At 46.4% G+C, this 576716-nt stretch overlaps 3 protein-coding genes and 1 non-coding gene across 7 annotated transcripts in view; 3 read left to right on the forward strand and 1 right to left on the reverse strand.

Moving 5' to 3' along the window:
• The window catches only part of ATRNL1 (attractin like 1), a 647203-nt gene extending 542695 nt beyond the window's left edge, over window positions 1–104508 (forward strand). Inside the window, exon 27 of one of the 4 annotated variants that reach the window (XM_075534999.1) lies at window positions 101665–104508. In XM_075534999.1, the coding sequence (XP_075391114.1) occupies window positions 101665–101789 (125 nt within the window). In that variant the 3' untranslated portion in view covers window positions 101790–104508. Of the gene's footprint in view, window positions 1–27137; window positions 28659–95287; window positions 95311–101664 lie in introns of those variants that run through there. The other 3 variants (XM_075534996.1, XM_075534998.1, XM_075534997.1) reach the window with 3 other exon arrangements.
• A 38524-nt stretch (window positions 104509–143032) lies between these two features.
• On the forward strand, window positions 143033–143195 carry LOC142430160 (U1 spliceosomal RNA). Its single transcript, XR_012780623.1, has one exon. It is a non-coding gene; the product is annotated as a U1 spliceosomal RNA (small nuclear RNA).
• Window positions 143196–211281: 68086 nt separating this feature from the next.
• Window positions 211282–459807, reverse strand: GFRA1 (GDNF family receptor alpha 1). Its single transcript, XM_075534439.1, has 9 exons — window positions 459517–459807; window positions 458462–458755; window positions 457243–457326; window positions 285727–286063; window positions 255083–255192; window positions 251575–251709; window positions 243773–243954; window positions 219970–220023; window positions 211282–218687 (listed from the first exon to the last, which is right to left on the reverse strand). Exons 1-9 carry the CDS (start codon window positions 459554–459556, stop codon window positions 218532–218534), a joined length of 1392 nt encoding a protein of 463 aa, XP_075390554.1. The 5' UTR covers window positions 459557–459807; the 3' UTR covers window positions 211282–218531.
• A 57338-nt stretch (window positions 459808–517145) lies between these two features.
• On the forward strand, window positions 517146–561831 carry CCDC172 (coiled-coil domain containing 172). The gene is made up of 8 exons (XM_075533470.1): window positions 517146–517224; window positions 517682–517767; window positions 534992–535108; window positions 535826–535991; window positions 541335–541436; window positions 541744–541846; window positions 557351–557438; window positions 561793–561831. The coding sequence occupies exons 1-8, from the start codon at window positions 517146–517148 to the stop codon at window positions 561829–561831; spliced, it is 780 nt and encodes a 259-aa protein (XP_075389585.1).
• Window positions 561832–576716: the final 14885 nt, after the last annotated feature.

The raw sequence follows: 576716 nt of genomic DNA on the forward strand, positions 1-576716 counted from the left end.
GTTTGTGTATGTGTGTTTGGCGGGTTGTGTTGGCTTTTATCTCTTCTTGGTATGGATTCAAATCATATGCTTTACTCCTCTTGAACGTTCCCCACGTAATTCTTACACTTTTTAGAATGATTCTTCCTTTTCTCTGACTGCTCCTGTAACAAATTAGTATTAAGAGTTTTGCTTCAATTTTGTGAAGTTTGCTTTCCAATGATTCAATTCTGCTCCTTTGTCCTTCAAAATAAATGATCTATTTCTGAAATTTGAGCATTAAGATTCTGAGGTTCTATTTTCTGTTTTTGTATGGTTTCTATTTTGTTTTGTCAACTTATTTTTAAACTTCTTCCCTGAATCGTTAGAATTGTGTCTGTATTTTCACTGAGTTTATATATGGTTTTTATAGTATTGTCTTTCTTTTCCTGGTCTCTTTTATAGTCATCTGAAAAGAACTAAGTATGTGTCTTTTGAAATCCTTATCAGGTAAGTTCCAAGAGCATTTATTCCTTCAGAAGGTTTTCTGGTTCTGTATTCTGGTCACTTGTATGTACGTGCCATCCTGTCCTGGGATTTTGTAGTTTTTGTGCAATTTGAGGTTGTTTATGGGCTCTGAGACATTGTAGTGTCTGCTCTGTGATGTGTGTGTGTGTGATTTGAAGTTGTGTCAAACATTGTGGTGTGATTGTATTACTTTGTTGATTGTCTGTTAGTTTGCTTCACTCTAATTTTTGTTGTTGTTGTTCTAATATATCCAGACAATAGGGTGGACGTGTTACTCTGGCTGCTAATTTGGCACCACTGGGCAGCAGTCCCCTGTCTCTGGGTAACTTCAGTAGCTGTTGAGAGTGTAGGCATCATTAGAGACTCGTGTCTCCAATCATTGCTCATGCAGCGCAGCAGGTCGGCTGGGACTTTATTGGCCTCTGTCTGCCATCAATCCAGTGGTGGTGTACCCAGCCTTGACACTTGCCCATTCTGGCCAGAACCAGAGAGGGAAAGTTCAAAATGGGTTGACGGGAGGGAAAAACATAAAGGTAAGAAAACAAGATGGAAGAGAGAAGAAGCAAACCAGGAGAAGGAGGGGAAGCAACTTCCTGGTGCAAGCATCAGAGTAAGTGGCTCACTCTGGGGAGGTGCACCGCCAACCAGGGAGGGACAAGTGGACACTGCTGACTGCTAACATGGTGGGCGGCACGGTGGTGTCCACTTGTAAGGCTCACGATTGTGCACCACCTAGCAAGACATGCCCAGCTGAGCGTGGGTACCCAAGGAGTGGAGGCCTAATTCCATAAGATGAAAAAAAGGGAAGAAGAAAAGGGGCAGGGAAAATGAAGGGGGAACAGTTAAAAATAAATAAGAACAAGGGGAGGGAGAGATTGTAAATAAAGACGAAGAGAACAGAAAGAAGTGCTGCCAGCCAGCACTGGCCATCAAACCGTACAACGGTGTCTGCTCTGCGAGAGGGCGAGCTGCCCACCTCGGAGCCACGGCAGCAGGCACTGCTGACCCCGGAGGCCACGGTGGTGGGGCACCTGCTCCGGGAGGGAAAGGAGAGTGTAAATACATTTATTGATGTATGGATAAATGTATATTTATAAATAAGCAGAAGGAAGTGAAAATAACTGTGAAGGAAGAAAAGAGAAACCAAAAATGACACAGTCCTGGTGCAAGGACTAGTCTCCAAGCACAGTTCAGTGGAAACAGGATGTTTGTTCCCCGGGTGTCGTGTCGGGGGTGGTGGGGGACAGGCACTGCCACCCACAGAGGGCTGAGATGGTGCTGCTGACTGAGGTGGTTGCAGGGGAAGAAAAAGGGGTGATGGAGAAGAACTAAGAGGGGAGAGAGAGAGAGAGTGTGCGCAGGAGGCACAGTAGAGGCAAGTTTGGCCAGCTGCTGGGAGCATTCTTCTGGTCAGGAGGAGGAGGAGAGCGCGGTTGCAGCAGGAGGTGGCTGGCTCAATGCTGGGCAAGTGGAGCCAGGTATTGGGTGCCTGCCCTGTTTGATCCACTGCCTGCAGTCATTCAAAATGACTATGCTCTGCCATGGCCGCTGGCATGTCACCACCCAGAGGCCTCCAGGTTTGCCGCTGTCATTTCGTCTGTGCCTCTGATTGGTATTGAGCGTCCTGCTTTGTCCTTCCCTCTGCAGGTCTGGGTTCCCAGATTACCCTCTCTCCCCTTTCCGCTGGGTTTCTGCCATCTTGTTGCCGGTAGAGGCTCTGATCCAGGGGTCCTCAAACTTTTAAACAGGGGGCCAGTTCACTATCCCTCAGACCTGTTGGAGGGCCAGACTATAGTTTAAATAAAAACTATAAACAAATTCCTATGTACACTGCACACATCTTATTTTGAAGTAAAAAAAGCAAATGGGGCAAAACCACCTGGCGGGCTGGATAAATGTCCTTGGCGGGCCTCATTCGCGGGCCCGAGTTTGAGGATGATCTGCCATCGTGACCAAGCCTGCTATGTCTCCTGCTGGGAATGTTTGCTTTAAGTCATTTGTGCTTTCTCTTTTCCTTCTGCTGTGCTTCCATCTTTGTGGCGTATTTGACAGAGGAAACTAGAATGATTATAGCCCTCCTGCTAACCACATTGGAATCAAGGTTAATAAAAGCGTAAAGCCAGCTGATATCTATTTATTAAACCATCGGTACTTCTAATGTGTTACCATATTTTTATAATAACTTTTATAATGGTATAAATAATGAAGCATCTTAAGACCATGAAATGGGACTGTGAAGCTTCTTTCTTTTAAAAAAAAATCTTTTTATTAGAGGCTCATACACCTCTTGTCACAATCCATCCATCCATCCATCGTGTCGAGCACAGTTGTACATTTGTTGCCATCATCATTCTCAAAACATTTGCTTTCTACTTGAGCCCTTGGTGTCAGCTCCTCATTTTTTCTCCTCTCTCCCCACTCCCCCTCCCTCATGAGCCCTTGATAATTTATAAATTATTATTTTGTCATATCTTGCACTGTCTGATGTCTCCCTTCACCCACTTTTCTGTTGTCCGTCCCCCAGGGAGGAGGTTATATGTAGATCCTTTCCAGCCCACCCTCCCTCCACCCTCCCTGTATCGCCACTCTCACCACTAGTCCTGAAGGGATCATCGCCCTGGATTCCCTGTGTTTCCAGTTCCTATCTGTACCAGTGTGCATCCTCTGGTCTAGCCAGACTTGCAAGGGAGAATTGGGATCATGATAGTGGAGGGGAGGAAGCATTTAGGAACTAGAGGAAAATTGTAAGTTTCATTGTTGCCACACTGCACCCTGACTGCGCCTGCGCCGTGCTCACCATCATCGTTAAGCCTAGGCCCGCAGTTTGGCCACTGTGTCCATTCATTTCCTCGAGGGTCACCCTTTTGTCGCTCCCCCTCTCCTGAACGGGGAATGAAGTCCCCTGGAGATGTTCAAATCATGCTAAGCCTGCACCCGCCCGGCGCAGGGGTGGGGGCACTGTGATAGCTGTCTGCCCAGTTACGCGAACCATGCCGCGGGGAGAGAGAGCGAGAAAAAGTAGCTATAGAGTGGAGAGTGCCCTCCCGGCTTTCGGATCAGGAAAATGAAGGTCTGGAATTCAGCTAATAACTCACAGACCCTGATCTGAACCCGGTTCTGGCTGGCTGCAAAGCGGATGCCTTGGGTCCCTAGCCTCACGTGCGCTGGCGGCAAGGAAGGGCCCGGACAGCACGCACCACTACCAAGTGGATAAGGCACTGAAATGCGTTACGCTCACGTCGAGTGTGCCCCACATTACTGTTTTAAAAAGAACAAAAGGGAAACTACCAAGGCTTTTAAAGCGTGACTTGGGGATCAGACAGTATTTCCCCTTTTGTCCTCCGGGAGACGCGCATTCAAACCCGCGGCTTGGCAGCTACTGATGCGCATCCAGCGCCGGCCTGGTAATTGGTGAATTTACATCACATGTGTCACCAGCCGCGTAAGAGAGGCACAGACGCCAGTTTTGGCAGATCCTGGGAAAATCAAGCTGGCTCGAATGGGCCCGGTCGATAAAAATGCTAACGGAAATAAATAAATAAAATAAACCCGGCTTTTACCATTATAACCTTCAACTCACATGGTGTGGGGGGGGAGGGGTAATTGGGGGTGGGGGGGGCTTCAAACCAGTTTATTCCAGTTCAGCCCCTTTTGTTTCCACCCTAGACAGACTGGATCAGGATGTCCACATTAGCAGGGCTTCTGCACAAGTCAGAATCACTCTGGGTCTTTAAGACTCAACTGCAGATGTTAGTAAAAATGTACGTGCAGAGTCTGTCTTTCTGGGGGGAGGCGAATTCTCAGCAGGAGGTCAAACTGAAATGAACAGGTTTGAAACCTGACTCTGGTCACACACAGCTAGCCATGACTGCCCCCCAGAAATCTCTATATTTTCAAACAGTTCCTAATCATCATCATAAACCACACATCTATCCTTTTTGAAAAGTATTTGTGTGCTAAAGCGCATAATAGGAGGGTGACCAGAAGTTGGCATCGAAAAAAGGGGCTGCTGTCTAGAATTAAACTGCACGGTTTTCCATTTCCTTAGCATAATTGTGTTCAGGGCCATCCCTGGTCGACCGTCGTGTCATCTGAACACCACGTGTAGGCGCGTCATACAACTCACTGCCTGGGCAATGTGCTTCTGGAGCGCCCTGCAATCAGAAGACCTTCCGTTTATCTGCGCCATGTTGAGTAGCAAAGGAATGTTGTGAGACAAGGTCAGAGCTACTTACTGGAAGCAGCCTGGCGTGTTGCTCGGGGTTCCTGGTCCTCTTTTCTGTCTTCTGATCCCAGCATCGTTAGCACGACGGGTTCAGACGGGGACAGTTCATCCTCTCCAGCCCCCTGTCCTTTGCAGCTTCCGACTTAACATTTTTTAAAGCATCTCCGAAGATGGAGACGACACAGTTTCTCCCAGTAGTAATTCCAGATCTTCATTTCCTTTTAGTATTTGGAGCGTGGCCACTGGGTGATTGATTTTTACATAAACATGCTGGCACTTATGCATCGAGCTGGTTGCTACCGCTTCAAGTCTGTGACTTTGGGAAGGTTAAATGTTCTCATCTGGTGACCTAGACTCTTAGTCTTTTAAGAGTAGAAAGAAAGGGCTCTTGGACTTCCAACACACTCTGACTCCTGTCCCTTCTCTTTCTTCTTCTTCAGAGCCACTCTTCTTGTGTTAGTGTCAGCTGTCACCGTCTGTCTATGCTAAGCCATTGTCACTTGATATCAGCACACACCTCTCCATGAAGTGTCTCCTGCTGAGGCCGCCAGTGACTCTCTCTCTCTTCAAGAGGGAATCATGGTGCTTTCGCATATTCCCAACCCGCTCATCACATGTCATTTATTTGTCTGCTTCCGTAATCAGACTGTCAACTCCACTGAGCAACGGGAGCCTGTGCCTCGCACAGCTGACCTTGTCCTGGTACTAAGTCCTGACCCAGTAGGCCTTCAGTCCTGAGCGAAATGAATAAACGTGTGCAACTCAGTTCACAGATGAAGAAGCCTCAAAGAAGGTGTGTAATTTTCCCAAAGTTATCCATTATTGGCAGAAACAGCATGTGGCTCCCGGTCTCTTAACTCCTCGACCAATTCGTTTCATATCGTACTGACACATTGCTCAGAACAAGTGTTGGCTTGCTATCAGCACCCTAAGTATACTCGCTTAAACATACCTGGTGATAAATCTTTCTTCTTTTGATCCGTAGCTCTGGTCTTTGGGATCATCCCAAATCCCTGGATCCTCTGTGATCCGGCCTCAGACTAACCTTGTGTGTTGCTGTTGGATTATCTCCAACTCATGGCACCATCTTGCTTAACAGAGCAAAGCATGGCCCAGTCCTGAGCCATCCTCAGGACTGCTGGTGTGTTCTTGCCCCTCGTTGTGTCCTATCGCTCACTCTAAATAACCGACACCTCATGGTCCCTCATAGAAACCTTCCATTCACAGCTCTGGGCGTTTACTCCTCCGTGTTGGATTCCCAGTGAGCAAAGTCACCACTGGTCTACTTGAACTCACCGACTAATTCCCACTGAAGGCAATAGTCACACATTGCCTCGTAGACGTGTGGAAACTGAGTGATGGATAAGGAAGACCTGGAGGGTGATTGATGCTTTGGAAGTACGGCGTTGGTGAAGACTATTGAACTGCCACGGACCATCAAAAGAATAAATAAGCCTGTCTTGGAAGAAGTATCGCCAGAAGGTTCTTTAGAAACAAGGATGATCTGATTTCCCATCGTGTGCTTTGGCCATATTTTCAGGAGAAACCAATCCCTGGAAAAGGACATCATATTTGGCGAAGTAGGTTAGCAAAGCCCCCCCACCCCGCTAAAAAGGAAGACCCTTGATGAGATGGACTGACCCAGTGGCTGCAGCAATGGGCTCAAACGTAATTGTGAGGCTGGTGCTTGCCTGGGCGGAGTTGTGTTCAGTTGTAGATAAGGCAGCTGTGAAGCAGAATGGATACAGTGGTATCTAATAACAACAAAACAATTCATCTGTAGGCAACATGTTCACATTGTTCACCACATCGGAAATTCTACTGTGAGGTATGATGGTCGGCATCTGTCTTTTTCCCAGCCCCACAGCAAGCTTCCTACATAACCAAGGCTTCTTTCCAAATTCAGAAACCCTGACAGGGACGCACTGCCCAGTAAGCAGGCTAAGCACACATTCCTTGTGCTTACTAGTCGGAGGAGAACAGATTTAGGTGCACCCTTTTCACTCCGGATTAGCAAGTACGCACAAGGAAACTCGTGCTTACTTTTCCTTGCTTATGATTTTCCCGCTACCACAAATGCCCCCCCTCAAATTCCCGCATCCTACTCCCTGAATTCACATTCTTCCCACAACCACGATAAGGCCCCAAAAGACAGTGGAAGCTTCTTGAACCCGTGCTGCCACAACAAGTGGAAGATGCAGAGCAATTTGATTTTCAGTGAAGAGAAGAGGAGCACTGTCATCACTCACAGCGATCTACCCAAGCCTGTGATGGCATGTGTGTGAAAGGACTGGCCAAACTGGTTTAGGATAAAATGCAAATAGGCCCTGGTGGTAGGAGAACTATTGGTCAGGCTTCAGAGGGACTTGCAGACAAGTACTCAATGGGGTGACAGGACTCCCCTCCCCTCTGCCGTTGCCAGGAATCTGTGACTTTGTGGGGTTAGTAGACAGGTGTGCGTATTCCCTTGGTCTCATGCCCAGGTCCTGGGCAGTGGAGGAAAGGAAGGGGGTGCTGGATAATTAAGGTAGTTCTTCTGAGAAAGGAGGACTGTTTCCTCTCTGTTGCCCACGTCCACCTGCCTCCCCGACCACCACTGCAAACCAACCTCCACCAATCCTTCTCCCTGGTACCGTGCATTACTGTCTGCTGGGTTCAAGGCAAACCTCAGTGCTTAGCAGATTGAGCCACCCAGGGACTCCCCCTCCGAGCTGGATCCATGCACATACATAATGTATGTTTTATATGTTGGCTTTCTGATGGCATCATTGATGCCAGGTTATTGTAGGACGTCGGAAAAGAGAAACCAAGTCCTCGTAACCCAGAGAGGACCAACCACAGACCTTGCCCTTGCAGCGCCCCCTTGAGACAGCGGCGATGTCCTTATCTTCACACCAGTGGCGTCGCTCTGTGTGAAGCCTGCCTCCTGCCTTTCTCATTGAGTGGAGTAGAATGAATATTTCCCTGTGTCATTAAAGATTCTGCAGAAACACAATTTTAATGACTACATAACTTTGCATTTTATGGATGTGTCATAAACTTCTTAAAGACCCCCTCTTTAAGAGGGGTCTTTTTGGCCATTGATGGCGTCGGGAGTCTGGAGTTTGGCGGTGGTGGTGGTGGTTTTCATTTGGTTGGATTTGGGGGATGTTATAAATAATGATGGGTTGAAGATCCTCAAAGCAAACTTTGTCCACATCTCTGGCAGTTTTAGGATGTATGACTAGGCTTCACAGTTTATAGGTGTAAGCTGACTGACCAATTTTTGATGTATCTTGCTCAATTGCTTCTCAGGGAAATTTTTTTACTGATTTTTTTCAGCTGTCTTAGACATATTTTGAATGGCATGAAATCCATTGTAATAAGTTAATGGCCACATCACCCTCAGTGATGAAATAGCCATGGGACGTGAAGAGACAGATTTTGTAATCGTGGAATTAATGGCAATTGAATATGAAGGCCCTTTCTTTCAGCAAACCAGCAACCTCAGGGAAGGTATTGCAGAAGTCATGTTAAATCAAGACGAGGCTGTCATTTATGACTAAGGCCCTGTGTGACACAAATGAGTTGTTCTCAGCTACTACCCCAAAGGGCAGCAGTTCCAATCGACCTACTGACTCCATGGAAGAAAGGTCTGTTGATTAACTTTCTAACATTAGAATCATTGAAAACTCCATGACCTGGAATTCTACTCTGACACACAGGTGCTTGCTGTCAATTGAAGTCAACTCCAAGCCAACAGGTTTCCCCATCTGCCTTTGAAGGCCCTTGAGGTTACCACTGGTCACCACACCCTAGCTGTCCCTGATGTAGCACCCCCCACCCTCTAGCCGGCATACTTGAATAAGCAGATGCCAACCCAGAGATTTGACTCCCATGGTATATCTTAATACATCCAGCTTTTAAGCAAAGCAGTGGCATATGAAAAGTGCTGAAAAGGTTTGATTCTGAGCTCTTCCACTTACTAGCTGTGTGACCTTAGGCAAGTTACTGAATCTTATCTGTGAATTCATATTTTCCCTTCGATACATTGAGGTTGATAACAGTCCCGTCTTTTAGAATGGTCAAGAAGACCATTAGTGCAATTCCAAGTAAAGTACTAGGAAGGGTTTTATGGCCCAATATGAACACTGTAGGGATTTTTCATTTTTCCTATGTTCAAGTTGCTATGAGTTCATTTCAACAGAGGAACTAACAGATAATAAAAGTATTTTAGATCAGTTGCTTGAGTTTTATGGATTGGGAAAAAAATTTTTATCAACTAAGTTTGCAAGAATCTCCTGAGTGTGCCTTGAATCATTTTTTGTATTTTTTTCATAAATACTTGTTTTTAATTTAATTTTTAAATCATTTTATTAGGGGCTCATGCAACTCTTTTCTCAATCCATACATACATCATCTGTGTCCAGCACATTCGTACATATGTTGCCATCATCATTTTCAAAACACCTGCTTTCTACTTGAGCCCTTGGTATCAGCTCCTCAGTTTTCCCCTCCCTCCCCGCTCCCCCCTCCCACTGAGCCCTGGATCATTTATAAATAATTATTATTTTATCATATCGTTTTTGTATTTTTGTTTTATGATGCCAACTGTACTTATTAATCGGGAGCCTGGGAGCTATAATGGGCTGCTAACTGCAAGGGATGCAAGCTGAGACTTTCTGATCTCATTCAGATTCACAGCTGAGGGATCAGATAGCTGTTGGCCATTATGAGCTGCGATGGAGCCGATGACTGTGAGTTTGGTTGTTGCTTCTTTATAGACCGAGTGATTGGGAAACCATGTTGGCACAGCGATTAAGCACTTGGTTGCTGCTGACCCACCAGCCTTCTGTGGGAGAAAGGTGTGGCTCCCCAAAGATTGACAGCCTTGGAGACCCTGGAAGACAGTTGTACTTCGTCCTGTAGGATCACCATGAGGTAGATCTGACTCAGACAGCAGCAGGTTTAGTTCTGGGGTTGTTGGTGGATGTTTTTGTTTGTGATACTTAGTCCCAAAACAATCAAACTCGCTACCATCCAATGGAATCTGACTCATATCAACCCTGTAGGACAGAGTAGAGCTGTCCTTGTAGGTTTCTGAGACTGTAAGTCTTTGGGGGAGTAGAAAGTCTCATCTTTCTCCTACAGAGCATCTGGTGGTTTTGAACTGCTGACCTTGTGGTTATCAGCCCTTGCACAACCACTGCTCCACCAGGGCTTATGGTATACTTAGTAAGCAACTGCATTTCTTAGAGTAGTATCCTCTACTGGAGCCAAGGGCTTTTAGCAGTACCTTCCCATTGGATACTTTGCCCCTGCATTACCAGCTAAGGAAAGGTTTAGCCCAATCCTTTATAAAGATGAGTAAGTAAAAAATGTATTGGACACAATACTTTTATTCAACCAGGATATCAAAACCTGAAGCTGCTGTTTCTCAATATTTGCTCCACACTCATCCATCGAGTCTAAAAGGTGTTTCCGTCTCTCTAATCTACCCCCCACCCCCAAATGCTGCACTTTTTGGAACCATCTACACCATGCCAGAAGGGCCATGGGAGCATCCTGCGGGGATTCAGCTGTGTTCCTCTTCCATACTCTGAGTGTGGGGAATGGAAAGAGGTCTGAGAGGGAAGGGTTGGGCTATAGGACAGATGAGATAAGGTTTTCCAGACCAATTCTTGAAGGACAGCCCTTGCTACCCCCACAGAAAGAGCAGGTGCACTGTCACGATAGGAAAAAAATATATTGGTGCAAAGTTCCCTGTCTCTTTCTCACCAGTGCAGCTTTCAAGTTCCTGAAAACGTCTTCAGAATAAGCCCTATTGTCTTCTGTGTCCTTGGAGAAAATCTATCAAGATAACCCCATTGGCATCCCCCAACTCGGTCTCCATACCCCTCTGCGCTGACCTCTCTGCCTTGCATTCTCTTGGAAGTCTTCCGGCCCTGCTTTAAAATGCACCTGCCATCTCAAAATTGTCATTTTATGTGGGACAGCATCCTCATACATTGGTTGGAAAACTTCAGAGGTTTGGAAAAATGTCCACACTTTGGTTTTGTTAAGAATTTTGTATTAGCCGTGACCCAACAGCATGTTTTTCAATGTCACAAGGAAGGATCTTTTTTGTGTGTGTCTGTGTTTGCTTTGTTTTGTTTTTGAGGGCATCCTGATGGGGCTAAGATTACTGTCTTGTGGAAGGACATGCCTCCAGTCACCAAGACATGTCAAAACATGGTTTCTTTGAGTAAACTGTGCATATGTGAACTTTGGATTTCCCCCAAACAGTAGATTCCTGACAATGTATGTTTTGAAATCTAACCATGGCTTCTCCGTAAACATGGGTGCTTTTCCATAAGTTCCGTAAACTCACTTGGAAGTTTACAGAAAAACATCCACGTAAAGAAACTACACAAAGAATCAGGAATGGCCTGGGCAGCAGAAATTGGCCATGGACTTAAGGGTCTATAAGCCCCTGGACCATCGTGGATGATTAAAAGCCATAATCTTCCAAAGGGATTTAATTGAAAATTTGGAAATCTGTTATTAAAATAAACCGAGTCGACGAAAAAGAATAAACACAGCTAAATGAAAGAGAATAAATCTCCCAAAGAAAACCCCTAATTAAAAAGCTGTGGTGCACGTCCTGGACTCCACCATCCTGGTGGTTTCTGCTAGTCAGCCGCTGTGAAAATACGACTGTTCCTAATCACATCACTTCAACTCCCAGGCTGAGGTTTCAGGGCAGGATCTCCCATTTTCCTCTCGCTACTTGTTTTGGGGAGAAAGCAGTACGAATTATTCAGACACCAATCAGATTGATCATCCTTCTTTTCTGATGGCATCCATCTGTTTATCTAAGAAGCCATTAAAGACTTATTGAGTCACAGCGCTATGGAGAAAATTGGGTTATCATCTATGGTTAAATCCAATTCTTGCATCTGCCATCTTTTCAGCTTACTGGGAATATTCTGAAATTACCCCTGACTTGCAGACCTGGGCGTTACGAATACATTTGCTTCATAGCCTTTTTTTAAAATATATACATCAGTCCTAGAGAATTGCTAATGCATGAGCAATTTGTGGTTTAGGAAAATGTTGACAGAGAGATGCCAGTGCTTTCTCTTGTTAAAAGTTCAAAAGCCTGCTCGGGGCTGTGGCAGCTTAAAGGTCTGATGTAAAAGGGGGTGCGGTTCAGTTCTGAGGGTTGTATTTAGGGAGGCCAATTCAAAGAAACAGTGGACCCTGGGTCTCAAAGGGAGACCTGTGTTAACCAGGAGATAAGAGATAAATTAATATCTAGCCAAAATTCAAAGAGACCCCCCCGTAAAAGCAAGAAAAGAGTCAGAGCTCATTACATGTGGTGTTAAATAAATACCAGCAGGTAAGGGACAGGACACAAAGGGTCCAATCTTTCTCAGGAATGGCCAGGGCCAGAGCTTATCAGGCCGGTCATGCGGCTTCAGCCGTGTGAAAAGTCATGTTGCTTGTGCTGGCTGGAGAGGCTGTGGCCTGTGTGGAGAAAACACATTGAAATAAAGTGAATATTTGCAGTTTGCTGGAGAGAGCGTTCTAGCCTGACGGCTGGAGCCCCAGAGAAAGAGCGACCGTAAATCAGGCAGCTGCTCCACTTTGCCAATTTCTCCCGCATTTGTCAGAGAAATAATGAGGAGCCCAGGAGTACATTTCCTTGATTTGTTTATGCAAATCAGGCCCGAATTCCGGGAAGACTAGATTTTCTGGGAATCTGGGAGGATTACTGCATAGCTGCTCGACCTTAAAATGTCGCTGGGCATGCTACTTCGTGGCCATTTACGACGCGCCTTCCGATCATATTTCACCAGTGCCCTTTCTTCGTTTTCCTCCTTGTGATGTCAGTACCCTGAAGTGGAAGACAAGAGCCACACAACACAGCACTGGACGGCCAGCTCCAAAGACACCTTTTTGTCAGGCTGCTTGTTTGCTTGCTGGAAGCCCTCTACAGTGCCTGTCACGATGTCAACAGAGATATTGTTTCCATTTGTCACTGGTGAGGCCGCCATGGCAGCGTGGAGAACCTAGCCCACCAAAGAAGAGAGGACGTCCCCTGGGAGTATTCAGTGTCCTCAGTCACAGGCTCCTCCCCAAGGTGAATCTGAGAAGAGTCATCCCCAAGACCTTACTCAGCATGAGAAGGCAGACTCTTTGTGACATTAAGTGGTCTTTCTCTTCTTACCACTGCAGTACCCCCTTGAACCACCCCCTCTGTTTTAGGGTACAAAAGAGCCCCCATCCCTATTATAATTTAAAGAGAACATTTATAAGTCTTAAAGGAGACAAGGACACAGATACATCATCTGGATGAGGGAAACCACCAGCATGAGCTTGAAATGGCCACCAAGGGCCATTGAGTCTATTGAGATAGACTTTGAATAGGGCATGGGAGGGAGGCCAAAGGAACCTGTCACGAATGCATGATTGCTGGCAGATCAATACAACACAATTACAAGTGGGACTACAGAAGCAGCAATGGGACCATAGTTGGGACACTGATACCTTAGATAGAAAGGCTTACAAGATTGGCCCAGGATCTTTCAACCCAGGTAGTCAGGGCCAAATAGACAGGGCATGGCTCATGCCTATGTAGCTCCCTGCATAGGGGCTGTGGTGGTGTCGTGGTTATAGAATTGGGCTGTGATCTTCAAGGTCAGCAGTTCAAAACCACCAGCTGCTCCCCCAGAGAAAGACATGGCTTTCTATTCCCACAAATAGTTTTAGTCTTGGACACTCACAGGGGCAGTTTTAACCTGTCCTATAGGATTGCAGAGTATTTACTTGATGGCAGGGAATTTGTTTGGGGTTGGTTTGTTTGTTTTTGGTTTTGTTCTACCCCCTATACAGTGACCTCCATCAAGGACACACCTAGGCAAGCTCTTAATCCAGAGACTGCCCCTTCTTGGGCTGGTCAAAAAGGATGGAGGCAAGCCACTCTCTAAGGCAGTGGTTCTCAACCTGTGGGTCACAACCCCTTTGGGGGAGTCAAACAACCCTTTCACAGGGGTCGCCCGATTCATCACAGTAGCAAAATGACAGTGATGAAGTCGCAGGAAAAATAATGTTATGGTTGGGGAGTCAGCACCCCATGAGGAACTGTCTAAAGGGTTGCAGCGGTAGGAAGGTGGAGAGCCACTGCTCTGAGGCCCTCTGCCTCAGAGTAAGAGTGTGCACATCCTTGGTTAATGATCAGAGAGCGTTCAGTGGCGGCTTCATTTACACGGGACTCTGCAAGTGGATTATGGGCTCTCACTGGCATCCATATCCTCTGAAAACCAGGGTGCTCAGAAGTCTCGGACCGGGCAGAAGCAGGAGTGAGCGCCCTTTGGGCTGTGAGGAGTAGACATTGGTGATGTGGAGTTTGGGTCTGGGGCCTCCCCAGTTGGTTGTCTACTTGGGGAAATACTTCTTATTTTCAACCCCAGTGACAACTCCCCGTTCATGCGGAGTTACAGAACATCCAGGGACGGATTCCCAGCGTCGTGTATTGCGTGGCTTCACTTCCTTTCGTGTTCATGTGCGAAAAACGTTGTTGAGAAAGCCTTAAAGGGGCGGGGAGGGGTTCATTTTGTTTTGTTTTTAATTGTACAGATTTATCAGTGAAGAATGTGAACATTCAGATACAATCATTGCCCTCATTATTCTCAAAACATTTGAATGTACAGATGTGCTTTACACAAATGATGTATGTATGGATTGTGATAAGAGTTGTATGAGCCTCTAATAAGACAATTTTTAAAAATTCAGATATAAACAAAACTGTTGGCCTGCCTCAAATAAAAGTCTAATGACATCGTGGAATGGCTGGGGCAGTGGGAGACGGCAGCGACCCTGCCCGGGGCACGGCCGCAGTTGCAGTTTGAGGATAATCAAAAGGAGATAGCCCAAAGGAGCCCACGTCTCCAGGGCTCCTCATGCTTCCCAGCCCCGGGCAACCTGTTCCTTTTCCTGGCTTTCAGTGCTGCCTCCCTCACACGCTGTTTTCCCTCAGGGCTCCCTGGGAATGCAGAGTCCGAGGCTGGGGGAGCCAGTAGATCATCTGCTAGACTGAGTGCTTCCAGTGGGATGTGTACCTCTGATACCGCTGCTGGCAGGCTACCTATCCCGTCCTCACACTGACCAAAACTCGTGGGGAGAGATTTCATCAGCATCCCCTGGTTGTCAGCTTAATTTGCTAGTTTAGGAAATTGTAAAGATGCTGTTTGTCTTTACGCTGATTCTTGAGAGCCCCTTTCTCGAGTAGCAGGTGCTATTAGAGAAAGGATTTTGTGGTAATTACACACAAACTCTAGGAATACAAAAGAAATTTAAGATAATTACTTCTCCAAAGGAGACTACTGTCTCCTCGGGTAGGTAATAAATAAACACGGGAAACTTCTAGTTCTACCAAAATTAAAAATGTAGGTGAGAGAAAATGAAACTAGACGGAATGTTCAGTGGAGCCAACAGAACTGGAGATCTGCAGATGATGGCCAAGCAGGACTTGGGGAAGCAGAGCAGAGCAATCTAAGCAGAGGGCCATGGGAGGGAAGAAGACTGGAAGTTGGAGTGGTTGGGAGGTGGAGGTTGCTATGTTGACTTTGAATTTGATCTAGTGGGAGTTGAGTAACAATCATGAGCTGTTGAGCAAGACACTGACCTAAACATGCAAGGTTTAGGAAAACCAAATGTATGGCACTATGCAAGCATAATTGTCAAAGAGTACATTCAGAAGAGGAGGGAGACCAACTATGAAATAAAAAAGAATTACATTAATCCACACAGGTAAAGGTCCAAGTAGTGGCAGGACAGAGCATCTGATGAATTTGAACTGCCAGGACCTAGTGCTAAAATTGAATTAAATTGAAGAGTATATCATTCTTTTGCACATCTCAACATTATCAATCTCGACCAGTGAACTCATTAAAGCGATGTTCATGCCAACAGGAAAGTTCATTAATATGAGTTTATTTCAGAGCTCTTTTCCTGTTGAATAAAGTTAGCACTTTCTTGGAATTATCCAAAAAGCGAAGCCACATTTAAATGACATTGGTAAAGTTCTACTCAACAAACTTGGGGTCACGCAAAGTCAGAATTGACTCAATGGCAACTGGTAAAAACTGATATAGATCCACATTTCTAAGAAGAATTAGGACAAGAACTTCAAAAGAAATCCATCTCCAAATCAGGATATCAGTTCAAAGTGAGACAGAACAAAACAAAACAAAACATGGCTTGCAGGTCAAGAGGCCTAAAGGTGACAATCCCGTGTAGGATCTTCAAAATAGGCATGGCCCCTGCCCTTCTGGAGCTTACGGTGTCGTGCCGTGACAGACATCGGTCACACAAATGCATATGTATTAACGCATTTTGATAATTGCCCTGAGGGAAAGTCCCAAGTGATGTGAGAGTATGACAGGCACGCCGCCTTTTGATGAGGCCGTCGAAGATGGCCACGCTAAGTCAATGACATTCCAGTGGAAACCAGGAAGGATGACCAGGAATCCGTGAAGTAAACACCAAAAGAAGAGAGTCATTGGTGGCCAGACCAGCAGCAGACGGGGGCCCACAGGTCTGGCTATTGACACTCCAGATGTCGCAGTACATATTGAGATCTAGTCAGTAAGAGACTCTCATTGATTGGAAGAGATCCCTGCATCTCGACTGTGGACAGATCTCAACTGTTCATGACGAAGGGCTTGCCTTGGGCAAGATGAAGTCACGCGGACATTGAGAAGCAAAAAGGAAATATTGGGAGTCTTGGATTAAGGAAGTGGAAGAGGTGTCCGTGTAAGTCAGTGGAGCGCTGTCTGTGAGGTGTTTATATTACCCGCCTAGAACCTACAGAGTTAACGAAAGGCAGTGTAATAGAACGGGCAGAGCATCGGGTTTGCAAGTAAGGTGCGTAAGGGTTTAGATCCTAGTGTCACCACGTCCTACATTTTTAACCATGAGAAAACACTTGACATTTCTCAGCTTTACTTTCTCCATTTGCAAAATGGGAATACTACTACCTCATTATTATGAACAGCAAGAGTTCCAAACAAGGTAATGTTTATAACATGCTTAATCCCGCGCCCAACATAGCAAATGGGCACTTCTTCATCTATCAATTGTTTTACTGTTCTATTCGGGTAGTAACACAAAAACATCTACCCACCTAGTAAAATGCATGTCCTGCACAGCCAATGCTGTCTTTGCTGCTCAGAAACTTTCATTCCCCGTCCTTCAGTTTATCATTGTATTTCATATTTCCGAGAACCCCTGTAGCAAACTCTCCAGATTGAAAGACTGAGAAAAGATTCATATGAAAATGTACTCATTTAAACATCGAATGCAATGTGTGCTCAATTAAGGTTTGATGAATGAATGATTATAATTGCAGAGATTTGGCTGTGATACGCATAGTTAATTTATTGCTAAGATAGCATACATTAAAATAATTTTAAAGCATTTTTTTGGTAATTTGTGTTTTTAAGTGGTTAGCAAACTTAATTCTAACCTCTTGCTCTCAGAATATTCTCTCAGCGATAAGCCTACCATGTTTTAATTAGAGAACTGTTCTAATAGTTCCAGGAAAGGAACCACTTTTTTTTTCTTTTTAAACATTTCTAACATTTCAGCTAAACAATTTATCTAGAATGATTTTCCCTTTAAAAGGAATAATAGACAATTAGAAGCATAGCACAGTAAATTTTCTGCCTTATGGATGCAAGCCAAGAGCCATACAACTTTTATACTTTATGAGCAATTGCCCACTGAAATGACTCACTGGTTGCCGCAATAGAGATGCTGCTCTCAGCTGCTGTTACCATGGAATGTGTTTCCGGCTTTCTCAGAAGCAAGAGAAAGAAATTGAGATGCATCGATGATTGAAGCGAGGAGGAGGTCACTTGCATTGTACTCTACGCAGAACAGCAGTCCTTTTATTTGCTATTAATATGACTAGAGAGAGAACTTCTTTTTAGAATACAATTTGCACAAAAAAAAAATTCTGTAGCCTTCCCTCATGGTTAGAAATGAAGCTTCCTGTATGGCTTGGGGCTTGTCTGAGTCTGATCAGGCATCAGAGAAGGTTCTGGAAATCACAGTGGGAAGTCTTTAGGTTCACTCAAACCAAGAGCGTCTATAGACTGCGACTGAAACTTGCCTTTAGCTGTCCCTCGAGAACACGAGCGTACAGGGAAGCCCAATCCATATAGTATCGGTATTTGGCCAGGTTAACTAGAGAAACAAATCCAGTGACACTCACCAATGTATAAAAAAGAGCTTTATATCAAGAAGTAGTTATATATCAAGAAAACATCCAAGCCCAGTCCAACTCAATTCCACAATCCAGTACTAGTCCATAAGTCCCTCTTCAGACTCACACAGCCACATGCAGTGATGCAGAATGCAGGAAGATCACAGGCTGGTGAGCGCAAAGTTGCATGAGTCCAAGGTTGGTGAACACATGGCAGCACTGTGGCAGCTCTCAGGGCACCAGGAAGCAAGAGAAGAGGGAAGAGAGAGGAGGAGGTTCCCAGGACCCCCTTTATGAGAAGACCACACCCCTAAGGAGGCACCATCAGACTGTAACATGATACCACACCTATGCGTTTATCTATCTTCTAGTTGACATAAGCGTATCGATTACAGTCCCTATTTGCATAAAACAACTTGCTCATTACCATCAGAAATAAGCTAGTAACCAGAAGTCAGTGAAATCCACTGGTGTTCAAATATTCCCCCTGGACTAATATTGTGTTATTTGAACTTGAGGAGCAATGGCATTACTGATCGTGAATATTGAAATCCTGGTGGAATAAGTGGTCAAACACTTCTTTATTTTCCAGAAGGTTGGTGACCTAAACCTACCAAGGCAGACCTGGCTTTCTGATTTCCAAAGGTCACAGCCTCGAAACTCCCAAGGGACAGTTCTATTCTGCACGCATGGCATTGTCATGAATCAGAATAGATTCAACACCAACTAGCAAAAACATCAGAGATAAGGAGTCAAGGACATCCACACAATTAACGTTTAATATTTCAACTAGACACACACTATCTACGCAATTGCTTTGTTAATTTTCATGTCTCTGGGGACATGGCAATATGTGTCCCTTGACAAGTAGATTGCACATAGATTTACTCATTTATTCAAAACTGTTTATTGAGCACAGGTGAAATCCTAAGCTCTGTGGTGAGCTATGCAGAGTGTATAGGGCACTGAGTCAAGTTTAACTGGCCCTTGTCCTATGGACACTTACAGTCTAGCTAGGGCTTGGGGGCAAATCCGAAAATGTTGCAATAGCTTTTCTGCAAAGCAGATCTTAGGAAGAACCCACTAGATAGAAGTAGAGTAACTCAGTAGAAATGGAAGTAGGCCTGGAGACCGACCATTGCTTTGCTCCTTCAGAAGCTGTCTTCTCACTACCCTTCCGTAGGGCTCGTGGACCTAGTTTGAAAACCCATGTACTAATGGTTCTGATATTCAAAAATAGGAGAGAATCACTTTCTACGGGGTGCCATCCTGGCTAACCTTATTTCGGATCTTGCTGTATGGTCCCAGCACACGGACTACATACCAACAGCGTATGGCTTCAATCCAACCAATGTAAGGCCACAAGTTTGCTCATAAAATGATAGACACTTATGAGCAAGGGCTATGAGCAATGACTTATCCCCAAGGGTTAGACAGTTTTCTCACCCTCTGGTGTCTGGAATATTGTGTGAAGTTATTCCAATGGTACTTGAAGTACCAGCAGGGTGACTCGTGGTGGATAGGTTTCAGACTAGGAACAAGGACCTGGCAGCCAACTTCTGGAAATGATTGACCATTGGACACCTTAGAAATAGCAGCAGAACACTATCACAATTGTCATGTTTTAACTCATCCCTGCAGCCACGGTGTCAATCCATGTCTTTGAGGATCTTCCTTTTATTCACTGACCTGTTACTTTACCAACCACGATGTCCCCTTCTGATCACTCCTGATAATATATCTAATGAACTCTGGTCCTTCTTGATGTTAAGAAATATTTTAGCTGAACTTCTTCCACGACAGATGCAATTCTAGATGCATTCATTTGTCTTGGCCAGCGAATTTGGAAGATAGCTGCCCGGCTAATCAACTAGAATGCATGTCAGTCCAGAGAAAGACAACCCAACAGAATGCAGAAATTATCTAACAATATCATTAATATCACATCCAAGCCCAAGTAAGATCACGATAAGGCTAACTCAATAATGATTACAGCAGTACCTCAGCAGGGAACGCCCAGGATTCCAGCTGGATTCAAAGAAGACTTATAATGAAGGATAATATTGTTGATTTCAGATGGATCTTGGCTAAAAGCATAGAATGCCAGAAGTATGTTTACCCATGTTTTATCGATTAGGCAACAAATTATGTATATCATTGAAAAGAATGTGGTTTCCAGAACAGGAATTGTGCTCATGCTCGATCTGTACATACCGAGAAACAATCACTTAATCAGAACAAGCGGATATTGGGTCATTTGAATTTTTAAAAAGGAGTTTTCAAAGGTTGTATGTTTTCACAATACTCATTCAGTCTTCATGGTGTGCAAATTATCTGAGAAGCTGGACTGTATGAGGAACAGCATAGCAACACGTTTGGAAGAATCTACATTAACACCCTGCAATATGCAGATGATACAATTTCGCCTGCTGAAAGCAAACAAATCTTGAAGCACCTACTAGAAGTGATCCAAGATTACAGTCTTCAGTGTGGCTTATACCTCATCGTAGAGAAAGCATAAACCAGTAAGCACCATCTGATAAATGAAGAAAAGATCAAGATTGTCAAGAAATTCATTGCCCTTGGATGCACAGCAAATATCCATGGAAGCCACGGTCAATAAACGAAGCGATGTTCTGCATTGGGCAAATCTGCTGCAAAAGACCTCTTTAAAGTGTTGGTCAACAAAGTGGCCTGACCCGAGACATGGTGTATTTTTCAGACACCTACTATGCATACAAAAGCTAGACAATGACAAGGAAGGCCAGGGAATAATGGGTGCATTTGAATTATGGCGCTGGGGGAAACGGTGACTGGGAAATGGGCTGCCGGAAGAAACGCATTGGTCCCAGAAGTAGAGTCAGAATGGACATTGCAGCGAGGAGGAAGAGATCTTGTCTTGTGAACTTTAGACATGGGGTCAGGAGGGACCAGCCCCTCAAGGAGGACATCATGCTTGGCAAAGCTGGGGGTCAGCAAAAATGAGGGAGACCCTCAAGGACAGGAATGGACACCGTGTCTGCAAAGAATGCCCAAGCAGAGCAGAGATGAGGGAAATACAGGACGGGGCGTGTTTCGTGCCTGCTGTACATGGGTCAGGATCACCGATCAGTATCACATAGCGGCTTCGAGCCCTGTTTTGTGTTTCGTGCCTGCTGTACATGGGGTCAGGATCACCGATCAGTATCACATAGCGGCTTCGAGCCCTGTTTTCTAGTAGTCCAGACATTAGAAACAAACATTAGTCACCACGAGCTTCTTTGATGGGAATACCAGAGATTCTGGCTCCATTATCACTCCCGTGGCCGTAAGAAAAGCAGTTTTGATCTAAAGTTGAAGCCACCCTCATTGATGAACCCCAGTGAATCAGGTGCATCAAGAAGATACTGTAGATGATGGATGATAATACATGGAAAGAGCCATAGACAGATGCCCAGCACCAGGACAGAGCAGTTGAGCTCAGAAGCCACACAAAAAATTCAGAAGCCCGAAATCAATCATTGGTGAAAGTTCACGTAGCACACTCAGTACCGTAAGTATCTAGAAATGAGTCAAAGTCAAAGACTGCCTTGGACAGAAAACCTCCTGTGTAGTAGAACAGGAACCAAAATTACTTCTCAAGAGAAAGACGTCTTGCTCAATCCTTCAAGTTGGGTGTTGTGCTTTTGTAGTGCCCAAGATCTGAGACGATGGTTCAGCCTGAGCCTGACCGTGGTAAGGGTGGGAGAAAGGAAAGTCTGACAATTGGAAAAAGGGGGAAACTAGGAAGGGCTGAGAGAAGGGCATTCAGATTGTAAAACTCTTAAGCCAACGGTGCCCTTGCCATCTGTCTAGTTGACATTGAATCGTCACCCTGTTGGGCTTTGGCTCACTTGGGCGTAGTGAACCCCATTATTCTCTAATTATTTACCTCACTCCACTGTGCTTCGATGAACAAGAATGGAAGGGCTATGTTGGAAAAGAACCAGGGGAAGCAAGGTAAGGCTCCTCTACCCCACTGCCTCGTCTTCCTGGGTGCTTATCTGGATAGCTAGTGCTGCTGTAATTGAATCCAAGTAAGTGGCTTTAAGAACAGAACACTTTCTCTCACGGTTAGGAGGCTGACTCACTGCCATCAAATCAATACTGACTCAGAGTGACCCTACAGGACAGAGTAGAACTGCCCCTGTGGGTTGCCAAGACTAATTCTTTATAGATCAGGAAGCCTCCTCTTTCTCCCTAGGAGTGGCTGGTGATTTTGAACGGCTGACTTCGCTGTTAGCAGCACAACTCATACCCACTACACCAGCTATTCTCAACCTGTGAGTTGCAACCCCTTTGGGGGTCAAATGGCCCTTTCACAAGGGTGGCCTAAGCCCATAGTTCTGATGGTCTTAGGAACCAAGACACCATTCCTCTATCCGTCTCCAGGTGGGTCTGCCCACGTGCAGATACGCCCACATACAGGGTCACCACAACATGAAGAACTGTATTTAAGGGCCACGGCATTAAGAAGGTAGAGAACCACTGCACTACACAATCAGGGCACTCCTGGTAAGAAGGATAGCCATCTGAATTCAGGGCATCAGCTCTAGAGGAAGACTTGCTGTGTTCTCTCTGGAGCACAATCCTCTCAGCTCTTCTTCCTTGGTAAGCTCCAGGTATCAGTTTTTCTCCCCTCAGGCTTGGCTACTTGTTTCTGCACACCTACGTCAGTCATATTGGATGGTTCCTTGTTTGCTGCAGATGCCCTGTATTTTCATGCTCTTATATCTTCACTCCGGCTGTCCCTTTAGTCTGCGAGGCCTTTGGCCACCTGGAAAAGTCCTTGATGCTCCAGGGCCATGCTCCATAGGCACTCCCTCTGTGAAGCCCTCCAGACTCCCCTCCGTGGTTCTGTAGCAGAAGAGAAGGGCAAATGCTGTGGGAGGAAAGAGTGTGAGCTGGATGGTGAGAAGCAGAGTGGGGCACAGCAATGGCCCCCGCTCCCTGCTTGGTCTTGAGGGCTGCTCAAACTACGGCCACAGCATTGACCTCTTTGTACTCAGACTTGTGTTCCATGTAGCCAGATGTCTACAGGAACCTCTCACGCTGCCAGATAGTGAGCCTGTAGGACCGCCTACTCCCCAAGGTGTCCTGGCCATGGCTGGGCGTCCCCAAAGAGATAAACTATACTTACTGTGTGACATCAGCTCCGTTTGAACCCTCTGGCTCCATCTGTCCCATGACCATGCCTCTTGCCCATAAAGACTTATTACCACCATAGGCTTCAAGCAGCTGCCCAAGCCTGCAGCCTCATCATAATCCCTGTTCCTCCTGGCTGAAGCTTTGTGCAGGATGCTGGGAGCACCCTCTTGGGCTCTTGGACCGCACACCTTTCTTTATGCTCACGCATACCTGCCAGTACATCTCTGCTCCTCCTCTACAGGAGACTCCCAGATGCCCCCGAGCTCCACTGGGGAGCAGAAGCCATTTATTTCCTACCTTGTCCTTCTGCTGCATTGCAAACCCACTCCTCCACAAGACGTTCTTCTGTTCAAAAATCCAAGCTCTCATACATATCAATGAGCTTCTACTATCAGGATTCAACGGGACAATTCTGTCTTTAGGTGTTTATCCCACAGGACTTGTACAGGAATGTTCATAGAGCATAATTTATAATTTCTAAAGCCTGGAAACAACCCAAGCAGTCCTGAGTAACGAGATGCATAAAATTAGTATATTTATAACCAGGAATAATAGTATGTAGTAATGGAAAAAATGAACTCCTGCTGTATGGGACAATTAGGCCCCTGGAGGTGCGAATGACTTGTCCTTGACCGTTAACCTAAAGAGTCACACTTCATCCTCTCCCAGTGGTGCCAAGGAAAGAAGACCTGGGCATCCGCTTCCATCAAGATCACAGCCAGCAGAGACGTGCTGCTCTGTACAGCAAGGGCCTTCCAGAGCCAGAGTCACCGGGACTGCAGTGGATTAAATACAGCACTATGAACAGATCTCCCACAGAGAAGAGGGAAGGAAAGAAACCACTTACAAAGTACTCGATGGCATATGATTTCACTTATGTAGCTTTGTTGGTGGTATGTTTTGCTGTCACTGTTTTATTTGGTTTGGGGTTTTGTATGTTTTTCTTTTTATGAAACCCAGGAGAGATAACATCTGGACAGTAGTTGATTAATAGTTTCTTGAGTTACAGCCAGGGAGGTGGAGGTGGAGGTGAATAGGGGGCTAATACCAATGAGTCCACAGAAGAAGAAAATGTTCCACTATCGTGCTGATTGTACAACTCTTTTTAGTATGTTTCAACTATTGAATTGAATGATATTTGGATTATATGTCAATAGACTGTCCAAGTGATAAACAATGAAAAAGCCTCCTCAAAGAGTCTAACTCAGTGGTTCTGAGCCTTCCTCCTGCTACGGCCCTTTCATACAGTTCCTCATGTAGTGGTGACCCCCAACCATCACATTATTTTTGTTGCTACCTCATAACTGTCATTTTGCTATTGTTATGAATCGGGTGACCCCTGTGAGAACCCGCAGGTTGAGAACTGCTGGTCTACCTAGAAATAATTAAATGTTCTACATGTAATTCATACCTCAATAAATGTAGACTTCAGCATGCATTGTAATGCACGAAACCCCATATGGTCTTCACGGTCGTAGCCCAAACACTTGAGCGAGTACAACAAGGTCGAGTCAATTGAAAACACTGCCAGTGCATCTACTTAGATTCAAGCACTGTTTCTAACGGCAGTTCTCTGCTTTCATTCATCGTGGCAGAGATGCCTATGAAGGGCACTTAAAACAAAAAGAACCAGTTGATTCTGAGCGAAGTCCGTTGAACAACTATGGGAGCAGAGGGCCAAGGGGTCTTCAAAGGCACTAGTGAGTGTCCAAAGGCTGTGGCTTTGGGAGAATCAATATTCTGACTAAGCACGGGCCTTCCACTTGGTAGGAAATGTGCAGAAGTGACTGGCATCCATCAGGGCGACTTGACTTGTTGTCTTCTCCACACTGAGCCCGTGGTGGGCATTGAGGTGGCCTGGGGGGGGGGGTGGCATTCTTCAGGAGGTGGTGTGGTGTCTGCTCTGCTTGAGGAAAAGAGCTGAAGGTGGATTCAGTTAGCAACAGTCCAGGGGGAAAGAGTGTGCTTTTGGCCATGGCCTTGGGTGGCGGCGTTACTAGCTCTAAGGAACATAGAGCCAGCGGCCACACACAGGCAAGAGACAAATAGCGATTTCCACCTGGACTTTCCCTTGAGGTGGCTGTTTCTGATGTCAGTATATCAACCGGATTTGAAATTGGATTTTACTTCATTGTTCTTTATGTCTGGCCCAATATTTCTTTTGGTAATCCATGCTTACGAAGCACTTATAAACAGAAACCCCGACCTCTTTTCAAGAATGCGAGACACGGCACAGCCATTTACGATGGAGAGGTTTTGATTTGGGGTGGTTTTGTTTTTGCCATGTAGAATGTTTAAGCCATAGCCCAACCTGGCCTGGCTCCTGCAAATCCCAATACCAGAATCCCGTGATTACCATTGTGGGCCTCTGGCGACATTGAGCGTCTCAGCAAACAACAACAACAACAAAGCATTAAGCTGCTCCTTCCTAATTATGTCTCTCTCACTCTAAATATCTAATTATCATTGAGGACAAATTGCACGTTACAGAGATAAAGATTGCACTGGGGGGGGGCAGCGGGGGAAGGGCGAATCGTTAATCTGTTGGGTTTCTGCTTTTGAATTTCTAAGTCGTTGCTGCAGCTGCTGAAGCAAAAAAAAAACAATTGCCACCTGGACACTTGATTATGATTTCATATTTAAATGCATAATCTGCTGAGGAGAGATTCCATTGGGTGGATTTGGCCTCTGCCGACAGTTTGGAGTTAGAGAGGCTTCACTGGGCACCTTCTCCAAAAGTCTCAGGTAGCGGGGTATCGAATGCTTGAGCATTTTGAGGAACAGGACTGTCAGAGAGCGATGGGGGTGAGGAATACCAATAAAGTGGCAGCGGAATTGATTTCTCGGATCGCCCGTGCCTTTTATCAGTGCCCCGAGGTCTGGAGCGTCTCTCGACCTTCCGCAGAACTCCACGGGATCTCCTTCACGAAGGCAGATCCCAAAGTACCCATTCCCAAAGATTACCTGGTAGCTGCACCTACCGTAGTGTGCGTACAGCTAATGAGCAGTCGGTCTTCACTGGGAGAATAGAAATTACCAGGTGCTTATGCTATAATTACATCTTTGCGCGCTGGCTTTTGTCATCCGTGGCGTTAACGGTATCATTAAATGAAGAACAGTGAGTGGCTGAGTAGAAAGTACTTATGTAAAATGGGAGCCATACCCAACAAATAAATAATAAATAAATAAACAGATGCACCGAAGCACGTCTCATTTGAAATTCCATTGTTCCCCGGGAGTTCGTACAGCACGTCCAGAATTCAGAATAACACTGTTAACTCCTTGGGAGGAGGGCGGTGATCATCCTGGCCCCTCTGCCAGGGGGATGGGCGGCCCAATTGGCCATGTGCTGCCACGCGTATCCCTCCCTCTTGTTTCTCAGTGTCCGTCACCAGCGAGTCCTTAGAAGCAAACTTGAGCTGCCTCCTTCCTACCTTTGTGTCAGACTTAACATGCTTTTCTGTCAGACTTCTTTTTTAAAATGATATTTTTATCCTAAATACAATGTTAACATATATTCATTATAGAAGCTTGAAAAACATACTGAACAAAATTACGGCTAAGCCCGTATCATCAGTGTTAACTTTTTGTTGTATCTACTGTCAGTGTCTGCTCTAGATAAACTACACATTTCTACATATATATGTGTACATGGACATATAAACATGCACATATGTGCACCCATATGTAGATGCTTGCATGTGTGTACATGTGTTCATTCCCATGTATGTTTATATGTATGTGTGTACACACATATATACACAACCCACAAAGAGGTTTCCAAAGGGCTTATGGGAAAATGGAACTAAAAGATATAGAGTTTTTTTATGAAGGCCTCTCGTGTGTGTGTATTTCATTTTAAAAGACGGCATATGTTGGTGGAATGAATGCACAGTGTTTCAGCCTGTCATATATCATGACCATTGCAATGAGCATTCTTTTCATCATAGCTCCCATGATGCCCTGATCTTCTGACACAGTGATAGCCCCTGACTTACTTAACCTGTCGGCTTTTTAATTCATCCTTAGGTTCTTTGTGGCTGTTGTTTTGTCTGCGTGACATCAACGCTGGAGCCTGGCTCACTGCAGGAGCATTTTCTTAGAATTCTGGAGTGTTGCCACGTCACTGAAGCCCACACATCGTATTCTGGACCCTGCAGGCTGACTTGTTACCTTGCGACAAGTCCAGTGCCTGAGGGGGGTCAATTTTGTGCTGGATCCATGAGCAAGGGAAGAAGTAGGCTTAATAAGCACATGATTTTTTTTAACCAAGTGAAGCCAAAAGGCCCCATAGGAAGACAGACAAAAGGAAGTTCAGACAGAAAAAAAAATTAATGGCAGGAAGAGTCTTCACATGGCAGCAGCTGAGGTACATCACACGGAAACAGACAAAAATACCCTGTAGATTGGTATTCGGCTCACATATCAAGCAGCCATCAATGTTTAGACAATGTCACCCCAAGTTAATGTGGTTGATCTGATTTGTATTGTTTTTGCAGATATTATTTGTAATCTGTAGGTTTATTTTCCTTGTTTTTGGGTGGTATAGTTGGATAAGAGCCATAACAATAAGGATTTAATAGAAAAGTTTGTATTTTTACCCATTTAAGTAACATGGTAGTGAAAGTAATGTAAGACAACATTGGGGTCTGTAGGAACATTTTCTCTTAAAGTAGGTCTATCCATTTTCTCAATTTGGTTTACACCGTTCTAGTAGCTGTATCTTTCTGCATATTTTTAGAATAAATTATTTCCTTAGGGAAAATTCCCAAGACATGAAATTACTGTCAAATAGTATAAACATCCAGGGCTTTTGATGTTTGTGTCCACGTGCGTACAATCGTCAGGGACTTTGTCTGCTTTCCACATCTCCTTCGCTTTCTGCCAGAGCCCAGTCCTGTTAGGTTACTCAGTACCTACTGAGCGCTCCCATGCTGCCCACGAGGTCTTCACGCAGGGAACGGCTGAGATTCTGTCCCAAAGAAGTTCCCTCATTCACTGAGCCATGAAAACACACCAAAGTGGTTCTGAACCCTCTTGCTTTCAGGGCCTTTTACACCTTTATAAAGTACAGAGGCCTCCAAAGAACGTTTGGTTATGTGGGTTACAGCTACTTTTATTAACCATATTAAAAACTGATATTTCCTTGCCCCGGTGCCAAATTCTTATTTTCGCTCTGAACCTTGGGCTTTCTTTTTGGCCACAAATGCAGTCAGTTGTTTTTCTCCACATCACAGGCTTTCTTGTCTCATTTTCGAGAAAGAACCCTCCATCCACGCGAGTCTGAATGACAATAATTTGCCCGTCACTCACTCATTTGCCAAAATGATGTCCCATAGAAAATGTGACTGCCTAGGCTGGCAATTGAGGCAATCACACCCCTGCCTTCCCTGGAGACAAGCACCAGGTTTCAGTGTGCAGCAGCCAAAGTGCTCCGCGTCTACTTGCCATGTCATTACTCAGAGTGTGGGAGAGATAGGAACTCAACTGTTGAGATGTAAAACAATGAATGCATTCCCTCTCCTGAAAATAAAAACACCATTTTCTTTTCCTGTTGTGGTTGATGATGTTGAAGATGTACACAGCAGAAGGACCACCAGTTCCACAATTTCATTGTGTACAAACTCCATGGCATTGATCACAGTCTTCATGTTGGGCAGCCACACAATGAATGTATTCTTAAGAGAGACTGGTATTACTTTTTACTTAAACAAGCAGGGATGAAGAATGCCATGAAGCAGCTTTATCCTGCAAGCTCCCTGAAAGGGTCTCTAGAGCCCCCAGGAGGGTGTGGATCCCACTGTGAGACTCACAGGAATAGGCTATGATTGTGGTCATGATAGGTCAATGGGCAGTGTGATAGGTAGGTTTATTGTGCTGACCTGGCCAATAGGAGACTGTGTGATTAATCAGGTCACAGTTTGATTGGAGGGCAAAGAGATAAATGGCTCAGCAAGACCTTCCCCTTTCTCTCTTGCTCTCTGGTGATCAGATCAGCATGCAGCTGCTTTAGCTAGTTCTCTGCCTCAACTTGTGAGTTACGCTACCTGTAGGATAAGCCAACCCATGGATTATGTCCCTAGAACTTGAGGTTCCTTTGAGACCTGCTTCGCCACTCTGCTGGTGTATGTTGCTGCAGCTTGAGGCTGGTGGGTCCCGTTATCTTGCACTGCTTGAGTTCGATATCCCATCCGGGCTTGCTGTGCTAAGCTCCTGAACTGTTGACTGTTGGTGACTCACCCTGACCTCTTCTGCCTGTGGACCGACCCTGCCTGCACTGCCCGAGGAAAGAATAAGCTGTCTGCTTCCTTAACCTTGGGCCCAGCAGCCCTCTTGAGTTGAAGGATTTCCAATATGTTAACTGTTCCATGGAAGTGAGTTCAATTGAGTCCTCTGTACCGCTATGTGTACTAATTAGCTATTATATTCCTTGTGCTGTATAAACCTATATATATGGTATAGGTATATATACAATCATAAGTGTCCTGGTTTTGTTTCTCTAGAGAACCCTGCCTAACACAGGCAGGATGGTAGGGAGCACCTCAGCCAGCCTAGGAGAGTCAGGGAAGGATTGTCAGAGGAGTCCTGGTTGAGCTGAAACCCCAAGAATGAGAAGGAGTTTGCTTAAGGATGTACCATTAAAAGCAAAAAGTCTGGAGCCCCTTCAGCTCTGGACCCCAAACCCCTACCTTTCTACCTTTCCACCTCAGCATCCCTGTCCCTGTGCCCCTTCTATCCTCGACTCCTGCTTTATCTCTCTTATCCTCTCCACATCAGAGTTCTCTGAGAAATTATCTCTGTACACTGTGTCCATTTCTTCAACTTCCATGTATTCCTCAATCTACTGTTATCAACTTTCCGGTCCCGTTAAACCATCAAAGCAGTGCTCGCTCGCTCTTGCCCTTAAAATCCTCTCCTGCCTCGAGTTACTGGATTTCCTCCCTTCGTTCTTCCTTCTTTGCAGGTCTAAGTGCCTCTATCTAGCCATGAAGGGTTAGTGTGACTTAAGGCTCCATTCTAACCTCTCATCTCCTATCACTCTACACCCCAAACCCAGCCCATTGCTGTCGGGTCCATTCTGATTCATAGCAACCCCAAAGGACAAAGACGAAGTGTTCTGTGGGGTTTCTGGTGGCACATCACCCTCTAGCAGACCACCTGGTAGGTGTGAGCCACCCGCTTTCTGACGGGCAGCTTTATATTCCCTCTCAATGCACTCAGAAGTGAGGCTCTACTGACAGGATATCCCTCCCACACATTCTAGCTTTAGCACAGAGCTTTCCCAAACTTTCCGATTCAAAGTGTGTAGAGTGCACTCCGGATGGATGGAAAGTCTCCATAGATTAGCAGCATTCAGATCAGCCAAGAGCACGTGAAAATGCAGATGTACTGGCTCCCCCTTAATCCTGCTGAGTTGGATGCCTGCACTTAAATGAGAAAGAGCCCCCGTGATTCCTGTTTGAGACACATTATCCTGAGAGCCAGGACCAGAGCTGGAGGTAGGCTCTTCTCTGCCATTTCCTCTTGGCTCACTCTTAAGAGAGACTTCAAAGGGACTTCAACTTCAACATGTTGAAAATACAGGTAATCCTTTTTTTTGCCCCCAGCAAACCTAATTCTTTTTTCTCAGAATCCCTTATCTCGAGGAATCGCATGGTATCACTCTGACAGAGGGGCTGGAAAGCTGCCACTGTCTTATCCCCGTATCTAATGTCTCACCAACTTCCCTATCGCTCACATCCCTCTCAGCCTATCCACCTCCTGCTCCTCCTCCACTACCATTGTCGAAGCTCAGTTTCTTCTTAACTACTATTCCTGCTGTTATTCTTTACACCCTAATCTATTTTCCACTATTCACCCTGGGTAATCCTTCGGGTACACATATGGGGTATTGTCACTATATTGATTAAAATATCCCAGTAAAAAGTGAAGAAATGTTCTTCCATCATGGGACTCATGCAGTTTATTCGACACTATTGTAACTTAGTACCTAGCTCCTAGCCCAGCAGCTTATAGACACTATTCTACTATTTCTTTAAAAAAAATCATTTTATTAGAGGCTTATACAACTCTTATCACAATCCATACATACATCAATTGTACATTCCATACATACACATTTGTACATTCATTGTCTTCATCATTCTCAAAGCATTTGCTCTCCACTTAAGCCCCTGGCATCAGGTCCTCATTTTTCCCCTCCCTCCCTCCTGCCCCCTCCTTTATGAACACTTGGTGATTTATAATTATTATAAACTCTTGATAATCATAAATTATTATTTTGTCATATCGTTAACTGTCAAACGTCTCCCTTCACTCACTTTTCTGTTGTCCGTTCTATGGAGATCTTTGTAATTGGTTCCCCTTTCCCACCCCACCCTCTACCCACCCAGTATCGCTACTCTTACCACCTGTCCTGAAGGGATCATCTGCCCTAGATTCCCTGTGTTTTCAGTTCCTTTCTGTACCAGTGTACATCCTCTGGTCTAGCCAAATTTGTAAGGTAAAATTCAGATCATGATAGTAGGGTGAGGGAGGAGTGTGAGAGGAAGCATTTAGGAACTAGAGGAAAGTTGTATGTTTCATTGTTGCTACTCTGCACCCTGACTGGCTCCTCTCCTCCCTGCATCCCTTCTGTAAAGAAATGTCCAATTGCTTACAGATGGGCTTTGGGTCTCCACTCCGCACTGTCCCCCTCATTCACTATGGTAAAAATTTTTGTTCTGATAATGCCTGGTACCTGATCCCTTCAACACCTCGTGATCGCACAGGCTGGTATGCTTCTTCCATGTGGACTTTGTTGCTTCTGAGCTAGATGGCTGCCTGTTTACCTTCAGCCTTTAAGACCCTAGACGCTATACCTTTTGATAGCCAGCACCATCAGCTTTCTTTGCCACATTTGCTTATGCACCCATTTGTCTTCAGTGATCATATCATGGAGGTGAGCACACAATGATATGCTTTTTTGTTCTTTGATGCCTGACAATTGATCCCTTCACACCTCGTGATCACGCAGGCTGGTGTGCTTCTTCCATGTGGACTTTGTTGCTTCTGAGCTAGATGGCTGCCTGTTTACCTTCAGCCTTTAAGACCCCAGACACTATATCTTTTGATAGCTGGGCACCATCAGCTTTCTTCACCACATTTGCTTATGCACCTGCTTTGTCCTCAGCAATTGTGTTGGGAAGGTGAGCATCATGGAATGCCAGTTTAATAGAACAAAGTATTCTTGCATTGAGGGAGTACTTGAGTGGAGACCCAATGTCCATCTGGTACCTTAATACTAAATCTATACATATATGCTCATAGATCTATTTCAACATCCTCATATATAAATATATTTACATATGTGCATGCCTGTATTTAGACCTCTACAAATGCTCTTGGCCACCTAGCTCTTTCCTCTATTTCCTTTTACTTTACTCTTGAAGAGTGTGAGGTGGGGGGAAAGGAAGTGGTGTTAACAAATCCTGACAAGGGAACAACAAGTGATCCAAGATAGTGGTGAGGAGGGTGTTGGATGCCTGGTAGGGCGTGGCCAAGGGTAATGTAACCTGGGAGGAATTACTGAAACCCTAATGAAGGCTGAACATGATAGTCTACTATTTCTTTCCTCTCTTTCTTCCTCTGATTGGTTCCCACATATGGTATGCACTTCTCTATCACTGTCCATTGAAAAGTACCTGCCTGTCAAGGTTAGAGAATGGCACTTTCCCTACCTGAAGTTATCTAGTTATCTTCTATGGTATTCATTATACTCCCTAACAATTAATTAATACCGTGATTCTTCTCTCTCTCTCTCTCTCTCTCTCTCTCTCTCTCTCTCTCTCTCTCTCTTGCACCGTCTATAAGCTTCTGCAAAAATAAAATATGTTTAATGTTCATCCACACTCAGTCCCTTGTGGATGGAATGAGACACCTCACCATACAATGACTCAGATATTTAAGCCCTTGCATGTTGGGCTGCAATCCTCACGGTCACCAGCCACTCCTTGGGAGAAAGATGAGCTTGCCCACTCCTGTAAAGAGCTAAAGTGTCAGAAACTCACAGTTCCTACCTTGTGCTCTTCGACCTTGCCCTGTACGGTCACTGTGAGTTGGCATCAACTCAATGGCAATGCGTTTCGAGTATCTCATAACACGATGTTCCCAGTGTGTGATGTCCAAGGTGGAGGTAACTCACGAGCTTTTAAGTGCCCTGGCCAGAAGTGGAATGTCATTTATGTTGGCACGCCTTTGGCTGCAATAAATAAACTGGCTCCACCCTCTGAGTGAGGTGATGGAATATAGTCTTCCCCCTGAATGTGGATAGAACCACCTATGGGGGGAAACTAGTAAACTCTACCAGACTCTACCCTGCTCACAGAGTTAGCAATCCAAGGACAAGTACTGTTCAGAAACAGGATTGTTAACAGGGCAACATGAATATATTTCGCAATGAATGCAAACTGATGGCTCCGTGAACAAGTGAATATTTCAGGAGAGAAGAAAAGTGAGGGAGAGCCTGGCAGAGACACAGATGCAGGGCTCATCCCCAAACTCCCTGGCATTGCGTGATGTCCCCTCGCTGGAGCACACCGAGACAGAGGACAATACTGGGGACACATGGCGGGGAGTGACCTTGGTCTGAATCCCCCACAGTGGGTGAACCAAGAAGGGAACATAACAGATCAGCAACAAGAGCAAAGCAAAGCCACAAAGCCCCCGAGGAGCCCCCAAAATACACTTCAGGCTAAGAGGGACAATTCCCAGAATTCCTCAGGACCGGTAGGGAGATAGTTATAAAGATCAGCAGACAGACCTGGAACTATGAATGCATTTTCAGAAAATTTTTTGCTATTTATTTTTCTTCTTTTCTCTTTTTATTCAATCTTTTATTTTATTTTTGTTTTGTTTCTGCTGTTGTTGATTTGCCTACCTATATATAAGATAGGCATGGGAAGTAAGTGTGAAGAGAAAGCAACGGGACCTATGGTTCCGGAGGGACTTGGAGGGAGGAGGAAGTGGAGGAAGGGAGCGGTGAGCAAACAACACTGTAGACAGAGGAACAACTAGGGAAATAAAGTCAACAATGAGGAGGACATAGAGATCTTGGGGGTGTTGGAACAACAGCAGTATAGTTGAGAGGAATTACCAAGAGGCAGAAGAAGAGCGAGCGTGATGGTGGGATAGGAGGAAGGTAAAAGAAAACAGAGGAAAGATCTAGGAAGCAAAGCTATGGATGGTGTTATAAACATAAATGTATATATATGTAAATGTATTAATTCATAAAATAGAGATATTGGCCTATGTCCCATATTTTTATGGCAGTACATTGAGGTGGTGGATGGATTTGGGGCCTCTGCTCATGCCCTCCCTCAACACCACAACACGTTGTTCTAACAACCTCACCCTCCTGGCACAATTGCTCAAGACAAAATGGGGGCACAAGCACATGTGGTAAAGAAATCCGATGATGTCAGGCTATCAAAAGATACAGCTTCTGAGGTCTTAAGGGGTTGAAGTTAAAAAAGTGGTCCTCTAGCTGAGAAGCAACAAGTCCATATGAAAGAAGCACACCAGCCTGTGTGATCATGAAGTGTAAACGGGATCAGGAAACCGGCATCAGAACACCCAACACAAACAAACAAACAAACAAAAGCATATTGTTGAGAATGAAGGGGGTTGGAGCAGAGAACCAAAGCCCATCTGTAGACAATGGGACATCCCCTCACAGAAGGGTCACAAAGAAGGGATGAGTCAACCACGGTGCAGTATAGCACTGATGAAACACACAACATTCCTCTGGTTCTTTGAGGCTTCCGCACCCCTCGCTGTCATGACCCCCAGTGCTGCCTTTCACTTCTGGCTAGACCGGAGCATGTACACTGGTACAAATAAGAGCTCATGATACATGGAATCCAGGAACAAAACTGGGGGTAGAGATACCAGGAGGGTAGGGGGGAAGTGGGGAGAGAAAGGAGGAAGGGGGAACCAATTGCAATTGACACATAGCCACACCTCCCCATCCCACGCCCCGAGGGTGACAAACAACAGAAACCATGGGGAAGGGCGACAACAGTCAATGTAAGATATGAAAATAATAATAATTTATCAAGGGCTCATAGGGAGGCAGGGAGGAGGAAAAAATGAGGAGCTGATACCAAGGACTCAAATGGAAAGTAAATGTTTAGAAAATAATGATGGCAACATATGTACAAATATGCTTGATACAGTTGATGTATGGAATGTTATAAGAGCTGTAAGAGCCCCCAATAACATGATCTAAAAAAACAAATACTTACTGCCATTAAGTCAACTGATTCGTAGTGACCCTACAGGACAGGGTAAAACTTTCACTGTGGAGTGGTTTCCAAGAGTGTAACTCTTTAAAGGAGTGGAAAACTTCACCTTTCTCCCAAGGAGCAGCTGGTGGTTTCAAACTGTTGACTGGGTGGTTAGTTACTCCACAGGCAATCAGTACACCACCAGCTCTCCTAGATACAGAACATGTAGAAACCACTCCGTTCATAATCCATAGCTACTCATTTCAAGTACTGACAACACATTCATGCAGTGTTAACTAAGCTCAGCTACTGTCTGAGCCAAAACAAAATGAGTTGTTGCAAGGTGGTGGTTTCCTGTGATGTGGTGACATGGATGGAATTACACAGCGTAATGATTTATGTGTTGGCCAGGGTACAAAGAGCTTTGCGTGCACGGCTGTGCAATACAGACAGTATCTCAGAGTTCAGTTTTCTTGCTGCAGCCCGCACAGCTCATAATTGGTTGGCTCAGGATGTGAACTCAAGTCTGTCTGACTTTCAGAACGCTGTGCTTAACTAGAATTTGTAAGTAATGTCACTCATCAACTCACTGTGATTTCTGGACCCAAACTTAGAGACCCAACATATATAATTAAGTAAGACTTAGAGGTAAACTTGGTAGAATTTTCCCAAGATTACCGACAGCATCCAAGGAAGGCTAAGTCTCAGTGTTTAAGTTATGGTGGTACCCTCTAATTGGGGGTTTTTCCTTCAGATACATCTGTTCGGGGGACATGGTGATCCTGCTGAGACAAGGACCAGCATGTACCTTGTCATTTCCTCTTTGGATATCGATGCGCTTCCACGTTTACACAGATAAGATTAGGTTTTGTGGGTGTTATGTACACTTGAAACATGGAGTTGTGAATGTGTTCGTTCCAGGAAAGCCAGAGAGTCCCTCATACGGGCGTTTCTTCCTCATCTCCACGCCTCCATCACGGTGGGTGGCGGGCCCTCACAGCACCCAGGAAGGATGGGGAAGCCTATTGAGTGCAGCAGGTAAAGGTGAAGGGTGCCATTTGTCAGCACTTCGAGTACGGTTCAAGTTTAAAGCTACTTGCTGAGCATAGAGACGTGTGACGGAGCGCTTGGTCGTGTGAGACTTTTTCTGCAGCTCTCGTTCATCGCCTGTTTTCATCGTATCTCCGTTACAGTTTGCAGCAATGGCATGGCACAAAGGCTGCTTATGTAGCTCACGTTGCCTATAAAGTAGGATCCACGCCCCCACCCTTTCCGAGCATCCTTTGAAACTTGCTGCTGCTACTTATTTGCATAATTTTCCCCCAAATGCACTAAGGAAAAGATCATTTAGAGGAATGTACACTTCCTATTTCCTGTCATAACCTATGTTATGCTGTGTTTGATCGTTCATGAAGGACACTGTCAGGTTTGGAGAAGGAGCCAATAAAGGTGAGGTAGGAAGAAATACGGCCCCATAATGATGCCTGCTCATATACAGAGATACTTTATCAGCTTAATGGTACCTTTTAGTGCCTGACACCTTTGGTTTACAGGTGTTCTCAAGGGCCTACTTGCCTCTGTGCCAAATTAGTGTTGAGGGAGGTTTCTGATGAGAGGAATATTCGGTGTGGATATTAGGATTATGGGCATCAGGTTGGAGGAAGTCAACCTGGGCTCTCTCGGCTGATGCCTTGTGCTGGCAGGGCGCTCGTAAAATGTCCGTGAAACTCTCAGTTGGCTTTCGAGGTACCAGTCAAGGTCTGTGAGCTTGGGAGACCATCTTCTGCCCACAGCGTTCATGGGTATCTTCTTTTGTGAAATGTGTGCTTTCTTACCCAGGCACAATTAAAAAAAGAAACACGTCTCATGTCCATCTTATTTTAAATATATTAAAATATATTTAATATATTGTCATGGCAAATGAGCACTGACATGCTGTAAAATAGCAGTCATCTTTCTATTCCTAACATGGGTGGCCAAGAAGGAAACGGGAAGATGGCGAATGTAGGGAGGGAGAAAGAAAATCAGCTAGGAAGCAGAGAAATCAGGGTTCGTTGTGATGGAAGTCAACGGGGAGCTGGAAGGCCAATTGTTTTCTGTAAGTCCGTGAACTTCATCCAAGAAGTGACACCAGACAGGCTTGCTGGGTCTTCTGCAATGGGGAGTTCTACAGACAAACCAGGGCGCGATGATGACTTTCAGGCCAAAATCATGCCACCAGGACAATATATCATATGAAATTGTCCACAGAATGTTGCCATATTTGGAGCACGTGACTGCATTTCCAGGAGAATTATCATGAACCTCCCGTCAATTACTCCTCTGTCCTTGAATCCATTTATCAGTTACTTCTTCCTCAATTTCTTCCGTTTCAAAAGGCATCTTCCCTAAAGACTGCTGGGTCCCTCAGGTCCTTATTGTAAAGGATCTGCCTCTCCAAACTGGACCGGGATTGCCAGCTCTCACAGCCTAGGCGGTGTTCACTACTGTTGTGTGGCATTGGGTTGTCTGGCTGGGTTCATTGAACGTGATTGGGTAAAATAGGAAGAATCCTGGGTTTCCTTTACTGGATCGGTCATGATCTTTTGTTGAGTGGATCAGATCATCTGGCACCTTCTGGAGATTACACCATTTAATTGGATATTATTAATTTGCCTCATTAATTCTTTCCAAATGCATGGGGCAGATGTTCACAGTTACTTAGCGAATGACCAATTCAAGGTACAAGAAGCAAAACACTTTCATGTTGTTGGGAACCAAGATTTGCTTTCATGTAATTAGGGAGAAGAGTCAATAGAGTAATCAGATAAGCTTCTCAAAGGATTGTGGTACCTGCTGTCATATTTAACCAGCTTATTCTAGAATCAAGACCCATGGAGTTTTTCGTCATGCCTCACCTTCTGTCCAAGGAAAGGGGGTTCTATTCAGCGGAACAATGTATGTTCTACTGAGCGTCTTGAAAGATTCACATAGCACTTTGAGCGGAAACTTTGAACGCTCCATTGCTCTGCCCTTAGAGACAGAGATGCGCAGGGCTACAATCCAACAACGCGGACTCGTCCGCGGGCAGGTCTGAGATGTAAGGGTGGCCGCAGGGAATCTCGGACCAGCTAGTAGGAGGGACAAATAGCACTGTGTGCTATATTAATCCATCCCTGGGGATGCTTTCCTAGAGGTGGAGTCTCTCTCTCTCTCTCTCTCTCTCTCTGGTTTTTTGACGTCTACGAAGCTCACAGATACTCGGTATGAAGTTCTTTTTCTGATGTGAACCCAAAGGGGACCCCTGATTCATGTCAGGGTCAGCAGAAAGGCCCTCAAGGGAACCAGAAGTCAAGAAAATTCCTAAGAGATTTGGACGTGACCTGACATGAAGGAACATAAATCCTTGGAAGGTCTGTGGGCGTCCCAGGCTAAGGAAAGAGAGAGGACAGGAAGAGGGGATTTTAACAAGACTTCAAGAAAGCCCCAAACTGGCTCCTATTTACATATAAAGTCCTGTCTCTTGGACTTAACGGATATAGCTGTAATGGTGCTGGTTAGCATGGCCTTTGAAGACATCAAAGGGGCCTGCTGATGGTCAGCAGTCCACACGGGCATTAGAAGAAAGGGATTGAGGTAATTAATGGTTGAGTTTCTCTGCTTTAGATGCCATGCAGTTAATGACTAAAACAGAATTTTCTCATCATGTTGCTTTTCCCGACTCTAGCTGTTCTTTAAGGAACTCCCATTGAGTTTTCTTCAAGAAAGTGTTGGCTTGTCACTGTTTATCTGGCAAGCAATACTTTAGTCTCACCACCACGGAATGAAACAAAACAAAGAGCCTGGGAATTGGCTACAAAGAGGTGCAGTGCATTAGAAGCAGGGTAGCACCCAAGAGGATTTTCAATCTTTCTCTAAAATTACAAAGACCCGTACGAGGCCCCTGCACAGAGCTGGAGTCGTCGTGTAAATGTCTGTGAATCTCCAGAAATTCTCAAGGAAAATCCCTGTTGGAAGTAGCTACCAAGCTCTTGGCCATCAGTGAGTGCATTGTTTTAACGGCCAATAGTGTGTTCTTAGAAGAGAACCCTGGACTCCTGCTTATTGAAGCGAGCAGCACAATAGTGTGGTGTGCTCGTTGCAAAATTTCATGTCAACTTGAAGATATGAAAGTGTAGGGGTGGAGTGTAGCCTGTCAATCAGGTCACAGCCTGATGGTGCCTCCTTGTGGGCGTGACCTTCTCCTCCTAAGGAGGGTCCTGGGAACCTCTCTCTCTCTTTCTTTCTCTCTCTCTCTCTCTCTCTCTCTCTCTCTCTCTCTCTCTCTCTCTCTCTCTCTCTCTCTCTCTCTGCCTTCACCTTCCAGAGCCCTGGAGATGCATCCATGGCCATTGGATCCACAAGACTTTGCACCCACTGGCCCGTGGTGTTCCTGTATTCTGAATCATTGCATGTGGCTTTGTGAGTCTGAAGAAGGACTTAAGGACTAGTATCCGGCTTACGGACTTCAGTTAGCCTGGGCTGGGATGTTCCCTGGGCTGGAATATATCAATTATGTCTTGATATAAAGCTGTTTCTTACACATATACGAGTGGATTTGTTTCTCTAGTCAACCCTGCCTAACACATGTGGTGACTGTGCTGCTACAACATAGCACTCTTGGGCAGTGAGAATGGCAATATTCCTTCTTTTAAAACCCACCCACCGCAGATCTCTAGCTCCTTGTGTTATACAAAGGCAGCCACAATGCCCTTGCTTCTGGCAGACCGACATACCGTGTGGGGCCTGTGTAGAAGCATTTGAGGAGTCTATAGAATGAGCTTTTCATTTCTCCCCTGGTAATTAATTACTATACCTCTAGGTCAATTAGATGGCCCCTAATCGCTCATGTCTAACTTTGGCTTCCCTCACAATCTGTGTGTGGTAATTCTAGTTTACTGGTTTTCTTAAGTAAAACCCAAGCCGCGGTACATATGAGACCCAGAATAATGATCACAATTGAAGTGTGCCAAAGTGGGGTGTGTAATGAGAGCAATTGCATCGAAAGCTTCTGATTCGGAGCTGCGGCTAGACCAGGAATGTTCTTCTGGCGCCTCTAAATGCTATTTCTAAATCAATAAGATAAGAGAGGACAAAGGGATCATTTCTACCTTCATAACATGAGCTCAGCTTATCAGATATTTGCATGATCTGAACTAAAGATGAGGCACAAATCCAAGGGGGCTGAGCGTATTGCGGGAACAACTCTGCAAGGTCTGCGGAGGACACCGCCGAATGACCTGGAGGTGTTTGTCGCCGTGTTACCTTCTCTGGGGCAGCACATTCCCGGCTGCCACAAGGGCGGTTACTCACCCAGCAGCATGCTGCACACGGGCCTTGCTCAGCCGGCTGTTCTGATGGGAATGCGTTCTTCCCATCGCCATGGAAGCTCCCAGCCACCTCCACCGCCTCTGACCTACCATTCCTGCCTCTCAGAAGTCCCTCCTGCCAGGAAGGTCACCAGCTTTGCTGTGTGACTTTCCACCAGCACGTACTGACCACCTGCTGCAGAGCACCGACAGCCAACTGCCTGCGTGAGCAAGGCCACTTAGACCTAACTGTCAGAGCTGCATGGTCCGTGGAGGAGACAGACGTGGAGACAAGTAATGACAACTGTGTACGGAAAGAACTCACATTGCAGTGGCAACAACAGGAAGAAACAGCTGATCGCATCCAACGATCGCATCCTGGTCAAGCTGGGGCTGAAAGGTTCAGGCGCTTGACCAGGTGGATCACGTGGTATTACAAATTGCCGAGCTATTCCAAGTTTCACTCTCTTGCTTCTCAGGACATGTCTGTACTTCTTCATTCTTCTGGAAGCCTCGGCACTCTTCAGGAACAGTGTAGTTCAAAGCATGCCTTCTTTGGTCTTCCTTCATGACCGCCCAGTTGTGACAGCCTGTAAGACGATAAATAAGTCCATGGATTGGATCGGCGACACCGCCTTCCTCCAAGTGACCTCTTTGCTTTGCAGCACGTTAACATTTGCACTGTCGGAATAAAAATAATGTGGGCTTTGGACTAAACGCCCAAAGCAGTAAAATGAAGAACACTGAAATAGGCACGAGGACAGAGTGTAAATTAGTGGCACGATAAGCAAGGAAGTTCAGGTACGTAGAAGAAAGGGAGGAGAGTTGGCTAGCTTGTTCAATACGAGTGTCAGGATAGTCGTTCCAAAAATATGGGTTCAAACATCACGACTTACACTCTAGTCCATCCCAGAAGGATCAAGGGCTTTAATACTAAAAGACATCGTGTCACAAACTTTCAATAGAGAAAGTAATACAGGCATGCGCACTCCATAATGAGAAACGCTTCCACACAATACAAGACTGAAGCCAAACCGTTTACATTTGCAGTAGAGTCCATTTCTCAAAAATAAGAATCGATATTAATTTATTTAAAGAAACGGCTATGCCAATAGGAATCTAGGCAACCGAAACGAATAGCCAATTTCCATATTAAATAAACAAGAAAAATAGGAAACAGTCTGTAAACTTATAGACGCATATTCAAATTTTCTAATAATTGAAGAAATTCAAGTGACGGGTCTAATGAATTGCGTTTAAATTATATTTAAAGAACTGGTTCATGACAGATGACATTGAAGAAGGCAGTGTGCTTATGCATTGTTGGAGGGACAAAGGAGCAGCATGTGGAGCCCTGGTGATGGAGTGGGTTATGCGTTGGGCTGCAAACCACAAGGTCAGCAGTTCAAACCCTCCGCCGCTCCTCGGGAGAGAGAGGAGTCCTGTTTTCTACTCCTGTAAAGAATTACAGTCTCAGAAGCCCACAGGCGCAGTTCTAGTCTGTCTTCCAGGGCCGCTATGAGTCAGAATCAAGTCGTTGTGAGTTTTGAGTTTGGAGGCTTCAGAAAGTTCACGGAAAATTTTCATTCCCTCTTAAATTCCATTTTTCTACGAACTTTCTGAACCCTCTTTGTATTTCCCTCCTAGGAACTGAAGATATTTAAACAAGTGTTCAGGTGTAGAATCCTGGAATTTAATCTCTGCATTTTATATAAGAATGACCAATTAAAATGATCTTAATTGTGAATCAGAAGGAGAGACAGTAGAGAGTAGATTGCCATTTAAGGAGATATAAAAATCGGAAAAGCCAAGCACCCTGAGGATTAGGTAAAAGAGGGTTGTGAGTCCAGTGTGAGACAACAGGGAGGAGTGAAAACCACAGAGCATGCACATTTCCAAGGGGCCGTGAGCAAATGCAGAACCAGGCCGCCGATTTTCCCCTTGTTTAAAAGAAGTCTAAAATGTAGCCCATGAGGATAACTTCTCCAGATTTTAAATTTAACATCCATTTCAAAAGGAAACAAGGGAGCAAATACTGTGTGGGTGATTTTACACACATACAAATGTACAGCATGTTTGGTTATAAGACACTCATTGGTATCATCTGCTTTCCATAGTGAAATCCTATAGGACCATTGTGGTAGACTGCTTCATTGTCCCACATCCACTTTCCTCTTTAAAAGGATGCTCTGCCCCATCTGCAGCTGGGTGCCTGGCAGGGCCGCCTGCAGGAGTACTGCCCTGCCCGGTGCCACTCATGGCCAGCAGTGCCAAGTGTCTCCCAAAGGGGAGTGGCCAGGGCACCGAGAATGTCCCAGAAAAAGCCGTCCCATGTTTCTGTGCTTCTCTGGCCCCATCCTCTGCCGCTGTCCTATGATGGGACTGCATCCTAAGCAGGGGCTGAGTCTGTTCCGACCCTGGAAGGAGATAGTTCCGAAGCAGAGGGGCAGCAGGTGATCCCTAAGCCCAGGTGTGTACGGTGAACAGTAAATACATATTTATAGTGGTAAGTCACTGAGCTTCTGGGATTGTTTTTTACACCAAAGCTTATTAAGAAAACTGTTGAATAGTCAGATGCTGAAAAATTCCTACGGTGTGTTGTCCAAGGATTGGGGTTGGGTGGGAGGGGCAGCAAGTGGTAAAATAGAATGTGTCCTAGGAAAACATTCATGTAAAATTACATATTAATGTATTTAAAATTGTAGGCCAATATATCCCTTGGAGAAATATATCTGGAAGATATACAAAGATAATGGACAGGGCTTATTTTGGGGTGTAGGAGGTGTGAGGGTCGTTACTTTTGTTTCTAGATTTTCTTGTAGTGTGGATTTTCTGTTACAAATCATCTTTGTGAAAAGAACAAAAAATTAATTTTTTATGTGACATGGTAAAAGATACTCAGGGGCCACATAAACAAGCAAACAAACAAAACCTACTGCCAATTCATAACAACCATAAGTAGAATTTCTGAGACTGTAAATCTCTACAGGAACAGGCAGCCTTCTCTTTCTTCCTCAGAGCAGCTGGGGTTTGAATCACCAATGTGGCAGGTAGCAGCCCAGCACTCAACCCACCGCACCACTAGAGTTCTTCAGAGTATTATAAAATACTCTCATTTTAGGATTCTCCCTCTCAAAATATAGATAGCAGCCTTCTTTCGCACGGTGAGTGTAGAGCCAAGACCAGCCAAGCTCTGCTGAGGAAGATCAAAGTGGGGAGATGAGCTTATCAAGATGGAAATGATTACTTGAGACAGTCATGATGAAGATAGTGTAAATTGGCACAGAAATGGATACATCAACCAAGAAGGGAAAACGGAGAGCCTGTGTGTATCCAGAATCTTGATCCATGCTAAGAGTTAGGATCACAGATAAGCAGGAAGGAACAGACTTTCCTGTCCACAGTGCTGACAAATCCATCATGCACATTAATCAAAGAAAAACCCCATTACAACCCCATCACATTACAACTCCAAAATTAACCCCACGTGGCTTAAAGATTTAGATATATACAAAAAAATTCGTGGATTCTGTGCAAAAAGTACCAGTGACTTCGGAGGAAGTAGACAAGTTCTTCCATGTAGTGCTCGTGATGACAAGCAGCTTAATTCAACTCCATTAAAATGGAGAACTTCTGTCCACACAAAGACTTCACTTTCGCAAAAGGAAGGAAGGAAAAATCAACTGCAAACTCGGAGATGATATTTTAAGTACCTGGAGCTGGGAAGCCCTCCATGAGATTGGACTGACAGAGTAGCCATGACAATGGATTCTAAATTACCAGTGATCATGCAGCTGGTGCTGGACTTAGCAATGTCCCTGTCAGCGGTCCATCAGGTTGCCATGCGTCAGAGCTGACTCCATGGAAACTAACAACAATGAGCTGGCAATCATAACACCTAGTGATTGTGAGTGCTTTTGTGTGCCAGGCCCGATACAAGCAGGCCACAGATTACAATTGAGTTTGCTTCCAAAAGCTGCCTTTCAATAGAATTTTAGGTAAGCCAGAACAGGAAGGTAGTTTGTATCTAATGTCAGTTAGTCGCATGCTTGTCCTGTATGTAGCATACCATTCTATGAATCAAAAACACTAAAGAAACACTTGCAGATACATAACAATAATGTTCTGCTGCATGTCACAAAATAGCTGGTTTGCTATTACAAACCATTGTATGTACCTCAGACTTTTAATATTAACAGGCTTTACAAATTGCCTTCCCCCTGGCAGTATAGCCATTCTTTAGGCTGGGGGTTGGTTCATCACTACGGGCTACACACCCAGGGACTGCCTGTACGGCATGTGTTACGTATATTAGTGTACTTAATTTTCGTCCATTTCAGCATGCTCCCCATTTTACAGACAGCTAACTCAAATATAGAGAGGTTGAGAAACTTGCGCTAGCCCTGCCACCAGTGAAAAATCGAGCTGGAATTTAAAACCAGGGATACTGGTCCAAAGTCCATCTTTTAACAACTTCAACGCAACGTTATGTTGCCTCAGCCAGGATGAGAGCGAATCTAATATGTGCCCCAAAACAAAACCTTACTGCCATAATTCTGACTCACGGTGACCTTGCAGGGTGAGGTAGAAGCGCCTCTGTGGGCCTCTGGGTCAGTAGAAGGCCTCCTTTTTCTCCTGAGGAGCTGCTGGTGGTTTCAAACTGCTTCCCCTGTGGTAACCACTATGTCACCAGGGCCCCTGAACGCCTCCAAATCAGGCCTAAAGACCAACACCACGACTGATAAAAGAAAGACACTAGTCCAAGTTTCTTGGCAGAAGAGGAGCTGGGAATGGTCAGTGAACACATCCCAGAGTGCTCAGTTTCACGAATGATCAGAGGGATGCACACTAGCTACAAAGAGCGTCCACGGCACTCTCATGCCCACAGTTGGCCACAATGAGGAAATTGGACAGGACAAATAATGGCTATACTTCTGGAGGGAGTAAAAATCAATACATATATTAAAGCCATCATCTTGAAAGTTAATTAATTGAGATTTTGGTCCCACTGTCTTAAAAATGAATGAAAAAAATTCACCATCTCCTTATGTCCCATTTTTCTTTCTTCAACCCAACACTTTATTTAACATGGAGACCCAAAGTATCTCCATTAAAGGGAGAAGCGAATACGCCTCACTTTATAAAATATGCATATGGGGTTTATTAAATGCCTTGTGAAATATAAAATTTATCATTAAAAATTGAAGGAGAAACCCAGCCCCATTCAAATCAAGTTCGGTTAAAACGATGACACATACGTGATTGGAAAACCCTAGTTTAACTTGTTCTGAAGACCCTTACTTTTTCTCAAATTTGGGGGGTTGACAAATCAGAGTAGCCCCTCTTAGTTGATTGCAGGGGTGTGGGCTGCATCGGTTTGTTTCCTCAACATTTTGTCTGGTGCCTTTTTTCTTCCTGGCTCATCGTTTCTTACATGATACTTCTCTGAAAATATTGATCATCGAGGGACTATCAGAAGATGATAGTTCTGTTCCTTTTCAAACCCGTACATATCTTCACGGGCTTGCTGGGCTATAAAACAAACTAGAGAGTGATTTTTTTTATAAAGCCTGGATGGTTTAGAAAGATTCCCAACATCACCACTAAAACTTCTCATTCTTTATTTTATTTTATGGTTTTGTAAGAGGACCAAATCAAACAAGATTTAATTACTTGACTTTGGGACTGATGAAAACAAATGATATAAAATAAGTCATAAGAAATGTTCTCTTAGCTGTAAGAGTAGCCAATGAAATGATTTTTTAAAATGAAAATAAATGCATCTTGGGCAAGATTTTCAAATCTGAATACAGAAATACTCTCTTTTGCTACTATCTAAAATCATTTTCCACGTGTATAAAATGCTCACACACCAAATTCAGAAAGCATCAACCTTCCTTCTCCTTGCTGCTGCCGTAAAGGCAACCTTGACACACACACACACACACACACACACACACACACACACACACACACTTCTTCTGCATTCCTCTCAAGAGTAGAATCCCTGAATTACTAATGTTTATGATGCTATTCATATGCTTTTAATGAAATCATTGCCAACACATACATTATTTTTCCTATTTTTACATTAGGCCAGTGTCTGTCATGCGGCCATCAAAAACCGTAGAGTACATTATGCAGGTTTCTAGTCCCGTTCAGACTCTGACTTCTTAGAATCAGGCGCTTTTCTGACAGCTCTCATGAAGTGTATAAACCCTCATGCTAGAAGCTGTAGCTTATGATGAGGTAATGATGATGGAGACAGGGCACACCCCCCCCTAAAGCCCCCAGTCCAGCCCTGCAGAATGAAGGCCTTGGGTGCAGCTCCTGGCCAGTTTGTTTGGAATATTGATCTGTGGAAGCTCCCACGGCTGTAAGCAGCTTCTGGGGCTCGAAGTGTAATAACAGGGAAAATTATGTTTTCTTTTCCACATCCACATGCTGAGATTGTTTTGGCGATATTTCAACTGAACTCATTATAATCAAGTTGTACCAGCCTTTGTTTTAATCAGATTCTAATCTCTAGGTCTATCTTTTGCATCAATGACTTTACACTGTTAATTGCTTTCTTGTCCCCCATTAAATTGCGATGGCAATGGCTTCATTGGAACAGGCCCTCTTGTGCTCTGTATTCTGCCCCGTGCTTGGCAGGCATACTTAGTAACACCATCTTCCTGAAGAACAGAATTACCTATTATCCCTTTCATCTTGATGTACTTTTTAATGTATTTGGTTCCTAACTAGTGTCCAATCAGGAAACTACACATTATCTTTTAAAAAAGAAATCTGGGTTTTAGTTTCAGTGTTTTGCTTTTAAAGGTAGCAGAGTATCTATGGCCAGAATTTATTTCTGGATAGAACTCACATAGTGCATTCATCTATTGTCTTATAGGACCAATTAAAAAGACAAAGGGATCTATTCTCCCCTGGATACAAAAGAGTGACTTGCATTAACATTAATAGGAGGGGAACAACTGCCGAGGGGAGGGGCCCTGGAATCAAAAAGGGGGGAAGGCAGAATCTGTAATGAGGGTCTCCATGTGGGGAACTGGCGAAGTGCCACGCCAGCAACCTCCAGGATTCCTTTCCCAAAGGTGTCTCTCTCTGCTGGTTTGTCTATGCAGGAGACTCTGCTCCCTTGAAAGTTCAAGGAAATTAGTGCTCCGGTTTGAGGCAGTGCCGTCTTTCCCAAACCAGGTGGCTGTGGATTTGTGCTGTTCTCACACACAACAGCATGTTCTGGAGGAAGGCGGTCACGGAACGTGACTGGGGGTTGACAGGTTTGTGCTGAAGCGCAGTCCTGGGAGACTGGGTTTGGGAGGCAGAGGTGAAAGGAGCAATCGGTTACCTGGAGAACTCTGTGCAGAGAAGCTTAATTTGCGAGGGAGACTGGCTGTCAGTGCCAAGCTTATCTTTTGACATATTTTGCCTGAAATCTATCAAAATCTGGGAAGTGCTTCTGACTTCGCAGTGTGGCCTGGATGTGTGAGCCTCTCAGCCCAGGCTTCTCTGGGTTGCCTTGTAAGAATTTGAAATTGCACCCCAATAGAATCCAGTGGAATGGGGGCCTTTCTCCTTTTATCATGTCATCCTTTTGGTTAATTACTTGGGGCCCAAAAGTATTTATAGTATGACCAGCTCCATCATATGCATATATGTGATATATATTTGTAAAATATCTTGACACGTTCATGTCTTCCGAATAGCTGCACACTCCTGAGTGTGTAGACCAGTGTCCTCCGTTGCCTGGGCTTGGACTTTGCCCGAGCGACAAAAACTGGGTTTGGTAGCGTCATTCTATGCCCCTGATTTCCTGTTTTCCTTGACTATTTAGCGCTGCCTCCAAATCTCCGCTGCTATTCACAGGGACCTGGAAAACGCTTCTAACTTATTTTCCAACCTTAATTGCTTCCTTTCTTGCCTGGAACTCTATTCCCTGCTTCAAAGCATTGCCTGCAACTTCCTTTTGCAGGAGAGGGAAATGCAGATGTGTCAGCCCGGCTTCCTTCTCTATTCTGATGTTACAGTAGTCCTGCCAGGTATTCAGCCGATCCCCCTTTTCTCTCGAAGGACCCAATTCAACCTTGACCTGCTCTTACCAGAACTCCCCAAAGAGACAGCTTTCTTTTTTAATTTCAGAGCAAAATCTAATTCACTTGGTACCGAGTATCACCAAGTGGTTTGCAAAACATGGACTGGCCAGTGGGCTTGGGTGGGGGTGGGGGGGATTGGGGGGTGGCACTAAGGATGCGATGATGGTGCCACACGGGAGGTGAGTTAGATTTTTAAAATAATTTGAATCCACAGTTCATTTTCTCCAATATCCTGTACTTCCCAGAGCCAATCAGAGAGGTTCCCGGGGCCTAGGAAAAGCACAGCCTCTTTGAAAGCTTGCATCTGGACTCTCCCCTCAGTGGGATGCACATAGATCCCTTTAATGCCGAACCTTGAAAGAGTATTAAGACTTTGTAGGACTCTCAAAGCTATTCCAATGCTGGCCTCACACACACATGAACTAGAAAATGAGCTTGTCCCCAAACCTGACGGCAGTTGCTACCCTAGTAGCCCTCATGGCCCAAGCCAGAGCAGAGGGTCCGTGGGAAGTGAGGGGGGAGCTTGAGAAGAGAGGTAGCGACAACCTTGGCTTTCTTTCCAGTGGCACCAGACAATCTAGGCCAGATGCCCAGGTCCCTGAGCGGGTATGCGTTCCACCTGGAGGAATCACTTCGTAAGGGGTTAATGTGAACATCCTCGTTTGTATCTAGGGGGGAAAGAGCCCCTCTGTGTAAATGTCCCACTCCAGTAAATGCTCTTGACCCGGGACTTCCTCCTTATCGTGAGGCCCCAAGCCATAGCTGTCACGTTCACTGTGGAATCCCTGGCCTCGAACCCCGTGTCTGGCGTGTGGAAAGGGCTTGATCCCAAAGTGGTTGCAATAAGATGGGACTTAATCGAATCTAATTCTTACTCCTGCCATCCAAGCTTCTCTATCAGCTTAATTGAAGGAAGGCCTGGGTTTACAAGGTGATCTGTAGAAATCTGTTACATTTTCAGCAGTGAGATGCAGGGTCATCGAAATACAGGGCCACCAAAACAAACCCCGAAATCAGTGAGGCTGCAGACGGATATGCATTTACCGCCATTCATGACCGCGGATCCCCGAAGCTTATGCTCCTCCCCATGGTCACATCATCCCCACTGATCAATTTACAGTAAAAAGGTCTGCTGTTCTCATCGCTTTAAAACGTTATAAGCACACATGAGATGTAGACGAGTAAAATGGTATCCTTCACACGGTCACCATTTATTTTAAAGCTAGGGTTCTACCTGTAACAGTTTGAAAAGCACAGGTTCAGCAGAAGGAGATGCGGCTTGGAGCCCTGGGGTTTTGTGTGGACTCAGATTTACCTCTGTCTTCACATGTGTGAGACTCAGGTAACAGGGTCGAAAGATAGAATGATTAGACACACTTCAAAGTTGGTTGGGAGATTGCGTGAGTTAGAAAAGACCGTCTTAAAAGCCTGGCGATGCCCGGAGGGTGGAAGGACGGTGGGGTGGAAAGGGAGAACCAATCACAAGGATCTACGTATAACCCCCTCCCTGGGGGACGGACAACTGAAAAATCGGTGAAGGGAGACGTCAGACAGTGTAAGACATGACAAAATAATAATAATTTATAAATTATCAAGGGTTCATGAGAGAGAGGGGAGCTGGGAGGGAGGGGGCAAAATGAGGAGCTGATGCCAAGGGCTCAAGTAGAAAGCAAATGTTTTGAGAATGATGATGGCAACAAATGTACAGATGTGCTTGACACAATGGATGGATGGATGGATTGTGATAAGAATGTATAAGCCGCCAATATAATTATTTTTTTTAAAAGCCTAGCAGAGTGAAACACCCCCTCCCTCCACCACAAATTGACATCAACTTGACTCCAACTCATGGCGCCCCCGCTGGGTCCCAGTGGAACCGCACACCATAGGGTTGTCAAGGCCTGGATTTTCCAGGGGGAGATCACCAGGCCTTTCTTCTGAGGCACTTGTGGATAGACTCAAACGTACCAGGTGGCAGTGAAGCATGCTACTGTTCTGTACCACCCAGGGAACTCCCTGGCATATATATTGGGCTCCTTCTCAATACATTTCTGCAATCACAAAAATCGGTGATGACCCAGGTCTACAAATAAATAAGTGCTACATAGGCACTTAACAGGTTTTAATTAGCTTTCCTTTTTTTTTTTTTGGAGAGTCTGTAATGATTTTAGACAGTTTTGACCTTAATAAGGCAAAACAGCTTTCATGATTCGAATGAATTGTTTTCTCCTAAATGGGCATGTACGTCGTTAACTCCTCTGGCAGGGTCCGTGCCCTACTAGAATCCTGCTGCATTGAGCACTTGGACATTCCCATTCCACATCACCACAGAGGAGACCCTCTGCTGGGAATGCTATAATTTTCAAATAGATACAGTTAGTAAATGTCGGGAAGCCCATACAGAGGTAAGAAAAGTATTACTAGTAGCGTTCTAGTGCACACACATATGGGTTTACGCTAAACAAAACATGTGTAAGCATGTCTCTGTCATCAGTGTACGGCTGCAGACAAAGTCTCCCATGAAAACGCTTGGCTTAGTTCTTCTTAGAGTGTTTTCGCTAGAAAATGGTCCCATCAAAATGGTGGCTTCCCACGGCATTTACTGAGCCAAGGTAGAGAGGTCAACTGAGAAGGCTATGGTGACTGGGGGTGGGGGGGACTCAAAAGGGGTCACCTTGATGGATTTTCTCAAAGGACACAGGAATCCCAGGGGCTGATTAGGAAGAGGTTTTAAGACAATTGAAAACTGCATTTTTGAGGGAAAGGCCAAGAAAGTTTCTTGAAGTAAGTTCCCCACCACAACAATGCACCTACTAATCCCTGGAGGGTAGCAAGAACTTTCCAATGAGCATTTCACTGGGAAACCTTACCCCATCCACCCGAAGGCCCTGATCTTGCCCCTGTAGCCGCCTTCTTGTGCCTGAACCTCAAAGAATGTTTCAAAGGAACAGGATTAGAGTCCCTGGGAGATGCCCACAGTACTGTTTACACCTGGTATAAATCAAAGAGTACAGAATTCTTTAGGGAAGGTTAGCGAGATGGAAACACTGCCTTCAGAAGGGTATCGACCTAGACGGCAGAGAGATCAAGAAATAAAAGCTTCACACTCTGATCCTCATGTTTAATAAAGGCTTCTATGTATGATTTTAAAGCACTATTTGTTGACTCACCTTTGTCTATAAAGCTTCATAGGTGCCAGTCTCTTTTATAAGTGATGGGCCACTATTCATCCACAGCCCTCCGAGGTTGGCACTCTTATTACTCTTGCTCTGCAGATGAGGAATCTGAGCCTTAGTGAGAGTGAACGACTTCACCAAAGCTACACAGCGAATAAGTAGTGCAGCCGAGGTGTGAGTCCAGGTAGCCTGGCTCCATCGCGCATCTGTCTTAACCATGAGGCTGCCTTCTTCGAATGACGATGCTAATCATATCACTAAGTAAAAGGGAAGTTGCAGCAGCAAGCCGATTGGATTAGTAATCATTCAGATAACTAAATTTTGTAATGTGAGTCCCATAGTATCAATTCATTATAAGGGAAGCATTTCTACAGGGTATCTTTGTATAGGGTAACTTTTATCCATGATGCCTTGAAACTCAGCCAAACTCACTACCAATAAGTTAGTTCTGATTAATAGTGACCCAATTGGACAGGGTACAACTGCCCTTGTGGATTTCCAAGACTATAACTCTTTCCGGGAGTAGAAAGCCTCAACTTTTCCCTATGGATCACTGGTTGGTTTAGAACTACTAACCTTGAGGCTAGAGCCCACCCAGTAACCCACTATACCACCAGGGCTTGTTGTGCAGAAGGTCTTACACTGCGAAAAAGATCTGAGAACAGGAACACAACTGCAGTTCACACATATCTGTGAAGTGTACAGTGATGCCAACTTGGACTCGTTGTTAGAGGTCAGATTCATAAGTCATCATTACGTTTGCAAACAATGTGTAGGTTTAATTTGCTCACGTTTTTAGAAGTCACAAGTATGCGGGATCATTGCCGAATAATCACAGCCAATCAAATATTCAGCGAGGAGAGCAAATACTAAAACACAAGAATATAAAAGCCCTTTGAAGTATTATGTAATTAAATCTTGATTGAGGTTGGGACATTTTATTAAGTGTGGATGGGCCTGATGAAGGTCTTCAAGTCACCGTGTTCGGACACGCTTCATTTCCATCCTTGAGAAGCTCTTCAGCAAGCTGGCTCGCTCTCTGGGCACAAGTAGCCATGTTGGAGGAGGTCGGGGGAGAATGCACACTGTCTTACTCACAACTTTCCTCAGTAACCAAATTTTTTTAATGAACAGCTATTTTTCTTATACATTACCATGAGCACACCTACATCATTCCTCCATCTCCATTTTCTGACTTGGCACATCTGAGACGTATTTTCTACATGAAGCAACAACGAGGAACAGCAGCATAAGGAAGGAAAAGAGGCTCTTGAGAGGGGCGAGGTTGGGATGACGAAGTGCACTCTGTACCCACCAGGATCATAGACTCCGAGAGGATGACCCCTGCTGGGCCAGGAAACCTGTCTTCCCTGCATGCAGAAGGTACCGCCCCAGGCCCGGTCCCCCTCGAGCACACTTCTGAGCATCTCAGTCCATTCCGGGCAGTGCTTGTTTCCTCAGACAAGGCAGCATAAAGCACTCAAATGTGTTACTTGTCACTTCCCCGGGGTAACAAGTCTGCAATGCGCTGGCAAGGCTGTGTCCTTTCTGGAGGCTCCAGGAGAATTCTTTTTCCTTGCCTTTTCTAGCTCCTCAGAAGATGAGGCTTTCTCCTCCTGCAGAGAATTACAGTCTCAGAAGCCCACAGGGACAGTTCTACCGTGGACTATCTGGTGGTTCTGAGTCAGAATCAGCTTAGGAGCAGGGAATTTCGTTTGGCTTGAGAGTCCTCCTGTTTTCCTTGGCTAGAGCCCCCTTCCTCCACCTTCGAATCCAGCCATGGGCACCCCGGTCTTTCTCCCAGCACATCACTCTGACCAACGTTTCTGACCGCCTCTTCCACTTTTCAAGACTCTCCTGATGACACAGGGCCCTTTCAGACCACCAAGGATGGTGCATGGCGTCATCCCAAATGCACCATCCCTTTAGCCATACACAACCAAGAACCAAACCAAACACAGTCAAGACCCAAATGATACACAACCAAGAACCAAACCAAATACAACCAAGAATCAAACCCAGACCCTTGTGTTCATTTCAAGACCTACTCACCCAGTAGGCCAGAGTAAAATTGCCTATGGCGGTCAGGGGGTGTCTCCTGTGCTGTAAGTCTTTAGGGGAGCCAACTACCATATTTTTCTCCAATGGATTGGCTGTTGGGTTTGAACTACTGCCTATTGGTTAGAGGCCAAGCCTTTAAACACTTTAACACATTTGCATATTCATGAGTTGCCAGGATTAGAACAGTGGTTCTCAACCTTCCTAATTCCTTGACCTTTTCACACAGTTCCTCATGTGGTGGTGACTCCCAACCATAAAATGATTTTCGTTGCTACTTCATCACTGTCATTTTGCTACTGTTATGAATCGTCATGTAAATATCTGATATGCAGGATGTATGTTCATTGTTACAAATTGAACATAATGAAAGCATAGGGATTCATCACAAAAACAATATGTAATTCTATATTGTGAAGTATTTATTTCTAATTGCAAATAGATGAAATGTTGTCTTGAAGCATGGTATAGCGTGGGTCACAGCCTTCACACCAGGTACTCATAGGTGGGCATATCTACATGTGGGCGGACCCGCCTGGAGACGGATAGAGGAGCGGTGTCTCAGTTCCTAAGACCATCAGAAATATGTGTTAGGCAACCCCTGTGAAAGGTCGCTCAACCCCCAAAGGGGTCGTGACCAAAAGCTTGAGAACCACTGGATTAGAGTCAACTTTTTTTTTGGGGGGGGGGTTTCTTCTGCATACTTCAGAAACACAGGGAAAGCTCCAGGTAAATATTCCTGGAAGCTCCCGGGGTCTGCTGGGAAGGCTGCCTGAGGGGCTCTCAGTGGCATCTCTGGCTCATCTCCCATTCTCCTGCCATCGCTTCCCTAATGTGCCCTCTACCCGGCCTCTCTCTCTCCCCATTACTTTTTTCTTAAGCCTGAAGACCAGGAAGTTGGATGACTCGTTGTCTTCCTTTTATTCTCATGGCAGCTCTAAACCCCTGTGCGGTAGACTCTGGGCGAGGGAGGTCTCCATACAGGTATGTGTGATATCCCATCCTGATCTCTGGACTTCTAATATCTTTTATTCAGAAAAAAAATTTTTTTTCAATTGGCACATGCTAAGAATCCTTTCAAGACATCATGTGAGTTTCATGAGGGACATGGCAAGCAATGAACTTGGTTTGTCTCTTTGCCTGCCCTCACCCCACTCCCGATGCCCCTAGGCCTCTGTCAGTGTAGACAGCAATGGTATGGACTCTGGAAGAAACTGCCAGACTCAGATCCAGGCTCTGCCACATTGTGGTGTAGATCCCTCATACCTGCCCACGGTACAATTGAGCGGGAAACAGAGGAGTACCTCTGTGGGGCCTCAAAAGACAGTCACCACAGCCTTGTAAGAAGACTTCTGTGCTTCAGATTTAACTGGTCCAGGCAATCCCCTCTGAAGCCACTCTTTTGACTGGGACTCTCCTGGAAAGATACCCCTAAGGCCATTACTAAAAGAACTGGTCTTTAGCCATCCAGTGACCACAGAGGCATGCTGAAACAGATTTTGCTTGGGAAAAAGCCGTGTGTGTGTGTGTGTGTGTGTGTGTGTGTGTGTGTGTGTGTTGAAACCTAGTGGCAATATTTTTGACTTACTCTTGTAGCTAGGCGAGCAGCAAATAGTTGAGTCCCTACTGCAACTCAATGCCCCTTTAAACCAAAGCAAGCCAACCCTCCCGTGATTAATTTGGTTCCAGTTCCTCGCTAGGGACCCTATCCTGAAACCAAAACCAAACCCTAAATGGATAGTTGAGCTGCCCCATCGAGTTTCCCAGGAGCAGGCAGCCCCATCTGTCTTCCTCAGAGGGGCTGGTGGATTTCAACATCCGATTTTGCAGTTAGCAGACTAATGATTGACCCACTACACCACCAGGGCTTGCTCCGTGGCTCTTAGGTAACTACCTGGAAAGTCTTCCTCCATGTGTTATGGGGCAGCCTGATTTAGGGGAGGGTGAGGTAGTAATGGGGCAGTGAGAAGGTCTTCCTCTCTCTTGTGCCTAGCCATGGCTGCAGGCTATCTCTTGTAATTCACCAAATGCCCTAGCACCAAGGAGAGCCACCAATGCCCCTCCAGAAGGGCCACTCACATGACCCCCTTCCTAAGTCCCTATGGAGGAAGGCTCCCTAACCCATGACAACATTCCAATGAAGGGCCAAGGCTAGAAGAAGAGAAGATTGGGGTTCATGCCACCACATTCTCCACACTCCTTGTCCTCTCTGCTGTTTGCACGAAGCTCTCACGATTGAGGGGCTACTGTCGCCCTTGTCCATATTGATTATTTTAGGTGCATGGTCTTTGTCCCCCAGCAACCCAAAGAAGCCACCCAGGACACATTGCATGCTCCGCTGGACCTCCAGACCTTTGATGGGCTGCAGCAGCCTCGTCCCCTCCCTGATCGCACACCAGGCAGTTCCTGCCCATTGTCAGACCCAGCACATCCGCCGGAGTGCTTCCCAATGACCACCATGCCCCAACGCACACCCCAAGGAAAGGGCACTGAGGAATGTCTCGTGCTAACCTTTCAAGCATGATCTGGGACTCACTTGCATATAACAATACCTGAAGAATGTTCATCCAAACATATGCTCAGGCTTTGGTGGCCACAAGAGATAGAGCAAGTAGCCTGACTAGAGCGCCTGCTCTTCTGGGAGACGTAAATGGTGTTTGTTGGGAGAAGAGAGCAGAAGAAAACCAGAGAGTAACCAGCTGAGAAAACAGCAACAGCTGTTCCCACTGCCCGGCCATAAGTAGCTCCCTGGAAGGCACCTAGAGCAGTGCAGCCAGGTGTCCAAGGAAATGTGTGGCTTGCATGACCTGTTTGCTTCACAGCGGGTTTCATGCGCATTATCCCATGGGGTCTTGGGAATGACACGGAGGAATCCCCATTTTACACATGATGTCTATGAAGTCCCATGAGGGACTTATCGCATATCCAAAGTAGCAAGGACAGTAGAAGGCAGTCTGGCGAAAGGGACATGGCCATTGATCCACCCATGCCACCCCGTCTGCTACAAGACCGTAGCAGAAGGCTGGTAAGCACTGGGTATCAGTAAGGCAGGGGGTGGGGTACACACAGGTAGATGAGGTACAGCCTCTCCCCTCCAGGTGCTGTTACCTTGCTTTCAAGGCACCGTCCTGGGTGCCCCGCTGTTTTTGAGCTGCCTCTTATTTTAGTCACTTGTTCTGGGCTCAGTTGAAAAGTTGGAAGCCTGGAAAGAAGTCATCCATGATTCACTTCCTACCTCTGCGGACCTTACTAGAACTCCGTATGGTATGTTTCCTTCACGGGCTGTTTTTCTTGCCACCACACCATGTGCTAGCAGACTGGTGAATGAGTTCATCTCCTGCTTACGACTTATCAGCATCTCACTAGGGGGGGGGGCTGATGAGAGGAAGAATCTGGCTAGAAGAACCACAGGAGAGAGCTGCACCCTCCCCCATCCCCAAGACCCACCTTAGACGTCTTCATTGACATCAGCCAACAGCAGGGGGGTGGGAGGGTGTTAAAAATGATAAGCCATTGATTGCTTTATTACAGAGAAAGACCATAGACATCAATTAGAAACATCTAACCTATCAAGAGAAAAAGGGATAGAATATGCAAAGAGATGACTGATAAGTAAGCTAATGAATATAGAAATGAAAAAGCTTTAGTTAGCTCATGGTCATGAAATCAAATTCTAAAAGAATAATTTTCACACACACAACGTACACGTACTTACACTCCACTGCCATTTAATGGATTTCAATTCATTATGATGCCCCATAGGGTTTCCAAGGGTAGAAGGCTTTATGGGAGCAGCTAGCCTTGTCTTTCTCCCTGGGAATGCCTAGTAAGTTTGAATTACTGACCTTGAGGCTAGCTATGTATCTTTGACCCACCAACGCCACATAATTATCACCCGTCAAATCAGTGAAAACGTGTGTGTGTGTGTGTCCAATGTCAGTATGCAAGCAATCAGACAGGCACACCTTAAACACTGCTGGTATGATAGAGTGGCTCAATATAATAAGCCTTTCTGTAGAAATAGAAGAGGTCTGGTGGCAGCTACACACTGAGCTGCTAACTTGAAGGTCAGCAGTTTGAGCCCACCCCCCTCTCTGAAGGAGACCCATAAAGCTGTCTATTCCAATAAAGGTTTAAAGTCTCAGAAACCCCGTTCTACCCTGCCCTATAGGGTCACTGTGAGTCAGAATTGACTCGATGGCCGTGACTTTGGGTGAAAAAAAATGCGACTCTGTATCAAGTGCTTCAAAATAGTTTATAGGTTTGAGCTCAATATTTTATTTTTAAGAGTTCACTTTAACCCCTTCATGGCCCTTGGGGCACACAATATATTCCACCTCTGGGATTTAGTGGGGAGCTCTAACCCCACTTGTAGTGCATGCTGCCATCGGTCTGAAGTAACAGATCTCATATCGTGAACCCAGGCGCCAGAGACACCTCAGGATTTATGTGTTCCACTACTGGTATCAAAATCCATATTGCCTTTTTTAAAAGTACTTTTACTTCATTCAAAATGCCATCCACTACTGAAAACACATGCTTTCAACAGAAAAGTCAAAGCCGAAAGTGATTTAGACTCGAAAGAAGTAAGGATGTAGTCAGAAACTTGGATAGATAATGAGACGCTGAAATGGCTAGCCCAGCATCATTTCTTTGAGAGCGGAAAGTTAAATACTTCACTAAACTAGTGTTAAGATGCACCTAGCTTAGCATACAGTGGTCTCATTACAGGACAAGAATATGAATTCACTTGGAGAAATAGCAAAACACAGTTCAATCAACAAAAATCATGGAAGCATATACTCTTCTCTGCAAAAAATGGGGTAAGGACGGGAAGCCCTGGCTGCTAACACTTCCTAGTCATGTGTCCCAGAGCTCAAAACTTCTCCTAGTGTCACCTGCCCCCACCTCAGCAGGAGTGCCACAAGGAGACTTGCAGGAAGGCCCTTTGTGAACTACAAGGGGAGCTGTGATAGCAGGCTCAGGCTGCAGGCACTGGAGAGAAAAAAAAATGTCCAAGTAGGATGGATTATACACTGTGAAAATACTTTATAAATTAAATTGCATTATATAGCTAAGATAACATTTTAATTGATTCCTATTCTGTTCCTTTGCACATATGGAGTACTTGTCTGCACAGCTGTTGAATCTTAAGCATTATCGCAGTTGCCTAATTGTGCTGCTGCCCGCTGCAGACACAGTTGTTGAATCTCTCCTACCTGTACCGCCTCCCAAAGACACCCAGGCTCCTCCCCACAGTCGTTCAGGGTAGCTTTGCGATTAAGATCGCTGACTCTCAGTTCAGAACACCTGGTTCAAATATCCATTTTGTCGCAACTCCAGGTGCAAAGCCATAGCCACGATGCTTATGGCCTCTGAAGCCACTGCTCCCTCTACTATCACATGAGGAGAACACCAGAGGCTAATGTACATATGTTGATACGTTAAGTATTAAGATAGCCGATGGACTTTGGGCCTCTACTCAAGGCCTCCCTAAACTCAAGAACACTTTGTTCTAATAGCCTGGCACTCATTGACACTCACCTTCCCAACACGATCACTGAAGACAACATGGGTGCATAAGCAAATGTGGTGAAGAAAGCTGATGGTACCCGGCTATCAAAAGATATAGCATCTGGGGTCTTAAAGGCTTGAAGGTAGTAAAGGGAAGCGAATAAACTCACATGGAAGAAACACACCAGCCTGTGTGATCCTGAGGTGTCAACGGGATCCAAAAGATCCAAAACAAACAATTATATTGATGTGAATGAGGGGCTTAGGTTGGAGACCCAAAGCCCATCTGTAGACAATTGGACATCGCCCACAGAAGCGTTACAAGGAAGGGACATTTCACCCAGGGTGCAGTACAGCATGGACAAAACCGACATTATTTCTCTACTTCCTGAATGCTCCCCCACCACACACACACACACACACACACACACACACACAACTCCACCCCATTACCATGACCCAGTTCTACCTTACAAATCTGGCTAGATCAGAATACACACATTGGTACAGATAAGAACTCTGGACACATGGAATTCAGGACATATAAACCCCTTGGAAACAGTAGTGGGAGTAGTGATATCATGAGGATAGGGGGATAGTAGTGGGTGTGAGGGAGAAGGGGGAAACCCATCACAAGGCTATATAGCCTACCCCCAAGGTGGGCAAATAGCAAATGTGGGTGAAGGGAGACAATGACAAATGTGATGAAATAACAACAATAATATATAATCAATCAAGGATTCATGAGGGTAGGATGGAGGGGAACAAAAGAGGAACTGATACCAAGGGCTCAAGTAGAAAGGACATCTTTTGGAAATGTCGATGGTGATATATTAATAAGTTTGCTTCATACAGTTGAATGGTGGATTGTCCTAAGATTTGTAAGAGCCTCTTCAATAAAATGATTAATGAGAAATAAAAAAGAAATCAAGCAATGTATTGCAGTAAGGAAGTCAGCTGGATGACTTCTTTGAAATGTCCACGAGCAAAGCTGTCCCTCGGAGGACGAAGGTTCACTTGACCTGAGCCATCGTATTTTCATTCACTTCACTGCATGTGGAAGTTGGACAAGGAAACAGGAAGACCACAGGGAAATTGATGCCTTTAAATTAAGAGAAAGTGTCTTGGGCTGCCAGAAGAAGTACAGCTAGGAGGCTCCTTAAAGGCAAGGATGGTGAGATTTTGTCTCATGGACTTTGGACATGTTATCTAGAAAGACCAGTCCCTGGAAGAGGTCATCATGCTTGGTCATGTAGGACAGTAAAAAAGAGGAAGACTTTCAAGGAGTTTGATTGGCACAGTGGCTGGAACAATGGCTCAAACATAGCGACTGCCAGGATGGCTCAGGACTGGGTAGTGTTTCAGTCGGTTGAACATAGGGTCGCTATGGGTCAGAACTAACTCCACGGAGCCTAACAACAACTGAAACTTCAAAAAAATTCATAATGATGGCAACCTATGTACAAATATACTTGATACAGTTGATACATGGATTGTTATAAGAGCTGTAAGAGCCCCCAATAAAATGATCTTTTTAAAAAAAGAAGCAAGAATCCAAGTGTTCAGTTAGGGCAATGGCAGGCTGAGCAAACAGTCCATGCTATGTTTTATTATTGGCAGTGACCCTAGCTGTCGGAACCCTGCCCGGGCTTCCCTAACACTCCCAATTTGCTCTGATAAGGGGCATAGATGCAACCTTGGGAATCCAGGGCAACGTTCGACAATGCAGAAAACATGTGACACATAATGCATGTGACACTACATGGCAAAAAGTCTAGATGGCTCCTAGATACTGCCAAATGGTCATTCCAAAACTCAAGGGCCCTACCCTTCGAGGCTTCATGTGCAAGTGCAGCCGGGGAGTGTTTCTGGCAAGACTTCATGAAGAGATTGGTAGGGAGGGCGTGTCCTGCAAAGCAGAATTCCCTGGGGCAGGTTTAGATGGAGAAACATCAACAGGGTGTGGTCTAGGAACCATGGAGCAATGATAGTCCCCCAAAGGCGTCAAAGCGGTGGTGTTACATCTGCATGCTCTATGGATCAGCTTGTGCAGTCACACCAGCCAAGAGCAAGGCAGACCAGTGAGTGGTGCCGGCTTCAGAGTGCATCACTGACTGCTGCTCAAGCTCCAGCCCAGGCTGGGTCTTCCCCATCACTCCACCCCCTTTCTGTTTCTCTGAACACCTACCTGCTCGATCCTTCTCCGTGCAGACAGCCATGTTCATCATCACCGTTGCTTTCTTTGACCATTGGTAACTGTGTTCCCTTTCCTGTGGGTCCACATGCTAAGCAGGAATATGTGGCTCCGGAGTCGGGACAGGATTGCAATCTCCAACCTGGAACTGCCTAGTCCGGTGTCAGTGGGAGAGGTATTTAATTTCCTCTCCCAGAGCTTTTGGACATTGACCTGTAGAGGTCAGACCCTGAATTAGGACATCATGGTTGCTAGAGGGGAAGCGAAACATAAGAAGACCCTCGACAAGATGGGTTGGCCCAGTGGCTGCGAAAATGGGCTCAAACAGAACAAGGGTGAGGATGGAACAGGACTGGCAGTGCTTCCTTCTGTTGTACACCGACGTACTATGAGTTGGAGCTGACTCGACGGCACAGAAGAACAAGAACATAGATAGGAAAGGGACTGCATCCTGTGCCATCGTCATGAATATGTTTGTGTACGTGTGTGTATTTGCGTGTATATGTATATAGTGAAACCAGCATCTGTTTGGTGCTTAGTAAATAATTCTGTCCCTTCTGGAGAGAAGTATTGGTCTTGTTGCTCAGATGTCCTCACAGCCATCCTAGTGACTAAAATTATGCGATGATTAAACCCAGGTCAGATGCTCAGGGTATGCCGGCAAATGAGAACTTATTCTTGTCAGCTGGGACTTTCACGTTGATTTGGAAAGACAGCAAACAAAACTGTCTGTAAATGATGTATAGACAAATGTGTTTATAGAAAAATAAGATCTTCATCTGTGCCTTAAAAGTCTCTGACTTGTAAATAGCAGAGTGGTTGCCAGTTGATGGGCGGATTAGCTTCTTGTTCTTGCTAGGGGCTATCGAGCCAGTTTGTGTATAACAGAAGGAAAGACAGTAACATCCTCACAATTGTCCCCAGGCCCGATTGCCTTAGCTGGAGAGAAATACGAGCTACTGAAATCCAAACGCCAAGGGGTCCAGTCCTGAAGTCTCACTCAAGTGCCTGCAAACGCTTAAAAAACAGTTCCTTAAAGGATGCTCTGTTTGCAACAGGTGCCTGACCCAAGTGAGCCCAAAAGACTACGGGGGGAGCTTTTGAGCTGAAGCAGATTTTTCAAATTGAAAAATAGAACAACAACACTATCTCTATACAGATACTTGGTTGACTCGGATGACTCGCCGTTGATTGGTGATCTTAGCGGGAGATGACTCCAGTGGGTTGGCTCCTAAGGAGATGAGAGTGAGGAGGGAGATTTGGGGTAGCGTGGGACCACATGTTGCCTTCTAAGAAAACGCATTCTACAACTTGGGACACCTCTGAAAACAGAGTCAGCTGGGTTTCCTGGACCAGCAAATTGCGGGCGGCCCAAGGGAATGGCGCGCGGTCACAATTAAATTGCACCGACTTTAAGAGAACCGCGGGGCCCTTTATCCCATTAATTCAACCTGCAACTCCGTCGAGCTCGCCCCCTCTTGTGTATGCCATTCTCATTGATTTCGATGGAAGTCACAGACCCAGGGAAAAGGAAGAATTGGACCAATTATCTGTTCACAGCAGACCATCCTTTAAAGTGCAGTTTTAAAGCATTTGCAGATACATCGATGCATCAGCTGCTTCATGCATGCTTGTCCAGAGGTTTTCTCTTTGCATGCACCCCCAAACCTCAGCATTGCACCTGTGCATCCAGAATTTGATTGTGAAGGCTAGCAGACACAGACCCCTTGAATGTCATCTTCATTTCACTGCAGAATTGTTTTCTATTAGTGCTGCAGCTGAGTCGTAATTGCTGTGTGCCCTGTACCTTCTGGTTGGCCCCCTCTCAGAACGACCCTAGAGGACAGAGTTGAACTACCTCCGGAGATTCCCAAGGCTGTAACCTTTAAAGGAAACAGATCATCAAACCTTTGCTGCCACACAGAGCCAATAGGGCAGTGGTTCTCGACCTTCCTGATGCCATGGCCCTTTAATTCCGTTCCTCATGTTGTGGTGACTCCCCAACCATAAAATGATTTTCGTTGCTACTTGTTCACTGTCATTTTGCTACTGTTATGAATTGGGCGACCCCTGTGAAAGGGTCATACACACACACACACACACACACACACACACACACACCCAAGTGGTCGCGACCCACAAGTTGAGAACCGCTGCAATAGAGTTTGAACAGCTGACCTTTGGAGCAGCAGCCTAGAGCTTCAGCATTGTGCCACCTGACCCTACATTATCAACCCAAAAGAATATTACAACTTCCTGCAATGCCTGCTGGGCTCCGCTGCGGTGTTCCCGCAGCAAGTCAAGGTGACTTAGCCTCATCCTTCAGATACCTTTTGTTTGAGATCATCCTGGTCCAGCAGCCACGCACCCCAGCAGCACACTGAGGGCGAGTGGTTGTAAACTAGCGATTAAAGCCACTGCACATGCACAGATGCTGAGCACGACCGTGGCTTCCGCTCAACCTCCCCTTACGGAATATGCCAATAGCACTTGGCTGCACTCTACATTTCAATCAAACAAAGAGCTCTGGCGAAGTACCGTCTATGCGTTAGGCTGCTAACCAACAGGTCAGCAGTTCAAAGCTACCAGCTGCTCGTCAGAAGAAAGATGGGGCTTTTGATTCCCCCAAAGAGTTACCATCTCAGAACATCCACAGGCACAGTTCTCCCCTGTCCTAGAGAGTGGCTATGAGTCAGAGTCAATTCAATGGCAGTGAGTTAAGATCTAATTTCCACTGGTTTTTATCCTCTAATCCTAGATGCATTAAACATCACTTTCATTGGGAAACTTCTGTGAGGGAGAGACCCCTGTGATGCAGATGGCTAGACCTCGAGTCCCCCCAGCTGTCGGTCATAGGACTGATTCCCAGCCTTGGGACAAGTCACAGCACTGGGGGCTCTGCAGTCCCTTCGCTGGGAGCCTTGGCACTGAGTTCTTTGGCCCATTCTTTGAGATGCTCTGACTTCGTGCTTCCAACCACTCTCCTTTTACTTTTGTGAAAAATACTCAGCTGTAATAATGCTTTTTTAAAATAATAATACTCAGTTTGTTTCTGTAATCATAGCTGAACCAGGCTGAAGACCATTTGTCTATAGGTCAGGCTCCCAGTTCAAGTTCAGCGTGCTCACTTTTGCAACACAAGGAGAAGGGCTGCCAGAGGCAGCTGCGCAGGGTATGGCAGACCTAGCCTGTGTGACAAGATCACCAAGACAGGGTCTTGCAGCATGGGAGAGGAAAAGCTGAGGGACTTTGGAATGGGTTCTAATTCTGGCTTCAAGATTAGGAGCTGTGAGATGCTGGGCAATATCTGGGACCTTGTGTCTCTTCCTCTGTAAAACAGTATGATAATATGCGTCTTTTAAAAGTGACTGTAGCATCACTAGATTGATGCACTTGACTGCTAACCAAAGTTTGGTGGTTTAAGTCTACCCACGGATACCTTGGAAAAACACCCTGGGGTCTTCCGAAAAATCAGCCATTGGAAACCCAGGTACCTGTGCTCCCCTCTGCCATTGGTGAGGGTTGTGAGGAGTTAGAATCAACTCATGGCATCTTTCACTGTACTTGAGTGATTGCGTGCACCTGACATGAGAAGTATCCAAAAAGATGCTCGGTGGCTGCCCTTTGGGTATTGCCTCATTTGCTTTTGATGAAGAGGATTCTCTAAAGGTAAGACAGAGAGTTCAAGAAGAAAATAGTTCAAGAAGCCTGGGAACTGGACTATATGAAGAACATGGCATCAGGATTGGGAGGAAGACTTAATTATAATCTGCAATTTAGACCTGACCTACCCTGACTTGCTGAAAGCAAGGAGGACTGGGCTCACTTGCTAATAAAAACCAAAGATTGCTGCCATCGGTATAGCTAGCAAACCAAGGTAAAGAAACCCCAAATCCTCACAACTGGATCAATAGACAATGACATGATAAATGGAGACAAGACTGCAGTGGTCGCTGATTTCATTTTAGTTGGATCCACAATCAAAGCTCATCAAAGCAGCAATCAATCAATGAAAGTACTGTATTGGATAAATCTGCTGCATAAGGCCCCTTTAGTTCTGGGGGCACATGGGAGAGTGGAAGGTGGGGGAAGGGACGAGGTGTTAACCAACCCAGGGACAAGGGAACAACAAGTGATTAAAAACCAGTGGCAAGGAGGGGGTGGAAGGACTGGTAGGGAGTGATCAAGGGCAAGGTAACCGAGAGGAATTACTGAAACCCAAATGAAGGCTGAGCATGGTAGTGGGACAAGAGGGAAGCAAAAAGAAATAGTGGAAAGAGCTAGGAGGCAAAGGGCATACATAGAGGCCTAAATTCAGGCATATAGAGATGTAAATATATTTATGAATGTGGGGAAAATAGATCTATGTGCATATATTTATAGATTTAGTAATAGGGTAGCAGATGGATATTGGGCCTCTATTCACTTACTCCCTCAATACAAGAACACTTTGTTCAACTAAATGGTCATTCCTTGATAACCACCTTCCCAACATGATTGCTGAAGACAAAACGTGTGCATAAGCAAATGTGGTGAAGAAAGCTGATGGTGCCCAGCTATCAAAAGATATAGTGTCTGGGGATTTAAAAACTTAAAGGTAAACAAGCGGCCATCTAGCTCGGAAGCAACAAAGCCCACAGGGAAGAAGCACACCAGCCTGTGTGATCATGAGGTGTTGAAGGGATGAGGTAGCAGACACACCAAAGAACAAAAACCATCATTGTGTGCTCACCTTCTCCACATAAACGCTGAAGACAAATGTGTGCATAAGTAAGTGTGGTGAAGAAGGCTGATGGTGCCCACCTATCGAGAGATATAGTGCCTGGGGTCTTAAAGGCTTGAAGGTAAACAAGCAGCTATCTATCCCAGAAGCAACAACGTCCACATGGAAGAAGCACACCAGCCTGTGTGATCACAAGGGGTCGAAGGGACCAGGTGTTAAGCACCAAAGAACAAAAAATCATATCATTGTGAATGAGGGGGAGTATAGGATTGGGACCCAATGCCCATCTGTACACAACTGGACATCCCTCGCAGAGGGGTAGTGGGGAGGAGATGAGCCAGTAAGGATGCAGTGTAGCACACAACTTTCCTCTAGTTCTTAAATGCTTCCTCCCCCACCCCCACTATCATGATCCCATTTGTGCCTTACAAACCTGGTTAGACCAGAGGATGAACAGTGGTACAGATAGGTAACTGGAAAAACAGGGAATTCAGGACAGATGAACTGCTCAGCATGAGTGGTGAGAGTGGTGATACTGGGGGGGAGGAGGGAAGGGGGGATAGGAAGGAGGAACTGATTACAAGGATCTACATATAACCTCCTCCCTGGGGGATGGACAACAGAAAAGTGGGTCAAAGGAGACGTTGGGCCGTGTAAGATATGATAAAATAATATTTTATAAATTATCAAGGGTTCATGAGGGAGGGGCAGCCGGGAGGGAGGAGGGAAAAAAAAGAAAAATGAGGAGCTGATTCCAAGAGCCCAAGCGGAAACCAAATGTTTTGAGAATGATGGGGGCAACAAATGTATAAGTATGCTTTACACAATTGATGTGTGTATGGATTGTGATAAGAGATGTATGAAACCCCAATAAAATGATTTTAAAAATAAGTAAAACAACACTTGACATAAAAAAAAGTGTCAAAGAACAAAGGTGTCACTTTGGAGGAGTAATGGTCACTTTACCGAAGCCATGATGTTTTCTGCGCTCACAAGTGCATGTGGAATCTGGACAAGGTGAATAAGGAAGAGTGAAGGAGAAGGGATGCATTTGAATTATGGCATTGGCCAAGAATATTGAAAATCCCATGAACTGCCAGAGAACAGCCCCATCTGTCTTGGAGACAGCAGAACCAGAGTGCTTTTTTGATAGTGCGGATGGCTCTTGTACTTATTAGGAGAGGCTAGTCCCTGGGAAAGGACAGCATGTATGAGACAATAGAGGGTCAGTAAAGAAGAGGAAGACCTTGGGCCAGACGGGGTGACATTGTGTTTGTAACAATGCCCTCCACTGGATGAGCAGAGTGAGCATGGCGCAGGGCCACGCAGTACTTCCTTTGGTTGTCCGGGCAGCTGTGAGTCACAACCAACTCAACAGTGTCCAATAACAGTTTTTCTGTGGAGTAAAAAGCCCACCCATGATCAACAGTTTAAAGGAGAAACTTGTTTTATTTTTTTCCCCCTCAAATACCTATCCTAAGGAAAAGTCCCCAAATCAAACGCTGTGCCTTCGAGTCAATGTTAACATAACAACCCTGTGGGACAGAGTAGAATGGCCCCTGTGTGCTTCCAAGACCATACATCTCCACAGAAGCTGATGGTCACATCTGTCTCCCTGCAGAGCAGCTTGCGGTTCAAACCCCTAGCCTTCCAGTAATCAACTTAGTGCTTAACCAATAAAACACCACAACTCCTATTAGGAATAAAGACCTTACAAAACATTTCACCAACTAGTCACCGTAGCCATGCTTTTTTCATAATAATTCTTAAACCAGATGTTCCACAGGGCTTGATTCTTAATATTTCAAGTCAGTGATTATTCACCTGGTATTTTCTGTGTCAACAAGTAATTATAACCAGCATAATCACTGCTAAAATAGCTATTACAAGCAAGCGTTCTTTTCTTGAGTGACTCTTATGAGTAAAATTCTAATAAGAATAATTATTAAGGAAGGAGATGAAAGGTCCCAAAATAATGATTAATATTATTTTTAAGCTTCTTGGAATGCTGCAAAATAAAGACTGCGATTTGGACAATGCATGTCTACCATACAGCTCCCTACTTTCTAGAATAGTCTCTATTTTAATTTAAATAACTATGTAAATATATAAGGAGTTTAGTTGAATTCCTATGGAATGTATGGTTTGAAAAGTTCTCAGGAAGTTGAAATAATTTCAAGGCAGTTATTTCAGTGAATTTTGAGAAACAATGATTTGCTTTGTGTTTATTTTTCAAATTAACCAAATGAGTATCTCGCCTAGTTTAGGGTTGGGCTGGGGCCTAGGGATTTGAGCATGATAAAATCCAAATAAAACTCACAGCCAGATCTTCAGTCTTAGCTGATAAAACTATAAATAATAAAATCACCAGGCCTGAGTTGTTTAGTCCCAGGAGTCAGGCGGTAAAGAAATTCCGAAGGGAAACAATTGTAGTCAAGTTCATTGTTATCAGAAATGTTTGCTGGAGTTGTTGGGTCTTGAGCAAGGAACAGCATATGGTTGGGTAGGTAGGAGAAGGTTGATCCTTGCTGTTGGGTGTTGTCAAGTTGATTCAGTGACCCCATGTAACAGAGTAGAAGATGGCGCGGGATGTAACTCCAATGAAAGCAGATTGCCGGGGTCCACCTACCCCCCACAGAACACAAGGTGTGTTTGAACCGTTACCCTTTCTGTTAACAGCCAAACTCTGAAAACTTTGTGTTTACTGCCCTATTCTGTATTAGCAATCTGTGAATCCTTTCCCATTATGAGAGATAAAATATTTCCAGATAATGAGCAAACCTAATAGCTTGACTGTAAATGGCTAAAGCACTAGGCCCTTACTCAGCAGTAAACTTGGCAGAGATGACCCCCTGGGAAAAGAAAGACTTCCACAGAAGCCCACCTTTCCTCATTAGTATCCAGCATGGCCCTGCCTTTTGACATGTGCATCTTCCAAAGACAAGGGGTCAACAGATTGTGTTTATGCAAATAAGATGTTCAGATTCTACTTGGGAGCACAAGTAAATCAGTTAACAAGAGAACCTGAAAGTTAGCTAAATTAGAAAGCTACCTGAAATGCTGACTAGAACACCCTTGGTAAGAAATGATGGGCTCACTCAGCCTGCAGGAAGTGCAGCCGAATGGAGAAATGTTCTCTCCACTCAGCGCTGCTCATGATGGTCTCCGCTCCAAGGTCTCGGTCATAGGTGCAGAAGGCATATTGGAAGGTTTTGCATGTCTAATTATTTCCTGCTAAGTCTATTGCGAAGGAGGGCAACTATTTAAAAAACCCTGTGACTTTTATCTGGATTTCTTCAGATCAAATGTAGATGAAGGAACTGGAGTTCTGTGCGTTAGTTGCTATACGAATGAGTTTAGAGTTCCCTTCGGCGTCTGCTCACCTGTCTGTGTCCCCCAGAATCCTTGCCTTGCCTTCCCCCAGTCTTCTCCCACGTAACTCATTGACCTCAACCCACTGACCGCCAACCCCACCTGTCATTCCATGTCACATTTTACTAGGTTCACGGGGTCATTTTAATTCTCTAGATCTTTCATTTTCCAAAGCGGACAGGTCACCCATGGCATGCATGGCCGTCGTGGTTTGGAAATATGCCTATAAACCCTTTGATATTCCTCTCTTCCAAAGACGGGATCCGCTTCCCGTCCTTGAGGGTGACCTGGACTTAGTGACCCTCTGCTCACAAACAGAGCAGAACAGTAAGTTAGAGTATGATACAGTAGAAACTAGGGCATGAAAGACCCCCGGGCTTCCTCTGTTTTGGATCACTTGTTCTAGGGAAAGCCAGCTGCCATGCCATAAGGACACTTACCTGTGGAGAGGCCCATGTGAACTCTCTGTCATGTGAGACCTGTGGTCAGTAGCCACTCAAGTGACCTGGGAAGCAGACTCTCCGGTCCTCAGAGAAGTCTGTAGCAGACTGTCGCGTAGGCTAGCGTCTTTATTATTCCTTCTGAACGTCGAACCCGTGTTTTAAGTTTAGCTAAATTGTTGATGGTTCTATTACAGCATGAATCTTCCAGAAATATATCACTGTGTAAATTGATTCTCTTTAGAAGTTTTCATATTCTTGTTAGATCTCACTGGATCTAACGGAGGCAAACACGACCCAGTCCCGTGCCATCCTCGCTGTCATTCCTGTGTTGAAGACCATCATTGCCACCTCTGTGGAAATCCCCTGTGTTGAGTGCCGTCCCTGTTTGGGATGGATGACATGACTTTACCAAGTGTGGTGTCCTTTACCAGCAACTGTTCCTCTGGATAACATGGCCCAAGTGGGTGAAGCAAGCTCTCAATCCTTGCTTCCTAGGAGAACTCTAGCTGTACTCCTTCATCACAGACCTGCTCTTCCTTCCGGTAGTCCATGGTCTAGTTCAGATTCTTCACCAACATCATAACCCATAGGTCTAATTTCGTCTTCCGTCTTCCGTCTTCTGTCCTTGGCCAGCTGTCACAAGCACATGAAAGGATTGAAAGTACCATGGCTCTGTCATTAAAATGACACCCTTGCATTTTAACACCTTAAAGAGAGAGTTTTGCAGCAGATTTTCCCCATGAAATCTTTCACTTGAGCTGCCCCTCCCATCCTGGAGTGCCCGTTGGGGGCTCCTCGGGGGGCTTCGTAGCTCTGCCTTGCACCAGCTGCTGATCTGGTATGCTCCTTTCTTGGTTTGCTCCATTTTGGGGAGTCCAGACTGTACTCCATCCCCACCATGTGACCCAAGAAGTGTCCCCTGTCGCTGTCTGCTCCAGTAAGGGCACAGCGAGACACATGCTCTTGTCAGTTGCCCAGTCCCCTCTGTGTTCTATTAGCTCCCCGCTGGGATGTCATCCTCTGGCCTGGTGTGCCAGTGTGGGTTCCAGTCCCGCTCTGTCTTACTCTTCCACCTCCCAGCCTGCCTCTGTGTGGGTGTGGCATGCTGGCTCCTCTCCCCAACCTGTAAGTTCAATTCTGTTTGGCTCTGGCTGGGGCAAGCCCTGTAGCTCTCTCTTTTCATGCATTCTTCCATGTAGCCATGCTGTCCTCGTGGTTTGGTGCATCATGGAAGGGTCCGCATGCCCACTTCCAATTCTGTGGAGACAAGACCAGTACTCTTCCCCCTGAGTGGATTAGTGCCCTACTCCCCTAGCGGTGTGCATATGTAAATGCATTAACCCACAAAATAGAGGTATTGACCCATGTACATAGATTTATACAGCAATACACTGAGGTAGGGGATGGACTTTGAACCTCTGCTCATACCCTCCCTCAATACAAGCACACTTTGTTCTAACTAATCAGCAGTGTGAGAAGTTCACTCTCCTGACACAATCACTGAAGACAAAACGGGCTCATAACCAAATGTGAAGAAGGCGGATGGTACCTGGCTATTTATTAAAATATATAGCTTCTGGGATCTTAAAGGTTTGAAGTTACACAAGTTGCCATTCAGCAGTGAAGCAACAAGTCCACATGGAAGAAGCACATCACTTATGTGATCATGTGGAGTCATAGGGACCGGGTAAAAAGCATCAGCAGATGCATAACAAACAAAAACATATTGTTGAGAACGAGGGGGACTGGAGCACAGATCCAAAGCCCATATGTAGATAGTGGAATGGTCTCCCCAGAGGGACAGGATGAATCACCAGGGTGCAGTAAAGCATCGATGAAACACACTATATTCCTCTGTATCTTCGAGGCTTGCATACCCCCACTACCATGACCAAACAGTGCTGCTTCTCAACTCAGACTAGACCAGATGTAGCACACAGGAATAGAAAGGGATGAGAGCTCACAACACACAGAATCCAGGAACAGGAGTGGGAATAGTGATACCAGAAGGGTAGGGAGAAAAGGGTGAGACGAAGGGAGAAAGGGGTAACCAATCGCAATGATTGACACATAACCATACACCCCTCTACAGGGGGAAGAAGCGCAGAGAACATGGAGGGAAGAGAGACAGCGGTCAGTATGAGAGATGAAAATAATAAGAATGTACAGTCTATCAGGGGACCATGGGGGGGGAGGGTAGGAATAAAGAAAGAGCTGATCCCAAGGGCTCAATAGAAAGTAAATGTCTAGGGAAGAATGAAGGCAACATATGTACAAACATGCCTGATTCAATCGATATATGGATTGTGATAAGAGTTGTATGATCCCCAATAAAATGATTTAAAAAGAAAGAAAAAAAATATTTCACTTGATTTCTTGACTGCTAGTTCTATGTATGTTAACTGCGGATCCAAACAAAATGAAATCCTTGAAAACTTTGATCTCTCGTCTATCACAGCATTGCTTATTGGTGTACTGGTGAGAATTTTTGTTTATGTTGATGTGAAATGTAAAAGGAAGGTTGTAGTCTTTGATCTTTATAAGTGCTTCAATACCAGATGACATAACCTAGCTTGCTGTGTATGAAGAGAATTTGAAGCGTGTAGTCCAATTCTCAGAGTATCTGCTCAGCATACGTATTGAATGAGTATGGTGAAAAGGTACAATCCCGACTCACATTTTTTGCTTACATTAAACCACAAAGTATCTCCTTGTTCTTTTTGAATGACAACCTCTTTGTCTATGCACATGTTCCCCATGAGCACATCTAGGTGTTCTGGAATCCCATTCTTTACAATGTTGTTCGTGATTTTGTTGTGATCCACAGTCTATTGATTTGCATTGTCAATAAACACTGTAAACATTTTTGTGATATTCTCTGCTTTCAGCCAAGATCCACTTGATATCAGCAATGGCTTCCCTCATTCTATGTCCCGTCTGAACACTGCTTGAATATCAAACAATCCCCGTTGAATGTACTATTGCAACTGTTTTTGAATTATCTTCAGCAAAACTTTACGTGTGTTAAAAGTAGTAATACTGTTCAATCGTTCCTATATTCTGCTGTATCACTCTTCTTTGGAATGGGCATGAGTATAGATCTCTTCTAGTACGTTGGCTGGAGAGCTGTTATCTGGTTAGAGTTTATGTCAACTAGATACTCCCGGGTGAAGGTGGGGGTGAAGCCCAACCTATTAAGCAAGATGCTTCCTGATAACACCTCCTTGGGGGAGTATGGCCTTTTGCATAAGAGGGACTTTTTCCCCTTCATCTTCTGCTGAAGCTGGATCCTGCATCTTGTTCAGTGATCTCCGGCTGTGTGGTCTGCTGATTCCAGGAGCTGTGAGTGAACTCTTGACCTTGGATTCATTCAGTTGAAACTGGATTCATATACCTCTGTATCCACAAGCCTGCGACCTTCTTGCTTCATCATCCTGCTTCCTGTTCATCAGCTTCCACAGCTACACAATCAAGAGAAGCTTAACTAGACCAGACTAGACTTACCCACTTCTCCAACTGTATAAACCACTTCTTGATATAAATCTCTTTCCATACATGTGCACATAAAATCATCACTGACTTTGCTCCCTCTAGAGAACCCAAACTAACATTTTTTTTGCCTTAGACAACTGGACACCTTTGCAAAGATGAAAATATTCCACTGGGATTTAGAAGTCATCTCAAGAACAGATTGGATGCATTGAACACAAAGTACCAAAAATGAGACAAGTTGTAGAGTGACATCAAGGACCCCATACAAGGTGTAACTAAAAGTCATTAAAAATGCAAGAACGGAACAAAGAAGACCCAAATGGATGTCCTGAGAAACCCTACTATTCCTGTAGGCCAGGGAGAACTTAAAGGAAAGGAAGAGATGATGAAGTAGAGAAGCTGAGCAGAAGATTCCAAAGGGTTGTTCATAAAGATAAAATGTGATGAAATATGCAGAGATCTAGAGTGAGAAACCCACACGGGAAGAACACACTCAGACATTGTCAACATGAAAGAACTGAAGAAAACAGTCAAGCCTTGAGTTGCAATGTTGAACGATTCAATGGGAAAGATGTCGAATGACGCGGAAAGCATCAAAGGCAGACGGAAGGAATGCCCAGAGTTGCTGTGCCGGATAAAAGCATCAGTTGATCTCCAGCCATTTAAATAGGTAGCATTCAGTCAAGACCCAATGCTGATGAGAGGAGTAGTCCAACCTGCACTGCAAGCACTGGTGAAAACCAAGCTTCCAGGAATTACAGAACTCTGATGAAGCTGTCTTAACAGACAGATTGAGCTCACTGCTCCACGACACGGCTCTTTCCAGAGTTTTTCAAAACTGCATCAATAGCAACACTGTTGGCCACCCATTGAGTCCCCAGTAAAAGGCATTTGGACTTGAAGAATTCTTGGTGCTTCTACAAATAGGTGAAAGCTTCTACTTCTAATCTACTCATTTGCAGATACTACATAATGAAATACTTGCTCATCTAAATGACTTTGCTTGATTTCCCCTAGAGATTAAAGCATTATATTGCTTTTGTAAAAAGTATTTTATATGCCCTGTGATATTTTTTCCTCAGGATCATGAGAAGGCGTCCTGAATATACTGTAAAAGGAGGTAAGGGTCTCACAGGAGTGAGAACCAGATGCGGACAGATAAGCAAAGTGACTTTGCATGGCCAACCAAAATCTGGATTCCTTTCCAGTGGGCCTTAAAAAAATCACTTTCATAACTGTAGGGTGGGAACATTAATAAAAAAAATGAGAGAGATATCCTCTAGAAATGCAATATCCAGTAGATGTTGGTACTAAAATTCCCCAGACATACACACAAAACAATTTTAAGAGGAAAAATGAAGGTACTAAAAGTCTCAAAATACCAATACTTCTTTCTATAACTGATGCATATGTGAAAGATGTTTAAATATACATTTTCTGTGAACCGATATGAAAAGTTCTCAATAGCACAATCACAGAAACGGTTATTGAAACCATCTGAAATTTCCTGAGTTCTTCGGTACTGAATAGCAATGTGGCAGCGCCAGTTGCTCACAGAATAAGAAAGCATTAGAGAAAATTTAGTAGACGGTTTTGTAGTTTCACAAAAGGAGGTCCCTGAAGATTCGCAGGTGGTTTAGATAATGCCATTATTTAATCAAAAACGTCAGATATCAGCCATCATACTGCCTTTTTTATGCTAAGGAAGCTAGGAACTCAGTAGGTGATTTAAAAAAGGGCAGAGGAAGCATTAATGACAAAAGAAAGAAAAAAATAATAATTACAGGTAGTCTGTTAGGTAGAGATTATAGCTATAGATTTTTATTTATTTATTTTGTCTCAAGAATTTATATGAGTTAAGACACATTAAAAAATCAAAGAGAAAGCTGCTGAAATTAGAAACATTTTTTATTATTATTAAGGCTGAAGAAAGAGGCGACAGTTCTAACCTTGAATGTAAAGGATCTATATCCCTATACTCCTTCTACTTCCATGGTTTCATATTTACGTTATTCAAATTTGATAACAAATTCTTCCTTTACCTTCTTAAGGAGGTCTGGTGGCTCTGGGGGTTAAGCGGTGTACAGCTAATGGAAAGGCCAGCGGCTTGGACCTCACGCACTCCACAAGAGAAAGATGAGGCTGCCTGCTCCCAGAAATATCTCCCTTCTGGGAAACCCTAAGGAGCAGTTCTACTTTGGGACGCCGTGAGTGGGAATCAAATGGCAGTGGGGAAGGGTTTTACCTTCTTAATGTAGCCGTTCTCTCTCATCACTTTGATTGTGAAGGAGATGGCGGAGGCATTGAGAACACCAGGTCACCGTTGCCATAGAAGTATGCCAACACCCGAAAAAAGTATATAGCTCCCATTAACTCGACTTCGTACAGTAGTCGATTTCTTTAAAAGTTGTGTCAATGTAAAATATTGGTAAATCCCGATAAATGCAGTTATCCCAAATAACATCACATTTTTTATAACTCCATGTTTCCAAATGTGGTAAAATAAAATGAATTAACCAAGTGCTCATGAATAACTTAGATTCGACTGCAAGCCTATGCCTAATGAGTGAAACTGCTTCCCTGCTCAGTGATTATTGACTCACCCAGAGTAGTTCCCAAGGTTAGTGATTGGGGCGGCTCTTCAGACTTTCTGCCAGCAGTGTAGGCAGGGAAGGCACTAGGCTGAGTTGGAAGCGTCTCTGAACCCAGACCCACATGCTGACCAAAAATCTCCAGCACTAAGAATTCCTCAAGTGAAAAAGGTCTGCAAACAGACGATTTGAGATTGTCTGAGAAGATATTGTTACCTTAATCCTTGTCTTTTAGAGGCATCTTTAGGGAGTGCAAATGGTTAAACACCAGCTTCTAAACAAAAGGTTGACATCTGGTCCACCCAGAGGCACCCCAATAGAAAAGCTTACTAATCCATTTTCCAAATCTCTATGGAGAACACTTTTGCGGTGCCACACCATGGGAAGATCACCATGAGGTAGAATAGAATCAATGACAGCTGGTATTGCTATTTTAACCTTTTAGGAAAACACTATATACACATGTATTCTTCACTGATGGACGCGACATGGTTAGTTCCCAAAGACCAAGTCATTATGTGAAAAGCAATGTTATGTGAAAATGGAGGTTGACATCAGATTCCAAATTGGAGGATGACTACATATTGCTTAACTGCCGAACTACATCTTCACATAACTGCACAATGATGTCATTACATAACTGCAAACCCACTGAGAAGCACAGCCTGGCCAAGCTGACACACGATCTTAGCCAGCACCAAGATGCTCTTACCTTGCATAGTTGTGTTCACGACTGCTGTTAGTTGCAAAATAGTTGAGTGATAATTTTTTTTCACAATTGTCCTCACTGTGAAATGATGGAAAAGAAGGTGGTCTATAAATGAGTTGGTGTAATTTGTTGACTGGATTCCAGTGTTTTGGTGGGGGAAAAAATGGAATAAAGAGTGCTGTATGTGATTTAGCTAACATCCACTATCCTTAATTTTTCCCATTGATGTGGGTCTGTCCAGTCCATTCCAACTCATAACAATCCTATATACGAAAGAACGAAACAATATCCTGGCCTGGACCATTTCCACAATTTTTATTTTGTTTGAACCCATTGTGTCAGTCTCTCTTGTGGAGGATCTTCCACTTTTTCACTGACCCTCTACATGATGTCCTTCTCTGGGGACTGGTCTCTGCTAATAGCACATCCAAAGTATAGGAGACCAAATCTCACCATCCTGACTTCCAAAGTGCATCCTGAATGTGTGCATTTCAAGACAGACTTTTTAATTTAAAAAAATCATTTTATTGGAGGCTCATACAATTCTTATCACAATCCATATATACATCCATCGTGTCAAGAACATATGTGCATTTGTTGCCATCATCATTCTCAGAACATTTGCCTTCTACTTGAGCCCTTAATATCTGCTGTTCATTTTGCCCCTCTCTCCCCACTCCCCCCTACCTCAGGAACCCTTCATCATTCATAACTATTATTTTGTCATATGTTACACTGTCCGACGTCTCCCCTAGCCTTCTTCTCTGCTGTCCATCCCCCAGGGAGGAGGCTATACGTAGATTCTTGTAATCAGTTCCCCCTTTCTACCCCACATTCTCTCCACCCTCCAGGCATCGCCACTCTCACCACTGGTCCTGAAGGAGTCATCTGTCCTGGATTCCCTGTGTTTCCCGTTGCTCTCTGTACCTATGTACATCCTCTGGGCTAGCCAGATTTGTAAGGTAGAATTGGGATCAGGATAGTGGGTGGGGAGGAATCATTTAAGAACTAGAGGAAAGTTATATGTTTCATTGTTGCTACCCTGCACCCTGACTGACTCATCTCCTCCCCACAACCCTTCAGTAAGGGGGTGTCTGGTTGGCTACCAGTGGGCTTTGAGTCTCCACTCTGCACTCACTCACATTTACAATGATATGATTTTTTTGTTCCTTGATGCTTGATACCTGATCCCTTCGATAGCTCGTGGTCACACAGGCTGGTGTGTTTCTTCCATTTGGGCTTTATTGCTTCTGAACTAGATGGCCACTTGTTTATCTTTGAGCCTTTAAGAGATGCCAGACGCTGTACCTTTTGATAGCCGGGCACCATTAGCTTTCTTCACCACATTTGCTTATGCACACGTTTGTCTTCATTGATCATATCAGGAAGGTGGGCACCCACTGATATGAATTTTCATTCTTTGATGTCTGATAACTGGTCCCTTCTGTACCTTGTGATCAGACAGGCTGGTGTGCTTCTTCTATTTGGGCTTTGATGCTTCTCAGCTAGATGGCTGCTTGTTTATCTTCAAGCCTTTAAGACCCCAGATGCTATATATTTGATAGCCGGGTACCATTAGCTTTCTTCACCACATTTGCTTATGCACATGTTTGTCTTCAGTGATCATATCAGGAAGGTGGGCACCCACTGATGTGATGTTTAGTTCTTTGATGTCAAGACAGACTTTTGTTTTATTTTGTTTTCTGGTAGTTAATGGAATTCTCTTTCTTTCTTTCTTCCTCTCTTCCTTCCTTCCTTCCTTTCTTCCTTCCTCCCTCCCTTCCTTCCTTTCTTTTTCCAAAGCTATTTTATTGAGAGCTAAATATCATATTATCCCACTGTCTAATCACATCAAGCAGTATTGTACAATTGCTACAACAATCAGTTTCAAAACATTCTCTTCTTTCTTGAACTCCTTGATATCAGCTCCCCTTTACCTCCCCTCCCCCATGTTACCTCCAGGAACCCTTATTCTATTTTCTGTCTCTATAAATTCATCAATCCTGGGTTTCATGTGCTGAAAACAGGAAAACATAGCAAAAATTTAAGAGGGTCACCCCAATGACAAAATACATCTGAGATAAACCAATATCGGAAATTAAAACAAAAACCACACACACACACACAAATGTTGAAAACCAGATTAGGCTCAGTGTGGTTTTAACTGTTCACATCAGTTTTATCATTTTGATCTCCTATAGTCATCTCTCCAATGCACTCTGTTTGGTAGCTAGTTTCTTCCCCTCCCTCTGTTATGGATAGAGGGAAATTGCCAGAGGCTTATTCCCTGTGTAGGTCTCACAAATGTATCTTGGGCTTCCACTGTCATCCATAGCCTTCTGCAAACCAGAATGGAACAATTTAGGCATGGATACTATTCCCTCCTACACAAATGGAAGACTATCCCCTGTGTGTGTATAGGAAGACTCAATATTGTGGGCAATGTCAATACTACGTAAAGCAATCTATAAATTCAGTGCAATACAGATCCAAATTGCAACATCATTTTTTTAAAGAAATGGCAAAGAGGGAAGAAGTCCAGGATAAGCAAAGAACGCCTCAAAAAGAAGAACACAGTAGGTGATCATGCACTAGCTGACCTAAAAACCTAGTACGCAGCCACAGTTGTCAAAACAGCCTGGTGCTGGTATAAGGATAGATACACAGACCAATGGAGCAGGACAGAACACTCAGAAATAAAAGCACCTGATAGAGACAACTGGTTTCCACTCAAGGTCAATAAGCATTAAATGGGCAAGGGATGCCCTTTTTAATAAGTAGTGCTAGAAATGACGTACCCTAAGGCTCATTTACTAACTTGCTGACTCTCGCTTTTTTATTTCTCCATTGCTTAAGCTTGCTACTTCCTTATTCGTTTTCCTGCCCACAACCACCAGATTGGAAATCTTGGCAGGCTGCTGCCCATGCCCATAACGATTGCCAGTGGGAAGTTCCCTATTGGTTCATCCCCCTAGTCAGCGTGCACAGTTGTGAGGGGACACGGAAAGTCACCCCACCCAGTCAAGGTTGGAGTAGCGCTTAGGACAGAGAGACTGCTCAGGACAGAGAGACCTTGTGTGACAGCTTGCTCCTGGTCACCGGCTCCAAATACAGCTTCTCATTTGACCAGTTTAGTGTGGTCCTGTTTGACTTGGGAACCGGGTGCAACAGCAGAACTGGATATCCGTCTGCAGAAGAATGGAACAAGACCATCGCTTACCCCATACAGGAAATTAAACTCAAGGTGGATCAAAGAACGAACTGTAAGACCCGAAGTTAACAGGTTCATCGATGGCAAAATTGGGACAAATCTATGAGCCCTCATACTGGGTAGACATGATGTTTTCAATATCATGCATCATTCACGTAACTCAACGGCATCAAATAGTGCTCCTGCTTGTTTGTTTAGCTTACCCATAGATATGAAGTGATTGAAATTCCCAGGGACTGGTCAGGTGTATTTTAATGTCCAAGCGACAGCTTTCTCCTTTAACACTTCCAAGAGATCTCTTGCTAAAGATTAGCCCAGTGCAGTACGTTGTTTGAGTTCTTGCCCCCTGCTTTCACGATGTTGACTGTGGATTCACATGAATCTTTGGACAACTTCAAATGTGTCTTAATTCATCATGATGTTGTCTATTGATCTAATTGTAAGGATGTTCGTTTTCTTTAAATTGTGGTGTAACCCTTACTAAAGTCTGCAGGCAGTCCTTGATCTTCATTAGCAAGTGCTTCAAGTCTTGCTCATTTTTGGCAAACATAGTTGTGTTATTTGCATATTATAGGTTTTTAATGTGCCTTCCTCCAATCCTGATGATACATCTTTCTTCATATAGTCCAGCTTCTCTGATTATTTTCTCAGAATACCGACTGATTAAATATGATGAAAGGATATAAACCCGACACACATCTTTCTTGATTTTAAAATACTCAGTATCCTCGTGTCCGGTTTGAAGGATTGCCTCTTGATTTATGTACAGGTTCCTCATGGGCACAGCTAGGTTTTCTGGAAGATAAATAGCCCATCAAGACCAGGTATGCTTAAAAATAAAAATAACACCATACCTTTACATATAGAAATAAATGACCGTGTAGCTTTTTATCTCAGGAGTCATTAAAAATATCATCTCTAGCAAAATATACCTCATCAAAACTCACTTTTTAATGTTGATATTATGTAGACTTAGAAGATTTTTAAAATTAGAAAACATAAGAAAAAATAAATATGACAAGCTCTTTCATAGAAAAAGATCACTTATAGTCAAAACAGTCACTAGGTTAAGAGAAGAAATTAAACTGATTTCTACAAAAACAAAGACTCCATTAGTTTAAAAGAACAGAGACATTTTAAATACAAGATACATAAATGCAACGTAAGTGTAGCACCTGCATTATTCTCATCTTTTCCGTAAGATATAGTGCTTTTTCTAAGACTTGTTAAAGGGAGAATATGAATCCTTTACAGAACTCCCATAAAAAGTGTGAATCAAAACAGGTTTTAATTTTATTAAGATCATTCTGTAGGCATGGAAATACCTCCATTATATTTTAGCTGTCTTTACCTTAGGTCTTGGGTGCTTCTATGCAGTGATTCTCATGATTGAAATTAATAGGACAATGCCTTCATGTAGCCCAGATATTAATATACAGGTATATACATGTAATACACGTGTTTTAATATGAATATTAAAATCTGTTTCATTCAAAAAGTGGTTCTCACATTTGAACATTTACTAAGAATGCCATGAATACTGCTGCTTTCTATAATTTATTGTACATCTTAACAACACCAAACTTAATTCTGCATGATTTGAAGTTGAATAATACACAATGTAAAGAATGCAGTCACTGTCACTGAATTGTACATGTAGACATAGTTGAAATGGTGTGTCTCTGGATGTGTACATTTCACCCAAATGGAAAAAGTATCTTTTAAAAAAATGATCAGAAGAGCCCTGGTGACGTAGTGGGTCACACAATGGGCTGCTCACCTCAAGGTCAGCAGCTCGAAACCACCAGCTGCTCTGCAGGAGAAAGGTGAGCCTTTCTACTCCTGTAAAGAGTTAGTCTCAGAAACTCAGAGGGACAGGTTTACCCTGCCCTACGGCATCGCTATGAGTCAGACTTGACTCAGACTTGACTCCATGATGGTGAATTTCATGCTTTCAGTGTATTGGAGAACCTTGCTGGGTCCTACGATGGGGAGGCCATTGACACAGACCCATAGAGAAGCTGTGTAAACCCCCCTGCTTATAAACGCCTACATTTGATGCTGGGGAAGGGGTGGGGGTAGTACAAAGACAAGTAACAGAGTGAGAGAAATATTTGCATTACAATATGTTGCTGTTAAATGTTTCTTATCCAAACCTTTTCACAGAGATACAAACTTGTAAATGGATTTGACAATATTTCATTGACTTGTCAAAAGAATCAGTACACAGTCTTGGGTGCTGGGAATGGTCTAAGTGCTGCTTTCGTGCTGTTTTTAAACATCTAAATTCTGCAATAAGCGATTCGTGTTATGATTCAGCAGTAGCTGTGAGCTCCAAATATACTCTCAAAACCTTAGGGACAGGAACTAGCCTGGCTCAAGATGAACCAACGTAATTTAAAAGCCAAATTAGTCAGCACTTGACTAATTCTAACGTTGCTGGTGGTTTCCAGTGGAGAAAATGAAAATCATTCCTCTTTCACTACTCAGCGACACTGGATTGTTCCAAAGAAGTGAATTGCCTTTTTCCTCTTTGCTAAACCTAGAAATGCCTGGAGTTCTTTCTAGCCTTCAAACTCTCGACTTCTGTGAATATCCCCATTATTATCATCACGTCTCATTTTGCTTAAAGAATGTTAAATCAGTAGTCTCTTATCTTACATCTATCTTGGTGAGAAAGACTAAAGAAAATGGAATTCAGTTTCTTCATGATTAATGCATTTGTCAAATTCTTTCCAAGTAGCAAATTAATTTATTGTGTTTTTTTTCATGAATGCAAATTAAAGCTGTGCAAACTATTGTGGTAAAACTTAGCAGCGCTCTTTCATAAATTAAAGCTAACTGATTTGATGCTAATGAAAGGAACTATATTCAAACACAAATTTTAATAACTTGGGTGGAAAGAAAATCGTAGACTTTATAAGCTTTTCCTTACATAAAATTCATGTAACTTGAACAGAAAGTCATTAAAATGTAATTTTCTATAGTAGCGAAGCCTGTATTAATTACCTTGTATGAAAAGCCTGAAAAGATCCTTAATAAATGTCTGGTTCTTTGTGTCCACAGGAAGGAGAATTGTCTGTTGATTAGTTAATTATCTGAAACCAAGGGAACCAGATTTAGTCCTGGGTGATCACTGTCTTATCTTTGTTCTTTTAAAATATTCTGATCAAAACCAGAAGTAAAATAGTTTTCATTTTTTTCAATTAGGGGAATATTCTGTTTTCCTTTATATTGATAATCGCAAGAGTAGCTGCATGGACTTAACAGAATATTTTATAATGTACTGGTTTGTAAGACTTAATTGGCTACTGTGTGTGTGTGTGTGTGTGTGTGTGTGTGTGTGTGTGTGTGCAGGTAAGCTTCTGAATTAGGATAATATTTTAAGACTGTAGAGACATGCCCAGTGGTTCTCCCATAGTTTTAAGATTATTACTAGTCATTTCAAGAAGACTGTAAGGAGAAAAAATATTCCACAAACCACGAACATCCTTCTGTGTTGGCATAATTGTCTGCAAACTCCACTTTGTAGAATATGCTCCTGAAGACCATGAGAAGATTTAAAAATGAGTATTCCTTCAGCTTTTATGTTTGTACTTGGTTTTCACTCATGTCACCATGGTTTCAACTTTTTAATATTGACTACTTAGCCATAAACATAAACTTTCACCCACTACCCACTGCCATCAAGTTAATTCCCACCTACTGTGTCCCTACGGAAGAGCAGAGAGCAGTCCCTAGAGTTCTGGGACTGTAACTCTTCACGGGAGAAGACAGCCTCGTCTTTCTCCCACAGAGTGGCCAGTAAGCTTGAACTGCCGATCTTGCAGTGAGCAGCTCAATGCCTAACTCACAGCGCCACCAGGGCTCCTTAAACTACTGGCATTCATTTATGCTCAGACTTTTAAAGAGCAGAAATTCTATCTGCAAAGGTTAATTATGCTCATTCCTTACTGGGATTTGCGAAGTTTTGGATAATAACTACACTTGACTCTGTGATTAAATTTTGCAACATTGACTAAATTCAAAAAAATAGTAGACTGAGTTAGGGCCCACTTAATTCTAAGGCTGATTTCAATGGAGAATGAGAAATCGAAAGCATAAATCTTCTGACACATTCTCTCTTATTTTTATGTCATACTAAAAAGCCCTAAAAATCAATAAAACCATGAAATTAAAATTGAAATGTGTCCAAAATCTTGCAGGCTCCTGTACCTAAGAGAAATGCCAAGTGTGCAGACAACGTTAGGTGGAGTGAGTCAGAGGGTCCAATTAGCTGATCCTGCCTTTAGCTATGGTCCATGTCCAGCTTTTTGTTAAGAGAAAATGAACTTCTGAATGAGCACTACATGTTTTGCTGATGAGCATGTGAAATATTTTTTCATGCACATTTTAGTTCTTACCTTGGCAACCTTAGCATCTTCCTTCAAAATATCAGCAATGATGAGTCTACATTAGGGGTTAATTAATTTGAACTTTTATCTCAAAGTGAATTTTGAATAATCCTAGAGCAAAACGTGCATTAATATGTCACAAGTGGAATGCTGGACAAATTGGTTTTGTATATATTTTTGAATGTCTGTATTCTCTCACCAGATCACCTTAGTTTTCAAATATGAATTCAATGTCAGTGTTTGAGAAAGAGTAGATAACCTGTAGAAGTAGCACCTTTGGAAGTTGACTGTATCGTTCCTAAAATCTTTGCATAGAATGTGGCTTAATTTATTGCATACTGAAGCACTGGTCATTTTCTCTGAAGTGAAAAGACAGAAGAGTATAGTCACAGAACTTTCAAATAAAGACGCATTCAAGTGACTTTCAAGACCTTGGGTAAAGGGGAGGGTGGTATACAATAAGAGAAAATTTAGCAAAGAATGATAGACATAAAGGAGGACACACGAAGTGTGCAAGTTAAATACAACGAGGTAAACACTGTATGTACGCCACCATGATGATCTCTGACTAAATGTGTGGAGAGACACACTGGCTGAGCAGGTGTAGGTATGTATTTGCTTATATTTGAATCAATATATGTATGCGTGTACATGTATGACAGAATAGTTGCTCATACTTATTAAAATTTGCTCAACGATCTTCATGAATGTGGTGGTGCACATAGCAAGCTAAGTTACAGTAACTTCTTGGGCATAACCAAGCACCTTGGGGAATGAGTTGTTGGGTCTGTGGACTCAGAGCCACAGTCTTGGGGGGCAGGAAGGTTCAATGTCATAACATAGTCCATGAAGTCTACCTCCTACTTTGGTGAGTATCAACTGGGGTCTTTAAAGCCCACAAACTGCCTTGGAAGCTGCGACTGCTGGTCTTTCCTTGTCTAGAGAAGAGGAGATCTAAGACTTACAGAAACAATTCATTCAGTAGACAAATGGAGCATGTGAACATCAGTATCCAAAACCCTGAGAGGAGAAGAATTAGATGGCTCTTCCAAATTGACTATTTGTGGTTATTCGGTGCCTCCGTGGAGACTGCAGCATTATGTAGAACAGAACAAATACTTCCTGGGTCTGTGTCACTTTCACAATGGTGGTTCTGCTTGAGTGGGTGTTTCAGCCTCTGTGTCAATCCATCTCATTGAGGATCTTCTTTTGTTTTGCTGACCCTCTACTTTACGAAGCCTAATGTCCTTTTCAAAGGACTGCCATCTTACGATAACGTGTCCAAAGCATGTGTGTAAAAGTCTTGCCCCTCTTGCTTCTAAAGGGCCTCATTGGCTCTCCTTCCTCCAAGTCAGATTTCTTTGTTCTTTTGGCATGGTCCTTCCGAGATTCTTTGCCACCACCATAATTCAAATGTGTCATTTCTGACCATAATTCAAATGTGTCCATTCTTCTCTTCAGCCTTTCTTATCCATTGCCCTGCTTCCACGTGCTTATGAGACACGACTGACACTTCGGGGGCCTTGGGGGGAGATGCAATGTGGTCCTCACCGTGATGTCTTTGCTTTTTAGCACTTGGCACGGATCTTCTGCTGCAGATGTGCCCAATGCACCATGATTTTGATTCACTGACTGCAGATTTCATGAGCATGGACTGTGGATCCAAGTCCATTGAAACCTTTGTCAACTTCAATCTTTTCTCCCTTTATTGTGAAGTTGTCTACTTGCCCACTTGTGAGGATTTTATGGGCAGCCTAATGATTATACATTGGGCTGCTAACTGCAAAGTAAGCAGTTCTAAACTACCAATCGCTCCATGGAAGAAAGAAGAGGCTTTATACTCCAGTAAAGAGTGACAATCTCAGAAACCCATAGGGGCAATTTGACCCTGTCTTGTAGGGTCGGGATAAGTGAATATTGAATCGATGGCAGTGAATTTGTTTGAGATTTTTTTACATTGTGCTGCAATCAATACTGAAAATTTTGTCTTCAGCAGTAAGTACTTCATGTCTTGTTAGCATTCAGCAAGCAAGAGTGTGTCATCTCCCATCACAGGCTATTGATGAGCTTTCCTCTAATTCTGATGCTGCCTGCTTCTCCCTATATTTCAGCTTCTCAGATTGAATGAATATGAAGAACGGATATAACCTTGACCCACAGCTCTCTTGGCTTTAAACCATGCAGTATTGCATTGTTCTCTTTGAATGGCTACCTTTTGATCTGTGTACAGATGCCACATGAGCACAAGTAAGTGCCCAGGAATTCCCATTCTTCACAATTGTATTCATATTTATTATGACCCACACAGTCTAATAATGTCTTTTCATGGTCAATGATTCCCAAACCTTTCGGATATACTCTACTTTCATCTAAGACCCATCTGACATCAGCCCTGATGCTCCTCCTGCCATGGCCTCTTCGGTACCCAGCTTGAATGGATGGAATCCCCCTATTGATAGACAGCTGCAACCATTTTTAAATGATCTTCAGCAAGTTTTTGCTTTCGCTTGACCTTATTAATATTGATCAATAATGTCTTCATTTTCTGCCGGGCCATCTCTTTGGAATGGTTATAGCTGTGCATTATGTCCAGTCTTCATTTGCTTTGTTGGCTGGTGCACACATTTGAGCAATCGTTGTAGTAACTAGTCTTCCTTAGAAGGGCACAAACATTATTCTTCCACTCAGAGCACTCTTGCTGACAATGAACACAACACTGTTACTGTCGGATTTGGCATCCTCAGCATCGTGAACCGTTTGACTGGCCTTTCCACACCATCAAGCCCTGCCCATTTTAGCTAGGAGCTCTATCCTCAGATGTTCCATTGCATGTTTGAAGACTTTCGATTTCCCTCGATCCATACTTTGCTCCTTCCACCTTCTGATGATTGTCGGATGTTTGCAGCTATTTCTTCTCCTTTTGAGCCATTCCCTCTAAGTAAGTGAGGGTCCCCACGGCTCTTCTTCACCCCCCAGATCAATACGGTAGACTCTGCCTTGAGGAGGCAGCTCTTCTGCAGGTGTATTCCGAGTGCCTGACAACCCGAGTCTCTCATCTGTGAGCACTCGATCTGCTACTCATCAAGTTCTCCATGGATATGATCAGCTCTGTCCAGTTCACATTTTAATGCCCATTATCCTTAACGTTTAATTTTATATGTGACTTGCATGTCTCATTTTCTCCTTCTAAATAGAACTTTTCCATTAAAAAAATCCCACAGCCATTCTAGCAACTCATTAGAATTCCCCCCGTCTATGACTTTCTTCTTCCATGTTTAATGACGCATCTAAGGGAAGGTCATGCTCAGAATTGGAGTGCAACACTTCTTTGGTGGGGCTGGGAGTGGATCCAGAACTTCGTTCAAAGTATGGCCTGGGCATTCCATGATGGACCCTGGATAACTAGATCCCGGTCCAAACAGTTCAAACAACCAGACAATTTGTCCACAGACAATTAAATCACCTGTTGATATTTAAATCAGAATGAAGGTTTGCATATAGTTGGTTTAACTGAAATATGTACCTGAGTCAGTTCTGGTCATACAAGTAGTTCTATACAAAGATGTCCATATTTTGCCTCAGGCAGCTCACCTAACATTTTTTTATTATGAAGATAATAAGAAACATACAATTAACTTGATTATAGCTCTTTCAAAAAGTATTCCTAATCTTCAAGCGAGAGTAATGCTGATGGATGGTAGGCATCTAAGCATAAGCAGAAGGAGCCGCAAGAACGCGATAATTTTTGTGCACTTTTCATCCTACTAGATTATTCCAGTTATTCAGATCCAACAGGGAGCCTTTAGCCCAGGGGTTCTCAACCTCCCCAATGCCGCAGCCCTTTAATGCAGTTCCTCATGCTGTGGTGACCCCCTACCATAAAATTATGTTCATTGTTACTTCATCATTGTCGTTCTGTTACTGTTATGAATCAGGCAACGCCTGTGAAAGGGTCGTTCTGCTCCCAAAGAGTTCACAACCCCCCGGTTGAGAACCGCTGCTTGAGCATGGTGGCTCACTGGCACAGAAGCCATATTTTTTACTTTTCTAACCCTTTCTTTCCATTAGTGCTTGACCAAAGAAATAAAGACAAACTGGTTGGCTGGTTTCAAATCCAGAAAATGAAATAAAGACATGCAGTTATGCACCGGGGCTTGCTTTCATGCTGATTCTTATCCTGGTCCCCACTTATTAAAATGCTTAAAAAATAAAATTACCAAAAAATAAAGAAAAAGATTCAGGGTACTAGGCAATGTGGAATAAGCCAATTATAATTTGTTCTTGTGAGATTCACTTTTACTTTGTTTAGAGCAAGTCAAATGAACGTGTGGATTGAAAGAATACAAAATGAAACATGACGCTAGCTATGAAAGGTGCACACATACACACACTTTTAAAGATAAATATCCAGAGAGACTCTTTTGAATTTTGTAGCGCCATACTTTTGCTGTTTATTCCAGTGGCTGAAATTTGATGCCTACAAAGCATCCTTGTCTTCCTTACTAAAAGCAAGAAAGAAAAGGTTTCCTCTAATTATGCCAACTTGTCAACAGTTCGCTGAAAGTCAGCGGCCACCGCGTGGTGCGCCGGTCCCTTTCCCAGACCTTAGCGAGGACTCAAAGGAAAACCTTCACAGAAGGCAGGCCGGAGCCCCTGCTTCCAGATCCTGTTCTTATCAATCAGTGATCATAAGTGATTTCCTTTATCGACCCGAAAGCAAGTGTTTGGGGTTTTTTTTCCATCTTCCTGCCAACACAGGCACTTACTGAAAGTAGATAGATAACATCCAAAGTGAGTGTGTCTCATAAACAGGACACAGTCTTCCATCACTCGCCACAAATCATGTTTGGAGTCTCTCTCGAGCATTGGGGACTCTGCAATGACATGTGCTAATAGGATTTCTAATTCTGCCCATTTTTTAAATAAAAAAAAATCGCCACCCAGATAAGGGACCTCCTGCTGTTCCCAAGGTGTCCCTTCTACAAGTATCCTTGAAGGGTCTCTCAGGAAATTGAAGGGTCTCTCAGGAAAAGGTAGGCAGGGTCTGTGGAAGTAGTGCCCGAGAATTCTTTTGTGTCTGGAGATGCCTCGCAGTGGATGCAGGGCCATGTTTACCCCCCAGGATATAACATCAGAAAGTTCCAGATCACTCTGAAGTGCCTTCCCCCTATGATTTACGTCCCCGCGGAGTTTGAAAGGTCCCCACTAGTGCTGACACTCTGTGACACTTGTCAATTGAGAATCACTCAGAGCCCACTTCGATTGCTCCCAAAGGCAGAGCGGGCCCAAATGACACTTTCCCCCCCACTGAAAAGGGTCAGCATTTATGGGATGTGTTCCGTCAGATTCTCCAAATGGCTTCAGAGAACGGTCGTCTCTTTTACACCAGCCTCTGTGAGATTAACAGAGGTCATTTACACAAACTACTTCCAAAAAGTCCCTGTTTTGTATTACTGGAAAGAATGTGTACTAACCGGAGCCCTGGATCACTTAGCAGACATCAGAGGGCTGGTTTTGAAGCTTTTTTGTGAGAAATACCCTGCCCAACTCCGCTGCCTTTTTCCTTCAACAAAGGAGATTTATCAAGGATCAATTTGGCTACAGACACAGCTTTTTCTGTAAAAATGCCTTTGGCCATAAAGTTATCTGTAACGACTTTTGGCAAGGTCTAAGCAATTTATAATAATACTAATGGAAAATCATGATTCGGTGTAGCATTTTTCTTTTCCATTTTATCTACATGGCTAAAAGTGAGGATTTTCATAATTCCACCAAGGTTCTTTTCTCCCCTTTTTTGGCCAGGATCTCAGAGTTTTATGCAGCTGAGGAAGATTCATTTTATCATGGGAATTAGTTAAAATAATAGTTTTGCTTTTCAGAAATAGTTGTATTATTTAAAAATTTCTTTTGATGTTGAATTTTTTTTAGAAAAGCATTAACTGCTATAAGATTAGGTGAGTAGAAATGTCACCATGAAAAAGACCAAAATTCAATCTTTTAATGTGTATCTTGTCGTCCAATACTCAAAGTGCTAATACTCAGAGATACAGCTTCATATCTGCCCCATGCCTTATGGTAAAAATGTCATAGAAAAGCAAGGCTACTGAGTACCACCAGCACTGCCTCTCCTAGAGTTGGAAATATCATCAGATTTCTGGGTAAAGTGTTTTTGTTTTGTTTTTTAAGAACAATAATTTGGCCTGGTTCTAACTTTGCACAGGTATGCAAAGAGAAATCAAAACAGAGCTGATTCCCCACACTCACCTCTTGGGGAACTAGTTCCTTCTCGTCCCTTAGGGAACTGGGGTGATGAGAGGGAACGCTGGCAGTAGAACTTGCAAAGTTGGCTTAAAATACTGAAAACCTCTCCAAAACTATTGATGTGGGAGAATTGACTCATTTGGTGCTTTGATGCCAAGCAGTCCTGGGCATTGGTGCCCCTTTTTCATTCGTGTTGGACACAGAGCCCCAGATGTGCAAGCCTTTCTGAGAGGCAGTGTGAACCATCTTACTACATTCCATGCTCACCAGGGCAGCTCTCGCTCTCTGGGGTCAGCACGCCCGCCCTTTGGAAGGGGTGCTAACACCTTTGAGTGTCACCATTCAGGCTGAGCTCCTCTGGGTCCCCTTCTTGGGTCATAGATGAATGACAGCCGTGATGCTGGCACTCTGGTGTTCCCTCACCCCCCGCCCTGCGCTTTCCTTGAAACTAAGCAGGAAGGTGTTTCCTTGAGAAACGTAAACGACCAGCTCACCTTTCCAGCTACCTTCAGCGTGAAAACAAAACAGAGATTTCTAATCAGACCTCACTTCCTCATAGGGACACAACTCCGCACCACGATCCCTCATTGCCCTGCAGCTGATGCTTATTGACCACGTACCTTAGACTGAGCAGTGGACTATAAAAGTGAACAGAGATAAAAGTCCCCACTTTCAAGCTGAGGAGCGCTGGTGACACCTTGGTTAAACCCTGTGCCGTTAACCAAGAGGTTGGCAGTGTGAACCCACCCGGCAGAGACGGACATAGCCATCTATGTCTGCAAATATTACTCAAAACTCATATTCATCAAGTTGATTCTGACTCCAAGCGACCCTCTAGGACAGGGCAGAAACTGCCCCTGTGGGTTTTTGAGGCTGTAACTCTTTATGGGAGTTCCTTCTCTCACAGAGCATCTGGTGGTTTTGAACTGCTAACCTTGTGGTTAGCAGTGGTTACCAGCCCACCAGCCTAGAATACACTATGAGGCAGTTCTGCTTTGTTACATAGAGTGCCCATATATCAAAAATCAACTGGCTCGTACCTGGTCGACAGCGACAACGTTTAAGGGTCAGGCAGAGTCACAAAGACAAAACTGTATCATGCCACGAACAAGGACAAAACTAAATTTCAAAAAACATAGTCACGTTGTACAGAGATGCCCACGCCAGGGATTACAGTGCAGCCAGCTCTGCAGCAGCCCCCAGCTCTTGGTTGCTCAGATGTGAGCCTCAGGACCAGTTTCTTGACTGATGACATGGTAAGTGTCCTTGACACTATAGAAGTCACACCCAATCATAAAGACAAGTCATGCTGAACATTACCAGTGTGGCCAATGTGATTTCCCCCTGCTAGAAGTGTGTCTGTCCCCTAGCAAGATCAAATACAAATACCTAGCCCTTCAACCAGATCACTCCCACCTGCTCAGGGAAGCTTATAGCTGATCACGCTACATACGTGAGAGCAGAAGTCAGCAGCTATAGGCAGTGTCCTCAGCGGACACGTTATCCAACTTCCTTCCAAGAGAAATCTCAGAAGACATTCTGAATTTCAAATCAAGAGAAGCCTGGAAACCACAAACTCAGCTGGTCCTCTGTAGCCATGGGATTTGTGAGTTATATGCTACAAAGGGAAACAAGGCCCACAGATGATAAGTAGCCACTAACGACTTGTCTTCCAGAGTCAGTGGACAGCCTCGGTCCTTTCTTCTCATGGGGTGCCTCACGCCATAGCAGCCCTCTTCACAGCCTCCTCTTCTAATTCTGTTCTTTCTATTAGGATGGGCTCATCGCTGTCTACCCAGGATTTCCTTTCCCCTCCTGTATTAGGGAAGGAGCCCTGGATGAACAGTGAGTAGGTCAAGTGTTGGAGAGCTCCATGAAAGGTTGGAAGTTCTAAACCACCAGCCACTCCTTGGAGAAAAGATGGGGCTATCAGCTCTCCTGAAGATTTACAGCCTCCAAACCCTGGAAGAGGAGTTCTACTGAATCCAGACAGTCCCTAGGGATTGGAATCAGCTAGAGAGCAGTGGGTTGTTTTTATTCCTATATTGGAAAGTATATGAGTGGTGCAAATGACTAACCTATTTGTCTGCTGATTGAAAAGTTGTAGGTTCAAGGCCATCTAAAGAAGAATATCCTGGTGATCAACTCCCCAAAATCTGCTATTGAAAACCCTACGGATTGAGTTAAGATTTACTGCACATATAGTTAGCTTATAATCCCACATATTATCCATCATGTGTTCCCTTTTGCCTCATTTTTCATTTGTTCTGGTTTCTGGTAGCTTCCACTTTCTTTTGGATGGAGGTTTCTCTGTGTTTTATTTTGTTGCATTTTTGTGGGATAATTTTCTTGATATGAAATCCAGGATAGTTTTATCCATAGAGACAGCTTAGATGGATAGTTCCTCAGGGATATGGTAGGGGACTGTGATGGGGAATGGAAAGCTAATAAAAAATATGCAGAAGAATGAAGAAAATGTTCCAAAATTGATTGTGATGTTAATTACACAAATATTTTAATATATTTAAACCAATGATATGTATGGTGGGTGAATTATACATCAATTAAAAAAATCAACCTCGCTGTCATTGGATCAATTCTAACTCATAGTGACCCTGTAGAACAGAGTAGAACTGTCCCTGTGGGTTTCTGAGACTGTAAGTCTTTACTGGAGTAGAAAGCTGTGTCTTTCTCCCAGTATGTCCATAAAACTTTTTATAAAAATAAAGAGAACTCTATGTGACAGCTCTATTCTAACTGTAACTGTTTATGGGAGTAAATAGCCTCCTCTTGCTCCCGAAAAGTGAGCTGGTAGTTTCAAAGTACAGGCCAATGCATAAGCACTACACCACCGAGGCTCACCCTGATTTTCATCTAGTAGCCTAGCATACAGTAAGCTTCATAAATGGTCACGTATTGTTTTATCTGCTTGCTCTAGGAGATGTGTCTATCTTGTGATGATCGTTTTTACTTACCAAGATAATCTGAACTACTTTGATTTCTAACTGGTTTCTGTTTTGCTAGACACTTCTTCAAACCCATGACAGATTTTCACTTAGGTAATCCTCACAATCACTCGGTCAATGTATAAAAGACACTTCAGAAACAATTATTGAACAAAGTAACTTGATCTTCAAATCTTTGTTTGATTGGTGGTGGCATTGTTGTTTTGTTTTTATTTTTTGTGTATCTTAGGAATTTGGCATGTTCTAGACATTTTCATTTTGATTGCTTCTTGAATAGAAATTTACTGTTTTATTATTGAAATTAATACCTCCGTTTATGTTATATTTTACAGTTCACAAAATACTTTTCATTCTAACCTCATTTAATTCTAAAAGAATCAATGGTGTTTAACACTAGGATGCTCAATTACAGCACATCTGTCTGATGGAAGATGAAACAGTGTCATTATTTCAATACTATCACAGCTCGATTTGTTCAAAGAGAAGTAGCACTTAAATTAAGGATGATTGGGGCTTAAAAGAAGGAATCAGGTATCAATCTTTTTTTTAAAAAAATTGGAGGAGAAAAATAATCAGAAATGTTTCCCCACTTGATTTAGGCAAAGGAAGTTCTCCTCTGAGTTCCCAATTGCTTATCAGCATGGAAAGGCTGGTGCAAGGTTGCTTGTTAGACATGTTGGTGACTCTTAAGAAGTAGAATTTCTAGTCTGTCTGAGACTTTTTGACATAGTGATGATGCTCTGGGCTGCTAACTGCAATGTCAGGTAGTTCAGAACCACCAGCCATTCCTCGGGAGAAAGACAAGGCTTTCTACTCCATGAAGAGTAAGTTTCAGGAACCCACAGGGACAGCAGCTGTCCATTGTTTGTACTGTAGGGTCGCTAGGAGGTGGCATTGACTCAAGGGCAGTGAGTGTGGTTGAGGACTGAAAGTTAGAACTGATGGGATCTTGAAGAGGTCGAACCTGCTAGAAACCATGATTGGCATTAAACAATGATTTAAGGGAGAGATATTCTTGACTAACTTGACATATTTCAACCCATGAGAGCAATTCATCTCTAATTGAGAGGGAGGCTCAGCAGTGACCAGGAGAGTGTAATGGGCAATGAGGATTTCCTTTTAAATAACTTGTACCGTCTCTTCTAATAGGCCAGACACAATTTCATAACCAGAATACAATGATTATTTGTGTTTAAACGCTGGCAGCGTGGCTGCCCTTGGTGTTTAGTCGCTGAGAGACAACATGACTTTATACTCTCAGGCAGATCTGACGAGTCCATTTGTCATCCCAGTGTCTTCAGTCCTTGAAATATTTCCATTTTTGCTCGACAATGTAACCTTTGGAATTTTGCCTAATAATGACTTCACTTTCTGGTCTTCCAACAGATAAATGAAAATGGAAGCGCATAGTTTCTAAGGATGCATCCCTCCTGAGTTGGGTATTGGCACCGTGGCCACATGGAATGCTAAATTGATTTTGCTCAATAGCTGAAGCCTCTGGAACATCAAAGTTTCCCAAAGTCACTTTCTTAATCACGTGAAGGATAGCCAAGGCTCTGATCAGTAGTCTGTAGTTCTATACAATCAGAGGGAAAACATTTAAACATCCCAGCACGGTATTTCCATTTAAATCTGATTACAGTGAAATAAAACTGTAGCCATTAAAGGTTTAGAAGAACTACAAATACAAGCCGTAAAAGAAGACAGATAGTAAATGAGGTTGTAAAACACTTCAGCAGGGCAAACAGTTTATAGCTCTCGGTCAGCCTTCCAGAAGCCAACTGTGCAATTCCCCACAGACCCTGCCCTGTTCCCTGAACTCCCCTTAAACCTGCAATTAACCTTTCGTGCCTAATGAAGCTTCCCCTCCCCCACCCCTGGAAAATTAAAATATATGGTGATGCTTGCATTGACGCTGACTTAGGAGGAGAGCACTTTGAAATGAATGATGTCTGTTCAAATAGAAGGGCTCTGTTTGGATGTAAGTGGGAGTTTTCTTTGGGGGGGGCAGTTTCATTTCATGTGCAGTATTTTCTGACTACTCATTAATTGTTCTGCATAATTGTTTTTTTTAATTCCCACAATCAACAAAACAACAAAAACACGCACACACCCACACCAGTCACTTTATGTTGAGATGGTTATTGCTGGAATGTACTCAGACCGTTTCACTTCCATTAGGGAAAATGAGTGTTTTACTAAAGATAACAAAATTCCTGATGTTTCCCCTTGGTCGGTGGTTTTGTTGAAAATTAAGTGGTTTGAAAATGGAGGCTCACTATTAAAACACTTCGCTGTTAGCTTCCATTGCTTTCTCTTGCAGGCTTGTTTACAAATGTTTCAGGAGGAACAAAGTTCTTCCATTTTCGGAAGAAAAGATTGAAGTTTTCTAAGGGTACGGGGAAAGGTCTGATATCTGTGGTAGCCCTTGACATCCCCACCAGGGGTGACTGAAACGTGGTGTGAAGGAAATTCCGCGGGAATCCATTTCCTCCACACGTGTGTCATCAACAGACACCATTTGCAAACACCAAGAGGCCATGGGAAATGGGAGTCAAGACAGAAGACGCCCGTTCTTTCACCTGGGTGTCTAGTGCACGTCTAAATAAGCTAAATGCCAGCTTGTCTGATCTTTAAGAACTGAACGTGCAAAAAGGTACAGTTTATTGTAGCCTCCGTATTTCTATTGAGTCTGCCGGCATGTTTGCTGCAGTACACCATCTTGACATGGTAAATGAGGTCCCTTTAGACCGCCCGTCTGAAATCATGACTTGTTCCCGCAGTTAATGGTATTGCTTTGATAACAAGGAACGACGCCGGGCCTCGAGAACACAATAAGTAGATTTCTTCCGATGATGGGTGTGACATGCTGAAAAATTATCTTCTCGAGTGATCTGACTTTAATGAGACTCTCCCAGCATGCCACGTGGGCCACAGCCTCGCTTCTGCCGGAAGGAAGCACTTCCTCCTTGGGTGATGGGAACCCATGGTCATCAACCTTCACCCGGAAGAAGTTCCCAGGGACACCGCCATTAAAAGGCCATTGCTTCAAAGGGCAGTGGAGGGGTTTCTCATTTCTGGGTGCTTGTATTTTATTGAGGGTTTTGTTTGTTCGTTTTTTTTTAATCCAGATTACATTTCAGGCTATCTTTTACCTCTTTACTGTTGGTGTGTACATGTTTGTTTTCATATATGTATATACATAGGGGTGGGATGGTGACTGTCTTTCTAAAGAGCTACTGGCTTGAGAGGAGCCTTGGTGTCATCGTGCAGCAAGTTCAGCAGTTTGAATCTACCAATTGCTCCTTGTGAGAATGATGAGGCTTTCTGCTTCACTGAAGATTCACAGCCTCAGAAACCCAAAGGGGGCAGTTCTGGTCTCTCCTAGAGGGTGATTATGAGACTCAATTGATGGTTCTTTTGTGGGGGAGTTTGGGTTTGACTTGACTTTTCATCAATTTGGAAAATTGGATCCTGTAAAAAATATGCTGGAGGGCAATGAAAATTAGTTTTTTTAGTGACTCTCCCCCTCTCCTGGCACAACCCTCGCCTCCCACCCCAACGTACAATTCAGAAAGTTCAGGATCTTGTCTCCTTTGCTCACTGTGTGTCCAAGGTCTCTGGTAGGTTGAAAAGGGTCAGAGTTATTTTTCTTTTGTTCCTCGTGTGGTATGTTTTAAAAGTTCTCCAAATCGTAAGATAAGAAGAAAAGCCAAATAATGACACAAAATTTCCCCTTAACAACTTGACCCTTGAAGTATACACAAAGGCAATTATGATGCTCATGGTGCTACTCTTGATTATATGACAACTTGTATAAAGAAGAATAACTCATGGACCGCACGCCGTGTGATTCAGTGAAGAACCTACCCTTCAATGTGGGCGGAACATCCTGTGGCCCATCAAGAAGGGAAGGCCTAGGGCAAGCGGGCCCCTGTGAAAGTCCACGGGGGACACAGCGATGGAAGCTGAAGAAAGGCGAGGTCTCCGCAGAATCTGAAAAGACAGTTCATTTGAAATGTTTATAGGTATCTGCCTTGAGCAATACCACCAAGAGAGATTTATTTTAACCAAGAGATTTTAACCAAGAGAGATTTATTTTCTTGCCATTTAAAAATTAGAAGTTCAAATTCCGTGGCGGGGTTGGGGGGGCAGGGGTAGAAAGAGGGGGCTGTCTCTAAGGGAAGGCTCTCTTTCTTGATTGGCTGTGGAGGATGGCACCTTTCCTGCCTTTCCTCTGTGAGTTCCTATTCTTGGGAGATCTTCCCATGCTTTGCAATCTCTCTTCCTAAATCTCTGCTGTGGCGGCTGGTTAGCCCCATCAGTCCCCAGCTTAATCTCTTTAACACAGCAGTGTGGAGTCATGGCCTTAGTGTAAATTCTAGGACATGCATCTCTATCTACTTTATTCACTGTTTCCAAAACACTGTGTTCATTTGTCACAGTTTGATTGGAAGTTCCCGCTCTTTGCTCTCACATTTCACCATAAGCAGCCAGGAGAAATCACGCAAATTAAAAACAAGCTGGGCTTGCAATTTTATTTGTAAATGAAGAGCTGATATATGGTTCATGATCTATTACGTTCAACTGAATGTGTTTTCAAGCTGAAGGGTCATTAAGAAACCCAGGACACGTTGGGAGACTTCCTTAGGCTTTGGACTCAATATACCCTGAAACACAAAGATACAGTGACGGGGCTGGATTAGCATGAAACGTCTTGTTTTGGCAACTCAAATGGTTGGCTCTTCTTCTGGCACTCTCTGCTCTGTGAGGGGAAGCCACATTTGTAACCACATGTCAATAGAAAAGTATCCTTTTTCCAGAGTTCCTTTGGACTAACCCATGCAGGAGTTTCATGAACCGAATGATGTCATGTTTGGATGCTGTTATGTTCACATTAGTGGGTTTGTCATCATTGGCTGTCTCTGAGTCCATCAGGGCCATGAAATGGCAAACTGTGACCGCAGCAGGCCAGGGTATCTGTGGAAACTTAAGGTCTCCTGGAACTTGACTTGAATTGGGCATTAATGTGACCCAAGGCTTTTTAAATAATAGGTCTTGCTCCATCAATTAAAGAAGTAAGAAAGCCAGGTTCCCCTACAGCAGCAAGTGCTTTTCCCTCTCTTGATTTGCACAGCTCTGCACTAGGCTTTGGGCTAGTGTAGTCTTTTCCTCAAGTGTCCATTTTCCTTCTTTGGCATTTCTTCTGGCTCTTAAGCAGGGGTTCTCAAGGGGCCAGTTAGACAAGGGGCCAGTTTAGACAAGGGGCCAGTTCATTGTCCCTCAGATACATTGGAGGGCCAGACTATAGTTAAAAAAAAACTATTAACAAATTCCTATGCACACTGGACATATCTTATTTTGAAGTAAAAAACAAAACAGGGCAAAAACACCCGGCAGGCTGGCTAAATGTCCTCCGTGGGCCACATATGGCCCGTCGGCCATAGTTTGAGGACCCCTGCTCTTAAGTCTCTGAGGTTCTTTTCTTACCAGGATATATTTGAGGCTCACTGAGCATCAACTGACCCAAGGAGATAACAGCAGCCAATGATTTTTTATTGGAGAGAAAGATTGGAAAATGAAGCCTAGCTCTAAAGCAATGTGTGAGGGCAGATGTCTGTGAAGATCCATTCAGATTCAATCGTCAAGACCCTGGAAAAGAGGAAATACACCTACAGTCCTTTGGCAACCTCTTCTTAAGGAAAGCCAGCAGTCTAGCCTCTTGGTTTAGTGTTGTGACTTGACCCTTTTGATCTTATTGAGGAATGGCCTGACGTGTAACAGATCACCATTACAAACCAGGGTATGTGGTTAAGCCTCTGTTTATACAATTTAAGACAATCTTAACTATTCCCAAATGTCTTATTAAATATTTCTGTCAAGCAATGGACCAAATCTATAAGACAACATTTTTTTAAGTTACCTTTAATGGCTCAAGGGCCACTTTTGGAGCTGATATTTTCTGATAACATGCAAAGCCCAATTCTTATAATGTAACACATTCATCAGCTAAATTTCAGAAATTGCCTTTCTTCCATATCCACTTAACAATCCAAACTACACCCACTGCCATTAGGTCAGTCCAGATGCCTACTGGCCCAGTGAGTGAAGGATCACTGCTCTCTGGTGTTTCTGAAGCTGTAAATCTTTACAAGAGCAGGTACCCTCGTCCTTCTCCCTTGGGATGGGTAGTGGGTTTGAACTGCTGAGCTTGAGTCTCATAACCCAATACATAACCCACAGTGCCACCAAGACACCTTTCAAAATAACACAACTCTGTGCTTTCTTCCTTCTTTTTAAAAGAAAACTTAGGAAAATTAAAAGACAAATCCACAGCCTGAGAGAAATATTTGCAAAGCATGTATCTGACCATGACAGGTGTCTAAAATACACAATGAACTCTTAGAACTCAACAGTAAGAAAACAACCCAATTGTAAAATGGGCCAAAAATCCATAGAGATGCCAAACCACAAAATAACTGTTGTGATGTGATACCAAAGTGACAGATGGCAAGTGAGCTTATGAAAAGATGCGCAACACAAAAAAAATAAAAATTAAAAGACGCTCAACACCATATGTCATTATGGAATTGCAAACTAAAATAATGTGGGTGAGGATATGGAGCTACAGGAATTCTCATTGATTACAAGTGGGAATGTGAAGTGGTGCAGCCACTCTGGAAGAAATGGCTTCCCCAGTGAAACACAGACTTGCCATAGAAGCCGGCAACTGAGTTCCTAGGTATTTACCCAAATGAGTTGAAACCTTACAGCCACACAAAACCCTTCAGGTGGATGTGTATAGCATACTTACATATAATTGCCAAAATGCAGATGAAACTAAGGTAATCCTCAATAGGGAGATAAACTAATCGGCACAATCTATACAATGCAATACTACTCAACAATCAAAGGAAATACGCTAACAAGCCATGAATAGACATAGAAAAACCTTAAATTCATATTTCTAAGTGTCAGAGGCTGAACAGAAAAGACTGCATACTACCTAGTTCTAGCTAAATAGCATGTTGGAAATGACAAAACTGTAGTTAAAAAAAAAGAGGAGGGGCTCAGAGGAGAGGGGGAATGAGCACCCGGTTTGAACGACTGCGTGAGGATGTGCTATCATGCATTTGTCAAAACAGAGCTGTGTGACACAAAGTCAACTCTAACATAACATCATGAATCTTCCTTTAAAACAATGTGTCCATGTTAGTTCTTTGACTGGAGCAAATGTACCATCCTCATACAGAGTGCGGATGAGAGGGGGGGGCAGCAGAGGGGCAAAAGGGATGGTATACGGAACACACATAATTTGGGGGTAGATTTCCTATACAATTTATAGGAAATGTCTCTAAAAATATATAGCAAAGGCTCTTAAAGTTCCTTTCTTGATTAGGTTAATTACATAAAAACAAAACGGAAAGGCAGACTGAAAGTGCATGGCCCCTCCAGAGTTCCCGTGGGTTCAGACAGAGAACCTGAGGTCTGAGGTCATTGCCAACAGAGAAGGTGATGGATCTGATGGTCCGAAGTCAGACTCAATTACCTTTATAGACCCTTGTCCTTCATTTGTAACATTTTCATGTCCAAGTTAAGAAATCTTTTAGCTGAAAGGCATCGTGCTTGATGACTTCTAATAAACAACTCAACATGTAATAACTGAATGGAAAGTAGTAGGAAACAGTGCTAAGCTGCTCATGTCATCCTCCCAGGCATCTATAACCAAGCATATTCACAAAGCCTCTCCCCTTTTCCTCCAGGCCTCGCCATCGCCAGCGCTCTCATAGACATTTCACAGCAGAAGCCTTCAGATAGTAAAGACAAGACTTCAGGAGTTCGAAATCGAAAGCACCACCTCTCAACCCGTCAAGGAACCTGTGTCTGAGCGAGAGAGATGGGCCTGCCGACTCTGAAGTGTTCTACTTTGTCAGTGGCTTCCATCAAAGCTGTTCTGCGGCCTCGCTTGTGATGGAGGCAGATCTCTGTGTGATGCCAGGCCCGAGGACCGGTCCCTCCAAATGGGCAGTGACCCAAGTGGCCAAAGGATGTCCCGAGTCGGGCTTTTATAAAATGTAGCAGTGTTGATGGTGACAGGTGACAGAGCCAGTGTTTATGATGATCTGGGCTTCATCCTTGATACCTTCAAACTACTCCTGAGGTGGAGGTGGGGTGGGATAAGAAGATGTATATTGTTTCTTAATGCAGATGAAAACTATGTAATTCGTATGAACACAAACCGTTTATATCCCCAGACTTTGAAGAAAGACATTTTATAATTCGAGAATGATTGAGAATTGTACAGTTTTTTGCCTCAGAAACAAACTTGAATCGCCTGTGTAAGGACAGGACACGAACCAAGGGCTTTAGATGCTCGCTTATCTCACTGTACTTGTGAAGGCTGTTGATTGAGTAAGGGGTAGGCAATGTATTTAAATGTTTTGCAACATGACAGCATCACCTCCATGTACAGTCTGAGAACACGACGATTTCCCACCAAACTGGAATGCAGATGAAAAATCAGGCCCACTTGGATGGAGGGCACGTACAATGTCACAGGGGGGTTATTAGAATTCTGAGTGGAGAGGCCATTCCTGCCATCCATGCCAACCGCCTAACTCATTATCGTTGCTGAGAGAGCATGGAAAAGCCTGTCCAGCAATCAATTTTTCCCCTCCTTCCAAACAGTGTCCGATATCCGAGACCCAAGAAACTAAGATCATTTTCTGACCGTGTGCCAGCTTCAGTGCCCGTTTGGAACGTAATGTTTTATCCTGGCCCAGGGATCACCGGGTCCGACCAGCACGATCCCTCTGCCTCTTCCTAAGAACAGGCCATCTGCTGGTCTTCCTCATGCAGCTGCTGGATTCGATCTACCTTCCCAACGGCTACGGCACCGGTTGGAGGCGACACCTTCCATGGCGGTGGCCTGAGCTCCAAGGCCCTTCCTGCCCCCGACTTCATGGGGAGTGGAAGTGGGGGTGTGCACGCCCTGGCCGCTCGTGCTTCCCACATGAACACGCACCAGTGTCCGGAGGGAACGGTCAGAAATTCCAGAGCCCTCGCTGCCCACGTTCATAGTATCCAAATGACTGAAAAATCTGAAGTATGGCAGGAAAGGCGAAATGATGGGCCGCGGCGTTCATCGTGGGACACACGATTGCTTATGCCCATCTATGCACAGAGGTCCGCTGAAGCCCAGGAGGATGAATCAGTAGGATGTGTGAGATGCCAGTTTCTTCACTGCCAGGTGGCCCCTGGAGAAATGGAGAGGGCCATAATAGATATCCAAAGTTCTTGAATACGATCGCGTGTGTTCACTATGAAAGCCATGTAAAAACCTTGGACGGTTAGTACTAGCTGCGTCCTCCTCGGCTTCTCTGGGATGTGGGGAAGTTGAATGGCACATTACTGTTTACAGATGATGCACAGTATCTTGCATGCCACCGTGGGGCACTAGCAGACTACGACCCCCTTGTGATATTAAGTGTTTATTTCAGAATGCCGTTTATGCATAGTCAGCTTAAGTTGGTGAAGATGGAATGCAAAATATAACCAGAATGACTGTACAACATATAGTTACATCGGATATGAGACTGCTGGGTTGTATCTAACCATGACTATGTCGCTGTTTTCATCATTAGGAATTTATGAAATATAGTATCTATTCCTTATGTTGGCATGATGGTTTTGCTCTTTTCCACCTGTTAAAAATAAGTGTCTCGTAGAGTAATTCTCTCGGTAGCCTGTAAGGTTTTATTTGAGGAGGAAGGGGATGAGGCTCGTTATTTTTATCTTCCTGTGAGAGTTTCTCACTCAGTCAAAGACACAGTGAGCTGAGTTCATCAAAGTCTCCTAAAAACAATCAAGTAATTTCATCAGCTTCTTTCTGGACCCTTTAAATGTTGATTTTCTTTTCTCATTGAAAAATGATTTGACCAAAATATAATCCCTTAAAAATAAAACCATTGCCCAATTTGTTCCATTCTGTAATCGGCATGAGAGAAAGGTTATGTCACAAAAATGCAAATGCAAAGACATACGGAGTTGTGTGCAAAATTTATACTTTCTTCTATATTTTAGAGGCGTAGCAAATCGTATTTCTCTGAAAATTCTGAAGATTCATTCACTCTGATTACCATTGTTTCTTGAAACGTGAAATTTAAAAATCTTTTTAGGGAATTACAAGGTATCTCACAATGTTAAGTTAAAGTCATGGGCCAAATATTGCTAACTCTGTGACTAATTATGCTAATTATGCAATTTATTCTCAACTTATCAAAGCTTTTCTTGGCAATAAAATGCTTTGCCTTCAGGTGAAGTGCATTGTAAAGACTTCAGAAATAACCACTTTGAATCTGTGTCTTGGGTTTGGTTTTTTTTTTTTCTTTTCTTTTTTCATATCACAAACACTTTAAATTTGGATGATTTTTTAAATAAACATATCACCCACCACAAGCATATGCAAATATTATCCAAGAAATGACTAAAGGGCTGATTCTCTGGGAAGTTTCTTGTAATAGAAATCTGAGCATTTCTGTTTGCAATGACTTTGAAAAATTCTGTCAATTTTTGGATTTATTATTTTACCAAGAGTGGGAAAAAAAGGTGTGAAGTAAAGTTTTAAAAACAAAACTTTGGACAATGGAGAATTTTTCCCCCAAGACACGTGCTTATCAATCGGTGTAATAAATTTCAAGTGGATCGAGATCTTCATAATTGCTTTAAATGACGCATTTTATGCTCCTGACGTACAGAAGGAAGAGAGGCACCAAATGCTGCTGTGTTTTGTCCAAAAGGAAAACTTGGGATGGGAATTAGCTAAACATGAAATTGATCCAGGCTGCCATTCACAATAAAACACAGACACAGGTGGCTCCATGGCTGTTGTCCAAGCCGTTGGGTCATTCTGAGTGCAGGCTGGTGGACAGATGGGCAAGTGGGAGAATGGACTTTGGCCCCAGCTTTGGGATGTGCCTTTTGGGGCACATTTTAAACCTTCTGGAGCTTCTGACTTATCATCTGCAAAGGGAGGAAACAGCAGTCACCTTGCAGAGTAAGGTGGAAACTGGAAAGTGTGAGGAGAGGAAGAAGATTTTAAACTCGGGAGTCATCCCTGGAGCAATCCTGCAGCTCCTAAGCCACGCTTCGTAAGTCCACTTATTCATTGTTTGATCCACGTTGGCGCTCGGTAGCCCTGATGGCATAATGTGCCCTGCACTGAGGTTACTAGTCACAAGGTCGGCAGTTCAAACTCACCCACCACCCTGAGGGAGAAAGATGAGGCTGTCTGCACCCATAAAGATTTTAAGTCTTGGAAACCCCAAGGAGCAGTTGTGTCCTGTCCTGTAGGCTCACTGGGAGTAAGAATCAACTGGATAGTGTGGATTTTGAGTCTTTGCACTAGAGATACAAGTCAGTAGGTTTGGGCCAAGGATGATTTCAAGAATCTCTCTCCCATTCCTGTATTTCTAGGATTCAGGGACGTCTAAAAGACTAATCCAAGATTTGGGTCAATAGGTGCTGAAAATAAACATTTGCAGTGATTTTCAAATGGTGCGTGCTGACATTCAGATGGGCACATCAGCTGTCACTTTTCCTGTACAAATGTAAGCAAGAGGAGCATCAGTCCTTACGTGCTGTTGTCATACAAAATACACCTCCCCCACCCCACACACATTGAGCAGGAAACTAGGAGTTGCAAACCATCTGATATGAAGGATTTTAAAAATGAAAACAGATGCAATAAACTAACTCTGTACACACACACACACACACACACACACACCTCCAAAACCCATTTGTCATTTTATTCGGTAATGTGTAGGACTGACTTGATCACAGAAATCACCCAGGAACGTGCACTAAAAAAGCAAAGTTTCCTACCTTGGACTTCAGAGATCCCAATTTGGAAGGACTGGCATGGCCCCCGGGGTTCAGTATGCTTCCAAGAGCCTTGGTGATCCTTCTGGTCAGGTGATTAGGGAAAGCGTGCACTGGTCCAAAGAGCTCCTTTAACTGCATTTAGAGGGACTTCATTACACGATGACTTTATTCCCTTCACCCCCAATCCCAACACACTTCCCCAGGAATACAAGCCATCTGGTGGGTGTGACAGCAGAGCTTCATTACTGTGGTTGTTAGGTGCCGTCAAGTCGGCTCCAGCCCATAGCGACCCCAGCACAATAGAAGGAAGCCCCGCACGCTCCCTCCCATGCCAGCTTTCATCAGAGCAGTGGTTCTCAACCTTCCTCAGGCTGCGACCCTTTCATGCAGTTCCCCATGCTGTGGTGACCCCCCGAACCATAAAATGATTTCCGTTGCTACTTCCTCAAAGGAGTCAAGACTCACAGGTTGAGAATCACTGCATTAGAGCATCCATTGAATGTTTCTGTCACCATTTTAAATTAAACATTTGAACCACATGTATGATGAGTGCGTGCAGGTGTGCATTGCCAAAACAGATCGTGTGAAAGTTCAGACTTGTTTCCCCAAGCCAACACTGGATGATGCCTGCTCTAGTCTTGGGAACTGGACTCGCTGAACTAATCATTGGCTATTCCAACCACCACTGCCAAACACGGCTTTCGAAAAACAAAACAAAATCCTTCCAAGACCATACAGGAAAAGTTTCTGAGAGTTGAGGTAAAACTCTTCCCCTCTCTACAACTTGGTTATAAAATTTGTTATTGAGTTTCCTCATTTTATAGACATCTCCCACTCTTTTTGTTGACCCAGCACCTGTTGGCCTTGCCTGCATTCTCTTCGATGGGCAAGCTGAACACGGCAGGGTCCCTGAGAGAGAAAGCCAAACCAGGAAGAGCCGGAGAAGCTTGGATCTCTGCCCTTGGCTAGGAGCTTTGTGGTTACATAAATTATTCGGGCTAACAAGAAAAGCCAGCTTTCTGAGACCAGCGCAGCTGTGCCATAGCTGAGGAGTGTTCTGAGAATCTGTTCTCTGGCAAGTTCAATCTCAAACCCCAGGTCTGCAACTTGACCCTCTGTTGGTGGTGCGGTTCTACTGGGTCTCAGCCAGGTGTTTTAGAGATGGGGCAGGTTAAAGAGCACCCAGACATCTCTCCATCTCCAACACCCACATTGAGACCAGGCATCCATAAATCCTCTTGGGTTCTAGGTCTCTGGCCTGACCTCTGCCTCTTCACCAGAGTTCTAAACCTAAGGCTGGTCCTTTCTTTCATCCAGGGGATGAAATGGTGGGCTTCCCCTCCCAGGACAGCCCTGCACCCCATCTCCTAGGAGTCAGACCAGGAGAGGAACTAGGACGTAGGTCCATCCAACCCTGCCTGACTTAGGCCAGTTGCTCTCGTATGGAGCTACGGTGTGAAAGACCTGAAGCAGGTAGAGCTAGTGACAGATAGTCCTGGAGCTCCTTTCTCCTGCAACAAAACAGAAGCAAGTGCCTTAGGCACCCCAATCTTGCACACGCTCCTCCTCAGCTATTTGATGGTAGAGATCTTAGCTCGCACCTGATTTCCTCAAGCCTGAAGGTTTCCTCAGAGTCACCTGTAAGTGACAGCAGAACAAGCCTTCTTTGCCCTCCGACCAGAGCTCCAAATGAAGACCCATCTCCTTCTCCAGGTTTGAATGTGTTGCCCTGCTTGTTCCAAATCAGAGCACCTGACCTCTCCACAGCAGAATAAGCCCAGGAGATGTCGATTTTTCTCCAGCCCTACTATGAAAATAGCAAGGATCATTATTTCACTTGCTAAATATGAAGCTGTTACGATTTTGAGCTATGCTATTATTTTGAGTAAACAACACCCCTTCTTCTGACAGGCCTGCCATCTGAGGGGCTTCCCCACTTTGTTGGGGAGCACTGCGACCCTGAGGACATATTCCCCCCACTTAAGAATAACAATGTCAAGCATAAATGCTGTATTCCACCATGAAACGCCAGGCCACATTTTCTTTTGGGCAGAAGTGGATTTTTCACTCAGCCAAGACAGTTATTCAAGCATAAGCTTCTTTACTAGATCTGTGCTCAGTCAGATGTGAGATCCTGGTCTACAAAATCCACTTAGGAAAATAGCATTAGCGAGCATTCTTGTCACTGTTCCTGGTGTTTCTCCAATGCCCATGCCCCTCCAATAGTTTCTCGTTTGTGTTATAAATGATTTTAAAATACATCTTGGGCGGGGCCATGTTGTTAGGTGCCATTGAGGCTGTTCTGAGTCGCGGCAACAGAATGAAACAGGGCCCGGTCCAGTGCCATCCTCACCACGGTTCTCATGTATGAGCCCACCAACGCAGCCGCTCTGCCAATTCGTCTCATCAAAGGCCTGCCTCCTTTTCTCCGTCCCACTACTTTACCAAGCATGATGGTGGGCACCTGGTCAAGTTTTAGTATATACTCAAATGCTGGCTCTTCTACTAAAACCATTTCTGAGTAAACTGGGGTGAAAACACTCCTCCACTTCACCAAGGTGTGGTGGTGGGTGGGTGGGTGGTGGTGTTAAAATGGGAATGCAATCCTATTCAAATATCTTTTTAGTAGTAAATATGTAAGGTTAAGTTCAGTAACCTACCAGCCATGAAAGCGTTTATTTCTGGCTACCACCCTAGAAAGTTCCATGCATGTCCCAGAGTTCCCAAATAAGCACCCTGCATTAAGAATCAGTGGTATGAACTTCCAAGTGATTCCAACTTGTGCTTCTCAAGGTTTTTAAAACTCTTGCATACATATTTCAGATATTGCCTTCCTCACTCTTAAATGGCAATTCCATAGCAAATACTAACAGATCACATTAGATTTGCTATCCCATTATCACACATCTCCCCTACCCTTTTATTAGCTCATCAGCTCATTTTCCCCAGCTGCAGACTAGCACGCTCATAGCTATATCAACCCTTTGCAAAATAAATAAAGAAAAGAAAATAGGCCGTGCACATCTCCATTCCCTTGTGACGGTGTGTGTTGGCAGCAGTCTCTTTTTTTAAAGAAAAAAAATCATTTTGCTTTAGATCAGCATGTTTGAAATACGGCGACACTTAAAAGTGAAGGCTGGCTGGATGGATGCCAATAAAAACACCAGCTCAGCTAAAAACGATTTGATTTCAGCCTAAAATGAATTACTTGCAACACAAATACATCGTGGCCAACTTGATCCTCTACTTACTGAGAATACTGCTTCTCAATGAGACTCAGAACTCTTGAGTTCATTGGTGCTGCTTGTCCATTGAAGAGAAGGGAAGATGGTCCCGCCCAAACATCAATGTGCAGATCAGCTAGCTGGGAGAGGTGAACGAGCTGAACAGAAGATTTCAAAGTAAAGTGTGATAATGAAACATGCACAGGCTTGGGAAGAGAAAACCCAAAAGAAAGAACATGATCCGCCCTTCTCAACTTTAAAGACTTGAACAAAAAGTCAAACCTTGAGTTGCGATAGTGAAGTGATTCTATCAGCAAAATATTGATTAAATTAACACAGGAAGCATGAAAAGAAAATTGAAGGAACACACAGTCATTGCATCCCAAAGAGCGACCATTTGAAAAGTTTCCATCCGAATCAGTCCTGATGATACTGAGGAAAGATGTCTAAGCTGCACTGAAGGCATTGGGGAAAATCAAAAGTCCAGGAACTGGCAGAATAATAATAATAATAATTAATAATAATAATTTGAAGGAGCCTCAAGCTCTAGTGACATGATCCATGGGTTGGCTTGGCCCACAGGTAGTGCAGCACATGTTTGAGGCAAAGAACTAGCTAAAGTAGCGGCATGTTGGCCTGATCACCAGGGAGGAAGAGAGAAGAGGGTGGGTCTTAGAAATCCATTTATCTCATTTCCTCCTATCAAGCTGTGACTTGATTAAACTTCACCCACATGTTCCTACTGGCCTACTTGACACGATAAACCTATCACACTTGTCTATGCCAAGAAATTTGGAAGACAGCTATCTGGTCCACTGACTGAGAGAGCTCCATATTTGTTTCCATTTTAAAGAAAGTGACTTTAAAAGGATGTAAAAAGTATGAAATAATACATTAAATACAATTAAAATTACTCTGAAGATAATTAAAATATGGTTCCATCAATACATTGACAGGGAACTACAAGGAATTCAAGCTAATTTCAGAAGAGGTCATTGAAGGAGAGCTATCATTGCTGATGTCAGATGGATCAAGGCTGAAAGCAGAAAATACCAGAAAGATGTGCACATGTGTTTTATTGGCAATGCAAAGGCATTGAACTGTGTGCCGCAAGAATTTGTCTCATATCCTTTGGACAGATTATCAGGAGGAATTAGTCCCTGGAGAAGGTTATCGTGCTTTGTAAAGTAGAGCATCGGCATAAAAGTGAATGATCCTCGGTGAGCTAGATTGACAAGGTGGCTGCAACGATGGGATCAAATGTGGCAAGGATGAGGCACACAGCGCAGGACTCAGCTGTGTTTGATTCTGTTGTACATATCGTCCCTATGTGTTGGAACCAACATCAGTAACAAAGCAGTACTTTCTCTGGGTTCCTTGAATTGTTCTAACAAATTATCAAACCCGAGTTGATTTCGTGGGATCCAGCCAGGAAGCAATGAGAGGGGCTGGGCACTCTGCACTTGCAGCAGGTCCCCTGAGAAGATAGAGGGATCCACTGCAATTGCAGCTCGCAAAGCGGGAGTGTGGGAGTTGTATGTATACCAACGCTTATCGGTAGCATTGGGAGTTTGGGAACAGTTCATTCCAGCTTGAGTCCCTGCTGAGCAACAGAATCTACATTTTAAAAACAATATTTGATTCAGTGTATCCGGGGCTTGGAAAGGCAAATTCTCAGGAGGTTGAACCAGAATGAGCTGGGTTGAAGTTCAGCTCAGTTGTCACCAGAAGATTCCATAGTACCACCTATGTGTTTTGGGGGCAACATATTGGCCTAACACCTACAACAACGTGGTTTCCTCAGTGACCTTCCCAGGGCTCTTATTAAGTGTTATCAGGATTTTGAAAATGGAGGAAGGCATTATATCACACTGACATGTAGGAGTCGTGGTTAACCCTGTGTCTATATAAAAATAACAAATCAACCATGAGGCCCTGTCATGACCAGAATTCACATTTAGGATTGTTGTGAGGTCTAAGACATAGGCCCCTTCCATTTCATCATGAAATGCTACAGTGACTCCTCTGTACCTAAGCATCTGAAACGTTATCAGGTAATTCCATAAATGAACTGTTCTACAGGAAGCATTAACATCTGTATGACAACACACAGCTCACACAATTTCTCAATCCATATTGGCATATGTAAAACATATTTTCAAGCCCTCATCAAAATAATGAGCTGAGCCATTTTCCTTTCTTCCCGTGAGTAATTACCTAGATATATATTTTTTCTTTCAGATAAACAATTGACAGTGTGGTTACTGAAGCTTGCATTTCTAGTCCCCAGTAGTGTTTGGCAACTTGAGTGTTATTCCGGCAGCTCCGTACAATGAGCCCGTAGTGCAGAGCAGTGAGCCCCTGTGGAACCTGAGATTATTTGTTCTCTCACTGTTCTAGAGGTAATTAAGGAGCATTGCATGTTTCTCAATTAATGATTTCTCATTCAACAGGGGATCTTTGATGCTAATTTGTTTTAATCAGGGCAGAGGCTGCTCAAAAACTCTAAACAATTCAGCGAAGAGGAACTAGGAATTTTTAATCAAGTGGAAGAGATTTTAAATGCTGTGAGGGACGCATCCATCATACCCTTTCAATTCCTGTTCATTAAACGGTGTTCTTTTTGCATTTTATGAACCAAAGTGAGAATTATTAAACAGAGGATATTGTATTACATAATACCCTTTTGTTCATATACATTCATGGGCATCTATAATGGGCTCTAACCGTTCCCACTGACGTCCTATTTATTCTCAACCTTCCACGTCTCTGTCTCTCTAGAAGGCACTTATACATACATCGAATGCCTTTGTTTATTAAATGTAGAAGATGTATATGTGAGAATGTAATTGTGTAGATGTAGCAATGGAAGGAGGAAACTTACAATAAAAGTAAACTCTGGGTTTGAAGAAGTCTCTTTACCCATCAGACAGCTGTCACGGTGAAGTTGTTGATCATCTGAGCTGGTAAAGTCCAATTGTATCATGTGCACAAAACCCTCACAAGCTAAGAAGCCATCTTGCTTGGCAGGGACATAGCGGGATGACTAGACTCTAGGCTGTGGAAACTGGATGACTGTCTTCTGATGGAAAATACAATGTAAAGTCTTGAAAAGTAGAAGAGCAGCCTTTATTGTCTCGCGATCAAGTTCAGTGCTCTCCGGATGTGCTCAACGCTGGGCTGCTCTGCAGAAAGTCAATCATGTGAAGTGAGGCAGGCTTGCTTGCTTCCTTTAACCAAATTGGGAGGAATCTCAAGACGCACTTGAGAAGCGTGAAAAGTGAAAAACACTTAGGGATTCACTGGAGGGAAATAAGTGAGAAAATCATCATCCACCACCACCCCAAACCAATAATGCTCAAATTCCGGAGTGCCTCCAAATCACCTGTAGGACTTGTTAAAACAGATTGGAGAAGACTGCTCCTCCCCCATCTTTCTGACACGGTAGGTCTCGGGCTAAGAAGGAGAAATAGCTCACCTAACATGGTCCCAGGGATGCAGATGCTGTACCTGGGGGACTCCACTCTGAGAACTCCTGTTATAACCAAAGGAAGAGGAGGCCTGGGCTGGAATGCAGCCCTGAGAACACAGCAAGAGAGCTGCATGTTGCATGCATCCCAGGCCACTCCCACAGCTTCTCTGCCAAAGACCAATGCCATTGTCTCTGTAGTGACCCTGAGGGGAGGCTTCTAGACCAAGTTGGGCAGGTACCAAACAGTTAACCTGTGCAGAAGAGTGGCACTAGATTCGTATTTCATTTCCTGGAGATCTAGCTAGAAGGGCCAGCTAGGATTGCACACAGTGGAAAACCATACCATTTTGATTGTGCATGATATCTGGTTCACAGTACTAATGGACAAAGCCAGAAACTCACCTGGCTTAGAAAAATTTAACCAGAGTGATGCCCCCAATGTTGGATATTAAGAATGAGCTGAAAGGTCTGTTAAGCTTCTGTTTGTGTTGTTGTTGTTATTTTTAAACAAACTGAACCAACCACCAAAATAAACCCGTTGCCATAAAAGCTCATTCTGATTCCTTTTGAGCCCCTGAGTTCCAATTAATCTTTAAGAGACAAATTTGGGAAACCTGTGCTACAGACTCAATTCTATTTCCAGAACTGCTCTTGGAACTGACCCTATAAAGCTTCAGATGGAAGATCATTCTGAAGGCCTCTGTCTCAGTGAGGTGTGCCACTCATAGCAGGCATTGGCCTTACTTGTTCAAGCCTTCCCAGGCCCATGCCTTGGCCGATGTGAATTAGTTCAGAGCATCTCTAAGTTGTAGAAGCAGCAGTGTGATCAGCTTTCAATTATGATTTGCTCTGTCAATATTGTGATTATTTTCCGATTTCTTTGTAAAGCAGCGTTGGTGGAGCGGTTGGGGAGTGGTACGTGGGAGAGGGGCAGGTCTTTATGTGTATGTATGAATGACTATTTAATTCCATTTATATACCCTTTTAAAATTAATTCGTGGACTTGGAGTTCAATATCTGAAGCTGACCCTGTTTGACAATGACCCTGTCTGGAAGTTCAAATATTTAATATCATCTACTATGGGCCAGGCACTTGCTGTTAGATGCTGTACAGTCAATTCCAGTCTGCTGCAACCAAACGTGGCCAGAGGAGGACTGCTCCATTAGACTCCCAAGTCTGTACTTTTTCAAAAGCAGACCAACAGGCCTGTCTCCCTAGATGCATCTAGGTGGTTTCGAACTGCCAACCTTTCAGCTTGTGGTGGCGCATTTAACCATTTGCAGTAACCAGAGACCATGCCTTGTGCTTGAATATTTCTACGACCAGTATGCAAAGTATGTCAGCATCCCAGCTTTACACATAAGCTAGCTGAGGCTTAGTGTGTCAGCTTGCCCAAGCACACAAGGCTCGCATGTGACAGAGCTGGAAAACTGTCAGCTCTCACATGTGGCTTTCCTCAAACCTGCAGCTGATTAATTAACAGATAACCTTCAGACAGTAGTGGGGAAAATGATGCCCCAAACTCCCAACTATCATTCCCTGATGACACTTTCTAATGACAGAGACAGTTTTAATTGAAGGAATATTATCCCTTGCTCAATGAGCAACGTTATCTTTGGGAGTAATTCTCTTCTCCCACATACAGAATATGAGCTCTAATTTTGCCCAGGCTCAGACTTCCAGATGCCTGTGACCCGTGGGGCCCTGAGTCTGCCTGGTTAATCACATAATTGTGTGAGCTCACGGGCTGGCCTCGGACCTAATAATGTCACATCATAGGGTTACAAAAGTGCTAGCGATCTAATCTGAAGTGACTTTGGCAATTACAAGTTACATCTTGATGTGATCATATTGTCAGTATTCCATTTTGCTGGATCGACAAGCCCGTAGACTGCAGTTGGAATGATTTTCTCAGTCTGGACAAAAAATCACCAGCAGGGTGGCCAGGGTCACTCCAGGGACTCATTTGTTGGCCATTCCAGGGACTCACCCAGGGGCCCTGGGCGACCAACAAAATCCTTTCTAAGCGTGTCTTCAGTCAGGCAGGACAGGTGCATAGGGGTATTATTTAGCCTTGTTTTAGTTTAAGAAAGGGCCCAAGGCTTTTCAGCGACTTAAAAGCTGCATTCGAATCAAATGAAGGTGATTATGATCAGGAATGTGTTGCCAGTAGGGATTGGTTCAGTCATTTCACAGTGAGGGCAAATTTACATAACGCTGAAGGGCAAGTACAAATTGTCCCTGAGTCCTGTGTTCTAAACTGGGAACTGTCTGTACATAGTCTGGATCGCATGAATCACATCGCCCTTCCCTATTCTCTTTGAGGACTTTTACTGAGCACTAGTCCCTGTGCTAAACCTAGCTCTTCAGTCTCTCTCTCTCTCTCTCTCTCTCTCTCTCTCTCTCTCTCTCTCTCTCTCTCTTAAAAAAAAATCATTTTATTAAGGGTTCATACAACTAATCACAATCCATACATACATCAACTGTGTAAAGCACATTTGTACATTCATTGCCCTCATCATTCTCAAAACATGTGCTCTCCACTTAAGCCCCTGGCATCAGCTCCTCATTTTTCCCCTCCCTCCCCGCTCCTCCCTCCCTCATGAACCCTTGATAATTTCTAAATTATTATTTTGTCATATATTGACCCGTCCGACATCTCCCTTCACCCACTGTTCTGTTGTCCGGCCACCAGGGAGGAGATCATATGTACATCCTTGTAATTGGTTCCCCCTTTCCAACCCACCCTCCTTCCACCCTCCCAGTATCACCACTCACACCACAGGTCCTGAAGGGATCATCCACCCTGGATTCCCTGTGTTTCCAGTTCCTATCCTCTGGTCTAGTCAGACTTGCAAGGTGGAATTGGGATCATGATTGGGGGGAGAATTTAGGGACTGGAGGGAAGTTGTATGTTTCATCGTTGCTACGTCACACCCTAACTGCCTTGTCTCCTCCCCGAGGCCCTTCTGTAAGGGGATATCCAGTGGCCTACAAATGGGCTTTGGGTATCCTCTCCATGCTCCCCCAACCCCATCCACTATGATAAGATTTTTGTTCTGATGATGCCTGATACCTGATCCCTTCAACACTTCGTGATCGCACAGGCTGGTGTGCTTCTTCCCTCTGGGCTTTCCTGCTTCTGTGCTAGATGGCTGCTTGTTTACCTTCAAGCCTTTAAGACCCCAGATGCTATATCTTTTGATAGCCAGGCACCATCAGCTTTCTTCACTACATTTGCTTATTCACCAGCTTTGTCTTCAGCGGTTGTGTCAGGAAGGTGAGCATCATAGAATGCCAATTTAGTAGAACAAAGTATTCTTGCATTGGGGGAGTACTTGAGGGGAGGCCCAGTGTCCTTCTACTACCCTAATACTGAACCTATCAATATATGCACATAGAACTATTTCCCCATCCTCATATATAAATATATTTGCATATGTACATGTGTTTATCTAGACCTCTATAAATGCCCTTTGCCTCCTAGCTCTTTCCTCTATTGCCCTCGACTTTCCTCCTGTTCCACTATCATGCTCAGTCCCCACCAGGGTTTCAGCAGTTCCTCTTGGTTAATTACCCTTGATTATGCCCTACCAGGCCCACCACATGCTCCTGACCACTGATTTCGATTATTTGTTGTTCTTTTGTCCCTGGGCTTGTTAACACCACTACCTTTCTCCCCACCTCCCCCTCTCCCATGTCCCCTAAGAACTGTTGATCCTGTTGGTTTCTCCTCCAGATTGTTCATCCAGTCTGTCTTATTTAGATAGACCTGTGGAGATAATAACATGCATAAACAAGACAGAGCAAAACCAAGCAACAATATGCAACAAAACAACAACAAACCAATGACAAAAAGAACAACAAAACACAACAAGAAAAAAAAGCTTGCAGTTAGTTCAAGGATTGTTTCTGCTTTTTTTATTGAGGTTTTTTTTTTGGTCTTAATTCTCATATTTAGATCTGATCCTTTTGGGCTTTAATATTTGTATATGGTGTGAGGGAGGGGTTCACTGTCCTTCACTTCCATGGAGGGATCCAGTTGTCCCAGCACTTGGTTGAAGAGATTTTCATTCTCCACTGAAAGTATTTGACATTCTTGCTGAAAATCCATTAGTCATAAAGACATGGGTTTACTTTTGGACTCTTCATTTCTATTTCATTGACCCTTTTGCCAATCTTTATACAAATATCAGACTGTTATGACTTTGCAATCATGAGTGTAAACCTTTTTACTTTTTGTTCATTTTCAAGACGATTTTGCTATTCAGCCTCTCTAAATGTAAGCTCTCAAAGTGACAAGCCATGGGCCATAATGAAGGCTCTTGGCTTGGCTGACGTCAAATCACATTGTGAGCTGCCCTGAGGGGCACTGAAATGATCTCCTACAAGTATAGTGTTGCTATAATGTTGTATAGCTATAATGCTACAATGTTGATATAAATAGTAAGAAATCCTGGTGGCATAGTGGTTATGCATTGTGTTGCACTCTGAAAGGTCAGCAGTTCAAAACCACCAGCCACTCCTCAGGAAAAGACATGGCTTTATATGCCTACAAAGAGTTAAGTCTCGGAAACACACAGAGACAGTTTTACCCCATCCTCTAGAGTCCTTCTGAGTCAGCACTGACTCAATAGCAATGAAGTTTTTAAATATATATATTATTATAAATATATTATCTCGGAACCTTCTTCTTTAAGAATTGACAGACAGCATTTTTTTAAAAGCAAAGTGTGTGCATGGGACCAGGCAGGTTACTTCTTTGTTGTTGTTGTTTTTCCTCAGCCTCAGTTTCCTCATCTGGACATATGTAGCTGCTCTGCTCTGACTCCATGCCTGGTGGCAATGCCATTTTGCCACCTGGGTTACCATGCTTTGGACTTTAATAATATCCCCCTTGAGAAGGTCATGCCAGGACACTTTCACTTACTTCAGCTCCAGGAGAGAGACATGATTAAAATGACTCACATTTCTTCAGAGAAGTGGCATGTACAAGGTCAAAGATTTCATTCTGTAGCTTCGGACAGCTTTGGTTATACATTGGCAAAGCATCACAGCATATTGAAAGGCCTGTATATCCCACCCCCCTTGCATCATTTCCTTGTCTTTTCTTAAAAGGTTCTTTATGTTCCCCATTCTCCACATAGTCTTTGCCCGCCACTAAAATACTAACTTCTTATTTTCTTTCTCAGTGAAGCATAATTTCTACCAAACTTGTCTGTCGCTACTCTGTATTAAACCTTCACCACCCCTAAAGGGACGTTATGAACTATGTCCTTTCTCCTTGGGAGATAAAATGAGATGTAAAGAATTCACAAATTATTTGGACATCAAACGAGTCTCTATAAAGGACCTCTAGTTAACAGAGACAGGAATGTTGATGTCCTTTAGACACAGTCTTCAAAAAAAGATCGGGCAACTTTCAGAAGAAACACTGCGATCCCTTTATGGTGAGACTGAAAGGGGGCAGCCACTGTCCATTTGGCTCTGGATAAAAGAGTAATTCTCCATCAAGTATGACTCAGAGTTGAGAAACATGCAAACACTAGGTAACTAGCTGATGGGTTTATATGCATCATGCAGATGGGTGACCTAGATACATCTCTAAAAATTAATTGAAAGGCAGGCGCTGTGCTGAGACTGGCTAATACTCTAACAAGTTTGGGTCCCCGCCCCCCCTTTAATGATGAGCATATACCTCGAGGGCTTTGTGTTTGATAAAAGTGACAGCTCTGCCCAGCGCAGGCTCCTCTCCCTGGGAGTGTGCTGACGCAGAAAATAGAAGGACGGAGCTGGTGATGGAAGAGTTGTCAGGCACATGTGTGATGCTCTAGATGTCGTTATGTAGCTCATCAGTGCTACAGGCTTAGTCTAGCCATCTCCCCAAAGAGATAGTGGCTTCCTTAAGAGTCCTCTTTAAAAGAAAACACTGTGTATCTGCATTAGGAAAAGAGCTGATGTCTTTATCCTGAGGTGGCTTGACATGTTTAGAATTCTAGGTCATTCAAATGAAGATCTTTGCTTCCTTTCTTTCTTCCTCTCCCCAACTTCTCTCCCTTTCTCACTCTCTCCTTCCTTCTTTCTTCTTTGTGTATGTTTCAGTCTCAAGAAGATCTGTCATGCTCCAGAAAACCCACCCAGGGCATTGAGATCTTTGTCTATCAAGTATGCTTAGAAATAAAATCACAGATGTGTGTGTGTATTTCTAAGCTATTGTATAATTAAATCTGTTTACACAGAGGGGATTCAAACAATTGAACAAGAAAGATAGGTATTTTCTGGGTCTTTGCTTGGGATTCTCTTCAAAGTAACTCAAGTCCCATTCAGGATTAATTAACCATGTGGCTGATGGCATGATGCACGGGGCCCAGGGAACATCCCTCCAGTTTGGAAAGTGCTTTAAGTAGACGTAGTGTCCCCAGACTGAGCTGAGCACACCTTGGAGGAATGCAGCTAAAAGCAGGAGCTGGCAAGCTGTGACTGACATGGTTTAGCGGCTCCATGTAAACACCAGAGTCCTGATTATTCAAGGCAGGCCTTACACAGTCCAGGTATCATTATACCTGATTGGCGCTTTGCATTTGTGTTGTATGATCAAGATGGAAGACTTAGGGAGATTCTGCGTATAAACAGGGGAGTGAGAATTACAGGTCCATTTGGATGGATAGTATTTCTGCATAAAGGGACTCAGAAAGAGAAGGTGCTTCACCGGGAAGAGCTGTTGAGTCCTTTAAAAAAAAACAAATAAACATGGACGTTATTCGGACTCATAGCTCCTCTCTGTACAACAGAACAGACACGGCCTCATTGAGGGAATCCACCTGGACCTTCTAGGGCAATCTCTCCTATCTTCGATTCCTTCCCCTGAACTCCAAAACTCGGAAACTTGGAAAGGCCAGGGAAGGCATTCCATCAGGATCCTACACTGAAGACTCTATGCTTTTAGTCCCAAAGGCTCTTTTAGACTTCTGGTTTCCAGAATCGTGAAGATCATGGATTTTCATTGTTTTAAGTCACTGGGCGTGTAGTAGTGTGTGATAGCCACAATAAGACATGAATATTCTCAACGTGCAGTGCATGGAACTCCCTGCCCCACAACTTTGAATGTAGTGAAGCGCCCTTCCATTGTGTTGATGTAAGGGTTGTTGTTGTCAGGTGCCATTCGCTCAGTTCTGACCCATCACAACCTCAATACATAACCGTAGGAAACACCGCCCAGCTCCGCACCATCCTCACAAGTGGCCGTGAGCCCATTGTTGCAGCCACAGTGTCAAGTCATCTCCTTGAGGACCTTCCTCTTTGTCGCTGCCCCGCCGCTTTACCAACATGACGTCCTTCTCCAGGGACTGCTCTCTGCCGAACAACAAGTCCAAAGTATGCAAGATCACGTCTCAGCAGCCTTGCCTCTAAGGAGCACGTAGGCCTTACTTCTTCCTAGAGGGACTGGTTGGCAGTCCTTGGTACTTTCAATATTCTTCACCAGCGCCACAATTCAAGTGCACTGATTCTTCTCCAGTCTTCTTTGCTTACCATCCAACTTTCACATGTTTAGGAGGCTAATGGAAACCCCATGGTCTGGGCCAGGTGCACCTTAGTCCTCAAAGTAACATCCATCCTTTTCCATACTCTGAAGAAGTTGTGCACAGCAGATTTTCCTAATGAAACACGTCTTTTGATCTCTTTTTTTTTTTTTTATCTCTTGATGTAGTGTGCAGGGGGAAATATCGGTGGGATTTCCAGTTGACATTCTAATACTAGTGAAGTGAAATGCTAGTGAGGTGCAGTTCGGTTAAGAATGAAGACACTAGGACATGTGGGAGACACTAGAGAGGCAATGAACGTGCCCATCCCAGCTGCAGGTCCTGGTCACCATTGTCATCCTGCCCCTTCAAACTCCAAACTCACTGCCATCGAGTTGATTCCAACTCACAGCGACACTGTTGAACAGAGTAGAACTCTGGCTTTTCAAGACTATAACTATTTAAAAGAGCAAAAAGCCTCTTATCTAGGATAAAGGGCACATGGAGATGGGAGGGAGACTAGCTAAACCCCTCCTGGCCACCTTGACTTCATCAGCAAACAGCTAGAAAAAGAAGGCTGACCATTAGAAAGGCAACCGGATATGTGACTTTATATCCCCCAACAATGAGTTGGCTCATTGAACTTGTTTCCATCAAAATCATTTGATGGAAATAGACTTCAGACTAGAAGGGACAGTTCCCAGAACCCGTCAGGACCGGTGGGGAGATAGTCATAAAGGTCAGTGGACAGACCTAGAATTAGGTGTCCTCTGTTTTTTTTCTTTCCTTTTTTATTCTCTTTTCCTTCTCTTTATATTCAATCTTTTGTTTTTGTCTCTGTAATTGTTGGTTTGCTTACCTACAGAAGATAGGCACAGGAAGCAAGCCTGAAAAGAAAGCAACAGGACCAACGGTTCTGGAGGGACTTGTGGGGAGGAGGAGGTGGGGGAAAGGAGTGGTGAGCAAACACTGCCATAGACAGGGGGACAACCAGGGAATTAAAATAAACAACCAGGAAGAAGTAGAGATCCTTAGCAATAGTAATTACTAAGAGGCAGAAGAAGGGCGAGTGTGATGGTGGGACAGGAGGAAGGTAAAAGGAAACAGGAAAGATCTAGGAAGCAACGCTATGATTAGAGGTATACTCATAGGTATACACTCATATAAATATATTAATTCATAAAAATAGAGGTATTTGGCCCATGTACACATATTTCTATGGCAATACATTGAGGTAGTGGACAGACTTTGATCCTCTGCTCAAACCCCCGCCCCCCCTCAATACAAGAACACTTTGTTCTGACAACCTGGCATTCTGTGATGCTCACCCTCCTGACATGATTGCTGAAGACAAAGTGGGTACATAAGAAATGTGGTGAAGAGAGCTGATGGTGCCCAGCTGTAGATAGATGCTATATACAGCATCTGAGGTCTTAAAGGTTTGAAGTGAAACAAGCAGCCATCCAGCAGGGAAGCAATAAAGTCCACATGGAAGAAGCACACCAGCCTGTGTGATCATGAGGTGTTGACTGTATCAGTTAACAGGCACCAGAAGACCCAAAATATACATATATATAATTGAGAATGATTGGGGTTGGAGCAGAGACCCAAAATCCATCTGTAAACAATAGGAAATCCCCTCACAGAAGGGTAACAAGGAAGGGATGAGTCTACCACAACCACGGTGCAGTATATCACCGATGAAACACACAAATTCCTCTGGTTCTTTGAGGCTTCCTCACGCCCCCCCCCCCCGCCCACCATCATGACCCCAGTCCTGCCTTACATTTCTGGCTAGAACAGAGCATGTGCACTGGTACAGCTAAGAACTCACGACACACGGAATCCAGGTCAGATCAACCCCTCAGGAACAGAAATGGGATATCAGGAAGGTAGGGGAAAAGGTAGGCGGGGAAAAGGGTGGAAGGGGGAACCAATCACAATGATTGACACATAATTGTCCCCTCCCCCCAAGGGGATGAACAACAGAAATGTGGGTGGAGGCAGACAGTAGTCAGTGTAAGATATGAAAATAATAATAATTTTTAATTTATCAACGGGTCACAACAGTGGGAGGGGGATGGAGGGAAAAAAGAGGAGCTGATCCCAAAGGCTCAAATAGAGAATAGATGTTTAGGAAATGATGATGGCAACCTATGTAGAAAAGTGCTTGATACAATTGATGTTATAAGTGCTGTGAGAGCCCCCACTAAAATGATTTAAAAAACAACAACAACAACACCAAAAACCATTTGACGGGTCAATCAGGCCTGAGAGAGGTCAAAGGAGACTGAACGTGTCACTGAAATAATAAAGGCTAGTCATGAGCAACCTTGAAGAGACACCAGATGGACCTGGGAAAGACTGAGAGGGGATGGGAAGGTCTCGACATTCATCGCAGGGATCCTGGCCCGTGTGGGCTGAGGCCATCGGGCAGGCAGGCCGGGCAGCCCTCGCTCTGCAGATGGTCCGACTGACCTGGAGCGTGGCGAGGGAGCCCTCCCGGCACGGGCACGTTTGTGCTGAGGGAGGCTTTTAAAGAAGCTCTTTGGACAGTGTTCATCTCAGGCCTTTTGGAGAGAGATGGATGAGGGTCTGAACTGAGGGAGACTAATGTGAAGAATAATTGTTTTCTCTGCTGGGAAGGAGTGGGGAGAAGCTGTCACGATCTTGCAAGCACAGCTGCTTCTCAGAAATGTGTTCTCAGACTTGAAGTCTGCCCCTGAGCTCCACCTGCTTCTAAATGGTGCTGGTAACTCAGGGGCCCCTCGGGCCCCCTCCTTCAGGTAGCCAGAGCATCACTGCACCCTTGAGCCGTGTCTACCACTGCAAGGGCTGCTGGTGACACATGAAATCCTTTAGGCTGGGCGCTTTCTTGAAAAGATCCAACCCTGCTTTCCGTATCTTGCTCCCTCACTGGACACTGGTATGATCGGGTCAAAGGGAATGATAAGTCAAGTGTATAATGTGGGTTGCCTTTGTTGTTGGATGAGTTTTGCTGTGTGTTTTAACTTGGTGGCAGAATTTCTTCTTTCCTTTTGTTTTACATCATTTGGGTTGGAGAACCTTCCAAAATAAAACACCTGCCCAAGAAAGCTGGACCTTGGCTCCTGGGTCCCAGAAAGAGCAAAACCCAGTTAAAACAGTAAAATGAAATAAAATCCATTCCTATCTAATTCTGGATTTTGACATCCCTAAGGCCCAGGTCTGAGCATAAGCAACTGGTTGGAGAGAAAAATTAGCCAACCAGTCCCTGCACTCACCAGGATGAGAGGCAATGATAGAACATCGCATGGGAGGAGAGGAAGGTACGAAAGGAGAGGTCATTTAATAAGGTGTTAAGGCCTCACCCCATTGGCCCTCTCGACTAAGACCAAGGGGGTATGTGCTTGCGTGTATACTTGTGTGCATATTCACTGGGTGATGGGGGTGTGATCTTCATGTCTTCACTGGTGGAGACAGTCTATGGAAGACCCTGCTGTCTTAGCAGAGGGAGGATAAATGGTATGGATCAGAGCACGATAGGTCAGTGGAGATCACAGAGATGACTTCACGGGACAGAAAATCAGGGGGAGTAACGGGGTGTCATCTTGATTGACCTGGAGACACAACCTTGTGCCTTCTAATCACCTTGGTCCATAAGGAATGGCTTCAGGAAAAAGAGATTGTAACTCAAAAGATTGACAACCCCCAAATGGTCCTGCGGCCTCTGACTTGCCGAAAATACTGCGAGAGCTAGAGACCAAAGAGGTAAGGTGCGGTTAGAAGGAATAGTTATCTGTTGGCACACTCTGATGGGGGTTCCTGTTAGCTGCAGAGTCAGTTCCGACTCACAGCAACTTTAAGGATAAAGTAGAACCTACCCCACCTCCCCTCCCGTAAGCTTTCCAAGGCTGCAAATCTTCAGGGCCATACAATATCACATCTTTCTCCCATGGGCCAACGGGTGGGTTCAGGACGAGAACCTTTCGGTTAGCAGCGGAGCGCTTAATGGCTGTGCCACTAGGGCGCCTCATGAGGCTGCAGACACCAAGCTTGTCCTTACTTCTGTGAGTGCAAAACGTCCCCGGAGCTCCAGATTTCTGCTCTCTGCTTGAAGAGAGCATGCTTCAATGCTTTGTCCACTTACTACCTCAGCCTCCTCGGCAAGCTGTCTGAGCAGATTATGGCTTCCTCTAAATGGTCTCTTCTCACCCCGTGACCTTGTCATCAAATGCTGAATGGGGTTCATATGCGATGAATATATTCATGACACAGATGAATAGCCATCCGAAGGGGCTACCACTTATGAAGTATTTACTGATGCCATTATCTTACTGTATTCTCTCCCCACCCCTCTGCGGCAATGGAGCTGCTCTTTTCCCTGAGTGGGGAGGGAGCCGAGGTGTGGCACCCAACCCACGGAAGCCTTTCCGGTGCTGGCCTGCCTTCCCCAACCAACACAGGAAGACTCTGAATGTGATATACCCAGAGCCCTGGGAGTGTCTGAGGAGGTAGGCAAGGCCCCAGCTTTGAACAAACTTCACTGTGGACTGTCCTCTTCCCTCTGCCTCAGTTTCTTCCATAAAGGGGCTTTGGTAAAGGTGGGGAGCTTGTGACGAATGATTGAGCTGGGACCGCTATAGTCAGTCCTGGAGCCTGCTCCCTGGGGAACAAGAAAGGGGACCGTGTGACTGGTTCTCCAGCTGCCAGGAAGACTTTCCTTGCCATGGCTCTTGGGACTCTGGAGCCAGGGAGCCTGGACTCATATACTGGGGTGACTCAAGTCATTGAGATCCTCCTGCACCCCCATTTCTTTGTCAGGAAAATCGGGATAATGGCTCCTAAGTGCCTGTGGTGTTCTCCCATAGGCCCTATGTCTAGGCTGTTACTGTCCTCACAAGGTAAAGGGAGCACAAAACGCAACGAAAAGATTCATGAAGGCCATGTGCCAGGAGGTGGAAGAGATATGCAAGCCATGTCAGCTACTGACAAAGCCTCCAGCCTTTCCCCCACACCATTGTTGCCCTTCACTGTGCCCCAGGCTGCTCCACCTCTCCTTGCTCAGGACAACCCCTCAGTCCTGGGTGCTGGTATCTGTGCCCCCCCGTTCACGGGAGCCTGACCAGCCTCAGAACAACTGGTGAAATCACTCCCAACAGTGCGTGCAAATGGCTGAACCAGTAGATTTCCCGGGGCTGTGAAACACCTCTACCCAGGGGACTGCCTCCCTAAGGCAAAGCTCCTTAGGGTTGGTAGCGGTAGAGAGGAGGATCTAACATGAGGCATAATCAACAAATAACAGGCACCAGGGAATTGAATAAATGGGTGTTATATGGAAAACCAGACCCCTGAAGATGATCCAAGAATAAGATGCAGAGCAGAGTGGGATCTTGGGCGATTACAGCTTCTGTCCCAGTACTGAGAAATCTCACAGAGGGGGAATTTACAAGAAAGAGATAGACGTGTCCCAAGCTCACCTACCTGCATGGCATGGTAGTGGGCTGAGGAGGGGTTACTATGTAGAGGCATGATCCCCTCCAGTGACTTTTCTTCTCTGTGGGGGCTGCCATCTACGCCCACACAGCTGGCCCTGGCATGGTCTTCAGGGCATCAGCAGACTCGCGATCAATGATTTCCTCTCAGCAGGTAGCATTGTGATTGGGAATCAGTTACCTTTCTTTCTGTGTGTTCCTCTGGAGACCAGAAGGTGGGGAAGATCTAAGGTACTCCCAGTTTCCAGTACACTGGAGTCTCCTGCATGAGAACTTACATTTCGGAACACTGGATACGTGGAAGCCTATGGGTTCTAAGGGAAGCCTGAAATCCATAGATGAGTCTCCACAGAGATTCAGCCTCCGTTGAATGCCTTTTCTCAACATATCCTCCATCTGGGCCTATCCACTCCCGAAGATGGTGGTCTTGGATGTCTCACCTTTCCTACGAACTCTGCATTTTTCTGTGTATACCATGTCAAAAAGGCAGGTTGGGCATTCTTTTGTATTGGGGGCTCTTACAGCTCGTATCACAATCCACACATCAATTTTATCAGGCACATTTGTACATATGTTGCTGTCATCCTTTTCAAAACATTTTCTTTCTACTTGAGCTCTTGGTATCAGCTCCTCATTTTTCCCTCCCTCCCCTACCCTCCATCTCTCATGAACCCTTGATAATTTGTTAAAAATTTTTTCATGTCTTACACCAACCACTGTTTCCCTTCACCCACTTTTCTGTTGTCCATCCCCCAGGGATGGGGTTGTATGTTGATCATTGTGATTGGTTCCCCCTTACTTTCCATTCCCCCACCCCCACTTCTCTTACACCTCCTGATATCACTACTCTCATTATTGGTCCTGAGGGTTTATCTGTCCTGGATTCCCTGTGTTGTAAGCTCTTATCTGTACCCATGTACATGATGCAAAGATTTGTTTAGAAATGGTCTGCTTTTGTCTAGAAGAAGGGACAATATGGTCACATATCTCTCATTTTTCTCATTTTTTCTTAAGACACTGAGTTAGGCAGGTAGTCTGGGCAAACAAATCCAGTGACGCTCTTATATCTATAAGAAAGAGCTTTCTATCAAGAAATCCTCTTGTACCAGGAAGGCATCCCAGTCCAGTCCAACACAAGTCCACAAGTCCAGGGCAAGCCAGGGACTGCTTCAAACCCACGAAGCTGCAGGCTGTCAATGCAGAAAGATGGTGTGGAAAGCAGGAAGCTCACAAGCCTATGGGTACAGAGTCCCATGGATCCTTAGCTGTTGGAAATGTGACAGGACCCAGACAACTCTCAGGTTTCAGTGGCCCACGTGGACCCCCCACCCCCTGAAGTCAGAGTCCCAGCAAATAGGAAGGAGAAGCCACAGAGAGAGAGGGAGATTTCCCTTTCTTCTTATAAGGGACCAACACCCTCTAGGAGACATCGTCAGCCTGTGAACTGACAGAGAGGAGAGGTGGGACTCCACCCCTACACTTTCTTAAAAATTAAACTTGACATTAAACCAGCTAACGACCACAGCAACCAGACATCCATTGTTTTCTCAAATTCCCCACTCACTGCAAGGCTCTCTGAGCTCCCGCAGCAGGGGGTGGGCTCCTCCTTCATAAGGACTGAGGGTTCACGTTGCCTAAGGCGGGCGGGCCTTCCCCTGGTCCTTGCCCAAATTCATGTCTGCTGACACCGGAACCCCCAACCAAACTCACTGCCATCGAATCAGTTCTGCCTCAGAGCCGCCCTAGAGTTCAGGGCAAAACTGCCCCTGTGGGATTTTTTTCTTTTTTTCTCAAACAGTTTCATTGGCACTTCATCCCCATATCATGCAATTCAATAGCTCATCCATGTCAGGAAGAGTTACAATCTCTACCACAATCCGTTTAAAGCATTTTCTTTCCCCCACTTGTTCATTGTGGTTCGTGTCATGTTTTTTTTTCCATTTTGTCAAACATAGACACAACGAAACATTCACCATTTCAACAACTTCTACATGCCTAATCCAGTGCCACTGATCACACTCTTCATGTGACACCGTCATTCCTGCGGTCCCTCTCCAAACGGTTCCCTGGGGGTTCTAAGACTGTAACCCTTGACCGGAGTGAACAGCCTCACAAGAGCATCTGGTGGCTTTGAACTGCTGGCCGTGCCGTCAACAGTCCAATGTGCAAGCCACTACGCCACCGGGGCTCCTTCTTACTTGAAAAGTGAGGAGCATTCTCTCCAGAGGTCCCTCCCCTGGGCACACAGGCCCCTTTCTTCACACCTCTAAGCTTTATAAAGTCGGGTCCTAACGCCCTGGCTTCTTTCTTTTGAAGCCATTTAGAGCTTAGGCTGTAGTCGACATTATAATTCCCCCCAGCAACTTTCCTCTTCTTTCTTTTGAACGGCAACAAAAATCTTTAGAATAAAATTCCAGCAGAGTGTCTCTTCCACATTGTACAAAAATCTCTCTTTCTTCCGAGGAAACGGGGTTACGTGCACACAGCTAAGCAAGTGTTTGCTTAGCTGAATCAATACACAAGTGATTGATCAAGCATCCTCCAAATAAATCACCTGGATCACTTTGACTGCTGGAGAGAGTGACATTTTCCGATCGGATCTAAGAGCGAATGACTGGGATGGCAGAACCCTTTTTGATGTATTTAGTTATTTTGCCCAGAGATAAGATGAGCCTTCAGCATTCAGAGAATGCTGCCACTGATTTGGACTCTGTGATCCCCCAGGAATGAAGCCCCCTCGTCGTTCTAGCCCCAGTGTTTCCCTTCTATTTAACATGTTGTTTGTACTCCTCCTTGCCCCGCCCTGGGATGAGGGGGCTTATGTGACTCATGGTACAGGCAGACAGGTCAAGAAGCCTGTCTGCTGAGCTGTTCTCATTCACTGGGTACCAACCTCATAGCCTTGTTAGGACACGCACCCTTGGGTGGCAGGGAGTTGGTAGGAAATGCTCACGGATTCTGCAGAGAGCAAGCTCCCAGCACAAGCTGTTGACGAGCAGCGGTGCGTGCTTTTCAGTGGGATTTACTATAGGAGATGGGCCGAAAGATGGGGAAATAGTTCAACAGGACATAAGCGTTCTACCAATGAGCTGTTAGCACACTCCGCTGCAGCTGTTGACAGGGGAGGCAGAGGGGTTGTTCTGCAGTCTTTGCATCTACGTTTCCTGCTGGGAGGTAAACCTCCCCACCCCATCCCCACCCCACCAACATACACACACTTTTGGAGAATTCTGGCCTCTTCTTAGGACCCTTTTCAGCTAATGATTTCACTTGACCTCCCAGGGCCTCTTAATCAGGCCCACTAGCATCTCTGCTTCTTTGCCCCCTGCCCTTTCTGTTTCCATCCTTCAATTGTTTGTCCGGTATTTTGTAAAGCTTTATAACTAGGCCCCGGGTTGGGGTGATGAGGAGGCCAGGGCTTTAAGTATTCTTTTCTTCGTGGGGGAGAACTGCCCACAGGACAATGTGATACAGTTACCCCAGAGTTGTGGGGACATAATCAAACACGACATTTCCAATCGCCTCATATATGGATGAAAGTTGTACCTTAAGGAAGGGAGACCAAAGACTGAGAAGAGTCAATGCATTTGAATCCTGATGCTGGCAAACAATACTGAAAGTGCCACGGACAGCCAGAAGAACCAACAAATCTGTCTGGGAAGAAGTACATCCAGAATGCGCCTTAGAGGCAAGGTTGGCGAGACTTCTCACATACTTTGGACATGGGATCAGGAGAGATAAATCCCCGGAAAAGAGCATCATGCTTGGCAAAGCAGAAAGGCGACGAAAAAGAGGATGTCCCTTGATGAGCTACATCAACACAGTGGTAATGACAATGGGTTCAAGAGCAACACCCATGCTGACGGTGGGCCAGGAGCGGGCAGTGTTTCCTTCCATGGGTTGGAACCAACTGAACCACACCTAACAACGACGTCACTCATAGGACTGGGTTTCTGTACCTCCTGTAGTCCCAGGATCCAAAGCAGTGTCATACATGCTGATGCCAGTTGCCGTCACACTGAGTCTGAATCATGGCAACCCCATTTGGTCAAAGTAAAGCTCTCCTCCAGAGAGTTACATGACAGATTTGGGGGGCAGAAGACCACCAGTCTTCTGAGGTGGTCCTGGGTGTATGAGAACCACCTACCTCTTGGTTAGTGGCTGAGCTCTTGAACAGTCTGTACCACCCAGGGTCCCCTGGGAAAATAATAAGAATCAGTTGCCACCCATTCAATGCCGACTCATGGTGACCCCCTGTGTATCATAGTAGAGCTGAGTCTGAGGGTTTTCAATGCCCAGTGTTTAAGAAGCAGATTACCAGGCCTTTTTTCCAAGATACCTCTAGGTAGACTTGAACCCCCCACCTTTCTGTTTGCAGCTAAATGCAGGAACTGTCTGTACCATGCAGGGACTTCCGGCAAGTTCTGGGTGCTAAAAAGCACTTGCTACAGAGTCAGAAGACTCAGCCCTCCGTTCACAATGTGCTCTAATTTCTGGTTACCACTGGAAGCTGGGAAAGACTCCTGGGCTTGGGTCTAGTTCAGGGACACAGTATGAAGGCTGTTCAGGCCTTTCTAAGGGTCCTGTCTTCTGTGGAGGACCATGGAGTGTGGGGGCAGGGAGCCAGCATGAGGCCCTTTCTGAGGCCTCCAGAGCCTTCCCTACTTTTGCAAGCTGCCTCAAGAACACCGTCATCCCAAATTGAGCCAATTGGGGGCAAGCTGCTCAGGCTGGGCCTCTCCTTGGAAGGGGGATTGTGAGCGTGTATTCTGAAGTGGTGCTGAGGGCATCTCAGTCCAATTGCTTTCCATAGGCCTTTCTCCACACCAGCTACCCATAAGTAGACCCACACTGGCAGAAAAGTAGCTTCTCCAGAAGTGGGCAGCTAGGGCTCAGTCCCGGTAGCCCTGGGGCTAGAGGCCTGGGAGGGCCGGGGCAGGGAAGAAGCAGTACATGGGGGAGCCAAGACACTTCCTATCTGCTAGAGCAGAGACCAATAACCAGCAAGTGAATAATAAAACAAACAAACAAAACCCTCATTGCCACTGAGTCAATTATGACCGTGGCAACCCTATAGACAGGTTAGAATTGCCCCTGTGGGTTTCTGAGATGGCCCGTCTTGCTCCAGAAGAGCCTGTGGCTTCAACGTGCTGACCTTGTGGATTGCAGCCGGATAAACAACCAACACCACCCCTTTAGTGCACGTCTCCGTGAGGTTCAGGACACTGCGGTGCCATTTATGTTCTTAAAAAGTCTGATAGCTGAGAGTTGGATGAAGGTTGATCGTGACAGTGGGACAGGAGGAGACGAAAAAGAAAAAGGAGAGGCACAGCCTGAGCAGCTTTCTCCAAATTGGCTCAATTTGGGATGGTGTAATTATGCATATATGTAAAACATTAATATATAATGATAGGGATATAAGTCTGTGGTAGTTATATACTCATTTGTCAATTTGCAGATTAAGAGTATAGGGGTGGAGTCTAGCCTGTCAATCAGATCATAGCCAATGAGGCCTCTGTGTGGGCATGGCCTTCTCCTGAGAATTCTGGCAACTCCTGTATTTCTTCCTTGGAGGTGGGAGACACCTCTCTCACTCTGCCACTCCCTGGGAGACATTGCGGCTGACAAGACACATGGAAGTACACTAGTGCCCTGTGCTACAGAAGCCACATGGACGTACCCTGATGCAACCAGACCACTGAAGTGAGAGAAGCCACTTAGAGACCCCTGCCAGCGCTGAGATGCTTATACCACCACTGAGTCCAACGACTTTCTACCCACTGGCCTGCAATCATCCTGCACTCAGTGCTATTGCTTGTGTTTCATGAGTCTGACGAGGGCTTTATAGATTGGTATTAGATATATGGCTAATATTGGACTTATGGGCTTGGACTGGGCTGGGTTGGGATGCTTTCTTAATGTACAATTACCCTTTATATAAAACTCTCTCTTATACACATATGTGTGTTTCTGTGGATTTGTTTCTCTAGTCTACCAACTAACACAGGTCTATGTACATATATTTAAATGTTAAGTATTAAGGTAATGGAAAGGCATTGGGTCTCTACTCTAGCACTCCCTCACTGCAAGAATACTTTGTTCTAATAACTGTGATGCTCACCTCCCTGAAAGAATCGCTGAAGTCAAAGTGGGTGCATAAGCAAATGTAGTGAAGAAAGCTAATGGTGCCTGGCCATTAAAAGATAGAGCATCTGGGGTCTTAAAGGCTTGAAGATAAACAAGCTGTCATTTAGGAGGGAAACAGCAAAGCCAAAATGGAAGAAGCACACCCAGGAGGTGTCCACAGGATAAGGCAATAGGCTTCAGAACACCCCAAAGAAACAAATATATCAATTCAAATGATGGCGGTCAGAGTGGAGACCCAAAGCCCATCTGTAGATAATTGGACATTCCCTCAGAGAAGGGTCACAGGAAAGAAGGAGACAGCCAGGGGGCAGCACAGCACCCTCAGAACACACAACAGTCCTCTAGTTCTTTAACACTTCCTGCCCCCCACTATCATGACCCCAGTTCTACCTTACAAATCTGCCTAGATGGGAGCATGTACCCTGGTACAGATAAGAGGTCTGGACACACAGAATCTAGGATGGATAACCCCCCCCCCCCCCAGGAACAGCAATGGGAGTAGCAATATCATGAAGGTAGGGGGAAGGTGAGGGGAGAAAAGGGAGAATTGGGGAACCAACTACAATGACCAATGTATAATTTCACCCCCTCCCCATGGGGATGAACAACAGTAATATGGGCGAAATGAGACAGTAGGAAGTGTAAGAAATGAAAATAATAGTAGTTTTTATTTTTCAGGGTTCCAAGAGGGTGGGAGGGTTGGGGAGGGAGGGGGGGAAAGGAGCTGATACCAAGGGCTCAAACAGAAAGGAAATATTTTGAAAATTATTTACTAAAATAAAATTTAAAAAATTGATGATAGCTGCTTAACCTCTAAATCAGTGGTTCTCAACCTCTGGATCTCGACCCCTTTGGGGATTGAATGACCCTTCCACAGGATTGCCTGATTCATAAAAGTCGCAAAATTATAGTTATCAAGTAGCAATGAAAATAATTTTGTTAGGGGGGGCGGTGGTCACCACAACATGAGGAACTGTATTAAAGGGCCACCACATTAGGAAGGTTGAGAACCACTGCTCTAAATAATCCTTCAGAACACCTCCTGCCCTCCCCAGATTAAGCGTGTCTTGATCTATGAACTTCAAAGATGTGGCAGTCTGTTCCTGGAAGGATTACAGCCTTGACCGTCCTATTATTGGGCCCTTCCACTCGCCCCACCGCGGTCTCTCTGAGTCAGAATGAAGTTGATAGGCAAGGGGTTTGGTTTGGGGCTCTTTGATCTTTAAACAGAAACTTGAACTTGAAACTGCTGCTCCACAGACCACTGCTGCTCCACAGAACACCATCAAGTTCACCTTCTAGCAGCCCACACACCTGCTTGGTGTCAGCATGAAATAGGTTGCTGTGGGAGCGGCAGGGAGCTAAGGGAGGACCCCTCTCTCCTGAGACTTAAGCTCTGTGGGTCAATTCAGCTCCAGGAAGCCAGAGTGCTTGGGAAGAGGGGCAGCTGTGGATCTGGGCACCTTGCATCCCATTCACTACTCGACCTGCCCTCAGTTTCCTCCTCAGGGGGCACAGAATGCCCAGTGGGAAAGGAAGTATAAGTTTTGTGGTAATTACAATGATTTCCTGTCAATTTGAAGTGTAGGGGGTGGAGTCTAGCCTGTCAATCAGGTCACTGCCAGATAGTACCTCCGTGTGGGCGTGTCCTTCTCATAAGGAGGATCCTGGGAACTTCCTCTAGCTCCCTGCTTCACCTTCCTGTTGGCAACCCACATGAGACCTTCAGAACCTTGTGATGCTTCCACCGCCATTGGATCCACAAGTCTCTGCACCCACAGGCCTGCAATCTTCCTGCATTCTGCATCATGTGAGTTTGAAGAGGGATATATGGACTGGTCTCAGACTTATGGACTACTATCGGACTTATGGACTTGATCTGGGCTGGGCTGGGATATTTCCCTGATCTATAACTACTTCTTGATATAAAGTTCTCTCTTATCCATACATAAGTGTCACTGAATTTGTTCTGGAACAAACCCGGCCTAATACACACTTCCTTGTGCGTCTTTACTGATCTGATGTGATAAACTTGTGGAACTGTTCACTGCTGATTAGTAGCCCAAGCAAGCCTGTTCTTACCTGCCTTACTCTATGTTGGGGACTTCCTCCCTGTCCAGGAGTGTAACTTTGAAACGAGGCTTTGCTTCTGTTGGAAGGTGCTGTGGATTTGGGAGAGAGACGGATGCCAGCCAGATCTCAAAGCAGAATCCTAGATGTGGTGGAAAAGTGAACCATTGTTCACTACAGAGTAGTAAGTAAGCACAGGTGAGCCTGTGCTCCCCTTGCTAACTGGGAAATCTGGCGATGCCCTCAGGAGCCCTGGAGGGGTGTCTGATGCCCAGGATTGGGGTGTCACATGGGTAGGGCACTCTGTAAACAGGGTCGGGGGGCCGTAGGGTTCTTTTCAATCCCACACAGCAGCAGGCTATTCTGACCCCCGACACCTTCCTCTGAAGCTCCTGCTGGCTTTCCCCTGATCCAGCACTTTCTCCTGGCACATCATTTTCCCCAGTTTTCAAATTCCCTGAGGAGGATCATCAGATGGTGAGCTGCCCACATTTGGCAATTTTCGAGTTTTAATAAAACACCATGTTTATTCCTGAGAAGACGCTTGCTCGCCCCCTGAATTCTCCAAACAAAGGAAGTTTTCTGAGCTTGTTCCTGAGCTTGGCTTCTTAAGGCCAAAGGTGTCCCTGGGTCCTGCCTGCGGGAAGAGAGGACGAGGTGATGCTCCGTCTTCCCTCTGTCAGCCGCAGTGCCTCTTTAACAAACCCAACGTCACTGTCAATGCCGGCCACTGGAACCATGGAGATCTCTGCCACAGGGCCACCCTGAGCCCAGCCTCCAGGTGGAGGTCTGTTCTTTCTGTGCCCCCCAAAGATGCATGTTGAGCCCTATCTCTGTGCCCATAATTGTGACCTTTGGGGGGAAATCAGACTTGTTAATGGGGTCACGTCATACTGGAGTGCCTTCCCACTGCCAGTGAGTCTGTTTCCACTCAGAGCAACCTTGTAAACTCAAACTCACTGCTATTGAGTCAATGCCGACTCATAGTGACCTCCTGTGGGTTTCTGAGACTGTAAGTGCTGATGGGAGTAGAAAGCCCAGTCTTTCTCCCAAGGAGGAGCTGCTGGTGGTTTCGAACTGCTGACCATGCGAATCGCAGCCCAAAGCATAACCACTACACCACCAGGACTCCTCCTGTAAGCTGCAAAGGAGTGCACAAATATTGTGGGAAGCACCAGAAGCTTATAGCAGCCCCTCCTACTCAGTCCTGGTGGCACTGCGAGGTAGAGATTAGACGGCTAACTGCAGGTCGGAGGTTCTCACCCAACAGCTGGTGCACAGGAGAAAACTGAGGCTGTCTGTTCCTAAAAAAATATAGTCTCAGGAGACGCAAGCAGGGCTGATATGAGGCAGAATTGATTAGATGGCAGTGGGGTTGGGGTTGGTCTCAAAGCCCCAGAGAGAACGATATGCCCTGGATTGAACTTCCAGCCCACAGAACTGTGACATTACATTTCTGTCCCCTGTGCTGCCTATCTTATGGCATTTTGCTATAGCAGCCCCAGGACTCCAGGACAGGCGGTCTACCCCCTTAGCTAATAAACAACTGGTACTTCATGCCAGAGTCTACAGGCATGGTGCAGTGTGCCATCCAACATGCCAAGTCCCACCCCCCACCCCCCATCCACCCCAGGCTGTCCTGTCCTGAGGCCCACTGGGCAGGAACATCCTGTGTCACTTTGAGGTGGATATGAGGGAAGATGACCTTCATAGACATGGTGTGGCCTTTAAAGCCAGACTTTCCTGCGTCCACCACACAGTGGTGGCCCTCTGAGAAGATAACTGTACCTCTGTCCTCACCATTCTAAAGAGCTGGACTTCCAAATCCAGCGCACTGATGACCCTCTCTCTGTGAGGACCAGCGGAAGACTCCTCCTTGTCTCCCCCCATTTCCATCACAGCTGGCATTTCTGGGCTTGCACCCAGATCCTAACAGGCTATTGCCTCTGAGTGTGACACTCTGTCCCTGTGCGGCTACTCCGAAGGCAGACTTCATGAACGTAAGGGACGATATCGGCAGAACCAAATCCCTCTCTCCAAACAAGGTCACGTTCCCTTTGCCAAGGTGAAGGGTTTGGAAGACACAATCCAACCCAGAAGATAGCCGAACAAAGGTTATTTCTTCTCTCCTTTCCCATCTCTCCTCCCAGCATCGCAGGGGATGCCAGACAGGGGGTAGTCAGAGGAAAACGAAGAAGAAAGAGAAAGAAAAGAAAGTAGTGATTCACGGTGGCCTGAAGGAGTGGAGGCCTGCACGGCCCGTCTGCAGGTGGATTACTCGCTGTGTGTGCCGGAGGAGCCCGGTGGAGTCATGGGTTATTGAGCTGCTAACTGCAAGGTCAGTAGTTTGAGACTACCAGCCGCTCCTTGGAAGAAAGACGAAGCTTGCCCATGAAGAGTCACAGCCTGGGAAACCGACAGGGGCTCGCCGCTCTGAGTTGGAATCGACCGGATGGCAGTGAGTTGAGTGAGAAACGTGGGCCTGCACCTCGGGTGGGTGCCCTGGAGTTCAGGCTTACCTGCCACTTCTCTTCTGTAGTCTGTGAGCACAGGAACCTGGCTAACCTTGGCCATGCCTCAGGTACCCACTGTCTGCAAAGAGAGACGATACCTGCTGCAGCAGGTGGGTTGCTTGAAATACTGATGCTCACCGCCTGGCAGGCAGCGACTCTCTGCCAGTCATTACGGGCATCCATGGCCCTGTAGGATGAGCATGCTCCCCGGCAGCAGCGGACCCACCGTCTGTGGCCTGAGATGGCTGCGTTACCTTGGACGAGTGTGTAGATGTTACAAGGCCTCCATTTCCCTTTCTGCAAAAATGGGGATCCATTCTGCTTGCCTCACAGGGGCTGCACGCCCCCTCCCCCCCAACCAAACTCAATCCAGACTCCTAGCGCCCCTAGAGGACAGGAGAGAGCTTCCCCCGTAGGTATCCAAGTCTGTAACTCTCTACGGGAGCAGAAAGCCTCATCTTTCGCCCACCGAGCAATTGGTGGTTTCAAACTGCTGACCTTACTGTTAGCATCCCCGAGTGTACATCCCACTGCTCCACCACGGTGTCTTGAATTGTTAAAGAGGCTCTGTAACTATCATTCCAGGATCACAGCTGTAAGGCACTGGCGAGGATGGACTTGTACACGGGAGTGCTTCTTCATACGGAGGGTCCTTTATGTAGATGGAGGACAGGGCAGGGGCACTCCGTCCTTCAGTGGGTGGGGCAGAGAATAAAGACTTTGAAGAGAGATTGAACAGCTGCCCTAGATCCCCAAGGAGGACAGGGCAGGGGCCTTCTGTCTTTCAGTGGGTGGGGTGGAGTAAAAAAGGCTTTGAAGAGAGATTTAACAGCTGCCCCAGGTCCCCAGGGGGTCCCATTTGCAGGGATTGGGTCAGGGGCAGAAATTGCAAGGTCACAGCTATGCATTTGGATGGAATGTGAGCAAGAACTAGTTTCTATATTAGCTTCTATGAGAAGATAATATATTCATGTGGTTCACAGAGGAAAAGGATCGAGGGAGAGTTGCCCAGACCCAGGCTGCTCCCACCTCTTTCTTGTCTGCCACAGCCACATCTGCTCTTAATATTTGGGCACTGGAACCCGGACAAGGGATGAAAGAGAACCAAGGGGACTTGACGCATTTGAATTGGAGTGTTGGCAAAGGCCTCTGGAAGTGCCACCGAGTGCCAGAAAGAAGGACAAACAAAATCTGTTTGTACAGCCAGAACGCTCCTCCAAAGTGAGGATGGTGAAACCCGGTCTCTCTTACTTTGGACATGTGACCAGGAGAAGCCTGTCCCTGGAGAGGGGCATCATACTTGGTAAAGGGTCAGGGAAAAAGAGGAAGATCCCCAAGGAGATGGTTGGGCACAGTGGCCCCAGCCACAGGCTCAAACATGACAGCAGTGGTGAGGAGGACGGCGCGGTGGGCAGTGTTTCACTCTGTCGTACCTCTGGTCACCGTGAGCCGAGCCAACTTAGCCCTCCGGACAGCAAGCGGAAGCAGACACGACCACCACGGTTGTGTTTCTCCTTTCCTTCAGGGCTGTTTTCCCGCATCGAATGCATGCTGGGGACCTCCCACGGCCGTGTGGGTTCGTGGCTCTTTGCTAGCTGGGTGGGGGGCCTGGTGCATGCGCCATGATTCATATATTCTCTATTGATAGACTCGTCAGCTGCGTGCATGCGTGCATTTCTGGCGACACGCAAAGCTTTCTGGACTAGCCTTGCCGTCATGCATGTGATGGAGGGATCTGAAGCATGTAGACCCAGAGCTGGGGTGGCTGGATCTTAAGCAAATTTGTCATTTTGATAGATGTCACCAGTGTGCCCTGCACGGGGACTGCCCTGCTTTGTATTTCCATCAAAAATGCAGGAGAATGTCCATTTCACCACAAGTCCCTCACTGGTCCTCAGGGTTTCACATTTTTGCTGGAGAGAAATAGTATCCCCAGGGTGATTCGGATGTGTGTTCCCTAGGCGACGTCGGCTTATGTGCTTGGCCCATCTACCAGTTGAATAGCTGTCCATTTTGCTCTTGGGTTCTGGGAGTTGTTTAGATGTTCAGATGACTGTCGCTGATGTTAGCTGTCATTGAGCTGGCTCCTGACTCGTGGGGGTGGGGAGGGTGCACAAGGGAATGAACAACAGCTGACCAATCTTACAACATCCCCATGATTGCTCACAGACCAGACTGTTGGTTTTCCTTGCCTGATTCTTGGCAGTAGATCTCCAGGCCTTTCTTCCCAGTCCATCTTAGTCTAGAAGCCTCACTGGAGCCTGTTCAGCATCATAGCAACACGCCAACCTCCACTGAGGACAGATGCTGGCTCTGTGGGAAGTACATTGGCCAGTGATTGAACCCAGCTTTCCCACACGGAGGGCGTGAATCCTCCCACGGAGTGTTGTGGCAGTCATGGAGCAGATGCCCACTCACAGTGACCCTGTGGGCCACAGAACGGAACACCGCCCCTTCTGGTGCCGGTCTCATAGTTAGTCTTATGTTGGGGCCCATGGATATGGCGTAGTGCCAACCCACCTTGTGGGGGGCCTTCCTTTTCTTCCCTGCTACCTCTCTGCTTTGACAAGCATAATGTCCTTCTCCAGAGACTGGTCTTTCCTGATACCATGGCCATGGACCAGACCAGCAGTTCTCAACCTGTGGGTCACCACCACTTTGGGGGTTGGACGACCCTTTCACAGGGGTCGCCTAAGACCATCAGAAAACACATAGATATTTCCCAATATATCATACATATCATTCGGTGATGAATCACTATGCTTTCATGATGTTTAGTTATGTTCAATTTGTAACAATGAAAATACATCCTGCATATCAGATATTTACATGACGATTCATAACCATAGCAAAATGAGATAATGAAGTAGCAATGAAAATAATATTATGGCTGGGGTCACCACAACATGAGGAACTGTATTTGAGGGTCACGGCATTAGGTAGGTAGAGAACCACTGGACTAGATTCTTCTAATCAGATCAGGGGGAAGGAGAGAGAAGCCTATCAGCAGACGGGTTGGCAGTTGCGGAAGGGCCAGGATTCTGGCAGGGGCAAGATGGAGAGGCAAAGGTCCTTCCTCTGAACATGGCTGTTGATACTTTACACCCAGCTCACAGCCCGCCTGTGTCCGAAGCCCTCCTAGACCCACCCAATTGGAATATCTCCACCTATGACCAGCACCCCTCTCCCATTGCCCCCATGCTCTATGGGTGTCGCATGCCCCTTACATGGCAAGGAAGAGCATTGGTCAGAGATCAGGAGCCAGGCGCTGTCCTGGTTGATCTTGTCCTCTCTTTCCATCCCGAATCCAGCCTTCCGTTTGCTTATCTGGACAACGGGAAGACTAGACCAGACTGGCATCTGCCGAGCCACCTGGGAGTCTTTGTAAAAAGACACATGGCTGAGTCCCAGCTCCAGATTTGAAAGCCTGAGAGGGGGCAGCTGCCTGTGGAAGTTGGACTTGAGGCCGGCCAGTGGGAGCAATGACGGTTACTTCAGACGCCCGGGAGGCCAGGTGGTGGCACATTGGTGAAGCACTCTCCTGGTGACAGAGTTGGTGGTGATTCTAACCCACCCAGCTGCCGTGAGGGAGAAAGACCTGACTATTTGCGTATCCCAAGATGACAAACAAAGAAACACTGGGCGGGGGTGGGGGAGGGTGGGACTTATACACTGGCATATGGAGTCACTCTGAGTTGAAAACCACCAACACTACATTCGGATATTTGGCCCAAGGGTGAGTCTTCCACCAAGATGGTCCAACTCCCGGCTCATTCCTGCCCAAACTCAACTGGAACGCACTGCCATTGCACCCATGCTGGTACACAGCCACCCTGTACGGGCAGAGAACTGCCCTGTGGGTGTCTGAGACTCTTGAAGGGAGAACGCCTTCTCTTTCTCCCGGTGGTTTCAAACTGCTGACCTTGCTGTTTGCAGCCCAACTCGAAACCACTACGCCTTCTGAGCTGTTCTTTAACACACACTGGGCACACAGAACATTGTTAGTTTTGAATGAAATCGACCCAGGTAGTGTCTTCTGATGGCTCATGTTGTCATTTCTAACAATACAAATAAACAGGGAGAAGCCACTCCTGCTGTGAGCTCGAAATGGTGTGACTTTGACCCATTTTGAGCACAAATGTAAACGACCCTGCCCAAGGTCATCATCCCAGAGCTATTAGCCAGTTGGAACCTGCCGCAGTAGGACCAGAGGTCACGCATTGATAACGTGTGGGCTTCATAAATAATTGTTTCCTTTTTGATGCTGAGCTTGTGTTTTCTTGATTAAAAAAAAAAATAAAGGCCCTGCCTTTTCCCTTCGGATTAGAGGCTCCAATGGCATTGCTGGGGGACTACTCAGACCTTTGCTTTAATAGGCCTGGTTTCTCCCACCCTTCCTCTCTGCTCTCCTGCTTAAGCCCCTGGATACAGGAAGGGGTGGGGGGGCACTTGGAGGGGGTGGAGGGTACTGTGTGTGTCCAGCAAATGGCCTCCAGGGGGACTTGGTTGGAAAGCTTGCTGACTGTGTTTTGTAGAGCCCTTGCTTCTTAAATGCTTCTAAGCAAACAGGCAACCCCCTGGTCATTAGGGAATCTGTGGACGGTGAGCCGGTGTATCAGCCCAATTACAGGGGCAAGACCAGCAGGCTTTTCTTCCTGGGCCAGGCTGCTCGCATGTAATCAGTAGCGCTGGCAGCCTAAGAATTTGTTTCAGGCTTAATTGGCCTGAGGCTGGTACATGTCCCTACCTTGGTCGCCTAAAGCAATGCACGCAGCATTTTATTCTGAGGGTGGCCCCTGCACAGCCATTCCTGCGTGCCACCTCAAAGCCACGCAGCAGCAAGCCCCTGGCAGCAGCCAGGCCTCCTCGGGCTAGCAGGGTAAGGTGGCATGGTGAAGTACATGCAACAACAAGGCCACGTTTCCTTCTCATTCTCTGCGCCAACCAAATGGGTTCCCAGGAGGTTTCCCTCCCACAAATCAGCCTCAAGAATAAAACGCGGACACATGCCTTTCAGAGCAAGCAGGCAGCCTCTCCGCGGTGTCTTTGTTGTAAAAGTAATGACTGTGCTCTGCCCCCAGCCCCCGCCCCCCGCCTCCCTCCCTAGCCCACTGCTGCTTCTGCTGGTGCTACTGCTCTTGCTATTGCTGCTGGTTGATGGCCAGTGGATCCTGACACACGGTGATTCCACATGCGCTGCCCTATTGGGTTTCTTCCATTCTATTCAACTCAACTCACTCACTCCCATGGAGTCGATGCTAGCTCATAGCCACCTTATAGGCCAGGGTAGACCTGCCTGTGGGTTTCCAAGATGGTAACTCTTTGTGGGAGTAGGAAGCCCTGTCTTTGTCAAATGGAGTTCCTGGTGGTTTTGAACTGCTGACCTTGCAGTTAGCACACCAATGGTGTGCTGGTATAGCGTACCTAGTACAGTAACTATATACCACCAGGTTTTCCCCCGGGGGGTTCCTAGGAAGTTGGAGCTCCTGACCTTCGGATAGCATCCAAATGCTTAACTCTTGTTTCAACAGGGCTCCTTACTGGCCAATTAGCAGGAACTCTGACGGATGGACAGTGGTCTAGCTGTGTCCCTCACGTGACCTTGGGCTCGCTGTTTAACCAGTTTGAGCCTCAGTTTGCCCACCAGAACAAAGGAAACAATACTAGCCCCTCTACTACTCCCACTGGATAATTACTAAAATCGGTGAGAGCATCTATTATAAGTTCAGAATTATTCAAACGCCTCCAGTGACTGAGGTCCCGACCCAATGAGCTGTCTCTGTTTTGGGATAAGGAACCTGGGCAGTAAACGATTGTTCCTTCTCTACAGAAAGTTTCCTCAGAGCTGGTGTGTCTGGTGGCGGAGGGGCAGCTCCCCCTTCTCATCTGTCACCATTTGTCACCCTTCTTAAAGAAGATCTTTGAAGATCATGTGCCAATTTGTGGGGGGCAGCTATCCATCAAGGTGGAACCAGAATCATTCATCTTTAGACCCGGCAGCTGCTGCAGACACAAAGCAGACAGTGCCCTGAAGGGCTGAGAAATGACAGAAACATCTCCTCTCAGAGGGCCGGCTGCCCCAGGAAGCGGCAGCGCCCTATGACGTGTGATGTGTGTGTTCGGGGAAGAAATAAAAAAGAGGCAGGTGCATCTGAGGTCGGGGCCCCAAACAAAGCAAAACAGAAAATATCCAACCTTTTTCTGGACATCTCCTGCCCATGTCTGACAGCCAAGAAGGAAGGACGGAGATCTTACATGCCAAATTTATCATTCATATTCAGATGATAGCATTTATGCAAATCAGATGGGGCTTTAAGTGACAACTCAGACTTAGAGGGGTTATTCTTGGAGAACAGCGGCGAACACGCCAACAGTCATGGTTCTGGGGATCCATCAGTCGGGGGTGGGGAGGGTATTTGGAGGGAGGGCAAGAACAGATGACAAGTCACAGGCAATCACCCTACAATGTGACAGACATTCTCAGGGCTTGCTTTATATGCAGAAGGCCTGGGCTTGACTCTCATTAGGTGTAATTTCTACACAGTCACCACCTGAAGGTCAGTGGCGGCTCGTGTGTTGCTATGATACAAAACAGGTTTCCTTGGACCTTCCAGAATAAGACAGATTAGGAAGAAAGGTCTATTGAGCCACTTCTACAGGGTTTTAATTCCGTTCAAATTACAGTTTAACATAAAGAAAACCAAATCTTTACAACTGGACAATCAACTTCAGGAAATAGGGAGACGCGGTTGGCATCAGCTTTCCCTTTGACTTGGGCTCACAATCAGGGTCCATGGCCACAGCTGTCAAGAAATCAAAGGACAGTCCTTACTTGGCAAGGGAAATTCCAGGATCACGAAGGTGGTTTTCCCAGGACGAGGCTTATCCATTGTACTCTGGATATGCTGACCCCTGCCATTTCCCCAAATGTGGGAAATGCGACTGCATAATCTGTGGTAGTGGGGGCTGCATTCACGCTCTCCCCTGTTTAAAAAAAAATATCAAAAGGCACATTGCATCGAGTGAATCCACTGCAAATTAACTCTTTAAAGTCCTGGAGAGCCAAGGTATCACTATGTGAATTCAGGTGCCCCTGACTTCAAGCCATGGTCTTTTCAGTTCCCTCATGTGCACATGACATCCAGATAGTAAAAAGACAGACAGGAATGGATGCGTTGGAATGATGGGGAAGATTGACTACACTGGGAGCTGCCAGAAGTGGGAACCAATCTGTCTTGGAAGAAACCAGAAGGGCCCTTTGAAGTGAGGATGGTGTAACTGTGTCTCAAGTACTCTGGACATGTTATCAGGAGGGACCATTCTCTCTGGATATCATGTTTGGTGAAGTAGCAGAAAGAGGGAGACCACCAGCACGATGAATTGGCACCGTGGCTGCAATAAGGAGCTCAATGTGAGGACAGTGCAGGACCAGGTAGTATTTCACTTGATAAGGTTGCTCTGCATTGGAATTGACTCAAGGGCTCCTGACAATGAACAATAGCAGGAGTCAATCTGACAAAAACATGTGCAGAAACCAAAACAACAACAACAACAAAGTCAATGACAAAACAAAAAATAACAACAAAAAATAAATCCATGTAGTTAGTTCAAGAACTGTTTGCTGGCCTTTTGGAGTGTTTTCCAGTCGAGTCTGACAAGGGAACAACAAGTGATCCAAATCAGTGGTGAGGAGAGTGTAGGAGGCCTGGTAGGGCGTGATCAAGAGAATGTAACTGAGAGAAATTACTGTAACCCAAATGAAGACTGAGCATGATAGTGGGACAAGAGGAAAGTAAAAGGAAATAGAGGAAAGAGCTAGGAGGCAAAGGGCACTTATAGAGATCTAAATAAAGGCATGTACATATGTAAATATATTTATATATGAAGATGAGGAAATAGATCTGTGTGCATATATTTATAGGTTTAGTACTAAGGTAGCAGATGGACATTGGGCCTCCACTCAAGTACCCCCTCAATGCAAGAACACTTTCTTCTATTAAACTGGCTTTCCATGATGCTCACCTTCCCTACATAATCACTGAAGATAAAGTGGGTGCATAAGCAAATGTAATGAAGAAAGCTGATGGTGCCCGGCTATCAAAAGATATAGCATCTGGGGTCTTAAAGACTTGAAGGTAAACAATCAGTTATCTAGCTCAGAAGCAACAAAGCCCACATGGAAGAAGTGCATCAGCCTGTGTGATCAGGAGGTATTGATAGGATCAGGTACCAGGCATCATAGAACAAAAAAATCATATCATTGTGTGCTCCCTCCCCGATAGGATCACTGAAGACAAATGGGTGCATAAGCAAATGTGGTGAAGAAAGCTGATGGTGCCCGGCTATCATTGTGACTGAGGGGGGGTGCAGGGTGGGGGACCCAAAGCCCATCTGTAGGCAACTGGACATCCCCTTATGGAAGGGTTGTGGGGAGGAGACGAGCCAGTCAGGGTGCAGTGTAGCAACGATGAAACATACAACTTTCCTCTAGTTCCTAAATGCTTCCTCCCCACCCACTATCATGATCCCAATTCTACCTTACAAATCTGGCTAAACCAGAGGATGTACACTGGTACAGATAGGAACTGGAAACACAGGGAATCTAGGACGAATGATCCTTTCAGGACCAGTGGTGAGAGTGCAATAACTGGAGGGTAAAGGGAAAGTGGGGTAGAAAGGGGGAACTGTTTACAGGGATCTGCATATAACCTCCTCCCTGGGGGACAGACAACAGAAAAGTGGGTGAAGGGGGATGTCCGACAGTGTAAGATATGACAAAGTAATAATTTATAAATGATCAAGGGTTCACGAGGGAGGGGGGTGGGGTAAGGGGATTGGGGAGGGAGGGGGGAAAATGAGGAGCTGATGCCAGGGGTTTACGTGGAGAGCAAATGTTTTGCAAATGATGAGGGTAATGAATATACAAATGTGCTTTATACAATTGATATATGCATGGATTATGATAAGAGTTGTATGAGCCCCCAATAAAATGATTTTTTAAAAGCATGTGCAGAACAATTAAGCTGAAAATGACAAACTTCCCTGAGAGAAATTAAACAGACCTTAAGGAAATAGAAAGAGATACTGCTACGTTAAAAGACTGAAGATACTAGATCATTAAAATTCAATTCTCCTCAAATCCATATTAAGATGAACTTCTCTCCAAATTGATATTTAGATTCAATACAATCCTAATCAAAATCTCAGCAGGTTTTCTGGTTGAAATAAACATGATTAGCAGAATGTCCCCCTCCCTACAATGTCCATGAGGTAATCTCTGGATGAGTATGCTACATTACATGGAAAGGAGACTTTATATGTGCAATTATGAAAGTACCCACCCACTGCCATCAAGTTCATTCCAAATCATAGTGACCCTATACAGGACTTTGGAGATTATAATCTTTATGGAAACAAACCACCTCATCAATTGGGATTGAACAACTGATTTTACATGTAGCAGCACAGTGACTAAGTCACGATGCCACCGAGATTCCTTCCTTAATCATGGTAACAGATAGAGAAGTGACCCTGGATTTTCCAGTTAGGAGCTTCTGGCTCCCAGAGGAAGTGGTGGAGGATGTGTTGTCTCTATCCTTGAATTGGCCAAGAGCCAGGGGGGTATAATTAGCATAACTGTCTTGGACCACTTATCTGGGAAGTGTAATACATATGTAGGAATCAACCAATCCACATGCTCATGTTATATGCTGATGAAGCTGGTGAATTATCAAGAAGATGTACAGAATGCTGATTTCTTCATCTGATGGACCCCAGAGCACTCTCCAAATGGAGGCTGAAGAAAGTTGCTCAAGGGAGGCTGTAGCAGAAGAGTCTCCAGGTAAATGACAGAGAAGAAATGGCCAGAGAGCTAGGAAGAGAACAGGCACTGCTGGCTCCAGGCATGTCAGACCCAGAAAGAGATGGAAGGAAGTGGACATTTCTCTAAAGATTCTATTTTACAAAAACACTGAACTCCCTGCCATTGACTGAACGGATGTTGAGTCACCCATAAAACAGGGTAGAACTGCTTGCTGTGGATGTCAGAGACTGTAACTCTTTTTTAGCTCACTGTGCTGACTCACAGCGACACTACAGGACAGGATAGAATTGTCTCCTGTGGGTATCTGAGACTATAACTGTTAACTGGAGTAGAAATCCATGCCCTTCTCCCCCAGGTTGGCTGGAACTTTCAAACTGCTGACCTTGCAGCTAGCAGCCCGACGGGTAACCACTACGCCACCAGGATTCCCGTGGAACTCTTTATGGGAGTAGAAAGCCTTGTCTTTCTCCTGCAGAGTGACTCGTGGTTTCGAACTGCTGAGCTTGCAGTTAGCAGCCCCAAGACAATTTCACCTTCTTCTATAAGGGAGTTTATTTGATATCTTAGTTTCTTCGTGGTGCTGTGTCGTGGTTTGAAAGGACAGAAACTTATTTGCTCCCAGTTTAAAGGACTATATGTTTGAATTCAGGGCACTGGTTCTAGATGAAAGTTCTGTCTGCTCTTGGGAAAATCCTTAAATCAGCTTCTTGGCCCAGCATTCCTCTGGTCATGGGCTGTCTGCATACGGCGTCTATCTGTTCTCTCATGTCTGCACCTCTCTTCCCGCATTTCAAAAATGGTTAAGTTGTAGGCAAATTCTGCATCGAGGTAGCCCATGAACATCGTAAAGAAAACCACACTCCCAAAGGATTGTACCGCAGGTGTGTTGTGGCTAGGTGCTCTTGAGTCCGTTCAGACCGAGTGACCCTGTGTACAGACAGTGGAGCGAAGCGCTGCCTGCTCCGGGGCCATCCTCACGGCCCTCGTTCTATATTTGAGCCCAGCATGGCAGTGGCAGTCCACCTTGTCGAATGTGTTCCTCGCTTACACTGCCCTGCTACTTCATAGGAGCTGATATTCCAACGTCTATTAGTGCGGGGCAGAGGTGAGGGGAACACAATTTCATCTGCAAAATCCTTAATGCATTTTGCTTCAGGGAAAGGACACCTGTGTGTTGTCAAGCCCTCTTTTCCTCCCAGAGGTTGCACCCCATGAGAGTCCACCCCAAACCCTGGCACCAAGGTGAAGCAAAGCAAAAATCCTGAGCAACAAATGGGCAAGCAGCCCATGAGTGTCCTGGAGAGAGAGACCCTTGCCTTCCCCATCACAGGTGTAGATTTTCCGCAGCACAGGAGGAAAGCTGAAATGGCCAACAAGCAAGTTCTTGGCCAAGGTTGTTGCCATTCCACACCCTCCAGGGAGGAAGCCAGAGAGAAGCAAAGGTCCCAGATGGAGCCCGCAGAATGGCCGCTCTTCACAACCTGCCAGACAGCTGTGTTAATGACCCATCTGGGAGAAACAGAGGCCGTCACACAGTCGGAGGGACGCGTGGTCTGCTGACTTGGAGGGAGATGGATCCTGGTCCTGCTCTGTTCAGCTTCAGACACGTGCTGGGGAGGGAAGGGCTTCTTGGAGCTGGCGGTCATCGGTAGAGTCTCTGGCCTGAAGCGCCTCTTCTCAGGGATCCCACTGTCCTCCCTCCAGCCTCGGCTAAGTGGCCCTGCTGCCTCCCACCCGGCTGTCTTGTTGTGGAAACCTGAGGGCGCTCAAGACGGGAAGAAGAGCTTGGTGTGCGCATGTGAGATGGGTGTGGGGTCTGTTGCCTGCAGATACACAAACTGCACGGTTGCTGGCTGGGGTTTTCTTCCAATGAGACAGAGATTGATTACAGGAGGTAAGTGAAGGAGCCTATTCAGGAATTTGGGCCTGCGCAGGGGTGGAGACAGAGACAAATTAGGGGTGCCGACGCCCGGGACACCTGCTAGAGGATGTTTCCAGCAGATGGGACTTTTTCTGAGGACTCTTTCTTTCTGCACGGCAGCAAAGGCAGATCCACCGGGCTTTCTAAGGCGCATCTGTGGATAGGGAACAATGAGGTCGGCCATCTGCATTTCAAAGGGGCTACAGATGATGGCTCAGGGATTCAAAGAGAAGTTTGAATAAATATCTCATGGAAGTCACTTTTAATCATTGCTTTGGGAGGTGGCTCATCCGTCAAAGCAACAACAATTACTGACAGGCAGCTTTCGTGGATTTGATCCTAAAGGGCAGCCAAGAGACCCCATTCCTTTGAATTCCCTTCAGGCCACTGGGCTACTCCCAGTGAATGGACGACCGGTGACCTTGGAAAGGAAAAGTCAGGAGCCTGAATGAGAACAAGGTGGTATGTGGGGAGCTTGGCAGGGCACTGCTGCCTCCGATGGATGGACACCTACCTAAGTGACTTTATTTTTCCCCTGGCACACGCTTCTGAAAACTGCTGGGACTCTAGGGTCTCAGGTTCCGCTTCCTCCCAAACTCCCAAATTGGGAGGATGGAGGGACCAACGGGCTGCATACAAGCTCTGTTTCCACTCCCAGACGAGCCTATATGGGCCCTACAAGCCACATTTAGCCCGTGAGCTGTGTTGCTGTTAGGTGCTCGTCAGTGGGTTCCAAATCGTAGCGACTTCATATGCAGCCGAAAGAAACCCTGCCAGGTCCTGGGCCATCCTCTCAATGGCTGGTCTCTTTGAGCCCATCGTGACAGCCACTGTGCCAGTCCACCTCTTGGAAGGTCTTCCTTTTTTCCCTGCTCCTCCACTTTGCTGAGCATGACATTCTTCTTCAGGGACTGGTCTCTCCTGATAACACAACCAAAGTACAGGGGATGAAGTCTTGCCATCTTTGCCTCTAAGGAGCATGTTGGTTGTACTTCTTCCCAGAGAGATTTTGCCCCGGGGGAAGTTGAAATCAATGCTCTTGGGGGAGGAAGGATTGTAATAATACAGCAGAGCGAAGGGGAAAGGAGGTCAATCTTAATATACCTCCTCCCACTATACTGTGAGCTCTGCTGCTGGTTTACCATTCTTTCCCCGGCACCCAGGACAGCATTTGGTCCATGTCTTAGGCTGGGTGGACTGGAGAAACAAATTCATAAACATTCATATGCGTATAAAAAAGGACATTAAATACTAGCACCATTAAGTATTTCTTCACAACTCTCTTGATTTTATTTTATTTTTTTATCATTTTATTGGGGGCTCATACAACTCTCACCACAATCCACCCATGGTGTCAAGCACATTTGTACATTTTTTGCCACCATCATTCTCAAAACATTTGCTCTCTGCTTGAGCCCTTGGTATCAGCTCCTCATTTTTTCCCTACCCTCCCCGCTCCCCCCTCACTCATGAACCCTTGATAATTTATAAGCTATTGTTATTTTGTCATATCTTACACTGTCCAAATTGATTAAAAGGCTCTACATATAACCAACTCCCTGGGGGGTATACAACAGAAAAGTAGGTGAAGGGAGACATCGGACAGTGTAATAAACATTTAGTATTGAGAAAACATCCCAGCCCATTCAAGATCAAGTTCATAAGTCTGATATTAGCCCATATGTCTGATACTGATCTATAAAGTCCTCTTTAGGCTCACGAAACACATGCAATGAGTGTAGGAAGTTGAGTGCAGGAAGATCACAGGCCAGTGGGTGGGAAGTCATGTGGATGCAGTGGTGTTGCAAGCATCTCAGTGCTGGCAGGGGTCTCCACGGGGCTCCTTCAGCTCAGGGCACTAGAGTAGCACCATGTGGCTTGTCAGCTGCAACGTCTCCCAGAAAATGAGCCTGTCTCCTGCCTCCAGTGAGCTATTTATCTCCTTATCGCCTCCAAATGAGGTCACCAAGCTGCAATTTGATTGACAGCATAAACTCCACCCCTTCACTCTTAGTTCTCTCAAATTGACAACAGATTATGTAACTACCACAGTCCGTAATCGGTCGTTGTAGCAATGTCCTGGTACATCTCCTCAATTCTTCTGTAGAATAGTAGTGCTTCTTATAGATCAAATGTTGTCCCTCCCAAAAGATATGTTGAAATTCTTAACCCTGAATGGCGTGAGCATGATCCAATTTGGACAAGAGGTCTTCAAAGATGTTACCAAGAAACAAGAGGTCGTGCTGGAGAAGAGTGGGTCCTAATCCCCTCTGAGGGGTGTTTTATAAAAGGGGCACAAACACAGAGACAGTTATAGACAGTGGAAGGCCCGCATGACAACAAAGGTAGCCAAAGCTTTATGACAAGAAACACCAGGATTGCTGGGAGCCACCAGAAGGGAGGAGAGAAGCCTGAAGCAATTGCTCTCTCAGAACCCTCAAAGGAATTGCCATGGCTGATAGCCTGATTTGGACTTCTAGCCACCAGAACTTTGAGACAATACATTTCAATTCGCTAAAGCCACCAATGTGTGGCATTTGTAATGAGCAGCCTGGGACAGTGCTCATTCATTCGTGGACCTCACTGTAGGGCTATTGGATGCTAACCTGGGAACAGGGGTGAGGGTGGAGGGGGAACCGATTATGCGATTTCCTAGCCTCACAGCCTGGTCTGTGAACCCTGATTCCAAAACATTATGTAGAGCCTTCAAGCGAGCTCTGCCTCAGATGCACAGATGGTGCTGAGACACACAGGAGCCAGTGCCTTCGTGGAGTCTTACGAAGCACAGCATCGTGTTCTTGGCTTTGATCTGTCTCATCCATAAGCCAGTCCGTCATTATTCACTCATCAAAATAGACAGAATGAAGGGAGACATTAGGCTGTCTCTCTTTCGTGTCCGATGAATAAGCTCTTGTATAGTCTATCTTTGACAATGCAGTTGAAATTAATCAAAGACAGAATGTCCTCTTTGATTATAGGAACCTCCTTGAAGGAGAGCCCGCGCACGAAGCGCTCTCTCCAGAAAATCCAACTGTGCACATCTCTTCCCAGCTGTCAGCTCACGGAAGTCGTGGTGGTAGCTTGAAATCAAGAACAGTGAGAGTTTTTGTGCCATAGATATTGACAAGGTTTATACAGCAGAACTTTTGTTAATGATCTAACAGAGTGCCACTGACTCCTAGTCGGTCCAGCGTTTTAAGGTCCAGCATCTTGTTTTGGAGCTCAAGGGAGTGTGGGAGAAGGGAACGGTCAGAACCCAGGGCCAAGGCTAAATGCACAACAAGATTCATCCCTTCAGGTTGCTGTGCTTGGAGGGCCAATATGGCCTTCTATGTTGCACTGTGAGCCTTCTGGGTCCTTCCTGTGCCTTCCTGTCCACAGAAGCCCCTGTTCTGACACCCATCTACACACCCCTCTTATGTAGCCTATTAATCAGCAACATCAACCAACATCCATCTTCGGGACACCATGCGCCTATCCTTGTGCCTCACATAAAGGGGCTACGAAGGACTTTGTGGTCCGATTGCTAAAGTAGAATCCCTGGTGACATCATGTGTTTGCTGACCACAGACCCACAGTTTAAATCTACCAGTAGTTCCATAGGAGAAAGATGAGGATTTCTGGTCCCGTAAAGATGTATGGCCTTGGAAACCCATAAAGAGTTCTACTCTGTCCATCGGGTCACTGTAAGTCAGAGTTGACTTCAGAGCGGTGAGTCGTTATTGTTGCTGCTTGTCTTTTCTTCTTTTCTGATTGTCAAAGTAGGTGGGATGACAGAAACACACAGCAGCTAAAGCCTGTGAAGAAACTGGCCACAAGGAAGTGAAAAATTGGCAGCAACTTAATGATCAAAGGCCACAAGCAGCGGGGGATGTTGGAGATGTCCGAATTCAGCCCTTGGTGTTCTCTCTCTCTCTCTCTCTCTCTCTCTCTCTCTCTCTCTCTCTTACACACACACACACACACACACACACACACACACACACACACACAGGTCTCCCTCCCTCCGCTATGCTGTTACCCTCACTGAGTTCTCTCTATTGGCAGCGCCTTCTCCCCTGCTCTTGGCACCTCTTGTCTTCATAGACACGCTGCACATTGTGGGGTCTCTGGATAGTGTGCATGGTTACCACCCTCAACTGCTAACTGAAAGATTGAAGCCTCAAATTCACCCACTTCACCCTGGGGGGAAAGGCCTGGTGATCGATTTACTTCTGGAAAATCAGCCACGGACAAGGCTAGGAAGCAGAGTTGTCCCCTGACAGCAGAGGTCTCTGTGAATCAGAGTTGACACAACAGCATCCAGGTGGTACATGACAGTATCCAGAAAGATGCCTGCTAGCCAGCAAGCTACCAGGTGGAGGGACGAGTGGGCGGGCGGTTAACTTGAGTCTGAAGCGTGGGCAGGAATCCAAAGTCAGGAAAGGAACAAGCTCCCAGGCAGGGGAGCCGTGTACAGCAAGCACCTGATGTGGTATAACCCAGAGCGTGAGCCAGCAACATGGAGAGCCCACCTGCCTGGAGTTCAAGTGTGCATGTGAGGACCGGGGACAAACTAGGTTTTGGAGGAACGTGACTCACGGATGAGCTCGGACCTGGTCATGGAGGTCAGAGATTCCCCAATTATGTTCATCTCCAGAACTCCTGGGCCCTGCGGAGGCTCTTCAGGGGTTGTGTAAATAATTTCAATTTAATTTTCCAAATTACATATTTTAAACAATAATGCAATTACTCCAGCACACGCCGATTTGGTTTCCACTAAATTGTACTGCATTGTCCACCTCCAGTGGGCTAGCTGGGTAGACCAGATCAATTTACTGACTAAAATCCTGCCTGTAGTTGCTTCACAGAGTGTATTCTGAGATTTCAACATGTACTGTGAAACTGTAAATGGCATGTCAGCTTTACTGGTGTGAATCAAGTTTTCTCCATTGTAGACAACTCACATCAAATACAGAAATAAATGACATGCTGAGACTGATACAAGATTGCTATTTTCTTCCGGAAGCTTACATTTCACAGTTTTATGTTCGTCAAAACAGCCTCATTATTCTCATTGACTGACTTCATTGTAGTCACAGACGCGTAATCATGTGAACGTATGAAATGCATTTTGACTGTTGCTGTAAGGTACTTCCACAGAAATGAGGACCTGAGACTCTTGAAATCGTACTGGGCTGAAGCTGTAAAGCAGCAAAGGAAACCAACCCTGCCTTTCTGATTATCTCATCAGAAGCAGAGATATCAAAACACCTTGGGGGTAAATGTCTTCTTTGCTTTGAGAAAAACACCCACTGGGGTCATTAGTTATGAAATAAAAGGCAAGCCTCACGCTGTCCCTTGGATTTATGGACTTAATCTGGACTGGGCTGGGATGTTTTCTCAATATTTCAATTGCTCTTATAAATAAAGCTCATTCTTTTACATAGAAAAAAAGAAGCTGAAAATGGGTGATGAGCTGCCAAATAGTTTCCCTGACTCATTGCAACCTAATAAGGACTGAGCAAAGCTCTGCCCAGCCCTGCACTATGCCCACAGTGGGGTGTAAAGCACACTCTGGTGATAGGATTTTCAGTGACTGAGGGGAATGACATGACTAGGCCTTTTTCCTACCTGAGCTTAGCCTGGAAGCATGACAGAAACTTGTTCTACATCAGAGCAACACATAATCTACATGGATGGATGGCTGTTGGGTGTCTGGGTGGGGCATCGGCCGAGACTCAAGCCTGGCTCTCATGTTTGGAAGATGAGACATCTGCTAAGGGTTTGGTGGCTACTGAGCCACCAAGGACAAGGGAGGTAGCTGTGTTTGAGCCACAGAAACGGAGCTGCTTTTTAAGAAGGCAATGGGTGGGTCACCATCCCACCCCAGACCGAATCTAAGCCTTCTATGGCTAAAATGAGAGGATCTGCATCTGAAGGAAAGTTTTGAGGGGCTCTGAGCTAAAGGCTGGTGCTTTAGAGACCAATTTGATCATGTATTCTTGGGAATCTACACAAAGTAGTTTGCGGGGGAAAGTCATTCTGAGATTGAAAAGAACTCTTGTGGTAGACCAAAAGGAAGTATGAGTTTCAAGGTGGTGAAACAAAAGTAGGATTTTGGAAAATCTACTTGTTGGAATAAGAATAAAAAGAGGCAGAAATCAGCCTAGGATCTGGAGTCATGGTCCATGCCAAATGAATTTTTTTAATTGAATTCTTAATTCAAGAGGACAGTCAGGGGGAGTGAGAGGGTGTGAGTTCCACAGGTACCATTTAGGAGCTTCAGGGCACCCTTGCAACTGCTGCTGCTCAGGGTAGCCACACCAGCAGTTACTGAGGACTCCAACCTTTCCCAGAGCACAGCATTTTCAAGAAAAGCGATTTGTATTCCAAGCAGGGATTTTCAGGATTACCAGTTTATCCTCCAGGGTGCAACCCTAGTCTACACCAAGCTGCTGAGCTTTTTAGGGCACTGAAGCCTCCTGGGAGGTGACTGACGTTGTGAGTAGAAAATGCTTCATTTCAGGCTTACTCAGACTTTTCTATTCAGATTTCTCTGAAGCTGTTGCATTCCCAAAGAAAGTCCTTGCTTTTCTACATGCTCTGCTTCCAATTTATCTTGTGTGTCCTCTAATCTACATATAAAAAGGGGAAGGGAGGACAAGAATCTGGAGTTCATTCCAAAATGGGTAACTTCTCTGATGACTTTCAAAGACCTGGCATAAAACATCTGGTCCCTCTGAGCCTCCACCAATGGGTACTTTGAACTGGGCTCAGGAAGTCAACCTTTTAGCAATGTCACCCACCTCGTAGGCTGCTGATGGATGTGGACAAATCACTTCACCAGTCAAGAGAACCTGAACATTATAGAAGAGTCCTGATTTTAGGCCATTCTTACTTTTTTGTGTGATAAATTCGTGATATGCCTAATAAAATGACACTTCATATTTTATTTTGTGGCGCTTTGCATGAAAATGTACACACGAATGTTCTTTGCCAAACCTGATAGTTCAAAGCTGAAACAAAAATAAAATATTCAGTGCTGGACGCACACCCAGAAAACGTGGGTTAATATTAGAAAGTAGAAAGTCCTCATTATACCTATATCGTTAGCTTTATTTATTTATTTTTTTTGAGTCTCAAAATACACTGCCATTTTTCTAGGTGCTGTGCTCACGGCAGCATTGGCTGCTAGCAGACCTGCCTTAGCAGGCAGCATCATGAATGATCAGCACACCTTTACGGAGCTGACCTCACTGGGTTGGTTTGCATTATCTCAGCACTTGACGTCCTTCATAACTGTTTGTCTTTCCAAAGCTGGCTGCCTGTAGGGCACTATCATTAATTCAGAGCCTATATAAATGATATGGAGTCAAAAGAACACTGACTTTCCGAGAAGGGAAGTTAAGCTTCCAGGTATGGAGCAGGACACCTACCTGGGGGCCAATCAGGGCAGCCCGAGGAAATGTATTGGAGAATTTCCTCAACTCCAAATATCTTACCCACAGACCTGCATCAGGGCCAGAATTACTGATAATAAAGGGAACAGAACAAAGAATTCCCAAGGGAATACCAAAAATAGAGTTTGAGGGTAGGGCCTGGCACCCCATCAGACTCAACCAGAAAACACCCCTAAAGGACAACAAACAGACCTTAACTATTCACAGGCCTTTCTTTTCTTTTTTGTCGTTTTTGTTGTTGTTGCTTTGTTGTCTTTTGTTGCTTTGTTTTTCTCTGTCTTGTTTTTGTGTATGTTATTATCTCTGTAGGTCTATCTAGATAAGATAGACTGGATAAACAATTGAGAGGAGAAAACAATAGGACCATCAGTTCTGGGGGGCATGGGAAAAGGGGGAGGCAGAGGGAAAAGGAAATAGGTGTTAACAAACCCAGAGACAAGGGAACAACAAGTGATCCAAAATCGATTGTGAGGAGGGTGCAGGAGGCCTGGTAGGGTTTGATCAAGGGCAATGTAACTGAGAGGAATTACTGAAACCCAAATGAAGGCTGAACATGGTAGTGAGACAAGAGGAAAGTAACAGGAAGTAGAGGAAAGAACTAGGACACAAAGGGCATTACAAAGGTCTAAATACATGCATGTACATATGTAAATATATTTATATATTATGGGAAAATAGATCTATGTGCATATATTTATAGATTAAGTATTAAGGTAGCAGATTGACATTGGGTCTCTACTCAAGTACTCCCTCAATGCAAGAACACTTTGTTCTATTAAACTGGCATTTCATGGTGTTCACCTTCCTGACACGATCATTGAAGACAAAGCAGGTACATAAGCAAATGTGGTGAAGAAAGCTGATGGTGCCCGGCTATCAAAAGATATAGTATCTGGAGTCTTAGATGATTAAAGATAAACAAGAATCCATCAAGCTGAGAAGCAACAAAGCTCTACACAGAAGAAGCACACCAGCCTGTGTGATCACAAGGTGTTGATAGGATTAGGTATCAGGCATCAAAGAACCAAAAATCATATCATTGTGAATGAGCAGGAGTGCGCTGCAGAATGGAGACCTAAAGCCCATCTGTAGACAGCTGGACATCCCCTTACAGAGGAGATGAGCCAGTGAGGATGCAGTGTTGCACCAATGAAACATACAACTTCCCTCTAGTGCTTTAATGCTTCCTCCCCTCCACTATCATGATCCCAGTTCTACCTTACAAAATCCGGCTAGATCAGAGGATGTACACTGGTACAGATAAGAGCTGGAAACAGGGAATCCAGGACAGATAAAGCCCTCAGGACCAATAATGAGAGTAATGATACCAGGAGGATAAGGGGAAGGTGGAGGGAGAAAGGGGAACCAATCACAGTGATCTACATATAACCCCCTCCCTGGGGGTTGGACAACAGAAAAGGAAGGGATGGGAGACATTGGACAGTGCAAGACATGAAAAAATAATAATAATTTATAAATTATCAAGGGGAAGGGAGGGAGGGTGGGGGAGGGAGGGGGGAAAGGAGAAGCTGATGCCAAGGGCTCAAGTAGAAAGCAAATTTTGAGAATAATGATGGCAACAAATGCACAAATATGCTTGCACCATGGATGGATGGATGGATGGATTGTGATAACAGTTGTAGGAACCCCCAATAAAATGATTTTTTTAAAAAGAAGGGTCATATCGCCTAACTGACTGCATGAAAGTAGCAATAGTGTTGCTCCTCCACACTCCCTCCTGAATCTGGCTTGACCTCTGGCAGTTCACTGTCATATGCTGCTGCAACTGCTTTTGACTTATCAAAATTTTACTTGTGGGTCATATCGATGGTATTTTAAAATAACTTTCACATTCTGTTGAATTACTTTTCTTCGGAATGAACACAGACGTGGATCTCTTCTGCTTGGTTGGTCAGGTCGCGTCTTCCATATTTCTTGGCATCTGTTCGCTGAAACATTTCAATTGATAGACTGCAAATTCCTAAAGTCTCCTCCCACCCCACTGATTTCACTGTACCTCGAATACAATTTGTTCTTGATCATACACCACCTCCTGAAATAACTTATTATCATCTAATTCTTTGAGGTATAGCAATTATTTCCATCTTCTTCTGATGTTTTCTGCATCAGTCAGTCTCTTGCCCATAGAATTTCTCAGTATTTCAACTTAAGGTTGAACTTTTTTCTTTAGTTCTTTCAGCTTGAGAAATGTGAGCATGCCCTTTCCCACTTAGTTCCTAACTCTGCATTTTTGAGCATTTAATGATAATATTTTACTTGGTCATCTTGAGCCAACCCATAAAATCCTCAGTTCTTTTAGTTCACCATTTCTTTTTTTATTTAGCTAATCGACATTCAGAGTAAGTTTGAGAGTCTCTTTGAACATTTATTTAGTTCAGTGATGCTCAACCTTCCTAATGTTGCAACCCTTTAATACAGTTCCTCTTGTCGTGGTGACCCCCCAACCATAAAATTATTTTCATTCCTACTCCATAACTGACATTTTGCTACTGTTATGAATTGGGTGACCCCTGTGAAAGGGTCGTTCAACCCCCAAAGGGGTCGCGACCCACAGGTTGGGAACCTCTGCTTTAATTCTTTGCTTTCTTTTCAGTCTCATTAATGACCTTTTGTTGTTTTTTTTTTTCACATAGTCTGTCCCTTGACATCATCCTTCAACTAACTCCTCTGGTCCTCAGTTATTAGTGTTCAATGTCGCCGCCTATTTAGACTTACCTATTCTGGAGTTCATATATAGAAAATGATACCAAAAATTATACAGAAAGAAACAAACCCCAAACCCAACAACAATGACCATAAAAAGAAAGCAGAAAGTATTAAAAATGGAAACAACTGTAAAATGGGTCCAAAGGGAGATCAAATGACAACTATGCCATCCACATCACCTTTACAATCTCTGGGCTATGATCCGGGGGGATTGGCAGGGACTTTATCCATGTTCAAAGTCTGCAAATGGATTTTGGGTTTCCACTGGAATCCAAACCTTTCTGCAAACTTGGTATTCAGAATGTAAGCTCTTCATCTTCCTCTTGAACTTGGCTACAAACAACTGGTGGTCTTTCCTGAAGCTGGCCTTGTTCTGACTGATATTGAGCTTCTCCATCGTTATCTTTCTGTGGAAGCCATAATTTGATTCCATCTTGTCAGGTCCACACGCACAGTTGGATGCCTTCTAGGATGGTGAAAAAAGGTGTTTACAAGGAACAAATCTCTGGTCTTGCACAATTCCTTAACCATACCATTTCCATCTGAAAACCTTCCCTTCCAAGTATTGAGCCTCCTCCATTATTTTTCAGTGTTTGCCTTCTAATCTCCAGTAATTATCAGTGCATCTTATAGCCTGTTGGATCAGTATCATACTGCAGAGTGGGCAAAAATATTCCTCTTTTTTCTTCAAAATTAGCTTAGTGTTCAGTGTGTACATTTGAATAGTAGTCACATTAGCTGGTCTTGCTTGTGAGCATGTGCATATCATCATTGATTGAATTACACTTCAGGGCAGATACTGAAATGTTCTTTGTGACAACGTGGTGGCATTCCTCCTTCGTTTGTCATTCCTGGTGGTGTAGAACACAGGAATGTCTGATTCAAACTGGCCAATACCAGTCCATTTCAGTTCAGATAGAGTATCTATCTTCAAGTGATCCATTAAAAAATGAATTCTGTTTTTCCTAGACCTATACTTCATACATGCCATGCTCTAGTTATCAATGGACACACACAGCTATTTCTTTACATCTTGTGCTACATCACCAAATGAATATCCCCAAGTGTTTCTCCATCTCCATCGTGAACGCTGACTCTGCTGTGAGAAGCCAGCTCCTGCCCCATCATATTTCGAGTGTCCTCTAGTTTGGAGGTCTCCTCTTCTGACATCATAGCAGACAATCTTCTGCTACTATTCATACGGTTCAAGGACAGATTTTTCAAGAATGAGATCACGAAGTGCCTTCTTCCTAGCCTGTCTTAATCTGAAAGCTCCGCTGAAACCTGTCTACCATATGTCATTCCACTAGCATTCGAAAGACCCATAGTGTCCAGCATCACAAACCATCAGCGTAGGAGAAACTGACAGCCAAATGGTAGATTTTGGATCTCATTGCCATTGAGTCAGTGCTGGATATCCCGGATTAAATAAAAGGAGCCCTGGTGGTGTAGTGGTTATGCACTGGGCTTTGATATGCATGGTCAGCAGTTTGAAACCACCAGCAGCTCCACGGGAGAACGCCTGGGCTTTCTATTCCCATAAACAGATACCGTCTTGGAAACCCACAGTCAGTCACTACGAGTCGGCATGGACTCTGCGGCTGTGGTTTGGTTGGGGAGCTGTGGCACAGTGGTTCAGAGCGTGGCCGATTCCCAGAGGACCAGCAGCTTGAACACACCAGCTATTGTGCAGTAGAAATAGAGGGTGGCCGGCGCGTATACAAACGCATACGCCCTGCATAGCTAATTCCCCTCTCTCCTACAAAGTTGCTGTGCGTCAGAACCACCTCCGTCGCAAAGAGTTTGCTTTTAGCCAGTGCATTAAATAAAACGTGATTGCGATTCATTAGAGCTTTATGCATTCTTAATGCTGCTACTAGAAAATGTTTACTTACACAAATGGCTTGCATGTGTGGCTCTCATCAGTACCTTTCAGGGGAGAGCACAGCCCCCAGGCAATACTCGGGGGTGATAGTATATTCTTTTTACAGGTGAAGAGCACCAGGGAGGGAGAGGTTAACAAATGACCCAAGGTTACATGGGCGGTATTCAGAGGAGCTAGGATTTGATCCTGAATGGGCCCTGGTGACCTATTGGGTTTTGAGCAGGGCTCCAGCTGGGTCAGTAGTTCCTACATACCAGGTATCCAGAGGGACAAGGTGAGGCTTTCTGCTCCTGTAAAGACTGGCAGCCTCGGAAACTCCCAGGAGCAGTTCTACCCAGACCACAGAGTTGCTATGAGTCAGAATTGATTTGATGGCAGTGAGTGAGAGTCTGGCGTTTGATCCTAGGTCTGTCTGGCTCTACCCATGACGACTGCATTCTGAACTAAGGATATTGGAGAGTTTTGTCGGCACATCCTTGAAAGCCCTCTATAGGCATGGCATGAGTCAGAAGTGAAATATCACTTGTTTCAATGCAAGACATGAAACCCCACCATAAAGGCCGACTGTTCAAACCCACCAACTCCTCTTCGGGGGTGGGAGTGGGGATGGAAAATCAGGCTCTCTGTTCCTTTAGAGATTCACAGCCTTGAAAACCCTGCCAAGGACAGCTATGAGTCAGAATTGCCTGGGTGCCAGGGGGTTGGTTATGGGCTAGGAGGGAAGGGCATTTGTGTGGTTGCCCACAGCGGCACTGTGTATCCCTGGAATCCCATGGTGAGCCAGCCTAAGTGGGTGCCTGTGCTAATCAAGTCCAACCAGTGGGTCCCAGCTGCAGGTTCCCAGAGCCCATCTGACAACAGAGATGTTTCTGTGCACGCCTCTGGCAGTGCTCACCGAGAGAAGAAGGAGTGGTGTGAATTTGTCCTGATCTATTCCCGAGGGGAGACAGAGGTTAGACCCACAGCCAAGCTAGGCAGACCAAATGGCTGGGGCCAGGGCCACCCTGAGACCTCGGATCTCATCAAAACCTGCCACCCTGTCGCTCTAGTTTCGCAGCCTTTAAGAAAGCGACTCCCCGCCCTGCTCACGGCTGGGGGAGCAGTCTGATCTATTGGCAGCTTCGGATCTGATGGGAAATGAGTGCGGTACTTCAAGGAAACTAGGTAGGCAACAGGAGAGAGAACGGAAATGCCACGTGGAATTTACTAGCATTTTCTAGACACGTCGTCAAGAGCATCTTTATTTCCTGAATAGGAGAGAAGAAATCTGCCTTTGAGGACAGAGCTTTTATTGCTCGCCTCAGAAAAATACCCAAACGCAGTGGAGTTGTACAAGTGTCACAAAAGAAATTAGTATTCTCGTTTTTCTCCTGCAAGAATACAGGTTTATAAGTGGGTTGGTGGAGAGATCTTCTGGCAAGGAACATAAGTAACAGGTTTTGCTTTGCTTTCTATCCAGAGAATATAAATAAATATATATATATAAACATTGGAGTGTGTGCAGGGGGTGGGTGGGGAGGCTTGAGGCCTTGGGGCTGGAAGTAGCTCACCGGGAGGAGGAAAGAGGACTGCCCTTCTCCGTTTTATTAGCCTGGCTAAAAACTCAATGAAAACTTGCCTGCCCCTCCGTGGGGCTGCTGACAACAGGTTCACTGAACTTGGGCTGTTGCCTTGCTCTTGAAATGACAATGGGAGTCTCCTAAACTGGCTTGTGTGAATCAGGGCCATGGGTTGGGCGGGGCTGTGCAGATTGCTAGGGGCTCTGATCAAGTATGCTCAATCATTTATCTTGCTTTCCCTCCGGGACGTGTCTGCTGTCAGCAGCGGGGCTCAGTACAGTGGCATTCTGAGGTGGTGAACTTCCACCAGAGCTGAGAAAATAGCTTCCATAGCCCCTTATCACCAAATCAATCTAGCTGGTAAACGCTTGAAATGAAGAGAATACGTTTTTTTGTAAATTCTCTTCTGGTGGTTGACAGCACCCCTGAGAATTTATTTAGTTTAATTTCTCTCCCTCTTTCTTTTACTTTTCTTCTTCTTCTTTTTTTCTTAATGGAGTTTTTACTTGCCCTGTTCATTACTCAAAATGCTTTTGGAGGCCAAGTTTGTGAGAGCCGCAGGGGGCAATGTTGGGTTTTCCTGCCCGTGAATGCTTCGGGTCTTCTATGATGAATGCCAACTGGCTACCTGGGAGCTGAGCCCACCTGGGTCCCTAGAGTCTGCCCCTTGAGGGGACTCCTTTTTAACACCGGGACCCCAGGGCTGGTCACTCTGAGCAGTCTGTGTCCTAGAGCTCTTGGGAGAGGAGGTGGGGGGAAGGTATGTGGTGACAGCTGAGTCAGCTCGTCAGCCAGTGAGCTCGTCTACCAGCGAGGAGTACCTAGGATCATGGGGGATGCTGAGGCCTAAGTCAGAGCCCTTCGAATGAAAAATAATGCAGGCCACATATGACATAATTTTCAACATTGCATAAAAAAGCAAAAGGAATCAGGCAAATTCATTTTAATCACATATTTACCAGTACATTAAACATATTATTTCACCTTGGAGAAAATATCTACAAATCAGTAATGTGAGATTTTACTTTTACTCTCTTCTTCTTCTTCTTATTATTATTGTTATTATTATTATTGCCATCGAGTTGATGCTGACTCATAGTGACCCTTTAGGACAGGGTAGAGCAACCGGAACTTCTCCTGGGGGTTTTTGAGACTGTAACTCTTTATGGGGCAGGGGGATGAGGGAGGGGGTAGAAAGCACTGTCTTTCTCCTGGGGAGAGGTTAGTGTTTTCAAACTGCAGGCCTTGTGGATCACAGCCCAGGGTGCACGGAGGGTGCGAAAGCCTGTGTCCTGACACAGTACATGGAAATTCAAGCTGGCTGCATGGTACCTGCTCAAAACCGCACATAGCTGGAGGCAACCACATAGAGTGGCCCAGGTGTGAGCTAGGAGGGTCCCGTCTTCTCGGTGTCACTGGCTGGTTGAGAACGCTCACTCCCCCGATGGGTGGAGGCTGACTGTGCAGAGTCACCTTCTGATGCAAACCTATCCCTGCGCGGCAAGACTAGGGACGGCTGAATACAACGATGGAGGTCGGAGAAGCAGGTCTGTATCTTGGCTTTGAGGGGTCCTACCTCTGCTCCTGTGCCACTATCCTGGGAACAGGCCAAGGTAAGGAGAGAAGCAGCCATGGTGTGGGGGGAGGCACCCTAAATCTTCCTCTTGCCCTGGAGCTGCATGTAGGTGCTGTTGCAGAAAGGGAGACAGAGAACGGTCAAGGTTGAAATGCAATTGTAGTCCATGCAAGAGAATGAAACCCAAAGTCCTACAGATACTGTGAAAATGTTATAAGGCCTAGGACTGAATTGGATTCTGTTTGAGTTTCTCTCTCTCTCTCTCTCTCACTCACTCACACACACACACACACACACACTCACACACACCCTACCATAATGATCATCCCACCATCCTTTTCCCCCTCTAGTAAGACAAAGCACATTTCTCTAGCTGGGTTATTGGTTCTTGAGGAGTCTGAGATGACAGAGGGGCTGTGTGATCAGAGCAGAAGGGACTGGAAATGTGTATGGGTAGAAAATAGACGTGTCTGAGAGGAAGAACACTTGGTGTTCTTGGTGGACCTCCCCATCCTAACAGCAAATAGATGCCACAGATACAGCCCCTACCACCTCACGCCCCTATCCTTGCATCTCCTTTAGGAACCTGGAAACGTTCGTCCTAGTGACCACAGAGAGAGGCAGATGCTGATGCTGCCTAGTACAGAAAATTAGGCGTAAGTCCTTTTTCCAGTTCACACAACAATGCAGAAGAATTGGCTTGTTGGACAAGGACTCCATTAATCCCTTCAGCTACCCTGTGAGGTCCCATCTTCCTCTTCCATGAGAGACTAATCTACACTCAGAGAAGTTCAGCCACTTACCAAAGTCCAGAGCTATCAAGTGTCAAGACCAGGATTCACATCAAGGACCGCTGACATCAAAGCCTTTGCTTTCAATTGCATTCTGTGCTGGATATGAGGGGTGTCTACGTGAGAAGGCCATTACTACAGCAGTCAAACCTCCAGCATCACCCATGTAGAGAGGAGGACCCCTGACCATGCGTCACGTATCTGAGGCCTTCCTTGGGCTTCTAGGAAGTTGACATGAGGTTGCCCCAGTTTCTCTGCCTCTAGAAATGCTCTTTGAGCCCAGACTTTGATATCCTCTGTCGTGCATTCAGACAAAGCAAGTCCTAGGAGCTGACTGTCTTGAGGAATCTCTCTGCGCAACTCCTGTCTCCGACCTCCATCATTGTATTCAGCCGTCCCTAGTCTTGCCGCGCAGGGATAGGTTTGCATCAGAAGGTGACTCTGCACAGTCAGCCTCAACCCATCGGGGGAGTGAGCGTTCTCAACCAGCCAGTGACAGCGAGAAGACGGGACCCTCCTAGGTCACACCTGGGCCACTCTATGTGGTTGCCTCCAGCTACATGTGGTTTTGAGCAGGTGACATGCAGCCAGCTTGAATTTACGTGCACTGTGTCAGGACACTGGCTTTCACACCCTCCGTGCACCCTGGGCTGTGATCCACAAGGCCGGCAGTTTGAAAACACTAACCTCTCCCCGGGAGAAAGACAGTGCTTTCTACCCCCTCCCTCACCCCCCTGCCCCATAAAGAGTTACAGTCTCAGCGCGCCTCTGTCTCATAGGGCCTTTCTGAGTGGGAATGGACTCAAGGGCACAAACAACAGGTAGGGCTGTCTACGTGAGCAGCCCATTATCCTCTGGGGTCATCACCATGAACTTACAGTTAAAACAGCCTGAGAGATCTATGCTTTGTTAACACACCATTTCCTTAGGGAATTGACTGCTTCCTTGCTTTGATCTTCTTTGGGCACCATAATTTTGATTACGGACTTGGGCCTGGCTTGCGCTGTTCAGATCCTTATCTGCAACAGTGGGAAGATATGCTCTCTTACCAGGGATTTATAAAGACAGCCCAGGAAATCAGTTGAGAGCAACTGGACCACTGCAGGGCAGGGGGGGAAATCTATATGCATTTTACCACAGTCAACTACAATATTCACTGCAGTAAAGCTCTGCGATGTGGTACAACACACAACGAAAAGAAACAGCTGCAACCTCCAGTGATAAACAGAGCATGGAATGTATGACGAAGTGTGACTCTAGGAAAACAGGAAGTCATCAAAAATGAAATGAAACTCTTAAAGCTAAACCCTAGACATTCATGAGCTGAAATGGACTACCGTTGACCCATTGGAAACAGTCACATAGTTTACGATGCTGGGAGTGACAAATTGAAGATGAATGCCACACACTAATTGTCAAAAAGGACATTTCAATACACAGCTTAAAGTACAACACTCCTAGTGTTGGATAGGATAATATCCACATGCTAACAAGGAAGACAAGTTAAAATTACTATTACTCAAATTTACATGCCAACCATTGATGCTAACAATGAAAATTTTGAATATTTTTGTCAATTATAATTTATCAAACATGCAACCATAATGCTCTGGTAATTCCTGGCGGGTTGAAATGTGAAAGCTGGAAACAAAGGAGAATGTTCAGCAATTTGGAAAGTATGTGCTGGATACAAGAAATGATGCCTGGAGACCAGATGTAAGGATTCTTCAAGACCAATTACCACTCATTGGAAATAGCATTTTTCCACACCATCAATGGTACCTGTACACATGCACCCACTGAATAGAATACATGGAAGTCAAGTCTTCTCCTGTGGAAGGAGATCAAGGAAAAGCTCGATGCCATCCGTCAAAACTAGTCCAGGGGCTGATTGTAGAATAAGCCACCAATGACTCATGTGAAAGTTCAAGGTGAAGGGGAAAATTAAAACAGGTCCTTGAGTAGATTGCACCAAAATTTAGAGACTTCACTGACCAAAGAACAGAGGGGCTATGAGATGGCATCAAGGACCTCACATATGAAGAAGGCAACACCACAAAACTCACTGCCATCAAGTCAACGGTGACTCACAGTGACCCAGTAGGACAGGGTACAACTGCCCCTGTGGGTTTCTGAGACTATTTATGTTTATGGCAATAGAAAGCCCTGTCTTTCTCCCATGGAGCTGGCTGGTGGTTTCAAACTGCTGACCTTGTAGATCAAAGTCCCATTTGTAAACACTACACCATGAAGATTATTAATTAGAAAGACAGGAAGAAAGAAAAATCCAAATAGGTATCAGTAGAGATTCTGAAACGTGCACCGAACATAGAATAGCAAGAGCGAATGGAAAACGTGAAGTAAGAGCTAAAGAAGACTTACCTTACAAGTCTGGCTAGACAGAGGATGTACACTGGTACAGACAGGAACTGGAAACTCAGGGAATCCAGAGCGGATGATCCCTTCAGGACCAGCGGTGTGAGTGGCAATACTGGGAGCGAGGAGGGAGGGTGGGTTAGAAAGGGGGGACTGATTACAAGGATCTACATGTGACCTCCTCCCTGGGGGACGGACAATAGAAAAGTGGGTAAAGGGAGACACCGGACAGGGCAAGATATGACAAAATAATAATTTATAAATTATCAAGGGTTCATGAGGGAGGGAGAGCAGGAAGGGAGGGGAAAAATGAGGAGCTGATGCCAGGGACTTAAGCGGAGACAAATGTTTTGAGAATGATGAGGACAATGAATGTACAAATGTGCTTTACACATTGATGTATGTATAGATTGTGATAAGAGTTGTATGAGTCCCTAATAAAATGATTTTAAAACAAAGAGTAACTTGAAAAGACAAAGTAAAGTGTTAGAATGAACTGTGCAGAGACCTGGAAATCAAAAGGCAAGAACATTCTGAAGCTGAAAGAATTGATGGAAAAAATTAAAATCTCAAGTTGCCATATTAAGGGACACAAGATTGAACAATGAAGGAAACTTAGATGAAAAACACACAAACACCATATCAAATACTCAGATGATACTTAATCATTTCTTATTGATTAAGAACCAATGATTTTGAAAGAAGAAGGTGCACTGAAGGCATTGAAAAACAAACAAACAAAAAGGCTGAAGGAATTGAGATATATAAATAAAATGATACAAGGCTGGAAGTTCTCATTCATCTCTGACCAGAAATTTGAAAGAGAGCTACCTGATCAACCAACTGAAAGAGATCCATATTTATGGCCATTCTGAAAAAAAAAATCTAATAGGATGCAGAAATTATGGAACAATAGCATTAATATCACAAGCTAGAAAAATGTTGCTAAAGATTATTTAAAAAATTATTGTAGCAATACTTGGACAAGAAACTGCCAGAAATTCAAGCCAGACTTATAAGAGATGTGGAACATGGGATGTTATTGCTAATATGAGAGGGATTTTGGCTGAAAACAAAGAAGATGAGAAAGAGGTTTACCTGTGTTTTGTTACCTATCTGAAAGCATTAGACTGTGTGATTCATAACAAATTAATGGATAACATTGCAAAGAATTTCAGGCATCAGCATTGGAGGAATGCTCAACAATTTGTAATATGCAGGTGTCACAACTTTGCTCACTGATGTGAAGAAGACCCGGAGAGCTTACTGATGAAGATCAACGGCTACAGCATCTCAACATAAAGGAAAGAAAACTTCTCCGACTGGACCGATAAGCAACGTTGTGATAAACAGAGAAAAGATTGCAATTGTCAGGGACTTCATTTTGCTTGGATCCATAATCACCAGGCATTGAAGCAACAATTGAGAAATCAAATAACATAGGGCATTGAGAAATCTGCTGTAGAAGACCTCTTTAAAGTGTTACAAAGCAAAGATATCACGTTGAGGACCACTGTGCACCTGACTCAAGTCGTGGTATTCTTAATCTCCTTATATGCATGTGAAGACTGGTAAGTTAATAAGGAAGGCAGGATAAATTCCTTTGAATTAACCCATGGACAATATATATATTTACCTTAAAATCATTTTATTAGGGGCTCATACAACTCTTATCACAATCAATATACGCATCAATTGTGTAAAGCACATTTGTACATTCATTGCCTTCATCATTCTCAAAACATTTGCTCTCCACTTAAGCCCCTGGCATCAGCTCCTCATGTTGTCTCCTCCTCCCCACTCTCCCCTCCCTCATCAACCCTTGATAATTTATAAGGTATTAGTTTGTCATATCTTGCATTGTCCAATGTCTTTCTTCACACACTTTTCTGTTGTCCATCCCCCAGGGAGGAGGTTAGATGCTTGTAATTGGTTCCCCCTTTCCACCCCACTCTCCCTCCACCCTCCGGGTACTGTCATTCTCACCACTGGTCCTGAAGGCATCATCTGTCCTGGATTCCCTGTGTTTCCAATTCCTATCTGTACTAGTGTACATCCTCTGGTCTAGCCAGATTTGTAAGGTAGAATTCAGATCAAGATAGTGGGGAGGAAGCATTTAGGAACTAGAGGAAAGTTTTATGTTTCAGTGTTGCTACACTGCACCTTGACTGACTCATCTCCTCCCCACAACCCTTCAGTAAGGGGGTGTCTGGTTGGCTACAGCTGGGCTTTGGGTCTCCACTCCGCACTCTCCCTTATTCACAATGATATGATTTTTTATTCCAATGATGCCTGATACATGATCCCTTTGACACCTTGTTGTCACGCAGGCTGGTGTGCTTCTTCCATGTGGGATTTGTTGCTTCTGAGCTAGATGGCCAGTTGTTTACCTTCAAGCCTTTAAGACTCCAGACGCTATATCTTTTGATAGCTGGGCACCATTAGCTTTCTTCACCATATTTGCTTATGCATCCGTTTGGACAAACAATATTTAAAATGTGGTGGATTACCAGAGGAAATTGAGACAAAGTGCTTTTTAGAACTAAGGATGGTAAGACTTCATCTCACATACTTTGAACATGTTCTCAGGAGGGACCACTCCTTGGAGAAGGCTTCATGCTTGGTAAGCTAGACCATTAGCAGTAAAGAGGAAAATAGTCCATGAGATGGATTGAAAAGTGGCTACTAATGGGCTCAAACAAAGCAATAATGGTGTGCACAGCACAAAAGCCAACAGTGCTTCATTTTATTGTGCACAGGGTCAGTATGAGTCAGAACTGACCCGATGGCAGCTAGCAAAATAATATTTTACACATATTTATAAGATAAATCCTTCTTCCAAAGAGACAGTCTTTCAGGGCACAGTATAGCAATGATGAAACATACAATTTTTCTCTAGTGCTTTAATGCTTTCTCTCCCCCACTATCATGACCTCAATTCCACCTTACAAATCTAATTAGACCAGAGCATGTACACTGCTACAGATAAGAGCCCACAACACAGGGAATCCAGGACAGATAAACCCCTCAGGAAATAGAATGAAATAATGAAAATAGAGATACCAGGAGGGGAAGGGGAAGGTGGGGAAGAAAGGGGGATTCGATCACAAAGATCCATATGTAAACCCCTCCCAGGGGGATGAACAACAGAAAAGTGGGTGAAGGGAAACAGCAGACAATGTAAAATATGAAAATAATAATTTATAATTTATCAAAGGCTCATGAGGGAGGGAGGCTTGGCAAGAGAGGGAGGGCAAAAAATGAGGAGCTTATATCAAGTGCTCAAGTAGAAAGAAAATGCTTTGAAAAGGAGGACAACAACATATGTACAAATGTGCTCAACACAATGCATGGATGTATGGATTGTGATAAGAGCTGTAAGAGCCCCCAATAAAATTATTTAATAATAACAAAAGACAAATCCTTATCTGTAGGACTGCTAGGTTAAGGGTGAGGTGCATTGGAAATTTCCTATATATTGTCAAATACGGGCTGTAGCGATGTGTACGTTTTCTAGAATTTTATATGCATAGAACTGTGCACAATGTACTTTTGTTTGTCTTCGTTCATTGGGGGTACCTTCTCTGATTGTTGTCAATAGTCCATTCCTTTTTATCGTGGGGTATCCCACACTTTGATTACTACTTTTACTTTTGGTGGATATTTGGATTATTTCTGATTTTAAGCTATTCAGTAAACCTATTTATACATCTCTGTGGAATCACATGCTTCCATTAATTTTGGGTAAATGCATGGTTGGGTCATGGGATGGCAGCAGGATGGCTGAGACCTATGGTAGTTGTATGTGCCTAGCTGTGTCTGTCTGGCGAGTCTTCTGAGTTGTTGAAAGAACAGCATATCAGAATTCCACTTGCTTCACATCCTTGCAAATGCTCACTCTGGTCTGGCCAGACCTTGTATATATTTAATCACTCCAGTAGGCTGATAGTATCTCAATGCATGTATCTTTTAATGCAGTTTACTTTTTCAGAGAAGTTTTAGGTGTATAGAAAAATTACCCAGAAGGTACAAAGAGTTCTCATATATCTCCCAGTCCTCCTGTATACAGTTGCCCTAACAATACTTTCTAGAATTCGTGAGCAACATTTATTACAATTGATGAACCAATATGGATACATTATTACTAAAGCCATAGCTTATATTAGGGTGCTGTCACTTGGTTCTCTGGCTTTTGACAAGCACATCATGTCATATGTCTGCCATCACAGTGTCATACAGAAGAGCTTCATGCTCTAAAAATGCTCCATCCTCGGTCTAGTCACACTCACACTTCCTCTGAAGGACCTGACTGCCTGACATTTAGACACAATGTCTTAGGAAACCAGACGGGCTCCAGGCTCAGGTCTTTCTTATCGGGAGGCCCTCTCCTCTTTGAGGAGAGCCCACAGCAGTGGCTTCTAGGCCAGACCCATAGCAACAGCTGAACAGTCCACACCAGGGCCAATGTCACCCCCTGATTCTAAAGGGAGGGCTGGTTTGCCACAAACTTCGGCAATGATTAGTTTGCATGCTGCTTTTTGAAGTCTTCAAATTTGGAACCAATTTACTTCTCTCTTTTTGACTTTTCATCTGACTTGGGAACCTGCCTGGAAGCTGGAAGAGTTCTCGGTTTTTCTCCCAAAAAGTCCCGTTCCCCACCACCACAACTTCACCCCCCCACCTTTTGACTAGTGTTGGCTTCTGGAATCCCAACATTATTTGGTTAGGAGGCCAGCCAACAAAAACAGAACAGAACAACATGGTAAACACAGGTCTACTGGGATTGAAAGGGCCTTGGAAAAAGTCCTTTCCCTGGTTCTCGGCCAAATCTTAATTCAGATAAAATTCCAACCCCAAGGAAAACCTTGACAGATTTCCCACCCACCAGGCCCAACATTTTAATCTCAGAAGGGGCAAAGATTAAAAACCACATTATCTTGTTTTCGCAGCATCTCTTCCCGCCAGCATTTCAGGACGTGGGGCCTCCTTGTCAGAGCTGATGGTCGACAGGACTTGACAACCTCCAGTCCTTTGGATGCTGTGTTTTCCGTTCCTCCTTGGCCACCCCTAAAAATCAGTCTCCTCTGCCTGGCCAGGCTGCTGATCCTGACCCACAACCTTCTTGGAAGAAGGCCATTAGAAGTTCAAGGAACTGCCCAGAAGAAGATTCCGCGGCAGCTCTTCTGCGGACGATCTGCACTTTCTAACCTGTCTTTTCCAACTAACGTGTGCTTCCATACGTCAATTATGGACATGCACGCTCATTTCCATTAGAAGAAAAGAGAACGCTGCCTGCCTGTATGCACAGACGCACGCACCCGTCCATCAAGTCTCCATCTCTGGGGATTACCTGATGAATTCATTAGCCTTCCATGAAGATAGGTTTCCAAACTGGACAGTGAGTAAGGAAGCCTGGAGAAGAAGTGATGCGTTTGAGTTGTGGAGCTGGGAGAACTCTTCAAGATACAAACCATGTAGCTCCAGAAGAGAGAGCCAAGCTCATTTGGAAGAAGCACAGTCAGAGGGCTCCCTAGAAGCCAGGATGGCCACACTTGGTCATTTTGGCACTTTGGACACGTTTGCAGAAGAAAGCAGACCAGTCTCTAGAGAAAGACATTATGCTTAGTAAAGTAGAGGGCCGGTGAAATGTGCACTGGGTCAACGTGGATTGACCCAGCGGCGGCTGTGACAATGGATTCACACACAGCCGTGGTGGTGAGGCCAGCTCTGGGTCAGGCAGCATTTCTCCCAGTGGTACAGAGAGTGGGGTCTCTATGGCCCCTAACAACAAACAGCAAACTACGAGGGGATAGCCACCCCCCAAAAAAAACCCAGACTTCTTTTTAAAGCTATGTATTTAATTTTTTTTTTTACAGTTTTATCACTTTCAAAGTCCTCTCTTTTACACTTCATACATTTGTCAAACCTGCAATTTCATTCTTGGAAACATCTTTCAAACCCATCTGTTTGGAGGGCAGCCAGCACATCCCTCTTCCTCCCCCACCCCTTACTTAATCTATGTCATCAAATCACCAAAGAAGTTACACTGAGCGAGGTAAGGTGAGTAAGGTATGGGGGGCAGGGGAGGCATGAGGTTTTTTGCCAAAAACTGGCACATGGTGTGAGCAGGTGCATTGTTGTGGTGGCAAAACCAGTCCCCCGTCTGCCATAAATCGGATGTTTTTTTGTCACACACTGCTATGCGATCTTTTCAGAACCTCTCAGTAGAAAGCTTGATTATCAGTCTGACCTGGTGGGACAAACTCCCTCACATTCACAAAACAAATAAACATCATCTTGATCTTTGATTTCGCTTGATGAACTTTTGGGGGGAAGGTGACAATGGCATCCTCCACTGGCTTGATGACGGTTTGTTTTCAGGATCACCAGTAAATGGCCTGGGTCGCTTTGGACCTGTTCTTTCAAAGCACGGCATGTTTCCAGTGGACGATCTTTTTCCTGGCCAGTCAGAACCGAGGCACAAACTTGCAGCCACCCGTCTCATTTTCAAATCTTCCGTTAAAATTCGCTGAACCCAGCTCCAAGACAATCCAGGTAATTTCCCTGTCTCTTCAATGGTCCCCCATTGGTCCTGGAGCACAGGGGCATGTATTTTGTGGACATTTTCGTCTGCTGGGGAAGTTGATGGATGTTCCGAATGAGGTGTATCATCAGTCAACATTTCACTTATTTTTAAAATGAGAAAACCACTAATACACTTGAATGTTTCCCATAGCACTGCGCTGGTAAGCTGAGTTTCACATCACCTCAGTTTCTGCGGCATTTCCCCCCTAAGCAGGAAGCAAAATTTCACAGCTGCACACTGTTCTCTTAAATCGGCTATCACAAAAAACGAGGTTTGAGCGAAACTGTTTTTACAAAAAATCTCACTGTGACCAGAGAGAATCTTCGTAGGCGACACCACTGGGTGCACTAACTCAGAGCAAGTTGCTTGGTGCTCCCCTAGTGGGAAAAATGAGTACCAGGAAAGCTCCTCCCAGATGAGCTTTTTAGCGTTTTGTTGTTTTTTTTTTGTTCCCCCTCATACATGTCCCACCCTCTCTGGTTCCCCTCACAGAGATGAATAGAATTGATTAAAGCCACTGAATAAACAAACGCGACATCTGCATCAGGAAGGGAAACCGTGGTTCTTGTGGGTAGGCGCAGTAAACTGTTTTTTGGCTCATAACAACCTGATGTGCCAGTCAGATGGCTCCATAGGGTTTTCTCGGCTGTAATCTTTATGGAAGCAGATTGCCACGTGAGCCGTCACGTGTCTTGGGTGAAATATAACCAGAATGCTTCTTAGAAGTGAGGTTCCAATCACGACCTTTAGTTAGCAGACAGCACTTAACTGCTGAGCCTGAGGACATACGGTTTCATCCATCTGTGTGGGCACCTCCTGACCTTCATGCGGCACCTCCGTCCTTGAGCCTCACCAGCATCCTTGGGGAGCACAGCAGTTCTGCACCTGGCTCCCTGCTGACCTCCGTGACCTTTTCCCTTGGGACACACCACTGTGCCTAAGATGCCGGATAGTTTCCAATGGATAATGCCTCAGGCCATTTTTTAAGCTGAGCACTTGAGCTGATAAGAATCATATTTTTCCCATCTGTATTTCCAACATATTGCCAGAGGTTCTGGGCAATAGATATGCTTTTGAGTAAATAGAATACTAAATTGAGGCAATGGATCATAAGTTTCAGGCAACCAGGCTTTCTCTTGGCCGCCTAATAAAAAAGGGTCACTCGCAAGAAGGAGACGGTGGCAGGTAGAACGTTTGAATAACGCGGTCATCAGAAGGATCAGTCAAGCTTTCTTCCTCCTCCTGGACCCAAGGAGGCCAAGTCCTCATCCCAGCACAGAAATATGTCTGTCCCCCTCCCAAATGGTCTGTGGTTCTGGGGACTGAGCACAGCAAGCCTGGCTCTAATCTCCTGAGAATCCATCAAACTTGTCTCACCTGGGGTTAGGCGGGAGGCATCCATCCACTGGCCTTTTATTTGCCTTTTACAACTGAGGACCCGCTCAATCTTTTGAGGAGCGGTAGAGAAGTCCTGCTTGGGTATCCTCCAGGTTGTGGTGGGAGACAGTGGACTTGAACAGAGTTGAAGAGGAGAACTGCCTGGATCTTGAGTGTCTGCAGAGGTGAGAAGGTGGGGAGAAATAACACGGAGTCCTGTAGTGTTGCTATCGGTTAAGCGTTTGGCCAGTAACTAGAAGGTCAGTCATCTGAAACCTACCTAGAGGAGCATTGGTGGCGTAGTGGGCTAAGCATTGCCTGCTAACCTTAAGGTCAGCAGTTCAAAACCACCAGTGGCTCTGTGGGATAAAGATGGGGCTGTCTGCTCCCCTACAGTTTTAACATCTCAGAAACCCCAAAAGGGCAACTCTACCCTGTCTTTTGGGTTACAGTTAATCAACATCAACGCGATGGCAGTGAATTTGGGGTGGAGGGTTTGGAGAGGTCCTCAGAAGAAAGACTGGGTGGGCAATCCATCTCTGCAAGGTCAGTCTAGAACACCTCATCTCCCTTTTCTCAACAATGTGCCAAGTCTTTGTGTTTGAGCTTTGAGTAGACATCAGAACGAATCTGAGCTCAGGGACATCCCTGGGGATGGAAGGACAGATTCGACATCCTTCCCTCTCTGCCTCTTTCTCCTTGTGTTGTTGTCACCCCACCTCCAAAGATGGAAAATCTGAATTCTGGCCTTGTTTCTTAGGGGGAGGTGGCTGACAAAAGGAGGTTGGTTTTTCTTTTTTGTTTTGTTTTGTTTTGATAAATCCGAAACCGTGCCAAGTGATGTTGATTGTGAATTAGCTCTCGTCGCGCAGCTGCTGCTGCGGGAGCGTTCTGTTGATCAAATGAGCAAACCATTTCCCTCAATAATAACTCCATGCTCAACGGTGGCTTAATGCCACTCGTGGTTTTCGGATTCATTTCTCGAAGCGTCGGCCCTACCTACCACAGCATCTTGGGAAGTTGAGCTTCTGCCTTGAGTTTCATTGGCACTTGAATGTCTCTGATCATTTTTTCTCTCCCTCTCTCCCTCGCTGCTTCTGAGTGCTTTGTGATGTTTTATTTAATATGGCATGCACGATATTGGTCTTCAGTGAAAATTGCAATTTCTCTTCAAAACTGATTCTCCCGACAGTGTGATGTGCCTGGCCCGCTCCCTCTGGTTCCTGACATGCCACCCTGGGCCGGGAGGGAAAAAACAAGTGGAACAGCTTATGTACCCTGAGAGTTTTGTCCACAGTCAAAACAAAAAGTGTTTTTCTCCTCCCTACCAATGTGATGGAATTTACTAGTCTCCTTCATATGCTTTGCTGCAATAAAGATTGTGTTCAAATGCTGCCGACATTTCCCAAGAAACAGGTCAACCAGTGCCTGAAATCGACAGGAGCGTGTGTCCCTAGCATGAGCAAGAATCAGGAGGGCGACGGTGACTGCGGCAATTATCTATGAATTTTTGAGTTTTTCTGGCATGAGACCTGGGTTCCCATATGGCCCCCATCTCCTTGTGGAAACATTAACTTGAGCACAAGCATCTGCGACTAGGCTTCTTAATGACAGTTGGGCCGTTGAAAAGGCGAAAGGTGTATATGATTTGAAGAGAAACCGAGTTGGGCCATTTAAAATGAGGGAATTAAAATAAGAGAAAGGACAATGAAAGCTCACATGCTAGGTATCTTTTTAGCTCGAGCAACCTCTAAAACATATCCCCAAATGGTGGATTATGAAAAAAAAATGGCAATCTGCATAACAGGTTAAAAACTGTCCTTAAGGTCAAAGTGAACAGAAATCCCCTAATGCTCTGTGGAATCTCACAGGCAGGTCCTCCTTTGTCTCAAATACACAATCACCCCCATTAGCCTTCTAGTGTTATCTCCAAATGTTCCCTGATCATGATGAATCTACACTAGTTATTGTTTCTTAGGTGCCAGGCATTGTGCTCTGTGCCTTTTCCTGACCTACTAAGATCCTGGCATCCTTCAAGGAATATGCCCACTTCTTATACCTTCTCCACACCCAAAAGCCGTGGCATGCTCTCCTGCCTCCTCTATATTCCCCCTGGTAGCCCACTTTGCACTTGTTCTTTCTCTTTCCGAAGTAACTCCTCCAGGGTCCCGTATCCTGAGTCACCAATGGGTTCCTCAACTTCTCAGAGGCTGGGATCACTTCCCTGTGCTTCCCATAGGCCCTGCAGCTCCAGTAGAAGGGCCCAGAGTGCATTTGAGTAGCGAGTGACAGGTAGAAGCCTACCGCCCCTACTGCTCCACACAGAGGCATCCTCTTTCATCTTTTTCCACGCACACGCTAGCTCAAAGGCTTAGCTCACTCTGTTCCCACTGGAAGTCTTCTCTCAATTACCTTCTCTTCCTTCGGGTCTCGACACCACTGCATCAAAGGGCCTTTGTAGAACACCCCCACCCGTCAGCTGCATCCTTGGCTAACAGATGCTGAGTTTGCCGATCTGACTGCCACCCTCACCTCAAGACAGGCTCCTTGGCTGAGAGAGGGTGCTCTTTCATTCACTGTTCTGACTTGAGGGCCCAGAATGCCTGGCGATGCTCCTAAGTGTTGGTTGGATCATTGAATTGTCCCTGTACAGTGTCCAGATGTGAAATCACCGGTTGTTTATGAATATAAAAGCATTTTAGCAACCGTGTGGCCCTTGGTGAAGGAACTCTGGTGGTGCAATTCAACTTCACTAGTCACACCTTGGAGGAAGGATGAGCTGTCCTGCCCTTGTAAAGAGTCCCGGCCTCAGAAGCCCTCAGGGGCAGCTCTGCCCTGTCCTGTGGGGTCACTATGACCCAGAATCAGCTGGATGGCAGTAGGTAGGTTGGCCTTCGGTGTGGATCCTTCGTGAAGGGCTTGGGAGGTCTCGTGGTGGCTATCGGCACCCAAATCCAGTTGGACTTGAACTAGCTAGTGGTGTCAGCATGCGCTTTGGAGACTGTTGCCCTGCTAGTGTCCCAGACCTGGTTCCGCTCTGTGCTTTCTGCCGGTGACTGTCTCTCAGTCATTTTCCTCCATGCACTAGAGGAGAAGTCAGACAGTGCTGCGAAGTGGCTCACGCCGTTCCTCCCTACTCAGCAAGCGTCCCGCCTAAGAACAGGGACAGGAGGTTCCAGTGAACATTCCTTGTACATTAGCCTCAGCCAGGCAGTATAGACCACGAGGTTAGTGTTGACTGCGTGGGCTTTATTTAGGACTTTTAGAGAGCAACTGTGTTGGTTCTTATCCTTGAAATTCCATCCTGAAAGAGGGGCTGTCACCAACAGATCTGTTGGCTGCCACTCAACTGCCCTGAGAAGATGCCTCACCGCCCTGAGCTTGGCCCTGCTCTCTACGCATGTGCATCCTCCAGGGTGCCTCTGAAAGCCCAAGTTTGGGGAAGGGCGCTTCCGGTTTTGCCATTGGTTAGTGCCAGCAGGGCACAGGCACAGTTGAAGGAAAGGGCCAGGGGCCAATGTCCAAAGTGGAAGGGGCGTTTTTTAAGCTGGTTGGCTTTGGGGAGAGTTCTCTGGCAGGCTGTATAGCTACACAGACAGTTTGCTTTATATATATGTTCCTTTCATTGCCTGTCTGGAGACAGGCTTCTCATGTTTCCTTGCGGCAGCGTTCTCGCTTGTTCCCATGGCAAGTACAAGTGTGTTTCCTTGCAACAGGGCTTCACAGAGCTGCTTGTAACCTGAAAACACACAGGAGGCCTTTGGTCTACCAGCGGCTCCCAAGTGCGTGTCAGAAACTCAGCGTTAACTAGCCCTGGCGCCAAACAGAACTAACCCAGAGCCCATCGGCCCCAAACACAGAGCCTCTCTCTCCACCCAGCGCACATTGTTCTCATTACCCAAACTTTAGCACTTGATTAATTTTCATAACAACTCTAAAATGTGATTGAAGTTTTTTTTCCCCTACCATGCGGATGCTGAACGATCATTTCCACCCCCAAGATCCCCCAAAACCCTTTAAAGACTCATTTGACCTTGAGAAGAAGGGACATTTTCATAGGAAGTTTGACAGCAGATTTGAAAAATCACCACTGTGCATCCAACAGGCTCTCTCTTTGGGGAAAGCCATGGGTAGCTGAGTAACGAAGTGGAGACTCTCCTCAATCACGTGTTCTCCTAAGGCCTAACTGATAGAGGCGTGATGGAGCCAGACAGAGCGCACCAAGCTTCAGCCAACCAACCAACCAACCAACCAACCAACCCAAAACCAAAAGGATGAGCAAAGGTGTTTACAGTCTCTGATCCAGTTGTGCTCTGGGGGTCAGACCTGTTTTCTAGCATGCTTCGAGAAGCCATCGTGGTATAGTGGTGAAGTGGTCAGTGGTTCAAACCCATCAGCTGACTCCTGGGAGAAAGCTGTGGCAGGCTGTTTCGATAAAGATGCCTACTCTTGGAAACCCCATGTGGTAGTCTTCCTCCGTCAGAATCAACTTAGAAATAAAATAATAATGTATTTGTTTCTTGTAAGCGGTTCACTTCTTGTGGTCATTGGCTGGAATTCTTTGCTCTAAAATGACCCTGCGGCTGGTACTCCGGCCCTCAGGAGAAGGGCGACCAATGATTAGCTGAGGAGACAATGTTTCCACAAACTCTACCACCCTGTCGAAGGCCGTTGGACTTGGGTTGCCTTGTGACGGCTGACTTCAGAGGGCTCAATGACTTGGAGTGATTGAAAGCGTGAGGCAGGATCACACTTGTCGTGCCCAACCCTGACTTCTTGAGTTCAAATCTGGTGTCTTCCCCATGCCAAAGGCCTGGTCTTTGTCACTCAGCCCTTGGTCTTGAAAATGGGGATAATCGTTTATGGTTGGAATGAGCCACTGTGAACAGGACTGGACTCAGTGCAGATGTTGTTGTTGCAGATTCCAGCGGTCTCTGCGACAGATATTTTGCTCTCTGCATCTGGGAGGGGAGGGTTTCTGGAAACAGGCCTTTATCCTCTCGGGGTTGCTGGTAAGGCTGAGGACTCAAAGACACACATCTTGCTTAACTTCTGCTTTCCCTATTCCTACGCCAAAGCTGAAATCTGGAGTAAGATTCTGAGGACTTTCTGCTGACAACCGTGAGCATGCCAGCGTCGTGTTGTTCATAAGCCCCCTGAAGACCGCAGGGAGCCCCGCTGGGGCTGTGATGGAGCACTTGGCTGCTAACCAAAAGGTTGCTTGGTTCAAACCCCCAGTCACTCCATGGGACAAGGCTGTAATGGTCTGGTTCTGTAGATTATAGCCTGGGATGTCATTCCAGGCCGTTCTACTCGGTCCCGTCAGTCTGCTATGGATTGGAACTGACTCAAGGCAATGGATTGGCTTTGGTTTCTGGAGACCAGAGATGTATCTGAATTCCATCTGAGTGTTGGACACATGCGATTTAAACATCTTGTTCTCCTGCCACCTTCCCTTTCCCCATCGGCAGGAGCCAGTACGGCTTCTGTGCTGTCTGTCTGGGACCAGGCAAAGCTTCACAGGATGCCTGTCCAACCTTCGGTCTTTTCAAACCACCCTCCTGCCCGATTATTAGTTCTTGTGCTTCTCAATATCTGCGTAAATAGGTTCCCCTCCGTTATGTTGCCTCATACCAGGCAATCCTCCCTCCGGAGTGACACTTGGACACACTGCTGCAGTTTTCTCTAGCACAAGAGAAAGTAACTACACGGCCTTTTAAGCAAAGCCACACCTGTGTCAAAAGCGACGACATCTACACACACCTGTGGAACATCAAGCAATCTGTGGGGGAGGTGGGTCCCAGGGCCAGGTGGCCGGGGATGGCCACAGCAGGAACATCCCTTCTGAAGCAGAATCAGAGGCGGAGCCCCCCCACAGAGCGGCAGCCCCGGGCTCTTTGGTCTCCCTGTACTGTCAGCACCGAGCCAAGGACTCCGGAAGGGCAGACTTGACTCAGAGGGTCGTTTTCTGTCAGTGATGAGAAAGTGTGTCTCTGACAGCTGTCACTGAACAATTAATCTTCAAAATGAGAACTCAATTACCAAACATGTGTTCTGGTGAGCAAGGCCCTCTCCCATCACCCTGAGCTGCTTCTAGGCAAAAATAATCTATATTTCTTCCATTCATAATTATCTCTCTTAATGCCGTTTCAATGATTATGATGCATGCCGTAAGTGTGGGTTCTTGGTGGCCGGGATTGTTAACATATTGTAGAAATATGCGCACAATCATTCTCTCCACACTGACTTTTGCTGTTAAAATTAGAAAGAGCGATGTGAGTTTGAACAGCGTGAATAGGGACAGGAGACGATCAATTCTTGGGCTTGGAAATGCACTTGCCTCTGTGCTGCCAGACTCCTTGCTTTCACATCTTATCTGTGCTCGTGCTAATAAAGACAATCCCAGCAGGTCGAAGGGGCTGGAGGTTGAGCGAAAAGAATGGGATATTTTGGAATAAGATGGTTTTGTGTTCAATATGTCTTACTTGTGTTCATGGAAGGACTTAATGCTCCAAAACTCAAAGCAAATAAAATGAGTTTGCCCTTTCCGGAATTTGGGGAAGGAATATCTGATTCGACTATCTTCGGATGGGTAGCAAAACCGCTGGACGTCAGAAGAGGGGAAACGTCTTGCAAAGGAAAAGGGAATCTAGACCGTACACACGGGGTATAAAAAAATATCCCTAAAACGAAGCGTCTATCTATTGAACCTAGGCGCCCTGCTGGAGAAGCAGGCTACAAGTTGGGCTGCAAGGTCAGCAGTTCGAAACCACCAGCTGGTCTGTGGAGAAGGATGGGGTTTTTCTACTCCCTTGAACATGTATAGCCTCAGAAACCCACACGCGCACTTCCGCTCTGCCCTACAGGGTCACCGTTGGAATTGACTCCATGGTAGTGAGATTAGTTATTATTGCTGTTTTTCATCTATTGAACTGACCAAGGCCAAACCCACATGTTCAGATCTGGAACTTCACAGTGTGGGTTCTCAGAGACCAACGAGTCCTTTGAATTTGGACAACAATTGGGATTTCTATTTTAAGAATAGAAATTGGGCAAAAAACACAACTTTTGGCTCCATTAAGAAAAGAACCAATTTCCGTCCCTTCCCTTGTCCCCTTGGAGAATCTCGGTGGCTTTCTGCCGCAGTCCCATGACTGCTTTGTTCCCTGGAACTAGTAAGGAACAGGTCAGTCAGTCATTCACAGAAGTGGCAGTTAATGATGTTCTGAGCTTTTCATTCAGGGAACGTTCTGTGACCACAGCCTGGCCTGAGGTCTAAAATTCATTCTGCCTCCGCCTTCCACTGTCCTCCATCATGAAAACTCATGCCCCCCGCCCGCCCTTGCCCACCATGGCAGCGGTCCCTAAGAAGACCCTCCCTTGTTATGGAGGGCAGAGGTACCTCCTTCTTCCCTGAGAACTCTGTCCTGAGAAGTCCGTTGGGCATGGCTTCTAGCAACCAGAAGCCCTTGGCGGCCTGGAAACGTGCTTGGAGAGATGGAGACTTGTTTCAAATTGTAATCAGAGATGTGTTTGGGGTCAGACGGTCCCACCTTCCTCAAAGCGGTATTTCCTTATGTATTTTTAAATCATTTTACTGGGGGCTCGCACAACTCTTATCGCCATCCAGACTTACCTCTGTGTGTCAAGCACGTTTGAACATGGGTTGCCATCGTCATTCTCAAAGCAAAGAGGTATTTCTAAACTGGAGTATGGTTCTTAGAGCACCCAGGTCCTGGGGTCCTGAGCACGAAAGAATTATGCACAATATATATATATATATATATATATATATATATATATATATATATATATATATATATATATATATATATATATATAGAATAGCTTCCAAATCAGACCACCCGGATTGCAAGCATGTCTCCTGCTGTTAACAAGGAGTGGGTGGAGATGCTGCTAATTGACGTCTCCATCCTCCATCCAGAGCTGAGTCAAAGCACAGAGTATAATTAGATGTATATTTAGTGTTTGCTCTCTATGTCTTTGGCAAACAAAACATGAGGTTTTGCTTAACACTGCGGTCTGCATTCCTGGTTAGCCCCACACAGTCTGGTTTCAGGACTGGAGCTCCTTGTGGGAAAGGACCTACCAAATGTCCAACGACAATAGGAAGTTTACACAAAAGAAATACATTGTTTGAAACTGCATATAGCATTTCTAGGAAGTAGACTTTCACAGTGAGGGTAATTTGTGGGCGTCGTCAGTTTAGGACTCGCAGGGACTCAGAGAAGTGTAGTTCAACAGTGTTCTAGAGAGAGCCCTGGTCACGTTTGCTCTGAGCTCAGTGCGTAAGTCATCTCTGCTTAAGTACTTCTCTTGGTGGGGTATTGATTAGAAGTTGTATGCATGGTTTTACGTGATGCCCTGACGGTTCCAATGGATTAAAAGTCTTTCAAATAGATAAGCTAGAAGATAGGCTTTTAAATATGTAGAGTGACTGAACAGGAAGTCCATATGGCATGGAATGAAGACACACACACACACACACACTTCTGAAAACTTAAAAGGCTGTCATCTGTTACGGCTGCCCGTAATAGCCACTCTCAAAGATAATTGCCACCCATGTGTCCTTGATGAAAAGTGCATCTCGAGGCTCAGGAAATCAGCTTCAACTGCAGCAAGGAAGATTTAGATTAGCTAAGACAGAACTTCCTCTCTGAATGACGGTGTGTTTTGAGAGGGTTCCAGCCCTAAGCAGTCTCAGACGGAGTTGGAGCTCTGTATCCTCGAACTTCCATCCCTTCTTCTGATCATCAGGCTGTAGGCTTCTTATCAACGGGCTACAGGCTTCTCCCTGAACTGTGAAGCAGGATTGTTGCCCTCACCAGCACGACTGGAGATGTGGGGAAATGAACTGTAAGGAGCTCGGCTTGTTTCTTTACTTCCTATTTGTCCAACTAAGATAGATGGAAACAACCCACAGACCGCGACTGAGCCAGCTTGAGGATCCTGGTCACTGCTGTGGTTGGTGAGTCCCTGTCCTGAACAGCTAATGTCCTGCTAAGGAGGGAAGACTCAGGCTGAACAGAAGCAGCATCCCAAGAAGGGGAAAGCTGGCGAGGGGGACCCTCCCTAGCAGGTTTAACGGCTACAGTAGGACTTCTCCCTGGGAGGACAGGCTAAGGTAACAGGAAGTGACTAGAGACTCACACTTGAACCCAGGGGCTACCCATGGATGCCTACCCATCCGTGGACATTGAACACTTAATTCCATTGTTACTGGGTCCATTCTGGCTCATAGCAACCCTACGGGACAGAGTGGAACTGCTCCTTAGGATTTCCAAAGCTCTCTATCTTGAAGGGAGACGGCAGCCTCACCTTTATCCAGCTAAGTTTCCTTTTTGCAGTCCACTGCACCTCAGACTCCTCTGTGGTTGAGAACAGGTAAACCAAGGCAGCCACGCTCTGAAGTAGGATGGAGCTTGCCGCAAGCTTGTAGCACCCAAGCTGGGAAACCAGTGAGCTATATTTCTAGGAGAAAATGGAATTCTCAAGTGGTGTTTTGTTGTTGTTTTGTTTGAGTCTCTTGAAACTGTAGGTCCAGCAAAACCTATCTGTGGCCCAGGCCTCGTGGAAGTGCGCTGCCACTCCCATACCCAGTCAATGTATCATTAAGACCCTTCTGTTCTCATTAGCTGCTGCTGGCTTGGCCCACGCACAAGAGGACCAAACATTGCTGTAGATCGGGCTTGCATTGGGTGCTGCTTGCAGGTCACCAGGCCGTGTTTCTAGTCTGTCTTAGTCTGGAAGCTCTGCAGAAACCCGCTGAGCATCATAGCAACACACAACCTTCCATGGCCAGAGGGGTGGGAGGTGTCTATGAGGTGCACTGGCTGGGAATTTAATCTGGCTCGTAGAAGGGGAGAATCCTACCACGGCCCTTGTTCCAAAAACTCAACCCAACTCACTGCCATTGACTCCATGCCAACTCACGGGCACCCTCTATATAAGGCAGGATAGCAACGAACCCCTGTGGGTTTCCAAGGTTTACAGCTTCACAGGAGGAGACAGCCTCGTCTGTCTCCCTTGGAGCAAGCTACTGACTTGCAGCCCACTCTCTACCCACTGTGCCACACACTCACTGCCAACAAGTCAATTCTGCCCCTGTGGGTTTCCAAGGCGGTCAGTCCTTAGTGGAGCAAAGGTCTTATCTTCCTTCCAGGAAGCAGCTTTTGGGTTTGAACTTCTGACCTTTTGGTTCGCAGGCCAACACATAACGCACTATACCACCAGAGCTACTCTTCACCCCTCTGCAGTCCCACGGGCCTGTGCAAAGGCTGGGTGGGCAGATCCAGTGCCAGTGGCTTTCGTGAATGCCACAATGCCTGTGTCTAGGGGTAGCTCTTGAACCCAGAGAACTGCTCTCTGCTTACGGAGAGCTGAGAGGGACAGCTGGGGAAAGGAGGAAATTGGGAGGGCAGGGATCCATCCTGGGGACTTAGAGCAGTCACAGAGGCCAGTCTTATGCCCAGCAGTCTTGGTGCCTCTTCCAAGGTAGGGGTGCAGGGCAGTAAGGGGTCTGCCCCTCCTGAGCCCTGCTTCCTGCAGATAAGGGCCTGCCCCCTCTCTGGCCCAGTGGTTGTAGCCAAAGCCCCACAGCCTGGCTGCCACTGGCCGCATCAGGATTCACAGCAGCACCTGTGCAGTCTGCCTGGGAGCAGGTGTTGCGGCTCAGACTGGGCCAATGCCCTTGAGCAGCGTCATTTGCACTTCTGCTAGCGAGACCACAGTATGCCAGAGAATCCTAAGCACCCCTTTCTGTCCATTGCGGGTAATTTTTTCCTATTTGGGGTAATAATTCTCATTATGCTTTGTGGTCCTTTTTAATAAAAATGACATCCCCCTTATCTTTAAAGCTTGGAATCTCAGCCTAATGTATGACCCACACTCTCCTTGGAGAGTTATAAAAATTAGATTATATAACCTCACATTTCCTGCTAATGAACATGGCGATGCTTCGGCCCAATAAGAGGAAGACAAGAGATGGGGATTTATGCTTTAATAATCCAGCTGAGATTGGTGTGCTTGGCTGTGGGCAGCCAGCCGCTGGTGGGCACAGCAGGCGCTGCGGCTCTCCTGGCTGGCGGGGCAGTATTTTTCACGGCTGTAAATCTCTCTCGGATGCGGATCCTCACACTGTAGCAGGGATGACTGTAGCCTTACCTTAGTGCAGGAGGTGCTTCTGAAAAGCAGATCGTTCCTGTCCTCTGAAAAAATGATTACCTGTTCCCAATAGTCTTTGCTGCTGCTCCAGGTACCCCAGGGGCCAGGCATGATGCTGGTTCTCATAATTACAGTTATCCCAACAAGACACGTCCCCGTGCAGTCTAAATCTTCCTGTGATGTGGACATGTGGGTGCCCCCGTTTGAGACTGTGGCCTACCTGAGGGTAGGGCACTGTGCCTTCCTTTCCGTATCTCTAGGACCTCAGGCCAATGTTGGCTTAGCCTATAAGGCAAGTAAGCACAGGCTTATTTGTGCATCTTTGACTCAACTGCAGAGAACAGTTTCACCTCTTCTCACTGCAACAGACATTCTGTTTCTTGGTTCGGCTGGCACCTGTCTTTCTCTTAACCCCCTTATAGCCTCTTCAAATCCAGACTCCCTGTCGGGAGGGAGAACCCAGAAAGTAAGGTACTAGCCTGCCATGAACAGCTGCACATGCTTTGTCCAACTTTGATGTGTTGAAGTCCATGTGAGATGGATTATTCATTACAGATGAGCAAGTAAGCAAAAGTAAAATCTATGCTTGTCTTATTTACAGACTACTACATCTGCCTGGTGCACTACCTAATATATAGATGGACAATGTTACAGCATAAAGGATGAAAGATCCAATAGGATCTCACCTAGGAATATTCTCCTAGGAATACATACACACACACGCACACACACAAGTGTGTGTATGTATATATGGCGTATGTGGGATATATACATGGGGTATATATGATATATATGCAATATGTGGGAAATATGCAATTTATGTGGAATATATATACTGATTCCACATATATAATATATATACATAATTCTGTATGTATGTATTGATTTCATATATACATAGTGATTCCATGCATGTATTTATATACTAATTCCATATATATACTGATTCCACATAGTTGTTTATTCCATACATATATATATGCTGAATATATTATATATTTATAATATATAATATTTATAATATATAATATATTCAGTGTATGTGTGTGCATACACACACACACTGATACCCAGGTACCTCATTTCCAAACATTCTGATTGAATTGTTCAGGAGATCGATAGGGAATCCATAATTTTCATACTCCCCAAGTTTCCATCAGGGAACTTCACATCCACAAAAGCAAAACAAAACTGTGTGTGTGGATGGCCACAGCAGCAGCATCATTTTCACCCAAATGCCCTTAGCTGATGAGTGGATAAACACGGGATAGGCTGGACTGACCGTGGAGCGTGATACAGCCGTAAAAGGAAAGACGGCTGTGGATACCTGCTATCTCAAGGGCGAACCTTTAAAAAGTGATGAGGAGTCAAGGAAGCCAGCCTCAGAGGACCGCCTACTGCATGATTCCATCTTTCTGGAATAGCTAGAGGATGGCAAGCAATAGAGGCAGAAAGAACGTCCGTGGCTGGAGCCAGGATAGCATGGAGGGTTCCTATGAATGAATGGTGCCACAAAATGTCCTCTTGGGGTGCTGAAACGGTCCTAAATCAGGTCCGTTGATGGTTGCATGAAGCCGAGTATACTAAAACCATCCAGTGACACGCTTTAAAGATGTGAACTTTGGGGGATGTGAATTAGAACTCAGTACATTTTTGCTTTTAAATTCCTCGAGTGACTTTCAAGTGGCCCAGATTGGAGAAACGTTGCTACTCCAAATGTGGTCTCCAGACCTGGAGCACTGGCCTTCCCCGGGAATTTGCTAGAAGTGCAGTTTCTTGGGCCCTACCTCCCACTGGCTGAGAATCTGCAGTCTATCTAGAACTCCAGGTGCTACTCAGGCGCGTTCCATCACTCAGTGCCTCTGATCCACCCTAAACACTGTGCTCCATGCGGATGCTTCAGGAAGTGTCTCCATGGGGGAAGAAGTCCCTGGAACAGCTTCCCTGGAGTCTAGGGGGTAGGACACTTCTATACTGAATGTGAGCAATTTCCCATGATAAAAAGTGCTGAGCCTTCTGTCTGTTTTCAATTCTGGAGGAGAACAACAGTGAAGAGGGCGCAGAGGAAAGACAGAGGATGCACGGTAGGAGGACCCCCTTGGTTCTCTCTGCCCCAGGGATCAAGGGAGCTCAGCTTGGATTTCGAAGGCAGCCTGTTCCGAGTTACCCTTCTGGGGCTCTAGGGATGAGGTGCTCCAGTCCAGGGATGTATTTGTCAGGACCAAGATGATAATCTAGATGATGACTCCAGTGGATGGGAGATACGGGCTTATGTTGGTTGAGCTGGACTTCATGGTGTCAGGGAGTGAGGCAGGGATTAATTATGGAGAAGGGAAACCACGTGAGCTGACCCAAAGGGGACTCAATTCAGGGGAGCTGGAAATGGAGGCTGGTGCCCGTAGAAGGTTGGCCAACCCCACTCTCCTTCTCCCCACACCCAGCAGCCATTGGCTGGGGACAGATGAGGAAGCTGGTCAGTCCTTCCACTTACCCATCAGTGCTACATCTACTCAGCACCACCAAATCCCCTTCCCCACCCGGATCCTTCTTTGTGACCCTCGCACTGAAGAGCTGGGCCTCTGAGAAGAGAGGCCAGGGCAACAGCGGGCTTGAAGACGAACACCTGCATTGTGCAAGCCCCTCTCCCTAATCCTGCTGAGAGTTAGAAGCAAATTTCCGTTCTGCTAATTTCCCGGCAACGTGCCCCTAAATAAGTCGAGGTCTCTGGCTTTCTGCAGCCTCCATGTAGCAAGAACATTCTGCAGCCCCTCCAGCCGATGTTTCTCTGTCTGTCTGTATTTTTTTTCATAGTAAAATATATATCACAGAACATTTTCCAGGTCAATAATTTTTGATACACACTATTCAGTGGCATTGGTTATGTTCATCGTGTTGGGCAGCCATCATTGTCTTTCTTTCTGAATGATTCTCCCACCATTCACAGGAAGTCAGTGGTTCATTAGTACTGACGGCCCCCTCCCTTCCCATCCGTGGGAACCACAGGTAAACGTTGGCTTCTCTCTATGTGCTTATTTCATGTAAGGGGGAAATCACAGAGCAGTTGTCCTTTTGTGACTAACTTATTTCATTCAGTAGAACATTTCCTGTGTTCACCCATGTTGCCGCAAGTATCAGGACTTCATTTCTCTTTGTGGCTAATTAAGATTACATTGTACCAGTGCTTGGTAAGGGACACGTCCTCGGTAAAGGATAAGGGTGCAGTGAGGTGGATGGACAAGTGACTGCAAACAATGGGCTCACGAGGATGTGCAGGACAGGGCAGTGTTCCGTTCTATTACCCTCAATGACTGTCACCTGGACATTGGCCATCTAAACTACACTTGGTTTACCCTTTCATCTGCTGATAGACCTGGGGGTTGTTTCCACTTTTGGAATAGTGTTGCAATGAAGATTGCTGAACATGTCCCTTGGGGACTCCTGCTTTTGTCTTTGGGGTAGAGATGTAAGATTCCCTTTCTGCTTCTCAGAATGGATTATCCCAATTAATTTAGCTTACAACTCAGTTTCTTTCTTCTCTGTTTTTAGTGTTGGCTATTGAGCTTCTCCTATAGATTTTTAATTTTTAAAATGTCATCCTTAGGGGGCCTCTAGGACTGCTAACAACAGGGTCAGTGCAAACCCAGCAGAAAGCTGGACCTGTCTGCTCCCATAGGGACTTACAGGCTTCACCCTCCCCCACCCGCCCCTCGGAGTCAGGATCGACTCCATAGCAGTAGGATGAAACTTTTCCTACAGAGTTTCCATGTGGTTTATTTGTATTGTTTTATTTATATTCTCTATTTGGCAAGGCAGCATTCTCATTCTTTAGCTCTTTAATCAGGATCTCCTTGAACTCTTTAAACATATTTTAAGTAGTTGATTTAAAGTCTTCATCTAATCAGGTCAATATCTGGGCTTTCTCAGTGACAGCTTGCATTGATTTCCTCCTTCCCAGTGTATGGGCTCATACTTTTTGCTGTTATTTCTGTGAACATTTCGAAAACTACTGTGTAGCAATTCTAGAAATCAGATTTTCCCCATCCTCGGGGTCTGCTTTTTATTGTAGCTGCTTGTTGCCGGTTTTTTTCTCATTGCTATTACCCAATGCCATCAATTTTCTCCAACGCATAGTCATCCAGAGTGTGGGGTTTCCAAAATCGTAAATCTTTACTAGAGCAGAGAGCCTCGTCTTTCTTCTATGGAATATCTGTTGAGTTTGAACCACTGACCGTGAGGCTAGCTTGCCCAACAGCACCATCAGAGGGCCACCATTCATTGCTTTTAGAAGGGACATCTGTTGATGCCACATTGGTATATTGATCTGTGACTTCATTAAATTAATGCTTTCTAATAGGCTATCAATATATTCTTTCAGATTTTTTTTTGGCAAATGATGACCTGGTTTCTTCCTTTGTGAATCTTACAGGATGTTTTTTCCTCTTTGCTTGCATTCTTGCATAGACAACGATTGCTACTTTTCTTGTGGGGCTTTATCTGAGGGCTGAAAGTAATATCCACTCACCTTCTCCAAAGAGGAGTTATTTTTTTGTTTTGCTGTCTGCCTGGGATTCATATGAACTTGGTGTGGTTGCTGTCAGGTGGCCCCCCTTGAGGCAGATCTGACCCATAGTGACCTGGGTCCTGTACCATCCTCATTATTAATTTAGGATTACCTAAATTGTTGGTATGGGGATTTTCAGCTCTGGTTGGAAATTCAGAAACAAAACCTTTTATTGAAAAACAAAAGGTTGGAAATTCAAATTTACCCAAAGGTACTTGGGAAGATCGTCTGCTATAGAAGTAGTGATGGAAGACCCTTTGGTGACGCAGAGTTTGTCATGAGCTGTCATGATGTTGTCATGAGCTGGAATTGATCTCATAACCACTGGTGATGAGGTCGTAAGAGTTCTAATTGCAAAAGGGCCAGATGCTGTGGGGAAGGATTCTCAGGGAGCCCTTTGCCCTTCCTCTGTGTTCCAGCATTCTAGGAGGCAACCTTTCTGGAAGTCCCGTTGGTTTTAAGGAGATAATAGAGTCCTTGCTAGCTCATCCCGTCCCCTCCTCCCAGGTGGACCCTGTCCTTCATCCTGAGTGCTCTGTGATGGGAAAAACCTACTCTCCAATTATGTGGTTCTCTACATGGCCCCCGGCGGAAAGCTGTTTGGTTTTCTGCTTACCTATTAGCTTCACCCTTTCATTTCATTTTTGTGTGTCTTACTGTTTCTTATTTTCTCACTAGCTTGTCAGTGCACTTCAGAAGGTGTATCCTTTTCTTTCTTTCTTTCGTGCGTGTGTGCTGACATTTAAAATTATTTTCGGTGGAAAAATCAGTCCAGGTTCCTTGTTTTGCCATTTTGCAGGCACCGAGTCTTGAGTTACCCTCATTATCCCCCCTCCCCCTGCCCCTAGATCCAGACCAGCTAGTTTATCTGACATACTGTTTGAAAGGTCTACCTTTGTAAACCTCACTATATGTACAGGGCTAGCCTGCATTTCCTACGTCAGTGTTGAAGAGGCATGGCAGGTGGGGAAGTAAACAAGGAGTCCTATTAGATTGTGGCTTTCCACAGAACTTTCCTTCACCTTTGACTCTCTAGCTTGAATCCACTATAGACCCACCAGGGTATACGTAATGTTGTCCCCAGGTTACTGAAGCTTGCCGGGAACATGCAGAGATGCCCTGGAGCATCAAATGGTCCTGGGGTTGATCAGTTAACAATTTCTGATATTGGGGAAACAAGTTTAGACATCCTCATCTCTTAAACTTGTCCCTCAGTGATTGGATGCCACTTTTCAATGACCTTGGTGTGTGTCCACTTGCAAGGAAGACTAGAAAAAACAGACTAGGGACACTGTTGACGGTTACTGGCTGGAAATGGCCAGCAATAGCAATAGTAGTAATAATAGTAACAATGATCTTAACGAGCATGATAATGAGGAGAGTCATGTTTGCTCTGTACCATATACCATGCGTGGGACTTAGCTTGGGGATTAATTAATTCAGATGATCTAATCTAATTAATCTCAACAACTGGCCCTGCTATTTAGTTGTTGCCAGAATCAAATCTGATTAATAACTGCTCTATAGCTAATAAACCACCTCAGTAACCCATTTCCTTCTGTCATCCTGGCATTAATTTTGGCAACTGACTCACATGGAAACATCAGCCCTCAGTAGGACTTAGGACTTTGAAGGCACAGTTTTATGGGTAGAAGGATATTGTTTGGGCTTTTATTTTTCCTACTTCATACATGCCCTGAGATTAGGAAACGTATTGCTAGTATCCTGCATGACATAAAACTTTTAGACATTGACCCTCTATTTTTCTGTAAGAGAAAACATTTTAAGTCATTCTTTAAGGGCAGTCTTGGCTCTGTCCACAAGTATGTCTTAGGTCACTAAAGTGAAGATGAAGTGGCCTCCTCGTCCAGGTATAGGAGCCTGATATGCAGCCTAGCTATTCTTCTACATCATAATTTTAAAGCTTTGGGGGAAGACTATCTAAAAAAAATTTTTTTTTAAGTTTGGCAACTACAGTAGAAATGATGGTTTTCTCTGACCACTTACTTGAAAGCAAGTCACTGATGTGATACTTCATCACCCCCAAATATTTTCTTGCGTGTTTTTTTCCATGTAAGATATCCTCTCACGTTATACAATGTAACTGACAAAATGAAGACACAGATATGGATGTACAATTACCGTCTAGGCCTCAGACATTTCTTCCAATATCAGGAATCATCATCCCAACAATTCAAAAAATGATCCGGTTCAGAATCACAAGTTGTATTTTGCTGTCGTGCCACTTTGCTGCGTTCCTTCTTAGAATTTCCCAGCCCTCCGGGACCTTGACACTCTGAAAAGTGCAGGTCAGATGTGTCACTCTGGGCTTTGCGGATGTTTACTCCTGGCTAGATTGTGGCTGTAAATCTTTGACGGGACGGTCACAGAAGGAACGGCTGTTCTTTCCTTCCCTCCTATCAGGTAGCACACGACGGGGGATGGATTCCACTTCTGTTGCTAGTAACTTTGATCATTGGACTTGGGTGTGTCCGTCTTCGATTTTCTTCACTCTATGGGGACTTTCTCCCTTCAGGGAATTATGCAAACATTCTGTGTCTCATCAAACATACAGTGACTATCCTTAGTTATAATGAGTCCATGATTTTTTTCTATCTACATATTTTGATCTTCCAGTTGCCCCAGATTTGGCCAATGAGAGCCTCTTTGGGTTGGCAAGGAATGTTGGCAGTTACTAGGAACAGAAGGGGAGAAAGAAGAACCTAACTCCTAAAGTCAGAGTTTTAGCTTCCTGCACTTTGATACAACAGCTCTCAGTGTACTATCGCACAAACCCATTTCCTTCTGGGGTTTCCTGTTTCCGTTCCTCCTCTTTTCCTAACCTTTTGGACTATGTCTTTGGGAAATGCTGCCCCTTTGATCTTAAATGATTGATTATCCTACCGCAGGGGTGAGCTCAGGACCAGACCTGAAGGGTGACTAAGAGTTTATAGTCTCTGGGGTCTAGGGGAGCTCACCTATCTCCACCCTATTGAAACGAGACACCGTCAATTAATATGGCCCTTCTAGCCACCATTCCTGCTGTGGTGTCGGATTCTCTAGATTCTGTGCCATTTGGGAAGGTAGTCTCTGTTACAGTATTTAAGAAAACAACAAATCAAAATCCATGGAGTCCATGCTGACTCATAGCGATCTTATAGAGTCAGATAGAACTACTCCTGTGGGATGCTGAAACTGGAACGCTTTTTTTCCCCAATCATTTTATTCGGGGCTCATACAACTCTTATCACACTCCTTACATACATACACTGTGTCAAACACATTTGTGCATTTGTTGCCATCATCATTCTCAAAACATTTTCTTTCTACCTGAGCTCTTGGTATCAGCTGCTCACTTTTCCCCTCTCTCCCTGACCACTCTGCCTCACAAACCCTTGATAATTTATAAATTATTATTTTGGTATGTCTTATGCTGTCTGATGTCTCCCTTCACCCACTTTCCTGTTGTTCATTCCCCAGGGAGGAGGTTAAATGTAAATCATTGTGATTGGTTCCCCCTTTCTACCCCACCTTCCCTCCATCCTCCCAGTATCCCCACTCTCACTGGTCCTGAGGGGTCCATCTGTACTGGATTCCCTGTGTTTCCAGTTCCTATCTGTACCAGTGTACATCCTCTGGTCTAGCCGTATTTGTAAGATAGAATTGGGATCATGATAGTGGCGGGGAGGAAGCATTAAAGAACTAGAGGAAGGGTGTATGTTTCATCGGTGTTACACTGCACGTTGACTGGATCGTCTCCTCCCGTGACCCTTCTGTAAGGGGATGTCCAGTTGCCTACAGATGGATTTTAGGCCACCACTCCGCACTCCCCCTCTTCACAATGATATGATTTTCTGTTCCTTCATGCCTGTTACCTGATCCTATCGACACCTTGTGATCGCACAGGCTGGTGTGCTTCTTCCATGTGGGCTTTTTTGCTTCTCAGGTAGATGACCACTTGTTTATCTCCAAGCCTTTAAGACCCCAGATGCTATATATTTTGATAGCTGGGTATCATCATCTTTCTTCATCACATTTGCTTATGCACCCACTTTGTCTTCAGTGATCATGTTGGGAAGCTGAGCATCATGAAATGCCAGTTTAATAGAACAAAGTCTTCTTGCATTGAAGGAATACTTGAGTGGAGGCCCATTGTCCATCTGCTACCTTAATACTAAACCTATAAATATCTGCACATAGCTCTATTTCCCCATCATCATATATAAATATATTTACATATGTACATACCTGTATTTAGACCTTTACCTCTTAGTTCTTTCCTCTATTTCCTGTTACTTTCCTCTTGCCCCACTACTATGTTCAGCCTTTATTTGGGTTTCAGTAATTCCTCTTGGTTACATTGCCCTTGATCAAGCCCTACCAGGTCTCCTGCACCCTCCTGGCCACCAATTTTGATTGTTCCTTTATCCCTGGGTCTGTTAACACCCACTTCTTTCTTCCCCGCCTCTCCCTCTTCCATGTCCCTGCAGAACCTACAGTCCCATTGTTTTCTCCTCTGGATTCTTTATCCCTCCTATCTTATCTAGACAGACCTGCAGAGATAATAATATACACAAAAACAAGACAGAGCAAAGCAAAGCAACAAAGAAAACAAAACCAATGACAAAAAAGAAAAGCCTGTAAATAATCCAAGGCCTGGTTGTTAACGCCTGGGAGTGTTTTCCTGTCCAGTCTGATGTGGTGCCACGCCCTGGCCCCAGAGTCTATTTTTGGAATTCCCTCAGGACTTCCTTGCTCTGCTCCCCTTGCTGTTCTGTTGCAAGCCCTTAGTGTTTTGCTTTGGTGTGGTGAGGTCAGATCAGGAGCAATTCCCACACTGTGTCTCAAGTGTTGTCCCCTGTAGAGCTATGGGTTAGTGAGGGATGTCGTGTCTTATAGAGAGGCCTGCCATATGGTCCTCTCTGTGCATTGGTTGCTCTGAGCAGGGATATCATCCTCAAAGCTTGGTGAGCCAGGCTGTGCTCCACTCTCTCTTCCTCCCCCTTCATTTGCTCCTGTGTGCTCTGATCAGTCATGTCCCTCTCCCTGAGCTGTAGCTTCAGTGCTGTTCTCTGAAGTAAATTTGTCTGGGGGAGGGGTGCCTGTCCACATAGTTGGGATTGGGGCCAGCCCCTCAGACCTCTCCACTGGTTCCCTGCTTCATGCTGGTATGTTGTATTCACATATTGAAGTCGGGTCCCTCTTTCCCTGTGGAGATAGAAACAATACCCTCCCCTTGGGTGGCTTAGTATCCTGTGCCCCTGCTACCCAACCCATTTCTTTTTTCTTTCTTTCTTTACCCCTCCCCCCCTCCTTTTTAGTTGGCTATCATATGTATCCCTGGATTTGGTCTAGCCCCCGCCATACTACCTGGACCTCACCCCAGGAATGTTTGTATACAGTAGCTTTTTCCCTATGCCCCTTTTGCATTTTTTTAAAGGTTACCTCGGCAGACTCATACTGTACTTGTCCTTTTGTGCGTGGCTTACTTCACTTAGCATGATATCTTCCAGAAGCACTTCGCCACATGGGAAGAAACGGGAACTCTTTATGAGAGTAGAAAGACTTGACTATCCCAAAGAGGGGCTGGTGGTTTTGAACTGCTCACCTTGCAGATCGCAGCCCAACTCCTGAACTGTGCCACCAGGGTGGAGTTAAGTCTTGACCTTGAGGCACCTTTAAGATGCCTTCAGAAGATGGTAGAATTTAGGCCATCATCATTTTCCTTGGGGGTATGGTCAGCTCAAACACAACCCACACCTCCATCAAAGCCATTCCTCAGAATATAAGAACCTTCTAGAACATGAGAAAAATTCCAGGACCATTTTGGAAGAGCACAGCCAAGATTTCTGTCTAAGAAGGTGGAGCCCTCCAAGACCAGATGCAACGGAGACTGTGCTGGAGACTCAGAGGGACAGCAGACAGTGGGATCATTGCTCCTTATTAGGCCTAACACTGGACTGTGAGAACGAACCACAGGCACGGGCTGCCCCCTAGCCCATGGAGGCAAAAGCCAAGGGACCACATGGCTGAGCGGCTAGGTCCTGAGAGAGTTTTGGCTGCTGGATGTGCAGACCATGGCTGTACCCTCATTGTTTAACTCAGCGGTTCTCCACCTTCCTAACGCTGCAACCCTTTCATACAGTTCCTCATGTGGTGGGGACCCCTAACCATAAAATTATCTTCCTTGCTACGTTATCACTGTTATTTTGCTGCTGTTATGAACTGGATGACACCTGTGAAAGGGTTGTTTGACTCCCAAAGGGGTCGCCACCCACAGGTTGAGAACCTCTGTCCTGGCTTGCGGCCACTTCCTAACTTCCCCCTTCATGGTGAGGATTGTCTGTGAGTTCTGGGTGGTGGCCACTGCAATGAACGACTGCACCCAACAGAGACATTGAGTGCGGGGTGAGGGGGGCTTGGTGTCATCGTAAGTAATGGAAGATGGAGCGTGGAGGCAGGTCTGACCCCTGCCACTGAGTAATAGGGAAGCCAGAGGAGGACAGGAAAAGTCCACTTCCATTGCCATTTACGGCAGAACCATCTTCTTCTGTGACCGCCGCTGGACAGGCTTGTTGTCAGGCGATGGGTCATCTCAGCAGCCCTCTCTCTGGGGCCGTGTTTCCCTGACGCCACTTGAAGATTCTGATCACCTCATTATCTTTGTTTCCACAGTGGCAATTTCTTGTCGTCTGGTCCCTTAATGCGTTTGCCTCCTGTGTGGGTAAAGATGAAGGCCACAGACAATGAGGTAGGGCCAGATGGCACCAGTCTTGCCAGCAAGGAGGGAACTGACCCTATCCGTGAGGAATGTGGGCAGGAGCATTGGCCGACGGGCTTTGGCTCTTATATCGGTTCTTGGCAAAGAGGCAGGGGCACCGAGGCCCTGGCTGTGAGAGCTGAGACTTGTTCATGATGATCTTGGCTGTGAGAGCTGAGACTTATTCATGATGATCTTGCTGCAGCCTTGATGTTTGGAGGAGAGTCGCCTTCGCTCCGGGAGTGGTTCGGTGTTTTCAGGGAACTTTGCCAGAAGTAGGAATGGCCTTGCCCATTTTCTGCCAGACTTTGTACACGTCTCCTGTTCCTTTTGGCCAGCAAAATAGGATTTCTATTTTCTGGACTCTTTTCCGTCTAGTCTTATATTCAGCCAACCTCCCTGTTAGAAGGGCGAGCCCCAGCTGAGGGAGACTTTGAGACGTGTCTCAGAGTCCCAGTTGTGCCCAAGACATGGAAACTCTCTCTCAGAGGGTTCTCCTGGCCCAACCCCCAGACTCCACTGCTTGTTACTGTTACTGGAGCAATCTACCTCAGCTCTCTGGTGGTGATCTCCCACTGCCTAACCCTGTGTCGTCACTCTCTGTTGTCTACCCAACAGGGGTTGCCACTTTTCGGCTGTGACCTTGGGTACATTGCTTCCCATCTCTCCAGCTCAGTTCCCAGTCTGTGCACTGGAGTTGTGGTAAGATCCATTGAACCATATCCATGGCAACCAGCTCTGTGCTAGAAATCTTAGATGGTGACACTATGCTTGCTGTCCATACACATATATACGTTTGCTTATTTCACTATACACTGAATCAAGAACATTTTGACTGCCATGTAGTTTTATACACGCTCGAGTTCACAGCACGTACAGTGTCCTAAAGCAGCCTTGAAAGTGTGGCAGTCAGTTATCAGACATCAAAGAACTAAAAATCATATCAGTGGGTGCCCTCCTTCCTGATACGATCACTGAAGACAAATGTGTGCATAAGCAAATGTGGTGAAGAAAGCTGATGGTGCCCGGCTATCAAAAGATATAGCATCTGGGGTCTTAAAGGCTCGAAGATAAATAAGTGGCCATCTAGCTCAGAAGCAACAAAGTCCAAATGGAAGAAACATACCAGCCTGTGTGACCACAAGCTGTTGAAGGGATCAGGTATCAAGTATCAAGGAACAAAAAAAATTATATCATTGTAAATATGTGTGAGTGCAGAGTGGAGACTCAAAGCCCATTGGTAGCCAACCAGACACCCCCTACTGAAGGGTTGTGAGGAGATGAGCCAGTCAGGGTGCAGGGTAGCAACAATGAAACATAACTTTCTTCTAGTCCTTAAATGCTTCCTCCCCCCCACCCCCCACTATCATGATCCTAATTCTACCTTACAAATCTGGCTAGACCAGAGGATGTACATTGGTACAGATAGCAACTGGAAGCACAGGGAATCCAGGACAGATGACTCCTTCAGGACCAGTGGTGAGAGTGGTGATGCCTTGAGGGTGGAGGGAATGTGGGTAGAAAGGGGGAACTGATTACAAGAATCTACGTATAACCTCCTCCCTGGGGAATGGACAGCAGAAAAGAGGGCGGGGAAGACGTCAGACAGTGTAACATATGACAAAATAAGAATTTATGAGTGATGAAGAGTTCATGAGGTAGGGGGGAGTGGGGAGGGAGGGGGCAAATGAGCAGCCGATATTAAGGGCTCAAATAGAAGGCAAATGCTTTGAGAATGATGATGGCAACAAATGTACATATGTGTCTGACACGATGGATGGATGGATGGATTGTGATAAGAGTTGTACGAGTCCCCAATAAAATGATTTTTTTAAGTGCGGTGTTTAAGTGTTCAGTGGCTAACTAAGAAGTCAGCTATTCAAACCAGCAGCTACTCTGTGGGAGATTGTCCCTGAGGATGACAGCCTTGGAAACCCTGTGGGCTGGGTCTCTGCTGAGTGACGGAGAAATGGAATGAAACGATGATGGAATGGTCCCCGGGACTTGTTGTGAAGCCCCTTCATACAGTCCTAAGCTACATTGAGAAGCCATGGCAGCACAGAAGCCATGGCAGCACAGAAGCCATGGCAGCACAGAAGCCATGGCAGCACAGAAGCCATGGCAGCACAGTGGTCAAAGTCTTTGGTTTAAACTCACCAGCTGCTCCTTGAGAGAGAGACAGGCTGTCTGCTTCTGTAAAGACTGGTAGGCTCAGAATGCCTGCCTGCCCCCCGCCCCCACCCCACCCCCAAACCCGGAGCAGTTCTGCTCTGTCTCGTGGGGTTGCTCTGAGTCACACTGGGCTTCAAGGCAACACGTTTGGGTTCGTTCTGAAGCTACACTGGGGCGTAGGGCTTCTAGGTCACTTTTCTCAAAGCGTGGAGCACAGATCACATGCATCTAAGAACATGCTGATGCCTAAGGTCCATTCAAGAAGATGGCTTGACACAGTGGCTGCAGCCACGGGCTCAAGCAAAATAACCATTGTAAGGATTGAGGTAGTTAAAGTGTATTGTGTCAACCTGGCTGATAAACACATGTGGGATTAATTGAAGGGTGGAGACATAAATGGCTTGGCGAGCCTTGCCTTTCTAGTTCTTGGGTTTCATACTTTGTGATGGTTGGATCAGGTGCAGCTGCCTTACCCAGTTCCCTGCTTCAGCTTGCAAGGCTCACTTCCTGCAAGACATCTCCAAGGAGAAGCCGCATGGACCTACCCCGATGCAGCCCTGTGTGCTGGAGCAGCCATGTGGAGACCCCTACTAGCGCTGAGATGCTTAGACCCTCACTGATTCGGCTTTCCTCCTGCAATCTGCGTGTGTTTTGTGAGATGGAGGAGGACTTTGTGGATTGGTGTCGGACATATGGGCTAATGTTGGACTTGTGGGCTTGGGCAGCACTGGATTGGGGTGTGTTCTTGATGTGCACTTGCCCTTTAGATAACACTCTCTCTTATACAAGAGTTTCTGTGGATTTGTTTCTCTAAAGTACCCAGACTAACACAAGGAGGGTCCAGGTCCAGGCATGGTTCCTTCTGTTATCCATAGGGTCTCTAAGAGCTGAAACAGACTCGATGGTACCACCACCACCACCAACAAGTTCCATTTCAGAGCTACTGATTCAAACTTCAGAGGGGGCAGGCCCAGGAATCTGCATTCTATCACCATCCTTGTATGAGCCCTTCAGGTAGAACACTCCAATGAGGGTGTTCAATCCTGGCCCCTTGGGTTCCATTCCAGCTTCACAGGGCATCTCACAGCCTTTGATGGCAATTCGTCAGTCCCGACCCCAGCCATCCATCTACATCAGCCTTTAATTTTATTTCAAAAGCCTCCTCCATCCCATGCTGGCATACAATCAGCCCCATGCCAGAAATATTGACTTCAGCCCAATGCAGCCTCCGCATGGTGATTTCTCTTCTCTGCTGACTGAAGTCAAATGGCGTGTTTTGCTCTCTTTCTTTCTTTCGGTGTTATTGGGGGTAGGGGGACTTGGGTCTTTTTGAGTGTCTAAATCTGTTCGGCAGTTCAGTGGTTAGCAGCCAAAGGCTCTTCCTTTTTCATCCACTTACCTTCCTGGCCAAGGCTTATGTTAGTACCACTGCAGCAACTAATTAATTATTTGCTGTTCTTTTGTGCTTTCACCAACATTAAGCCAAATTTACGTTGTAGAACAAGCCATCCATACCGGATGTGTCATAATTACTGTTTTGCAATTTCACACCAGCAAAAAATTTATTAAGACTCCATGACTCATTAATAATAAGTGATCATAATTGCTTAATAGAAAAGGAAACTGCGTTAATGAGGGTGCATTGATGAACGCATTTGACCTTAAGTTATGAAGTCGAGTGACACGAATACCGCTGAGTGTTGAACATAAGGTTATTTACAGTGCACCCCATTCCAATCATCATAAAAGGAAAATAAGCCCATTTTGAGTTTGACGAGATTTGAAAGCCTTTTAACTCCTCACAACGAATTAAGTTCTGCTAATGAACTCCTGTACAATGCCAATTAAGCGCCAGGATGTGAGCAGCCATGCAAATGGCTGTTTTCTTGTCAAATGCTGGAGTCACGCCATCCAATCGGCTGGGCAAACATCAGAGCCCCCTCCCAGGTTAGAGGGCCATGTGCAAAACAAAGTCCCTGTGGTAGGTAGGGACTTCTGGAAACTTGAACGCCTAACCAGACCAATTCCCTGAATGTGCAAACAGACGGCGGTTGACTGCTAACCTGCTTGCCTTCGTGGTTATGAGTTGGGCTCTGATGCTCAAGGTCAGCCGTTGGAAACCACCAGCTGCTCCTTGGGAGAAAGACCGTCTGGGAAACTCACAGGGGCGGTTCCCCACTGTCCTCTAGTGTAACTCAGTAGCAGTGACAATGGACTCCATGGTCATGAGCTTCCTTTTCTTTTTGTCCACTGAGCTAAAGGTCAGGGGTTGGCACCCACCCATTGTCACTGGGGGAGAGCGGCCAGGAGAAGGGATAACCCTGAGAACCCTGCGAAGAGCACGTGCCCTTCTCTTCCACCCATGAGCCCATCGTGAGTCAGAATCGACTGGACCCAAAGCCAAATGAGCAAACCCACTGCCGTTGAGTCGGTGCTGACTCACAGAAACCCCAGAGGCAGAATCAGACGGCTCCTTCCCATTTGGGAGACGGTAGATCTTTTCCAGGAGCAAACAGTCTCATCGTTCTCCCATGGAATAGCTGGTGGGTTTGGATCATTGACCTTGCTGTTAACAGGCCTATGGCTAGCCCCTGGTGCTACTCGACTGTTTCTTTGTTTGGTTTGGTTTTATAGTTGTTGTTGTTGAGTTGAGTCTGACCCACAGGGACCTTGGGCAGCAGAGTAGAACTGCTGCATAGGCTGTCATCGTACGGGAGCGGACCACCATGTCTTTCTCCTGCGGAGCCGCAGGGTGGGTTTAGACTGCCAGCCCAGAGTTTCAGACCCACTCTAGGACAGTCAGGTATGCTGCTCAGTGTGACAGCCCAAGAGATGGACAGGCCCCACAAAGGGCATTGTGAAGCTGAAAAGAGTAGAGACCCAGGGCAGGGAGTGAGCTGTGAGTGAAGCCGTCCAGGTGGAGGTTAAAGACTGACTCATTAATAACTAGTGCCTAAAGGGCAAGTCTGTTCTGCTGTCAGTCAATCCCAAATTACGAAACAACTCCAACCTTTGTCACTGGCTTACCTTATTACAAATCCCTCTTACAAAAGGATTACCGATGGAAAACCCCAGGTCCCTTAGAAAGCTAATCCCTTTGTGTCTTTGCAAAGAATAATGGGGTCTTCAGGAAACCTCATCCAGGCCCAGACTGCTGCAGGACTGCACAGAGCTTAGAGGGCAACCTTGGAGTCCGAACATTGTTGGTGCCATTGAATCTGTTCCTATCTACAGCAACCCTAAGCAAACAGAATGCCACGCTGCCCAGCTCTTCCTATACCTGTGCCTACTGATGTAGCCACGATATCAATCCGTCTCCTTTGCAGTCGTCCTCATGTTTGCTGCTCCTCTACTCTTTACCCAGGAGTCAAGATGTGTGGATTTAAATCCTGGGTTTAAATCTTTGAACTGTGGGACTTGCCGCAATTGACTTGGTCAAGTTTCTCATCTGAAAAAATCGGGTCCCTGAGAAGAGCCAATGAGATCATCAATGTCACTTAGCAGAGCAAGCACCAGGCACGGAGCCCAGGGACGGCACAGATCTTTGCAGGCAGGGAAGAAGTAGGGACCAAATAGAAATGGACTTAATGGTAGGGAGTGATGATTGGTCTGGAAGTGCCAACCTCAGGGCCAGCTGGGTTTTGGAAGTTCTAGGCTCCTCTTGTGGATGAAGGGCAGCTGGGTGCGGGTGTCTCCCAGGACCAAGGGGGTAACTGGACCACTGAGGGCAGTACTGACATCCCTTCAACACCCTTACCCTCCACCTTGGTTGCCAAACTTAGGGAATTTTGGCGTCTAATGAGAAAGGCACCATGTTACTCACACAGCTGTAGAAGTGGGTATTTCCAGTCGAGTGCAAGTCCAAGTGTCAGATGTTAAGCTAGAGCTTCTTCAGTGGTAGGCTGGGTTCTCTACGGAAGCAAAACCATCGATGCTTATGTACCGATAAAGACAGACGTTTATATTGAGAAATGTCTCACACAGCTGTAGCAGTGGATATGCCAGTCCAGTTCAAGTTCACCTCTGTGTGTGTGTGTGTGTGAGAGAGAGAGAGAGAGAGAGAGAGAGAGAGAGAGAGAGAGAGAGAGAGAGAGAGAGAGAGATGAAGCTAGAGTTTTTTCTCGACTTGTATAGCTTCCAGGATTGACAGGCCAGGAAGCAGGAAGCAGACAGACAAAGCAGGAAGACCTTGGTGGGTGGAGGCTGAGGTGGATGAATCCAAGGTTAGGATTAGATGTCCAAGGTTAGATGTCAGACTAATCCAAGGTTAGATGTCAGACTTCAATGACTCCCACGTTTGGCAGGCAGCATGGCATACAGTTGGCTCGAGTCCAGAGAATGGAAGGACAATGAATCAGATGCAGGGCCCAGATGAACAAGAAATGGAGAAGTTCTCCCCAGGGACAATTTATGAATGAAGTAAGCCACACCCCTGAGGAAGCATCATAGGCTGTAACCTGAGGACGGAGTTGCTCCCCACGCTACCCTCTCACACCCGCTTGGCTGCTCACAACAGAGCCCGTTCAAGAAATTGATTACCTTTTGTTAGATCACATCCAGGGGGAAGGCCTCCAGAGCCAAACTACTGAGAATCCTGAACTAGCCAAGTTGACACAAAACCTTGCTCTCACACCAGCCCTCCATTCCAGCTGTTGATCCATCGGGGCTGAGACTGTGCCTGCAGATGAGCAGCGCCTCAAGCCTGCCTGGCCACCTCACACGGAGTATCTGGAGTTGGCTAGCCCCTAACTCACAGGAAGTGTCATTCAAGCAACATTCCACACCTGGAAAAACTTGGGGGAGTAGCAGAAACATGAGGAAGAACGATGTGTTCTGGGAAAGCTGCTTGTGAATAAGACAGTTTGCCATCGCTGTATGAGCAGGAAGACTCGAGGAAAGGAGGGTGGAAGGCAATGGACACCATCAGGGGGTGGATCTGCTGGTGCCAGAACTTTGGTCTCCAGGGTCTCCTCTAGCCCTTCCTTGCTGTGGGCTTCTCTCTCCGTGCCCATAAAGGGAGGGGACCCAATGGCTCCCGACTCACCCTGGGAGGGTCAAGAGAGAACAAGAGGGAAAAGTGGAGCCCACAGCAACCCCTACTGGGTTCAGAGCAGAGCGGCGCTCCAGTGAATTTATAACCACTGATTTTCAGAAGCAGTTCACCACGTCTTCCTTCATGGCACCATTGGGGTTCGCTTGAAAGTCCACCTTCTCTTGTGCTGCTCAGCATTTCACAGTGTGCCCCACCCCGGGAGCTTGTCACCTGGAAAGTACTTGGAAATTACACAGAGGTTAGTTGAGTATCCAGAGCATCTCCCATTGGCTGAAATGTCTTAGAGGCATGGAGACGGACCAGCTTTGTAGAGTGTGCCTGCTTTCATATGCTGCCTGGGGTGCTTGCTGATGATGGAGAGGGTCGAGGTTTCGCTTACAATTGGCTGGGAAGGGAAGCAAAGTTAGATTAGGGACATGCATCACCACAGTGACCTTTCCTTTCGCTCCTTGCCTGTTTTACATTTTCTTCTCAACTTGGATGATATATTTCTGAAGATCCTTTGTTGAAGCTGGAGCGAAAATCCTTACACGTGAAGGAATAAACACATCCATCCACTGCTCTTGGTCTGATCACTTCGAAAGGGGGGGATTTGGTTCTGAGCTGAGGTGAACTGCCTCTCACTGTTTGGTCAGAGACCCCAAGAGTGGGGCTGCCTGGCTGTTACGCTCTCCTCTCTTCCAGTGCTCTAGGTAGGAGGCATACCTCCGTCACATCTCTGTGGACAAACAGGACCAGAGAAGAGGCACCTCGCACACAGACAATGCTTTGGTCCAAGTGCTCACGCAGTTGTGGGAACTGGAAAGTGCAAAATTTGCAGATCAGACAACAGGTTGGAAGCGTCTTTCTGTTGGCTCAAGGGCCTTAGATGTCTAGCAAATACAGGGCAGGGTGGAGGTTGGGGGTGGGGTTGCAGGCCATAGTGAGCACAGAGTTGAGACAAACAAACATGGTCTGCTTAAAAGATGTTCCGTCCCACAGTCGCCCTTCAATAAATCCCCCTCCAACCCATTGATTGATAGGATCACCCTGGATTCCATCATGGAAAGCGATCACGCTACAAAACGATCACGCTACACTGCGTGAGATCACATCATGGAATGGCAGCTAGTCCAGGATTTGGCAAAACCACCGAGAACCATGGCCCAGCCAAGTTGACACCTCACGTCACCCGTCATCCTGGGCCGTAAATGGCAGAGGTCCACATTGAATGGAAGGCAGCCACTCAGGAGTAAAAGGTTCTCCTGAGCCAGCACCCTGCTAGAGGTCATGTTCCACCCAAGGCTGCAACACAATACTGTTCTCCACCACCAACGCCATGGCCGGAGCCCCCGCTGCCTGTGGGTGGCAGACAGACAGGGGCAGAACGCGATAGCTTCGGGAAGTAGGGCACTCTGGTCACCGGGTGGGGCATTTCTCGGGGCACAGCCTAGGGGCACATTGGGTCTTTGAACTCCCCAGGCAGGCTTTTGTTGCTCCTCTAATTGGTTCCGCGTCTGCAGTGAGGGCAGGAATGGAAGCGGGTCTCTCAGGGAGCAACCCTGGCACTCAGATGTGCTGTCGTATTTCTTATGTAATCTGCTGCTCGTTCCCTCACGGCGAGGGAGACGATCTCATTACCTTATGAGGACAGGCCCATGCTGTGGTATGTCAACTTGGCTGCTCTCATAGGGGAGGGAAGAAAGCAGGGTGTTGGGTTTCTAGAAGCCAGAGGACTTTCTTTCCAGAAGGCAAGAGGAAGCAGTTCAGATGGGCGCTGGCATCCGGACACTGGATCCAAGGCCCGCCCAGCCTCCACTGGCTGTGTGACTGAATGTGAGTCACTTGCCCTCTCTGAGTTGCAGCCTCGGGAGTCTATGCAGATTCCGACTTATCCTGTCTTAGAGGCTTGTGGTAGTTACATAATCTGGTGTCAATTTGAGGATTAAGAGTGTAGGGGTGGAGTCTAGCCTGTCAATCAGAGATAGACAATGAGACCTTTGTGTGGGCATGCCCTTTTCCAGAGAATTCTGGGAACTCCTGTATTTTCTTCCTTGGAGGCGGAGACACTTCCCTCTCTCTCTCCTCACTCCCTGCGAGACACTCTACTGACAAGGCTGACTCCCCTCCCTGTGAGACATCCCTGAGAAGCCACATGGACCTACCCTGACGTAACCTTGGGTGCTGGAGAAGCCACGTGGAGACCCCTGCCAGCGCTGAGATGCTTACACTGCCACTGGATCCAAAGAATTTATACCCACTGGCCTGTGATCTTCCTGCATTTGGCGTCATTGCATGTGTTTCATGAGTCTGAAGAGGACTTTATAGATTGGTATCAGACATATGGGCTAATATCAGACTTATGGGCTTGGACTAGACTGGGTTGGGATGCCTTCTTAATATACAATTACCCTTTATATGGAACTCTCTCTTATATACATATGAGTTTCTATGGATTTGTTTCTCTAGTCTACCCAGACTAACACAAGGTGCTTTTAGGATAGAGTGAGGACAAATGCACAGAGGCCACCAGGCCCTTGCTGGGCACACAACAGCCATGCTACCACGAGACCTCTGAGGGCACAGTCCCCAGAGCAGTGCTGCCATTTTCCACTCCCTGTCACCAGCAGTGCCAGGGCATAGTGGTAAATGTTGGACTACTAACCACAAGGCTAGCAGTTCGAGACCAGCAGCCGCTCCTTTAGAGAAAGAGAGGAGGCTTTCTACTCCTGCGACAAAATGCAGCCTCAGAAACCCACAGCGGCAGTTGCATCCACCCGGTCCTACAGGGTTGCGATGAGTCATCGACATGGACTTGATGGCAGTGAGTTTCTCGGTTTGGCCCCCAGAAGAGCTGACCCAGCCTCCCGTTGGCCTGGTCTGCCCTGTGTGGCCATGGCCCACCTGTGTCGCCAACCACAAGGGGAAGGATTATTTTTTTTAAAACCCTGTGCACACAGCACACAGCAGGTGACTGGAAGGTGCCTTGTCCCCAAATTACAGCAATTAATCTTGGACGAGGTTCTGTGGGGGCAGCTGCTATGCCAGGCTATGCAGGGCATTCTCGGTGGCAGGAAGAAACACTCCCCAGGGGCAGTTCCCAGCCAGGCTGTGTCAGCCCCGTTCCTGCAGAGAGAAGGGGTCAGAGGAGGAGGCTGGCTTCCAGCACCTGCACAGCTCACCCTTCCATCACGACGGCTCCTTGGAAAAGCACTCAGGGAGAACTACCCCACAGGGAGTCTGTAGCTGACAGCATTACAGAAGTCTCGCCTTCCTCCCAGGGAGCTGCTGATGGGTTTGAATTGCTGGCCTTTGGGTGGGCAGCACGAGGGCACATCCCTACACCTACACCTATGTATGCCTATACCTAAAGTCAGGGGTCCTCAAACTTTTTAAACAGAGGGCAAGTTCACTGTCCCTCAGACCATTGGAGGGCCGGACTATAGTTAAAAAACAAAACAAACTATGAACAAAGTCCTTTGCACACTGGACGAGTTGGCTGCTAAGCAGGACAGGCAGCGGCAGCAAAAACACCTGGCGGGCCAGATAAATGCTCTTGGCGGGATGCATGTGGCCCACGGGACATAGTTTGAGGACACCTGCCTAGAGTATACCTACCCCTATAACTAAACTATACCTAGATGTTTCTCATTGTCATGGAGTCAATTGTGACTCATGGCAACCTGATAGGGCAGGTTGGAATGACCTCTGTGGGTATTCAAGAATGTAAGCCTCATCTCTCTTCCACAGAGCAGCTAGTGGTTTCAAACTTCTGACCTCATGGTTAGCAGCCCAACATGTAACCACTCTGCCACCAGTCCTTATACCTGTACCTAAACTATACCTATGGTGATGCCCATGTCTACACTGATACCTAGACCTTATAGGGGCGCCATAGGTCAAATTGTTTCGATGGCAGTGGGTTTGGTTTGATTTGGGGACACTTGCGTCTGTGTTGTTGTGACTTGGGGCCAAGTCCGTTCCAAATCCTGGCAACCTCGCATGAGCAGAGTCAACTGTGTGAAGGGTTTTGAAGTCTGTGGCTCTTTGGAAGCAGCTTGCCAGGCTTGAGTTCTGGGGTGCCTCTGGGCACATTTAACCTACCAACCTTTCAGCAAATGCTTAATCCTGTGTGTCACCAGCGGTCCCATCTCTGTCTCTACCTGGGGACCCAAGTGCGGCAGAAAGTCCATGCACTCAGCGGCTAACGCAACTGGGCGGCTGTGCAAGAGCACCTTCAGGGACCTTGGAGGAAAGGCTCACCTGGTCTACTTCTGAGAAACCAACTGGTGAACGCTCCAGGAAACACAGTATAGTCTGCCTCGGAGGCGCTTGCCTGAGCTGGATTCAGCCAGGCTCTGGCACGTGGCTGTCTCTCCGATGTACAGGAATCGGCCAGTATCTCCTTGTCCTGGCCCTTGCCTTTGCACTAAATAGATTTTACCCCACTTCCGTTTCCGTGGGTGCGCCCCTACTTTCTAGGCAGCAGCAGCCCGTTTCCTCATCTAGAGTCACTGTCTATTCAGGAACCGCCTCACCTTCCCGGGGGTTCGCTCCCCAGGTTTTGCTGTTACAAATGCTTTTGCACCAGAAATCCTTTGGCACCCGCCCCAGGACGCTGTGTCAGAATTGGGATAAGTCCCTGGCAGTTGACTTGCTGGCTCAAAGGGGATGTAGGTGTTAGTATGTAGATACACGTCATCTAACCATCTTTTGGAGAAGATATTGTCCTTATTTATGTAGGCCCCCAAGTGACTCACTCAACAGACAGGGGTCTCAGGGCAAATGTCCCCTGCCTCTGAGGCTGGACAGCCAGGTGAGAGAAGCCAGGCTTGGCAAAGATAAAGCCTTTCCGGGCAGCCAGCACTGTCAGTTGATGTGACTTTTATGGATCTGCCTGCTCGTATCTTTCCTATCACCATGTTTTCGTTTATGCTTTATTTATATCGCCGCACACACGCTGTCTTGTATCTTGTTTCTGTCACCGTTTTTATTCACTTTCTGGGCCATTCTCGCAGGGTTTTATTAGTCATTTCTTGTTCCAGCTCCTAAAACTTCTATCACCTGTGTCTCTGGGGGGTTTGGTTGGGTTTGAAAGATGGCTAGAGGACGATCAGGCTGGAGGTGACAGCTGCAGGCCCTCCTCCTTCCTCTTGGATGACTCAGGGGTGGCCAGGCCCTGCCCTTCCCCATGGGCGCAGGTGTCCTGTGTGATGGGGGTGAGGATTTTCCTTTCTCCAGGAAATAACATGGGGCTTTCTACCAGGGTTACCCTGAGGAACCAGGGCCAGATGAGCTGTTTGAGCCCATAGATTGCAATATGCCTCTAAAAAGGCAGGGCTGGACCCAACCGCTCATAGACAGTTGGTCCCAACCAACTTGGGTCTTCTGCAGCATCCTAGGACTGACATCATTCTAAACATGGGTCATTTGAAAAGAAACAGTGAATCTCGACTGGGAACCATTTTTACTCAAGGGACATTTGGCAATGCCTGCCAACCACAGAGGCAGCAGTTCAAACCCATCAGCTGCTCCTTGGAAGAAAGATGAGGTATTCTGCTCCCATAAGGGGGATATTGCCTGGAAACCTGAAGAAGCTGTTCTACTCTGTGTGATAGGATCGCTGTGAGTACTGACCCCAGGGCAGGGAGTTGTTTGGGGAGACACTTTTGGACACAACTGGAGGTGGGGGGTGCTACTGGCATCATGGGGTGGAGGGCAGGGATGCTGTCAGAATCCTACAATGCATCTGGCCATCTATCTACCACCACCTGCTACTCATACACCGAAGAACTCTTCAGCCCTGCAGGCGGAGATGGGGCCGCTGAGTGATGCAAACCATCAAACACTTGACTGCTCATTGAGAAGTCAGCGGTTGAAACCCATCCCAAGATGTCTCAGAAGTCCTGACGATCTGCTTCTGGATCACAGTGTCCAAGGTCCTGTGTGATGGAGTTCTGCTTTTCACAGAGGAGGCCACCAGGAGTCCAAATGGACCTGCGGAGAGCTGGTGTGATTTGTGTTTTGCACATCCATTGTGCCAGGACTGAGGGACACCAACCTACCAGCCAAGCTTGGTTCCTATGAATCCTACCTTTGAATCCTATCTCCTCTCCTGTCACCAAACTCCCAGATCTGAACCCCGGGAATGCTTCATGTGTTTGCAGGTTTCAAGATGGCTTCTCAGTAAACTAAGAGCCCCAGAGGCGCTGCAGTGAACTATTCTGCTGCTGGCCTAAAGGCAGCCGGTTCAAACCCAGCAGCCACTCTGCAGAACGCTGTGGCAATCTGCTTCCGTAAGGACCTACAGCCTCTGAAACCCTACTGGGGCCGTTCTGCTCTGCCTAGAGCAGTGGTGCTCAGCCTTCCTCGTGCCGCGACCCTTTCTTTCATACAGCTCCTCATGTGATGGTGACCCCCCCAACCATAACATGATTTTCGTTGCTACTTCATCACTGTCATTTTGCTACTGTTGTGAATAGGGCGACCCCGTGAAAAGGTCCTTTGATCTCCAAAGGGGTGGTGACCCCCAGCGTGAGAAGCGCTGGCTGAGAGAGTCACTCACTGTGTATCTTCAGAACTGACTAGAAGGTGGGGGTTCCTGAGGACGCTGGGCAAGAGAAAAAGACACAGCGCTCCGTATTTGAAAAAAAGAAAACAATGTTTATTAGGAGATGCGGGGGTGAGGAATGGTCAAGGGGACTAGGTACATTCTGTAGTGCCGGAGCCGTGTACTAACAGAAAGGTCAAACATCACAACCACTTCCAAAGGCCAAACAGCGACACATGTACTTCTACATGGGGGTGGTCTTCCGGGGGTGCTGGCCAGGATGGACGTTGCGGAAAAGCTGCGTGAGGACACCGCGTGCGAACGCACAGGGCAGGTTTCCTAAGAAAAGCAGGTACTGCTGAGGAGGAGGTGAGGAGCAGATCGTCTTGTCTACCAGCCGAAATCATGATGAACTCTCCAGAGAAAGTCGACCCCAGGGGGGCGTGAGTCACAGGAAACCTACAGGACTGGGAGACCCTACTGAAGCCCCCTCAGCCTCCAGCCCCAGCTCTGAGGAGCCCCCTGTGTGAACCCCACTCCCAGACCAGAATTCTACAACGTGTACTGCAAATTCAGAGTCCTCCTTCTATTCCGCCTGCCCTGTTTTAAGCTGCATGAAATAGCAAGAGTGAAAACTGAGATATGCCCTGGGGTTAAAAGTTAAAAAATGCAATGCCATCCAAAAGAGTATAATTATATATATATATATATATATATATATATATATATATATATATATATATATATATATATATATATATATATTTAAACCCCAAAACCCCACATCCTAAACCTCACACAGCTTCTCGGCGGGAGCTGGATTAAACAGAGAAAATAATTTCAGCATCAATGGATAATGCACATGAGATGGTAACAACTCTTTAAAGCAAATGCCAGGCGATGAACAACATCCCCCCTCAGCTTGGGGGAGGGGAGGGTGAAGAAGAGAAAAGGGCGATAATTGGGAGAACACTAGGCCCTGGAGTCTGAAACTGCCTCTTCACTGGGGGGAGGGCAGTCAGCCATGTCTGAATCTGGAAAATGCACCTCGGGAAGGTCTGATGCAGGGAGGATTGCCGCCAGAGGAGCCAGGGTGGTCTGCTTTGAGGCTGTGGTTTCCATGCTCTCCTTTTGTGCCCCTTGAGGCCGACGCCCAACTGCAGAGACAATAGGAAAACACCAATTCCAGATCTAGCATGCTGCACACACTGGAAAGACAATGCAGGGTTGCACTGGCCTGAGCAGTCATGACGCAGCGCTGGATCCATGCAGCTGCACACGAAGGTCCCCAAGACCCTTCCTTCTGGGGTGGACGCCCCAGCTCAGCCCCCCTGACAGACCTGCAATGGCTTCTAACAGCTCTGGGCATCCACTGCCCTTGCCACTGTTTCATCCGACTTCACACGAGTCTGACGCCACGCTGCTTGGTGAGCTAGCACACTCAATGCTGTTATCTTGAAGTATTCTGCTGTTTGCTTCGTTTGGATAAGCACTTCAAGTGAAAGAACTTCTTCCCACAGGCCAGCCTGGCTGGGACCTGATGGCGGTGGCTTCCTTGGCCCAGCTCAAGGCCCCTAAAGCTGAGTGGGGTGAATCTACAGGGTCCTCTCTGAGAGTCCTTCTGGGTTGAGTCCCGGTGGGTTTGCTTGTGCACAGCAGAAAGCTGATTGGTGGCTCTACGCACATGGGTGGCTGGGGCTTGCCTCTAGTCTAGGTGCCTGAGCTTCGTGAACTGTGCACAGAGAATTAAATTCACGGAAGGATATCAGATGGAAGGATTCTGTCCAGCTAAGAGAGAGGGTATTCCCTCGGCAGTTCTTGGGGGGCCCTGGAGTCTTAAGGAACTGGGGGAACTTCAGCCCCAAGGCTGGCTCATCCAAATGGAGGGAGCACGTCCATGTGCTGGGTGGGTGCTCTCCACCTCTGCTTCTCAGGCAGCCCAGGAAGAAATGGTTGCACCTGGAACAGGGGAGTGGTCAGCTTCCTTGCAGCCTCTGGGCACTTGAGGTAGATTGACTCTCAAGGCCTTCAGCAGACCCCCTAGCTGATGTCCCACCAAGCCCACCCACTTCTGAGCTTTGAATTTCCAGCCAGGCGTGCTGAGCCGGATGGGGTTGGCTGGTTGCGCTCATTCAGCATCTTCTGAGACAAGTGCTCTATTTTCATCCTTCCTCCAGATTCTTTGATTCTTGCCTTTTTATTCCATGTCATCCTTCACAACCTCAAGGAGACCTTCAATGTCCATGGAAGCAGCCCAGAGCAGCAGGACTGGGCAAACAGTTCACAGAATCAAGCCCTTCCAAGTCCCACTAGGCATTACTACTGAGTTGATTCTGACTCACAGTGACCCTAGATAGGGCACAATAGAACTGCTCTTAGGTTTCTGAGACTGTAAATCTTTATAGGAGCAAAGCACCTCAATCTTTCTCCCCAAGAGGGGCTGGTGGGCTGGAACCACTGACCTTGTGGTTAACAAGCCTGTGTTCAGTCCACTCTGCCATCAGGACTCCTTCCTTCCACAGGCTTGTGCGTACTGAATACTTATGATGTGCTGGGAAAGGGTCGCACGAGCCGGAGACGTCCAGACCCAGGACAAGGCTGATGGTGTCTGTGATCAGCCTCCTGGCATTGTGAAAGCAACAGAACTGGGGCCTGGTAAGAAATCCCAGGCTGGGAGGAAAAGACAATCAAAGGAACCTTCTATTGATGCCGGTGCTGGGCTTGGCAGCTGCCCCCAAGCAAAAATAAACTCCCCGTGGCAGTGGGACAAGATGCTGATATTGGCACCTGCCAGAGGCAAACAGCCGAAGTCGCAGCTGCTCTGGTTAAATGAGCTTGGGGACCTCAGGGGGCTGAGACCTCGATGACTATTCCCGGCTGTGGTTCTCAGCAGGCGGCTTACTGCAATAGGGCTGGGGCGTCTTCCCCACCCCTCCAGGCTGGGGCTCCGAACAATCGGAGTGCAGGTGGCATATCCCGCTGAACAGCCACCCGTGCAGTCTCCGGGAGGGAGGGAGCGCTCATCAGAGAGCAACAAAGGGATTCCTGGCGAGGATGCTGCAGCAGAGGAGACAATTCTACAGCTAAGAAGCAGGTGCTCAGAGAGGGGCGTGTAGCCAGACTTCCTGCATAGGGATTCAAGTTATCTTCACGTCTCCTAGCTTTGGAGAGAGGCAGCTATCGCTTCTAAAAGCCAGGGTGAAGTGTGGCAGAGGCATCGAATGGAACACAAGCTCAATTTGCTAGGGCTGTTCACAGGGTGATGGGGGTGGGGGGTGTGCACAACTACTGGGAAGGGACCTGTTAAATACGAAACAACAGCGACCAAAGGGCATCAATATGAAAGAGAACCGAGTCAGCCAGTATCTTCACAAGAAGCAGAGCCTTACAGGATGGCCCACTGACTATATCCCAGGATGGAGGCGGGGCACACCCACTGGGGGCTTCTGCATGAGAACACGTTCCAGAGGCTAGTTTTCCCAAAGAAGTCTAGGCAGCCGACTAAAGCACACAGTCAGTTGAGGAGAAAAACTGTTAAAGTCGAGCGTTGTGGGACACACACATGAGATACCTATCTCAAGGTTAAGAGGGGGGAAAAACATAGCTTCTAAGGACATCCAACTGCATCCCCAGGTATGTCTTGACATTCTAGAATTTCTACAAAGAGACGTCTTCTGGCACCCAGATAGGAGCTCTGGCTTCCTGCTTGCCAACCAACAACGGTCATAAGTCACAAAACTCCAGTTCTCCGATTTGGAGCTGTTTCCTACCCTGAGCAGGAGGGCACATAGCAGCCCCTATGATCCATTCACCTCCATTCAGTCTCGTCTCTCCAAAGTCACCCTGTCCAGTGCGCCAGGCCCTCTCTTCTGCCTTTACTGTGCCTGCCTAGGCCAGTGACAAGTCACAGATGCCTGTTGCTGTTGCTTTTAAATCATTCTAGAAAGCTCCCAAAGGCCCTGCTATTTACTCATGACGACCCCCGAAGATGGAGCTCACAAGGGTCGTTTGAGGGGTGTGAGTCCAGAAGATGGGCAGCACGGAAAGGTAATTGGGGAATGAGAATTCAATTATGCAGCGCTTCTCTTTAAAAGGAAAAACGAACTCACGGCCGCTGAGTCTAATTTTGACTCCCAGCAATTATATTCGACTCGAGTTGTTAAACAAAAAAAAAAAAAATAGGACGTTTTGCTCAACCAACATTATCTTGTATTTTTTACACCCAGACCAACATTATACACCAAGGCCTATTGCTTGGATGCCTATTCATTAACTTGAACTGACACATAGCAACGCCCTGAGATAGACTACAACTACCCTTTTGGGTGCCCAGGGATGGAGCTGATAGCCTCATTTTCCTCTCTTGGAGTATCAGGAAAATTTGGACTGCTGACCTTCTTGTTAGCAGCCCAGCATGTAACCCACTTCATCAGCTAACCAACACTTTCAGCTCTTCCCTGGCCCCCAGTTTATCATTTTGACCAAGTTATACATGTCTGATTACATGGATGAAAACACATTTCCCAAAACACAGCCCCTCAGAGACCCCTGTTCTTTTTAAATAATAACAGAGATACATTTTTAGCTGGATCCCAAGAAAAGAATTGGCTAATTATGGCAACTCCTGCTGCTCGTCCATCTCTTTTCCCGAGTTCTTTAGACTGACTCAGAAACCCGTCCCTCCCCCACTTTCCCAGTTCAGCAGATGGAGCGCTGGGCGTGTCTGGCTGGGAGTACAAAGAGGCATGTGGGAAATGAGATGCAACTGCAGACGGCCCATCCTCGGGGGAGGGTATGCAAGACGGAAAGAGTCTTAATATAGACCGAATCTCAGGTCGCAGTCGCCCTGCAGGAGCCCTGTCCTGTATTGGATGGACTTGAAGGCCCAAATTTGAATGCATTTTTAAACTATAGGATTAAAGAATTTTTTAAAAGTTAAACAAAAGTCTACTGAAACCACACTCACATCACACTGGGAATATACTTTTTTCTACTTCATGAAAAATAATCTATGTGATTTTCAACAGATACTTCTATTTAGAGTGTTGGGGAAACTCTGATATGAAAAAATAGGTATCCAGTCGACATTCAGTAGCCCTTCTCTCTATTGTGCGTGCATCTTCCTTCATGTGCTCTAGTCCAGAGATACCCAGATGGAAGTCCAATATCGAAGTGGGATGGATGTGCTTCTAAAGAGTTTGGCAGACATCGCCACTTCCTTATTTCTGGAAGCCAGCAGGGCAGAGCTAGAGTTGGCTTGTAAAGTCCCGTTAACCTGGGCAGAAGCTACCAGCTTTGTTTTACTGAGATCAACCCAGAATGAGACGCTTGCCACGAAAGCCCATGTCTAGGCAGACAGCCCCTTATTGGAGGCTCCCTAAATGCAGGGGCCAAAAGACAGGAGAGAAGGCAGCTTTGGTTCCCTTGGCCCCCTCCGAGGAAGAAGTCAGATAGGTGAACGATTAACCATGTCCAGCCTTGGTGCAGATGATGGTGTTTCTGGTCAGCCTGCCACCACGGAGCCACTTTCAGCGGCAGGCGGCCTTATTTGCCAGGGTTGTAGCAGACTCTCACGAGTGTGTTTGCCACTAAACATACCCTCTCTGCCCCCCCTCCCCGCCTAGTTTATTTAATCAGCACTTTATTTTCAAATGGAGGAGTTTGTAACTCTAATATGCTTTCATCTCTGAAGAAAAAATGAGATCTTTGTTGGTGATAGATGAGGCTTTTCAGAATTTAATTTGCGTGTTGCACATCCACACACTCGTCACTGTAGGCTACCCTTGTTAGTGCTGATAACGCCCATTTCCTCGCTGGTCATCTGAAGCTAATTAGAGCTGCTGTTTAGTGCAGAAATAATCAATAGCTTTCTTCAGTGGATCTCACAGAATCAGAACCTTGGGTAATTAGTCCAGCGCAGACACAGAGAGATACCTTAATTAAAGCAAAATATGCTCTGTCACAGATAGGCCCCCACAAGTGACAAGCATCCCAGAGCTGTTGACAGTGCTCAGTGGGTTTATTCCAAGAGCCTCTAAGAAACTTCTCACTGAACCAATACAGAGAGTGGAGCATTGGGGGGGGGGGGGGGGATGTCCCTGGAAAACCGCCGAGGTGAAAAACGCTGGTATTTAGGATTACACGTTTGTGTTTATTTAACATTTGGATATAAATGCACTTTAAACACAGATAGAGCTAAGAGACTACGCCTTTATCTGGGATCGAATAGCTTTTTTTCCCGCCCCCACCCCCCTCGCCCAGAAACTTGATTTCACTCTTACAGGGAGAACATCGGCTGGCAAAAAGGATTAGCGTGAAATGTGCGGCGTGGGCTTCCCCTCCGATCCCTCCTCCGAGGTGGGAAGAAAGCTCGTACTCCCCAGCAGCCTATTACAGTCGTATCTCTTCTCTGTGTAGCACTCGAGCTTGGCAGGCTTCCTCACTGTGCCATCTAACACCAGACTTCAAAAGTGCACTTTAGGGTCTATTCCTTGAAGGAAGAGAAGGGCAGAAGATGGTGTGCGGCTAGCCCAGCTCACAAAGCCACGGGCACCCTGCTCCTGTTCTGTGGATCAGAGCCAACCGAACCCATCTCTGCCCGTCTTGATTCCACAAACCGTCTTTCTCTTTGGCGTGATTCCAGTCTGTCATTGAGGGCAGGTAAGTTGCAATCAGATGCTTGATGCTCTCTGGGCTAAACAGTCCCCCACAGGGACCATGCCATGGCAGCTGGGGACAATGACCACTGCGACCCCTGGGGATGGATCACCAGACCCCGTGTCCCACCCCAGTCAAAGCTGCCTTTCCCAGATGGATCATGTGGAAATTAGGCTTCCGGGTCCTGTTGACTGGCAAGGAAGGGGACCATCTCATGTTGCGGACTGTGAACAGGTGGCCGCTGGCTTCCTCACAGGTAGGCACACCTGCATTTCAAGAAATGCTCCAAGACCAAGCCGGGGCTGCTCTGTGTCCTCCTGCCTTCCCACGGTCACGTGATGCAGAGCTTCCTGCTGGAGCACAAGGCCCAGGAATCTGCATTTGAAGAGCTGGCTCTGTGATGTTCACCTCGGAGGAGAGCCCTCTGCTAACTGAGCGGAAACAAGCCCCATGGTATTTGTATTCAACCATCAGTTTCCAAACAAAACAAAACAAACATGAAGGCAGTTATCCTTACGTTCAAAACCCAGAAAGCCAAAAATTGAAAGCCTTTAGTAGTAAAATGGTTTTTTGAGAGAGAACCCCAGGAAGGCTAGAAGGAGTACCACACACGTGAGCGCTCCCTCTGCTTGCCACATGGTCGTGAGACGGCAAACCCACTCCCCAGCTCTCTGCCGACTGCAAGCCAGACGCTGCGTCTGGCCCTGCCCGGTGTGGTCGTGCTATTTACGGGACGTGCACTTCAATGGGGAGAATCTTCGCAGGAACAAATGGTGACCCTCCCCCACCCTTGTCTCCACAGGGCCTCCTCTTGAGGAGATGCTCTGCTTGGGGACAAAAAAAACCACACAAAACACAAAAAACAAATGCCAAAAGCTTAGTGTCCACGTTAGGCTGTGGTTTCTGCCGGTAGAAATCAAAGCCGTGGCGTGAGCTGTGGAAGTCTCTGGAACTACCAGCTCAGTCTCTAGCTAGGCAAGGCCAGCGGCAAAATCGTTCAAGTCTTCATCCGTGTGGGCATCGGTCAGCTCGCTTGACCACCCTGGTGACTAAGTGTCCCTTCAGAACACAGCACGCCCCAAAGCCTTCTGGGTTTGGAATGTCCCACTGCATCAAGGATTCCACAGAAGCCCCCTAAGTATCACAAGAAGCTTTCTTTAAAAAAAGAAAAAAGGAAGGAAGGAAGGAAGGAAGGGGAAAAATTCCAGTTGGAGGAAACCCTTTCAACGGAGTTCCCAAAACTGGAATTTCCGCTATACAAGAGGACTGGAAACAGATAACTTGTTGGGTTTTTTTTTGTCTTTCTTTTTTTAAACACATGTCCGAGTTGCCTTGTCAATGCAGCTACGATGTCTCCGCCCAAGATGCAGACAAGAGGGTAAGCAGGCCTGCGACCGCGGGTACCAGCAGCGGGCTCCGGCGGCAGCATGCAGGGGCAGCCGTCGATTTCGTGGGTATGTGGCTGGAAGCTCCGGAGAGCCCATCCTTTTCGTAATCATGCTGCAGGAAGGAATATTTTCATTATCACCCACCGCGGGCATTTATTTCACCACTGTGGATTGTGACTGCGCTCTTCCCTCCCACCCCTCCACGCTCCCCATCCTGAGCCAGCTACACCATCTACCAGAGCTGACCTAAGGGTTCGCCCCCTGGAGCCTCAACTCACACACTTGGGGGTTTTCACGGGAAGGAGTGTGAACTTGGTTGACAACTGGGCGGCTTTGGCCATTCCTGGCTTTATGAGCCTCTGGGTGGTTTAGGCCATTCCTGGCTTTATGAGCCTCTGTGAAAACGCTCTCTCTGACTCAAAGCAACCTTGTAGGACAGAGTAGACGTGCCCCCTGTCGGTTTCTGAGACTGTAACTCTTTGCGGGGGTGGAAAGCCTCCCCTTTTGCCCTCAGAGAGGCTGGTGGTTTTGGACGGCTGACCTTGCGCTTAGCAGCCCAGTGCATTAACTCACTGCGCCACCAGAGCTCCTTGGCTCTGGGTTGAGAAATCCATTTGGGGGAAGCGATGTGAGCTCAGTAGCCTTCCCTTTCTCTACCCCTGCTCGGCAGATCCCCCAACAGCGGTGTAAGATGAAGCGGTTCTTCTGAAACTCCCTGTTCTGTGCTCCCCATCAGGATAGGAGGGCAGAGAGTGTCGTCTCGGAAGACTCGCCCAGTCAAGTTCATGCCCGATGCATCTCCAACAGCATCAGAGATGAACAGGCCTGCCTCGCATCCAGCATCCAGCATGCACCTCAGCCCAGGTTGTCTAGCTGAAGAGCCATAGAAGAGAAGCAGCTCACTCCGTTCATTCCGGGGAAAACCCCAACCAAAAGCCAGGTTCCCAGACTTGCGGCAGGCATGGCCATTCTTCCCAAGACTCACTCTTCCATCTGCCAGCCCCCTGCCCGTCTCAGGCCACACACACAGAACTGTCATCGTTACTGTGAATCAAGGAGAGGAATCTGACATGCCCTGTGCTACCTCTTGGGTGCTGTGCAGAGAGAGCCAAGCGGAGTTCAGGTACTCAGGGAGAGTAGTCGGGTGTCTTTTCCGTGCTGGTTGACTGGCTTCACAGAGGCTCGCGGCCTTGCCACCGTGGTGTTTTGGTGGACCAGCTCTGAGGGGCAGAGCCTGGGGCCTGCCCCTCTTTCTGACTCTGTGTGCTCTGTGCTGCAAAGTCTGCACTTGGCTCAAAGGACAATGGGACAAGGAGGGCAGGGCAGCTTAGCTTCTTTCTGGCACCTAATCCCAAAGCTCCTTTCTCTGAGACCCAGAACAAGACACGACTTACATCAGAAAGACAGAGGTGTGTGCTGCCTGATACATTGGATTTCAGCTTCTGTGCCTGAGGAGAAACAAAAGAGAAAAATGAAAACCGAAAGCTCATGGGTATAAAGTGGAAGAGCCATTACCCCGGACACCCGAAGCAGCTGTCAGAGCAGTTGACTAATGTGAAATATGGAAGGTACAGCCACAGGCAACCTATCATTTAAAACTTTCTAGCTCCCTTTTTAAGTAGAGACAACAGGTAAAGTTCATTTAATAGAGTTATTTTAATAATAATTTTAAGTGAATTCACTTAAAAATTAATAATAATAAGTTTTCAAAATCAAGAAAGTGCCTGACATGGACCAGTGCCGTTTTCAAGGCTCGCGGCTCCCTTTGGGGCTGCGTGGGACCAGGTTCCTAAATACAACATCTGTAAAACAATCATTCGCTTAGCATTCGGAATGTTCATTTTTGGCAAGTATCTCCTAGGCTAAAAGGCTGCAACAAAACCCCCCTTGGTTAAGAACACAGAAATAAGTCTTTCTGCAGTTCCTTTGGTTGTTCCTTGGTTGCTCCATTCAGCAAGCGTTCACTGAGTGCCTGCCATTCCCCAGCGCTAAGAAGAGAGTGCAGAACAAAGAAGACATCACTCCCAGGCTCTGGGGCCTCCTCTCTGGGGAGTGAGCCACTCCCTGAGGAAAGCTAAGGCCCAAAGACTCATCCCCATGAAGCTACACTCAGGCCCAAGGAACCCTGGGCCCAGCCATTTAAAACCTGCTCTCAGAGTCCTTTCAAGGGGTCTGATCTGTGGATCAAGTCCCATTTCCCCTCAATGAAAACTAGTCCACATTAGGCTACTACCCACTTTTGACAAAGGAGAAAAAGAGAGGGAAAAAAAACTACAGTGAAAACACTTCTGAAACTCATGGAGCCAATACAACCCTCTTGTTTCAAGGACGAAAACAATTTCATGTTAAGTGGCATATCCAAGTTCACCAAGCCACGCAATAGGGTCAGGAGGCAGACCAGGTCTCTTCACTGTCGAATGGAGGCATCATTCTGTGGTACAGAGCTGCTTCCTGGTTGTCATGGGGCGTTTGCCTCTTCATGCTCCCTACCCCCCTCCCCTAATCCACACCAAGGACCCCTGTGACAAACCCCCAAGACGGGAGAAGGACCGCTCACCATCGGAGTCACCTTGGGTGGGCAAGCACCGCATCTAAATCAAGGAGCACCTGGGCCTCCCACGCTGTGGGAGTGGTGCCATCCACTGCCTGTTGCAAGGAGACTTTTGGGGGGCAACTAGTTGAAGACATGCTTGGCATCCACGCAAGGCGTCATTTACTGACCATAATGCTACTTGGGAGGTATCATCATCTTTACCTGTATTTGCATATGCCAGCTGTGAAAATGAAATAGCAACCTTTAAACAGGCATCAAGAATAAGACACTGGGAAGCATCCTCGGGCTGTTAAAAGGTCACTAAATGTTATGTATAAGGAGATCAGAAGGGAAATTGTGAGAGAGGAATTGAACCTTACTCAAAAGTCGACTTTTAATCTATATTAATAGCAAACCGGGCCTATTGCATGGTTACCTCAGAGGAAGTATAGAACCTTACATGTTTTATTTCTTTCAAGACTGGAATTCTGCCCAGGCACCAAAATGGCCCTAAAACATCACATTCTGCCTTTTCTCTCCTAGGCCATAAGCTACAGAAGACAGAAAGCCCCGGCTCAGGGCCTTTGCATTCCTAATAAGTCCACTAAATTATGCAGAGAAGTCAGCATGGTTCCTAGAATGGAACCCAGCGTGCCTGCCGGTAGTGGTCACAGATAAATAGCCCCTTGATGCTTTAGGACCACAGAGGCCTCCCAGAGCTCCCCAGGTGAGGAGGCTGGGCTTTCCTGCTCTGTTCTATATAATTAGCACCAGCATGTGGTGTTTGACCATGGTACCAGGGGGCTTCCAAAGTTCGTGGGGCACTGAAATGAAAAGATGATAGAATTTTTTCTAGGGAATTCTTGAAACCCCCTCGAATTCAAATTCTACAATGCTCAGAAGCTACACATCTTACTTGTGCCATGCATGCACCCTGTTGCAAGTGTGTTCTCTACCATCGAGTCACTCAGGTCACTCCTCCCCACCCCCGACCACCACCAAATTCCAAGATGATGTATTTTCTGCTGCATCATCTCCCGTGGAGCAGCACGGGGGTTCAAACCGCCAAGCTTTCAATCAGCAGTTAAGCACTTGGTTCTGGAACCTACTGTATATATGATTCGGCAATAGTAAACAGTTAAATATAAATATATCTACATATATATGCAATAGTACATGTGCCCATCATTATTGTGACAGCTAGGTTTATTGTGCCAACTAGGCCAACACGAACATGTGGGTGGAGCCTAGTCGGGTTGCAGCCTGATTGGAGGGTGACTGAGATAAATAACTATGGGGCAGCATCCCATCTTCTTCCTGCCTGGTGATGGGACCTGGTGTGCTGCTGCTTGAGCTAGTGTGCTGCACTGCCTGTGGGCCAAGCCAACCCATGGATTGTGTTGCTAGAGCTTGAGGCTCCTTTGAGACCTGCTTCACCACTTTGCTGGGGTGTACATCGCTTGAGCTTGAGGCTGGTGGTTCCTGCTTTGCTAAGCTTCTGAGCTACTGACTGCTGCTGACTCACCCTGATGTCTGTTGCCTATGGGCAGACTCTGCCTGCCTTGCCTAGGGAAGACTCTGCTGTCTGCTTCCTTGACCTTGGACAGGAAACCCACATGAGTTGAAGGACTTCCTGTTCCACTAAAGTGATTTGAACTGAGCCCTCTGCACTTCTGTGTGGGCTACTTAGATGTTATATGCCTTCTCATTGGGTATGTATATAATCATAATTGTCTTGGTTTTGTTTCTCTAGAGAACCTTGCCTAACACAACTATTAAATACTATCAAAGGGCTTTCATCCATGGCCTAGACCAACTCTCATCTTACAAGTGAGAGTGGCTGGAATAATAGTGCTCAGTCGCATGGAAAAATACAGCAGACACCTGCCCGTGCTTCTGGGCTCTTCTTCAAATCAGGTATAATGTGTGGCCTTGACGGAAGGAAAACGGTCCACTTTGAACTACCTCCCCACCAACATTCCCTACTCCTCTACTCCAGCTGAAAGTGGCAGCCCCTGTGCTCACCTTGGCTCTGTGGACCATTCCGGATGGTCTAAGTGGGTGAACTGCTGAGTTGAAGCAAGAATGTGCCAGCCAGGTCTCTGTACGCGTTCTCTACAACAAACCTTCTCTCCTCTGAACATCTAGCACTCAGGAGGCTTCTCTGTCTAGACACACAGTAACACTGGTGACTAGATCTCTTATCCCAACAGCCACTACCAGATCGGGTGCCCGGAGAACACCATGACTGCAGAGGCTTAGCGCCACCTTGCCCAGGCACTGAGCACAGAAGTCGGGGCGCTGATTGCAAGGTGCAGGGAGAACGTTAACAGCCACTGCAGTGGGGGTGGGACAAGAGTAACGCCATCAGGGGAGTGGGCATGGACCTGAGGGCTCTGCAAGTCCCACGCCATGTGTGTGGTGCCCGTGACACGATGAGGGCCTGAGGGCCTTAGGTGCCCTGGCTGAGCAGGGGCAACTAGGATGGAGTCTTGGCATGTGCATGGTGGACCTTGGGGCCAGGAACAGCGCATAGGCTGGAATGGAGAGGCAGAGCCCGATGACTGGGCATCCAGACTGTGTGGCTGGCCAGGTGCACACTTGTCCATCCTTTCCAACAAACCCTGTGGCTGTGGAGTTGATTCCTAACACGCAGGGTTGGCTGGAGTCAGAACGGACTCAACAATCCAGGCATGTGGCGTGAGAGAAGAATTTCCTTCTGTAGTGCTGCCATCTGAGGTCCCCGGTGCCAGAGGGTTAATAGATGCATCGAGTGCTGTTAACCTCTGGTTGCCTGGAGTCAGAGTGCGGCGCTCCTGCTCTCACCCCACCGCTGAGCCTTTTGAAAGCCCGGCTCTGAGCCAAACACCGGTGGTGATTCCTTTGTGCCCAGTCAGCAGCTGGGTCTGTCCACGCTTGGGCCCTGCACACAGCAGGCTCTCCCGAGTCTGCAGGAGGGGGTCAGGCCGGCTGGCAGCACGCTGGCTCTGTTTATGGAACTGGAGACTTAAAAGGTCGCTGCTCAGAGCCTGGCCTTGGCCGCCCCAGGACTCCAGAGCTGCGTGGAAGCCAGTGTTTCATCTCAGGTTTTTAGGCAGCTGTCAGCCAGCGGGGCATGGGCCATTTCTCCACTCTCCTCTGCGCACAAGAAACGCTCTCCCTCCAGAAAAGGAAACGGGAGGAAGTGGCCCCTCCAACAGCAACACGCGGTCCCGGCTGCCGCCACAGAGTCATAATTAATGGGCCTTCTGGTTCTCTTCTCCCTTGCTTTACTGATTAGAGAGATTTGCTATATTGGGAACCCGTTTGCGTAATGACAGAACACAAGCAATAAACAGAGAAATCCACCAACTGTAAAATGCAAACCATTTGGCCCCCCAGCGCTCGCTAAGTCACCGGTCTGCTCCAGCCCCTTGTCAATACTGCTGCATTCCCACCGAGTCGCTCCTGGAATTTGGCTTGGCGAACCCCCCCCCACCCCCCACGGCCATGAAGACCTCCCCGAAATCGTCCAGAAGTGAAAGCCCACCACGCACAATCATGCTTCACGAGCCCCTGCCCACCTTACAGTCCCCCGTAGGTGCAAGCCCAGGAAGGAAGGGGTGCGCCTAATTCTGAAGGATGAGCTGAATGGAGCAGGCCTGTTTAGGAACCTGCATTGACATTCGGTTGTGAATACAATAAACCCCCATTGACGTGGGGGGTAGTACCTGGTACATGGGATTTCTGCGCAGGGCAAACCTGCCCAGCTCCTAACGGACAGGCTGGAAGTTTAATTCCACAGAGTGGTGCCTCTGAAGTAAGGTCTGGCAATCGACTTCTGAAACACTCAGCCCCTGACAGCCCTCCTCCAACACACGGTAGGGGCGGTACTAAGTGGAGAATCGCCAACTGGTTTGTCCTGCCCTGTGACAGCTTCATTCTGCGCTTGTTCCGTGGTTGCCCAAACTCATCTCTGCATGTGGAAAAGTCCTGGTTCAGTGCCATCAAGTGGGTTCCGAACCACCGTGACCCCATCTACAGCAGAACGAAACACTGCTGGGCCCTGTGCCGTCCCCACAAACCGTTTTATGTCGGAGCCCACGCTGTGTCAGTCCACCCTGTTGAGGGCCTTCCTCGTTTTTGCCACCCCTCTGCTTGGCCAAGCATGATGCCCGTCTCCAGGCCTGGCTTCTCCCCAAAACATGCCCAATGCAGGTGAGGCACCTTCTCGCCATCCTTGCCTCCGAGGAGCCTCTGGCCATGCTTCTCCCAAGGGAGAGCCGTTTGTTCTTTGGGCAGCCCAGAGCACTTTCAGTCTTCTCCAATTCAAACACCCCATTCCTCTTCCGTCCTCCTTATTCAATGGCCAACTTTCACCTGCATACTAGGCACCTGAATGTACCACGGCCTGGGTCTGGGGCACCTCAGTCCTCAAAGGACCTTCCTTGCTTTTCAGCACTCTAAAGAGGCCTTGTGTGGCAGATTGACCCAGGGCACAAGAGCTCTGAAGATAGTGGAGAACACAATGCTGCCTGTGGGTGAAGCCAGGCTCCGTAATGGTGGCCACCCTTGTTCTTGTCTTCTCGGCTATTTCGATTTTGCCTCTGGGCTTCAGAAGAGTCGGGAGGTTTTACAGCTAGTCAGCTCCTCTCTACTTGGAAATTCCCCTTCCTGGTGATTTGCTTTTTCCACAAACTTGGTGACAACCACTTGTAACCACTGGTCTGGATAGCGGGCACTCGAGTCGGCCACACAAGCCAAGTGGACACATAAATCAGGCCTGCTCAGGGCCCCTGGGCAGGGTGTTTGTCACCCAGAACCTGGGCTAGTCATCGAAGGTCATCCCATTCCTCCAAGCTGATTTCTGCCGAGCTCCCAGGCTGGAACATAACCTGGGAGCTGAGGGAAGTGCCCCCCTCAGAAGGAGTGGGCAGTGTTTCTCCCACAAAGCCTGTCCTGGCTCCCGCGTGGTGTCTATGTGCTACCTGACATTGGCCAAGGGCTTTGGTTATTTTTCTCTGCACAGCCTATGGAGGTCCACTGGGATGGGACCAAGCTGAGTGAGGCTGGGCAGGTAGAATTTTACCAGCAGGTAGGTGATGGGGCAGGAGATGGTTCTGAGAGCTGAAGTCCAGAGGAAGCCTCAACCCTAGATTCACACAGGTGATGCCAAAGCCACGCACCACCCACTGTCTTCCAGCTGATTCCGACACAGAGAAACCCTGCAGGGCAGAGGACAACTGTCCCATAGGATTTGCACGGCTGTGATTGTGACAGAAACAGGTTGTGCATCCTTCTCCCAACGAGCAGCTGGTAGATTCGGACCTCCAACTGTGGTAGTTACATAACCTGATATCAACTTGAAACTTAAGAATGAAGGGGCGGAATTTAGCCTGTCAATCAGGTCATAGCTTGATGACCTAATTTGAGCCTCTACGGAGATAAATAGCTCACTGGAGGTGGGGGACACACACTCCCTGTTGACAAAACGCCTGGAGCTATGCTAAAGTCCTGGAGGAGCCACGTGGCCCTGTCAGCGTTAAGATGCTCCCACCGCCACTGGATCCACAAGACTTCCCACCCACGGCCTGTGACCATCCTGCATTCGGCTTCATTGCATGTATTGCGTGAGGAATTTATGGGCGAATATCAGACTTAGGGCTAATTGAACTCATGTACTTGATCTGGACTGGGCTGGGATGTTTTATGGAAGCATACTTGCTTCTTGATATAAAGTTCTCCCTTATACACATACGAGTGTCTCCGGATTGGTTTCTCTAGTCTACCCATGCTAACACACCGCCCTTTAGGTTAGCCAGGTGGTGCTTCAACCACTGCACCACCAGGGCTCCTTGTTACAACGGGACCTCTCAAAAGTGCCCGCATGATGAGCCGCGATGAGGCCAAACTGAGCACGGGGGTTGGAAATGGGCAGGAAGAGAGGGTCACAGCGGGAAGGTGACTCGGGCTGTGCTTTATTTCTTTCTGAGCTGAATTTATCTTTGCCTTGAATTATTTATTTCATTTTATTATTTTTTCCCCAACAGCTTTATTGGCACATTATTTACACCTCATAGAATGGAATAGTTTGATCGGGCTGTGCTTTAGAATCTAGACCGTCTTGGACACTTGGCGCCTGTGAGGCATTCTGTGGATTTGGGTTGAGTTTGGGGTTACGCCTAGAGTTGTTTTCTCTGCCAGCAAGTCAGCCCTCAGGTCACGGTGGCCGTGGACAGCAGAAAGAAACGCGGCTCGGTCCTGCACCAGCCCCATGTCCTAATGCAGATGGGAGCGTGGCCAATCATTGGTTGTTCTGGGCTGTTTGTCAGATGAATATTGTCAGGCCTCTCTTCCTGCTCTGGCTTGACCTGGAATCTCTGCTGACCTGCTGCAGCATGAGGGCAACATGGAAGGCTCCCCCCACAGAGGGAGGGGGCTTCCCACGTGGTGTGTTGGCCGAGGATTAAATATAGATCCTGTAAGAAAGGGAGAACTCTACCGCTCAAGCAACAAGGCCCCTGACCTGCACCTGTGGCGGCGGGTGACTGGCCAATGGAGAAATTAAGTTAGAGAGTCATTTTGAGTGACACGTTTGTACCAAATGTTTTAATTCAAATTTAAATCTAAATACTATGGGTTTAGGTTTTTTTTTTTTTGATACATGCTCCAGGCTACCTTAAAAAAAAAAAAAAAAGGAAAGAAAGAAAAGTTGGAGCCTGTTATCAGAGTACCCTGTCTTATGTTGCAGAAGCCTGATGGCATTGCTGGGTGAAGGTTGGGCTGCTAATCTCAAGGTCAGTGGTTCAAACCCACCAGCCACTCCATGGGAGAAAGAGAAAACTATTGGTTCTCATAACGATTTACAGCAGTGGTTCTCAATCTGTGGGTCTCAACCACTTTGGGGTCAAATGACCCTTTCACAGGGGCCATCTAATACATCCAGCATATCAGATATTTATATTATGATTCATAACAGTAGCAAAATTATAGTGATGAAATAGCAACAAAAGTAATTTTATGGTTGGGGGTCACTACAATGTGAGGACCGCTAATTTACAGCCTTAGAAACCCTACGTAGGATCGTTATGCGTCAGAATAGATCCGATGGCGTGGGTGAGTGGTCTTATGTTTCAGAGTGCCTGGTGGCACTGTGGGCTAGTCATCGGGCTGCTAACTGCAAGACTGGTGGTTCAAACCCACTAGCTGCTCCAAGCGAGACAGATTTGCCTTTCTACTTCCATAACAACTTCAGAAACACGAAGAAACAGTTCTACTTCACGCTATAAGGATCGCTAGGAGTTGGACTCAATTCAATGGAAATGGGCTTGATTGTAAATTTTGGGGGGCATAGTTCAGAGTCAGCGGTGGCCTGGCTCACTGACTCTGAAAGAGGCGGAGTGTCCTGTGTGGCATTTTGAGCACAGTCTCGGTGTGGCCTTGCTCTCCGCTTTTATAAATGTCCTCAGCCTCAACCGCCTCACTCACACTTAATCCAACGAATTTTCCTTTTCCTTTAGGAATGTGCCCTAGGATCTTTACCAATGTATTCACCATGGTCTGCACGGCACAACCACGCTATTTCCTTTAAGCGCCGGTTTGGATCATCCATATAACGCTCAACTCACTGACGCAGGCACAGTAAGACATGCTCAGCATACACAGGTTTGGGGACACATGTCCATGCCTCAACTGACTGAGTAGCCTGCTGGCTTGGACCCTTCAGGGTGTGCTGGGTGACCACGTCTACAGGGAACAGAGATAGGGAGCGGCTGTCTGGTGGGCCAGGGAGCAGAGCTTCCACTTGAATTTAAAATTTACTGCTGTCCTGGCTTGATGGATATGGATCAGAAGATCTCCGGCATCGGATTTTGCAAGCAGGCTGCCATTGGCTGGTAGCCTGAAGGTAGGTGACTCGGACCCGCCCAGTCGCTCCTTGGAATAAAGGCCTGGAGAACGACTTCTGTAAAGACGACAGCTCAGAAAAGCCCGGGGAGCTGCTGCTCTGTAGCACACACAGTTGTCCTGAGGAGCGGATTGGAAGGCAACTACCAAGCTATTAGATCAGTGTTGCCCAGAGTGGGTGATACTGCCCACTAGGGGGCGGTGGTCTGATCCAGGGCGGGCTGCAAAAACAGATACCCGAACTTTATTCTGGATTATGGGCTATCTAGCACAAAAAAGTTTGATTGACAGGGGAGCACTGAATCTCTTTTTTTTTTTTTTTTTTGAGAAAGGGCAACAGGCCAAGTAAATTTTGGAACCCACAGATGAGAATAATCTCCCCTAGTGCTATGTAAAGCAAAGGTAACACTCTAAGTCAGAGCCCATTTAAAACCCCAATAGCTATGGGTGTTCTCTTAATAATGCACACTGTCGGCTTGAACGGCAGCTCCTACACGGTCGCCAAATGCAAACCAACTGCCACCAAGTCCATTCCAGCTCAGGGCAGCCCTACAAGTTCCAGGCGGGCTGCCCCTGAGCACCCCCAAGACCCTCATCCTCTGCTTACCATTTGGCCAGCAGTCCAAAGCTTTAACCGCTGTGACACCGGGGTGAGGGGCCAGGGAAGAAAAATGCAGAAACCTCAGACTAATTTTGCTTGCGAACTCACACGAGCTGTAACTGTCATATGATCACGGGTGATTTCTTGAATTTACAAATGAGTGCAATGAAAGCGATACAGTCCGGTAAGATAGATCAAGAGAGCTCCATTAGCTGAGCAGTCCCTGGGGAGGCCCTGTCAGTCCCGGGCGCCCCGTAAGAGGGATGTGGTGTGCAGTTCTGCCCTTGCAATTGAACACTAATAGCAGGATGGCAGAGGCGCTGGGTGCGGACGGCATGGACAGCAGGGAGGTGAGCTTCCTGCGGCTTTTCAGAAAGTCCCAGGATCACCTCTCACCCCACCCCCACCCCACCTCTGCCCGGCCACACTGGGGGCAAATGCGCCTTGCAAAACCCACAGAGAACTGTGCGTTTTCTCTCACGCTTAACTTGCTCCATTTGTAAGATATTCAGATAAGAAGGGATTATGAGCTGTGTATCAGAACAGGATGCCCAATTAACAACTGAATTATGCCAAACAGTGTGTGAAAAGAGTTAGACTTGGGGGTTGGGAGAGAACAGTCTACGTGAAAATGAGGAAATGGGGCGGGAGGGCAGGCTCTGAAGAGAACCTCAGAACCTGCTGTTGAAATGCAAAAGGAGAAGAGCAACAGAGAAGGTGCAGGGGGTGAGGGTGGGTGGGGTGGGACAGGCCTCCTCACCCTCAGAAGCTATGATAAGACCTCCTTGGCTCTCATGGGTCTGTGGCCTGTGGGTGGCTCTGTGATTGCTCATGGTGACCAAGGTTTGACAGAGCCAGCCCAGAGGATGGAGCCTCCAGGTGTTGCTCAAAACAAGGTAAAAGTCACGTGCCCACCCCACCCCAACCCCCCAAATTAAAACCGACAAAGACGAGTCTTTGTTCCGAAAGAAATATTATCCCAGAGCAAAACCAGGAAGGGCCTAGAGGGTGCTCATCATGGTGCTGGCGACTCTGTGCACAGGAACCCCCAGGGATAAGGGCCTGGGACCCAGTTTCCCACGCCCCTCTGAGGGGGCGCTGCTGTTCTCCCCCTTTGTATTCAAACTCAAAGAGCAAACTCACTGCCGACTCACAGGGACCCTGTCGGACAGGGCAGAACTGCCTCAGTAGGTTTCCGAGACTGTAACTCTTCACGGAGCAGAAAGCCTTGTCTTCCTCCTAAGGAACAGCTGGTAGTTTCAAACCGCTTACCTTATGGTCAGCAGCTCAATGTGAAACCCACGAGGCCACCAGGACAAAGGAGAGCTTCTTTAGACATTGGCTGCTAAGGAGGTTCTAAGCCCAAGGTCACACAGAGCCGTCACAGGCAGCCTACCTCATGAGGAGGGCCCGTGAAACAGCCTAAGGCCTCCCAAGCCTGACCCCAGAAACTGGGAACAACTGTGGACATCCATGCCGCTTCCACCAGAAGTCCCAGGTCAAGGTAGGCAGCTGTGTGGTGGGAGATTTTGCTGCTCCACAAAAAACCCTCAAGGTGAGTTCTTCTCACATCACACTCAGGGTCCCTGACAGCTGGGTGGCAGGCAGGAGGCAGCCTCTCTGGGGATGTGCCTACATTGTTCCCCCAGCCCTCACCCTCTCCACCTTCCTTTCCTGAAGTTCTCGTCCATAACCTGATCCCTCCTGGGTCTTAGATGTAACAGGGGAAGGGCAGGGAAGCCCTTCATTGAACCTCCCTCCCCAAAAGGACCCGAGCTGTTCCGCCTACCTGCCTGGACTCCACAGTGCAAGCCCAAGGCAAACAACAAACAAACAAACAAACAAGCTCACTGTTGCCGAGTCAATTCTGACTCACGGAGACCCTGCGGGACAGAGTAGAACACCTGGGGCCATGGAGAAGGAAGGCTCCCGGAGCTGATGCCCTGCCCTGGACTTAACCTTCAGGACTAGAAGACAATACAGTCCTGTTCTCTGAAGCCACCCGGAGCCCTGGTAGCACAGTGGGATCTGTGTTGGGCTGCTAACCACAGACTGGTCAGCAGTTCAAAACCACCTGTCGCCAGGCAGGTGAAAGACGAGGCTTTCTATTCCTATGAAGTTACAGCCTCAGAACTCCACAGGGGCAGTTCCACTCTGTCTGATCACGTGTCATTAAGAGTCGAAGGTAGAGTCGCCTGCCTACTGTTGGCGTGATCCTTGGCAAGCACCGGCACCAACAACACTCTACTTTGTTACAGTTACATTATCTTAAAATGAGGCTGTTTTCAAACAAGGTGGTTTCGTGCAAAATAAAAGATGTCTTTGCCACTATGTTGCCATAAAAAAAAAACATTAAACACACACACAAACACAAATAAAAACAAAAATTTAGTTGCCATGCGGGGGGTGTGGGCACATACGTCCACTTCCCAGGATGGTGTTGTCGGAGGGAAAGGGGACTCGATTGGAGGCCCTAGAAGGAGGTGACACATGCAAAGGGTGGGGTCCATCACACGGAGAACCACGCTTCCTCCCTGTTGGTGATGAAGTTCTTTACCTCCACGTGTACAGGACACACGGAGAACTCGCAGATACTGACTCTGTGTGCTGAGCTCAGAGGGCTCTGGGCCACGCGGTCCCCCTGCCGTGGCATCCACAGGACCGCCAGCGACCCTGCACGACAAAGTGGAACTGCGCCGGAGGGTTTCCGAGGCTGGAATCTGGACCGAAGCAGAAAGGCACGTCTTTGTCTCAGCGGGCCACTGGTGGGTTTGAACCGCCGACCTGTGGGTCAGTCAGGAGCTGCCGCTAGGGCCCCTTGGCCACACTGTGGGTGGGAGCAGTCGGCGCTGTGACTGCCTTTGTGGAGAAGGTGGTGCCCACGTTCATTAACAGGGTGCCACGGATTTTGATAAGCGCTATTTTTTTCTTTCGAAGCCGCTAAATTGCTTTTCAGGAACTTTACATTCTCCTTCATTTGAACAATTATTAAGCGATAAAAATAGAATCGCCCAGTTGCTAAAACCGTAATCTGAAATTTTACAGCTGGCCATAAAGCGCTATTTTATTAAAATATAACCGAAGATGCTCACGACCATTACAACTTTTCAAATGAATTATAAAGCCCTTTACTGCTGATAAAATAATCTTAAATTACAGCCTTATGTACGCCGACAATACGTTGAAGCAAAGTTTGCCACCCCGCAAGCAGGCACGCCAGTCACAAATCACGATGGGGATGCAGTTTGCAGCTGCAAGCCGATGACATAGGGTCTGCTGAGACAGCGGCCCCCGAGCCTGCAGGGGGGACGGGCAGTCTCTCCCACACAGTGCCTCCTCTCCGATGGCCAGGAGTCGGAGCGGCCGGTGTGAATGCTGCACCTGTGACATTTACTGGGGCCCAGGGCCCCGGGCGAAAACGTCTCCCCAGGCCCCGGAGGGATGTCCCTGGTTTGAGTTCCATTACTAACCTCAAGGCTGGCAGTTCAAACCCCCTGGTGAAGCTAAGGAGAGAAGTTTTGGGGTCAGCATCCCTGTGGCGTATTCTACTCAGCCACACGTGGGAAGGCCATGAATTGGAACCAACGCTTCTTTCAGCAGCTGGTTTGAGTTGAGTCTTTTCAAGCCTCCCCATACATGAGATTTTTACAATACCAACTCAGGTAAGCGGTAGACTGCAAACCTGTAAAGTCGGTGGTTCAAACACACCAGATGCCCTGAGGGAGCAAGGTGAGGCTGTCTGTTTCTGTCAAGGTTTAGAGCCTCAGAAACTATCCTGGGTCGCTGGGAGTGAGAGTCCACAGCCTGGCCCTGGCCCTGGGCTGGCCTGGGTAGCTGGGTACCTGCGACAGGCAAGCCAAGGGCACATCCCACAACAGAGGGTGTACCCACACACCTGCCATGAAGCCTGACCTCCGACAAGCTTCCTCACGCACATTTTATCTCTGGCTTTATCTTCTTTTCTTCTGGAGGGTGTGAAGGCCTTAGTGGAGCGAGGCCCTCTGCTGAACTCTGCATTCGAGGACTCGGGGATGAAGGGCTTGGAGAACGCTCTCCAAGCGTTGATTTCGACAAGCGTTTGCTAACAGGCACTGTGAGCCTCCCTCCCAGGGCTCATGCAGGTGGGTTCTGGGGTGCCAAAGCCCTCTGAGCTCACCTGCTGGTACTTGCAGGCTGGGGCACACATCTGAGGAGACCACGGGCAGCCACTCCATGGTGAGAGCAGCCTGGTCTTCACTCTGGGCCTCTGGGCCTAGTGGTCCGGGACTCCCCCACTGTGGGGTTTCTCAGGGTCCAGAGCAGCGTGAGTCATAAGAGCCCCCCTCCAGCACATTTCTTCCCAAGGGAGGGACACCCACTCTCCACTCTGAGCAGGTGTGCAAGGGAGACACTAGAGGCAGCCCAGTTTAGATTTCTTTCCATCTTATTTTCCCAAGCAAGATACAAATGACAGAAGGTGCGAGCAAACACTCTGCGTGGCACGGCAATGATGGGAAGCTCACTGGGACCGCACACCGAACACCACGGAGCAGCCAGACTTTCCCTTTAACCAAAGCCACAGTCCTGCACCTCAGCACGTGTGCTCAGGGCTGTATTGTCTGCTGCAAGGCTGACCATTCCAGTCCAGTCCATCCCCTAACTCTACCATCCACCTCCAGCCCTACCCCCAATATCAACCTCCATCTCACCCCCATCCTTCACCATGTGGGACCGGCCTGCCTGTGTTGTCTGTAAACACTGCCATCCCTGTGGTGTTTGGCAGAAGTCTCCTCTGAGTGGTCACCTGCAGGGCATTGCTCCTAGGCACTGGGAGGGTGAAAATACAGCTTGGATGGGACAGTTGGGTGAGACCTTGGGAACCTCTGGGCTCCTGCATGCTCATGAATGACAATGACATAGTCAGGAGCCTAAGCTAACACCACTGACAATGCTACACATGGTGCCACTCCTCAAGAAGGGATGCCATAGGGAAATAATGCTAGGTTCCCAAAGTGGGTGTCTGGGGATGACCACAGCTCTCTTCCACAGCCCTGCCCATGCCACTTAAGCAATGCTCAGTGGGACAAACCAGCTGACTCCTCCGGCGTCCCACATACACACCAAAGGGAGCTCTGAGGCCTCTCCACCAGTTCCACTGTCCTGGCCAGGATCAAGGAGAGGCGTGCCTTCACGGAATCCTAGCTTCCTGAGCAGACATTCCCAATCGAGGGCCTTCAGGAATGTGTGTGTGTTGGTACATATGCATGTGTGTGTGTATGTGTATGTAAGTTTGTACTTGAGTGTGTGTTTGTACTCATGCATATATATATGTGTGTGTATGTATATGAGTTTGTACACATGTATATGTGTGTTTGTACTTGTGCATATATGTGTATGTTTGAGTTTGTGCTCGTGTGTATATGTGTGTGAGTTTGTACTTATGTATATGTGTGTGTGAGAGTTTGTACTCATGTATACATGTCTGTTGCCTTATTAATATCAACCCCTAAAAACAAGAGGTATAACTACAAGTTATCAAAGCAAAACCTTCTGGGGTCTGTTGTATGATTAGATTGTTTATAATGGTTCTCAAATTGTGGTCTGGAACCACTAGTAATATAAGAAAATTCTTATAGGTGACAGAAAAACTTTTGTTGTTTTCATTTAAATACTTATATGTCAATTTTAATATACAGGGTAAGTAAACAAACATTGACTCCAAATCACAGAAATATTTAGTGGTCAAAATATCAAAACGTGGAGCTACTCTTCCCAACACAGCCTCCATCTGGGTTTATACACTTCTGAAGTGTGTGTGTGTGTGGGGTGGGGTAGTCCCATCTAGCTACCCCCCCCCCCCAGTTCTGTGCTCTTTGACGTCCCCCCTTAGTCAGAACAGCAGCTGTGGCCTCCTTGAGGGGCGCGCAGCGCGCTTCTTTTCAGCCTCCTTTGAGCTTTGGGAGCAGAAAGAAGTCTGAAGGGACGAGTTCAGGTCTGTAGGGTGGACGAGGTAAGGCTGCTCAAGGAAAGGCTTGTAGGGCAGCCCCGCTACCCTTGAAGAACCAGCACATGCATGCATTGCCGTGACGGGAAAAGGGAATTCCTGCAACAGCTGTCCTGCCCTGTTCTCACCAGGGTACTTTTCAATTTTCTTAAAGCTTCTTCATAATCAGCCCCATGATCGTCCTGTCTCCTTGGAGAGCCTCTCACACGATGGCTCCTGTGGAGCCCTAAGAAGAAGCCCTGCCTGCATTGCACTCTCCCGGCCAATCCACTCGGAATCCCTTTCTGATTGGTCTCCTGGAACGCATCCTAATGAGACTAAGACAAGTTCATTACTGACAGAACTTGCCCACAGTCTTCCATGGATCTCGGTGACATCGTTAGGCACATTTTGTTTGGAATAAATACATGCATTTATGAACTGAAACACTCCTTAAAATACTCTCTGACTCACCCATAGGTGTATCGAACTAGCACCCTTAATTCACGAGTTCATATGTTATTAAATGTATAAGAGCAGTCTAGAAGGCAGTAGTGGATATGTAAAAACATATATCTAGCAAGGGGGTGTGTAAGTAAACAATAGTTTAGGTGAAATTCAGGTACGTATGGTTAACATTGCAGCCTATGAAGCTAGGAGGCAAGACTAGCTCTCAAACACGAGATATTTTATTCGGCAGCTAAGGGCCTTTGTTTCCAAATGGGTCACTGCTTCCCAATATCAGCACTGGTGAGCGAGATGTGGCAATGATTTCTATAAACAGTCTTACTCTGATAACCAGGCGGTTCAAGATCTTACTGCCAACTTAGCTCCAAGACGGGGATTGTTGGGATGAAGCTCCAGAGAGACTTCATATGGGCCAATGAGAGATGACGGCGACCCAGAGCTGCTGAATACCCACAGCTCTGCTCGCTGTGACCAAGGAAAATTGGTCTGCAGGCTGGTTCCTTCATCTTATTTTTTTTGTTGGCCCTTTGTTTCCCCTTCCTTCTTGGCCCTGTGTTCAGGGAGACAACGTCGCATTACAGAGAACAACCCACCTGCACCCTGCCTCTCTTTCCCTGGACTTTCAACAACAATCATCTCTTAGATCGGGCAGGAGATCATTCCGTTCAAACCCCTCTTCCACATGAAGAAAGCAAGCCCCAAGGAGCTTTGTCCTTCCTCCTCCATTGCCCCAACAAGCAGCCCCCGGGGCCCAGAAGCAGCCCTTCCCATGGCTTAGTGTCACAGTCAAAGCTTTGTCAGTGTCATACCTCATCCACGATGGAACAGTGGCGGCCACCTCCCGAGTACCAAGGATTGACCAGTCACTGTGCTGAGCCTGTGACAGATGGGCGTTTGCTTTGAATTCTTACAACAACCCCAAGGGGTTGGTAAGAGTATTGCTATTGTCCAGCAGGGGTTCAGAGATGGGAGCAAGAAACCTTTATGGCCACAGATGAATTCTTACTCGAATTCAACGAATGCCAAAGTGCATGTGCTTGCCAGCAAACCATCCCTTTACCTGCTCACCGCAGATTAAAAAGGAAGCTATCGGAACAAAATTGTTTTGGATCAGGTGGTTCCAAGCTATGGGGCGGAAAGGGGTGTGTAGTGGGAGGAGCTTTCCCAAGCCAGGGACCAGTGGTGGACACGCCCCCTTCTCCCTCTAAGCCTCTATCTTCCTGGGGCTCTTCCCTCAAGGTCAAACCAAACTCACTGTCATTTAGTTGATGCCAGCTCATAGCGATCCTACAGGGGAGAGCAGAACTGCCCTTGTGGACTTCCAAGAGCGTGATTCTTTACGGGAGTAGAAAGCCCTGTTTCCCTTGGTGGTTTTGAACTGCTGACCTTGCAGTTAATCGCCCAATGCCTATCTACTACACCACAAGGGTCCCGAGTTACCTGGTGCAAAATCCCCAGCACCCCAGCCTTGCTCTCCAGTACCTCTTCTCTAGCAGAAGATTAACAGGATGCCAAAGCACCCCACTGCTCTGCTAGCATAAATTGCAAGAAAAACATTTAGAATATTGATTAAGTGCTTCATGCTAGAAGATTTAAATTTACCTCCTGTATTTCCAGGATTAGCTGACATAATGGGGTCAGTCTGCTGGCACAAATGATTTACAGAACACCCATTGGCAGCTCTCCTCTGAAAACTCAACACTTAAAATTTCACTGCTCGCAGCCAGCAGAGTCCTGGGTAGTTAGCTGTTTGGGATAACCGCCGTCCTGCCCCATCTAGACTTGTGGAACTTGGCTCCCGGGGAGTTGCTTTCAGCCTGGTCCAAAGGGACTTGGTCCAAAGGGCCTTGGTGTAGGTCTGATGGAGGGTCGGAGTCGTGGGGTGGGGGGCAATGGGGGTGTGAATCTTCTTGGAGAAAACAACAGCAACCACTTGGGTTCAGACAATGACAACTTTCCATATTCTAAGGAAGACTATGCAGCTGTTACAGGGATTTCAGGGCGGTATTAAAGACAGGCGAATCCTGTCCACCCTCTACCTCTTCTACTAACTTGTCAACATTGGGCTTCATCTCCCAATGGCCAGCCTATTTCATGGGGTTTGGAGCTGCCCTCTGGGAAGAGAAGGAACCATGTTGAGGCTTCCCTGGAGACAGGAAGGAGGAGAGTGTGACGGAACTCCAGTGAATCCTGCAGCCTCTGCCCCCAATGTGCAGAGTGGCTGTGAGTATCCCCTTGGTCATGTCTGACATGGGTGGGCAGGGTAGGGCTTTTGTGGTCTGACCACCAAAGGAGGTAATGCTTGGGGTGGGGGAGGGGAGGTGGCAGGAGGTGCAGCTGACCTTGGCATTGCGGATTTCAGAAGGACACATTTACACACAGGTTGCCCAGTTGGCCCTTGTCCGTTGCTGCTAGGTGCTGTCCAGGTGACTTGATGCAGGTGGCACTCGTGGCAGAGATCTGCCTGTAGGATTTGCTAGGCCGTCTGTCGTCTTTATGAGAGCAGATCGCCAGGTCTTGCTTCCTCAGAACCACTGGGTGGGGTCCAGCTACCAGCCTTGTGGGTCAGCAGCTCAGGCTAAAGCTGCCTACTGTGTGCCTGAGGAGCAGGCCGCCCTGCTGGCTTCTTCCTAGAATGCTGGCTGAGCAGTCTCACCCGGAGGAAAGGTGGGAATGCCCACTGTCTACTGGAGACCTACATGTTTTGGGCCTCCGCGAGTCTGGTTTGCACAAGATTTGCGATCCCTGGTGCTCCATCCTGCTCCCCCCCCCCCACATCCCCTGCTGGCCCCTCATTCTGAATTCCAGGCCCTGGATGTGTCAGACTTAGCCCTCTCATCAACATGACCTTGGGGAGGAAGGGCGTGCAGAGGGGTCAGCGATCCTGAACACAGGCTCCAAGGCTGAGTTACCCGGTCCCCATTGCTTCCCTGGAAGGAGCCCCACTGTCACACCAGCTGCCCTGAGGGAGAGAGATGGGGCTTTCTACTCCCGTGAACAGTTACAATCTCGGAAACTGTGTGTTCGGAGGCAGGGCTACTCTGTGCTATGGAGTCCTACGAGTCTGCATCGACGCAATGACAGTGAGCTTAGAGTTTGGGCGTATCACAGTGGTTAGCTTTGGCTGCTAATCAAAGGCTGGTGGTGCAAACCCAGTATAACTCATAACTCCAGGGGAGAAAAGACCCGAATGTCAGCTCCCGTAATGATGGTAGCACAGGATAGCCTATGGGGGCAGCTCTCCTCTGTCCTATAGGGTCATTATGAGTCAGAAGAGACTCGATAGCGCACAGCAACACCAACAAGAACCACATCCACAACCCCAAGGACTGTTTGATCGTGGCAATCCAAGGTGGGCCAATCTCACATGAAGAGGTCTTCACTTAGCCGCCTGCCATCGGTGCAGAAGAACACCTTCTCTGGTGCTCACTTAGCACTCACACAGATATCTATTTTAAATCAGCAACCAGCACAGTCCACTGTGTTTAAATGCCCTGCGCTTTGTCCAGCCCACTCAAGTGCACAGGAGATGAAGTATTTGGGAGAAGTATTAATGCTTCCTTGTTTTCCGTGCGGCCGCTTTGTACAAGTCAAAGGCATACGCCAACAACAGCACAGCCTGCGTCATGCTTGCCACAGATATGATTGCCAATTAATCCTGACATGGGAGCTTGGCAGCTCCGCTCGACCCCCATATTTTGTCACCTCAGGGGGTTAGCACTTGGACATTTCTCTGACATTTTAGACTAATCACTCACCGTTCCTTTTTCCAAAAGCAGAATCTGTTCAGAGGAACTGCAGATGAGTGTGCTATCTGCACCCCACCCATGGCCCCCCATGGCCCCAAAGCTAATTGCACTTGGTTGGGGGGCAGGGGTAAATACCTTTGGAGGCGGCAGACTTTGACAATGTTCGTTTGTGCTTCCTTTCCAAGGGGGATCTTTCTCCCTCTCGTTGTGAGAGAAATGCTAGTCCCCAAGAGTGTTCTCATATTATTGGACATTTTAAAATATTACAAGAGGACCCTTCTCAAGGGACGTGAACTTTCCAGCTGCCAAAGAGTGTCAGCATTCTCTAAATCTACGTCCATTCTAGTCTGAGCCATGGCACACGCGGTAGGGCCAAACACCATTCTCTGATATTTCTAGCACCCCCCCCCCCAAAACCAGGCAAACAGTAATTCATCTGGAGACAGCCAGGCCAGCCATGCAAGGACAGATGGGGACAGTGGCTCTCCTGGGGGCTCGGAGACACAGGGACACAGGCATGCTCTGTCAGCTCCAGCACCACATTCTCACAGAAAAAACCTTTCTCACCCACCCTTCTTCAGGCCCCTACCCTTCAAGTCTCTGACCCCAAATGATTCTCCCAACCATTCCTCCAAAGACCACCAGGCCGCAGAAAGGTCTACTATCAAATCCTAGCTCTCCGCTTCTTGCCTGGCTGCTGGAGTCAAGGCATGGAGGGGACCCAAGTCCAATGTCACCGACCTTCAAGAAGAGCCAGGATGTTCTCCTTTCCCCAACCAGCCTCTTCCTTCCTTCCTTCCTTCCTTCCTTCCTTCCTTCCTTCCTTCCTTCCTTCCTTCCTTCCTTCCTTCAGGTCCTCCGTCAAAGATGGCGGCCAGGTTTTCCAAGGACCATGGCCCCATGCAGAAAGTATACTGGACCCAGTCCATCAGAGATTTTCTGTGTGGTGTGGTTGACATCAATTGCCTCTACCGGCTTCACGTACCTCGTTTGTAAATGGCAAAGGTGCCTGCCAGACCGGACTCTCCAGGGCAACTGAGAAGAGTAGAGCATGAAAGCTCTCGTGCACTATACACCGGCCAGTGCCAACCCATCGATGCCCCTTAGCTCCCTTCAGAAGGAAAACATAGTCCCCTCAGCACCCCACCTCTCAGTAAGAGCCACTACCACTACCGTGGAATCAAGTGGCCAACTGCCCTGGGAACATGCATGACACATGAGCTATTGTTTCAACGACTCCCTGTGAATTGGTGAAGCTTTCCAGAGCAGCTCATCAGCTGACCCACATTCTGTTTCATCCATTGACTGCCGTCCCAAAGAGCAGCCCACTTGCTGCTTGGGCTTCCTGTTTCTATTCGCCCTCCTTGCCTAACCCTTCTGAACTTGACTCTTGGGTAAATTCTGCCCTTTTGATCTGAAGTGGTTGATTATTCTTTGGTGTGCATACAACCCCAGGGTTGGTGATCCTCTTCAGTCTCAAAACTCAACTGTCATTGAGTCAATAATGACTCATAGCAACCCTGAGGGACAGAGTCGAGTGCCCCCCCCGGGCTCCGGAGACTATAGCTCTTTATGGGAATGGAAAGTTTCATCTTCCTCCTGTAGAATGACTGGTGGTCTCGAACTGCTGACCTTGTGGGGAGCAGCCCAGCATGGAACTCACTACTTCATCTATAGACGTGGCTCTTGTTTGGCTGGACATGGAGGCATTTGGGGTCATTCAAGCTGCACCGAGCACTGGAGGCACCTCTCAACTTTAGCAGTCAGGCCACCGTGGGCTTGTGTAGGTGAGGAAGATGAGGCCCAGAGAGGACAGCAGAGTCCCCCTCACCTATGCAAAAACCGCTCCCTGGGCAGTCATCTCAGGGCTGTGGTTCTCATCCTGTGGGTCGTGACCCTTTGGGGGTCAAATGACCCTTTCATAGGGGTCACCCATGAACAGTAGCATAACAGTAGCAAAATGACAGTTTTAAAGTAGCAATGAAAATAACTTTGTGGTTGGGAGTCACCAAAACATGAGGAACTCTATTAAAGGGTCTCAGAATTGGGAAGGTTGAGAACCACTGTCTTAGGGGTCAAAGCAAGGTTCTGGGGAGCTCTTACAGGCTCCCTGGAGGCCGAATGCTGTTTAGCTACAAGGTTCATGGATACTGAGTGTGTGTTAGAGAGAGGAGAGATGAGGATGACCCCCGGCCCTGCCCCAAGTTCCCTGACACATCCCCACCTCCATTTTCCCTCTGCCAAGATGTTCAAAGGCAACTCTCTGACAACCACCAGCCCTGCCCCTCTGCTCCTCAAGAACAGGCTCCTTCTGGGGAACAGAGCTCACAAGTTTCCTGACGTTGCCAGGGCAACCCTGCCATACACAGAGCTCGCTCTCCTCCAAGGGAGTGGGGGTTTGGCAGGTCTGTGCTGGAGGCAGAATATCCGTGGCCAGCCCACCTTGTGCTCACCGCAGGAAGCTGGAGTCAGCTGCTGTGATCTGGCTGGGGCAAGTACCTCTGGTGGCCGATGGGCTCCTGGCCCATTCACGGGGGGGGGGTGGGTGGCAAAGACAGTCATGGCGCTTCCAGTGATGCCCACTCCTCTGAGAAGTGACCAATTAAGTAAGCTGACCTTCCAGCTGTATTAACAAGCCATATCTTGTCCGCTCTATTCAAGGTCATGGAGCAGAGGATGCATTTTGGAATGTCCATCTCCACCGAGTTTCCAAAATGCAGAGGGGCTGGGTCAGCAGATGAGGCATCTCTGCAGCCATGCTCTGGGCACTTAACCATGCACAGAGGAGAACTTGGTTTGGTGGCAGGATAGCTCACCTTTTCTACCCTTGGGGACCAGCACCAAGCCACTGCTATCACCTCAGGACAAGTTCTTATCATTCAGAGGGGGTGCTCGTGTTAACTGACATCCACGTCTGAGCCTAGATCATCCACCTCTACCTGGCTTGGGGAGTTAGTGCAAGTCACTTCCTTCTCTGACCTCCAGGAGCCTGGAGCAGGTAGATGTCACAGGACTCCCAAAGCCTCTGCCCAATCCCAGAAGCCACTGCACAATGTTTTGGGCGTGGTACGTACAAAGGAAATGCTTTGAAAGGACGGAGAACATCTGGTTGACCTTAGTGGTGTGTGTATCTCAAGGTGGATGTTGGTAGGGCCGGAGACGCAGGAGGAGACAGAATAAAGATGAGATGGATGGCATGGAGGAGGATAGCAATGGCTGAGCCTGTTCCAGAAGCAGATCACAGGTGCCTTTGGGTGGGCTCTAGTTAGAAGCTGAGTACCACTCGGATACCACAATTAACCTCAACACATAACTATACCATCTTCATTATATGTAAAGAGCAAGAACAGAGACAAATCCAAGAGCCCCCTTTCCGAGATGCTGCTGATTTATAGAGAACGCAGGGTGAGGACAGTGAAATAAATAGCTCGTCCACCCCTTCCATTCCACCACCAAGAAGATTCCATTCATCTAAAGCATTCATCTGCCAACGCTCTCTTTTTATAGACTAAGGAACCAAGGCCAGGTAGGTAGGCCAAGTGACTTGGCAAACACCTCCCCACCCCTCACCTCTGCCCCAGGAAATGATGGCTTCAGTTCCCAAGTCTGCGTTTCCTCCTCACTGCATAGCCCTTCAGAGCCCTGGTGGCATAGTGGGTTACACCGTGTGCTGCTGAGCACAAGATCAGCGGTTCGAAACCACCAGTCACTCAGCAGGAGAAAGGGTAGAGTTTCAACTCCCATTGAGAATGACAGTCTTGGAAATCCACAGGGGCCATTCTGCCCTGTCCTACATGGTTACTATGAGTCAGCATGCACTTGGTGGCAGTGAGTTTGGAATTTTGGTTTCTGTAGCCCTTCAGAGCCCCATATGTCAGGATTTAAATGCACTTTTCAGACTTAAATCTGGGCCGAAATTGCCCTCTCTCTGTAAATGCAGATCAGAAAGTGGGTCCCCCCAGAAGTGAGTGCCACAGGAGCAGGGAGACTCAGATCTCACCTGTAAGTTTGCACAAGGCGGTAACATGTGAGTAGGAATTTCATTCTCGGATCCTGCTGGTCCCAGGGGCTTGTTCTTGCCCCGGAAGGCGGTGGTGGTGGTGGCAGTGGTGGTCTGTACAGGGAGGGCTGGCTGCCACACAGTCACGTCGGAGCCATTGCCAAAGGCTTGAATTGCATTTTCTGCAGTAAAACAGGAGGAAATCCAATTTCAAAGTCAGGCAGCAAATGTAACAGACAGGATACACAGCCAGGGAGGCACGCTAAAAATTCTGATTATGCCATCGGACTTCTCTGAACAAAACCCAGCCATGCCCCACTGGCTCAGGGCCAGCCATTGGGTCAGATGCCCCCAAATCAATCCATTCAGGTAACACCGACCTAGACCCTCAGTTTGAACCCAAATGAAGTGAACGTATACTGAGGTCCCGTTTAGGTGCCAGGTGTTGAGCAAGCTCCTTTCCCTGAAATCCTCCTCAGTAGACCTCTTTGGAATTGAACCCTGGCCCTGTTACTTGGGACCGTAATCACCAGCCCATCTCCCAAGAAGAGGCTTGGGTTCTGTCAGAACTGCATCACAGCCAACTAGTAAGTTCTTCTAGAACACAACATCCCTACTCATGGAACGGCAGTGATTCGGTGGCCTCTATCCTCTATTCTGGCCAGCACGCTGTAGTAGAATGCCTACTACGTGCCCAGCAGCACTGTGCGGACACGACAGCTGCTAACTGACAGGCAGTTCAAACCCACCAAGCGCTGTGCAAGAGAAAGATGCGGCAGGCCACAACCCCGGGGAAACCCTATGTGGGGACAATTCTACTCTATCTCACGCTGTTGTAGCGGGGTACCATGGAGCCGGTTCGGATCCACAGCGAACCTGTGCACAACAGAAAGAACCAGCGCCTGGTCCCTTGCCGTCCTCACAATCGTTCGTAGGCCTGCCCCATTGTGGTCGCCACAGTGTCAACCCATCTCCCCCAGGGTCTTCCTCTGTCTTTGCTGTCCCTCCAATTTACCAAGCATGGCGTCCTTCTCCAGGGACTGGTTTCTACCCTATGGGGTCTCTGTACATTGGGTTCAACTCCAAAGGCAAATAGGCTACTACTGTGTGTCAGGCTTACCCCTAGTACATATGCCCTCCGGTTTCCTTCAAAGAAAAATGGCCCAGACCTCAGCAAAACATCCTGCAAGTTTAAGCAAGATTATGTTACACCCCCTCCTCCCCCTTTCTGTTCTAGACTTCCAAACAGAATCTGCATAATTAGGGTAGGAGCAGCCCTGCTTGAGAGAAAAGTTTAAAATGTAAAACTTTAAAAGCTGATTACAATTTCTTGGGATTAGATTGTTTTGATGGTGAGAGTAAATTGGCTGTGTGTTGTTCCCCTCCCCCTCGAACGAATAAAATGCAGGTTTTAATCAGGTCCCCTGGGATTTGGCCTGGATTTAAGTCTTGGTTTTTTTTATATATATATTTCATATTCACCGTATAAAAGAAATCAAGCTCTTCCATTTGGGACCTGAATGTGCAAATTGTTAATATATAACTCTTTGCTAGCATTTTTTGACATACAAAACAGAATAATTTAAGCCAAATCTTCCTCTTAGAAGTGACATTTTGTCCTAAAATTGTTATCCTTTAAGTTCTAGCAAATTGGAAGCTTGTTTTATGAAATCTGACTTTTTTTTTAGGCTGTCAGGAAAAGAAAAGGCTCAAAATAATATAAATGGCTTTTATGCTCCTGTTAGGTGGCTTACTGGGTGGGTAGAATGTAGACAAAGAGACGGAGGGAACAATTTCCTTACATGAACTCAGAAATGACAACAACAAACAAAACAAAATCAGGAACGTAAAACTCTGACTCTTCCTTTATCTTGTTAAATGTGTAGATCCAGAAGAGCCTGGTCATTTGGTGACACGGCCTGTGTTCTCCCAGTGTGTCTGATTTGTCACACTAGAACATCATGGCCCACTTGTTCCTTTATTCCTCCATGCGCCCCGTCAAACGTCAGCAGATCATCTTTGTGCTGAATGACCATGGCAGTCACAAAAGACTCGGAGTCGTCCTGACCCTGTGGGGTTCACCTTTGGATTGGAGAGTCCAATTAGTTAAGCAGATACCAGCTCACGGCTGTATCTGGTACCATAGAGTTGTCTCATCATGAGCCCCTGGGAAAAGAGTACACCTTCCCCATAGGGTTTTCTGTTCTGCAATCTTGAAGAAGACAGCTATGAAGTTACTGGCTGGGCTCAAAGTCCAGTCTTTGAGGTAGTGGCCAAGCATTCAAACCTGAAGCCACCACTGGCTCCTACAACAATACATTAGTTGGTGATGAATGGACTGGGGGTGACAGTGGAGAATTAGAATTGCTGTGTAGGTATGGGGAGGGTTCCCGGGGAGGGTGACACCTGAATGAGACCTTGAGTGAAATCAGCTGCCAATCTCGCCTCCACCTCTCAGTCTCTCTCCTTCTCCTGTTCCTTCTGCCATTCATTCAGCTCAATAATAACAGCTTCTCCCCAAGACTTAGAAGTAAACACAATTGACTCTTGTGATGTTGATGACAGGGGATGTGGGAGAGGCTTGGCTTTATCTAAGGGAGTAGCAATTGGGTTACTGGGTTGGGGTTGGAATCTAAAAATTCCAATTTCTCCTACCTTAGGGCTTTTTGCAAGAAACTGCATGTGTGGCCCTGTGTCCTTGTTATGCGGAGGCTCGTTCTAATGAACATATAAAAGGAATGACTGAGATGCATTCTGGCTGGCTCTGGCCCCTGTTGCAGATCAAATGTGTTTATTTTTATTGAAATGTCATTAGCCATAAGATACCCAACTCTTCTCAGGACCCAAACCTTATTATGTGGGGGCACCTTTAATTTCTCAGCAAGGGAGAGGATTGCCCGCCAAGAATTTACACCCTGACCTCTGTTGCCAAGGCTTGGTCTTCACTGAAGATGTTCCCTGCCAGCGCCTGCAGGGAGTGAGAAAGAGGGTTAATAGATAGATCTTTATCCTTGGGGACTGTCTTGCCTTTCCAGGTTTTGCGAGGTTTTTTTTTCTTTTGCCTCTGAAAATGTGCAGTCTTGTGATGTCCCTATGGCTCTCTGTGGAAGACATTTGAGTGTTCCTTCTCAGACAGGTTTCCGCCTCCTACAGGTTTTGCTGTGCTTATCGATTATGTCTGGGCAGTCTCCGGGTCATGAACCTCTGGCACATGGGCAACTCCTGTTGTTGGTGGTGGTGTTGGGTGCGGTTGAGTTGGCGACCCCACATAGAATCCAATGTGACACCTCCCAGCTGTGTGCCATGCTCACAGCGATGGCCGAGTCTGAGCCCGCACTTCCGGTCAATGTGTCCAAGCCGCTGCATTGACATGGTGTTGCTTTTGGTCCCACTGATCCTTTCCTTGACCAAATATGATGTCCTTGTCCAGGGACTGCTCCCTCCTCGTGTCCGCAATACTTGAGAGGAGGTCTCACACTTCTTTCCCCTGAGAAGCATTGCTTCCCCTCAGACAGAGTGGCTCATTCTTCCGGCAGGTCACACTTTCTCCAATATTCCTCATGGAATATCCCATTCACTGGCCTGCTTCCACCTGCTGACCAAGGGATCCATCATTCCATGGCTTGGGAAGAGCACACCCCAGGCCTCAGAGTGATATTTTTGTTCTTTGACGCTGCCAAGGGGTCTTTTACGGCAGTCGCCCAACTGCGATGCGTCATTTGATTTCTTGAATGCTGCTTCCCTCAGTGTGTGTTGTGGATCCCAGTAACATGTGATCTTGGGCCAGTTCAAGTGGTTTCTCCATCGATCATGATGCTGCCTACTGATCCAGTTGGCCGCATGCTTGCTTCTTTCCATCGATCGATCCATACAGCAGAAGCCCTGGTGGTGTGATGGGGCAGCCGCTGGACTGCTAACTACAAGGTCAACCCATTCCTGGGGCGGGAGATGAGGCTGTTCTGCTCCCGTAAAGAGCTGCAGTCTCAGAAACTCAGAGGCAGTTCTCTGCTGTCCTACAGGGTCACTTTGAGCCAGTGAGTTAAGTCAATATTGCAGGCTGTAATCTGTGATCTTCATCAATGTTTTCTACCTCAAGCAAAATCATATCGTCTGCATATGGCAGGTTGTTAATGAGTCTTCCTCCCCGCCTGATGCCACATTCTTCTACATACAGTTCAGCCTCCAGAACGACTTTCTCAGCACACAGATTGAAGAAGCATGGGGAAAGGCTACAACCCTGACACACACCAATTTTCTTGACATAGACAATTTGTGCTTCCAGTATTGCACCCATTTGCTGAAACATCTTCGTTGATGTTGGTCAATTCCCGGAGCTGTATTTTCCCCCATTGCCTTTCAGTGCAGTCTGAGCTTCCTCCTTCAATATCTCTAGTTCCTGAAAATATGCTTCCCCGTGAAATGGTTGACTGAATGCTTTATGGGTGCAGTGATTGTATATGCTTTGCTTTTGCTTGTTCCTGCATCATTCAAGGTTTTGTTCATCGAATCCATCAACACTCAAACTCGAGGCTTGAATTTTTCCCCTCAGTTCTTTTAGCTTCAGAATTATTGAGAGTATTCTTCCCCTTTGGTTGTCTAATTCCAGGTCTTTGCAATTTATTTTACTTTGTATGCATCACTCCTCCTTGCTCTTAAACTTTATCTAACGTGGCTATCACTTTGCATTGAAGCAATCAGCCCCTACTTCCGAACACCTTCTTCATCACAATCACCTTCAGTTGCCCCAGGTGCAGCCTTTAAATGATTGACAAAGGCATCACCCCTTTTCTGCACTAAGCTCATTCCACCCCCATGGAGTTGATTGTGTGGGGTCCTGGTTTACAACTGCCTGCACCAGCACCATGACAAGCTGTATAAAACCAAAGTCTGGGGCAGGCTTAAGCTCTAATTTCAGATTCCTGGACACTGAGGTAATTCAGTCAGAGAAGGCATCATCTGTCCCAGATTGATCAGTAGGGTGCAGCGACACCCCCCCCCCCCACCACCAATTGAGCAGTCAAGAAAACACGTGGAAAACTGCTTGCCAACCACCATTGGACAATGCTGATGCCAGAAGTTTTCTCCAATAAATTTAAAGAACAACACTGGACCACCCCCAGTCCCTGGCCCCATAAAAGCCCAGGAAACAAAGAAGTCGGGGCTGATAGCCTTTTGGATGCTGGGTCCCCGCTGCGCTGGGCAGTGGAGGGAGGGAAGCCCTAGCTTGAGCTAGCAAATAAACTCCTTTAGCCATGTTTGCAGCTCAACTGGTCGTAATTCTTCCGTGCGCCCAAGGTGAGCTCACGTTTCCTTCCCCAATCCAACAATCGCTACGCATAGTGACCGATAACACTTCAGAGGAGACCATACATCTTCACAGGAGCAGCTAGGACTAAATAAGAACTACATGCACTTGGGCTGATGTACTGTGTTTATTCTTACAAACACCAGAGCAGATTTTATTTGTAACTAAGGGAGCACCTGCGTTTAAAGGAAGACTAAGTAAGAGATCTACGGTACAATTCCTGGGCACACTCCAGTGTGTCCGTCCATACGTGAGACTACTTTTGTGGGTTTGAACTTCACACTGAAGTGTCCAAAAGTCTGCTTTATTTTTAAGATGGCCAGAGCAATTGTTCATAGTCACATCCCCTCAACCACCAAATGAGCAAATGATGTAGACGTAATATGTGAATGATTTTCAGTAGTAGATTGTTCGCTAATTCTTTTCCGAAGAGTCACCTTCTATCAGACAGAGCATCTTGGGGAAACTGTCCTGGAGGACATGCTTTCAAAAGGGTGGCTGGATCTTGATCCTACACACTTGACCCATATTTCCTATCAGAGAGTCATAGTGGGGCCCTAATGTCTGGGCATGTGTTCTTGTCCAATAGGCCCTCTGGTGACAGGCATGAGGCAAAAGTTCTTTGGAGACAGGGCGCTGCAGTAGAAGAAACTTGGACTTTGAAGCCTAACTCTAGTGACTCTACAGTCTCCGTGAATAATAGCCATTTATTCAACTGTAACATGGAGATGACATACCTCTGGGCTCTACGGTTTCTGGGCTAGACTCCAGTAAATGAGGAGATGTATTTATTACATTCCCTATGGAGGGAGATGAATGAAACACAGAGCAGACACCTCCAAATAACTGCTGCACAATGTGAGCAGAGACACTGGAGCACCCTGGCCGATCGTCATGGAGAACATGCCATGTTGGTGGCTAGAAGGGACACCTGGCATAGAGCCTTTAGAGTCTGCTTGATGAATATCCATTGTTCGCCTCTGTACTTGGCCCCTCTCTGGGACAAATTTTTCCCAATTGCCAAAGGACCTTGTACGAACAGTCAAAGCTGCTTCAATGTTGCTCACATCTCCCGAGACAACCAACATCCTGCGTCTACTGGTTTATTCCACTCAAGAATCTTTGCTCCTAATGCTGAGCCAACATCCAAGGGCTATTGATGTTACCATGCTAATTTTTCTAAGAGAGTCCTTGGAGGCCTATCCCCAACTAATTTGTGTGGGCTTCTCACATTGTCTATTCCTCCCAGGGCTTGAGAACCTTCGAAGCAGATGCTTTTCTGGCTGCCAAGTTCAAAATTTGATCTGCGGGGAGAACTGCTCTTTCCCACAGAATGGACCCTCCATTATTTGCTCTCACTCGCTCAGGCCTCTGAATTCGGTGTTGGCAGGACCCAGGGCATTCACTTGCTTAGTTCCCTGCTGAGTTATCCCGTGTGGCCAAAAAAGGGGCTGACGTCACCACCCGAGCTCAGAAGCAAGGGAGAGTGAGACCAACAGAATAGGCACACAAGCATCAAGTAGGTTCCGCTCACGTTCAGAGCATAAACCACTCTTCTTTTCAATTGGAAAAAATAATCATTAAAGAAGCAACAAGGAGAGAAAGAGTCAGGAATAGCAGGAGGGTGTGGCATGTGAGCCGCTTGCCTCCTTGAGTAAGAGCTCTTTTTGCATGAGCCTGGAAGAACTGGATGGTGCCCAACTATCATGACTGAACAGTTTGATCAAAGATTCTATAGAAGAATTCTGACTTAAAGGGGAAAAAATTTAGAGAATAGAATTCCCATAGCAACGAGACATTCTGGAGTCTTAAAGGTTGGATGAAACCACCCCCCACACCCAAACTACCATCTTGAGATAACTTTAACTCTTAAACTGAAAATATCCCCTGCAATCTTCTAAAAACTTAGCACTACCTTAACTTGAACTGGTCAAGAATGTCTGCCTTGAGCACTGTGCTTTTTATCTGTAAAAAAATCTGCCAACAGCCACTTGAGAGAGTTAACAGGAAACTTAGAAGTCAGTGAGTTTATGTGAATGAGGGAGGAACAACTAGGAAAATGAGGGTAAGAATGGTGGTGCCACTGGGAGAGGTCCATGGGGCCAATGAATGGTGTGCATAGGAGTTGTTGAACTACATGTTTTGGTGTTCCTATTCTCAACAAGAGCAATGTCAAATAAGATCTATTCTTCAAAAGTAAAACCAAGCAACCAAGCAACCAACCCACCAAGCAACCAACCCACCAAGCAACCAAGCAACCAACCAACCCACCAACCAACCAACCCACCAACCAACCCACCAACCAACCCACCAACCAACCAACCCAACCAACCAACCTACCCACCAACCCACCCATCAACCTACCAACCAACCAACCAACCCACCAACCAACCCACCAACCAACCAACCAACCCACCAACCAACCCACCAACCAACCCACCAACCCACCAAACAACCCACCAAACAACCCACCCCCTAATCCAAACCACAAACTCACTAAGACACGTGTTGTCCTTGAAGAAATTCAAAAATTTGCCGCACTCTTCAAGGTCATTGCCACTGTTGCTGCAGTCGCACCAGGGGGCAACGCTGAGGCTGCTGGAGTCGATGTAGTTGGGTGTCATGACGGTGCCTGAAAGAACAAGCACAGAGCATTGGCTCTCATGGGGTGACAAGGACGTTTCTGCCGCCTGCAAAGAAACAAATGCTCCTCTGACGGCGGATGTGCCGTGGATGATTATAAACATTGTGTTTGCTGAATGGAAAATTATGTTAAGCAGTGCATTTTCTTGGCAATTTATCTCAAGCGCATCAAATAATTTACACATTTACTCTAGAAATTATAACAAAACTTCTTAAGCTGCACTTAGGGTCTTCCTCCCCCACCCCACCCCTTTCTCTCTCTCTCCCTGCACAAATGGTATAGATGACAGAGCAGGCAAGATTTTAACTCAGAATGCACCAGTTGCCAAATCCCTTGCATTTTCTTGAAAATGTCATTAATCTTCATAACTAGATAGAACTTGTTTTACATATCTTAACAATCCTTTTAAGATATTGAATCCACTTCTCTCCGAAGCAAATGGCTTCCTCAGAGTAACACAGGGAAGCTTAGAAGCTCTCCTGATGGGCTACCCCCCATCCTGGAAGTATCTAATGCGATGCCTGCTCATCAGCTCTCCCTGATGTGAATAGGAACTGGAAATGGACGCTAGAGATGCTCTAAGTCAATGGCTCCTGGAGGATTGTCTGGGGGTGCCCTGCAGTCCTCAGAGAAAGACTGGGTGGTCCTTCCTGCCGGTGGCTTCCAATATTCGCTGTTTCATTTAATTATTTTTATGAGTTCTACACTGGTCCTGGCACAAATAGCAATGCATTTACACTTGATACAAACCAAATGTCTCCTGCTGGGTGGCTCACACTAGGAAATGTCCACAAATGTCAATGTAATATACATAGATATTTGATGTATATATAATATACATTATATATGTGTATGTACACAAAGTAATAGGTGATCAGTTATCCACAGGATATATTTGGTCCAGAAACAGACAAAAGAAGTGTATTGGTAAGCTCTTCTGGACCAAGTGCTTACATGTCTTCTTTATACTGCCTTGCTTATGGATTTGAACAAAATGATAGCTCATGAAATCTTGGGACAAGAAGTGCACCCCATAGAAGAGAAGGGTCCCCTAACCTTTACTGACAGGGGTCTTTAGAGAAATGGGCAAACCTAACCTAGAGTGAGGAGTTGAGGAGTATCAACTAAGTACCCACTGTACTCCTGGCACCATAGTGGACCCCTGGCATATGGAAGAAGCAGGGAGAGAGAGGCAGCGTGCTGAAGGAAGTGAGAATTCGTGACCTAGGAGGCAGTGCTGGGGGAGAGATCCAATGACCCAGGAAGTGATGCTGAGCAAGAGATGCAGACCCAAGAGACACATCGTTCCTGTTTGCCTTTGCCCACTGTTCCTTTGATCCCCCCTCCTCAGCCGGTCGAGGGATGGCCTCATAAATGTCTGCCTGGGGCACCCGTGGAGGAGTCGAGTGGGGCATATAATAAGGACACGCATAAATGTATCCCTAGTGATTACATCTGGAGACTGGGGTTGTAGATCCTTACCATTTTCTCCTTTGCTCTGCCCAGTACTTTTTAAAAAAGCTTTTTACAATGAGGATACCTGAAGTTGCTTTCATCATTAAAATGAAATGTGCCGTGCTCTTGCTTAAACCTGTAATTCCACAGCAGGTAATTAACCCCTAATGGACTAATGTACTCCAGAAAGGCAAAGGGTGGCTATGAATTCTCGGAGCACTCACATATGAAACATGCATTCCCTGGAATCATCGATAAAAATGGTAAATAACTGGTACACAGCATCATCCCAGAGGGCATAGATGTGCCAGTTATTGTTACAACCCTGCAGGAAACACTACTGTTTTTGCCAATGGCTCTTGCTAAAGAATTTCTAGTCTGAAAGAATTTAGTCTAAACTGTCATTCTCTGTCCCTTCCCTCCCTCCCTCCCTCCCTTTCTTCCATCCATGTGTTACTGTATTTGAACTTCCAGGGGATTGTCAAATAATCCCAGTAAGTGTGGCATCATTCTGATTGCGCTCTCTCTAACTCCCTACTCCCAGCTCTCTTTTTTCTCAATGGATTTACTGATTGGAGCTATTTCATGTAAGTGATGTCATGTCACATTTGTCCTTTCTGTGTTTTGCCTTATTTCACTTGGCATACAGTTTTCAAGGTTCATCCATGTGGTGCCATGTGTCAGAGTTCCAGTGATCTTTAGAGCTTTATTTATCTTTACTGCAGGCATGTCCTGAATTTTGTTTGCCTGTCTATCTGTTGATGGGCACCAGGGCTGATCCCACTTCTGTTTGGGAATGGGGCTGCTGGAGACATTGGAACTAATCTGAAAAGGGGAGTCAGATGGTTGCACAAGGTGAAGAATGTAAGTCCCCCACTACCTTCCAGTTGATGCCAACTCACAGTGACCCAACAGGGTAGGGTGGAACTGCCCCTCAGGGCTGCCCAAACTGGAACTCTTTATGGGAGTAAAAGTCCCATCTTTCTCCCTTTCTCCCTCTAAGAGGCTGGTGGTTTTGAACTGGTAACCTTGCGGACTACAGCCCAATGTGTAACTCCTACTCTCCCAGGGCTTCTCCCACACTGTGAATCAGGTCAGCCAATGGCACATAGAGAAATTGCCCAGAGAGCACCCACCAGACCACCAGGAAAGGATGTCGAAACTGTTGAGTTTGTGGGTGCCATTCTTAGTGGGCTCTACTTCCTGCCTGCTGGCTTGTGTAACCTTGATGGAGAGGCTGGGTTGGAGCATACTTTAGCAAGCTCCTGTCAACCGTGATTTTTCTTACCCCTCCTGACCTTCTCATTGAGACGTCAGCAGGCTGAGGACCGGGCACACCTGCCTTTCCCCCTCCTGCTCCATTTATCTGTGGGAACAAGCTGTCCTCCCAAAGCGTCCAGTCTTAAAAGATAGAAAATAGCATTGATATAATGTCTTTTGGTGTGTGTGTATGTGTGTGTGTGTGTGTGTGTGTGTGTAGACTCTAGCTTGAATGTAGTTAGAATATAAATGGAAGGAAGGACCCCTGTATTTAGGGTTTTAAATTTTTTCCCAAAGGGCCATTTCCAGTAAAGAACCTTTTTGATTCTCCCCAATAGAAGGACTGCTAAATTCCCTTTATCCAAAGTTTCCCAAATCAATGAACTCTGTGTGACTGGCTCTTTTCTTCAGTCCCTGCTCTTTCGGGATGATTTCTGTTGCTAGGTCGCTTCTCTTCCCAGAGCTCCACACCCCAAGTCTCCCTGCTCTGGAATAATCCCTGCTTCCTGCCTTGGTCTGCAGCATCTATTATCCTCGTCCTTCCCTGGCAGACCTCACAGCCCCCCACCCCCCGGCACCCAGGGTTCCTAGGATGTGGAAACCAGATAGATCCTGGACCCCCTTCTCCCCTTCCTCCCCATCTTACCAATGAGCCCAGAGTAGGCAAGGAGGCAGTCTGCATAGTTCTCCTTCAGACAGCCGCTGACAGATCTGGACTCGGGCTGGCAGTTGGTAAAAAAATCTGCAAGGCGAGACCTGCCGAATGAAGAGAGAGGGGAGACAGGCTTTAAAACCTCGTAAGCCTCTTGGCAGTCGTTGTCCTTCTTCAGTCCTTTGTTCAATTGCCTTTTTGCCCTGTGCACACACTGTATAGAAAATGCAAAGTATTAACGTCTAGCACTCTCCCATAGCCAACTCCGAAGCACATCCCTTGCCCCCAGCCGCCTCCACCTGGGTGCTTCTGGAGAGATCTGAAGAGAAGTCTTCGGGGCCTATAAAAGTCTTGATGCTTTGAAGTCCCCATTCAACATTTATTTCTGACTCGGCTGATTTGCATCTTGAGGAAATATGCTGCTTCACACACTCACCAGAGAGCCACACTGGGAAAATATTTACTTTGTACAGAAACATGTCCCGAGCCTCTGACTGGCAGCCTCGAGCCCATCTGCTCCTGTCATTCCTACGGGGTTTGGAAATCCGTGTACCTGTCTTCTAAGTCTTCTCTTGCCCTGTGGCTGGGGCATAGTGAATTTGTCCAGTCCAGGGAGGAGACTGATGGGAGACACGGCGGGGTGACCCCTGCTTGTGCTGTAGTGTGGCGGACCCGGGGTTGCAGGCAGCATCTAGCTAGTCCAAGGTCAAAGGAGCACTTGGGTCTGTCTGTGGAGAACCCTCTGAAATCAGGTGCGGGTCAATGGGAGAGTCTGGGTTGTGGGAGCAATCTCTCCCGGTTGCTATGGAGACCAGCCTCACTCTTGACCTCAGGTGTGTCAGAGTAGACCTGGGTCCACTGGGTTCTCAGCAGAAGTGGATCGCCAAGCCTTTCTTCTGAGGTGCTGCTGAGGGGACCCCAACCTCCAACTTCTCCGTTAGCAGCCAGGCACACTCTCCATCAGCACTAGCCCGGGACTCAGGGGAGGTCATGGACACCTGGCCACAGGGAGATGCTGCTCCGCCCAGGGGCCTGGGAGGAGGCGGGATCGCTGCGGCCTCTTGGCAGCTTTTACCTCTGAAGGGGACTTTGTGGGAGACATCCTGAGTGAGCCCCAGAGCCCCGCTGTGGTCACCTCAGACAGACACAGCTCTGTTTCTGTGTTGAGGAGCACGGGGAACAAAAGAATTTAAATGATCTGGCAATTACCGGAGACAATGGGAGTCGGACTAGCTTCCTTCTGTCTTCTGCTCAGCGAGTTGGCGAGTTGGCAGCAGACACATCCAGGGTGGTTTTAACTTCTGTCCACCGGACAGGAGAGCTGCCTCGACTCCGTGCAGGGTGCTAATGACCAGTCGGGGCTGGTGGGGCTGAGCGCATGGGGTGTGGGCGGTTTAGTTCGGGGCATTGTGATAGGTGGCACACCCTTGGGGACAATTTAAAGGGCCAACTGGAATGATCTCAGACTGGGGACATTGAAAGGGAGGCCTGGGCCAGCTCAAGGAGCCCCTGTAAACAAGGCCTGTCCAGACATCCCTTATCTGTGCCCATCTGATACATCTGTATTCTGGGTGCCGGGGGCCTCCCACTGAGTCCCCAGAGCAGGAGGGGCCAGGGGCTGCAGCTAAGTGCCTTAGCCCAACCCCCCAATGTGGCCATGCATGTGTATGTGCCGGTACCTGGTTAGCAACCCGGCCTGGGTCACGCTGTGTCTTCGCTGACTGCCCTTGTGCACATGGAAGGATATAAAATCTGGCTGGTTTGGGTTGCCTGGTTAAGGGATTCTGTTTTTCAGAGGCAATCCCAAAAGGTGGTCCAGGCTACTCAAGTGGCTCCAATCACACCCAGCTTGGACGCACGACTGCTTTCGTCACATTTCCTGGTCACGAAAGTTAATGATCCAGTGGCATGGGGCTGTGAACTTCACACAGGCCAACTGCTGCGCTGCCCCCTGGGGCCTCAGCTCTACACACAAGCAGTCACTGAATGGGTCTCCCTCTTGGAAGCCCCACACTCTCAGCCCTGCCTGACCCCCACCCCCCACCTCCCGCCGCCCTGAGTTTGGGGACAGTCCCTCTGCCTTTGGGTCTCCTGTTCTTTGGAGTCTCTCCAGCAGACTAATAACTCAACGACTTGGGACAGGGATTACTGCCCTTCGGCAAGAGGATGGTGTCACCGGCATCGTTTTGCCTAACCACTCCAGAATCGACGCACAAGTGGGCTTGGAAATGAGAGGCTAATCGAGGCAGTCTCCTGCAGAAAGCATGGCCCTCGTCAGACGATATCACTAAATACACTGCTCGTGCCAGAAGCCTGAATGAGTAAGGAGCGTTGGCAGAGATCCTGGCCTGGAGGCTGAGACAGCCGGTGGACTCAGAGTCTCAGGTAAGACGGCAAGGCAAGCACAGCCATGATGATGCACGACTACCCACAGCCCTTCCACATTTGGCCCACCTCTCCCTGGCATGTAGACCTGGAGTCAGAAGATGCCCATGAGAATCTTCCTGTTTTACAGGTGGGAAAACCAGAGAAAAAGAAGATGTATATACAGTGGTGTGCTGGAGTTAGGTCATTTAGTAAATTTTCAGGAAATGTGAGCATTCGCTAACAATTGCGGTAGCTTGCAATGCGTCCAGAACCCATATCAAACTCACTGCCATCGAGTCAACAATGACACACAGTGACCAATAGGATGGGGTAGAACCGCCCTCGTGTGTTTCTGAGACTGTAACTCTTTACAGGAGTAGAAAATCCAAAACCAAACTCACTGCCATCGAGTCAATGCTGACTCAGAGAGACCCTCTATGGGTTTTTGAGACGGAAACTGCTTACGAGAGTAGACAGTCCAGTCTTTCTCTCACAGAGCTGCTGGTGGTTTCGAACTGCCGACCATGTGCCTCACAGTCCAGCACATAACCGCAGCACCACCAGGGCTTCTCTACAGGCACCTCTGTGTGGTGCAGAGGGTGGGTCCTCAGCTGCCATCCCAGGGCAGCTCCAATAAGTACCGGAGAAGTACTGTGCGCCGTAATCTTTTCATCCCCATTCGGAATGAGGTCGCTGGGCTTTTCTTCCAAGCCTTTCAACACTCAACGTCTAGAAATTGACTAGACACTCAACCCGAGTGGCCAGAACACCGAATGCCAATGGAGAGATGCCAGGGACGGTCTGGTCATGAAATAGCCTTGAATCGGTGGGGAGTTCGGGTTTCATCCTAAATGCCGCGAGAGCCATTGAAGGACTCTACTCAGAGAAGCAACGACAGAATATTAGGGGGCGGGGGGCTCTTCTGGCGTTCGTGTGTTTGGTAACGATTTGTGCACACCCACAGCAATGGGGAAAATGATGACCGAGAGAAAGTGGCCAAAGGTAAAGGAGGGTCACCTTGGAGACTGCAGCGGTGACCCAAAGGGAAACACGGCGGGCCGGAAGGGGAGGACTCCAGGAGAGTGCACAGAGGGGTGAGTGTCGCCAATAGGGCTTCTGTGGAACAGCGACTGCTGTCCTGATGGGAAGCGCCAGGGTCCCGGTGGGAAGCACAGCAGACATGCCAGGAAGACTGCCAGGGCAGTGGCGGCTATCTGGACTACTGGTACCCGTGGGCAGCAAGAGTCCAGTAGCTGTTAGGCCGTCTGCATGCTTCATCTGTCCAGCGACCACCTGCCGTCTGAGCTCATGCTGTCTGTATGGTGATTGGTGGCAGAGGAAACGGGGTAGGAGAACACCCAACCCCAGCAGAGCCCCCATGCACCTCTTAACTCCTGCTGGGCTATGAGCCACATGAGAATATCCAGGGCTTCCCTGTCTGGGCTGCAGTGGAGGCACAACTGTCCAGTGTGGGATTAACAGAGAAACCCCACTGTCGGATTTCTTCTGGAGACAGGGAATCTCCATGACTACAGCAGCAGTGCATCCTGGACAAGGGGAAGGAAATGGACAGAGAGCACCGTAGCAGCGCGTCTCCCTCCTGAAGGAGGGGCTGCCTACAATGCCAAGGTGGCCTTAGGCAACTGGCCTGAGAGGCAGCAGCGGTTTGCACGGGAGCTTGCACATGAGGGCGAGCGGGCTGCTAACTGGAAACGGAAAAAATGAGAATCACGATAAAATCTAGGAAAGGCTTCTCAGGCAGCAGATGGTCTTTTGACAGTAGAGAAAAATCATTTACCTACTTTTTTTGTACCAGTCTGTGTGTGCAGAGGGTGGTGGTGGTTGTAGAGTTAAAGATAAACAGGTTAAAGATATGAAAAAAGTCCAACCAAGGCAAGCTCAAGAACATACGTACGTGCTAACAATGCCCAGTTCAAACCATCCTGGCTTATCCTCGCTGGGATGTATTTCCAGATGACTCCCATACTTGGCCACAAGCCAGGTGTGATGGAACTGAGACCCGGTCTAGGAATCAGGAGATCTTAACGGCGATTCGGGCTCTGATGCTATTTACCCAGAGTTCGGGAGTAGGCTGCTATTGGATTTCCTGCCCTCTTTCCTGCATCTCCACATCAGAAATATAATCTACAGGGCACTCGGAGCTATTATCACCCATGAGCCCCTTCTGCCATTACCCACGATTTTAATGTTGAAGCATTTAGTTTCCTTTGAGGCTCATAAACAAACAAATAAAACAAACTCACCGCCGTCAGGTTGATGTCAACTCAAAGTGACCCTACAGGACAGGGTAGAACTGCCTCTGGGAGTTTCTGAGACTGCAGCTCTTTACAGGAGTAGAAAGCCACATCCTGAGCAGAAGCTTATGGTTTTGAACTGCTGACCTTGCAGATCACAGCCCAGTGAGTATCCACTAAACACCCAGGACTCTCTCTTTTGAGGCTAGAGAACTAGCCCACATCTCACAGACAAGAAACGCGAGGGCCAAAGAGCTTAAGCTCCCATTCAAAGACACAGATTGGGTGGTGGCAGATGGAAATCAGTGGAAGAATTCATCGACAACCTCCTGTAAGTGCGCTGGGGTGACTAAGTGGGAGGGCTGCTTGACTTTCGTTGGCTTGGGATTTTATTTAAGTCATCGTAAATTGCTCTCCCCTGACACCAGCCTCCTTCTTAATGTTCCAATGACTTTGTGTGTGCCCTGAGCAAAGACAGACAGATATATGGTGAGATAAATGCATAAGATTCATAAAGTCTTATGTATCGATCAATCTTATGTATCTATCTATTTTATGATAGAGCCTGCCAGGTGCTGACTCTGATTCATGGCAGGCTTAAGTCAAACAGCAGAACAAACTTGTGCTCAGGCTTGTGCCATCCGCATGATTGCTGCCACGTTCGGGTCCATTGTGAATGCAATTATACCAATCCATTTCATGGAGGGTGTGTCTTGCCCTCAAGGACTCTCTACTTTGCCAAATAAATGTCCCTCACGAGTGACCGATTCATCTCTCCCAATGATATGTCCCAAGCAATCAAGAGAGACAATGTCCTGTGGCAACCCATTGACTTAATTTCCAGATGTCGACCACCAAGCCTTTCCCCCTAGTCTGCCTTAGTCTGGCAGCTCCAAAGAAGCCTGTCTACTATGGGTGAACCTGCTGGTATTTAAAACACCACAGGCATAGCATCTGGCATCGCAGCAACATGCAAGGACGTCACCCTGGTACAAGAAACCAACAGATGACGAGGGAGCAAGGGATGAAGGTCCCTTTGGGTCAGGATTCTTTTGAACCCCGCCAATACCCAGAGACTTGGCTTCCCAGGAGAGACTCGAGACTGGAGGCAGGACCTCTTTAGTCATCTGCTCATGTGAGATGTTACTGAGGCCTTTTCTGAAGCCAACGTGGACCCGAGGCTTTCAGAAGTCTTGGGTTTCAGTTGAAGTCAGTTGGGTTCTGAAAGATTTTTCAACGGGTCCTTTAGAAGGAATGACATTGCGGGCATGGGCTTGAGAGAGCCACACACCTGGTTGGTAATCCCAACTTCACCTTTTGTGCCCTTCCATCTGAGCACGTTATCAATCTTCTCCAACCCTCGGTTTCTCCATTTGAGAAACGGCCAGTGCTACTCAGCCCCCATACCATTGAGTCAATTGCAACTCCGAGCAACCTGAAAATAGGGTTTGCAAGGTTATACATCTTTGTGAGCAGACAGCCTCATCATTCTCCCTTGGAATGTCTTGTGGGGTTAGCCAGTGACCTTCTGGTTGGCTGTCCAGAAGCACCCCAAAGCACCACCTGGCTCCTTGAGACTTTCAGGACAATGATATAAAGTACCCTTCCCAGAACCCGGAAAACTCCAGGTGCCCAGGAAGTTTTCACTTTCCATCCTTTTAGCTTCTCTCCCCAATTCCTGGCTCACCCTAAGCCTCGGGGCAAAAACACACAACCTCCGCTCAACACAAAAACACCCATTTTCTTTTATCTTCTGCAGGCTCTTATTTTACATCTTCTTAACAGCCTCCATCTGTGTAACTGAAGGGAACTTGGACCAAAACAAATGGGGTAAGTCTGAAAGCCAGGAACTAACCCCTACCCGGCCCCACAGACTGACTTAAGACCTCGGTCTTAGGAACTCACAGGTGTTTGAAGAAAAGCTACTCCCCGCTGCCTCTGGGATTTGGGGGAGAAGACATATTTCAGAAATGACTAACTATCAGCAGGCTTGTTGATACTGCTAATTTCTTGTGCAGAATAATAAAATTTTAAAAAAAGAAAGGAAAAACATGCTAATATTAGACCCAGGGCAACAGAGCCGGAGCACCGGAATGGGTAATTTATGGGTAATTTTCTGGGAAGATGACACAAAACAGATCCCCTCCTCCTCCTTTCTGTTTTTAGAAAACTCCCGTAGCCCTTCTTCTCCACCAGGCTCCTGGAAAGCAGGGCCGGGGGCGTCCTGCGGGAACTCAGGCTCTCCACTGAAGATGCTGAGCAGACCCTGTCGCCTTGCTGTCTGTCCCTCCACTCTGGGAGCCCAGGCAGCTATGTTTGCTCAGGAGCTAGGGGCTCATCAGGGCCTTCGGAAAGTCTGGGGCCCTGGAGTCAGCGTGGAGTCTCACCAGGCCCAGGGGCAGATGCACGGGGCTCCTACATCTTGTCTTCATCACCCCTTGGCTGTGGGCTTATTAAGATGAGCGTCTAGGTGACTTAGCCAGACCGCAGCCACATGTTGTTAAGAAAGAATGCTCTGCAGAGGTCCAACGCGCCTGGAAGATTTTTCCAAAACCTTTGTTTCCCGGGCCAGGAAACTGGTCCAGCAGTGTTCCATGTCTGTCCCCTCAAACTTGCTCAGCCTCATCCTCATGTTTGGGAAGTGACATCCCATGTAACCAAACCCACCTACCTGGAATCCTGATCCCTGGCTCCTCCTGGCCCTGGAGTCTCATTGCAGGGTGCCCAAGCCACAGAGCGGGGAAGCCACTTAGAGATTTGACTGTGTCTTTGCCTCCTGCCTCCTGCCTTGGGTCTCTCTCCTTGCCAAGAGTTCAGGGGGAAAGCAGGTTGTGGGTGGAAATCACACTGCTGCGGGGGCAGGTCTGCTGCTGTGTTAACCCCTAGGGAAGGTCAGAGCAGTGTCTCTTCCAACTCAGTATCCCTCCTCCAGCCACCTGGCATGCCCACTGACAGCCATTGATCAGTATCTACAGCACAGCTGACCCATCTTGACAGCTCATTGCTACCCAGCACAGGGGGAAGCAAAGGACAGTGGGAGGAGGGGAAATTCATTCCACCTGAGAAAGGGCTTTCCACAGCTCCGATTGGAGGCCGCTGAGCAGGCCCTTAGTCAAGACTCGTACCCTACCCAGGGCTCACCACCCAGATCCAATTCCCCAGATGCACAAACTGATAGCCGCTAACACAGCGATTCTCAACCTGTGGGTCGCGACCACTTTGGGGGTGTTGAACGATCCTGTCACAGGGGTTGCCCAATTCATGATAGTAGCAAAGTGACAGTGATGAAGTAGCGATGAAAATAATTTTATGGCTGGGGGTCACCACACCATGGGGAACTGTATGAAAGGGTGGCAGCATGAGGAAGGTTGAGAACCACTGGTCTAACAAGTAACGGGGACGTGGGGTACTCCCCAACAATCCTATCCTGCACTGCCAACTCACATGAAGGTTTGGAGTATTACCCATGTTATAGTATGCCCATTCATGCAGAAAGCCTGTCTTTGATGGTACTTGCTTTTAGGGAGGCCATTGGGGAAGAAAAGAGAGGGAGGTTTTCTGGATGATGAAACTTCCACTGAACTCGGGGCAGCCCTTCATCGACTGCTCCGATAACTGCCAGGGACGACCACACTAAGACTATTGAACAGTCAAATATATCCAATACGTCGTTTATAGTTCTGCAGGGAAACTTAAAAATCAGTTTTGTGACTTTGGGCCATGGGGAGAAGAAATAAAATCTGAATGTTCAACCAGCAGTAAAAGTGCCTGAAAACTCCATGCCGGCCCGGTGAGAATTTTCCTCCTGTATGATTCTGCAGACACATACACCCCTCATCCAGAGTGGTGAGAAGAGGTGCCTGCTGTTCATCCCTGGATTTGAAGAGGTTCTATCTCAACCCTTCAGAAACCCTGGGTGTCATGACTGCTTACAGATTTGTGCCCACACTGGCTTCTGACAAAAGGTTAAGAAGCATTCAGAATGCAAGTCAAAAGTAGTGAGGGGATTGGGAGCGATAAGATGGAGGTAGAGATCTTGGTATAAAATGCCTCCAGCTAACTGAAGGTCAACATGTGGCTCTGGGCATTCTAGACTCTACTTGGAATAGAGGTAAATGAGGAATCCCACAACTCACGAAATCCTTAACATTTAAAAGAAGGTACTCTCTGCTATCAAGTCGATTCTGACTACGAGCTGTCTTACAGAAAGCAGAGAATTGTTCCCTAGGGTTTCTGAGGCTTATCAATCTTTATGGGAACCTCATCTTTCCCCCAAAGAGCAGCTGGTGGGGGTCAAATTGCTGACTTTGCAGAAAAAGAAGGTGCCACAGAAGGAGAAGCAGAAGATTGCTGGGGTGCACTGTTGCGTTGATGCCATCTCCCAGCGACCCTGTGTGACAGAGTGCAACTGCTCCAACGAGTCTCCAAAGCTGTGGATGCTCAAAGGGGCAGATTGTCAGGTCTCTTCTCCCAGGAAGCCACAGGTAGGTGCAAATTGCCCATCTTTCAGTTAGCGGGCCGGAGCTTAACCGTTGCTCCTTGCTTAGAAGATGAATGGTTCTCAGAGAGCTCCATCCCCAAATCTGGACACCGTGGATCATAATCAACAAAGCATGAGAAGCACGAGACTTGCAAAACAGTTCGTCGAGCTCACGCAGAATCTGTACGTGGAGCAAGAGGCAGTTGTTGGAACGGACAAGGGAATAAGGTGGTTTAAAACCAGACGTGGTGTGCATCAAGGTTGTGCTCGTTCACTGTACTGATTCAGCCTCAATGCTGAGCCAATTGTCAGACACACCGGACTACACGAGGAAGAAAGCAGCATCAGGTTTGGTGGAAGGCTTAACAACCTGTGATTAGTGGGTGGAACGACTCCTTGCTGAAACTGAGAAGGTTTTGAAGCACTTGCTGGTGATGATTAAGGATTTCAGGCTTCAAACTGGATTACAACACAATGTACAGAAAACAAAAATCCTCACAACTAGACCAAGAGGTAACACCAGCATAAATGGAGAAAAGTTTGAAGTTGTCAAGGATTTCCTCTTACTTGGGTCCACAATGAATACTCATGGAAGCAGCAGACAAGGAATCAAGCAACACATTGTACTAAGTAAATCTGCTGCATGAGATCTCTCTAAAGTGCCGAAGAGCAAGGATATCACTTTAAGGACAAAGGTGTGCCTGACCCAAGCTATGGGTCATTCTCCCAAGGAGTGTTTCGAACTGCTGACCTTGTAGTTAGCATCCCATGGAGTAACTACTACATCACCAGGGCTTCTGTAAAGTGGAAGGGCAGTAAAAAAGAGGAAGACACCCGACGAGATGGACGGACACAGTGGCTGCAATGGGCTCAAGCACGACAGCAGGCGTGAGGACAGCGCAGAACGTTTCCTTCTGCTGAACACGGGGAGACTATGGGCAGGAACCCCCTGGATGGGAGCTCACAACCACCATCACCTCTGGAACCTGGGACTAAGTTTCTTTATGTGGCAAAAGGGATTTTTCAGATATAATTAAGATGAAGGCATTTGAGACTGGGGAGATTATCCTGGGATTTTCCAGATGGATTCTGTGTGATCACAGAGATCTTTACATGTGGAAGAGGGAGGAGGAAGAGGAAGGCGGAGGGATGAAGTGTAGAAAGATCCCAATGGCTTTGAAGATGGCAGAAGGAGGCAGTCAGTCGGGGCTGTGGAAAAGGCAAGGTCATAAACACCCTCTGAGGCCCTCCACAAGGAACGCAGCTCTCCCCATTTTAGTCCAGCGAAACCCTGATGAACCGCGGGCCCACGGGAGTCCAAGAAAATACACCTTGGCTCTTTTCGACCAACACGTTTGTGACTGTTGGTTGCAGCAGCAGAAGAAACCTAAAATAGTACGGAGAAACAGCACACAATTGGGATTTTGAACACAGCATTTGATAGTGAACCAAGACTACAACTTCCTTCAACCACTTCTTCACCGTGAAACGTAGGTACAATCGCTTAACTTCTCAGTTCAATGGACTCAGGTTGAACCATAGGACGGCTCCGGAGAGAAGTTCAGGGAGGACCGCGGTCAAGTGATTGGCTGCTAACTGAAAAGCAGGATGACAGGGCCACTTAGCAGTGGCGATGTGCACCTGTCAATATCATAACCCAGGAAACCCTCCTGGGCGGTTCTAACTCTGTGCCTCATCCCTGTCAGAGTCTTCTGTTCTTTCCACATCAGCCCAAGAGATCCCCACTGACCTTGAGACCTCTGTGAAGATCCTAGGGAACACGTGATTGTACTGATACTTCCCTTGGAATACATCTGCTAATTCACTTGGCAGATGAAGTGCTGTGTCCTGAGGTCACCGATCCATGTGTCCAAGACACATTCAGAAAACTCAATTATTATCAGATCTATTCCTAATGGAAGGCCAAAGAGAGATTTCTCCTACAGGTGTCAACATCTTTAAGGAGGGCAATGTGCTTTACAGGCAGATAGAGTCACGCCCATGAATCAATAAACGTGAGCTGGAGACATTGCCCTTACTGGCCTGTATTAATTTAAGGGAGTGCTATCCACCCTCTGGGCTACAAGTTGGGCTGCTATCCACAAGGTCAGTAGTTTGAAACCACCAGCCCTTCTAAGGGAGAATGATGAGGTCTTCACACCCATAAAGAGTTACAGTTTTGGAAACCCACAGGGGGGCACTTCTCTGTCTTACAGGGTTACTATGAGTCTGATCTGAGTGGATGGCAGTGGGTTTGGTTTTGAGTTTATCTACCCCGTGGAACTGGTCACTGCATAATGGAAGACCAAAGGAGGAGAATCAACACATTGGAATTATGGTGCTGGCGAAGAACATTGATAGTACAATGGATGGTCAAAGAACAAAGAATTCCATCTTGAAAGAAGTCCAGTCAGAAGGCTCCTTAGAAGCAAGGATGTGGGATTTCATCTCAAGTAATTTGGACACATTGTCAGAGGAGACCAGATTCTGGAAAAAGACATCATGCTTGGTAAAGTAGCGGGGCAGTGAAAAGGAGGAAGTCGTTGGCAAAATGGACTTTCATAGTAGCTGCATCGAGGGGCTCAGAGATAAGAACAATTGTGATGCTGGCATGGGACTGGGTGGTGTTGGCTTCTGTTGAACATAGGGTGGCTGTGAGCTGGGATGGATTCAACGGCACCTACCAACACCAGCCCCCTCTGAGCACAGCACTGGGTAAGTTCTGGCCTGCTAATCGCAAAGTTGACAGTTCTGACTCACCAGCTGCTTGAGGGAGCAAGATGAGGCTAACTGTTCCCATAAAGAAATCAATTGATAGAGATTTGCTAGCAGTCAGAATCGCCTTGGTGCAAACAGTGGGGTTGGCTCGACTCTCCGAAGGAAGGGACTGAAGCACCCCAGTGTTTACAGCCAGAGGAGCTCAATCCTAATTAGTTTAGGGACACAAGTCAGTCCTAGAAATTCTCCCAAAGGCTGCCTGGCCTCCTTCAGTCAAACTTGCTCCTTTGGAGGTTCCCAGTGGCTGAAAAATTAAAATTGCACAAGCTCTCTTGACTTTAATCATTTGCCAAACTGCTCCCCTGACACCCCCTCCCCATAAAGACAAGCGCTAAATATGCTAAATATCTCTGTGGTACCTAAGCCTCAAGCCCAGGAAAGGAACCCAGTCTCTGAGTTTCCTGGCAGGGGGAAGGGGCGGGAAGGCGGAGGGATGGCTGAATGGCTAGCACCCTCCACTTGCACCAATAGATTTTAAGGCGGACCTATGCAAATAAGATCCTCTATTAATCTTTAATGGGTTGTAGACTTCCTCAGGAACATTAATTTCAATAGTAAATACACAGAAGGTCATTTTTCTTCTAGGCAAGTTGTTCTAAGGTCAACAGAGACTTTGTGCTTAGCAAATAACTCCCCCCTAACATCTTCCTTACAGAGCCCCGGTGGCATGCTGGTTACGCATTGGGCTGCAAGCTGCAAGATCAATGGTTTGAAACCACCAGCCGTTCCATGGGAGAAAAGCAAGGCTTTCTGTTCTCGTAAAGAGTTACAGTTTTGGAAACCCACAATGCTAATTCTACCCTGACTTATATAGAGAGTCACTGGGAGTCGGCTTTAACTCAATGGCGGTGAGCTTGGTTTTGAGAATATCTTCCTTTTTAATAAGGCATGAGGGAAGCACTCTTGCTCCTGATCTGGGAAGCTCATCAAGAACAATCGCTTAGTCCAACGGTGCCAGGTGATACTGCCTGCTTTCTAGAAAACCCATCACTTTGCTTAGCAACCCATTCACGGCTCACCATCCTATGGCCCCATTCAGCCTGCCCATGTAACTTTCTACGCCTCACCTGGAGCTCTCACGGCTGCAAGGAAAAGGTTGGTTCACCTTCCAGAGCACAGGATCAGATTTCCATGGTCCACAGAGGCCACTTTCTACTTGCCCGTTCCTTCAGCCAGTGATCCCAGGGCTGGTTTGGACCCATTCTCCAAGGGTCTCCTCAGAGCCCTCCCCGAAGCCTCCAGCTCTGAAATGTGAACAGGATGTGCACTTCCTCCCCCACACCTGCCTTCCTATCACTTTGTACGTTGTCTCTGCTCGGTGGGTAGTAGCATCCACAGCATACTGGGGGCCCTCGGATGGATGGGGCGAGAAGTTAAACACTTGATGCCTAGCTGAAATGTTGGGGTTCAAACCCACAACAGGTGCCTTGACAGACAGGCCGGGCGCTCGGCTTCACAAGGGTTACCACCATGAAAATCCTATGGATCAGTTCCCCTGTACACATGGAATCGGCACGAGTTGGAACCAGCTCAATGGCCACTAACAAGGCAGTCCGCTCCGTCCTTGACAATGAGTTGATTCTGGCTCCTAGCACACCGATAGGACATAGGACAGAGTCGAACTGCCCTCACAGGATAGCCTAGGCTGCAGTCTTTACCAAAGGCGATCATCAGGTCTTTATCTCCCGCAGAGGGGTTGGTAGGTTGAAACCTTGACTTTCCAGGTTGCAGCTGAACAAGCACCTAGTTGCCGGGCCACCCTTGCACCTTCCCTCCATCGCCGTCTGCCTCCAGGTTGTGAGCTGCTGGAATGGTGTCCGGCAAAGAGGAGCTGTAGAGTCAATAGCTGTTGACTGACTGAATGAATCCCAGGACTTTGCCTGCTGACCCACGTCTGCAGACCCACCCTCAGCACGAACAACGTGCCAGGCATGGAAGAGGCTCCGTGGCAGCCTGGAAACCGCACTAAGCGCAGTCCTTACGTGGACTCCGGGGCGGCCACTGTGCAATGCCGTGCTGGCCTTGTCATTTAACTCACCACAGTCTGACGAGCCACACGAGTGTATTTTACCAGGGAGGCTACTGCTGTCCGGAAAGGGCCAATCGCAGCCCACGGAGCTGGTGGGGGCTCCCGCCTGGCTGGGATCCCACGCTCATCCCTGCCCTTGGTGCCAGAGGCAGGAAGAGTGCAATCCTTGCCTATGCGCCCCCGGGCCCCACAACCATTCCCAGATGGATGTGGCCACTGCTGGAGAAGCCCACTCGGATAGAGGGAATCAAAGTTATCCTTCCTTCACTGAATCGAGGAACTGACAGAATTTTTTGAACAGTGCTTACCATGAAAAACATAGCAGGAGGATGTCTTGCTACTGGCCAGTGAGGATCAGGTGCAATTCACTCGCAGACCGTGGGGAGAAGCGAGGTTGGCCTAAGTCTTCCTCTTCCCGGTCACCCCCTCCCTGGGCTGTCTACGTGGTCATGCCTCCCCAGGCCGTGAACATGCTCACGTCCTCCCTGGGTGGTACGCCTGTCACCACCCTCCTGCCACCTACGCTCTCCTCTGACCCAGCAGGTGGCAGAGCAATGTGACCACACCAGGTTCTCCTACAAGTCCGGGGGCCTGACTACCTGGGCTCACAGGATCTCTGTCCTTCTGGTTCTCCAATACGTGTGCACGCACCCACAATCTGGACCTCAGGCCAGCTGCAGGTGCCGATTCTAGACAAGGCTCCTCCCAACCCACGGTCCCCCTTGACAACCAAGGACACGTCCACAGGGAGATAGTGACAAGAACACCGTGAAGAAATGCCAGTCTTCCTTATTCCTAAATTACAGTGAAAAAACGCCCAGGTTAGAGATGGCTCTCAAGGTCATGTTGAAAAGGAGGGTTCCTTTTCAAACAAGTCCCTGACAGCCATCTGTTTTGCTGCGTCTTCAGGCAGAGAGCAGCCAAATGGCTTTCCTCTTCCGGCAAAGCTCAGCCTGTGGACAGCTGATTGCCAACTTCCTCCTGCGCAAGGAGGACCGCAGCTGGATCACAGGGGGGACTCCAGTTTGACAAGAGAACGGATGATGCCTAGAGCCAGGCCTGTGTCCTTGGCTCAGATGCCTTTCCACTAGGCATTCCTAGGGTGCCCCCCGCTCCCTCTCCCCCACATGCACACACAGAGTCCTCTAGCCAAAGCTCGACTTGAGTGCAGCATAAACTTCCAGCCACGGTCCCTTCCCACACATTAACACCTCAACCTGCTAAGCCTGTGTCCCCCACCTGGGCAGACACCCTGCCCCGGTGCTGCCAGGTAGTGTGCTCGCTTTCCTGAAGTCTCCATGCCTGTATAATGCTCTCAGCTGTGCAGACCCACCCCTTTGAGAGTAGATGAGGCCCATCACCAACTCCTTAAGGTAGTGGCACAAATTGCCCAACTTCCCCGGTCTCTGAGGACCCGGGGGAGGCCATATTGGAATGGCACAAACTGGGTGAATCTAAGCACAGAAATGTGCTGCCTCAGAATCCTGGGGCTATTGTCTGGGCAGCGTGTGGCCAGGCCATGCTCTCTGAAGGCTCCATGGGAAGACCCATGGCTTTCCTGGCCTCTTGGAGTCCCAGGGGCTCCTTGGTTTGCAGTTGCAGCCTGACTCACACACTCATCTTCCCGCTGTCCCTATGCCTCTTCTTTTATAGGGACACCATCCAGGCTCTGATGACAGATGACAATGGCAAAGGCTCTATTTCCAAATAAGGTCACATTCACAGGAATAGAACGGCCTTGTCTGTTGTAGGAGGACACCATTCACTCCGTGACTCCTGGGAATGGTCTAGGAACGAACATTCTCAGGGGTCTCTTCAGATGTCATGGAGTAGCAGCTGATCCTGATTCAGCTGTAGGTGAGAGCCACTACCCCCTGTCCCCTCTGAGAAGTCTTCCCCGGTGCCCTAGGCCAGTGGTGCACTGATGAGGATCACTGCGCACCCACTCTGTGCCAACAGGAGGCAGGCACCAAGCAACCTGGCAGTTCTTGACCCAGCAGAGCACAGAAACAGGGAACAAGCCTGGGAGCAGTAAAACCCAAACCACCACCTTGGGCATTAAGCGAAAAGCACAGCCACATCTCAAATGATACCTCTTCTTTGTAGGTAGAAGTGTTTGTAACTGAAGTTTTTGAATGTGGAGGTGTTTGCCCCCTTGTTTCTGTCTATTTCCACAGAAAGCCTCTCCAGGAGAACAGTGTCGAGATCCCTTGCTGGAAAAAGCACGCTTGGAGGGGTGGTCCTCCTCCTCCCCAGATCGCTTCTTAGAAGTCTCAGGCTGTCTGATGAACTGACTCTGCAGTAGGATTCCAACTACTGGGGTCCCCCAAGAATCTTGAACTTCCAGCGTCCTAGCATTTATGATTCAAAGGGTTAGCCCATGCTAGCTAGATGCCACTAAATCTTTATGTTCACACCATGACAGTGGAGGAGGAGCAGAGAGGGGCTACAAGGGGATGGCCCCCACCCAGGGTCTCCACCCAGCATTCCTGGGAGGCTGTAGCTTACCGGGACAGTCCCCCAAACCCCTTACCAAGAGATGGGTTCCAGCCAGTCTTTCTGGTCACAACGGATTTCCACCAGTCAGCTCAAAGTTCTCACCAAAGGCCAAAGGACTGTGGCCTAGAAATCCTTCGGAATGTTGGAAAGCATTATTTGCTTGGGGCATTTCTCAGAGCTAGATGCCAACTATGGAGTGCCACCCAGACTGCCAGATGGCCCTGCTGTGAAGGTCCAGTGGCCAGCAGGCGCTCAGCAGGTCTCCCATTATTTGTGCCCATTGTCACTTGGAAGGGTCAGGCTCTGAGCTCTGCAGTCCTCCTACCACCCATTGTCCTTTGACCTGTTAGAGTTCAACCAGGAGGACACAGCCAGGTGCCACTTGGATGGTCTGGGTCCCAGGAGCCCATAAGAATGTGGCGCACACCCATTTTATAGCCCCAAATCATGCCGGTCCTCCTGCCACAGTTCTCAAAGTGAGGTTCAGGGACGCTGACAGTCTTGTGATTGAGGGGTATCTTCAAGGTCAACACTATGCTCATAACAAGTGGTTGTTGGAGACTGTCGAGTAGATTCCAACTCATAGTGCCCCGAGGGGACTGACTAGAATTGCCTCACTGGGTTTTTTGGCTGTCACCACAGCAGATCACCAAGTCTTTGTCCTACAAAGTGGCTGGCGGTGGTTGAACAGCCTTCTTCAAGCCTAGGGTTCAGCCACTGTGTCACCAGGTCTCCTTCCTCATCCTTCCAAGACCTCATTGACCCTTGCCACTTGCATTCTCTCCAGAGAGAACTGTGAAGGTTAGTAGTATTTGTCCCAGGAGACTGCATGCCATGACATACTGTAGAGGATGGCCTACAGAAGCAGACCTGAAAATCCAGCCTTCTTCCAGCCAGCCAGAAATAGACTTGTAGACATGTAAAACAAGGCACCGTGTCACACCACGCTCTTTATCTTTCCAATTTAAGAAAATACAGCTTTTACGTTCTGTGACTTATGGTGTTATTACTTCTTAAATGCATTAAGACAAGCATCAACCTCTCCTCTGTGTTGATTCCTGATTTGGTTGTATCGATAGATTCAAGCCACATAAACAAAGGCGTCTTGAACCGTTGTTTTCATGGGAAAACATGCTTAGTGAGGGGCTCCTAAGCCTTATGATGACAATGATCCCAAAGCCTCTTACTCAAAAGAAAATAAAATCAAAATTAATAAATAAATGAAAATAAAGAACAAACCACGGCCACCTCCAGCATCCAATTCCACACCCCCAGAAGCCCTTGGGAAACGATGTAGGTGTTTACAAGAGCCTTTGTGTAGGGAGCCAGAAGCACCACTGACGAGACCATGGCTCCAGCCAGATGTTCAGGGCCTGGGGCCCAGCTGTACCACTTGGGTGACTTGGGGTCCATTGTTCAAAGTCCCACGCCCTTGTCTGTGTAACGTGGGGCGGATGGGGAGCAACTGTAGCCCATGTGTAAGTGCTGTGAAGAGCTCAGCCCAGGCCTTGGCACACAGTAAATGTCAGAGAAATACTGCTCTCCCCACCATCGTCATCACCATCACCCACAGACTCCTACAGTCATGGATGCCATCAGCTCTCCAGCTTCTCAGCTCCGGCGTCCAGCACCCAGAGGCCCCCAGCCCCCGGTTCTGGTGCGCTTCAGAGCAGATGAGCTGATGATTCACAGCAGGAAACCATCCAGAAGACAAGGGAAGCGCAGACTCAGTTGCACTGACTCAGTGACTGCCCTTTGCAGAAGCCCTCTCCTCTCTGAGCCAGCCACACAAACACCTCTTAGAACCCCTTGTTCGCAGTCAGCCCAGGGGCACCAACACCGCGCTTAGTACCCCCACCCATCCCACGCTCCCGATTCAGCCTGAACAATGGTGAGCTTCATCAGTCCACACCCGAGCATCTCCCGGCCAGCCAGTGCCCCTCACTCTGCCTGCATGTCTCTGTGGGTCAACAGCTATACTTCCTGGAAAGGAAAGGCTTTGAGATGACACATGCTCTGGATGCTTCTGGGATGTGTCCCTACCCCTGCCCCAGGTCTTCCTGCGAGTTCAGAGACGGGAAAGATGGTGCCGTGCAAAGCTTAGCATTGTGCTCACAGGGTTGTGCTGACATTGCAACCCTCTGCTCAAGATACGTGTGCTTACACACACACACACACACACACACACACACACACACACACACCCTACTTTAACTATCTCTTTGTTCACTACTCAGGGGAAGGTAACATTGGGACTCATAAGCTTTCTCTGGCTCCTTCCAGAAAATCTTGGGGGGTGGGGGAGTGGGGAGTGGGATGAGGGAGAGAGAGGGAAATGGTCCGGATGCACTTGTGGAGATTTCACCCTCAAACTGTCTCTGAAGATGGTGGGTGTCGTTGCCTCTATTTTACAGATGGGGAGACTGAGACCTCAGGTTGTCTGCATCTTAGAATGAGCATGACCAAGGCGTGAGCCCCCCAATCCTCACCAGACTGACCGCAAACCAGGATGTGGGAAGAGGAAAAGCCCAGGCCTCCTACTAGCTGTGGGATTTTCCACAAGGGTGCTTCTTTAAAAGTCTTGTTTTTCTTGGATGCAAACTATTTTCTGCATAATTAATTGCATTTGGAAATTACAGAGCACTTTCCCAGTCACTGGGTTGGAAATGTAAATGCAAGCCTGCCTGGGAGGGGAAGACCTGATGTGGGGCAGGGGAGTGTGGAGAGGCTGGTCGCTGCTCTCTCAGGAGAGCCTGAGTCTGCTCTGACCTGGAAGGGGCGAGGTGAGTCTGAACCAGAAGACACAGAAAGGAGGGGTCAGCCGGTTGGTTTCCAAGATCAGACCTGCAGGCTGAGAAGAGTCTATTCTGGCCAGTAGATGGGGACACAGTAGGATGCCCCAGTGACCACAGTGTCCCCAAGTGGCCCTAATGAATCATGAGTTACAGCTCCCTCCTTGACTACACTGCGCATATCTGGCTACGGGGCCTCTGGTTCCTTTCTCACACAAAAACTGGGACCTTTCTATTTCACTGTAAATCATGCTACATCCTGAAAAAGAAGTCTTGTCCCCTACAGGGGGAGGGGTCAGGACTGGAGGGAATGAGCCTGAGCTGATGGGGCTGCAGTGACAGCCAGCATGGGTGACCAGTGAACCTGAAGCTGGTTCCTGGGGGAGGCGGCTCCCAAGGGTGCTGGGATCCCCTTTCTCCTCAATCCTTTCCTTCCATCCCTGGTTCAGTGGGTGAAACCCATCGAGCATGGAACTGCATGCCATGGAAGCATCCACTGCCCCTGGAAGGGAAAACAAAAAGAGCAAATCCACCTGACACAGGGGGCTTGAGCAGGGGCAGGTCGCTTTGTTTCTCTGTCTTTACACCTAGAGGTTCCTAGGACCTGAACCCAACAGCAGAAGGAGCAAGAAGGGGTTCCTTTGAAGAAGCCCAAACTGTTGGGAAGAGCAGAGGGGATTGGCACCCCTAATTCCAGGAAGGAGGCCCAGGTGTTTCCCCCTGACACTGGCACCCACCTGAGGTGCTTGCACAGGATGGCATGGCCACAGGGCGCGGTGAAGGCAGACAGGCAAAACACCTGGATGACCCAGCCGGGTGACACAGCCGAGGATAATTTAGAGCTGGCTGTCACTCTGAGACAGCACAGAATCCATCTATGCTGTGAAGCCTGAGGCCAGGTCCCTGATAACCCACCACCTGGGGGTGCGGGCGGGCCGAGGACAGGGTGGGTGAGGAGCCCCAGGCAGGCTCCAGATGGGCACAAGACATGCACAGGTGAGCGCTTTTGGTGTCCAGCAGGCTGATAAATGGGTCCTGAGTGAACGATGGCATTCACAAGAATGGTTCAGACTGGGAGGATTGTTTCCCCCCTCCTATTTGTAGAAAGGGCTCTTTTGAAATCAGTAAGCTGTCACTGAAGAGACGACTCTATAATAAGCAGTGAATGCGCTGAAGGAAATGAGATAAAGAAAGAGCTTAATGACCAGGTATTACCTGAGGAGCTGCTTCCCCCACCCGCACTGCCTACCTCCTAGCCCCCACCTCTTACCACCCCCACCCCCCCCCCCCCATGCTGCTAAGAGGCGCTGATGGACGTGAAATTCACTGCTACCTTCCTCACGGTGTCACAAAGGGTGCCTGGACCCAGAAGTGCCGGTGCAGGCGGTAGTCGGCCCAAGCAGTGTAGGAACATCAGAACGTCTTCAAGGACGCTCAGCTGGTAACTGTGATGGAAACCGGAACTGGGAGTTAACAAGGCGCCCCAGTGCAATAGCGGGTGACCTGTTGTGCTGCTCCCTACAAGGTCATAGGTTTGAATCCACCAGCCAGCCCTCGAGAGAACAATGCAGTTTTCTGATGTGGAAATGATCGACAGTCTCAGAAATGATGTGGGCCGTTCTCCTGTGTCCTATAGGGTCTCGAAGTGTTGGAATTGACTCCATGGCAGGAAAGTTGGCATTTTGGCTTCAAATTTCAATTGGTTTGCACTGATCCACTTGGCAACTGGGAGACCCCTTGGTTGGGGTTATCACCCCACTCCTTCTCATCCTGCAAGGGGCTGGGCTACTGAGACGTCACATTTGGGAGGGGGTGCCCTGGTTCTCAGTAAAGGGTCTGGCTTCACCCCCAGGCCTACCACCCCGCCCCGGCTTTGTCTGTTTCTACAGCAGCTGCTGTCTTGTTCCCCGCCCCCTGCCCTTCCTGCTACATTGAAAAAAAATTAACAAAATCCTGCTGCAGTGAAGTGGGTCCTGATCCAATGCCCCCCTGGAGGTGCCCTATGAACGAGAAGGACGGAGGCAGGCAGAGACTCACACACAGGGGGAAGAAAGGATGCAAGGATGTGACTAGAGGCCAGTGGCCAGCAAGGCAAGCCATTGCTGTGAGAGGCTAGAGAGGTCTTCCCCTCGAACTGAGACAGGGGAGAGACCTACTGAGGCCCTCAATTCAGAGTCCAGGCTCCCAAACTCTGAGAAAACAGAAATCTGGTTCTTTAAATTCTGCTGACAGCCGGGCTGCGCTGGATGTCCGCGGCTGGGTCTGATGCCGCACTGGCTACCTTCCGGGTCACAGACGGTCACACTAGGTAGGGACATGCATGTGTATCCGCCTTCCTCTCGGCACCTGGGGGAAGAGTCAGGGCTTTCTTCCTGAAGCAATCGTTGCAGGCTAGCTGGAAGGATAAGTGACGGAGGATGGTGGCAGGGTGACTTTCCGAGGGCTACATCCATGGTCCGTCCCTCTGAGTTCTGCGCCCGTACCCTCAGTGTATGTCTATTCCCGCTCAGATTGTGGGGTCTTTGTTTCTCGCCACTAGGCAGGTGAGTGTGCCCTCTCTAAGGCGTCTGCCAGCACAGTCACCTTCAACTTGAGGTGGGGGGTCTGCAGTGTTCATTGTGGGATTGATGTTCTTCCTTCCACTTTCGTAGGGGGATCCAACCTCTACCTTCTTCTACCACCAGCTCTCAGTGGAGAACTCTCACACCTGGCCCTCTCCCCTAGCCCAACCCCTTCTCTGAGACCCAGTTGTGGTCTCCATGATTTCAGTCCAGCACGCATTTGGCAGGTGCTATCAGGCGTCCTTGAGTGGGTGCAGGTGCGCGGAGTCCCGTGTCCAAGAGCAGGGAGCACTGTGCGCCCTGCCCCGTCCTCTGCATTGTGATGTTTGAGTTCACCGCGGCAGCCGTGAGGTCCATCCATCACCTTCAAGGTCCACCACTTTTTCATTGCACCCTCTCCTTCACCTGGCAAGGTTATCCTGCTCGATAAGGAAGCAATGTGCACATTGACAGTCCCTCCCTCAGAGAAACCCGGGCCTCGCAGGTCGGCGTTCCAGGACAGATCCACTCCATGCCTATGTCACTGCTTTCGTGCTCAGAGATGGGAAAGCACGTCCTGATGCCAAGATCCCACCTGATGGAGCCAGGTCTGCATGGATCCGACACTCATGACCCTCATGGCTGACCCGGGTTCTTTCAGCCTGGGGGCCTACAGCAGCGAAAAGTGACAAAAAGTGGTAAGGTCATGGGCAGGTGAAGAAAGGGGCAGGGAGAAGGAGGGCCCCATGAAGAGGAATCTTGGCATCCATCTAGATGGGCATTTTTAAGTGACAGGCTCCAGCAGGAGCAGACAAATAGCTTCACACCGCCCCTGTCAATGGAGAGATAAGGCGAGCGACACATGGTGACAAGATGGAGCGAGTTGTAGCTGGCTGCAAGCCTCATCCAGGGCTCAGGTTACCCACCAGCCAGAGACGCACGGGCCCTGACAGGGCTTCGCTGGCCAGCCACACAGCAAGAGGCAGGCACAGGTTAGGAGCTGAGACGTGGAAGGCCCAGCAAGAAGGACAGGATGCTCAGCTCATTCCGACTCGTGGAATCAAGGAGCAGGCTCAGGGGCACTCTCCCTATTCAGGAGGGTGGTGGCCAATCTTTGGTGAACACCCAGGACCCTGTCAGGCCTCCCGCACAGAAGGAAGGTGGCACACAGCTGTGGGCCCCACTCCTCTCCAGGAGGCACCCAGCCCTCTGCAGCATCCCCGAAGGCGGCCCGTGTCATCGTCAGAAGAGAAACTGCTCAAGTCAACTGGAAAATGTTTCACTTGTATTTGCTAGTATTCCCAACCCTTCTTTGGCATGGTTCAAAAGTTGGCATTGTCTAATTGCTGATTTCCATTTGCGAACGAATCAGCGTAAAATAAAATTAAGTGCCAAATTAATCTACCCATCGCATTGTAGGCATTAATTATCCTTGGAGCCATTTTTCTCCCCTGCACGCCATGTGTCAGGACAAGCCGGGGTACAGTGACAGACACCTCAGCCCAAGCAGTGGCGCCTGTCCCTGATCTCTAAGGTCAGCAGTGGGCTATGGGCAGTGGGCTATGGGCTATGGGTCTGACTCCAGGCAAATGAAACAGGCTCCTCACCCTGCAAAGGTGTGCTGGCGCTGTCGGTCTGGGGATGTTGCCTAAGCAGTAAGTCATCTGCTACCTGCTTTGGGGGATAGGTTTCCCAGTGGCCCCAGTAAACATATTAACCATGTATTTCCCTCAACAGAGCAGGGTCCCCCTCTGTGTAGAGACTGCTAGCAGGGGAACAGTCTTTCAAATTACATGTGGAGCTCTTCAAGTGTCCCCCAAGGCTCCACAATGCAATGATACTAGCCTGGATCCCTGGGAAAGGGACACATGGCTCGCAAGTCGATTCCGACACACAGTGACCCTGAAGGACAGAAGGGACCATCCCTACAGAGTTTCTAAGACTGTGATCTTGATGCAAACAGACTGCCAGCTCACTCGCCTAAGCAGCCTCTCAGTGGGTTCAGAGCACTGAGTTTCACCTTGCCTTGAGTGCTTAGCCACGGAGCCACTGGGGTTCCTCTGGGGAAGGTAAAACTGGTCATCTGTGACTTCATCAAAACTGCCATTCCTAACACTCTGGGCTCGGAGACCTGGGTCTGATCTCCTTTTCTCAGAGGTTTAGCATCGTCAGAACCTTTCTAACAGGCATGAACTAGCCTGGACCTAGTGCTATGGGTGAGAAAGAAGGCAAAAGCCATGCTCCATCCTATCCAAGAGTACAGTGAGAGGAAGGCGGAGTCCTGTTGGAGGGCTGGCTCTCACTGGAACCCTTGACAACTGAGCCCCTGGACTGCTTTGGACACAGGGCCTGCACACATAAGTATGCACTAGGAGTTGTTACCTGGTGCCCCAATGGCCAAGAGGGGCACAGCCACCAAGGGGCACAGGCAGCAAGCCACCAAGCAGCCTCGGGATCCTCCTCAACAGCGCCACTGAGTGAGTGGCTGCAGCTGAAACAACAAGCTGATCAGCAAGCTCAAGCTCTCTTTGCTTGGCATTGGGAGCCGAATGGACTCTGGAATATGTCTCTGTGATTGGAATAGAAAGGGAGAGGGTGCTCAAAGAGAAGATGGTAGACCTAACCTTCTGTTAATTAACAATAGCTGAAGTGCCCACAAAATATCACATCTCCATAACCTTGAGTCTTGAAGCAATAGATGGTGCCCAGCTATTACCACCAAGGGCTTTCAAATTAGGTCCTAACTGTGGGACAAAACTCAAAATCCTGAAAGACCAGGCTTACAGGTAGATTTGGGGAAAGTCATATTAACGACTTGCAACACGACACAATCTTGTTTGCTGAAAGGGGGGAGGACTTGAAGTACTTGCTGATGAAGAACAAGGATTGGAGCCTTTAGAATGGATTATAGTTCAGTGTAAAGAAGACCAATGTCCTCACACCTGGACCAGCAGGATGGAAAAAATGGAAAAAAGATCGAAGTTGCCATGGATGTAACCTTGCTTGACTTCACAATCAATGCTCATGGAAGCAGCAGTCAGGAGGTTACATGACTCGATGCACTGGGTAAATCCGTTGCACGGGATCTCGTCCGATTATTGAAAAGCAAGGGTGTTCCTTTGAGGGCTAAGGGGAGCCTGCAAGCCACGATATTGTCAATTGCCTTCTTGCATGTGAGAGTTGAACCTTAAATAAGGAAGTCCAAAGAAGAATCGATACATCTGAATTGTGGCGCCAGCAAAGAAGATCAAAATCACCACAGACCGCTAAAAGGCCAAACAACCCTGTCTGGGAAGAAGTACAACCAGAATGCTTCTTAGAGGCAAGATGGCAAGACTTCCCCTTACATACTCTGGAGAGACCAGTCCCTGGAGAAGGACATCATGACTGGTAGAGAGGCCGTGAAACAGAGGATGGATCGACACAGTGGCTGCAATCAGGGGCTCTAAAGGAAGAGCCATTGTGAGGAAGCCGCAGGACTGGGCAGTGTTACCTTTCGGGTCGCTATGGGTCCAAACTGACTTGATACCACCTAACAACAACACAGGTGGAACAGAGGCTGGTAGAAGCCCCAGGACAATGGCCCTTAGTTGCCGTCTGGAAAGGAACTCACCCCTGTGGCTCAATGTTCAGCCAAATAGTAGACAGGCAGGTCTAGACGGAGAACAATGACCCTTGGGAGGCGCACGCACTTTAGAATAACCAACCATTTAAGAGGAAAGGGGCAGCATTGGCTCCAGGGTCAAAGGCAGAGGGGCAGGAAAGAAGGAGGAATGGAACAGGAGACCCAGGGAAGAGATTGGACAAGGCACGGTACATTGAGGGATGGCAGTGAAGGAGAATGAACAAAGCAAAGGCATGTGAATTGTGGCCGGTAAAGCTGATGATCTGCTCCGTTGACCTGTGCCGAATTCACACTCAAAGAGTTAAAAATAAAAGCAAGAGCCCCCCCCCCCCCGTGGAGCACAGCTCTACTCTAATGCCCAAGGGTTTGCCATGACAGAGGGGTGCCCGCAGGACTAATAGACAAAGTAGAGCTAGGATCATATTTATGGTGCCCTAAGCCCATGCACCTGTGAGGACAAGCAAATCTGTCTGGGAAGAAGTACAGTCAGAATGCTTCTTAGAGGCAAGATGGCAAGACTTCCTCTTACATACTTTGGAGAGACCAGTCCCTGGAGAAGGACATCTAAAGTAGAGGGACCGTGACAAAGAGGAAGGTCCTCAAGGAGATGATGGGCTGACCCCATAGCTGCAGCCCTGGACTCCAGCCTGGGAACGATGATGAAGAGGGTGCCAGCCCAGGCAGTGACTGGTTCTGTTGATCATAAGGTTGCTATGGGTCAGAACCGGCTTGATGGTTCTGAACAACAAAAAACGTGTGCTCAAGGCCCCAAGTGACACACTTGATGATGAGCATAGAGGCTGGCATCAAACCCACTTGGGCGGGCAACATGTTTTGGTCAAGATGCCAGCCATGAAATGCCTAACACGCACAGCAAGCCACCCGAACTGAGTCAACTTGACGGCAGTGGGCTTGGTGTTTGGGCTTGGGGGCCAGTGCTCACGCGCTGAGCAACTTCTGAATGTCAGGATTTGGGAGGGAAAAGAGCAAAGTGCACATTTAACTAACACACAGATAACACCTTACATCAGGAATCCGGAGATTTGCTCTCAGGGCAGTCAAACCCAGTCCCGACACCCTTGCCAGATGGAGGAAAGAGGAAGCCAGGGGGAAAGCCGCCTGGGAGCCAGGGTGCTTCCGGGAAAGAAGGTGAGGCTTTGAAACTCCATCAGAGCCTTGTAATGATCCCCCCCTGTGCAGCAGCTCACAGACCAGCCTGGAGGCCCACCAGTCAAGCCTCCCGCCTCTCCCCAGGCCCCCAAGAGGAAAGGAACCTGCCAGCTTCCTTTAAAGGGAGAGCAAAAAGCAAAACAGAGTTGAAAGGGAAAAAAAGCTGAAGTGACTGCTCATCTGTTTGAAGGCGGCAGGCGGGCAAGGAGCAGGTTTGGCACCGAGGCAGGGGGACCCTGGGGAAACAAACCTGCACTCCCAGAGATACAAACCAGGAAAAGCTGTGCTTTTCATGAGCAGAACACCTCCCTGAGGGTCCCCGCTGGGCAAGCCTTGGATTCCGAGCATCTCCAAGCGCGCACTTCCAAAAACCAAGGTTGCCGTCTGTTTGCTTAATCGTGACCTCGACACAGCATGTCTGGTAACGGGCTCGATTGCGTTTAGATTGTGAATTAGATTGGGGTTTGCAAAGCAGATCGTCTGTTTTCCATTCAACGATTCACTCACAGTTTGTTTCCACTCATCCAGGGCGATCCCCTCAAGGTACCATCGCTCAGCGGGCCTCCTTCCTGGGCTTCCTGTTCCTATCCCTCCTGCCTGCCTACAGCTTGGAGGCCTGCCCTTGGGGGAGGCTGAGGGAGCTGGGGTGTTAAAGAAGCACTTCTCCCTCTTGTCATTCCTTCCCTTTGAGGGGGGTGGTGGTGGTTGGATCTTCAAATTCAGCCTCCTGTCATCCTGTCAGCTGGGGTCTCTCCCTCAAGGGGTGAAAAGGGAAGGGTTAGAACAAGGACAACACAAACCCCACTGAAACTCTCCTCTCAACCCAGCTGTATGTGGGTGGGAGGGTGGGGTGGCGGTCCTGGCAACCCCCACCTCGCCCAGAGGGATGAAGGAGCAGGAACTGAAATGAAGGCAGAGAATTAAAGATGAGATTCATGCAATCTGATGACAGAAAATACCGGAAGCCAATCGAGCCACTTACATCACATGCATTGAACCCAGCGGAGGTGGAAAGGAGGGGGTCTGGGCTAATAAAGCTAGACGCCTTTCTGGAAAGGCGTTGTGAACCTAACAACCATGAGGCAATGTCAGGGGACGCCACTGACTCGTCTTCCCAGGACACAGCTGAAATAGCACAGAAAACCCGCCAATCACACTTAGCACAAACTTTCAAACCAGAAGGCGTCCTGGTGGCAGAATGGTGAGACATGGGGCTGGTGACCACTGGCTGCTCTTCAGGAGAAAGAGGAGGCTTTCTGCTCCCGTACAGAGTTATAGTCTCTGAGACCCACAGGGGTAGTTTGCTCCTGCCCTATGAGGTGGCCAAGAGTTTTATTCTCAAATAACCTGCGTGCCACCAGGCTCAGAAACGCGGCCGTGAGACAGACACCCCTACCTTCCAGCCAAGCCTGCCTTGGAGCCACCAGAAAAAACACAGTAAGAGACCCAGTCTGTCTTGCTGCCCCCACCAGCTGAGTCGACGTTGAGTTTTTGGAGATGTCTTCACACAGTTTGTGAAACCTGCCCCTCTTACAAGGTCCACCTGGGTCCCCAGACGGCATCCAAACCACCTGTCATCTGCAAGCTCCCAATGTGTCCCGAACGCCCACCTATTTATCGCCATGTTGTTGTTAGATGTCAACAAGTTGGCTCCAACTCGCCTCCACCCTGTGTACAAGAGGACAAGAGACTGCCGGGTCCGGCGTCATCCTTACAATGGTTCTTAGGTCTGAGCCCATTGTTGCAGCCACTGGGTCAGTCCATCTCGTGGAGGGTCTTCCTCTTGGGCGCTGCCCCTCTGCTTTACTCAGCAGGATCTTCCTTCCCCGGAACTGGCTTCCTGCTATAACATGTCCAAAGTAGGTAGGGCGAAGTCTCGCCATCGTTGCGCCTAAGGAGCACGCTGGTCTTACTTCTTCCCAGACAGATTTGTTTTCCTTTCCTTTTAGCTTAGCACAAAAACAATCCGATTGAAACAGTTCACATCGCCCCTCAAAGGATTCTGTTTTTCGAAGAGCATGCTAAGTGATCTAAGCCACCTGCTCAGCATGGCCTTGCAGCCTGTCTGGGGAGGACACACGCCTGCTCTGGGCCTCCTCAGGGAAGAGAGCTGGGAGGAGAGGAGAAGATTCCACCTGCAGGGGCTCTCCCCCTCCCAGCCATTGTTCGAGGGATAGAGTGGTTATCCATGGCTCCATTTCTTCTCTTAGAGTTTCCCATCCCCCGACAGGTCCCAAAGCCCAGGCCTCCTGACTTGGACCATCAGTGAGTAGATGACAGATGGGGAGTGGGGGTGGGGGAGGGCCCTGTCTTAAGCCAATAAGCCCCCTGAAATCCCCCAGTGCTTTCCAAGAAAGAAGTAGCCCTTCTCCCTGAAGAAGGGGCTTCAGATTCTGGAGTCATCTGAGGACAGCTCACGACTTTCTGGCCCGCACCTGCTTACACCTCAGAGAAATTCCTGGCCCTCCTCCCCAGGTCCAGCTCCACAGCCGTATCATTCCATCTTCAGTAGGGACCTAGTTCCTGAGACTTGTAGATGGACTGGCTGACTCGCTGCCCCAGACCACCAGCTCAGAGGAGGCCCTGCCTTTTCCTCTGCACCTTCTAGCACAGCCACTCCTGGCCCCAGGCCCTAGCCGAGAGGGTCACAGTGAAACATCTGGTTTCTGCCAAGACCCAGTTCCTTTCCCATCTCGCTTGATCATACACGTTGTTCCTCCAACAGCAGCACCCCCTGCTTCCAACTTCAAAAGAAGCAAAAGTGGGGATGCGTTAGCCCCGGAAAATCATCAGCGTTCCAGGGAGATCCAGCTAACTGTGGAGGATGAGTTCTCTTTGGTGATTAAAGGAAAGAACAGGATCCCACTCTACTGGAATAAAATTTACATGAACCAGAAACTCCGCTCTCCTGCCCTTTGCTCTTGAGAGATTGTGAGACTCTGGGGAAACAAGCGCATACCCACACCTGCCTTCGCTTGTCCACCTTTCTCAGGCTTCCAACCTGGGGACAGAGCACAGGCCTTGGCCTAGGTCAGCGGTTCTCAACCTGTGGGTTGCGACCCATAGCAATGAAAATTTATGGTTGTGGGGTCATCACAACATGAGAAACTGTACTAAAGGGTCGGGGCATTAGGGAGGTTGAGAACCACTGTTCCAGGTGTCCCATCGAATCGCTAGCTCAGGACCCCAGCCTGTTTTCTGAAGGGGGGGACACCCCCCAATCCCCAAGCATCCTCAGCCTCCAGAGAGGGCACCTCTCTGCTTACCAAAAGCTACCTGCCACCTCAGTAACTACCTGCCAACCCGAGTCCCGGAAGGTCCACATCAGACAGGACTGTGCCCCTGGGGGCTGGGACCAGTGGGAGCAGAGTGAAAGGAGGAACCTGTCTTCAATTTCACAGCATCCTATGTGGCTCAACTTACTTTTACCCTGAGATTGGGTCACAGACTACACCAACCATTAAATAAATCAATAGATGGTCCCAAAGGAAGAGCAAGTGGGCATACCAAAAGTACAGTCAAGGCTCAGCAGAATTTCTGACGAGACAGAATTATCTGGAAGAATGGCTGAGGGAGACGTGCTAGCTCTGCCTAACTGGGCAGATGGTGACTGGGCCTCAGAGCAGAACCAGGCGTTCTAAGAATTCCCCTTGTCAGAGTTGGACACAATTCCGCCCCCTAGACCCCCACCCGCCGCTGTTGTGGTTCTCCAGCCTCCCTAGTCAGTGCCCCCTGACTGTAGGCCCCGGAGCTTCTTGGGTTTGCAGCGTGAGCATGCGCCTTCCATCACAAGTGTCCCCTCACCCCCACCCCCGTGCTCACTAAACGCAGTCCTACATGACCACATGTCTTCACCGCTCAGGACACACACTCTGTGTTAAAGGTCCAGGTGCTTCTTTGACCCAAGAGCCTGAACGAAGAGCTCATGCCAGGAGCAGAGGTCAATTGTTACCAATCCCTTACAGTCAACGTCCCTCCCCCTCTCTCCTCGACCTGGACAGAAATCCAGGACGAACAAGGGCCATGTGGTAAGTGCAGCAGCCCCGGGGCTGTCCTGGCCGCCCCCTCATCAATCACCTACCACTCGCGGGGCGCGGGCTTACCTGCAGATGTAATTCGTCTTGCAGGTGTCCTGCAAGCTCAGGCAGTTGGGCTTCTCCCTCTCCTCGTAGGAGCAGACGGGGACGATGGTCTGCCGCCGGCGCTCGGTGCAGGCGATGTCCCGGCAGGAGCAGAAGAGCATCCCGTAGCTGTGCTTGGCCGGGACCTTGTCGAAGAACTGCCGCAGGGCCTTGTGGCACTTGCGGCGGTTACAGACTTCATTGGACATGCTGCTGGTACACGGGGTGATGTAGGCCGACCTGTACTTCTTGCAGGTGTCATCCAGGTTGCAGGCCTTGGCTGCGTCCAGGCAGTTGTTCCCCTTGGAAATGTGCTCCACTGTGAAAGGAGAGAAAGCGGAGCCATCGTCAGCCTGGCTCCAAGCCCAAGGGCCTGCCACTCAGCTGGAGACGCTGGGCGCTCTGAGCTACCCGAAACTGACAGCGGCGGGCATTCTTGGTCAAGGAGGCAGCATGAGGAGTACAGTGTGTGGAAGGGGGTGGGCAGGGCCTGGCACGAGCAGCTGGCATTCTTTGGCATGGAGGGCTGTGATCGGAATCATCTGCAGTTCAAACCCACTGACTACTCTGCGGGAGAAAGGCAGGCTTTCTACTCCCACAGAGAGTGACAGTCTCAGATACCCACAGGGGCAGGGCTACCCTGCCCTCTAAGGTCGCTAGGAGTTGGCACAGACTCTGTGGCAGGGAGTGTGGTTTTTGGTTTGAGTGGGGCCAAGGAGCAGGCACCTGTCCGACCACGTGCAGACACTGGGGCGGGAGACTACGCTTCCAGCTCCTGGTGTGTAAACTGAAATTAGGATAACAGAAAACAGCAACAAATTATATACTTGTTCATTATACAGCATATAGAAAGTGATACGCTGAATGCAAGCATAATTGCCACGCAGCCCTCCAGGAATATAATTATGTAATAAATGCATATAGTACATGCTAATTACTATATGATTACAGAGTAATTACATGGTTATTGGAGCCCAGAAGACAAAATATTATGCCAGGCTCTCCCAAACAGGAAGAGGCAACCAAAAGGAAGCTGTGTTTAAGTTGGAGCTCCCAGGCCATTGGAAGGAAACCAGAGCACATGACATTCAAAAATGCTCGAACTTCAAAGGCCAAGGATCTCGCCGCATACAGAACACAGGCTCAGTAAGTGCAGCGTTTCAGATTAGTGCAGGCAGCTAGCATTCTGGGTCACAGAGCTCCCAATTCACAAGCTTTCAGGCTCACAGCACACATGCTGCCTTCGGCCCAGCTCCTCGGAGTTCCAAACATCCCAGAGGCTGTGTGAGCCATGCTTTCCTGCCAAGCGGTCTGCAGAGGAGTCACGGTGGAGGCCAGGCCCCCTGGATGTTTGATTAGGCTGGGCAGGGCAGCGGGTCCCAGCGTAGTGCCAACGGCTAACCCTCAGCTGCTAATCTAAGGGTGGGTGGTTCAAACCCACCCCACGGCACACTAGGATAAGATGCCTAGCAAAACGCCACAGTGAAGAGGAGAGCCCAGAAACCTCTCTCAGAGGTCTGACGTTGTACCACCTATACGGGACGTGACTTCGTGCAATAGGGGATTTTTGTTTGTTTGTTTGTTGCTTGTTTGTTTCTCTGGGTCAAGGGCAAGCCCAATGCCAAGTAGAAAGACGACTGGGAAAAAGAATGGTAAGTCCCACCCCCTTGATTGATGGACCCGGAAGGGAAACTCAAGAAGACTTCCCGTGTCAGGGTCTCCAGCAGCCCAGGTGAGGTGAACAATTCCAGTCCGTAGTTACCTGCAGGAGACCACAGGCAAGCCACACACACTGTGTGGGTCTTGCCACCCCAGCATGTTCCTGCTCACGCCTCAGCCCCTCCATGGATTCGGTGACAACCCCCTTCATCGGCGTCTCTGCCCGCAGTAGAAGGAGGCCAAGATGGCAAGTGGGAAATACCCAGAGACTGGAGATTGGACCTCTCTGTGGAGCGCACAGAGTTCTCATGCTCTGCCTCTAAGTGAACGGCTGGAAGCTTGATTCCACCCTGAAGTGCCTTGGAAGAAAAGCCTGGCAGTCCACTGCCAACCACGGAAACCCCCATGGAGCACAGCCCCATTCTGACCCAGAGGGGTGAGGGTGGGAGGCCTACCCTCCCTGACTCACATCTGCCCTCCTCACAAGAGAAGAGAGGCGGGCAGATGATTAGGACAGGGTATTTCAAGTAGGGTGTGCAGCGGCACATCAAGGGTTTCGGGGGAGGAGGAAGGCTCTGCGTTTGACTGAAGTATGTGCCTCGCTTTAAGAAAACCCAGTATGCAAACATCTGAAATGACAAAATCACTGTATTCCTTGGCACCACGTTTGGCATTTTACCACGGCCCGGGCTCATGTTTCCTCCATGCCATCTGAGTCCAAAGCACAGAACGTGGAAGGCAATCAATGAGACAACCAAGCCCTTCTCAGGAAGCCCGCAGCTGCACAGGCATCCCTGCTCGTTTCCCCTGTGCACCTGGCGCTCCTCCCATCGCACTCTCTCCAAGCACAACTTCCTTGGCTGGTTCCACCAGCTCCGCGCTGCGAGGCCCTTAGGACACAAGGGGCGGGGGAGTCACCATGTGTGCCCATGTGCTGTGATGGACTGAATTGTGTCCCCACGTAGCCCCCCTACCTCCCCCCGCTCCTAATGATCTCTTGAGGCCCTAGCTCTTGTACCAGTGAACAGGACCTTGCTTGGGAAAGTAGCTGGGGTTTTTCCCTTTGTAAATGATATCAGTTAAACTAACCAAGTCCTGCTGGAGTAAGGTGGGTCTTTGAAAGACAAGGGCAGAGAGGAGACAGGCAGAGATCCAAAAACCAAGGGACATCAACAAAGGCCACTGCTTTGAGAGGCTAACGAGGAACAAGGTCTTCCCTTCTAGTTGAGACAGAGGGGAGAGGCCAACCTGAGGGCCTGAATTCAGTCTTCCAGCTCCCGAAACTCTGAACAAACAGAAATTCTGTTCTTAAAAGCTGTCTGGCTGGTGACACTTTGCTATGGTGGCCTTAGGAGACCAAGCATGGTGACCAGGACTGCCAAGCCTTGACAACACGCTAGCTTTCCCATCTCTGCGAGGCTGCATGTCGCTGCTGTTGCGTCCTGGGGAGGTGGTCTGCCTTCTGTCTAGGGTTCTCCAGGAGACTTCTCAGTTACACGTCGTGTTTTGGATACTAACCTAAATGAATGCGATCAGATTCTGGATGACCTGGCTTTGCACCTTACGGCTAAATATTGCCCAACAAACACAGCCTCACTCCCTGCATTTACATGGTCAGTGGTGTCGACTGGTCCTCTCTGATCTCTGACTAGACAGAAAGAACAGAGGCACAGGGGTGGGCTTACATCTTACATGATTTAGACAGTGATCTACGGGCAAACAGCTCATGCCAGTTCAAAGGGGGGGAAACTGGCAGAAGAATTAAGCCATCACACGCCGCCCAGTAATATTAGCTCGTGTAAGCCTGCCAATACGACTCAAAAGAACCCATGCTGAACCATGAGGGCCACATTCAGAGTGGAGGCATCAAGTCCATTTCAGCAAAGCAATCCCATCCCGTGTGTTAATGCTATTAACTTGCATTTCACCCCCCTCCCCCGAGTTTTGCTCATACTTAATTCGTGCGCATGTTGTCTTTATCGTTGTGTAAAAGCAGAGGACACGAGCTTATGAGCTTAGAGATTTCAGGCTTGTGAATTTCAAGCCACATCATAATCAGGATAAGAGTCAACACAGGATGCTCAGGAACATTCTTGCCTCTGTAAGCAGAGCATACAGTAGGCAAGCCATACATCAACTGGCCTAGGGCATGCTTTCGTGGATAGAACGATGGTAGTTTCTTTGGTAAGGTCGTTAAATCCACACACGCTACTAATTAGGCTGTCCTTGGTACTGTAATAAAAAGAAAGGAGAAGGAAGGGGGAACCGATCACAAGGATGGACACATAACCACACCCCCTTCCCTCCAGGGAGACGACAGAAATTGTGGGGGAAGGGAGACAGCGGTTAGTGTAAGATATGAAAATAACAATAATTTATAATTTATCAAGGGGTCATGAGGGGGGTTGGGGGAAAAGAGGAAGTTGAAAGTAAATGTTTAGAAATTAATGATGGCAACATATATACGAATATGCTTGATACGACTGATGTATGGATTGTTATAAAAACTGTAAGACCTCTCCAATAAAATGATCTTTTAATTACAAAATAAGAATAAAAAGAAAGAGAGAAAGAACGTTTTAAAGGAAAAGCTTGGTACCAAATGGGAAGAGAATGTGAAACTTGAAGGCCTACATAGGCGTGCATCAGGGCCGGATCCCCTCCATGTGTGTGCTAAACAGATAATCCAAGAAGAGGAATTTGGCATTAGGATTGCAGGAAGGCTTGCTAACAACCTGCGATATGCAGGAAGCACAACCTTGCTTGCTGAAAGGCATGATTCCCATCTATACCAGTAAAAGTCAACAATGTATTAGAGGTCTTAGCCATTCCAATGAAAACAATGGAAAGAAATCAACAGAAAAACAATTGGAAGGAAAGCAAGACCTGGTCTGTTTGCAGTAAAAATCCTACGGCTCCACAAAAGAACTGCTACAAACACTATATAAATTTAGCAAAGTCAAAGATACAGGCAGAAGACACAAAGATCTCATGCTTGCATTTTTGTAAGCTAGCAGCAATTAACTTGATGTCAATGAGCATGGTTTAGCAGCAAAATAAGTCAGAAAACACCATTTTAAAGCACAATTCTATTTACAACAGCAACAAGAGAAGGAGAGAAAACACTTAGGAATGAACTTAACAAAAGATACAGACAAATTTTCTCCACTTGAACTACAAACCGTGGATGAGAAAAATTAAAGACCTAATTAAATAAGGATATATACCATGTTCATGGACTGGAAGACTCGATATTGTTAACATGTTAGTTATTCCCAAATCATAAACTATTTCAAAATTAACATGGATGTGGAAACACAAAGAACCCAAAGCAATTTCAAAATAAACTAAAAAGTTGAGGGACTTAATCTGACTACAAGATTTATTACAAAGCTAAAATTATTAAGCCATCGTGGTATAGCAGAGATAAACTGTAAAACGGAACAGAAGATAGAACTCGGAAATTACCCACACAAATCATTCTATTTTCGACAAAAGTTCTAAAGCAATCCAATGGAGGAAGGAAAGTACAACGGGCATTATAATAAATGAATCTCAAAATGGGAAAAAACATTTCAACCTTGATTTCACACCATACACAAAAATGAATGCAAGATGGATTATGGGCTTAAACATAAAAACTAAAATCATGAAGGCTGTAAAAGAAAACACAATGATATCTTTATGACATGGGAGGAGGTGAAGGCTTCTTTTACAAGATAAAAAAGGGAAAAAACATTAAATTTTAAAAAAAAGATAAGTTAGATTTCCTAAAAAACAAAACCTTCGGCTCCTGACATGGCACTATTAAGAAAGATGAAGTCAATCTACAGCTTTGGGGACATATATTTTCATAAAACAAACAACTGGCACCTAGAATATATATTTTAAATGCCTGAAGTGCAGTCATTAAAAGAAAACAGCCCAATTTAGAATGGGCCAAATATTTGGAACACTTCACAAAGAAAGATAAGCAAATAGCCAAAAACTTAAGGAAAATGCTTACCCTCATTAGTTTGAAGGGGGCCTGAAATTAAAACCACAATAAGTTGTCACGAGACACTCAGCACGATGGTTAAAATGAAAGACCGACAACCTTAAATGCTGTCAGAGAGGTTGGTGGGAATGGGAAATGGCCTACCCAGTTTGGAAAAAATTGGGTTTTCTTTCTTTTTGTTGTATATACAATTAAACAAATGCCTAATCTAGGGCTCAGAGATTCTATTACTTGATATTTACCCAAGAGAAATTAGTACACATATTCACAAAAAGATGTGTGTAAGACTGTCATAACAGTATAAAGATAATACCCCAAACTGAAAAATGTCCTTGTATCCATCAGTAGACTAAAGATTAAGCCCACTGGGGTCTATGACACAATGAAATCTACTCGTCCATCAAAATGGCTACTGTCATACATGACAGCACGGGCAAATTTACAAAACGCCAAACTCAGCTGGTGGAAACTTGCCTTAGACCAAACAGCACATACTTTATAATTCCTATAAAAGAAATTCTAGATTGGGCAAAATTAAATTACCGTGAGAGAAGGAGGGAGTAGTCGCTTCTAGAGCACACGAGGTGGGAACTGGTTGGAAAGGGCAAGAGAGACCTTCCGGAATGATTGTACTGTTTTCTATCTTTTTTTAAAAAAATAATTTTATTGGGGCTCATACAACTCTTATCAGAATCCATACATACATCAATTGAGTAGAGCATCCTTATACATTCGCCGCCCTCATCATTCTCAAACTACTGTTCTCTATCCTGAAGGAGCGCTGGTTGCATGGGTGTAGACTCCCCAACCACGCTCACTGCCACTGAGTTGATTGCCAACTCATAACGACCCGCTAGGACAGGGAAGAACTGCCCCTGTGAGTTTCCGTAACTCTTTACAGGAGTAGAAAGCCCCATCTTTCTCCCGAGGAGCAGCTGGTGGTTTCAAACTGCTGCACTGGCAGCTAGCAGCCCAACTCTTCACCACGACACCCCCAGAGGTCTAAAGAGTGCATGTCGAAATTCAGAGATTTGCACACCAGAGCTTGTGCATATATAAATCTTACCTCAAACTGTGAAGAACTGCTGGCTGATTATATTTATTCTGAAATATCTGGGGGAAGTAGGGTTATGCCAGTAATGATTTGTGGTATACATAAACAACTGTAGATGAAAAGATGGACAGAGGGATGAATCAAGCTCACTGCCACAGAATCGATCCTGACTCACAGTGACCCTAGAGGACAGAGTAGAACTACCCCTGTGGGTTTCCAAGTCTTTAATTATTCACGAACGGGAAGCTCAAAGCCTTATCTTTCTCCCTCGGAGAGGTTGGTGGTTTCTAACTGCCGACCTTGTGGTTAGAGCCAACCCTTCACCCACTCTACCACCGGGGCTCCCTGGAAGGCGCGCGGGGGGGGGGCAGATTACATGATAAAGCAATTACCTGCAAACACGAGTAGAAGAAACCGCTAAGTGGTAGGGCTGTGGGTTCATGTAAATGTTTTCCCTTTACTCGCGTCACTGTGGTTCGGTTCGTTGTCATCTGGTTGTCTCTGACTCACAGTGATCTGGTGTATCATAGAATGTAATATTTCCCAGCTACACACCCTTTTCATAGTCTTTAATGGGCTTGCACCCACTCTTGGGGTGATTGTGTCAATTCAGCTCCTTGAGGGTTTCCCTCATCTCTGTGGACCCTTCCTTCCTTGTATCAAAATAAGCTTCCCACACCAATTATGCACCCCAGGATTTGGAAAATAACCCTTATACTCCAGTGTTGAGGATTCTGCTGCAACTGAATGCAAGACAAGAATGTGTCCATTAGAGATGATTTTTCACCCGGGAGGAAGGTTGATCCTGCACCTCTATTAAATAGCTCTCCCAGGACCTGCGTGAATACACACATGCTACCTTGGTGACCTGAAGAGGAGGGGAGCATGATTCATTTACACAACTTGTGTCCCACCCAATTCTCCAAAAGCCACACACTGTGCCGAGAAGCCGGAGGTGCCTCTCTGTTTTATGATCTGGGTATGAGCACCTTCCAGCCTGCGTGGGAAGACAGCGAGCGGAACAGCTTTCCCATAACTCCGAGTGCTCTCCTCTCCACAGCTCATTTTAGAGCTCAGCATTGAAACGCTGCTTTCCACCCCTCCTCGCCACCTCTAATCTCTCCCTCCATCTGCTGTTATTCATTCATTAACTTGGTAGAACGTCTGGGAGGCGGTCTGAATGGGGAGTATTCTCAGAATGAAGGCTGTTGACTAGACATCCTGGTTTCTTGGAAGAGGGTGTGTGTCCACTGGCTGGGATAGCCTCTCCAGCATCATTAGCTCCTCTCCAGCATCATTAGATCCTCTTTAGCATCCACAGTATTTTATGGAGAATGCCATTGAACCAGCATTTTGCTTCAAAGTTGGACATAAACATGTCGTTACTTTGCGGGTTACTGGTTGTTTCCTCCATCCTCATTCTAAGCCTCTCGCTATGATCGCAGCTGACTGTAACTTGTTTTCTGTTGTTCTTGGGCACGGGAGTCAGAACTGCCATAGCCCCCGGTCCAGACCCCAGAACATGGAATCAAGAGAGTCAGCTATCCGAGAGGCAATGAAATAGGAGTCCTGAGGGTTATGGACTTACATTTGGGCCAATTATCTGAGTGTCTTAGTCTACACTAATTTTTCCCTGTGGGACCTCAGTTGCTCTATTTGTGAAAGAACATACTGAGCTAAGCCTTAGGACAGTGTTTCTCAACTTGTGGGTTGCGACCCCTTTGGGGGTTTGAACGACCCTTTCACACCAGGGGTTGCCCAGTTTATAACAGTAACAAAATGACAGTGATGAAGTAACAACAAAAATAATCTTATGATTGGGAGTCACCACAACATGAGGAACCATTAAAAGGTCGCGCGGCGTTAGGAAGGTTGAGAACCACTGCCCGAGGATCCTTGGCTCAGTGGCCAGAGTGTAGTTTGCCTTTCCGGTGCTACTCTCAAGCATTTAGGATGAATCGGATGATTAGGAAACAGACCGTATAGCCCCAGCCAGAGCCTCTATCCCCTCTGCTATTCCAAAAAACAGGAGTCAAAAAGTATAGTCACAAGTGACAGAAACCCTTATGAAACAAAAATAGCAAACTGTGAAGCAAAATATTGTTTCTTGACACACACACACACACACACACACACACACAACTTAATGTCTACCTCCTTCAGAAGGCTGTTTCTATATCTCTCACCCTTACTGGGGTCTGGGTTGTATCTTTCCACCGTACTTATTCAAGATGTGTGCTGAGCCAAGCAAGCATCCAAGAGCCTGCAGTTCATGAAGGAGAACACAGCATCGGGGCTGGAGGAAGGCTTCCTAACAGATGGCACAATCTTGCTGGCTGAAAGCAAGGCGGACTTGAAGCACATGCTGATGAAGATCAAGGACTGCAGCCATCCGCATGGATCACAACTCCAGTTAAAGACAAGAAAGGCCTTACAACGGGCCCGATACACATCATGATGGACAAAGGAAAGATTGACGTTGTCAAGGATCTCATTTTGCTTGGGTCCAAAAATCAATGCTCATGGAATCAGCCATGATGAAATCAAGAGACATCTTGCTTTGGATAAATTTGCTGTACAAGACCTCCTTCAAGGGTTGAAGGACCAGGCTGTCACTTTGAAAATTGAGGGGCATGGTATCTTCAATAGTCTCACATTCCTGAGAAAGTTGGACACTGAATAAGGAAGACCAAAGAAGAATTGATATATGTGAAATATGGTTATGGTGGAAAGTATTGAAAAACACATGGGCTGCCAGAAAAAAATAAACACATTTGTCTTAGGAGTACGGCCAGGACACTCTTGAGAAGAGATGGTGAGGTTTTGAGTCTCACGTACTTTGTACGTGTTATCAGAAGACCCCAACTCATTGCCGTGGGGTCAGTGCTGAGTCCCAGAAACCCCACAGGACAGAGAACTGCCCTTGGGAATTTTTGAGACTTTAAATCTTTTAAAACAGTTTTATTGGCATATAATTCACGTATCACACAATGTAATGGTTCAATCATATTAAGACTGGTTGTACAATCATCGTCCCAACCAATTTTATAACATTTTCTTCTTTCTTGTACTCATTGTTATTAGCTCTCCACTTCCCCACCGCCCACCAACCTCCCCTGCCTTACCCCCAAGAAACCATTAATCCGGTTACTCTGTAGATTTACCTATCCTGGATTTCACATGCAGAGAAATATTTTCTAAAAACCCTACCTACAATAACAAAGTAAAACAGGGAAAACCTTAATTGTAAAGAAAGTAGAAAATATTAAAAACTACAACAAGTTTAAAAGGGGTCAGAAGGGAGATCAAGTGATAAGGTATTAAATTTTAACCTAACTCCATTGGCCATAATCCACTTTCAATGCACTCTGCATTGGCAGCAAGCAATTCACATCCCGGTCTATGGTCAGAGGGGACTCACCAGGGCCTTAATCCACGTGGATTTGCCCTTCACTTTAAAAAAAAAACAAAAACCGAAACAACTTTAAAATGGGTGAAAAGGAGATTGAATGATAAGATATTGCATTATAACCTAACTACATTTTCCATCATAGACTTTACAAGGCTCTGTGTCTGATAAGAGGGCTGTTCACACCCCTTGCCTGTGAGACTGTAATTCTTTTGAGAGTAGAAAGCCTCGTCTTTCTCCGTAGGAGGGGCTGGAAGTCAAACTTCGAAGCTTGTGCTAAGCAGCCTAACATGCAGCCCCTGAGCAGAACGGCTCTTCGGGAGAGACCAGTCCCTGGAAAAAGCCAGCATGCTTCCTAAGGCACCAGGGCGAAAGCCATCAAGAAGCCAGTGTGACACGATGGCTGCAACAGTGGGCTCGCACAGACGAAGGCATGTGAGGAGACCACGGGGCTGGACCCTGTGTGGTCCCGTTGGGCTGGATGAGTAGGAACTGGTGTGACAGCCTTTAACAACAACCCGCCGGACTGAGAGAACTCTCGAGCAGCGTATCACAATGGCGGCGTGGGCCTCCTTGCAGGACTGAAAGTCCTGTTCATTTGTGGTGTTATTTGAGTTTGGGGAACAAAAAGAAGTTTGCAGGGGCAAGATGGAGTATGCTTGCCCGACGAAATTCTCCTAGGACAGCCCTTGCTATCATGACTGAATGAGCAAATCCTCAGGGTGCCTCTCTTGCCCTGATCCAATGCCGCTTCCCACGTTTCTCAGGAATTCTCCATACTAAGCCCCCAAGACTGGTCGGTGCCCTTTGAGAAAGCCTATCTAGATTACACTTTTGAAATAACAACAACAACAACAATAATAAAAAACAGTCACCCTAACCATCTGAGCTGACCTCTCTCCCTGGAATTGAATGGGCCCCACAGAAGACTTGTATATTTTCGGAGACCGGGCCTTTTTCTGTGAAGTCATCCTAATGAGGCTAAGACAAGTGTATGCGCGGGCTTGAAATAGTTGGTGGGAAACTGGAATTAAAAGGTAACAGAATTTTCATGCATTTTTTTAAGTCCTCCATGTGACCGAGAGAATGCATCTGAAGCCATCCACTGACTGCAGAAACATGCTTACGTACGTACGTCTTTGATTGGCATAAGCGTGAGTCTTTAGGAACCAAAACCTCCGTAGCAATGGTTTCGTGGTGGATAAGCATTGGGTGGCGAACCACCAGGTGGTTCGAAACCAGCAGCTGCACTTCAGGAGAAAGGTGAGACTCTCTGCTCTTGTGAAGATCTACAGACTTGGAAACCGCAGGAGCAGTCTGTCTGTCCTGCGGATCACTGTGAGGCAGGCCTGACTCGCGGGTAGTGAGGTTGAGGGGGCTTTGTTTCATTTTGGGCGTAGCAATCCTTTTAGACTTAGCCTCACATATGTACCAGCGATTTCCACTCTGAGTCTGTAAGCAGAACACATGGAAACGGACCCTCGGTTTTCAGTCCCAAATCCACCTCCATTTTTTCCTCAGGCCCCACTGTACAGGTGTCAGGGATGACGGATGCACTGGGAGGAGCTTTTATAATTTAAGTTCCTCCGCAGCCAGGAACCCTCTTTGTCCCCAGGACAAGCCTCACACTGTCCCCAGTCAAAGAGGCCATCACTGTGACTAGCAGCCCCGCAGTGTTTACACTTAGAAAATGGCAAAGGCCGGGGCCAGCCCACGAGTCACCATGATTCAGGACATAGCAGCGAGGCACGCAGGTAGAAAACCGCTTCCACAGATTATGAGAGGAGGGCATAAAACAATAAATACATTTAAATCTGCACGGCCTGCGCGAGATGTGATGGATTCAGCAGACAGATCACAGGACACAGTGAGAATCCTGTTTACAAACGCTTGCTCATTTCCGGGTATCTCTGTGCGCCCCCCCCCCCCACCTTTGCAGGGCTGCAGAATTGAATTCACAGCTTGTTTCCTCCTTCCTTCGGACTTGATTAATTACCACGTTCACATAACTACTGTTCTTCTAAGCGACTCCCTCCAGCGCCTTAACCCAGCCAATAAAAAAGGGGCCAAAGGCTCCAAGAGCTTCGCAGGAACAGCGCAGACTGCTGACCGCTCCCACGTACAGTCTGGACTCTCTGAGGCCCAGCAGGATCAGATGGCAGATCTGATCATGCAAGGTTGCGACCCCTGTCATCGATCCTTCCAGAGCTCAGCCTTGGCCAGCTGAGGTGCTAAGAGTTACATTTTAAAGGCACATGTTGGCTCCTGGGATCCGTTGTATCATTTGGACATGGTTTCAGATAGACTGAATTAAACAATGGTGAATTTCTCCTTCTAGTCCTTTGATTTTATTTTTTGCCGGACCTTATACACCTGTGTTCTGCTTCAAGCCAGACCCAAGGGTCCTGTGGGATCCCAGCCACAGAACCATTTTGAATACCCGCGAATCTGGAAACATTTCTTCCATCTGGCACTAACCACAAGCCATGACCGAGCCTCACCGTGACAGCTTCTATTTCCTTAATGCACCCACTTGTCGGGGGGCACCCTATACCTTCAATAGTCGAGGACTCCTCTCAGAGGTGAGCAAGACCCACGGCTGTGGGGGCAGGATGATTAATAGTGCTGTCTCAGCAAATGGGATCATTACATTTTTAATTAACCTTTCCAACCTCCTCCACCTTCTCCTTTTGTTAGACATAGGATCTCTGAAGGTTTTTTTTTTAACTTGTTTATGTGCAACTGGGGTTGAAACAAAGGCATGAAAAATGGTGGCAGGTGATGTAGTGGCCAGGGCTCCTCTGGGCAGCCAGGTGAGATGTCTGATGAGGTGGTAGCCCTCATTGCACATCGGGTGTGGGGACAGGCGCTCAGAAGTCGGTGGCTGAGTTCCCACCTCATTTTTGTTTGGCAGTTCTGTGCTATTTAATGGCCCTGGCTACCAGGAAACTGGCTTTTTAAAATCTCTTTCAATCTAATTATAATTACTCTGTATAAATCATACAATGATCAATTATAAAAATCCTAGGTTCATAAATATTTAACTTAGCATTTAAATCCACACTGCAGGAGTGCAGGGAAAATTCTGAGCCCATCTCTTTGCAAACAACTGCTTTATTACAGTTCCAGTGCCAATTACTGAAAACCGAACCAAGTTTGTCTTGCCACGCACTCAGGCACATGTTTGAGCTGAGTGCCTCTCAGTGTATTAAGATGGCACAATTTAGTGGTTTCTAACATGCGCATGCCTCCCCTTAAAAAGATACTGTGCAAAGTCTCCCATCTCCGTCTTTCCCTTCTTCGTGTATGGAGAGGCACAATTATGATCTAAGACATTTTTGTATTTTCTCTAGTGAAAGATTGCTCCCGAGATAACAGGGATCAGATTTGTCGGGAGAATGGATGGTGGCGTGTGCAAACGCGGATGCAAAAAGGAAATGATCCACCAGAAGGACTCAAGCAAAGCAGCGGAATATTTTTTCAGCAAAATCGTAAAAGCATAATTGGATTTCAATTTAGTAATAGTCCGCCGAAGACAGGCCATTTTTAATAATCCAATTATGTGCCCAGGGCCTACCCCAGAAGGCAACGACTTCAGAACCATTAATTGTCCTCAATCCTGTTGCATCTTCAACCATGAAATTTGCTGTTATATGTAGGACTGGCTGTCAGTGATGGGTAGTTTCCCCTCCCCCCACCTTGTCATCTAGATCACCTTCGTAGCTCCCAAATATGCCGACTCAATGGTCTCACAGCAACGTCTTCTAACGGCGTTCTCTGGACCAGAACATCTGATCTCAAGTAACTCAGGCCTCTGGTGCTTCTATCGAAAAAATTCAGTTTTCCCGTTTTTAGGAAGATTCCGAGAGCAGCCTTTACTTTTGTCCAATTTTCATTAATTGAAGGCATTTAATTGCTAGCATCTCATTAGCAGTAAAATTAAGGCGAGCTTCAACTACAGGAAAAGATCTGCCTGATAATAACCAACCTAATTCATTTTATGGAGTACACACTGTCGCATCGCTAATATTTAGCCTGTTCAAGCTCCACTAATATTTAGCCATTTCAACAGGAAAGACTAAATTAGTTTTCAAAACCAGTACTGCAGCTTGCCAGGAAGAAAAAAAATCAATATATGTGAGCCAACAAGTAACAAAGAATGGGGATTTCTTCTCACACTTCCACCAACACAGAGCCACGGGAGGTGCAATTGAAAGGGGAGTGTGGAAATGTTGGTTTTGAGTGTTTTCTAAGTTATTATTAAGTAAAAAGTGTCCATTGGTGTCGTAGCGGTTACCCACTGTGCCGTGAACTGCAAGGTCAGCAGTTTGAAACCACCAGCTGCTCTTTGGGAGAAAGATGAAGCTTTCTACTCCTAAAGAATTACAGGCTCGGAAACCCACAAAGGCAGTTCTACTCTGTCCTAGAGCATTGCCATGAGTCCTAATCAACTCGATGGCAGTGATTTTTTTTTTTTGGTTAGAGCCCAAACTTGTGAATCAGTATACTCAAACGGGTGAATATGTGTGTGCCCTGCTAAGTCATTGCTGTGAGAAGTTATTCCAAGGAGGCTGTCAGCACCCAGGACCTCTTCCCTAAAAGCTCTGGACAGGTTCTTGGAGGTCTCTGAGGTACCAGAGATCTGCAATAGAAATGGATTTTAAAAGCCAACTGACAAACACCCTCACCACTAAACCAATAGGTAACATCATGATAATAGGCGAAAAGACTGAAGTTGTCAAGGGTTTCACCTTGCGCGCATCCACAATCAAGGCTCACGGAAGTAGCAGTCGAGTGACACATTGCATGGGGCAAATATAGGATTTCTTGAAAGTGTTGAAAAGCGGGATGTCCCTTTGAGGACTGAAGTGCTCCTGATCTAAGGCGTGATAGTTTCAGTCACCTCGTGTCCTTGTGAAAGTTGGACATTGAATACGAGAGATCAGAGAAGAATCAATACATTTGAATTATGGTGTTGGTGAAGAATATCGAAAGTATCATGGACTCCCAAGAGAACAAACAGATCTTTCTTAGAAGAAGTAGAGCCAGAATGCTTCCCAGAAGCAAGGACGGCAGGACTTGGTCTTCAGTACTTTGGACACGTTCTCAGGAGAGAGCAGTCCATATAAAAGGACATCCTGGTTGGTAAAGTGGAAGGGCAGTGAAAAAGAGGAAGAACCTTGAGGAGCCGGATTGACACAGTGACTTCATCAATGGGCTCAAACATAACAATTGTGGGGGTCGTGGGGACCCAGGCCATGGTTGTTTCTCTTGTGTGGCGGTGAGTGAAAATTTACTTGAAGGCACCCAACAACAACAGTGAGTGTGAAGCCATTCATGGGAATCATCTGAATAACAACTGGTTTGAGCACAGTGAACACATTCCGCTTCTAATCGTGAGGTTGGTGGTTCAAGTTCACCCAGATGCACTGTGGAACAAAGGCCTGGTTATCTACTTCCAGAAATTAAGACATTGTAGAGTACAGGTTTACTCGGACACACGACTAGATAGCCACTGGTTTTGTTTATGTGCTTGGTGGTGGATGACACAACGATGCTAGGCCATGCTCAGGGTATAAAAGAAGTGCTGAAGACAGATGGGAGGGGTCTCGTGTGGGCGATTCAGACATCGCTCTGAAGAGAAGCACAGACATGGGTGCTTTCTTCGTAAGGTTTCGAGTCACAAACAGCACAGGAAGAAGTCTTCTGCTTCTCGGGGTGACTGCTCTGATGACCGTAGCGGTTTGACTGGGCCACGTGTGTGGGTATAGAATGCAATCGTGTAGACAACACGCACACACGTAGAATTCAACTAGCATGCCCAGAAAACTGCCTGGTGACAGGTTTACCTTCTGCCTCTGATGGAGTTGATTCTGTCTCCTACCTAGAGACCCTACAGAGTAGATCGCATAGAGGGCTTCCAGCTTGTATGGGAACTGATAGTCTCAGCTTTCTCCCATGGAGCCCTATGAGTTGCCAGCCTTGGGGTTGGCAGTTCAACGCTAACCCTCCAGGTCTACCAGGACTGCTGGAGGGGCTTGGAGGGTTCTGAAAAAAACCTCTAACTCGTGTTTTCTTTGTATAAAGCAATGATATATGTCCTTGGGGAGCCCATTCTCTATGGAATCACTGTGTGTTTCCCGGGTCCTCCCCAGGGGTTAGAACAAAAACAATGCCACTAAAGGAAGGCCTGAGAAGCCCCAGTCACTTCTGCTACACGTGCTCCGGAAGCGGGGTCCTGCTCTCTGATCCGCACGGAGTGGAGAATGCATGGACGCCAAAGCCCAAGAATTCGCTGAAACAATGAAAGATGAGGAGGCCAAAGAGCCTGCTAAGGAGCTGGGATAATGCCAAGATTGCAGTGAATCATTGATGACGCTGGTGGTTGCCAGGGCCCACATGGTGGATTTCAGCACAGATAAGCTAAATATCAGCTCTTTATTTTTAGTTAAAGAGCATAAAATTCAAAGGTTTTCCTCCCACAAGCGTATTTACCTACCTGCTGTGCTACCTATTTGTCTTCACCTGCTTCTCAATTAATACCCCATTAAGCCGCTCCACCTGCAGGGCTTGTTCCTTCACCACAGCCCAGCAAGTATCACTCATCTTCTCCAACTCAATTGTTTCCTTTGAGAAGATAAACAACAGCTACATGAAAAACAATGGTGGCGCTTTGCATTTCCAGGGTGTACGTGCTCCTAAGAAGGTTTTCAGGAGTGGAGGCCAGTTTCCAGGACAGTCAGGCTGGATGTCTACAGCCGTCAGAGCCACTGAGCAGAAGGCTGTAGGGAGAAGGTACCTCCACCTTCGTTAGTCAAGTATGTGAATCCAGACTCCCGAAGCTGTAGACATAGATCCACTATGGTGATTTGTGGCAGAAAGTGCTTCATGTCATACTGGGTTCTCAAAATCATACTCGGTTAATTGAGGTCCTTTCCGTGGCCTATCAAGGAAGATGAGCCCCTTATCTCTCCTTCATGTAAATAGGTTTTAAGGACTTGAAAAGCTGTGATCAAATCCAGGGGAGAGCCGTAGGCCCTGGACAATAATCAGTTTATAAACAGATTTGTGGAATCTGAACTGCCTTTTCAGAAAGCTTCCGGGGACTTCGTTGATCAGGCTTGGAAGCGACTGTTGTTGGGTTGGCGAAATCCTTCCCTTTTGCTCCCCGGCTGCAGCCCCATTCAAGGGGTCCCGAAAGATACAGCTTTCTACTCCTGTAAAGCGTGACAATCTCAGAAACTCACAGGGGTCATTCTCCACTGTCTTGTAGGGTCGCTGTGAGTTGGCATCATCTCAATGGCTGTGAGCCTGGAGCTCAGAGTGTTGGTGGCCTAGTGGGTTACATGTTGGCCTGCTAACTGCAAGGTCGACTGTTCAAACTCACCAACCACTTCGCAGGAGACAGAGGAGGCTTTCTGCTTCTATGAACATTTATAGCCACGGAAACCCATGGGAGCAGTTCTACTCTGTCCTGCCGTGTTGCTATGAGCTGGAATCGCCTGGAAGGCAGGGAGCTTTTAGGTTGTTGTTGCTCTAGTTCCTAGTCATTAGCTGCTGTCTAGCCAACTCCCAACTCGTGGTCACTCTGTGCACAGTATGGCCTCAGGCACAATGGGATGAAAGACTGCCCTGTTTCCCCTGAAGGGCTTTCGGGTGTCCACACCCAGGCCTTTTCCATCTTGGAGGACTTAGTCTGGTTGCTTCATTGAAGCCCCTTCAGCTTCCGAGCCCCACCCAAGCCTCCACTGATGGATGGGTGGTAGGTGAGGGTGGTAGGTGAGCCTTCGCCACCAATGTCTTTGCTTTCTAGTTGGCGCTGGTCCGTGCCATCTTGAATCTAGTCCTTTAGGGTTACCATCTAGGGGGAAGTTCGGCAGCTCTCGTTCCACGAAGAGCTTGCTGATGCGACCATCTTCTCTGCCCACAGTCCCCTAGTCCCTTCCGGATTCAGCTAAGTGCACGCCCCACACCAGGTGGCCCCAGCACACAGAGGACTAGGAGGAAGCAAGAGAGCACCCCTCCCACCCACCCTGTGCTGACCCCAGCCCTCCAGGTGCCTGCAGAGGAAGCCGCCAGCAGAGAGGGCAGATGAGCACCATCTCCACGCTCCAGAGCGCTTCTGGGTTGCATGTGGATGTGGTGTTGGCAGGACCTGCTGCTCATTTCATCCCTAGCTTTCAACTGGTTCCAAATGCAGTCCCACACTTGCCCTTCGGAGCCCCAGAGAGGTCTTGCTCTACCCCCATTCGAAAACCTACCCCAGTTACAGCCCAAGGATTAAGTGGATAGCAGTGAGTTTGTACATTAAAATTCCTAAGTTGAGACCTCCATTGTGTCGGTGAAACTCAATCCCCGGCTGTCTGCCGCAGGATTTGCAGGGTAAAGACAGCCATGTTCTCAGGCTGCTCCGTGGGCAGGGAGCCAGCTCATCTCTCCACAGGGGGTGGTCTCTCACCTGGCTCCTGTCCACTGACATAAGTCTGCTGTGGCAGGCTGAGGCAGGTGGGTAACCCAGCACTCTCAGGAAGCTTCTGGAACAAGTGAGCTTCTCCCACAGTGGGGTGTGTTTGTGTGTGTGTGTGCATGCCTAATGTGTACAGGCACTCCATGTTGGGTCACCCGATAAATAAGACATGCGCAGCACGGCTTGTGCTGACCTACGGATGTGGAAGGAACAATCCTCACATGGCAGCTTCGGCTTCTAGGTCTGGGTGGTATTTATATTTACCTCTCTCCCACTCTCTGACTACAGTGGACACCTTGCTTCAAAGTGACAGTTCCTCACAGGGACAGAGCACCCAGTCAGCAAGGTGAAAAATATGCGAACCCGCTCACTACAGATGAGCGAGTGAGCGGAAGCCAGCCCACACTGACCTTGCTTTTGGAGCAATCGGCCCCCGTGGGCACGACACAAATTAAGATCCCTGGTGGCAAGGCGACGCAAGCACGCCGCTGCCAACGGCAAGAAGAGAAAGAGGAAGCGGGCGGCTCTTGTACAAGTCCAGGCTCAGAAACCGAATGCGTGGTTTTACTCCGTCCCGTCGTTTGGGGGCTGTGAGGTGGAACTGACTCAACGGCAGGGGTGGCAGTGGGGTTCTACAACAGCAAGCCCAGGCCGCACAGGACGGTACTGCAGCCGCGCAGTCTGCTCCATTAAGAAGCAGGTACCCTTTGTGCCAAGGTGCGTGAGTTCTGCCCACCCCCCCCCCCCGTACTCTGTCCAGCTTCATAGTGGGCCTTGTTCTGATGGAGATTTGGGCTCGCACACCAGCCAGCTGTTGTAAGAAACAGCTGCTCGAATGGCTGCATTTAACCGTGGTCAAGGGTGGAACAGAATGTGCGTGTGGAGGTCAAGATGAATCTGTCAGCTGTGTGCCTGGAGAGATCAGGGCAGCATTCAGCAGGAAGGCCATTTGGAAGCCGGCACTGAAGCTACACTCAGCAGCCCTGGACCGACAAGGGTGTCTGGAGCCACCCTTTAGGGCATTCAAGGTCCCTACCAGGGAGGAAGGCAGGGCACCCTGGGATGGCCAGCCAGGCTGAACTTCCGAGGGTCAGGGATGGACAGATGAAAAGCAGCCATGGATTTCTGTCTACAGGCCTAGGTGCCCACACACCCTGTACTAGCAGATGCCGCTGAGTTACACACGACGCAAGAAGACTCCCACGAGGCAGATCTCGCATCTCGGTGATTTCCCATTCCTATTGTGACTCTGCCAAACACCAGCATTAGCCTTTGACCTTCAAAATGAATACTGAATGGCCCCCGAGAATGCCCACAGTTGGGTGTAGCAGGGCTACCTCCCATGACCAGAAAAAATAGGTCTGCCTCCTCCTCTCTGTGGCATGAGCTAATGGAGTGATTGGAAAGAACAGAAACACATCCTTGGTAGAATGCACGATCAAAATATTGTTCCAAAGTGGGACATGCAGGCAGAAGCAGGGACTAGTGTGACCCAGCAACAAAGGTGGCATCCCGCAGGTATTTGCATGTCCCCTGCGGGGACCAGCTGCTACCACATTCACTCCAACTCACGGTCACTTCACGTATGTCAGGGCACAACTGAGCTCCACAGGATTTTCAAGGGGCGATTCTTCTTTGGAGGCAGACCACCAGGTCATTCTTTCTAGTTGCCATGGTGGAGTGAGGGTGGGGGTGGGGGTGGCATGAGCAGTCAGCCTTCCGGTTAAGCAGGCTGGTGTGTTCTGATTGTCCCACCCAGGGGCTCTCCCCTCAGGTAGTTGTTGATGAAAGACCAGGCCATGGTGGTGGGAAGTAGAGCTTTCTCTGTCTCCATTTGATTTCAAGTGCAAGGCAGGTGACTGTTAAGGCTGACTTCTTTTCATCTGAAAGGAGATCCAGCCCGGAAAGCCTTCCATGAGCCCTTCAAGGACGTCTTGTCTGTGAGACCCAATCACAGGGGTCCCGTCTCATGAAGTTTGGGGACCTCAGTGGAAGTTACATCATTGATGTTTAAGTAGTTCCAACATTTGGCTTAAGAATAGACTTGTGAAAACCCAAAACCAAACTCAACTGCTATCTAGCCCATGCTGACGCATAGCTACTCGATGGAACAGGATGGGACTGCCCGTGTGAATTTCCCGGTTATGGGAATAGTAAATCCTGTCTTTCTCCCGTGGAGCCATTGGTGGTTTTTGAACTGGTGACCCTGTGGGTCGCAGCCCAACACGGAACCACAGCACCACCAAGGCTCCAGGTTTGTCAATGAAAATTAAATGCAACTTTGGGAAAGGTGGCTTAGACAGCATGAAGAAAGGAGATCAGAGGTTTGGGCAATCTTGTGTATGCCATGAAATTGGGAAATTCATTCCTAATTTGGTGTGTGTGTGTGTGTGTGTGTGTGTGTGTGTGAGAGAGAGAGAGAGAGAGAGAGAGAGAGAGAGAGAGAGAGAGAGAAAGAAACCAAACATCTGAATCTCTTTGGTGCCCCTGGTGTGGAAGGGACTTCTTTGAAGTGCCAATAACTCATGAGTCCATATTGAGAGACAACAAAAAGTCAGTGACCAGGTGATTACAAGCCCCATGCATCACCTGCTAAAGTCAAACTTGGCAGGGGAAGGGGGAGGGGGGCTGGATGGGGGAGGGCGCGGAGAGGTAGTGTGTCAGTAAGTACACAAAGTACAGAAGTCTCATACATTTGACATTTACAGAACAAAGCTATCCATCAACATCCTGGCACAGATCGATCAAACAGAATGCGACTGCTGAAACCCTAATAGTATGATGGCAATAATGTAGCCATAAAACCTGGAGTCTATAATTGACTGCTTCCACTTGAAGCTAACATGTCTAACCGGGTGACTGATGCTCACCTCAAGATTTCACTTGCGTTGAATGTCAATCAGTTACACCTCATGCTATTCTCAGTGGGTGGTTCCTTTGAGATAATGGCCGGGGACAGACGCCAAGGGGGGCGGGAGGGAGAGTGTTGCCTCCCCAAAAAAGGAGCCATGGAGATACACCAGTGTGATGTTTGAAGGTGGACTACAGGTACGCTTCTAGTTGGCCACCCCCTTTAGACATGAGGAGGCTGCCACTTCCTGACAAAGTAACCCAATGAGAAGGGCACGAACCTGGGAGTCCAGAGCCATCGCAGCAAGTTCCTCAGGGCATCCCGATCTTCGTTGCAGTTGAGTTTTGTTTAGTGAGCGTAGCGCTATACATCACATTCGGCACTGCGCTATGAGAGCTGATGCCCCATCTCTAGGCAATAAGTAGTAACTGGACCACCAGATCGCAGGCGGGAGGAGAAAAATAGCTTACATGTGTCTTGGCTTCTGTTCTTATCCTTTTTTATATTTTGGTACAGTACTGGCCTATCTGAGAATGTGGGCTGCTAATCAGTGGAATCGTTCTGTGAGGAGGGTCTACTGGGCCAAGAGAGGTGGCTGGGTTGGTGGCAATGAGGACCAGTATTTGCCAGGAAAGCTTCTTAGGCTAGATGACAAAACAAAAGTTGGCTTACCTCCCAACACAAACCCAGAGCCTTAGAACAATGGCTGCTGACAGGGCAGTGACCGAGCCGCGAGGGGTGATGGACAGGTGGGCACTTGGCACAACCCTCTGACCAAGGGCCCGTGACTCCTAACCTCACAGGAGGCTGAGGAAGGGCTGTGTGACACACATCATGGTGGGTTGGCTTCATTTTGCCTTGACTATCTCAATGGGTTTTTTACCCATACGTCCACAAAGCCATGTTGCTCTACCTCCCTCTCTGAGAGTCCCTCTTCTCTCACCACATGCACAGGAGGGAGGGAGTAAAGCCCTCAGAATCTCTCTGCCCACAGGCTGGAGTAAAAGCCATTTATTGAAGGCATCTTGGGGTTTCAGGAGCCTAAATTCTCCGATAAATTCCTGTGCCCCCATGCCCAAGTGTCAACAAATTTCCAGTTAGCCCGTCACTAGTTTTTGCCCTGGCAGAAATTTTTATGCATGCTGAAAGGTTCATTGTAACTAACAAAAAAAATTTAATTAATATGTCTGGCAGCTTCTAATGGACTTTGAGTCCACGTCAGATTGCTTTGTGCTCTTTGATATATACTTAAAGGTAATTGGGTAGTCTTACTGATGTATTTTTAAAGAGCCAACTATTGATTAATCATGTTTCAGTATTAATATAACCACTTTGTGTGGCTCAAGGAACATCAATAGCAGAAAACCCATATTTATCTACAAATTAACAACTCTATATAGATCTGTTACTTTAAGCTAAATGGGGTGCATCCACTCAGTCCCTGCCAGCCTCCAGGAGAGTCCTCGCGATAAAGATGAAAGCCGAAGTTGGCCTTATTTTTCCACTGCCTGAAATGAAGGCCATTCACCACTTCATGCCCTAGTGGAGCTGAAGAATAGCTATACTGTAACACCGGCCCACTTTCCCTCTGACAGGCCGATATTTTTTAATGCCTTCCTTGATAAAAAACATTTCATACTCTGGGAGCTTTAATTGCTACGGGTGCCGAGCAGAATGAAATAAAAAATGATTGTGCCATACGGGATGGAGGTGGGGATGAATCCCAGCTTCATGCAGCCTTAAAATCTGTTGCACGGCCCGTAGACGCCAAGTGGGTGTTCATTCAAATCGAATGGCTGCGGAGAGGGAAAGCTGGAGCCTTCCAGAGATGGGATGAACCAGTCCCTAGGACTGGCTTTCGCACTGAGGAAAGCTTCTCCTGGAGTCATCTGGCGCTGTAAGTTCCCTGGTTTAAATACCTAGAAGGCTCGTCTCTCTTTCACTGGCATCCAGTCCAGCCCGACTCACAGCGACCCCCAATAGGACAGGGCAGAATTCCCCCCCTGTGAGTTTCCACGACTGGAACTCTATAGGAAGAGAAAGCCCCATCTTTCTCCTGAGGACCGGCTGGAGGTTTGGAGCTGCTGGCCTTGTGAGGGAACAGTCCGACCTGCAACCACGACTCTACTATGGAGGACAGTCTGAAACATCTCCTTGGACGTCTGTCGCACAGGATGGAGGGTCTAGCAGACCTGGATCGGCCCGGGGAACAATCGGTTGAGTGGCCAAGAAGAGTAGCAGCAATGGCAGCTACGGCTCTCGTGGGCACCGCTGTCCCTTTGCTGTGGCCGAGGACAAACTCTGTGCGCTGCAAGGGAGGAGCGAAGTGCACTGATGGAGAGAGGGAAAGATACCAGCTGGCAGCACTTCCGGTCCTAGTCGAAATCTCTCTCTTTCTCCCTCTACCAGGAACATGGCCACCTGAGTGTGGAAGCACCACAGCTGGGGAAAGTAACCCCAGGCAAACAAAGGCCCTTGCAAGAGGCCAAAGTCTTTCAAAAGCAGCCTGGAATGTGGGATCGCACACTAAGGTTCTCTCTACTCTCATGTGTTCTGACCTACACAGATTAACGGTTGAGCTCCAAAAAAAAGGTGTGTTGGCTTCAGTCCCCTCTCTCTTTCCCGCTCTGTTTGTTGAGACATCTGCATAAGGCCTCATGCTTGCGGGATTGATCTCCCATCCCCATAAATTCTGATTTGGTGGGTTTGGGCAAGGACCCAAAAATCTAACATATGAGTGGGCTTCCAAAAGTTCATGGGAAAGATTCCCTTATTTTGAATTCCATTTTTCCACGAGCTTTTGGACAGCCACCCTCTCCTTGGTATTTCCTGCTAGCCCTGCTAGACTGCTTTTTTGGGAGGGGTCCTGCCTTGGTAAAAGACAGTAGGTTTTCAAATCTAAGGCCATGCATGACCTAGATGTTCTACATCCCAAGCTGAAGGCCGTCAATGGTAATTTAAGCTGCAGCTTTAATCATTGTCTCGGATCACTCGTTCATTCATCCATGCACTTAATCTGAGCGTTCACACTAGTACGTCCTAGGTTTTCTATCAGGGAAGGCCAGATGGCATATGCGGGGGGTGGGGGTAGGGGGAAGCATTTCAAAAAAGTTCATGGAAAAAATGGAATTAAAAGATATGAAGATTTTCCATGAATGATTTGGAGCCTCTAGACACATATATGAAATGCCGCTATGTTTTCAAGACTCACCGACTTCTTCGAATTCAGTTTAAGTTCGGCCAGATCCCAAACACACCGCCATTGGTTTCAAGTGGCGTCCTCTGCAGTCCGCCAGCCCAGGGCATGGCCACTATGCCAGGAGGGCTCCTGTCTTTCAAGAGCGAGAAGGTGCGCTTTTAAAAATGGGTGTGGTCTATGATATGGGGCTGGATGTAAAGAATACAAGGTAATGTCAAGCTAAGGAAAAAAGCCCCTTTGTGTTTAAAAAGCTCCAGTTGTAAATAAAGGCAGAAATAGCTGTAAATAGCTCAGAAAAGAAAAAAAAAGGATGGAAATATATGCGCACTTGGCAGAGACGCTCAGTTGGCAAAGGAAGACCTACTCAAGAACAATCTTCTGACAACTGTTTATCCCCTTGGGAAAAGATAACATTAGAATTCCACGGCATCCGAATATACAAAAATAAATTCTAAATGGGCAACAGAATTAAGTGTGTAAAACAAGACTTTAAAACTTTTAGGGGGAAAAAACCATATGGCTGTAGATAGGAAAGATGCTTTTAAACAAGACATTGACTGACTCACGGCTGTCAAGTCTATTCTGACTCATGGCAACCTAACAGGATAGGGTAGGACTGCCTCTGGGGGGTTCTGAGACTGTAACTCTTTGCAAGAGTAGACAGCCTTATTTTTCTCCCTTAACAAGGCATACATGTCCATAAATGATAAAGGAAATGTGATAAATGGGGCACATTAAAATAAAAGTCTTAGTACAACAACGACAACAAATCCTTAAAACAATGAATAGCCACAGACCCCAGATGATCTCTGACCACATGGGTGTGGTCTGCAGAAATTACATATAATTCCTACAAACCAACAAAAAAATGAGAACTCTGATGAGGTGCTCCCTAAAACACTACCAAACATAAGCATTTTATTTCATTAAGATGGAAGTCTGTGTATGGAAAATAATGGCATTTCAAGTTCAAAGAGTCAAAGGAGTGATATAAAATCTCTAAGGAAGATGGGATTTGAATGGAAGCCAAGTCTTTACGCTCCTTTCATTGCACTGAATTTGATGAAAAGAGCCATCTTTCGTTTGTTTTAGAGTCTGTATGACAATGTAACACGCACTGCATCTTTTCCAACCATACAATCTTTTGCTGGAATATGTTAGATGTGGATTTTTAAACAATTAAGCTATGGAGTTTCCCAAAATCCTTTAAGGGGGTAACTGAGCAACGGAGCTTGAAGCCCATAGTTGCAAAGAACCTCCCACACACGAGTAAATAGATGCTGGCAAAGAAGACGGCCTTGGACATGGTTGGCTTCTAATTCATCACTGTGATAACCCAAGAGCCCATGGGCGGAAGGCAAGACAAATTATGTATTCTATTCACGCAATGGGATCCAATAAATGGCAGTAGAAATGAACTGGATGAATAAACGTTTGGAGAAGAGGCATGCATGCGGCAGATGACTATGTACTGAAAGACAGTATGTGATTGTGAAAAGTAACCTAGCCTACAAAACAAAGGTACGTACAGACACAAATACACCACATACAGGAGGGCCCTGGTGCCCTGGTGATCACGCGCTTGGATGCTAAGTGGCAGGTGGGTGGTTTGAAACAAGCAGCTACTCTATAGGAGGAAGGTGTAGCCGTCTATTTCTCTAAAGACTTCCACCTTGGAAACCCAGTGTCAGAGTACCCAATAAGCAAAGCAAGCACGGATTAACCTGTGCTTACTTATTAATTTGTTGGGTACAGTTTCACATGTTTCTCCCCACATTTCATTATAAGGAAGCAAAAGGAAGCCTGTGCTTACCTTGCTTCATGGTTCATCTGTTGATGGAAACCCTTCTGGGGAAGTTTTCTGGTCTATGGCATCACTATGAGGCAGAATTGACTGAGTGTCAATGGCGTTGATTTCCTGCATGCTTTCCCACTTTCACTTACATGTTTACCAACATGTTGATTCTGACTCACAGCGACCCTAAGGATAGAATAGAACTCCCCTCCCTCCCCACAGGCCCACCGGGCTTCTCAGGCAGTCAGTTTTTACAGAATTAGGCTCTCATTTTTCTCCCAGAGTGAGTGGTGATTCCAAGTACTGAACTTCCAGTTAACAGCTGAGCACTTTTACCACTGTCCCAACTGAAGAATAAATACCGAGTCAGAGGTAAAACAATTCAGCATGTGGGTGGATCCCGGGTTTTGTTGGTTAGGAAGGTTATATAGTTGGGAATTGCCCTTAGGCAAAGAATGCTGAATTTTGAGGGAAAGAGAAAGAGATGTTTATAGTTGTATATGGTTCATTATTTTCTCTATTCATTTCCTAGAGCTTCTATAACAAACTGGGTATTTTATAAATGAAAAATGCATTGCTTGGGAGCAAGGCGTTGAAAATCAGGGTGTTGGCTACGTTGACCCACTCAGAGAACGAATCTGTCTTAATGCTTCTCTTCTGCTTCTGGTGGCCCTGATGCGTGGTGTGCCTAAACTTGCAGATGCAGGTGTCTAGTCTCTGCCCATGTCACGCTCATGTGTCTCTCTTGTCCACTGTTGGATGAACATCACTCAGATTGGACTAAGTCACTCTGCTCCGGCACATCTTCCCTGTAACTGATCTTCCAAGACATTTTCCAAGACTCTATTTCCAAGCAAGATCACACTCTCAAGTGCTGGGTATGAGAACATGTGTTAGTCCAGGGAGACTACTAGAAAGAAATTCATAGAGACTCATCTGTGTCTAAGAAAGAGCTTTATATACAAGAGCAATTGACTATTGAGAAAACATCACAGCCCTGCCCAGATCAACTCTATAAGTCCTATATGAATCCATATGTCAAATACCAATCGATAAAGTCTTCTTCAGACTCACAAAACAGGAAGATCACAGGCCAGGGGGTGGGAAGTCTTGTGGATCCAGTGGCCTTGTAAGCATCTCAGTGCTGGCAGGGGTCTCCGCGTGGCTTCTCCAGCTCAGGGAAATAGCCTAGCTGCATGTGTCTTGTCAGCTGCAATGTCTCCCAGGGAGTGAGCCTGTGTCCCGCCTCCAGTGAGCTATTTATCTTATAGCCTTAGTGCTTCCAAATGAGGTCATCAAGCTGCGACCTGATTGACAGGCTAACCTCCACCCCTTCACTCACAAGTCTCAGATTGACAACAGATTATGTCACTACCGCAGAACATCAGCATATAGCTATGAGGGACACAAGATACAAGTATATTCCCGATAAGAGGAGGCTTTCATGCCAGTAGTAATTGAGGAGAATAGAATCATTTGCTTATCATTTGCCATGTTGAATGATCTGAAGAGAAAACGGGCATCAGAAAAGGAGGAAGACCCTCGACAAGAAGGATTGACACAGTGGCTGCACCAATGGGCTTCACATAAGAACAATGGGAGGATGGCACAGGAGTGGCCATGTTTCATTCTGTTGGGCGTGGGGTCACCGAGAGTTGGGACCAACTCAACACCTAACAATACCAACTACCATTTGAAAATGTATCCATAGATAGACTAATCTCCATAAACATCTGATGTAGGAGACAGGTTGTAATCCTATTATTCTGTGATCTCCTGGTCATGACACACTCCTACATGGGACCGTCAACAACAGTTTAACGAGAAACAGACGTCACTGGGAGCCACATAAAGCTAGCCCATGAACCCCCAGCTAAGTGGAGCCCCTACTCCAGTCCCCAGGCTAGGACCACTGGGAACAGGAGGGCCAGCGAGGAGAAAGATCAAGGTGGAAAGACACACTGGCCATTGCCGATTCCTGCAAAAGCGCCATGCTTCTCGGGGTTGGATGAAAGCATACAGCTACCTGAACACCTTGCTAGGCTTTCCTGGGGCTTCGGCGGAGTGTGCGGAGAGACCGGAGTCTTCAAATTCATTAGCTTCACAGTCAAGTCATCTCGGGGGATAAGGAAGGGATCTGTAATGGTGTGTGTGTGTGTGTGTGTGTGTGTGTGTGTGTGTGTGTGTGAGTGTGTGTGTGTGTGTGTGTGTGAGTATGTGTGTGTGAGAGAGAGAGAGAGAGAGAGATCAATTGATCAGAAGCAAACATGACAACATATTACGATGCGATAGAGCTGAGTCGGTAGGTGCGCATCTGTACGTTTACATTACTGTTTGCTCTTGTTTGTATATTTGAAACGTTCCATTAAGAGATAGAGACGGAGATTGAGGGTAGAGAGGGAGAGCGCGCTGAGCATGCTTACTTTCTGAAGTCTCCCGGGGAACAGCTGGTGCACGGTTTCTGCAGAAATGGCTTTGAGAGAGCGGTTTGGCTTGGGAGAGAGGGGGGGAGTCTGGGAGATGTGTATTGGGGAGCAGGGTGGGGGCATGTGTGCAGAAGGATGGGCCTGTGGAAGCTGTCAGGCACCAACAATCCAGTTCATCTGAGGTACCCATCAACCACTTACCACATGGCGACATCTCCTTTTCTCTAGAAGATGTCAGCCTGCATCCCTGCCCTGGACTTTGCACAGCAAAGGCCGACCTGTTCTATCAAGTCAAAAGAAATCTCACGCACCAAGGCTGCCTCTGTCACCACCCGTCCCTTCGCCTCAGCTGGCACATGTCAAAGAGCGACACAGAAAGCTGCCACCTGCCATCCTCGCAGAGAGCACACCAGACTTTGTTGTGTACAATGGACTCTTCAGCGGCAACCGGCAGAGACGTTCCTTCCTGCACCTTGGTGCAGGGGAGAGAGGTGGGATCACATTTCTAGAACAGTAGACCACAGAGGAGGGCAAAAGAGTCTCCAGTAAAATACAGACCCGCGTGCCCCAAAATCCAAGGTCCTCCCTGGGTATCTGTTTCCGGGGGGCTGCTAGGAAGGTGTCAGCAAGCCACAGGCAATGCTGGGGCTGGATTTGATTTTCTATGTGATCTATAACTGCTGAGATACTGAGATGCTTTCTGTAGGGGCGCACCAAATGTGGGGATAAAGAAAATGGTTGGAGTGGGGGCATTTGGGAAACTTTTGCCTTTTATGTTCTGGTTTATGCCCAGAAAGGCTGAATAATAACTACTAAGAATGATACAACATTAGCATTCAGGGTGACCTCAAAGACGACCCAGTCCCATATCCTGAAGGTGAGGGAACACCTGTCTAGACCACCCAGCCAACTAGTAGCAGAGCCATAAGAGTTCCAACATCTCCCAAACTGGCACATATCAGCGATGTGGATGTGCAGTGGTTAAAGGTACCCCCACTCTACACCCGAACTTGGAACCCTCAGGAGACCTTGGGCAAGTTACTTAAACTCTGACATCTCCATTTCCACACCTGTTATGTAGGAAGGTAGTAATAATAGCAGGTGCCTCACAGGCTTGTTCTGAAAATTAAATGAAGTGATACATGACTATCACTAACCAAAGGAGCTCTGGTGGCACTGTGGGTGACCGCTCACTGCAAGGTCAGTGGTTCAAAACCACCCACTGCTGTGAAAAAGAAAGACGAGGCTGTCTTTTTTTTCACAAAGATTTACAGTCTCAGGAACACTGGCTAGTGTTGCCTTGAGTTGGGACCCACTCACTGGCAATAGACTTTGCTGCTTTTGCTCTTCTTTCATTTTTGTTTTTTTAGGGGGTGGGGTTATTTTGTTTTGATGAGGTATCACATTAGCAACCAGTTGCCCTCCTTGAGTCAATTCTGGCTGATTAAAATATCATATGGCCAGATGTTCTTTGCAGAGCTGCCGCGCTCTCCTGCTTCAACCGTGCTTGAATGGAACCCTGCAGGGCCGGGGTGGGTGGGGATATCATATGTATTAGATTAGAACTGTGAGCCATAGGATTTTCAATTATTGATTTAAAAAATCACCATCTCTTTCTTTCAAGGTGCTTGGAGGTGGACTTCAACTGCTAACCTTTTGGTTCACAGTCAAATGCTTCAAACTGCATTCAGCCTCTCAAACTCCAATCCAAACTCTCTGCCACTGTGGTAGTGACATAATCTGCTGTCAATCTGAGACTTGTGAGTGAAGGCGTGGAGTTTAGCCTGTCAATCAGGTCGCAGCTTGATGACCTCATTTGGAAGCACTAAGGCTATAAGAAAAATAGCTCACTGGAGGCGGGACACAGGCTCACTCCCTGGGAGACATTGCAGCTGACAAGACACATGCAGCTAGGCTATTTCCCTGAGCTGGAGAAGCCACGCGGAGACCCTTGCCAGCGCTGAGATGCCTACAAGGCCACTGGATCCACAAGACTTCCCACCCCCTGACCTGTGATCTTCCTGCATTCAGCATCATTACATGTGTTTCGTGAGTCTGAAGACTTTATCAATTGGTATTTGACATATGGGCTAATATAGGACTTATGGACTTGATCTGGATGGGGCCGGGATGTTTCCTTAATGAACAATTACTCTTTATATAAAGCTCTTTCTTAGACACAGATGAGTGTCTATGCATTTTTCTCTAGTCTACTCGGACTAACACAGCCACGGAGTCAATTCTGACTCACAGCAACCCTACAGGACAGAGTAGACATGCCCCTGTGGGTTTCTGACACTGTAATTATTTATGGGACTAGACGCCTTGACTTTCTCCCTTGGAAAAGCTGGTGGTTTTGACCTGCTAACCTTGTGCTTTGTAGTTCAACTCATAACCCATTATGCCACCAGTGCTCTGCCTACCACACAGCAAAGGTTGCTGTGTCCGAGTGGATGTACAATCCAGTGCAGAAGCCCCCTAAGTTTCCAGGACTCCAGGACCGGAATCTTTGTGGAAGCAGACACCTTTCTCTCATAGTGTGGCAGGTGGGTTGGAACTTCTCACCTTTTGAGTTGGCAATCTAGCACTTAACCACTGTGCCATCGGGACTCCTTTCCATAAAACCAAACTCACTTCCATCAAGTGAGTTTCGAACTCACGGCAACCCTGGAGGACAGGGTAGGACCGCCCCTGTAGGTTTCTGAGACTGTCACTCTTGAGAGGAGTGGAGAGCCTCCTCTTTCTCCAGAGGAGCAGCCGGGGGTTTCAAACGGCTGACTTTGCAGTTACCCCACCGCGAAGCCACGAGGGCTCTCAGGGATTTCGCAAGTGCTCACAGCATAGTGATTGTTTGCTTTTTCCTTCCTACAGTGAGGTCCCCCACCAGTACAGGCTGCGACAGCACGGGTTCCTCTGGGGAGAGTGCTTGACCACCTAGCATGTCTAGAATGACCATGTCGGTAAAGGCGACTTGGGATGACTTGAGACCCTACTCCAGGGTCCGGAGAAAAGTGAGGAAGGGGGAAAAGAGTGAGGTATCTCGAGAAGAAGAAATGTACTGAGTGAAATGAAAGTGACTGGGCTCGATTTTTAAGTTCATTCAAATTAAATTTCAAAGACATCATTGGGTTTGTTTGTTTTTATACAGGAAATAAATAGTTCTAATTTACAAGTGCACACAGGACCAAGGGCCACTACGCAAACCAGGACTCAGGATCAGCACTATGCCATAAGCTGTGGCTGTGGTGGCGGTGGTGGTGAGTGTCATCAATAAATTATATGTGTGAACTCCCCCTGACCTTATAGATATATTAAAGCAGTGTTTCCTGGATGTTCTTGGTGAGTGAAACTGCAGTCCATGCATCAGGACCAGGACGTGCGTTAGAATACTTGGCACGTAAAAAAGAAGCCACGACTCTTTACCTCTGGATTCCGAGAGAACAAGACGCATCAGCACAATAAAAGTAAAAATAAAATTCTTCGTAAGAGTTGGTGAGAAAACATGGCCAGCGGAAACCCCGCCCCTGCTTTTTGCATTACAAATCCAAATACATCAGAGGAACGGGGAATTGTTTTGACCCCCCCCCCAGCTTTAGCACAAAGGATCACATTAATAAGATACAATTTAGATTTGCATTTTTTAATAAGCGAGGGATCAAAGGGAACGCATAGCCGAAGGGGTGTGAAGCTGTGTGCGCACACACCGCTCACCACAGGCTGAAAGGAACCCCCCCCCACCCCCACAGCCCGCTGCAGGCAGACACCTTAATTTTAGGAATGGAAAAAAACTCTTTTCTTTGACTATCATCACTGCTTAACCATTTCCTCACATCTCGAATCGGTCCAGGTAGATGGATTTCCTCTGGGACCTACCTAAGGGGTATACTGCTCACAGCAATGTCACAGCTGCCCATGGCTCTTCCACTGAGGACATCCATGGATCCATGAGGGTAGGACGCGTTTCTCCAGCTGTGTCAACACTGGCATGGACCCCTTCATTCCTCGGGTTGGACAGTGTACAGGGACGATTCACGACTCATCCAACAAGTCCTCGCTATCATTAGAGAAAAGGGACCTCACGCTGTGTGAAAGCTGGAAGCCGGGTTGCCAGAGCCAGGAGCAATTCACAACGACCTTCTCCTCCCGAACGCGCTTTGAGCACTCGGGGTGACTGTCCTGGGGCAAAAGCATCCATGCCTTCGGCCAGTCAGAGTGGTTATGAAGGCTTGATGTTGTTGTCAGGTGCAGTCAAGTCCATTCAGATTTAAGGCCACCCCAACTGATGGAGTAGAACTGAGCCCCTGGGCTGTCTAGACGGTCAACTTTAGGGGAACAGATCCCCAGGTCCCTGGCCTGAGGAGCCCATTATGGTACCAACTACGGACTCTACAGGCACGAGCCTCGGCCGTTCTTTTCAAGACAAGGAGAAGGCTACAGGGACCAGGATTCAAACTCTGGCAGACAAGCACCACAGCCTAACCTCTGGCCGGCTGAGTCCCTAAACTTACTCCCCCTCTCAGTCACTTGCGCCCACCTCCCAGCCTGCAGCCCGCCCTATACCAAGGCATCCCAACTGCAGTCTGGCAGGTTCCTCCACCCTCCACCTTGATGAGCAGGCTTCCTTGAGATTCTTGGCTTTCCCACTAATCTTGCTTCCAGGAAAGAAGGCCGGCTTCAGGGATCTGATCGGGCGGCTCACCATTTCTTGTTAATGAACATACCTCTGGTCTGTTTTAGAACAAATGTTCTTCTGGCTGTCTGCATGGCCCTCACCCCCTGAAGAACTGCTCCTCCGACTCAAAGAGCACCCTCTTGGTAGCCCCATCCCACCCCTCCCCTTGTGAGAGCTGTCCACACCAGGTCACCCCCTGGGTCAATCCTAGCCTCTTTACCAGAAATCTAGGGTTGGTTCTTTCTCTGAAAGGGAGTGGCTATCAAGACAAGGTCTGCTGTTGATTTCCATACTTAGGCTGTTAAAAATAAGCTCCCTTCTAGAACTTCACAGAATTAGGTTGTTTCCTCTTATCTGCAGCCAGGACCCCAAGGACAACAAACGCTTAAGAAGAACCCTGGGGGGGTGGGTGCACACATGCCTACTACAGGGCCACAGGGATGGGGCGGGGGTTGGGAGACTTGTTATGTCACAACCACCGACTCTAACTTTGGACAGAAATGATGAATGATCATTCATATAGGATCGTGGCGTAACTTTTGTTCACTGTAGAGAATGCAATTGAGAGAGCGACGAGAATGGAAACCATGGAAACCACAGATCTTCCAGGGAGGTGAGCGGCTGCCACGGCAAGATACAAGGAAGGAAGACCATCTAGAATTCACCAATGGCACGGAAGGGGTCAGAGAGTAAACTTTGTGCTTAACGAGAGGCGGAGACAGGAGGACAGGCACAACTGGATGAAGATATGGCAGGCTAGTGATCATCAAACTCCCAGGATAGGGAGATGCAGAAATCAAATCATCATCCATTTATGGGGCCACTTACTGAACATTTATGTGCCGGAGAAGAACTCAATAGTTTACATTTCAGTGGGCAAGAGAGAGAAACAAGAAAAGCAAACAAATAGACATGATATGTATTAGTGGGGGCGCGCTATTGTTAGGTTGTGTCAAGTCAGTTCTGACTCATAGCAACCGTATGTCGAACAGAACAAAGCCTTGCTCGGTCCTGTGCCGTCCTTGGGATGATTGCTGAGTTTCTAGCCATTACTGCAGCCACTGCGTTTCATGGAAGGGCTTCTCTTTGTCACTGGCTTCCCTTCTCAAAGGATTGGTCCCTCTTGATGACATGTCTGAAATATGGGAGTTGAAGTCTCACCATCCTGGATCCTAAGGCATCTTTTCACTGTACTTTCTCCAAGACAAATTGGATCACTCTTCCGGTAGTCCATATATAGTCAGTATTTGCCAATTCCATAAGCCAAATGCATCAACTCTTAGGTATTTCTCTGTCATTATCCAGCTTTTGTATGTATATGAGGTGATTCGAGAGGCCATGGCCTGGGCAGGCATGGGAGGATTAGCTTCACAATAAGATGAGCAGCCAACTCTACCACTCAACTTCAGGAAGTACAGTAAGGAAGAATTCTCTTTGAAGGTGGGAGTTGAGGGTCGAGAGAACCTAGGAAGGACATGATTGTGTCTGGAACACACGGAAAGTCAGAAATGAGCTTGGAAGGCCAGCATGGCCCATCGCATGCATGGGCAGCATGGAAAGGACTGTGAGTGCCATCCGCATGCAATGAGAACTCAGATCAGCGCCATGGTCGCATTCACGTTGGATGAGATCACGCGTCTATTGGGTGAGAATGGATGAGTCTGAGAGTGGAAAGTAGACCAAAGAGGAAGCAGGGACACTTGTTAGGAGAAGACTGAAATAATTGAGTGACCCCTACTGTGTAATTCTCCATCACGCTCACGGTCACCACTGACGTGGTCACCGAAAGGCACCATGGTAGCTGTCCAGTTAGCAGCAGCCCGGTGTCCACTAATTTTTTAAAAGTTGGGGTGGGGGAGGGTTGGGTGCTGTTGCGAGGGTGCACACATGCTAACACAGCCATAACATGTTACATTTGGGCAGGATCTAGATTTAATTTACTATCTCATGCATTCGATTTTCTAAGCTGGTGACATTTTATTACTCAACAAATGTTAATTGTTTGGTAGGCAGAGAACTGAAGACAAATATTTTTTTATGATTCTAAACTATATATCTAAAGGCTCTATAAACCTTGTCTTACTTATTAGTCAACACAATGAGCTTTTCAACTTTCTATCTATCCATCATCCATCCATCCATCCAACTACCCATCTATGCATTCATGCATCTAACAAATAAATATCCCGAGTACTCCTCCTTCCTGCTAACGGAATCGCTGGTAGTTTGAACTCACCAGTTGTTCTACAGGAGAGCCACGTGGCCGTCTGCTTCATGAAAGCAGCCTCCAGATGCAGTGCTACTGAGTCACGATGAATTGGAAACCACTCAACAGCAATAACTGTTGTTCGATGTTTGGTTAACCAATCCTACAGAAGTCTTGGAGGCACAGATAGTTAAGTGCTTGCGTGCTAACCAAAACATGGACCATTGAAAGTGACCCAGAGCTTCCTAGGGCAAAAGACTGAGTCATCTGCTCCCATAGAGATGAAAGCCTAGAAAACCACATGGGCAGTTCAACTCTGTTACATGACGCTGCAGTGAGTTGAAATTGAATTGACCACACCTGACCACCACCACCAGCATGCCTGGCATTGCGGATGGTAGCTGTTATCTGCTCCCGTGGACATGAAACCTTCACCACCTTAAGATAACACTCTAGGCAGCATGCCATTGAGTTGAGACTTCTTTTTAAAAGCCGTGACTCCAAGCTGTGGTGGTAAGTGAAGTGTATCACAGCAAGGCTATTAAAAGAAGAAAAAATAATAGTGACTCTAGTCATTGTGAAAGATTAATAACAAAGCTTCAGAAAGTTGGGAAGTAGATTCATGACTTGGGGCAGGCAATGAGTAATTACATTACAAAGGGTAGTAGAGGATGCGGGGGAATGTTGTTAAGGTATAAACAAACAAACTTCTCTTCATTCAAAGATTCCATTCAGAAAGTGAAAGGCAAGCTATCCTGTAAGAGGGTATAGATGTAGTATGTTCATTTGACAACGGGCTTGTCTGCAGGGTTTACAGAGCACTCTGACAAAGCAGTAGAAAAGATTGACTATCACTAGATATAGGGGCCAAGCACCCAGACACGCACTTCACGAAAGATGATATCCCACGGCCAAACACATAGGGGAAGGTGTTTGGCATCATGATCATATAAAAAAACAAAGCAAAAACAAACTCACTGCCATCAAGTCAGTTCTGGGTCCTAGCAGTCCTAGAGGACCGGACAGAACTTCCCTGGTGAGTTTCTGAGACTGTAACTCTTGACGGGAGTAGGGAGTCTAGGCTTTCTCCCATGGGTGCACCAGTGGTTTCAAATTGCTGCTGTTGCAGTTAGCAGCTCCCTGTACAGCCAGGGCTCCTCGTGAAACAGTAGGGAAATGCTAAATAAAACTACCTGACACCACTGCACGTACTAGATCAGCGGTTCTCAACCTGTGGGTCACGACCCCTTTGGGAATTGAACGACCCTTTCACAGGAGTTGCCCGATTCATAACAGTAGCAAAATTACAGTTGTGATGTAGCAACGAAAATCATTTTATGGTTGGGGGGTCACCACAACATGAGGAACTGTATTAAAGGGTCATAGCATTAGGAAGGTTGAGAACCACTGAGCGAGATGGTTAAAAGGAGTGCAGAAACACACATGTGCATGCACACACGCACACACACACACACACACACACACACACCAAATATAAAACAACTGTGAATGTGAACGCTGATCGTCTGTTGATGGGCCTGTCCACTGGTACCACCACTCTGGAAAACCCAACTGTCTGGCAGCCCTGATGCCGACACTGAGCTTGATGAGCTAGCGTTTTCATTCAAGAGAAATGAGCAGATATGTGCACCATAAAGACATCCATGCATTTCCATCATATGATTATTCATAGCTCCCAGCTGGATGCCAGAAACAAAATGCCCAAGCGACTAACCGTGACAGCCAACAGTCTCCATCAATGAAGATGAACACGTGTTTGCTACATACAACACACGTGACGTTCATGAACAGAATAATGTCGAGCAAAGGAACCCAGCCTCAAAAAAGAGTGTATTGTAGTTTTTGGTTTAAATCGAGTTCAAACCAGCAGTCCTAACCCATGGGGAGAAAAGTTCGACAGGTGATCGATTATCTTTTAGGGAGGATAGTGGTGAAAGAGAACACAAGGAAGCTTCTAGATGCTGGTGATTTCTGGTTTTCTAGATTGGCTGATACTTACATGACTCTGTTCAGTTCGTAAAATGGCATCTGTATTTATGACTTGCTCACTGTCATGAGGCTATGATTCGATAAAAGTAGAGTGAGATCTTAGCACCTTCATTACAAGCAACTTACTGAGCTATTGCACACCAGGCCCCAGGCTAGAGCAGAAGCAGCTGCCATGCACAGAGCCCCACATAGCGCCAGGCCTCCACTCCGTGGGCCTCTACAGTTTGAAGGGCCTGCACATCTCTACCCTTGCCTCTTCTATAGATACCACTGAATGCAGAGGGGAGACTCTATCCAAGTAAACATGCTGGGACTTCAGAGGAGGGAATTGTTTGGGTCATGCAGAAAAGGTTCCAGACCTTCTCTATTTTCTATAGGGAATATTTAGGCTATGAGGCTTCAAAAAGTTCTTGGTAGAATTCCATTCTGGTCTAATTCCATTTCCCACGAACTTTTCAAAGCCCCCTCGTACACACACATAGCAGAGCTGAAAACACTTCCTCTTGTAACTCTATTTTAGCAGAATGCTCCTGGCAGGAGCTTGTCCGAATTCATCTCACTTAGTCCTCAGAGCAAACTTGTCATTATTGTTAGGTGCCATGGAATATGTCCCAGCCCATAGCAAGCCTGGGCACAACAGGACAAAACGCCACCGGGCCTGGGCCATCCTCACCCTTCTCCCTATGTTTGAGGCCCTTGTTGTAGCCACTGTGTCCAATCCATCTCCTTGAGGGCCTTGCTCTTTTAGGGTGCCCCTCTCCTGTGCAAACATGATACCCTTCTCTGGGGACTGGTCTCTCCTGACAGCATGGCCACAGTAGAGAAGATGAAGTCTCGCCATCCTTGCCTGTAAGGAGCACTCTGACTGTACTTTTCCCACAGGGCAACCTTAGGAGACACATATTCTCATTCTTCTATAGGAAAATGGGGAAATAGATGGGAAAAAATAAAACAAAACAGGTGGAGTGACTTGCTCAAGGTCACAAAGCTAGTGAATGCTAGATTACCAGGGACACAAGCCACCATCTCTTGGACTCCCAAGCCTTCTCACAGTGGGTTTTGCTTCTCTAGTTGCAGTGCCACACTGGCCCCTCCCAATTTTTCACTCTCTAGTGGGAGGAGGGAAAAATAAGCCCCAGACACCACCTGTCACCCGCATCTCACTAGCAGGCTCTGGACAGGTGGCCCCAAGGAAAGCATGCTTGGCTTCAGGTTTCCTGCAAACACCTAGAGAAGATCCCCAGTAAAAATGAAGACCTCACCTGATGCAGAGGGCTTAAGTGGAAAGCACATGCTTTGAGAGTGATTACAGCAAAGAATGTACAAATGTGCTTTATACAATTGATGTATGTATATGTGTGGATTGTGATAAGAGTTGCATGAGCCCCTAATAAAATGTAAAAAAAAAATGAAGACCTCTTTCCCTAGTTCCCAGAAATGGGCAACACCTTCATAAAATAGAAAGAGTATAAAATATTCTTTATACTTCACCCAACTCCCGTGTCCCTAGCTCCTCGCTGGTAAGATAAGCAACACCTGTCCTTTAAGCACAGTCAGCTCTAGAGAAACCTGGACCAAAGGTGCAGGGTCACAGCAGGGGCTGCAGGTGGTGTGGGGAGACACAGCCCCTCCTTCTAGCCGCTCATGAAAAATGGAAGGGTTGCCTGTTGGGTGTACACAGCCATGCCTTCCTGTCACCAAGTCTTCAAGCTGGACACGGCGGGCACCGTGGGCCAAGTCCAAGCCCACGAGGATTTAGTGACTTGGAGAAAAGAGATGGATGTAAAGACCACCTCTGGCCGATGACAAGTAAGGCTGAGACAAGGAAAGCCCTCACACAAACTCCCCAGGACACGAGCGAAAACCAAAGACTGGAAAACGAACAAGGGCACCGTCCAGGCTGGCCTGGGCAGCCCAAAAGAATCAGCTTAACCTGAACCAGGTACCGAACGATAGACCAGGTTGCTGTCTCTGTTCGGTGACATCTAGTCGATTCCCAGGAACTCCGTGTCCACAAACAAAGCAGTCCACGGTCCGGTGTCATCTCACAACTGTTCCTGTGTTTGCCTCTGTCCTTGAGGCCACGGTGTCAGTCCATCTTGTCTAGGGCCTTCCTTTTCCCACTCACAAATGCATCAATTGAGTCACCAAAGAAAGCAATTCAGGGCCCCCCATCAAACCAAATGGAATCAAGTGTGTCCCTAAAACCAGGGAACAAAGCCAGCGCCTTCCCGACCCCTCCTGGTTACATATTAAAGACAGTCGATCGGTAAACAAAGGGATATTCCTTTTAATGAGCGCCATCTATCCCCACCACATCAATCTGATTAATGTAATGGGACCATTTCAAAAGGAGGAAATTACGGGTCATTAGGGGAAATTCCAAATTAAGTTACGGGCCTAAAGGGTTTTCTTCAGCTTTCTGAAGAATTTACCCAGAATTTTCTTTTCCATGTGTCAGTCTGAGAACACATAATATCTACGTGCTTTGACAAGCCGTTCACACACAAACCACTGTGTGGAGGTTCACGCACAAATAGCCGTCACCGTTAGGGGCCTTCACCTTGGTTTCAGCTCATTGTGACCCTACTTAGGACAGACGGACACACTGCCCATTCCCGTGCTGTCTACACAGTGGTCTCCAGGTCTGAGCCATTGTTGCAGCAAGTCTGTCCATCCATCTTGCTGAAGGTCTTCCTTTTTTTTTTTTTTTTTTAATGACTCTCCAGGATCCAAACTGAACACAAGTCTTAGAAAACAAAACTGGTCTCTCCTGGGAACGTGTCTAAGGCGCACGCGACCCGGATGGATGCAATTAAGACTGTATCAAGCATCTGTCTTTCTCCCTCCCTGACCCTCTCTCCTGTGAAGTATCCTTCTGGTTCAATGTAAGATGCATTTCCTCCCCAGCTATTCTTCCCTTTTATTCGGTGATAAAACAAACACCTCCCTTCTAGGTTGTTTACAAAACAGTTTGATAATCTGATTTCAATTAGATGGCAATAAGCACCAAAGTATCAATCATGTTAACCATCTGTTTTTGGCTGACAAAAGGCGGCAAATGGAAAGGTTAAGTTGGTATTCTGCATTTAATCTGTGCTATTGTGGAAGGGAAACCCAATTAGAGATGGTATTTTATCGCTCCCTTTCCACGGTTTCCCTTTTGTTCTGTAATTTGAGCTCTACCCATTGTGTTTCCAAACTAGGGGTAGAGTTCATTATCTCCCCCCCTCCGTTTGGCAAGGGGGTGCTCTCTCATTTATAAATTTAACATCCCCAGTGCCAGCTAATTATAACCAGCTATTCTCAACTGCAGAACAACTCCTTCCCTGGGTTGAGCAGCCTTGCTGTTTTACTTGTCTTGTAGTGATCAGACTACAATAGACCCGATTGTACTCCACCCTCCTCTCCCAGGTGGAAGGAACAAGGTGAGCATTCCATTAAAAGGTGCTCTTAAACATTTAAAGGAACAGTTAAGGCAAACAGTTCCTGCGCCATTTGTTCACTGGGGACGGGGAAGTCCCCAGGTTGAACATTTAGAAGATTATTCAGGAAATGCCGCTTCGACGGACATGTGTGACCCAATGAAGGTTCTAAAGCCAAAATGTGCTGACCTCCTCCAAGACTCCAGGGCTTCGAGGTCTGGGTGTCAAAGGTCCTGGACGGCAGGACACACTGACTGTGGACGAGCCATTTGGCAACGGCAGTGAGTCCACGGCATACAGCTGTCTTGTGCTGGCAGGGAGAGGTGCGGTCACATCCATCGTTCCTCCACAAATCTATGCCTGCCACCCCCTTGGCAAGGGACTGGAGCACGACGGGCCACAGCTTGCTGCTTGGTGCCTGCTGTCCCTATGCCTTGAAGGCCTCCTTGACCCCCCCCCCTCAAAAACAAAACGTTGGGAACAGTTAATACATTTGACTTCAAACTAAAAGGTTGGGATTTGGAGTCCACCAAGATGTGCCTAGAAAGAAAGGCCGAGTCATCTGCTTCCCCCAAATTCCATCTTCAAAAATCCCACGGATCATGGTTCTGCCTGGCCATTCATGGGGTCACCATTGACCCACAGAAATTGCTTCATTGTTGTTGTTTGGGTTGGGGTTCCCCCTCTTTCACTACCTTGATCTCTCTCCTCCGGATCTCCTAGCCCCTTTTGATGGCTTAGTCACCTCTGACCCTGTCCCTTTAGAGGGCAGAGTTACTAGGAAACACATTCAGTTCAACTCATTCTAGTACCATCTACCCTCAAACCTAGCAGTTGTTCCCAGTGACCTCAGAACTGAAGGGTAAGGGGTGCTGGGGGCAGGGGAGGGGGATAAATACGAGGCCATCTTGTTGCAAAGGAAGGCAAGAAGCCTCTTTCTTCGTTGGAGAACTTGCCAACGCCTTTACATGCTGCCGTGCCCAGTTTCCCCCAGGTAGGTGGCAATGTCTGCCATGTCTTCCCACTTTATGTCACGGAAGGCTTCACAGAACAGAGAGTGGCACTGCTTAAAGTCTAGCAAGCCCGACCAGCCCTGAGTCTCTCTGGACAGACACAAGCACGCCGAACTTGCAACACAGGTGACGCTGCTCATCCCGCCACCGGACAGGAGGCGATGGTTTGAATCACAGGGCGTCTGGGGTGGAAATCCTGCTCTGGTGACCACCAGGTGCCCTGCTGTGACTCACAGTCCACAGAGATCAGACACTGAAGTTAAGGGACATCAACTCCTCCCTCTGCCCACCCCCAGTGCCCTTCAAGTCAATACAGGAAGCAGAAGGCGGGGACTCCTACAATTCCACAAATCAAATAAACTTGTAGGTGATCTCAACTCCCACTGATTACTGACTCAAATATGGGCACATGCTGCTTGCCTGTTTTCACAAAACAGAATCGGACGATGCTTTTTATCTCTCCTGTTGAGGAGCATCTCAGGTACAGAAGAACCCGGTACGCGACCCAGTCAGTACTTGACATAATCGGATTTCTACGTGAAATGTCAAGAAAATTTTGTATCGGAGCTCAAACAAAACATCGGAATCCGACCCGACGCACGTGATTTTTGTAAACAAAAGCAGTTCGTGTTTCAGTCATTTGCATAGTTGGAGTTACTAGTACACGTTGTTTAAACCTTTTGCCTCTTTGTTCCAAGTGTTTTGATATCATTTTCTTATTTTTTGTGGCTTTTTCTACTGTTTCTAGATAAAATCCTGGGTCCTAAGAGTTTTTTTTTAGAGAATCATCATGATAAGGAACTAGTTAACCGTGTTAGCGATATTGTTGATAATTTAGTAAACCCTTTTAAAAAACAGTTAAGAAAACACCAATAGCAGACCCCATTACACAGATTTTTTTTTTTTTTAAGAAAATCCAGCCAGGTCCTAGTGAAAAAGGCAGAGAAGGAAAACAAAACTGAAAAGCAGATACCAGTTGATTGTATAGGAGGGGATTCCCCTAGCAAACATCGTCTCTCTCTCTCTCTCTCTCCATCCCTCCTCTCCACATCCGTGTCCACAGATCCAGATCCTCATCCATCTCAAGGTATGGGCCATACTGTAGTTGTTAAAAAATGTTTTTAATGTTATGTTTCTTACTTGAATTATATTACTTAACTCTGAACTTATTTACTTTGAAATTTCTGTGTATTGTGTTGTATTAAAAGGCAAGGCTCGGGTAAAAATTTTGTGGTCGAGAACGGATTGTTTATTTTTAGTTGTTTCTTATGGGAAAAATTGATTAGGAACTCGACTGCTTCACATCTGGATGACGAGAGTCAAGGTCCGGGGTTCCACTGAACATCTGTCCTGGCCTGGGGAGCGGATGAAAGACCTCATCCATGGGATCAGCTTCATTCTGTTCATTATAGGAACAGCTACTATGCCCCCGCCCAGACTGTTGGGTATAAAAGCATTTGTATTATACATTGTTAAAAATAACATTGCGATGAAACATGCTAGGATTCCTAGCCTACTGCATTACATTTCCGTGGACAAAATCCTAGAAATAGTCAAAGGGAAAGATATTTTCATTTGAACAGATATTGACAAAGTACTCTCCAAGCTGTTGTAACTGTCTTAGCTTCTCCCCCAAAAGGAGGCTTCCCTATTCCCCCCATAATAGTCATTTGGGGGTACCGTCTAGTTCCCTACCCATCAGAAAACCTTCGAAGGCAGAACAGAAAACATCGCTTAAGCACCTTTGTGCATCCACTTGCTTGGCGGTTCAGTTCACTCCCAAGAAATGCTCAAAAAGGATTGCTAGATGGCTGTCAGTAGGAAACCATTAGACATCACTCAAAGGCCTCAGATGAAGCAATCATCCACAAGCAATCAACTGAGGCCCAGCGTTATATAACATGACAAAGGCATACAATTATCTGAAGAATAACTGCCCTAAATGGGTTGGAGATCAATGACCAATTAATGGGCAATATAAGTTTCACAAAGGGATGTATTGTCTTTAACAAATTATGCATTTAGACAACCCCCCAAGGGGCAGGGACCACCAGGCACACAGCCATAAATAGATCTGGATTTCCACTCACACACTACACCCACTGCGACAGGAGCCAATGGGGCTTCCTGAACTACTTGACAGAGGGGACACCTGTCAATAACAACAATGAATTATTCATTCCTTGGTTATAGGATCTTAATTTACTGCTCTCCTCCTCAGAGAAAATCCGTGCAAGAGAAGCAACCAGGATACACCCAGAACTTGTGTCTCTTTCTGAAGGACTTTTGGGTATCATGGCTCAGGTAACCAGACATGTAATGGTTTCCAGCATGGAGAATGGGTCGAGGGAGGATGGGGGTGGTGGTGGCAGAATTCAGGGGTAAGCCTGGGAGCTGTGATGCTAAGCAGGAGACAGGAGGTGAGTTCTGATGCCCCATGCTCCTTCGGCAACGCTGCCTCTATTGAGGGAAGGAGGGGTGCCTGCATCACTACGCAGTCTGGGGAAGTTCCATTAGCAGGACAGACTGTTGATGGTCTGTGTGAACTCTGGGTTTCCCCTGGTGTGGTCCATGGAGCATCAGTTTTCCAGCCTGGTGCTTCTGCCCTGACGCCCAGCGTTTGCTCTATATCTGAATTTAAGACCTGCTAACTCGCAAACATGCAGATTCTCACTTAGGAAGAATCCCACATCTTCTCATTTGGAAATGGCAAGAGTTCACGATAAACAGAGCACGGGGGTGGGGTAGGGGACTCTATTTTGAGCAAGAAGGTGATTACAGGCATGTGAGGAAAATGTCTACCTCATACGCAGTTAGAGAGGGAAGGGAGGGTTCAGTGAAAGAATCATCACTTTCTATGTGACTGACCTATTTTTGATCCCCACGAGGGTCCCCAGCACAGCGGCCACTCCTCTGTCACTGGGGGCTGGTGTGTTTCTGGGGTGGAGCCTTCAGAACGTGACTTGGAAGAGAGTCCTCGTGAGCTACTTCCAAAAGGAAGTCACGTAATGAAAACCCTTCGGGTCACTGTGCTCTTTCACCCCCTTGTGCCCTACGTTGGAGCCAACTGGATGGCGGCAAGCAGCCACAACCACACCACCATCCATACAAAAATCGTTGTCTCCAGGGACTGGAGTGGGTCCTTTGGCCTTATTCAAACAGGAAGAAGCACTGAAACCAAACTCCCTGCCATCAAGTGGATGCCAAGTCCTCACGACCCCAAAGGACAGAACAGTCCCCTCTGAGCTCCCAAGACTGCGACTCTTTACGGGAGTGGAGCACCCCATCCTTCTCCCTCCGAGCAGTGGGGGGTCTTCAACTGGGGGCCTGGTGATTAGCGACCCAACGCAGACCCACTACGCCACCCGGGCTCTTTATGAACAACTGAAATGATTTTTAATAAAGGAGAATTAAGCCCAGTGACAACCGCAGGGAAGAACATGGATCCAAGACCTAGGTGGGCAGAGAGGGGAGATGAGCGAGAACCCAGGGAGAGCAGGTGCACTCTGGTCTCAGAGCCCACGGCGTGCTTGCCCTGCGTGGCCCATTGAATGCTCTATTCAGCATGGTCAGTCGGTGGCTGTGGGGTCGAGGCCACCTCAACCTTCCATCTTCTCAGCAGTGCTGGCCTCTGAGCCAGACAATTTCAACCAACGCAGGACCTGGGCTCCCTTTCTGCCAAACCCTGATGGTCAGGCCTCGCAAGCCATTCTAAAGAGACACGCCTGCAAAAGCTTTGGGAACAGCACAAGCGTGCACACATGCAAATACAGGTATACATCTCACACACACACACCCCACACACCACGTGCTAATGACCGTAAGGCTAGACCCCATAGATGCTCCAGCTGGAAGGTGACCCTGGTCCCCAGGGTGGGAAAGGCCAAGTGCCATACTCTTAATCGTCCCAGGCTGGAGGAGGAAAATCAATGTACTAACCCATAAGAGGAAACTGCTCATAAAGAAGGTCACTACACACTGCTAGTGAGTCTCTGGCTCTTGAGGAGAGAAAATGGCATAAAAACCCACGAGGAAGACAGCCCCCAGCCCTGTTAACACGTGTGGTGTAGGGAGGAGAGACTGTGAGTGTCCACGCTACCATTTTCTTCCTCGTCTTCTGTTCACATTCTCTAAGTGCCCGCACACGCGGTACTGCTGGAGAAACACCAGCGGCCAAAGCACAAGTCCAAACCCTGCAGACAGGCCTATCTGCTCTCAATCCACTGACGACATTGTGGGAAAACAATTTATCCACCGACTCCCGTTCCCAGCACCGCTATGGTGCCTTCAAGGTCCATTTCGTCTTGCGCTGTCAGTTGCAAAGTGCCAGCTCCGAGCGGAATCTTGAAAACCACACGCTGTCATGAATAAATGCAAGATGCTCCTTTGAATCATGCCTTCCCTTTTCCCACAGGTCTCCTTTGCCCCTGGCTACCCTGCTCACACCCCCATGGCAGCAGACAAGGCTGCAGAGGCCAAATTCGCCCCCAGTTGGGTACCCTGGCTTCTTCACAGGCCCATACATAATGACTGCGAGCCAGGTAGCATGGGGAGCTAAGGAAGGAGGGGGCTATGGCTGAGCTATCACCTCCCTGCTCCCTCAAACATTTGTCAAGGACATTCTTCCAGTTGCCCTCCTGGGTCAGAGATGTCAATGGAAGTGAACCCCCCAGAGTCTTCTGTGCCCCCCAAGGAGCATCTGCCTGTCCCAGCAGAGGGAGGCAGTAGACAGTCAATACCACTCTGCCTAACGTGCTGGCCGCTGGTGCTTTCTGTAGATGTCTGTAAGGCTCTCACTGATTTCTTCGATGCTTCTTCTGGGCTGACGTCAATCCAGGTGGTGATGGTTGCAGGACCTTGAGTAAACATGCTAAAACCTGCAGGACCCGACACTTCTCTGGGTGAATTCTGTGATCTTACGAGTGGATCCCAAAAAAGAAAGCACGCAAGGATCTGAGTTAGGAAAGATCTCCTAAGGTTCTTTGGAGGTGGCAGGTCTTCGGTGGAGAGACAACAGACAATTCACAAAGACAACGTGGAAACCGAGTCACTTGTCTTATCAAATACCACGGACACCTGCAGGAGGCCAGTGACAGGGGTCAGCCTCTCCACACAGTGGCAGTCCAGTGGCTGAGGGCAGCTGGTTCCTCACGTCCCCAGAGAAAAGCAACCATGGACCACCATTCTTCTCAGCCACCTTACAGGGATTGTCACGGGCAGAGTGGTGGCACACTGAAGTTGACACCCCGCAGATCAGAAGACTAGCTGGCCCTGAACCCCAAGATCTCAATAGCCAATGCCTCAATGAAGGACAGGTCACAACCTCCAGCTTAGAGTCACACACCGGGACTAGGAATCCGCAGGATCTCACAAATTCTGCCTTTTTCCTTTAAAACGAAAAAAAGAAATCCATGCTGCCTGGGGGTTGGAAAAATCAGATTGTTTTATTTTGTGGTAGTTTTGTGTCACCAATTAATGTCTTTTGTGCTCTTGGTCCTGCTTTGGTTGGGGTCCGAGTGCACAGCATTTAAAATGAAGGCATTGTTTATTCACAAATCAAATGAGCTCCCGACAGCTGCCCCAGTGGCTTCCTCCTTCAGTTAAATTAATGCCCAAGGCCTCAGGGTGAATGGTCTTCTGGGGAGAATGTGGGCATTTATTTTCAGATTCCCATTCAGTGTTGGGTCTCTTAATGCCAAATCCTATTTAATGTACTCGTGTTATGTTAAACTGTGTGCAAATTTATTCTATGGACCGCTTGACAGAATTCCTACTATTAAAGTCGCATGCAATTTGCACTTGAAAAACAAGGTCTTCACTTTGCTCTCAAACAGCAGAAGCCCAACCTTGTCAGTAGTGGAGTTTAAAGTCGGACAAACGCCCCTGAGCCTCCAGACACTGTCCCCAAGCCCGTCCTTCACAAGGACCGCTGCCATTCACTCCCAGCTCATGGAACCACGAGGACCATGTTTTTACGAGTTCCTTATGCAAGCTGTCATTCCTTTTAAGACTGTGACCAGCACTACTTTCTAGGACTGTGCTTTCCCACCTCCCCCTTCCAAAGGACAGACGGCGCTTCATCCCGTGTTATTGGATTTCTAGCTGTCTTTCAGACCAATGCTGAGCTCTCTGGACAGGCAGCGTCTCTGAGTGCCTTTGGTCAGGATCTTTCTGAGTCTGTGGCGCGTTCTGAATAAATCAGTCTGTTTCTTCCACGGTGCTAGACTGGAGATTTCGGCCTGCCCTCCACACTGCCCGGCCCTCACTAAGATCGGAGGGGTGTTGAAAATGGCATGTGTGTGGAGCCTCCATGGATGCTGCATGTATTTGTTTCTGCCACTCAGCTAGCCTCTTCCTGCTGCAAAAACATAAGTAAATACAATAAGGAGTCCCTTTAACTATTCCTGAACTGCTTGGCCCATTTTTCACCCTATCACACAGAGGAGGTCTTAATAGAGAAGCCCCTCATCACACAACGTCGTGCCTTCAGCTCTCTCACGTGAGCGTTCACAGCACCTACTCGGCTGTGGCTGCTAACGTTTCCCTCGCTCGCTGAGCTCCCACCGCATCAGGTCAATCTGGTGGGTGATTGTTTCTCTCTCGGCCCACAGATCGAGTCTGCAGTTCACTGGGTAATTCAAGGTTTCCTGCTTTGGTCTCAGCTGTTACACACACACACACACACACAGAGAGAGAGAGAGAGAGAGAGAGAGAGAGAGAGAGAGAGAGAGAGAGAGAGAACACAATTGAGACACTAGAAGCTTAGAAGTTCATGGCTATTGAAAACCACCACACGAATGCTCCCAGGGATATTTTTTTTTTCCTCTAGCGAGTTCACTCTCTTTCTCCACCCCTCGAAGAGCACCTGTCCTTCACCCTCCAAGCTGCCGTCCTCTTGCTGTGTATCCAACACAACCCTGTGGGGAGAAGGCCAGAGGGGTCTCTTCCCTGCCTTTCCCTCCTAGTCCTGAAGCTTTGAGTTCAGCCCAAACCTGCCACTGGATTTCCTTTTTGAAGGCTTGCAATGGTCTCCGGAAGCTTAACTCTGACAGCTGTCGCCCAGACCCTGACCGTTCAACCCCTCTGAATAGCGGAAGACTCAGCACGTTGCTGCCTCCTGGACTTTTCTCCTTCCCAGATTCTCATGGGTCTGAATTCATCAACCGATGCTCAAGTTCCCCCTCTATCAATACTTGTGCTAAGAAATTCCTGGTCATTCTCATCATATTCTTATGTTCGTGCTCATTACTGAAGCCACTGTGCCAAGCCATCCTGTCGTCTACTGCTTGAGCCTTCGGGACCAAATTAGTTTCTGTGTTAATTTTTCTTATACCAGCCCCACCCACTCAGGGAAGGTATGCATGTTGAGATCAGGTGAGAACATTTAGGAAATGTAGAGTTGTGTGGAACACACATGTATCCCAGGTGAGCTCTCCTGGCAGGATTGGTGGACTACGCCTTATCCTCATAGCCACACGGTTACGTGGTCACCACCAGGTGGTAGCATGTTTGACACCTGGGAGCAGGGCTTCCCAAGGAACCCGAGACTTTGAAGATGTGGGTGGGTGGCTTACGTTCAATGAGTCACAAAAAGGTTAAATGGACTCATCTTGCCAACTTCCATTTCATTAGGCTTTCTCTCTTCCCTTCTAGTTCAGCCCACCGCACTCCCTGATCTTCTCCTCGCAACAGCTCGCACACCTGTCCACCATTAGCTCCCTGGCTTCTGCTTTTGGGGACATCTATTGCCCATCCTCTCTCCCTGGCCAGATCCTAAATTTGTGAGTTGGTGGGGGAGGGGGAGTCTCTAAGGACCCCGGGGGATGGGGCTCAATACCCGCATGCCATGACTCCTGGATGCTGAAGGTGTTCGTTTTTCCAGATTAGTTATAAGTAAACTCTTACCCTTACCTGGACTGACTCTCTCTTTGGACACAGCCGGGCTCTGTGACTTCACCGTGGAGCATAAGTGTGCAGCGGAGATGCCCAGGCTCCCCCCTCAGATGTCTGAAGCAGAGGGCTTAGGGTAGAGCCCAGGCATCTTTAGGGTTAACAAGCAGTTCAAGGGGGCAGGCTATGCTTTGAGAATAGACGCTGTCCAGCCAGGCCCCTGATAGAGGGGCTACTACAGGTTATTCAGGAGAGGTCTTCTTCAGTTAAAGATTTCCAATTCACAGAATCCTTCATCACATTACCATCAAGTCAATGTTGACTCTCAGGGACCCTATTTAACAGGGTAGAACTGCCCTGTGAGTTTCTGAATTCTAACTATGTAAAGGAGCAGCACGCCCCATCTTTCCCCCGCAGGGTGGCTGGAGGTTTTTGCCTGCTGACCTTGGGGTCCACAGTCCATTGCATAGGCACTAAGCCTCCAGGGCGCCTTACAAAATCCTTAAGTCCACATCATTCACAGTAGAAAAGACTCATGGCCATGTTGTCAGATTTGCCTGGCTGGTGTGGCTGTCATTCAACAGTTACCTTATTGAGTGCTTGCTAAAAGGTAAGGAGGTCACTTTGCGGACCCAGGGCACCTGCCCCAAGCCAGGGTATTTTCAATCTCCACCCAGGCACGTGGAAGTTGGATATTGCATAAAGAAGACTGGAGAAGAATCAATGCACTTAAGTTACGGTGCTGGTGAAGAATAACGAGAGGACCGTGGACTGCCAAAGAACAAACAAATCTGTCTCAGAAGGAGTTTACCCAGAATGCTCCTTAAAAGTAAGGATGGCAAGACGGTGTCTCACCTACTCTGGACAGTATCAGGAGAGACCCGAACCTGGAAAAGGACATCAGGCTTGGTATAGCAGGGAAGCAGAGGCAAAGTGGAAGGCCCTTGACAAGATGGACGGACGCAGTGGCTACAACAAGGGGCTCACCACACATTAGGATGTTAAAAGAAGGGTGTGCGGCCAGCAGTGTTTGACTCTGTTGTACACAGGGTACTGTGAGTTAGCACTGACTTGACAGCCCCTCATAACGGCGATACCTAGGTGTGAAGACCTATTCTGAAGTTCTCAGGTTAAGGCAGAAGATCAAATAGACCAAGTAAAACGTACTGCCCTGTGGGAGCTTTCTTTCTTGCCCAGTGCACCCGCCAGCACATTAGCCATTCCCACCAGTGGGGAGAGAGAAGGAAGGACGAGACAGACACAACTCAGCTCCTGGAGCTCTCAGTAGTCAGAGCACATGTGTTCTCGCCGTCTGCGGAACCTTGTCCCACATGAGGCAGCTTAGGCCCAATGTCCCTCTAGGTCAGCCATTTCCTTCCCTAAATGGCTGCCTGCTGTTGGGTTACTCTTTGGTCCTGGTCTCCTACCCCCTGCGCATCAGACCTCTGTAGGAAGGGTATGCTTGCTGGCCTTTTAAAGTGAATCCTCAGACCCCCTTCAGCCCTGGAAACCATTACCAAAGGGAGGAAGGGCAGGCGTGAGGGGGCTGGACAGAGCATTCCCTCTACGATCCTTAGAGACCCCTCTCCCTGCTGTCTGTCAGGCAGAGGCTGTGGGGCTGGTACTGAATCTTTCATGTGTATTGGCTGCTGCTAAGATTGTTTTATCCATCATTACTTTTATTCGATCCAACTGTTTCTTGAAGCCATTCACATCCAGCATGCAGATTATATGCGTACCAGGTTTTTCTTTCAAAAATAAAACCCACAACGACTCGGCTATGTAAACAATCTCCCAGTATTCTGGAGCATTTCAATCGCTTCCCTTGGAAAACAAAGCCCTAAGTGATATTAACTTCCAGATGGGGCAGTTAAGTGTAGCTTGCCCTTGGGAAACAAGCAGTAGCACCAATGCCTCTCTGGCGGTGCCGCCTTCCCTTGGTCGCCTCCCTCTCCTGTGTTCTGCATGGGCTGCCCTCGCTCTCACTGAGACCTGTCTCCCACGCAAGATACAGGACCACTATCTGGACTGGGACGAGAACCTGGACAGCTCGTCCCTCTCGTAGTCTATGCCTTCTTCTTGGCCTGCTCGCCTCCCATTTCCTGCAGAGGCTGCCCTCAACATCACGCAGGCTGCTTCCAACCGCAGATCCAGGACTCCCTCCAGGGCCTGTCCCAAGAAGGCCACTGTCCACAGTGGAACGTGACAACTCATCCAATGCCCCTGAGATCACGTTTCTCCTTGATTAGACTCATATAGCTCACCCTTTGCCTTCTGGAACTTTAAGGGGTAAAATTAAAAGTGCCCTTCCCTCAAAGCGGATCCTAAGCATCCCCTAATCAAAGGCTCTCCCAATGAGCTTAATTTAAGCTGAGGCCAGGAAGCAGTTACACTGTGATGCTGAGCTTTAGTCTTGATGTTGATTCATCTAATCTAATCAGAATCCTTAACCTTTTATTTTATTTATTTATTTTTTTAAGCAACACATAGCTGGCGTCCCAGGGCACTGAGAATGGCTAAGCGGCTGATGACTAGTCAAAATGTTGATGGTTCAAAGCCATCAGAAGCATGTTGGAAGCTAGACCTGGCGAATTGCCTTTAAAAAGGGTCAAGGCCTTGAAAATCCATTGGGGCAGTTCTACTTGGCACACAGGGCATCACCAGGAAGGAGAATCAACTCCACAGCAACCAACAAACACTAGGAGGGCATGGAGCAGACTGGGAGAGCTCAACCCATCTCACTGCACAATCATGCTCCTTGGTGTCCAACGCTTGACTTTCAAGTTCTCTGCTGAGGTAGCTCACCGGAAACGCCTGGAAAATTACTTGGATGTCATAGGGACTCCACCGATGGTGGCTCATCCATCCTTCTAAAGTACCGTCTTTTATACCACACCGAAGGAAACCTACGCTATTTGTTACTGTGTGCGGTCATTTCTAGACGCTTTCTAGACACGTGACAGGCAGGCTCCTTGGCCCTGGGACCTTTGGGAGCTCAATCAATCCTCATCGGAAATGTATTCAAGTTCATTCAGGCTTTGGGGACTCCAGGAGGCTCAACATTCTCTCCTCCGGTGAAGCCTTCTCTCTCCTTTTTCCCCACCTGATCTTAATAAATCAAAGGAAACAATGCCTATTGTTTACGTCTATGTAGACCAACGGGTGGATGAAACGGGGCTCAGATAAGCAAGAAAACCCCAAGGGTCTAGACAAGGAGGCACCACAGAGCTTCCCCCTGAAATCCTCTCTGTTCTCTTGGGGAATTTGATTTCAACAACAGCGGCTGTACAACCTCGGTCAGAACCCCCTGGAAGAATGACTGCTCCATTTCAAAGATGCACAAGCCACTTCCTTTGGCTGCCACACCTCAGCCGCCACGGCGAAGCCATCCTGCGAGTACCCACAGGCTCATCTTTCTCCGTTTGCTTGTAAAAGCTGTCAATTAGGAAAGTCTCTCTCTGACAGCCAGGAACCGTACCCTCTCTTCGTCGCGTGTGCTCGGGCCCACAATGAATCACAGGCTCCACTAATCCTTTAAGAGTATCAGAGGACCCACGGGACCTTCGAATGAGGGAACCTGCCTGTATTACGCTACTTCCTACTAATCCTAGGAAAATGAATGTTAATTTATCATGAAAAACGGTTAATTATGCGTTTATTTCCGACGTAGGTACATGAGATCGGGCTCAGAAATAATGCTGGGGCTAATTCTCTCTTAAACAAGAATCCCATTTTTCAGCATTATTTATTTTATTATTTTTAAAAATTTTATCAAACAGAGATGAAACTCAGAGCAACTGTGCAGAAGAAAAGAGAGGGGCTGGGTACTGACGAGCCCCAACTCTAATTTTAATTAACCTTCTGATCCTGCTTAAATATATTTTGCCTTGTAAAAATCTGTAATAACATCTCTTTCAATCTCCTCTGCGATTAGTTATTAAATTGAAAATGGATGCCTAGACTGATTTGGCAAAGAGATTCCAGAAATTCTTTTTCTTTATTCTCTCTGGTTTTATTAAAGTAATAATTTGCAGCAGAAGAATTCCTCTGATTAAGTAATTTACTGTAATTAAATCACCATATTTATTAGGCTTCCTGAGACAGCAGAGTCACGGCTGGAATGATGCGTGGCTGCTACAGATGCTAAGCCCTGTGTGCATCTTGGTGGTAGCCGATCTGAAAGTCCCCTTTGGGCTCTGACCAAGGGTTCCACCCAGTTCATGTTGGCTCCGCTCCCTCGGTCTCTGGAGCCTCTGAAAGCCTCTAGCCAGACTCACTCCTGCTCATGTCAGAGGCGTCCACAAGGAGCATCCTCTACCGGCCTCCATGTGCACAAAGCATGCGTGCTTTTCTTCTGAGGAAGCCTCGGTGGATTCCAACCCTCAACCTTCCGGTGAGTAAATCCTGCAAAATCCATCCATGCCGGATACGGATTCGCTGCCAGACTGCGTGTAAAAGTGAGCTCCCTATGGTATTCTTAGCTATCATCTTTATGGGAGCAGATCATGGCCTGGGCGTTGGTTCGGGGCTCTGCTCAGGGGACTTGATCTGCCTTTTGATTAGCCACTGAGCACAGACCGCTTGAGCCACCCCTGACACACACACACACACACACACACACACGAACCTCCTCAGTTCCGTAGCAGCTCCTCTTCCTTCCTCCTCCAGTCACCCAGATTCCCAGCAGCCCCTTCTGAAAGCCTTCCTTCCCTCGGGGTATATACTTCAAGCATTTTGGCCTGTCGACCATCAGTCCGGAAAACGCCTTGGGGGGTGGGACCCAGTTAAACATATCTGAGCTTGAACCTGTCAGCTGTGCAAAGGCTCTGGAGTCTGGTTGGAAACAGAGCAGAACGCAAGGATCCTCACATTTTTTCTTTAAGGAAGCACACGGTGACGTCTCTCTTCCAAAGAGTGGTGTCTGGGGTTGAACTGCCTGCCTTTTGGTGAACAGCCAACTGTTATGCCACCTGGACACTTTAACAAGCTATACATTTCAGAATATAAAACTATGAACCACTTTCAAGGGTCACTTGCTGCTGATAATTAATACACTAGAAGTCAAAAAGGAGTCGCTTCTACCCATCTATCCACCCACCCATCCATTCACCCACCCAACAAATGTTTACAGAGAGCCTAGGGTGTGTTTCCCACTGAGGCCATGTAGGAAGAGTTGAAGACCTGCCAAGTCTACCTTGAATTCACTCAGACACCAGACACCAAGAGTTTCAGGAAAACGTGCTAAGGTTTCGACAGAAAATGAGGACAAAGGCCAAATTCAGTTGAGAAAAAGTATGAAAGTTTTCCATGAGGAGGTGGATGGTTCCCGGCCACCCCTTGAAGGAAGAATGGGTTGGGGGACAGAAGTTCCCCGAGGGCACAGCTGGCAGAAGGGGGACAGGGAGGAAAACAGGCTGCCAAAGGGCTCAGGAAACTCAACTCGTTCAGCTGAAGTGACAGGGCTGTGTGGAGAAGGCGAGGACATTGGCCAAGAGTCAGACAAGCAAAGGCGTTGGGTCCCAGGCTGAGGAACGGGGCCTTCTGCTAATAGGGCTGAGCAGCCCCACCGGAGAGCCTTATCTCTTGCTCAGGTTGAAACTTCACAAAGATCTCTCCGACAGCTGGGAAGAGATGGGGTTAAGAAAAGGCACACACATCCGGAAGAGCCCCCTTGGGAAACTATTACAGACACCCCGAGGTGTGAGGAGAAAAATCCACGTGAAAACGGACAGAATGGGCTGTACGCGTTTCTTCCAGAAGTCTACATTGAAAGAGACAACGTTCATTTTGATAAACAAGTCCTCCCTTCAGTCACATGGACATCACGTGTGAAGGACATCCTGTGAGCCTGGTCCCAATCCACACATGTATTTTCTGAATTGGAACTGGTCACGTGCCAGACACTTCTTAGAGCACTTCCATGGGTCTGACCTGCGTCTGGTCCTCACAGAGCCACACTGGGACCTGAGTCCACTCCAGATGAGGCTGGTGCTCTACATCCTGACCCATCTGCTGAGTTCATCATAGGCCTTCTTGAAGGCCGTGTATGATGGAGACCCAGTGGGGTGAAGCCAGATGCCACTGAGTTGAGTCTGACTCACAGAGGCCCCAATGTGGCAGAAAGGAACTATGTTTCAGGGGGTTCATGATGGCTGATTTGGGGGAAGCGTATCGCCAGACCTTACTTCCACCCAGCTTCGGGAAACATTAAACCACCTGCCCTTCAATTAGCAGCCAAGCATGTTAACCGTTCGTGTCACTGGGGACTCTCATTTAATTGATGAAGAAATCAGGTTGAGCGTGAGCTGGCTCCTAGTGTCACCCTTATGGCTGAGTGGCAGAGCTGAGGTATGCAACGCCTCTTCTAACCTCCTGGTCCAGTGGTTCTCAGTGCGTGCACTGCCTTAGGCAGAAGGAACACATCCTATAGTTGAGTCCACAGATGGTGAGAAAAACACCGATGGCTTTCACAACCCCCTCCCTCCCTTTGCCCATCCTGATGCCTTCCCTCGGAAATCTACAAGGGGGACCATCGCTGAAATGGCACTCAGTAGCCCTCCCCAACTCGAACTCGGGCACGCACAGTCTGCCCTTCTCAGCCTTTCTAAAAGCTGTCATATGTCTCTTTAGTTTGGTTCTCAGTTTTGTTTGCTTTGGGCTTCCTTCCGAATGAAAAAAGTTAGCCCATGGTACACCTGTCTCTCTGAAGCACTCGACTTTGAAAAGACCCACAAACAAAACCACCAAATCACTTTGCCCTCTCTGTGCAAGCTACCCAAAGTGATTGAAGCCTTGTGGGCTAAGATCTTTCCCCCATACATTCCTGATCTCTATCAAGCTACCATATGGTCAAGAAATACTTTTCAGACACAGATAGGCCTATGCTTTGGGAAAACGGGCTCAGTGGATTCTAACCAACCCAACAGGCCGATTTGTGAATCTTCTGACTTGGTTTGTCCTTGCATTCTCCCTCTGGCCCGTTGCCTACCACTGATGAGTGGATTCGAACTCATCGCGACCCTACAGGGCATGGTAGAAGTGTGCTGTAAAATTCCCAAGGCCGCGATCTTTAAGGAAACACATGGTGAGATAGTGAAGGTTTTGTGCCAACTGGGCTGATAAATACATGTGTGATTCATTGAAGGACAGAGAGAGAAATGGCTCAGTGAGCTTCGCCTTTCTTGTTCTCCCGTCTCTTGTTCTCTGTTGGTCAGATCAGGGTGTAGTTGCCTTAGCTGGTTCTTTGCCTCAGCTGGCAAGGCTCACTTCTTGCAAGACATCTCCGAGGAGAAGCCACATGGACCTACCCCAATGCAGCCCTAGGTGCCGGAGCAGCTATGTGGCGACCCCTGCCAGCGCTGAGATGTTTGCACGCTCACTGATTTGGCTTTCCTCCTGCAGTCAGCGTCATTGTGTGTGTTTTACAAGTTTGAGGAGGACTTTGTATATCAGTATCAGACATATGGGCTGATGTTGGACTTACAGCCTTGGACTGGACTGGGTTGGGATACTTTCTTAATGCACACTTACCTTTTATATAAAACTCTCTCTTGTAACATATGAGTTTCTATGGATTTGTTTCTCTAGTCTACCCAGACTACCACACATGGCTACAGCTTTCTTCCAAAGAGTGGCTGGTTGCTTTGAACTGCCTATCTGGCGGTGAGCACCCAACTGCTGAACCACTCTGCCACCTGTGTCCCTCACGCTTCCCCTTAATAACCTATAAATTTTAGCCATGAGAATCATTCTTCAGCGTCTGGGGCAGTAAAACTCTTGCAAAAAAATCAATACTCTGCCTACTTTTAAGACTTCAGCGTGTTGTTAAGGCAGCAGAAGCCTTTCCTTATAAAACTCCATAATGGCCCGAAAGACAGTTGAGTCTAGAAATCAGAATTCTCACACTAGTAGACTTTCATTTAAGAAGATTCTCACAGCTGAGAACAGACTACCAAATAGGTTAGATTTTTCAATTTTATACCTTGGTCCATGAGTGCTAATTTCTCAGTGGAACAGGCAGATAATATACTACTAGATATTACTGAAACCTTTAAGCACAGTTCTGAATTATTAATTTAAAAGGTTATGCACCAGTGCTAATATAAATTATCTTTTAAAAGCCATCTATATGGGTAACATTTTAAAATATAATTTTTCTCTCTCTCGCCATGGAAAGCAAAATATAACATAAAATGGCTCCGAGTGAGTGAAGGATTGATTTCTTTTTCTTCCAAAAGATTTGCACAGCAACCGTTCCCCATAACCGATGGAACAGTCCAGCCTGCATGCTGCCGGCAAACGCACGATCCTAAGCCATTTAAGGCAGCAGGTGTGAGCTGCTCCCCTCCCTCTGTCCCAGGACTTTAAATGAAATCTCCCCCGTGCACGTGGAGGAGAGGCCCTTTCTTGCACAACCTGTTCGCAAGCCTGTGTGTGGTATTCGAGCTTCACCTGTGTTCATCACGGGCTGAGGCAGGATACAGACAGACCCACCGGAAGCAAATAAAACCTCACCACTGCAGCAGCCTGCAGAAATGTCGGCTTTCCTCCAGGTTAATAGCGTTCGTTGTGTGCCTGCTGCGGAACACATCCTGGGCTTTAGCCAATGCATCCTTGGGAGAGAGAATGACTGGGAGGAAATATGTGGCTTCTTAGCTGTCTGCCTAGGTGCAAGCTCCAAACGATGGCTGGGCATTTATCAGGGAAGCTGGGAGCCCAGCAGGCTGCCTTCCACCACGGGCAGACGAAGAGGAGGAAGAAGAAAATGTGGTGTGAGTTGAGCGCACATGGATCATTAAAGGGGGAGATTAATGTGGGCTGATCTTACGCTCGTTAGAAGCCCCGCATGGGGACTTCATCCACGATTCCCTTGCTCACTGGGCTTCCTGAACTAAATTAGAACTTCAGAAAAGTCCGTCGAGGTGGCTTGTCCAGACCTCTGCCACCCCTGGGGTGCCTTTGTCTTGGCACTGTCCTCCCACGGAGAACTGCATGCCAAGGCCTCCTCTCAACTGGCCCGTGCCAGCACCTGAGCTACAAATTGTACGCGCCAAGATGAGAATCCAAGACACACAGAATTGGGTTGTGCTGCTTTTCAAATTCAGGAGAGGGTGGGACTTGGGCTTTCTCTTTTTGTCTTCGCAGCTGGTGGTGAAGTGGTTCCTTGGCAGGCTGCTAACCTACTGGCCCCAAGGTTGGCAGTTTGAAACCATCAGCTCCTCTGCGAGAGAAGGAGGAGGCTCTCTAGGCCTGGGAAGATTGCAAGGGCATGATGACTCAGCATTGACTTGATGGCTGTGAGAATGGGCTTCCTTTTCCAAAGTGACCTGCCCATTTCAACTTGGCAGGCCCCTAAGGGGTGATGCACTGGGGTTCCATCTTCAAGGACAGCTATGAAACCACTGGCTGCTCCGAGGGAGGAAGACCAGGTTTTCTACTCCCGTGAAGTGTTCCAGTCTCGGGAACCCCACAAGGCCTGTTCAACCCTGTCCTATGGGGTGGCTATGCACTGGGATGAACTCCATGGCAGTGAGTGGGTGAGAAGCAGCAAGTCAAGGAGCCCTTGTGGCATAGAGGGCTACACACTCAGCTGCTATTCAGGAGGTCAGCGGTTCCAACCCACCAGCTGCGCCTCAAGATCAAGATGAGGCTATCTACTGCCATGAAGATTTATCGTCTCAGAAATTCAAACAGGCCATTCTAGCCTGTCCCGGGGGGTCACCATGAGCCAGAATTGACCCAGTAGCAGTGAGAGGCAGTAAGTCAAAACGCAGGCCAGCATGAGAGATGGCATGCCCAACGGGTTAGCGCCAGACCTCACTTTCCTTTTATTCTCAGTGGATGGGGAGGGGACTACTCATGTCTGATGCTGCAGACAGTTTCTATCACCAATAATCCAGCCAGGGCACCACTGTTTGTTTTAAAAAGATGACAAGACCTCCCAGGTCTAAGACAGACTCTGCCCAGGGGCTAGATTTGGTTGCTGTTTTGTAAGAGCCATACATTTCAGAGCACATCTTCCATGCATGGGCTAATCTGAAAATGCTTGTGAAGAGCCTACTGTGTGCTCAAGCTCAGCCCTGGCTCCAGACCAGAAAACAAAGCAGAATGTGGCGTCCTTGGGCCTCCGGGAGAGGGGACACAGAAGTCCATGCATGAAGAATAAGACTCAGAATAAGTGGAAATAATTCTTTCCCTTTCCTTCCTTCCACTCGGTTTTCTAATCTTCCCTCCATCTTTCCTCGTGCTAATCTTCCCATCCCACCTTCCATTGACCCTCCCAGGCCCAAGTGATGGCCTTCCATCAACGATGCACCCAGCACTACAGATAAGGCTCTGGGCCGACACTCAAGATACACCCCACCCGCAGCTAATCACCCTGCAGTGTGGTGGTTGCTATGGTCAGGGTGCACAGCTTTCAGAGACGGGACTGTTGAGCCCGGTCTTGACGGGGGAGCCAGCATCGCTAGGAAAACAAGATGGGTGGGAACTAACGGGCACAGGGGCTTAGCTGGCTTGTTTACAGAAAGGCAAACATTGGTGGGTCTTGAGAACACACGTGGTGTAGCAGAAGATGAGGCTGGAAAGAAAGGTAAAGACTGATGATGAATATTGTGGGTCCTGGTGAGAAAGGTGAAGCCCTGGTGGGTGGTGTCGTCATTACGCGTTCGGCTGTGATCCTGATGGTCGGCAGTTTGAAACCCCCAGCAGCTCCGTGGGAGAAAGGCTGGGCTTATCGACTCCCGTGAACAGTTACAGTCTTGGAAACTCGCAGGGCTGGCTCTGAGTCAGCACTGACGCGATGCCTGAGTCAGAGTTTGGGGATGAGGACAGGAGGCTTCCTCCTGAGACAGGGAGGAGGCACTGAGGGTCCCCAGCGAGTCAGTTCGAGGCACACATCTACATCCGGTGACGGTGACCGTGTAGAGGGCAGGAGGCAAAAGGCAGAGAAAGAGCAGGGTCCATTGCAAAAACCTGGGCTGGGCGAGAGGACACAGGGACAGAGACCAGGGGGAAGACTTGAGATGGACCTACAAGATGGAACCAGCAATCCTCACACGGGTCTGATGGACCGAGTGGAGGATTGAGAGAAGACCAGGCTGATTCCCACTTGAGCCACGACAGGACTCCAAATGCAATAGGACACCCCGAGAGGGCAGGTCTGGGGTTGGGTGTCATGTGGAAGCTGGTGACACTTAGGGAGAAGCGAGTGTGGGAGAAGATTGGGGTGAGAGATGGCCAGACTCTGAAGACAGATGTGAGGCTCAAGCCAGGGCAATGCGGAATGCAGGAAAAGAGACGCCAAGCATCTGTCCCCATTCTCCAAAGGACCGCCAGGTATCTGCCCTCAAAGAGACAGTACTTTAGCTGGGATAATCACGCCGTGCTCTGGAAAGGATGCAGCGATGTCTTTACTATCACACAGAAAGAATCATTACCGAATCACTAGGAAAGGGCATCGCGTTTGGCAAAGCACACGGTTGGTGAAAACGAGCTGAGCCCCCAGTGTGATGGACTGACCCGCCAGCCACAACAGTGGTCCCAGACAAACCCATGATGGCGGAGATGGTCCAGGACCAGACACCGCTGTCTTCTGTTCCGCACGACGCTGCTGGGTCAGCCCACTCAATGGCCACCCACAGCAGCATCACTGCGAAAGGATGAAGGAAGAGCTCTGTCCACCCCTGGCTGTTACATCTGACCCGTAAATAAGCCACACACCACACACCTGATGGTGCGGAGAGCACCGTTTTAACACTGAGGACACAGCCACATGTTTCTGAGCCAGCAAGAGACCATGCCATGCAACAGAGTCCAGGAGAAGCTCCAAGGGCTCACCCCAGGCTCCCTAGGGCCCCATCTGCCACGTTCACCAGCAAGGGCGTCCACCAGCGACGGCCATGATTGCAGTTTCAAAATCCATCCTTTGGTATCTTTATGGAACGCACATTAGACTTAGAAAGCAAACACCCACTTTCCAACGTCCCCGACAATCTGCCGACAGTCGTCCTGAGCTTGAATTGCACCCATTCCTTGATTGGGCTTGGCTCCTTCCCAGTTGGTGAACTGGAGCATTTTCAAAGAACACCAGACTCTAAACTCCTTGCATTGCAGTCTCAACACAGGGACCTGGGATGTGCCACGTCCCCTTCCCCAGAGCACTCCAGCCCACAGAGTCCGGGAGGGGCTTACACAGTTCTCCATGGACACCCAGAAGCCGAGGCCCCACAGCAGACCTGAGCGGGGTCACCATGGTGTGTGCCTTGGCTGGTGCCGGTACATAAACTCCAACCAAAGCAGCCCAGAGTAGGACTGAATAAACGCTGTTCAAAGCGAAAGGTGTATGTGACGCAGGATTATTAGGTTGGTGGCCCCTCGAGCATTCTCTGGGCCAGCTGAAAAGCCCGAACTCAACCCAAACAGCTAACCAGCTACACCCTCGGCACGAAGTGGCTCATTCTCAGCATTTGATCTGATTCAACAAACACTATGTCAAGTCGCCAATATGTCAGGCACCAGTGGAAACACTTGGTAAATAGTGACACCAGAGTGACCCCTATGAGGCCCATGAGGTAAATACTTTCATCATCTTTTGGGGGGAATGGAGGCTTAGAAAGACTGACTAGTCCAAGGTTACACAGCTGGTCAGTGGTAGCACATGGATTTGAACCTCGGCAGCCTGGCTCCAGAACGCATGTGCTTCACCATCATGAGACTCTCCCTTTGACTCAGACAGATTCCTGATATGGACGTTGGAGAGATGGATATGGTGGGTGCTTTGGGTTGAGTGGTCAGAGGTGATGGTCTGGCAGAGATGTGAGTTAGACCTGGAATCATGAGTGGGATTTGAGATGGCAGCCAGAGAACCAGGAAAGAGCACAGAGGGGCCTAGGGACCCTGAGTCAACTGGCTTGCCTCAAGTGTCAGGAACATGGAGACCATCATGAGAAAGAAGGCAGGGTCATGTGCTGGGCAGAGACAGCAAGGGGCTGACCCCAAAGTGGTGACGTGACGAGAGGGGGCTTATCCCACCCCTGAAGGCTGCAGAGAAACACCAGGGATGTGGAGGTGAGAAGATATTGTGTCTGGAGAGAGGGACCTGCTTTGGGCCTACAGAAAGGCAGAGTGCAGGTCCTGGGGCCCCAGGGGAGGCGGGCCGGCGCTCTGTGCACTAAAGCAGAAACCCCAGTTGCTGGGCTTCACCACCCAGCAGACCCTGCAAAGGAGACACTGTGCCCCCCACCCTGCCAATTGTCATTCTGGCAATCCACAATTTGTCAAACGAATTTGCCTCCTTCATAATCATTATTCCAATCCACGGCAGTCAGCAAATATTTCTTCCCAAACAAATACGTAATTAATTCAGACAACACCTTTTTGACTCAAAGGTTTTAAAAGTGCCGGGCTGAGGTGAACATTCGGGAGAAATAATGGTATTTCTGAGGGAAAATTCATACTCAGTTCAATTTACAATATTGTAATAAGACTCGGCAGCATAAATTCCAGCATACTGGACAGAAAACCTATTTGTGTAGCGTGTGAGGGCATAAATAACCGCCAAATATGTATACTGTCCTCACAAATATGAAATTTTCCTTTGTGAATCTCGGCCTCCTGACACGTAGGCCAGGAAAGTGGGGCCCTGTGATGAATACCTAGACTGGAAGGTTTTCATCAAGACAACGCGCTCATTATTCAGTTGCTAAATAAAAAGGCTGGTAATCAGAGTAACAAATAACCGAATGATAAAATTAAAACTGTGTATCAACCTTCATTCCGGTCAGGCACTACAGATGTTCCACTAAATTCTTAACCTTTTCCCTCAACGAAACTAATGATTTTACTTCTACTTTCTAGCATCTGAACCCGCCCGTGGCCATTCCCTGGCCTTTCCGTCCTGTTTCTCCACCCCTGCTCTCTCTTGTCCCGCTCTGGTTCCTTTCTGAGAGTTCTGTTTGGGTTCTGAGCTCTGGGGCCGTATCTTCTTTTGGTCCCAGGTGTGAGCTTGCTTCCCTCGGCGCTCAGAGACGCCCCCTCCCGCCCCCGGGGTGTCTCAGGCCTTTGTATAGAACTGGACATGCGGCTTCTTGACTCCAAAGCATCCCTTCCTGAGTTCTTCCCCGGCTCACTTGCAAGCCTTCCATAGATCCATGTTGTTGCTTTTGTTTGTTTGTTTGAATGAGGAAGGCCTTGGAGTTCAGTAGGCCCATCTCTCTCCTCCTTCTAAATCACCACACACAGTTCCCACGGTCCACAAATCCCGGGGGTTTCCTCATACAGTCTTTGGGATGAATGATAAGGAGGAACAAACCTCCGCCGTTTGGACTCCGTTTGTGAGAACCTAGGCACAAAGACCCCATGATTCCCTCGCCTCTAAGAGTAACAAGACGCTCAGAAAAAGAATAACGTGCTGGCCGTACTGTTTTGGGGCCGAGCGTGTGGGAGGTACGGCTATGTCTTGTTGAGCAGCTCAGAGCAGGAATCGTGGGGAAGGTAGGTGTGCACAATCCTGTGTGTGAAACGCAGGCATGCCGTGAGGGGAGGACAAGGGTGAATCCTCTGCCACCCAGGCTGCTTAGGGTGCAGCCATCGAGGTGCATCCAAGTGATCTCAGTCAGCCATCTCCACAGGGGAGTCACCTTGGGGTTCAGGACACTGAGCTCACTCCATCAGTAGTGGGAGCCACCCCACGGTCAGGAGGAAGGCTCAGCTCTGTCACCTGCCCTCCCGTGCAGAAGCCGAGCTCAGAGATCTGTAAAGAGCTCACAATAACCCCTCACTCAGCTGTTCGTTCGTTCGGTTTCTTCTTTTCAAGAACTTACCGAAAAGCCCCTGCGGCAGAAGCTGAGAAAGAACTAACTGTACACAGGAACACCTAGATGAGTTCTCTCAAAGTTTAAGTAAAAAGGCAAGAAACTCGGCAAACGTTGGAGTCAATCTCATCTGACTGAGAAACGACAGCGACCAAAATGGCAGGCACATCAATAATATCCCTGCTCTAGGAAGCCGAGTCAACATTGGGCAGCAGGGAGTGAAGATGGGAAACAAAGGGAAACACCCAACATCAACTAGAGCAGCGGTTCTCACCTGTGGGCCAGGAACCCCTTTGGGGGTCAAACAACCCTTTCACAGGGGCTGCCCAATTCATAACAGTAGTAAAAGTAGTGATGAAGTAGCAACAAAAATAATTTTATGGTTGGGGGTCACCACAACATGAGGAACTGTATGAAAGGGTCATGTCATGTCATGAGGAAGGTTGAGAACCACTGAACTAAAGAGAGGGGTTACATCCTTCTGATTGTGATAAAACCAAACCCACACTCACTGCCATTGAGCTGGTTTCCACCCATCTTGAGCCTATAGGGCAGGGTAAAACTGCCCTGCTGGCTTCTGATTCTGTAACTCTTTACAGGAATAGAAAATCTAGTCGTTCTCCCGTGGAGGGGCTGGTGGTTCGAACTGCTGACCTTGCAGTTAGCAGCCCAGCACATAATCACTGTTACTGGGGTCCTTTCGTGGTTATGCTAAGACTCTACAAACTTGGGGGGAAAGAACGAGCCAATGAGATTAGAATTGTTCGTGATGATAAGATCAGAACTGTGAATGATAGTCAAATCGATAATAATAACAGCAACTGTTTTCTCAACAACAGCTTCGTGCTGGAATGATTTTATGTCGAAACTCTACACAGAAACCAGGTCTTGACCGTTGCATTGAAAAGCTTATGTGTCGGGAGTGGCAGACGTTGGACCCAAGCCTTGCTCTATTGGAAATCACTCTCTCCTACCCTCCACTCCCAGAGGTCAAAGGCCTAATTAACTGAGCACAGCAGAAAGCTGCCAAAGAAGGGGATCCGGAGAGCCTTCGATTCTCTGTCCTGGAGCATTCACTGAACTTATATCGGGAACCCTTGGAGCAGCACTTCCTGAAGTGGGCGATCCCACGCCCTGGAGGGGGCACTGGAACGATCCAGGGGGGCTGCAAACGCAGGCGCCTACACGTCATCCTAGTTGCTGAGCTGTAGTAAAACGCTTTTCTTAACTGCTGGGGTGGTGGTGAGTGTTTATTTTCTCCCCTGTAAAAAGTGGGCAGTAGGTCAAATCAGTCTGGGGCCTATGCTCTAGATGCCAAGACTGGATCCAAACAGTTCCAACACCCCCACCCCCAGCCCCTGGATCAGAGATGACCTAGAAGCAGCTGCAGGACACACAGCCCTGTGCCCAGGTCAGATTTCTGGAAGTCCTAGAAACCTCACTCACCCATTCTCAACTCTCACAAGAAGGAAGAAGGGAGGAGGCCCTGCCACACTGTCAGTTCTGAAAGATGCCAGGGTCCTTGCCGAGGTGGGCAGCAGGGACAAGCAAAGGGTAGGTCTGAATATTGCAGTTACCAGGATATCAGACGGTCATATCCACCTCCAACCCTCACCTGAAACTGTCCGGGCGGGCATTCACAAGTCTCACATCCAGAGTTCATGACTTCCCCTGCGTCTCCAGCCCAGGAGGTTGTGAAGACCCCACATTGGGCTATTATATTACCTTTTGGATTCAAGGCCATCTTTCCTCTCTTCATTTTGCTTTCCTTTCCTGACTTTTTCTAAGTCTTGATTATTGAAGAGAACTATGCATTCTCAGCCTCTGAAGGAATAACCATGGCATTGGTGAATCAAGAGAATTGTCCTTGTGGCTCACTTTTCAGCCACCAATACAGTTCTAGCCCTGGGGGCTAAGCACTGGGCTGCTAACCACATGGTCAAAGGTTCCGACCCACCAGGTGCTCCACGGGAGAAACATGGGACTATCTGTTGCCGTAAAGGGTTATAGTCTTGAAAACCCAGAAGAGCAGTTCTCCTTGGCCCTACGGGTCCCTAGGCCTTAGGATCAACCCGATGGCAGAGGACAGAAGGAAGTCCATGTTCCTTAGAACAACCAACCATTCGGGATCACAAGGAGAGCGTCTGGGAAGGGCCAAGTTCAGGATGCAGGAGTATCAGGACAGTGGGGATGGCGGCTAGCAGGAAATACAAGGTGGAAGTGGATGAGTGACCTTATGTTGTGGGGATTGCAATCAGTGGCTTGGAACAACAAGTAGATAAACTGGCCATTGAAAAACAAATATGCTAGCCCCAATAAAATGATTTTTTTAAAAGAAAAACAAATATGCTTGATAACCCTGTACTGATTCATAATTTAAAAAATTAAAAAGGAAACTCCCCCAAGTCCCTCCCCGTCCCCCCCCAACACACACTATTTCAAACCTGTTTAATGAGCTCTGAAAGTTTTGCTCTCTGGGCCTAGGGTTCAAAGCTAATCCCCTGAGGTCCAAGAAGGTTTGGGGAGTAAGGGCAGCCCCTCCTTTGGGAGTCATCCACCTTTCAGGGAGCTACCATGATGGGTCCAACCAGTTCTAAGCTTGTGTGAACATTAGTAAGGGCTTCAATTACCCTGCATCTGAATAGGCTTGGGTGCTGCCTGGAGGCTCAGAGGGATTACCTTCTGCCATATCAAGAGGATAGATGTGACACTGTTGGTCTGAAATCTCTCTCTTTACCCCATGCCCACTCCTGGCTCCCAGCACCAGTGGGACAGAGTTCTATGGATAAGGCGTCAAGGTGCTTGACATGGTCAACTGGTGATAGCATGAACGGCTGGCGAGAATGCCACAAGATGGTCTGTGTTAGTCTGGGTGCCTGAGAGAAACAAGCCCACAGAAACGCATATGTATAAGAGAGAGTTTTATATAAAGGGTAAGTGCATATGAACAAAACATCCCAACCCAATGCTGCCCAAGCCCACAAGTCCAACATTAGCCCATATGTCCGACACCAATCCACAAAGTCCTCCATCTCACAAAACTCACGCAATGATGCCGACTGCAGGAGGAAACCCAAATCAGTGAGCGAGTAAGCATCTCAGCGCTGGCAGGGGTCTACACACGGCTGCTCCCAACACCCAGGGCTGCATCGGGGTAGGTCCATGTGGCTTCTCCTTAGGGATGTCTTGCAGGAAGTAGCCTTGCCAGCTCACTTTGCCCAGCCCCTCTAGAGGCATAGTGGTTACGAGTTGGGCTATGACCCTCAGGGTCAGGAGTTCAAAGCACCCAGCCACTACTTGAGAGACAGATGGGGCTTTTTCCTCCTGTAAACAGTTAGGGTCTCGAAAACTCACAGGCCGTTCTGAGTTGGCCTCGGCTCAATGGCTGTGCATTTGGGGAATCTGGTCCTCCGGGAGCGCAGACTCTAACAGTCTAGGCTGGGAGCCTCTCCTGTTTTGTTTCTTGCCTTCTCTGCTTCTGGCTCAACCACCTCGTCCCCATGACCCCACACACTATCTGCCCCGGTGTCTCTGAGAAGACAGCAATATTCGATGCTGGTTGACATAATATTCAGCTCCCAGGTTCCCCTGTGTTTGGCAACACACCAGGGGCTGCTCTGAGCATCTGTCCCAGTGGCCCTGGCAATTTGTGCTCTTCCCTCTGGGAACGAGTCTGCTCCAGCTCTGTCTCCCCAGAGACATGCTCCTCTATGAGGCTCGGGAGCTGAAGCAGGCCTCCAGAAGCCCAGATCCAGGCCCTCCGCACTACCCCACTGCCTCTGCAGGTAAACAGGGTCACTGCCTTTGGCCAGCCACCCGGCACACTGGTGCCTGGACAACAGAGGATGCGCTGCTTGACTTCGCCCTAAGCGGCTGGCTTCTCCCAGTGCATTCCAAGGAGGATGCATGGAGCATGTTCACGAGCCGTGGTGCTCACCTCATCTGCCAGCATTCCTGGGAAGCTCTGATATTCATGAAGCACTCACTGTCTGCAAACCCTCTCTTCGTCCTATGCCATCGAGACCAGCGGAGACAGCCAACTTCTCTGACCTGCTAGGAACTGGTTTGTGCAATCTCCAGGTGACCAGAGAACAAGTTGCCTCCAGATGGCTTGGAGGAGCCCCCTTGAGTCCTGAGCTGACAGGTCCAGCCATCCCCCCCATCCCCACCCCCAGCTTTCTGTCAGGAGTGAGGGGCACACTGCCTGGAAGGTGAATGGCAGTCTCCCGCAGGGCCCAAGTGCCAGCATGCATCAGCTTCCCTGGAGCCTCTCCCACCAAGCTGGCGGGGGCAGGGCTGTGCTGCCGAGAGGAACCACTTGCCTTCCTTGTCCAGGCCTGGCAGGGCACCGTCACTCCTAGGTCCAGCCCCAAAGCAATCCGCCAGCAGACAGAGGTGGCTTCTGGCCACCAGAGAAGGAAGGCATCCTTGCTAGCTCAACAAGATCTGCTCTCCAAGAGGGGGCAGCCCTGCAGCTGGGCCTCCTGGCTGGCTGCTCCCACTCTACCTGAAATGCCTCGACTCAGGGTCACAGCAGAGAGGGGAGGCCCCTCAGGGCATCTTCCCCTCTCTAAAGCAGGAGACCCAGAGAAGACTGGCCTCTCTGTCACCCTGGGTTCTGGCTGTGTGAGCTGAGCCCTGGCCCAACACAGCCAGGAGCTTGTCCCATTCAGAACAGTGCAAGAACTCCCTGGAGGGATACTTCTCTCACCCACAGCCCCTAATGGAGCAGCGCTGGGTCCTCACGCATCTCCAGGGGTGAGCCCAGCAACCCCGCAACCTCCTCCACCAAATACCAGCTTCTCCATTTGCTTACCTGTCCCACCTTTTCCCCCTTGAACTTTTTAAAGTCTTCTAAGTTTCACTGTTTTAATTAAGGAAAAATCTCTCCTGGTAGTCAAAATGTATGTACTGTGGGAAATCTCTTCCCGGGGCCTGGCAGCCGGCAGCAGCTCCTCCAGCCCTCGGCATAGGACCCAGAATTGTCAGTCTGGGAGTGGGCGCCTCCTGGGCACAATGAAGTCAGCAGAAGTTACTGCTGCGAGGGTGACAGCCTGGAGGTGGGGGGAGGTCCTTCCGACCATGAGAATGGACTGAAGATAGTCCTGGGGCACCTTGCTAGCTTCAAATAGGTCTATCCTTCACCAGTGAGGAAATATGTCCCTGAGGAAGTCTGTCACAAAAGACAAAGGCCACCTTACTTCACACCAAGGTGGTGGCAGTTCCTAATTACGGATGCACCGCTAAGCAAGGCTTGCCCACCAGCCGAGGGGGATCCGGTATGCCATAGCCCAATTCGGAAAGGCCAACCTCTCTTTATATAAGTCAAAAGCGCACGTCTCCTTCAAAAAGAGAAAGCTAAAGACAGAACAATCCTCGTTGGAAACGCCATATTGTTTCCCATCCAATTATCTCTGCATTCTGTCTACAGACGGGGAGTGAAAATGCTGAATGTTCATATTAAGAGCCATCTATCATCTGCTTAATTAATCACCAGCAAACTCCTATTTGCATCAGGTGAATGGAACATTAAAAAAAGGAGATTTGCTGGGCAAATGAAAGTACTGTAGTTATTATATATATGTATATATATATATATATATACACCCCTTCTCAACCCCCCCCAAGAAAAACATGGCTCACTTTAGATCTCAGGCTCCCATGAGTTATTGCAAACTTCAGATTCACCTTGAGATGGTGTCCCCTCAAGCTGTGACACTGGAAGGCAGGTGTTGTCCTGTGTTCACAGGGTCACGGCTCGGTTCTTTGCTCGAGAACCAATTCCGTTCCTGGGCACCTTAATGTTACCACCCAATGAAGGGGTCACTGGAGGGTTGAAACAGGTGTCCCCACACTGCACTAGTGCCAAGGTCCCAGGGCTGCACGTGGGTGGAAGACGGGGTTTGAAAAGCAAGGAAGTATAAGAAATGAGGACGGTGCCTCTGACGTCGTGACTAAAAGCACCATGTAGTCTAGAAGCAGACTGAAGTCTCTGTGAAGTGTGTATAAGTATGTAAGCTTTTTTCTTTCAAAAATGCCCACTTTCGGGAGTCCTGGTGGTATAGCAGTTATACGTTAGGTTGTCAACTGCATAAATGTCCATTTGTGGTTATGAAGCTAAAGTCCTGGGTTCCAGCCCGGCTCTGCCCACATTTCTGGGAGACCCTTCCTGGCTGCCTGCTGTTCTCCCTGCCCACATTGTCTCCATGGTACAGTGAACACGCTGGGCAATGGGCTCAGGGGGTGCCCCCTGCTAGAAGGAACGTCCCCCTGACTTCAGACTCACTCCAGGAGTTATATTCCAATTCTCCAGCTCTGGAGACCACGAGACGACATCATTTTTAATATTAATAAAGCCTAGTTAACATAATAATCTAAGGGTTAGTGGCTTGGATAATCTGACGGAGGAATTCATCCAAAAGCTATTTCATCCGGCACAAGAGAGCAGCGATCAACTTTTCCATAGCTGATTTCGGCAATGTTTAATTGTGTTTTATGTGGGTTGATATGAAAACCCATTTACCTTCTCTGCACACACATCCGTCAGGGGATTAGAAGCTTGTCAGGATATGACAGGGGAGCCATTTGAAATCTAAAAATAATTGTCATGGAAAATCTACATGAAGGCAGGGAAGACTACTAAGAATGGCAGGGTTAAGTCAATGTTTATCTCTGAGGGCTTCAAAGTGCAGCCTCTGAGTTTATTTCAGGTTGGTTGATGATAGCAAGGGCAGGGATGACTTCCTTCATCCCTCCCTCCCCTGCGATCGCTTATGGAGCACTCGCCGTGTGATGAGCACCATGCTCTACCTGCAGGATAATCCAAATGATGGACTCCCTGCCTTCTCAGCCCTTGTGACTCAGTGGACCAGCAGCTCAGGGAGGAGGAGGCCACACACCTGTGTGTGGCTCCACCCATTGAGAGTAGAGATGATGGGCAGGGAAGATGGGGAACAGGGATTGGTTCAGGTAGGGTGGTCGGCAGGCTGTTCTCTTCCAGCTGAGACCTAGAGATGCAGCCATATACAGCGTCTCCTGCAGGAGGCCAGGGCACCACCCAGGAAATTCTGGTATCCCTACTGGGTAGCGCAAAGCTGAAAAGGTTGGGCGGCTAGCCCAAAGTGATTTGAGTCCATCAAGAGATAGCTTGGAAGAAAAGCTTGGTGATCATTTATTTCCAAAGAACCACTCATGGAAAACCCTACAGAGGACAGTTCCAGCCACATAAATATGCCTGCAAATTGCAGCCAACACAATGGCATCTGGTCATCGGCCCCTGCTGCCATCCAACGCTCCTGGCTCTGCAAAGCCAGGCTTCAAGATGCCACATGGGCAAACAAGTGAGCAGTCCTGGTGCATCACAGCAAAGTCTGCGGGCCAGTAAGGGAATCTACCAGGAGATGCATGGTTTGGCTCTTGGCTGACTTGACCTTCTGCACAGCAAGGCAACTTCTTGAGGGACTGAATTTCATCAACAGGTTCCTGATGCAAAGGGGCTTCTCTCTTTATCCAAAGCATAGCTCAAGAAATGCTTCTTCCAAAAAGCTCCCTTGATGGGCACATCATGTTTTCCAAGAGAACACCTGCTGAGCTTTATAGCACGCGGTCCTTTCAATACTTGCCTCCGTCCGTCTGTCATAAAGAGCTGCACTCAACTCACCCTCCTCTGTTCCCCAGCCACCTTCCATTTGGTGGGACATGTTCAATTGGAACTGAATAAATGAACCATCTGAAGCTTAATTCTCTCCAAGTGTCCCACAACTTGTCTGCCAGCTTGTTGTACTGTGGTAGCCTGTGAATTGCTGGGATGCTGAAGGTTATGTAGGTGGCAATTCATGTATCAGTGGGGTCACCCATGGGGAACAGGTTTCAGCAGAGCTTCCAGGCTGAGAGCGGACTAGGAAGAAGGAAGAGGCTCTCCACTCCAGAGGAATTAGCCACTGGAAACCCTATGGATAGCATTGAAACATTGCCGGCGACTGAACTTGATGCTGAAGAAACTGAAAACAAGTCCAGGAGCACCAAACCATGACCTGGAGGACCTCCCACACACGTTTTGAGAACATGTCAATAACTGATTTGATGCATTGAACATTAATGGCGGAAGACCCGATATCTGTGGAATGCTATCAAGAACATCATACGTGAAGAAAGCAAAATGTCATTAAAAAGAAAATCAAAGAAAAGGTCAAAGTGGATGTCAAAAGAGACTCTGAAACTTGCTCTTCATTGTAGAGCGGCTAATGGCTAATAGCTAATAACTATTAGCTAAGGCAAATGGGAAAAAAATGATGACATCAAAGGACCGAATAGAAACTTTCAAAGAGTAGCTCAAGAAGGCAAAGGAAAATATTATAATGAAATGTATAAAACTTAGAGCTAGAAAGCCAAAAGGAACAAGCTCAGCATATTGTAAACTACAATAACTGAAGAAAAATTCAATTCTCGAGTTGCTATAGTGAAAGATTCTATAGGCGAAATATTGCAATGGTGCATGAAGCTTCCAAAGAAGAAAGGAATACACAGAGTCACTGTACCCAAAAGAACTGGTCAACATCCCACCATTTCAAGAGGTGGGGTGTGAGCAAGAATGATGGTACTGAAGCAAGAAGTCCAAGGTGCACTGAAAGCAGTAACCCAAAACAGGAATTGATGAAATACCAAACGAAATGTTTCAACAGTTGATGAAGCACTGGAAGGACTCATTTGTCTATGCCAATAAATTTGGAAGATGGGTACTTAGCCAACTAACTTGGACAGATACATATTTGTACCTGTTCCAAAGAAAGGTGACCCAAAAGAATGTTTAAATTGTAGGATGATGTCATCGGTATCAGATGCAAGTAAAATTTGCTGAAACCTTCCAACAAAGGTTGAAGTAGTTTATTGACAGGAAGCTGCCAGAGGATTAGGCCAGGCACAGAAGAGGACATGGAAGAAGGGAGATCACTGTGGATGTCAGTACCAGAAACATGTGTACTGTCATTTGACTGTGTGGGTCACTATGAACTATGGATTACCCTACGAAGAATGGGACTTCTAGAACACACAACTGTCCTCATGCAGAACTTGTACATGGATCAAGAGGAAGTTGTGCAAACAGAACAAGGGAATATGCCATGGCTTAAAATCAGGAAAGGCATGTGTCAAGGTTGTATTTTCTCACCGTGCTTATTCAATCTAGATGCTCAGCAAATAATCCGAGAAGCTGGATTATATGAAGAAGAAAGCAACATCAGGATTGGAGGGAGGTTTATTCACATTGTGCAATAGTCAGATGACATGCCACATTACTTTCTAACAGAGAGGAGGACTTGAAGCTCTTGTCAATGCAGATCAGGGATTATAGCGTTCAGTATGGCTTGCAGTTCAAGGTAAAGAAAAACAAATCCTCACAACAGGACCAACAGGTAGCCGTGATAAATAGAGAAAAGATTGAAGTTGTCAAGGATTTCATCTTGCTTAGATCCACAACCAATGCTCATGGAAGCAGCAGTCAAAAGAGCAAGTGATGCATCACATTGGGTAAACCTACTGCACAAGACCTGTGCGGTGTTGCAAAGCAAGACTGTTACCTGGAAGGACTAGTCTGTGCCTGACCCAAGCCATGGTATGTTCAACCACCTCATATGTATATGAAAGTTGGCCTCTGAATAAGGCAGACCGAAAAAAACCCAATGCATTTGAACTACGGTGCTGGAAAAGGACACTGGGTGTACCATGGACTGCTAAAAGAACAAACAGATCTGTCTCCTCTCAGAGGACGTGCATGTTCCTTAGAGGCAAGGGTGGTGAGATTTTGTCTCACATACTTTGGACATGATGTCCGGAGAGACCCGTCCCGGGAGAAGGACATCATGCTTGGGAAAGTGGAGGGGCCACGCAACAGAGGAAGGCCCTCAACAGAACGGGGCCACGGGGGCTGCAACAATGGCTCAAGCGTAAGAACAGGGGTGAAGATGGTGGCACAGGACCCGGTAGTGTTGCCTCCTGCTGGACGCAGCGTCGCAATGAGTCGACACTGACTCAGAGGCACCTAACACCACCACCAAGTGTCCATCGAAGCGCAATTATTTCATACGCAAATTCTCAAAGCCCTCCATGCACCCACCCACCCGTTCACACGGACTGAAAGGAAAGATCTCTCCAGCCATGGAAATAAGCAAAGTCGGTTGAACACAGGTGACTTCGCGATTTTATTCAGTGCTTTAACTTTGATTGGCTATGACTATTTACATTTCCAATTTTATCTGGTACAATGCTTTTTTCCAAGCCAAAGCCAGAATTGTCTGCAAACCATGGCTCTGTCACGGTTATCTGTGTCTCCATTTATAGCACTCATCATTTTAGAAGGTCAAGGCAAATGCATTAGGCCAGAGGTTTTTTTAAGGTCTCTTTTCTTGATGAGGGTGGAGATGGGCATGGCTCTCTAAGAGAAGATAAATGCCCCCTTGGGAGGCATCTGGAGCCAGATGACTGCCCTGGGCAAGGCAGAGACAAGAATCAGACATGCTCAGGGCAGGAATGGCGATACTACCAGGCTCCCATTGTGTCAAGCCCAGGCCGACTTGGCATGGGAACGCGGCAGCCTCCCCCGCTGAATCACAAGAGACTCCCTATCAATCCGCACATTTACAGAGCAACGCTAAGCACTCCGCTCTCGGCCAGACGATGGAGGCTCCTGTGCAACCATAAAACGAAATCTCTCAAGTCTTAGTGCCCAGTAAGAGCCTGCACAGGGGCACTTGGAACTTGAATGGAGCTTCATAGAAGTTTAAGTTCAAACTTCTGGCCCTTCCTTTCTCGCTTCCTGAACACCAGAGCTGCGTGCCCTGCTCTTCCTGGAGTTCAAATCCAGCTAGGGGCTCCCAGGGAGTCAGCTTCCATCCTGAGACACTGCTCTGTCCACTGGAGATGGAAGGACATAAGGACTTCTCCTGACCAGTGCCAGTGGCCAGAGTCGATTCCAGTGTGCTCAAGTGCCGCAGGTGTGCTAGAGGAGAGCTGGGCTCCACTGTGTCTTCAATGGCTGATCTGTTCAAAGCAGATCGCTACCAGGCTTTCCTTTCTTCGTGCTTCTGAGTAGATTAGATCCTCCAACCTTGTGTTTAGCAACCTAGCCTCTTCGAGATGTTACCCATTTGTACCATCAAGGACTCCATCAAGGTGCAGCTGCAGAAACCAACAGTTCTTCCTGAGGCCTGAAGAAGACCGACCAGGCCTCCCCGCTGCCCAGGGCTGGGCCCCAGCCCTCCTGCACAGGAGGCTGTAGTGACTTCATTCCTTCCTTCCCCAAAGTCATAGCAACCAATCCTTCAGAAGCACAAGGTCATCATTCCCCCAAAGCCTGTTACAAGATGCTCTGGCACTGAAGGAAGGGTGAGGTGGGGACAGAGAAGGTGACAAGACAGAAGGAGATTAGATGTCTCTTTGCCTAAAGGAAACAGAGAGAGAGTGTGTGTGCATTTCCTCTCCACCCTCTTGGGTCACCGATGTATGTGAATCATTCATTTGGTGCCAAAGCCCTGAATGTTAATTGGATGCATTAAAGGCACTATAAGCTGAGCCAGGGAATTGGTTTTCTGTATTTTTAAACTTCCAGTATGCTCAGCTACCCAGCAGCGAAACAAGACCAGGTAAAAGATCCCCCTGAAAGAAAAGCCAAGGGAGGCGAGGCGGGAGGGAGCTGGTGCCTTTTCTAGAGTTCACCAGTTCCCGTGGAGAAAAGGGCAGCTGCTTGGTACTAAGCAGTTTGGTATCAATGTAATAATTTCTGGATAGCTGCCAATGCTAAGGTTAAAAAGCAGTATTACAAGGCTTCTATGGTGACAGCCGACTGGGAAACATTTGTTGAAAATTGCTTTGCCTATCATTTAGTCAGTCAAAAAAAAAAGCCCACAGTACTAGTTATGCTAGAGTGTTGAGTGTGCATCTGTGAATGATTCACATTGTAAGCACATAAAGCCCCCATACAGGTAGGTGCAATCACCATCAGAACCCCAAGTCCCAGCTCTGTTCTTTAGCATTGCTAGGTGGTATACATTTTCACCATATGCTGCCAGATAAGAAGCATAATTATTAGTCTTTGAAAGTATATTCTGAGTCTCCAGTTCAACTCTGAAAAATGAAATCAAAATGACTGATTATTATTATTATTATTTTTGGCACGAGGTAATCAACTTTCCTGCAGCCACTGCCATGTGACAAGCTGACGTTCTGTTCTAAGTAGCCTTCCACCCACAGCCCCCAGGCGGACTGCATTTTAGCGACACCTTTTTCACTCTTCCAGAGACGGGGACGTGGGCATGGCCAAGGGGGCAATGGCTGGCTTTGACCGGGGCTGCCACCTCTGATTCCAAATCCCTGGCAACCTTCTGAAGGGAGCTAACGCGTTCAAGAGAAAAATAAAGGCCTGGCGCCTCATTGATCTGGACTGCGGGCACCACAACCCAAGTTGGTTTCCGCTTCACTAAGAATTAGGAGTTGCCTGGCTAACACTCCCCGGTCCCAAGAAATCCTTGGCTCCTTAGGTCGGCTCACGGGAACAATTGGGTTTCTGCGTGGTTTGGGACTTCTTCCTGCACCAGCACAGAAAGATATTGCCTGAAAGGGACACCCTGTTCCTCGTTCCCACAGGCTGGGAGTGGATAACCAAGGCAAATCAACAAGCCTTCCTTCCCGACAAGGGGAGGAGTTTGGGCTTACAGGCTGGGTACCCTGTGCCCTGTAGGAACACCGCTTACCTGGGGTAGGTAGGCCTCCCTAGTCCCCTCACCCTGGGTTCTTAGATGCTGGGGCTAGGCCTGCTTAGAAGCACCATCCACAGACCCGCCCTTGATACCAGCAGCAGCCCTGGGACATTCACGTGATGTGACTCTCCAGTCAAGCCTCTATGGCAGGGTCTTTGCAGAGGCTGCCCCTGTGGCCTGGTACAAGGTGAACGGGTGATCAAAGGAAACTGCGAGGCTCAGAAAGAGAGAGCTTGCTGCCACTGAGTGGCTTCTGACCCTCTAGGGCAGACTAGAAGCTTCCGGGGTTCCCAGAGTGGAGCAGAAAACCGCGTTTTCCTCCCATAGAGCGACTGGTGGTTTCAAATGGCTGATCTTGAGGCTGCCGGCCCGATGTGTAATCCACTTTGCCACCAGGGCTCCGGCTGGAAAAGCACAAGGAGCCAGGCCAGTGGTGGCATTTGGGGGGAACAGGAAGCAGCTGCTGCAGCTTCACCCAGTGGGAAGCATCTCACACTGAGCTGACAACCCTAGCTGCCTGGCCAGAGCCTGAGCACACCCTCTTAAAAACATGTGTCCCATGGAAGAAGCACACCTGCCTGTGTGATCATGAGGTGTCATGAGATCAGGTATCAGGCATCAAAGACCCAGAACCAAAAATCCTATCAATGTGAATGGGGGGGGGGGTGCGGAGTAGAGACCCAAAGCCTATTTGAAGACAATTAGACAGCCCCTTCCAGAAGGGTCACAAAGAAGAGATGAGCCCTTCAGGGTGCAGTAAAGCAATGATGAAACATACAGCTTTCCTCTAATTCTGTAATGTTTCCCCTCCCCCTCATCAAGACCCCGATTGTACCTTACAAATCCAGCTAGACCAGAGCATGTACAGGGGTACAGATAAGAGCTGGAAACACAGGGAATCTAGGACCAATAAACCCCTCAGAACCAATAATGAGAGTAGTGATACCAGGAGGGTAAGGGGATGGTGAGGGAGAAAGGGGGAGCCCATCACAATGATCTACATAGAACCTCCTCCCAGAAAAATGGGTGAAGGGAGACATCAGTCAGTGTAAGACATGACAAAATAATGATTTAAGGGTTCATGAGGGAGGGAAAGGGGGAAATGAGGAACTGATATCAAGGGCTCAAGTACAAATAAGATGTTTTGAAAATGAGGATGGCAACAAATGTACAAATGTGCTTGACCCAATAGATGGATGTATGGATTGTGATGAGAGCTATACGAACCACCAATGAAATGAATTTTTAAAATAAATAAAAATAAAAGAGAAAAAAAACGTGTTTCAGAAAACACTCAGCACGTGTGGCTGGGCTCTCCTTGGGACTGGATATCCTCCTGGGATATCCTCCTAGACAGCCCAGCAAGAGACAAGGAGTCCAAGAAGTTGTTCTTCCCTCCACGCACCCGGGACACGGAGGCCGTAGGAGGAACACGTCCCAGCTGGGAAGGGTTTTCTGCATTTGCGCATCCTCTAAAGGTAACGGGAAGGAGGCCCACACAGTTGCCAGCTCTTAACCTAATCCCTCCTCCCACTTTGATCACTCCCACCCCCTTCACCTCTCCTCCCAACTGCCCCCACCACCCCCTCTCGTTCTCTGTCTAACTCTGTCTCTGTCTCGCTCCCTGCACCTCCGACAGAACTGTTCTGGGGTCAAGCTGAGAAACCACATTTGTCAGGCTAATTTTCAGAAGTTACTAAAGTCGAAAAGGAACCTCAAGATTACAAAATAAAAATAGATTTTCTTTATTATTATGGAGGCATTTTAAGAGCAATTATGTGGCTGCAGTCATAACAGCCACTTGTGCCAACAGCAGGCTCAGAAAGTACAGACTCCTGCCACGGCCGCAGCTCTTCCCAGGGCGATGCCAGTGTGAGGGGCGGAGGGGAACAGAAAGGCTCTGAAGACGCTGGGGGCTTTCGAGTTGATTCTTAAAAATCCACTGACACATTAAACCCCCTCATCATTTTTCTTGAAACCATTCAAAGGGAAATAAAACCAAGCCCAATGGGGGGGGGGGTGATGGATGGTAAAGGCACCCGGCTGGTTGGTTCAGAGACTTCATCAAGTCCCAGGTTCATGGAAAGGTGACAGGCCCCACACCATCAATCACATCGTTTTGTGTTTTCTGGCACAGCCAGTGGTGAAAGACTGGTTTCCTGAAAGATGCGAATCCTGTTTTGTTGGAAAATCCGGTGCCTGCTGCCTTAGAAGGTGGACAGGGTGATAGGGATGGTGGAGGCTGCACACCCAGCCTGGAGGGATGATCCTTGCATTTCTACCTGCCTCTAGAGCCCAGCCTCCCTCTCATCCAAGCCAGTACTACACCAAAGCAAAGGAGAGCGGGCATCTGTGAAAAAGACATTCAGTATAAAGATTGGGGATCAGGGATTAGGCAGCAAAGAACAAAAAAATCAAATCATTGTGAATGAGGGGGAGTGCAGATAGGGGACCCAAGACCCATCTGTAGGCAGCTGGACATCCCCTTACAGAAAGGTCGTGGGGAGGAGATGAGCCGGGCAGGGTGCAGTGTAGCAACGATGAAACATACAGATTTCTTCTAGTTCTTAAAGCTTCCTCCTTCCCTCACAATCATGATCCCAAGTCTACCTTACAAATCTGACTAGACTAGAGGATGTACACTGGTACAGATAGGAACTGGAAGCACAGGGATTCCAGGACAGATGATCCCTTCAGGACCAGTGGTGAGAGTGGCGATACCGGGAGGGTGGAAGGAGAGTGGGGTAGAAAGGGGGAACAGAGTAGAAGGATCTACATATAACCTCCTCCCTGGGGGATGGACAACAGTAAAGTGGGTAAAGGGAGACGTTGGACAGTGTAAGACATGACAAAATAATAATAATTTCTAAATTATCAAGGGTTCATGAGGGAGGGGGAATGAGGAGGGAGGGGAAAAATGTGAGGAGCTGATAGCAAGGGCTCAAGCAGAAAGCAAATATTTTGAGAATGATGATGGCAACAAATGTACAAATGTGTTTGACACAGTGGATGGATGGATGGATGGATTGTGATAAGCATGTATGAGCCCCCAATAAAATGATGTTTTAAATAAATAAACAAACAAATAAATCTTGGACTGCGGAGTCTTCAGATGGTCAACAAGTTACCAATCATCTCCTGCTGGTCTAGGAAGAAAGTGTTTGCTAAATATTCCCCAGAACGTGTTTTGCCATTTACAAACGGGGTCGCTGAGGTAGATTGACGTTGCCAATGCTGACTGATAAATGAGATGCAATGATCCCAAAACACCCACTGAATCCTGTCCCGCTGAGAAGTCAAGTAAACAGTGCCCTTTCCAAGGCATCCCCTCCGACCCAGCTCGCTCTCCTGGTCAACTTGAAGCTCACTGCAGATGAATCACTCTATGTTTTCTAATTTATCCGGAAGAAATCGAAGGGGAGTTTGAAAGGTTAATTAAAATCTCTGGTATGGCTCTTGTCGACAGGTAGCAAAGTACACAATATTTAGCTGGATCAAGGGCTGGGTTCCTGAATAAGTAAGTCTTCTGGTTGATAGAGATTTACCCTACCACCCGTTACCAGGTTACCGGTACTCAATAATTAGAATGGAAACAGAACCACAGAGTGACTTCCACTTTTCTTTTTTTTAGATAAGTCCACCCTAGTGCAGCAAGAGGATCGATCCTTGTTCGCTACATGACTGAATTAAAGAGACACTTCAGCATCGAGGCGCCCCTCTGGCCACAGGGCAGTGTGCTGCATCACCCCATCAATATCTCAAGCTCACTGACCGCTTCTGAACTTTCTGGTTCGGGTGCCTCTGACTAAACACCTGCCTCGGAGCTGTGGGAAAGCAGGGGTCAGCAAACTACAGGGCAGCTTCGAAAAGTGCGTGGGAAAATTCTGTTATTTTCTCATTCCAGGGCGCCGTGAACTTTTTGAAATCCCCTTATCTTTCTGTACTTGGTTTCCATTCATGGGCCACACAGTCTTGGCAGAAACGATTCCACTCTGCTGCTGCAGCGCTGCGGCAGTGAGACATGATATGTAAGGGAACAGTTGTGGCTGTTGGCCAATACCACTTTATTGGCAACAATAGACCACTGGAAGGGTCCCTAAAGAACTCAATGTCATGGTCAAATGAAGAAAGCCCTTTCCCCCAATCCCCTAGCCTTCTTTCAAGCTTTCCAAAAGAACAACCTTCTTATTCTAAGTCACCCCCCACCCCATCCGAGTAGTGCTGTCTTTGGGGTTCTACTTTCGCAGTCAGGCTGAGACACATACAGCCCAAGGAGGCTGCTAGTTTTAAACCCTTCCACGTGGTAGTCTTAAAATACCTGTTCACCATGCTCGTAGGAAGCAGACTGGGTACTGTGTCCACAGGAGGCAGTCTTCAATTCCCCCCCGCTAGCCAGCAATTCAGCTCAGACTTGCAAACCCCACGCAGCAACACCAAAAGCTTTGCAGACGACGGATGCCCGGAGTTTTGCTTCACCGCCAAACTGCTTCTCAGACTATTTTTCTCATACACCTTCCATCATCTTTCAGACACAAGAGTTCATTCAGTCTTTATTAAGTCTGTGTGGTGAGGTCTCAATGGCCCCTGAAAATGAGGGTCCCAAGCAGCTACTTGGACAGCCCGACCACCCTTGGTACCCTCATCAGTCTCTGCTTCGTGATGGCATGCTTGTTAAAACACATCTTTCTTGGAAAACTATAAGCTCTTCAAGGGCCAGGTCGGTGTCTGATCTGCTTGCAAGGCAGCATGTTCACAGTAACACAAATGTAGTGCCTCGCACATCATAGATGCTCCATCAATGTTCGCTTATAAAGGAACAGGTACCCATCTGGTCCAGGTGGCGCTCCTTCTCTTAGTATTTTGAATTGAGTAGTAGGTCCCGGTGAAAGCCACCGAGGGGCCCTGGCAGCTTGGTGGTTACTGGTTGGGCCGCTAACCACAAGGTCAGTGCTTTGAAACCACGAGGCACTCCACAGGAGAAAGACGGAAAAGTTACAGTCTCAGACACTCACAAGAGCACTCCCACCCTGCCTTACGGGCTAGTTATGAGTCAGCATTGACTCAACGACAGTGAGTTTTTTGGTTTATTAAAGCAACACAAATTTACTATGGTTCCCTTCAGGGGTCAGAAATCCTTAAATCAGGTGTCGGCTCTTTCTGGGAGCTCAAGGACAGAGCCATTCCTTTGATTTCCATCCTTCTGGAGGTCATACTCTGGCAGAATCTGTAAATCAAGGATCTCTCTCTCTCTCTCTCTCTCTCTCTCACACACATACACACACACACACACACACACACACACACACAGCACACACCTGTCATCACATGTCCACTTTGCCCCTGACCTTCTTCCTTTTTATAAGGACCCTGTGATCATACTGTGCTCACCCAGATATCCAACATGAATCTCCCCACCATACAATATTTAATTTAATCATATCAGCAAATCTCATGCAACATGATCCATTCACAGTTGCAGGGGGTAAGACACAGACATCTTAGGGGACCATGAGTCTGTCTACCATACTGTCTTTAAAGTCTCAGACAGTAGGTGGGGGGATGGGGGCTCTGGAGAATGAGAAAAAAGATAGGCATTCAAGCTGCTAGCAGAGAGAGGTCCTGAGCCACACCCCACTGAGAATCCAGGGCAGATTCTAATCACGGCATGCAGCAGGACTCTGGGCTTGGAAATCACTAAAGTGAGGTTTCAAAGTCACCTGGCCAATTCTGACCCTCTCACAAATGTAACTACTGTCAATACTGATCTCTGACATTGATAGTATTTGCAAAACATGGTGGTAGGACAACTGGACATCTCTATGCAAAAAACAAACAAACAAACATGGGGAAACAGCCATAGATATTTAGATAGACTTCTAGGAATCAATATACAGAGGACTTGAAAACATTCCTAGAAAAACGAAGATGAAAGATCATGGAATACACCCAACCATTGTCATTGAGGTGATCTCAACCCACCGTGATAGCCCTCGAGGATAGAGGTCCCACTGCCATCTAATAGATGCCACTCCCAGTGATCCCCCCTGTTGGACAGGAGAACTACCCCTTTGAGGTTCCAAGACTAGAACTCTTTATGGGCATAGAAAGCCCAGTCTTTCTCCTGAGGAGCAGCTGGAGGTTTCTAACTGCTGACTCTTCGGATCGCAAGCTAACCTGTAACCACTAGAGTTCCTGAAGTAGTTATAGAGGGTGTCCAAGGCTCTAGCCTATATGGAAGTAGTCTCTCTCTCTCTCTCTCTCTCTCTCTCTCTCTCTCTCTCTCTCTCTCTCTCTCTCTCTCTCCCTGTCCCTGTCCCTCTCTCATATGCACATACTCATACACAAAGGGACTTTAAAAATTCATGAAATAGAAAACTAAATAATAATCGATTTTCCCACAATCTTCCTGAAGCCCCCTGGTGTGGGTGGAGGAGGTGAGAGAGCACACGTGTGTGCATGTTGTCCTTTTGTGACTTGATGCTAGAAGCTACGGCACTGATCGTTCCTTTGGCAGCAGGGTCATTCCTGGGGACAGGTTTCAGTGGAGCTCCCAGATTAAGATAGATGAACACAAGGGACCTGGAGGTAAGTCTACTTCCAAAAACGATGGGCTTGTGCGAACCTTATGCACGGCAACAGATAATTGTCGGAGAGAGTGCTAGAGGATGGATCCCTTGGATTGGAAAGCCCTCAAAGTGTGCTAGGGCAGGTCACAAAGGACTGCCACAAACCAGAGAAACCCTTATAGAGTGAAACGTGATGTTCTCCATCTGCGCCTCGGCATTCGGAAGGTGGTACTCTTTGACTCAGACCCATCAAACAGCAGCCGGGCCTCCTTGAGGGGTTTGAACTGGGCTCCTTCTCAATGTCGTTTGAGTTTGGGGGAGAAACAGAAGTCTGAAGGGGTGAATGGGATAAGGCTTTCCAACCAAGGTCTCATAGGACAGCCCTCGTGAGAGCGAGCAGTGGCCCTGTTAGGAGGGCATGCCGTTCCTCATCATCATGCAGGCTTCCGATTCTCGCCTTCTGACAATAAGCTTCTGTGATTGTCTGTCAAGATGATTCCTTCAGGGTGCCCCCATCCCCCAACAGAGTTGCCAAACCCTTCTGAGTGACCCCTCTCTGCCTTGAATTTCCATGGCCCAGGTGATCCACTGGAAAGTCTCTATTTGACTGGGCCTTCTGTAAGGCACCTAAAAGAGACTGACACTTTATATTACTGCGTGAACTTGTCTACAGCCATCCATTGATTGCAGAGATAGGTTTAAAGATATTTTGTTTGGGATCAACCCATGCATGTAGGGACCAGGACTGTTACAGGCTCTGGGATTTGACACTGAATAGCTTCACCCATTTGTGTCTGTAGTGCATATGCTAGTTAGGGACATGGGCAATCACTGTGTAAACAAAGCAACAACAACCCCAAAGGAGGCCAAGGGCTGTCATTCCAGACATTGCTGAGTACAGCCTTACTTTCCCAAGGCTACTACAAGTTAGTACAAAAACCCAGGGGCTTGAAACAACAGGAAGTTATTCTCTTGCAGTGCAGGAAGTTCCAAGCCTGAAATCAAGGGCTCAGCAGGTCCATGCTTAAAGCTCTAAGGGAGAATCATTCCTTATCTCCTCCAGTTACTGGGGACCAAAAGCACAGTTTATCTATCTATCTATCTATCTATCTATCTATCTATCTATCTATCTATCTTTCTATCATCTATCATCTTTCTCTCCTGTTCTAGTCCCTCCTCTTCTTATAAAGACCTCAAATCTATTCTAAAGCCAAAGTGATTTCATCTCAGGATCTATACCTAATGACGACTGCAAAGACCCCAATTCAAAAAAAAATTACAATCCAGGGTTTCACACACACATGAATGTGTGTGTGTAGGGGATGAGGCAGGACTGAATTCAACCCACTACAAGTGCTCTAAAGAAATTAAAGATGGAAATGAGAAAGGGTGTCTGGAGGTAAACTTGCCCAAGAATGGTCAGGGGAGGTTTTTCAGAAGGGGCTGCCAAAAGGTCACGGGTTTAAGAGGAATGTCCCAGAGGAAACTTGAGCAGCAGGTCTTAGAGTCTGAACAGAAGCTCCAGAGAAGACGTCTCAAGGCAGGGGATGCTCAAGGAAGATTAAGTTCGAGGGATGGGCAGGGGCTGGCTCATGTAAGTTGACGTGAGAACTGAACATGGTTTAAAGTCTCAAGAACTAATATGCACTTACTCCTCCAAAGGGGTTACAAGGGCTGAATTTGTAATCCACCCACCAAAGAAACGGGTGGTCCAAGCCAAGCCAAGGAAGATAGCCCACTGCTTGCTTCCCTCTGTTCCAAGAGCGCATTGATTTCTAGACCCCTCCCCTCGCCTCCCCCAGAGGTGATTTCCTGATGCAGGATATTAACTTCCAGCTGCTGGAGGTCCCTACCCTCCACAACGGCCTAAAAGGTTTTGTCAGGTCTGGATAAGCCCCAGATAAGGAGCTGAACTTTTGCGGGCTTATGAGAACTGCACCTCCAGTCCTTCAGAGATTCACTCATCATGAGCCCTAATCCATCTCAAATAAAATTTGTGCACCCAGACATGGTTTCCCACCCAGCGCTGTTTAACGAGGAAAAAGAACAGCTTTGTCTGTGCCGCAAAAGCCTCTCCTGTTTACACTGTGCCCAGGGATTTCATTTCCCAGATTTACATTTTAATTCTTTAAAATATTCAGGAGATGAATTGATAGAGAGGCCTATGGTTGTGAAATAGCCCTTTCCTCTCAAGCCCGCTTGCTTTGTTCTCCTCACTCCCAAGACCCTGTTCCTTTTTCTTGTCAAATTTAATCAAATTTCCTTCCCCACACTCCCCAGGTCCCTCCCCACCGCCTCTGCTCTAGACCTCCACCACCTCTCCCTGCCTTAGCGGTCCCCAGGTGGATTAGACAAGTTCGGAATGGGACCTTATTTGGAAAGAAGGTTTTTGCAGATGAAAGCAAGTTACGGTGGTTACAGCAGATTAACGTGGTCCCAATCCAAAGGATGGTATCTTTTTAAGAAGATGTGTTTGTCCGGGTAGACAAGAGAATCAAATTCATAGACACTCACATGTGAATAAGAAAGAACCTGATATAAAGAGTAGTTATACATTAAGAAAGCATCCCAGCCCAGTCAAGATCAAGTCCATAAGTCCACGATTAGCCCATCTGTCCCATACCAATCAACAGAAGTCCTCTTCAGACTCACGAAACACATGCAGTGACGCCGAATGTAGGAAGATCACAGGCCAGTGGGTGGCAAATCTTGTGGATACAGTGGCGTTGTAAGCATCTCAGAGTGGCAGGGGTCTCCACATGGCTCCTCCAGCTCAGAGCACTAGCCTAGCTCCATGTGTCTTGTCAGCAGCAACATCTCCCAAGGAGTGAGCTTGCGTCCTGCCTCCAGCGAGCTATTTATCTCCTCAGCGCCTCAGAATGAGGTCATCAAGCTGTGACCTGATTGACAGGCTAAACTCCACCCCTTCACTCGTAAGTATCAAATTGACAACAGATTATGCAACTACCACAGAAGAGGGCATACAGAGACCCAGGGAAGAAGACTGTGGCTGCGTGACTACAGAGCCACAGATTAGAGTGAGACAGTCACAAGCTAAAGAAGTCACCACAAGAGCCATGAGGAAGTCTTCCCTGGAGCCTGCGGTGGAAGCACCCGCTCTCCAGAACGGTGGGAAAAGAAACACCGTTCCGCCGTCATAAGGCGCTAGGGATTTTGTCTTACTCCGATCCACACTCGGTGCTCATGGAAGCAGCAGTTAAGAGATCCAAAGACCCGTTGTTTTATTGGATAAGACGGCTACGCTAGACCACTTTAAGAGTACTGAAGAGCAGGGGTGTGACTTTAAGGACTACGGTGCCCTTGACCCTGTCCCTGGAATTTGAAATTGCCTGTGGTTTGCATGTGCAAGTTGAACCCCAATGAGGAAACCCAGGAAGCATCGACGTGTTTGAATCGTGGTGCGGGAGACAGCAGGACTACCGGATCGAGCACAGCGGCGACTGTGAGGGTGGGGCAGGACTGGGCAGTGTTGCTTTTGGTTGTGCACAGGTCCACTGTGGGTTGGAACCGAGTCGATGGCACCTAACAACAAGCCACTAAGTTTGTGGCCATGTGTTAGGGCGGCCCTGTGCACCTAGTACAGCAGTGGTTCTCCACCTTTCCTAAGGCCGCAACCCTAGAATACACTTCCTCATGTGGTGGTCACCCCCAACCATAACATTATTTTCGTTGCTACTTCATCACTGTCATTTTACTCCTGTTATGAATCAGGCGACCACTAAGAAAGGTCGTTCCACCCCCCCAAAGGGGTCGCGACCCACAGGTTGAGAACACAGGTAATACCGATTCCAGAGAGACCTTCCTCGTGACCTTTGGACCCTTGGCCTTCATTCACCTGGTCCTCTAAAGTGGACCTCTGCCACTGTCTACTTCCTCCAGGTGGTCCAACCTCTGGCCAATGACTGCAGTCATAAATTATTGAGGCCACATGACCACTCTTTATAAAGGACCTCAGCTGGGAGCCTATTTTTTCTCCCTCAATGTTTATTACAAATATTTTCAAGCAGAGGGAGAGGTTGAATTTTACACCTGCATATTCATCACCTAGATTCTATCATTAACACTTTATTTTACTTGTATCATATATCTTTCCAAACATCTCTTAATCATCTCTTCCCCCCAATAATTTCAAAATAAATTATAGACAGCCGAACCCTGACTCATAAATATGCAACAATTTTAACCAGCGTCTAGTATCTTAGTACTATTGGGTTTTTAAGGTAAATAGATACACAGTGAATACATAAACCTCAAGCATATGTTCTCTGACTTTTACTAATTCATTCACCTGTACAGTCTAAACTCCTCCCAAACTAGAGACTGCTACCATCATCATCTTCCCAGAAACATTGCCTGCTGCCTCGTCCAAGCCCATGTCCACTCCCACTCCCCAGGTGACCAGAGTTCTGCTTTATTTCTACCCTAGGGTTTTCACATGAATGGAATCACACAGTGTCCTCCTGTGTGAACTCCTTCCTGCTCGCGGCATGTGCCTGAGCTCCGTCTGCATTGTGTGCTTCCTTTCCTGTGTTCCTTCTGCGTTGTGAGTACACAGCCCACTGCCATTCCTCTGACTGATGGGTGGCTGGTTTCATCCTGTGATGAATAAAGCTGCCAGGAAAACTCGTGAACAAGTCTTCTTGCCGAGTATATGCTTGCCTGTCTCTGGGGTTTGACCGATGAGCACACTCCTTGTCCTGAGCCAACAGCAAGCCCGGCTCGGTCTCCTGGCCCTCCGAGATTGATGAGTCATTAAGAATTCACACCAGGTCCGATGGCCTGGGTCTAAGCCCAGACATGGTCTCTGCTAGCTCAGAGAGTGGCTGAAATGAAAGTCGTCAACCTTTCTGAACTCTCCTTCACATCTGAAGACCTGGGATAAAAATGGAAATGAAGGAGATGGTGCAGCTCAGAGAGTGTTTCTGGGGAGGAAGTGAACTCAGGTGTGGGGCCGGTACACGAGAAGCACCCAGAAAGTGGTGTTTAGCATTTAGTCGCTGCCACCACAGACAGCTCGTCATGTGCATGACCATGAGCAAAGCCTCACCTTTCTCCCAAGGAGCTGCTGGTGGGTTCAAACAGCTGACCTTGTAGTTAGCAGCCTAACATGTAACTCATTCGACCAGCAGGGCCGCTGGATCAGGTGTGCAATGCATGCCCCACTCTGCTCAAAAAGCTACAATGGCTTTCCTGGCCCTCTTAGAAGGAGGCAAAAAACTTGGCTGTTGAGATGTTTAAAATAACACCATTGCTCAAGCCATGTAAAAGAGCGAGCTCTTGGCCTATGGCCTGGAATGTCATCAACTCAGGCGCATGGCAATTGTGTTGATCGGGAATGTGATTGGCTGATGAGTACAATGAAAAATAGGAAACGCCCACTAGCCAATACCATGCATTTGGTTGGCAAAACCTATCCAATCATAATGAGCATATTGGGTAGGGAGGGAGGTGTGGTGAACAAGGAAATAAGGAAGCCTATGGCAGCCAATAGGTTGAGCTCACTAAACCCACTACCGCTGATTGATTCTGACTCACAGTGACCCTATAGAAGAGGAGAACTACCCCCTTTGTGTTTCCAAGGCCATACGTCTTCCCAGGATCATCTTTCTCCCACGGAGACAGGGTGGTTTCCAATTGCTGACTCTGCAGTTGGGAAGTGACCACATATTTAACGTGCCATGCCTGCCACCAGAACTTTACAGATTGAGACGGTGCCTTGTCTCGTCCCACTCTCCTCTCAACATGATATAAACACCTCGCAGTACTTGCTCCCGCCTCCTCTGCCACATCTCTCCAAGCCCACCCTCCTCCTGCTCACTCAGATCCTCCCTTTCTCCAGAAGCCTCCCCATCAGCATTGCCACTCTCAGCAGCCTCTTCCACCCCCCGGGTGCCACTGCCCCCTGTGGCTTCCTTGGGCATTGGGAAAGGACACATCCTCCTGTCATACCCTGTCTGGTATTGGGTCTCCATCTTTCTTAGAAGACACAGCCCAGATCCATCTAATCTCCCTGCTCCTGTTCCCACCTTGCTCAACGTTGAGGAGGTAAATCCATACTGGTCCATTCTAGATCCAAATACTCCTTTCTAAAAAACTAAGTTGGTCGGGGAGCAGAATGGGGGGAAGATGTTTGGAGGGACAGATTAGAAACGGCTTGACTATGAATGGGACCATCTGCAACGTTGGCAGAATTCTGCCTCAGTATTCCCAAAGGACCTAGAAGACTGTCAACCCTACGAGATGCGCGCGCACACACACACACACACACACACACACACACAACCATACATAATATGCCAGCTCCTCTGAGCCTTGTTTCCTCTTTTCTACTTTCACACACCAAGCAGTCTTCCAGCACCTGCTGCCGCTGTTAGATGCTGTTGAGTCAGAACACCACCCAGAGCGGTGCCACCCTCACAGCTGTGCCTGCGCCCAGGCCCGTTGTTGCAGCCACTGTGTCCATCCATCTTGTCCGGGGGCTTTCGTCTTTCTCGCTGCCCCTCGACTTTACCAAGCACAATGTCCTTCTCCAGGGACGGGTCTTTCCTGACAATGTGTGCAAAGTCTGCGAGAGGTCGTCTCGCCATGCTGGCCTCTAGGGAGCACTCTGGTGGTACTTCTCCCGAGGCTGATCTGCTTATGCTTTGGCAGCTCATGTTCCTTTCCATGCTCTTGGCCAACACCATAATCCCAAGCATCAATTCTCCGGTCTTCCTGATTCAATGGCCGACTTCCCCGTGCACATGAGGCGATTAAACTACAGATTGAGCACCGACCATATGCCAAACCTGCACTTGGTGCTGGGGCCTGAAATAGGAGGCACAGCCGTGCTGTTCCTCTAGGTGCTTCGCTTACTGTGCTGGAAGAAGGCAGCTCGTTCCACCCTGAGAGAGAAGCGCTGGTGGCGGTGTGGGGAGGCGACGTCAGAAGGAGCCTCTCAGAGAGGACTCGGGCTAAGTTCTGAAGAATTCACAGGAGCAGGGGTGTCGGTGGAAGGGAGTCACGGTGGTTATGAAAATCACAGCAATAAGGCACGAGAGGAAGCTGTGAGCAAATCAGAGGCAGCCTCCCACATGCACTCGGTTCTGCCCCTGCAGTGTCCGTGATGGAAGACAGGGCATTTCTCGGTGGGTGTGTCCACAGCAGGGCAGCAGTTGCAGGGGGGCGGTGGGGGAGAAGGCATCCAGATTATGGAATCAAAGGCCCAATGGTGGGTCACGGAGCAGCATCCGCACCTGGAAGAAGGCAGCTCAATGGCCGAGGCTGACCGGAGGAACAGAGGAGAGGTGGGCGTTGAGGCAGGCCCACCTGGAAGAGGTGTGACCTGAGTGTCCCCTAACAGAAATCTGCCTGTCAGTGAGGGCCCTCATCCAGCCACCTGCAGTGTACCAAGTCATCAAACTCACGATCATCGACAGAGAAACCAATGCTGCCACCTCGCCAAAGCCTTCCCCAAAGACTGCGTCCCCTTCCAAGAAACGTATCTGACAGGGTCCACCTCCACTGTCCACCACACTCCATGGTTTCTGGAGATCAAGAACTACTGTGATGGAGCTCTAAGACATCATGGGGCTCACTCAGCCCCCCTACTTCCTGACTGCTAGGTTGAAGGGGATCAGGTACTCCAGAGGTAGCAGGGTAAATGGGTGCCGCCTGCCACTGAGGGTGCCCAGTGCCTGACTGATTAATGTGGCCATCACAGAAGGCCACCAGGCAAAGCACCCTTTCTCTTTGAAGGGGACTGCCCACAGGGGCCAGCATCTGGGAAAGGCAACAGGAAGAGGAGTTGAGGGGGACTGGCAGCTGGCTGCTGCCCAAACAGACCAGCACGCTCAGCCAATCACAGCCCTGACCAGCCTCCCCTTGCAATCAGCCTCCCCTTTCTTACAGCGTCCTAGTGTCCCCAAGGCAAAGGTAGCCCCTTAAAGGATGGGTCTATCCTGTACCCACAGAGCAGCAAACCATCTATGGAACATGCAGGGGGACCGTTCTGCGCACATTAGCAGGGATCTCACGCGCAGCTCTGCTGCTTTGCCCCTGGCGCCCACCGATGGCTTGCCCAGGCTGGAGGATAAGGTGCAAATGCCTACACCAAGAAGCATGGCCCCATCCCCTCTCTGCTCGAAATCAGGTGAACTGCCTAGAGGAGTGTGGAGCTAGGACAGGAGAAGGGTCACGAGGACAAGGCTGAATTCTACTGTAGAAATTCAAATCCCCTGCTGTCCAGGTGATTCCGTCTCATAGCGACCCTACAGGACCCTATTGTAGGACTGCCCGCAGAGGGGTCTCGAGGCTGCCAATCCTTAGAGAGGCAAACTGTCACATCTTTGTCCCTCCGCATAGCTGGTGCGTAGACAATGGATCATCCAAAGTAAACAAAAACCACCACCCCTGTCAGGTGGGGCAGCCGCATAGAATACCTGCTCTGTAAAGTCTGGGGGGGAGGGGGAGATTCGTGAGAAACAGCAGACACAGTGTCTAGCTCATGGCCGGACAATGAGTAGCAACCAATGTAGACATGAGCATCATTTCTCAGAGAAGATAAAGGGAAACAGGACCCTCTGGTCTTTTGGTCAGCAGTATCTCCCTCCTCCTCCCTCCTCCCCTGGCCACTCTGAAGCAGCAAGTACCAAGAGGCCAGGCCCTGAGGTCATCCCAAAGCCATGCCCTGAGGTTGGGTGGGCACGCAGAGAACCTTCCCAGAGAAAACTCCACGCCAGGTCCCCTGGCAGGGAACGGGTGGCCCCGGGTAGCCCCGCCAGACATGACAAAGCACCTCCGAGAATGATTACTTAAAGGCTTTATTGTGTTCCTCATACATCACACTCGGGCAAAGTGAATCCACCCCAAATTAAATGGTCACGTTGGCCCTTTTGTGCTGGAAAGATAGATGCCTTCCCGGAGTCCCTCCAACGATTCTGCAGACCTCGGACAGCATGGGGAGACATCTGACATGTGCCATGAACACGGCCACTGGAGGCGTGACGAGGGAACCAACCGCTTCCCACGGTCAAAAACGTGTGTGCTTTGTCTCATTGACTCCTGAAGCCATCCTCAGGAGGGTTTGGGACTGTTCCCTGAGATGAGGTTACAGAAGATTTAATGTCTTCTCTCAGACCCCACGCTCCTAGAAGAAAGCCCGATCTCACCGTATAGCTTGTGATCAGGGTGGGCAGCACTTCGTGGCGAAAGGGTCAAGGCCTCGTAGAAGATGGGTTTTCTGAAGTGGTCAGGGAAAACCTCCAACCCAGCCCAAGCCATCTGGCCACTACGTTTTAAATATGCAAAAAAAAAGCTCAAGTCAAAGCACATTATAAATGGCAGAGGTCTCCTGTCACCAGGAGCCCACCCCAACAATTAACAGGCTTGGCTCGGCTGCCGGGAGCCAAACTATGATTTATTGTCCTCTTCAAATTAATGAAAGCAATACCATCCATTGTGAAGTCCAGTGTCAATCCGTGTGGGAAAGAGCTGGCGTTTGAAAATGGCCGGCTGCACTCGGAAAACCAGGAGCCTTCTTTTCACTGTAATTCTGTGACACTTAGGGAGGCTTCGGCTCTCAGCCTGGTTCTCTGGAGGAAAGCCTGTCTGGGAGCGCGGGAGGCTCGTGAGGGGGTGGCTTCTATACTGTACTGACGCAAACCCACCTAAAACGTCTGGCAGGAGCAGGAAGCCCAACTAGGTCCTCTTCTACACGGAAAAACTAAGGCCGAAGATATCACAGTAAGTGACCCCTACGTCCCACACTGGGAGTAACCCCGCCCACTGAGAGCAAAGGCCAATTTCCTATGTGCTGATGAGCATCTTTCCTGTGACTAGAGTCCACTCTGGTGAGGGTAAGGTTTCGGGACCCTGTAAAAGCTTAAGAACCTTACAAGATGTGCATATAAGCCCACAATTTCAGCTTCCCTTAAAAATCCCAAGGACTTGGCCGCTCTGAGCCACCATCCCTGCCTGGCTTCAATCTGTGGAGCTGGGGTTGGCTTCATGTGGTCTATGGGCCGGGTCTCTAAGACACCCCCCTTTCCTTGTACTATTTCGGATGGGAGCCCTGGGAGTGCTGTTGGGGAAGCCCGTGACTGCTGACTGAGGTTGACGGGGGCTGTCTACTCCTGTGATGATTTACAAAGCCTCCGAAGCCCTCTACAGAGCCTCCCTGAGTTGCAGTCCCATCGTGGAAGCATGTTTCTGATGAGACTGGGAACTTGCTACCTCGCTTCCACAACATATTCAGCTTAGATTTAAGACAAGGCTTGTATCATCTCTGTCCACTTATGATACATAGGCCAGACACACACAGATGTGTACATGTATTAGAAATCAAACAATGTACTGCATTGGGAAGATCTGATACACAAGCCCTCTTTAAAGCATTGGAAAGCAAGGATGTCACTTTGAGGACTATGGTGCACCTGACCCGAGCCATGGTGTTTTCAATCGCCTCAAATGCCTGTGAAAGCTAAATGACGAAGAAAACTACAACTGCTGCACTTGAATCATGGTTGTGTCAGTCTGGGCACTTTCGAGAAGCAAATCCATAGAAACTCATGCAGAAGAGAGAGATTTATATAAAGGGTAAGTGCACATCAAGAAAACACCCCAACCCAGTGCTGCCCAAGCCCACAAGTCCAACATTAACCCATATGTCCAACATCAATCCACAAAGTCCTCCTCCATCTCACAAAACAGACACAATGATGCTGACTGCAGGAGGAAGGCTGAGTCAGTGAGTGTGTAAGCATCTCAGCACTGGCAGGGGTCTCCACACGGCTGCTCCAAGCACCCAGGACTGTATTGGGGTAGGTCCAGGTGACTTCTACTCAGGGGTGTCTTGAAGGAAGTGAGTCTTGCCAGCTGGAGAGGGAACTGGCTAAGGCAGCTGCACCCTGTTCGACCATCACAAAGCAAGTGACCCGAGAACTAGAAAGGTGGGGCTCACCAAGCCATTTATCTCTCCGCCCTTCAATTTACCCCACATGTGTTTATCAGCCAGGTTGGTACAATAAGCTTTAACAATATCAGTGGTGTTGGTGAAGTACATTGGACTGCCAGAAGAACCAATCTATCTGTCTTAGAAGAAGTACAGCTAGACTGCTCCTTAGAAGCTAGGATGGAGAGACTTTCTCTCACATACTTTGGACTTGGAAAAAAATAAATAAATAAAAAATATCCAAGCTCCCTGTCATTGAATTAGTTTAGAATGGAGTAGAATTTCCCCCTGTGGAATTCTCAAGACTTCAAATCTCTACAGGTGCAGAAAGACTCCTGGTTTCAAACTGCTGACCTTGCAGTTAGCAGCCCAATGAGTTACCCCAGTATGCCACGAGGGCTTCCTGGAGGGGAATAAAAACATCATGCTTGATAAAGTAGAGGGTTAGCAAAAGAGAGGCAGATGCCCAAGGAGATGGACTGACACAAGCGCTTCAACATGGGTGTGAATCTAACAAAGCTGGTGAGGATGGCACAGGACTGGGCAGTGTTTCATTCTATTGTACAGAGAGCTACTTTCCGAGTGGGAATGGATCTGATAGCACCTAACAACAACAATAACAACATACCTATTAGAGAGAAGCAGCGGTGGTTCCATGATGAGATTCTCTTGTCTTCAATGCCCGACACCTAAATTTGATTCCCACAATGTACCTCACACACAGCGACTCCCTGACTCTCAGTGGAGGCTTGCACGTGCTGTGATTTCTGGAAAGGTCAGGTGTGCTTCCCGACTCAGGTAGCCTGGGAAGAAAGCGCAGTGATCTACTTTTGAAAATCCACCTTTGCAAACCCCGTGGAGCGCCAAGAGCCTATCCACAAGCAATCGTGGGGATGGCCCAGGTTGAAGTACTTTCATTTCATGTGCTCGGGGCAGTCAGGATCGGGAATGGCCAGTCTTTATGACCATAATTTGCCAGGCGAGGACACATGAGCTGTAGGCACATGACTTTCACTATCCCTGAGGCAAAGTCAAGAGAAAGCGGTACTCAGGAGAGGCACGCTGGCTGAGAACAAGTGGTCTGACCCAAGGAATAGAGACCCACCAATGGAAGCCATCAGGACCTGTGTGCAGGGCCTCGTCCCAGCCCTGCCTGAGCCCACTCAGCACTCAGCCCGGTCCTCACTGGGTGTGTGTGTCCTTTGCATTTTCACAGAGTCAGAGATGGGGTGTCTCTTCTGCTAAGACTCCCTTACCCTCATGATGGGCTTGCTGCCCTGCTCTCCTGGGCCAGGTCACACACCTGTCCCCACACTGGGCCACTTGGCTGTTCTCACCAAAGACTCTTCCTCTAGAGTCCCTCTGCTGCCCCCCGCCCCTCCCACCAGGTCTTCTAGTAGCTGGTCATTCTTGTCAACTCCTGGTCACCCATCTAAAGTGCCCCTCCCAGTCACTACTACATCACCCTGTGTCATCTCAACCTCCCTTTAACCCTCTCTGCATTTATTTATTTTAAATACACGGCTACCCAACATCTCTCCAAGCTGGGCTATGCGTTTCATGAGAAAGGGGGCCTTTGACCTGACACCCACGCACAGTCACAGAATAAATAACTGTATGGTATTAGGGCTGGGAATAAAACAAGAGCTCTCTAGCAGCAAGATCTCAGCTGCAGGTGAGAACTGAGGCTGATGACAATGACAAGAGGCTCTGGCTGATGAGATCTTTCTCCTACGCCCACTTACGCTTTCCCGAGTCCTGCTGAGTGGTGCTGCTCGTTCCCAAGCCACTCACCGAGTATCTGTTCAATGACAGAAACAAGGTTCAGCCTACGGATGAGCATTCGAAGGGTGCTTCAGTGACTTCAAACGAGGCACGTGCGTCTACGGCCTTGACTTCCTCATTATTAAACAATTTGAAGGAAAGTGCTTGAAACTCGAGATCCTAGACTCATGTGGCAGGCAGCATTCTCAATCGTGTTTGAGGCAGTCAAGAGTGGTTCTGTAGCACCCAGGCACGCCTGGGAGTCATCCAACCACACACACGCACAACCGGGGGTGTCTACGAAAGCTCCTTGAACACGGGTGTCTGGCACTCACACTTTCGAAACGCTACGAGTCCTGGACGACCCTCTTACCCGCTGGCCCATGGACCATAGCAAGCGGCGTTTGCAGATGAAGGACCAGACCGCAGGTGTGTGCGGCTCGGGAGCCAGGTGCACACACGGCAGTCACGGCGGTGTTGTCACCGCTGGGACAATTTGCATCCGTAGTGAATCAAAGGATGTCGAGACCAAATGGAAATAGCTCTAGTTGCCCACGAGAACATCTGATGTTGTCCAGGGCAAGTCTGCCTCCCTCTTCTGCGCAGCGGCCCAAACATCAGATTCCTCTGCACAGGGGGCTTCCAGGACTCACTGCAAGATGACCGCATTTCCAAAGCATCATCCCCCTCACCCCATTGCTACCAGCCCCACCCCCTCCCACCAACTTCCTGTGATGCCTTCGTCGCTCCAAACCAAGCAGGGCCAGGATGCCACTCAGAGTCACCCAGCGGCACCAATTCCCCCGTGTCCTTTTACTGCTCATTGATCACAGGGCAGCGCCTGCCCTTTGCCAGGCCACCGCACAGTCCTGACACGGGTTTCAGCCACGTCAGGTTTCAGATCTTGGCCTGGTGTGTCTTCCACCAGGCTGTCCATTTCACGGAGCGTCCATGGCACAGGAGAATGAAAGGTAGACACCAAAGCACGGGGCAGGGAGGGCGAGGGGTCCCGTCTGGCCAGTTCCTGCCCATTCTTTCCAAGACCTGTCTCCTTACGGAATGGTCCTCTAAGGTCAGCACCAGGGACATGAGTCACAAAAGCCTGGTCGCGTTCACTCTATCAGAAACCTTACAGAGCTCTGACCAGGGCCCAGCCGCCCAGCCAGCACGCAGGGCAACAGGCAGCGAGCGCTTCCTGCTTCCAGCAGGTGGTACGTATTAAGTTTGAGTAACCAGGGCTTTGCAGATGATTACAGCGTGTGGTCTGCCTATCACTGCTCCTGGCAGACGCTGCCCATCCATCGAAGGGCATGACTGATTAACAAAGGAAACTGACTGGACACGGGCAAGCTGATCAACCCTTTGGTACCCAGGACAGCAACAATCTAAAAATAAAAAAAACCCTTCTGGCACCAGCCGCTTCGTCCCCCATCCCACCCCACCTTCATTCCAGAGCAACCCTGCTCCAGCAGCAGAGCTCCCTGAGCTCACGTGTTCTGTGCTCTTAAAGGAGAAATACAATTCTGCATTGGGTGGTGCTGGTTCTCTAGTTCATAGAAAGAACGAAAAGGTGGACCCTCGTCCCAGAGGGCCCCCAAAACCCCAGGTCTGTCAAGCAAGCACACTCGGGGCGCAATGGGTCCTGACAGCAGCGCTGTCAGGACACCCACAGACGCGGCACCTTTTCAATTTTGCTCATCTCCGAGTCTCTAGCCGAATGGAACTTATAACTTATAGCTTGTTGGGATCTATGAATTATTTATAGAAGCGGGTCTATGGCTCCAGACTCTTAAAAGGCAGCCCCATGGGCCCCTCGTTGTCAGCCACGGCCACGCTTCTTTCGGGGGGCTCAGGCAGACGCCCTCCCCACAACACACTGCCTGTTGAGAGTGACATAAACGCTGGGGCGAGAGATTGAACCTGGAAGATGATTTGGATGCTATTTGTGGGAGGCCTGGGTGTATTTTTAAACCCATCTCTTTTATTCGAAGGCAGTCTTGGATCCAGGAAAGATGGGTGTTATAAACACCTTGCCCACCTCGAATGCAAACAGCTATGGCCTGCCACTTTGACCAAGTTGTTTCAAACTGAGATGGGAGGCAGAAAAAAGGCCAGCCCCCTTAATGTGTGTCTATCAGGTTAAAGGCTGTCGTGACCTCTGAGTCGCGCCCTGGAGCCAGAGAGCAGCTGCTGTGCATCCTATTGGGGGACTGAGACACCACCACTTCAGGCTTGCACCTCCAGCTCCCCACAACCTGGGCTGACAGTGGGATAGGCAAACACTACACACCTACACGTGGCCCTGCTTCGGCCCCAGACCCCAGTGGCAGGTCAGGAGGTATAGCTAGGCCGAAGAACACAGAGCAACCAGGCAGCCATGGTCTTGCCCACGTTTGAGATGTCTAGTAAAGGTCCAACCAAAGCAATGGCCAACCAAGAGGCCTAATCCATCATCTTAGAGACCCCTGCTCCTCCCCAGCCTCACACCAATGTTGCCCTTCCCAGGGGCCCAGCCATAGACGCCTCCCAGTCATCCCACCTCAATGCTCTATCTCCTGCCCTTCAGCCATGGGTGTAACCCAAGAAGCAGAGGCTGGACAGAAGAGGCCTCCTCAACCCACAGTCCTCATTCAGTCCTCAAAGACCAAGGGACAAACACACTGCACCCTTGTCCCCAACAGAGCACGGTTAACTCAAAGCCACAACATGGCACGAGACTTACCTTGCTGAAAAACCTCTGTCAGGAGGGGAGCAGAGCAGCAGAGGGAGGGAGGGAGGGAGGGAGAGGGAGAGAGAGAGAGAGAGAGAGAGAGAGAGAGAGAGAGAGAGAGAGAGAGAGAGAGAGAGAGAGAGAAGAAACATTAATAACAGTGCAGAACCTGACAAGGAGAATCATAGCTACCGCATGCTGACTCTGCTAAACACGCTACGACACTATTTCCTTTAGCTCGGGAGGTGGGGCTGAAAAGCTGGGGTGCCGGAGGCAGATTTCTTGGATTTAAATCTTACCTCTGCTCTCGCTAGCCTTGTCCCTTGTGACTCCTTCGGCTGCAAAGCTGACCCGAGTCGTGAAAAGATCAAACACATCCGGCCACCCATGGTAGGTTCTTAGAACAGTGCGTGGCACATAGGATGCACACCTCCTCAGGCCAATCAGCACCATTATTACTCACAGCAACCTCATTTATCGCCCTTGTTTTATAGATGGGGAAACTGAGGCTCCAGGTGGAAAACTCATGCAGGCAAGGCTCCAGAGGAGAAAGGGATGGAGCTAGAATTGAACCCAGGTCCCTGTGACCACAGAAACCATCTGCTTACTCACGCCTCTGCTGCCTAATTTTGTTTATAAATAAGAGAACCAGCAATGCCAAGAGGATAAACAGTAGCTACACTGCAAACGTACTAAAGTTGCATCTTTAAATCATAGAAGTGAAACTTGCGGATGAATTCTCTACATGAGAGCGCACAGCTATTAATACAAAATCTCCATTCCAAATGCCAGGTCAACGCCTGTTAGAAAAAGTGTGCATGTGGTGGGCAGGCGAAGTATGAACTGAAGTATTAAATAGTAAAGCAAACAGGTGGCATTGCTAACCTGCCTAACCCACACGGTCAGCAGTTCAAACCTACCAGGGGCTCCATCAGCGAAGGGTGAGGCTCTCTCCTCCCATCAAGATTTACAGTCTCAGAACCCCAAAGGGGCAGTTCTCTGTCCTGCAAGGTCGCGATGAGTCAGCATGGACTCAATGGCATTGAGTTTGGTTTTGGTTGTGGTTTAGATGCCAGGTCCTGTGCAGGGTGCTGAGAAAGGTGCACCTGAGAAGCCAGTACACAGGACAAAGCATAAACCAAAAGGTAGGGCCCCGGGGGCACAGGATAGGTGCTGGACCAGACCACTTTCCAGGAGGAAATGACTGAAATTGATTCCCTAAGAGGAGGAAGGATTCATCTGTGACAAGCTAAGGGACAAAGGGCCCCCACAAACGGAAAAGAATGGGAATTCCAGCCTAATCCAGCTGACCTGCCCTGACCACCTGGCCAACCAGGACTCTTCTTAAGTGTACTTTTTAGTGAAGCATAGGATGCTGACCTTGAAGCCCACAGACGATAATTCTAGAGGTAGGTGAACACATTTGCCTGAGCAGCAGCACCCAGATCAAGAAACGTCCTGTCCCCAAGAGAACCTCCAGTGTTCCCCTAGTCACTAAAAAAAAAAAAAAAAATCCAAGCTCACTGCCATTGAGTTAATGCTGACTCATCATGACCTCCCGTGGGTGTCTGAGACTGTCACTGTTTGGGGGAGTAGAAAGCCCAGTCTGTTTCCCGAGGAGCTGCTGGTGTTTTTGAACTGCTGACCATGTTGATCACAGCCCAACACATAACCCCTACACCTATACCGCCAGGACTCTAGCATCCTCCCAAAGGAGTAATCACTAGCATGGCTTCTCATGTATTCGCTTAGTTTTGCCTGTCTTTGAGCTGTACAGAAATGGACTCATGCATTATGCATTTTCCTGATGCCTGGCTTCTTCGCTCAACAGAAATTGTGGGCGTCCACAGCACGGCTAGCGACTCCACTCATCCTCCCTGTTCCGTAGTATTCTACCATGTGACCGTGCCATCGTCTTGTTCCTCCAATTTAATGCCAATGGACACTTGCACTGGTTTCAGAGTGTGACAGTTAGGAATAGTGAGGGTCAGAACCATGCACCTCTTTTGATGATGTGTGGACAGATGATGTTTCCCCTGTGCTTTCGGGCTCACCTTGTTTCAATCTCTTCTCGGTGGCCCCTAAAGTATCTCATGCTTTTGTCTACTCGTACTTTCCTGCTTAGCAGGCTGAGAGGCCGACAAGGATACGGACAGTATTGAGCAGATCTGAGGCAGTGCTCACCCCACTGCTTGGACTGGAGATGGGTCGAAAACTTCTACAAGACATTTCTGAGCGTATAGATGGGACCAAAGGCGACATAGAGGGGAAGTGGTCAAATGCTCAGCTTTTTTTAAAAAACATTTTTTTAGGGGCTAATACAATTCTTATCACAATCCATACATATACATACATCAATTGTATAAAGCACATCTGTACATTCTTTGCCCTAATCATTTTCTTTTTTCTCCTCTTTTCTTTTTTTATATTTTATTAGGGACTCATACAACTCTTATCACAAGCCATACATATACATACAACAATTGCATACTCAGCTTTTAACAAAACATCAGCAATTGAAACCCACCAGCCACTCACCAGGAGGAGAAAAGATGCTCTCAGTCTGCTTTTATAGAGATCATTGCCTTGGGAAGCCCACGGGCAGTTCTGATCTACCCCAGAGTGTTGCTCTGAGCTGTGATCAACTCAATGGCGATGGGTTGGGTTTGGATTTGGAAATGGTAAGCATGCCTTCCTTAGCCCAGTGAAACCACCTCTCCGGATTGCGCCTCATGAAATAACTAAAGGATCAAAGAAGGTTACAAGCGTGTCCATCGAGGCACAATTTGGCAAACCACTAAAGCTCGAATGAAAAACTAACCACCCCCGAGTAGACGCCGACTCTTCGTGGCAAAGTGGAACTGTGCCCACAACTCTTTACGGGAGTAGGAAGCCCATCTTTCTCCCGCAGAGCAGCTGGTGGTTGCAACCCGCCTTTCAACTCACAGCCCTGAATGGAGGCACCACTAAGGCGTCAGGGCAAAACAAGGGCCACTGCCTAATTGTTCGACAATAGGGCAGCAGACAGAAAATAGCATATAGCAAACAATAGATTGTGGGGTGGCCATTTTAAACATTTTAAATGATTTAAAGATTTTGACGCCATTTTAAGGAAAGTATCAGCTGCTGGCAAAAGCAATAATCCCTCCTGCATCTGTCAGTGTACAGGCGGGTCTGAGCTACAGGAACAAGGTCTGGGATGTGAGGCACGGAAACGTTGTGTCTTCAGGTGATGGGATCTGAGTGTTGTTCTGTTGTGTTTTGTAGCATCATGGAATGCGATGATTAAGTGCTTCACTACTAACCCAAAGGCCCATTGCTACTGAGTCAATTCCCATTCATTATGGCCTTAGGTAGGGTTTCTAAGGCTGTCGATCTGGATGGGAACAGACAGCCTCCTCTTTCTCCCATGGAGTAGCTAGTAGGTTTGAACCACCAACCTTCTGGTTAACAGTTCCAATGTCTACCCAACAGTGTCACCAGAGCTCCTCATCAGAAAGCCCTGGGACCCTACTCCCAAAGATCCCAAGCATTGAAAACCCCACAAAGCACAGCTCAATTCCGACGTACGTGGGGCACCCGGAACTCAGAATCAACTCAAGGGTGTGGTGATATTTCTGTTGTTTTAATGTTTTAGCATAGAGCACCTAGATTTTACAGCTAATGTTATTGTTCTTCATCTTGATAAACTTGGTGTCAACATCTTACTTTGCGCTTAGTCAGAAAGCTAAGCATCAGCTCTTACAAAGTCATGAAGAGTCCAGGACACATGAATGGATGAAACCTGCCCCTGGTGGGTCCACAGATTTCAATATCCACTGGGAAACACATGACATCCCTTCCCTCTCCCCCAACACACCCACACCATAGGCGTCAGGTGCACAAAACATCACTCTCCCAAGGGCACGCCCAGGCCAGAAACAATGGCATAGGCTCACGGTTCCAAAGAGCTGAGCAGCCCCCAATAAAATGATTAAACAAAATAGCAGACCAAAACACCACCCATTCTCTCAATGGACCATAGCTCAACTTGACTGTGAGCTAATATATACACATCCTACATCATCCCCTAATCTCAATACTCCATCAGAAGTACAAATTCGGACACAGCAGTGTGTGGGATGCCATTGACTTACAGTCCCATGCCACTGCCCAGGGAGTCTGCCCACTCCCTTGCATTTGCTCCCCGGCATGCACTGTTGGAAATAATGCCCTCTGATGGCTCTTTGCACCTAAAGGAGCCTTCCTGCCCAGGCTTCAAATGTCACTGCCGCTGTGACGTCTTCGCAGAGCGAAAGCTCACTGTTTCTGTCGCTGGGCTGCCACAGTAATGAGTGCCTGTGCAATTGGAGCAGAGATTCTAATTAGTTATTTATGTAGACCGTGAGCTCCTCGGGACAGGAGTCCTGTGTCTTAATCACCTTTGTGGGTCCTGAAGGCCTGGGCAGGATGGTCCCTCATAAGAGTGAGGGAGAGAAGGCTCCACTGCCTTCCACACTTGGGGTTCAACAGAGGAGGACACTGAGTCCCAGAAAATTCCAGAGTGTTTCTTAAGGTCACGCATGGAGTTCAAGGCTAAGCCAGGACTCTATGAGATTCATTTAACCTTAATGCAGCACAAAAACTCGTCCCTATAATTAGAAAAGTACAAATTAGAGATTGATCGCTCCCCTCTAATGAATACAGGCAAAAATTTCCACCCTTGAAAACATCAGTGAAATAAGATTAGCCTTTCAAAGACAGATCCCGTCTCGACATCTGTCCAGAATCCGCAACCTGCCCTCCATGGCCTCTGACAGAGAACTTCCTTCCAAAGTCAGCCCTGTTCTGACTCACTGGAAAGAACTGATGGGCAGGGAGAAAAGACATTGAGGCCGGGTTGAGAACCCTTATTCCTTCCAACGCCTTGTAGAAGCAGTGCATATTTTCGCACACAAACCTACAGGGAGTACAGTTCCTATCTTCTCTTGCAGAAACCTCCCTTGATTTCTGTTGAAGTCTCATTTGTTGGTTTGTTTAAGCGACCTTTTACTAGCTTCATTTACATTTTGCACCTTTATTCTAATGTAAATTTTAATAAACACTCATATAAATATTGCAACAATTTTGCGCATGAGCTCTCTTGTAATTTACACTCTAAATTTATGTCTTTTGTGGTCTCTGGAATAAATCATTCCGTCCTTAGCTTCATTTAGCTTGTTGCTCTGTGTAATAACAGCTTGGGTGCCTTCTCTAAAATATCACTTTCACAGATTGCACCAGCCATCGCGACTCGAGGGCGCAAATGACTCATGGCCGAAGGAACAAAATGGCAGCGAGAAGAAGGTGGGTTTTGTGCTGTTTGGCTGCATCGTACCCACAACAAGAACCTTGGACCTCAGAGAATGGAAGCTTGAGAAATAGTCTTCGCTGAGGGCTGCCTGCTGGAGAAGGACGGGGCTTTCCACTCCCATAAAGAATGATTGTCTCAAAAACTCACAGGGGCCCTTCGACCCCGTCCCACGGGGCGAAGATGAATCCACATCAACTGCGGGGCAGTGGCGAGGAGTCACAAGAGCAGTTGGGCTGCCCCCTCCCCACAACTCCCTTCCCACAGATGGCAGTACTTACAAAGACTCAAAAGGTGACAAGGACAACCGTGATATTTTCACCCAGACTTACCAACCACAAAGAATTACTTGAGGCCAATCATTTTTATTCTCTGCGTCTGACTCTCTTTGTCATGGCTTGTCCATATGCTAATCCCCAGGCCGTGGCGTTGACACACACAGACCACCAACTACTGCCCTTCCGGTTGATGCTGTCCCACAAAGACCCTCTAGGCCGAAATCGAAGTGGTCCAAATTGACCTCTTCCTGGAAGCAGTCCATACATCTTTCCTCCCCTGGAGCAGAGAGTGGCTTCAAACTGCCAGCCTTTCGGTTAGCAGCCCGGGAATTTCAGCACCACCGCACCAAGGTCCCAGGCCATGGGGTTGGGCAGGTGAAAACCCATAATGTATGCCGGCAATTTCCCACGGTCTGCTTCGGGAAATGAGTGAGTGCCAACCTTTGTGGCATCGGAAAGCCATCGAAGTGCAGAGTTGGCGCTGGGTCACCTAGCCAAAGCCGACCCTCAGGGCAACGAGATTAAGCCCAGAGGACACAAGGGATATTGGTGCAGAGGAAATGAGCTCTTTCAGACAGACCTCTGCTCACACCCCCTTCCCAAGGAAGAAACCCTCTACCCCCATCAGTCAGGCAACAAAGAAAGCCTGTTCTCCGGGCCCCATCCCCACGCCCACCCCATTCTGGTCCTATAGACACATGAAGGGCATGTATAAGTTGGCGATTCAGATGAGGGAAGAAGGAAATTAAAAAAGAAAGAGTTCAAGATTCGTCTTTCCAAGCCAGGATGTCAAGTGTCTTCGGTGGCTAAGAAACATCAAAGGGACATGCCTCCCTGCTCCTCCGCCCCCGGCTACTGAGAGACCCACACCCCCAGATCTTTAATGCACAGCTCCCTCCAGAGAGCAGGGCTATCCGAAAAGGAGTCGATTATTTATTATTATTAATAAGCTCTGGCAATTAGGCGAGGTGATTCCTACATGTAGCTGATTAAAAACTTTCTTCAGTGCTCCTCATCCGCATGGCTGGTGTTTACCTCGATTAAATATGATTTAACTGCACTCCGGGTGAACCCCTCGCAAGCGCCTGGGGCAATAACCAGCAGTGCACAGAGCCACTGGGGTTAAGTGAGTGGATGCCCCTTTTATTTAGCTATTGCTTTGTTTTATGAGGAGGATTGGATGGCTGTCTTATTGCCCATTCGGACTACTCAGAATAATTTACTCTTTCAATCCATAGCCCCTCAGTATGGTCAGAGACACCCTCACTATAATTATGAGATCACACGCACGCTTTTCCCACAGCACTGCAGACACGCCACCCCATGAAAGCCAAGCGTGAGCAGCTTCCAGAAGCCCGGGGAGGTAAAGTGACGCATCTTCAAACAATGTAATCATACAGCTCTCTCGGTTTTTGTTCTTGTTTCTAGGTTAAATTATATATGAGGGGAGTTTAGTTTCTTGAAAATGCATGCACTTAACTCCCATTTAAGAAGTCTCACCTGGGGAGACAGCTGTCTTGCTAGTCCTCCTGTGGTTTGAGCTACAGAAAGAAAAGTCTCTTTCAAGTACAAATGCTTTTACAGGAAAGCATTGTCAATGGGGCAGGGGCCCTACCTGACTAACCAGGGTCCACAGTAGCAGCCTGGGGAGCTGCTGATGCCTCCAAGAGGTGCCAGGTCACCACGAACCAAAGTCCCTGTCATGATGAGCAAGCTCTCTTCCTGACTCTGCAGGGTGACCAGCCTCCAGGCTCAATCCGTCCCCTGCCAAGATCAGTAAGTGAAGTGAATTTGTTCTATTCTGTATTGAAACATGGCTTCCACCGATGTCTCCTTCTGAAATACCAGCATGCCAGAGTAGCCCAGATCAAAAGCCCAGATCCCCAAAGAACAGGTGTCCCCCACGCCCCAGCAAGGAGGGCAAGAGGTGAACTGGTGCTGGGTCATCAGGTGACTTCACCAGATAGAAACTCCATCCCACTGCCCTAAAAGGAAAATGGTGGGGATCAGCGATTCTCAACCTGTGGGTGGTGACCCCTTTGGGGGTCCAACAACCCTTTCACAGGGGTCGCCCGATTCAAAATGACAGTGATGAAGTAGCAATGAAAATAATTGTATGGTTGGGGGATCACCACACCATGAGGAACTGCATTACAGGGTTGCGGCATGAGGAAGGTGGAGGGGATCAGGCAACTCTAATCAGTCTGTGCCATCAGCTCTCTGCATGGAGTCTTTGACATCGAATAATCCCTGGGTTCGACTCCTGGCTAGGCCATAGGATTCCGAGCTGGCTGTTTAAACACGACAAACGTCAATTTCCTCATTTATAAAATGGTGAGACTAAAACCCGTTTTTCAGAGTTCCTGTGAAAAACAACCCTTAGCACACAGTGGCTAGTTTGTAGACTGTGTTTAGTAAATAATCGGCAATATTACTCTAATAGCAAGCAATAGAACGGGGCGTGAAAAGCACGGGCCCTGGAATCAGAAGAGGTGCACATCCCACAATCTCCCCAAGCTTTGGTTTTCTCTTATCAGTGACATGCAGACAATAATCCCCAAACCCACTGCCAGGGAGTCAATGCTTATTCATAGTGACCCTATATAAGCGTTCAGAGGCTTTACAAGTCGTTATGGAAACAGACAGCCACATCTTTCTCCTAAGGGGCTGCTGCTGGGTTTGAAATGCCAACTCCAGGGTTAGCAGCCCACTGCTGACCCTACAGAGCCAGTATCATAGTAAGACCTTAGTGCTGTGCTACCTCATACACGCCTCTGAAGACCAAGTGAGAAATGTGTATGAAAGTACACAATAACAGGTCCCCAGAAAATCTCGTAAATGTAGCATGATTATTCAGCAGGCACATCTGAATTGCCTACCACGTGAACAATCGTCTCGCCCATCTCGGGCCTGACATCATGGGGTATATCCCCCAAGTCTGAAATAAGGAGGAGCGGCAAAGACTTCTTCGTAAGGTCGGTGATCCAACGGCAATCTATCTTCAAAAACCGCATTGTCTGTGGTTGTTAAAGCTATTGCTGTCGAACTGCCCCACAGGGTTTCCCAGGTGATAAAGTTTTGTGGAAGCTGACTGCCACATATTTCCCCCAGCGAATGGCTGGTGCGTTCAAACCCCGACCTTTTGGCTCACAGCTGAGCACTTAACCACTGCACCACCAAATCCCCCAAACCCAGCCTCACTGCCATCAAGGAGGTCTGACCCATGGTGACAGAGGAGCACTGTCCTTTCAGGTTCCCAAGCCTTTAAAGCTCGGTCGAAGCAAATAGACTCCTCTTCCTTCGGCAGAGCACAGTGGCGGGTGGATTCAAACAGTCGGCCTTCCGGGGAGCAGCTCAAAGCATAATCCGCCGCACCGCCAGGCTCCCTTACCGGGTGGAAAGGATTGTGATGTCAACCAGAAGTCCCAGAAGCCCAGTCCCAGCGACCCGCTGGTACCACTGGCGTTTAGGGCACCTCTTTCTCCTCTAGACCGGTCCTTATTTTTCAAGACCACCACTTAGGGAATTCGCCCAGTCTCTCTCTGATCGGTGTTTCAAGCCACGTTCTTGGAAGCCCAGGGTTCAAAGAGGTCGAACTGCCAGGGGCCACTGAGTTGGTGGCACATCCAGGGGAACCGCTCTGGGCTGTCCTGCCTCATGGGGCTCTGTGAAGAATGAGCCCGAGAATTTGCACGCTGCTTTGTGAAACGAATTAGCTGAAGTCTGCACACAGCAAGCCATTAAGGCGCCCCTTCCTGTGCGGGTACAAGCCTGTGCTCTCCTGGCTTGAGGCCAGAGGCACGGCTCCAGAGGCCCCGCTTGGCCTCAGTGGCACCACACAGGGGCCCTGAGTCCTTTTCTGTGTCTCCAAAGCCAGACAGCTCAGGCAGCAGTGTGGCCGCTCAGCCAGCGTCCCTGATGCTCCCGCTTCCCCTGGCCAGAGCCCGGTGAGTCTCCCTAAGAGCTCTGAGGACCAGACAGAAGTCTAGTGACGTCTCTGTTTACAGCCCATCTCGTTGGGGATGTAGGCTGAGTAACATCCTATTGTCTTCCTCGTTGCTGGCTTTCATCCCACCAGCCTCGCTCCTCCCCTTGTATCTGAAAAGAAATGAGGACCAACACTTTGCCTGTCACGTCCTAACCTCTGAAGGGTCCCTCGTGAATGTCTTTTATTTGTGGGAAAAGATTTACAAAAGGTAATAAAAAAAAAAAAGCTCCGGACTATCTTCCTGCTACATTTTCTACACAATGGGCAGCCAGCATCAATCGTAGGCCAGGTGCCTGTAACCCATCAGCCCACACAGACTGGGCCAGGTATGCCAAGAACTGCAGACTAGTACGTCCCTAAAGGTTTTTATGACCCTCTGCTCTTGGTAGATCTCATTCCTAGCACAGAGGGATAAAGCTCTTAACTACCGAACGAACATAAAAAAATAGATTTAGGAATAATACTTTTTATGATTGCATTCTGTATATGGTGCAAGTTATGTTCAAATCTGTTGGCGCTTTATGGAGCTGACAAAGGAGAACGGTATGGCTTCCCGGAGAACAGTGTATTTTATATCCATTTACAATGTTTTTCTCTTAAATTGAATTACTTTTTGAGTAATTATAATAAGAGTAATCTGGGCTTAATGAATTCATATACAAATCCTTTCGACTGCATTATTAAAAAGTCTCGGTGATAGGAAGCGATATTAAACTCAGTTCCGTCAGTCACCAGTGTTTGTCTTGACAAAAGAAACAGCAGCCGGGACTCTTTTGGAATTTCTTTAAATCACCTAGCTGAGAAAGACACCTAGACCCAGCGACCAGGAGAGCCTGGCATGCAGCACTGTTCTAGTTCCTCTGGACTTACAGAAGTTTGCCCTCAGCTGAGTCCCAAAGAGGATCTTTATGGAGCACCAACGTAGGCAAGGTCCAAAGAGCTGGCCCCTCTTTTAGCAGAAAGTAGGCTGCGGCTCTCTTTAGAAATTGTATTAAAATCACCATTGGGGCAACGCGGAAAATGAGGCCTGTCTGGCAATCCTGGTGTTCTGAAACACCTGCAAAACACGGTCCTTTAGACACCCAGGTTCCAGGCTTCGCTGTAGGTCAGCAGTTCTCAACTTGTGGGTCCTCATGTCTTTGGGGGTCAAACGACCCTTTCTCAGGGGTCGCCTGATTCACAACGGTAGCAAAATGGCATTCATGTAGTAGCAAGGAAAATAATGTTATTGTTGGGGGAGCATCACAGAGAAACCGCATAAACGGGTCGTGGCATTAGGAAGGTTGAGAATCACTGCTGTTCGTCAAGTCATCCGCCGAGCCGGGGACCCAGATCCACCAGTGTCAGCGGGATTTGCACAAGATGATCATCCAGCCCCCTTCCAGTCTGCAACCATGATGATTTCAAGTTTAAAATTGCACACTTTACATCAAATTGGCTCTTACTGCAGAGAGCTTATTTGTCATCTTATCTACGCTGAATGGCATTTGCAGGGAAAAACACACAAAAAGAATAAAATTCATTCCCCGCATTTCACAAAACATCCATAACAGGACAGACGATTTCAAATGTAGCCCGAGATACTACCCCGGGGGTAACATATGTCCCCACTGCAGATAAATACCTTTAAGGTGATGGTGCCTTCTTGAATCAATTCCCCTCTACACACTCCCTGAATGATGCTCTTTCCACCCCCTCTCTAAGGCAACTGCTTAATCGTATCACCTCTGCATTCCTCCAGCAGGTACGCGAGAGCCAGGTCTTAATCTGGTTAGTTACTCTGTCTCCTCCATCCAAAGTGGATATTTACAAACGTCTAGCAGAATAAGCCTCTCTCTGCCTCCCCACCAGGTGAGCATGATGAGGCTGGACAACGTTAACGTAAGCATTTGGCGGCGGCCATCACCATTATGTTGATGGTTTGGCATAAACTGCTATCAGGAGAGCTCCCAGGAGCCAGAGACAATTAAAGTCTGAGTTCGGAGAAGCGGCCCCAACATTGAGCACTGCTGATCAGAACGTCTGCGGAGTCCATCTGCTTCTGCCAAATGGCCACGACGCTTCGGTCCTGGAGGAAGTCTGGGCACAGGACGTGCTCTGGTCTGATCTGGGCTGACTTTCAGGAGGCACAGGTTCCAGCCTGGTTCGACCACGTATAAACTTGAACTACTAACCGAAGCACTCCCAGGTCCAAAGGAAGGTTGACCCTACACCTCTACAGTCACGCCTATAGTTCGACCATGGACACAATTGCAGGAGCTTTCATGAAGGAGCTCGCTCTACACCCTCAAACTCAAGCTTGGCCCATATGTGCTTCCTTGACACACTAGTGGGCACCCGTGAACACGATGATGTCAGAGCTGCGTGTTGCCCATGATTGTCCCAACGCCCAGGCACAAAATCCTGCTCCTTTTTGTTGTTGCTATTGGATACTGTTGAGTCTCTTCTGACTCACCGAATCCCGATATGACAGAGGACTGCCCCGTAAGTTGTTCTAGGCTGTCAACTAGGGATGTGGATCCCCAGGGCTCTCTCTCCCACAGATAGACAGGGAGGAGTCAAACCAGCGTCCTTTTTGGTTCGTATTAAAATGCTTAACCATCTGCACCACCAGGTGTCCTTAACCAAGCACAAAGCTTAACCTCACTGCTATTGAGTCTGGTCCAACTCACTGCGACCCTATTCGATGGGGTAGATCCGCCCCCATGAGTTTCCGAGACTGTATCTATGGGAGAAAAAGTCCCCTCTTTCTCCCTGGGAGCAGTTGGTGGTTTCCAGCTGCTGACCGTGGAGTGAGCAGCCCACTGTGTGACCGCGGCTCCACAGTACGCATATGAGTGTGCAGAATGAGTGATGTGTGTTCACACCACCTGTCTGTCCGTTTGTCATTCTCTGGTGGCTTTCATGCTGCTTGGAGGCTGGAAGCTGGTAATGCTGGCATGTCAAAACCCAGCCAGGTCACCCACGGGGGACAGATTTCAGTGGCGCTTCCAGACTAACACAGATTAGGGGACCAAGGGGGGGCTGTAAAACTGCTCCCCAAAGCATGCCAATGGAAACCTAATGATCTCAACACAACCTTATCTGACTCACTTGCTTTGGACCCATCCTGGAGAGGGCTCAGTGTGGCAGGAGGAGATCATGTTTGGTGAAGCAGAGGGCCCAGGAGGATGAGGGAAGGCCCCAGTGACATGGATCGGCACAGGGGGGCACAGAGACGAAGCTGTAGTGAAAGCGAGGCGAATGCAGGAACGGGTCACATTTCGTTCTGTTGCACCCAGGCTGCCATGGCTCAGTCAGTTCAATGGCAGCTACCCATCTGGCTGTTTGCAGAGGTTCTGTATGTCTGACCCTCCCGGCAGTCCCCGAATTGCCAAGGTCCCATGTAGGGACAGTCCCCATTGCCCTTGAGTGTTACGGAAATTTGCCCTCACTTTGAAAAGCCTCGACCCACCCCTCAAAACAAAATGAACCAGAAAAACTCACTCACGGCCATTGATTCCAATTCATTAAGCCCCTCGGTGAGCGGGTAGGACTACCCCACAGAGTTCCAGGACTGTAAATCTTTACAGGGGTAGAAATTCTCCTCTTTCTCCCCCAGAGCAGATGGTAAGTTTTGATCTGACCTTCCAGTTAAGCAAGCCACTCTGCACCAGACCTCCTTCAACAACCCCTACTCAAAACAACTCTTCATTACAACCACCTTCAGCTACTACTGGTCCAGCTTCGAAATCACTGAGACGACCTCAAGCCTTTTCTACACTAAACCTTACGCTAAGTAAGAATGGCATGAACCTGCTTTGGCTTACCTACAAATTCTTTAAAACACAGTGAAAGGCAGGTCTTGTTTATAACCTGGAGATGGCCAATTATTTTCATATTTTACATACATTCCCTGAAAGCCTCTCAGTTGCCTTAAATCTAAAAGGTAGAGATTTAACAGATAAAGAAAACGTGGCCAAGAGAGGTTAACCAAAGATGCCAAATAGTCAAAAGGCAACAAATGACCTGGGATCCCACCCAGACTGAGAGGCTTCGAAACCCAGACTCTTCGCCACCATCCCCCACTGGATCCCTATTAATGTCTGATGGAGAGATGGGTGGGTGGAAGGATAGCCAGGCAGACATGCCTGATTTCTTCCAAAATAATCCAGAGTCAACCTGAGTCATATCCATCATGTTTTTAATATCAAATTCATCCCTGTGTTTCTAGAGCTACAATCACAATTTTCCCCTATACCTGTAGCATCCCTGAGTTGAGGGGCAACAGTAGCTATCACTGAGGTGTCTCCTGACTTAACAAATTCAGTGATGGGCAAGGAGTAGTAAAGCGGAAGGGGAAGATATGGGAGATCGGATGCAAGGATGAGAATCCAAGTGTGTTCACATGGGATGTTTGGAGAAGCAAGTGACTCTCATCTACGTACAAGAAAGAAGTCGATAGTAAGACACAACTTTTCATCAAGAAGGCCCTCCAGTGTCAAGCCAACTCAAGCCCATAGATCCGATGCTAGTTGGGCCCTCTTCAGCCTCCTAGGCGCGAAGGCTGGCGAGGCAGAAAGTGAAGGAGGAAGCAGGGAGATCACTGGCCAGTGATCACAGCGCCTATGGATCCAAGGTCATTGGAAGCATGGGCAGAGTGTCGCCAGCTCTCAAGGTCGGAAGCCTACATGAGACCACCACTGGAGGAGCATGAAGTCCCCGAGAGGAAGAAGGCGAAGGGGAAAAGAGAGAAATCGTCTCTCCTTCACCTGGCTCTTAAACAAAAGGCTGATGACATCTAGGAGGTATCATGAGGCTGTGACTTGATGGACTGGTTTCACTCCACCCCTAGCCAGGAATGTCTAGTTGACATAATCCCGAACAACCTCACCCAGGAAGAGAACAAGGAAAGGGAAAACCACAAGACAAGGAGACATACGCCATCGTGAGGAAGCTCAAAGACCTGTACAGCCACAGAGAACTGGGGTTAGAGGCAATGCATTGGGAGAGCTAACCCTGTGGCCAAGTTAGCGACCCTCGCTAAACGTCGGTGTTTTTATCTGAGGCAGTGGGAGAGCAGCTACAGGGTGGCGGGGAAGCCAAGCCAAGCGTAAACTCATAAACATTTAACACAGTACATGACCCATTAAAATGTGTTGTTTTGACATAGTTGCTGTCAAGTTGATCCCAACTGACGGTGGGCCTCAGGGGTCAAAAGAGAACCGAGCCCCACAGAGTTCCAATGATGGATTTTCTAACAGTCAATTGTGAGGGCTTCCTTCTAAGGCTCCTCTGGGCAGATGTCAACCACCGAATTTTTAGTTAATAGCCAACACGTACCCACGGCGCCACACAGGGAGCCTGCCTGCCATGTCAAACCCACTGCTGTCAAATTGGCTCCAAGCATTCCCAACCCCATATGACAAGGGAGAAGTGACCCCATCGTGGGGTGTCCAAGCTGTCATCTTCCAAGAAGTTGACTTCCTCTCCCTGAACACCTGTGAACTTGAAGCAACTGGCCTTTCTGTTAACAGAAGGATGCTTTCAGCATGGTGCCACCAGGGCTCCTGGCGCAGCGCATAGCCGGTATCTAACAGAAGCTCCTTAACCGTTGTCACCCACTCTTCTGCAGGGAACAGAAAACGAGTTCTTTTCTGAGAGAAGCAAGCAATTGGGACAAAGATCAGTTAACATCTCTCTTTCAGGAGAGAATGATGAGCAATGGACATTGTGGACCATGGAAGCTATGAGTAAAATGGACTGTAAACCCGGAAAACCGGAAGTACCCCAAAGTCTACACCCCAAACCCTGCACTATGAAGCCCAGACTAACGCTGCCCAGAGAAGGGGATGAGAAACCATCTCTAGCAAAGGAGCATTCCTTCTCTCAGTCCTATGTGTCCTGAGATGCAGGCTCCCAATCAATGCTCTCCAGGGAAACAGACATTAAATCCCGGATGTAGTACCCCAGCCTTTGTGTCTCACAGGCAGGAGCCTGTGGTTCCCAGAGGGTGTCAGAAGCAAATAATAGGAGCTACAGGTTTGGCAGGAACTGTTTGGGACACAAGTCTTGTTTCATGTTCTGAAGTCACCCCCTGGCAGGTTGGGTCCCTAACCACCCAGGGCTGCTCTCTCCAACTGTCCGATGCTGTGGCCATGTGTAAGGACAGTGCAGTGTGCGGCGCCCACCCAGTGAAGCTGGGCACTTCGGGGTGAGAAGACCAGAGAGTAACACAGAGCTGAGGACGTCTTACAAGCCCCCTGGCAGCTGAAGGCAGGCAGACCATAAGCTGGAACGTTCTCCTTGTGAAACAGCTCGAGGTCGTGGTGAATGTCATTGCCACTGATCATGCCCCACTCGATACCTTTTCATAAAAGACGACGACATTCACTTGGCAATTTCAGATTCTTTCAGACCTGTCTGATGGTATTCACTGGCCCAACACAGTCAGGAAATGGAAATGTCATTTGCATGAGGGATTTGAGCAGCTGGCTTGCCAGGAGTTACCTGAAAATGGGATTCGGACACCTTCCTAAGCTGCAAAACTATTCATCAGGCTTTAGATCCACTCTGCCTGCCAGCATGCACTGTGGATTCAATGGGATGGCAGGATCCTTGAAGTCCAGAGACCCAGATTGTAGTCCCAACTCTGTCCCTAATCCCCTGTGTCTTAGCTCCTCTTGAAGGAGCCCTGGGGGAGATCCGAGTGGTTGGTAGTTCAAAACCACCTGCAGCTCTGAGAGAGAAAGACTGGGATTTCTACTCTCAGAAACAGTTAAGGTCTCAGAAGCCCTCAGTGGAGTCTCGATGAGCTAGCACTGACTCGATGGCAGTGACTTGGTTTTAGTTTATGCATTTTAGCTTCTTTGGGGCTTGGTTTCTTTGTGTGTACTGGAAGATACAGTCCCTTAACGACTTGTTAAAGTTAACACCAACAAAACAAAAACTCACTGCCATCAAATTAATTATGACTTGCAGCCACCTTCTCTATAGGGTTTCTGAGGCTGTAAATGTTTGTGGGGACAGATAGTCTCATCTTTCTACCACAGAGCAGCTGGTGGGTTTGAATTGCCAACCTTGAGGTTAGCAGACTAATTCTTATCCAACAGCACCAGCAGGACTCTCTAGCTAGTTGAAGGCAGGGGAGAAAGGGGATGAAATTTTGGATGTGACCCCACTGGAGCCAATTATGCTGACAGATTCTGAATCTAGAGCCATCTGTTTAGGTTCCAGCGGAATTCGTGGATGCTCCATTAAGGCAAACATGGACGGCAGCCCATCGACAGTGAAGAGCGGATGACAGAGGGAAGGGCAGACTCACGTAGGCGAAGGTGCTGGACTCGACAAGGCGAGGAGAACAGCATGCAGTGGACTCAGAACAGGCTTCATGGACCATGAAGGACAATCCTAAAAAAGTCAACTGCCTGAGCCTCCCGCCTCTATGCACAACTCTGTTCCAAGGCTTAAATGTCTCCTAGAATATTCCCCCAAACAGCAGGAAGAGCATATCAGGACACATTGTGCCAGGATAAAGGAATTCCTGAGTTCAGATGAAATTAAAGAAACACAACCAAATCCATTTGCTCTTCAGTCCCTAGGCCCTCGTGATGGTCCCACGGGAACGAGTAGAACTATCCTATAAGGCTCGGCATAAGTTATATGGCTGGAATCTTTATGGAAGCAGACTGTCATATCTTTTGCCTTCAAAGCACCCGGTGGGTTTCAACAGCTGACCTATTGGTTGGCGTCCAACTGCTTAACCCCTGTGCCACCAGGGCTCCCTCCTAGAAGTACCAAGACATACTGATCATGTTCACAGGCTCAATATTGTGAGGATATTGATTCTGCTCAAATTAATCATTGTATGAAGAAAGGCCACTACACTTTTGGGGTGAAAATAAGTCGGTTCTAAAATGCATGAAGAAAGCAAGAACCCAGATTAGGGAAATGGGAAGGACCGAGGGCAGCCAAAGCCCATCTCAAAGATGTGCCGCAACTCTTAGTCCTATGAATGCACCCAGAGACCCACGACGTGACAAGCATCCTGGAACCTCTGTCCCCGAGGGGGTACCACCTGCTGCCTCGGTATTCAATATGGAAGCCCTCGTCACAAGACCAGTGAGAGCTTGAATCATTCACATGTGCTCCTCCACGTGTAAAACTGACACTGGATTTCACACCACAGCCGAACCCAAACCCACAACCATCAGGTCGATCCATAGCAACTGAACATCTTCTCAGGAGCAGACAGCTTCCGCTATCTCCAGAGAAACGGCTGGTGGGATTGAACCCCCAACCTTTCCGTTAGCCTCCCAGTGCTAACCCACAGAGCCAGATTTCAAAGACGTGGCAAGGAGAGGTAAAACGGTTCATGAATTATTGTTGATATCAAAGGGCATGCTGAAATGAGGGCATTTGAGGTAAACTGGGTGAGATAAATGTTATGGCTAAAATTAATTTTGCCTGTGCCTTTTAAAACAGATACTTGAAAACATATATATGTGGCTTGCGTTGTATTTCCCTTGACTGGCACTGGCCTAGACATCAAGAATAAATGAAGCATTTAAGCTTTCCTGATGCGCAGTGTTCAGGAGGGTTATGTTATTCAGGCTTCAAGATGGTCATTAACTTAGAAGTACACTCAGCCGTGCTCACAGGCTGCTCCTTTCTAATGCAGGGGGCACAATGGGCTCCTTGTTTGCTGCCCTCCGCCAGAAGGTTCCTTGGAATAGAGTCGAAGAAGATACTCACTCTCTATGGCCTTTTAAATATTGGCGTGCCCAAGGCTTAACAAAGCACAAATGTTTCCCAAATAAACCAGGCCGGAGAACTTTGTCTGAACTCTCGAACATGCACCATCCAAAGGGCTGCCTTTTGAAAATGACTGACGGTTAGACTGAAATGACAGACCACTATTCATAGAAAAGAGACTACGCAAAGGGATTTCTTCTAGAAGGGTCTTTATGGTTCATCTGGGTCTTAGTTCTCGGGTGTTGGTACAACGGAAACACCAGCAGCTTTCATGAAGAGAAATGTCTGATCTCACGGTTTAGGTGGCTGGAAGTCCACATTCAGGGTGTTGGCTCTCTCGGGGAAGGCGGGTGCTCCTGGGCGATCTTCATGTGGTGTGGTGTCTCCCTTCTGCCATCTCTACTTGCTAGCTGAACAGACGTCAGCAAAGCTTCAAGGCCAAACTGAACTTGGAAGAAAGAGCTGGTGATCTACTTCCCAAAACCAGCCAAGGAAGCCCTAAGGGTCATGGTGGTCCAAGCCACCGCCAGCCACGTGCCTCCATTTCTCTGTGGGTGGGGTCACCGTGAGGGCACAGCCACTAAGAACATTGTCATTCTTTCATCCATCTTGTCATTCTGCCATCCCACAAACACCAGTCCCTGCTGTGTGCTGTGGGGAGAGAGGATTAGAGTGACATGGGCAAGAACGTTGAGCTTGACGCCTGCGTCCTCAAAGGAAACACTGCTCAAGTGCTTCTGTCTACTTTTGCTCAGCAGCGTCAATAGGTTGGACAACAGAGACTTCCGGTGGCCTACAGGCCTCCATCCTGTGCATGTTAGAGGAGAACCACCATCTCTGAGAGTCCCTAATTTGTCTGAGCACTTATGGGTAGAGGTAGAAAATAGCCCAACTCTCCGCATTTCGGTGGCAGGCACACACAGGGGAGTAGACACCATGCCCTGTGCTAGGACCTACAGCAGGCTCCACGTTGCACTAAATCCTGGCTCTGTGCAGCGGTGAACGTTCCTCAGTCTCTGCCCTCCACGATGCTCTTCAGAGACTGTCAAGTTGTTTTAAAGGGTCTGATTCTTGGGCAACGTGTGTTGTAAAGAATAAAGCTTGGTTCTCCGACGTGGCTTGAGATATCTTCAAGTTATGGCAGGTGTTACAGAATGAACCCGAACCAGAGTTGCAAAAGCACCGCTTGTAACATGGCTGTGTCTAAATGGACTTTTCCTGGGCTGGAGCAACCACGCCCTCATTTTCCACTCCCATCACCACGGAGGCCTGGTGCTCAGTAAGCAACTGGCTGGCTTAGAAACGTCCAGGTGGTGTGGTTTGTGAAATTAGGGGAATTATGATGGAGACGTTGCTGTAGGTCACCCAAAGTCTGGAGGCCCCCTGATGAAGAGATTTAAAGGCGTCGCATTCATCTCCCAGGTAGATCCTGTTGAAGTCAGGGTGACCCCAACAGGTGGCCAGGCATAGCAATCCATTCTCTCTCTTTAGCTGTGACTGTGCTCCCGAAGATATGTATGTCCAAATTCATAAAACCCGTGGAGGTGTCTACCTAACATTGAAAAGGGAACTTTTCAAGTGAGAATAAATTAAAGATTTGGAGATGGGGAGATTATCCTGAACTATGCATCTGGACCGAATCTGAGTCTTCCAAAGGAGATGGCCTGCTCTTGAGATGTGTCCAGATGTCATGTCCAAAGCCAGCGAGTTGATGTCTCACCCAGCTTGCTTCTGAGGAGCATGCTGGGTGTCCATCATCTCGGACTGACTTGCTCGCTCTAGCAGCCCCCAGGATAGTCCACATTCTGTACCAACAGCACAAGCCATTGCAGCCATTCTCATCTATCTCGCCCCAGCTTTCTCACGGGTTGGCTTTGTGACACAACCGAGTTTATCACCTTCCTCATCCTCGCTTCCTCCTGCTTTAAAGGATGAGGCTCAAGGAAATCATGGCTAAAACCACATTTGGCCCCTGCATGCTACACACCAAGGTTCTAGATGAACACACACAGAAGCAATTATGTCATCAAAGGCATGAAGACATGTGTTCTTAAGATGACTGTAGATTAAAATGATATTTCTATAAAGTATTCTGAAACGTGTGTGTTAGGCCCAGGCGATTCAAGCACTCAGCCGCCAACCCCATAATCAGCCATTCAAAGTCTCCAGTCACTCAGAGGGAGAATGATGGGCAGTCTGCTCCCTTAAAGATGCACAGTCTTGGAAGGGCCTTCGCGATGGGTTGGAACTGACTGCATGGTCATGGGTTTGGCTTTGGCTTTGTTATGTGAGAGAAACACAGGTTAAAGCAGCTGCTGTTTGTGTTGATTAAAGAATGCCTGTTCTCCCAGTCTTAAAGATGTTCCTTTCCCACATTCTAGACCTTTCTCTTTTGTCTTCACAGCTGCCACCTTTTTCCCAACCCACCTGCTTAGCAGAGGAAAGTAACCTGCTGGCATATATCCATAAACTTAAATTCTAGCTCCAGCGTAAAAGCTAATGCTCCCTGACAGGTATTAGTTCTCATTTCCACAACACCTCCATCAAGAACTGGGCAAACAAGCTCATTGAAAACTAATTCAACCAACTTGCATATCAACTGCACTTCCTTCTGAAAACAATTATTCCAGAAGAGTTTCCTTCAACTGGGGACCAGTATGTGTCATCCGTGAGATCAAATTGGGAGCCCAGTCTGGGAAGGCTAGAGGGGAAGGCCAAATGCTATGGAGTGAATTATGTGCCCCTATAAAATACATGTTGTAAATTCTATCTCTGTAGGTAAAAGCCCGTTTGGGTATGGGCTGTCTTTTTTATGTTAATAAGGCAGGATCAGTGTAGGGTGTGTCTTGAGTCAGTGGATCTCTATTGAGATATCAAAGATTAAAGCAAGCGAGCAGAGGAGCAATGAGGTAAGAGTGATGCCAGGACACATGGAGCTCGCCCGTGAGAAAATAAATGTGTTTGTTCAAACCATCCATTTGTGGTATTTCTGTTACAACAGCACCGAATAAGAATTTTGCATCAGAAGAGTGGAGTGGTGCTCTAAAATGTGCAAGCAGTCTTACAATTGGGTAATGGGTCAAGGCTGGAAGAATTTTAAAGTGCCTAATAGTAAAAGCCTAGATTGCCTTGAAGAATTGGTTGGCAAGATTATGGACATCAAAAACATTTCTAATGAGTGCTCAGAGGAAAGTGAGGAGAGCTTCGGAGAAAATCTTTATCATCTCAGATACATATGGTGCCCACCACAGAATGTGGCCGGAAACGCGGATGTCAAATGAGCTTCTGGTAACACTTGAGAAGCAAATTATGAATAGATAGTTGGGAAATGGAGGGAGAATAATGCTTCTGATGTCGTGACAAAGAACTCATCTGAATGATGATATGTTAAAAGCATTGGTGGAAGGTAGACCGTTTAAGGAATGAGCTTGGATATCTGACTGCTGAGCTCGGGAAAGAGCCACATGATTTCTCCTTGTTGTTTATCATCAAACTGAGAGGAAATAAAGGGGCCTGAACATGAACTGGGCAAAATGAAATCAGAGCTTAGAGGCTTGGAAAATTCTACTTTACAAAATAAGAGGATGTGTCCTAAAATGTTCACCAAGGTCATGGCTACACAAACTTTTTTTTTAATCATTTTATTGGGGGCACATACAATGCCTATCACAATCCATCCATCCATCCATCGTGTCAAGCATATTTATACATTTGTTGCCCTCATCATTCTCAAAACATTTGTTTTATACTTGAGCCCTTTGGTGTCAGTTCCTCATTTATCCCCTCCCTTCCCACTCTCCCCTCCTTCATGGACCCTTGATAATTTATAAATTATTATCACTTTGTCATCTCTTACACTGTCTGACATCTCCCTTCACCCACTTTTCTGTTGTCTGTTCCCCAGAGAAGAGGTTATATGTAGATCCTTGCAATCAGTTACCCCTTTCTACCCCACCTTCACTCTACTCTCCCGGTATTGCCACTCTCACCAGTGGTCCTGAGGGGTTCATCTGTCCTGGATTCCCTGGGCTACACAACCTTTTGTTAAACAAATTAAGCCTGTGACGAATGGATCTAACCAAATGCCATAGGAAATCCATCAGCTTCCACTGAAGGGGTCAGGGAAAGAACCACATAAAAGAATGATATCTATCTACCTCTTAGGAACCCTGGCAGTATAGTGGTTACATGTTGGGCTGTGATCTTCAAGGTCAGCAGTTCAAAACCACAAACAGCTCTGGAGGAGAAAAATCTGGCCTTTCTACTCCTGTGGATAATTACAAACTCAGAAACCCACAGGGGGTCACTATGAGTCAGCATTCGCTGGATGGCATTGAGTTTGGTTGGGCTCTTTCGGTTATCTACCTCTTGGAATTCTCTAGGCAGAAAGCGGGCCAAGGGAGCTATAGGAGTTGTTCCTCAAGAAGAGGAAGGGAGCAGCTTAAGGAGCAGCCGAGGCAGCATAGGAAGCAGCCTTCTTGGTTTCAAAGGGCGGGGCCTCGGTCTCCGGGATCTCAAATGGTGGAGCAGTAGCCTGGAAAGTTTCAGAAAGTCATACATTCCCCAACGTGGTTGTAGAAAGTAGAAGTACTGGTAAGGTATGCCAGGAGCATAGACTGGCGACCCAAAGCTGAGAAGGCTGAACGGTTATGCCCCAGAGACCAAAGAATGGACGTTCCCCATGGAAGCTCTGCCTAAAAGCCAGAGCATGGTTGACTTCCCGGAGCATCTCGAGGGTGAAGCTGAAGCGTCTGACTTCCACGCAGACTCCAGAAGGCAAGGCCAACTCCCAGAGTCTGAAGTGTGGGATCACTGCCAGGTGGTCTTAGAGACAAAATGGTTGTTTTTGAGGCTTGAGAGCGAATGTAAACTGTTCCATTGGGCTTCAGGGGCGCTTTGTGCCTGCCATCTCTTATTCCCTCCACTGTCTCCCATTTGAAAGCCTATTGCCCGCTCCACCACTGTCCTCGGAAAACAAGTCACGTGTAGTCTCGATCTCACGGATTCACAGATAAAGAGGAATTTTGCCCCAGAATTAAATATACTAAAAGCCTCACCTGTATATCTGAGTTAGATGATTCAGAAGATGAGATTTTGGACTTGGAGTTGACCTAAGACTTTAAGACACGGCGTGAGATGGTCAAGATGTCTTTTACAGTCAAGGACATTTACCTTTGAGGTGCCAGAGGGCAAAAGGTTAAGAATTTATTGAATGTGTTGTGAATCTTAACTTTCACGTCTCTGGCTATATCCCCATTTGGGAACTGGTTGCCTTTGTTATGTTACTGAAGGGGTGAATGTTCTGTGTATCCTGAGTCAAGATAGTCATGACCGATGGAAACCTCCAGGGAGCTAGGAAATGGGAGCTGAAGAGACAAGGACCTTCTCCAACGTTCACAGACAGACTTCCCGAGAGCTGGCATCCTGAATTTGGACTTGCAGTCTCCCAGCCTGTGAGAAAACACTGTTTTGTTGCTTCAAGCTGTGCACTTCCAGTCTTTCTGTTATCACTGCACTGGACAACCAAGGGACCAAACCTGCCGTTTCTTCCTTACCTGCTCACATTCTCTTCTTTCCAAAAATAATCTGATAATTCAAAACTCTTGGGAGTTTCAGATAGGAGTGTTTTCCAATTATGTCAAACCATTCAAGCCTGCTGCTGAACCCTAGAACTCGCTCAAACAAATAGGTTAAAAAACATGTTTTATCCCATACTATTCAGAAATAATGTGAGCAAAAAAAAATCCACCAGAGATTTCATCCTCCCAGGGAATACACATTACAGAATGTAATTTGGCAGACCTCCAGGATCTTGTCTTAAATAGCTGTTGGGTGATTTAAAGGGATGAGTATTTTAGTGCCTTGACTTCTCTTTAAATATACACCATTTGAATGAATCCATTTATTGTAAATATCAAGGCATTGTGTTTAAAATTTCATACCTCAAAAAAAGTTCTCTGCCATTTCTCCTCAAACCTTTTAAGATATTTAAATGATTCTTAATTTGAAAAAAAAAATACTAATCCTGGTGTTTAATGATGATAAAGGACTTGTCTATTTTTATAACAAATCACCAGAACAAAAAGCTATTATGGAGTAATTAAACACCACATTCAGCATAGATATGGAGAAAGGAAGGATTGCAAATTACTTTTTACAGCTTGTTCTGAAGTTTTCTGAAGTGGAACATATTTTAATTGTTAGGCTCCTCAAAGGTGTTAAAAGTAGTCAGGAAGTCTATATGACAACCTCCCATTGCAGGGCTAAACGTGCTACATTTCCTGAGGACCTTCCTCTCTTCCTTCGTGTCTTAGTCTCTGGCACCATCCTGGATAATCCCACATGCAGTTCACTGCTAGGAAGTCTACTTTTCAGGGGTTTTCTTTCCTTGGGGGCACTGAATGGGGCCACAAGCCTCTCTGGCTGTCAATTAAGTATATTTTTCTCACTGTGGTCAGGACAAATCATTTTAATCTCAGGCCTAAAAGAAAGCTCTAACTAGCCACATGTATTTTATTTAAAAGATATAATTATTTTTAATGGTGTTAGTCAGCTTTCGGAGCACACCTGGCGGTGTGTAAGCATATTAAAATGTAAAAACTCACTGCCGTTGGGAGTTCCCAGAATTAGCTCTCAAGATCTCAGGGGATCTAGTTCATGAACTAAGCACAGATAGACTGGGAAGATACTGAAGAAGTTGTCCTGGGTCCAGGCCAGATGCCAAGTTTCCATAGTTGATGTCCATGGCATGCATCCCTCTCTGGTGACACTCTGCCTGTTTTCCACTGTTAGATTAGAGGTGTCCTGGAGGCAGAGTCTACCTGCCCTCTCTCTCCTCTGTTTTTCTTACCACTTCACCCAGAATCATGCCCAATCAGGCATTCCCAACCTACCAGCATCCTCCTCCGTCAGGACCCTCCATCCTGCTCAACTGGCTTTCCATTCCAACGCTGGGAAGTCGAATTGCTCAGCCCAGGTTCTTTTAATGAAGACAGATGTTTTTGTTGTTGTTTTTCACATCTGCCCCAACACAAATTATATACAAAGGCTCATCATGCACATGGCTTTGGGGAAGAGACTGTCATTTACCATAATCCATACTCCTTGCCTTGGACAGTGGGAGAGGCAACCTCAAATCAATTCATTTTACAGAATGGTTCCTTGTCTCTTTCCTCAGCAGTTGGGTGGGGCGGGCCTTTGAGATCGGCCTCCTCTTTGTCAGTAGGTAGAACCATGCTCCCATTGACAATGCAGATGGTCAGGCTCTACGTGCTAGCCCAGAACTGAGAGCTCATCATCCCACGAGCCTTTGTTTTTGTTGCCTTTCGAGGAAAATGCCTACAACTAGATTTTTCATCTTTCTCCATTCAACAGGAAGCTATCTGTTCCCATGAAGATTAAAGGCCCAGGATGTCATGATGAGTGTGAGTTGATTCAATAGCAGTGGCCTTTGGTGAAAATTTTGAAAGAACCTTGGTGGTACAGTGGTTAAGTGTTGGGCTGCTGACTGCAACATAAATGGTTCAAATCAATTGGTCAAGCTTCAGGAGAAAGATGAGGCTGTCTGCTTCCTGAAATATTTAGTCTCCATACAGTGAGGTAGTAGATGGACTTTGAGCCTCTACCCAAGTTTTCCCTCAACACATGAACACTTGGTTCCAGTGGTCTGGCAATGGGTGATGCCCACCTTCCTGACGCCATCGCTGAAGAAAAACTGGGTACACAAGCAAATGTGGGGAAGAAAGCAGATGGTGCCCAGCTATTAAAAGGTATAGTGTCTGGGGTCTTAAAAGCTTGAAACCAAACAAGTGGCCATCTAGCAGGGAATCAACAAAGCCCACATGGAAGAAGCACACCAGCCTGTATGATAATGAGGTATTGATACACGCATCAGAAGTTCAAAAATAAACAATTTCATCAAGGTGAAGGAGAGAGGTAGAGGTTGTATTCATCTGGGAAAACTGGGGAAACAAATTTCATAAATACTCAAATTTTACAAGAGACTTTTATATAAAGGGTATTTATACATTAAGCATCCCAACCCAGTCTAGTCCAAGTCCATAAGTCCGAGATTAGCCTATATGTCTGTCATCAATCTACAAAGTCCTCCTCAAACTCACAAAAGACACACAATGATGCCAAGTGAATGCAGGAGGAAAACTGAATCAGTGAGCGTGTAAGCATCTCAGTAGTGGCAGGGGTCTCCACATGGCTGCTCCAGCACCCAGGCCTGCATCGGGATAGGTCCATGTGGCTTCTCCTCAGGAATGTCTTGCAGGAAGTGAGCCTTGCCAGCTGAAGCAGGGAACTGGCTAAGGCAACTGCACCCTGGTCCGACCATCACAAACAAGAGATCAAAGAACTAGAAAGGCAAGGCTCACGGAGCTATTTATCTCTCCAACCTTCAATTAATCCCACATATGTTTATTAGCCAAGCTGACACAATAATAAACCTTAACTATCACATCACCTGAGGAAATTGGACATTCCAGCACAGAGGGGCCATAGAGAAGAGAAGATACATCCAGGAGGCAGTATAACACCGAAAGCACACACACATCTCTAGGTCCTTAATTCCACCCACACACACTACTATGATATCAGTCCTACCTCACAAATCCAGCTAGTCCTGTGTACATACAGCCACATCGACAAGAACTTTCAATTTATGGAATTCAGGATACACAAACCCCTCAGAAACCATAACAGGAGTAGCAACTTCAGGAGGGTTCGGGAAGGGAAGTGATAAGAAGGGGGGGGGGATAAATGGATAGCAATAATGAGGAAATAGCCCTTTCAAGGGGACGGATACCAGGATTGTGGGTGAAGAGATAACATGGGCAGTGTAAGATATGTATAAATAACAATACATAATATACAACAGGTTCCAGAGGGTGGCAGGACAGGGGAGGGAGGGACAAAAGAGAAACTGATATTAAAGGGCTCAAGAAAAAAGATAATGTTTTGGGATGGTGATGGCAATATTTGTTCATACTCAATATAATGGATGTATGGACTGCTACAATATATGTAAGAGCCCCCAATAAAAGGATTTATTAATTTTAAAAAGCAAGTTCAATAGGAAAAAAACCATTTACAGCCTCATAAACTATAAGATGCAGTATTTGTCCACCCTACAGGGTCACAGTCAGTTGGAATTGACTTGATGACAGTGGATTACGGTGAAACTTGAAGATCCAGGAAGAGCTTCCAGCTGTGGGAATTCATTTTAAGCATTTAACTCATTTAGCCTTTTCGGGGTCTGGTGAACTGAAACGTGAGTGCCAAAATGGCATGAGCTCCAATTGCATGGGGTTTTATGGCCTGGCATGCTGAAATTTATACGCGCCTATAAGAGTTACCAGGGGAGCATAATAAAATGTAGGTTCATATTCAGTAAATCTGGGGTGGACACATGAGGTAGTTTATTGTGCCAACCTGGCCAATAAACATGTGGGGTTAATTGAAGGACGGAGGAATAAATGGTCCAGTGAGCCTCACCTTTCTAGTTCTCGAGTCTCTTGTTTTGTGATGGCCGTACTAGAGTGCAGCTGCCTTAGCCAGTTCCCTGCTTCAGCTGGCAAGGCTCACTTCCTGCAAGACATCTCTGAGGAGAAGCCACATGGACCTACCCTGATGCAGCCCTGGGTGCTGGAACAGCCGTGTGGAGACCCCCTGCCAGCGCTGAGATACTTACATGTTCACTGATTTGGCTTTCCTCCTGCAGTCGGCATCATGGTGTGTGTTTTGTGAGTTTGAGGAGGACTTTGTGGATTGGTATCGGACATATGGGTTAATGTTGGACTCGTGGGCTTGGGCAGCGCTGGGTTGGGATGTTTTCTTGATGTGCGCTTAACCTTTATATAAAACTCTCTGTTACACATGAGTTTCTATGGATTTGTTTCCCTAAAATACCCAGACTAACACAACACGTATATTCTTGGCAAGAGGGATCAACCAGAGTGAATCAACTTAAAGCCCTGGTTTTAGAATCTGCCGAGCACAGCTCAACTGTAGAACCCACAGCAAATGAGCCCTAGTTCAGGAAGGTTTCAGTTGGGTCCAACGGAGTTCAAATTTGATCAGATGCAGTGGGCCTGCATATCTAATTGTGCCTCTCCACTAAATCACTCTGTGGCCTTGGGCACTTCTGGCCTGGCAGGACAGTATAAACACACCTACTTTCTTCAGAAATGCCCAATATCTTTGCTTAGGGTTCACGGGTCTGTAAGGAACCCACTGGATACTGCTAACCTGAAATAACAAAACAAAAAAACAAAATCCAAACTCACTGCCACTGAGTCATGCTGGCTTATAGAGACCCCATAGGACAGGATGGAAAATGCCCTGTGAGTTTCCCAGACTGTAACTCTTTACAGGAATAGAAAGCCCCATTTTTCTCCCATGCAATGGCTGGTGGTTTTGAACTGCTGACCTTGCAGTTAGTAGCTAAATTCATAGCCACCACACCAGGACTCTTGGGATAGACTAGGAAAATCTCAATATTGACCAACAGTATCCACCAATCTTTCAATAAGTAGACAACCCAAACCAAGTGGTATCCCCTGAGTTGGCAGGCAAAGGCTGAAGAGACAAAGATAAAATGGCTACTGTAACTGGCCTGAAAACATAGGTCATCAGAGTATCCAGGCTGTTAAATATGTTTTTCAGATCCACAAGTTTCCTAAGAAATGACGTTGGAGTCCATATTCTGTTGTTCTCAAACACTGGGCAAAAGACTGTTGACAATAGTTGACTGGACACCCAAATACCTTGCCCAGTTGCCTGTACTAAAGGTCATGGCACCTCAGAGCACTGAGAAACATCTGCAATCACCATGATCCACCCCAGGACTTGGAAAAACCAACCAAACTACTCCATTGAGTTGATTTGACTCATAACAGGCCAGCGCAGGGTTTCTAAGGCTTTGTAAATCTTTACAGGAGCAGATGGTCTCCTCTTTCTCCGAAGATGAGCACAAGCCATTTGTTTACACCAAAACCCAAACCAAACTCAATGCCATCAAGTCAATGCCGACTCATAGTAACCCTGCAGGACAGGGTAGAACTTCCCCCTGTGGGTTTCAGAGACTGTAACTCTTTCTAGGAGTGGGAGGCCCCATCCTTTGTTCTCATGGTCATCTATCTTGAAATTCTACCCAAAGCAAGGAGGAAGATTGGGCAGAGGCTGCCCTACAATAAGGGAGAGAGTTGGGCTAGCATAACTCTGCTCCAGGAGCGGTCCCCACCCAAAACTGCCAAAGTTCGCTCCCAGGCCTCGCCCTAACCCCTTCCCACAGATCCTGAAGTCCAGGCCTCTGCCAGAAACCAAAGACCTGGGAAGGACAATTCCCTTTCTGTAGAGAAAGGGGCAGAGGGTGGAAAATTCCCCCCTCCACTCCCCAAAAAAGAATATTGCCAGTATCTTCACAGACACTCAAGGAGACAAGTGTAGCCTGTTTCACATTTATAAAAGCAGCCAAGTAAGCACAGCTCACAATGAAGAAAAGCTAAATTAATATGGTCCCTGCCTTCCAGGAGGTTGGTAATATGAGAAAAAGCAGACGCCCAAAGAAAGAAAAATGATTAAAAACAGACAACTGACAAAAGTAAGAAATAAATCCCACCAAGATCTATAGGAATTAAACATTCCCTACGTGGGAGCCATATGACAGAAGCGGCAAGTGTTGGGGTGAGAGGAGCAACTGTTGGGGTCAGACAACACGGTTATTTAATCGAGAGAGGAACTGGGGACGGCACATAAAGCCATCGGATCAATCTGGCCACCCCCTCTGCCAGGCTTCCTGTCTTCCCACAAAGACGTGAGCAGCCACCTCTTCTGTGCTCTGACGGAGCTCGTTGGTTACGTTACATTCAGGGAGCATCTCCTCTGACCACAACACTGGCTGCAGCCCGTGAGCATCTGTTTTCTCCAGGAAGCTGGTCAAGGTTGCTCCTTCATCGAAGTTTTATTTCTACACTCCCGCTGCAACAGCATTCAGTAGAATTTTGGGTGCATGTTCTCTTTCGAGCCTCACGAAATGTTATGGAGTCAAAAAGATGGAATCTAATAAAAGTACTAGCGCGGTGTGCATCCCACTTTTGCCCTGAGTAAGCCAAGTCCCCACACTCTTTTCACACAGAACTATTAGTAGTGTCTTATGTACACACACGTATCCTTAATACACACCTATCCAAAGGAGACATGTTGGCATCATTGGTCAAGCACTCTGCTACTCACTAAAAGGTTGACTGTTCAAACCCACTAACCTTCCCCATAGGAAACCTGATGATCTGTTCCTGTCCGAACTACAACCCAGAAAGTCCCGGGGCGGGGACAGTCCTACTCTGTCGTATGGGGTTTCCTTGGGCAGAAATGGACTCGCTGATACCGAACAACTATAACAGATATTTATCCAGGTGCATTTAACAGACTCTTTTTGCCATTTATTTTGAAGTTGGTAAGGAAAGACACAGCAACACACACACCAATTCATCTGTTTCTACACGTACAATTTAGATACACAACTGTATTCTTTGAGTACCTTCATTACCCTAATTTTCGACCTCCTGTTCCGAGTTGTTCCCCCCGAAACTCATTGCCCTTGAAGATTCCTATCTACTCTTTCAGATGCTACTGCAACCTTGATCTACTACAGACAGTTCTTAGAAGACCAAAATGCCCTAGACCTTGGGATAACAGCATCCATGCAGAAGGCCTATGAAAGTGTCGACAGCAGCAAACAGCACACACCTCACCAAAGAGAAGCCCTTCCAGCCAGCACTTGGACGGTGGGTTAATTAATGGCTCCGGTCAGCCGAAAGGTTCCCTGGCCCTGCTCTAGACAGACAGTTTTTTACTAAATTGTTGTTTGGTTTTAAGAAGACCTCAGGAGATATTTTTGATGGAAGGTTTAGGGATTATCTCAAAGCAATAATCTCAGGGATTCATTCAGTCCGTATGGCTCCAGGAAGTCTGGGGTCTGTGATCATTTGAAATATGCTCCGCATGTTCCCCCTTTTGATCAGGGTTCATTCATAAAATCTTCAATTAAAACAAGGAGTAATAACTTGGTACCTTGCAGTTCTACTCTCATGGCAAAGAAGATTTTGTTTGCTGGGGAAATGCACCATGCATTCTCTTCCTATTCCTGACTCGCCTTCCTCTACTCATAGTCCCAGCATGTAAACTTTTATTGTTTTATGTGCAAACACTAGCATATTGCATAAGCATTTACTTTGAACGTTTTACTTATTTCTCTATGAGATCTTCACATACAGAGTGGCCTCGTACTTTTTGCAGATGTACAGTGTTCTACTCGTGGATGAACCGCAAAGTAGTTGACCACATCGCTACTGATGGAGACCTGTATGCCTCTGATCTAATATTTAATATATAAAAGATACTGAAAGATGCGAAGTGACTTAACGAAATTCACAAAGTTATAGCAACAAAATTTCTAATTTGCGATGATTAAGGTTCTGTGCTCACTTAGCGGGGCCAAGATCCTCAGTGATGTACAGTTAAGACGTAGTGATGCCCATGATGAACCCTAACACGATGTAATCATCTCCATGATGAGATCTGCTATGAGCAGCCAGCCAATTAAAAGGAACTTTCCTTGAAGGTGTGGACTGCTTCCAATGTAAGTGGACACTGTGGAAAAGCTGGAAAAGCTTGCTTGCTTTTTGCAGGGTCAGGATTCTCCACCTGGCCTATCAACCTCCAGTTCTGTGGACTTGAGCTAACAGCAGGCTACGTTGACTGCCAATCATGGCAGTTGTCGTATGACTAACTGACCTTGGATTCATCCAACTTTGCCGCCACAGCCTATCATCTTCTTGGCAACACTGTGTTCAGCGACAGCCACAGGCACTTGAGTCAGGAGAAGCCTCCAACCAAACATCTGACCCCTAGTCCTAGAACCTGCCTGAACCTAAAACATGCTCACTTCTACAAATGTGTGAGCCATGTGCTTGATATGTGTGCATCTGTGTATCATATATACGATATATATCATATATGACTGAGAGATAGATAGATATCTCAACAGGAGCCTAGGTGGCATAATAGTTCCACGTTGGACTGCTAATGGCACGGTCAGAAATTTAAAACCACCAGCTCTTCTGTGGGAGAAAAACAGGGCTTTCTACTCCCCTAAAGAGGTAAGACTTAGAAACACATGGAAGTAGTTCTACCCTGCCCTATAGGCTCAATGTGAGTCAGAATTGACTCCATGATAGCGAAGATTATATGTGTCTACATGTATGTGTGAATATATGTATAAAATCACTGGTTTTGCTTCTTTAGGGAACCCAGCCTAAGGCAATGTAGAAAATGATTACATTCAACTCTAAGTGATTAAGTAATTTGCTGCTCTTATTACCTGGTACTGCCATCAAGTCAATTTTCACTCTTGGTGACCCAACCAGAAGGCCCGGCCGGTAGTGTGGTGGGTTACTTCTTGGGATGCACTCCGTGTTCAAACTCACCAGCCACTCCACGGCAGAAAGATGATGGTACCAAGTGAAGAAGCAACCCCTCTATAGGGTTTCCAAGACTGTACATCTTTATGAGAGCAGACAGCCTCATCTTTCTCCTGTGGTGCTGCTGATGGGTTTGAACCACCAATCTTTCTGTTGTCAGCCCAACGGTTATCCCTTATGCAATAGATCTTGAATAAATATTTGGCAAACAGAATAAGGAACCAACAAATCAATGGCAAAAAACAGCAAGAAGAGTAATTCTGCTCTCCCTTTCCTTCACCCTTCCTTGTTATTCAGTCCTCCTTTTCTCTGTGTAGAGGGTCCCACCGAGAGGCATTCACTCCCACCTGTAATTATCACAGTGGTGGCTGTTCACGCCTTTTGAGTCAGCAAGGACTCAGACTGACCCATACTCAAAAGAACAAAATGCTGCAGGTCCTGAAACCTGTTCAGCATCATCACAACACAGGCGCCTCTGCTAACCAATGGAGGTGCATTGACTGGGAGCTGAACCTGGGTCTCCAGCATGGACAGTGAGAATTGTCCCTTGAGGCCACCAATTGTTATCCTTTATTCCCATGAGACCACCTGACATTATCCAAGGGGCAGAATAAAACTATTTTCAGTCATGTAACATCCTGCAATGACCTGGGTAGCCCCATGTTCATTTCATCCTTCCTAAGCTCTGGGGAAACAAGCATGCTGGGAATCTTCACCTCTTCAGGACCAGAGCCCCAGAGCTCTGCTCAACAGGGCCACCAGGAAAGCGGGGAATGGATTCCTGAGGGCAACACACATGTGTCTAGATTCCCAGGCTCGCACTGCATGCTGAGTGAGCATCCGCGCCCCTTACAGCGCCAACCACCGCCCCACCCTCCGGGGCTTCCCAGCACCCGTTTCCTCTCCAGCGCCAACATTCTGGAAACTTTAAACTCCTTCCAAATGTGCCATGAAGCTGACACATGTAGGCTCGTTATTTACACTGTGTTTTACATTAAGCTCAGTCTTCCAATAAATTTAACACCGGAATTATATACAACATTAAGTGCATTCAGACACAGCTGATTTCTTCGCAGACTCAGACCCACAGCTGCTGGGGAGGTACAGCCGTTGACAGGAGGAAAGCTGTGTCTTTTAATGTTCCAGGCCCTGTGGGACGCCGGCCTGAAAGCTCACCTCCTGGTGACCTCGCTAGGTATCACAATGGTTTACTCCGTCTGACTTGTAAGTGTTGGAAGAAGGCTTCCAGGGAGGCAGCTGCCCTTGGCCTTCAAATGATATGGAATGTCTGCTTTCTGAAGGAACAGACTTGAAATCACTCAGCGGGGGGAGGGAGGGAGGGAGGGTGTCATGTCTATTTACATATGTGACATACACCATGCCCCAGTCGCAGTTTCTGTATATGTTCTGCGTACATGTGGAACTCCTGGCGAGGGAGCAAGTGCATGGGAAAGGCAAGGCCTGCGTCCCTCTGACGCTCGGCGGTCATGATTGCTACTCAGAGATATTTATTTAACAAGGGCTCGGAATTAATTGGCTGTAATCTGCTTGGTGGAGGAAAATGCTCTCCACCATTCTTCTCATCTCATCCACTGAATCTAAAATCTATGGAACATTACGGATTTGTCAGAGACAGAGCACTTAAATCCCTTGCTCCACGTTACAAGTTCAGCTATTGATGTGCGACACAAACGGTCAAAGGCTGGGACGCACACACACACACACACCAATCTATTATCCTTTGTGCCCATGTTTAAGACTAGCTTAGGAGCTCTGGTGGTATAGTGATTATACACTGGCTCCTCGAAAGGTCCACAGTTCAAAACCACCAGTTGCTCTGTGGGAGAAAATTGGGACTCTCCACTCCTGTCGTAACAGCCTCAGAAACCCAAGGGGAAAGTTCTCCCCTGTCCTGGAAGGTCACTACGACTCAGAATGGACTCAATGTCACAGAGCGTGGCTTGGGATGACTGGCTTTGGCGCTGCCGGGCTCGCCGGTATGATGTCTATCAAGGTTGAAGTGTGCTCCACAAAGGTTGACATTCTCAAAGCCTGATATGGAAGTGGGGTGTCAGGCCTTGGTTCTGAGTGCACTTTAAGTCTAACCACCTCCGGTCTTTCGGCCAGCCTATGCGTGCATTGATCACACACACTACCCAGTCTACAGCGTTCGTGTTGACAAGTCCCCTAAACTGAAGACCTGCTGACAGCTTCTGTGGCTGTTTGTCAGTGCCCTCCACTGAGGTCCCACCAAACTAAGTGACACAGACATCTCCCAGTAGGAGTCTGAGGCACCATTCCCCCTGTAAGAAGCAAGTAGGAAACTGGATTTCACCAGGATGACCAAAGAGAGACAGACAGACAGACAAAGGGTGACCGAGAGGATTCAGCTGAGCCATTCATTAACACGTTGGTCACTGGAGAGTGTCCATTGTCGGTTCTCCCTGACACATCGCGTTGACAAATTCTGCACAAACAAAGGCTGTGACAACACACCACCGGGCTTCACATGCCCTCTGCTCCTCTGTTTCATTGATCATCAAATGCAGATCAGGGCAGAATAATTTCTTGACATTTTTGTTTTATAATTATTATTATCACAGCACAATTCCAGTGGGGCTTTGCCGGATATTTATCAGAGGTGAAAAATCTGTTTAAAGTAAATCATTAGAAAATCCCTTTCCTGTAGACTAGGCTGGAAGCGCAGTGTCTAAAGGTCTTTGGGGAAAATAAATAATGGAAATTTTGTTATTGATCTCAGGCAGAGGCAGGGAATCTAATGAGTTATTGTTATTTTACCCACAGCAAATATTATGAGGTTCAAAATAATAACTTTCAATTAAAGAAAGCAAGCCAGATTGGATGTAAGATAAAAATGTAATTTAACAACGAATTCCTTTCAGTTCCTCCTAAATATGAATTTTGTCTGGCGTACAGGCAGGCTGAAATTCTGTTTAAAAAGTTGTTTCCCATGCCACACTAATAATTAAAATGATATTTATCTGGTGATAGACAAGTATCTTCTTCAACAAAAGAACGTTATGGCTCTTCATGAGAAGGTCCATTAAATGTGGGGTTTTCAAAAACCTAACCAAACAACAACAAAGCCCTACCAGGATAGCCAAGTCTAGCATTAACCCAAACAAATTTTTTGAATGGTTAAATTTGAGCAAAAATAAATAAATACAATCTTGGCAGTATTACACAATCGCGCCCTGTCAGCAGGGCTCCTCGCTGCATGATGGGGTCCTGACCACAAGGTGAAGACAAGACCCTGGGAGCTGAACGAGAGGAGGGAAATCGGACCATTTCATGAAGGGGAAAGGACCGTCTACAGACAGGTGTTTGGTCCATTTCCCTGGGTCTCCTCTTTAAATTAGGACACGACCACATCTTGAGATCTTGTATCTGGCTTATCAGTCACAAAAAAATATCCATGTGGCTGAAATGTAGAGTTTGTGGAGGCAGCTGGTGAAATGTGTGTCCTGAGTACAAAGCCCCCACTGTTTCCTCACAGCCTGACCTCATGCACTCACCTCTTCCTCCGTCACTGCGACCCCAGTGCCCCGCTGCCTGGGTTCTTGTGGGAAGAGAGGACTGCCTAACTCCAAGTGACATGACTCCCCTGGGGCCTTCCACCAGCCTTCACACAGTTCAGACAATGCCCCGTCCATCGCCCCATCCATCTCCCCATCCATCTCCCCATCCATCTCCCCGTGCCGAGAACGCCAGGACCAAATCCCTGCCCCCAAATGACGGTTTTCTGTCTTATTAGTGGTTGCAAATGCACATTTTCAAAGAGGCATTTTCCTAAGATAGACTTCTCTTCAAGAAGGCATGCCATTTCTCAAAACAACAACAGAAACAGAGCTAAAGGGTAGGAGGCACACTTTAACATATGCCCTCGAAGAACACACTGGGGCAGGAAGTAAGGAAAGCCCTTGGGTAGGTGGGAAGTGGTCCTAAACATTAGACTAAAGGATGTCTCTAGAACCCACAAGTTCCCTGCCCCCTCCACCATCTGGAGCTAAGGTCCCACACGCTTTCCTTACCCGTGAACCCCTGACCTGCTGGCTACCAGAAAGAGGGGACATCTTACAATCTCTGCCACCTGGCATCCCCTAGAAGACATAGCACCCAACTCATGGTGGCAACTCAAGGAACAAATAACAACATAGCATACAAAGAGCACTCCCTGTAAGTCAGGGGATGACCTAAAAACAGTGGTTCTCAACCTGTGGGTCGCGACCCCCTCGATCCTTTCACTGGGGTCACTCAATTCGTAACAGTAGCTAAATGACAGTGATGAAGTATCAATGAAAGTAATCTTATGGTTGCAGGGTCACCACCACATGAGGAACTGTCAGAAAGGGTGGCGGCATGAGGAAGGTTGAGAACCACTGCCCTAAAACATCCTCACCTTCAAAACAATACTTTAAGGGAAGTACAATTGAGGTCATCCCATTTTACAGGTCAAAAAGAACACAACAGCTAAGGCTTCACAGAGGAAAAGAAAAGCTCACTGCCATCGAGTCAATTCTGACTCATAGGAACCCAACTGGACAGGGCAGAACCACCCTGTGGGTTTCAAAGGCTGTAATTTTTTTACGGGAGTAGAAAACCCCATCATTGTCCCATGGAGCGGCTGGTGGTCTCAAACTGCTGACCTCATGGTTTGCAGCCAGAGGTGAAAGTTACCTGGTCAAAAGGCACTGTGCAGCTGGGATCCCAAAGCAAACCCTCTGCTCCAGACCTTGTGCTTGCAACCACTTCCGAAAGCGCTTCACAGATGAATGAAATCGCTCTCTCAGTCTCAAAAGCAAGCCTTTACTTGGCGTACACCTCCCTTCACATAATGGAGAGCACACATTTCATAATGCATTCGATTTCTAAAACATGTGTTTTAAAAAAAAAGATATTGAGGCGATACAGGGTCTCTTGCCAGGGGAATGAAATAAAAGACTTTTCAAACCAACAACCAGCTAGGCGTGGGGGGTGCAATTCACACATCTCCAGGAACCTGTCACCCAGAGCGTCATGGTCCCCACGCTTTTGTCCAACTACCTTGTGAGCATTTCAAATTGCCTGGAAGAGACTAAGAAAACAGAGGGGCCTTGGAGGACCCAATCTGTCCAAACAAATCTGCACCACACCATTCCTCAGCCCATCCGATGCTGCTTCCTCCTAATGCAAAAAGGCAGACTCCCCAGAGGCACTCAGGCCAGCATCTCCCCGACACCGGCCCTCACCATGTTAGCATCCTCGGCTGATCCAAGCAACCGCCCCCTGGGTACTAGGACATATTTCCACATAATGCTGATGAATTTGGGAGTGAAATTAAAATGCGCTGGCTGAGGTTTCACTTTGGCAGTAACAGCTCATCAGAAACAGGTACCATCTGGGCCTGATGGAGATGGTCAGATCGGATTTTTTTTTTCTCAAACACAGAAATATGTGCTTTCTGCTTCCCAGCTGAGTTGTGATTTTCGGGACAGGTGGAGGCCAGAGCTTTTGTGTGTGCTGGATTCGTTGGCCTCCTCAGCCTCCTGCTCCGCTTTCTCTACTGGCGGGCTTGAGCCACAAAGAAGCTTAGCCCCAGGAACTAACTGGAACATCACCTACTACCCAGCTACTCACACCAGCACATTCCAGGTGCTACACAAAGACCCTAACAGTCGGTGCAAGTAGCCCTGGACTTGCTGCTCCTGTAAAGCCACACAATCCCGGGAACCCACAGAGGTAGGTAGCTCTACCCTGTCCAGTAAGGTCACCATGACCGTTGCCTCTTGACTCAATGGCAGGGAGTTAGGACAGTGAGCTCAAGTACACAAGAGTGGCGGTCTTCAAAAGCAGTTGTTTCCATAAAGGAGACATTTAAAAAAGAAAAAAGTTTGTCCATCATACAACAGCTGTGTTTACAGACAGTGTATGACCTGGAAAGCTAAGACGATTATTCAGATGATTCCAATCATAACATTCCCCTTAACTGAAATATCCAGAAAATTGAAGCTATAATACGGGCACATTCGTATTGTTTGGGCTTCAGATAATTGTTTCATCTCTCCACTGTTCTTGTTTAGACATAGCCTCAAACCCATTCTGTGGGTTGACAACTGGAAATACAATTATTTTCAGATGCACATAGTTAGGGACACAAGTGTCTATGGTTACAATTATGTGCAGATGTAACTCGGCATAGACCAGAGTCAAGTCTGAAGTTCTCGGAGCCTATTTTGAAACTCGGACTATAAACAGGGATAATTCCTTTCAAACCTCAGTCTCTGCAAAAAATCACTTAAGCATATAATGACATATCTGTCCCCCCAACCGAGACTAATTCATATGCAAGAAGACGTGGCCTTAAAACTATTTTGACTGTCTCATTATGTGAGGAGACAGGGAATTTATAACAATACAGTTTTTAATGACAAAGAGCCCTTTGAAAACCCACCCTCTTTTTGCTTCAGAAGCAAAGTACCCATCCAGTATGTTTTCATAAATCAACTTTTAAAACTGGCCCCTTTGTTTATCCACCCCCCAAAATCAAGGTTAATCATTTCGTAGGTGATATTTTCAATTTTACTCCATCGAACGCCCCTAAATATAACTCCTTCTTGGAATATGTTCCTGAGCTGCACAATCTATTAAAATATTTGTCTCACAAAGGGGAAGCAGAGCGTGCTACTAATGCAGATTCAGCCCCAAACCATAAATTTGTGTTAATTAAAGATATTTGATAAGCACGCATGCTGAAAGAAGCAAAGAGGGGAAGGGTGCCAGGAGAAGAGTTATATTTTGCAAAGAAATTAAATATCGCAGAAAGAATTTAACAACCCAATGGCCTCTTCAAACCTTCCGTTTGAGTCCTTGTCTCTAAACACACAGGTTTGAAGCTGGTGCTTCTCAATGCTGGTCAGTAGGGTGGCCTGAATTATGTCTGATATGCTTACACACACACACAGACCAACTCCCCCAAACAAACAGAGAAAATACTAAATTCAATATAACAACAACGACATTTGTTTGTTTGAGAAAGCAAAAAGAAATTAGAGAACCAGGAACGGATCTTAAAGCAGCAATTTTCAACCAACGCTCTAGTTTAGATTCACCTAGGAGCTATAATAAATCCCTGGGTGGGGTCCAGGCACCAGGAGATGTTCAGGGTCCTGGGGGAGCAGCCTTGCACACCGCGGGCCCTTGCCCAGGAAGCTCTCACAGAGAAACTTGCGTGAAACCAGCATCCCAGAAGGTCTCGATCTTGAAAGTGGGCCAAAGAAACTCTTCTCACTTGCCTGGAGACAAGACGTAGAGAGAAATCTGAAGCCCCTCAGAGTATTTTGTTCCAGAAACATTTCTCACACACTGTGGGAAACCCCAAACTACATTATTAACTAAAAAAATGGTCCAGACTGGAGAAATCTGGAGGGACCAGCCAAGCAAATAAAGATGGGCTACTTGTTGGGAATGCTTCCAAGGCCATCTGGAAGGCCCCTAGGCCAAGCCAATGCCACTGCAAAATGAGCTTAGTTGAGACATTCAAGTACACACACACACACACACACACACACACACACACACACACACACACACGTTGTGATGCCAATGCTGCAGAAGCAACAGGCAGGAGAGTCCAAAAGCATATCAGTCTGATGTAAGATATGTAGTCCATAAGAGCAAACAGATGGACACACTCCAAAACTCCAGTGATAGGGGAATGGATAAACAAAGTCTAGTACCTTCTTCGCACAATGGAATATTACACACTGCACCAATAAAGAACGAAGAGGACTCTGCCACACACTATGAGAACATCATGCTTAGCTAAGTTAGTCCATCTTATGAAGATAAATACTCGATGACACTATTATTATAAGGGAACAAACATTCAAAAAAGAAAAATGGTTTTCACACCAAAGGTGAAGATTGTGAAGGTTAAGAGAAGGCCAGGGAGGAAGATGAGGGCAGGGAGAGGGGAGGGACGGGAAATTTTGGAGGGAGGGAGGAAAGGTGTTGGGGGAGGGGAAGGACACATTTATGGAGTGTTTAGCTGGATACACCTACTGATTGATTTGATGCAGTGGGCTCTGAAATTACACACAATAGGTTTGGGCTCCAAAGATGAAAGGAAGGAAGGAAGGAAGGAAGGAAGGAAGGAAGGAAGGAAGGAAGGAAGGAAGGAAAGAAGGGAGGGAGGGAGGGAGGGAGGGAGGGAGGGAGGGAGGAAGGAAGGAAGTTAAAAGGAGGAAGGAAGGAAGGGAGGGAGGGAGGAAGGAAGGAAGGAAGGAAAGGAGGGAGGGAGGGAGGAAGGAAGGAAGGAAGTTAAAAGGAGGAAGGAAGGGAGGGAGGGAGGGAGGAAGGAAGGAAGGAAGTTAGTTAGTTAAAAAAATTTTTTTTAATTAAGAGTGAAGGCTCACAGCCTTAAAATCCCCCAGAGTGGCTGTAAAAGGGGGAAAGTGAAACTGACGTGGACTTAGATTCTCCAGTGACATACAAGGTCACTGAAAACAAACCAATGAAATAAGATCTGCACAGGGGGCTTCAAAGAATTCCTATAAAAATCCCATTCTCCTTTAACTCCATTTTTCTAGAACTTTTAAAAGTCCCTTCATACGTTCAATGAGATAGGGGAAGAAATAGAAACCAAAAGAAAACATCTGCGGGGGGTGGGGGGGATGAAACAGATTTTTTTTTAAGTGGGAATTCTGAAAAATAAAACACGTAACTGTCAAAATAAACATTCACAGATGAGTTCAAGGAGACAATGACTAGGATGACAGGCTTCACCCAAACAAAGGCCAGAGGAAAAGAAAGCATATGAATCCAGATCGATGATGGAGGGAGGGGAAAATAGGAAGTTGTAAGGGAAGTTTGACAGAAGTGCTGGCGGAAGAGTATTGCAATCATAGAAGATAATTAGAAGAGACTCGTGCAGAATTTTCCAGAATTAAACAAAGATGAGTATTCAGATAGGAAGAAGAAATTTGTACCTAATGTCAAAAGGGGCATTAAAGACAAAACCACATCTAAATTGTAATGAAAACAGTGACTGAGACATCAAGGAAGTCTTAGACTATTAGAAAGCTGGGGTTTTCTTTAAATACTCAAAGAAACAATCACACCACAGCAACTTCCTCCTGAGCAACCGCAGGTGTCATACAATGGTAGAGTAACGCTGTACAAATAATGGAAGAAAAAAACACCAAACTAGAGTCTTTTTTTAAAACATTTTATTAGGGGCTCATATAACTCTTATCACAATCCATACATATACATACATCAACTGTATAAAGCACATCTGTACATTCTTTGCCCTAATCATTTTCAAAGTATTTGCTCTCCACTTAAGGCCTTTGCATCAGGTCCTCTTTTTTCCCCCTCCCTCCCTGCTCCCCCCTCCCTCATGAGCCCTTGATAATTTATAAATTATTATTTTGTCATATCTTACCCTATCCGGCATCTCCCTTCAACCCTTTTCTGTTGTAGATCCTTGTAATCGGTTCCGCCTTTCCAACCCACTCCCCATATACTCTCCCAGCATCTCCCCCTGTGCCTCCAGCTCCTATCTGCACCAGTGTGCATACTCTGCTCTATCCAGACTTGCAAGGTAGAATTCGGATCATGGTAGTTGAGTGGGAGGAAGCATTTAGGAACTGGGGGAAAGCTGTATTCTTCATTGGTGCTACATTGCACCCTGACTGACTCATCTCCTCCCCTAGGCCCCTCTGTGAGGGGATCTCCAGTGGCCGACAAATGGGCTTTGGGTCTCCACTCTGCACTTCCCCCCAAACTAGGGTCTTAAAGCCTAGTTAAAGGTCAATGCAAACTGAAGACTCAATGAAGATATTTCGAACATAAAAAGACTTTGAAATACATGTCTTACAAAAGAAGTGGATCCCGAATATTCAAAGAACTCTTGAAACTCAACAATGAGAACAAGCAACCCAATTAGACACTGCATAAATGATCCGAAAAGACATCTCTGCAGGTAAATAAGCACATGACAAACTGATCGGCCATTGTTTTTGGTTGTTGCTGCTGTTGCTGTTGTGTGCTGCGCCTGAGCTGATGCTGACACACAGGAACTCACTGTGACAAAGAAGTGCCCCCAAAGGATTTTCCAGACTAATTTTTTATGGAATCAGATTGTTTGGTCTTTTCTCCCAAGGAGCCAATGATGGGTTCAAACCTTGGGTCTTTCAGAAGCAGCCAAATGCTTAACCATCGCTCCACCAGCACTCCTTCCACCCCTATTAGAAAGACTGAAATCCAAAACGTTGTGATATCAAATGCTGGTGAAGATGCTGCAAGGTAGAAACCTCAGGCAGTGCCGTGGAATACCAAATGGCACAACCACTTAGAAGAGACTTAGGCAGCTTCTCCCAAACCTCAGCTTACCTCACCACGTGATCCAGCAGGCATGTGGCTAGGGGGCTGCACCGCTTATTTGAACACTACGCCCACACAGAAACCTACACGTGAGTGTCTAGAGCAGATTTATTCATATCTGGGAGAGAGATAAATCAGCAAATAAAACTAGAAGGAAGATATCCTTCAATAATTGAACGAATACATTGTGGTACATTCATACAAGGGACTTTTACTCAAAAATAAGGAGAAAGCACAATCATGTCACAAAAAAACTATGAAACCTTAAATGCTTGGTGCAGATTTAGGAAAACATGCCTGCATGATTCCAGTGATGTGACATTTTGGAAAAAGCAAAAGTACAAAGACAATTTAAAAGCCCACTGGTTGGAGGAGTGGAGAGAGAAGGTATATACGGATAGAGCACAGGGATTTTTAAAGACATGAAATTATTCATAATAGCCTGTAATTATTTAAACATAAAAATTGAAAATTAAAACAGCAATGAACCATCACTACACAACTGTTGCTGTCACCATGATTGTGTGGGCCTGGGAGTCAACGCAGTCTCCTCAGACTACATGGTGAGTACATGACGTTACATACCTGGCAAAGCCCAGAAAACTACAATATAGAGACTATAGAGTTGTAAGCTACGGAGCATGGTGAATAATAAAGTATCGATATTGGCTCGTCATTTGTAACAAATATACCTGAAATAGGGAAAACTATATGTATGTTGGGGCCATGGAGGGCAGGACCTCTCTGTACGCTCAATTCATTTTTGTGTATTTAAAACTACTCTAAAACATAAAGTCAATTAATTAAGAGACTGAAAAACATCCTCTTTATAAGTACAAGCATAAAGACTGGGTGGAATCTATCCCATCAACAAGGACACACACTGCAGAGAAGTTTGCAAAGAAAATGATTTAAAAGATTGGTCAATCAATATCTTTCAATACAGAAAATCCAAGATAGATTAAACCCTCAGAAACAGTAATGGGAGTAAAGATTCCCTGAAGGCACAGGAAGGGAGGGGAGGAAGGGGGAAAGGTGGAACTGATAGCAACGATGACTGTACAATCTCACTCGAGGGGAAAGAAAGACAGAATTTTAGGTGAATGGATACATTGGATAGTGTAAGATATTACAATAATAATAATGTAACACATATTTAGGGTCCATGGGGGTGGTTAGGTGGGGGAGAGGGGGGATAAAGGAAGCTAATATCAAAGAGTACAAGAAGAAAGAAACTATATTGAAAATGATGATGGCATCAATTGTACAATTATGCTTGCTCTAATGGAGTTATGGATTATAATAATACCTGGAAGAGCTCCTAATAAAATGTTTAAATAAACAAAATGCTGGCCAATCAAAAGATGACAAGCTCACTTTGGAGGATTTAAAAACAAATGAAAAGGGCACCACTTTTAATGGTGCATGACGGATTATATCTCAATAAAGGTATTGGCTTTTAAAAAATAAATAAATAAATAGAAGTGCGTGTCCCCTAGTTAGATAATTCTATTCTTTAAACAGACAACCTGTATTCCTAAAGAGACCAAATAAAAATGCTCCGGCAGCATTGTCCCTAGTTTCTAGGACCCACCAAGAATGGGACGTTGGTCATGGAAACGTGTCTGTGGAAAAGGTACACAATATGAACAGGCCAATCAAGAGCTTAATAAAAGTTGCTCTCCGGAGGAGGGAAAGATATCTGTGTGTTTGAGCAAATGGCCTCTCAGCATTGTTGCTAACGGCCGTCGAGTCAAGTCTAGCTCATGAGGACCTTAGGCACGCGTAGAAGAGAATGGAATGCTGCCTAGGCCTGTTGTCTGCAGGGTCGGAGGTTGCCCATAAAATTGCTGTGAGTCGGAACCTAATGGCAACTAACAGCAAGAAGCATGGTGATTCTGGACGGCGGGTACCAGGGCATCTGCTTCTATAACCTGGACTTTTTTATAGGCTTGACATGAAATATTCATTCCCAGCCAAGGCTAGGGGAGCTGATAGCCTGTCCCACTGGCTGAATCAGATATATGGATATGCCCTTCTGCCAGGAGGGTGCTCTGGGTGCGGGGCGGGGGGAGTTGGGTGACCAGGAGGCTCCTTTGAAGGTTGCCTTCACTCAGTGTAAGTCTGTGAGCAAGTCCCTTGCCATCTCCAGACCTGCGGTTCACGATACCCCGGAAAGGGTGAGAAGAAGAGAAGCCGCTCTTGCCTAGAGCCTTCGAGGAGCCTGAAGGAGCGGGCTCCCACAGGGTTAGGAGAGAATTCACAGCGCACCTTCTAGAGTGGAACTAAGAGGTCCCTCAAGCTCCTTCCAGCTCCAAATTCCCTGGACTTTGTTTCAAACTCCCTGGGATCACAGCTCTTCCCCACAGCTGAAGAAAAAGCAAAACAATGGAAAGCAGCTTCCTTACAGACTGCGGAGGTCCTGTGCCCCTCCTCATCTCCAGCAAGCCTTGCCAACCACTCTGTGAGGAGCCTGGGGCGGCTGTGACTCTTGCCCACATGTCAGAGTTGAGGAACTTGAGGTTGGGACAGTGAATCAGGTTCTATTTCAAAAGCAAGTGAGTTCCATCTCCCGTCCTCGCCATTTGTGCTCAGGGACCTCTTGGGCCAGATGGGTGTAGCGAGTCCTTCTTAAATGTGACAATGACGACAGTCGGCTGAGAAAACAATTGAGGCCCTTCAGTCCCTGCCATGGTGCATTCCGATGTTTCAGCACACAGGCGGAGTCCTGGGGCTCCTGCACAAGGCCGCCTTCTGTCCTGGCAAGTCCAGCCAACTCCTAACCAGCCCAAGACGACGTCTCCACATCCATCCGCACCAGCTTCCCACCTCCCCTGCTCTCTCACACCTCTAGACCTTGGGCTTTCTCTGCCTGGACCACTCTTCCTGACCTCCTCTATCACCTTATCTTACTCCACCCTTTCTCAGGGACAACCTCCTGCAGATCCCTGGCCAAGGCTCTCCATGAAAGCACTTTTTCCCACTTGGCATTGCCTGTGGATCTGTATCATTATTTGATGAACATCTCTCTCCCCTGATCGACTGAAAGCCCCATGAGGGCAGGGCTAGGCCTGCCTTTGTTCACCATGTTGGTGTTGCCAATTAGTCGCCAGCAAGCCAATTCTGACTCGCGGAAACATCATGCGTGAACAGGATGTTGTTCTCTAGTAAATGATCTTTTCGTCACAGCACCAAATACGGACCTAAGAGTGGTGTGTGCAAGGCTGTGAGAGCGGGAATCCCTTTAGGCTCTTTTGCCTACACGGGGGGAGAGCAGAGGGCTGTTGGGAGATATTACTGTTGACCCTGGTGGTGACAGTTTCACTGCCAAGTGCACATCCAGGAGCTGCCGGTTAAGAAATCATGTTCTTGGCGACAGCATGTGCTAGGAATCTGTCCTTCCTCTGAACGTCTAAACTCATAACTTAAATCTACTCCCTTTAGCATCCAAGCCTGTTTGAGGGTAAGTTCGCTGTCCTTCGTAGAGAAAAACAAATTCTAATAGATGCACCTCCCTAAACAAGATTGTCAGCTTGATTTTGTACACTTCGGTCCTATCTGTTTTCACCTCCTGGCATCCACTCCGGGGACTGTCTCTCCAGTCATGTATCCACTTGGCAAATGAAGTGCCTACTAGGAGATTTTCTATGTTGAAGAACAGAGACACGAACAAGCAGCCAAGGTCCTTGCTCTTATGCGAGTTAACGTTCAAGTGAGAACCAAGTAAACCCATGTCACTTGGGAGAGTGGTAAGTTCTAGGATGATAAAGAAACAGGGAATGCCAATAAGGATGGAGGGAAAGGGTCATGGGGGCTCTGGACTGAAAACCACAAGGAGAAAGGAGGCGACCATGTGAAGATCCTGGGGAAGGTCGTTCCAAAGAGTGGGCACAGCGTCAAAGTAACGGCTGCAGGACAGACCTGACTGATGTGTTGGAGGAGCAGAAAAAAGAGCCAGAATGGCTTCCCAATGTCTTCGTGGGAAGATGGGGAGGCCAGAGAAGTGGGTAGGAATCGCCTTAAGAATTCTTCTGGGGACAGTCCAGATGACTGCAGCCAGAGGAGTCCTTCAACTCCTCTGTCACCACCACCATTCGCTCTCTCTCTCTCTCTCTCTCTCTCTCTCTCTCTCTCTCTCTCTCTCTCTCTCTCTCTCTCTCACACACACACACACACACACACACACACACACACACACTGCGCTCTCTCTCGCTCTCTCTCTCTCTCTCTCTCTCACACACACACACACACACACACACACACACACACACACACTGTCCTTCATGCCTGTCTTTATGGACCATAATTCTGTATGGCAGCTGAGTAGAGAAGCAAGAGTATTGGAACTCACTTGAGAACCAGTGTGTCTCCTGGCAAGTCTCTTAAGCATCCTGGTCTTCAGTTCCATTAAGCATCCATCAAGTAAGAGCCTGAGCTTGGACACCACAAGACTCTTCAACTCAGGAATTCCGAAAGGATTCGCCTCTCCCTGGTCTTTAAGAAATGAGATGAAGCACGGGGAGACGTGGCCTCCACATGAGAGGAGACATGTCATTAAGGAAGCAGTTTTCTGAGCATGGAACCAGAGTCCATGGGGCTGAGTTCGTCACACTGGTGACACCTGAGCACAGTCTCTAGCTTACAGAGCTTTTATTCCTAGCTCACATGGCAAACGCCAGGGTGAGGAAGGGCAGCAGGGCAGGCTTTCTTGTGTGAGGCACATGAACTCCTCAAAAGCAGGTGTAGTATCCCCTGTACCCCCACACTCCCCAGGACCTTAGGACCATAGCTCCGTACTGACCCCTAGTGGTGGCCTTGCCTCCACAGCCTGCCACGGGGATGGAGGCAGCAGTAGGAGCTCCAAACACACCCCCTGTTGTTGGGGCAAAGGCACCAATATCTGGCTGCCTTGGGGCCCTCGCAAGCTGACAACCACATTCTGTAACCAGCACAGGACAGGGACAGTTTCTTCTGATTATTTAGATCTCAGCTCAAGCCACCTGCTGAAGAGGGCCTCCCTGAATCGACTGGCATCTTCTCCCCTCTAGTCTTTATGACATTGGTTTGTTTGCCTCCTTCAGAGGACTGACTGTCATTCAAAACAGCTTGTCTCTCTTAACTCACTGTATCTGTCCTAATCTAGACCATTGAATGAGCCCTGGTGGCAGAGTTGGGTAAGGGTTGGATTGCTGACCACAATGTCTGTGGTTCAAATCCCCCAGCCACTCTGGGGGTGAAAGTTGAGGGTATGGTCTCCTATAAAGATTTACAGTCTCAGAAACCCTGCACAGATCTGTTGTGAGTCAGAATAGACTCAATGGCAGTGGGGTTTTTTTCTTTTGGGGGGGGGGTTGGTAGCACTGTGGGACGAACTCTGGTCTGCACGAGGTCAGTGGTTCAAACCAACCAGTGGTTTCTCCAGAGAAAGGTGAGGTTGTCTGCTCCCATAAAGATTTGCATTCTCAGAAACCCCCTCTAGGGTTGCTATGAGTCAGAATACACTCAATGGCAGTGGGTTTGAGTCCTAGACAATTTAGCTCTTTAAGGACAAAGGTTTGTTGCCCATGTCCTCAGGGCCCAGTGTAAGTCCAGCCTATCCAAGGTTGACTCAGTAAATATTTGTTGATAGACTAAAGTAAGATGTTAGTCAAAGAGTCTTGAGAGAACACAAAAGAGATGAAGCAAGCCAGAACTGAAAAGTACCTGGTGTGGCAGTCATATAATCTGATGTCAACTTGAGAGGATTAAGAGTGAAGGGGTGAGAACCTGATGCAAGGGGCTTAAGTGGAGAGCAAATGCCTTGAGAATGATTGGGGCAGGGAATGTATGGATGTGCTTTATACAATTGATGTATGTATATGTATGGATTGTGGTAAGAGTTGTATGAGTCCCTAATAAAATGTAAAAGAAGAAAAGAGAAAAAAATGATTAGGGCAAAGACTGTACAGATGTGCTTTATACAATTGATGTATGTATATGTATGAACTGTGAAAAGAATTGTATGAGCCCCAATAAATTGTTAAAAAAAAAAAGAGTGAAGGGGTGGAGTTTAGCCTGTCAATCAGGTCAGAGCTATTGACCTTACTTGGTGGCATGAAGGAGATAAATAGCTCTCTGGAGGCAGGACACAAGCTCACTCCCTGGGAGACATTGCATGTGACAAGACACATGGAACTACACTAGTGCTCTGAGCTGAAGGAGCCACTTGGAGACCCCTGACAGCTCTGAGATGCTTCCACTGCCACTGGGTCCACAAGACTTTCCACCCACTGGCCTGTGATGGTCCTGCATTTGGCATCATTGCATGAGTCTGAAGAGGAACTTATAGATTGGTATCGGACATGTGGGCTAATATTGAATGTATGGACTTGATCTGGATTGGGTTGGGGTATTTTCTCAATATTCAAATGCACTGGTATATAAAGTTCTTTCTTATATAAATATGAGTGTTTCTCTAGTCTACCCAGACTAACATACCTGGGAAATCATCGGATTCAACATGACCATCTTGACAAGACAGCACATCTGGGGACAAGGAGGGGAGTTACCGAAATCTCAGACACCTCCCTCACAGGACAGGGACTGCATGAAATCCATAATGTTACAGGTTTGAAGACGGATGGAGCCTCACATGCTCGGTTTTTCCCAAGAGGGAAAGCAACTCATTTAGAAAGACAACCAGAAACCCAAGGAGTCCCTGGGGGCTGCACAAAGAAGGCCCTTGGTTGCACACCCAAAGGGTGTCCACCCAAGTCCCCCCAGAGGCACCTCAGAGGAAAGGCCTGGTGATGTTCTGCTGAAAAAATCTGCCACTGAGGACTCTAGAGACCACAGTTGCACGCCGGCTCGCCTGGGGCCACCATGAGTCAGAACCAATGCAGCGACAACCGGTCAATGGCTCCAAGTCTCATGTCTGCCACACAAAACAATTCCCAAGTCCGGCGCCAGGCGTTCAGAAATTAAATACTGCAGCCATGGTGTTATTTCACTCCTGGAAGTTGTTCAGGAAGTAGACTTGGCAAGTGGCAGCCTCCCACCGTCAGCACATGAAGATTCATGGCAGGGAGGCAGGTGAGATGGTGCTGAGCTCTCGGTCAGGGATCAGAAGGTGGAAACACCAGAGACATCGGAGTTATGAAAGGGGGCCTATTTCTGAGAAGGGCATTCGGGTGGAGGAGAGAGGATGAAGGGGCAGAGGGGAGGGGGAGGGCGGGCAGGCTGGCCTTGTGTTCCTTCCGTGTCATAAAAAATCCCTGCAGCAATGGGAAGCAACTGTCGGTCTTCTTCGAAAATTACAAGCATAAAACTCTGGGTGTACATTCTTCTACTTTAGGGTTTTCTAAACAACGCTTAACTTGGTCTGTGTTTTCCATCTGGGGTAAACATTTGCTGGTCACTGCTGGCCCATATAGAGCTTATCTAAGAAGCCGGGTCATGTTGTTCTGGGGACAAATGTTCACCATTTCACAGAGGAGACGTGCCCTGCGTGTAAACCTACAAGTTCTTGGTCTCCTTCCCTCCGATCCCAAGGGATTCCCACAGTGCAGAAGAACAACTTCTGAGAGGGCTCTCTGCTGCTCGGAACTAGAAGTCCAGGAAGGACTCTCCATTCGGGGGTCCCTGCTTCAGCTCAGCCAGCCTGGGGAAGGTGGGGAGTGAGGAAGTGCAGTTGGGGCGGCAGGTGAACTCCAGGAGCGTGGGACCAAGCTGGCGAACAGCATGGCGGGGCTGCATCTCAGGACGTAGCCAATAAATGAGCAAAGAGGTCACCAGATGTCAACTACAAAGGCCGAGAAGCATCTTCACAGCCTCAACTGTGGGAAGATCAAGGGCAGGTGGATGGGCCACCTTGCCCTTCCTCCTGGCAGGTGGAATTTCTGGAGAGCACTGACTACGTTCTTGATTTTACTAAGAACCTCTACCATCTCGATAGGAGCCCTGGTGGTTGAGTGGCTGATGCTAACACCACGCTCAGCAGATTGCAGCCAGCAGCCAGTGTGCGGGAGAGAGATGGAGTGTTTTCCTCCCATAAGGGTTGCAGCCTTGGAAACCCACAAGGATGGTGGTATGCTGCTCTTAAAGGGTCTCTGTGAGGCAGAATCAATACATTGAGTTTGGTTTTCTTTTGGTTCTGCTATCTTGAAGCCTCGACACTTAGAGGTAAACTGAGGCCCTGCTAGTCTAGTGGGAGAATTCTCCATGCAGACTTCTGGCTTCGAGTCTGGGCCAGGGCTCACCCTTAGCCACCCGCCATCTGTCTGTGGAGACTTGTATGCCGTTATGGTGCTGAAGAGATTTCAGCTGAGCTTCCGCACTGAAATGAACTCAGAAGGCCTGGTGATCTGGTTTTGAAAACCAGTCAATGAAACTCTGTGGATCCCAACAGTCCGATGCGCAGTTCATCATGGGGTGATACAGGGCAGGATGGCAGTTGGTTTCACGGACCATGGGCCACTTTGAGACAGGGGCCTCCTGGACATAGGAAGGAAGCTATCAAAACACACACCGTGCTAAACACTTAAGCACGCTGGCTAACACCCCAGAGCCAGTCGTCACAACTGACTTCATCAATGGTCCCCTTCCTGCCACATCCTCTTCTGGACCCGGTTTGAATTTCTGGTACTTCCCTGTCATATGTACTGTTACATTTCTGAATGAGTGATATTCAATAAGGTCTGCATGTCATTAGATTGCATGTCATTAAATCATCTCTTTGGACCAGGCAGGTATGTGGCTCTCTTACAGCCAGTCGGCCAGGTTCTAGTGTTGGTAGGTGTCATCAAGTTGGTTCCGACTCACAGTGACCCGATATACAACAGATCGAAACCCCACCCCGTCCTGGGCCACCCTCACAGTTGTTCTCCTGTTTGCGCCCACTGTTGCAGACACTGTCCATCTATCTTGTTGAGGGTCTTGCTCATTTCTGCCACCCTTCTACTTGACCAAGCATGAAGACCATTTCTAGGGACTGGTCTCTTCTGACAACATGTCCAAAATACGTGAGGCAAAGTCTCGCCATCCTCACTTCTCAGGAGCATGCTCGCTGTATTGTTCGTTCTTTTGGGAGCCCATGTTACTTGCGCTATTCTTTGTCAACACCATCGTGGCCAGGTAACAGTCTTCTAACGTCTTGGCATAGACAAGTAGAGGCTTCCAATGGTGCTCCTGTTTGTTGAAACATCTCAAATTGTATGCTGTCCATTCCAATTCCTAGAGCCTTGCTTGCCAGTAACACCTTCAATGAATATTGAGCTTCTTCCATCAATATGACATGTTCTAGGTCATACCTTACCTCCTGAACTGGTTGAAAGTTGACCAATTCTTTTTGGTCCCATGACTCTGTGTATTATTCCTCCCATCTCCTTTAATGCTTCTTTCATCATTCACCAATTTTTGGCACCTATATAGCATCTTTTAATATGGTAATAGGAAGCTAAAATTTTTTTCTCAATTTGTTCATCTTGAGAAATGCCTATTGTGTGAGTTCTCTCTTGGTTTTCTAAGCCCACATCTTTGTACGTTTCATTTTCTTCTCAAGATGGACGCCCTTTGAAATCTTGTGTTCAGCTCTGACTCCAGCATTTCTTCCATTCGCTTTGTTCTTAGTGCCATCGAGTCAGCTCCAACCCATAACAACCCTCTGCACAACAGAACAAAATACTGCCTGCTCCAGAGCCATGCCCACCTGTGCTTCTACTCTTCAGCCCATCATGCCAGCCACTGTGGCAGTCCATCCATTTTCCTCTTTGTCACTGCCCCTCGACCAAGTACGACGGGGTCCTTCCCCAGAGACGGGTGCCTTCCAAAGTATGTAAGATGAAGCCTCTGCACCCTGGCCTCTAAGGAACATTCTGGCCTTACTTCTTCCAAGACAGACCGATCTGTCCTTTCAGAAGTCCAGGGTCCTCTCAATATTCTTCTCTAGCACAGCAATACGAATGCATCTGTTCACTTTTGCTACTTTGTGTTCAAGAGGAAGTTTCAGAGTCTATTTTGAGATCCATTCTGGTCATGATTTTCTGTCTCTTTAGTGAACTTTTGCTTTCTTCCAAGTATCGTCCCACAACATGTATCCCACAACTCATCTGGTCTTCAGTTATTAGTGTTCAATGAATCAAATTGATGCTTGACATAAGTCTCAGAATTTAGGTGTGATACACTCCAGGTTATAATGTACTTCGGACCCCATGCCTGTTTTGATTTTCTTCAGACTCAAGCTGAATCTGCATATGAGAATTGATGATCTGTTCCACAGTTGGACCCTAGTCTTGTTGTCACTGGCAATAATGACCTTCTACGTCATCTATTTCCATAGGTGCAACCTATTTGATTTGATTCCTGGGTATTCCATCTGGCATAATCCACATTAGTATAGTCAACACTGATGTCATTGAAAAAAAAAAGTATTTCCAACAAATAGACCATTGGCCTTGCAAAATTCTATCATGCGATCTTCAGACTATGTCCCACTGTCATTCATAAGGTTTTCACTGGCCAATATTTTCCTGAGTGGATCACCAGATCCTTCTCCTCAGTCTGGAAACCCTGCTGAGACCTCTCCACCACGGGTGACCCTGCAGTATTTGAAGTACCTGTGGTGTAGCTTCCAGAATCACAACCAACCCACAAGCCGCCATAGTAAGACAAAAGCAACAGACACAGACAGATGTTGGACTACAGAAGTGTTCCTCCTCCCAAATACAACATTATCTCCCTAGGCTTTTACAACGTACATCCTTCCTTCCTCATGGTTTCAGAGAGAAGGCAAGTTCAACATGGAAGAAGTTGGAGTTATGTCCAGGATGTCTTGGGGTAACTACGAGGCCCTTAAAGATAGGTCATCAAGTCTGAGACTGCGACTATGTCCATCAGTTCCCAGGGGACTTCTGAACCCGACGTGGGACGCTGCAGGCTAAAGCTCAGCACAAGGGATTCAGCAAAAACCGCAAGGGAGGGGTCATCGGTACACAGGTGAAAGCAAGGTACCAAGGACCCTGGAGGGCTGCCCAGGCAATCCAACCAGTGAGCGTGGTCAGACCTTGAAACCAGGTTTTGGAAGAGAGCCATCCTCAAAAACTTCTGGCCAAGAGACCCCTTCCCAAACTCTCTAAAATAAGAAGGATGCATTTTTCTTTCCTGTTCAAATGTGTATTGATGCTTGGAACAGAGCTATTGGAGACTCCACTGTGCATTGAGTGGCTCTTTCCTTCGGCCTAGCAAGCAAGAGAAACAACAAGCAGGCCGGCAAGGAGCTGGGCCTTTGCCACCGAATAGGCCTGGCTCCAATCCAGGAGCTTCCACTAACTAGCTGTGTCACCTGAGGCTGGTCAATGCATTTCTCTGCACTGTGGTTTCCCTCTTCTGTAAAATATAAACAACTGCCTCTCCTGCACCTCTACCAACACCTGGTGTTTGGTGAGGATTACATGGAGCGACACATGGAGGCATGTACTAGTCTAGTGCCGGACACCCAGCAGGCATTCCACAATTCATGTTCTTTCATAATTACTTTCTGGCCACAGCAGCTATCTCAGGCTCTGACCTCAGGATTGGAGTTGGACGCCACCCCAAGATGGGGGGACCACCACAGCTAAACACCTTCATCTTCAAGCCCCAGTGGACTCCCCAGTGAGCACTTGATCTCTTCTGGGGTTGCACATTTCTCAGGTAATGCCCTAGAAAAATCTCAGCCCCAGACAAAGGGGACTGGGAGCGGATGGTCCTCAATATTCTGACCCTCACCTGACCTCATGTGCAGTCTAGTGGCAGCTAAGATCCCGTTCTCTGCAGAGCGGTGACACCGCCCCGAGACAGCTGGGGAATGTCAAACCCGGCTGCTTGGGTCTAAAGTTACCACACCCTCCCTCCACTATGGGAAGAAAGGAAACACGGTTCTGGGGCTTCTTTATATTTGCTTGCAAGGAACAAATGTCACCGAGACATAGGCTGCAGAGCTCCGAGTGCCACCACGCTGCACGGCACATAATTCCCGACGAAGCTACACCGCTTAATTGTGATGCATTAAGTAGTATGTTCATTGTTTCTGAAACTGGGTAGAAATGAATAATTTATTTCAGACAAAGAAAACTCTTGAATATGAAATGCCTCATCTTTTAAAATTACAATTTGGACGACAAGGATGAAAAACTACCCACAGCCAGTGAACCTTAGACTGCTAATAGAAAACAGTGCTCCAACTGTGTGTACTTTTGTTTGCAAACATTACTCTCTCTCTCTCTCTTTAAACATACTTGAGAATAATCAGGGGGGACGATAAAGAAAGAACAGGATCCGCACCCTCCCATCCACTCGGCACATGGCTAGCACACTCAGTGTTCATTTGCTGGGCTGAATGCACACCCTTTCCCTAGCCACTGATGGCTTCTGGCTCTTACCTGGAATCCACGCACCTCCGCTCCCCACGTCCGCCCCCCCCCCCACACACACACACTCCCGTCCTCTGCCACTCCTCCAGGAATGAGTCCTTGCCCTAAGCCTCCCCTCCTCCTTGGCACTTCATCCCACTTGACACTTCCTTTTCGCTTCAGCACCATCTCCCCTGCAATTAGCACAGCCCCTCACACACACAGCCAGCTCCCAGTGTGGGAGCCCTGATTATTTTTAGAGGGGATAATCAATGTTTGGGTTTGAATTGGTGATTAGCATCTCAGGTACAGCTGGCTACTGGTTCTGGAGCAGCCCACTATTCCTTTTAATCCTGATCAATTAAGGGAGTGGTGGAGGGAGGTCGGGGTACACAGGAAAGGCACCTCTCAGTTACCGGGAACTTCCGGTGTGATGTGGCAACAGCCCCATGAAAACCAAGCCCAACCCATTGCCCGCCAGTTGGTTCTGACTCAAAGCAGAATTGCCCCATAGGGCTTTGTAGGCTGCTGTCGTTATGGAAGCAGACAGCCTCACCTTTCCCCCATCAGAGCGGCTGATGGGTTGGAACCGACGGACAGCTTTGCCATTCACCAAGGACTTAACTGCTGTATCACCTTACTATTCCCATTTACAGAGAGAGAGAGAGAGAGAGGGCCAAGGACAGATCGAAGAGCTATTCATCTGTCATCTCACAACAATTAAGTGCCACTCTCTCTGTCCCACTGCCACCGAGTCCTGTCCAACTCATAGTCACCATATAGGACAGAGGAGAACGGCCCCTGTGGGTCTACAAGACTGCAAATCTTTACGGGAGCAGAACACCTCCGCTTTCTCCCATGGAGCGGCCGGTGGTTTCTAACTGCTGATCGTGTCTTGACTGGCCCAACTTGGAAACCATCACACACCCCGGGCTACTTAGTAAGGTCTCCAAAACCAAGAACCAAAACAAGCTCACCGTGATTGAGTCAAACCTGCCTCGAGTGACCCTCCATCTGGGACAGGGTGGAACTGGACCCAGGGGGTTCTGAGACTGTCCCTCTTTATGGGAGCTGAAAGCCTCATCTTTCTCCCATGGAATGGCTGGTGGATTCAATCTACTGACCCTTCGGCCAGCAGCCCCACCCATAGCCACACCACCACCAGGGTGCCGTCGTACGTGCTAAGAAGGTGGAATTGAAATGTGGGGTCTGTAACGGCAAGCCCTTGGCTCGAGACTGCTGTGCTTACTCTGCATAAGTTCCTAAAGCCACGGAGAGCTCACCCGCTGGCCCTCCCATCTCCACCCCAAGCTCAGCAGAGATGCAGACTGCAGACGGTCACCCTTGCTTTGGATGTCAGAAAGGATGGCCAGGCTCTGGGTGGGTTTCTAACCAAGGTCACCAGCTGTCAAAAGGGGGTCGCAGTCACCTCTCCCCACCCCCACACCAAGGATATCATTAAACCAAGATCGGGGGTGCACAAGAGGCTGGAAAAAGGACACGGGGAGCGAGTGCGGTGACTTCTTAGGCAGCAGCACTAGGCACTGCAGTAATTACTGGTGCAGTGCCGACAGCCCTCCCTCCTCTGCCTTCCTTCCCTGGCGCGCCCTGGGGTGAGCGGGCATCTCTTTCAATTAAGACAACTCTCTGCATTTAGAATCTTGGAGTTTTTCTTCAGGCACTGTCTTGTGAAATGCTCTGAATCAAGTTCAGAATTCAGCACAGGGAACTGCCAAGGGAAACTGAGAACCAGGGAACCACAAGGATCGACACATAATTAGGAAGTAAGGAAGAAAACGGTCAAGTCCTGGCTCAGTGTCTCCAAACAGGTGCCCACAGCCAGGTCCCAAAGGGCCTCCTAGTAGCTGGGCAGCACCAGCTCTTTCAGTAGAAGGGCCGCTCTGGCCTGGAGAGTCAGTCACGTGAATGAACCGTTACCCACTCTACCCTTGAACCCATACTGATCCCAAGGTTTCTGGTTCCAGCACTTGGCTAGGAACCAGAAAGACTGGAGATCGAGGCCAACCCAGAAGTTCCTCCGAGGCAGTGCCAGTTTTCCCACTAAGCAAGGGAGTAAGCATGGGCTGACTTGCGCTTCCTTACTCATCGGTTGTGAACAACATGGCCTTTGCCACCACCTCAAAGATCCTGGTTCCAGGGCTGGCTGGCTTCTGTCTTGCTTCCAACCCCCCAGCAAAGCAACCTTCTTACAGAATCAAAGGTTCTTTTCAAACCTGCAATCGCTAACAGGGATGGAGCATCCTGGGAAATCAGCCCCTGCTCCGAAGCAAGTGGGCCACTTCCAAAAAGATCAGCCACCGGAAACCCCAGGGAGTTCAGTTCTACTCCAACACACATAAGGTCGCCATGGGTCAGAGTCACTTGATAGCACTAGAGGGGGGGGCGGGGGAAGGGGGGTTGTGAGCCTAGGGCAAAGGTGAATGGGTGAGGGGGTTGGAGTGAAGCCTCTGGGGGAAAGCAGGGGAAAGCAGGAAGGGAGCTATTCCTCCCTGACTGCCACCAAGGGGGGTGGCCTTTCCCCCCCCGTCAGTCATTCACTGGCCACAGTTTTCCGTGGATGGCCCCCTCCTTCCTGCACAAGCCACTGACTCAAACGCACTGCCCTCGAGTCAGGACAAAAGAGGACTGCCCTGTGGGTTTCCAAGACTGTCAGTCTTTCTGGCGAGAGCCCGACTCACACCACACCACACCATACCACCAGGGGGTTGCCACGGTGCCTCCCTCCTCCCATTCAAAGTCTTTCATGATCTGACTCAGGCTCAGCCTGGTCAGCAAACAGCATACCATATGCCCTAGACCTTCCAGGGGACCACCTGGAAGGCCCAGGTGAGCTCACTGGCCCTCTCTCCTCTGTCCACATGGGTATATCCATAGTGGACAGCATGGGCTCTCGGGCATCCAATCTAGAAGCATCCAAGAGCCCTGCCTGTGTTTTCACCACCCACACCTGTATTATGTGGGGCAGGATGAAACATCTGCTCTTCTACCCTCTCAGCTACCAAACAGCCAGGCCCAGATGCTTCGAAGTGAAGCTCCTAGTAATGTTGGGCTGACTTAGCCATCGCCCTTCCCAGACTGGCTAAGGCCAAGGCCAGACTCCTGAGTGTGGCTGCCCTGCCCCTCATCTAGCTTTTTCCTGCCCCTCATTCTTCCTGCTCCAAAGGAAGCAAACGCCTGGTTGCTAGCACTCTGGACACTCTGGGTCGTCCCTTGGCATACCTCTACTTACTAATCTCCTCGCCATCCCTCAGAACCCAGTTCAAAAGTCACCTTCAGCAAGCCCGGTTTGATCATCTAGCTCAGGGTGTCCCCACATGGGTCATACTGCTCCCCCGTGGGGAGCACGGGAGCAATTCAACAAGGGGAGGAAGGGGGCTCCCAAAGCAGGTACCTCCCAGATGATGGGCTAGAGAACAAAAACCGTTTAGGGGACCGGAGGGTAGGAAGCACATTTCTTTCTGAAAAGGGGGTGGTAGGTCAAAGTAGTTGGGAACCTATGATGCAAGTGAACTCAGTCACCTAGCACTGAACATCCAAATCTCTCGCATAACCCTGCAACCACCAGGACACAGACAGTCAAAGCCTAGAAGGCAGGACGGGGTTCCATTTACCTCTGCGTCTCTAAGTTCACAGTCCATTCTCGATACACATCAGAGAAATGAACTTCGCAAGAAAATATCCCATTGCACGAAACCCTCAAGGCTGATCGAAATCACATGCAAAAAGTTGACATTTCTACTGATTTCTAACAGTAGGCGCATGCATATATGTAGAAAACACACCATATAAAACATCTAATAACCTTTCAGTGAGTGATTTGAGTATTTGCAAAATCAGTACAAATGTAATCCACGGCCAGAATGCCAGCGTGTCTCCACTGCCGGACAACTTAAGCTCAGAAAGACTTCCGCCTTGGCCCTCAGTTGCTGCATCCATCAAGTGGGGCTAAAGGAATAGACTATCATCAAGAATCCAGCAAGTCACTGCAGCGTGTGCACAGCACTTCTGGGCCCTGCTGCCACCTGTAGCGGCCACGCCCTGGGCTGCTTTCCACAAGGTCCACAGTTTGAACCGACTGGGGAGAGAGACGGCACTTTCGACACCCATAACAGTTAGTCTGAGAACCAAACAGGGGCACATGTGCGCTGCCCGACAGTCACTGCGAGTCCGCATCGAGTTTGATTTTTTTGGTTTTGAGTGCCACACTTAATCTGCTGTGTGCTAACGATTCGTCTCCCGCCGCTTGCCTTGTCGCAGACTGGAAAACCATTCCCCATCAGGAGGAGGCTGAGCTTTCCAGTCTGGTCGTTGCTTTTCGCAACTCAACGCCACTCACCATCCGAGTCAACTATGAAGAGAATGGTGCCACGGAAGACTCACTGTAATTAATTGATCTCTTGGTATCCCCTGCATCAAAAGTGTCTTTGAAATGTGCAGGAACAGAGATCAATGCAACATTTCATCAACATGGGCTTTGAGAAACCTGCTGGCCTATTCCTACAAAACTACAATCAATACTTATCTTCATACATTATTAACTGTACACAAATTCATAATGTACAAAGGGCAACAGAAAACATAGCCAGCGCAGTGCCTCGAGGACGATTCACAGGGAGGCAGAGGAAAGTGGGGCCAGTGAGAAAGACAAATGAGTAGTGTATTGGGTCACCTGAAAGTGGGACTTAACTGTGTGTTCCTTTCTTTGGCACTGTGTAATGCTATTTATATGACAATATGACAAAAATGGCCCCAGGCATTCCGCTCTACTTTAGAGTTCCATCTCACATGGAAATGAAAATGAAAGATACAATCCAAAAACTGCTTCTGTGGTTACTGCTTCTGCAGGTCCTCAGGAATGGTTTTAATAGCACGCATGTTCTGGATCTCGGCTGCCAATTAAGAGCCCATGAGGATGCAGGGCTAAATAGAATAATAAGCATTGGCTGATAGTTCACTTCCAAGGTCCTTTGTCAACGAGAGCCTAAAGGTGGAAGATGGAGGTGGAGACACTGGGACTAGATAACCACTAGTCTTGGGAATAGACTTATCCCGACTTGTAGGGACTGAGCAGAGCAGCGTCCTTGGAGTTCCAAGGCTGTCTGTCCATCTATATAGAAACAGACTGCTACGGCTTCCTCCCACCAAGCAACGGGTGGGTTTGAACCACCAATCTTCCAGTTAGCGGCCAAGCACCAATCCACTGCACCACCAGGGCTTCAGGAAGCAGCTACATACTTCTTCATAGAGGATCAGTCCTGGGGGTACCCCAGGTCAGCACTCCACTGCTAACCCAAAGCTTGGGGGTTGAACCCACCAGCCACTCTGTGGAGCAAAAATATGACCTGGAAATCTGCTCCCACTTGCTGGTCAAGACGATTCCAGGTCCCAGCAGCGCTAGAGGGTGGTTGTCTCAGCTGCGCTCTCTCCCATAAGTTCTGGGGGCGCAGTGATTAAGGGCTCACCCGCTTACGGGAAGATCCTTGGTTCAAAGGCACCAGCTGCTGCATGGAGGAAGATGCGGCAGTCTGGATGGGCTTGGAATCCAGTGGACTAATTCTCCTCTTTCCTCTCAGGTGGTGATGGGTGGGAACAGACAACAAGCTTAGTCCTGAACGAAGCCTTTTGTCACTTCTTGTGCCGGGGGGTTCCCTTGTGAAGACAGAGGCCTAGAAAACCCTATGGGGCCATTGCGTCACAGGGGCTGCTGCGAGTCAGCATCAACTCGATGGCCCCCAAGGAACAGCGGTAGAAAGAGCACAGGCTTTGGAATGAGGGAGTCTGAGCTCCCCCAGGAATCTGCTGCACAGCTCAGAGGAAGCCAGTCACCCCCTGGGAGCCTGGGGTGTCCCTCACAGAACCTTAGTGCCAATGTGTAAGTGGCAGGGGGGTGGGGGGAGGAGCAAGGGGGGTGTCATGTCGAGGGAGGGTGAAATGTGACAGTGTCCTGGGGTCGGTCGAGGGGCATTCTGAGCAAAACATGAAATAGAGAGGACATGGGGGTGCCTGTACAACAGGGGCTCCCCAGGGGGATCCCTCACCCACGCTCCCCTCCCTTTTAAAGAGTGCAGTGCAGGCTGGGAAACCACAGGGCTTCGGGCAGGGCTGGCAGGGAGCCAGAGGGAACTGTGGCATGACCAAAAATAGGCCCTTTGACCAAAGGATTAAAAGTCTGTCATATGCTAATGCTTGGATGGGCGGACCTTTGGCCAATTTAGGAGGAGTAAATTGCAATTGATTTTCCAAGAAATTGCTTGTTCTCTTGCCTTTCCTCAGCTGTGTCACACTGTGGGACACACAGCTGCCTTTGTCACAGCCAGAGCCACCGAAACGTGTGTCACGGAAGATCGTTTTGCGGCAAAAGATTATATAGAAAGGAAGCGCATTAAATATAACTATGCGCATGTGCACTGACATGCATATGCACTATGAATACACACATGTGAGCAGTCCTCATTCAAATCCACATCTCTCTGCCTGGATACACATTCGCACAGACATGTTAGGGGCTTACCATTAGAAACAATTCTGCCACCACTCCGGGGCCCACTGGCTGCTTTGAAAATCCCCTGGTGACTGGCGAGCGACCCTGAGTCATTTCTATGTTCACAACATCTTTACTATCTGAAGAAAGGTCCTAGGAGAACAGGGCCCTAAAGTCTCAGGACACACAGTCCCCAGTCCCTCTATGTCCGTCTCTGGCTACGAAAAGAAAATGGTTAAGAGATCACAGAAGATGGGAAAAAATGATACTATTAAAGGTTAACAATGGCTGCTTTCACCCTTAATTTCTGATACGGTGATAGACCTTCTTAGAACATTAATTAGAATGGAAAGAGAGATGAAAGACATGCCCAGGAGACATAATAAATTAGCCCTTTATGCAAATAACTCGTGTGTGTGTGTGTGTGTGTGTGTGTGTGTTTCCAGCACTGGCCTAGCTAGTTGAATCTCACTTCTTTAACAGCAAGAGCAAAAAATAATGAAAGATTACCTTTTTCAAACAATACAATAATCTGAGGGCTGAGAGAGCTCAGAGTCACAAATAACGTGCAATGTCTCCATGCGGGGACCCAAAGTGATGAAAAGGAACCGGCACCGGCTCCGTGGCTGCTGCCAAACGGAAATGGATTAATTCCCCGTTGCTCTGAAACCAGTCCAAGGCATGGACCGCCACCCCGGCCCCCAAGTCCCCGGCTTGCTCTCAGTCTCTGCCTAGCAGCAGAGGGGGGCAGGGACCTGAGCAGGTGAAGGACGCTGTAAGGGCGATGCAGAAGTGGCAGGATCAAGGGAGCCTGTCTCAAGCCGCAAGTGAAAACAAACACACACCTAATGTGACGTGCCATCACTGTCCTAGACAATTTATGTGCCACTGTCCTAAGAGATTCATAGAACGCTCCATTTTCTCATCGGTGAAGTGAGGCAGCAGACTGGACTCGAACGACCTCCAGACGTCCTGCCGCGTCCACGATCCAGTGATTTCCTGTGTCCCTTTATGAAACAAACCAGCGCTTAATTTACTGAAATGTCGCCCGGTGCCATACACTTGGGCAGCTGAACTCATGCCCGGCTCTGGCCCCACTTCCCTACTCTCATTGCCCCACTTTTCTCCATTGACGTTTTCGTTTTTGTCCAGTCTTCGTCTGTGTGTTCAAATAAGATGCCTTAAATAGCTCCCGGCCCAAAGTCAGGCATGAGAATATGTGGTACCTGTTAAAATGTTACTGATAGATATTAAAATATGCTATCATTTATAATCTAATATTTATTCATCTATAACTCACAAATTCCCTGTGTAGGAAGAAAACACTAGAAAGGAAAACAGTAGTTCCGGACACCCCAATGCCTGAGGAACAGAGCCTTAGAGAAGGAAGAGAAAGAGGAGAGATGACCCTAGTCCACTGCCCGTGGAGGTCATGCCCAAGGGCACCCAGCTAGTTAGGGCAACGCTAGTATGAGGACACAGGTGTCTGGACCACTGGACCAGCGCTTTCTGAATCAAACTACCCCATGCGATATTTCCTCTTGAGAATTGGGTATGGACTTCCAAAGAGAGAAAGAGGGAGGAGAGAAAGAGAGGACACCGGTTAGAGAGAACAAGCTTCGACAGCAGAAAAATTGAGATGGCAGAAAGAAATACTTGAGAGGGCTAAAGAGAAGGACTAAGGACAGACAGATTGGCTATAAATAATTTTGCACCTTGTAACAATCTTCAGTTCAGGCAATTACCTGTCACTCACTGATGTTTTATCTCCCTTCTGCTGCTAACAGGACCACAAGATACTGCAGCCACTCGATGCAAAATATTTGGCTGTCTCCGCTGCCACAGCCACTGGAGGTGAACACCCTGCCAGGCCTTTGTCACAATCCGGGGATGTGAGAAAGCAGCTGTTTACTCAGAAAACTTCTGAGGTTGGCAGTTGATCTTCCCAGTGAAATGTGCCTTTGAGAACTGGTCTCTACCACGGAAAGATGCACATTCCTCAGCTGATCAGGCACGAACCCTATACACAAGCCAACAATATATGAGCAACAGCAATAAAATGATATGTGTGTATATTTTTATAGGTACAGCTATATAAATCTCAAACTCCCAGCCACTGAGTTGATTCTGACTCATAGCAACCCTATAGGAAAGAGCAGAACTGCTCCTATGGGTTTCAGAACTGCTCCTATGGGCTCTTTATGGTTGTAGAGAGTCCTGTCTTTCTGCCCCAGAGCAGCTGGTGGCTTCGAACTGGGGATCTTGCATTTCACAGCCCAACCATGAAGTCACCAGGGATATATATGCATGCGCATGTGTATGTGTGTGTACATGTGTACATATATATACACAGATGTTTGTTATACACACACCTATATACATAACTCAAAACTCATTCACTATCATCAAGTCAATGCCGGCTCCTAGCGACCCTATAGGACAGAGTAGAACTGCCCCTGTGGGTTTCCAAACCTTACAGTTGTAGAAACCTTCTTCTTTCTTGGTGAGTTCAAATTGCTGACCTTGCAGTTGGCAGTCCAACCTGTGACCCACGATGCCACCAGACATGCGCACGCATGCCACCAGACATGTATGAGGGGCTTCCAAAGGTCATGGAATAATTCCATGATCTTTTCATTCCAATTTCCATGAACTTTTTGAATCCCCCTCTTACCCATAGCTCTAAAAGGGCGGTAACTGCATGTTTCTAGTGGTTACTGAGATGCCCTTTTGGCACAATGGCTTAGTGCTTGAAAGCTGAAGGAACTCACCCACAGGTTCTGCAGGGAAAAAAGACAAAAATGACCCAGCAGCCTGTTCCCAGGAAGATTCCAGCTTAGGAACCACTATGGGCAGTTCGCGTCCCATCAGGCAGGGTTGCTGTGAGTCAACAATTGGCTCGACGGCACCTGACAACAAAAGTGGTGTCTCTGGATGGTGGGATTATGACTCATTGCAATGCAGCGTCCTTTTTGGCCAGCGTGCAATTGCTCTCTATCCCACAATCCAACTGGCCTGCTGAGCAAGGGGCAGGAGAAGAGGATCTGAGAGCAGCAGTCTGTGACAGTGAAATGGAAGTGGACTTAGCCGAGCCTGAGGAGACGGGGGCATCTCCCGGGCTCCGGCTTACGGCCTGCCCTTCTCGGGGAACAGTAATTCATCCTGCTAGGAGGAGCGTTGGAAAGAAGATTTATGGGGAGAGGTTAGAAGAATGGGAATCGGTCAAGCTGAGAAGAGAAGGCTGATCACAAGAATTCTGAAGCCCAAGAAGACACCTATCCCAGCAGGCACCAGCTGCAGCAGACTCACCTGTGACCCCAGAACATAAGGGCCTGGGTCAAAAAGAACCAGAGGGATGCACAGCAGGAACAAGGAAGACGTTCCCCAAAGGGTAGTGAACCCTCCTACTGGGTTATTAAGAGATAGGCCTTTCCTCCAAGGCCCTTCAGGTGGAGGATAGGTTTTTCAGCTTTTGTCCAAGGTGGTTTACTAGCAGCCTCCCTGAAGCCTCTGGGTCACTGCCTCTTTCAAGATACAGAGCCGTTGCTCCACAAGCAGGGGCCGTAGTGGGCTGAAAAGATTCCTAGTCTGGGAGTTTAGGAAAGAGCAGAAGACAGCCAACACGACGCTGGCACGTCACGAAACACGGCTGAGGATCAAGTTGTTTCCGTGCTGGTTATTTTACGTGTAACAGCCTTCCACAGGAACCTATAAGGTACTGATTATCAAAGAACTTGAGGCATGGTGAGCTCCAGAGACCTGTGCAAAACCAAGGGAATAGCAGAGCTGGGACACATCACACAGGTGGACCTGAGAGCAAGAGTTCTTTCTCTAGGAACAGCATGTGAAAAGACAGGACGGCATGAAACTGCCCAAAGCACTGGTGGAAGAGCAGGCACCCAGCCCGGCTTGCCTAGAGCAAGGGCAAGTAGGGGTAAGATCAGATGGAGATTATCAGAAAAGTCTGTGAAGGACCAGTGACACCAGACCGTGCCTGTAAGTCACAAAGGTGCGAAGATAAGAAGACAGGACAATGGGGAGACCAGATTGAACTGAGAGAAGCTGCTTACCACAAGGTCAGCAGTTCAAAACCACCAGCCACTGTGAGAGAGAATGATGAGGCTGACTACTTCCATAAACTGTCTTGGAAACCCCACAGGAGCAGTTCTCCTCTGTCCTACAGGGTTGCTGTGAGTTGGAATTAACTCGATAGCAGTGAGCTTTGTTTGCTCGTTTGTTCTGCGAGATACAAGGAGGCCAAGAAGGAAGTCAAAGCAAAGTTCAAGGGAGAGGTAGGGTGTGTGTGTTAAGTGGGGAGTAATTAAGAAATCACATTTAACATCCTGTTAGCAGGACTAAGAGATGGGTCCTGATGAAGAGTGAGCATGCTGGAGGAACAGAGAGGACTCCAATATTCACAGTTCCCATCCCTAGGTAGATGATAAGCTAACATTTTTGCTATAAAGATCAGGGACTCAGAGGAAGGGAATGGATGCAAAGGAGGAAAAGAGGACAATCACAGCATCCCTCTGGGATGTGCTAAGTTTGATGTCACTGGTAAACATCCAGCTGGAGTGGTCCAGGACTAAGCTGGCCACACTGGTTTACCGTGGTGCTCAGGAAAGGATGGAAGAGAAGGGGTGACCCTGGGTCATCTTGTGAGTAGTAGCTGAGGTCTCAGGAATGGGTGGAGTTTGTCTCGGAGAGTGTGCAGAACAGAGAGAAGCCAACAAGAAGACTTTCCTAAGAGAGAGTCATGTTCTAGAAAAGGTTTTAGAGGGGCTTTCATACGTGCTGTGTCCCTGGCCAAATCATGTCTCTGGCCTTCAATTCTGTAAAAGCAAAGTGTTGGACTAGATCCCAAGGCCCCTTCGACTCAGACATTCAACCAACCATCATGGCTGCGATACTAGCTCAGAACCAGAAAAGACAGTCAGTGATAAGCATCCACCCAGTCTAACATACAAGTCACTGATATTCCAGTGAGAAAGGCAGACACATAAGTAAGTCCTCCCGATCCTCTGGGATTAACAGTGCTCCTAAAGGCAAGGGCAAAACGCAGAGTGAGGAAGTCCTGAGTTGGAAATGCCGGTCTGGGGGAATTCCAGCAAGGGCCTCGGAGATGAAATTTGATCTTGGTCTTGGAGCAGGAATACTTCCCAAGCAGAGGCAAGACCATATGCAATGGGAAAGCGTATGAAACCCTTGGAAAGTGGTTGAGCAAAGAGAACTTGAGGAAAGAGAGACAGGATAGCACTTGGAGGAGGAAGACAGGGCCCGGCTGGAAAGGGAAGTGACCAGACTTCTAGCTCTTAGCATATCCCAGCATTGAGTAGCAGGGGACCAACCACCGTTGTCACATATGGGAACAACAGAGTCCGTCCAGCTTCTGCTTTTGAGGGTGGATTAGAAAGGAACGAACCAGAACACACCCTTAGAAGCTTCATTTCCCGACATGATTGGAGAACAGGGCAGGTGACATTGTAAGGCTTTCCTCCCACATGAAAGACTTTGAGGAACTAATTTTTTAAAGAGAGTTGCGTACAGATGATGGTACAATGAAACGGAAATGCTAAATGTGACTAATTAGTCACAGCATCTTTCAGAAAAAGAAGACAAAGGGGTACGGGGACATCGCACCCTGGAGTAAACCCTCCGTTTCCAGGTCTGAGGGCTTCCTGGGGAAGGTTTCCGCCACTTCTCGATCAACTCAGACTGGAGCCCTGTGGTGTCATGGTGGCTCACTGGGACGAGGCCCCCAAGGTCAGCAGCTGGAGACCACCAGGCAGCTCCTCGGGAGAAAGATGGGGCTCTCCACTCCTGTCAGCAGATACGGTCTTGGGAACTGATGAGGCAGTTCTGTTCTCCCCGATGGGGTCACTGCACCTCAACATGAACTCCAGAGCAGTGAGCTTGGCTTTCCTGCAGGTCTACCTGAAAGGTTGGCCGTTCAAAGCCAGCCAGGAGTCCCGTGGGCAGTCTGCGTCCATAGAGAGAACCCCACGGAGTGGTTCGACTTCCACTGGACTCTACTGGATGCCGTGGGAATTGCCTGATCAGATGACACCAAGCTACGGCACTCGGTCAGGAAAAGATGTCAGAGCCAGAGAGCTGGGACGTTGGCCTTCACCACATCAGATTCTGAAGACACAAGTCTTAACACGATTCCTTCCCCACCAGCCAACCATCGACTGTTGTGTGTGACACTGTCCACTCTGATTACATTGTTGGAAGGCCGGGCACCCCTGCACCCTCCTCTACAACATCCCGACTCCCACTCAATCTTTTAACTCTCAAAGCTCCTCTCTCTTGTTCCCACAGAGGCATGTGTATCATTGTTCTCTGATCCTCCAGCCTTGGAATCTGTCAAAGACAGCTTCCCCACAAGCTTGTTTGTTGAGAGAGCGCCCCACCAAAACAATAACACCCATGTTTAAATAAATGTTTACTTTTTGCTGCTGTGTGAACATTCGTGAGGAAGAAAAGGAATGGCAGAAAGAAGGTTAAAGAGGCTCTGGAGAGTAGCGGATGAGGAGCGCTACATCGTGGTCTCCGTCTCCGGGGCCTTCGAGGTCCTGCCCTTCTTGGTCCCCAAGACACTTTGCTGTGTTGTCTTTTCGACTCCAACATTGCCCGCAACTGCCTTACTTCTTTCTTTGCCTACTCCCCCACTCTCACTCTCTGACTCCTGTTTAAGACCCCTAAAAACCACACCTACATCAGGAAACACACATCCTCAAGCCACCTAAAAGTGCCTCTGGGGCCGAATGCTTTCCCTATCAAGTTTCCCAGAGAGGCGTCCCTCCCCCTGCAGTTCTTGTCTGGGAACAGGGCTGTTCCAGTTCTCCCCTACAGCTCAGGCTTCCGAACAAAGATAACGGATTCTAGATTCTATACCTCCTTTTGGCTCCCTTCGGAATTGCCACCGACAGTGAGAGCTCCTGGGGACTTTCTAGCTGGTTAGCAAGGAAGCAGAGGCAAAGATGGCCGTAGGATGAACGAGTCTAACGAAAATAGAAACAAAAGGATATCTAACTCTTTGAGGGGTTTCAGCCCACGCTTAATGTAAGGAGGGAAACGTCCTCTTCTGATTGGGCAGAAAAATCCAAATATGGAAACTCAGATGGCTGCCCTATCTAGACAAGGCAGAGAGCCTGTCCCGGTTCTTTGAGGCGATTTTGCAGATGGAAAGAGATGTTCTAGAAACTCGGAGTGCAACCATGAAAGGCAACATTTATCATCCTGGGCCTCTGTCCTTCCCCATCCGACAAATGCCAAACTGGGTAATATGCATTATTCAACAACTTAAAACCTCTCAGGGCTCCATTTGGCTCTACTACACCCACTTAAGAAACAGTCACGGGCAAGAGGTCAAAGCTCATTAGTGCAGAAACCTAAATTCGATGCCCTTGAGATATGAAAGGCAGTCCTGGACAAGGCTGCCCTGCCTCTAGGTAATTCCATTATGAACTCTAGCGTCTCAGCAGGACCGGTCCTTCAAACTCAAGATCCATTTGCTGTAGGAAGACACACACACACACACACACACACACACACACACACACACACACGGCTGAGGGATGGATCAACCACAAGAACAAACGGGCGGGTTCATGTAGCAGAATGTGGAATACTCATAAGAGAAAATCAGATGAAGCAATGGTGTCTGAGAAGGGCTCAGCCACTTCAAGTGGAGAAACGCACGCAGGCCTTGAAAAGATGATGCAGGCAGGGTGGAGGTGGCCACCCTCTTGCCATCACGATCACAGACTGCCCAGGATGGGAGATTATACCATGCCACCAACGAGAAGAGCGGAAACCAAAGAAGGATAAAGAATCCGTTAGAGCTTGTAGAGGGGCTCTTCCATGAAAACCCAATGGTCCTTCGTCCTGACCCACCTCCTCACATAAGGATGGCCATCCTCTGGCAGGCACTGACAAAGCATGCTTCTATGGGGCAGCAGCAGATAAGAAGCACAGGCCCACACTAAAGACCAGCTTCATCTCTGGTATGCCTACACCACCACAACCCATTGCCTTCCCACCTCTCCGATGGTTCTACACACCTGTCTGTGTGTTGGCTCTCCACTGCTTGGGTCACTGTCCTGGCTGGGCCACGTGGGTCAGAGAGACTCATTGGGATTTAGAGTGGAAATTGTCAGCATTATTCCAGGATTACATATTAATGCTGCTGATACCAGATGTGGACTCTACTGTTTTGCTCCCTGACGCACGCACACACCGTTTTCTACTGAATGGAAAGAGTAATGTAGACCAGTGTTTCTCAAGTTTCCTGTGCATGGGAAACACAGGGAGCTTGTTAAAATGCAGGTAATTATTCATAGGTCTGGGGTGGTGTCTGAGATTCTGCACCTTTAACTAGTTCCCCGGTGATGCCAACGCTGCTGGTCAAAGGACCACAATCTCGATAGCAAATAACGAGGTGGAAGATGTGCATGCAGGCTCAGCGTCGAACAAATCCCGGTGTAAGTCACGAAGCACAGGCTTGGGATCTTGGGTTGGTTCCTAACTTCACTATGACTCAATATTCTCACCTGTAGAATGGAAACAGTAACACCTGCCAAGCCCTTGATGATGGTTAAATCAGTTAATGACGTGAAGCTTCTGCAGTGCTTGCATATAAATAAAGCTTTAATAAGTGTCCATTTCTGGCTGCCGCTACAATTCACAAGGGCAAAGATGCTATCTCTCTGGCTCGTTGCCATAACCCTCAATGCTGACAACACAGTAGTTGCTCAATGGATGTTTTCTGAGTGCACACATGAATATATAATACGCCATCTACAGTGTCAGTGTTCATATTCCCCTCCCTTGGTCTGTGGTTTTTCTGCAGTAAAGCATAAACCATTTAGAACATTCTCACCAGTGATATGTCATCATTTCACAGAATCAAATCCAGCATCAACCACGATGTTTAACCACAGAGGTGTGTATATACATATATACACAGACATATGTGTGTGTGTGTGTATATATATATATATATATATATATATATATATATATGTAATTTGAGTTGGCCACGTCTACTTGGGAAAATGTCTCAAATGTAAACAAATAAAGACAGCATCAGTCAGGAATCTGCCCATCGTTCAGAGAAATGACTGCCTTGCTCATTATTCCTGGGGCTGTCTACACGTAGATGGTATGAAAACAGAATTCCGAAACGAAGTACCCTTCCAAACCAAATACAGAACTGCAGAGACGAAACAACCCACTGTCCACTGGGAGAGGAGTGTGCATTCCTGACAGCCCCACACGGACTTGCTCAAGAAAACTTTGACACCAAGGACTTTGTAGCAGTAGGCACTCTTAGTCTCTTCCATCAAAGGCAGTTAAGTGAGTCTGCACAACAATCTTAAGCGAGCTAAGATTCGCTTCGCCCATCTTGTACAGTAAGAAGCAACATTTGGTCAGATCCCATTTCCAGGGAAGCAGGTGCCCGGCATGTAGCAAGAAGGGGCTACGATTGCCACCTACAGACAGAAGAGGCACTCCACTTGCAACAGTCGGCCAATCATATTTTAATGTGAAGGGGAAAAAATATCTCCACCAGTCCCCTCCCTGCAACCACCACACCACATGACTTCATTTAGAATTACTTTCAAGCCATACAATCATCTTCTAGGCATTCTGCCCCTTCATTATCATCATCCTCTTTCTAATTTCCCAGAAACACTGCCCCATTCATTCAACTGTCTACTTGCACTCTATGTGAGCGCCAAGGGGGAGGCAAGCCAAGGCATTTCAAGCAGGCAAAGATTAGAAGTCAAGATCTGCTCACCTGGTATGAAGGGAACCACCCGGAATATGTCCGACAATCTGCTGTTAACGGGCTCATAGGGGGAATCTTCCAGCAGGTCATTGCCTAAAAACACCAAGAAGATGGGGATCCGATTTGGAACACAGATCTACTTTGGGGCAAAGATCCCGAGCGGATCTGAATGCAAATAGTGATGTGTGTCACCAAGAAAGCTGCTGACACGCTCAAGGGTTTCAGACGCGTCTGTTGACTTGGCTTTGGTTGTTTCCTTTTGGTGCCCTCTGTGCTGTCCCGGCTCTCCCCAGAGTGCCAGGAAAACTCTGGAGAGCCACTCAGCCCCATCTTGCCAAAAAAACTCTCCCTCTCTTGGCCAAGGAATGAAAGCAGAGAGGAAGGAGCCAGTGACGTCACAACCCTTGCTTGGTTAGAGGAGCCAATGGAAGGAAGGTGACCCTGTTTGTTCCCAGACACCCAGTGAAAGCAGGTGTCTCAGATACGCTCATCCATAGGTTATGGAGCAAGCGACAGCTAGGAAGTCAAATCTCTATCTTACAGATTTGGAGCGTGAGCCTCAGAAGAGACCGCGTGCCGGGGATGTTTATGCCAGACAGACAAACCCTTGCCACCTCCAGCAGGTGAGAAGCAGAGAAGCCCACTGAAACAGATGCTTGGGACATCTGGGTCTGGCCCTGAACAACTACTGTGTTCACCAAGGCTGCTCCACACCAGCTGGTTCCAGTCTCTGCTCAACTAACATGACGAGTGACTTTTCCCACGTCAGCCTCAGATCTGGTTATAGGGGGTGAGCACAGCAATTATTTCCTGGATCTTTTACGCTCCATCCTTCATCTGAGGCCAGAAAAAGCGAGTGGGCAGAAGAGACAAGAGGCACTCTGTAAAGTTAACCCAAGCCTCAGGCAAGAGGCCCCTGGAGAGAAGTTGTGGGCTCCTTGCAAGGACTTGAAGGGGACCCCACACTGATGCTAGGACTGGGTTTCAGAGGTTGGGCGGTGGGAGGGTCCCAGGGTGCCCCCACCCCCTCCTGGCTTTCCCAACAACCAGGCCACACCAATGCTGCCTAGGCTGCAGCAAACACCAGCTGTCCTGTCCCGGGGGACCTATGAGAGGTCCTTTTTCTGCAGATGGGGAGAAGGGGATGGACCATGAGGTCAGCTGGCCTGAGGGGCCCAGAGGCCGCCTGCCTAGGCGGAGGGCCCAGGGGAGGGGGCGGGGCGCGTACCCTGCAGGCTCTGGTACATGCTCCAGTAGATGCGTAGGCAGTTCTTCTCCTTCTTCATGCCCCGTTTGCAGCGGCAGTTGTAGAGGGACTTCTGCTTGAGGGCCTCCATGGCGCTGCGGCACTCGTCCTTGGCCTCCAGGCCGGCCGCCAGGCTGAAGTTGGTCTCCTTGCCCGCCACGCACTGCCTCAGCGTGCGGTACTTGGTGCTGCAGCTCTGCTCCTTCAGACACTGGTCGCTGGCTTTCACGCAGTCCAGCCGGTCGCCGCCGCTCACCTCTGCTGACAATAGCACATCTGCTGGGCCCAGGACAGGGGTCATGAGTGCCACAGGGCAAGAACCTCACTGCCCCATCCCGGGGAAGGCGTGACCCCCATGCACGCGCTGAGGTGGGAGTGGGGAGTGGGTTGTTTAGCCTTTGGGGCACCCTGCCCGGGGAAGGAGGTAGCCCCGCCCCCGGGGGGGTGAGTTTTCCCACCCTAGGAACTCCTGCCCTCACCTGGGACCCTGGACTTGGGACCCAGACCAAGAGGAAGGCAGCGCAGGATCATCCAAGGGGTCTGCAGTAGGCGGGGAGCCCATGCAGCTCTCACCCTTCCACCACCACCACCACCACCACCGGCTCCCACCCGGCTTTCCAGCTCCCTCTGAGAATTCAGACAACCTAGGCTACAGAAGAGGGGCGTGGGGTGCTCAGCAACCGGCCTGGGGGCCGTGCCGAAAAGCTGTTCTGGGGGGAAAGTTTTCCCTTCCAAGTTTGCTCTCGGGGGGAAGGGGGCTCATGAGCATCCCACCAGCCCCCCCCCCCGAGTCTCCCTGCTCCCCCGGACTCGCCAGGGGCGCCGGGGTTGAAGGCCACGGACCCTGTAAGTCCTCCAGACTGGGGCACTAGCTTCCCCACCAAAATGAAAAGCCAAGCACGCAAAGCTGCGGACCCGAGCGGCGCCGCCACTAGCTTCCAAGCCCTCCGGCCCGCGGCGCCTGTGCCTACGAAAAGGTTCGCGGCTGGTGGAGTAGAAGGCGAGGGGGAGGAACGCCAGCTGTGGCCTCGACTTACCCAGGAGCGGCAGCACGAAGTACAGGGTGGCCAGGAACATGGTGCTGGCGAGCGGCTGGTCCCCGGCCCCCGCCCCCCAAATCACCAGCCGCCGCGAGGTCTCTCTGGGGCGCACGGCAGGCAGCGATGCTCAGGCGGCCGCGTGGCTCCGATCGCCCAAAGTTCAGCTCGGTCCAGCTGGAGAGCAAACTCCCGGTCCGCCGTCGCCACCGGCGGCCAGTCGCTCAGCTCCGGCGGGTGGCTGGCGCGCGGGTGGGAGGCGGTGGCGTTTCTGGGGGCGGGGGATCAGTTCCGACCCAACCTGGAAGAGAGAGCGCGCTTAGAAATGGGAGCCGAGAGCGCCCAGCCTCTCCGCCCCCTGCCCGCCCCTCCCCCCTGGAGCCCGGGGGAACTTTCCGGCGCCCGGTGAGGACCCACCCCTACTCCCACCCCCCTCCACCCCGCCCCCGCCCGGGCCCAGCTGGGCGCCGGAGACTGCGAGCTGAACCAGGCACCGGTCCGACACCGGCGCAAGCGGTCCGACCTCGGCTCCCCAAGTCCGGGGAGCTGTGGACCCGGCGTAGCCCCGCCAAGAAAGAACGTTACTTTCCAGGCGCCGCGAGCGGAGCCAGCGGCTGCGGCAGCGGTAGCGGCTCCCTAGCCAGCCCAGAGGGAAAAAGCCCCTCTCCCGGGAAGTTGGTCGCCCCCTCGGAACGCGGAGAGCTAGCTCCGCGGTTGGCCCTCCCCAGCCGAACCACCAATTGCTTCCCGGGTCCGCTAGCCCCCACCCTAGGCGCGCCTCCTTTCAGAGGTAGCCAGGCGAAGGGGAGGCGATGTTCCGGCTGGTGCCAGATCCCGGCTCCAGCGCCCCTACCCGCAGGGAGTCCTCGGCTGGCTCCCGGACTTCCACGCCGGGCCCATCCTCGCCCGGCGCCCAGGACGCGGGCGCACCCGAGCCAGTGCCGGGACCAGGGCGCCGGCTGGAACCCCCCGCGCGCCCTCCGGGACAGGTGCAGCCCCGCGCCCGCCCGCCAGCCCAAGCCTCGGAAGTTGGGTGTGGAGGGTGCTAGGCGCCCGCAGGAAGGGAAGAGGTGGCTGGGGGAAGGGGAGGAACGGGGCAGTGGGGATGGGTTCCAGAAACAGCAGAACCGGGAAACTCCAAATGCCACCAACCTGGGCTCAACCAACCGTGTCCAGCTGCAGCGAGGACCTCCTTAAGTGTCTGTTTATTCGGGAGGGGGTGTCCCCGCCCCGCGTCCCTTTCCGGGCTCACTTTCACGGAGCTGGGAAGGAAGATGCGGTCATCTTCGGGAGCGCGCAGGGCCGCGTTGGACCCGAACAGTTTCCGAGCAGTACGCCAGGCTCACCAGCCCCATAGGGTGCACGCGGTTATTGGAAGCAGCTGATGGAGGGCCGACTGCTCCTGCTAAAGACCTCTTGCCTGCTCCTGCTCCTTCTCCTGCTCCCGCCGCCCAACAGCTGGCAGCTGGGACAGACAGATGCCGCAGAGGGTGACGCTGAATGGCTGTGGGACCCCGACTGGACCTCACACGAATGCACAGGGCACTCCAGGCTGCGCAGCCCACAGTGGGCGCCGCCAGTCAGTTTCTCTCTCTCTCTCTCTCTCTCTCTCTCTCTCTCTCTCTCTCTCTCTCTCTCTCTCTCTCACACACACACACACACACACACACATGCAAGCACAATGCACAAAGGTTCTTTCTTCCTTCAGAGTACAATGTAGTCAGACCCTTCTTCTGAACACAAAGTTGGTTCCCCCACAGACACACACCCCCATCACTGGAACCTGTGACTCAAGACCTGACGCGGACGCTTTAAAGATACACTCAGACCCGGCCAGGAGTGGAGATCTCTAGGTGCGCCCACCGCCCTCCGCTCTTCTACACCAGACAGGCACACTCACTCACACATACTGGCACGCAGGCTCTCCCTCTCTCCTTCTGCCTGGACAAGGAGACAAAAGCAGAGCCTGCTCCCAGCAGCATGACCTGGCTTTAGGAAACTGATAAGCTGACATCCATCTTGGCTGTTTTAAAAGTAAATTATATACATATATAATTTATAATACAGAAACCTTCATCCACCCTCAAGCCCTGCAGCACTCGTTCTCTGCTGAGCCCATTCCCTCCTGGGACACACCACCCACTAATCACGCCTGGGGGCGCCTGGGGCTCTGAAGTCTATACTGGGTCCAGAGAAGGGGGCTGGGGTGCTGCCCACAATAGAGGGTGGTTGTCTTTTCAGCACTTGTAGCTGAGATTTTTGCTAATGTCTGAGTTCACCTCTCAGGGAAACCAACCAGGTTTGAATCAAGTCTCCTGCAAGTCCCGCTGTCAAACCAGCGAACCCATCACAGCAAACAATAATCCATAGAGGTGAGAAAGGAAATGCTCATTCCAATGGAGGGGGTTCATTGAAAAGGGCACTGGCTTCAGTTCAAGTTGGACGCCATTGTGGAAGGGATAGGAGGCAAGAGGTGGAGGCAGGGGGAGGAGTTCCCCAATAAGCCACCCAGGGGAGCCTGAGGAGGCTGCATGGAGTGTGCTAGAGTAGGAGAGGCTTCCTGTTCACCATGGCCAGTATGGTCTGTACCTCAGTATGCATGCCAGGCCCTGGGGAGGGCCCATCTAGTCCATCCTCATTTGCTAAGCACGAGTTTCTCAGGACCAGGTGTGAGGAGATTGAGGCCTTCACCCAGCTGCCACCACCCCAACACACACACACACACACACACACACACACACACACAGTCACCATACGGCCATACGCAGATTGCTAGTTGTGTATCAGTTTACACTGGGTTGTTAAGTAAACAAAGCAAACATATGTCACATTTTCACGACAGATGGTTTAAACCAAGGGCTACTGAAGTTCTTTCTCTCCCAGTCTAAGCTTCAGCGAGCACTAAGCAGAAATGCGACTCAGTCTTCAAATCCGCATTTTAGAGATTTTCTTCATCTTAGAGAAGTGTAGGGGGCCCTGGAGGAGCAATGGTTTAACCAGTTGGGCTGACCAAGGTCAGCAGTTTGAAACCATTAACTGCTCTGTGGGAGAAAGACTTGGCTTCCTATTTCCATGAAGAGTTACAGTCTCTGAAACCCACAGGGGGCAGTTCTACCCTATCGAGGGTCACTGGAAGTCAGAAGGGACTCAATGGCAGTGTGTGGCTCTGGTTTGGTAGAAGAGTGTCATCCCTATTTCCACACACAAAGCAGAGAAATCTGGGTGAAGTGTTTTTTGTTTTGTTGTTTAATCATTTTCTTGGGGACTGTACAACTCTGATCACATTTCATCCATCCATCCATTGTGTCAAGCATACTTGTTGCCCTCATCATTCTCAAAACATTTGCCTTCTACTTGAGCCCTTGGTATCGGCTCCTCATTTTTCCCCTCCCTCCCGCTGACCCCTCCCTCATGAACCCTTCATAATTCATAAATTATTATTATTTTGTCATATTTTACACTGTCCAATGTCTCCCTTCACCCACTTTTCTGTTGTCTGTCCCCATGGAAGGGGTTATATGTAGATTCTTGTAATCAGTTCCCTCTTTCTACTCCACCTTCCCTCCACCCTCCAGTATCACCACTGTCACCAATGATCCTGAGGGTTTCATCTATCCTGGGTTCCCTGTGTTTCCAGCTCTTATCTGTACCAGTGTACACCCTTTGGTCTAGCTGTATTTGTAAGGTAGAATTGGGATCATGATAGTGGGGAGGAGATTTGGGGGAGAGAAAGCATTTAAGAACTAGAGGAAAGTTGTATGTTTCATCGTTGCTACACTGCATCCTCCTCCCCATGAGCCTTCTGTAAGGGATGTCCAGTTGCCTACAGGTGGGCTTTGGGTCCCCAATCTGCACTCCCCTCATTCACAATGATATGATTTTTTGTTCTTTGATACTTGCTCCCTTCGATACCTTGTGATCACACAGGCTGGTTTTCTTCTTCCATGTGGGCTTTGTTGCTTCTGAGCTAGATGGGCACTTGTTTACTTTCAAGCCTTTAAGACTCCAGATGCTAAATCTTTTGATAGTTGGGCACCATCAGCTTTCTCCACCACATTTGCTTATGCACCCATTTATCTTCAGTGATCGTATCGGGAAGGTGGGCACACAATGATGTGATTTTTTTTGTTGTTCTTTGATGCCTGATACCGAATCCCTTTGACACCTCATGATCACACAGGCTGGTGTGCTACTTCCATGTGGGCTTTGTTGCTTCTGAGCTAGGTGACCGCTTGTTTACCTTCAAGCCATTAAGACCCCACACACTATATCTTTTGGGATCAGGTGTCAGGCATCAAGAAACAAAACATATCATTGTGAGCTCACCTTCCCATTGGACAAATGGGTGCATAACCAAATGTGGTGAAGAAAGCTGATGGTGCCCAAGGAAGGTGGTTTTAATCAGAGGGAGTGGTGGAGGTGGGGTGTGGGCAGGAGGCTGTATGCTCCAGAGTGAATTCTGCCTCAGAGTAGAACTGCCCGCAAAGAGTATTCTTAGCTGTGATCTTTAAGGGACCAGATTTCAGGGATGGTTTTCTGTGGAGCCAGGGGGTGGGTTGGAATCCAGTGGCTTAGCAGCTGAGTCCTTCACATTGCACCACATATTTATCTGAGCACTGTGTCTTACCATGAGCACCCCAAAAGAGAAAAGTCTTTCATTTCACCAGTTCATTCCATGCTACTCCATACACAGAAGTGACTTGCCTTCCTTTAGAAAATCAATTTTCAATTGATGGCCAACGACCTATCACAGCTGATCACTTGCGAAGGTTGGGCCACCATGAGGTTTCACTGGAGAACATCATCCACATCTTCTGTAGGTGCTTCCATGGTAGGAGACAATTCCATGTTTCCCTGGGCATTCATTCCATCAACCTCTTTGAAAGCATGTGCCAAGGGGAGCGGAGGGAGGGTGAAATAAAATAAAATATGAAATCTGCAACTTCTTGGAAAATTTCCACAGCTCCAAGAATATTTCAGAACAGTTCACTCACCCTCTGACTCATCCATTTCTGCTTGATGGACAAATGATGAAAACTGAGCTCTGTCTGAAATACATAACCCGCCAACCTTTGCAACTGTTATGCACACGGACCATGTGGCTATTTGAATGCAAATCCATTCAAATGATGTAAAAGGAAAAAGTTCATTATTTAGTCACACTAGACACCCTTCACGTGCTCAGTCGTGGCTTCCATGTTGGACACAGCACGGGCATAGCAAATTTCCACCAGCATAGAAAACTCTGCCAGGCAGCAAAAGTTGGTGTAAAGATCGAGGTCTTAGAATAAGGCAGGCATTGAGGGAGTGCTTTTGAATCAGTGATAGTTGCTGTACGATGATGATGATGTATTCCTCTCTTGAGGAAGTTCAACGATCTGTTAAGATGCTGCTGGTGTGAACCTAGGAGCAGGTCAGCAGGCAAAGACCAAGTACCCACTCGGATGAGTAGAGACCATACAGGACAGGGTAGTACTGCCCCATAGGGTTTCCAAGGCTATAAATCTTTACAGAAACCGACGCTCACATCATTCTGGAAGATGGGTTGGAACAGCTAATTTTTAGTTAATAGCTGAGCAGTTACCTCTGCATCACCAGAGCCCCTACCCCAAAGAGTAAGGCATGGATATGAAGTCATATCTCCTTCTCTTCCTCCTCCTCTTCCTCCTCCTTTTTCTTCTTAGCATTTTATTGGGGGCCCTTACAACATTCCATACATCAATTGCACCAAGAATGCTTGTACATATGTTGCCATCATCACTTCCAAAACATTTTCTACTTGTGCCCTTGGTATAACCTCTTTTTCCCCTCCCTCCCACACCCTCCTACTCTCATAAATCCTTGATCAATTATACATTGTTATTATCATTTCGTATCTCTCCCTTTACCTACATGTCTGTTATTTATCCCATTGGTTGGGGGCTATATATCCAACCCTGTGATGCGTTTCCCCTTTCTCCCTCTTCCCCCTCCCTGACCATCCCCCTGCCCTCATGATATTACTATTCCCACTACTATTCCTCAGGGGGTTATCGGTCCTGAATTCCATGTTTTAAGAGCTCTTATCAATGTGTGTTCTCCTGTCTAGCCACATTTGTAAGGTAGAACTGAGTCATGGTAGTGGGGGGTGAGGAGGAAGCATTCAGAAACTAGAGAATGATGTGTGTTTCATCGGTGCTATACTGCACTTTGGTTGAATTATCCCTTCCTTATAACCCTTCTGTGGGGTGGGAGGGGATATCCAATTGTCTACAGGTGGACTTTGGGTCTCCTCTCCAACCCCCTCATTTGCATTGATCTAGTTGTTTGTTTTGGAACTTTTGATACCTGATCCCATGGACACCTCATGATCACACAGGTTGGTAAAAGTTCATCGTCTTAAGTGATCTGTGAATGGGCTGACATGATCCTTGCTCTGGCCTAAGATGCCTAATAGAGAAAGCTACTTTATAAAGTGTCCTGCTTCACAGCTGTATCCGCTCAATTGAATATGGGCGATACCATGCCATTTCCTAGATGAACATTATGTTTCCTTGCGGCTGTTCTGTTCCTGTGCGTACAAGGCTGATCTCAGTTTGAGAGGTGGCATAAAAATATCAAATATTATTCATAATAAGAAAGGTGCATGCTATCACGGTGACATGTTTTCTCAGTGGGAAATTGGTTTTAAGGGTACAAAATTAGGTTCAATCCACCCATGAGCATGTGAAATGAGCAATTTTCTGGCTTTTCTTGATGTGAGTATATTTTCATAAGTTAACAGATGAGTCATGGTGAGAATGACAGTTTTCTTCTATGCTGTATTTTTTTCTCTTGTGCTCATTGCCTTGGCCCTACACAGTATAAGGTAAAATACATGCATTTGGTAAAAATTATACTGCTCAAGCACCATTCAAGTTTCTGGAACTCAAAAGGAGTCCATCAAAGTATTTGACATTAGACAGTTTGACAGATTCATCTCTATACCTAACAGTTCCCGAATGTGCCGTGATTTTTTTTTAACTGCCTTACCTTGGCTGGCCCATCCTTTTCCATCTGCCTAATCATCTTGATATGTAAAGGTCCGGTTCAGTTCGGACTTCTAAGGACTGTAAAGATGCATTTGGCTAGACTGAACCGGTCCCTGTAATGTACCCAATCCCCACAACATTGGACTCAGACACCCCAAGGATCAGGGAGCTGACGTGGGTGGGGGCAAGGTTGAGTATTGCAGCGGAGGCACCAGGAATCAGAGCTGAAGCAAGGGCAACCAACCAGCAGCAGCAGCAACCCTGAAGTCCCAGGACCATGTGTTCCACTGCGCCCGCCGCTGCTCCAACTGGAAGGCGATTTCCACGAAGGCAGGAAGATGCTCGCTTTGTTTTGTTTATCTCACACCCCAGTATTTAGACAGGTGCCTGACACCTGGCCGCCTCAAACGAATGCCTTCGGATGGCAAGGATCATGAGGGTTGTTGTCCCTCATTTTCCCAGCCACTGCAATTTTACTGAAAGGTTTACATAAAATCCCTGGACTATGGGAACAATACTAAATATAAGCATCTCCTGCCATTAGTGGTATGGGGGTTCGAATAATAGTATCGAATATGTATTATTCCTTTGGGGATTTGACATTTACTTTTTTATTTTTTTAAACAAAACCCATTATTGTAATAGAACGCTCTTTTTCTGGTTCGCTTTAATAGTAACAGATGACATATTTCATTTCTGGGAAATGATAGCTTGCCTTAGGTCATATTGTAAGGCATAAAGCCAGAGGCAGAGCAACGCTCCCACCTGAAGCCCTCTAATCATCTAGAAATGCGGCTCCCTCTGGGAGAGAGGCATTTAGAAGGGCCATGTCACCACCTCTGCGAGCCTCCATCCTTAAAGACAAAGTGAATTGACCAGGAAGTGTTAAAGTTCCTTTCTGGACACACAGGTGTGTGCCTTGGCAACCTTTAGGGGCAACTGAGGGAAGAGTGGTCGCCCACACTGAGACGGTTGGGGTCAAGGTGTACCTGGTTGTCCAGTGCTCCCTTGGGACGGTGGCACGGTGGCCCTTTGGCAACACGGGAAGAACAAGTCACTCGGCTCCCCCTCTGATTTCTGGATCCCTTTCCAGGCTGTTCTATCAAGACGGGTCTTTGAAACATTATTTGCAAATGGTTGTTTCTTTATTGGTTGTCAAGGTGCCTGACCTCTCAGAAGCCATCTCCGGAAATCCCTCTTCCTCCTTCATTTGCAAGCCATTGTCATTTCTTAGTCCTAAAACAATGCCGCCCAGCCAAGCACTAGAATGTCTTTGTGGAAGAATACTGTGCTTCCTGAGAGTGAAGGCACTTGTTCTTTGGCCCTATGCCACACCATGCATTCAAGGTGTGCAGCCTGACTGGGTCACGCGCCTGTCAAGATGTCTTCTGGCTTGCATCTATGGCAGAAGACACCCCAGCTGCCGAGGATGGCTGGGCTTCCCAGTGGTTTCAACAACAGGGGACAGAAAGCCCTGAACATTCCATCCTAACCAGGTGGCTAAACATTCCATCTTTATCCAGAAAGGCCAGCCGTGCCTGCATGGCAGAAACACCTTTTCCTCCACCACTCTCTACCACACCACTAATAAGCCCGAAAGCCTGCTCCCAAAGGACTCTTCCTTCAGAAGGGTGAGCGAGAGAGAAGCTTAATCCCCGGCTTTGTCCAGTAATTAGCCTCTCTCTTCTGAGGCAGCAAACACAGATGCCGAACCGGATGAGCTTGGGGACTCGGAATATAAACAAGACTGACTCATTTCGCCAGAATCTTTTGAGCTGCCTTAGCGATGGTAAGAACTTCTGATTTCAAGAGCTGCTCATTAAGTTTGAACGGAGCCTCTCTCAGCAGTGATAAAGCGGAAGGAACAAAGGCCACCAAAGGCTTGGGGGATGCATGACTTGCCAAGGCCCAGGCTGTGACAAAGAAAAGCTCTGTCATGGGACACCATTCTTGTCCTCCCACTTACCCGGGCATCTTTGCTCAAGAAATGCCACGGAAATATGCTGTTTACCAAAACCACAACCCCTGAAAGCACCGTGTGATGAGGCCATGGACACAATTAGGTGGTCAATCATGATGAGGCCCCCACAAGAACGAATTAAGCAGACAATTCTCTAAGCACAAAGGGTCCGAGGGCTGTTTTAAAGCCTCTATTGTGACATCATTGAATAGTCATTCCGAACTCCTTCGAAAGTGGTGCTTGGAAAACAGAGGCCAGGCCATGTTCTTTCAGCTGCGGGTTTTATTCTCCCCTCTCCAGAATCTGACTAAAGTCAGCTGAGACTGTCAAGGAAGAAGCATCACACGACAGGACAGGACGGTGTCTGAAATTTGAAGTCCTCAGAAAGAGTGACAAATCTGTTCGCTAGATTACGCTGGCACAAAAGTGACTTAGCAGAGTTCAGGGGATACAGTATTGTTGTGAATATATGAACTTGCCCTTGACACGCTTCATAAATTTGAGGCTGTGACAAAGAATTAAAATGAGATCAATTTGGCTTTGATCTGAATTATCTGTTAAGCTCAATACACAGAAGGATCAATAGGCTAGGTGTTGGCACATGTGTTTCTCTAGACACAAGCCGTATTAAGAGACAAAAAGAATTCCCACTTTCCCGTCCCCAGAGGGTCTCTTGATAGAAAGGCCCCTCTGGCCTTCAGTTGTGTTTTCCTGGGTCTGGAGAGGATCCAAGGGAACCCTCTGAGATTCTCTTCGTTGCTTGATGGATTGTTTGGGTTGACTTGTTCATTTTCGTTCCAGTACACATACCCAGTGCTCAGGACTATGATGTGCACAGCAAAGAAAGCAAGTAATTATTCATCTAGCCTAAGCCAAGCAGTCCTAGTGGATCAGTGGCTACGTGTTGGACTGCTAACCAAAAGGTCAAGTGTTCGAAACTACCAGCCACTCCTTGGGAGAGCGAGAAGACTTTCTGTTGCCATAAATAGTTGCAGCCTCAGAAACCCACAGGGGCAGTTCGACCCTTCCTATAGGGTTGCCATGAGTCCGAATGGACTCAATGGCAGTGCGTTTGGTTTGGGATTTTGAGCTAAATGAAAGCTGGATGTGTCTTTCTCGTGGCAGAGACTCCTAGCTGCTCCCTAGGATTCTGCTCCTGTCCCTCAGTAGTTGTGACTCGTTCGAATGGCAAGCCAGACCCCATTGTGGTTCTTGTTGCTAGGTGCCTTATCACACCCCTGTGAACCCTAGAATGAAATGCTCTCTGGTCTGGCACCATCTTCATCACCACGGCGATGTTAGAGACCACATTGTCACCCCAGCCCCTTGGAGGTCTTTCTTCTTCCCACTGACCTTCCCCTTGACCAAACAAGATGGCCTTCCCCACGGATTGTCCTCACGGAGAACATGTCCAGAGTAAGTAAGACGGCATCTTGCCATCCTGGATTCTCAGGGAGCATTGTGGCTGTACTTCTTCCGACTCACCTGGATTCTTTTCCTCAGGCAGTTCATGGGGCATTCCGTAGTCTTTGCCAACACCAGGATTCAAATGCATCAATTCATCTGTCTTCCTCATTCACTGTCCACCTGTCTGTCTTATGCAGGTGAGGTGATTCAAAAGATCATGAGTAGAAGATTTCTTCTACCAGTTTTCATTAGTGAGACAGAATCAGCCTTGATGCTGAACAACCAGTGAAACTACTGGACTAAGCTTCACTAGAAAGAAGGAACTGGTGGTGATCAACTTGCAAAAATGAGCCATTGGAAACCTTCCAGATCCTAACAGTCAATCTGCAACTAACCCTGGAGATGGTGCCGAAAGAAGCAGAGTTATCTCCCATTATACAAGGGATTGCCATGAATTGGGAGCCAACTCAAGGGCAGTCAACAACAAAGCAGTAACCTCTATCATGGGCCAGCTCGTTGTTGGTCTGCTGTTAAGGAAAGTAAAATCTCATTAGAAAAATGAGACCCATGTTTGCATACTGAAATGATGTGAAGGAGTGTAGGATTATCAACATGAGTGGAGATAAAAATAAAACCCTACAAAGGAAATGGGGGGTGGGAGGAAGAAAAGAGGGGCAAAGAGAGCAAGAGTGGAGAGGAGGAACATTGCTGAGAAGTTCTTGGCTACTTGGAATCATTAAAATAAAAGTAAAGACCTCCAAAACAGAGTGGAATGGCTTCCTTTCTCTTGCATTTCCCATTTCCGGCCCTAACTAACACCCAACCTCATCAGCAACAGGGGTCCCGGCAACATCAAAACATCCAGTGTACACATGTGATCTTCATCTAGACAGATTCATGTTTTTCTTTTTTAAATCATTTTATTGGGGGGGGGACTCTTACAAATTTTATAACAATCCATTATTCAAAGGTATTAAGCACATTTGTACATATGTTGCCATCAACATTTCCAAAACGATTTCTTTCTACTTGAGCCCTTGGGATCAGCTCCTGTTTTCTTAATTTCCCCCCAATGACACCATCATGCCACTGCAAAGGCCTCTTTCTTTGAACCCCCTGCATGTGTTAGTCCAGGTAGACTAGAGAAACAAATCCAGAGATACTTATATATGTACAAGTAATTCCATATTAAGAAAACATCCCAGCCCAGTCCAGATCAAGTCCATAAGTCTGATATTAGCCCATATGTCTGATACCAATCTATAATTTCCTCTTCAGACTCTCACAACACATGCAATGACACCAAATGCAGGAAGATCACAGGCCAGTGGGTGGAAAGTCATGCGGATGCAGTGGTGGTGGAGCATCTCGGCGCTGGCACGGGCCTATATGTGGCTCTTCCAGCTCCAGGGCTCTGGTTCAATCAGGGGTCTCCATGTGGCTTGCCAACAGGAAGACATGCATAGTGTGTGGGTCTGACTTTCAGTGAGCTATTTATCTCCTTCCAGCCTCCAAATGAGGTCATCAAGCTATGACTTGATGGACAGGCTTGACTCCACCCCTTTGCAAGTTGACAGGAGATTCTGTAACTGCCCCACTGCAGAATAGGCTGCTCCCCTGTGGAAAGTCACACTGGATTTGGTGAGACTGGCTTCCTTATGGCTTCATACCCCTTCCACCTGGGCACACCTCTACTTAAGAATCCTTTGATCTTTGCCCTCTTACACAGATTTTGGTGAGATTGCTAATACTTTTTGGTGATTTCAGCTGCAAATTACAGTGTGGGTATTCTGGCTTTCTGCATGCCAACAAACAGCCATTGAGCACTTGTGCCTCCCTCCTTGGAAGATGCACCACTCTGAGATACAGAGATACATTCCTGGCAAAACAAGAGCGTGTGAAAAAGAAAAGTGTTATTTCAGCAAACTCGCCACAGAGGTATGTGTTAATTAAGTTAATTGTGCCATCAGTGATGCAGAAGATGACAGTAACTGCTCCCCATAATGGGACTGGGTTATTGCCATCATTTATAAAACGGGCTGCGTTTTTTTAAAATGCAGCCACTTTTCCTTATTATTTTTTTTAAGATCATATACATGGGCACATGTGTGCAAGCACACACACATGATTTGTAGTTTACCACTATTCCCGTCAATTATTACATTAGTTAATTCTCATACATCCTCTATCATGAGGAACAGAAGTTATTATCTCTAGTGAGCTGATGATAGGAATGCAATTCAGGTGCGTCCAGTGACATTCCAAGGGTTACCCACCTCTACTCTTCCACTTATCAATTACCAAAAAATGGATGAAAACGAACACAATGAAACAGAAGCCCACTCAACAATGTTTACTTGCACCGTTCATTGACAATAGACATGAGCTTCACATCATGTCTCCCATACCCCTCTCTCTACTCTGTATTGTATCACCACCATTAAACTTAGACTCTCGGTCCCTGGAAGTTCTTAATTATCTCTGTCTCAGAGTTATGATTGTCCATGCGATTTCATAAAGATAACTCTTCACGAGCACATGATGCTCCAGGTAAAAATGATCTATTAAAATGGCTGAATTGTTGTGTGGTCCAAAGAGGACTTCGCAGGGTAGTTTCTGATCAAGGTTGAAGAGTTAGTTCCTGGTAATCGATTCAGCAGGGTTCTCCACTTTTGATGCATGTCTGGATTCTACTAAAATTTTGAAATTCCATCCCACATTTTTTTCCTTTTGATTCAAGATCCATCCATTGGGTTGTTGGTGAGAACATTGAGTACTGCTAGCTGGGGACTGTACATTTCTTCTAGTTTCATGGCAAAAAAACCACCTACATTCTTAGTGGGAGAGTCGGGGTCCTAGTTGAGTGTCCCTTACAAGGTGTCACACCATACATCTCTGGTACATACCATTCCCAAGGGCAAACTCCCAAGTTTTATATTCCCAAGCACCGAGCATAGAGGCATGGCAAGGATTAAATAATCCCTTGTCTTTGAAAATGGTTGGTGATTTGTCTAATGGCCCCATTCATGAAATATGAAGGCAGTCACTCATCGATACAGGTGGATCAAGACCAAAAGAAATATGGATGACTAGAAATCTGGATCGTCTGGAGAGTTATCCAAGGTTCCTCTTTCTAGATGCAGCCCCCAAATATTGGGAGACATCAGTTTTGCCTGAATCATCCTCTCAGTCATAACTGAGTCATAAAGTCTACGAAACAGCCAAGAATGTCAGATGAGCATAGCCTTTAATGGACTGGACTATTCTTGACCAAGCTTCCAATCCCACCAGGAGATGAATGTCTATGCAGGGGCTCCAGGCCAGCCCCCTGTAGTACGGAAATGACTCTCCAATTTACTGGCGGATGGGTGGCACAATTGGTATCCTCTGACAAAATATACATTTTCTCAGGACAGTGAGCTCACACTCCTGAATCCATTTCACTTAATATCACTGGACCGATGGCCCCCGTGGCTGGAGCATGGCTACCTGTGATAGTCTGGAGTAGACGATTATTCATTTTCAAAAGAGATTTCTGAAACTTTCCAGTCAGGCTTGGGTTTGGTATGCTCGGGGGTCCACAGCCATGGATTCCCCATGACCATCAAGTTGGCGGCCAACTCCTGATTCAATAGACTGAAGGAGACTCCATGGAGAGCTACCCAGTTCTGCACCATCTCTAAGAGTGGTGGCAATTCTCACCAGTGTGATCCACTGGGCTTCTCAGAAGTAGATCCCAGGACTTTTCTTCCTCGTCTTAGTATGAAAACTCCACTGACACCTAGTCAGCCGCGTGGCAACACACAAACCGGACACCACTCAAATGCTTGACAAGGAAACTTCTGTAAAAGATAAAGGCAACTTGCAGGTTTCCCTCGAGCCCAAGTGAACTGTAGAAACAGGTATAAAGGGGCTTCTTCTCCAGGTAACTGAGACTCCCTGGTGGATCCTCTTTTATACACTTCTTGGAGGAATCTGCCAAAAGAAGTTGAACAGAAGAAATCCGAATTCCTTGGCCAGGGTGTCCCCTCAGCCTGAGCAGGAGAAAGTGGTTAGCAGGTTTGTGCCCAATTTTCTATTATTATCTGCTAACACCAACAAGCATTATTGCCGTCGAATGAATTGCAGGAAAAACAACAACAACAACAAAACAACCCCCTGAAACGGTTGCCCCAAAGAAGATTAAGGTATCAGGCTAGAGACTGCTAACTTTTTAAAGGGTTGCCTGCTAGCTGGTTCATGCCTGGTGTCTAGGAACTTGGACGGGGAGGGTCCCTTACTCTTCCCACTATGCACCAACCTGGGGGCAAGCAATATGGCTCGTGCTAAACACCCGCCTCCCTTCTTGAACGCCGCAGTTTGGGTTCATGCCAGGCCAAGGGTGTCGATCTGGCTCAAGAGGCAAAGCAAAACTCGTTCCCGCCAAGTCAATGCTGACTCCCAGCTCTCAATAAAAAGGAGGGGCAATGGGCTTCCGCTGAACTTCCCTCAAAGAGCCCCCACCAAAGCAGCCCCCTGTTCCTGGGAAGCCCACCTGATAAAGGGAACCCCTGCTCCCAGGGGGTTCTTGGCTTTGACCCAAAGAAATGCCTGAGTGACAGCCATAGTTAACTACTAGGCTATCCACCCAAACGTTAATGATTCAAACCCAGTTAGGGGTACCGCAGAGGACAAGCCTGGCAATCTGCCAGGTCAACCTCAGGAAGTCAGGTGGGCTCACTGGGTGTGGGACTAGACTTCATGGGAATCAGCAGTAGCAGCACCCAGCTCAGAGAGGCAGATGGCCAGGCCTTTCTTCAGAGGCAGTTCTGGGTGGGTTTGACGGCTACATTTGTATCAACTCATTGGGTGCAACCCTAGGTGGCACCCCGAAATCTAATGAGTTTCCTGAGCAGATATTTCATGTGGTTGAAACAACTCCTTGCTGGAGAAGGACAGGGGGTCTTTTATGACTCCGAGGTGACGGGGTTCTTGGAAATGGCTCCTTTACCCCAGGTGCCGTTTCCCTGGGCTGTTTGGCTTGGCAGACATTTGCGGTGATAAATCACAGGTGACTCCCTCAAGTTTCTCTAAGGAATCACTATCCAAGCAGTGGTACTGGGGACCCCTGACACAGAAACATTCTGTAGGCCGACCATGAAAGGAAAGGTGAGAAAGAATTAGAAACAGGCCTGGATTCTGGAATATGAGACCTGGGCTCTCTCACAGGGGCCCCCAGAAACCATGCAGCAATGCTGCCATTTGCAAATCCTTTTTCATTTAGAGTGAGGAGGTCGTGTGTTTTTATTTTCGCCTCAGATGCTGAAAACTGTGTAATTGGTCCCAGCTCACAGCGATGCTTAAAGATAAATGAGTGGGACCTCTTGTTACCCCAAAGGATTATTCTCCCACTCCTGGGAATTTGGCACTTGGCTTTGTGGAGGAGAATGTTCCTGGAATGTTGAGCAACTGTCTGTCACTCACAACGTACGTAGGACAGCCCTTCTTCCTAGTTGACTCACAGCGCATTCTCCTCTGCAACCCTTGGCTGAGCTCAGGGCCCTGGTTAGCCTTTCTCCAAATGGGTCCTTCAGAATGCTAGTCCCATGGGAGATTCTCTGGAGGGGTGCTGTCAGGTAAGCTTGGCATACCCTATCCTCATTCTTGGAGGTTCGGGATTATCAATGAGTGTAGGATTATAGGCTCTCAAAAATCTTCTGATGAAGTAAACTAATTTTATCAGTGTTTCCCAACCTGTTTAACTCTTTGGGAGCCTAACGCTAACTAGAAGCCTGGGAGCCTATAGGGGTTGTCGATCAGCTGCAAGTTGGACACCTCACCTAGCGGCTCCGTGGAAGAAAGGCCTGGTGATCTACATCCAGAAAGATTACAGCCCAGAAAATCCTATGAAGCAGTTCTCTCTACCTGGGGTCCAAGGAGTCAGGGGACCACTCAATGACTGCTAGCAACCGCAGCATCAGTAGCAAGCATCCCGTGGAGCCAGTCTTTTAGGGTCGACTGAAAGACGCCTCATTGGAGGAAGCAGAAGCCACGTCACTGGGTGTCTGCAGTACAGGATACCTGCGGATGGGCACCTGCTGGGCAGTGGGGAGGGCAAACTGGAATCACAGGGAAGCCAGGCTGCTAAGATACGGCAGGGCCGGAACAGAAACAACTCTGCAGTCTGCATAGAGACTGATCAGAGGGCCATCTGGATTGTTCAGGGAGTTGTGACGCGAGCAGTCACATTACTAACCCTGGCAGAACAGGAACGAAGGTTGGAAAGTGGAGAGGCTGATGGCAGGCAGACAAAAGGGGCGATCTTCAAGTCCAGGGAGTGATGGAGTGTCTAAACCCAGAGCTTGTCATTTTGTTTGTTTGTTGCTGGGTGCTGTCAAGTGAATGCTTAATTGTTGGGCTCCTAGGGGACAGAGCAGCCGAATCGGTTAGCAGCACAAGAGCACTTCACCCCTGGGCCACCTGCAAACCAACCCACCACAAATAACACAGTCTGCCCTCCAGTGGAGTCTGAGTCAGAGCACCCCTTTGGACAGGGTGGATCTGCCCCTGGGATTTTCTGAGACCGTGGCACTTTAGGGAGTAGAAAGTCTCCTCTTTCTCCCAGAGCAGCTGCTCTCGATTGAGCGGCCGAATGCGTAACCACTGTGACCCCAGCCCGCCTTCAGGAGACCACTCATTGCCATAGAGCCCAGTTGGATTTAAAGTGACCAAGTAGGACAGGGTAGAACTGCCCCGGTGGGTTTCCACGACAGTAGCTTTGTATGGGAGTAGAAAGCTTTGTCTTTCTCCAGCGGAGCAGCCGGTGTTTTCCAACTGCTGGCCTTAGAGTTATTGGCCCCATACACAACCACTCTACCACCAGGGCTGCCCTACTATGCCACTAGGGCTCCTGAAACCAGAAGCCCAAGACACACATACACACATGCATATCTGTGTGTGTGTGTGTGTATGTGTGTGTGTGTGTGTGTGTCCAGACTCCTTTGTTGACCCTTGTTATCCGCACTCAGGTCATAATGACTGATCTGGGAGCTCTGTCAGGTTGGGAGCATCTGGTGTTTCTCCTGGTTGTCACCCCTGGGATGGCCATGACCTCATTATCATGAGTTCTAGGCCCAGTCTTACCTGTAGACCTGCCTCTCACGTTCCTAAGCTTCAGCCATCTTGTCTGTCTCTGTGTTTCACTTCAGCGCTCTTAGCTGACTGGCACTGGGTCTGGCTCTTGATGGGATCTTTCTTTTGTTTGGCTGTAGATCCCAGCACATGGGACACCCCCATTCACACACCCCCCCAGTTAGTTTTGTTTGCTATTTGCCTGCTGAGCACTTGGCATTCTCTCATCAGATTTGCTACCCAAATCAATCAAACCAGTTGCTATTGAGTGAATTCTGACTCATGACGACTCTATGTGTGTCGAAGTAGAACTGGGTTGTACAGGATTTTCCTTGGCTGAATTTTCATAAGGAAATAACCAGCCCTGTCTTCCAAGTCCTTGCTAACCAGTGGACTCAATCTGCCAGCCATTTCATTTGGTTAGTAGCCAGGTATGTTAAGCATTTCAACTACCCAGGGTCTCCACCTGACTTCCAATCCCTTATTAAGTTTCTCTTTCTGTGCTAGACTGGAAGGTCCTTGAGAGCAGGAAGTCTGCCTGCCATGTTTTCATGGTAACCGCAGCACCTAGGATAAGTAGGAACTTCAAGTCCAATGGTTTATGAGTCAGAATTGACTCAATGACAGTGAACTTGGGTGTTATATTTATTTAGTAAAATGGAAATTATAGAAGTGATTGCAGACCCAATGCCCACCTGTAAACGATTGTACATCCCATCACAGAGTGGTTACAGTAAAGAGATGAGCCAGTCAGGGTGCAGTATAGCACCGATGGAACACACAACTTTCCTCTAGTTCTTTGGTGCTTCCTTCACCCCACTATCATGGCCTCAATTCTGCCTAACAAATCAGATAAGACTAGAGCATGCACACTGCTAGAGATAAGAGTCCGCACCACAGGGGATCCAGGATAGATAAATCCCTCAGGGTCCACAAGGAGAGCAGAGATACCAGGAGGATTAGGGGAGGGTGGGAGGAATGGATCACAAGGATCAACTTATAACCCCCTCCCAGGGGGATGAATAACGGAAAAGTGGGAGAGGGGCAACAGAGGAGGATGTAAGATATGGAAAAAATAATCTATAACTTATCATGGGTTCTTGTGGGAGGGCTGGCAGGGGAGGGAGGGAGAAGAAATGGGGAGCTGGTATTAGGGGCCCCAGTGGGAAGAGAATGCTTTGAAAATTATGATGGCGGCATATGTGCAAATGTGCTTGGCATACTGGATGAATGTATAGATTGCGATAAGAGATGTAAGAGCCCTCCATAAAAGTATTTAAAGAAAAAAAGAGCTATAAGACACCCCAATAAAATTATCTCAAAAAAGAGAAGTGATTGCAGAACCCACGCTTTTACTGTAATGACTTCTAAGTTCGAAGTCAAAGTCAAATCTTGAGTGTTGACATGAATTGAATCTTCACTGAAAGAAACTTCCTCTTTCTATGAAAAGGGGGTTAAAAAAAAGACTTACCAACATTGATTTTAAAAGGTTCATAGACATCAAATCACTTTCGCAAGGAAGGAGGAAATAGGGGGTGAATTCTTTAGACGGATGTATTTGAGAAGAAATGGTCATGTGGATTGCTTTTCCTTCAAACCCGCATGGCTTTGCAAATTGGAAAGAATTGGGGTCTGGAAGAAAAAAATGCACTTTTTATTTTCCTGCAGTCAGTATATTTGGGAAACAGCGATGTTTGAGATGTTCAGGAAACTGACAATATGCGTGGGCACCTGCTTAAGGACTGTTATTTCCAGTAGTCCGCTCAAGTAGCTGATAAGAAAGAGGAAGTGGGCATTTAGCATCTGAAAAGAACCAATACAGAACAAAATAAAATAAAATCAACACACACACACACACACACACTTGTGTAGCTTCCACACACGAGAAGTCTCCCTCTGCCTCTCCCCCTACTCTTTGACCACAATCAATATTTTAGGAGATGCAAGTGGAAGAAGGGCAGGGTTCATTCAGTCTTCTGTATGCGACTGAGATGTGGAGGCAGGAGGAAGATTTTGCTAAATCTGTCCATTAAGTGCCTCTAAGTGCTTTTAAAATATGTCCTACAGCAAAATGGAGGGCCAAAGAAAGAGAAACTGGGAATTAAGGCTAAATTATTACATTTAAGTGTCTTGATAGTGGAAATGTCAGGGAAGAAATAGCACGCGACGAGCTGATACAACTTCAGATGCTCCTCTAAGCTGTTCTTTTGTTGAGCATCTCCACACGCCAGAAAGTTGTTTCGGTTTTTAGAAATGGCCAAATTATGTCATTTCTGTGGAATGAGATTTGTCTCTTCCCTGTTATCTATCAGTATCAAGAGAGAGTTTTTCCATTGGATAAGAATGAAGCTGAACTATATCAACCTAAATGTGAAGTGTATGTACCACAGCAATAGAAACGTAGTATCCAATTTAGATATTTAGAACACTTTCCCTATTAAATCAAGAAGCTTTATTGTATACAGGATTAAAAATTTTTTTTATTTCAAGGAGAAATCAGGAAATGAAGAAAAGAGCCTTTGACCATGGATATCTCTAATTTTGTACATGGCTTAAACAATGTTTAGGTAATCATAATCTGTTAATATTTAGAGATAAGCAAGAAAAGAGTAAGACAATTTTTTAGACAAGAATCTATTTGTAGCAAATCCATTTTGATCCAAAAAATGGACTGCTAGAGCCCTCTAGCTGTTGGAAATAATTCTGTCCTCCTTAGACCTATCACCAAACTCCCTGACAGGGAGTCTATGCAGAAGGGACTGTGGAGCAGTAAGTCTTGCACCGATCGTATGGGGAAAACAATTAAATGGAAGCAGGCAGCGGGATCTTCCCTTGTTGACTAACCCTCTATGTTGATTGCCACATCAACATTGGTGTGAGTACTCATGCTTTGTTCTGGTCCTAAACACTCCACATTATCCTCTACGGCCACTTGTAAGCACGCTGTCACCACCCTTTCTCCCCTTGTTTGGGGCTTTAAATGGGATGATCTCTAAAACTCAGAAGTCCCAGGAACCTAAACAAGGTAGACATCCCAATAGTTCTAAAGCATGACAAAAAGTTTTGCTACAAAACCACAGAAACCTTTCTTAAACAAACAAACAAATCAAAATGCGAAGGTCTTTTTCTATGTCACCTTTGTTTCTGGTAGGTGCCATCAAGTTGGCTACAGCCCATAGTGACCCTATGCGCAACAGAATGTGTGCCCAACTGCATGACCCTACCCCACCCTCTCAATTGTTCCTGGGCCTGAGCCCATTGCTGCAGCCACTGTGTCCATCCATCTCCTTAAGGCCTTCTCTCCCCCTCCAGTACACCAAACACGACGTCCTTCTCAGGGGACTGGTGTTGCCTGACAACATGTGTAAAGTATGTAACACGAGGTCTTGCCATCCTCGCCTCCAAGGAGCGCACTGGCCATACTTCTTCCAAGACAGATGCGTGTGTCCTTTTAGCAGCCCATGGTACTCTCAGTAGTCTTCTCCAGCCCCACAATTCAAATGCATTGATACGTCGGTCATCCTTATTCCACGTCCAACTTTCACATGCACAAGAGGCAAAGGACAATATCATGGCTTGGGTCAGACGCACCGTAGTCCTGAAAATACCGCCCTTGCTTTTCAATACTCTGAAAGTCCCTGGTGAGCAGATGTACCTAATGCAGTGTGCCTTTGGAGCTCTTGACTGCTGCTTCCGTGAGCATGGACTGTGGATCCAAGCAAGACAAAATCCTGGACAACTTCAACCTTCTCTCCATGTGTCATCATGATGCTACCTGTCGGTCCAGTCGTGAGGATTTTGGTCTTCTTTACCTTGAGTTATAATCCACACGGAAAGTTGGAATCCTTGATCTTCCCTAGCAAGTGCTCCAAATCCTCCTCACTTCACCAAGCAAAGTTATGTCATCTGCAGCTCCTTTGCCTGAGTTTAGCTGCTTCTGGAGGATGTACTTCCATCTCTCTATCCGTCCCCTGAAGAAGTCTGCTCTTCTATTTACACCACATAAAAGGGCACTTTGAGCACCCTCCAGGGACTCAAGTCATGTTCCTTCTCCAGGTGCCTAGAGTTTGGGGATCCAAAAGAAGCCTGTCAGGACAAGATCGGGGCTGTAGAATGGATAGGGTTAAGTTTCCCAAGGAAACCTTGAAGAATTAGCAGATGCACTGTTGCGATGGAAAAAATTTCCCCGTTGCAACTTCCTTGGTGTTTTTCTCACCAATGCAGGGGTGGAAGTCGATCAGGAGAAGGGGAAAGAAGAGCAGTGACCTTGTAAACCCAGAGGCATGAACTCTGGCCGTGCCAAGATAGAAGGATTGCCACTAGAACCTTCATCAGCACGGAGGACTCCGAATGGTTTCCTAACTTAGTTTAGCAACTAAAACAAGAGTCATATTTTAAGCATGCCTTCAGCCAGTGTGTGTCACCAGCCTTCTTCGTCCTAGGCACCTTGCCAGGTACAGATCTGTGTTCATTCAATGAGTCAGGTACCGTGCTTAGTGTTGGAAGATTATAGGAAATTGTTGCACTATAGCAGTTGATTAGTTGTTTCATGAAATCCAAATATAGTTCTTATTAATAGTGATATTTCCCACCATGATAATCACTGAGGTTGCTAAAAATTATTTCATACCTATCTGTAGTTGCCTAAGCTGTTAACATTGCAGATTTTTTTCTTCCACCTTAAATGAGGGAATTGCTACTGGTGAGACTTTCTGGGTTCCTGGGGCATTTTTCATTTCAGTCCTCATTCTGTCCTTGTGTTGCCCGTGAAACGTTGGCATTGATTTCTTGGTTTTTACATTTAAAAATGACTCTCATATTTACCAGCGTTCACCAATGCTGTAACAACTATCCCGACACATTGACACTAGTAAGTACACTATGGTTCTTTGAGAGTGAAACAGAGGAAACCTCTCAAGACGAAATTACTGTTAAGTGATCTCGTGGTGGGGGTGAGTGGGGGTAGGGGTGGAGATACGCCTGGCAGGACACATGTAATTTTTAAGTGCCTGACAGAGATCAAGGGTGTCAACTGAAGGAGTTTCAAAGAAATGCAGGACAGTGCTTTTTGGAATACTTACATAATTGTATTTAGATGTTATTTATTTCATCTCCCTTTTATTATAGATTGTTATATATATATACACAATATATATATATATTATTTCCCCTACCAGACTGCCAATTTCTCATAGCCAGAGATCCTTTCTCAATCATCTTTGACTTGTTCTCAGCACCGAATCACAGCCTTGAAGAGTTCAAAACCTATCCTCTGTTAGGCACTCAACGTGTTTACGTGAGAGGACTTCTGAGAGCTGAATCATGTCCCAGTTACTGGTCCTGCTTCACTGCGTCTAATGGAAATTCAAGAAAAACTGTAAGTCAGAATCCCAAGTGTCCAGCACATAATTGGGATCCAATGAAATTTCAGCGAATGACACAATATGTGAAACATAACCCACAGAACCGAAATTTGGGGGGAAAGGGCTTAAAATTAATAAAATGTTATGTTAGGTAAGGGATGCAGCATAACAATCGATATGAAAATGAGCACTCTGCTTTTGTGTAAAATGAATATAGTTTTGTAGTGGAGACAATCGACAGCAAAATGATTACTTTAATATGATAACCAAAGTTGTTTTCATAAAATCATGAAGAAGATGACAACGAAGAAGAAGAAGAAGAAGAAGAAGGGCTTCAGGGACTTGTGACTTATTTTCAGCAAAGACACTTCTCAGAAGACGTAAGACCCTTATCTGGAAGGACATCATTGACAAAGGGTCAGGCCAAGAGAAGTTGGGTGTCCAGGACAAGACTGTTCACAGTAAGTTGCTTATGTGGAACTCAAGAGACAAATATATGTCTTTTGTAGGCTGTGATGCTTTGGGAGGTCTGCTGGTGGCATATGGCCCCCACCAAGAGATGGGGGACAAAGGAAGTAGAAGGGAAAGGGAAGTTTTAACATGATATTCAAAAGGTTTTCCCCCGTATTCCTGAAAGAGAATTAAGGACCAGTCAGTAGACCATGTAGTGAACCTCAAAAGCATTGTTTTCAAATGACTTTTGACACCTCTTCCTTTTCTGGAATAGCCATTTAAACATTTTTTCATGTGTTCATATTCAGGGGGGGAAATTCAAAATCATGTTGGAGGCACATATGTCCATCTCCTTATCGCCCATCTACTATCTCAGAGAGTTGAATTATAGTCTGATCGACTGTTTAGTTGGTGTGCGTGAGGATTCAAGACAAATCTGGAATTGGTCATTTCCAGATGTTGTTAATCATTGACTTCCTAGGATTTTATTTCTTCCATTACCTGATGATCCTCAACTTCGGAAGCCACACTTAACCAGAACACTTACTTGTAGATACGCTTAGTTCTAGGTAGAGGCAAAATCCTTATTAAACTCAGAGCAGCTGAACTAAAAGTAGGGGTGAGCAGTCATCAATGAACATGGCCCTGCTGGACTCTTTGCCTGTGGCTATAATTGCATCTTGAGGGTGTTCTTAACTATACTAATGGACAGGATTGGGGGGGGTTAAGACCTACCTCTAGTAGAGGGTGTCCACCAAGTGTTGTTCTTTTCTTGAGGGCATCTTTAGACTCTGCCTTTAGAGAGGGAGTGAACCAGAGCTCACTCTTTGCTTCCTTTGGGCCATTTTTGAGACAATTTCACTAGAGAGCATGACGTCAGCCACCATCTTTGTTTACTTTTGATGGAGATATACTTTTGATGTGGCGCTACTGTACCGTTCTGATCCACATCACCTGGAAAGCCACACCTCTATTTCCTGATGGAGCTTTGATAGAAGACTTGCTATGAATTTGGACATTTCTGGCTTCTGGCTCTGAAGCCTGCATCTGGCTCACCTCTGCCTGACATTCAGATTGGGAGCCAAACAGCACCCACTACCATGTGAGACCTTTCTTTAAAGTTTCACAAGTGAAGGAATCTACTCAAGGGAGGACTCAGGACGGGGCGGGGGTCCGGGGGGATGGAGAAGAATATCATCTTGGAAGAGTTAGACATTTGGGAGATCTTTAATCTTCAACTCATTGGGATTAGTCTGGTCTTAATTCTTCTGAACGAAATTATTGTCACAGGCAAGGCACTCAAGAGTCAGGGAGAAGACTTGGAAAGACAGGGGGAGGAGTTTTCAAATCCCTTCAGTTTACTCCACCAGCACAAACGATAAGGTCAGGTTGGCTGGCATGCTGTAATTTAAGCTGCATTGTTTCTGGAGAGTGCAATGCTTGTACATGGAGAGACTTGGGGAGTCAGGGCAGAAGAGGATCACTGTGTGTCAACGAATCGGAATCACGTGTGTAGCTTTCATTTCAGCTTGTTTGGGGCTGTATTTTACAGAACTAAGGATAAGGCTGGAAAAGGAACAACTTTCCTTCAGCGGCTGACGCCATCCCATACATCATTCCCGTATTTCACTGGCTCTGCTGAAGCAGAAGATGAATTGGGGGGGAGGGAAATTTGGGAATTGTCAACATAGGAAAATGAGCGTGTGCATCATCTGCTTACAGTCATTTCTAAAGTTTCTTAAAGAACTCAGCCTGAAGCACAAGCCTATTACCAGAACACTATGCCCTGGACAGAATCTGCACTGTGTGTGTGTGTGTGTGTGTGTGTGTGTGTGTGTGTGTGTGTCTGTAAGGGGGGCTTGGGAGGGATAAGTGATCTGGTCCAGCACCCTCTGGAACATAGAGATGCTCCAAACTATGAAATGGAATGGAATGAATTGATACTACACAGATTCTTATACGAGAGATCACGGAGAGTCTTCTAATTTGCAAAGTAAGCAATTACCCACGTGAAGTAATTACCCATCATAACAGTTGCTAATTACTCATCCCTTGGATCACTTCAATGTTGCCCACAATGTGCTGTCTCAATTAGGTAGGGCCATAAGAAATCACCAATACATGATTATTTTTAATCTCCCCAAATGGCAACTTCTTATCACTCACTTAGTCATGCCACCAGGAGCAGGTTAAACTAGATGAGATGCCCAATTTTGTAGGTTGGACTGCAGTGACTACTGGCGGTACTGAATGGTTCCAGTAGAGTCATGAGAAAACAATGGTATCATCATCATAATACTATTTAGATATTAAATTATTATTTGTCATTTTATAGTAATAATAGTTCCCACTAGGTATTGAACAAGCCCTGTAACACAAGGTTAAGAATGCTGCTGTGAACTTCAAGGTTGGTAGTTGAAATCCACCATAGGAGAAAACACCTGGCGATCTGCTCTCGTAAAGATTTCAGCCTCCAAAATCCTGTGGGGCTTGTCTGCTCTGTCCTATGCTATCAGTGAGTCAGAATAGACTGGCTGGTCTACAAAACTGTTGCCTATTGAGCACATATCATGTCTAATAATTTGCTAAGTGGTTTATATACATTATAACATTTAGTCTCCACTCTTACCCTCCTCCCCCCCAAATTATGCCAATTGACCCAATGCAATGCATCATTTGATCTATTGACTGCTATTTCTGGAAGCATCGATAGTGGATCCAAGCGACATAAGATCCTTGACAATGTCCATCTTTGTCCCGTTTGCCAGGATGCTGCTTGTTAGCCCAGTCGTGAGGGATTTTGCTTTCTTTATGTGGTGTCTCCGTCCGTGGTGAAGCCTGCTAGCCTTGCTTCTTGTCAGCAAGTGCTTCAGGTCCTCTTCACTTTCAACAAGCATAGTGATTAGGAGAGGCCAAGTACAGCTCCAAGTGTATGTTTAATACGCTAACGGTTACCTGCCACCCACCCATTTTACAGCGGAGGAAACTGGAGTTTGAAAAGTCATTTGTCCAAAGTAAAGGCTCCAAGATTCAAACTCAGGCAGTCTCGCTCCAAAGTATGTAAGTCCAACACTCTCACTCTCCCAACTCTGAGAGAGTTTGATGACTGTCTCTATTATTAATGTTATTATAAATAATAAAAAAGAGAGGACATGTTCTAGGAAAGGAGGGTGGGAGGAGAGCGAAAAGAAGCTTTACCTATTTCACAACTTGGACCCAACACAGCCCAGAGTGCAGCTGGCAGCCAGCTGGAGCTTAACCTTTTTTGAGCCTCTGTGTCCTATCAGATGAAAATGATTGGCCCGGCTGATCTCTAAGGTCTCTTTCGGCTCCAAACAACTGTCTATTACTTCATGAATCCTCATTACTATATAACAGTTCTCTGGCCCTGAATAGTCTCTCCAAATACTCACTTTCCCTTCTCCTTCCACTGTTACTTTGCTATGTGCTCACCGTTGACCCCCTCCGTGCGGTTTTCCTGGGTGAGCTCACTCGTTCTCATGACTTCACACCTCACCTCTATGGCTCACGCCCAAATCTACATTTTAGTTCTGTCCTCTCTCCACCACATTCACAGCTGTCTGCGGGGCTTTCCTCCCGAATCTCACACCGGAAACCCTACGTCAACATGTCCAAAAGCAAATTCGTCACCTGCCAGCATGCTCTTATTGCTCAGAATCCAGACCTCCTCCCCTTTCTCCTGCACTCCGGCTGGGGCAGACCAGGGTGGTTGCTGAGAGCCGACATGTTTGCTGGCCGCTTTCTCTTCATTCCAACAGCCCCATCCTCAATCAAGCCCTCGCTGCCTTCCCCTGGACTAGCTCTCTCCACTCAAGCCTAGTTCTCACATCTAAGGAGCATGATGCACTTCAGGTCCTTGACCAGGACCTTGTGTCCCCAAACCCACAACACTCTGCAGTGATTCCCTAAGGTCTGCATGGGAGAGGCCAAATTCTGGTTTCTGTCCTTTACGACCTTCCACAGTTTGGGGTCCAAATACCTGCCTTTCCAATCTTGCCTTCCACTTCTGTCATCCATTTGTCCTAAGCTCGTGCCCCATTCTCCAGGAAGCTTCTCAAATTCCCCGGGGCCAGGGTAAACGTTCCCCCTGCTAAATATTGATATCACTTTATCTATACATCTCTTTCGGCACTTAGCTCCTTCTCAGTTGCTCTACAGTTACAAACATTGGCTTTTGATCCGCCCATTAGATGCCTCTTGGCAGCAACGATATGCCTTTTGGCCTCCCGACTGCTCTCTTCCCTGGGTGTCTCAGCACACAGTAGGTGTCCAATGAACACGAGAGCATTAAATTGCTCAATATCCTATTTTAAGACTGATCCCACCCACAAGATAGCCAGTTACTGATCAATATATTGGGATGAACTGAAGGACCCAGTCTGGATGACACTGATCCCTCCTGGAGCTTCATTTCCTCTCTGAACAGGGCTCCCCTCTCCCTGGCACGGCCCATTCCATGGCATTCCATGGCAAGCTTGCAAGACGCTCATCCTCCTGAAGAGTCAGAAATCTTCCTTTGTCTTCTTCTGGAGGATGCTCCCAGCATTTTGGGGGGATGCCTTTTGGACTTGTCTTCTTCTTTAAGGGCATGCTCAAGGCAGGGGTACCTCATAAGGGCTTATTACCGAAGGATTTCTAACTGTAAAACTAAAGGGTAGAGCGTGTTTGGGCTTGATATTGTGTGTGTGTGTATGTGTGTGTGTGTGTGATGTATTTGGGGAGGGTGTTAAGCAGGTTGTGAGTCTTTATTTTTAGGGCTCATCATTACTACCTGTGGTACTTCAACTTGGCTAAAGGGAACTCTCCTTCCTATGTAAGTATTTACATTTGGGCAAAGAGCAAACCAGAGAAATGAATTTCAAGGTCAAGGGAAGCCGATCCTGAAAAATCATTCATTCTTTTCTAATAGCAAAGAGCCGACATCTTTAAAAAATAAAAATAAATAAAGTGCATTTCCTGCTTGGCGTTGTAACTCCTTAACCTAGCAACCGATGACACAATTGTGATTTAAGATTACAGCCTAGGTTCGCTCTCTGTATTTGAAAACCCACGTCTTGACTCCAATACCTTTTCAAGTTTTCAAGAGAAGATTCTCACCAAAATAAGGTGGTGCAGTGATCAAGCAGTGATATTTATAATAAATTTACCATTTCTGAAAAAAGGGAGAATCAATATGTACAATTAATATTGCAAATAAACGTCACAGTGATATACTTCCTGCTGTAGAGATGAGCCCTGTTTCACACATAAATGTGCTCCGTGGCAATGGTTCAAACCCCTTTTCTTCAATAGTAAGCAGATTGAATGAAATAAAAAATGATGTGCCAGGACTTAAAGGTACAAATGGTACAAATTTCAAATTATTGATTGCTGACTGAGCTGTAGACATCAAACAATACTTTTTCAGGCGGCTATAACAGCCCGCTTCAGTGGAGACATGATCTATTACAGGAAAGTTGAAATTGCGAGGGACTATTTGACTGGTCAATGGTCATTTTAAATTATTAAGGTTCTGAAGATTTTTTTTAAGTCATAAAAAAACCAATGCAAACCAAGCAGAATCTTGTTCACATCCCACTGTTATTACCAAGCACCCTCGTGATGGTTTGAATGGTACCAAGATGGTCAACGTACAAACTCACTCAAAATCCCAAGAAATGTGTCTGTGAGCAGAAAACAAAGGCAACTGAGGTCTCATTATGGAAACACCCGTGGGCCAATGCATGCATTCTTGAAGCACCCAGAGTATATGTATGTCCAGAGAACTTTACCCCGAGACTCCCTTCTCATTTCCCTGGGTAGGTGAGACACGTGTCCTAACAGGGTCTGAAGTTGAAGGTCCTGCAGCTGCCCACTCTGTAAAAATCCTCAATAGGAAACATCTTGTTTTTCCTAATCTTAAAATTATTTTATTGGCATATACTTCCCATACTATATCCTTGAATCACCCAATAATATTAAGAAGAATTGTGCAATCACCACAGTGAATTTCAGAACTTTGTCTTCTGTACTTTTTGTTGTTAGCTCCTCATTTCTCCCCAACTTCCCCTGGATTTGGGGCTCGTGCATAATTCTAGCCTCCATCAAAAAAACAATCAGTTCTTATGGCTTGACCCTACCTAGATACTTGCCCTTCTGAAGGGATCCTGCAGATAACAGTGTGGTAAAGAAACCAGACGGTGCCTGGCTATCAGAAAGACTAGTGTCTGGGGTCTTAAAGGCTTGTCTTTTTTTTTTGCCAAAAGTTACAGTCATGTTCCGCATAGAAACAAAGTCATGGTCCTGCTTCCCTGCACTTGGAGTGCTCTTCCTGTAACCTGTGAATGAGAAGCAGATTTGTGGATTTGTAAAGTCTATTACTCAAGACTCCTTCCGTGGTAGGTTGACAGAAACCAGGCTCTAACCGGCTGAGGCCAGAGACGATTTATGCAGTCTGTTATTGGGAGTCCAGGCGGGCTGGATCCAGGTGTCCAGGTGATGTCATCAGCCGTGTCTCTGTTTCTCTCCATCTCCCAGCTGTGCTTCCTCCATGATGATGTCCTCCCCAAGCTGTAACCAAAGGTGACCTGACACTTAGGCTCCCCAGCCTCGAGGGAGAGCTGTTGTTTTCATGCTGTACACCCATAAACCAAATTCAATACTATTGAGACTGCTGACGCACAGTGACCCTGTCGGACAGGAGAGAACTGGCCCTGGGACTTTCAGAGACCATCACTCTTGATGGGAGTAGAAAATCCCGTCTTTCTCCAGAAGAGCATCTGGTTTCGAACTGCTGACCTTGCAGTGAAGAGCCCAACTTGTAACTGCCATGCCACCAGAGGCATGTCATAGTCAGGCTGGATACAACAATAACCATGAGAAGAAAAGTCCCTTTGCCATAGAGTAGATTCAGACTTATCACAACCTCCTGTAAGGCTGGGGCAGCGGGGGGCGGAGAGGGGCTCTGTTTTGCTTTTCGGGCATCTTTATGGAAACAAATAGCAAGAGCTTCCCCCTGTGGCACCATCAGTTATGTCTGACAGCCGCGTTTAAGTTCATCTTCTAGTGTACATGGTTTGTGCCATCCAGGCACCGTATCCCCAGGATAGACAAATGTGTACTCTCTGTTCTGCAGTTGTATTGATCTGTACACAGAGGCCCAGGGCACTCTTCTGGATACCAGCCTATCTTTCAACTCCCACCCCGACGTTCTCTCCGGTTGACCCAGCATGTAGACTTCCATGGGTCCCAACTTGGAACCTTACAACTTTTCCTCCCCACCTCTCTCTCCTATTTCTATGTTTCTTTCTCCACTGTCTTCCAGCCATATCAACTTACAAAACTGGGTGCCAACTGGCTCTGCTTGGATAAGACTTGGAATATTCCAGTTGTCCCCTGATCTGCCCACCCCATGGGAAGTGGAGATCTTGATAAGCAGTCTCACCAACAGCATGCATTGTTGGGGTGATGGAAATAGTCTTTCAAACAAAGTGTTCTACTGTGTACAGACAGGAACTGGACTCTGTCTCTCCTCAATCTGAGACCACCATGTCCCCGAGTCACCGTGTGGCATTTTACATGGTTTATTCTGAGACCAGTTTTCCAACTCAGCTGCTCCATAAAGCCAGCTGATCTTAGATGAATCTAAAGAACCCTCACGAGAGGCTCAACAGGGAAAAGACTTGGTCCTCCTTCATGTCAAGACCTTAGGTCTAGCCTGACCAGAGACTGGCATTGCTGGAACATGTATACATCGACTGCAGACTCTGGGGATGGGGTCTGGCCATGGAGTAGTGGGGCTGGTGTTTACTGCAGGACATGAAAACAATATGGGCAACATTCCACTCCCTTGGAATTGGTTAAGGTGGTGGCCATACCCTTTCTGGTGCAAAGCTGGCTAAAGAACTTATCCTGGTACCTTTTAGAATTCCTGTGTTGCATGAAGGCTGAAGGGCTTGGCCTACTCATCTGAAGGTCCGTCTTACATACCCATCCAGAGATGCCTTAGAAGAAATGATCAAAGCCATTGGAAAACCCTGCAGAGCACAGCTCAACGCCCAAACATGTGGACTGTCCAGGAGTTGGAAGCAATGGGTTGGTCTATGCACACATTCCACGGGCAGGCTGTTGAGTAATAATAATGATTTAAAACTATCTCTGCTTTGAAAACATCAGATTTTAGGAGAAGGCAGAAAAATAAAGAGCTAACCATAACACAGTGTGATTAACGCTATGAGAAAAGTTCAAGTTTGGTGTTGAAAGAGCAAAGGGGAAGGGGTGATCAACCTTGCTGGGGACGGAAGGGGCAGGCAGTAGCCAGGGAGTGGGGATGGAGAGAGGTCAGTGTGAGGCTCCCTGGAGAGGTGACATCTGACCTGAAGAGGGAGGGGGAGTGTGATAACTTAGGAGGAGGAGACCAGTATTCAGGCAAAGGAAGCAGTAAGAACGAGGGGGGGGGGGAGGGGGGGAATCAATCCAATATCTCTTTGATAGTCCCTGGCCAAGTTTCCAAGGCCAACACAAGGGGGAGGATTGAAGCAATTATTGAGAAAACTGTCTCAAGCTTTCCCTTTCTCCTGGCGGGGGAAATTTGGCCATTGCTGCATGTCTTTTTCTGTAACAGAAATCTTTGTGATTCTAGAGACCACACAATGCTAAGTGATGGAAAAATTATTTTCTAGACAGAAGAGAGAGATAGAGAGAGAGAAAACCCACAGCACCTGAATTCAACCGGGAAAAACTAGATTTTGTAAGAAAGGAAAATTAAAAACTGTTTCTCTCGCTCCCCCTTTCTCTCTATCTCGAATTCCTCTCTTTCTTTCTTTTGTACATTTGGTGCATTTTATGTGTTTAACAGAGACTTGTAGTTGGCTGATGGAGATTGTTCAAGTTAATTTTTCAAAAATCCACTAACACCACCAAAATGAGAATAGAATGTGACTCCAGGACGTGAGCTTCATGCCCGCGCCCCTGTAAGTTTCCAAGACTGCAAGTGTTTATGGGAGTAGAAAGCCCCGTCTTTGTCTTTCTTCCAAAGAGTGGCTTGTGTTTTGAACTGCCAACCATGTGGATCATAGCCCAATGCCTAACCACTGCACGAGCAGGGTTCTCTTAAACATAGAGAAGGTAGTGTATAATCCAATGCTGCATATCTTTGAGATATATTGGTCTCTTGCCTTGGAATTGATTTCTTTCAGAGGGGATACGCTAGGAATTTATGTGCAAATAGAAGTCCTGGCAGAATTTGTGATGAGTCGCATACCTGATTTTTATGTTTCATTATAGCAAAAGGGTGCGAATTTAGCGAGTTTAATGGGCACAGAATAAAGTCTGACTAGTTTAAGATGTAAACATGAAAGCAAACCCCTGAGGATGGAGAAGTGCTGTCTGTTTCCCTTATGGGCAGAATTTTCCCTCACTTGGTTCACATAGCTATTATTGAAATCCACTTTTAGCCAGATATGTGCAGCAAAGGGATGTGTCAGCTGTTCATGATTTATTGAAACACCCGAAGAGTGGGAAGATAGGGATCCTGGTGGTCGTCTATCATTTGGAATGATGTTTCAGTTAAGAGGAGATACAATTTAGACAAAGAGCAACATGAAGCTGGAACAACAGGAAATGGGCCACATCACACATTTTGAGAAAAAAAGAAATTCCACCAGGAAAATTATATTAGATATATTAGATTTTTTTAAAAAATGAGATACACATGACACCATGCACCATGGGCAAAAGCCCATGATTCCTGCTCATCATTAAATACTGCTTTCTTCAGTCAATTTTTCAAGTGGCATTACAATAGCCTTTGACTATGTCTACGCTGACTTCTTTGCTTCCTTCTTGAAAGTGTTAAGTTGAGGGAGTTTTCGGAAATGGACAAAGGGGTTGTATGCTTTAAGGGTGCTTAGATCCTGTGTGACCCAAATGGGCCAACCCTAGACTATTGAGCATAAGGTGGGTGGTTCAAACCCAGCCAGAGGAGCTTCGTAAGTAAGACGTGGCCATTGGCTTCTAAGGGTTCACAGCCTTGAAAACCCGTGGGATTGTTCTACTCGGAACTCTTGGGGCCCCCACAGTAAAAGCTGACTCCATGGCAACCAACATAAGCAACAACACTTCAGAGGAGAAGTCAACCACAAGTGGAGGCTTTTGAGCCTAGAACCAATGCTCTGTTTATAGGTTTAATCCTATTGGCATGCGACTCACACACTACGCCCTTCGACCATTCCGTCGCCTAGAGAAGGGTTGTGAGTGATCACCATCATCAATTTCAGAGCACTCCCTTCCTTTACCTATTGTTGTAAACTCCCATTTCAGAAACCTACCAGGACAGCTCTACTCTGCACCACAGCGTCGTCGTGGGTCAGAATTGACTCGCAGTCGTGGACACGGGCAATATTTGTCCTTCTGTGATTGACTAACTTCACTCAGCACACTGGTTTCCAGGTCTGTCCATGTCGTGCGGTGTTACTTGGTACCGCGACTGTTTTTGAGGACTGCACGGTATTCTCGTGTGTGGATGTACCAGAGGTTTTTATCCATTCTTCTACTCATGGGCCCTTGGGCTGTTTCCAGCTTCTGGCTATTGTAAACTGTACTGCAAAGAACATTGGAGAGCTATGTCTGTTCATGTTCCGTATTTTACTTCTTTGAAGCATATCCCGGCAAAGATATTGCTGGGTCATATGGTTAGAACCAAATCAATTTCCTTATCTGTAAGATAGAGGCTTGTAATAATGAGATGTCATTTTGCTATTTTAAATCCCAGGCAAAGGGAGCCTACGAAAATACTAGCCATAATTAGATATCTGTGGAAACTAACATGCATAGCTAAGCATACCTATGCATTTAAAAGATTAACTCTTTTGTGTCCACGTCTTAAGTGTTAAGGCCAGGGACCCTGTAGCCACCTGGCATGAACTAGAAGGCTGCTTTCTTGTTTCTAACCTTGGGAGGTAATTTAACCTTTCTGTGTCTCATTTTCCTCAACTGAAAGCCATGAAAAAAAAGGATAGGTATGCTATATATATGTATTAAGCAAATTTACACCAAAATATCGAGAAGACCATCTCTGCTTGTTGTTAGAGGAAGCTTTCTGCTCTGGGTACAGATTGACAGCCTGGGAAACCCAAAGGGGCAGTTCTATCCTATCCCATTGGGTTATTATGGGTTGGAATTGACTTGATGGCAGTGAGTTTGCTTGCTTGTTTAACATGTGAGTTGCCACAGGGACTGCCTCCAGAATGCAAATCCCCAACTTGCTTTCACACGGAATCATTGTTTCTTTAAGAAGGCCCAGGACAATCTCGAGGAGTATTGGGTGTGCTTTAAGACGCACCTTGGAAAACACATGCCCTTTTGCAATTTTTCTGTGTTCACGTACTTTGGAGCAGTATCTTTTTCAAAAGAGGAGGATAAAGAACCAAGAAAAAAAAAAACCAGCCCTGGAAGCACACTGGTCAGCACTTGGTTTCTAACCTAACTGTGGATGGTTCCAAAGTGGGAAAAAGACCTGCTCATCTGCTCGCCTAAACACTGTAACCCCGAAAACGCTCGCAGGAGGTTCTACTGTGTCACAAGCGTTCACTCTCAAGTTGAAACCCACTCAACACGGAACCCCACTCACTGCCTGGGTTGCAATGCTGACTCGTCGCACTCCCTGTGGGTGACTGAGACTGTAACTGTTGACCAGAGAAGAGAGCCCAGCCTTTGTCCCAAGGAACTGCTGGTGGTTTCAAACTGCTGCTGTGGATTACAGCCCAGCCTATAACCACTGCACCACCAGTGCTCCTCACAGAACCAAAAGGACCCAATCAAAATGTTCTCTTGGAAGACTTCTTGGAATTCTGCAGCACCACTCCCCCACCCCACACACACACTGGAAGGTCCTGTGGCTGAATCTGTTAGTAACGAGTTCATTAAGGCTCGTCCATGATTTTTTTAAAAGAAAATTCCTCAGATCCTAGAACATGAAGCAGCATGCAACATGGAAACTAGACCTATGTGTGATCTGTCGGGAACCCATTTGCATAATGTAGAGATGATGAGAATTACTTTTTTATGGATTACAACAAAACTGTTAACTGCAGAGCAGAAGTCGGATCAGACAAAAATACTGCTCCTGAGAATGTGCTGATTACAATTTGTATTTTATGGTAGCTGAAGAGTTGCACTGCTTGTTAATGAGATCAAGCACCATTACATAGATTCCTGACAATCTCAGAAGCTGCAGATCTATTTTGAAATATCTTCATGCTGCATTTGTTCCAAGCATTGTCTTTCTGATAAAAGAATTCACCTGCACATTAAATTTCCTCTATAATATACTTCTGATCGCTTAAAGAAATATTACTGCGTGTCTCTTTGTCTGAGTGTGGAAGCTCTGTATTTTCTTTGAGTTCCATTTCACCTGAAAACTAGTTGTTGACAAATAGGACTGTCACAGTGATTGCAGGACTGAATTACCCTGTTGATTTCCTAATTCATTGTTTGAATTGTAACGCCTCAAAATAAGAGCAGTCTCTCTCAAATATTTTGTCATCTTATACCGTTTGAGAGACAAATGGTCTTACACAGAATAGCTCCTAAAATTCTTTGCTGGAATTGAAGTTTTTAACACCAAGGTCTGTATCCAAGAGATCAAAGTAACAGGAATCTCTTTTGCGGGGTAGTGTCTTAGAAGGTTTCTCTAGAAAAACACAACCAATAATATAGATAGATGGACAGATAAATTACCTGCTGTCATCAAGCAGATTCTGACTCATAGCAACCATATAGGACAGGACAGTACTGTATCTATAGGTTCCAACACTGTGACTCTTTATAGGAGTAGAAAGCCTCCTCTTTCTCCCTAGGAGGAGCTGGCGATTTCTAACTGCTGACCTTGAGGTTAGTAGCATAATGGTAACCACTATGCCACCAGGGTACCTAGATAGATAGATAGATAGATAGATAGATAGATAGATAGATAGATAGATAGATAGATGATAGATAGATAGATAGATAGATAATAGATAGATAGATAGATAGATATAGGTGAATACATATTTTAAGGTAGTGTCCCATGCAATTATGTGGGTTGGCAAGTCCAAAATTTGTCAGTCAGGCAATAGTCTTTTGCCCGCAATTCCCTAAGTCAATTGGCTGAAACAGTAGAGGAGTTCTGGCGGGATGTCTAGTTTTAGTCTGAAGGGAGAAAATACCCCAAGTAAATGGTTTTGTTTTGCTTGTTTGCTCTTAAGGTCTTCAAGTGCATGGATGTAGCTCACTTACATTTTGTGCGCAATCTGCTTAAGGTCAACTGATTTAATTACATATAATGACTTCAAAACAGTATGTAATCTAGTGACTGACCAAAAGATTGGTTGCTACATCCTATACGGGCTGACACATAAATTTACTATCAGAGGTAGATTTTTCTACCAAGTTGGGAATTCACCCAAGTCAAGTCAAAAGCAAAGATCAAGAAGGTAGACCTCCAAGTCGAAAGAAAGAAAGAAAAAGAGCTGCATGTGTATTAGGAAGTGTGTAGGGTTCAAGTCCAGATCTGTCACCAAGACAGGTGAGTATTCATTTCTTTACTTAGAAAATGAGAAGACAGATGCCGATTACTATAAGAAACCATCTTTTCTTGACAAGTGTGGCATGGCGATAGAGAGAAGGGAAAGCAATGCAAGCTAGCAGCTCCCTGTGGAATTCATTTTAATGCAAGGAAATAACGCGGCGTCGCTAGGGCTCGAAATCTGCGTATCCCTGGGGTACCATTCCCACGTAGACTAGTAATGGCGATTGCTTTGAGTGATGCAACATCTGTAAACCTGACTCGATTCTCTGCCCAACATTTTAAATGTGTTGTTGTCTTTCTAGAATATATATATATATACATTTTTCTCACTTCTTATTTGAAAAGCTTTTACTTACTAATGCCTATAGGGTATGATATTAAGGCTCAATGCCAGTAAAGTTTCAGGGGAAAAGAGTGAGAAAATTATTTAAAAGGACTACTTTTTGATAATGGCAGTGTTGTGACAGTTTTTGACAGGCAATTTGGAAAAATGCAACCTCCTGGATTCCAGCCAACCTCTGAAATGGGGTGTAATTTAGAACGATGGCAGCTTCTACGACCTCTACATCAGAGAGTCCCTAGAATTTAAAAGAAAAAAAATTCCTTCCAACAACTAAGGTTTATATTTGAAAACCTGGCTTAAATGCTTGGATATGCAGCCCTTTGACTGAATGAAAGAATTTTTTTTGGTCCCCGGTGCTACTCCAAGCACTTACTCCAAAGGTGGGCAAGTGTTTCTGGCTTTTTCTGTGTGCTTACCCCTTTCTGCTCAGATCCTCTTCCTCGCTGGATTCTGATATTGTAGTGAATGGGTTGGAAGCTTGTCCGCCCCTTCTTTATACTGAACAGATTAGCGCCACTCAGGCCTGGGTAGCTAAGCAGCTGGGACGTTGGAAGTCCTGGGCTGTTACAACTTCCCACCTTCTCCTTTAACGCAAGCGTTCAATCCCAGGTTCTGAGCTTAGTCCTTAAAGCCCCTTTAAAAAATAGACTCAATTACTCCCTAATTCTGAGAGTTAAATGCTTTTTAAAGAGTTATGTAACTTAAATATGAGCTGGGTGTGCAGTGTCGGAGTTTTCACTGAACCGCAATTCTCCAAACATACCGATATATTCCAAAATTGCCAGTTGCAGCCCATAAAATATTTACATGGCAGAGTAAATAATGTATGTTCAGTAAGAAACAATGAAATATTTACGGTCTTTCTAAAGATACTGTATGGGGTTTTTTCCTCTGCCACAACCATTTTTCTTGTAGCAGGCGAAATAGGCAACTGGAAGCGGTCTGAGAACAACATGGCGGTCTCGGTGAAGCAGGAGAAGGCTCGGGGGCTGGAAATGGAAACGTCTCCATCAGGAAAGGAAACAACAGCTGAGCCCACATCTCAAAATACACATTCCATCTGGTGGAAGACCATTACCTTGAGAAGCCCTGGTGCTGTGGGCTGCTACCTCAAGGCCGGTAGTTGGAAAACTAGTAGCCATTTCTCAGGAGAAAGATGAGTCATGCTGTCTACTCTCATGAAGATTTCCAGCCTTGGCAACACACACGGGTGGTTCCACTGGGCCTTGTAGTTCTCTAGGAGTCAGAGTCATGACGGCAGTGAGGGACCACTGAATGGAAGAGTTGTCAAGCCTGATCTTCCTGGCATAATTCAAAGCCAATAAACAAAAGAATGAATAATCGGAACACACACACACACGCCCATGCACAACTCTGGAGACCCAGTAGCTCATGTTTAGCAGAGGCTGAAGAAGCTCACAGCAGAGTTTTTCAACAGAATCACCTGGGTGTTTTACAGAGACTCCCTGGCCTGTGTCCTAACAGACTCTGATGGGGGGAAGTGTAACATAGAGCCTGAAAGTCTTTGTATTTGGAAAGCTCCCCAGGAGATTCAGATGAAATCATCCAGGTTTAGGGATTTCAGAATGCTGGATAATAGTTTTTTAAAGATATCTGTGTCCTGATGATCCCTTCAGGACCAGTGGTGAGAGTTGTGATACCGGGAGCGGGGAGGGAGGGGGAAGAGGGGGAAACAATCACAAGAATCTACATATAACCTCCTCCCTGGGGAATGAACAACAGAAAAGTGGGTGAAGAGAGACACCAGATAGTGTAAAAGATGACAAAATAATAATAATTTATAAATTATCAAGGGTTCATAAGGTAGCAGGGAGCAGGGAGGGAGGGGGAAAACGAGGAGCTGATACCAAGGGCTCAAGCAGAAAGCAAATGTTTTGAGAATGATGATGGCAACATATATACAAATGTACTTGGCACAATGGATGTCTGTATGGATTGTGATAAGAGTTGTACAAGTCCCCAATAAAATGATTTAAAAAACTATCCGTGTCCTAATGCCTGGATGTCTAGGATGTTCCACTATGAATTCATTTAGCTTGGACCCATAGCCGTTGGCAGCGGTCAAGAAACCAAAAGATGGATTGCATTGGGCAAATCTGCAGCGAACGATCTCTTTCAAGCTTTGAAACCAGAGTGGTCCCTTGGAGAACTAGGTGGGATTGACTCACACCATGGTCTTTGCGGTCTCCTCACAGGCACGCAAAGGCTAGGCGCTGAGTGAGGAAGACCAGAGAAGAACTGATGCATTTGAACGCTGGTCCTGGCAAAGACTGTTGCGTATACCAGGGACGGCCAGAGGAACACACACATCTGCCTCGGAAGAAGTCAGAATGCTCCTTCAGAAGGGCAGACGGTGCGATCGCAATGGAATCATGAGAGAAACAGGAAGGCATATGAAGATTTGACTACAGACAAAGGCAGCGTGGCCATGGAAGCAAGAAGCGGTTGCTTTGAAGATGGAGGGAGGTGAGAGGCCTCCGAAGTGTGACTAGCCAAGGAAACGGATTCTGTTTTACACCCTCCAGAAGGCACCAGTCCTGCTGATCCCGTGCCATCAGCCCGGGGAAATGGATTTTCAACTTCTGGCTTGGGGGAACACTGTGAGAATAAATTTAGGTTAACTTTAGAGGCTAAAAAGACAATGGTTTGTTTTAGCAGTCATAGGACCCTGATACAGCTGCGTACCCCTGTCCCAAACTACCTCTATTTGACTATGCGTTTGCTGAGGATTGGGTCCCCCACTGCAGAGGGTACACATACAAGTCTTGCATCTGGACACTTCGCAGCTCCCTCTTCCCATCAGTGTTCAGCACTTCTCCAATAGCAGATTCCCCGGAGGAAGCCATCCCTGCCAGAAAGAGGCAAGGCAGCAGGGAGGGACCACAGCCAATAGCTCCCTCCCTCAAAATTGGACATCAAGCCACAAGACTTTCTCCTACCCCTTCTCTCTGCTCAGCATTCTTCAAGTCACTGTGGGGAATTCAGAGACTCTGAGAGGTCACCCCCATTCTCTTGCTGAGCGCAGACGTTGCCGAGTGATTGCAAACACTGAGGTTGCATTTTCCAGTAATGGCAAAGCTTCAGCTGTCCTGCCTACGAAGGATAGTGTCTCCTTTTGGGACAGGACAGATGCATCATCCCAGTTTAGGGGAAGAAGATGATGTCAAAGTGTGTGCTGTATATTCTGATGGGAAGACCTGGGAATCAGATCATTGCCCATCATTTCAAGCTCTCGGGAAGCTGGGGGTCGTATTGATGGATGATGTGGGCAATGTTTGAAACTGTTTCCAGGGTGCGTGAAAGTGTGTGTATATGTTGCGGGGAGGTGGGGAGTGGAATCTTTACATCCTATCTATACTTGTTCCTGTCAGAACACCTCACAGTGAAAGGGAGGGGGTAGGAGTTGGGGGTGGCAGCTGTGTAGAGCCAGGATAGCATCTCGTTTCTATGACAACAGTGTCTGCTCTGCTCCCGAGCTCCATCTGGTATTTTTAGGCCTAACAGCCAGGTAATATCTAAATGCCTAATGGGGAAAAAGAAGGCATCGATAGAGTCTTCAGATGAGACCCAAACACGGTGTCCTGTGTCCTTTCTGAGAGAACCATTGAATTATTTCACCAGCCACCGAGCTTTTGACAACAGTCCGCTGAGCCCAGAGAACACACTGGCTCTGTTTGATGGGCCCACCAAGCACAACATGTGTGTGTGAGTCAGGTAGCTGTTGGGTATTTTGAGTAAGATTTTGTAGACTGGTCCTGAGCAAAAGGGAGAAAATACAGAATAGAAGTTCAAATGCTCATTGGCTTCTGTAGGCTTTCTGGAGTTGCAAAAGGCGAATGAACCCTTGAATTTATTGTGCGGAAACACACACACACTCACTCACTTACTCACTCACTTGAAGTTCATTCCAACGCATAGCAACCCTATAAGATAGACTAGAACTGCCCTGGTGAGATCCGAGGCTGGAACAGGAATAGAAATCCTCAGTTTTCTCCCTCACAGGGGCTGGTGGTTTTGAACTGCTGACCTTGTAGTTGGCAATCCAATGCATAGCTCGCTATGCCACCAGGACTCCTGAGATCCCCTTTAAACCAAAAATATCTCCTGACATCATCGCAAAACAGAGTTGTGTAGTTTGACTAGTAAAAAAGTCTGCCTTGAGCATTATGCTGAAACAACCCCACAACTCTCGATAAGGGATCAGATTGGCAACCGTCACCCCAGAGAAACAATTCAGAAAAGGAGGCGACGGATGGCTATACAACTTGAAGGATGCAGCCAATGTCTTTCAATGGCAGGAACTGTTGAGTTGGTGTGTGTGGACAACAACAACAACAACAAAACAGACAACAGTTGGAAGGAAAGACAAAGCAGCTGTCAAGGCTGTCTGGGAAACTATTTCCTAACGGCACTCTACACGGATGCCCACATGGCAGATTCCCTCCCTTTCTTTCATTAAAAAAAAAATCATTTTATTGGGGGCTCATACAACTCTTATCACAATCCACACGTACAGCTATGTGTCAAGTACATTTGTTGCCATCATCATCATTAAAACATTTTCTTTCTACTTGAGCCCACACGATCAGCTTCTCATTGTGCCCCCTCCCTCCCTCCCAAACCCTTGATTTCTCTGTTCCCCTTGCTGTTCTGTTGCACACCCTTAGTGTTTCGCCTGGGCATGGTGGGGTCAGATTGGGCACAATTCCCACACTGTGTCTCCAGTGTTTTCCCCCGTAGTGCTGTGGGTCAGTGAGGGGCATCGTGTCTCATAGTGGGGTCCAGGTGAAACAATAAGGGTGTGCAACAAAACAGCAAGGGGAACAGAGTAATGAAGTCCCAAGGGAATACCAAAAATAGACTTTGGGGCCATGGCCATCATACTCAACTGGAAAACACTCCTAAAGTTCAACAAACAGATCTTGAACTATTTACAGGCTTTCCTTTTTTTGTCATTGGTTTATTGTTGTTATTGTTTTGTTTTCTTTTGTTGTTTTGCTCTGTCTTGTTTCTTGTGCATATTATTATCTCTGAAGGTTTATCTAGATAAGATAGGTGGGATAAACAATCTGGAGGAGAAAACGATGGGACAGACAGTTCCAGAGGGGAACGTGAGTGAGAGGGGGGGTGAGGGAAAGGAAGTGGGTGTTAACAAACCCAGAGACAAGGGAACAACAAGTGATCCAAACTCGATGGAGAGGAGGGTGTAGGAGGCCTGGTAGGGCTTGATCAAGGGCAATGTACCTGAGAGGAATCACTGAAATCCAAATGAAAGCTGAACATGATAGTGGGATAAGAGGAAAGTAAAAGGGACTAGAGGAAAGAACTAGGAGGCAAAGGGCATTTATAGAGGTCTAATTACAGGCATGTATATATATATATATATATATATATATATATATATATATATATATATTCCCTCCCTTTCTTGGCCCTGCCTTGTGGAATACACTATGCTACAAGCAACCCGGATGAAGCAACTCTTCCCTGCCCCACGGCCCTTCCCTTCAGATTCCACCCTTGCTGGGCTGCATTCCCATAGCTCTGCAGAGCTCAGGAGGGGCTGGGTTTCAGTTCTTCTCCATGGGTCCCTGCTCACTGGAAAAGCACTCTTTTAAGACATCACAATACAACCCAGCTGACTTCTACCAACACCTGTCCATATTTTGAACACAATCTAGCCAACATGCTTCCCTCTTCTTCCCAAATAATGCCATCATTAAGAACACAGCGCCCATACATGGTTATCATTCTCTACGATAGCGCACAATCTGACTTTAGAGATTCAGGAGCCTGCAATACTCGGAAGGGGTTTATCCTAAAAATAATTTTTCAAAGTTGTTTATCTGACATTTAAATTCGACTGTGTGTCCCCTCTTTCTATTTGCTTAATCTGGTAACCCTGCTTCTAGATAAGAGCACAGGACTTTCAATTTGTTGAATCACTTAGGCTTCGATAAATCGCCTGAAAATAAATAAATAAGCCAAGATGTTGAACTGGGGGTTGGTTCCCAGCGTTTTTTAGCTATTAAAATGAATATTTAAATGCAAGGTTGTAGTTTATGCCAATTTCTTGTATGTATTCATTTTCCATTATTCACTGAACATCGTCCCCTCAGAAGGGAATTGGTCTAAAGATCAAGAGGTCTCTCCTCGTGGGGTTGATCAGGAACTTTTGCTTCTAGTTTTTTGTTTGGGGGAATTTACTTGCAGTGTGTTCAAAGCAATATTTGAGATATACCGACCCCTCCAGTATCCCGCCTGCCCTCCCAGAGCAGATAAATTGTCCCTTGTTGTCATTAGCTGCTGCTGAGCCAGCCCTCAAGCCACGGTGAACCTATCCATAGTGGAACTAAACACTGCCCGCTTCTGTGCCACCCTCAAGGTGGACTGTGGGTCAGATCATTGTGATCCAGAAGGTTTCTGCGGCTCGGTTTAGGTAGCAGATCGCCAGACCTTTCTGCCAGTTCTATCTTAGTCTGGGGGCTCCACTAGAGACCCATTCAGCATCGCAGTAATATGCACGTCGTCCGACAGACACACAAGGTCACAGGCTGCACAAGCGGTGCTCTGCTCCGAAACTGAACCAGGGACTCCTGCATAGAAGATGAGGCATTCTACCACCAAACCACCCATGCTTCAAAGTGCCCCTGTGCATCTTATGATTGCCCGCCCCAGCCCACCCCTCCACAAACCAATCCAAAGTATTTGCTTGGACATTAAATTGCAAAAGAGTTTGGAAACCTCATTTTCTTCCTCTGTGCATTTTCTCGTGTTCTTGGCCCCTCAGTATTCCAGGTGAGGAGACCGTTGATCCGGGAAGGATTGGTGATGAGTTGACAGCCCGGCCATCAGTTTCTGGAGCTGCTTCTTGTCTTGACTAGCATGCTCCTCTCGAAGGTTTCCATTCTGCCCTCCACTTTTCATGGGTCCTAGCAGCATTTTTAGACATATGAGCGATATTTTTATTTTCTCTCTCTCGTCCCCACTCCTTTTTGCTCTCTTGCCTCAACTCTTTCCTCCTTTTAATGATCACCAACTAGTCCTGGTGGGTTAGTGGTTATGTGTTAGCCTGCGATCCTCATCATGGTCAGCAGTTTGAAACCACCAAGGAGAAAGACTAGGCTTTCTACTCCCGTAAACAGTTTCAGTCTCAGAAACCCACAAGGGCTCACTGAGTCGGCATTGACTCGAGGGCAGTGAGCTTGGTTTGAGTTATTCAGTACTGGTCACTACAAAAGCAGAAGGGACATGACATCTATGCAGGATTCCAGAAAGTTCTCCAGACACTTGGCATTTTCCATGTATACGGCTCTGAGTTTTCCCTGTAAAATCTCACTTTGGGACTGTGACACATGCTGTGTTCTTTAAGAAAAAGTTTTATTGGCATATATTTCACTTATCCTAGCATTCAATCATTCGGTCATATTAAGAAGAGTTGTACCAGCATCACTACAATCAATTTTCTCCTCATACTCATTGCTGTTGGCTCTCCATTTCCCCTTACCCTCTCCTGCCATGTCCCCAGGTAATTATTAATCCAGCAGTTACTGTCCCTGTAGATTCATCCTGGTGAGACTTGTATTTCGCTTCTTGTATAGACTCAGATCTGATGTTTAAAATCTGTAACAACTGTGGTAGACGATAATGCCCCTGCCCACATGTCTGTGTCTTCATCGTGAGCACTAAGCAGATGTTACCTGGCGTAGACAAAGGCTGTTTGCAGGAATCGTTGAGTTGAGGACCTTGAGATGGCAAGATAACCCTGGATTATCAGGCTGGGCTCAATTCCATCACAAAGGTCTCCATAAGAGGCAGGCAGTGGGATCTGAGCAATAGAGACAGAGAGAGAAAGGTGCTTGGCTGGGAGCTTGAAGATGGAGTAAGGGACCAGGAATCAAGGAGCACAGGCAGGCAAGGGACAGATTCTCTACTGGAGCTTCCAGAAGGAAGGCAACCCTTCCAACATCTTATTTTAGCCCAAGAAGGGTGATTTCAGACTTCTGACCTCCAGAAAAATATGCCAACCGCTGTGTTGCTTTAAGCTAGTGAACTGGTGGTAAGTTGTGACAACTGTCATAGGAATTGGCTGCAACCACCAGTAGGATACAGGCAAGGAGCAATCAGAATTGGCCCTGAGGCAGGGGCTTGGCGGTCCTTTGGTAAGGCAGGTGTCAGCCATAGAACTGTCAGATTTGAGGGAGATCCGTAGGACTATGAAGGTGGGGGCGGGGCAGCTGGGGCGATGGGATCAGCACAGGGAGAGCTGAGCAAGGCTTACCAAATATTTCAATATTTTATCCTTGGCACGTACCAAGAAGTACTGGTGGCTCAAAGGCTAAGTGTTTGGCTGCCAACAGAAATTCAAATCCACCCAGAGACTCCTTAGGGCAGTGGTTCTCAACCTTCCTCATGCCATGACCCTTTCATACAGTTCCTCATGTGGTGGTGACCCCCCACCCCAACCATAACATTATTTTCAGTGCTACTTTATCACTGTCATTTTGCTACTGTTATGAACCCCGTGACCCCTGTGAGAGGGTTATTCGACCCCCAAGGGGTCGCCACCCACAGGTTGAGACCTACTGCCACAGGGGAAAGCTCCGAGGGTCTACTCCTATTAAAATGACAGCCTACTGAGCCTGGGGGATGGGGAGCATAGGTTTGGGGAACATTAAGGTCAATTAGCATAATATCATTCACACAGACCGTGTTCTGCATTCTGCTGTGGTGAGTAGCGATGAGGGAGGGTCTTAACAGCTCAAGAGCAGCCAACTGGCGGCAAGAAGAATGATGAAAAGTTCAAGACTCTAAAGGTTTGAAGGTAAACAAGCGGCCATCTAGCTCAGAAGCAACAAAGCCCACATGGAAGAAACACACCAGCCTGTGCGACCATGAGCCATCGAAGGAATCAGGTATCAAGCATCAAGGGACAAAAAAATCATAACATTGAAAATGTGGGTGAGTGCAGAGTGGAGACTCAAAGCCCAATGGTAGCCAACCTATACCACTTACTGAAGGGTTGTGGGGAGGAGATGAACCAGGCAGGGTGCAGGGTAGCAACGATGAAACATATCTTTCCTCTAGTTCTTAAATACTTCCCCCCCCCCACTATCATGATCCCAATTCTGCCCTGCAAATCTGGCTAAAGAGGCATAGATAGCAATGGGAAACACAGGGAATCCAGGACAGATGACTCCTCCAGGACCAGTGGTGAGAGTGATGATGCCTGGAGGGTAGAGAGAATGTGGGGTAGAAATGGGGAACTGATTACAAGAATCTACATATAGCCCTCTCCCTGGGGGAGGGACAGCAGAGAAGAAGATGGAGGGAGACGTCAAACAGTGTAACATATGACAAAATAATAATAATTTATGAATGATGAAGGGTTCCTGAGGTAGGGGGGAGTGGGGAGGGAGGGGGAGAATGAGCAGCAGATATCAAGGGCTCAAGTAGAAGGCAAATGTTTTGAGAATGATGATGGCAACAAATGTACATATGTTCTTGACACAATGTATGTGCGTATGGATTGTGATAAGAATTGTACAAGCCCCCAATAAAATGATTTAAAAAAAAGAAAGAAAAGTTCAAGACCCACGGAAACATTTAGTCCACTAGGCTGATGAGACGCACAGACGTCCCCTCCCACAACCCTGAGAGCAGAAGAAGGAGTCAGAACTGGCTGCCATTACCAATGACTCTGAAAGGGTCACTTAGAAGAAGGCCCTGGGTCGAGTGGAACACAAATGTGGGACAAAACTGCAGAGCCTCACGTAGATCAGGCTCTCCTCCCTGAGAGAAACTGGTAGAACCCCCTTAGGCACCCTTCCGCTTCAGAACTGAAGAGTTAGAATAATCAACCATTAAAGATTAAACAGCAAAGATGAAGAGGGCATCGAACCAAGGACGGAGCACCGAGGCTGAGGAAATACGGAAGAATGGAAACTGGAAACCCAGAGAAGAGGTGGGTACGAGAAGGTGCTCGGCGGGGTTGGCAATGGACGAGGTGAAGCAAAATGTATGCAAGCTCTTGAGTGTAGAACGCGTGATCTGCTCTGTAAATTTTTACTTAATTTTTAATAGAAAGCATTTTTATAAGGGAAATAAAGGTCTTACAAAGAACAACCCAAGACAGCAGCCTAGGAGCCCCAGGGGCAGTTTGACTCTCTTCTCTGGGGACACTAGAAGTTGGAATCCCTCCCAAGACACAGAAACCACAAGAATCTAGAGCAGCGCTGCTCAACCTGTGGGTCGCGCCCCCTTTGGGGACTGAACAACCCTTTCACAGGGGTCGCCCGATTCATCACAATAGCAAACTGATAGTGATGAAGTAGCAACGAAAATGATTTTATGGTTGGGGGGTCACCCCAACACAAGGAACTGTTCGTATTAAAGGGTTGCGGCCCGAGGAAGGTGGAGAACCACAGCTCCACATGACCCAGTGTGTGTCTCGCTGATGGACACCCAGGAAGCTGTTCTAGCTTCAGCCACGGGGCCTCCGTGAGTCCAAAGGGAGTCCCTGGCCATGCACAACAGCATCTCCACATGGTTAGGTTTTACACGCACACTTGGTGCATTTGTGTTGAATCGATGAATTCCTGTTCTTTGCTTCATCATGTCCCCTGGGCCCTGTAGGGTCACGGCATCGGAGAGTTCTCCCTCACCTGGCTCTCTCTTGCAGCACAGGGCCTGGCACCTAGCAGTTCTGCACCAAGCACTTACCGAGTGGCCTTTGTGGCCGTCCCTCAGGGCCTCGGCTTCAGCCATCAAAGCATAGGAATTCCTAGGCCATCCCAGAGGCCACCACGACCTTGGCCAATTAGAGGTTGATACTGGTGGCGTGATCGGGGACGGCTAGGCTGCTAACCTCAAGGATCGCTGCTTGAACCCACTCAGAGGCTTTATAGGGGAAAGACGCAGAGATCTCCCCCCAGGAGGAAACGCAACTCAAACCAAACCCACCGTCTTGTAGGCGATTCCAGCTCGCAGCCGCCCTATGGGGGTTATCTGGGACGGCAAATCTTTATGGGCAAGATCGTCTCATCTTTTCCTGCGTCGTGGCTGCTGAGTTTGATCGGCTGACCTTGAAGTAGCTTTCCAACTGGTTACCCACAGTGGCCTTGCAGACCCTAAGGCACAGTTTTGCCCTGTCACGTGTGGTCAACAGGACTTGGAACTGAATCGACGGCACCTAACAAGAACAACTGGATGAAGGAAAGAAAAGGTCTCTGGCCAAGTCTGTCAAACCATCTGAGGCGCACTTAGAGGGCGCGGAAGCTAGCCTCCTGACCTCCGTGCTAATCAGCCTAGTCTATGTGTCGGAGATGCCTCCTCGAATCTACTTGTAGCTGAGACTATCACGTCTCCTTTACAGCTACAAGCCCCCTGGGAGGAAGTGCCCTGCTTTGTGAGTAATAGCGTCTGTAAGTAAGATAAAAGACATCTCACGCATGCACGCATGCACACGCGCGCACACACACACACACACACACACACACACACACACATACAACGAAAGCATCTCCAAGACAGCAATTACTGAAATAAAATAATCTTTAGGACATTTCTTCTGACAAGTTCTCTTAGGGTTTATTAATTTCTTCTAAGCATATCACCATGTATCTATTTTATGAGCATTTGGATCCTGCATATACAATCCTTGCCATTTTTTTTTCACCAGAGGCTAAAACACAAGACAGCCCAGGAATTGCAGCTGGTTCTTGCTTTTCTCCGTGCTAATGCCTTGGAAAAGGATATGGGAGACTAGCCAAAGGATTTGTAACCTGGGCATGTTTGCATTCTGTAAGGAGACTAGAGCGATCACAGACACAGAACCATAGGGCTGTCCTCAGACAGAACATTAGTCTTGTAATTTTTATCACTCACTGTCATTGAGTCAGTTCCTATTCAGAACAAACTTATAGGGCACCGCTTCTGGGGGGGTCTCCGAAGCTGTACATCCTTCGGGGAGCAGAAACCTCATCTTTCTTCCATGGAGAGGTTGGTCATTTTGAAGTGCTGATCTTGAGTTAGCAGCCCAACGCATTACCCATTATTGCTACCAGAGCTCTTTGGTAATAATAATTATATATATATTCCATAATTTTAATATTTTTCAAGGTTTCCTGGTATGTTTTCAGATGTTTAAATGCCTGGTGCTCTCTTCACTCATTCTGTTCACTCCTGTTCCAGAACTGCCTACTATTTTCCCATCAAGCAATCAGCTTATTTCCTATTTAAAATGTGTCTTAGTGAGATCTTTTATCTAAATGCTAATTAATTGTTTCCTGTAACCATCTTTCAGCGTTCTCAGTATTCCATTATCAACACACCTGCAATGACAAATCAAAGATAAGGTTTATGAGCCATGTAAACGATGATAAAATATTTCAAACTGTTCTATGGCTTTGCAGGGGGGAACTCACAAAAGTGCCTGGCTTTTAAAAATGCAGTCTCGGTGAACAAAGGCCGCCAAAGTCAGGGTAAGCATTAAGAGCATAAAACCGTTCCGTCTTGATGAATAGACAATTTGAAAGTTATTTTTCTGTTTTGTCTTATTGTGGTCTGAGTGAAAGTTTATCGAGCAAATTCGTTTTCTGATCAACAGTTTAACATTTTTTGCTGTTTGGTTTTGTGACACTACTTGCGATACCCTCAATAAAACAGCATCCTTCCAGCTTCTTCTCAGAGCTTCTGGTTTCCATTGTCCTTTGTCCTTCCCCTTCCTGTCTCCTCAGCTTCCTTTCTGGGCAGATGGGGCTCACTGGGTCCGGTCTGCTTGATGGTTCTGTGGACTAAATGCCTTGCAAGTGTGCACTGTTTCTCACTGTCTATTGTTGTCTATTGTTCAGCTGACAGGTAATCTACCAGGGTGGGGTCAGTTCCAGGTTTGAGTGTGCTAGCAAATTGTTTTAAGAATATATTATATTTGAGTGTGTTTGTGTGTGTATGTATACATACACACATAGACATATATAAACATATGTACATGTATATACACGTGTATATGTATATATACACATAAGTGTACATTTTCTTCAACTTTTCTGATTGTCACTGTGAATAATTCGTAAATTATTATTATTTATTTTATTTTTATCAATAAATCATTGTATTGGAGGATCTTATAGGTCTTATAATAATCCATATACATCAATTATTTCAAATATATTTGTACATTTGTTGTCATCATCATCTTCAAAACATTTTCTTTTTGCTTGAGTCCTTGGTCTCAGCTCCTCTCCACCTCACCCCCACCAATCCCCCACCTTCTCTTCCTCCCTCCCTCTCTTGTGGAATCCTGATAAATTATAAATGATTATTATTTTCATATCTGACACTGACAACTGTCTACCTTCACCACAATAATTCATAAATTATACAGACACTGAAATTTACCACACATTTCCAAATACTTACTAGGAATGAACCCATTGACATGAACAGACATTTTCCTAGAAATTGTGATAAGTGACTCAATTCACTGTCATTGAGGCGGTTCCCACTCATAGCAACCCTGGAGGACAGGGTAGAGCTGCCCTGTGGGTGTCTGAGACTGTCGCTCTTGACGGGAGAAGACGGCCTCATCTTTCTCTCTCAGAGCAGCTGGTGGATTTGAACTGCTGATTTTGTGATCGACAGAGCAGAGTGTGATGGTTATGGGTTTTAGATGTAGAACTACTCGAACACGAAAGAATGAGTTCTTAAATGGGTAAGTAACCACGTCCTTATTAGGTAGGCAGAGAATAAATTAATGACTACAGAAGATAAGTGGTACGAAAAAAGAAAAACACCTGTCTTAAACATGTCTTCTAATAATTTTTTCCTAGGCCCAAGCCACTGAAATGCATTGCCATGGAAACAAAGACCCCTCTCAAGCAGAGTTCAGGCCCCAGCCGTAATCACCTTGGCATCTTCAAGTTCTGACTTGCCCCCCCTCCGGCACGCACCTTGAAGGTGTACTCAGTCATCAAGTGAACCATGTGCAGCGCACACACGGGTCTCCACGTTTGGTTTTGCTTGGGCTCTCATGGGTGGCAGGATACCTGGGGGAGTCTTTCTGGGTCCTGTGCTGGGCTTTGGACTACAAAGTATAAAAAGCCACGTTCACAAGCCGCACTGCAGCGTGTCTTCCCTCCATCCCCCGCATTTTACTCTATTAACTGCTAATGTGTTCATGGAATGTTCTCATCCAATCGCTGTCTCAACCAAAAAAATTAAGGTCTATTTCTTTACTTCTCACTCATTAAGTAGGAATAGGTTATCAATCTTTCTACTATAGGAGCATATGTCTGTTTGTAAATAAAATGGAATCTTTTAAAATTCCTTCACATTTATTTATACGGTTTTATTTCATGTGTATATATGTATGTATGCATGTGTATCTCCATCTAGCTATCTGCCTGCTTGCCTGCCTGCCTGCCCACTCACCCTTACCAGCCATCCATCAGTTTTTCCCACTGGGGTGGCTTCACCAGTGTTACGATGCTGGAACAGGTGCCCCTGGTGTTTTAAATACCATCAGGGTGACTCCTGGTGGACAGGTTTCACAGGAGCCTCCCAGTGAAGACAGACGAGGAAGGAAGGGGTGACAATCCACTTTGGAAAATTAGCCAATGAAAATCCCATGGATCTCAATGGAATGTTGCGTTCCATAGTGCTAGAAGAGAAGGCCTCCTCCCCTCTCCAGCCCCCCACTCTCACCACCCCCTCGCCCCCACCCCCCGGCCGCCACTGTCCAGTTACTAAAGTTGTAAATCTTTCTGGAAGTAGATTTCTCTTCCACGGAGCAGCTGGTTGGTGGGCTCAAACTACTGGTTTTTCAGTCTGCAGTCAAGCACGTTAAACGCTGCGCCACCCGTTTTGTTTGTTAGCTTCCTTGTTTTACAGAGCGCACAATGGCGGAACCATGGACTTGAGGGAACCAACGATCGTGACGATGGCCCGAGACTGGGGAAGGGTCAGTGCTGTTGCATGTGGGGTGCCCAGCAAGTTGGGGCCTGACACACAGCGGTGACACACGGCAACCCCACTGGGATGAACACACATCTTTTCATGGGAAAGGACTCCTGCAAGTGATGGATTTCCCCAAGCCAACCCTGCCCCACATTTCCACCAAGCTCCTACGATAACGTTCCATCTCACAGAACACAGAGGTGGCGCTTTGGCTGAAGTGGTTGAGAATCAGTGGTGAAAAAGAAAGCTGTCTATGCAATGCTGGGGGAATCCAAAGAGGCCTTGCCTTGAGTGTTCACATGGAGGAAGGGTAAGAATGGGGCAGATTTTCTCAAGCCACGTCAGCTTCTAAAAATGATTACAATGGAACTGAGTCAAAGCCTTATCTCAACTTTCAAAACTCTAACTTACTTCCCACAATTCACCTCTTAAGTTCTTCATGCCCAAATTCCATTTTTCATTTCATAGCCTCGGCATGGTTAGCCTGTTAAACGTGGTGGCAATTATTTTCCTTGCAATCATATTTGTTACAGATGCTTTGAATCGCTAACCCAAATTCTAGAAATCTGAATCTGACAGTGGTTTCAGAAAAGATATTATTAATTTGTTGGTGAAAAGCGTTGCTTAGGAAATTCATCTGCCTTGAAATGAAACTGAGCTGCTGAAATCGTCTCATTTCCTCCAGCTTCTAGCTTTTAGAGGCAGCAAAGTGAAGTAATTAAGGACGTGCCTCCTAGACCAGATTCTCAGGGTGCAAATCATGCCTCCGCTCCTTCCTGGCTACTGTTTTGACCTCACACAAGTTACTTGACCTCTCTCTGCACTGACCTCATTTGGGTCACTGTGTGAATTGAATGAGTGAATGCATTCCACAGACCAGACAGACAGTGAAAGGCACAAAGTAAGTACCCAGTACGTAAACGCCTGCTCCTTGTTACTGTTTCTAACCTGTTGCCAAGAACGGGCTGCTTAAAGAGTCCATGTAGAGAAAGAACGCCTGGACACGGATGATAGTAGCAATTACACAATTCTACTTGTCGCGATCGAACTATAGAATGATACGCTATATGTATTAAATCCCAATTAATAATAAATTTTAAAAGGATGGGCTGCATAAAATATATCCGACGCTCTACTCATCACATCATCCTTGGTCATCGACAAGAAACATCACATCATCCTTGGTCAGAGACAAGAAACATCACATCATCCTTGGTCATCGACAAGAAACATCATATCATCCTTGGTCAGAGACAAGAAACATCACATCATCCTTGAAACATCACATCCCTTGGTCCTTGACACGAAAAAACGTGCAACACCCTCCAAATATTGACCTCCTCTAACATTTTAGCCCTTTTCCTCCCGTACTTTCTAGCTTTGGAAGTCCTACCCCCTTACAAACCAATCTCATGTGCTCTCACCTCCAGATAAGTCTTCCCAGAGCACTCTTCTCAGGCATATTATCTCTCCGCCATATTCACAGAGCGCAGCAGAAGCTGTAGCACACACAGCCTGCCTGGAGGTTATTTGTGTATGCTGCTGTCCCCCAATTGACAGATTACAACCTGGAGGGGACAGAAGCTACATCAGCGTTGACTTTGTAAGCCCCACAGTACTCAGCAGGGCATTTTATACATAGTAAAAGCCTCAATAAATGGTTGTTGAACGTGGTTGAACCCACATAATTTTTTTTTTGTTTTGGTCGATGCCCTAAGTAAAACATAAAATAAACGAATGACTTTTCTTCTTTCTTTGCAATGCATATGCCCTGTGCTAGTGGGCATTTGCAAGCCTGGGTTAGAACTCAGGGATGTCATCAATCTAAGGAAGAAGGAACGTCTTTTAAATCACAAGAGCCATCCAGTCTTATAGAAGGCCTTCTAGCACAGCAATTATAAATCGAACAATAACCCAGGTGCTAAAATGGTTATGAACAAAAGGCTAGGGTAGAGAGACAATGAGTGATCTCAACTTTTATATTCCATAGGTATGCAGTTCAACGAAACATGTACAGGTGGGGAGTTTAGATCGGAGAATCATATGTGAGTATCAGAATGCAATTAATTGGTTTTCTTTCTGAAGAACATCTGTTGAAGCATCTGAAAGCAGTTGTTTAGACTGCTGCCGAAATGCTGGAAATATAATAATTCTACAACGAGGGTAGAAAATATCCAGGGGTAGAGAAACGCTTTTCTATGTAGTTCTGTGTTCATTAAATTTCGCTGTTGTTTCTTTAATATGGCGCCTAGGAGATGCTCAATAATGTGTTGAATGAATAGCAGAGAGTCATCAAACAGTTGTTGAAGGAACCATTCCTTTTTTTTTAAGGTTTGAAAGATCAGTACATACCAAGAGTATCGTTCATCCAGCATTTACCACGTCGTGTACTGCTTCTACTGGACACACAAATCTAAGCAAAGCTACCCTTTCTCCGCATACTATAGAATGTGATCAATGTATAAATTGGCAAGAGAAATATCTGAATGCTGTCTAAAATGTATGACTAACTCTAGGCTTCTCGTAATCATTTTGATGAAACCCTGACAACTGAAATGCGAGCTTGCAGAATTATGTTTGTGTCATCCACCACCACCACGCTGAATCCTGAAGATGTCTACAGCCGTGGTACTCCTAGAACAACCTCATTGAATGTTTGACAGCACCCACTCTTCCCAGAGGAGAACAAGGTGACTGCAAAAGATGAAGGAGCCAGTTCTCCTCCCCTCCCCTTTCCCAAATTTCCAGCAGTTCTCTCCCATTCTCCTGCAGGAGTGAGACGACTGGGCTCCCTCAAGGCAGCCTACATTTCACTCTGCCAAGTTCCCAAGCAGAAAAAGCATGTTAAATAATAAATGTGTGTTTGAGTGTAACTAATAAAATTGGAATGTTAAATAGCAGCATGCTTTTGAAAACCAGCCTCCTTGTGAGGATGCTCCCTGTGCAAGTCCACGGGAAATCATTCTGAAGGGAGTGATATTAATTAGTAATATAATTTATCTCCTGGAAGCCCTTTTTGATGGCAGCCGTGGTACAGTTCATAAGCCTCCAAACGAGCGCTCAAAGACAACGGTTCAAACCGCAATTTCAGCTTTGTTTTTCATCCTTGAGCAGATGAAACGGGTCAAATTTATTCCTGTATATCTACATTTTACACATGCACCATACGATGGAGAAGTATGAGGTTGTAAAAAAGTATCTATGAAGACTTTTCAATGAAATGGTAAAATGCTTGTGTATTTTGTAATACGAGTAATGTAATAGGAGGAAAAAGAGCTGAATCCAAAATTAAATTCGTGGATGGCCCCTGAGCTCATTCTGCCATAGAAGTTTGCAAACTTGCAACCTTGGCAAGCTGCTTCCCTTGTGCTGTGCCACAGTCTCTCCCACTATGCTGTGAAAGCAATACTAAAGGCCTTCTCAAAAGGATCCAAAGTACTCTAAATAATGTCTGAAAATAGTCAATAAATACCATTACCATCACCATATCATCGCAGCAATTTTAAGTTTGTAAAGTGCAAGGTGATGGGGATTCGCCGCCATAGCCAAGATGCCATTAGTATTTTTTCCTTAATTGGGAATGCATGGGTAATTCTTTTCTGTGTCATTAGTCTTTTTCAGTATGTAGTATTTTATTTTATTTACTTTTTTTTAGTATACAATCTTTTATAATAAAGTTAAAAATCAAATTATGCATGCATGGCTTGATGGGAATTAAAGTGAAAACTTGGAATAGTTATAATGGATACTATAGATTATCTGTATTATACTGCCCTATTGAACTATAAAGTGCATTGTGTGAGGGAGCTATAAAAAGTTGGTGAAAAAATTCCGTTACCTTTTAGTTCCACCTATCCATGAATCGTTAAAAGCCTCCTCCTATAGATAAAATCCAAACCAAGCTCACTGCCATTGGGTGAGTCGATTGTGACTCTTCCCCACCCTGTAGAGAGTGTGACAAAATGTACAAACCTGGTGGGACTGCTAACCCAAAGGTTGGCGGTTCAAATTCTTCTGGGAGAGAGTCGAGGCGCTCTGCTCTAGTCAAGATTTATTGTCTTGGGGACTCTAAGGAGCAGGTCTGCCCTGTCCTATAGGGTCTCTCTCTAGTGCTGGAATTGACTCAGTGACAGTAGTATTTTCCTTAATTCTCATATATTGTAACTAGAAAATACTTTTTAAAGTTTAACCAGTGTCAGTTTACTGTTCAGGAATGAAATCAAATATGTATTCTAATGTCAACATTTTGACCGACAAAAATCTCTTATTTTTTAACTTAAAAGCTCCCAGGCAAAAGTCCCAGAGGTGCCTTTCACGTTTAAGCTTTAATTAGCAACCACGTCAGTCCCTGACACACATTGCGCAGATATTGAAGTGTTAATATCACCGCAGCTTGATTACAAAAGGCAGTGATTAATTTTCAAGCAGACAAAAAAGATATGCCCTGATTACGCGCAGGAATGATTAAGGTGGAATGTCAGACACTGCACATTTAGAGCAGTCTGTGCTTATTCAAAGGGTCAGACTTTGCAGAAGTTTATATTTAGAACCACGGGGCCTTAGTACTTTGGAGCAGGGGGTGATGGAGCCTGAGCTCAGCTCCCCAGCAGGGGCCTCGGACTCGCGTGTCACTGGAAAGCGCGCCCGGGGTAGATTGGGCCCCACAGGCCACCGTAGGGCAGTTCCGCTCTGCCAAGGCCTGGCCCCCACAGGCCACCATAGGGCAGTTCCCCTCCGCCACGTCCCAGCAGAGACCGCGAGCGCGCCTCTGGGGAGGTTTCCTTCGGAGCTTGCTTGGTAAGTGCCTATCTGGCTGCGGGAGCAAGAGCTCTTTGAGCATCTTATCCCTTCAAAAGAGAGGTGTCGAGGGGAAACGGCGCCGCGTGGTGAGGGCCCTAGCCTAGCCCAGACTCTGGAGGGACGTCTAAGCCCGTGGCCGCCATACTGATGTCACAGGGAGACCCAGGAGGGCCGGGTGGGGCGCTTTTCTGAGGGAAAAAGAGAGAGTTGAAAGACGGAGGGCTTCAGGACACAAAAGCAGAACAAGATAGAAACAGGTTGGTAGTCGCTTATGGGGGCAGCAGAAGCTTCAAGAAGTGAGGTCTCCTGAGGGTGAGGCGCGGGAAGAAAGAGGGCGATCTGGGTACCAGCAGGGGTGAAGGTCGAGGTTGGGCATTCATGGGCCCCCCTCCAGCCGGAGGAGCCCTGCTGGTGCCCCAAGACCCCACCCACCGCACTCTCCTCCGCCCCCGGCTCCATCCTGCGTGGGGCTCCCGCCACGCCACGCGGCGGGAAGAAGGGCCAGGAAAGGGAGGCCGATCTGGGACTAGTTCTAGATTCTAGAGAGATCCTTCTTTTGTATTGTGCCTTCCAGGATCCGCAGCCTCGGTTATAAAATATTTAAGGACGACAGAAGGATCCGCAGGAGCCGGGGTCCGAGATGAATTTGGAGTCGTTGTTCCAGCAAATCATCTTCTCGGAGCACCAGGCCGAGGAGAGCCGCCGCCTGATGAAAGAAGGTCTGCCTGGGGCTGGGGCAGGCCCTGGTGTTGATGCTGATGCTGATGATGCTGAGCATGGGGCAGAGCCTGGGGCTGGGGGTTGAGCTTGGGGCTGGGCCTGGGCCTGGGGGCTGAGCTTGGGGCTGGGCCTGGGCCTGGGACTGGAGCTGGCACAGGCCCTGGTGCTGGTGTTGGTGCTGAGTTTGGGCCTGGGGACTGGTGCTGGGCCTTAGGGCTGGGGCTGGACCTGGGGGACAGGCTTGGGATGGAACGGCCCATCCAGGACTGGACCTTTTCTCCAGATGAGCACTTGGAGCAGAAGGAACTCCCCAAAGCAGTAGCAGAGCAATCAGGGCAGTCCCATTTCTACCCTGAAAAACCAAAGCCCAAAGCAGCAGGGTGCCTTCCCAATGCCCCCACCGTGAAGATTTTTTAGAGAGCTGGATGTATTTCAGGTTATTAATTGTTTTTACAGTAAGGTTGGAAACACTCGAATGTCGGGAAAAAATTAAGAAGGCAACCACGGAGCTTAATGAAGAGAAAATGAAGTTGGAAGAGAAGGTATTGACCATAGATATGCATGCTAATAAGCGATGACAAAGCCCTATTTAACTTACCCTTTTCAGGGCATTTCATTTATGAACTGTCTGGTAAGTTAAGAGCACAGGCTTCATGTACAGGTCTCTGGAGTTCTATGTCTGGCAACATTCAAAGGGCTGCCTGCATCCACTAACACCTTCGCTTATAATAGGTACTTGTTCACGAAATATGTTTATGTGATGAAGTAATTAATGGTGAATTCAAGCCCCTTTTGGAGAATAATTAGGATTTAAAAAGAGTAATGCCTTGGGAAAATAATTGCTGAATAAATACTAAATTTTAAATAATAAATAATTTAAGACACATATTATATTGTTGAACCTTCCAAATGTGTTTCTGCCTTTTGTTTTCCAATTCTCTACCCCCATTTAGACACGCCATTCTTCCACACAGAATCTCTTTTTATTTTTTAACTAGCAGTTCTCAATTTTCTGCAGCATTTGCAGTATGCTATTTGATCCCTGGTGGTGTAGTGGTTACTCGTTGGGCTGTGATCCACATGGTCAGCAGTTCGAAACCACCAGCAGCTACTCAGGAGGAAGACTGGGCTTTCTCTTCCCATAAACAGACATGGAAACCGGTCTCGGAAACCCACTGGGAGGTCTGTATGAGTCAGCTTTGACTTGATGGCAGTGAGTGAGTGAGTTATTTGAGAGACCAGAAAAATTGGTGGCTTCTTGAAAGAGGGTTTTGAAGTCATGAGAATTTTGGAGAGGCAGAGAGAATAGGAGGAAAGCATTGGCAGTCAGGGGAGGATAGAAGCCAAAGGGAGGAGGCAGAAAATGCGCAAGGCACATTGGGAAAGAAGTCTAGTCCTACAGGGCTAACTCAGTCATTAGAGAGACCCAGTGATCAAGGAAGGTGTGATGGACACAGTTTTAGGAAGATCTCTCAGGCCTGATGAGGATAGAGGCAGGATGATGAGTTAGGAAACTAAGGGCATCGAAGTCATGGCCTGGCTTTGTGGGTGGAGACAGACATCTATACTTCTCACCTAATGATGGACTAAGCAAGCAGGATATAATGAGAGTCTGTTTGAGAAAATCTGTTTGCTTTCAATAAAAATGTCCTATAATTTATCCTCTGTGGCGATGCTCCCTTTTTCTTTGTCAGTAACATAGTTGTAGACTCAGTCTTTACCTGTGAAGCATTCCTCTGAACATTTTGGGGACAAAATTTAATACAGCATTCAGTGCCTTCATTACTTTGCAGTTTAATAATATGCACAATTGTGCTTGTGTCTGTTTCTCTTCCTGTTTTGTGAGCAAAATATCTGGAATTATTTTTTCTCACTTTTCTAGGTACAGGATACTACTTGTACCCAACGCCTAGCACACAGTCCACATTAATGTTTTCCATGAATGAACACGCACCAGTAGTGCTGTAATAGGGACAGGGCCATCTTTAAAAATAGAGAACTGTTATTCAGTGAGCCCTCACTTCTGCTCTGCCTGGGAATAGCAGATGCACTCGCTGCTCCCAGCAGTGCTACAACTGCTAAGGGGAGCACAGTATTAACAGTAGCAGGATATAGACCTTCCTAGTTCTTTAAAAAAATAAATAAATGCCTTCAAAATTGACAGTTAAGTTGTGAACACAAGTAGCTGGTGAGGCGCATGTAATTCAAACTAGATAAGACGTACTCACTCTAGTCACTGCCGTGGAGTCCATGCTGACTCACAGTGACCCTATAGGACAGGGTAGAACTGCCCCTGGGGGTTTCTGAGACTGTTAATATATATAGGAGTAGAAAACCCTGTCTTTCTCCTGAAGAGCAGCTAGTAGGTGCTTATGAACTCCTAATCTTCCAGAAAGCAGCCCAATTTGTAAGATCTACTGACCACCTACTGTGTGCCTCCTACCATGAGACATCATCATAGGTGAGCTGTCCTTTGTAGGTGAGAAAACGGAGAAACAAGTTAAATGAACTTTCCTGGGATATGTAAGTTAAAAATGACTGATCTCCCACAATGAAAGTGACAGTTGAGTAATTACAGTTTTTGTTATTGAAGCACAGTTCTGAATGCAACGTAAGCATTTCACTTTGTAAAGTTCTTATATATGAGGGGTGCCAAAATGGTGAAAAGCATTGCTGGGTGGAACTTTCATAGAATGCATTTATCACACTGGGCGAGCATCAAGCAACTTGCTTTGAGTCAGTGCACCCAATGATGTTGCCTGGGAAGGTTCTTTCTGGCCAGAGTGGATTTTTTTGTAAAAGCAGTTTCGCTCAAACCTCATTTCTTGTAATGGCTGATTTAGGAGAACAGTGTGGAGCTGTGAAATTTTCTTTCCGGGTGTAGAGATTGTTGTGATGTTGAACACAGCTTACAAGGGCAGTGTTATGGGAAAAAACTCAATTGTACGAGTGACTTTCTTGTTTCAAAAAAGCTGAAATGTCGATTGATGACAAACCTCACTTTGGACGTTCATCCACTTCTCGAGTGGACTAAAATTCCTGCACTTGTGTTTGAAAGCCAACAACCATGACGGACAACTGAAGCGATGGGGAAGTTATCTAGACCATGTTAGAGCTGAGTTGAGCGAATTTTAACGAAACATTTGGGAAGGAGAAGGGTTGCTGCTTTGGGTTCCAACTGACCTGGAAAAATAACATTGACTGGAAACGTGCCGCGCTTTGAAAGAGCAGCTCCGAAGCCACCAGTTATTTCATTTCAAGGTCATTACTGGTGTTGAGACATGGTGCTATTCTTATACCCCTGAAAGCAAACATCAAGACAGTGTAAGACGCCATCGGCACCTTGCCCCCCTGAAGCTCAAGCAAAATCAAAGATTAAGATGGTTCTCATTCGTTTTTTGATGTGAGGGGGATAATGCCTTTGGAGTTTGTTCTTCCAGGTCAGACTGCCAATCGAGCTTTCTCTTTAGAGGTTCTAAAACGATTGCATAATGGTGCAAACAAAAGGCCTGATTTGTGGCAGATGGGGGACTGGTTTTGCCACCATGACAATGCACTTGGTCATGCATCCATCTCAGTGTGCCAGTTTGGGGCAAGAAGCAGCATGTCTCTCTTGCCCCACACACCTTACTCACCTGACCTCATTCCATGCGACTTCTTTTTGTTTCTGTGCATGAAGAGGGACATGAAAGGACAGCGATTTGAGGATGTAGAAGAGATGAAGAAAAAAAACAAGGAGGTGCTGACAGCCATCCAAACAGATGAGTTTGAAAGATGTTTCCAAGAATGGAATCACAGATTTGACACATGTATGCAGTGTAATAGAAAGTACTTCGAAGGTGAAAAGGTTGTTCTGTATAAAACATTTAAATATATAGCTTTGAAAAACAAATTCTGATTTTGGGGGCGTACCCCCTTGTATAGCATGTATCTGAAATTTTAAATCTAGGGCAATATTTTTTAAAAGGTCAGGTAAGTTTTTGTACAAAATGTATGTTTTCCCTCGGAAGGCACTGACCTGACAGATAACTAATGTGAGTAAAGGAAAGGTTTACTCTCTGTAATATTTTATTTGTCAGAGTCTATTTCCTGAAGATGGCAATGTAATTTTCTGATCTTTACCTACACTTAAAAAAAATGTTGATTCCAGTGTTTGTCCTGGCAAGATAACAGAGGAAATCCCTAATAGTGTTTAGAAACATTTGCTGTAAACACTAATTAATATAGGCTCATAAATGTGCATTGTTTTTTAATCAGCTCATTTATGTGGGAAATCATTTAATTGTATTTTTACTAATAAAATTAACATATGACGCTCACAGTTCATACAATACTAATTAGTAATTGAGATAATTGGGTTTGTAATTATACTCAAAATGATATGTATGCATGTGGATAAAGATTTTAAAAGTGGAACCACAATTACAATGTAAATGACTAATGGGAAGACCCAAAGAAGTAATCATAAATTGATTTCTGGTTCTTTTATCCGCAGAGTTAATTATATGTCTGTCAATAACAATGAAAATATATTTGCGCGGATATTTGACGTGGCATATATTAACTAATTTATCAAGTGAAAGCGGCACAAGAAAAAACTAGAACATAATTTTAATAGGGCAGTTCTTGAGCTCTTTATGCACTGATACATTCAGAAAATATTTGGTATATTTATTTTGCAGTTGCTTGTGGTCAAAATAAGTATTTAGTAGATACAGTATCCTTTTTTTTTCTGTTCTATAAAACCCAGGTAGCATGTAATTAGAACTTGAGTGATAGCATTTGCCTTTCAGGGCTCAATGAGTTCTTTAAAATATGTAGGTTGCAGGAATCTGAGATTATGTAGTATGAGCACTTTGCACATCAGACAGCTGCAGTATACCTGACCAAGTTCAGTAATATGTGAACAGAAACTCCAGCGTGCCTAAAATTTTACCTTAAAGCTTACCAGTATTCCAAAAGTTGCCTAGAGTCAATGAAAGGCTAGATGGCAGTGAACCAAAATTACAGACCTGAAGAATAATTGAAGTTTCTTTTAAGCATTTGAAAGAGCTTCTTCTATTTAGAAATTGGCACCTAGTTCAAATCTGGGCATTTAACCTTGGTGAGCATATTACATAAAACCCAGCATGATGCCATAGTCCCTCGACAGGAGGCTAAGTGGAGGAAGATCTGAGGCTGTTTTGTAAAGATTGTGTTTATTTTTCCCTCTCCCAATTTTTGGTTATGACAGAAACATCTTAATAATAAAAGAATTTTCATGAATTTTTAAAGGAGAATTATGTTGAAATAGAAAGCAATTTAAGGCTATTCATTTTACTTCTTTCCCTGAACTTCCAGTGTCCACATTGCTTTTACTTTTTGGTAAAAGTTAGGAACTCTCCCAGAAGAGCAGGCAAAGTTATATCCTTACATACTCTATTATTGAATAGGGAAAGAGCACAGTTACACATTATCTTTTACAACATTGAGATGGAGATTTGAAACTCATGTGGGTTTTCCCCCTCTTTTTTATATTAGACAACAAACAATTTTTTAGAGGCCTCAAATGTGCAAACTAAAATCATAAAATTTCTGAGAAGGCCCAGCTTTTAACAATGGATTATTTAATGTCACAGCAAAAGCACAAGCCACAAAGCCAAAATAAATGAAACCTCATAAAAATGTAAATGTTTTGTTCATCAAAAGACTTCACTAAAAAAGTGAAGAGATGAGCGATTTTCTCCCCAGGAGTGAGTAGCTGGTGTTTTGAACTACTAACCTGGTGGTTAAAAGCCCAGCGAGGTTAACACCACCAGGGTTCCTAAAAGCTACTGTGCTAGCTGAAATTCCTCTCCCAGATCTATACCCCAAAGCCTCTGGAAGGTACTTGTACACCAGTATTCATTGGGGGCACTGTTTACAATCGCCAAAGGTGGGAACAACTTAAACACCCTGCCTATCGACAAATCGATAACCAAAATGTGGTATGCACACACAATGCAATAGTAGGAGAAATAATACAAACTACAATTTGTACAATTAGGATAGAGGTTGAAGACATTGAGTGAAATAATCACAAAAGAACATGTTTAAGATGATCTCACGTACATGTATAGAGATAAAACTTTATTAGTGGTTAGCAGGGGAGAGATGCAGAGAGGTGTCTATGGATATAGGAATCTGCATTGATTATAGATAGAATTTCACAACTAATTATGGTGATCTCTGTCAATAAGTTGCCAAAATTTGAATTGGCAAAAGTTGTGTGATACCTACATGCATTTACAATGACGCCTCCCCCCAACGGCATACAGAAAAGCAATTGATACTACTTACATACAACCAACACACCCTAAAATTTGGTTCCTTGATTTGGAGATTTAGAGTCATGGTTTCATGGGGCATACCAGTTGATTAACTAATCGCATATTTAGGGATTCTCTTCTGCTACTCTCTTGATTGCTTAGTCACAATCCTTAGTGCCTAGGTTCTTAAAAGCTTATGAGCAGCCATTCAAGACATGATAATTGGTCTCTATTCACCTGGACCAACAGAGAAGAAGGGGAATCCGGAAAAGAAGGGAATGAATCAAGGCAGAGAATGCGTTGCTAATTGCTTCCACCAACAACTCTCTGTCACGAGGCCAGGTTGCTGGATGATGTTTGTCTACCATTACCGAACATTTCACAGAAGGATACTGGTTGGGGGTTGGAGTGGCAGGTACTGGTGAACAGAATTTCATGTTCTCATGATGGCCTCTAGGTTTTGTGGAATGATGGAAGTTTGGGTTAACATTGCCTTGAGATTATCTTTAACCAAAGTATCCCTAAAATCTTAAAACAATAGTTGAGCATAAGAAGTGGACTATCTGGCCTGAGCAGTATGTCCTTTGAAGAACTGTATGGGATCCCACTGAGAGCAGCAGCACGGGCTCATGGATAGGAATTGTGGGGCAGTAGATCTGTCAAAATGAGGAGCAACACAAAAGGCAAGTGATTACTGGAAGGCCGTAATCAACGTCACTAAATTGTACAGGTAGCAACTGTTGAATTGGTGTTTGTTTTTTCCTATGTATATTCTCAACAACAATAAAATTTAGGGGAAAAAATTCAGATCCTACCTAAACTCTGTTGTTATTTATATGTTGCTTAAAATAGGATGAAAAAACTTAGGTTCGCCTTTAAGTAGCATGCGTTTAAATAGAAGAACATGTGAATTCTATAACTCCAGTTTTAGAAAATAAAATGAAAGCTGTTTTTCTAACTTAATACATCAACTTCAATCTTTTGATGGTTACCAGGACAGCTTTCGGGAGAGGTTATATTGTCTGCATATGTTCCCGTGCTCTGTCTTTTCACAGCTATATCTTGTCAGTCTTGAGTTTCTACAACTGACTTTTAAAAGTTGTGATATCCAACTTTTACACTTTTTAGAATTTACTTTCTATTTTGACTATTTCCATAGTCAAAGAAGATACCTCTGAGTCTGGAGTCACTGTGTTTTGTAAGCTGGGTTATTCTGTCCCTGTTGGAAGTTTGTTTGCTGTCTTCCTAACTTCCAAATACCATTTCAGAACATTATTTCTCATTCACTTGTGGTAGTTCATGCTGAGTGCTGGATTCTGCCTCCTCCTCACTTTTCTGTCCCTACTAACTCCATAGCGCGATAGATCCACTGGTTAGACTTTTCAATCCCTCATCATCCAGAACAACTCAGCTACCACTCTGTCTTTGGTCTATGCATTTTCAACGCCCCTTTCTCTATTTTACCTCTGCCACTTAGTACTCCCATAATTTTACCCTGGACTTTTCCATCAAAATAAAAATACTTCACTTTTAAAATCTATAAAGCATTCTGTTTCCTTCCACTCTCTTTGTTCTTCAGTTTCATCAGGACCATGAGTTCATGTCTGTCTCTTTCTCTCCAGTAGCACCTGCCCGTGTATTTATTCTTCTGAATATCCATCGCTACCTATTTATCCTTGGATTAGTTCATACTTCCCCTTGACTCCTTTCTCCTTTCTTTTTATCCATCTGGCATGACCCCAACTCTCATTTAATCGGTTATCTACTACTGTGCCACTAATCAGGCAATTCCAGGAGAGACTAGATCTAGCATACACTCGTGGACTTCAGCCTTGAGTAGGAACACCTCCCTGCTGCTTTGCAATGTTGAATCATCACTCTCACTCTCTGCAGTGATTATTGTAACCCTTGACTTGTCTCAGATTTTATTCAATCTTCTAACCTATGAACCTCCATAAGACAACCTTACCTTATATTTCATAAGGTAAGCATGAACTCTCGGCTGTGGGTTGATTTGTATCCCCTCAAAATACAAATTAACTTGGCTGGGCTATAACTCAGTATTGAGCAGTTACCCCCACTTTGTGATCTGCACTATTCTTGGTTGTAAATCCATACTTCTGGGGCATCAGGGAGGCAAAATCAGGTTGCAATCTATCGAATTAGATTGTATCTCAACTCGGTCTTGTTTAAGATATAGAGAGATTTAAAAAGTAAGCAGAGACCAGAAGGACCTATGTACCACCAAGACAGAAGATCTTGGGGTGGAGTACATCTCTCAGTATTTCCCTGTAGTGTGAACCTCCTAAACCCAGATGAAGATACACCAAGCCACATGGAGACCTCCAAGAAATGCTGGACCTATGCTGGAAGGACAAAGGAGGCAAAGACCAGCCTCCCCAAACTAAGAGCCAACAGAAGAGAAAGCCATCTAGATTAGAACTTCGAGACTGCTAAATTGTGATATTGAAGGGTACATGGGAAAAATATTGAATGATACAGGAAACATCAAAAGAAGATGGATAGAGTACACAGCCACTACCAAAACACATGGTTATCAGTCAGTGATTTCAAGAGGTAGCATATGATCGCGAACCAATGATATGAGAGGAAGAATTCCAAATTTCACCAACGGTATTAGTGAGAAACAAGATCAACCAACGAACTGGAAGAGATCCATCCATACTTGTACACATTCCAAAGAAAGTTAAGCCAACAGAATTTAGAAACTATCAGACTATTAATATTACATGCAAGTAAAAATTTGCAGAAGACTAGTAACTAGTCTCCCTCAATATGTCATATTTAATTCTCAGTGAGAAGTGTTATATGGAAAGAGGTTGAAGGTTACAGAAGAAAGGCCAATAGCTGGCCCTCCTGATGAGGTAGAAGAATATAAGGTAAAAATTGCCTTCAGATAGGAGAATGAATACCCCTTCTGTCATAAAATGTCAAAGTAACAGATAACATTTATTAAAGAATCAGTTTATTGCTTCCTTCAAGCATGTATGGTAACAATCGTAACAATTGTGGGGATGGCCCAGGACCAAACACTTGTTCTCTTGTGCATTGGTTTCTGACTTGGGGCCGACTAGATAGCACCTAGAAATGACAACTTCCCTTATGAGATAAATGAATCAATTTGTCCTGTCTAGATAACCCTGGAGTTGAGGAGTTGTTTATATTGGAATATTTTCTTAAACCTTCCATATTATAAAATAATCTGTCAATTCTTTCATTTTTAATAACTAGTGTACTAATAATACCTTTAGGTATGATGAGGTCACCAGAGTAAAATTGATAAACAAAAGAAACAAAGACATTTAACAGGTTTTGTTATGATTCCTGAAGGTACGACATCAGGATTCCAAGCGCCAGAGAGCACTGTGAACATGTGGGGGCCCCATCTGACCACCCCTGGCTGCCCACGGAAGAAGTAGAAACCATTTCCACAGCAGCCCACGGCCAGTGCTCACAAGGTAGAGGTCAGACATGCCTTCACTTCCACCTTTCTTTACCCTTTTCTGGCACGAGCTGTTCTTCCCACAACATGCTACTCTTCTGCTGGGTTCGATGATCTATTGTTAGGACCACAGAGAACTCACAAAAAGATACAATTATCAGTGTTCATTAGGGACATTAATGGGTAACCACAAGTTAGAATCACGAAACGTTAAGGTTATAGTCTTTGGTCCACATCAGCTCCTCCCCTCAACCAACAGCCAAGTCCCTCTTTGTTCTTCATCATTCAGCCACAAGGTCCTTGTCCTTGTCCTCAGGGACCAGGAAGCTCATTAGCTTGCCTGCTGCTCTGGCCCACACTTTCATAGTCTCAGTGCTGCCTCTCTGCTTTGTCTCATGGTCCTGCCTTAACTACCTCTGGTCTTGTTGTGGCATGGCATCTGCAGAGGTGGCAAGCTCTTCTTCCTTCATGGTCCCAGGACTTCTCTCCCTGGTTCTGAGGTGGCTCATCCTTTTAGCCAGGAGAATGGCAAAACTCACCAATCCCCGAGTTAAGAGTCCTCTATCCCTTGTTTTCATGGCCCCACTTAATCATTTGGTGGAATTTACAGAGCAGTAGAAGAGTAATACTAAGAAATTTCATTGCATACATTGTAAAAATGTCATTTAATAGTGACTTTTAAAATTTTTACAAATTTCTAAAACAATATGTGCATAAAAGGAAGCTATGAAAGGATAAATAAAACATTTAAAAGCAATATGAGAACTAACAAAGCCCACATGGAAGAAGCACACCAGCCTGTGTGATCACGAGGTATTGATGGGATCAGGTATCAGGCATCAAAGAACAAAAATATATCACTGTGAATGAAGGAGAGTGTGGAATGGGAACCCAAAACCAATCTGTAGGCAACTGGACACCCCCTTACAGAAGGGCCGCGGGGAGGAGATGAGTCAGGCAGGGTACAGTATAGCAATGATAAAACATACAACTTTCCTCTAGTTCTTTAATGCTTCCTCATCTATCATGATCCCAGTTCTACCTTACAAATCCAAATAGACCGGAGGATGCACACTGGTACAGATAGGAACTGGAAACCCGCGGAATCCAGGATAGATGAAACCCTCAGGACCAGTGGTGAGAGTGGCAATACTGGGAGGGTGGAGGGAAGGTGGGGTGGAAAGGAAAACCCGATTACAAGGATCTACATATAAACCCCCTCCTTGAGGGATGGACAACAGAAACGTGGGTGAACGGAGACGTCAGACAGTATAAGACATGAAAAAATTTAATTTATAAATTATTGGGTTTGTGAGGGAGGGGGATAGGGAGGGAGGAGAAAATGAGCTGATCCCCAGGGCTCAAGTAGAAGGCAAATGTTTTGAGAATGATGAGGGCAACAAATGTACAGATGTGCTTGACGCAACGGATGTATGTATATATTGTGATAAGAGTTGCACGAGCCCTCAATAAAGTGATTTACAAAAAAGTGAATTTGGGGGTTATGTAAAAGTATAATGATATGCAGGAAGATGATAAATATCTCCAGATGTGATTATCTCTGTCGGGGTAGAAGTAAAATGCAATCAGAGAAGGGTATACAGGGCACTTGAGCCGTACATGTAATGTTGGGTTTTTTCTTAAACTGGGGGTGGAGATAGAGCTGTTATGTTACTTTCTTCACTCCAAGATTTTAAGCAATCTCTCTTTCCAGTCTCCCCACCCCCAATACACACTATTTTGAATCAAAAATAGTTTTTCATTGTCCCTTGGATAAATATCGAGTGTTTCCTATTAATCTGAAGAACCATTTTGTGTATTTGTGTGTGTGTGTGTGTGTTTCCATGGTGGCACAATGGTTAAGTGCTCAGCTGGTAACCGAAAGGCTTCAAGGAATAAAGACCTGGCAACCTTATTGTGTAAAGATTACAGCCTAAGAAATCCTGTGGGGAAGTTCTGGTTCTGTCTAATGGCATCTCTGAGTCAAAAAAGGGACTTAGCATCACCTAACAAGAGGTGTGCATGTCATTGTGTTTCTAAATTTTATGCATCATTACTGTATCATTAATTAATACACTTGCCTTAATGATAAAAGCTGTAAAAGTTTTGCTTCTCTGGAAGCACAGTTTCTTTTTTCAGACTTTGCCTGATTCATTTCACAGTACCTGTTGTTTTAGTTTTTCTTGAACATTTTGAGAACCATTTTGTCAAATCCTTACAAAACAAAACAAGTGGAGCTTTCATTTTTAATCGAGAAGCCAAGCTAATGGTGATGTGTAAGGAACTGATGTATTTACAACTCCAATTCTTAACAGTCACGTATAGCCATCTATTTTTCCAAATCATCTTTTATGTTCCTCAGAGGATTTTTTAAATAGTCTCAGATATTTCCTGGTAAATTAATTTTTTTCTATAGTAAATGGAATATTTTCCATGGTTTTTTCCTACTGTTGGTAACTAGAAAATACACACACGCACGCGCATTAATATTTATCTTGTTACTGGTCTCTTTAGGGAACGTCTTTTTATTTCTAAAAAAGAGTTTCTCAGTAGATTTTGTTGGCTGCTTTTAGTATGCAATAATGGCATCTGCTCAATCAGAAAGAATTGTGTCTCACCTTTTGGGTCTATATTGCTTATTCATTAGTGTATTGTATTAGCAAGTGTATTCCAGAAAACACACACGCATGCACACACACGGAAGGCAATGGAACTATCAGGAATCCTACCAGTCGTCATTGCACAGGTGAGGTTTGGGTAAAGATGGATGGAGGTGAAGGAATGAACCAGAAGAAATGTGGGGAAAGAGAGTTGGGGAAAGGGAACAGCAAGTGAGTAGACTGAGAGAGGGGCGTGACTGGTGCCTTTAAGAAACCCACAAGGAGGTCAGACTGGAGGGGAGTGAGTCAAGAGGAGGCTGGCAGGAGCGTGTTCCTGAAACAGTCCTGTAAAGCCTTAAAAGCCATGGTATGGACTGCGGTTTCCTTACATTAGGATTGCTCCCGTGATTACTGTTAGGATGGCAGTGTCGCGAGTTTCTAAGGATTACATGTGTATTATGAAAGCATTTATAGAAACAGCTGTTTTTAAAAAGTACCATCTGATTTAAGATTGCATTCATTTTTTACTCTTGTGTTTAACATGTCTCTTTATCAGGTAACACACCCCCTCCCCACCCCATTACTATGGATTTAGAGCTGTGAAATCTACATAACTTTATGTTTTTTTTCTATAAAGTTGCCAATTATTCTGTTAAGTAGAGCATTTAATCAGTAAAATGCTACATTCTTTGCAGTAATGGCAATCGCAATAAAGAGTGACTGTACTTTGCTTACTTGCACAAAGATATTAATTTAAAAGCTTCAGTCATAATAGATTTTGAGGTCCTTCTGATAGGAAAATACTTAAAGGCACACAAGCATCAGGGTAGTAAAGAATCACAAACCATGGCTATTCGTGTAGCTGATCCAGTGGACCAGATATTTTGGCTTACTGGGAAAACTATAAGTTCAATTAAAAAATCAAATATCCCAAAAGGAACGATACAGGGAAATATATATATATATATATATATATATATATATATATATATATATATATATATATATATATATATATATATATATATATATATATATATATATATATATATATATATATATTGCTGAGAAAAGCAGGATTTGCCAGGGAGTTGGCACTGCTATAAATTAAAAATGTTCAAAACAGCAATATTTTCTGACCAAACATAGCTACTTGATTCTAGAATGTAACTTTAAGACTTTATGCAATAAAAAAATTTTCTGGTCAGGGGCAGAGAGAAGAGAAAGGAAAGAAAGTTATATTCATGCTAACAGGGATCCCTCCCTCCTTTTCATGTTCGCAGCCCCTCAGGGGCCCTGGGTAACTTAGGGACTGAGGCAGTGTCTTGAAGTTTTTATTTCGTTTAAGGCATTCAACTGCTAGGGATATGATAGTGTCTCAATTCAGAGGACCCAGAGTGCCATGGTGAAACATTTTATGTTTCAGATACCGTATCTGATATCTATATATCACTTTAGCATTATTATTGAGAAGAAAGGTTTCTGATCATTTCTTCTATGAAGTCACCTCTTCTTTTGATCGCATCAATATATTCAAGGTTATATTTGCAATAAGTACCCACATTTTACACACCAGTAGGCCTGTTTCACAGGGATGTAAAAAACAATACGAGATATTAATTGAAATAACCGAAAGAATAAAAGGAATGACCAGCAAACCATTTTGCAAGTAGATGGCCACGAAAAACTAGTTTAGTTCTGAAGCATTAATTTATGGAACTGAAAGAAGTTCTCTCATGCCTTCAGTTTCATTAAAATATGAGCACGCTCTTATTAATACTATTAAGTCTTACTTAATTTGGCAGCCTTAGCTTATCAATATCCTTACCAATCTGACTTTGTGTGCACCTATTCTCAGTAGAGTTTTCGAATTTAGCTTTCCCAGTGCCCGACTTTCTCTGTACTATTTGTCTTACTTGCTAATACCTTTTTATATTAAATGTTTTCATTAGAAATACTGAGTCCATACTAAAATTAATATCCATGTAATCTTTCTGTGGAGATGATGGGGGCTGCAATGGTTAGCATGCTCAGTTACTAATAGAAAGTTTGGAGATGAAGAGGCCCTGCAGAAGAAAGGCCTGGTGATCCACTTCTGGGTGAATGAAGCCTTGCCGTTCTCGTTTCCAAGGAGCACCTGGCTACGCCGACTCCAGGAAAGCTTGCTTTTTTTGCTGGTAATATACTTTAAAAGTTAAGATTCTGCAGTCGTTTACTTTTTGGACCGTCTTCTGTACTCCGGTCAAAGGTGTCCCTGCGCATGTTGCCTTGATGCCTCTAACCCCTGGTGTGCGCCATAGCTGCTACTAGACTGCGCTGCTGGCTGACTGCTGTCAGTGTCTTCAGAGTGGCTCATTTTGCCAAATTGTCCTGTGTTTTGGAGACGATATTGTGGCAATTATGTGAATCTTTATCGATAACTTTTTGACTATCAAATAGTCATTACAAGCAAAGAGAGAACAACAGCAGCAAACCTCCATGGAGAACAGTTCTTCTTTGACCCACGGGATTTCTCTGCGTCAGAATCAACTCGCTAGCAACTTAAAAACATGATTTTAAATGAATTTTTCTCTAGTTATGACTTTGAGGCTTTTAAAGTCTTCATTAAAAGAGAAAATTATAGAAATAAAATGTGATAGGTTAAGAAAGTGGAACTAGAGAGCAGAGATTAAATAATACACATAATGGTATAAACAAAGAAACAGAAGAGCTCAAGATATATTATTAATACAGAATTTTGGGGAAGAGGAGATCATAGGTATTAATACCTCTAATAAAGACTTTTTGAAAAGCTGTTGGCTTTTCAGTTCGGGCTATCCTATGTAGCTTTATGTTTTACCATGAGGTTATGGGAAAACATTGCAGCCAAATGGCTGTCTGCCGCTGACGGCTATTTCAGTATTATTTTTTCTTTCTTTCAAGAAAGAAGATAAGAGCTCAGTTATTAATTGTGGTTATTTTAGGTCTTAGTAGAAGATAACTGGAACAAACAGTCTTAATTTCCAAGTCCCTAACAGAAAGCTTTTCTGAATTTTAATAATTAATTTGCTTCCATCTTATATAAAATTACTTAAAAATTCTTATTTTGGTATGTAATTTATTCTTCATTTATGGGATTTGACACAGGTTTTATATATAGGTCAGTTACTATAAACAGTCTGAACTCAGAAATTTTTATTCTGAAATGCATATGCCTAGAATATTTTATTATATCAAACAAAAGTCTTTTCAATCCCAATGCTTGGTCTTCAGAGTATTGTTGTGGGCTTTCATGGTTAATGTCCACAGTAGCAACTATAAGAATAGGTTTATTTTACAAGTAACCTTCTCTCAATACTCTCTGATGGATCTGTTTTTGACAAATTTTCAAAATGTATCTTACATTTTATACTGTTTCTTTCAACTTACTATTAGTATAGATTACAGTCTCTTTAGCATCAAGCTTCCCATTTCTTTATTTTGAAATCGTTTTTTTTTCTGTGTTAATACTATAATTTAAAAGAAAGTTAGGAGACCTGAATTTTTCCCTAGGTTATGCCTAAATAGCCATATAGACTTTAAAAGGACAGCTAATCTCTCTGGACCTCGTTTTAGGGATCCTTCGTGGCTTAGTGGTAATGCCCGGGGCTGCTTAACCGCAGGTCAGCAGTTAGAAAGCACCAGCCCCTCCTGGGGAGAAAGATGAGCATTCTACTCCCGTAAACAGTTAGTCTCAGAAACCCACAGGGGCAGCTCTACTCTGTGCTAGAGGATTGCTACCACTCGGCATTGACTCGACAGCTGTGTGTGAACTCGGACCTCATATTTATATATATTTATTAATGTATATTTAAACCACAAATACTAATGATACCTTATTTATATAACAAATACTAAATATCCTTGAAGCAGATCCTTACTCTAAATAAATGTGATATAATTCATGACCCTCCGCTTCTTTACCCTTATTACCAATTTCTATTTGATTTTATAGATTTGATGTTTTCTAATTTCTGCCTTATCAGACAATAAAATAATGATAATCCCTTTCCCCTACACCAAATGTTAAATTTAATTCGTCCATTCTTTTCACTATGTAAGTTGTTCATCCCTACTCTTTATCAATGTCTCTTTAAAGATGTGGTTGATGAAAACAGCGCCAAAGTTGCAGGTAGATGTGTTATGAGCTTGTAGAAATGTAAAATCATATTTCCTCTTTTATTTCTGCTACTTGTTTTTAAACGCCAGCATTCCTAGGACATTTTAGCCATAAAATTTCAGAATCTCTTTTAGGCCCAACCCTTTACTTCTGGACTAGACTATCCCTAAGCAGTTAACTGTTCAATATCTTTTGGGCAGAGAATTCAGAACCTGTCTCTGACCTTGAGGAAGTTCTTATAGCTAACATAAATCTTGCTCTCTGCAATTTAAGTTGAATCTTTCTCTCTCTTTTCTCTGTGGAGATGGGAACAGCCCCAAACCAGAAACGATGCCGCCTTTTGGGGGCCAGCACTAAACACAGTGGAAAGGTTATTTCCAGTGTAACTTCGCTTTTATTTTCACTTTTAGCTTCCTGACTTTCAGTATTTATAGGTTCAGGACATGCTATTCTTTTAGGCCCAAATGATAAAATAACTGTATACATGAATGTTTATTTAATTTAGGCTATTTAGAACCAAATGAATTACTGAAATAAGAAATATAAGTGCTCAAAATCTATTTCAGGATTTCTGAAAATTTTTGTTTTATTTCACCTCATAATATGTGCACTGTCAGCATTGGACTGGTTTTTTCAATTGTTTGTAAGTTTTATCTCATTGTATTAGTTGTGTAGGGTACATGATTTATTTAACTATTTATTCCATATAAGTTATATGAACAAAAGCTTGTTCTGTAAAACAAACTGTCTTGAAGCCTGTTCCGATGTACACAGAGAGACACACACAGAAACGGGTGGGGCCAATGGTTTGTGATTGACCGCTAGCCCAAAGGTTGATCATTTGAAGCAATTTGGTGGTTTCATGAGGAAAAAGCCTTGGTGAGCTGTTTTTATTGATATTATTGCCAAGGAAATTCTATGGAGGAGACCTGCCCTGGATCAGAACCAACTCAATGGCAACCAACAATAGCCAAAAAATTTTCGTACAAATGCTAAGAACCTTACGAGGAATTAGAGTAGAAGAGAGCCCATTGTCTATGCTTCAGGAACTGATAGTTTTACTGTGAGAAGAGATTATAAAACTATAATCATTTAAAGCACTTACAAGGTACAAGATGATGCACATAAAATAATACGCTTACAGGAATTTTAATTTGCATTTTGAAGGTTAATGCCAAAAATTATTCACATTATACAGGTATGTTCTGTTAACTAAGGTATTCTAAAATATCTGTTTAATGTTTATTGTTGGGTTGTTGTTTTTTTTCCTCTTTGAAGGTTCAACAACTTTCTGAAAAGTCTTTCCTCTTAGCGCTTTTGAAAACTCATGAAGATGCATTAAAAAGACAAAACAATGAAATTATAAACCAAAGGAATATACTTCTTCAAACTTTTGTAAGTCAACAGCCCAATATCTATATTGCCAATTTTGTCAAAGAGTGCTTAGCAATACTTATATGTACTTTTAGAAAATTATTCACATGCCTATCAGCTTGTTCAGATGTGGAAAAGTATTAAGAGCTTTTGAAACTAGTTGGTGGAGTAACATAGTTAGAATATAGCTGGAAAAGTTATAATATATGAGTGGGCTTCAAAAAGCTCATAGAAAAAATTATATCTTGTAATTCAATTTTTCCATGAACATTTTAGAAGCTCACTTGTAGAGGTTATTCATAAGTTTAGCAGATGTAGAAGAAATGGTGACAAGTTGTTCAGACTTTGAGACCTTGGTTTTAGTTCTTTTCAAAGACTGAGAGGATTGTACTTAAGGTCTATTTATTATTAAGTATTAAGGTCTATTTATAAGTGTGGGTTAAAAAATTGAATTTATCATTTTAGCTTACATCAGAGTCACAGAAGAAATAGTTTTGAATGACGTGGCCAGTTTTTAAATTTGGTTTATAGTTAATCGACATTTCTTAGGAAAAGACAGTAATGTTTTGGTCCCAGCTTCTGTTTGGAGTAATATCATTGGAGGAGTAAAGCATTTTTTGATAATATCGAGAAGTATAATTTATAATTTTGTTAAATCCAAATCATTACATTTTAAATTACTAAAGAAAAACTTTTGTACCTAATATCTATATTTAGTTTTCCATTTTTATTTTTCAGGAGGATACAAAGAAAAAAATGGAAGAGGAAGAGGAAAAATTTATTAAGGAAATTACAGAATTCAATAATAAATATGAAATAACAAAGAAAAGAGAGCTTTTGATGAAAGAAAATGTCAAGCTTGAAGTAGCTGACTTAGACAACCAAGCAGACGTTTTGAAAAAGGGTATGGTTACTGCTTGTCACTCACAAGATTTTCTACTGTTTCCACTGATGAGGTTGGTAATTCATTGCAATGGCCTCACAGAACGCAGAGATAATATTCATGATTTAAGAATTTATCAAGGAAGTTAGTAGGTTGCAATTCAGGTGAGAAATGCTCAGAATATAGTTACTCAGTCTGGCCTTGTTACAAAGTTCTTTCAGGGTGGCTAATAAATGCCCAAAGAGCAGGTCATTCACTGTAATCCTCAATCAAAGGCATTCAGCTCAGCATCAGTCAGTGAGTCAGAGAATCAGGCTCCCTGAATTCACTGCCCAGAGGCACCCCTCAAACCTCCACCTGAAGGCTCCACTTCTGTGTGTAAACCAATCTTTCTCCCCTAGTTAAGGGCCCAGAAGCACCCCACTCCAGAAGCCAGCCTCCTGCACAAAAACACTCTGCTTTATTTGCTCTGTGGGCTGGGAAGTTCACCAATCTGACTCCTGCAGGTTTGCTGTGCAGGGTTCTCAGGGTCCACAGGACATGCCCTACTCCTGGATTGTTCTGGTAGTGACTTCCCCCTCCTACTTCTCTAAGGGCTTATTTTATACCCAGCAATTATGACACACATATGACAGTTCATGGTGTATCCTGCTAACAGTTCTCACAGGTGAGTCCTATCAGAGTATTTCCCCACCTTCGTACCCAGACCCTTGCTGGAAAAAGTCATTAAATGAGAGTTACAGAGACTTAGGCTAGAGGAGCCACATTAAATAATCTGCCCCTGGAAGTACTCCTCATTTATCTGGCATTATTAAGAAATAATTTTATTTTGAATTGGTTTAATTTTCCATAAGCAACCTTTTTTCATAAGCAAATGGATTTTTTGCATTGCAGTTTTGCTTATCTTAATTGTTCAACTGTATTGTGTGTCTTGTGAAGAGTCTCAACTTTCTTTGAAAGCAGATATGACATGAATACTTAGCCACTCGTTCATTAAACATCTATTTGCAATCTATTATCTGATAGGTACTGCTTTGCATCTTGGGGCTATAGGAGTAAAAACTGGAGAAAAGATATGTGTAAGCAGATACCCACAGCACAATAGGATGGAAACAGAAAGTGAGGAGGGGATACATTCCAAAGATGTTAAAGGAAAGCTGATGGGACTTTGTAACTGATCAGAAATGGGTGAAAACAGAGAAAGCCATGGATTAGTCTTCTTTTCAAATGTTGGAGATTTGGTAGAATGATAGTACCAGGAAGAAGAGTATTAATAAGGTAGTCCTTTCTTCTGGACAGAAAGGTTGAGTTTGACCTCAGGTACTTTTAATTGGCCATGTCAATGAAACATACTGGTGGAGATGCCTAATTGGCAAGTAACAATTTGTTGTGAAGTTGGGGAGATAGCAGAGATTAGATTTGAGAGTCACCAAAGAGGAGTTAGTGACATCATTCAAAGGGAGCACATGTAGGTAACATGGAAAAACACCAAAGACCAGTGATGGAAAGCTGGGAAACCACAGCAGATAAGGGAAGGAAGATGACTGGTCAGAAGGAGGCGTCAAAGAGGAGAAGAGGAAAACCAACAGAGAGCAGTATTTTGGAGACTAAAAGTTCAACAGGGTTTCCAAAAAAGAAAGCCATCAAAAATAGGATCTTGATTGGCAATCAGAGATAGCTATCGTACTACTGAAGAGCATAATCATGGTGTATAAGTGGGAACAGAGGGTGGAGAATTACGGAGTGAGGAGTTGACAAAATAGAATTTGTAAATACAAATGAAATTAAATGGAAAAATAACTTTCAGGGGAAGCCTTTCCAAAATATCCCTTTATCTGTATTATACTTTTTGTAAATGGGGAATTATAAACACACTTAACTTTTCTGTCACAATGAATAATTGCTTTTTACATAGCACTTATTGTAGATAATATTTACTGGATTTATACCATGCAACAACTACCATTCTAAATACTACAAATGTTAAAGTTAGACTTAATTGATTTTACATTTTAAACTTCTTGCTTAATACATTTTCTTCTCAGTTTTCTCATTGGTTAAAATGGGAAAATAAAAACAACCTTATAGAATTGTAATGAGGAGTCAAATTTAAGTTCTCAAAATGCTGCCTAGTACAAGATCTATTGTTATTGTGCACTGTTGAGTTAATTTTGACTCATACTGACTTTCTGTGACAGAATAGAACTGTCCTGTAGGGTTTATTACAGTGTTAAACTTTCAGAAACAAATAGCAAGATCTTCTCCCCTGTGAAACTGTTAATGAACTCGATCACCATTATGCTGCCTGGGCTCCTTGGTACATGACTGCACCCCCAGTAATACTGAGATTATAATGCTTAATGCAGCCTATATTATAATAAAGGAAACTAGGATCAGTTATTTGGGGCAGGGAGTGTAGGACACAGATTCTACAAGAGAAATGCTAATAGTAAAGACGTGCTGCTTGGTAAAGTAGAGGGGCAGTGTAAAAGAGAAAGGTCCTTGACAAGATGGACTGACCCTGTGGCTGCAACAATGGCTCAAACATCAGGACAACTGTGAGGATGGCAAAGGACCGAGCGGTGTTAGTGTTGTGCTCTGCTGTACATACGGTCACTGTGAGTTGGAACTGACTCTCTGGAACCTAACAACAATGACGTAGTAATTTAGGAAACTTCAGATTTTAACTGCTTGAGTATCATCCTAGACCTACTGAACCAGAATCTCTGTGCTCGAGGGCCATTGAATGACTTCCTTTGTTTTGTTTTAAAAGTCCACAGGTGATTTTGCTGTGTACTCCTATCGAATAAGCCCAAACTCCTACTGCCATCAATCAAGTTGATTTTGAGTCAAAATGGCCTTAAAAGATGGAGTAAAACTACCCTTTAGGGCATTCAAGGCTGTGGCTTTATGAAGTAGACTGCCACATCTTTCTTGTGGGGATTAGCTGGTGGGTTTGAACAATTAAGGTGTGGTTTGGTAGCTGAATGTTAACAACTGTACCACCAGGGCTCCTTTATTTGATACACAGGTGTATAATAAAGGGTTGAACAGCTACTAACTTTAAGAGATAATCTGGAACTAACTTTCTTTCAAAAGTCATGAATAGGAATTCCGCTTCTGATATAGAAGAGAGAAAATGCCTAACTACCAGATCCACCTACAGATAGATAATAGCTACAAATTACAAACCAACACACACACACACACACACACACACACACACACACTGTCTGAAGACTTGGCAGAAAGAACAAAGGCAGACTGTGTTTGGAGGGAATAAAACTTGAATTGATGACGACAAAGGAATTAATCCTCCTTTTTGTGGGGGTGGCATTGCCCTGAGAGCACATGTAGCTGAGGGGATTACTGTGTGGGCGCTGCTGATACTGTGACAAAAAGCCTCATCTTACTTACTGCAGATCCAGAGGAAGAAGTTCTGGGCCATCAGGGCTAATATGAGAGTAAAAGGGAGGAAGTCCCATGAAAACAGAGCCAGATAAGAGAGTCCCAAATCCAGTATCTCTACAACATGATGTTTAAAATTTAACCCCAAATTACTTCACCTATGAAAAACAGGAACATGTGACCCAGTCTCTTAAAACTTACATAGAATGGATAATTGTCTTAAAAGCCTTAGCTACATAAGATTCACCTAAGTAGAAATAGATATCCCTATATACCTTTTAAGAAATGAAAAATTTTTAAAGCATCTCTTCAAAGGAAACTCTGGGGCCTAGGTATTTTTACTAATAGGCTATTTAAAAAATTGAGGAAAATATCATACCAGTTCTGCACAGCTGGCTCAGAAAATAGAAGATAGCAATGAGTATTACTGAGCACATTTTGTGAGGCCAGACTACCCCTGATATAAAAAACAAGATAAGGACTTCCCAGGGAAAATGCAGGCATGTGTTTCTCATAAACATAGAAACAAATGATAACAAAATATTAGCAAATAAAAATCTGATAATATTCTAATATAGTAAATATTGACCAAATGGCATTTGTTATAGAAATGCAGGGTTGGTTCAACATTTCAAAAACAATTAATGCAATCTTTCATACTAACAGAACAAATAATAAATTACAATTTAAATAATTATAGAAAAAGTATTTAAGAAAATTCAACATCTGTACCTGATCAAAATGCTTATTTGCAAATGCGGAATAGAAGGGAACTTCCTCATTTGGATAAAAAAAGCTGGTCTGGAAAGCCTACATCTAATATACTTAATGAGGTAAATATGGTTATGAACAACATAGCTAATGGTCAAATATTAAATGCTTTCCCCTCAAAGAATTATAATAGGACCAGGGCAGGTGTCCTCAAACTACGGCCCTCAGGCTACATGCGGCCCGCCGGGTGTTTTCGCCCCATTGGTTTTTTTGACTTCAAAATAAGATATGTGCAGTGTGCATAGGAATTTGTTCATAGTTGGTTTTTTTTAACTATAGTTCGGCCCTCCAACGGGTCTGAGGGACATAATTGTCTTAAAAGCCTTAGCTCCATAAGATTTGCTAAGTAGAGATAGATATCCCTATATACTGGGCCCTGTTTAAAAAGTTTGAGGACTCCTGGACTAGGCTGTTCATTATTACCATTTCTTTTTAACAAAGGTCTGGAAGTCTTAGCCATTTCTGGGGGGAAAAATAGTCACAGATGACTTTCTCAGGGAGATGAGTCTAGGATGAACTGGTTTTCATTGTGGAAAGAAAGGAAGGATGAACACTCTAGGTCAACTTACTACCATCAAGTCAATTCCAACTCAAAGCAACCTAACAAAGTACAATCCTCAAAAGTACAGAGTAAATCTGATGCCCTGTTGGGTTTCATAGACCATACATCTTTGTGTGAGCAGATTGCTTCATCTTTCTTCTGAAAAGCTGTTGAGTAGGCTTGAACCACGGGCCTTGTAGGTAGCAGCAGCTCAATACACAAGTCCACTATACCACCAGGACACTCTGGTGCTCTTAATAGAGGCAGCAATATTAGCAAAAACTGAAAGCTTGTCGACATTTGAATACTAGGCATTCTCTCTGGAAACATAAGGTTAGTTAGGAAGGATAGCATATTCTTGCCTGATTGAGGTGATTTTTTTTACATTTAGTGTATGACATTATTTTCAATTCTTTAGTAACCTATTAATTAACTTACTCTTTTTACCTAGTTGGTATACATTGAATCCTGTTCAATGTATTAAAAAAGAGTTCCTGTGTGGTCATGGGCTTAAAATCAACCATATTCTGCTTAAGTTTTTACCATATAAGAAAAAGTTAATAAGAAGTAACTGACATATTTGCTGTTATACATAAGGCAAAGGCTGACTACTTAACATATGTTTTTTCTATATTTGTTTCCAGAGATAAAGTCAATGGAACATGATAGTGACTTGTTAAATGAACTTCAGAATCAAAAGGATAAATTAATTCAAGAATTATTTACTCTCCAAAGAAAACTTAAAGGTACTACCTTTATGAGCTAGTTTATTTTTCTGATAAAGATAGTTGTACCCACCTGACAGGATAATAGTCTGCTTTCAAGATCTATAAGCCATTTGGGAGACAGAGCTGTTAGTTACGTTGTAAAGGAAGAACTAAACCACTAGTTGACCTGTGTTAGCCCTGGTGTTTATGAAGTTACATCTTTCTGTGAAAGTCACTAGCCGATGTTTTTACATACAAGCACTAAAAGTTAGAGCAATGTTCTTAATGAGTGAATAAAGATGCTTCTTAGGCTTAAAGATTGTAAGAATTTTCTTACTTCTTTTAGTTTTTGAAGACAAGGAGAATGAAGCCATTTGCACTACCAAACACCTAGAGGCAGAAAAACTTAAGATCAACAACAAGCCTCAAAATGATGCTGAGTGCTTAAAGTGAGGAGTTCTTTTTATACTTTTGGTATGAAATCTGCTTGTTTTTCAAGTTGTCAAATAGATTTTAGAATGAAGCTAAGTACAGATTTTTTAATCTCTCAATGAAGACATTATTTAGTTTTGTGTATATTCTGAAACATGCTACTACGGAAATACTTTACTGTTTTGAAAATGTTACACATGAGTTTGTATATGGTTGATAATATTCAGAACATTCTTATCTTCTTGTATGCACTTTGTGGCCCACGGGTTCTGCACATTGTAATAGACAAAGGCAATGTATTGGCTCTCCTGTTCTTAACTTTTGGGGTAAATGATAGCTAATTTATAGATATCAGGTTTTTGTTTTTTTGGTTTCTTTTTAAAAGCAACCTACTATTTCACTTGAAATCTGTTACTCTGGTTAACTGTCTAGAAAATGAAAAAGTATTTCTTAAAGGACTATGTATTCACTTTGCAAGGCATTTGAAGAATAAAACAATGGTTTATGACAGACTCATAAACACAAGAGGGAAAAGGCTCGGCATTTATTAATTGGATTATTTATTATTAATTCAGTATTATATTTGTTGGTTTAATTTTAAAGAGGTTCTTATATTTTCTTCTTTAATATAAGAAAAGAAGCCTTATTACCGAGTTCATGAAGAAGCCAACGAAACTTTCATTCACATAAATCATAGAAGAAATATGTCCACTAGAGCTGAACAAATGTTTCGTGGTAGCTATATAATGCCATAGGCCATAGTTGTAGTATATTGTGAGAAAAATTTTGCAATTTAATTTTGTGTTAAGCTTTACAAGCATAAAATATTAGTATTTTGAGTGATAAGTTTGATGCAGAACGAGTTTCTGTAATGAAATCTCATTGATTTTTTCCAGTTTAAAAATGACAATGCCCATTGGTGTCATTATAGTTAGTACCATACGGACTTAAAATGTGAACTCAGTTTTGGGGGTTTCTCATTCAGTCAGTACATAAACATATATGTTAAGAACTGAAACCCAGGTATGAATAGTCACGAGCATTTGTCTAGGTTAAAATCAAACACATCTCGCTTCTCGGCCTTTTGGCTAAGATCCAGTGTAAAATCAAGCACATAAAATATGGTAGAGTGCTTTTACTTTCAGAGACGTTGGCAAAAGGAATTTGGGTAAAGAGCCTCCTGCTTTTTTCTGCAATCAACCAAGATCCATCTGATGTCAGCAATGATAGCCCTCATTCTGTGTTCTCTTCTGAATTTTCCTTGAATGTCTGGCAACTGTCTTGTCAATGGGAAGCCCTGGTGGTGGTGTGGCTTACATGTTGAGCTGCCAACCACAAAGGTGGCAATTTAAATGCCCTATATATTTCATGGGTGAAAGATGGACCTCTCTGCTTCTGTAAAGATTCACAGCCTTGGGCAGCCAGTTTGACTGTTCCATTGAGTGGCTACAATTGGAATTGACTCAGTGGCAATAAGTTTGGTTTGGGTTTAGACTTGTCAGTGTCCGTCACATGTCTGTCAGTTTTGCTTGTTTGCTTTTTACTGTATTGGCTTGCGCGCTGCTCTGCCCCTGGAAGCTACATACCGCGATTTAAAAGACCAGGAGGGTCACTCAGGATGCGTCTCAGCAGAGCTTCCACTCAAAGAATCTATTACCAAGAAAGAATGGATAGTTCGCTTCTGAGGAAGTAGCCAATGAAATCCTATGAATAACAGCAGAACATTGCCAGATACAGTGGCCAAAGGTCAGCCCGTCAAGTTGGAAGGCACACAAGATACAGCTATTAAAGAGCTGCCCCCTCATCATAGAGGCGACCACATTGATGGGGGTAACGTCTTCATTTGCTTAAGAGTCACAACTCAAAGTGCGAAGAAACAGCTACAAGTTATCCATTAATACTTGGAACATAGAATTGTGAAGTAAAAACATAGGAAAATTGACAGGCAAAAAAATGAAATGGAGCACATCAAGATAAATACCCTAGGCATTAGTGAGCTGAAATATACTGTGTTGGCCATATTGAATGGGAAATTCTATGGTGTAATATGCTGGGAATAACAAATTCAAAAGGAATATGGCATCAGTAATCAACAAAATAACATGTCAAGATTGACCTTGAAGTTCAGTGCTTTGTGGGATAGTGTGATACCTATAAGCCTTTGAGAAAATCCAATTAATACAACTATTCAGATTTATACACCAAACACTAAAGTTAGTGAGGAAGAAACAGAAGAATTCTATCAATTTCCTCAGTGTGAATTTCATCAAATATATAATCAAGATTCATTGAAAATCATTGTCAGTTGGATTTGAAAGCCAGAAAAGAGAAAGATGGTGAACCAAACTTACTGCCAGTGAGTTGAAGCAGACTCGTAGTGACTCTTAGGACAGGGTAGACCTGCCCCTGTGTGTTTCTGAGACTGTAACTCTTTATGGGAGTAGAAAGCCCATCTCTCTCCTGAGGAGTGGCTGGTGGTTTCACACTACTTACCTTGTGGTTTGCATCCCAATGCGTAACCATTATGCCACCAGGGCTCCTAGAAGAAGGACAGTAGTTGGAAAAATATTATGCTGTTCATGATCGAAATTAAGCTGGAGTTTGCACCATAGGATTTTGCAAGACCTACCACTCTTATTGCAATTGTCTTTTATTAACAACATAAATCAGGACTGTACACACTGGCTTCGCCTGACAGAGTCCATAGGCATCAAATTGTCTACATCTGTGGGAAGAGACAATAGAGAAGCCTGATAATAGCAGCCAGAATGCGGTCAGAGGCTGACTATAGAATACAGCATCAATTGCTCCTATGCAAGTTTAGGTTGAAGTTGAAGGCAAAAATAAGACCATGTGAGCCAAAATATGACCTTGAGTATATTTCACATGAATTGTGAGACTTTCTCAAAATCTGATTCATAAAATCCTAACGACAGATGCTCTGGGATTACCTTAAGAACATGATACTTGAAGAAACGAAAGAAGTCCTTAAAAAGATAAAGATTAAAGTGGATGCCAAAAGAGACTCTGAACCTTGTTCTTGATCATAGAGAGACTTAAGACAATAGAAGAAATGATGAAGTAAAACATGAATAGAAATTTCAAAGAGTGGCTTGAGATGACAAAGTAAACGATTACAGTGAGATGTGTAAAGACTTGTAAAACCAGAACACGGTCAGCATATGTCAAGGTGAAAGAACCTGAAGCAAAAGCTCATGCCCTGAGTTGTAATACTGAAAGGTTCTGTGGGCATAATATTGACCAGTGCTTGAAGCATCAAATGATAAGTCACGGTACCAAAACAACTCGTCAGCATTCACCCATTGCAAGAGGTAGCATATGACCAAGAGCAAATGATACTGAAGGAAGATTGTCTAACTGTACCGAAGGCATTCGAGAAAAACTAAGGCTCCGGGAATCAATGGAATGCCAATGTTTCAACAAGTTGATAGAGCACTGGAGTACTCACTTGGTCTTTGCCAAACAATGTAGAAGACAGCTACCTACCTAGTCAACCGACTGGCCGAGATCCATACGTGTGTCCATGCCTGTGACAGAAGCCTGCCCCCACACATTCCAAAGAAAAGTGGCCCAGAGAGTGGGGAAATTACTGAACACTATTATTAATATCACATGCATGCAAAATTTTTCTGAAGATAATTCAAAACCAGTTGCAGCAGTGCATCAACAGAGAGCTTCCAGAAGTTTAAGCTGGATTTAGAAGAGGAGTATCAAAGTGGATTATCAATGATGATTTCAGATAACCATTGGCCGAAACAAGAGAATGCCAGAATCATGTTTACTTATTTTTTATTGACTATACAATGGCATTCAATCGTGTGAATCATAACAAACGATGGTGGATCGCATTGAGAAGAATGGGCACACCAGAGAATTTTATTGTGTTCATGCAGAACCTGTATGTGGACCCAACAAAGAAAACTAGGGATGCTTGCTGCATGTAGTGAAACCGAGAAGGCATGTGTCAGGGTTGTACCCTTTATCGTAAGTATTCACTCTGCATGCTGAGCAAATAATCGGACGTTGGACTACATGAAGCAGAACATGGCGTTGGGCATAGAGGAAGGCTTATTAACCGTCTATATTTAGGTGGAAGACTCCTGTTTGCCGAAAACAAGGAGGGTTTGAAGCATTTGCTGATAAACCTCAAGACGTTCAGCCTCCAGTATGGATTACAACTCAATGTGAGGCAAACCAAAATCTGTACAACTGGACAAATAGACAACATCATGACACATGGGCAAAAGATCAAAATTGTCACTGGTTTAATTTTGTGTGGATGGTACAGTCATTACTCATGGAAGCAGCATTCAAGAAATCAAACGATACTGCGTCGGGCAAATCTGCTACACAAGACGTCTGTAAAAGTGCGGACGAGCAAGGGTGTTGCTTTGAGGCCTAAAAGGTACCTGACCCAGACACATGGCCGTTTCACCCACCTCACAGTTAGACAGTGAATACGAAACATCAAGGTAGAATAGACTAATTTGAACTATGTTGTCAGCAAAGAATATTGTAATTATTCAATAGACGAACAAATACATATTTTAAGTATTCAGAATGTTCCTTAGAAGTGAAGATGGTGAGATTTTGTCTCACATACTTTGGGCAGGTTATCATCACAAGAGACTAGTCTCTGGAAGAGGCTATCACACTTGGTAGGGTCAAAGGTCAGTGGAAAAGAGAAAGCCTGTCATGGAGAGGGATTGACTCTCTGACAGTAACAATGGGATCAAACATAAAGACTGTAAGAATGGAGCAGGACCAGGCAGTATTTGTTCTGTGTACTAGATCACTGTGACTCAGAACCAACTTAACGGCACATATCAATAACACTGTCGGTGTGCTGCGACAGCCACTTTTAATTCTCTTTAGCCAAGCCCTCTGTGCATGTGATACTAATAATACAGCTTGCGCCTTATCCATTCTCTTGGATCAGCTGTCTGTGGAATGATGCTTTCAGTCAGTAGCACAGGTAGTTGTCTTACATGGCGTAGACAAGTGAGTTCCTCCACTGCTGCATTCAATTTGTTGGAATATTTCGGTTGCTAAACTGTTAATTCAGGGATCCTTGTTTTTCCCAATGTCTTCAGTGTCCTTTAATTGTATTGGCTCTCGATCATATGCTCCTTCTCGAAATGGTTTAACATTGACCAGTTATGTTTAGTACAGTATATGAGGGGGCACCAGCACCCGTAGAAAATAGAATTAAAAGAGAATGGAAACTTCCCCCCACCCCCAATTTTTGAAATCTCATCATTTTGGATGTCCTTTCATCAATCAATAATTTGTGCAGAGACTCCTACAATAATGTATCCTAAGGGTTAATTGCCTGATGAAGTAACAAGAATCTGATGAGGACAACAAATAGTAAGACAGGATCATATTGATTCATGAAGTCCAGAATCAAGTTGATTTTATCTGTCACGTTTGGAGCAGAATACCGTTTTTCAGCCATGTGTATACTTAATTATATAATAGTTATGTTTTTCTTAATTATCCAGGTTTAGCCCATATTGCTATGGATGCTTGTATAGCATTTTCTCAAAATCAGTACCTTTGACAGAGGTTTTCTGAGCCAGATAAGCCCTTGTTTTGGGTTCTGTCCTACATATTGTAAGATGTTTAGCAGCATCCCTGACTGCTACCCACGACGGAGTCACTATGTAAATAACAGCTCCCTTCCCAGTAAATACAGCCAAACATAAGGGGCCTCAGCGTGGTTTTTGAAAAATGGAATTAAGCCCCTTCAAGTCTCCAAACATTTCCCATTGACCTCTGGGGAGGGAACAACTAGAATTTGGCAGTCATTAAAACCAAAGCTAGAGGAGGTTGTGTTAATAATTCATTAGAAGTTTCCAGAAGGAATTGATAGTCATGATTAAAGTGGCTTTTTTATGTAGTAGGGGACGACAAAAATAACAATCAGGATCTTGAGAAGCTGTAAGTGTAGAGGTGAAGATTACATAATTTTCCTGAATTCCAGCTTTGTTACTTACTAGGCTATTGCGCTTGAGCAAACCATTTTAAGTCATCTGCCCCTCAACACTGTAGGTAATATACCCCAGCCTTCATGTCTCAATAGGAATTACTCCTCAGAGAGCTCTTCCTACCCTCTCATCTAAATTATATGACCTCTTATTTTCCCTAATAGTCATGGATTCAAATATATGCTTATTTTTTCTTTATAGTGTAGTATTCCATTTTGTGATTACATATTCGTGTGCTTATTTTTTAAAGATCTGTCTCCAATACGTGATCAATAAGTGGAGTGGCCCTGTTGATTTTGTTCACTCTTGTATGCTCATGATCTCCTGTTTTGATAGGCAGGTTGACAGGTACCTGGTGGCTGTTGAAGAAATAAGTGGAGAAGTAAATTAATGTAGTAAATGCATGAAAGCGTCCCTCGCTGTTCCCCTCTGCGTGCCTGCAGAGGACTTGCTTGTACTTGTCGTATCTGCCGCCACATTCGGTGATAATCTTCTGGGCACAGTCTACCCCATGGGATTGGAACCTCTTTCCCGCCCTGCCCATCTTTTCATTAGGCTCTCCATCTGTCTCAGTCAGGGCACAGGGCTTGCACTCATTAACTATTTGTTCCACTCTTTGGGTCTAATTGAATGTTTACTGTAATTGATTTTTGCGTATAAAGAAAATCAAAATTGCTGTGCATATTTTTAGTGGAACTACTCACTACTTCGTATAGACCCAGTTTGGAATGGAATGCTTTTATTCCCCTTTTTGTCCGTGTAGAAAAAAACTTACTAATTTAAATCTTTTTACCTCCTTCAAACCTCGCACACTCTTTCCTAATGTCCGGAGGAGTCACTCAGCCTGATGGTGAGTTGAGAAGGGTAAACGGGAATGCGGAGTCCAGGTGTTCCTCCTCCCTAGCTCCTTGGACGTGTGCCTGCCTTAGAGAGCTTGTGTTCCGCTCTGTCCCTTCATTCCTGTCCCTGCATTTCACAGCCGCCTGATTCGATGGGAGAAAGTGTGTGGGGGTCAGTGCTGCCTTTAATGCTGGAAGTTAAGTTAGCCTAATTCTGGTGTTTCTGTACTGGGTACATACTTGTTGGACTACTAAACACAAGGTCAGATGTTCGAAACCACCAGCTGCTATGCCTCGGGAGAAAGACAAGACTTCCTATTCCTGTAAAGAGTTACAATCTTGGAAATCCATAGAGCAGTTCTTCCCTGCCTTATAGGGTCACTATACATTGGTTTGGGTTGATTGTAGTGAGTTTTTAAAAATTTCTTTACCTATGTCAATGAGAACTGATAAAGCACGCATGCCAGTATCTTCTGTATCAGTAAATAAATGTATATTTTTGACTCCCCTTCCACCTTACTTATATCTTACTTGGACAAAAATCAAGCAGGCAAGAAAAAATGTGCTGTACAATGGGGTCCCTTAAACTACTCAAATGGATTTTTATTACTTTCCAACATCAGTGGATACAGTTCTGAAATAGGATCATAACTTATTCTAAATCGTAATATAACACAACTTTAGACAGCTCAGGCATTTTCTTTGCCCACAGACTTCTTTCAAGAACAATTCAACTTTCTTTTAGCTGATATTTTTGCTTGTTGAGTAGAATAGGAAGTTGGTTTCAGAAATCAAGCTGCAGATTCCACAGCATGGGTTTTTCACTCAGAATACTTGAAGATTGCCTGGCTTTGTGAAGAGTGTTTCTGTGAGAGAGACAGCATAGTTCACATGCACTTGCTACTGAAAGATTCTTAATGCATTTGTATCTGACAGTAACTCAGTGCTGGGCTTGCCTGTCGAGAAAGTCATCGGCTGTTGGTCACAGAGGTCACACTGGTACTCCTCTTTATTTATAAGACAGCACAAGCACATGATGGTTTTGAAATACTTTCAATCTCTCTGAAAGACACCTAGATAAAGACGTATATGTATGCATTTATTTAAATACATATGCATATGAATAGGCTGCACTGATTGAATTGAATAGGAACAGCACAAAAAGGTAAAAATGTCCACATCTGACTTCTCATCACCTGGTTCCCACCACACTGTCGGCAAAGTCTGAACTGTAGCCCTTTAGAATGCCTTTTTCTCTGCGTATGTCTGTGGATGCATGTGTGCCGAACCTAAGCGGGATCTGTGAGCCGACTTGGTGGTCTCCAGTTTGCTAGATTACCTGCCAAAATATGGTAGGATTTTCATGTCAATATGTACTGATCAGCTTCATCCTTGTCATGGCTATTTTATAAACAGACGGATTGATGGAACTGTTCTCCCAGTCCTGAATGTCCAGAACAGTTAAAAATGTATCCTTATGCAGTGCTACTGGGAATAAGCATCTTTTTTTCCCAGTAGAGTAATAGGGCTTATTACCTGGGCTGCATTTAGAAAATACTCCACATCTACGTGGCAGTACTCTGTGTTGTCAACAAGAGGGGGCTCATAATGGATGGGGTGCAACTTTAGATCTCAGATCTACGGTTTCTGAAAAATAATAAATAATGATACATCTGCACCCAACTCACTTCATCACGCTTCTCCTTTTTTAGCAGTGATAAAATTATAAAAATCCTCATTTAACTCCAGAATCATTCTTAGCTATGTAATTTATTGAATACTTCTCTTGACTCTGTATCTTTCCTGGTAAAACTTCATCATTTATTCACCAACGGAAGTGTCTCTACAACATGGATTAGGCTGCCTTCTAGCTGATAGCAGTCCCTTATTTTGTGAATTCTTGGCACATAATATAGTTATTAGCGTGTCCGAGTAAAATGTGACAATCTTGATGTTATGATGGATTATCCTGGTCTACATGTACTTCTACAGCCTCTAAGCTTTGGCATCGTCTTGCTGGCTGGGCGAGGTGTACAAGGCGTGGTGCTGCAGAAGAGTATGGAGAGTGCTATGAACAAGGACACACGGGTCGTCTCAGAAGCAGGGCGGCCAGAGTGTTGCCTAGAGGCAAGGATGGTGAGACTTCATCCTACCTATTTTTGACACATTGTCAGGAGAGACCAGTCCCTGGAGAAGGAGACCATGTTTGGTAACACAGAGTCAGGAATGGATGGGAAGGCTCCCAGGGAGATGGACTGACACCAGGACTGCAGCAGTGGGCGCAAGGATGGGAAGAGGGTGAGGATGGTGCAGGGCCGGGCAGTGTTTCGTTCTGCTGTGCACAGGGTGGCTATGGGTCGGAACCAACATGACACCTAATAGTAACATATATGTTATTTCAGTGATGATATTCCAAATTCATTAGGACATTGGTAGCATCATATCATTGCGGGGGGGGGGGCGTTATTTCTCTTTCTTTGTTTCCCTTCTTAACAAACATCTCTAGAGGGTCAGGAAAGGCCTAGGGAAAATGGATGGTGAAGAGATAATGCCTATCACCCCACCCAGGAGTCGCTGTAGGACCACTCCTCCCCTTCTACCGCTCAGCTGTTGCCTCTGGTTTAGCCATGTGTAGCCTGGGTTCTTGCCTGTTCACTGGCGAGTTCACAGCCCAGCAACGAACCACTGTGCCACCAGGGCTCCTGGCCTGGGCTGAGGAAGGCATAATTAGAAAATGGGTATTTCGGCTTTCACAATTCAACTTTCAAGTCCTTGATCCAGACTAAATTATATATGAAGGAGAACCACTTGCATGATCCTTAGAATAGTAATTTTATGCTTTAATGGTACTAAAATGATTTTCATATGAAGTAATAGCATAGAAAAGTCTATTAATCTAATTCAAAACTAGAGGAAGATAGAAATGACTACTTATTAAACTTTGGAGTCACTAAGAAAATAGAAAATGGATAAGATTATTAGATGTGGTATATAAAATATTAAATTCCATGTGTCAAAAAAAAGTCATCAACATAGAGTGGTAAGCTAGGGGGAAATTAAAATAAATATAACACATAAGAGGTTACAGTTCATTAAATAATAACTGATTTTTAAAAAGCCATAAAATCAGTAGCTTTTCATTCACGTATTTAACTCACAAACATTAAACACATTCTATGTGCCATGCAGTGTACTAGTTGCTGAGGATATCAAGATAAATATGACAGAGTTCTTCTAAACCACAGCCTATAAGGGGGTAACCCCCCAAAATGGATTTTTTTCAAAGCCATCCATCTTAAGTTTTTTTTAAAGTTTTTATAAAACAACCTTATCACCTTCCAAGTACTCTCCATTACATTTAGTATATTTGTCAAATCTGAGATTCCATTCTTGGAAATATTTTCAAACTCATTTGTTTAAATGGTTCACAGTACCTCTCTCATTTTTTCTCCACCTCTTCTGTGTCCTCAAATCACTATCCTTTCATGTCCTTCTGCATTCATGGAAACAAAAAGAAGTTGCACAGAGTGAGGTCAGGGGAGTCAGGTGTATGGGGCAAGAGAGGCATGCTGTTTATTGCAAAACACTGACGCACTGAGATGGCTGCTTGAGCGGGTACATTGCTGTGGTAGCAAAACCAGTCCCCTGGCTGCCACAAATCAGGTCTTTTTTTGGTCGCACACTATTACACAATCTTTTCAGTGCCTCTAACTAGAAAGCGTAATTAGCAGTCTGACTTGGTGAGAGGCATTCCAAATGTACCAGGAGTCGACATTTTTGTCCTTTTGGGAAGTTGACGTCTCCAGACGAGGTTTGTCAACATTTCGCCTTTTTTGAAAACCACTTGTACACGAGTTTTTCCCATAGCGCTGCCCTGGGAAGCTGTGTTCAACATCACAACAACTTCTGCAGCATTTTTCTCGAACAGGAAACAAAATTTCACAGCCACATACTGATCTCTTAAATCAGCCATCACAAAAAACAAGGTTCAAGTGAAACTGCTTTTGTGGAAAAAATCCACTATGACCAGAGAGAACCTTCCCAGCGGGTGCACTAACTCAGCTGGTTGCTTAATGTTCGCCTAGCTGGAAAAACACATACAATGAAAGTTCCACTCTGCCCAACACAATTCCAACTTTTTTAGGTACCCCCTCATTTGTAGGGATCAGTATATATTGTAGCATTATCCAAAAGAAAAATAGAAAGCAAGATTATAGATTACATACTATATAGCCCAATTATACGGAAGCAAAGGACTGAAATGAAGTTCTCTTGAATTTTAACAGCTCTTGTATTTGATGAAAGACTTCGGGTAAAATGTTTCCTTCGTTCTACTCAAGTAGTAGTTCCACAGCCTTAAAAAGAGGGTGAATGAACCTCTATGACACTAAGAGGGAAGTGGAATTAAACTTTGGAATGGTATAGGTAATTATAGAAATACATACAACATAAGTTTTGCTAGCGTGATCAGTACTGTTGGTCAGCCTGGCCATTAGTTGATGCTTCGGAGAAAGGTGGCAGTAATCCGTGCAAGCTGCCCTCTGTTTTGTGCAGAGTCCTCCTTGACTGCGTTAGGTAATCAGTCCATGCACTGAAGCATGAGATCTGCTTACCATTATATTGCTTTGCCTAGATGCAAATGTATTAATATTCATGCCATTATCATCTAGCCTCTTTCAAAGCTAGAAACAGCAATCTTTTCTTTAAGTGCAGATCTAAATTATACAGCTTGATTATTATATGCTGAATAGAGAAATACTTCCTATAATTTTCTCTAAGTGCCCTCCTTAATTTCAGCAGTCTCTCATTGTTATTATTAACTAACTAAAAAGGAGAATGGTCACCACCAAATTCGGATGGGTGTGAACGATCTGAGAATCTGGGGTCCATCTGAACGGAAACGAGGAGTCCCGTGGGCTGGTGCTGGTGCAGGGAGAAGAAAACCCTTGTCATTTTCTTGGAAAAACAAATGAAGCTTTAAGTGTAAACATGGCAGTCCATTGTATACAGTATATTGTAACTGCCTTTAATCTTATTCTTTCTCTTTAAAAATATTTACTTGGGTTTTTATGCTTGGGTAATCTAAAACTCAAAATGAATCCCTTTCTTAATTGAAGGATTCTTCAGAATTTCTGTTTACTATTAAATCCCTATAAGTTCAGAACATAATATACTTTGTAGATAAAGAAAATTGTCCCCCATGACTCCCAATTAAAAGATTGATTTTCTTTCTCATAGGCTCCAAAAATAATGTATATATGTATGCATATGTTTTGAAGTACAATAATATAACCAACACCTGTGAACCCAGCTAAAACATTACCTTTCATTAGCTATGGGCTCCTCCCTTTATCCCTTACACCTACACCCTTCCTCACCCTGAATATAATTACTTCCCTACTCTATGTTTCATTTCCTTGTTTGTATGTGTGAAATGACTTATTTTAGTCATTGGCTTTAAAATTACTGCATTAGATGATTTATTTAAATTTATATAATTTATTATATATGATCCATTTAACATATGCTGTTGTCATGCTCAAACAGTACATTGGCTCCTTATTTGTGATATAAAAATGGTGTCCTGCTGTTAGGGCCTTGATTGTCTCTAAGACTCACTCGTGTGGTGGAGTGCAAGCTCAGCTGAGCGATAGCACAGTTACTCAGCTGTTGGTCTGTTGGTAGTTTTCCTATTTGGATGGGCATTTTGGTTGTTGGCAAGGTTGTGCTGTCATAAGCACTGTGGCTTTGAACATCCAGGTGCTCAGGACGAACAGTTTCTTTGGGAAATACCGCTATTGGAATTGCTGGTTTCTAGACCTTAGGAATGTTGGACTTTTACAAGATAACGTCAAACTGTTTTCCAAATGATTACACTAATCTATACCCCGTTAGCACATTATAAAATTTTCATTAATCTTTCTTCTGTTCTGAATTTTGTATTTCAGACTTACTAATTTTGTACCCCATATCTAACTTTAACAGTTACCATTTCTTGACTTACCTCATTTCATCGGTCTCTACTCACTTTTCCCTTTGAAGCAAACAATAAGCCTCATATTGTTGTATCATCTTTATATCAATTAAGCACTATATAAGATCATAACTATAATACCATTATTACATGTAAAATAATTAACAACAATGAATGAATACTGCCAGATGCCCATCAGTATTCAAATTTCCAATTACTCTTAAAAGAAATAGTTTTGTATATATAGTTTAGTTACCTTGAGTTTGGCTCTCAATAAGGTTCATACTTAACAATTCACTTGGTATCTTTTTGTCAATCCCTTCTAAGGTGGAAGGCACCCCCTCGCTTCCACTCCCTCAAATGTATTTGTTGAGAAATTTGGATTTTTTTTTATCATGTAGCATTTGCCACCATTAGGGTGTGCTGTTCTTTTAATGGCCCTATAATTATTGAATGTCTGTTATTTATTCAGTGTAGCTTCTATCCATGAGAGTTTTAAAAATCATTTTATTAGGGGCTCATACAACTCTTATTGCAATCCATACATACAGCAATTGTGTAAAGCACATTTGTAAATTCACTGCCCTCATTATTCTCAAATCATTTGCTCCCCACTTAAGCCCCTGGCATCAGCTTCTCATTTATTCCCCTCCCTCCCCATTCCCCCCTCCCTCATGAACCCTTAATAATTTATAAATGATTATTTTGTCATATCTTGACCTGTCCGACGTCTCCCTTCATCCACATTTGTGTCTGTTCCCCAGGGAGGAGGTCACATGTAGATCCTTATAATCGGTTCACCCTTTCCAACCCACCGTCCCTCTACCCTCCCAGTATTGCCACTCACACCACTGGTTATGAAGGGATCATCCACCCTGGATTCCCTGTGTTTCAAGTTCCTATCTGTACCAGTGTACATCCTCTAGTCTAGCCAAACTTGCTAGGTAGAGTTACGATCATGATAGTGGAGGGGAGGTGGGGGTAAGCATTTAGGAACTAGAGGAAAGTTGCATTTTTCATCGTTGCTACATTGCACCCTGACTGGCTCGTCTCTTCCCCGAGACCTTTCTGTAAGGGGATGTCCAGTGGCCTACAAATGGGCTTTGGTTCTCCACTCCGCACTCCTCCCCCCGCTCCCCATCATTCACTATGGTAAGATTTTTTGTTCTGATAATGCCTGGTACCTGATCCCTTCAACACCTCTTGATGGCTCAGGTTGGTGTGCTTCTTCCATGTGGGCTTTGTTGCTTCTGAGCTACATGGCTGCTTGTTTACCTTCAAGTCTTTAAGATCCCAGACGCTATATCTTTTGATAGCCAGGCACCATCAGCTTTCTTCACCACATTTGGTTACTCACCCATTTGTCTTCATTGATCTTATCATGGAGATGAGCACACCGTGATATGATTTTTTGTTCTTTGATGCCTGATAACTGATCCCTTCAGCACCTTGTGATCACACAAGCTGGTGTGCTTCTTCCATGTGGGCTTTGTTGCTTCTGAGCTAGATGGCCGCTTGTTTACCTTCAAGCCTTTAAGACCCCAGACGCTTTATCTTTTGATAGCCAGGCACCATCAGCTTTCTTCACCACATATGCTTGCTTATTCATCTGCTTTGTCTTCAGCAGTTGTGTTGAGAAGGTGAGCATCATAGAATGCCAATTTTTTAAATAAATAATTTTATTTGGTCTCATACAACTCTTATCACAATCCATACTACATCAATTGAGTAAAGCACCCTTATACGTTCGTTGCCCGCATCATTCTCAAAATTCACCTTCCACTAGGGTTCCCGGAATCAGCTCATTTTCCTTCCCCCCCCCCCCAGCTCCCTCCCTACTCCCCCTCCCTCACGATCCCTTAATAACTTATAAATTATTACTCTATCCTATCTTACACTGCCCGGCGTCTATCCTCACCCACTTTCTTATTGCCCATCCCCCAGAGAGGAGGTTACATGTAGATCTCCAAGATCGGTTCCCCCTTTCCATAACCCCTACCCTCCCGATGTCGCCACATAGAATGCCAATTTAATAAAAGAAAGTATTCTTGCATTGAGGGAGTACTTGAGTGGAGACCAATGTCCTTCTGCTACCTTAGTACTAAACCTATAAATATAGGCACATAGATCTATTTCCCCATCCTCATATATAAATATATTTGCATATGTACATGTCTTTATCTAGACCTCTATAAATGCCCTTAGCCTTCCAGCTCTTTCCTCTATTTCCTTTGACTTTCCTCCTGTCCCACTATCATGCTCATTCCCCACCAGGGTTTCAGCAATTCCTATTGGTTACATTACCCTTGATCCTACCAGGCCTCCCACACCCTCACCACCACCGCCGATTTGGATCACTTGTTGTTCCCTTGTCCCTGGGTTTGTTACCACCACTACCTCCCCCCCTCCCCCCCGCACACACACACCTTCCTCTCCCCCTTGTCCCCCTGGAACTGTCGGTCCCATTATTTTCTCCTCCAGACTGTTCATCCAGCTTATCTTATTTAGACAGACCTGTGGAGAGAGTTTTGTTTTTCAAATGTTAAATTTGGAATAGACTCAAAAGGAATTAAAATTTTGTACCAAATTGTTTTTCACTTAACTTTATGATTATAGAAATTGCAAACTTGACCATCATTACTAAACTAGTGTTTAGTTTTCTACTAAACTGATATGATGACTTTCTCTTTGAAACAGACTTAAAAAAGAATTGGAAATTTACGAAGAAGAGGATATGAGAAGTATTTATGAAGCTCTCCAAGCAGAAGTGGACTTTTTGGAGATGGTAAGCCAGCATTAGTTCTTTCACGGAAGTACCTCTTAGGAAGTGGTGGACTGGTATACGTATCATTGAACTAGTGTATTTTGTCTCTCATGTGGATAGGTATGAGATTAAAGGTAACAAACTGCAAAAACACAACTGAGTTTAAACCATCAGTCTGTGAGGTGTTTTGTGCGGATGCAGAGTCATTATTGCTGGTTGTCATCGAGTTGGCTCTGCCCCTAGATGACAGAACAGAACACTGTATGGGCCGGTGATGCTCCCAGAGCTGCTTCTATGTCTGAGCCCATTGCTGCAGCTGCCGTGCCAGTACATCTCCGTGAGGATCTTCTTCTTTTTCACTGTCCCTTTGCCTGCCAACCATGTCCTTCTCCAGGAACTGGTCTCTCCTGACAGTATGTCCAAAGTACTTGAGACAGAGTCTTGCCATCTACGCCTCTCTAGGAGCACTCTGACCACGAGAGACAGGCTTGTCCTTTGAGCAGTCCATGGTACTTTCAACATTCTCTTCAGCACCACGATTCAAATGCATCTGTTCTTCTTTGGTCTTATATATTCAATGTCCAACCTTCACATGCAGATGAAGCTATTGAAAGTACCATAGCTTTGGTTAAGGCCCACCTGAGTCCTCAAATTAACAAACATCCTTGCTTTTGAATACTCTAAAAAGGTCTTGTGCAGAGTTACCTAATGCTGCTCATCATTTAATCTCTTGACTGTTGCTTCCATAAGCATTGATTGTATATCCAAGAAAGACAAAAGTCCTTGACAATGTTGACCTTTTCTCCATTTATCACGATGTTACCTATTGGTCCCATTGTGAGGATTTGAGTCTTCTTGACAGTTTGTTGTAATTCATACTGAAGGCTGCAATCCTTGATCTTCATTAAGTCCTCCTCAAGTTTAGCAGGCAATGTATGTCATCTGCATATACCAGATAGTTAATAAGCCTACCTACAATTCCTGGTGCTGCATACTTCTTCATAAAAACCAGCTTCTCTGATTATTTGCTCAGCTAACAGATTGAATAAATATGCTGAGATGATGCAGCTCTGATGCACACCCTTCCTGACTTTAGACCAGACAGCGTTCCCTCATACCTTTCGCACACCTGCCTCTTGATCCTGGAACAAGTTCCATATGAGCACAATGAAGTGTTCCGGAATTCCCGTTCTACTCAAGGTGACCTGTGGTTTGCTAGGAGCCACACAGTAGAATGCCTTGGCACAGTCAATAAAACACAAGTAAACACCTTTTATATGCTCTGCTTTCAGCCCAAATCCATCTACACCCCTCGTTCCCCATCCTCTTGTGAACTAGCCTGAAACTCTGGCAGCTCCCTGTCAGTGTACTGCGGCAACCGTTGTTGCATGGTCTCCAGTAAAATTGTGTTGGCATGTGCTAGCCACCATACTGTTCTACAGATTTGAGCATTCTGTTGGATCACCTTTATTTGGAACGGGTACAAATACGGATCTCTTCCAATAAGTTGGCCAAGCAGTTGTCTTCCAAATTTCCTATCATAGACGAATGTGTGTTTCCAGTGCTTCATCTCTGGTTGAAACATTGCAGCTGGCACACCATCAAATTCCTGGAGCCTTGGCTTTGACTAATGCTTTCAGTACAGGTGGGACTTTTTCCTACAGCACCACTGGTTCTTGCTCATATGCTACCTCCTGAAATAGTGGAATGTCCACTCATTCTTTTTGGACAGTGGCTCTGTGGAGTCTTTCTATCTTCTTTGGGTGCTTTCTGCATCATTCAATATTTCGCCCATAGAATCTTTCAATATCACAACTCCAAGTTTACGTTTTTTCTTCAATTCTTTCCATTCAAGAGATGCTGAGCTTGTTCTTTGCTTTTGGTTTTCTTTTTTTTTTTAACAATTTATTAGGGGCTCATACAATTCTTATCACAGTCCATACATATACATACATCAATTGTATAAAGCACATCTGTACATTCTTTACCCTAATCATTTTCTTTTTTTTTCCTCCTCTTTTCTTTTTTTACATTTTATTAGGGACTCATACAACTCTTATCACAATCCATACACATATATACATCAATTGTATAAAGCACATCCATACATTCCCTGCCCCAATCATTCTCAAAACATTTGCTCTCCACTTAAGCCCTTTGCATCAGGTCCTCTTTTTTTTCCCCTCCCTCCCCACTCCCCCCTCCCTGCTTTTGGTTTTCTAATTCTAATTCTCTGCCCATTTCATTGTAATTTTTGGCTTTGTCTTCTCTTTGCATGTTTCATTACAATATTTGGTTCTGTTTTCTTGAGCTTCCCTTTGAGTTATTTTATTCAACTCTTTGATTTTATCATTTCTTCCATTTGCTGTAGCTGCTTTACAATTCATAGCAAGTTTAGAGTCTTTTCTGACATCACTTTGATCTTGTCTTTCTCCTCGGTCTTTTTAATGACCTTTGGCTGTGTTCATGAATGATGGCGCTGATGTCCTCCCACAGCTCATCAGGTCTCTGTCCTTAGTGTTCCGGGTGTCAAATCTGTTTTAAGACGCTATCAGAACTCAGGTGACATAGACTGAAGGTCATATTTTGACTCCAATTGACCTGTTTTAATTTTCTTCAGCTTGAGCAATTGACGGTCTGTTCCACTGTCAGCCTCTGGCCTGGTTTTAGCTGCTGTTATTGAGCTTCTCCATCATGTCTTCCTACAGATGCAGTCAAGTTGACTTCTGTTTATTCCATCTAGAGAGGGCCGTATGTATAGTCACTACCTTTAGTGTTGAAAAAATGGTACTTACTATGAACAAGTTGTTAGTGTTGAAAAATTCTATCATGTGATCTCTAGCTTAGTTTCTGTCACCAAGTCCATATTTTCTAACTACTGTTTCTTCTTCTTTGTTTCATAATTTTGCATTCCAATCACCAGTAATGATCAGTGCATCTTGTTTACATGTTTGATCAATTTCAGACGGAAGTTGTTGGTAGAATTCTTCAATTTCTTCATCATTACCTTTTATGGTTGCAAAATTTGAATAATAGTCATATTGATTGGATTTCCTTGAACTGGGAATAGATATAATCCTAACACTGACACTCATTATATTTCATGATTGATTTTTGCAGTGTCCTTTTGGATAGTGAATGCCACACCATTCCTCTTGATTGTGTTAGTTCCAGTGTAGTAAGTCATGTGATTTTTCTGACTCCAAATGGCCAATACCAGTGCATTGCAGCTCACTAATCCCTAGGACATCAATCATTATTCATTTCATTTCACTTTTGACCACCTCCAGTTTTCCTAAATTCATATTTCACACATCCTAAATTCCAATCATTAGCAGATTTTTGCAGCTTTTTCTCCTTACCTTGAGTTATGCCCCATCTTCAAATGAAAATCCTAGAGGCTCCACTTCCACAGCCTTTACGCAACTCACTTCACCATGTTCCAATCCACACTAGGAAACCAGCTCCTCTTTGGTCACATTCCAAGTGTCCTTCGACTCTAAGGGCCCATCCTCTGGCACTATCTCTGACAATGACCTCATTAGGCCCTCAGAATGTGGCAGTGTTTTGAAGTTATGCATAAGGTTTTCAGCAGCTCCTGCTTCTAAAAGAGGGAAGTGAGGCCTCCTTCATTGTCTGTCCTTAATCTGGGAGCTCTGCTGAAACCTGTTCACTCTGGGTGACCCGGCTGGCATTTGAAATGTTAGTGACATAGCTTCCAGCTCATAGCAATACACAAGCCACCGCAGTGTGACACACTGATGGATAAGCAGTGGGGTGCAGAGGTCGTTGCAACACACCAAGGTATATTTTTTAAAGTATTCAATTTCAAGCAAGTTTAAAGTTTTTCAGATGTGACCTCACAATATTGCCTCGCCTGATGTTGTTCCTAGAGGATTCTTGCACTCAAATAGTTTAACTACCATCATGCTTAAAAGCTTTCTGTTTTTGCTAGACATAATTATACTCTTGTATTTGATCCTAAAACTTTCTTATTACAGATTTTTACGATCTCAAAAGTTTTTATTCAATTACTGGAAACTTATTTCCAGATTGTGTGGGAGCACTTTAAATTGCTTCTAACCTCATTCCTTTGTTGTTTGTAAAATGAACCTAGCATTTGCCGTGCTTGACTGTAATAGAAATCATGCATGGTTTTAAATTAGTTTTAATTTGATGCATTATATTTGTTTCAGAGATATTTTCTGTCAATATTTTCTTGTTTAAAATATTACATTACTTATATCAAGGTTTATATTTTTTAGGAAAAAATTCAAAAATGCCTGGAATTCATATTTTTTCTAAGCTAAATTTTGCATACTTTTATTAAAAATTAAGTTTTATTGGGAATCATTATTGCTTGTCTTCTTTTCAGACTTTGGCACAGAAAAGACTTCAGGAAAATAACGTTTAGAGAATTGATCAGCCATCTGAGACTTGATCAGCGCATCTTAGAACCAAATCTTTGGGTTGACACATGAACGGCATAAGTGCCATTGCAACTGATGCTTGTCAATAATGTGTGATGCTGACATTCTAAGATATTGTTGATATTGAGAATTGCTTTAGTAGTAGTAATAATAATAGTAACAAAAGAGGTTTTCTGTTTTGTTTTTCATTTTTGCTCCTATTGTATGCTGGATATGTAAAAGATCCCTGTGTGTTTTGATTTTGTTTTTAAAAGAAGATAAAAAAGGGTAAGAAGTAAATGCTGTGTTCTGGGCCCCTTAAATCCCTGTGACCTATAAGTTAATCTATACTTTCTAATCTGTATTTCCATTTTTTACCTCAGTTTTCCTTTGGTCTAATGATTACTAATCAAACATACATAGGAAGAAGTTATTGACCCATTTTCGTTGATGCCATTTCCACCAATGAAAGGGCTTGTTTTCACGTTAATCCTTCTCTAATCACAGGTTATCTGATGACATGTCCTCTGGGATTTTCATCTGCAAAAGACAGTCTTTTCCATTTTTCTTTAAGTTTCTCTTCAGAATACGAGCGTACCCAAAACAACTGGAATTCCCCACCCCACCCCCAACTCTGGATTTAATTTTTTTTTTTCACAAAACAACCTTATCACCTTCAGAGTACTCTCCATTACACTTAATACATTTGTCAAATCTGCAATTCCATTCTTGGAAACATTTTCAAACTCATCTGTTTGGATGGCTGATAGCACCTCCCTCATTTTTCCCTCATCCCTTCTGTGTCCTCAAATCACTATCCTTTCATGTCCTTCTGCATTGGTGGAAACAAAAAGAAGTTTTAGAGAGTGGGGTCAGGTGAGTCAGGTGCATGGGACAAGAGAGGCATGCTGTTAATTGCCAAAAACTGATGCACTGAGATGGCTGCCTGAGCGGGTCCACTGCTGTGGCCTGTCTGCCACAAATCAGACTTTTTAAATCTCACATTGCTACACAATCTTTTCAGAATCTCTAAATAAGAAAGCTTGACCTGGTGGAATGAACTCCAAATGTATTATCCCCCTCACATCAAAAAAACAAATGAACATCATTTTGGGGGGACTATCCCTGGAATATAGTTTGGGGTGCCATTTTCCAGCTGTTTGTGTCTGCAGTTTCAGTTGCCCAAACCAATGTTGTTTCTGATGAACTCAGTTAAATTTCTTACAATCCTTTTATTGAGAATTGAGTTTTATTATAGTAATTTTATATTGTATCTTAACTCTCCTTATGACTCTGAGGACTCATTTTTCATTTATATGATGACCCTAAAATGTGGACAACTTGACTTAAACATTGGATTGCCTAGTTCCCAAGACCATCCCTCTCTCTGTTCCTCATACCCCCACCTAGACAGGACGTTGGACCTGTAGTTTCTCAAATTGAGTTGAAACTGTTCAGTGACCCTGCAAGTCTGCCACTAGGAGTGCTACAGGGAGAACAAACCCATTGAGGATCTGTGCTTTTACAGGAACTGAATGAGAATATTACAAGCCACACTCCCCTTGGTTGTTGTAGTTGAATTAGCATATGGAATGTTTGCAAATGCCTTGCATTTATTGATAGTATAGTAGAGTACTCATAAATTTTCAGAGCAAGTCTTATTTTTGACATAGTTTCTTTGGTACACTTAACATATACCATATGTACTCGAGTATAAACTGACACAAATATCAGCTGAGGCACCTAATTTTATCGCAAGAACTGCATTAAAATGTGCTGGAAAATTCGGCTTATACACAAGTATATATGGGGTGTGTGTGTGCATGTGTGTGTATATTTTTAATCAACAAAACAAACACTTCTTTGGGATGTATAGCAATTGCCATCTATTTAAATAATTTGCATTCTTACAAGGGATTTCTATTTTGATTCTTAGAACATTTAAATTAATAGTAATTTTTTTTGCTTAAAGAAGAAGAAAAATTAATGGGACCAGGGAATTGCAATCTATTTTATATGCAAATGGAGAATGATTATTAGGATTAGTCATGACTTTGGTTCTATGTTATTTTGGTCCATTTATCTGCACACAGTCTAAAGTTTTATGAGTATCTATTACTAGTTGTCTATCATGTTATTAATATGCAGGTTGAATTTACACATAAAGTCTTTTTTCACTTACCAGTGCTGGCTTCGTACCTAAAATTTTAATGTGAACTAAAGCTCTTCCTGCTTATTTACATTGCTAATACACAAGGTTTACATGCAGAATAAGCTGCTCCTGATCCATGTGTTCTGTCGTGTGTGTGTGTGTGTGCGCGCGCGCTATATGGAATAGCTAGATAAAATGTTTAGTGGTGAATCAAGAATCATGAAGTTAAAACAATAACAGGAGGTTTAATATTGCCACTATTTAAAAATGCTTTAAACTCATTTTCAAACAGTTCAGCTGAGTGGCCGCTCACATTTGCATGCTGCCTGGCTGAGTAATACAGAGCACTCCCAGGTGGGATCAATCACAGTAACTGACTCTGCCCATCAATGTAATCAAAGGCGCAAGTTCACAGAAGCAAGTGAAATAGGACCATCAATAGAAATCACAGGGTACACAACTAAATCTTGCTATAAAATATGCACAGTGGATGGGGTCCATTTTCAGTTTGGTTAAGAATTACTAACTAATGGAGCTCTTAGAAGTAGGAAAAATAACATTATTTGGATCAAAGTATATCTCATACTGGATTCAGTTACTCTGAAGCAAGACTGACTACACTGAGAAAGACATTTTTCAATTAATGTTCGTTCATTAAGTACATTCACTAAATTTTCCAAAATAAAAGTCAGAGTAACCCTGACATTGCTTTGAGTTTCAGGGTGTACCACCAGAATTATTTTATGTAAAAGTTCTTTCAGAAGCAACTTTTCCAATTCCAAGCTTTGGATGGGGATAATATTAGCATATAGAGATGGTTCACGTTATATGTTTCCTGCTGATTAATGGAGCTATTTGGGGGGGGGGGCAGCAACAAAATTGTACCATGTGGAGCATGACCACTGGACCAGAGAGCCCTTTCCTTCCCTGATCTCATTGTTGAAATGGAAGCAGACAAAAGGCAGAGTCAAGCTCAAGGAGAGTGACTCTTACGGTATCCATTGTTCTGTCCACTGAGTGTTTCTGTATGGTGTACGTAGTACTCTAAAAGAAATAAAAATACTCCCTTCATTTCCTCCGAATTTGGGACCCCACAGTGAGTTTCTATGATGTCCAATTGAGGGTCAAGTTGTTAAATTGGAGTCTAGAAACATCTTAAAACAGCATCAGTTGGAGACAGTTAAGTTACTGCAGGTGGACATCTCGCTGTGCAAATAAACTGAGTCATCAGAAGTGCCACCAATAGCTGAGCTGGTTCACTGCAGAGGGACAGACAGCAGATTCTGGAGAGACCCTGCGCTGGGCTCATGCTCACGGCCGAGCCCCTTCTAGTTCACGACAGTCAAGCACACATCACTGTGCTACATTACTGTAGTCAAGGGAAGTGATCGAAATCCACATGAGTTGGTTTTCCTTCTGGGTTTACTAGCACCATGTCTGTCATTCAGGTATTTAGAATCTCTTTTTTAAAATTTGAAGTTGTTCAGTGTAATTTTATTTTCAGGTTTTAGGATCTGCTCACTTTAGTTTCTCCTGACCCCCTTCTTGGTCCTGTACTCTGTCATCTTGAAAACCTTAAGAAAGCAAATATCATCACCTCTCACAGTCTCCTGAAGAACCTTCCCCTCCTCCCCTCCATGGGAGTTTTGTTTTTCAGGATGTGAACTAAAAATGAAATTTTATACATATAATTTGTCAATCAGCCTGAAGTTTCTGCCCCCTTTATCTTAGAACAATGGGTTTAAATTTTTCTATTCTCAGTGTAACAATAGGAAGGGCAAAATTACCTTTGAAATTGCATCTGTGCTTTCTGAATATTACACTTTCAATTAACTAAGTTTTGCTTAGTCTGCTAATGGTCAGCTGAGTACAGCAGTGAGGAAACACGATTTTTCTTCTGTCTTTGACTGATAATTGTTTAAAAGAAGATTCCCCTCTTGTCTCATACATGTAAAGGAAGTAATGTGTTCATTTTGCTCTGTTCCATGATGGAGACTGGGGCTTTGTTGATCCTTGTACCGAGGATTGGTGTTAGGAAACACGGGGGAAATGTTGCACGCTAGTGGCTGTTGGAAGAATGTATTTACTTTGATGGAGGAAACAAAGAAAGTGTCACAAGAAAAGCCGTGACCAATGGTGGAGCAGCTCTCCCAGCTGCTGCTATGAAAAGTAGCAAGAGCGGAGACAGACCCGAATGCTTATTTAAACAACTGCTTTTGATACATAGCAAATCTATCTCTAAATGGCCTTTATGAAATCGACAGCACCGGAATTCAGATGTCGGAGAAAATAAAGAGTAAGTAAAAATGTGACATTAATAACAATTGACTGATATCAGAGGCATAGCTACGGAAATTAGCGCCCATGGCAATTAGTTTTAAATTACTAAATGATCTCTCACAGCTGGCGGCGCGATGGTAAGCGCGATAGTGATTAGGAACCGCTCATTGGTGCCTGCTGCCAGTAGTTCCCAGGGCACGTGCCAGTACCTTCCATAGCCCAGCTACGCCTCTACTCATATTAAACGCAAGTCCACAGGATGGGAGAACAACGATGGTAATTTGTTTCTTAAAGCCAGAGAGCTATACAACTTTATGAACTCAAATAGTCTCATACACCACATAACATACATTCAAAATCCAGTGACTTCTAAGGAGTCTTCAGTAAGTTCCTGGGAAAAAATGGAATTTTCCCATGAAGTTTTAGATGACCCGCATCCCTGATCCATAAAGTTGTAGTAGAGTTCAGGAATCCTGATTGGAGAATGGGGCCTAGCGAACAGAGTAACCCCCGCCCCCCCCCCCCCCGCATGCCCTAATGTGTATCTGGCGTCTATTAATACCAAGTGTTCGAACTGCCAGGTGTATAACAGTACAGTACATCTATAACCCATAACACATGTCTTGGTAGTCATAATAAACTCCCTAAGTTATTAGCCTATATATGTACTGTACTCAGTGTTGAATGACTCAGTAAGCAAAGTAAACAAGGGCTTACTAGGCCTTAATAATCTGTAGTGACCAATTTCATGTCTTGTTACCACAGCAAAGATTCTGTTTCTGAGCCTGGTTGGCATCTCTCTTCCAATCCTGCACCTTCCTACAGAATCAAAGCCTCTTCAGATTTACAATCCCCAACAGGAATGGAGTATCCAGTAAGGACGTAAGCACCGGCTTACTTACTAAGCATCAGTAAGCTTGTGCTTACCTTGCTGGTTGGGTAATCCAGCCCTCACTGTCCTCCTTTCTATCGCTGGTTTAATGTGAGCTTTCCCTTCGGAGGAAAATGTGCAAAGCAGTGTGTGCTCTCACTTGAGACAGCAGCATCCAGCCTCACGTGGTGTGGATTTCCTGAGTATTGTAGGGTTTGCTCCGTCTGTCGAGTGTTCTGTAGAAAGGACTCGACAGTGCTTCGTGGCGCCCAAGCAGCAAGCAGCACAGGAGGGGTCTGGATTCGGGAGTGAGATAGCTACTAACATGCAGGGAGAAAACCAGTGGATGCCATCACTCCCGATTCAGGCATGCTCACACAACATCCAAGTCTCACAGTGTCTAGTCCACAAACTAATGCTGCTACTTGATGCATCTCTACTTGTAGGAGATAGTCTAATTAGTTGATAAGGTAAACCTTGCTAAAATCCTCAGTCTGCATTGAATCGATGTAACTACAATCACTAATGCATATTTCTGGAGATGACTTTGTGAATATGAACCACAATTAGTTGCAAATTCAAATTACCACTAAATGGGAGGATGTTTCGAACAGTTTTCGTGTTTAGACAAAGTTCCCGATTGGGAATGGGTGACCTAGGCACAATCTGAAGACCAGCTAATGTCAGCTCTCAAGTCTGGTGCCAATTAAAATGTGGAAATACCAAGGTTATATTAAAAACACACACACACACACACACACACACACACATCAAATAAAACCAAAGCTCCTTATGGAGATTCTTCTTGGAAATCCCCCCACTCATCTGTCAGTTTGCCATGCTCTTGTGGAGTGTTCGTCCAGGTAGACTGGAGAAACAAATTCATACACACTCATGTAAAAGAAAGTTTTATATACAAGAGCAATTGAATATTGAGAAAAGGTCCCAACCCAGTCCACATCAAGTCAGTAAGTCTGATATTAGCCCATATGTCCTATACCAATTTATAAAGTACTCCAGATTCACGAAACACATGAAATGATACTGAATGTAGGAAGATTACAGGCCAGTGGATGGGAAGTCTTGTGAATCCAGTGGTGGTGTAAGCATCTCAGCGCTGGCAGGGGTCGCTACGTGGCTTCTTCAGCTCAGGGAATAGTGTAGCTCCATGTGTCTTGTCCTCAGGAATGTCTTGCAGGGAGTGAGCATGTGTCCTGCCTTTATCTCCTTGGCACCTCCAAGTGAGGTCATCAAGCTCCAATCTGATTGACAGGCTAAACACCCCTTCACTCAAATTGACAACAGATCATATAACCACCACAAGCCGGGACTATATTGCTATGATCCTGGAAGCTGTGCCACTGATGGTTTGATAGAGGGGTCACTCATAGACAGGTGTCAGCAGAGCTTCCAGATCCAGACAGACTAGGAAAAAGGACTTGGACATCTATTTCTAAAAGAAAAAGAAAAAAACCTGACCAGTGAAAACCTTTTAATTAACATTGAAGCATTGTCTGGCATAGTGCCAGAAGACGAGCCCCTCATGTTGGAAGGCTCCCAAAATACAACTGAAGAAAAGCTGCCTCCTCAAGCTAGGGTCCACCTGAGTGATGTGATGAAGCGAAGCCTTCAGGACCCTCGTTGACAAAACAGCTGCAGAGATACATTAATAATTAGAATGTGAAATAGACAAAGGATGACTTTTGGAGAATTGGACAGTACCAGAAATTAAATTGGACAGTACCATAAAGATTGATACTGTTGGCATTGGTGAGTGGGAAAGAACTGGTTGGTCATTTTGAATCCAATAATCATGTCAGGGATAACAAATTGAAGAGGAATGGTGTCAAATTCATCATCAGAGCACTTCAAGATCGAAAGTCAATGCTTTCAGTGATAGCCAAAGGCCCACAAAGAAGATCAGTTAAATAACATTATTCAAATCTGTCACCTACCACGGAAGCCAATGATGAAGAATTTTACTTTATCAATTTCAATGTCAGTCTGAAATCAATCAAACATGCAGCCAAGCTGGAAACACAGAAGGATCAGAAGTTGGAAGCTCTAGCCTAAGTGGTAGAAATGACACTGCAGATCAAGGACAGAATTTTGTAACACCAAAGACCTCCATTAGATGGGTTACACAGGAGTCAATGGGACTCCATCTATGGAAAGAAGTGATGAAGGAGGTCAATATCAGTCACAGCAAGGCCAGGGAACAACTATGGCACAAACCATCAATTGCTCACATGCAAGTTCAAGCCGAAGACAAGATTATAAGCACCGAAATATGACTGAGTATCTTCCACCAGAATATGAAGACAATCTCACGAATAGATTGGGTACACTGAACACTAATGGCTGAGCACCAGATGAAGGACATCAAACATGAAGAAAGCAAGTGGTCATGAAAAGATAGCAAACGAAAGACCACATGGGGGTAAGAAGAGATTCTGAACTTTGCTTTTAAAGGTGAAGCAGCTAAAGCAAAAGGAAAACATGAGGAAGTAGAGATGCTGAAGAGGAGCTTTCAAAGGGTGACGCCAGATAACAAATTACTGCCATGAAATGTGCAAAGACCTGGACTTAAAAACCAAAAAGGCAATTCACGGCATTTACCAAAAAAAAAGGAACTTTTAAAAATTCAAGCCATAAGTTACAATTTTGAAGGGTTCTATGGACAACCTATTGAATGATGCAGAAGACATCCAATGAAGATATAAGGAATTCACAGTGACTGTATTTAAAAGAACTGATCAAAATTCAGGCATTTCAGGAAGTTGTATGTGATCAAGAACTGATGGAATTGAAGAAAGATGTTTACACTGCCCTCCTGGCTTTCGTGAAAAACAAGCCTCCAGAAATTTGTGGAATCACAATAGAAATGTTTCAACAAATAGTAGTACTGGCGGTGGTCACTGGTCTGTGCCAAGAACTGAGGATGGCTACCTAGCCAGCTGAGTGGGAGAGATCCTTATTTGTACCCATTCCAAAGAAAAGTGATCCAACAGCATGCAGAAATCAAACGGTATTCATATCACACACACAATTTTGCTGACGATAACTGAAAAACAAAGCAGCACAAGACGGAACTACCAGAAATTCACCTGGGATTCAGAAGTAAACATGAAGTGAGGGATAATATTGCTGAAGTCGGGTGGATCTCAACTGAAAACAGAGCCCAGGGAAGATGTGAATCTGTCTTTTTGTTTTGTTTTGACTATGCAAAGGCATTTGTATGGATCCCAACAAATGATCATTAGCAATGCAAAGAATGGGAATTCCAGGGCCATTTAATTGTGAGCATGCAGAACCAGCGCAGACCACGGGGTAATTCCAAGAACGTAACAAGAGATAGATCATGGTTTAAAATCAGGAAGGTGAGCATCAGGGTTGTATCCTGTCACCATCTTGATTCAATCAGGCAAATAAAGAAGTTAAACTATGTGAAGAAACTGACACCAAGATTGGAGGACCCATTAACAATCTATGATATGCATATGACACGCCTTAAATCTTAAAGCATTGTTTAAGGAGATCAAATATTATGGCCTTCACTTTGTCCGAACATAAGAGGCACACAAATTCTCACACCGACAACATCATAATAAAAGGAGAAAAGTGTAGATGTCAAAGAACACATCTTTTCGGGCCACAATCAACACACAGGAGCAACAGGCAAGAAAGCATTCAAAGTAGTTACTTGGACAAATATACTGTACAAGTTCTTTACCAGGTGTTCCGAAGCAAAACCCTTACTTGCCTGGTTACTCAATTATGTCAGGTATATCAAGGACAATGAACGAAGAAGACTGAGTGTTGATGTCTTTGGATTATGATGTTTGTGAAGAATATTAAATATACCAGAGACTGCCAGAAGCACAAATCTGTTTGGGAAGAAGTACAGCCAGTATGTTTAGATGCAAAGATGAGTGGAGTTTGTCCCAGGTACTTTGGGCATATTATTGGGAAGATGAGGCGGTTGGAGGGGGGGCGGTCCTGGGAGAAAGACTTCACACGTGGTTAAGGAGAGGGTCAGTAAAAAAGACGAAACTCCCCAATTAGTGAATTGACACAGTGACCGCAAAAATGGGCTGAAAAATAGCAAAGATTCAGAGGAGGGCACATGGCCAGGCAGTGTTTGTTGTATTGCATGTGGATGTGTTATGAGTGAAGAGTGATTCAGTGATCCCTAATAAATTGGAAATCAAACATATAGCCCAGGTTTTGCCATCGACACTGGGTCTTTATTGATGGACTGATTAGTGTGAAGTGAGGAGATCAATGGGCCTTACAGTTTAATTGCTTTGATTTACATTCTAGCATGTATTAAAATACACTCTTTTGGGAAATTACAACAGAATATTCACAACAGGAAATATAGAAGAGAGAAATGTGAGGATAATTTAAATCACCTTTTTTTTGTATTAGAAAGCACTGAGTAATCAGAATCACTAAAGGTGAAACTTTTAATTGATGAAAAAATTATCTTTGAGGAGAAATGAGCAACTTCGTGTAAAATAAAGTCAAATAAAAGGTTCTTGAAAAGTCACCTTTTGGTGTCTTTTGAAATGAATATTGATTGATCCTACTGTATTACAGTTTCTGCAGTTGCATTTTCTCTCCGTGATCCTGTGCTCATTGGTATCTAAGATTAAGCTGAAGGGTATGTAAAACATGAAATAATAAGAGCTATATTCATTCGTCAGCACGTGCCAAGCCAGGAATGTGGACTAATAGACACTTTCATAAAGATAAATGTGTGAAATAATTTCTAATTAATTTGAAGCTAGCCATATTGCTCATTTCTGTCTTTTCCTCATCCATGGTCCCTTTTATCCATCCATCCATCCATCCATCCATCCATCCATCCATCCATCCATCCATCCACCTACCCAGGCCCCAACCTAGTCTTCAAATGCAGCTCATACCACCACCCTCCAGCTACCCTCATCTTTCTGGTCCTCAAATGGGCCAGGTATTTTCTAGCCTTCGGGTCATCGCACAGGCTGCGTTCCCTCAACCTGGGGATGCCTATCACCCTAGGGCTCTCTCCTTGTGGCATTCAGGTGTCAGCTGAAATGTCAGACCCTCCAGTCAGGGCCACGGTTTCACGCCACCTAGTTTACTTCACTATGTAGACCTGTGATCGCCCCCATCTTTCTTGTGTGTTTCATTCCATGTCCTATCGCCGACTAAAACAAGGTCCCTGAGAGCCGGGTCATCATTTATCACCTCCCCCAGTTTTTCATCAGAGCCTGGAACAGTGGCATATAGAAAATGCTCAATAAATGTCCATTGAAATAGAGGCTGAATTAACATTCTTCAAGCCATTTGTACTACCTGAGGATTTAAGTATGGACAGATTATTATTGATCAGTTCATGCAAATGGATTTAGTTACTGTGGACTCTTTTTCCTGGTTGAATTACACTCTCTTCTGGTTTCTTACTCTTTCTGAACCGCTTTACCGAGCTGACAATGAGAGCAATGTTTACTCATCTCAGAACCTCCATCTCTATGGCAATAAGAGCATCGAAATGAACCACTAAGAAAATAATGCCATTATGTCCTCTCATGGAACAGCGGGGGCCTTTCCGTGGTTACTTACAGCTTTCTGACATCAGCTGTTGATTGGCAGGTAGTAGTTAGGAATGCTGACTTTCCACCGCTGCTAGAAGAGAAAGTGAAAATTTGTAAGTTGCTTACAAGCTATGAATGTACATTAGAGTAGATCAAAAGCATTATTTCTGCATGGTGATAGAAAATTTAGAAATGCGTTCACTTCTGACTATGATTTATTCGCTCCTCCTGGTCTGAAATGCAGAGGTCAAACAACCCTGTGTTTTTTTGGCCCCAGATTTAGAAAACCTATGAGTGCCATCTGCTGGAGGTCTCTGAGACTGCATTAACAAGACCCGTAACTTCAAGTTTGGGAAAGACGGAGCCTCACAGAAGAGACAGTCAGCAGGCCTGCCTGGCTGCTTTCCTTCTTGCTTAAATATATGCTATTTTTAAAAATCTGCTTGTCATTTCACTTTTTTCTAGTGTAATTGTCAAGTATATATTTGATACTAATTTTTAAAAAATTAATATTGCATGCACCCTGGAGAAAATGTAAAATCTAAGTATCTGAAAGTGAAATTTTAGTCACATTGCACTATTGCTCCCATTTTTGTTAACCTTCAAAGAGCCTAATTGATTTGTTTAGTACAAGTCCAGTCTATTTGAATTTAAAATATCAAAATGGTAGATTTTTCCTTGAAACCACTTATAAAATTGGTATTAACCAAATGTGTTAGTCCAGGTAGACTAGAAAAACAAATTTATAGGCACTCATATGTGTATAAGAGAGAACTTTATATCAAAGAGCAATTGTGCATTAAGAAAACATCCCAGCCCAGTCCAGATCAAGTCCCTAAGTCTGATATTAGCCTATATATACGATACCAATCTATAAATTCCTCTTCAGACTCATGCAACACATGCAATGACACCAAATGCAGGAAGATCACAGGCCAGTGGATGGAAAGCCTTGTGGATCCAGCAGTGGTAGAAGCATCTCAGCGTTGGCAGGGGTCTCTATGTGACTCCTCCAGCTCAGGGCACTAGTGTAGCTCCATGTGTCTTGTCTGCAGGAATGTCTTGCAGGGAGTGAGCGTTTGCCCCACCTCCAATGAGCTATTTATCTCCTTGGCGCCTACAAATGAGGTCATCAAGCTGCGATCTGATGGATAGCCTAAACTCCACCCCTTCATTCTTAAGTCTCAAATTGACAACAAATTATGTAACTACCACACTAAAAGGCACTTGAAAAAGTTCCAAGCATTCTCTGATCCTTGGCCACTTGATATATTAAGCCAGGATAACCTCCCTATCTCATTTATGTATTGCTCCATTGATCCGTTCTTAGATGCATAGAGAGAGTGTGCTGGGGCGGGGGGTGGGGGCTCAATTCAGACCCCCATCCTTGACATCGCCTGCTAGATGCTTTATATACATCAGATCTCATGTTCACCATTAGCCTGCCATATTGGAACACTGATGCTTTACAGCCAAGGAAACAGAGGCTGTGGTCCCATGAAGGAAATTGCCGAGAAAATTCGGTGTTAATATTAAAGCAGAGATTTGAACCCAAGACGGCCTGAGCTCAGTGGGGTCTGATAAATGCTATTTCCCATTCTTGAACATCTAGAGACTAATGGGCCTGAGTCTAGAAAAGCAGCAAAGAGACCTTTATTTCTCAAATGCAGAGAGCACTTTACTAGATATCATAAAATATCACTATCAGAAGGTCCTGGAAGGAGTGGGAGATAAGTGTGCATTAAAACTCAAAGTCCTAACAACAGAGTAGGTCCATGGGTCAGAGAGAGACTGGTGGGGCCCTCCTATCATGTCCCAGAGTCATCCTTCTGGTCTGGAAATGAACTCAAGCCCTGTGGACCAATGTCCAGCCAAACAACGGGTCGTTCTATCAGGGGCACTGGCAGACTGAGGAGCTAAGTGCCCCGTAGACTCATCAACCATGTGAGAACAAAAGGAATTTACCCAAGGAGCCAAGTTCAGAAGGGCGAGCAAAGAGAAGGGGGGTGCAAACAGCAAACACCGGCAGGATATGGCATGCTTGATATTGCCTTGTGGGGATCGCGCGCGATCAATGAGTTGAAACACAATGGGCATGGATCACTGAATGGAAAGCGGACCTGCTCTGTAAACCCTGACCCAATTTACAATAAATAGTTAACACCACGCATACAAAAAACTCTTTCCATCAAGTCCATTTCAGCTCTCGCAACTCCGCAGGACAGAGTCGGGTTGTTTCACGGGATCTCCCAGGCTGTGCGGCGGTACAGAGGCAGATGGCCACGTCTTGACTGATGGCTTAGAACCGCTGACCTTTCAGCAAGCAGCTGTTTGCTTAATCACTGCACCACCAGGGTGCCTTTTCTAGATGCGAGTAATTCTGAAATCACCTTTGTCCCTGCTTGTCCTCCCCACCAACCGTGGTGGTAAGTGTAACAAGCAGACCCTTTCCTCCCAGGTTTTACCAGTGTTCCTTGCTCTGCTGTCTCTCTTCCTCTTTTATTTTTTGGAAAATTAAGTACTTTTATTCCCTCCTATTCTTATATTATCTCAATTCTTAATACTATAGTTTTTGTTCCTTTCTTCCCCTTCCCCAACAGTTTTATTGGCACATGATTTACATGTCATACAATTCAGTTATTCAGTTGTTCAGTCATATCAAGGAGAATTGTAGAATAATGACCACATCCATTGTAGGCATCCCCCCATGGTTAAATCGCCTTTAAAATTAGTTGTGCAATCACAATCCATTCTAGTGCTCCCTCCCCCTCCCCCCTTCATGATATACTCCCCAAATCCTCCTTCCCTCCCTATCACCTACCCCCCACTCCTGTATCCCCGTGTATTAGTTATTATCCTTATGCGTGCACTCCTCCTGGGCTTCACAGCTGGGAAGCCAATAGAATACACAATCGCACTAAGGTGGAAGGGATGAACTCATGATGGTATGAAGACAAAAATACAAATAGTGCATAAGAAGGAAAAGGCCCCCATCAACATTCAGAAAGCCAGGTAAGAAATTTCCGTCATGGAATAAGAGATACTTGCACCCAGAACAAATTCAGGTCGAATCTGTAGGGAGGTCAACTGGCCAAGCACCGAGTTCGAGCCAGCAGAATCAAGGTTACAATGGTCTCTGCCTGATAGGCTGCTCTAGACTCTGGCCTGTGGCTAGAAGGGATCTGCCAGTGGCTCAGTCTGACCAGACACTCTGCAGATGGGTTTGGGGCTCCCATGGCCCTCCACAATTTGGGTGTTCATAATTTTAGCTCTGGTGTTTTTCTCTTCATCATACTTGAATTTCGTAATTGCCATCTTTGAACTTACCAAGTGAGCACACCCTCTCTGTGCCACGGAGCTTTATCTGAATGCTGTCTGAGCATTATCTGCCTGTGATAGACTTATGTCTCCCCTGGATCGTGAACTGCATATTTCTATGGTCAAAGTATGAGGGGACTTCAAAAAGTTACAAGAATTAAAAGCAATGGAGGCAAACACTTATATACCCAATCCTGCAAGAGTGCTAAGCTCCGAACAGATGCTCAGATAGGCATGCAGACTGAGCACGTGTGGAAGGGAGAGTGAGGGGATCCCCAACGATGTATGTCACTTTGACAGAGCGTTTTTATATGTGTGTGTTTATCTGTGCTGCAAATACACCCAGAAATGTGGTGGAGCACAGAGATGCAAAGTTATAACAACTTCTTAGACGTAACCATGCCACTTGAGGAAATGGGCTGCTGGGCCCCGGGGATCAGGACCATGGTCTCCAGGGACACCAAGGTCAACTAGCACAACAGAGTTCACAGTGTCCACCTTGGTGAGGAGCGGCTGGGTTATTACAAGCATGTAGCAGCCTCTATCCTGCAACTATTGGTCTCTCCGGGTCCAGAGAACAGAAGAGTAAGGAGCCCTGATAGACACATGGAAACAATTGGTCCAATGACTAAGGGGCCATGACACATCAGTCCCCACAGTCCCGAGACCTGAGCTGGATGGTGCCCA

This window comes from Tenrec ecaudatus, chromosome 16 (assembly GCF_050624435.1).
Source record: "Tenrec ecaudatus isolate mTenEca1 chromosome 16, mTenEca1.hap1, whole genome shotgun sequence".
NCBI classification, from domain to species: domain Eukaryota; kingdom Metazoa; phylum Chordata; class Mammalia; order Afrosoricida; family Tenrecidae; genus Tenrec; species Tenrec ecaudatus.

Excerpts from the sequence above, each read along its gene's own strand:
- GFRA1 (XM_075534439.1), bottom strand. The coding sequence starts at position 459,556 with ATGTTCCTGGCCACCCTGTACTTCGTGCTGCCGCTCCTGG. Across the intron at positions 286,064-457,242 it reads GGTGGTTCCCTTCATACCAG|TGGAGCACATTTCCAAGGGG; the intron begins GTGAGCAGATCT and ends CTCCTTTCACAG. Across the intron at positions 218,688-219,969 it reads CACACCTCTGTCTTTCTGAT|CATGATTACGAAAAGGATGG; the intron begins GTAAGTCGTGTC and ends TCCTTCCTGCAG.
- CCDC172 (XM_075533470.1), top strand. The coding sequence starts at position 517,146 with ATGAATTTGGAGTCGTTGTTCCAGCAAATCATCTTCTCGGAGCACCAG. Across the intron at positions 541,437-541,743 it reads TCTCCAAAGAAAACTTAAAG|TTTTTGAAGACAAGGAGAAT; the intron begins GTACTACCTTTA and ends TACTTCTTTTAG. Across the intron at positions 557,439-561,792 it reads AAGTGGACTTTTTGGAGATG|ACTTTGGCACAGAAAAGACT; the intron begins GTAAGCCAGCAT and ends TCTTCTTTTCAG.